Here is a 487,587-nt window from a genome sequence, read left to right as displayed (position 1 = left end):
AAGTTGGTGGATTCTAACACTTTTTTCTCTCACTCAATTTAAAATCCAGTCCTGCTGACTAACTTCCCATTATTTTCTGCACACCAAATGGAAGACCTTGAGAAAATTTGACCCTTCAGGAAATAATCCAACTTCTCCAGAGGAAAGTAACTACTTGATCAGAATATTCTTTAAAAACAAAACAAGGAACCCAGCTTCACCATATAAAGCCATTTAAAGCACAACTAAGTTTTGGATATTCAAATTATAATTTCCACACTGTGGGCATTGCTGATCATAAATTGCTGAAGAGTTGTGTGCTTGTGGTGTAATTTTTTCCTTCTTCAGGATTGGTTTTACTTTTGTTTTGCAAGAATGAAAGGGGAAAGGCCTCCTAACCAACCCAACAGAATGACTGGCAGACTCAAGGGTCTGTGGTTTAAGGTCACTCACTTCAGCCAGGGAGTGCGGAAGTGCTGTTGCCACGACTGTGCAGCTTGGGTTTTCTCTTTTCCTGCTGTGTTCAGCTCAGAAGAACTGCAAACCAAGAACTCCCTCCAGCTCTCCCCAGTCCCAGGTCCATGCAGCTTTCTCAGCCTCTTGAAATAGCAAGTTGTGGACCTGTGAGTGTTTGTGTATGTTTTTGTTTGCCTCACACTTGTTGAAAAGTGTGTAGGTGCATGTTGGGAGGGTGTGGTGAAGAGAGAGGAAGAGGAGGGGAGAGAGACTGATTCTGCAGACTGAGCTTCATCACCAGCTAGTCAGCAGCCTCTGCAGTCAAGTGGTTACTCAGAATGCACGGCTCAGAGATGAAGTGCCCCTGGAAAGCCCTCATAACAGCTCCTCTGCTCATTTTCCTGCTCCTTCACTCCTGGGCCTCTGCAGCCTATAATGACCAACACAGCACCAGTTATTCCAATGGCCACACCTGTGTAGGTATGTAAATATTTTTTAGATTTTTTATATAAACAAAACAATGGGATCTAATAATTTTCTTGCATAATATATTCCTTGTTTAGTGACACAATAGTTATGAGATTTCAAATAAGACACTGATAACCTCACAGACATAGACAAATATTGAGTCTATGGGTAAGCATTCACCCTAGATGCCTCTGTGTGCAAAGAAGTGTGACAATATAGTTGCTGAGTTGAATTAGTCATTAAAGTCTTCTGCCTTGTTTGTGATTGGATTTTTTTTCCTCTTGGATACACAACTATAATAGCCTGACATTCTTACTCTTTTTCATGGGCTTTGACCTCAGACATCTGAGTTGGTTTTCTGCCCATCTCCTCCTCTTCTTGTCTATGGAAGGAATCTTGAGTAAGTTACTTAACCCTTTCCATGCCTCTGTGTCTTTATCTGTGAAACAGGGCTAATAATACCTACCTCATGGGGATTCAGAGATACTGTGAGAATTGAAATATTCATATTGATTTTTGGTATTTTCACACAGTAAGGACTCAACTATCTTAGCTTCCTTCAGTCTCTCAGGGAATCCAGACTTGTTGGTCAAATGAACATCTCAAACAAGATTAACAACTGGCTTCTTGGTTCATTTTACTGAAGTCGGTTTTTTTTTCCAAGTTTTTCAAAAAAATTGTAAATTTAGGATGTTTGATTTATTTTGGAGGAGAGTTGGGGGTGGGGTGAGATCTTTGATGTCCATATTTCACCTGGCGCCTCTGTAACAACGGTGGAAGTTCAGATTAGACAGTTCATGGAGCCACCAAAGACTCAGAACTGAGTAGCAGTTGTTCAATAAGCTAACATTAAAATAGAATCCTGGCTTGAGAATCCAGAAAAAGAAGTCTCGGCATAAGTATGGTGGTCATACTCTTGCTACAGATGGAAAAGGTGGATGCAGATTCTGACACTCACGAATTCCCTCTGGAAACAGAATGGGAAAATAGCTGAATTAGCCCTGCTTTTCCAAAACCCAAGATCTCTGGTCATTATACTTGTTAGGGAAAACACCTCTAGTTCTAAAATCGCCTTTAAATTAAAATCCAAAGATCCAGAGTCCCTGGGAATCTATTTTCAAGAGAGCTGGAAGCTGAAGTCTGGAGACCTTTTGGAACCATGCTTGGGAGATCATCTTCACTCCGTATTTCTTCCTCTGAAGTAATTATTTACTACCATTCCGTTTTCTCAAAACCAAACCTTAAAGCCTATCAAATGGAAATATGCTTGAGAAAGGCTCAAGTAAAATCAGTTCTACTTCTAAACTGGTTGCTAATTAAATCTTTGGATTTAGTTTCATTATCTACCCTGAGATCCTCTCATCTCCACCTTGGTAAAATGAACATGAAATACTTACTCCCTTCCCTGCTTCATTCCCAGTGAGGTCACAGAAATCAGTAGGAGGTATTGAGGGCATTCCGGGATGGGGTGTTCTGCTCTTCTTCTGATGCATAACAAATTAAAATAATAACCATTTTGTTATGTTTTTGTGAGTCAAAAATTCGTTCAGTCTGGGTGGTGATTCTTCTGCACCATGTGGGGATGACCAAGGTGACTAAGTGGTATTTAGATGGCAGATCCATGGATTGGAACTTCCCAAGACAACTTTATATTTTGGCACCTTGGGGATGGGAGATGGCTAGAAGGTTGGTTCATTGTGAAACATACATCATAGTGCCTACCCATGGCAATGCCAGTGTAGCTCAAGGACCCCAGAGAAAGAATTGCAAAGGACAAGAACTAATAGCCACCAGTCTCTCAAGATTTGGATCTAGACACTGGCATGTCTGCCATTCCATTTCCTCTACAACTCACATCTTCAGGCTAATTCTGCTTAGGTGACTTACTTTGGTGACTTTGGGTGGCAAAGGTGGGTTGAGAGGAGCCCATTCATGTGGTTAACATTTACTGAGCACTGACTGTGCACTGAGCCAGGTGTTGGAAATGGTCCCAGCTGGTGTCTCACTGATTGAAGTTAGTTCCATGGGGAACTACACTCAAATTTGTGTTCAGGGGAAATTATCAAGGACTGTTCTTGCATGGGGAAGGAAGGGAGGAGGTCTGTCATACAGCCACAAGAGAAGAGCTCTGGTGCTATAAGGGCTCTTCAGAGTTGTCTTGAGTTAGGTCCAGGCTTTAGGACTACCATCCCCCCAACCCATGAACTGACTCTAGAGAAGGTGCCAGAACTTTGTCTGAGATGTCTCCCTACCATGGAGGCAAGTTCTGGAAAGGAAGCCAGGATCTGACCCTTCAGATTGACACTCAGAAAAATGAGAGAGGGGTCAAGTTTCTCTTAAAGGATGTGCTGTGTTGTACATACTAAAAGACCCAAATGTGGGCGGTGTCTTAAGAAGTAGTGAGGGAAGCTCACTCATAGCTGGTGGTAAGAGGAAGAACATCATGGAGGAGGCCAGAGTAGAGATGGAGCTGTGGGTTGGGATTCTGTTAACTGTACATTTGTTGTTCACACCCTAACAACCTTCTATTAAGAAGTAGGATTTCTGCTTTAAATTCACAGCAGAAAAGTACCTCTTCAAGTACCTCACTGAATGGACCCCATATGCCAGGCCCTGTGCCTTGAGCCAAAAATACAAAGATGAATAATAGCAACTTTTTAAATGCCTGTCTTGGCATTTAAAAGTCACTGTTTAACTTAGAGAAAACCAAGAATCCTTGGTTTACAATCCTTTAAAATGAGGGATAAGCCAGGTGTGCCTATAATCCAAATGACTTGGGAGGCTGAGGCAAGAAAAGTGCAAATTCAAGGCAATTTGTGGGACCCTATCTCATAATAAAATTTAAAAGAGGCTGGGGACATAGCTCAGTGGTAGATCACCCCTGGGTTAAATCCCCAGTACTGAAAAAATGAAAATAAAAATAAATAAATGAAATAAATGACAAACTAGGATCTTACTAAAGTTGATAATAACCCCCTTCTCCAGAACCCTGTAAACTTCAATGCTAATGGTAGAGTTGACAGAGAGTCTTGAAGCACAGGTCAAAGATAGACAGCTTAGAAGAGACAATTGATGGTGGTATGTCAAAGTCACTGATAACAGTATATTTATAAAGTCACCATTATAACCTGAGTCAAAGGGATAGAGATATGTTATATTTTAGAATTTTAGAAATGTTTCTACTCAAATATGTCCAGTAAAAGAAGGAAGCGTCTGTTTTTCTCCAAGATTTTGTTGCAGGCAACTCTTTCCTGAAAGATCCTCAGCAATAAAACCTTGTTGGGCAAACATTGATTAGGGAATTGGATGTCTATCATCACAACTGAGCAAGAAGGGTTCACCTTTGTTAGTTATTCTCGATCTCTTAATCACCATTCTAATACAAAGACTTACATTGATTCTAGAGCTGTGCCCTTGCCTTTATGAATATCATAATGAAATAAAATATTTATAGTCACCTTCTCCACACATGGAAGTAGTTCTTTCCTGTTTTCAAAAAGTTCAATTGACTTATTCAGTTTCATCCATTTTATGAAGATGAGCAATTAGTGATCATACACACACACACACACACACACACACACACACGCACACACATATATATGTACTCATAAAATATGAAGTTTGTTTGGCTACTGATCTGCAGTCATATTTGCAACTGCCCGACACTTCTTTGTGGGGGCATTTGCCCTCCAGGTTTTTGCTGAGTTGAATTTGAGCTAATTGGAATGATGATTGAAAGCAATTATTACATCCAAGTGTCCTTTAGCCATCCAATTATATTCATAAGTTAATAATTATAGTAAGTATTAGCATGTATTGATCACTTGCAGTGTGATGAACAGTCTTCAAAAGGGTTTACATGTATTAACTCATTTAATCATTGCAATGACCTTATGGGATAGATGTTATTATCCCCATTTGTTAGGTGAATAAAACAACTGAGAGAAATAAGTAACTTGTTCAAGGTTATGCAGTTAGTTAAATCTTGGCTTATTTCTCACTGTAATAGTGAATATGTTGTTTTTGAAGCAATTAAGTCAGGTCGATATATTTCTTCCTCATATTTTTTAAAACTGCTTTACTGAGATCTAATTTACATACTATAAAGTTCACCATTTTGAAGTATAAAATAAAGTAGTTTTTAGCATATTCATGTATTGTGCATTGATTATCAAAATCTGATTCCAGAACATTTTATCACTCCCAAAAGAATGCCAATTATTACTTTCTACAGGCATCATACCAATTATTCCATAGTAGACTTTCTAGGACATATGAAAACTCCATGTTTAACATTTCAAGGAGCTGCCAAATTATTCAGAAGCAGCTGTACCATTTTACATTTTCTCCCAGCTGTGTATGAGGGTAGCAATTTCTCCACATTCTAACTAATACTTGTTATTAACCATCTTTCTTCTTATAGCCATGCTAGTGACTAGTGGAAAGGAATCTCATTGTGGTTTTGATTTGTGTTTCCCAGATGACAGTGATGATGAACTTCTTTTCACATACTTACAGGCCACTTGCATATCTTCTTTAAAGAAATGTCCGTTTCAGTCTTTTGCCCATTTTTAATTGGGTCGTTTATATTTTGTTATTGAATTGTGAGTTCTTTATATATTCTAGATACAAGTCCTTTGTCAAATAAACAATTTGCAACTATTTTCTTCCACTCTTTCTCCTCTTTCATGATAGTATCCTCTCAAAAGCAAAATTTTATAATTTTGATGAAGTCTTATTTCGTTTTTCATCTCTTGTGCATTCGTGTCAAATATGAGAAATGAAGTTTAGAGTCAAAGGTGGAAAAATAATTGTTCCTAAAAATCAAGCCAGGAGCCAAAGACATATGACTATGAGGAATCCAGGGAGTCCTTACCTCTGGACTATCAGTTTTGGCTCCTCTCTGTCCCACAGATGAGCTGGTTTTACTACTCTCCACACTTTAGTCCCTACTGATTACCACAGTGCTGAGTTTGCATGAGATAGTGCAGCCCTCAGAGTTGGCCTATCTTCTCTTGCCAATTCCAACTTACCAGCTGAAAGAATCTGGGAGAAGTGTTTATATCACTGAGTAAGAGGCAGGTGGAAATGAGGAGAGCTCAAGGTACATACATGGCTCCCCAAAATGGTGGGGGAGGTGAAGATTGGTGACTGGAGAGATACTCCAAAAGGAGCCACCACAAACATTATCAGGATATTGAGTTAAAATCCCATCACAAATAAACAATCCCAGCTCCAGTCCCAGAGAAGCCTTGCAGCCAGGAACCAACCAGCAGACCTGAGAACATGGTCTTGAATATATTCCAATATCAGAACTGAACTATGGAAATCCCAGTTCCCCAGTTTCCCCTTTTTATAACCACAAGCTAGTCATCCCATTTGGTCACTAAACAAGTGCTGATTCCACTGTGTTTGGGCAGGTTTTGCCTTTCTGACACTTTTCAATAATAAGGCAAGTTTATTTTTGTAAAGCATTATTTTCTTTACATGGATGATTTATGGGAAAGTAATCCTTACGGTTTCTCAGTCATTGACATTTAAATTGATCCATCAAGTTTGGGGGTTTTTAAAGCACTTGGGAAATTTTTTAAAGGGTTAAAAATACATTCTTCCCTTCATTCATTTTATGTTAAATGTATAAAATGCTTTTAGAGTCAGGTTATACCTCTCTCCAGCCACAATACCCCACACAGAGTAGTCAGAGATGATTCCAGGGTTTGAGTGATAAAGACAAAAAGGTGGTCTATAGTTTCAAGTCTATGTGAATGGAAAAAAAAAAAAAAAGTGATGTCTCTGCTAAAAATAGGAAAGATTTAAACAGACCCAGCACAGAAGGGTGCAAATTTATGATCACAATTTAGATAAAATTTTCACTTTCTCTATTTCCTATAACTAAGCACTTGTTCATAAGACATGGTTTCTGTGATAGTAGAAAACATTTCATCTTGCCATTTATATGTTTAAGTTTATTTTCCTTGGGATAACTCAGGTTCTCCTCTTCCTTGCCTCCTCTGAGGGCGGATCTTTGTCCTCAAAGATCCAGACAAAGAGCAGAGTATTACCCTGATAGTCACAGCTCTTGGTCTGTGGAGTGGGCTCTGTCCCCACCCTCTCAACTACCACAGTTGCAGTTGAGGTATCATGGCTGTTGGACTCTTCTCAGTAGAGGGGAGTGACCTGGACAATCTCCTTCAATCGTCCTCATCTCCACCCTCATTAGCCTTACAGATAGATCCCCAAGGTCCAGATGGGCCACTTAATTCCCTGGCTGCCACCTCTGCATTAGCCCTTCACTTAGGCAGTGTCCTTACATACTCTCTTCTCTACAATCTTTTATGTTTACTTTTAAATTATCCTTGAATCTAACCCCAACCTTAACACAAATGGTAGTTTTCTGATCATCTGAATTTATCGCACTCCATCTGCCTTTCTTTCCTGGATTGTCTTGGGGTCAAACCCTGAAAAAGAAAGACCATAAAGAAACTGCAGAGGTGAGAGAGTCTGTGACTAGGCAAAGACGGCACAGTGAGCAAAATCAGAAGCATCCAGGATAACAGCATGTTCTTCTTCAGGAAGAAAGTAAATAATTGTTTTCTTTTTGTAACTGTTCTATACTGTGGAAAATGGAAAAGCATTAAGCAGAGTAAAATCCTCATTAAGTTAATATGCCAACTCTGTATCCATGTAGCTATCTTACTAAATAGAATGAACACCCAAATGTTAGTTGACAGTGATGCTAAGGTTATCTCTGAATGGCAAGGTTACTGGTGATTTTGTATTTCCTTTTCAGTATTTTTATGAATTTTCCATATTTTCTTGTGGAAGCAGTAGTAAGGCATGAAGTTTAAGAGTGATGAAACTTGGGATCTCAGTCAGATGGCCTGGGTTTGAACTCTGGTTCTGACACCCTGTTCCTATTAGGGACATAATTCTATCTGCACCTCCTTTTCCTAATCTGCAAAGTGAGATTGGAGGGTGAGGTGGAGGACTGAACAAGTAAATACATGTGGTAGACTTAGAACTGTGCTGGGTTCATCATAAGCACTCAGAGAGGTGATGACTATCTATGCTTCTGGAAATCAGGAAAGAAATGTACTGAAATTGTGTTCTAGAAGTCCTGAAATTAAACCTATTGCAAAGCAAAGCATTCTGAGTAACTGAATGATTACATGCCAATCTACATCTTGTGTAAAAACAAATTCTCAAATCCTAGATGTCTTAAGGGAAGATTCATTTATAAATAAAGATTTCACCATGACTTAGTTTTGCATTTTTATGTAATAAATCACCACACACTTACCAGCCTCAATCAACACAAATTTATTATCTCACAGTTTCTGCAGATCAGAAGTCTGGTTATAACGTTATGGGGTTTTCTGTTCAGGATTTTACAAGTTTGAAATAAAAATGTCAGCAGGGGCAGCAACTGATTTAAGACTTGGTCCTCTTGAAAGTTCACTGTTGGCTGAATCTACCTCCTCCCAGCTGCAAGACTGAGGTCCCATGAGCAGAGGCTGCCTCTCTGCACAGGAAGTTAGCAACATAGGAAATAGTGTGCTATTTCTTTCTTGTTCAACACCAGCATGATAAAACTACATTTAAAGAACTTTCCCAATTATGTGAGGCCCACACAGGAAAATTCTGATTAGCTTAAAGTAAATTGATTAGAATCCTTAATTATATGAAAAATTCCTTTAGTCATTGTCATATAATGGAACAAAATCATGGAAGTGACAACTAACCATAGCCATAGGTTCTACCCTCACCAAGACATGTATATCAGGAGGCAGAAGTCTCAAAATTCTGCCTACCATGCATAGAAATGCTCAGAAAAGGAAGAAGAGCCATCAAATTAAACACTCTGATAATATTGCAAGAGAATTTCTGTAGCTAAGTCCCAAAGTGATTCACCAGATAAACATTAATAGAAATGAATATATAATGGAGATTAATAGATGAAGAGGAAGTTTCAGACTGAATAAGTTTTCTGTTTGGGTTTGTATTTTGTTGTTGTTCTTCTTCTTGTTTTTACATGTGCAAGTTTTTCATCATGAACTTCATACTCTGCGAATATGTAAAGAAAACAAAATGCTCCAATACTATACCTTTTGTTCATAAATATGTGAGGCAGACCTGAAAGCACCCCACAGAAAGTAAAAGCCAAGGGAGACTTGGAAATTGGTTGCAACTTTGGATGTGTTCTTTAACCCAAACATGAATTGATGGACAGAGGATGGGGTTATGAGCTTGAGGTGCTTCAGCACAGTCAAATGGCTTAGTGTCTCTAAGCTACACAGACACAGGTGTGAACCATACAACTCCAAAAGTAAAAAGTGAGCAGACATCCAAAAGTAAAAAGTGAGCAGACATCAGAGGCTTTCTGCTCTGGGGAAAACAAATCTACAGCTGAAAGCAGGAAAGTTACTAAAAAAGAAGAGCTAAAAGCCCTTAGAAAAATAAAACAGGCTCTAGAGTTACTAAGTAGATTACTTAAGATATCCATTACCCTATGTAAATTTATGATTACACAAATGGTATGCCTTTACGCCATGTACAAACAGAGAAACAACGTGTATCCCATTTGTTTACAATAAAAAAAAGATATCCAGTTTTCTATGAAAAAATTACTAGACATGCAACAAAACAGAAAATAAAGTAAATTGGGGGAAAGTAATCAACAGAAATTGAATCTGACTGAGTCTAGCAAAACTTCAAAGTACTACTATGAATATATCCAAAGAACTAAAGAAAACCAGAGTAAAAGATTTAAAGGAAAATATTATGACAATGTTGAACAAGCATAGAGAATTTCAACAATGATATAAAGTAATAATAAGAGATAATAGACATTTCAAACTTGAGAAACAATAATGAAAATGAACAATTCACTGAAGAGGCTCAACAGAGGATTTGAGTTCACAGAGCAAAGAATCAGTGAACTTGAGAATAGGTCAATAGGAATTATTCAAACCAAGGAAAGAGAAAAATTGAGCTTGAGGGAAAATAAGCAAAGCCTCAGAAACCTGTAGCACAGTGTTTAGTACCTCAACATTTGTGAAATGGATTTTTATAAGGAGATGAAAGAAATAAAGGGGAAGGTAAAGACAAGACCTCAACCAACTCCAAACTGGATAAACACAGGAAGTCTCAATACCTCATATTCAAGCTTCTGGAAACCAAACACAACATGCAAATCTTAAATTAAGCAACAAGAAATATGAGAAAACAATAATGTGACTAGCAGCTAACCTCTCATCAAAACTCAGGGAACCTGAAGGGAGTAGAAAGACATGTTTAATGTGCTAAAAAGGGGTAAAAGTGCTATCAATCAAGATCTATTCAATTAAGTTATCATTTAAAAATGAAGTCGAAATAAGCACATCTCCAGGTAAACAAAATTGAGAAGATTCATTGCTGGCAAATTTGCTATATGAAAAAATACTAATAAAAAAATCCCTTCAGAAGAAAGGAAATACACTACATGGTATCTTAGGTCCATAAGGAAGAAAGAGAAACACTGAAATTGTACCTATATAAGAAAGTATAAAAGAATATATATTTACACACACATACTTATCTTAATTTATTTAAAAATTATTTAAAGTAATAATCATAATACTGTATTATGTTATTTACTACACACGTAGATAAAAACGTAAAGCAAAACACCAAAAGGAGAGGTGAGGAAGTGGAACAGTATTCAAGCAAGGTTGTGATTTTGCTATTATTAAATATGTATTAACCTGAAATAGATTTTGACAGGTTAAAGTTGTACATTGTAATCTCAGCAACAACTGAAAATACAGATAATCAAAGAAAAAAGTCATCAGAGGAAAAAAATAGTATCTTAAAAAAAACTATTTCTCACAAAAGGAAGCAATAAACAGAGACAAAGGGAGAAAACATAAGAAATGCAGAAATAGTTAAAGGTTAAAGGCCAATATAAATTGAACAATCTCAAAATAACATTTTATGTGAATGGAACATGCTCTAATCAAGACAAGCTAATCGACTGCAGTTTCACAAAAGCAATATCCATCTACATTCTACCTACTAGAGATACATGTTAGATTTAAAGACAAAAGGGAGCTGGGGATGTGGCTTAGTAGTTGAGTTCTTGCCTAGCATGCACAAGGCCCTAGGTTTGATCCCCAGCACAAAAAAAAAAAAAAAAAAAAAGCTACAGATGACCAAAATTTAAAAGATGTAAAGATATATGCCATAGAAAGAGGAATAGTAAGACAATGGAGGGGGAAAATATCAGACAAAATATACTTTAAGATATTGAATAATCCTAAAGACAATGTGGTATATTTTATAATAATAAAGTGGTCACTATATCAATAAACAAGTAAGAATTATTACATTATATATTAATATTATAATGATTGTTCATGTTAATCTTGTATACAAACAATAATAGAGCCTCAAAATATATGGGACAAAATAATGACAATTGAAAAGAAAAATAGACAATTCAATAATGTAATTGAAATTTTCAGTACTCCTATCTTTGTAATTGATACAACTAGACAATAAAGGATATAAAAGTTCCAAACAATGCAGACAACTTATTTGACCTAGCTAATATCTATTGAACACTCTATCCAATAATAACAAAATATACACTATTTTGAAGAACTTGTGGAACATTCTCCAGTATAGACCAGGTATTATGCAATAAGGCAAGTATCAATCCATTTTAAAAGATTGAAATCGAACAAATATTTCTGAAATTAGAAATCAATAATAAGGACTGGGGTTGTGGCTCAGTGGTAAAGTGTTTGCCTAGTACATGTGAGGCACTGAGTTCAATCCTCAGCACCACATTAAAAAAAAAAAAGAATAAATAAATTAAATAAAGGTATTGTGTCCATCTACAACTAAAAATATTTTTTAAAAGTCAATAATAGAAAAAGTTGGGAAAGTCAAAATATGTAAAAGTAAATTTAAATGCTTTTTTTTAAAGAATACAAAGGAAGAAAGAGTCAGAGAAATTAGAAAATAGTTGGCCTAAGTGAAAATAAAAGCAGAAACTATGGAATGCAGAAAAAGAAAAAATAATTCAAACCCAAATTAAGTAGAAGAAAGGAAATGACTAAAGATATGTGCAGAAATTAATTTAAAAAATAGAATTGCAATAGAGAAAATTAACAAAACCAAAATATGGTTAAGAAGATCAATAAAATGGATAAACCATTAAATATATTGACCTTTAGAAAAAAGGAAAAGAACAATAATCAAAATCAAGAATAAAGCAAAAGGAAATACCATTGTATCCCAAAAGAAATGATAAGGATTGTAAGAGAATATTATGAACAATTTCATATCAAGAAAGTAGAGAAATTAGATAAAATGGACAACTTCTTAAGAGAGTACAAATGTCCAGAAATGACTCAAGAGTAAGTAGGAAACCTGAATGGACCTATATCAAGTAAGGAAATTGAATTAATATTTAGAAATTGTATTAGCTTCCTAGGGTTGCTATTAAAAATGACCACAAATTAGGTGGCTTAAAAAACACAGGAATATATTCTCTTACAGTTCTGGAGACCAGACATCTTAAATTAGGTATTAAGTTTTTTCTCCTGGCCTATGGAGCTGCCAGCCATCCTTTGTCTTCCATGGCTTATAGTTGTGGAACTCCAATCCTGGTCTTCACTGTCACATGGCCATCTTCCCTCTGTGTGTCTTCCACACTGCCTTCTCCTCTGTGTGTGTTCTTATATGAACACTGGTCATCTTGGATTGTGGGCCCACACCATAGTAGTATGACCTCATATCAACTAATGACATCTGGGAGGACACTATTTCCAAATAATTTCACACTGTGAAATTCTAGGAAGGGCATGCTTTGGAAGACACTATTCAACCAGTAGAGAAAATACTAAGCCTAGATAGCCTCACTAGTAAATTCTATAAAACACTTAAAGTAGAAATAATTCCAATCCAACCAATTTCTTTCATAAAACTGAAAAAGAAGGCATTTATTCCACTATGTGTTATGTTTTACCTTAGAGTCAAATCTAGAGACATTACAAGAAAAGAAATTAACAGAACAATTTTTTTTGATTTTTTTTGGTTGTAGATGATACAATACCTTTATTTTATTTATTCATTTTTATGTGGTGCTGAGGATGGAACCTAGTGCCTCACTCATGCTAGGCAAGTGCTCTACCATGAGCCACAACTGCAGCCCAGAATAATATTTTTTAAAGCAAGATGCAAATCCTTAATAAAATATTAACAAAATTCACCCAGCAACATATAAAATTCATAATGCACTATGACCAAGTGGGGTTTAATGCCAGGAATGCATGGATGCTTAAACATCTGAGAATCAATTAACAGAATACATCAAATTAGTAGAATAGAGGTCACAACTACATTATCATCCCAATAGAATTTGAAAATTATTTGACAGAAGTCTTCAAACCATCATGTTAATCTCAACACATTATTAAAGAAAGGGGAACTTTCTCAACCTGATAAAATACATCTATGAAACCCCATTGCTAACATCCTACCTTAAAATAAAGGACTTAGTAATGCTTTCTTCTTAAGGTCAAGAACTTCTATTCAGCATTGTATTGTAGACATAGTACATCTAGTTGACTAAAGAAAGAAATAACAAAGGCATGCAGATTGGAAAGAAATAAATAAAACTTCATTTTCAGACAATATGATTCTAAATATAGGAAATCCTTAAGTAGTTATAAAAAATAAACTACTAGAACAAATGAGTTTAACAAGTTTTCAGTTTCAAAATTAATATACTCAGTCTGTTTTCTATTGCTGTAACAAAATATCTGAGAAAGGCTAATTTATAAGGAGTTGAGGTTTACTTGGCTCATGGTTCTAGAGGCTAAAAAGTATAAGAGTGTGGCACCAGCTTCTGAAATGGGCTTTCTTACTGCATCATAATACACATTGGACTTCACATGGTGAGAGAGCAAGCATGCTAACCTGAATCTTCTTCCTCTTCTCGTTAAAGTTACTACTGCCCTGATGGAGGCCTGACCTCATGATCTCAGCTAATCTTAATAATTTTCCAAAGGCCCCACCTACAAACACCATTAAAATATGAATTTGAGGGTTACCTTTCCAACACATGAAAATTCAAATCATAGCTTATACAAAAAAAAATTTAACACATATAGTACATTCAAGTAACACGTAAAAAACCAATCATATTTGTTTATACTAGCAACCAGCTTTCAAGAATTAAAATTAAGAAAACAATACAATTTGGAGTATAATGAAGATACTTAGGGATAAATTTGACAACAGAAATATAATTACACTGAAAACAACAAAACATTGCTGAGAGAAATTAAAGAAAGCTTTATAGAAATGGAGAGATGTATTATGCTGAAGTTTTGGAAGATTCCATAGTGTTAAGATGAAGTTCTCCCAGGATGGATCTACAGATGAAATTCAATTCCTACCAAAATCCTAATGTGCTTTCCTTTTTCTTTTTTGGTAGAAATTGGAGAGCTGATCCTAAAATTTATATAGGAATGAAAAGAAGTTACCACAGTCAAAACAACTTGGAAGAACACTGTTAGAAGACTTCCACTACCTGATTTCAAAACCCACTCTGATAGTACAGTAACCAAAACACTGTAATATTGGTATGAGGCAAGTTTTAGATACATGGAACAAAATAAGATGCCCAGAAATAAAACACATTTGTGGATAATTTTCAATCAAGTTTCCAAAGTAATTCAGTGAGGACAGGGTAGTCTTTAAAACAGACATTGAAATAATGGGATCGCTATATGCCAAAGAAGAAGGAGAAGGAGGAGAAGGAAAACCACAGAAAAAATCTTAGAGCCTTATTTTAAGTCACATACAATTGTGAATTCAATATAGATCACAGGTCTAAATGTAAAAGCTACAACTATAAAACTTCTAGAAGTAAATTTTTGCAATTTTGGATTAAGCAGTTTCTTAGCCATGACATAAGAAGCAGTATCCAAAGAGAAAAGCTATACTTTATGAAATTCAAACACTATTGCTCTCCAGAAAACAGCATTAGAAAATGAAAAGAGCCGTCACAGACTGAGAAGCAATCACTTTAAATCGTATGAACTTCAGAATGTCAATGATAATTTAATTAATATGATTGATAATTTTCATTTTCAAACAACGTTTTAATATGTGCAGTATGACACTAAGAATATAAATTTCAAGGTAAAATATATTGGGTATGGATCACCATTCAGCCCTGCTTATCTGAAAGGCTTTAAGTGTATTTATTAGCCTCTCTGGGTCTCATATTTCTCATCTGTAAAATGGGAAGTACTAAACCTTACGAGGGTGTTTTGAGGGTTAACTGACATAGTTTGTATAGCACCTAACAGAGACCCTGAAACACAGAAGATCTTCCTAGAAAATGTCATTTTATGGTTTCCTAAAATTTACCAAGGTAGAAGAAAGTTATTAAAACAGTCAATAAGTGATAAAATACACTTATTCAATAAGTGTATACACTTAGTCAATAAGTGATAAAATACAATTAGCTTTTCCTGACCATAAAAAATACATGGTTCACATAGAAATTTTACATGCAAAATAATATTATTAGGAGTAAAATCAATTGTAGTCCTAAAACCCAGATGATCATAATCATATTTTGGCCTATTTCCTTTTAGATTTGCCTAGATATATGTTTATGGAATTTGGATCTTGTTTTATTTCTAACTTTGGATCATTAAATAGACAATCTAAAAACAAATATTTTTCTTTCAACAAAATATTAATGAGAACTTTAGCAGTAGTAAGCATTGCTAGCAGGGGCAAACATTTTAAGCTAGGAAGGAGGCTTGTGAATAAAGACTGAATAATGGTGGGCAAAAGCCTAAGATTATCTAATTACCTATCTGCCTACTTGCCTGCCTATCCTTCAGCTGTCTATCCTTCCTATCTATCCATTCATCCATCCATCCACTCACCCACCCACCTACTCATCCATTTTTCTATTCACCCAATCTGTCCACCTTCTATAACTATCTCTATGTTAGAATACAAATATTGAAGTAAATTGAAAAACCAAGTCACAGTTTTGAGCACAAAAATATGATTTGCTTAATTTCTCTAAGGATAGGCTCTGGCTTTGCAATTAGATTTATACCAAGGACATTTATCAAAACTTGAATGAACTGAATCTGCATCTCCAACATTTCACATGCACACACACACACACAGAATATATATTAAGATAAAAGCATTTTATGGGTTAGAGGTATAGGTCAGTGGTAGAGAATCTACATAGCATATGGAAGGCTCTGGGTTCAATCACAAACAATGCAATAAATAAATAAATAAATAATAAAAGAATTTTATTTAAAATAATGTTAGGCAAAAATGAATATAAAAGAACAATATTTCAATTCTCTTATTTTTTCTTAGTATATTAGTTTTAACAGAGTACAAGTGAAATAGTAATAGATATAATTAAAAGGTAAGCATTAGTAAATCTGAGGGTATATTTATCAAAATTGAAAAAGTGAAAGAATTCATTCATAACGTTTTTTGTAAGGAGGTTGATTTTTAGTTTTATGCTTTCAACAAAATTAAAGGTAATTCAACAAAAAATCATTTAAAATAATTTTCAATAATAATCACTCTTTTTTTTTGATTCATTGTAAACAAATGGGGTACAACTTTTCATTTCTCTGGTTATACACGACGTAGAGTCACACCATTTGTAAAAATCCACAAGTACATAGTGTAATAATGCTTATCTCATTTAATTATCTTTCCTTCCCCCAACCCCTCCCCACTCCTCATTTCCCTCTACTCAATCCAACGTTCCTCCATTCTTCCCATACCCTTCCTGCCACTGTTACGTATCGTCATCCACTTATCAGAAAAACAACATTTGGCTTTTGGTTTTGGGGGATTGGCTTATTTCACTTAGCATGATATTCTCCAATTCCATCCATTTACCTTCTGATGCCATAATTTTATTCTTCTTTATAACTAATATTCCATTGTGTGTGTATACCACAGTTTCTTTATCCATTCATCTGTTGAATGGCATCTACTTTGGTTCCACAATCTAGTTATTGTGAATTGAGCAGCTATGAACATTGATGTGGCTGTATCTCTGTAGTATGCTGATTTTAAGTCCTTTAGGTATAAGCCAGGGAGTGGGATAGCTGGGTCAAATGGTGGGTCCATTCCAAGTTTTCTAAGGAATCTCCATACTGCTTTCCAAAGTGGCTGCACTAGTTTGCAATTCCACCAGCAACGTATGAGTGTACCTTTTCCTCCACATCCTCGCCAACACCTATATTTGCTTGTATTCTTGATAATAGACATTCTAATTGGAGTGAGATTAAAACTTAGGGTAGTTTTGATTTGCATTTCTTTTATTACTAGAGATGTTGAGCATTTTTTCATTTATCTGTTGATTACTTGTATATCATCTTCTGTGAAGTGTCTGCTCAGTTCTTTAGCCCATTTATTGATTTAGTTGTATTTTTGGTGTGAAATTTTTTTAGTTCTTTATAAATTCTGGAAATTAGTGCTCTATCTGAAGTGTGTGTGGAAAAGATTTTCTTCCACTCTGTAGGCTCTCTCTTCACTTTGTTGATTGTTTTCTTTGCTGAGAAAAAGCTTTTTAGTTGGAATCCATCCCATTTATTGATTCCTGCTTTTATTTCTTGTGCTTTGGGAGTCTTGTTGAGGAAGTCTGGTCCTAAGCCAACATGATGAAGATTTGGGCCTATTTTTCTTCTATTTGGTGCAGGGTATCTGGTCTAACTCCTAGGGCCTCGATATATTCTGAGTTGAGTTTTGTGAAGGGTGAGAGATAGAGGTTTATTTTCATTTTACTGAATATGGATTTCCAATTTTCCCAGCACCATTTGTTGAAGAGGTTATCTTTTCTCCATCATATGCTTTCAGTGCCTTTGTCTAGTATGAGATAACTATATTTATGTGGATTTGTCTCTGTGTCTTCTATTCTGTACCATTGGTCTACCTGTCTATTTTGGTGCTAATATCATGTCATTTTTGTTACTATTGCTCTATTGTGTAGTTCAGGTTCTGGTACCGTGATGCCTCCTGCTTCACTCTTCCTGCTAAGGATTGCTTTGGCTATTCTGGGTCTCTTATTCTTCCAAATGAATTTTATGATTTTTTTCTCTATGAGGTACGTCCATTCAACATCATCCCTGAAACTCTAGCCACAGCAATTAGACAGACCAAAGAAATTAAAGGGATACAAATAGGAAAAGAAGAACTCAAACTATCTTGCTGGTGACATGATTCTATATTTTGGGGACCCAAAAAATTCCACAAGAAAACTTCTAGAACTAAAAAATCAATTCAGCAATTAGCAGGATATAAAATCAACACTCATAAATCTAATGCACTTCTATTCATAAGTGATGAATCCTCTGAAAGAGAAATTAGGAAAACTATCCCATTCACAATAGCTTCAAAAAAAAAAAAAAAAAAAAACTTAGGAATCAATCTAACATAAGAGGTGAAAGACCTTTACAATGAAAACTACAGAACACTAAAAAAAATGAAATGAAAGAAAACCTTAGAAGATGAAAATATCTCTTATGTTCTTGGATAGGCAGAATTAATATTGTCAAAATGGCCGTAGTGCCAAAGGCGCTATACAGATTCAATGCAAAAATTGATCATTCTTAAGATTTTTGGCATTTAACTAGAGTTCAAAGATATTGCTTTACTGAAAGTACTGCCATTTCTCACACACATTTCTCAGCACATATTTATTGATTTATTTCTGCAGTATCGTGGATTGAATCCAGGGCTACATACTGAGCCCTTTTTATATTTTATTTTGAGACAGGCTATCACTAAGGTGCCCAGGCTGTCCTTGAATTTGAAATCCTCCTGCCTCAGCCTCCTAGATCCCTGGGATTACAGATGTGCACCACCACACCCATCTCAGAACTTACATTTTTGAAAATGAAAACAGAAGTGATGTTGAGTGTATATGCATGAATAAACAATCTTAAAAAGATGTAGTACTACTTTAAAAGAACAAAACACTTCATTAAGAAGTATGATTACAATAAAATGTAACCTTCATCTTTCAATAAGGCCATCAAATTGGCAGTATATTGTTATGTACCACAGTTTCTTTATCCATTCATCAATTGAAGGGCATCTAGGTTGGTTCCACAATCTGGCTATTGTGAATTGAGCAGCTGTGAACATTGATGTGGCTGTATATCTGTAGAATGCTGATTTTAAGTCCTTTGGGTATAGGCCAAGGAGTGGGATAGCTGGGTCAAATAGTGGTTCCATTCCAAGTTTTCTAAGGAATCTCCATACTGCTTTCCAGAGTGGCTGCACTAATTTGCAGCCCCACCAGCAATGTATGAGTGTACCTTTCTCCCCACATCCTCGCCAACACCTGTTGTTGCTCGTATTCTTGATAATCGCCATTCTAATTGGGGTGAGATGGAATCTTAGGGTGGTTTTGATTTGCATTTCTCTTATTACTAGAGATGTTGAACATTTTTCCATATGTTTGTTGATTGCTTGTAGATCTTCTTCTGTGAAGTTATTCATTTCCTTAGCTCATTTGTCGATTGGATTATTTGTATTCTTGGTGTAGAGTTTTTTGAGTTCTTTATAGATTCTGGAGATTAGTGCTCTATCTGAAGTATGATTGGCAAAGATTTTCTCCCACTCTGTAGGCTCTTTCTTCGCATTGATGATAGTTTCCTTTGCTGAGAGAAAGCTTTTTAGTTTGAATCTATCCCAGTTATTGATTCTAGCTTTTATTTCTTGTGCTATGGGAGTCCTGTTGAGTCTGGTCCTAAGCCGACGTGTTGAAGATCTGGAACTACTTTTTCTTCTATAATTTGCAGGGTCTCTGGTCTGATTCTGAGGTCCTTAATCCATTTTGAGTTTAGTTTCATGCATGGTGAGAGATATGGGTTTAGTTTCATTCTATTGCATATGGATTTCCAATTCTCCCAGCACCATTTGTTGAAGAGGCTATATTTTCTCCATTGCATATTTATGGCACCTTTGTCTAGTATGAGAAAATTGTATTTATTTGGGTTTGTGTCCATGTCCTCTATTCTGTACCATTGATCTACCTTTCTATTTTGGTACCAATACCATGCTGTTTTTGTTACTATTGCTTTGTAGTAGAGTTGAAGATCTGGTATTGTGATACCCCCTGTTTCACTCTTTCTGCTAAGAATTGCTTTAGCTATTCTGGGTTTCTTATTCTTCCAGATGAATTTCATAATTGCTTGCTCTATTTCTGTAAGGTACGTCATTGAGATTTTAATTGGAATTGCATTGAATTTGTATAGCACTTTAGGTAGTATGGCATTTTGACAATATTAATTCTTCCTATCCAAGAACATGGGAGGTCTTTCCATCTTCTAAGGTGTTCTTTAATTTCTTTCTTTAGTGTACTGTAGTTCTCATTGTAGAGGTCTTTCATCTCTTTTGTGAGATTGATTCCCAAGTATTTTATTTTAGTATATTGTTTATATAACTAAATGATACCCATAAAGAAAACTCTATCCAGAAAAAATTTAAGAGCATTGTATTTATAGGAAATTTACATATTTATTTAGAATTATTTTAGTGTTCTGAGATATATTGTAATCAATAAAATACTTTCAACCATAAAAATATATTACATTGGGATGAAATCATTCAGTGGAAGAATTCAAGGAAGTAGACTTTTCACTAAAACAATTCAAGGTGGGTGAAGAATTATCAAGATAAAATTAAGACTTTCATCATTATTTTAGTCATTTTTTTCACCTCTGTGAGCAAAAGACCTGACAAGAACAATTTTGGAGAAGGAAAAGTTTATTTGGGGCTCATAGTTTCAGAGGCCTCCATTGATAGATGGCCAGCTCCATTGCTCTGGGCCCAAGGTAAGGCAAAACTCATGGTGAAAAAGGAAAGCAGCTCAGGACATTGATAATCAGAAAGCACCAGGGACAAAATATATGCCCCAAAGTCAATGACCTACCTCCTCCAGGCCCACCCTACCTGCCTACAGTTATCACCCAGTTGCTCCATTCAAGTGGATTAATGTCCTTATTAGATTAGGGCTCTCATAATCAATCAAAATTTCACTTCAAAACTCATACACGAGATTTTTGGGGTCACTTCATATCTAAACATAACAATCATATATATTTTTAAGTGAATGACAGTGAGTATAAATCACGATAGCATTACACAGATGATTAATTTAACAATTCTATTGCAATGTCTACAATCTGCCCAAATTTATACCATTTGCAACTTCTTAAATTGATATTCATTAATAATTCTTAGTAGCCATTAAAATGTGAAAAAAACATAGAAGAAAACACAGTTTTTCAAATTTCTTTTAGGGGATATAGAGCAAATTATTTGCCTGAGCTCTATACTAAGTACTTCAAGGATCTTGGGGATCCAGCCCTCCTACCTCTCTCACTCTCCTTTTCCCACAAACCCTGAATTCTACACTTGGTCAACTCTTCTCTTTCTCATTTGCAAGTATTAAAACATGTTATGACTCTGTCCTTGGAAGACCTGTCCCACCTCTCCTAATTAATGAGGTCCTCTCATCCCTTAAGATTCAGCTCCTCCAAGAAGTCTTCTCTAGTCACCCCAAGTAGAGTTAATTTCTTCCGTCATCTCTGCATTAACATATACAGGTTGCTGGGACTGTTGATTTAAGCATCAGACCTCTCTACTAATCTCAGACTTCTGTTATTCACCTTTGCATCCTACAGCTTCTGAGCACAAGTATTTGTTGAATGAATAACAGGATTGCTAGCTCCTGGCATCTTCACTCCAATTTCTTTATGATTAATTTTTGATGCATTTCTACTTAGCTACCCTGTCTTCCTCTGTCTTTCAACATAGCCTACTAACTTCTCACTGCCTTGCTTGGGTTCTGCTGGCCTTCCAATGCCTTCCACCCTCATCTTCACCAGTATTTACCTAATACGGTGTTTTCCTCATTGCCAATGTTCTTGGCAAATTTGGCAATTCATTAAAAATCATATTCCAAGTGGTGTTTACATTAAGCCACAGAGCCTAATTCACCCAAATGAAGAAAAAATACTAGACATTTCAATAAAAGAAAATTCAACCATAGAAAAAGTAAAACAATGTTGATAATGCAACACATTTTTCAAAAATGAGTTTCAGAGTTTATTTATTCAAAAGTGTTTATGAAGAATATATCTCTCCCCTTGTGGTAGCCTCAGTGGGTGGGAGAGGAACCAAACTTTGTTGCATGTCTATGCTGCACCAGGCACCAAGTGCATGTTATGGGCTGGCTGCACCTTGTCACAAGCCACCCCTAGTTAGACACAATCATTTATGAGCTCATGAGTCTATGGACTGGGTAGAGCTGAATAGTTCTTCAGTTGATTTCCCCTGGGCTCACTTCTGCAGTTGCACTCAGCTGGTAGAGGATAGAATGGCAGGGATGAACAATCTGCCACAAATCTGGTAATCGGCAGGCTATTGGCTGGGAACACCTTGATTTCCCTCCATGGGACCTCTCCAACCAGTCTAGCTCAGGCTCATATTGCAGAGTTAAAGAGAGCAAAAGACAGAACTACAAAGCCTCTTGAGGACTGGGTTCTGATCCTACACACTATCACTTCCTGCATGTTCTCCTGGTCAAAACAAGTCAAACAGTCAGATTCTGGGAAATATCACTCTTCGTGAAAGATAGTGCAAAAACTTTGCAGACATTTTAAATATATCATGCAAATACCATATTATTCCATTCTGAGGGTACCAAAAATATAGGTTCAGAGAGATTAACTATTTTGGCAAATACACCAGTTTATAAATAATAGAAACAGAATTTGAGCCTGGGTCTCTCTGACCCCCAAATCCTACTCCCTACTATACCCTCACATCTCGGGTAGATTTCTCTTACCTCCCTTCCATTCTCTTTCCTTCTCTTGCCCTGTCTATGTTTAGAATATGATAAGAGGATATAAATTAAAAGTGCAGAGGTACACTGTGACCTATACTGGGAACATATGCTACCATCACTGCCTAGTAACTAGTTTCTCAGGGAGACAAGACTGGTAGTAGGATAAACTTTAGGGGGTCATTTTCATACCTTTCTTGCTTGCTTCCTTTAGTTTTCACCAAATATTGTGTTCAAGTCCCAGCTCCCTTGCTTATCAACTACATAAACTCAGCAAGGCCCTTCACCATGCTAAGCCTCCATACACTGATCTGTAAAATGAGACTAATAATTCCTACATCCGTGAGCTGCCGTGAAGTTTGAATGAGAGAATAATGTATTCAAAAGCACTTTGAAAACTGTAGCACGTACCCTAGCAATGAGATGAATTATTTATGCCCCTACTCAGGGTCTAAAAGGAAGTGTAGTCACGCTGACTCTGGCTCTGACAACTGCAGCTGTTTTCAAGGCTTTTCAATGAAGCGTGGGCCTCGGACCAATGGGGAATCTGATAGACTGCTCTCTGCAGTTGGCTGCATTTCCAGCCAGCACAGATAGGATTATAATTAGTTTCAAGAGTTCTGTTTCATTTCAAAAGGATTCCATGGCTTGGTCTGCAGTCTACCTGAGGTAGGTGGCCAGAAGCAGATCCCTGTGGCAGGTGGTTCTATTCAGGCCCATTTGCTTCTTTCCCTACACTCTCAGGAGTGTCTGTTTCTATTATACTTATTATTTCCAGATACCAGGTGAGAAGAGATTTTCCATATGTGAGATTTCAGATGGTGACTACTGAGCAAAATGCATAGTTCTCACTCTCTCTTCACTTCTTAAATGAACAGCAGCTTGGACAAACTCACTTTAGCAGATCCCTGCCTTTTATTAGCACCCAGAGAATAATCTGTAATGAGAGAAGTTAACCCATGCATCTCTCCCAGGGAAAATGTTTTCCTGTCAGGGCAGTGAAACTTCTTGTTAGAAACTGTAGAAAAGTCAATTCCTCCATTCTTGCTGCTAAGGGATTCAAGACACATCTCGCTGCAGACCCTGGAGTAAGATTTCAACAGGAAGGGGAGTTGAGCCCACTGGAAAAGGGTGGAGGTAGACTCCAAATCAAAGCTGAGCCCAATCAGGACATTTACAATTTCAAACCCGCTGCCTGCTTTCCCACAGGGGTCCTTATGATCACAATAACTCTTCACCAAGCAAAGTGGTGACCGTGGTAAGAGTCACCTGGTCTTCAGAGACAGCTGGCTTGTTTCTTGGCTTTTTTTTAAATCTGCCTAATGATTTCCCAGTTTTAACCAGCAGTACTAAGGAGCCGCAATAGTCATAGAATCTTTGATGGTATTTCTCTAAGTAAAACTCAAAAGAAAAGCCTGGATATTTAAGTACAAGGAAGCCTATTAGCCTGGAGCAGTCCAGCTCTCTTTGCATTTATCCTTCTAAGGAATGGATTAAAACACATGCAAATGTGTGCTGGAGGAGACTTTTCAGGAAAGGGAACGATGATCCCTGGAAGAGTCACTGGAAGGGACACTGCACCAGGTCAAATTCCAAGAGGGCTACTTTATGTCCCCTGTTCATACATTATTCCTGCTATACCAAACAAAATACAGGCATCCAGTTTTTTGTACCTCATCCTGTCTATTATGCCATTCATTATAAGAGCTATTATTTTAGTTACCAAGGAGAAAGTAAATTTGCCCCTAATTAAAAGCATTTTCCTGGGAACATCTTTTCTCCCACCTGCTCTGCCAGAGTCTCTGCAAAGTCACATCTCGCCAGGCATTTGACTAGTACCTACCATCTGGTTTGTGTGAATTTGGGAAGCGGACTGTGAGGTCCCAAAGGACAGGGATCATATCAAAGCCTAGCACAGTGTCTTGTCAAGAAGAAGTTCCATGTAACTATTGGTTGAATGCATGCTTCCTTTGTTAAAGTCAGCGTTGTAAGACTCCTCTGACATCCAGGCAATCTATACGAGGATTTGCTCCAAGAGGGAAAAAAGAGAGAAACTGTCAGAGTTTCTGTAACTGCACACAGAGCCTTATGTGGTTTCCTTCATGCATGTCTCCATGAAGGGACAGTCCCATTCCCCACGAGCACAGAGCATGTTTTCCGTGAGCCTTTCTTCCACTTATCCACATACTAAATGTGGGCAGAGCTCTTGGACCAAGCATAGAGCTAGACCTGGAGTGGAAGGCAATGCTACTGATTTTGCTCTCCAAGGTGGTGTCATGAGGGAGGAAATCAGAGTCGGATTTAAAACTAGTCCAAGTGATGAGTATAGTCAGCCTCTGTATCTGTGGTTCCACAAGTGTGGACTCAACCAAACTCTGAGCAAAAGTACTTGAAAAAAATTTTTGTCAGTATTAAAAACAAAGACTTTCTTCTTGTTGAATTCCCTAAACAATACAGTATAACACTATTCACATAGCATTCACATTGTGTTAAGTTTAGAAGTAACGTAGGGATGATGTAAAGGGTACAGGAGCGTAGACTGAGGTTATATGCTGATAATACCATGCTGTATTATGTAGAACTTGAGTATCTGTGGATTTTGGTATCTGCATAGGGTATTGGAATCAATTCCCCTTACATACCAAGGGATGACTTTATATAGTACTGGGGCAAGGGAGAAGAGGGTACCCTGAGTTCTGACAGAAGGTGAGGTTTCACAAGGACTATGGTATTTGAGGAGGATTTTTTTTTTTAGTTGTAGATAGACACCAATAACTTTATTTAATTGAATTGAATCAATTTATTTATTTATTTATTTATTTATTTATTTATCTATTTATTCTCTACATGGTCCTCAGGATTTAACCCAGTGCCTCACACATGCTATGCAAGTGCTCTACTACTGAACTACAAACCCAGCCTCCTTTTTAAATTTTTGAGTATATGAAACTTTAGTTTTTATTTAATTAAGACAACAAGATAATGATACTGTCTACCACCAAGTTATTGTTTTTATACATACACCATTTCTGTTCAGGATCAAATATATTCACTTGTTAAGTGTGCAGAGAAATCAATAAAGAACAACATAGTATTACAAAATCTTAGAAGTTTTTACCTTCCAGGAGGAAAATTCAGGGAAATTTTCATTTTTTCTTTTATACTACGTATTATATTTCTGTAGTCTCTAAGATTTTTTAAAATTTATTGGTTCTTTTCAGTTATACATGACAGCAGAATCCATTTTGATATAATTATAGAAGTATGGAATATATCTTATTCTAGTTAGGATCCCGTTCTTATGGATATACATGATGGTAGGACTCACTGTGTTGTCTTCATATATATACATGAGGAAATTATGTCAGATTCATTCCACTGTCTTTCCTTTTCCTTCCTCCTTCCTTCCCTCCATTCCCCATTGTCTAATCTACTGAACTTCAATTCTTCCCCTCACCACCCCCTTATCATGGGTTAGCTTCCACATATCAGAGGAAAAATTCAACCTCCAACTTTTGGGGACTGGCTTATTTCACTTGGATGATAGTCTCCCGATCCATCCATTTGTTGACAAATGTCATGAAGTCATTCTTCTTTACGGCTGAGTAATATGCCATTATACATATATACCACATTTTCTTTATCCATTCATCTGTGGAAGGGCATCTTGAATGAATCACAGATAATCATCAGCAAAGGAGGGGAAGGTAGAAAAGAACACATAGAAACCAGTGCCTTTTGAGGGGGTGATGGATAAAATGAGCTCACTACACAGTGTGGGGTACTTCTCTGAGGAGAGTGACATCTGCTAAATTCTGATCCCTCCAAATATCCAGTGTTTCCAAGACTGATCACTTAGAGAAACGAGGGCAGTGTGACCACCTGTAATTGGTTTTGTGTACTCCTTCATCATCTTGTTATCAACAAGAAAATAGCATCCGGTCTAATTCACCCCAAGATGCTCCCTGACTTTGTTCCTTTGACATATATTTACCCTACCTGCACAATACACGGGACTATCCTAGGCACCTCCTAAATGCTCCTATTCCTTATCAGTCACTTACATCACCTCAGCTGTTCTGTCACTTGCTTCCACCTATAAAGGTGTAGGTTGAAAGTTTTTTGGATAATTGAAAATTGTACCAAACTAGGTCTGGAGTAATAATGGTTTCCCACTGTTTTTAAGGTGTCTATAATCATAATAGTAACAGGCTAAATGTCAGGTGTTTTTCCTAAGAGAATCTTCTCTGCTTGGTGACTGTACCAGGTCTCCTAATATTACTTCCAAATCCCTAAATTTACCATCCTGCAAATCCATCTGTTTCCCAAATGCTGAAGCTCACTGGTGAGATGCTTTGTGAAGCAATTGCAATGCAGGTTCAGTCAGTCTCCATTGTGCTCTTGTTTGATTGTGAGCTGCACATTATGACCCTTTGCTACAGAATCTGCTGTTTGGCTGAAGGGATGGACCTGGTTTTTTCACACAGAATGAGAAATGGGACTGTGTCCACAAGTGGAGATAGTAAGCAACCCTAGTGAGATAACAGAGCCAGGAAGAAACTATAGGCACATCCATTGGCCAGCTCCCAGGGAGACCCCCACAACTGACAATGGAACTGTCACACGGGTGGCTTTTGAGTGAGCTCACCTCAGGCCATTTTCGCCTCTGTTCAGGCACTTGAAGTTAGAGATAGTGAAACTCGGAGAAGTTATGGTCTTCCTCTGAACTCCTAAAAAGGAATTTTCAGAGGAATAGTTAACCTGTTAAAATTTGCATAATTACTCTAGGTGGTTTGGTAAAGTTTTCAATGATCCAGGGTTCAAACCCAAGTTTTTTGGTCTTTGTTTTTTTTCAAAGCTTCTCCCTTTCCTGCTAAGCCACCTTGCATCCTCTTATCACATTGCAATAGCATGACTTATTGTTTTCCAGTTGCAGTTGTTAAAATGTATTTGACTCCACCTAATTTAATAAATGATTATTAGAGATATAATTCAGGGTATAAAAGTAAATATTTATAATAATAAATCTTGAAATATTTATATTTGTTAAATATATTAAAAATAAAGCAAAATTGGTTATATCTGGGTGAGTAATGTGTGTATATATATATATATATATATAGCCATAAAGTGCTAGTAAGTATCAGCTACACCCTCAAGAGTCATGCATTAAGTTAAAAGCAGCCAATCAATCTCCATAGTTGACAGTGATAAATGCAAATAGGTAACCTCAGGACCCAGCAAGACCACAAATAACAAGACCTCATTACCTCTGATTTCATGAGCCCCTCTTTGCCCAGTAGAAGGAACAGAACAATCTAGAAGAAAGTATCATTAGGCATTGCAATATCTAGAAAGGCAGAGATCTCTCATTTCTTTATTGGTAATCTCTCACTTATAAAGTTTTATTTCTTTCTGCCTAAAACAATGCCCACTTCTCTTATCTCAATGGGATCTAATGATTTATTTTCACACATTTATGGATCTTTGACCAACTATGATACTTGTGTATACAAGAGAGTCCCTTCCCTTTGGAAAAATGAGGTTTGGGCTTCCAGCGATTCAGAAGATAGAAACTTCTAGAACTGTCAGCCGAACAGATGTGGGCATTCACACTTATCACCTATCAAAGGAGGTAAAGGAATTAAATTTCTAATTCCTAATTTAAATTTCTAATTTAACCCAAGTTTACGTCTAGATACTTATCACATTAGTACACTTTTTCAAGTACTTTGCTTTGTAGCTTGAGATAAAATATTTTACAATGTGTGTTGTGATTTCCAAGGCCCACTCAGTTGCATTATTATTTCATTTAATCACCACAGCAGCCCTATGGGAAACATTTTATTACCTACTTTGTAAAGAGGAAGCCAGGATTCAGAAATATGGGTTGGTGAGTCCAAGATTACAAGGTCAAACTAATGACAGGTCTTCTAGGCAATTTTTACCACTGTTCCAAAATTAAAAATCTAACCCTGGGTTACAGGCTGAAAATGCATGGGATGGGGATGATCCTGTATAACAAAGCCATCCACGGCAGAAGGGAGGGATAGGGAAAGAGAGGAAGGAAGAACTAATATCTATTAAGCTTCTGGTCTGTATGGGCTATTTCTTGAACTATCTCATTTAAACACCATCTCTTTCTCCAACATGACCAGACAGGAGCAAAAATTAAGCAAAATCAAATTGTTTCCCCAAAGTCACATAGATCACAAGTGGCAAAACTTACAACTAATAACCCTAGACTTTCTGACTCCCAAACCCCATAATCTTCTCACCACACCTCACATTTCACTAGGATTCACAGTGCATTTATGCACACAGCAGATTTTTAAGGGTAAAAAGCAAAGAAAATTTTTTTTCTTTTTTGGAAAGACTGGTCTTCTCAAGGACAGGCACACCTTCCTTTGCCTTCACCCTCCAACCCAGATTTCTGTGTGCACTACTGACAGGCTCTTCTGCTCCCTGCAGGGTGTGTGCTGGTAGTATCTGTGATCAAACAGCTGGCTCAAGTCCACAACTCTACGGTCCAGGCCTCAATGGAGCGACTGTGCAGTTACCTGCCTGGTAAGTATGGAGAGCCACCCACACTGCTGTGTATCCACTTGTCGTCTTTACACCCCACATGTGCTTATGGAGTGGGATCTGATTGTGTTATTTCTGCAGGTCGATATTCTTATGGGGCTAATAAAAATTAAAATAAAAATGGCACTCTAGGCAGTTTCTCCCTGTCATTCATTTTCCATCATGGCAGGATGATATTGCTGTGGACATTTAAGGAATAAAATGTCGAATGGCCAGCGTTGTTCTATGCATCACATTAAGGATTTGCCCACCTGCGGGTCATTGCCTTAAGAACCAAGAAATCAAAATAATGGATAATTTTCAATGATTTTATGTTAACTTGTATACACATACCCAGACACACACATGGCCCCATTAATACCTGGGAAGATGACTGACCTCAAAACCCCAAATGGGAAAATAATCTGGAACATTCATTGATTTCCAATGGATCTCAATAAAGTTCCCTATCTACCCTGCAAAAGAAAGAACTGATCAGTGGTTCAGATGAGTTGAATGTTTTTCAGTCTCAGAAGGAAGAAAATTCTATTTCCTTTATAGAATACTGTTCCTTGAACAACTGTGAATACATTTTTTTGTGAATACTTTTTGAGAGTCAAATTTTTTTCATTTAATGCAATTTCACCAAAGATGAAGATTTTTCTACTACTAATGAGTTCATCTGACACTTCAAATTCAAAACCAAAACTACAGAATGCTTTTTTTTTCTGTATCCTCTCTGTGTCTCCTGCTTTCCAAAGTCCCTCTTTCCACACAAAGTCCTAATTGCCAAAGACCAAGTGATAGAATCAAAATAGCCCATAATTGCTCATTTACCTATCCCTTATTACATCCAAAACTTTCTCAGACTTGACTTCCAATATTAACATCATTAACATATTTCATAATTATTGAAAGCAGTTGAAATTATTTTTATATGACTTTCCCATTTTCCACCCTTCTAAATCATTGAGCTCTGTTTTTTTTTTTTTTTTTTTTTTTTTTTTTGGTACCCGGGATTGAACTCAGGGTTACTCAACCACTGAGCCACACCCCCAGCCCTACTTTGTATTTTATTTAGATACAGGGTCTCACTGAGTTGTTTAGCATCTCTCTTTTGCTGAGGCTGGCTTTGAACTCACCATCCTCCTGCCTCAGCCTCCCTAGCTGATGGGATTATAGGCATGTGTCATCACACCTAAGCTCTATTTTTCTAAGCATATAGAATACCCACTCCCTTTTCACCTCATTTAATCTGAGTTCCATCTGCAACTGTGATTAATGTTAACCCCAGCTCTCGAGGAATGTCTCTCTAGCTGAGCTACTATCTAAAGTTCATTCCTCAGGAAGGGCTCATGGGAACAATATTCCCTGAATTCTGGCATGTTGAGAGCAGTTGTCTATGCTTTTATACTTGAAAGTCAGCATTTCTCTGGATATTAAAATCCTTGGCATAATTTATTTCCCTGAACATCTTAAATATGTTATTAAAAAACCTAATGATAATCTAATTTTCTTTTCCTTTATAAGTCATTTGATTTTCCTCCTAGAAGTTCAAAGAATAGTTTTCTTTTGTTTTCTTTGAAGGTTAGCCATCTAATTAGAAAATGTCTTGGTGTTAATTGTTGAATTTTGATGTTGTTGGGCAGGCACTACTCTCTCAATGTGTCATTTAAATCACATATTTTCTAATTTCAGTAAAAGTTTTATTATTTCTCATATTTCTTCAGTTTCTTGGTTTGTTTTCTTCTTCTGGGATTTCTATACCCATCTGTCGGATCCCTGTTGCCTGTCTCTTGAACATTTTGTGGCAGGGTACCAAGGATTGAACTCAGGGGCACTGGAGCACTGAGCCACACCCCCAGCCCTATTTGTATTTTATTTAGAGGCAGGGTCTTGCTGAGTTGCTTAGCTCCTCACTTTGGCTGAGTTTGGCTTTGAACTCAAGACCCTCCTGCCTCAGCCTCTGCAGCTGCTGGGATTACAGGCGTGCACCACTGCACCAGGCTGCTTTCACTTTCTAGTTCTCTTAAGACATCATCTATTGTTTTCCCTTGTTCTTATGTTCATTCCATTTAAAATTCATTTCTTGATGATTTTTTATTCTTCCCTGAGTTCTTTTATTCCACCTCTGAGTTTTATTCTAATTCTCATTTCTACTGTTCTTTCATGTCTTGTGTCGTGTTATTAATGCCTCTTAGTTCATTTTGAAATAATGTTATATTTTAATCTCTCTCTCTCTCTCTCTCTCTCTCTCTCTCTCTCTCTCTCTCTCTCTCTCTCTCTGCCTGATTTCCTGGCATGTTTTTAACTATCTGTAAGGATGCTATTCTGTTCCTTTTTTTTTCTTACAATAACTTTGTATGGGAGTTGACCTAGATACATTTTCTTGCTCATTTTTATATAATATTAGTTTTTAAGAATTCTCAGAAAGAGGCAGTTGAGGAAAGTTTTTCTAAATACACGGAGCTCTTCTCATTGCATAGTGTTTAAAACATAGGTGAGCTTCTTTTCTGAGATTTTATGACTCTTCTCCCCTGCCCACTTTTATATGGAGCTTCTTTATACTTAATTTCTATTCAGCTCAATTTTGATTCCATATCTAGCATTTTCTCCTCAGTGTGAGCCCTGTCTTGGAAGGCAGCTTTGATGGGTCAGTTTCTAGAGCCTGTAGATGCCAAGACTCTTGACCCTTAGTCCTTCTGACCTCAAGCCCCTGGCACCCACCTGCTATTGCCGTAGGCAAAATCCCTTCCAGTCTCAGCTGCCGTCCTCTAATTGGCCCACCATGCTTGCTGTCCAGGCCATGCCTGGCGGCTCTTTGGGGATTCACCTTTTCCTAGGCTTATCTCACAGAAGCTTCCCTCTACTTCCTCTGGTATAGATATTGATAAGCCACAGGACTTGTGGTTGTGAATGTCCATCCTTATCTAAGAGTCACTGGGGTTCATGAAGATACCTTGCTTTATTGTAACTGCTGCCTGTGGGTTCTGGTTTTTGCTATCCAAGTACTTTTCTTGTATGTGGAGATTCAGTGGGATTTTTGCTCCTTCTGCCATCATCCTTCTATCATTTTCCTTTGTGAAGCCTTTAATTTTACACCAGTGGGCAACAGGATGCTTTGCTCTGAAGCTTCCCTTTCTCACTCAACATTGTTTTTAAGATCTATACACAAGAAGACATATGGACCTAACTCAAGTCTGTTAATTACCCTATAGTTCGTCACCATATAAATGTCTTGTATTTTATTGACTTATCCCCCATTACTGGACATTCACAATATGTTCTAAATCTTACTGCTATCTGTAAGAGGTGGGGCCCAGCACAAGGTCACTGGGTCATGGGAGCATCCTCTGGGAAGGAGTTAATGCTGGTCTAGTGGGAGAGACCAAGTTGTTAGAGAGCAAATCTTCACGATAAATTCCAGTATTGTGTATAATTATAATGTACCAATTTAAATTTTTATTTTTTTACAAAAAGCAAGCTTGCAAGGCAGATAGCACATGTCTATAATCCCAATTACTTGGGAGACTGAGGTAGGAGTATCACTTGAGCCTTGAGTTTAAGACTAGCCTGAACAATAGAGTTAGACCCACCTAAAAGACAAAAAAAAAAAAAAAAAAAAAAAAAAGTCTGGCCCCTGTTTTCCTCTTGCTTCCTGTCTAACCATGTGATTGCTCTCTCCCTTCTGTATGTTTCTCTTTCATGTTGTGATGCAGCCAAGGAAGTGGGGGGGGGCGGTCCTCACCAGAAACCGTACAAATGGGGCCACCCAATCCTGGACACTCAACCTCTCATTCAAACTGTAAGGAAGGAAGCTGCAGCTATTTCTCCCCTGATTCTATCCCCTTCCCACACACCATTTTGTAATCTACATTGTAACGTTCTTGTCAGTCATTGGTCCAATTAGCCTGTGGGTTTTCACTATTTAAGGGTAATTCCCCTGGTATTTGGTCTCTTTTCTCTCTCTCTCACTTTCACTCTCACTCTCTCACTCTCTCTTTTTTTCTGTTTCACCCTTAAGGGAAGACACTCTGTTTGTCTGCTAATAAAATCTCTTGCGTGAGTTCCTGCGTCCAGAGTGGTTTCTGGGTGTTTTCACAAACCGATAACTAAATAAACCTCTTTTCTGTTATGAAGTACCTAACCTCAAGTATTTTCTTATAGCAACAGAAAACAAAAGAATTCACTGACTTTATATTTTTACATCTCTAAGTCACAGAAAAATGGAAAAATGTTATAACAATTTCACAAAAGGAAAAAGTGAGGAAAATCACAATTATCATTAAGTCTTGTTTGGTTGCCATTTCTGTGTAATAGATCTGACAAATTTAATCATTTACACATTGAGTTTGAGTTTTCTCTTTTTTAGACAAAGTTGTGTTGTCCAAAGTGAAAGACTAGATAAAAATCTCATTTTCTAACTATCCCTTCTTTTTCCTATCATAGCAAAATACAAAACATCCCAAAACAAGATTACTGGGTATCTGGTATTCAGGTGCCATGTTGACTCTTCTAACACAGAACAGGAAATTTCTGTCTGCCAAGGTAAAATGAGAGACTGAAAGTCCAGTTCTGACAAAATGGAAGTTGGTACTTTGTTAAGGGAAGCAAGGCAGATAGTTGGATTTTCAATGGTAGGTTTCCTTTTCAACTGGAACAATTTTAATGGACTAAGAAGGCTGTTTGGTTTTATTTTCATTTTATCAGTACCGCTTTACCTGCAGATGGAAACCAAGCACTCAGCACAGGTTGAAAGGTCATTCATTACCCTTGACAAATGGAAAGGGAGGTGAGCATTATGGTTCCCACTTTATGGATGTGGAAAACATTGCCCAGAATGGTTACATGAATTATACAGGATGAAAAAGATAGACTATCTCCTAGCTTAGGTTTCTCCTAGCATAATAGGCCTGGCCCACAATGCCTCATTGACCCTAGTATTGTCTTCTGTCTGATAAGCCGCAAGAATGGGGGCCAGAAGGAGATGAAATTATGTGCATAAACACAAAATTATTTTTAAAACTATGTTTAAATCTTCCTTTTCCCTCTAAAGGTAAACTGAGAATAAAACACATAACCTTAGCAGAGACAGCATGTAAGCTACATTCTTGTGAATAATCACTCAGTAAATCATGTTGCCCTTTCTTGAACCTGGGAAGACAGTTTTTTCAAACTGTGCAAAGTATTTCTGACCTTCCATTTCACGCACTGCTTTTGCCTCCAGCTCTCATTAGTAAACACCTTGGAAGAATCTCAGAATTCTTAATGGAAAAATGATTAATGAAATCATTCTCACTAGGGGTCAACAGAATCATATGCCCTGAGTGTCTCGCCAGAACTTCCTTGGGTCACCTATGCAGAAATCTCATCTCTGTGAAATATGATACTTAAAAACTCATGGAGACTTAAAAGGAGAAAGGTAACGCATGCATCCTAGAATATGGAGCCTCAAAACTAGTTATGTGATCAATTGATCGCACTGTGCTTCAAGTTTCTTTTTAATAGTTAATGTATAACAGTGCCTGCTTGACCTGAGATAGATAAGTCATCAAACAAAATGTCCTAAGTGTGTCAAAATGAACACTATAAATAACATTGGCTCTTGGAATAAAAGACTTTAACCTCAGCTGAACCATTTAATATGTATGTGATTTAAGCTAAGACTCAATGTTCTCACCTATAGAATGAGCTACACCTTCAAAAGAATCTTAGGTGCAATGAAGCAATGGTAAACATGAAGTTGACAAAAGTGGAAATGTCCTGAGTTTTGTTGCACACTTGTGTGTACACCTAATGTATGACGACTACTGAACTGACCCTTTCTGAACTCTCCTTTGCCCTTTGGAATGGACAAATTTTTCTTTCTTCCTATGCTATTGCAAGTCCTCTTGAATCTGTAAAAATCAAATGCTATAGCACCTTCCCGGTCACAAGCAGTGTTTAACAGTATAATTTTTACTTTAGATAGTGTCTTAGCCCATTTGTGCTACTATAACAAAATAGCACAGAGTAATTTATAATGAACAGAAATCTATTTCTGGGAATTCCCAGAGTATGACACTGGCATCTGATGAGAACCTTCATGCTGTGTCATCCCATGGCAGAGGACAGAAAGGCAAGAGAGGATAATTAGTGAGAGGGCAAGAGGGGGCCAGACTTGCTTTTTTAACAAATCCTCCCTCGGGATAGCTAACCCACTCCTGCAATAACAAATGAGTTCATGCATGAGAGCAACCACCTCATATTAGGCTCCACCTCTCAATACTGTCACATGGAGAATTGACTTTCTAATACATGACATTCAGTGCACATTCCCAACCATGGAAGATAAGTTACTATCAATAGCCTAATGCCAATCATTTCTTCACTGGTATCAATAATAGGTTGCTATCTGATCATGACTGACTGGGGATATCTGCTCCTACCAGAGGCTGTATCTTTCTGCTCTCCACCCTTCCATGTGATCTTAGAATTTAGCTCTCAGAAGGCCAACTCAGGTCCTACATCCACCCTTGCTCCAGGGGCCTCTCAAGCTAAAGACCACAGAATCCATTTGAGGAAAATGATTTGTTCAAATGGCCCTGCTCTGAGAGTGAGGAGAACCCTGTAGCCATTCACTTTGACTTGAGAAAAACAGTATTCTAAGAAACACACACAAATATCTCTTATCTTACCAGAAAGAAGATGAATTTTCTCTGCCTCTCAGTTGGTAATGTAAGTTAATCAAAGAACACACTAATGTCGCTTTTTAAATTGCTCTGCTCTGGGCTATGCTAGTTCTACATTAGCAATGCTTTAAACTTGCTTCCAAACTGCCTCGCTCCTTCATTTAATTTTGAATGTCTCATACAAGACTCTCTAAACTTACAAGGTGCTATAATAAAGGAGACCAAATATAATTGCAGCATTTTTCACTTAAGGAAATTGAAGTCCACAGAGGGGAAGTACTTTCCCAAGGTCAGAGGTCAAAGAACCATCACTGAAACTGGGGTCTCAGAATCCTGTGACATCAGAGAGTTCTTTTTATGATCTCCTCAATAGCACCCCTATAAAGGGGTCATTCAAGGGGAGGAAATATGCTTTTAGACAGGTCTATTGAGATAAAATTCATATGCTCTGCAGTTCACCCACAAAAAGTGTAAAATTCAGTGACTTTCTGTATATTCACCATAATCAATTTGTATATTCCATCACCACAATCAATGTTAGAATATTTTCATTGCCCCCCAAAGAAATTCCATAACCATGAGCTGTCATACCCCAAACACACATGCTCTCCATTCCCTGACAAACACCGCTGTGCTTTCTGTCTCCATGAATTTCTCCATTATGGGCATTTCCTGTAAATTTAATCATACAATATTTGGTCTTTTGTGATTGGTTTCTTTCACTTAGAGTAGTAATTTCTCTCACATAGCATAAGGTTTTAAGATTGTTTTTAATTTAAAAATTTGTGAATTTGTTTTTTGATGGAACTTTATTTTATTTATTTATTTATTTGTTTATTTTTTATTTTATTTATTTATTTTTTTGCGGTACTGGGGATCGAACTCAGGGCCTTGTGCTTGCGAGGCAAGCACTCTACCAGCTGAGCTATCTCCCCAGCCCTATTTATTTATTTATTTATTTACATGTGGTGCTAAGAATCGAACTCAGTGCCTCACACATGCTAGACAAGTGCTCTCCCACTAAGCCACAACCACAGCCCTTAAGATGTTTTTAATGTGAATACATGTTGTAGCATGTATCAGAATTCCATTATTTCTTTCAAGGCAGAATAATATTCCATTATATGTATATTAACATTTTGTTTATTAGTCTATTAATTGATGAACACTTGAGTGGCTAGCATAAACAATTGCTGCTATGAATATTTGAGCACAAGTTTTTGTGTGAAGGTATTCTTAGTGTGAAGATCCTCTCAGGTTTTGATGTAGGAGAAGAATTGCTGGATCATATAGCAAATTGTTTAACCATAGGCTAAACAATTTGAGGAATTGCTAGCCTGGTTACCAAAGAGGCCATGCCGTATTATATTCCTACCAGCATGGTATGAAACTTATAATTTTTCCACATGCTCAGTGCTTACGAGCTCTTTTTATTAGAGGATATCATAGAAGGTATTGTAACCAGGACTTAGAGAGGCTACCTTTGCTAAAAGCAGTGACTCTTCCTTTAGACCTGCAGATGCCCAGTGGGTAACTGCTTTCAGACTTCAGTGGCATTAAACCAGAGATCAACAAAAGAAAAAAGAACAGGAAATACCAAACGTAATGGAAATTAAACAACACACTTCTAAATAACACATAGATCAAAGAAGAAGTCTCAAGAGAAATTTTTAAATATTTTGAAAGAAGTAAAAGTGAAATGATAAGGTTGACTTGTCTGCCTTCATTCTGAATCTGTCTCCTTTTATTGCCTTATATTTGGGGTCAAGTTCCTGCTTAGCTCTGCATGTAGGCATGTTAATCATACAAGGAGTGTTTATCTTAAAACTGCTAATATGGGTTTATTAGCACTAAATTTACCTAACCCCTTATCCCCCTTTGAGACTGAGGCCAGATTTGCAAGGAGATTTGCAGCATCCTGTTCCAGACCCCTGCGGTGGCACTAGAGATCCTCTGTTGTTGTCCTACCCCCTTCCAGGAGCAACAGGAGCCATCCTCTCATGAGAAGTGAATTGCTGCCTTCCGGGGATCACAGATCTTGATGAATAAACATCCTGAGCAAGGAGAGTTGCTCCTGCAAGTGATAAGGACTTTTCTGGAGCTACCTTGCAGAACCAGAACTAGGAAAATGATCAATCAGACACAATGTGACAAAGACAGTTAACTATGCTGAACTCCAGCCCCAATTCTTCCTCTGTTTAAACCTGAAGCTCTGTCAGCACCCCAGAGATTAAGATCTCACTTTGCCTTCCCAATGTGGTCATATTGATTAAAGTTTCCTTTCCTACTTTTCACCATAGCCTTCTCTGTTTGTTATTTGGGGATAGTGGTTCCCTGGTTAGTTGGTAACCCCAGAGTCAGGCCTCTGCTCTAGGATGTCGATGGCAGCATGATATTGTATCTCATCTTGGTTTGAATTTGTATTTCCTTGATATCTAATGATATGGAGCACCTTTTCTGGTGCTTATTGGACATTTGTATATTTTTTTCTGGGAAAGATGCCTATTCAGATCTTCTGCAAATTTTAAAAATTAGATTATACCCTTTTATTGTTGAGTTATATTCAAAGTTCATCCACAAACTTTTATCTAATTTATTGTCAACTAATTTGCTACTTCTTAACAATTTTTCTTCAATTGCTCATCAAACAAAGCTAGCCATTAAAGGAGTTCAGGAAATATCACCCTAAAATATGTCACTGTAGTATATTAATAAAACTAGGTAAACAGAGCTAGGCTCCTTGAATTCCCCTTACCTGTAAAAACAAAAATCCTCCAAAGGAATTTGATTGTTATTGATCCCCTGAAAAAATAAGGTTTATCAAGGAATTAGAGTTACAAAGACTGACCACACCCAGAGAGACCTTGTTACAAATCATCTGTTCTTCTAAGGGTCCATTCATATTCTCCCAAAACCAATTACTCTGAATATTTTTTCTTAAACTTCCTAATCACCTTATTTATTTCCAAGAGAGAATGAGTCAAAGAACTCTTACTCTTTTCTTGACTAACCTGCCTAAAAATTGCTCTAAATCAGCATTAACTGGGTTGATCATTGTAATCTGAGTTCAGGCTTCAGTACCTACCAAGACAATGACAAGCACCAAGAGGAAGACTTGTTATGAAAGTGGTCAAAGGCAAAGCTTGATACAACAGACTGAAGTCTTTGCCTTCATCACTGAAAAAACTTCCAATAATCTGATCTTCCCTTTCCTTGATTGTGTGTGTGTGTGTGTGTGTGTGTGTGTATTAGACAGTGTGTGCGTGTGTGTGTGTGTGTGTGTGTGTGTGTGTGTATATATATCTGATATATATCAGAGAGAGAAAGAGAGAGAGTGATGCCCTTACAAATGGAGATTTCCTTTGTAAACTTCTTTTTTTTATAACCAAGGAAGAGTTTGGGGGAGAGAGCCAAGACCAGGATCTTGATCATAAGGCACCTGATTGTATGAGCAGCCAGCAGAAGTTTGAGGGGAAGGGTTTTGTTACCAGAGTCCTAGGCCAGAGGTCTGACTCCAGGGATTCCAACCAACCAGGTCTAGCCTTTTGCCCCAAAACCCAAACAGAAAAGATAATGGTAAAAAGTAGGGAAGAAACTAACGGACGCGGCCATCTTAGGAAGGCAAACTGAGATCCAGCATTTCAGCCCTGTCTTTGGGGGTGATAACTGGAACATTAGGTTTAAAAAGAGGAAGAATGGGAGCAAGCGAGAAAGGTCTGCTTGATTAAGTGGTCTTGGTCAAACTGTGGTCTGGTTCATCATCTCTCAGTTCTGGTTCTGTGAGGTGGGTCCAGAGAAAACCTTCTTGCTTGAGGTGGCAATTTCTACTTGTTATTCAGGATGATTATCTGTCAGACCTATGATCCTGGAAGTGGGTATTTCGGTTCCCATGAGATGATCGCTCCTGCCTGGGTGGGAGTGGGGCAGTATCCTCACAGGGTGATTTCCTGGAAGGTATAGGACAATGACCGAAGACTCCTAGATGCCCCTCCAGGGACGTGAAACAGGATGTTGTAAAAGCTAACAGTCAAAGGTCCTGAAAATCTCATCTCAGTCTTGAAGGGGAATAAGATAGGTAAGTTTAGGGCTAATAAACTGTGTACTACTAGCTTTTGTGTGATCACTCCTTAAATGATTAACACACAAATGTGCAGAGCTGAGCAGGTCACAAGGTTTAAGGTAATAAAGGAGACAGATAAAATGTGACACTTTGTTGAAACAGACTGAATTTGGGGGGCCCCATCTGAAACTGGAAATGGCTTCCTCATGCTCAGAGTGGGGGTGCAGGGAGTGGGGGTTCCAAAGAGGATGGGGGCAGAGACCGCCCCCTCAGGCCTACCTGAGGCAGGCTGACTAGCTCTGCATAGGCACACCTTCTGTTCTGCCTCTTGTCTCACTTCTTTGCCGCAGTCTCTTGTCCTCTGCCTCTTCTTTGAAAGTTGAGCTCAATTTCAGGAATTTTAGAGACAGAACCTTCAAAACAATTAAGTTTCTTCTATCTTCCTTCAAAGGTGGTTTTGAATGAAACCAATTTTCCTATCAGTTTGTGAATATTTCTGGAGCAGCAAGTATTTATGGCCCAGCTTCTTTCCTCCCAGGTGGCATTCAAGCTGCCCAGTAACAGCCTCCTGCTTTCAGTTACCCATTGGGCATCTGCAGGCCCACAAGGAGTCACTGCCTCTCCACTCTGGCCACTGCAACCCCACAATAAGTCTCACTCATTTCTCTAGGAAATGGTCGTTTCTGTACAGAAAATTGACTACAGTTCAGGAGTTCCAGACTCCTTAGATCCAGATGAACCCATAATTCCTTCTCTCAGGGAATAGGGAGTTCTGGACTCTTCAAACTCAGATGAAATCATGATATATATCTAGTCGGGTTTCTTTCCAATCTAGTCAGACATTTAAGGAGTCTCCCTAAGACCCAAACCTATTCCTAACAAACCCAATTTAGTTTCTGTCTGACCCGCTTGATCACCACAGACTCCAAGGGTCACATGGTCTCTCACAGCCCAAGTTAGTTAACCTTGGACTTGAGTTCAATGCACTTTTATTCATGATTCTAGAATCAACTTTCAAAAATTTTGCTCAAAGATACTCTGCTCAAAGCACAAATCCAGGCAGCTTCAGAATCCTCAAGAGAATTTACCCATGATCCCCAGATGCAGCAGGAAAACAGTAAGCATCTTAGACTCAGTAGTTGCCTACCTCTGGCTATCTGGTGCTACTGGGAGGTCCCTGAAGTTCTGCTTTGGATCCTGCTGACTATACAAAATCTGTTAAAAGAAAGAATCCTTAGGCTTTTGCCTTTTAGTAGAGCTTATTTGAGCAATTATATACATAACAAATAGAAAAGAACAACAACAACAACAACAAAAAACTCATAAATCAGACAATCTCCAGAACAAAAGCAGGTCAGGAGGAACCCAGCTAGTAACGTGATCTAACAGCATTATAGAAAATGGAAGGAAGTGTGTCATAGAAACAACTTAGTTGGTTCCAGTTTAATGGCTAATTGGTTATGGAGGCTTCTGCATTTAACCAATGCTCAGCCGCTGCAATTAAACTCGACACTGATTTAATCTCTCGATGATTGGTGCAGGAGCCTAGTCGAAATCAATTGCCTCTCATGAATTTGATATAGATTTTAATAGTCCTTTATATATTCTAGTACCCTGTGCTAGATCATCTATTGTACGATTTATAAAAGTCTTCTCTCATTCTGTGGTTTGTATTTTTTTTTCCTCAATGCTATCCTTTGAGGCATATTAAAAAAATTTTTTTAATGTTCATGAGATCAAATTTGACAATTTTTTCTTTTTCTTGTATTTTTGTATCATATTTAAGAAATTATTGCCTAATCTAAACACACAACAATTTATATCAATATTTTCTTTTAAGATTTTTATAGTTTAAGTTCTTACATTTAGGTCTTTAATCCATTTTGAGTTGTTTTTACAATGGTATGAGGTAAGGGAATGAATTTATTCTTTTGCTCCTGTTGGTCCAGCACCATTTGTTAAATCCCTCCCATTATTGAAATTGGTCACCCTTGTCAAAAATTAATTGACTATACATTTTAGGTTTATTTTGAGGCTTTTGATTCTATTTCATTGGTCTGTATCATCACATCATCTTGGTTATTGTTGTAATTTTGAAATTGCAAAGTATAAATTCTCTAACTTTGTTCTTCTCTTCCAAAAGTGTTTTAGCTATTCTGAATTTTGAATGTCCCCATAAAGGTTAGGATCATCTTATCAGTATCTACAAAGAAGTTAGGATTTTGATAGAGATTGCATTAAATCTGTGAGCCAATTTGGGATCTGTTGCCACCTTAACAACCTTAAGTCTGCCAATCCATAAACAGAGAATGTATTTCCATTTACTTAGGTCTTCTTTAACTTCTTTTCTTCATAGAGTTTCAAAGAATATGTGTCACACTTTTTTGGTTAAATTTATTCCTAAATATTTAATTCTTTTTGATGCTATTATAAATGGAATTGTTTTCTTAATTTCAGTTATTTGCTTATTTCTACTGTACAGAAATATAGTTGAGTTTGCATTAAAACTTTGTATCCTGCCACACAATTTGCTAAACTCATTTAGTAGTTATTATACCTTTTAAATGAATTTCTTAGGATTTTTTTTAGGATGATACAAGATGATATATCATCTTCACAATAGTATTATTTATTTTCCCAATCTGGATGCCTTTTATCTCTTTTTCTTGTCCAATTATTCTGCATAGAACTTCCGATTTAATGTTGAATAGAAGAGGTGAGAGCAGGCATTCCTGTTCTTTCCTTGTCTTGGAAGGAAATGATTCATTCTTTTGCCATTAAATATCATGTCAGCTGTGGGATTTTTGTAGATAACCTTTGTCAGTTTGTAGAAGTTCCCTTTTATTCTGAGTTGTTTGTTTTTGTTTTCTGTTGCTGATTTTTAAACATGAAGGGATGTGACATTTTGTCAAATATCTGCTCATCTATTAAATGATCATATGGTTTTTGTCTTTTGTTGATATGATGTAATATATTTGCTGATTTTTCAGATGTTAAATGAATCATTAATTTGAGGAATAAATTTTGCATGGTTACAGTATAAAACTTTTTTCTATGTTGCTAGTATTCTGTTGAGGATCTTTGTGGCCATATTTATAAGAAAATTTGGTTTATCCCTTTTGTGAGGGATGTGCTTGGTTTTTGTACCAGAGTAATACAGGTAACAGACTAAGTTAAGAAATGGTGCTTCCTCTTCCATTTTTTGGAAAAGTTGTGAAGAGTTGGTATTAATCTTTAAATGTTTGGTAGAATTCACCAGTGAGGCCTTCTGGTCTTTGGCTTTATGAATTTTTTATTACTAATTTAATCTTTCTACTTGTTATATGCCTATGCAAATTGTCTATTTATTCTTCAGTCATTGTTTGCTTTTGGTGTCTTTCTAGAATTTCCCCATTTCATCTAAGTTATCTAATTTATTGCTGCACAGTTAATAATTGTATTCCCTTATAACTCACTATTTCATTAAGTTCAGCAGTAATGTGGGGATACAGTTTTAATTGCCTATTCCAGGGGCATAACATGTTTGAAATATCATGCTTCATTAGTTTTTAAAAGCCATATAATATATCTATTTTATATAAAAATCATATTTAACATTACTTACCAGTAACCAAAATCGAAGAAACAGGGAGAGTTCCCTATATTTATTCTGTTATTTCAGCACCTCACCCTCCAAGCAAGTCCTAGGTCTCCTGGTTTGAGCATGGCAAGCTCAATTCTCCTGTTATCTCTTCCCAGGACAGCTCACCTGGCCCTAACTATGCTGAGACCCTAAGTTGAATTACCAGGGCTCCACAACAGACTCACAAAATGGAGAAACAGGACCAGAATTGACTGGTCACATTGTATAGATGGATCAATCCACAAACATCCCTGAATTCTCCTAAGACATTTCGTTGAGGGGTGTAACTGTCATGTGTGTCTGTGTTCAGGATGCAGGTGGCTGTGCAAGGACACCTATTAACAGTTGTTATCCTTTTATCTCCAGGACACTAACAGCAAAAGCTAACTAGCCAAGGTGTAGTCTTCTCCCCAAAACGAAGACCAGAGAAGAATATCCCTGTCAGATCCATATTCCAGATTATTTACTGTCACACAAGCTGTGTTTCTTTCAATTTCAATAAATGAGATCTAAGCCAACATTCAGATATTCCTTGTTGTCAAAAAAGAAAACGAAAATCCAAAGTGAAACTGTTTTCATAATAACCTGGTGATCTTCACCATGTATGATAAAGTAAAATTCACATAAACCTGAAATGGAAATGATAGTTTAACCAATATATTAACTTTAAAATTATCAAACCCTTAAAATTAAATACATTCATCATTAATTAATTTGTCAACCTTAGTACCTCATTAAGATCATCACTGACTTATGCTTTAAGTTCATCATAATAAAATGCATCCTGTTTGCCCTCTTTATCTTTTCTTAGAGAAACTGTTCTTGAAAACCACCTGCTACATAATGGTTCACAGGTTTGGATCAGACATCATAAAACTGTGAGTATGTCATGGCATTGCATTGAAATCTGGGTCGGTTGCTGGGGCCTTCATGGAAACTGGGAGACAGAGACTTTTATGTGTTTACTAGATAAGGACTTGAACTGTTATTCCAGGTCTTGATAATAGTAGAAAACTGAAACCTGATTCAGCTCCTTTGTCACTTGGCTCCCCTTGAATTGCAGTGTGGCAAGGTGGTCAGTTCCTCCCCTTTCAGAGGGAATTTCATAAATACCAACTAAGATGACCCTATTCTATTGACTGACACAAGCACTTGCCCCTTGCCCTTGAGTTCCCCAGCCTGTGCCAGCCCCGACCCTCCCCTTCCAACCTCTCATCTCCAGGGTCTTCTCTCCTCACACTGACTGGTTTCCTGGACCACTCTGGATCTTTTTCCTTCTTCAACTCAGGGTCGTGCACTAGTTAAACCATATTCCTATTCGTGGCACTTTCTTACCAGTGATCCCTATGTGGCTTTCCTATATATGAGATCTAGTTATTTACTCAGTTACTTTGAATAATGTAATAAGCACCCCAAAATGAAGTCCACAACCTTGGCAATCACTTAGTCTGATAACATGGTCTCTCTCCTTCATTCTAATGCTCTTCCCACCCAAGTGAACATCATCCTAGATTCTCTATCCATCCTTCTCTTACTGTCCTCTTTCTTTAGTTAATAAACAAAAATGTAAATTACATGATATGTATGCCGCGTATCTCCCTTAAAAGCATATATTGTTATTTTAGTTGTTTCCTTACTTTATGGAGAAGGCATCACATTTTATATACCTTTTGGATCTTGTCATTTAGATCCCCTCCATATATGTGTCATGGCTGTTGTTCACTCACTCCAACTGTATATGATATCGCTTTTTTTTTTTTTTGATGGATTAATAATTATTTTTTTTATTGTAAACAAATGGGATACATGTTGCTTCTCTGTTTGTACATGGAGTAAAGGCATACCATTTGTGTAATCATAAATTTACATAGAGTAATGTTGTGTGATTCATTCTGTTATTTTTTCCCTTCCCTCCACCCCTCCCACCCCTCTTTTCCCTCTATACAATGCTTCCTTCCTCCATACTTGCCCCCCTCCCTAACCCTAAACTCTAACCCTAACACTAACCCTTCCCTCCCCCCATTATGTGTCATCATCCACTTATTAGCGATAGCATTCGTCCTTTGGCTTTTTGAGATTGGCTTCTCTCACTTAGCATGATATTCTCCAATTTCATCCATTTGCCTGCAAATGCCATAATTTTATCATTCTTTATGGCTGAGTAATATTCCATTGTATATATATACCACAGTTTCTTTATCCACTCATCAATTGAAGGGCATCTAGGTTGATTCCACAGTCTGGCTATTGTGAATTGAGCAGCTATGAACATTGATGTGGCTGTATCTCTGTAGTATGCTGATTTTAAGTCCTTTGGGTATAGGCCAAAAAGTGGGATAGCTGGGTCAAATGGAGGGTCCATTCCAAGTTTTCTAAGGAATCTCCATACTGCTTTCCAGAGTGGCTGCACTAATTTGCAGCCCCACCAGCAATGTATGAGTGTACCTTTCTCCCCACATCCTCGCCAACACCTGTTGTTGCTCGTATTCTTGATAAACACCATTCTAATTGGGGTGAGATGGAATCTTAGGGTGGTTTTGATTTGCATTTCTCTTATTACTAGAGATGTTGAACATTTTTCCATATGTTTGTTGATTGCTTGTAGATCTTCTTCTGTGAAGTGTCTATTCATTTCTTTGGCCCATTTGTCAACTGGATTATTTGAATTCTTGGAGCAGAGTTTTTTGAGTTCTTTATAGATTCTGGAGATTAGTGCGCTATCTGAAGTATGATTGGCAAAGATATTCTCCCACTCTGTAGGCTCTTTCTTCGCATTGATGATAGTTTCCTTTGCTGAGAGAAAGCTTTTTAGTTTGAATCTATCCCAGTGGTTGATTCTAGCTTTTATTTCTTGTGCTATGGGAGTCCTGTTAAGGAAGTCTGATCCTAGACCAACAAGGTGAAGATCTGGACCTACTTTTTCTTCTATAATCTGCAGGGTCTCTGGTCTGATTCTGAGGTCCTTAATCCATTTTGAGTTTAGTTTCGTGCATGGTGAGAGATATGGGTTTAGTTTCATTCTGTTGCATATGGATTTCCAATTCTCCCAGCACCATTTGTTGAAGAGGCTATCTTTTCTCCATTGCATATTTTTGGCACCTTTGTCTAGTATGAGAAAATTGTATTTATTTGGGTTTGTGTCCATGTCCTCTATTCTGTACCATTGATCTACCTTTCTATTTTGGTACCAATACCATGCCGTTTTTGTAACTATTGCTTTGTAGTAGAGTTGAAGATCTGGTATTGCAATACCCCCTGTTTCACTCTTCCTGCTAAGGATTGCTTTAGCTATTCTGGGTTTCTTATTCTTCCAGATGAATTTCATAATTGCTTGCTCTATTTCTGTAAGGTATGTCATTGGGATTTTAATTGGAATTGCATTGAATTTGTATAGCACTTTAGGTAGTATGGCCATTTTGACAATATTAATTCTTCCTATCCAAGAACATGGAAGATCTTTCCATCTTCTAAGGTGTTCTTTAATTTCTTTCTTTAGTGTTGTATAGTTCTCATTGTAGAGGTCTTTCACCTCTTTTGTGAGATTGATTCCCAAGTATTTTATTTTTTTCGAGGCTATTGTGAATGGGGTAGTTTTCCTAATTTCTCTTTCTGAAGATTCATCACTTAGGTATAAAAATGCATTGGATTTATGAGCATTGATCTTGTAACCTACTACTTTACTAAATTCACTTATGAGTTCTAAGAGTTTTCTGGTGGAATTTCCTGGTTCCTCTAAATATATAATCATGTCATCAGTGAACAGGGATAGTTTGAGTTCTTCTTTTCCAATTCGTATCCCTTTAATTTCTTTGGTTTGTCTAATTGCTCTGGCCAGAGTCTCAAGAACAATGTTAAATAGAAGTGGTGAAAGAGGGCATCCCTGCCTTGTTCCAGTTTTTAGGGGGAATGCTTTCAGTTTTTCACCATTTAGAATGATATTAGCCATGGGCTTAGCATAAATGGCCTTTACAATGTTAAGGGATGTTCCCACTATCCCTATTTTTTCTAGTGTTTTGAGCATGAAGGGGTGCTGTATTTTATCAAATGCTTTTTCTGCATCTATTGAAATAATCATGTGATTCTTGAAAGCTGGAGTATCCATCCTCATTTCAGACAATGTGGACTTCAAGCCAAAGTTAGTCAGAAGGGATAAAGAAGGTCATTTCATACTGCTTAAGGGAAGCATAAATCAGCAAGATATAACAATCATAAACATCTATGCCCCAAACAGTGGCTCATCCATGTATGTCAAACAAATCCTTCTCAATTTCAGAAACCAAATAGACCATAACACAATAATACTAGGTGATTTTAACACGCCTCTCTCACCACTGGACAGATCTTCCACACAAAAATTGAACAAAGAAACCATAGATCTCAATAACACAATCAATAATTTAGACTAAACGGACATTTATAGAATATACCATCCAACCAAGAGCGAATACACTTTCTTCTCAGCAGCACATGGATCCTTCTCTAAAATAGACCATATATTATGCCATAAAGCTAATGTTAGCAAATACAAGAAGATAGAGACACTACCATGTATTCTATCAGGTCATAATGGATTGAAGTTAGAAATAAATGAAAGAGTAAAACACAGAAACTATTCCAACATCTGGAGATTAAACAATATGCTATTATATGATGAATGGATAACAGAAGATATTAGGAAGGAAATTAAAAAATTCTTAGAGGTAAATGAGAACAAAGAAACATCATATCAAAATCTCTGGGACACTATGAAAGCAGTACTTAGAGGGAAATTTATTTCATGGAGCGCATTTAATAAAAGAAGTAAAACTCAACAAATAAATGACCTAACACTACAGCTCAAAGCCCTAGAAAAAGAAGAACAGACCAGCACCAAAATAGTAGAAGACAGGAAATAGTTAAACTCAGAGCTGAAATCAATGAAATTGAAACAAAAGAAACAATACAAAAAATTGACAAAATAAATAGTTGGTTCTTCGAAAAAATAAACAAAATTGATAAACCTTTAGCCACACTAACAAAGAGAAGACGAGAGAAAACCCAAATCACTAAAATTCGGAATGAACAAGAAAATATCACAACAGACAGGATTGAAATACAAAACATAATTAGAAGCTATTTTGAAAATCTATACTCCAACAAAATAGAAAATTTCGAAGACATCAACAGGTTTCTAGAGACATATGAATTGCCTAAACTGAACGAGGAGGACATACACAATTTAAATAGACCAATTTCAAGTACTGAAATAGAAGAAGTCATCAAAAGCCTACCAACAAAGAAAAGTCCGGGACCAGATGGGTTCTCAGCCGAGTTCTACAAAACCTTTAAAGAAGAGCTCATTCCAATACTTCTCAAAGTATTCCATAAAATAGAAGAGGAGGGAACCCTCCCAAACTCATTCTATGAAGCCAATATCACACTGATACTAAACCAGACAGAGACACATCAAGGAAAGCAAATTTCAGACCAATATCCTTAATGAACATCGACGGAAAAATTCTCAACAAAATTTTAGCAAATCGCATACAAAACATATTAAAAAGATAGTGCACCATGATCAAGTGGGTTTCATCCCAGGGATGCAAAGTTGGTTCAACATCAGGAAATCAATAAATGTAATTCACCATATCATTAGACTGATATTGCTTTTTATGTCTCTGTTTACTCACTCTCCCATTGATGGGTGCTTGAGTTGTTTCCTGTGTCCCCTCTGTGAGCAGTACTCACATTCTCACATGGTTCCTCGCCAATGTCCCATTAGCCTTATAGTAAAAAGGCTCAGATGACAGCATCATCCTCCACAACAGGTAGACTAGAGCCACAGAATTTTAAATCAGAAGGAGCTTAAAATCATACAGACAAGGGAGATTAAAAAGTACTCTGCCATACTGTGTCCCTGCTTCTACCAATACTCACCTTGCCCCATTGTCGTGGTTTATCATGGGCCTTGGAGTGTGTTTGGGTGCAGGGACCCAGTCTTTTTAGTTAATACCCTGATTATTGCCACTGCCTTCTAATCAGAACCCGGATGTGCAGGCTTGCCCATTGCCCTGCGATTCCATAACCTACCCTATTTCTATAGTATTGTCTTTTGAATGCAAATCTAATCATGGCTCTCCCTTTGCATAACATTCCTCAAAGTCAGGATTCCTACCCTTGTACACAAAATTCTTCATGAACTGGTCCTGAGGACTTTTCCAGATTCATTCCTTGCTACCCCACAGGACACTCTCCACTTATAGTTCTCCTTACCCACCAGGAGGGTTTTGCCTTAAGATATTTTAGTAACTCCACTTATGGTTTTCCTGACCCATCAGGAGGGTTTTGCCTTAAGACTTTTGTGGGAGGTGTTTCCAATGCTTGGCATAGCCAAAACCTCTACTCCAAGACTTCAGATCCAGGTCACCTCCTCTGGAAACTAAAGTAGGCTAATATGAACACACCTCCACCACACATAGGCAATAGGCACACACGCACACACACACACACACACACACACACACACACCCCCCACACACACACACGCATGCATGTACAATCTCCTAGTACCAATGCAGACCTCTAGTACGGCATTTATTACACCTGTTTGTAATTTAATTATCCCTTTACTTTTCTGAGTTGCTACTAGATTGAAAGCTTTATGAGGATAGGACTACATTCTTTACATATTCATTTTTACATCTCCAAGTACTTAACAAAACATTGACTATACAAAGAAAGAAGGAAGGAAGGAAGGAAGGAAGGAAGGAAGGAAGGAAGGAAGGAAGGAAGGAAGGAAGGAAGGAAAGGGAGAGAGGGAGGGGAGGAGGGGAGGCATAGGAGGAGGGAGTTAAGGAAGGAGGAGAGAACTTTGCATTTCCAGGATCTGATGTAATACTTGAGTATATAAAATCTTCAACTCATATTTGTTAACTAATAAATTATTTAAATAAATAAAATATTGCTTCAAATGAGCTGCGACCAGATTGCTCCAAAGAAAATACATTTGATAGTAGTATTAAAATATAAAAATAGAAATACACCCTTAATCCTAGTCAATGAATCTGTTTACACACCTAGTACAAGCCAGAGTTGTTGGAAGAAACATAGCTTAGGCAGAGAAACCCTGGGGCACCAAGATCAAGGCACCAGACAGATAACTGGAAACAGGCAAGGAAGCCAAAGGAAGTACAAAAGTACATGCCCATGGCCAGAAGGGGTGCCAAAGAGCAGCTGCCATGCAAAACCCTGATATTCTCCTGTAGCAGTCTGTAGAGCAGCAGGTGTGAGAACCAGTTAAGCATAAACAAGGTCAGAAAGATGAAACGCATGGTACTAAGTATTGCAGATGGAAGCATTACAGTTGGTGAACTGTACTACAGACAAGCATACATGGTTGTTAAGAACGAATGAGTCCAAGAAGACATCAAAAGAAGGACCCACTCCTGAGTAGGGTGGGGAAGGGAGAAGTTATTATTTTCCTTTCTAGGATAAATAATTCTCGTGAGCACCAGGTAGGCTATTTTTAAGTAACACAGTTGCAATAAATTATTCCTTTTCGTGGTCTGTCCATTACTTGTTTTGTGTGTCCATATGTTGCAGTACCCATATTAGTTATGTGCTAATAGGAATATCTCTTCATATGGTTTGCTTTTCTTATGTTTTAAGTAATCAGATACAGCTCTGTATCAACGTAGGCCCTGAAAATAACCATCACATGATTTAGTTTTACCTGAATATCAGTCTTAAAATATTAAATGTATTTCTAACCCAGAGGGCATCGTTCCTATTATTTCACACTAGTCAGTTCTCAATAATTCATGGACTAATTATGCAGCAATTACATTCCCTACCCACAGGCAGAACCGCAGGATGCTATAGAGAAGTAGGACACCTGAAAACTCAGGCATTCCCACAAGTACCTGGGTCATACCGTGTCTTAGTGGGCTTAGACTACTATAACAAAATACCTCAGACTGGAGTAATTTATAAACCACAGAGATTTATCACTCCCAGTTCTGGAAGCTGGGAAGTACAAGATCAAGTCATCAGCAGATTGTGTCTGGTGAGGGCTTACTCTTTGCTCATAGAAGGCACCTTCTCCCTGTGTCCTCACATGGCCAAAGGGGCAGATAAGCTCCCTTGGTCCTCTTTTGTAATCCCATCATGAAAGCCCTGCCCTCATGACCTAATTGCCTCTAAAGGCCCCACTTCTTAATACCACTGCATTGAGGATTGGGTTTCAGCAGGAATTTTGGCAGGGAGGGACTAGATAAGAAGCAGTCTACTTCTAGCCAGTGTCCTTGTACCAGGTCCCTCTGTATCTGGTCCTGACCTCCATTGTTATCAGTGTTGCCACAAAAAAACCCGCCAATCTCACCTTGCTTCTTGTTATCTACTGATGTTTTCCTCTAAATCACAAATTCTTGAGCCCCAAGACCAGTAGCTCTCAGAGATTAGGAAACCCTAAATTATTAACATTTTTAGAAGAATAATGCAAAGCAGGACTCATAACAATGATGGTACAATTTAAATACAACTAATGGCTTTTCTAAACACCAAAAATACAAAGCAATGTAACTATGTTATTCACAAGATAATTATAATTATAGAAACTATTAAGTTCATAGTATCCTCTGAGGAATGTGGTGCAGAAATGGGATAAAATATTAAATGATATGAGGAAGATCTTTCAATTCTGTTGACATGCTCTTTGCTTATAATTACTATATAAAGCTTCATTTGGGAGTAATGTTAAAAGTATGAATTTGAGCATTTTCAAGTGAAAAAAAAGTCCTACCTCCTAATCCTTTCTGTAGGTTCTGTTACTTTGCCCATCTGGAAACCCCAACTCTCTTTTTTAGATTTATGATGATAATGATCATCTTCATCAATATAATTCACCACGATCCTAATTGAACCTGTCAATTGTCTCCACCAAATGTGTGGAAGCCTCCCCTCCTGCATACCTCACTCCCGTGCAACTCTGTAAAGGTAGTAAAAGGAACTAAATTAATATGGGATGTGTTTCCATGTGTATGAAGCTTAGAAGTTACTTCTCGGTCCTTATGACAAGTAAAAATTTGAATAAACTGAGAAATCAACAGTACATCTAAGATTCTTAAGAGAAATAAGATATCTGGGCAAACCACTGGCTCCAAAACGTGAGAGAGAGAGGTGAATATAGAGAATCACAACTTCCTGGAACAGAAACTGCCAAAGAAACAAGTGCAGGAGTACAAAAGCCTGAACTGTACTTGACCCCATGCTTGATGTGGTCAAGTATGAGAGTTATGACTCCAGAGGTAACCCTCATGGGGGTGTGTTACCCTTTGGATCTGGAATGTCCCCCAAAGGTTTATGTGTTGAAGTCTTGGTCCCCAGTGCATCAATGTTCAGAGGTGGAGTTTGGGGGAAGTGATTAGATCATGAGGGCTCTGATCTCATTGATGAATTAATTAATCCACTGATGAGTTCATAATTGAATGGACTATTGGGAAGTGATGGGACACTATAGGAGGTGGAACTAGCTGGAAAAAGTAGGTCGCTGAGGGAATACTCTGGAAGGGTATCCATTGTCCCTCAAGCCCCTTCTGCTCCTTCTTTGCTTCTCAGTCACCATGAGCTGAGCAGTTTTGCTTCTCCATGACCTTCCACCATGATATTCTACATCACCACAGGCCCAGAAATGAAGAGGCCAATTGATAATAGACTGAAGCCATGATCCAAAATGAATCTTTCCTCCTTTAAGTATTTTTTCCCAACAACAGTATTTTGTCACAACAGTGAAAAGCTAACACAAGATTTTAAAATGTTAGAGATCAAATGAATAATAATAAAGATGAAGATTGCTTTTGATAGGATTTTTATTAGAAATAATTGAAGTATCTTTGAACTTGAGTGTGTCTCAATAGAAATCTCCCAAACTGAAAAGCAAAGGAAACAAAGAATGAACAAAACAGAATATTCGAGTACTGTGCAAATATGTGTAATAGGGATACCAGAAGGAAGGAGAGAAAGGAACAGAAAAAATATCTGAAAAAATAACTGAGAATTTCCCAAATCAAAGTCAGACACCAAACCACAGATCCAGGAAGCTCATATATAATTTTTCAAATATAGAAAATCAAAGAGTTTTTTAAATCCTACAAGGGGAATATCTTACCTACAGAGTAGCAAAGACAAGAATTACATCTGATCTCTCCTCCAAAACAATGCAAACAAAAAGAGAAAGGAGTCAAATATTTAAAGTTTTAAGAGCAAAATCCACTGACCTGTAATTCCATGCCCTGAAAAAACAAGCCCTCAAAAGTGAAGATTTCTTATACAAAAAATAAATTTAAAAAAATTGAGAGTATGTGTTGCCAATAGACCTGCCTTACCTAAAATGTGAAAGGAAGTTATTTAGAGAGAAGAAAAGTATTATAGGTCATAAACTCAGATTTGCATAGTAAAAGGAACAGTACAAAAGAAGGAAAAATTGAAGGCAAAATAAAAACTTTCTTTTTTTTATTCTTAATTGACCTAACAATGATCAGTTCGTTAAAAATCATAATAGCAGCAATATATTAAATTATGTATACTTGCCTGTATTTGTGTATGAGGTGGGGGGGAATGACAGCAATGCTACAGGTACAGGAAGGAGGAATTAGGATTTTTGGCAGTTAATTATACCATAGTCACAGTACCCTGAAGTAGTATAGTGTTATTTGAAAGTGGGCTTGGATTAGTTGTAAACGTTTATTACAAACTCTAGAGCAACCATTAAGAAAGGGAAAAAAGAAGAAGTACAAACTGACATGCTAAGAGAAGAGATAAAAGGGAATTACATAAAATGCTCAATTAAAATCACAAAAAAGGGCTGGGGAGATAGCTCAGCTGGTAGAGTGCTTGCCTCATAAGCACAAGGCCCTGAGTTCGATCCCCAGTATTGCAAAAAAGAAAACACAAAAAGAACTGGGTGTGGGGCTCACACCTGTAATCTCAGTGGCTCAGGAAGCTGAGGCAAAAGGATCACAAGTTGAAAACCAGCCTTAGAAACTTAGCAAAGCTCTAACCAATTTGGCAAGACCTGTCTCAAAATAAAATATAAAAAGGTCTGGGGGATGTTGCTCAGTGGTTAAGCACCCCTGGGTTCAAACCTGGTACCAAATAAATAAATAAATAATAAAAATAAGTTAAAAAAACCAAAGCAGAAAAAACTGATGGAAAATAAAAGGAAAAACAAAGAACAAGAGCAACAAATAGAAAACAGTAACAAATATCATAGATATTAATCCAACTATATCAATAACACTTTGGACACCAGTGGTCTAAAAGCACCAATTAAAAGAGATTGTCAGAGTGGATCAAAACCAAGACCCAAATACATGTTATCTACGAGTAGATCACTATAAATATAAAAACACGCATAGGTGAAAAGTGAATAGATGGGAATATGGAACAAATGGGTGTGTGTCATGAACACAGGAAAGCTTTAAAGCAAGGATATATGTGACCATGACATGAATGCTCAGTCTCAGAGATGAGAGCCTTAATGAAAAGGAAGACTAAAACCTAAAAAGAAATAAGAAAGATCCCAGTGTACTGCAGGAAAGGGAAGTCCCCCAACACCCTTCCTGCACATTCGTCTAATGTAGAATAATACATTTCCACCTTCTCACATCCTGATTGATACCAACTTTATCCATTTTTCCATTAAAGCCAAACTGCACTAAATGTAATCAACAATGAACTGTATGCCAAGTCTATCCCTTACATAAGCTGGAATTGTGTACTAGCTGGAATTGAGAAATTGGGGCAGAAGTGTTGAGTGGCTATAAGGTCACCAAGGATCCAGTTTGAGCGGTGACCATGCGCACACAAAGGAACCTATGCAGGCCACTGGTTAATACAAAGACTAACTCAACACAAATGTTGCCTCATGGCCACAGTTGACCCAGACCTTAAACAAAGATCTCGAAGATCCCTGGAGTTCTTATCATGTACATTTCTAACCATAGATACAACATAAACTGGTCACCAGATGGTTATAGAGCTCTTGGTTCTGATTCTTGCAAGACAAAGTTCCTCGGCCTTCCTCTAACCCACTTTCTCTGCTGCCAGTTCAGAAAATATGCTGTGAATTATTCTACTCATTCCTTTGTTCTATAATGATTTGAGTATGGTTAAAAATATTCTTTCTGATGATTTTTGAAAAACAAAAAATGAGTAAAGATATACCATGCTAACACTAATCCAAAGAAAGCAAGAGTAGCTATATTAATTTTAGATGGAACATACTTCAAAGCAAAGAAAAACATCCAAAGACTACTTTATCCAACAATAGCAGACTGCACATTATTCTCAGGCTCAAATGAAACATTCATTAGGACAAAACACATTCTGACCCAAAAAGCACACCTTAACAAAATTTAAAGAATAGAAATTAAAATGACTGATCTCAAACCTCAGTGGCATTAAACTAGAAATCAACAAAAGAAAAAAACAAAAAACAGGGAATACCAACATATGGACATTAAACAACATACTTCTAATAACACACAGATCAAAGAAAAAAATTTCAAAAGAAATTTTAAAATATTTTGAAGGAGGTAAAATGAAATTACAAGTTATCAAAATTTGTGAAATAAGTAAAAATGGAGCTCAGGGAAATTGATAGCATTGAGTACAAATATTAGAAAAGAAGAATGATCTAAAATCTAAGCTTCCACCTTAGAGAAAGAGAAGAAGACCAAATTAAATTCAAGCAAGTAGGGAGTATAAATTTAAAAATTAGAGCAAAAAGTGAAACTAAAACTAAATTAAAATAAACAAATCCTTAAAACCAAAATCTAGCTCTTTGAAAATATCAATAAAATTTATAGACCTCTAACCATGCCAACTAAGAAAAAAACAAGAGCGGACACAAATAATTGATAGAAGAAATGAAAGAGAGAACATAATTACAGATCCCATGTTGTTAAAAGGATAAGTAAGAAATACTATGGAGCAGTCAGCAGACTGACCACAGACTGCCAGTGGAGCACCAGCTGCCTGCTATTGCCTAGAAGTTCACTGTCACAGTACCTGCAGGTTTGGTTACACATGGCTACTGCCATTTTGAGACAACAGCCAGGACTTGTAGGACCCCTGGTCAGACTGACTGAGCACCGTCTCCAGGATCCCTCAGCCTGACTGATCACTCCTTGCCTCCAGGGCCCTCACATTGACTGACTGCTCCCCACCACCAGGACCCCCAAACCGACTGACCCCTACCACCAGGACCCCCAGACTGATTGCACCCTGCCTCCAGGATTCCGCAACCAGACCAACAATACCCCACCTCCAGGACCCCTGCCTGACCAACCGCACTCCACCTCTAGGACCTCCAGCTGACCACACCCACACCCCAAACTGCAGCTCCCCATTTGCCAACACATTTGGAAGCCAGAGTGGCCATCTTGGATAATCCTGGAAGCTGTATCTCTCATATTTAGGGGGGGCAAATCCCATCCTGAGATGCCTGCTGGAGACTGGAAGCTCATTGTAAGTAAAGGTTTTGAAAACCTATAGGGTCAATATAAGCCTACAGGGAGGAAACTGCAATACCCCAGATCTGCACTGCTAGAGGGGAAGATACATGAATAACTTGAAAAAACAAGGGAAGAAAATGATCCAAACAAATATAGATTCTATATTAATAGAATCCAGTGACAGTATGGTAGAAGAAATGTCAAAAAAGGACTTCAGATTATACATGATTATAAAAGCTGATTCGTGAAGCAAAGGATGAGATAAGAGAGCAAATGCAGACAATGAATGATCATATCAATAAGCAGTTGAAAGAGCAACTGTAGGAAGCAAAAGATCATTTCAACAAAGAGATATTCTCAAAAAAAAAAAAAAAAAAAAAACCCAAAAACGGAAATCCTTGAAATGAAGGAGACAATAAACCAAATAAAAAATACTTTCAATGGAAAGTATCATCAACAGACTAGACCACATAGAAGACAGAACCTCAGACAATGAAGACAAAATATTTAATCTTGAAAATAAAGTTGCCCAAACAGAGAAGATGGTAAGAAATCATGAACAGAATCTCCAAGAACTATGGGACATCATGAAAAGACAAAATTTAAGAATTATTGGGATTGAGGAAGGCACAGAGATACAAACCAGACATAAACAACCTATTCAATGAAATAATAGCAGAAAATTTCCCAAACCTGAAGAATGAAATGGAAAATCAAATACAAGAGGCTTACAAAACACCAAATGCACAAAATCACAACAGATTCACACCAAGGCACATTATAATGAAAATGCCTAACATACAAAATAAAGATAGAATTTTGAAAACTGCAAGAGAAAAGCATCAGATTATATATACAGGGAAACCAATACGGATATCAGTAGATTTTTCAGTCCGGACCCTAAAAGATAGAAGGGCCTGGAACAACATATTTCAAGCTCTGAAAGAACATGTTGCCAGCCAAGAATCCTATACCCAGCAAAACTAACCTTCAGATTTAAGATGAAATAAAATCCTTCCATGATAAACAAAAGCTAAAAGAATTTACAAATAGAAAGCTGGCACTACAGAACATTCTCAGAAAAATACTCCATGAGGGGAAAATGAAAAACAACAATGTAGATTAGCAAAGAGAGGAAAAAAACAATCAAAGAAGAAACCAACTCAAGTTAAAACCAAAAATAAGCCCAAATGTCTGGGAATACAAATCATATCTCAATAATAACCCTGAATGTTAATGGCCTAAACTCTTCAATCAAAAGACATTGACAGGAAGAATGGATTAAAAAGAAAGACCCAACAATATACTGCCTTTAAGAGACTCATCTCATAGAAAAAGACATCCACAGACTAAAGGTGAAAGGATGGGAAAAAACCTACCACGCACATAGACTCAGTAAAAAAGTGGGGGTTTCCATCCGTATTTCAGATAAAGTGGACTTCAAGCCACAGTTAGTCAGAAGAGATAAAGAAAGACATTTCATACTGCTTAAGGGAAGCATAAATCAGGAAGACATAATGATTGTAAATATTTATGCCTCAAACAACAGTGCATCCATGTACATCAAGCAAATCCTTCTCAATTCCAGGAATCAAATAGACCACAACACAAAAAGTTTGGGTGACTTTAACACACTGCAGTCACCACTGGATAAATCTTCCAAACAAAAACTAAACAAAGAAACCATAGAACTCAATAACACAATCAATAACCTAGGCTTAATAGACATATATAGAATATTCCATCCATCAGTGAGCAAATTCACTTTCTTCTCAGCAGCACATGGAACCTTCTTGAAAATAGACCATATGTTATGCCATAAAGCAGCCCTTAGTAAATGCAAAAAAATAGAAATACTGTCTTGTGTTCTATCAGATCATAATGGGATGAAATTAGAAATCAATGACAAAATAAAAAATAAAAAACAGAAATTACTCCAACACCTGGAGACTAAATAATATGCTATTGAATGAAACATGGATAACAGAAAACATCAGGGAGGAGACAAAAAAATTCTTAGAGGTAAATGAGAACGATGATACAACATATCAAAATCTTTGGGACACTACGAAAGCAGTACTAAGAGGAAAATTCATTGCATGGGGCGCATTCAAGAAAAGAATAAAAAGTCAACAACTAAATGACCTAACATTACAGCTCAAAGCCTTAGAAAAAGAAGAACAAACACCACCAAAAGTAGTAGAAGACAGGAAATAATTAAAATCAGAGCTGAAATCAATGAAATTGAAACAAAAACAATTCAAAAAGTTGACAAAACAAAAAAGAAATACTATGAATACTACTATGCCCCCAAATTTGATAACTAAGATGAAGTAGGCCAATTCCTTGAAAACCCCAAGCCACCAAAACTTACACAAGAAGAAACAGAAAATGTGAATTGGACTTCATCTATGAAAGAAATGGAATCAATATTTAACCTTTGAAATAAAAAGATAGACCAACTGGTGAATTCTAACAAACATTAAAGAAAGAAGTCATAACAATTCTGATAATCTCTTCAGAAGAGAAAACTAAGGAAGTGCTTCTTAATTCATCAGAGGAAACCAGCATCACCCTAAAATCAAAACCAGATCATGATATTATAATAAAAGAAAACTACAGAATAATATTTCCCATTCTCACAAACATAGAGAAAAATATCTTCATGAAACATTAGCAAATAGAACCTATTTGATAATGGGGAAACAATTATATTCCACAACAAAGTAGAAATTATTACAGGCATGCAAAGCTGGTTCACATACAAAAATCAGTTAATGTAACCTATCACATCAATAGCTAAAGAAGAAAACTCACATGATCATATTAACAGATGCAGAAAAATCATTTGAAAAAATCCAACATCCATTCATTATAAAACTCTCAGTAAACTAGAAATTAAAAGGAAACTTCTTTGACTTGGTAAATACTACAAGAAAACTACAACTAACATTATACCATTTTTATTGGTGCATTATAGCTATACATAATGATGGGATTCGTTATTCTATACTCATATATACATACAAAATAACAAGATAATTTGGCCAATATCACTTCCCCCTAACATTATACTATTAGGATCCGGCACAAGGCAAGGAGCCCCCTCTCATTAATACTTTTCAATATCACACTAGATGTCCTAGACAGTATAATAAGATAATAAATGAAAATAAAATGCATACTGATTGGGAAGGAAGAAATAAAATCATTTTTGTTTTCAGACAACATGCTTTTTCTATGTTGAAAATTGTCACGACCTGCAGGACAGTTTATTCAGGGCTAACCAGAGTGGTCCATGAGGGGATGAAGAAAATACAAACAGACACACAAATAGAAAAAAGCTGGGTCCTGGTGGTTCAGCCAACCCCTGATGGGGGAAGACTAACCATGAGCAAGCTCAGCACATTTATTATATAGGTTTAAATATCAAAAGGATTCATTGTGAGAAAGTTTCTTCAATATATATGGAACAAAAGTTGAAGCTATAAACAGCCCAATTAAAACTTATCAGCTAGCACCCATAATTTTCTACCCCAGGGCAGCTGGAGTTTGGACACAAGGTTAAGAACTATAAATTCTGTGGCTGGCACAGAATCTTCCTTTGAACAGGGCATCGCCATAGCAACTAGGCAATCTCAAATCAACACCCTCATGCAGAGAGTTCTCCAGAAGGGGATTGCCTTTGTCACGGGAAAGTTCAAAGCAGTCGCCACTCCCGACAGAAAATTCAAAAGAATCAACAACGACAACAACAAAAATCCAGGACCTAATAGCAATCATAGCAAGATTGCAGAATATAAGGCTAATATAAAAAAGTTAATTACTATCCTATATTCAAGGATTGAACAAGTAGACACAGACTTCACAAAAATGAACTCAAATGGATCACAGACTTAAATGTAAAATGTAAATTTATAAAACTCCCAGAAGACAATGTAGGAGAAAATCTAGATGACCTTGGGTTTGGTGATAAAATTTGAGGATCTAAAAAGGTATGAGCCATAAAAGAATGAACTGATAAACCAGACATCATTAAAATTAAAATTTTTACTCTACAAAGGATAATGCCAAGAAAACAAAAAGATTGGTCACATAAATGAAGAAACTATTTGCAAAAAAAAAAAAAAAAAAAAATCTGATAACTATTATTGAAAATACACAAAGATTTCTTGCTATGGTTTGGATCTTAAATGTTTCTCAAAGACCATGAGTTAAGAGCTTAGTCCCCAGCCTATGGCACTATTTGAAGGTGGTGGAACCTTCAGGATGTGGTGCCTAGTGGAAGGAAGGTAACTGGGGGAACACCCTTGAAGGGGCTATTGGGAACCCAATTCCTTCTTGTTTCTCTCTTGTTTTCTAGCAGCCATGAGGTGAACAGGCCTACTCTGCCCCATACTCCCACCATGATGGTACTGTGCCACCACAGGCCCAAAGCATCAGGGTCAAATGACCAGGGACAGAAAACTCTGAAACCATGAACCCAAATAAACCTTTCCTCCTTTTGAATTAGTTATCTCGGGCATTTTGTTATAGTGACAAAAAATGACAAACATAACTCTTAAAACTCAACAATAAAAAAACCTCTATTTTAAAAATAATACAAAGAACTTAACAAATATTTCATCAAAGAAGCTATACTAATAGCAGATAAGTATGTGTAAAGATGCCAAACATCATATGCTCTTAAGGGAATGCAAATTAAAATAACAGGGAGATACCATTACTCACCATAGAATGACCACATTTTGAAACAACTGAAACAATGAGTTTCCTTAAAAACTATCTATAGCCTTCCATGCAATCCAGCAATTACACTCTTTTTTTCTTCCCTTTTCTTCATTTGTTCTTTTTAGATATACATGATAAGAGTATATTTTGACATATTATACATATATGGAGTATAACTTATTCTAATTTAGGATCCCATTCTTGTACATAATATGGAGTTTTAATGGTGGTGTATTCATATATGAACATAAGAAAGTTATGTCTGATTCATTCTGTCTTTTCTATTCCTAGCCCCTCTCCCTTCCTATAACTCCTTACTCTTGAATATTTACCTAACTGAACTGAAAATTTATGTCCATGTAAATACCTGCACATGAATGTTTATAGTAGCATTATGCATAATCATCAAAACCTAGAAGCAAACCCTAATGTAGGACTTTTTTTAATCCTGCAGTACAAGCATAGCAATGGAATATTTATTATTCATCAATAAAAAGAGATAACCTACCAAGTTATGAAAAGACAAGGAGGAAATGCAAATGCATATTACTAAGGAAAAAAGGCAAAGTGAAGGGTGAATACCTTTCCCAACTCTTTGACATTCCAAATATGCAACATTCTGGAAAAGGCCAAACTATGGAAACAGCAAAAACTTAGTGGATGCCAGAGGTTAGGAAGGAGGGAGAGATAAATAGGCAAGCACAAAGGATTTTTTGGACATGTCATTATACAATTGTCCAAACCCAAAGAATGTACAATACTAAGAGTGAACTTTAGATAATAATGATGGTAATAATGATGCCATCTAAATGTCAATGTAGGCTTATGAATTATAGCAAATGCACTGGCAGTGGATGTTGAAAATGAGGGAACTACGCATGTGTGAGAGCGGGGGCGGGCCAAGGGAAATCTCTAGAACTTTCTCTCAAACTTTCTGTGAGCCAAAAAACTTTTTTTTAAAAAAAGTTCTTTAAAAAAATGCAACCATTTTTGTCTTACATGATTCTCTGGGAAAAAAGGGAAATAGTGTTAGGTGAAAATAGTTCTCATGAGTTTGGATGTTTCCTGAAGATATCATGCATTATGTGTAGTCTATGCATTGTGTCCCAAGATTAGTTTAGAGCAAATGTGCTACCTTGTTACTTTTCATAAGTCTTGCACATTATAATGATTTTAAATTTGTGTGGATTTATGGGGCTCAGTATGTTCTCTTTTTGTCGAGAAGACTACTTCTCATTTTAAGTCTTTGATAATGAAGTCCTGTCTTAGAGGATCTTGAAGGTACACCGATGTTCAGTTCCCCTCTCCCATTGCCCAGCTCAGAGAGGGCCAGCCTCACTCTCTGACTGAGTGGTCTCCATCTCCACTCCCCCATTCAAGTTCATGCTCTTGAAACTTTGCTCTATTGCAGGGAAAAGGAGAATAGATCTTGGGCACCATACGATGAGTAGGCTCTGATGGTCCAGGATTGCCACAGATGGAATATTGGCCTTTGGTTTAAAACAAAGATTAAGCAGAGACCCATCTATCACTCTCCTGAGTCCACTACATACCAGACCCCTGTAAAGACAGCAGTCATCAGTTAAACAAATGAACCATTAAGTTGAGAACAGATGTGTGAAAACAGTCACCCTCTCCTGATTTACTGACCCTCAGTAGACATTAGTTTGGCAATTGACTTTATCTGTAACAAACAGCTTAGCCTGCTGCTTAGAAGACTTGGTTCCTTTTACACTTTGAGTTACATCCCACACATATACACCTCCAATGAAGGGACTCTGGGGCTAAGCAGGTGACTTTCATGATGAACCATGATGAACAGATTTTCCTCCTTAACTCTGTGACTCACAGAAGGTTGATTAAACCATCATGCCAACCATGTTGCCAGTCTCATCCAGCTGGAATGAAATTTGGAGGTTTAAGGTCACAACCTGTCTTCATGTAGTGGGGGACCTATTTTAAGGTTGACCTGTTTCTTTAATGAGCTTTGATAAGACACATTTTCATTAATACAGGGCAGCTCTGTCTGCAGGAGGGTGCATGGCATAAATAATTCTCAAAGTTCACTCCAGCATTTGAAGGGGTGGTAGTCCAAATATAAAATGATTAGAGATTTTTTAAATTATTATGATGTTCAACAACCATTTTTAAAAGTGCTTCTCACTAAGTGAAAACCAGAATGTTTTGTTTGCTTTTATTTTTGCTTTACCTTTTTAAATCTCGATGTTTATTCTGCACATTCCAGTATAAAATTCCTTTGAAGGGTAGACAACCTGAGTCTGTAAAATGAGTATAGGGAAATAAAGCAGCGATGGGTGTGGGGTGGAGAGCAGATTCAATAACTTACATTTGGAATTGCATTGAATTTGTATAGCACTTTAGGTAGTATGGCCATTTTGACAATATTAATTCTTCCTATCCAAGAACATGGAAGATCTTTCCATCTTCTAAGGTGTTCTTTAATTTCTTTCTTTAGTGTTGTATAGTTCTCATTGTAGAGGTCTTTCACCTCTTTTGTGAGATTGATTCGCAAGTATTTTATTTTTTTCGAGGCTATTGTGAATGGGGTAGTTTTCCTAATTTCTCTTTCTGAAGATTCATCACTTATGTATAAAAATGCGTTGGATTTATGGGAATTGAACTTGTAACCTGCTACTTTACTGAATTCACTTATGAGTTCTAAGAGTTTTCTGGTGGAATTTCCAGGTTCCTCTAAATATATAATCATGTCATCAGCAAACAGGGATAGTTTGAGTTCTTCTTTTCCAATTCGTATCCCTTTAATTTCTTTGGTTTGTCTAATTGCTCTGGCCAGAGTCTCAAGAACGATGTTGAATAGAAGTGGTGAAAGAGGGCATCCCTGCCTTGTTCCAGTTTTTAGGGGGACTGCTTTCAGTTTTTCACCATTTAGAATGATATTAGCCATGGGCTTAGCATAAATGGCCTTTACAATGTTAAGGAATGGTCCCACTATCCCTATTTTTTCTAGTGTTTTGAGCATGAAGGGGTGCTGTATTTTATCAAATGCTTTTTCTGCATCTATTGAAATAATCATGTGATTCTTGACTTTAAGTCTATTAATATGGTGAATTACGTTTATTGATTTCCTGATGTTGAACCAACCTTGCATCCCTGGGATGAAACCCACTTGATCATGGTACACTATCTTTTTAATATGTTTTTGTATGCGATTTGCTAAAATTTTGTTGAGAATTTTTGCGTCGATGTTCATTAAGGATATTGGTCTGAAATTTTCTTTCCTTGATGAGTCTCTGTCTGGTTTAGGTATCAGTGTGATATTGGCTTCATAGAATGAGTTTGGGAGGGTTCCCTCCTCTTCTATTTTATGGAATACTTTGAGAAGTATTGGAATAAGCTCTTCTTTAAAGGTTTTGTAGAACTCGGCTGAGAACCCATCTGGTCCCGGACTTTTCTTTGTTGGTAGGCTTTTGATGACTTCTTCTATTTCAGTACTTGAAATTGGTCTATTTAAATCCCAATGAAGTACCTTACAGAAATAGAGCAAGCAATTATGAAATTCATCTGGAAGAATAAGAAACCCAGAATAGCTAAAGCAATCCTTAGCAGGAAGAGTGAAACAGGGGGTATTGCAATACCAGATCTTCAACTCTACTACAAAGCAATAGTAACAAAAACGGCATGGTATTGGTACCAAAATAGAAAGGTAGATCAATGGTACAGAATAGAGGACACGGACACAAACCCAAATAAATACAATTTTCTCATACTAGACAAAGGTGCCAAAAATATGCAATGGAGAAAAGATAGCCTCTTCAACAAATGGTGCTGGGAGAATTGGAAATCCATATGCAACAGAATGAAACTAAACCCATATCTCTCACCATGCACGAAACTAAACTCAAAATGGATTAAGGACCTCAGAATCAGACCAGAGACCCTGCAGATTATAGAAGAAAAAGTAGGTCCAGATCTTCACCTTGTTGGTCTAGGATCAGACTTCCTTAACAGGACTCCCATAGCACAAGAAATAAAAGCTAGAATCAACCACTGGGATAGATTCAAACTAAAAAGCTTTCTGTCAGCAAAGGAAACTATCAGCAATGTGAAGAAAGAGCCTACAGAGTGGGAGAATATCTTTGCCAATCATACTTCAGATAGAGCACTAATCTCCAGAATCTATAAAGAACTCAAAAAACTCTACTCCAAGAATTCAAATAATCCAGTCGACAAATGGGCTAAGGAAATGAATAGACACTTCACAGAAGAAGATCTACAAGCAATCAACAAACATATGGAAAAATGTTCAACATCTCTAGTAATAAGAGAAATGCAAATCAAAACCACCCTAAGATTCCATCTCACCCCAATTAGAATGGCGATTATCAAGAATACGAGCAACAACAGGTGTTGGCGAGGATGTGGGGAGAAAGGTACACTCATACATTGCTGGTGGGACTGCAAATTAGTGCAGCCACTCTGGAAAGCAGTGTGGAGATTCCTTTGAAAACTTGGAATGGACCCTCCATTTGACGCAGCTATCCCACTCCTTGGCCTATACCCAAAGGACTTAAAATCAGCATACTACAGAGATACAGCCACATCAATGTTCATAGCTGCTCAATTCACAATAGCCAGACTGTGGAACCAACCTAGATGCCCTTCAATTGATGAGTGGATAAAGAAACTGTGGTATATATATACAATGGAATATTACTCAGCCATAAAGAATGATAAAATTATGGCATTTGCAGGCAAATGGATGGAATTGGAGAATATCATGCTAAGTGAGATAAGCCAATCTCAAAAAGCCAAAGGACGAATGATATCGCTAATAAGTGGAGGATGACACATAATGGGGGGGAGGGAAGGGTTAGTGTTAGGGTTAGAGTTAGGGTTAGGGAGGGGGGCAAGTATGGAGGAAGGAAGTACTGTATAGAGGGAAAAGAGGGGTGGGAGGGGTGGGGGGAAGGGAAAAAATAACAGAATGAATCAAACAACATTACTCTATGTAAATTTATGATTACACAAATGGTATGCCTTTACGCCATGTACAAACAGAGAAACAACATGTATCCCATTTGTTTACAATAAAAAAGAAAAAAAGAAAAAAAAAATAACTTACATTTGGGCCCTGGCTAAGTGTTCCCATGCTAACCATCGGTTCTCAAGGGCTGGCCCACATGTGACCATGACTGCCTGCAGTTGCAAGAAACAGAAACAGAAACAACTTGACCTTGGGTTCTTTTTTTCCATTTGACCTTTATAGTTATACATAGTGGTTCGGTTCATCCCGACAAACTCATACCTGCATGGAATTTGATTTCAGTACATGGCCCCTCTTTTCCTTCCCTCCTTCCTTCCTGTCCTCTCTCCCCTCCCCTGTTCTCCTTCCTCTGCTCTACTAGACTTCCTTTCACTCATCTATTTATTTGTATTTGGTTCTTTGACCTTGGTTTTGAAGAAGGAAGAAGAGGAGGCTCAGGGAGAGAGAAAAAAAGATGGCAGTTATAGTAATAGTCACAGAGGTCATCTCTGTAATGGTTCGGTAGGGAGAGATGTAAGGAAAGAAACAATCTATTTTATATTTTCTTTGATAAGAAGAAGAAGTACTTTAACTTTAAAGGAAAAGAGATGATTTGAATTATACCTATGAAAATAATTTTAGGTGCTTAAGACTATATCATAAGTGATTTTTTGCTATAAGGCCCAGCAAATTTCAAAATATTGTTCTCATCAAATTACAACCATGACCATTTTTCCTTTCTAATTCTATGTGTTGTTTCATCTAAAAAGAATCTCTATGCTTGTGAGAGAGGCTGACTCCTCCACTCGGGGCTGTGCATGCCCTCCCTGCCCCCAAGACCTTATTCTAGATGGAAGTAGAGAACAATGACTGGAAATTCTTATGATCCAGAAGCTACCCTGCATGGGCTCTCAAAGGCAGGCTGCCCCAAGTGGAGGGTATTAGAAGCCATTCTGGGGACTTACCTTTCTCTGAAATAGCTTCTGTTTCCTAGTCTCTCCTTCCTGAGAGACATTAATAGCCTTTGCTTTTGCCCCATTTCCCTCTAGGCTTGAGGCAGGTATGAATGCTGATGTGGCGTGTCACACTCTTGAATTTTGTAAGCAGAAGACTGGCCAACCACGGTGCCATCTCTATCCACTTCCCAAGGTATGTGGGCTCCATTCTGAACGTTGTTTACAGTAACATGAAGGGACTTTGGAAATGTCATCAAGGTTGTTCAACTTCACTTGCTCCAAGATTTGGGGACAGGAGCGTAAGATGACATTTTCAATTACTCCATGTGAAATAATATTCACTAGTTTCTACCTAGACCCCTCCTTTCATGCTCCAAAGGATGTGTTTGCTGTCTAGCTATTGTGGACAGTAATATTGAGCTGGGCTGGCAGTAGGCAGGAAAGTTAATCAATCCAGGAAAATAAGTTTAAATCTACTTCTCTACCACTTAAAAACCAAGCAAGTCACTCTTTTCTTTGTTGTTGTTCTAATTGGTTATACATGACAGTAGAATGCATTTTGACACATTGTACACAAATGGAGCACAACTTTTCATTCCTCTGGCTCTACTCCACCATGCAGAGTCACACTGATCCTGCAATCATATGTGTACATAAGGTAATGATGTCTGTCTCCTTCCACCATCCTTCCCACCCCTCCTCTACCAACCCGCTCCCTACCTCTCACTCCCCACTGCACAATACAAAGTTCCTCCATTCTTCCCTAGCCTCCAACCCCATTAGGGATCAGCATCTGCATCAGAGAAAGCATTCAGTTTTTGGTTTTATTTCACTTAGTATATATTTCCAGCTCCATCCATTTACTGCGACAAACGCCGTAATTTCATTCTTCTTTAAGGTTAAGTAATATTCCATTGTGTATACAAACCACATTTTCTTTATCCAGTCATCTGTTGAGGGGCACCTAGGTTGGATCCATAGTTTAGCTATTGTGAATTGAGCTGCTATAAACATTAATGTGGCTGCATCACTGTAGTATGCTGATTTTAAGTCCTTTGGGTATAAACTGAGGAAGTCACTCTTAAAGAATGACCAGCTCATCCCAGGTTGCCTAGGACTTTCGTAGTTCCACATCCTGGGAAAACTTGCACAGTTGGTCACCCGAGTCTGAACTTTATTGTCCTTACCCATAAAATGTGTAAAATAAAATACCTCCCTCATAGATTTATCATTGAGAAATAAGTGAGCTAGAACATAAAGTACTTAGCACACTGCCTGCTATATAAAAAGGTGTTAATAAAAATGATAGCTAATAGGATTATTATAAATATCATTATTATTCAGGGACAGCTGTTCAGAACACCCTGCGTGCATTATATCATTTTGAGCAACTTTTAATTGGATTGCAGTCAGAATCAAGGCTGTAAATGTTGACACAATTCCCTCCCCGCACTCCAGATGAAAGTATAATACGAAATCCTATTAGACCACACAATATTGATTTTCACAAACTTCCTATAAGAAAAATTTCTATATTTCTTTTTCCCAGCACTGTGATTTCTGTTTCTATTTTAATTATAATTTTCTTTTTAGTCACGTTGAAATGAAGTCAATTCTAATACTTTGCAGTCTAACCAATGCACATGATTTTACTGACTGACAGTGTTAAATATCATAAGCCTATCTCCCTAAGCAGGAAGAAAGGATTCAAATGCCTGGAGTATGTGTGTATTTCATGCTTCCTTAATCACTGACTACCAATTAAATTTCCCCTAATTCTACCTGAGAAACTGTGGACTCTACTGGTTTCTAAAAGAGTTAGTTAATTTTAATTTTTTTTTAGAATTAAAAAAAAACATTTTATGTGTTCAGTGGCATGTGAATATTGTATTCTAGTAATCACTGTTTGATATCACAAGGAGGAAGTGTTTCTTTGTGTAGGAAGGCCAGTGATCTGGGTTTCGGTGATTTTCATAAATAGTGTCATGTTTTATACACATAATAACCCCAGCCATATACATACAAAATGCTCAACTTTAAACTCTCACAATTAAAATGCTATTCTTTACTTTTACTTTCTCTGGAGTTTATACCCCACATTTCATTTCCTGGACTTTACACTACAACCCCAACTTATGAATATTTCAACCATCCTCTTTGGCTGAGGGGGAGCTGAAGGATTTCACCTGGAAATGTGCAGCTTCTGAGCATCACTGCTGCTGGTGGGCCTGCACCTGCTCCCTCGACAACTCCCCTCACTTCCTCTGGGATTGCCTTGGACTTTCCCCCTCTCCTTAAATCTCCCTAGCCAGCCTCCATTTCTACAGATGATCCAGAAAAGAGGGACAGTCAGAGTGAACCTGGACAACTTCACTCTCCTCTGCCTCCATATTTCCTTCAATGGCAATACCTGGCACGTCCTGAGCACTCTGGGTGCCAGGTGCTGAGCAGAGGTTCACGCTTCATCTTCAGTCCCTCATACAACCCTGGGGTACATAAATCAGTATCACTCTGTTTTGCAAGTTGAGAAAATTGAGAGTTGAAGAGTTTATGCAACTTGATGGAAGTTACTCCCCTAGGAAAGAACTGGAACGGCATCCCTGTTGCTGTGCTTGGAGAATTTGGCTGGGGTCTTACCATTGAGTCAGTGTTTCTGAAACAACTCAGGGGTACCCCTTCAGGACAGTCAACTGAAATCCCCCCATCAGAAATGACCAATGTTCAAATGTTCATTATTCTCCTAATTTTTAAATAGATTACGTTGCATTCATGGTTGTTTTGAGTTTCTATGATAATGTTGCACTTATAATTTTATACCCTGCTTTTCCTCCTTAATCTTACATTTTGAGCATATATGTTTAAGTGGTATATAGTGAAGCTTTTTTGTTCCATTTCCACAGCATACAAATCACTTCTACAAAGCATTTATGAACTACCTACCCAATAAATGAACTACCTACCCAATAAATGTAGGTAAACATACAGTTACAGATGTAAATCATCTCCAACCCACCAGAATTCTTCCCAGTCAATAACCCAAAGTGGCTACTCTTCTGAAATATCACCATAGATTAGCTCATTTATATAAAATTCTATTCTCAAACTTCATGTGAGTAGGATTATACAATACAAATGGTTCCCAACTTAAGGTGGTTTGACTTAGGATTTTTCAACTTTACAATGGTGCAAAAGATATACACACTCAGCAGAAATCACATTTTTAATTTTCCATAACTCTTGATATAACCTTGTACCCTTTTCTGAGATGCTGGGCAGCAACTGGGAGCCACAGTTCCTAGTCAGCTACATGGTCATGAGGGGAAACATACTACAGGAATATATTCTGTAATGAGCTGCATTGCCAGTGTTTGGGGATATTGTGTTTTCACATCCCATCATGTCTACAAACACCCATCTGTGTGTACATGAGATGTTCAACACTTTATAATAAAATAGGCTTTGTGTTTGTTGATTTTGCCCAGCTGTAAGCTAGTGTAAGAGTTCTGAGCATGTTCAGGTAGGCTAGGCTAAGCTATGATGTTTGATAGGTTAGGTGCAGTAAATGCATTTACAAGCTCATCTCAACTGTCACCTTCTCCATAAAACAATTCCTAACTCTCCCAATAAAATGTTAAATCTCCTGTCAACCATTATCATAAAATGACTTTTTCAGTATTTGCAATGTGCAAATACTCTTCTAAATGCTTTCTATTTATTAATCCATTTAACCTCATGAAGTAGATATTGTTGTCTGTATTTTATAGATGAAGACAATGAAGTACAGAAATACAAAGGTTTTATGTAGATTTCCTTCTTTGGATGTAAGCACATGGGAAGAAAGAGGGAGATGAGGGGTGGGAAGAGAAAAAAAATCAGCAGGCCAGCATTACAAAGTCCATCTGGATGGTTTTGTGTTACCTACCTTTGAGGAATTATTTTTAACCACTCTTCCCCTCATTTGCACACAGAACACTGACTGATGCTGATATGTGCTCACTGCATGTGTACATACATATATGCATAAAAGTAGGATTCTAAAAGCATTCACAAATTGAAATTGAGTGCAACTCCTTTATGTATACCCTGTGGCTCTTTAAACCTGTCTTCTTGGGATCCTAGTGTCACAAGGTAAAAGCTCTGGTTGGTTCAGGAACATCCCGGAGTCTCCTTGACTCTATGCAGGAACTTCTTGGGTCTCCTAACCCTGAGATCCCCAGGTAGACCTTGAAACTTTGGACACATTCCCTTCCTAACAATGGATATGCTGGAGAGAATACTGTGTTTACCAGCATCGCAAAGGCACCCTCAAGACTGACTTCTTACACTCTGATCCACATTAAAGGAGATTTATATTTAGAACGTAGGTTCTGCATGGAGATAGGTTCTCCTCATTTCTCTGGGGTTTCCAACTCACTTAAACTGCTGGGAGGGAGAACAGCTGTCTTAGGAAAGCCACCAGACCGTGAAGCAGCTTTTCCCATGGTGAATTCAGTTTCTGCAGAACCCAGCTCTCTGGTGCTGAGTGTGTGGGAGCATATGTATATGCACAGAGACTTTGCATTTCCCTGGAATCCAAACTCCCTAGAAGCTAACATAAATGAGCTTGGGATGAGTGGGTTTGTACTCTTATTATGAGAAAGTGACATGTGACAAATTCATGTTCGACTGGGAAATAAACAAGTTGACCTCAGGAATTTACTTTTATTTTTTAAACGTCAGGTATCAAATAAAATATTTGGCATCTCTTTTAATACAAGGTCTCAGGTAGCAAGGCTTGAAGGGAAAAACATCACAGAGGAGAGGAAATTGAACATTTATAAAATTCTTTAATCACTAAGTTTCATTCTGTACAAGTGAGAGTCCCCTTGTGTTCATCGTGGTGTACTTAACCCTCTGAGCTCATAACATGCTTTCAGATGCTATCATAACATTGTCCCCAAATTCTGGTTTTCTTGATAAACTTTTAAAATTTTTGCAGTAATTTTTACATTTACATAAAAGTCACAAGGATACAGCAGAGTGCACCCTTTACCAAAGTTTAGTTTTTTTCATGTTAACATCTTCACATTACCTGCCAAAAACTTTAAAATCCAACACTTCTAATTTGTATCTATTACTAGCAACTGAACTCCAGACTTGATTAAGATGTCACCAGTTCATCCACCCATGTCCTCTTGCTGTTCTAGGACCTCCACACTGCATTTAGTTGTCATGTCTCCGTGGTGACCTGTGGTGGGTTTCAAGTTCTCAATCTTTCCTTGTTTTTCAAGACCACGGCAGTTTTGAGGAATACTGGATTAAGTATATTTGTGAACTCTTTATCAAGTTGGGACTTGTTTGATGTTTTTATCTTGATTAGATAACGGGTTTTTAGAAAGAACACCCCAGATGGGCAGTGCCCTTCTCATCACAGCCTGTTAAGGGAACACAATGCCATGTGACGTCACTGGTGAGGTCATACTTCATCCCTTGGTTAAGGTGGTGTTTGATGGGTTCCCCACTGTAAAGTCCCTATTTCCCCATTTTCTGCACTCCAGTCCCTAGAAGTAAGTCTCTAAGTCCAGCCCACATCCTGGGAGGCCAGGGAGAACCATGCCCTACCTCCTGGATATTATTTGGAATTCTATAAAGAAGTTGTGTCTCTTCTCTCCCTTTAGTTCTTTAGTGAATCATTTATTTATGTTAGCATGGACTCATACATGTATATTTTATGCTTTGAGTTATAATTAAATTTACATCATTTATTTTGTTGCTCCAACTTTTCCAGTTTTGCTACCACTGGGAGTCTTTTGGATAGGCTCTTGTGTCCCTCTGTCATGCCTCCATCTTTTATTTTTAAGCACTTCCTTCCTTTCTGGTACCAGCAGATGATCCAGGCTCATCTTGTTGTGTCATTGTTTGTTCCCCCAACCCTAGAATCAACCATTTCTCCATAGAACGATGGTTCTTTTTATTGGAGAATAGTTTTTAGAAACCAAGAGGTGGAATGGAGTAGTGCTCATTGCTATTGGGATGTCATTGCTCCCAGGACTTCTTAATGTAGAGCTAAGTAAAGTATGTATGTACACAACTCACATGTACACGTGAATCTTTAGTTGGCTTTGTGTCTCTTCATCTCATGTGTGTGTGTCTGTGTGTGTGTGTTTGTGTGTGTGTATGTGTGTGCACATGAGTTCATACTGATGTCCAATTTTAATTCAGTCCTACAGGGTCAAACTCTATTTTATAGATATTCACCACCAAACACATTTTACAGTTGAGAATTAGGGTCCTGATACAAGCCACATAACTGGTGAGTAGAAACCAAACTCAACCCAGGGCCTTGAACTTCAGACCTCTTCACATCAGCACCACCTGTGCTTAGTTTATAGAGCCTATTTGGAGTAGCCACTTCTCAGAGCTAATAGGAAGTAAAGGCAGCTTTGGTTTTAGAGTTTTGATGAAACTGACTGAAAAGCTTAATTTCCAAGAATCTTGCACAAGTATCCCAACTTTCTCAGAACCAATTAAACCAGGTATCCATTCATTCACTTAATCATGCCTTAAGGCACTTTTTTTTTTTTTTTTTTTTTTTTTGCATGTCTACCAAGTGCTAACCCACACTCAGGTTCCCCAAGTAAATGATCCCATTCCGAGTCTGTAGGAAGGATCGGACTCCCCTGTTGTATAAACAGGACTACTAATCTGTAGAGTACTGAAAAGTCTTCTCTCTCATAAGTCCCATAGTTTCTACAAAATAATTGTTTTTCTTTTTGCAGCCAGCAAATATTTATGTAGAATGAATTATGTAGAACAGTATTCCAGTGACTGTGGCAAGCAAAAGCAATGCAAATAGTGATTCTATGGGGGAGGCAGGCTTGTAAACAAATGATTGCAAAGAGACAAGTGTGCAAAGGGAGGCTCCAGGAGAAACAGGAATCGCAGGGGAAGAAGGCTGAGCTCTCCCAGGGAGAACAGTGGCGGCAGCGGTTACTAAGCCTTCCCATGTATCTTTCAGAGAATAAGAGCTGGCCCAGCACTCCAGCCTTGCCTCCTCAGCACTCTGCCCAGGCCCTTTGCCTAGACCCTTTCCAGCTATTGGTTTGGCCAGTACCTCCCCTTCTTACAGATCTCTATTGAAGGATCTCCACTTTGCCCAGGCCTTCTCTGACCAACTTGTCTGAAGAAGGTCTCCCTCCCTTCTCTCTCACAGCTCCTTGTGTCTTTCATAACATTTGAGGGCAGAGACCACATCTTTCTTGCTCACCTTCATTTCCTGGGTTGGGTACACAGTAGGGGCCTATTTGTTGAAAGAGAGCTCAGATGTGAAAGGCACTGCTGAATATGCTTGCTTTACCTCTGACCCTGGGAGATATATCTGGTCTCAATGGAATATACCAGAGTTCAGAATGTTTAGCTTATTTTATAGTGTGAAGCAGTTTTCAGTAAGTCTGAAAGCTATTGTCAACAAACCTGAAAATATTGTCCCTTCTGTGACTGGCCTTCTCTTTGTCATCTGGTAACCTCCCAGACACCCTAAAAGTCATAGCTCTACTTATTCTCTCATGCCATTCTTTTTTCCAACTATTCCTTGATTTCCACACCTTTCCTGATGGATTCATGAACTTGAATTCTATTACTAGATTTCTAGTCTCTCCTTTGAGGACATCAATTGTCTCCTAAATGTCAAATTCCTGACTATGAGGTTTTAAGGCTGGGACTATACCTGCCCAGCTGACTGTTCCTACTACCTGGTCTAGGGGCTAGCACACTAAAGATGACATATAAGTGTGCATTTAATAAATGGGCTTACATTTGAACCCAGTGTTACCCATAAAATAGGGATAGGAATGCCTTCATAATGCACCTAATCTTTTCATTCTTTCTCAAAACTTGTTTGTGTCTTGTTATGATTTGAATACGAGACGTGACCCCCAAAAGCTCATGGGTGAGACAATGCACAAATGTTCAAAGGTGAAATGATTAGATTATAAAAGCTGTAAATCCATCAATGGATTAATCCACTTGATAGATTAATAATTTGAATGGGCTATGAGTGGTAACTGTAGACAGGGCACAGCTTGAAGAAGTAGGTCATTGGGTGTATAGGGAATTATATCTTGTTGCTGGCTCTATGCTCGCATTCTCTCTCTCTCTCTCTCTCTCTCTCTCTCTCTCTCTCTCTAAATATATATATATATATATCTCTTCCTAACTGCTATAGCCTGGCAAATTTCCTCCACAGCACCCTTCTGCCATGAAGTTCTGCCTCATTTCAGGCACAGAGGAAAGGAGTAAGTCAATGAAGGACTGAACCTCTGAAACTCTGAGCCCAAAACAGACCTCTCCTCCTTTAAGTGGCTCCTGTCAAGTATGCTGTTCACAGCAAGAAAAAGCTGTATAACACCTGTCTGTACTCCTAGCACATCCCCTTCTTTATCTTTTTCACAGACTCAAACTGGGCCTAAAGATGTTTTGGTCCATTTATCTAGACTTAGACCTTCACTGTTTATCTTCTGGAAAACTCATCTCATCATAAGTATCCATTCTGTCCTTTGCAATCCTCCTTTCTGATCAAGGATGTACTTATTCCCCAGAAACAGATCTGCTAATCACCTCACCTGTTGAGGTAGCTCCTGGTGCACTAGATGCCCTGCACTTTAGTGAGAACTTTCTGGAAGCATATTCTCAGAGTCTCCCTAGATCCTGGGATTGAGTAGATGTTCAATAAATGATAATTAAAGAAATGAATCCGTGAATAAAAAGTAATATGGAATTGACAAGAGGATTGGGGTTTAGGATTGAAGTCTAGACTCCAGTCCAAAGGTGTTTCTATTTAAAACCAATGCTCTCTCTATAGTAACCAGCAATTGTTCTCTTTTGTTCTTAATAAAACGTCCCAGTTTCCATTTCTCTCTCTCTCTCTTCTGTGTGTGTGTGTGTGTGTGTGTGTGTGTGTGTGTGTGTGTGTGTGAATTTCTTTAACCCATGTCTGTTTTCTAGGACTCAAATCTCTGAAGTCTGTATTTGTCCTCTCAGCCCTGTAATTATGACTTGCCTTTATTGTGACAGGCACATAGAAAATCAAAATGAATAAGTGCTCTCAGGTTAGCAGAATCTTTATGTCAAAGAAAGGAAATTGCTTCCTCTGTCGTCATCATCTATTACATTGGAGCCTCCATAGTTTCTGCTATGCACAATTTTAGCAAAATAGTAGCTCAGAACCCAAACTAGACAGAAAAACAAAGCCTCTCTGTCCTATCTGATCCTCTGATCAACCTCTCCAGCTTGTGTGTGTCCTACCCCTGTTCTCCACCTTAACTAGGAAGAGTGTGTGAGCAGTGTTTCCTCAGACCTCCAGGCTCTGAAGAATACAAATTTTTAAATAAGAAATAAGCCATTTGTGTATTCCCCAGAGCTTTGGGCTAAGGAAATTTCCTTGTTGAATGATGACTGGTTTCAAGTATGACTTCGTAAGCCATTGGAAAATCAAATGTTGTTTCCAAAGAGACCATATACCCAAGAAAGAATAATCTACAGCTTTGGAACGTTATTTGAAACATTCATATTCTGGAAGAGTTAATGAAGTTTTCCAAATTGCCCCAGTTAATTAAACCCATGGCTGTGCCTGGAAGATGACCACAAACGGCACTAATCAAAAGGTCCTGAGAGAAACTGACAGGCATTTTAGGCAAAAAACAGTCATTCTTTTATTCTTGTAATATACATTTACTAAGCTATTATGGTATGATAGGGACACATAAGGGGTTGGAAAGTAAAAGGCAGTGACAACCATCATGAAATGGAACTAAGTACTTGGCGTACATATATCATCTAAAATCCTCCCCCAAAGTTGCAAGATTATTCCATTATCCTAATTTTACAGATGAGAAAAAAAAATTCAAGCAAATCGTTGGTTATGGAGCTGTTTAATTGACAATGTTTTTGTTAAAGTTCCTCTTTAAACATCTGAGGAAATTATGAACAATTAAACAAATGACAGAGGAATATAGTCATTTAGATATAGAAAATCAGCTTAAAATGGGACAGAATGTGGTGTCAAGAAATAAATCCTAATGCATTTGAGATTATCATTTTGTATTAAAATAGCATTTCAAATCAGTAGTAAAACACTGGATTATTCAAAATACATAGGACTAAAGGCTAAACATTTGGGGGAATTTTTAAGCTAGCTGTTTATTCTTTTTTATTTGTTCTAATTAGTTATATATGACAGAATGCACTTTGAAACATCATATGTAAATGGAGTATAATTTCTCATTCTTCTGGTTGTATATGATGTAGAATCATACTGGTCATGTAATCACATATGTACAAAGGGTAATAATACCTGATTCATTCTATTATCCTTCTGTTATGGTTTGGGTATGAGGTGTCCCCCAAAAGCTCACATGTGAGACAATGCAAGAAAGTTCAGAGGAGAAATGATTGAGTTGTAGGGGTTTCAACCAAAACAGTCGTTTAATCCCCTGATAGGGATTAACTGAGTGGTAACTGAAGTGGTAAGGTGTGGCTAGAGGAGGTGGGAATTGGGGCATGGCTTTGGGGTATATATTTGTATCTGGCCCATGGAGTCTCTCTTTCTGCTTCCTGATTACCATGTGAACTGCTTCTCTCTGCCACACACTGGGTGATGATGTTCAGCCTCACCTCAAGCCTCAAGGAATGGAGCCTACTGTCTGTGGATGGGGACCTCTAAAACTGTGAGCCCTCAAATAAACTTTTCCTTCTCTACAATCGTTCTGGTCAGGTTCTTTTAGTCACAGCAATGAAAAAAGCTGGCTAAAACACCTTCCTACCCTCATACCCTCTGCATAGCAAGATAAATCCCAAAATGAGTTAAAAATTGAATCAGAAAGAACATAAACATAAGAAAAGAAAAACCTAATTTTATAATTTGTGATCCAAAAATCACAAAGGTAGATATTAATACATCTGACTAGTGAAAACCTACCCTGCCCACAAAGCCAAAAGGCAAATGACAAACAGGGAAAATGTTCTTGTAAGATGCCACATGAAGAATTATTTTCTCTGAGTCAAAGAGCTCTCAAAATTGAAAATGGGAAAAAAACCAAGACCACAAACATAATTGGTTTATAGTAAAGGAAGATTAAAGGACCAAATATTTAGGGGTAAATGCTCACTTTTTCTCATAATTAAAAAAGCAAAAATGGAAAGTAGATATCTTCTACCTCTTACGTATTTTGTCTCCACAAGCCCCTTTGATGGCCATCAGACAATAAGTTGTCACAGAAACAGAGAGGCTTTAAATACCAGAGACCACTGTATTAAGTTAGTACCTGAATATTTGAACACTTAAAATGCTAACTGAACTGAAGACAGCATTAGAACACTTTGGATGTAGCATCTACTCTTCAGTCTTTTTCTCAAGCATTTTAAATGATCTTGCCAGAGAACTCAACCTGTATTCGTTGCTGTTGTTAAAGTTCATATTTGGAATCTTGGCAAATTTATCTACTTAGACTTGCAAAAAACTTACTTGGGGACCACTAAACTCATGGAGATGGCAAGACTCTTCAAAGGACAGCAATAATAATGCAAATCTTAAGTTACCCTTAACTTCTTTATTTTTTTCCTTTTTTTTCTTTTTCTTTTTATTAATTTTTAAAATTTGTTCTAACTAGTTGTACATGACAATAGAATGCATTTATACATTTTGATAGGTCATACATAAATGGAGTGTAATTTTTCATTTTTCTGATTATACATATTGTAGGATCACATCAATCAGGCAATCATACATGTACATGAGGTAATAACGTCTGTTTTACTCTACTATCATTCCTTCCCCCATACCCCTTCTCCTCCCTTCACTCCCTTCTACCTAATATAAAGGAACTCTATTCTTCCCTAACCACCCCCCATGGTGAATTAGCATCCCCATATCAGAGAAAACTGATAAGTAGAAGAAAGCAATTATTTCCAAAACAATTATTTCCAATAATTCCCAACAATTATTTCCATGTTTATATTATATTCAAGATACAAAAATGTTTTTTGCCTACCTTTGAGAAGTTCAGAAAAATGACAACTATCTCTCTCTTGAGAATGTGGTTAGTATTTTCCTTAGTTCAAGAAAATCTAATGACCTTAATGAATTTGAACAGTTCTAGAAGATACTTTGAACTTTAAAATTTTAATCACTCATCTTCCCAACATTCACTCTTGACCTTCCTCTTCACCTAATTAATAATCTACCTCAGATCTCAGCTTGGAAGTCATCTCTTCTATGTTTTCTCTGATGCCCCAAGTTATGCCAGGCCCTCCAGGATTCTCTGGTCTTCTCACTCCACTATTCTAGCACTTGTTACAATTATATTAAAAATCACAAAATTTTTATTTATTGTCCAACTCTTCCATTAGGGTGTAAATCCATGAGAGTACAGATAGCCTGGCTGTTTTTTTCTTCAAACTTAGTGCTGTTCTCTGCCTTTCCTCAAAGCCCAGCACAGTTCACTGCATGTATTCACTGCTGAATAACTATACAATGAATGAATAACATGGTAGGAAGAAATAAGAACAGTGCTCTCCCCCACCAACACACATGAAATCCATATCTAATACCCTGAACCTGTTAATATGTTACCTAACATGACAAAAGGACATTTGGGGGTGTGATTTAGTAAAGTATCTTTAGATGAAGAGATTATCTTGGACTATCCATGTGAGTTGGATATAATCACAAGAGTCCTCAAAATAGGCATACATTAGGATCAGAGTGAGAGAAGAAAATGTGACAATAAAGGCAGAGGTCCAGGTGACAAGGCGATCGTCTAGGAAATGTGCACAATCACTAAAATCTGGAAGAGATGAAGGAAAGCTTCTCCCCTGGAACCTTACACAAGACCCCCATCCTGCTGACACCTTAGTTTTAGCCCTATATTTCCAAACTCCAGAACTGCAAAGAATAAGTTTACATTTTCTTTAGCCACAAAGATGGTGGTTATTTGTTATAGCGATGATAGGAAATTAATACAAATAAATTCCTTTGCTATGTAACATTGGGCAAGATATATCTAACAACCCAAAAAATGGTAAAAAATTAAAATATCATGTTACAAAACAATTGACCCTAAAACAACCTCATGACTGAAACATACCCACTATCTGACTAACACAATTATTTGCCAGAAATAATTTGTCTAAAGAACAGGTCAAGATCCTGTACATAGGACTAGACCACGGAGTCCAGTACCGCAGAGATTATTTGTGAGGCCAGATCTTAGGGAAGAGGGAGTCAAGTGGAATAAAGGTAGTAGTTGTGAAGGCTTTGACAGTTTTCTTAAGAGCCCAGGGTCTTGGCTTCTCATCTGTAAAGTGGGGTTAAGAATTGCCACTCCCTTCTTTGATATTTTGACTATAATATTTGCTAATATCCTTTTTGTGATATTGAACTACAGTTTTATAAGATGCTACTATTGAGGTAAACTGGATAAAGGACACATGGGCATCCTCTATGCCATTTCCGCATATGAATTTATACTTATTTTGATAATCAAATACAATGTTTAAAGAAATATATTATGAATACCAAATAAAATATATTTCCTGGCCAAATATGAATTAAAAAAATTGTTACTCCCTTCTCTGTAGAGTTAGGATAAAGTTTAGAGAGATTGTTTGTCATGTTGGTCACCTGAAGCATAGAACTTCCATGGCAAAATGGTATGTGATGGTGGTGGTGGTGATAGTGGTAAAATCAGTGAATAATAATGTCAGAAAAAGGAGCATGGGCTGGGCACAGTAGCATATGACTGTAGTCCCAGCAACTCTGGAGACAGAGGCAGGAAAATTACAAGTTCAAGCCAGTCTTAGCAAGTTAGTGAGGCCCTAAGCAGCTTAGCAAGACCTGACTCAAAATAAGAACTGAAAAGGGTTGGGGCTATGGCTCAGTGGTTGAGTACCCCTGGGTTTGATTCCCAGTAGCAAAAAAAAAAAAAAAAAAAAAAAAAAAAATAAAATAAAATAAAATAAAAAGGAGTAGATTGGTTATAGGGCTATTTAAAATAAGATTTGAGCATGGGGGTAATAAGGATAGTAGATTGAAACAGACATTATTACCTTATGTACATATATGACTGCATGGCCAATGTGATCCTCCAATATGTACAACCAGAAAAATGAGAAATTATACTCCATTTATGTAAGATTTATCAAAATGTATAAATGCATTCTACTGTCATGTACAACAAATTAGAATGCATTGAAAAATTTTCTTAAAAACCCTAAAAAGATAAAATTCAAAGAGAAAAAAATAAATAAATAAAATAAGATTTTTAAAAAGATGTTGCCTGGAAAAAAGAAAATAGCATAACGTGATTAAATGTACTGATGATATTAATAGCTATATAGTGCAGAATTAGCCTAGAAAAGGAAAGAAGAAAATGCAGCTAAGGCTAAAATACATGTGAAGAAGAGAGATTCAGCCATAAAAGGGAACGCATATAAAAGGAGTGACTTTTTTTTTTCTTTTACTACTTTTTTTTTTCATTTTCAAAGATGAAAATGACATGAACTTGACTTCATTTTCTTCCTTTGACTTAAAGTCATAATGGGTCATTGGAGCTGGAAAATGTCAGAACATGAAAACCAAATTGGCTTTTGATACAGCTAAATCCTAGGTATTGAGAAACAGTCACTGTAAGATACAGTGGAACACAGATATAAAAATAGACCCACAAATTCCACCCGAAGGCCAGACAAGCCAATGTTTGATAGAAACTCACAAGCTGCAGAACTTCTTGCCTTTGTCTTTCTACTTAAATAGAAACCGTCTCTTTTGTTTTCTGATGGCATTTTCTGGTCTGCCTGACTGAGTCAGTTTGGACAGCTGTAACAGAGTATCAGAGACTAGGTGCCTTACACATTTGTTTCTCACAGTTCTGGAGGCTGGAAATACAAGTCAAGGTGTCAGCATTGTCAAGGACTGGTGAGGGCTCCCTTCTAGGTTGCAGACTGCCAACTTCTCGCTGTGTTCTCATGTAGAGAAGAGACGGCTGACTGGCTGGCTGGCTGGCTTCTCAGAGGAGCACAAATCCCAGCATGAGAGCTCTACCCTTGTGTCTTAATCACTTCCCAAAGGTTCCACCTCCAAATGCCATTGCACTGAGGTTAGGGCTTCAATATACAAATTTTGGGGGGGGGGGGGGACACAAACATTGAATTCTTTGCACTGTCTTATATCATTAATAATATGTCCAAACATCTCCTCTATGGGACAGTAAAGTGCTTGGAGATAGAATTTTTCAAATCTTGCACCATTTCTAAAATCAGCTTGTATCACCTAATTTGAAGGTAAGGATCAGCCTATCCTCATAAACTTAAAGATCCAGAATAAATGAGCAATCGTCCCCACCCTGATTCATACATGCTCTTTAATGATTAAAAAAGAAAGAAAGAAAAAAAACCCCACCCATCTCAAATCATCATTTCACTTCCCAGGGGCTTTCTCCTTTGTGGAAATCTGTCACTGCTGTCAAAAGCGTGAAGTGAACAGAAGGCAATTTCTGTACTTTTCAAATCTACTGCTGCTATAATTGATAGCAGAGAACTTGATCACTAAAAGTTGTTCACTGTAGAAACCCATGCCTAAAAACACTATTTTTCTTTTCTTCCTTAGCTCTAAATGTACCAGAATTCAATTCTTTAACATCAGAGAACCCAAGGACCAATAAGTGCATGAGTCTTGCCCACTTCACCAATACTCTTAAAATGTCAAGGGACATAATAATGAGTCCCTAAGATGTCCTGTACATGATGTACTGCGTTCATTTCATGCTCCCCCATCAGTCAATAGAGCTTAATGTACTTTGACTGAAACCTTCGGGTTTGGGAGAAATGCTCAATCTAAATAGTATTCATTCCCACAAAGTGGCCAAAAGACTTGACTATATTCATGTGTGTTGTGGCTCTCCCAGAGCAGGTTTAGTTCTCAGAGTTTACAAACATTTTTAACTTTAAAAAAAGAAAAAAGATTTCTTTTTTAGTGCACTTCTTAACATCTCCCAGACCACAGTTAAAAACCTGGATCAAGTGCAAACATGCCTGAATTGAATCTCACTGACTGTGCGACTTTACGCAAGGTTATTTATTCACTCTGAACCTCAGCTTACTTCATCTATAAAAGAGGGGTAATAGTAACTACTACTTAACACTTTCCACACTGTATTCTAATTTGTTTACTGTTGATTTCTCTACCTTGATTATAAAAATCTTTGCTGTCTCATTCACTGCTATGCCTCAACAAAGAGTACATTGAGCAACACTGAAAAGATGCTCAACAAGGACTTGGGAATGAATGTCATGCAAAGAAATGACTATTGGAAAGGACATGTATTTCTAATTTCATTACCAATCCTGTGCTTGCTACCACACCTGTGCCCAGGGCGCCTGACTCTCTGCTCAGGTGCTTGGCCTCTTGACTTCAGGACCACACCTCTCCCTGTCCGACCTTTTGCATGAAACCATTTTTACTCCCTGGCAGGTATACTTTCCATTCTCTAGGGCTCTGGTGAAACATCATAGGTCATATTTTCTTGTTTGGGTCAAAATGTCAAGTCTACTTTATTCTTGCAGTGTAGCAACAGTGGGAAATGTGCTGGGGTCTAATAACCTGAATATCAACTTGGCTCTGCTTGCAAAGAGGCTCTGGTTAAATTTCATAATCTCTCCAAGCTTTGGATTTCTCATCTTTGATGTGTGGAAAATAAAACTTTCTTCTCAGGGCAGTTTTCAAGATCATTGAAAAACAGCATGTATTTGTGTAGGTTGATGTTGTAATTATTGTAATTTTGCCAGTTGTATATTGGTAACATAACAACCATAAATAAAAACACTAATTATCGTGAATATTAATGCCAAGTTTGCTATATGGCAAGACATTATTCTACGAGTGTCCTGTTCAAATCTCACTACCATGCTATTCTCATCCCCATTACACAGATGAGAAAACCGAGGCTCAGAATGCTCAGGTAATTTGCCCCAAGTTCCACAGCTAATAAAAGATAAAGCCAGGACTCAAACTCACAAACAAGTACTCTGATCCAAATTCATTTTAAACGTCAAGTAATGGTGGAGACTGTGACCTAATGATCAATACAGTAGTTTAAGAGTTTCAACTGAAGATGGAAGTTTTGTCCACATTTGAACTTCTAGATTTGATTTTTCTCCTTTCCTTAAGCTGCCATTTTGGCTGATGCTTGGCAGAGAATGAACCCCACAAGGGCACCCTTTGCTCAAGAAAACAATAGCAGTACATGCTTAGCCCTTGCTCTTCCATCATCCAAACTACTCTTGAGTCAGAGTCAAGAACCATGGAGTGAGAGATGTTGAGGTTGTCTGTTGGGGCTACCACTCCATACTGGGGGAAATTTGTTGTCTCCTTGTTCTGAAGGCTATAATCCAAGATCAAAGCATCAACAGAGTGAGCCTCCAGGACTCCCTGAGAGGGCAGGTGCTCTGTGCCTCTCTGCTCTGGTAGTCTGCTGGCAATCTTTGGTGTTCCTTTTAGGTGGCATGTCCCTGTATCTTCACATCATCTTCCTCTGATATATGTCTTTTTCTCTTCATATGTCCTACTTATGAGAACATCAGTCACAGAGAAAATTAGGACCCATTCTACTCCAGTATGAGGACCTCATCTCAACCAATTATCTCTACAATGACTCTATTTCTAAATAAGATGACATTTTAGGATACAGAGGGTTTAGGACTTCAACATTTGAGTTTGGGTAGGACACACTTCAACCTATAATATCAGTCTGTAGTCAGTAAGCGTCTCCTCTTGTCTGAAGATTTTGGTCTGTCTCTTGTTTGGATGGATGCTTGAATCCTTCTAGACAAAAGTGTTTGAGCATGCTTCCATGGCTACATGCTACTGATAAAGGGCAAAGGATCTTCTTTCTCTTTCATAGACTGCTGGGACCTTTGGGCATGTTCCCAGCTCTTGACTTGACTGGAAGACATTCAATCTACATATGGTTCTTTAGACCATAAAGCCCAAGGCTGAGGGCATAAACCTGTGTGATACTTTCTCAGTGATCCACACATAAGGATGTGAAGTAAGTAGACTCTAAAGAGGATTTTAAGATGGAATAAGGAAACATGATAATCAAATGAAGAAAATAATGAGATTATGAAAAGATTTGACATTAACAAATGGCAGGATCACATGGAAGCTTCCAGAACCAAGTACCTCATTATTGGTGGAAAAACTGCTTATGCCTCAGATCATTGCTTTAGCTGGGTCAGAAACATCATTCTACCTTCCAGGCACCAAGCTCACAGTCCATTCTCAAACTTTCTCTCCAACAACTCATTAGAATTACGCTCTCCTCTCTGAAATTTTTATTTTTTATACCATGAAATAATAGTCCTCATACCTTATAAATGAAGACAAACATCAAGTTGCCAATATTAAAAGATTACCAAGGAAAGATAACAATTATTTTTATTTTTTCTTGCAAAGCACTCATCACTAAGACAAGCAAACCAAGTAATTTTTCCAAATGTTTTTGAGTTTTTACATTCATTTCCTTCTGGGGGAAAAAATGAGGAGGATTTTATCTATATTTTCTGTTTTATGTTGGTAATAATGCATTTTGAATTAGTAACTGTGGGAGGAAACAGTACTTTGATCTTTCTTCAATTTTAATTTTCTTAACTTGTATTTGTCACTAAGCCAGGCACACCCTGGCTCAAAAGCTCTTAATAATAGCAAACAGCTACCTTTGAAATAAAGACGACTCTTTTATCATGGCGCCCCAACTGTCCACTCTCTGACCATCATCCACTTGTTCAGGCTTCTCTTTGTGAAGCCAGAATGTCTGGATTATTCATCACACTGTGGCCCAAAGGTTGCATCTCCAGATTCTTATGCTGTCCCCTCTGCCTAGAATGTTCTTCCCCTTTCCATTCACTTCTGCCTCTGGAAGCCCAGCACAAGGATTGCTTTCTCCTGGAGCCTTCTCAGCTCTCCCTTTTTTCTGGTAGAGCCTTCCTTTCCTGTTTCCTTTACTTTCCTCATTGTGATATACTCCGCATGTGCCTGTCTTGTTCCTCCACGGTATCCATGAGAATAGTACTACTCCTTATTTTGGTACTGGTCATGCTGCCCTGGAAGTAGAAAGATTGACAGGATGAGGAAATGTTTGAAAACAAGAGCCTTTTCCTGGTCTCCATTTAGTCATCTTCATTTTAATAATCTGTGAATTCAGGTTTGCAGGTCCTGGTCTCCCTAACCTGGGCATTGTACCACTGAGACCCTAAAATGACAGCACTGAGTACCTGCTCCTAGGAGCTTCAGAGACAGGGAGGATATAAGATATCAGTGTTGCAGCTGGAAAATTATTCAGCGGGGTGCCTCCTGTGGGTGCCTCTGAATCCAGGATCTGCCCTCAGTTTCAAAGTCCAGAAACTCCATTTTTGTTACTGAGATTACAATAGAAGAGGGAGAAAGTGCATAGCCTTTGATGACTGAAAGCTCTGGGCTTCACTCCTGACCAGACTTGCCACTAGCTGAATGATCTTAAGTGAGCTGCCCAGCATCTGAGTGCAGGCTGCTCTAAAACAGGAAGGATGTGCAATTTCTGGGGCTGATGAGAGGTGAGCAAAAGCCCAGCTTAAGCTGCAGGACCTCTAAGAAGCTTTCCCAAGCCCCCAACATGAGGTAAATAGTCATCCCAGCACCTGCCCACTGCTATTCTACACCTGGAATCTGATCACTGATTTCCTCACCCAGCCTCCCCCACTTCAAGGCCATGAGCTTCTTGAGGGTCCTTGTCTAAGCTACTGCCACAGCTTCAAGTCAGCCAGGCAGGAGCCCTTTCTAGCTTTAAGTGATGAGCAGGAGTGGGGCCAAGGGTGGCCCTGGTGCTTCCCTACACTGCCTACTTCATTGCTAGATAAAGTCAACTGCCACTTTCTCAATCTTACATAGAAACCACTGCAAGAGAAGTTTATTACTATTGCCTTCCAGAATACCAGGGACAGCCTCTGCTGAGGGCCAGTGGTAAGTGCCACAGTTGTCTGGCTGCAGCAGACTCTGGGTCTGAGACTTCCTCTACATCTCTGCACCATGGAGACGTGCACCCCACATCCCTCTATGTGCATCTCCAGTCTTAGGAATGCTAACAGGACCCTTCCCCTGAGGTAGGACAGAAAAGAAATAAAGGATGGGTCGGAAGGGGACAAAAGGAAGAAAAAGCATTGATCTGAAAGCATTCTGCTGAAGTTCCTCTTCTTTTCTTCCCAGGCCTGTTTCTCAGATCCTTAAGAAAACTGTAAATCTTAAATTCTGCTGTAAATTTGCTCTGGTAGGAGAGTCACCCCGTACACTGTTAATTAGCCCATGCAATGTGCTAACACATATATTTTTAGAATAGATAAGCAAAGGGAAATATGATAGCTTAAGAAAACTATAACATGGGAGGTTGGATGCCAGCGCTGAGCCCACCCGCCTCCCATACCAAAGTCTGACACTGTCACTGAGGGACACCCCCCACCTCCGACAGACTGGCACTGAGCACTGAGCCCCCAGCCTGCACCCACACCAAGGAAGGAGGCCGGTAGCTAAGCCTGCCTGCTTGCTCCCTTACTGCTGAGGGATGCTGCACCTGCCTGCGTGCTGACTCAGCGCACCCTCACTGGGGCTCCCCAGCTTCTTTGGAGGCTGGTGCAGGCATTTTGAATTATTCCTGAGGGTGTGGCCATCATCATTGGAAGGGTGGCTCCCTTCCTCAGACACCTACAGGAGGCTGGAGGCCCTTTGACAGGTATGTCTATTTACTCACTTACATCCTACACCCTTTCCCATCCTCTTGTTCACAACTAGAAATACTGTAAGTAGTAATCGAACTGATCCTGTTTATTTTAATAATGTTAAAGTCTTTATAGGGGCTATGTGGTTCAGGGCTGCATTTTCTCTGTATTGGGTACGACTGGTATTGATCTCCCCTTCAAAGGAGAGGTAGTGGAAAACTGCAGGTTCATAATAAGCCTGCAGTCGGGGGAACTTCGGTACCTCTGATCTTCACTGCTAGAGGGGAATATATAGAAACAATATGCAAAAACAGGGGAAGAAAGTGACCCTAACAAACCAAGATGCTATTGTGATAGAATCCAATGACAGCACGGCAGTAGAAATGATGGGAAAAGAGTTTATAATCTGCATAATTAAAATGTTCTGTGAAGTAAAAGACAAGATAAGAGAGCAAATGCAGGCAATGCATGACCAGTTAAAAGAGCAAATGCAGGAAGCAAAAGAAAACTTCAATAAAGAGATAGATTCTGAAAAAAAAAAAATGGAAATACTTGAAATGAAAGAAATGATAAACCAAATTAAAAACTCAATAGAAAGCATCACCAACAGAATAGACCTCATGGATGATAGACTGTCAGACATCGAAGACAAAATATTTAATCCTGAAAATAAAGTTGAACAAACTGAGAAGATGTTAAGAAGTCATGAATGGAACCTCCAAGAATTATGGGATATCATGAAAAGACTGAATTTAAGAATTATTGGAGTTGAGAAGGCACAGAGATACAAACCAAAGGCATGAACAACCTGTTCAATGAAATGATATCAGAAAATTTCCCAAACCTGAAAAATGAACTGGAAAATCAAATACAAGAGGCTTACAGAACACCAGGTACACAAAATTACAACAGATCCAAGACACATTATAATGAAATACCTCTCATACAAAATAAAGATAGGACTTTAAAGGCTGCAAGATAAAAGCATCAGATTACATATAAGGGGAAACCAATATGGATATCAGCAGATTTCTCAGCCCAGACTCTAAAAGCAAGAAAGGCCTGGAACGATATATTTCAAGCTCTGAAAAAACACGGATGCCAACCAAGAATCCTACACCCAGCAAAACTAACCTTCAGATTTGACAATGAAATAAAATCTTTCCATGATAAACAAAAGTTAAAAGAATTTACAAATAGAAATCCTGCCCTGTAGAACATTCTCAGCAAAATATTTTGTGAGGAGGAAGTGAAAAACAACAAAACAAGTCAGCAATGGGAGGAACTACCCTAAAGGAAAAGCCAATCAAAGGACAAATAAAAAACCAAAAATAAGCCAAAATGACCAGGAATACAAATCATATCTCAATAATAACCCTGAATGTCAATGGCCTAAACTCAATAATAAAAAGATGAAGACTGACAGATTGAATTAAAAAGAAAGACCCAAAAATATGCTGCCTTCAAGAGACTCATCTCATAGAAAAAGATATCCACAGACTAAAGGTGAAAGGATGGGGAAAAACATACCATGCACATTGACCCAGTAAAAAGCAGGAGTCTCCATCCTCATATCAGATAAAGTGGACTTCAACCCTAAGTCAGAAGGGATAAAGAAGGACATTGCATACTGCTTAAGGGAAGCATAAAACATCAAGATATAACAATTTTAAATATTTATGTCCCAAACAAAGGAGCATCTATGTATATCAAACAAATCCTTCTCAATTTTAAGAATCAAATAGACCAAAACACATTAATAGTGGGGGACTTTAACACACTGCTTTCACCACTGGATAGATTCTCCAAACAAAAACTGAACAAAGAAACTATAGAACTAAATAATACAATCAATGATATAGACTTAATGGATATTTATAGAATATTTCATCCATCATTGAGCGAATATACTTTCTTCTCATCAGCTCACGGATCCTTCTCCAAAATAGACCATATGCTATGCCACAAAGAAGTCATTAGTAAATACCAAAAAAAAAAAAAAAAAATAGAGATACTACCCTGTATCCTATCAGACCATAATGGAATGCAACTAGAAATGAATGATAAAATAACAAACAAAAAATATTGATCCACCTGGAGACTAAATAATATGCTATTGAATGATGCAATGATAACAGAAGACATCAGGGAAGAAATAAATAAATTCTTAGAGGTAAATGAAAACAATGACATATCAAAATCTCTGGGACACTATGAAAGCAGTACTAAGAGGAAAGCTCATTGCATTGAGCTCATACATTAAAAAATAAAAAGTCAACAACTAAATGACCTAACATTACATCTCAAAGCCCTAGAAAAAGAAGACTAGATCAACACCAAAAATAGTAGAACACAGGAAATAATTAAAACCAGAGCTGAAATCAATGAAATTGAAACAAGAGAAACAATTCAAAAAACTGACAAAACAAAAAGTTGGTTCTTCGAAAAAGTCAACAAAATTGATAAACCCCAAGCCAAACTAACAAAGAGAAAGAGAGAGAAAACTCAAATTACTAGAATTTATGATGAAAAAGGAAAGATCACAACAGACACCATTAAAATATGTAACATAATTAGAAGCTACTTTGAAAATGTATACTCCAACAAAATAGAAAATATCGAAGACATTGACAAATTTTTAGAGACATATGATCCTCTCAAACTGAATCAGGAAGACGTACACAATCTAAACAGATCAATTTCAAGCACTGAAATAGAAGAAGCCATCAAAAGCATACCAACCAAGAAAAGCTCAGGACCAGATAGATTCTCAGCCAAATTCTACAAGACCTTTAAAGAAGAACTGATACCAATACTCCTCAAAGTATTCCAGGAAATAGAAAAGGAGGGAACCCTTCCAAATTCATTCTATGAGGCTAGTATCACTCTGATACCAAAACCAAAGATGCATCAAGGAAAGAAAACTTTAGACCAATATCCCTGATGAACATAGATACAAAAATCCTTAACAAAATACTGACAAATCACATACAAAAATACATTAAAAAGATAGTGCACCACGATCAAGTGGGATTTATCCTAGGGATGCAAGATTGGTTCAACATTCAGAAATCAATAAATGTAATTCATCACATCAATAGACTTAAAGTTAAGAATCACATGATTATTTCAATAGATGCTGAGAAAGTGTTTAATAAAACACAGCATGCCTTCATGCTTAAAACACTAGAAAAAATAAGAATAGTAGGAACATACCTCAACATTGTAAAGGCCATCTATGCTAAGTTCACAGCCAACATCATTCTTAATGGAGAAAACTGAAAGCATTCCCTCTAAAAACTGCAGCAAGACAGGGATGCCCTCTTTCACCATTTCTATTCAACATTGTCCTTAAAACACTTGTCAGAGCAATTAGACAGACCAAAGAAAATAAAGGGATACAAATAGGAAAAGAAGAACTAAAGCTGTCACTATTTGCTGATGACATGATCCTATATTTAGAAGATCCAAAAAACTTCTTCTAGAACTATTAAATGAATTCAGCAAAGTAGCAGGATATAAAATCAACACTCATAAATCTAATGCGTTTCTATTCATAAGTGATGAATCCTCTGAAAGAGAAATTAGGAAAACCACTCCATTCATAGTAGCCTCGAAAAAAAATGAAATACATGGAAATTAATCTAACAAAAGAGGTGAAAGACATCTACAATGAAAACTAGAGAATATTAAAGAAAGAAATTGAAGAAAACCTTCGAAGATGGAAAGATCTCCCATGTTCTTGGATAGGCAGAACATTGTCAAAATGGCCATTCTACCAAAGGCGCTATACAGATTCAATGCAATTCCAATTAAAATCCCAATGACATTCCTCATAGAAACAGAGAAATCAATCATGAACTTCAACTGGAAGAACAAGAGACCTCGAATAGCCAAAACAATCCTGAGTAGAAAAAGTGAAGCAGGAGGTATCACCCAATACTAGACTTTAAACTACAGAGCAATAGTTTAAACAAAAAAAAAACAAAACGGCATGATATTGTCACCAAAATAGACAGGCAGACCAATGGTACAGAATAGAAGATACAGAGACAAAACCACGTAAATAGTCACCTCATACTAGACAAAGGAGCCAAAAACATACAATGGAGAAAAGATAGCCTGTTCAACAAAAGGTGCTGGGAAACTGGAAATCCATATGCAGTAAGATGAAATTAAACCTCTATCTCTCACCCTGCACAAACTCAACTCAAAATGGATCAAAGACAGGAATTAGACCAGAGACCCTGCAACTAATAGAAGACAAAGTAGGCCCGAATCTTCATCATGTTGGCTTAGGATCAGACTTCCTCAACAAGACTCCCAAAGCACAAGAAATCAAAGCAAGAATCAATAAATTGGATGGACTCAAACTAAAAAGTTTTTCCTCAGCAAAGGATACATTCAAGAACATGAAGAGAGAGCCTACAGAATGGGAGAAAATCTTTTCCACATGCACTTCAGATAGAGAACTTATCTCCAAAATTTATAAAGAACTTACAAAACTTTACACCAAAAATACAAAGAACCCAATCAATAAACGAACCAAGGAACTGGACAGACACTTTACAGAAGAAGACACAAAGGTGATTAATAAATATATGAAAAAGTGTTCCACATCTCTAGTAATTACAGAAATGCAAATTAAAGCAACTCTAAGATTTCATCTTACTCCAATTAGAATGGCTATCATCAAGAACACAAACAATAATATATGTTGGTGTGGATATGGGGGAAAAGGCACAGTTTTACATTGCTGGTGGAGTTGCAAATTGATGCAGCCACTCTGGAAAGCAGTGTGGAGAATCCTCAGAAAACTTGGAATGGACCCACCTTTTGACCCAGTTATCCCACTCCTCAGTTTATACCCAAAGGACTTAAAATCAGCAAACTATAGTAACACAGCCACATCAATATTTATAGCAACTCAGTTCCCAATAGCTAGATTGTGGAACCAACCTAGATGTCCTTCAACAGATGAATGGATAAAGAAACTCTGGTATACATACACAATGGAATACTATTAGCCATAAAGAAGAATAATATTATGGCATTTGCAAATAAATGGATGGAATTGGAGAATATCATGCTAAGTGAAATAAGCCGAGCCCAAAAATCCAAAGGCCAAATGTTTTCCCTGATAAGTGGAGAATGATATATAATGGGGGTGGAGGGGGTGGGAGGGAGAGAAGAATGGGGGAACTTTAGATTATGTAGAAGGAAATGAAAGGGAGGGGGATATGAAAAATGGTGGAATAAGATGGACGTCATTACCCTATGTACATGTATGATTACACAAATGGTATGAATCTACATCGTGTGCAACTATAGAAACGAAGTGATGTACTCCATTTGTGTGCAATGAATCAAAGTGCAATCTGTAAAAAAAAATTAAAAGATAAATAAATAAATAGAAACCTATAATATGGAGTACATTCCCACCATTGTCTTTTGATTAGATAGTAGAGACCACTATGTCAACCAAAATCACTGAGAGCGGCCAGGCCATTGTCAATCATCTTGTGATCACCAGGCTGATGCCATTCCCGCATACCCTCCCATTCCCACCCCTTACAAAGTTTCCTTTAAAAGAGGAAACTGAGACCCCAAAAGCACTCTTTCTCACTCTGGAGATAGCCCTCATTCTATTCTGAGCATATGAATCTCTGCCTTTCACTTTCTAATAAAGTGAACATGTGGTGTGTCCTTAAATTCTTTCCTGCAAATGTCTAAAGCCTGGAAGATTTCAGTAGCCATCTCCTCTGTCTCTGCAGAGACCTCCTTGGGCCCCCTAATGGTGACACACTTACCCCCCCCCAATGTGTTGAAAACCTAGCCACTCCCTCTTTGCTTCACTTTAGTGTTACCCAAACTACATCTTGCAGAAATGCTTTAAATTTTCTAGTTTGTTAGTTCTGACCTTCTGTAATTTTCAGAGAAATCTAGATTTTCCTTCTGGTCATTGTAATTGGAATATGTAAGTGGGAACTCACTACATGGGTGAGTTGGGATCCCCATCTGGGTCCAGGACGCCGTTCCTGTTCCTGGATGCTTTGACTCCCCCTTCGCAAAGACCTATGTTTCCCTGCAGCTCCAGCCCCTGCTCCCCACACCTCCCCCACATGTACCAATCTGCCCTCAGCCTCCGAGGAATGTTACCAGGGTAATTCAGGGGTTATGTTGCATCTCTTGGTATTTGTGCTCTCTCAGGAGAAATGACATGAAATGTGACAGAAGTATAGTAGAGTTTATTAGAAGAGAAAGGAAAACACCCTCAAGGGAGAGGGTGGGCTGTCTTTAAGAGGCGAGAGCAATCTGGTTCCCCTTTGTTCCCCAGTTTTATTGGGGATTCTATGGGAAGTTTCTAGAGAGTGCTGCCCAGGTAGGACCTCTCCACTCTTGACTGACAGTAAGATTGCCTCAGATTTTTAAGTACCTACTATGCATGGTCTTTCCGATAGGTACCCTAGTGAAACCCATTGGCCAGAGCAGAATTTTACTTATTATAAAGACATGCTAAAGATTAAAAGGAACTCTAGTTTGCTCTGACCCAGGCTCTCTGGTTCTAACTGGAACTTGTTCTTACAGATTTCACATGGGCTTTGTTTTTGGTTATCCTGTCCTCCTGAGCCATGGAGTCTTTGGTCTATATAAAGGTCACAGAAGTCCCCCTTCCGAGTAACCTGTATTCTCCTCATAGGCAGGAAGGAATCTTTGAACCACCATTCCTTGACCCTGAGAATAGCTGCACAGATATCAGGTTGTTTGCCGAGAGATGTAGCATATCCCATTGATTTAAGCCAGAGCAGGGCCAGAGTGGCCTTAGGTAAATTGCTTTTAGGATAAATTACTTTTTTTTTTAAGAGAAAATGTATGGAGGTCTGACTTATATCTCAATTTATAGAATCATCCCCTTAACCTCATGTCCCAATGGCTCTTGTCCGTCTGCTACTTATCAGGAGGACCACCACAGATGGAGCCCATCACACCCTGGCACTAAGGATAGGTGAAGGCCTCCAGGGTGGTTCTTGCCCTGATGTGTTTTTATGATTTGTCTTCATTGCCTAACAAACATTGAGCCCCAGAGAACTGAGCTGGTTAAAATCAAATGTATTCTTTCAAAGGGATCCAGGCAGCCTCTATAAGGAAGATGATACTGAGGTCCTCTCTTGGTGTCATCCCACTTCTATTTTCTGTGCTTGCTCAAGGACAGTCTCCTGGCAGACGAGAAGTTTAGGGAGGACAGTGGTGTCTGTGCCCTTCACCACGGCATCTCCAGGGCCTTCACTGGTACATCTGTGCTGTAGGCATATAATTTTATTTATCAATAAGAAATAAAAGCCACGTGGGTAAAGTCAAAAGTATTTTTTCTCTTCTTTATTTTTAATGCATGATAGTTACACATGATAATGGGGTTCATTTTGACATATTCATAAATGCAAGTAACATAGTTTTCTCCATTTGGGTTCCCAGTATCACCCTCTTCCTTTCCCTCCTTCCTCCTCCTAATCCCCTTCCTCTACTCTAAAGGTCTTCCTTTCACCTCGGAATCAGACCAGAGACCCTGCAGATTATAGAAGAAAAAGTAGGTCCAAATCTTCACCTTGTTGGTCTAGGATCAGACTTCCTTAACAGGACTCCCATAGCACAAGAAATAAAAGCTAGAATCAACCACTGGGATAGATTCAAACTAAAAAGCTTTCTCTCAGCAAAGGAAACTATCAGCAATGCGAAGAAAGAGCCTACAGAGTGGGAGAATATCTTTGCCAATCATACTTCAGATAGAGCACTAATCTCCAGAATCTATAAAGAACTCAAAAAACTCTACTCCAAGAATTCAAATAATCCAATCGACAAATGGGCTAAGGAAATGAATAGACACTTCATAGAAGAAGATCTACAAGCAATCAACAAACATATGGAAAAATGTTCAACATCTCTAGTAATAAGAGAAATGCAAATCAAAACCACCCTAAGATTCCATCTCACCCCAAATAGAATGGCGATTATCAAGAATACGAGCAACAACAGGTGTTGGCGAGGATGTGGGGAGAAAGGTACACTCATACATTGCTGGTGGGGCTGCAAATTAGTGCAGCCACTCTGGAAAGCAGTGTGGAGATTCCTGAGAAAACTTGGAATGGACCCTCCATTTGACCCAGCTATCCCACTCCTTGGCCTATACCCAAAGGACTTAAAATCAGCTTACTACAGAGATACAGCCACATCAATGTTCACAGCTGCTCAATTCACAATAGCCAGACTGTGGAACCAACCTAGATGCCCTTCAATTGATGAGTGGATAAAGAAACTGTGGTATATATATACAATGTAATATTACTCAGCCATAAAGAATGATAAAATTATGGCATTTGCAGGCAAATGGATGAAATTGGAGAATATCATGCTAAGTGAGATAAGCCAATCTCAAAAAGCCAAAGGACGAATGATATCGCTAATAAGTGGAGGATGACACATAATGGGGGGGAGGGAAGGGTTAGTGTTAGGGTTAGAGTTAGGGTTAGGGAGGGGGGCAAGTATGGAGGAAGGAAGTACTGTATAGAGGGTAAAGAGGGGTGGGAGGGGTGGGGGGAAGGGAAAAAATAACAGAATGAATCACACAACATTACTCTATGTAAATTTATGATTACACAAATGGTATGCCTTTACGCCATGTACAAACAGAGAAACAACATGTATCCCATTTGTTTACAATAAAAAAAATAAAATAAAATAAAATACAGGGCAAAAGAAAGGAGAGGGTAGAGGAATTCCCCAGGATTAGAAATTTTTTAGAAGAAATAGCACTTGTATTTTAAAAATAGTGTAAGAACAATTAGGGGAAACAGAAGTGCAACATTATAGAAGTCATAGGTACAAGAGCTTCCAAAGAAGCTCCAAGTGACTAGTGTTTTAAACATCGTGTTTGTTAAAGATATTATAAAGAGAAAATATATAATTTGGTTATTCAAAAAAAAAAAAAAAAAAGGTCTTCCTTTCATATAGACCAAAGTGTTCATTCTTTGAAATGGTGTTCATTCTTGAAAATTTAGAAAACACAGAAAAGAACAAAAAGGAAAAAATTATCACCCAAAATTTGTATGACACATTCCTTTGCAAGTTTGTTGTTGTTGTTCTTCCTAGATGTATAAAATCTGGTGGCCTGTTTTCCTTAATTGAGGTAATAGCATATATGTTTTCTTTCACTTTTTATTTACATATAAATTGAGCACCTACTATATATATATCGGGATCATACTGGACACTAGATGTTTAAGTGGGGCGTTAGAATGCAAGGGAACCTTTTGAGACAGAAAGGCAAGAGCACATAATAAAGATGAATGAACACCACCCTTCAAGATCCCATATGTGGGGAATGAGCTGGAGCCTAACAAAAGTAGCCAAAAAGAGAAATTAACTCTTTATCTGGTCTCTGTTACACAGTCCATGTCAAAGAGGCTTACTTTATACAACAGGAGAATTTCCAGAAAGTCAAAGTAATTGGATAAGATAGGTTTTTGAATGGGGCCAACCCCTAAAACAGACTTTCTGTTAAAGACATCCAAGTTTTAAAAGTGAGGATTGTCATGAATTTTTTTCATACCTGCTGCCAAGAGATCAGAAAGGACGCTGGGTGTTGTGTTGGAACCCAGCCTAGAGCCACCCAGTGTGTGGTATCATCATACTGACCCCTTAGTTGAACCATCACAAAGAGGTTAGGGAGTCCTAGGAAGAAGTTGGGTAGTCAGGGAAATGGTGGGGGACACTCAGGAACTCAGGGACACAGCTGTTCACCAACTGGCACAGCAGTGTTTTAATGTTCTAAAAATATAAACCCTGTCCCAAGGCATCCTGGCAACCAGCTCCCCTGGAGAGAATACCTTCTATTCTCACAGTATTCCTGTACATTTCTGGCTATCAGCCAACCTGCTGCCTTTGACCTGCTCCTTTGAGCTTGAACAAAAGGAATATAATTTGAGATGATTTCAGAGCCTGCTATGGAGGATGAGCTGAGGCTGACTCTGAGGCCCTCTTTCAAGAATCTCCTTCTGGAAGAGTCTCTCCAACTCCATCTCACACTAGGCAGTCACCCCTTTCTTTATTTTAGTCTTCTTTTCATTTCTGTGACCAAAATACCTGACAAGAACTTAGAAGAAGAAAAGTTCATTTTGCCTCCCAATTTCAAAGGTTCAGTCCATGATGGGCTGACTCCATTGCTCTGAGCCCAAGATGAGGCAGAACATCATGGCAGAAGGGCATGGTGGAGCAGTGCAGCTCTATTCACAGCAACCAAGAAGCATGAGAGAAAGGGGAAAGGGCTGCAGGGAATATGAGCCCTTCCATGGCACATCTCCAATGACCTACCTTGTCTAGTCATGCACCACCTACCCACAGTCACATCCAGTTAGTCTATTCAAACTTGAATTTGCTGATTAAGTTATGTCTCTAATCATTTTACCTCCAAACATTTCTGCATTAACACAGGAGCTGTAGGGGAAACACCTCATGTCCAAACCCTAACACTCCTCTGACATTTTCATTCAACATGGATGATGTTATCAGAGCACCATAGCTCCAGAGCAGAGAAAGAAAGCTCAAAGGACGAGAAACAGACAAGAGTTAAAGACCTGAGTCCTAAACACCATTAGCAGCATAGGCCAACATCTCCCAAGAGACCTTCTCTTGATGACCCTCTATCTCAAAAGCCCCATTCCTACATCCAGACACTCTCTAGGTGAACTTGGTTGCCAGGATGCCCTAGTACAGGGTATGCATCTAAGAACATTGAAACACTACTGTGCTGGTTGGAAAATATCCTCTGATGAGAGGACTAATCAAGTTGATGTGTGCAAAGTACAGGGACAACATTCTCAGCTTACCTGAAGTGACAACTAGAGCATTCACCCCAAATCCCAGCTTCCCTACTTATTTGGGGGAGATACAAGTAATGCTTAAAAGTGAAAAGGAAAGACAGTGGAATGAATCTGACATAATTTTCCTATGTACATATATGAAAACATCACAGTGAATTCCACCATCATGTACATCCATAAGACTGGGATCCTAACTAGAATAAAATATACTCGATGCTTGCATAATTATGTCACAATGGATTCTACTAAACTAAAAGGAAGCAATAAATAATTTTTTTAAGACAATTAAAAAGCAGTTTCCCAATGTATCTTTCAATTATTTATCAGGGGGATTACTCTAGGACTAACAGGCAGCAGGCCAACGAGGGACAAGCAGTTCTGGTATGTGTGCACTGAGTAGGGAATAAAAACTCTGAGAAGCAGTGTTGGAGCCAACCCTCCCCAGTCCCAACCCACTCCTGGGTTACTTTTGTCCCAACCCTCTGCAAGTACACAAACACAGTGGTCCTTAGAGTTTTTCATAGCAAACATTATTGGTAATAATGAGCTAACTGTTTATACTTGCAATGTATACATACTTGAAAGATGCTCTGGAAATGGTTGGAAGAGGACTGAGGATATTGAGCCAGGAAACGGGGAGGTGAGTGAGAGATGAGCGTGAGCTGGATAGCCATTCTTCAGTGCTGAGGCACAGGACACTGGAGCAGGCTGGTGGGGCTGTTAGACACAAGAACAGGTTACCCAGAGAGATCAGTGTAGCACAGCTGTAGGCAGCAGAGGTTCAGACTGCCTCCCTGCCAGACTCTAGTTATTCAACCTTGAGCCAGTTTCTTAGCTTTCCTGCATCTCAATTTCCTTATCTATAAAATAGTCCTATCTCTCGAGGCTGCTGCGAAGATTGAGAAAGATAATGTTTGCAAAGAACTTAGCACAGCATCTGGTACAGACTAAAGTCCTTAATAAAGGTGCCTATTGACATGAATTTGCTTTCTTGTGAATTATTTTATCATAAATGTATGGAATAATTTATTATTGCAAACTTATGGGCTTGAAAATTTTTACTTTAGGAAAGAAGTTTTAATATTATCTAACTTTTCTCTTATAGAAGGCATGGAAATTTACACTAGAGAAGGCAAGACAAATTGTCAAGAAATCCTCAACCGTGGTAAGCAACCAGAGGGTAGAATGTCAGTCTTCCCCTTGCCATTCTGACCTCTCACAGCCCTGTTTTCACAACCCAAAGGCTAAAGTGGATACAAGCCCACCACGTGCTACGTTGCCCTGGGGTGGAAGAAGGAACTTGAGCTCCTTCCACTCTCTTCTCCTGCCTTCTTTCTATAGCAGGGGTTTTCAACCTCAGACATTTGGGGTTGGATAATCCTTTGTTGTAAGGGTTGTTATGCTCTTTGTAGTGTCTAGCAGCATCCCTGTCCTCTACCCACTAGATGCCAGCTGCTCCATCCCTCCTTCTCCAGCCATGATGCCTAAAAATGCCTCCTGTCATTGCCAAGTGTCCTCTGGAGGTTTCATTCTCCTGCTCCTCTACTTTCTAACAATGTGATCTCAGGCAAGGTGCTCGACTTCACTAAGCCTCAATTTTCTTGTCTGTCAGATGGGGTGATAGTGTCCTCTCATGGGGGTACTAATCAAGTTGAGGTATGCCAAGCACCTAGTTCCATTCCCAGGACTTACCAAGTACTCAATAAATGTTAAGGCCATCACCATTACTACTCATCCCCCCTAATTTGCCCTCCTTGTAATGACACTTATTCAGCAAATAGAATACTTAAAGAAATGGTTGCAGAGTTAAATATTTGACTTAGGTTCTGATGGCAAATCAGCCCTAGCTGAAAAGGGAAGAGAAAAGGATACCTTTAAAGAAGAGTATCATCCTCAATGCTGGAGACCCTGGCAGTAAGGAAAGATTGGTCAGCAGCCAGAGGTTGTGGTCCTTGTCCCTCCCTCTGCTTGCTAGCCTGCTCATCATCATTCACCAATGAATGCATTGAAGGTATTATTATTGATTTGGTGACATAGAAATAAAGGGGAGGAAAATCCCTTACATTGAGGTTTACCAGGTTTAGCAAATAAAAGTATAGGATGTTCAGTAAAATTTAAATTGCAGATGAAAAATGACTGAATTTTTAGTGTAAGTATGTCGGGTACAATATTTTTATCTGGCAGCCCTGTGCGTGGGGGTCATATGGGTTTTGATGTACAAGACTGATTCTTGTTAAATGGCAACATGCAGGCATTTCTACATAATTGATTAATCCATCACAATGTCTGCTTTGCCAGTCATTATCTAATTCAGTGAATAATTAAGGGCTGACAGTAGCCAGTTCAGCTAATCTGCTCAAATTGTTGGAGAAGAAATTGAAATACCACAAGAAACCCTCAACCACCTTCAGAACTCTGAGCAGAAATGGAGAATAAGAGAATTTGTATTTTGTTCTTCTCAATGTGAATCTAAAAATTTATTTTCAGAGCATTGTTTATTTTACAAACACAAACTGCCTTGGCATTAACTCAAAGGCTAATTAGGATTTTACAATTTTTTATTTCTGTCACCAAAATTGAAAGAATAATTTGTGAGGCAAGATTCCAATAATTACTTCCAAGAAGAAAAAAAATCTACTAAACGATTCAACAATTAAAAATAAAACCTCTCCAGAAGCCTCCCTCAATGTATTTACTCTCCAGATTAAAACTATCAAGAAAAATATCAGAATATGCAAAATGCAAATAATGGTCTCTGAAAAACTGCTTAGAAAATACTGGCTGCAATCAATTCCATGTGATGACTGATATAAGTGCATACTGATCAGGACATATAAAGCAACACATAGTAGGTTGCACATCTTTTCAGCACAGCCTGTCAGACTGTAAGAATCCAGACTGGAGAAAAGTTATGTGTTGTTGAAGGGAATTAAATGCTCCTGAAAAGGTCTGATTTCAGCAAGGCCCTAACAGGCTCTTCAGGGCTTTTTCTGGATTTGGAAGAGTACCAAGTCTCTAAGGGTTCAGAGCACCTGTGTTATGGAGTCATCTTATTTAATTCTCACTTCCACAAAGTAGTTTTGTTATCAATTTCATTTTACAGATGATAGGACTGAGGCTCAGTAATTTGCTCACTTTGCATAGCTAGTAAGTGAGAAAACCATCACTTAAATCCATAGCTAGGTATCAATATCCTTTCTACTGTGCCAATAGCTCCAATCAGGTTTCCTCAGGGCTGAACTTCAGGGAGCATCAGTCAGATCACAGGTGGTGTAGATGCTGAAATCTTTCAGGGAACAACCTGTGCAGCTATTTATGAAGGCCCTGATCACAAATCTCAATAGAATCCTATAGGAAGACTTTAAAAATTGCTGATGTCCAAACCTCAGCCTAGACTGATTAAATCCAGATAACATAATACACACACACACACACACAAGGTTGAAAGCCACTTCACCATGCAGAAATTCAATTTCAGGTTAACTTTCCCCCTTTGACCTTCCATTTATGCCATCCACACTAATTTTCCTTATTCAAACCTTGTTTGTTGTTTTGTACTCATTTACCTTCCTGATGTGTGGGGAAGCTCAGGAGGCAAGTGGAGCTGGGTAAACAGATTGCAAAGTGAAGATGGGGCAGGACACCTGTCCCAGGGACAGCCCAGGTTACAGTTTCATTTTAGATGGGATCAGATGCAGCTAAATGCAATATTTTAAATCCATTCTTGAGTTAATAACAACCCATATTTTGACTGTCCAGCAAAGTTCAAATTGAAAAGAGGGAGCTGGCAAATGTGTAAGCAAGGACTTCTGCAATGTTGCTCTGGATCCATCTTGGTTTGCTTTGCAAGTAAATTGTCTACAGAGAGGAGTATGGCGTGGTGACAATTGCCTTTCCCCTTCTATGTGAAGAAAAGACCAGATAATCCAAACCTCTGTCTAAACAGAAGGAGTTCCAGGGGGTCCCTGAGCAAGCTACATCATCTGTCTTATCTATGTTTCTCCTACATCCTAACCCCAATTTCTGCACTGTGAATATCAAAGACAGCTTCAGGCTGGATTTTGACAGTGAACAACTGTGCAATTATAAAATTTTATTCTATTGTACCCTTGTATAGTAATTATAAGGCCGTTCATAGAGTTTTTTCTGTGTTGGTTATCATCAGTGTTAAAAATCTACATTGTTAATAGGTTAATTAGACCAAGGCTTTCAGAGTAGATATTAAAAGTAGACTGAACATTCAAATGCAACCTGACTTTGGAGTCTGAGACTCAGAATATGTCTGTACTTATGAACTACCACCAATGTTTCCCATTATTTAATGCTGTGTTTGATTTACAGTGTGTACACAGTCCTGATCTCAATCAGACCAAGCGTTTGAATTTAACCTTCTAAACACCCTTTTTTCCTACTGTCTCTACCTGCCACCCCATTTTACTTCAAAGGTTCCAAGCTAGTGGCAACTTTGTCCCTCATACCCACCCCAAGAGGGACATTTGTCAAAGTCTGGAGTCAGATTTGTGCTGAAGGTATCTAGTGGATAGAGGACCTTGAACAGTACCCAGGATAGCCTCACAGCAAAGACTGAACTATCATGGCAATAGTGCTGAGGTTAGGAACCCTGGGATCAGGCCTCAGTCTCTTATCTCTTATGGGCTGCTCTGTCCTGTCTCTTCACCTCTAGGCAGAGATATCCTTTTGAGATACTAATGTAATCGCTCTGCCTGATGCTTTCAAGGCTTTTCCATGGTCCTCAGGGTAACCTGTAGGTGCATCCTAGGCCTGTCATAATGATTCCTTTCTTCCGTGATTTAAATACTCCATCCAGGCGGAAATGTTGTTTATCCCCTAAGAAAGATGCCGGACTTTCTCAAACCTCCACAACATTGAGTGGGGTGTTCCGACTGCCAGGATTCAGACTTCTCCAGCTTAGTGTGCCCTCTTATTGAAAGAGGGGTTGCATTACAGTAGGTCTGAGGGTGGGGAAGGAGACCTGGTAACTCTGCATCTCTAAAAGCTCCTAGTCCACCATCACACCTTCAGCAATTGGGACCTACAGCAGTGGTTCTCAAACCTCAGTGGTAATTGGGAGTGGAGAGTGGACCTCAGAATGACCTGAGAGGCTGTGAGAGGACAGACTGGGGGGAGCCACCCCAGGTTTGCTGGTTCAGTAGATCTGGGGGTGAAGGGGAGCCACTGAGGATTCACCTCTCTAGCAAGGTTGTGGGCTGCACTTGGAGTTGCAAAGCCTCGGGGCATTTGTGTTTTACTCCCCACCTGCCTCCTTCCTTCCTGGTTTCTGGGTTATCTGGGTCAGGTTTCTGGGGAGCTCTGCTAATGCCTCCACCTCTGTGGACCCCATAGGGAGTTCCAAGAGCTGGGACACCCCAGACCCTTTACTTGATGCTGGGACGATGACAAAGTCTCTGAACCTCGCATAGAGACGGGGGCCTAGTCAGGATTGCTTCTGTTCCTGGAAGATGGGCAGGCATCTCTAAGACCTTTACATACTCCATTTGTATTCTGAAAGGTTTGCCAGTTCTCCTTTGCCAGGGGCAGAGTATTCCCAGTGCCCATAATACACCCCAGAGCCTTCTAAAGTTTTCTTTGGGCTGGTGGTAATTGACTCATCTTTCCTTCATTGATAATTGCTCGTTCCCAACATTTTCCCAACATTTTCCGCCCTGTTGCCTTTTCTTTCTTTCATCATCATGGAAACTGCTATATTTCAAAAAGTACTGCTTAGTAAAAAGTCAGGGCTTTTTATTTATCGCATTTCTGGATTCTTATGGAAACTACTATCTAAAATTCCCTGCTTCTCATAACTCACTGCTCCTCTGGGAAAGGGCCTTTCTTCATTGCAAGCCTCCAGGCACATCTCGTCCCTTAGTCTTCATTTACCCCTTTATAGGATGCACTATTTTATTTGAAAGTGTTTCTTTTTTTCAAAACTTTTTCAAAGCACTTGGGCAAACGAATACTGTTCCAGTAGAACCAACTCAGGTGGACTAGATAATTTTGGAAAAATGTGAAGAACAGGTAGCCATGAAGGTGGGCATAGCTGGCTGGAAGCCTAGAAGGGGGACACCTTCAGGCTGACCAAGGCATAGGAGGTGGGATGAAAATGGGGGATGAAGATAGGAAGGAGAGGTAAATCTAGATTAGCGAAATGGAGCAGATTCTAGAAGGAAAGTCCAGAAATCTGGGTTACAGAAGGGCCCTTAGGTGGAGAACAAATTCCTTGAATTAAACAACTCTTTTTATCGTTTGTTTGTTTGTTTGTTTTTCTCTCCCCAGCAATATCCTGGAAGTGGTTCTGATATTTGTTCACTCCCGGTTTTGGCCAAGATCTGTCAGAAAATTAAATTGTATGTATTCTTCTTCTACCTCCCAAGCATATAACATCTTTGCTTATCTCTGTTTTCTAATGATGAACATGATCGTCATATTTAAACGTCATCTTCCCAAAGGTGATAGTGTTTCTTACTCAAAACATGCCTTGCACAGAAACCAGAAAACAAATCAGCACCAAACAAAACCATTTTAGAAATAGATTGGATTGACCAGTACCTTTGAATCTGAAAGCTTGCCTTTTATCCCACGCTAGAATGCAGGGTGCCAATGAAGCTTCCTGTGCAGCTCAAAAACTCATTGTGTGACACCTGGGGACAGCTCCTTCTTGTCAGGAAGATAGAGAGTAGGTCAACCATTGGTCATGGTGGAACTCTTTGAGCATCTTTTGTCGCAAGGCACTCGTGAAATTGGAAGGGAACTGCTTTACACAGAGTTCAACCTGAAAAGTCTGGCTCATGTGTATGAGCAGGATTCCAAATAGAAAGACATTGGCACAATTCTCCAACACCCCCCACCACCACTATCTCAGTTTGAATCCCATATTCTAGCTCCATTTAGCATCTGAAGTTAAGCTAGATATCATAGAATCACTGTTTAATATGTTAAGAGACAAACAGTGACCTGAGAGCAACACTGGACAAAACGTAAAAGGTAACGCCTGTTCTCCCTTCCTAGTGTGGTAGTCAGCTTCCTATTACTGTAACAATACTTGAGATAATCAGGCTAAAAAGAAGAAAGTTTATTTTGGAAATTGCAGTTCAAGACTAAATGGCCCTGTTGGTTTGAGCCTGTAATGACCCAGTCCATCATGGTAGGAGAACAATACGTCAGGGTAGAGGAAACCTGCTGAGTGCATGGCCAAGTGAGAAAGAAAGAGGAGGGCAAGGCCAGAGCCCCACAATCCTCTGCTAGAGCGCAACTGCAGTGACCTAAAACCTTCCACTAGGTCCCACCTGTTAATGATTTTCCACCTTCCAAAAGACTAAGTCTTTAACACAAGAGCCTTTGGGGGACATTCTGGACCCAAACTATAGCCTCAGCTACATTTAACATGCTGCTGCTGCTACCAGATATTAGGGGTGCTGTTCTGGCTCTCCAGTGCTGAACTTTCAATACATCTCCTGATTTGGTTCTCACGATTTCATGCAGTAGGGATTATTATTATTCCCATTTCGTGTAGAAGGAAACTCCTACATGAGCCTCAGTCCTACCTTTGCCTCCATCTTCCATATGGCCATAGTTCCTGGGTGTCTGTCTTTTCCTTTCATAAGGACACCAAACATATTGGATTGTGACCCACCCAATGTGAATGTGAATGACTTCATCTTAACTGGATTGCATCTGTAAGGATCCTATTTCCAAACAGGAAAGACCACATTCACAGGGAGTGGGGATTAGAACGTCAACATCTCTCTTTTGGTGAATGTAATTCAACTCATGCAAATACTTTTTCTATGTTCTGCCAGCCTTCACCTGTTGAGCTTCATGGGAGCTAAATCCACTGAACATCTCGAGTCTGTTGTGAAAATATGAAGAGGATACAGCTGTGATTCTGACCCACATTCAGACCCTCTTAGGGACCAAGGAGTTACACACTTTTCCTGGTTCATCTGCCAGCAAGAGCCTCAGCAGCCAGCTGTGTAAAATGCTGGCTTAGATCCCAGAAAGAGTCCCAATACCCCTTGTTGTGAATGGGGCAGATGCAGAGGCATCAGAATGTGGGATGAAGATAGGAAATCTCAGACATGAACGAAGATGCTGGGGGCTGAGGTTCAGCCAGCTGCCCAGGCACCCCATCATTTCATCATGTCTTGGTCCCTTGAAGTAGGACCGCTGTCCCCTCCTTGATGAATGCATCACTGAATTTCTTGTATTAGACTTAGCAAGTAGGACTTAACAGTGACACAGTGACAACTCTTTAATTGAACCACCTTTGAAAAATTGAATTCAAGAATATTTGTGGCCAGGGATTTTCTTGGCCCAATTTAAAAGGAAAATTATTCTTTTATTTAAATAAAAAAAAAAAGCAAAACCAGCATGCTTTCCTTCTTTTTAAAAATCATTGTGCTTCAAATGTAGTTTGCACTGGATCACAGTTTGTTCAGTGCTTTATGATTTACAAAATACACTTACATACAGCCTCATTTGTTTATCAAAACAACCCATGGCTCAGTAATAATAACGATGACTGAAAATTATCTGGTGTCTATGCACAAAAAACTGTCATAAGGGCAATCTTATAAGGCAGGCATCATTACTATCCCCTTTCAAAAGAGGTAAAGCTATTTGCCCAAGGTCACAGAGCTGGTGATGGGTAAATCTGACTTTGGACCCAGCTCCTGGTTCTCATTGACCCCCTGGATGTTTAGTCCTGTTCTTTAGATGAGTAAGTAAGTTTAAATGCCTGACCCAATGTCTCGAGCTATATTCATTTCCCTTGAGGTTCTCAGAACTGCTGAGATGTCCTTGATTCAAAACACCACTTAGTAAATCCTGGACAGGGCCTCGTTACTAACTCTAAATTTAAGTTCCAAGAAGAAGAAGCACTCTACCCCGCCCCATGACTACATTACTCAGCTACTCTCTAAGTGGTTTTCCTAAATGAGAACCGGGAAGGGTCAGGGAGCAATGGCACAGGGATGTGCCCCCTTGAGGAATGTCCTCAACTTTACCATGAATCAGACTGTCATCCCCAGGTTCCTTGGTTACCCAGACTTAAAACAGAGAATGAAAACTGCCAACTAATGACAATAAATACCCAAGATTCTCAGAATAAGTGGTTGAGAAGAGTGAACACAAAGGAAAGGCCTGTAGAACTGGATGTGTAAAATGTCACAAATTCAACTTGAAATGCTGAGTTCCTTGACTAGAGCCACAGCACGGTCTCCTATTTCCTGGGAATGTCAACATCAATGTCTCCCCCGCTACAACCTCAACTCAGTTATTCACTTTCCATAAGGGTCACATTAAATAACAGAAAGAAGACATTCTCTTGAATGGAGAGCAGAGATTGGCAAATTTTAGTTGGCACTCTGATACACCATGCAGACCCTGAATTTTTTTTTTTTTCTTAAATTAGCCCTCTGTCACATAAACTCAGCACAGACATGTCTGGAAGTGTCTCCATTTGTCTTCACAAACCTCTTTTTTTTTTTTTTTTTCTTAGCTCACTGGATGTTTTGTTTTCTTTTTTCTAGATCTATATCAAATTCTGTGCCATTCAAAGATATGGATTCAGACAAATACAGTGTTTTCCCAGTAAGTATTGTTAAGAATAACCAGATGTTCGTTGAATATTACATCACTTCCTGCAATTTTCTTCCCTTTAATAAAATAAGGCAGAATTTCATTTGAATGCATTATTAATTTAATGAACAATCCATCATTTCATGACTCGTAAGGACATTTTGGCTTTGTGACAATACACAGGACATCAAAGCAAGTCGTAGGACCCGACTTTCTGTTTTCCTTTGTTGCCATTGCCAGCTGGACTTTTCCGTGGGACTATGATTACTCTGAGGAGTGTTGTGAGACACTTTTTGGAAATCCTTGAACCGACTTGAACTTACTCTTTGAAAGTATGTGTAGGTGTGAGTTCAATTGAGAACTCTTAGGATGTCAGGTTGTCTTCTGGGAAAGCAAAGAAGCAAGTGACATGTCACAAACTCCTCAAAGTGGGGGGACTCTCAGCTCTTCCACTTGGGAATGGAGGACATAAGAACATTATTGCCCATAATTGTAACTATTTATTTATTTATTTATTTGGGGAGGGGGGACTGGGGATAGAATCAGCAATGCTTAAACCACTGAGCCACATTTCCAGCCTTTTTTTATTGTTGTTGTTGTTGTTTACTTTGAGACAAGTTCTTGTGATTGCTTCGGATCTTGCTAAGTTGCTGAAACTGGCAAACTTGTAATCGGTCTGCCTTAGCCTCCTGAGTTGTATGCAGGTGTATGCTACCAATGCCAGGTTTATTGTACCTCCTGATTCTTTCAAATTGGTCAAATCAAACATATAAATTAAATAATTAATAGTTGAGCTATGTTATTTGTAAATTGTCCAATAAAGTAATTAGCCACTTGGTTAAATAAATGAATTATTTTAGAACCTGAAAAGATTGGTGATTAACAGAGGAATTTTAGGAAGTTGGTTGGGCTTGTTGTTTCTGGAGGTGTACATTAACACGTGCATGAACAAACACATGCACATGTATGCATATCTGAAACACACATACTACATGTACACATGCCCCATGTACACACATACATGCACACATATGCTCCTCAACATACTTATATACAGGCACACATCCAGTGTCACCCATAAACACATGCATTCATATAAGCTTACGGTACCACCTGTTTTTGATTCTGGTGTTATAACTCACCTCATATAGCATGTCTTCTCATATTAATCTTGATTTTCTTAATGTTCTTTAGTGTTCCATGACTTTATTTGAATTAAAAACTGCAGAAGTCAAAACCCCTGAGATAACTCTGATTAACCTCTGCTATGGGTGCCATCAAAGCAAGCCTGACCCCTCCCATGTGTGCTCTTCAACTGCAGACGCTGCGGGGCTATCACTGGCGAGGGAGAGACTGTAACGACCACGACAAGACAACCTATCCTGGCAGAAGGTAACTCTCCACTAGTCACCGATTTTAAAAATGACCTTCAAAAAGGAGGCAGGAGGCATAATTCCTTCCTGGAGCCTAAGGGATTCCCACCCTCAGGCAGAAGGGACCTCATGCTCAATGGAAGTAAAGCTTGGTGAAAAGAAAAAACATCATTCATATCTTGATTTGTCCAAGAAATCCTTATTGAGCACCTAAGATTTGCAAAGTACTTTGTATCATGTTAGGTGGTAAATGAAATATATATACATATATATATTCATCTGTGTATATATATATCCATCCCTTCTCACCATGCTTTCAGTCCAGGGGGAGCACCAAGTAAATAGATGGATAATGTGGACATTTATGCAGCCTGCCACATGAGTTCTACATGCAAGATGGGCCCAGGAATAGGGGTCTGTCCCCACTGGAGTAAAAAGTGGAAATCACATCATGCTTTAGTCCTGGGCTGATGTTCACAATCACTTCTCTGACTTCAAAAATGGGTCTGCCAACCTTCACTTGTACTGTGATTACAGTGCCAAAGCACTGAATTAACCAGATGTTTGGGCATTTTTGAGGTACTATTTAAATAGCTTCACCTACTTAAATAAAATGGACTGCAGATTTGTTCATTATGCTCACCAGCGCCATTCCAAAAGAATACAGTCCACGAATAGAGTCAATCATGAAAAAGACTGAATTTGTTTCAGGATTCCCAGTAAATACCCCAATCCAAGGTTAATAATGCAAGAGAGCCCATGGAGTCTTCTGTGTCACACAACCAGGGGTAGGGGGTGCTCTTGAACACTGTTGACTTTCAGTGGCATTTTGTGTAGCCTTCATTCATTCATTCAGTCATGAAATCTAACATTCATGGAGGGATAAGCATATACCAAGACCAAAGCTGATGTTTTCTTTTTAGGCCAGACAGCTGGGATGTGCATCGGGATTCAAATTGTAATGGCATTTGGGTAAGCAATAAAATTCAAGTTTAATACTGTCTCTTATTTTCTGCCATCCCCCAAAGCCCACTGCCCATTTGCTTTAGTCACAGGTAAGGAAGGAGAGGACAGCCCACGGTTACTCTTCCGCTTCCTGGGGGAGGGTATAGCATTTGCATCACACATGAAGAGCAGCCGTGATGTGATGAGGGCTGAGGCTCTCACAATCTCAACCCTCCCAGCTTTGCTCACTGGTCACCACGTCTAGTCCCTTCATTCTGTCTAAACATCGTGAAATGAAATGAGTGGTGTTCACAAAGTTTTACAGCAACCCACACAGCTTTTGGAGTAAATCACATCCTGTCACCATTTTTTGGCAGCCATTTTTATCGATTTCATAAGCACAGTCAGACAGAGTGAAAATCACCCTGTATTTACCTCACTACCCACACTTCAAGGCACCTGATGTTGGTGTCTCAGTTCCCTGTGAATAATGGGTTTGCAGCTCCCAGGCAGAGAAAAGGGAAGGAAGGTGGAAAACCATCCAAGTACTTATCCTTGGACAGCAATGGCAGAAGACTCAAGTTTTGCGGTCTTAATTTACACACTTTGAGGGATCTTTGTGAAGGAAAAAAGTCCCAAACATAGATAAAATGAACTGTGAAAGGAAATAATTATTTTGTGCAATAAAGGAAATCCTAAAAGATTACAGAAGTCTTAGAAATTACAGTCCCTTTGAGATAGTCTTTTCCAGTCAACCAGAAGTGCTTACACGAAAATGTGTCCTGATTATAGCATGGCCTCCTCTCTTCACGTAGAACATTCTATAGCTCCCAGTCACTCCCAACATTCACAGATAAGAGTTAAGTAAACAAGGACTCATGAAGTTTAAGATTCCCTGGTCTCAAAGGAAACCTGCTTGCATGAGGAAGAGAACATTCCCATAAACATTTCCCTCTCCCCAGGACATGAATGGTCCAGGCTTGCAATCACCTACTATGTGTATTCCAGTCCTGTGGCTCCTGGGAAGTGGAAGGCATGGCGATTCTATACCACAGCCCATGTCTGCCACCCTGTTCTTGGTCACATAGCTTTTTCATGGAGAAAGAGAAGACATCTCCCTGAGAGTTTTAAGGTGTCAAGAACCCCAGCGTAACTCTTACTCAAATAAAACCAAGTCTCATTCTCATGTTGGGGGACAAGGAGGACTACCGTCCTTGTTCTCACCACATGCCACCCTACATAAGGAACAGGGCCATGCAAAGACCAGGGGAAAACCCAATGTGAACTCCGGAAGGCAAAACTCAGCATTCATCATCAGTAATGGGAGAGATGCCTCACCTTCCTACCTATCCCTTCTGCAGCAAAAATGACTCACAGAATCACAAAATCAGGAACAAGAGGGCGACTTTACAACCCTCAGAGCCAACATTGCCCAAACTGTGTCTCCAGGACCAAGGTGTTGAGTGTGGTGGTAATAGGCATGGAGGGAGGGGCTCCATCATCCTGTTAAGTTTAGGGAGCATGGGATCCAATTAAGTCAAACAGTTCTCTTTCCTTCTGGATTCAGCATCTTTAATGTTTTAATATGCACTGGGAGCCCCAAAGGCCAGGAGAGTGGGTATGCTAATTCCAGCACATCTCTGACTATCAAGCACTTCTCTTTTGGAATATTTACTCTTCATGTCCTTTGCAAGGGGATGTTAGGAAGCTTTAGCTGTGGCAACTCAGTGCCCCCCCCCCCAGACCCAAATTCCCTTCGGGTTTCTTAATCTTGGCACTATTGACATTTGAAATAATTCGTGGTTATTGGGATTGTCTTGTAAACTGTAGGATGTTCAGCAGTCTCACTGGCCTCGACCCTCTAGATCCTAGAGGACTCCCCCCATGTTGTGATAGCCAAAATTGTCTCCAGACATTAGCATTGTCCCTGGGTTGAGTGTGAAGTTGTAATGTATTGGGGAAAATCAGCCCTGGTTGAAAATTGCAGCTCTAGAAGCATCAATTTAGGTGCTGGAGATGCCTGGACACTGAGGTCTCCAGCTCAGGGACTGCAGAACCTACCTGACCTTGTGTCACAGTCACTTGTCAGCCCTCAGTGCTCCAAGGAGGGAGACTCTTGGCCTGTGCATCTCTCCCAGAAAACTGCCCTCAGTCCTCTGAAAGAGGAGACCCAGTTTCTGGATCTCTTCTTATTCCCCCCCCGCCCCGCCCATTCCTCTTAAGCTCAGCTCACTTACACAGTGTTGCTATGTTGTAGGGTCTCAAAAGACTTTAAAGGTGTTGGGTTTTTTTTAGTTCTTTATATATCCTGGAGATTATTGCTCCATCTGAGGTGAAAAGATTTTCTCCCAATCTGTAGACTCTCTTCTTGTTCTTGATCATTTCCTTTGCTGTGAAGAAGCTTTTTAGTTTGATACCATTCCATTTATTGATTCTTGATTTTACTTCTTGTAGGAGTCTTGGAGTGGAATCATTTCCTAGGCTGACATGATGGATAGTTGGACCTACATTTACTTCTAATAGGTGCAGGATCTTTGGTCTAGGTTCTTGATCTGTATAACCACAAGAATGGGATCTAATTAAAATAAGTCATACTACATGCATGTATAATACATCAAAATCCACTCTACTGTTATGTATATCTAAAAAGAACAAAAAATAAATAAATAAGAGACTTTAAAGGGCTTTATCAATTTGCTTTTGTACTTCTAAAAGTCAGCTGGGAAGGATTTAGTGTAGGTTTCTCCTAAATTTAAAAAAACAACATTACTAATCTCATCATTTCTTTTTTAAAGGGTGTAGATCCCAAAGATGGAATTCCATATGAGAAGAAATTCTGTGAAGGTATGAATTGTAAAAGCTGGTGTGCTTATCACAATAGAATGTTCTTTTCTGGTTGAGTGAAGTCAAAGTGCACAGACCATCTCTGTGAGAAAGAGGAGGCTAGAACTTACTTTAAGGTGATCAATTTACATTCGTTTCCATGACACATCAGAAACACACCTGAGAAAGAAATAGAAAAGAATGCAGTCTATAAAATGCAAAACTTAATTTGTTTCATTGACTCTTGGAGACTAGAAATTGTAATGATAATGTTATAAGAGGCTGCAGGATGGATAATAAGAGTCATGGAAATCTGGAATCTTTTCCAAATAAGAAAACAAAAAGAGGCACCAACTGAAATATTTCATCCTTTGCATGTCCTTCTCAATGGACCACAAGTTCAGACACTGTGATTTGTACTGATGGAACAAGTTCTTGTGTCCACTAAGCTAAAGATGCACATCTGAATGACTTGAGGAGGACTGCCAAACTCTAGCCTGCAGGAGCTTCCCAAATAGCTGAGCAAAAGCTCTAAACTCTAAATGCCCAAATGCCACAAATATCTGGGCCACCAGTACTGTTGGGAGAAAACTCACCACCCACATGTTCCTGGAAACAGACCCTGAGGTCACATCACTGTTGAAAAGTGTTTTCTCCCCACTTTCAGAAGCTTCTCACTCCCTCATTCACCCACTCATGCATTCCACAGCATTTCCTGGATGATTATTTCAGTGACACACCAAGGGCTAGACTTGGCTTAGTGTTCCCATGGCAAAAAACACACAGTCCTCACTTTCAATCGCCTTTGTCTTTAGGTTCTCAGAAGGGCAGAAAGGAGGATAGCAAATGTAAAGGCCCATGACATATGTATGCAACTTAGAAATATTTGTTGGATGGATCAAAGAACCAATGAACAAATAAATTAATGAATATGGGGCTGGGGTGTAGCTGAGTGGTAGAGCACTTGTCTAACATGCACGAGGCCCTGGGTTCAAACTCCAACACTGTGAAAAAGAAAATAATAAGAATAATAAGAATAATGCAGATCTAGGTGAAACACTAGACTTTCCAGAGCCACTGAGGGAAGCTCTTGGATTCCCACATCCCACGCCCCTGTTCCCTTCTGGATGTCCTGGTCATTCTCGGTTCCCATCTGTATGACCAAGTTGCAGTTTCCATGGAAGCCCAGGCTAGAGATCCATCACTGTAAGACTGGGCCATCCTCTAGCTTCCCTGGAGGGGTTTGGGGTGGAAAAGGAAGTTTCCCTCTCTGCCACTGGGAGACATCAATTGACTCTCCCAGCCTCTTAAGGGATTCAGAGGAGTATATCCATAGATGAATGATTTGTGTGAATGGGCCTCAGAATCAGATTAAGTGATTCTTACCTCCAGACATGCAGGCTACATGGAGACCTTTCTATCTCCATCGCTCCATTAATCAGCCAGAATCATCCATCCAGTGCTTTTGTGTATATGGATTAAGGGCTTTAAAAGACCACAACATCGTTGAAAAATCAAAATTGCTCCATGAGGTCATGAACTCTTAAAGTGAATTGTAACAGAAATTGGCGTGTTTTCCAAGAAAGCCATCTCCAGGACCAAAATTTAGGACATATTTCTGAGTCCAGATGAAGCTTTGACTCATTTATTCATCCATCATGCATTCAGGATGTTGTGGACCAGTTGGTTTTATGCTGAGCTGGGAAGCACACCTGCATTTGTACAGCTTAGCTCGCAGTTCCAATGGCCTAGAAATTTCATTCAGATCCTAAGTGCTGTGCCCCGCACACCCTCTGACACACAAAAAGTGGCAATGCATCACTGTTACAATGCACTGTGCACGAAATAACACCAGGCTATCTGCTCTCATAACTACCCAAGCTGGAGCCTCCCAACCACTTGAGTGCATAAATAATGTAAATAAATTGTGCTGCCTAGGTTCACAGCCCAGGGGAATCATTTTGCTGGGAGACTCAGCTGGGGCTCATTTTCACATCCCTCCCGAATGGCTCATGCCTTCGCAGATGTCTTTGGTAAGTAATTTTGGCAGTAATCATTCCGGATGTGCTGGCCTTTGTTTCTGTTTTCCCTTGCTCTCTCTAAATGTGATGCCAACTCCAAACAGGTGCAGATTTCCCTGATCAGCAAAATCTGCCATGAAAGGCACATCCCCAACCATTTTAGTTCTAGGCAAATGGAAGCAAAGGGTTTCTCTTACTCTTCAGCTTCAGTGAGGCTGCTGCCAGAACCCTAAAGATGGCAGGTGGGAGTCCAGAAGGAAATGACAAGTGCACAGAGAGGGCACAGGCAGCCAGTGGCTTCTCCTGGAAGTCAAAGAGCAGGTTGGGGCTGCTCCACCTGGGTTTCTGTCTGAGGAAGCAAGATGGGGCTGGGCAGAGCAGACTGCTTGGCTCCTGATGGCCATCAGTGTGCTCTACCAAAGGCAGCGGGGGACAGACCAGCCTCCCATTCCTCCCTGAAGACAGTGGGACTGTGCTGGAAGATTTTTTTTTTTACTTCATTTTATTTATTTTTATTTATGTGGTGCTGAGAATCAAACCCAGAGCCTCACACATGCTAGGCAAGTGCTCTAACACTGAGCTACAGCCCCAGCCCCTGGAAGATGTGTATGTGAAAAAATGAAGGCAGAATCACAAACAGGACAGACTCATGGAAGGCAAGGAAAGGGGAGGGAAACCAACTTTTATTGACTCTTATCAGGCATCCGGCACTATGAGAGGGATTCGAGTGTGTTACTCAGATGATGAACGTATATATAGTCACCCCTCATATCAGCAGGTTCAGCATCTATGAATCCTACTAAATGCAGATAGAAAGCATAGTTAGGCCCATCATGTCTGCATCTGTGCTGAAGACGTGCAGACTTTTTGTGATAATTCCCTAAACAATATAGTGTAACAACTATTTACCTACAATTTGCATTTGTTAGGTACTGTAAGTAATCTAGAGGTGATTTAAAGTACATCGGAAGATGTAGCCAGGTCATATGCAAATCTATGTCATTTTACATAAGGTACTTGAGCATCCATGGACTTGGAGATCCAATGGAGGTCATGGCACCAATCCCCCAAAGATGCTGAGCAGTGACTGTATGGGGTGGAAGTATGAAGGCAACTCTAGGTTATCAGTTCATCATCAGAGAACACACCTAACAGCATCAAGAGGGCCATTGCCTTCCCCTTGGACTTTGCAAGGACCTAGGGAAATGATGTGGCAAAGCATGGGAGAGAATAGGAAAGAACAGTCTGAATGCCACACACCCAAGCAGGGGGTACAGCAGTGGCAGATGGACCATCTGCAGCTTCAGCTACCTGAGGCTACAAGTTGTCACAAGGGACTGCACCAAAACCTGTGCTCAGGGCCAGCTACACAATTGGCAGAACCCAGCTAATATTAAAAATGCAGGTGCCCTTGTTCAAAAAGCAAGGGGAAAGTTCCATTAAAGGTGCTAAAACATAAAGCTTTTTGCTCCCTTCAGCAGTCTCCTCTCACCTTGTCAAGGTGTTTTTCTCTCTGCCATTTGCTGTCATTCTAAAAAAATTAAAAATTTAAATAACCCACATGAAGATTATGTTCATGTTTATATTATACAATGCCAGTCTTACATGCAACTCTCAGGGCACTGAACTCATAAATGGAACCACTGAAATTCTACTACTCTTATTTAGTAGCTTGTCCCTAGAGGTTGCTTTGAGCTACCCAGAAGAGAGAAAGTTGATGCTGGAAGGAGAAATGGAGGTTTCCTTGAAGCATGGAATCACTAGACTAAATATTTCCTCAGACAGGGGCTACTTGGGGCAAGTGCCGACCTTCACAGGAACTGGGGTTCCCACCCTGAGACTGGGTAGCTGCTGAGTTCCTCCTGCCAGTGCTCAGTGGGTCTGCAATCCAACCAGGCACCTCCCTTTCGCAGGGCCCACCCGCCAGCCCACTGCCAAAAGACAACTCCCAAGGGTCTTCCATCATACTTGAATAGGGGCTGGAGCTCACCTTCCCTGCTCACCAAGTGCCAGCACTGCCAGCTGGGGCAGGAGACAGCTGCTAACATCCTTGCCCCAATCTTTCCCTGTCTGTGGTTCCTACAGGGGGCAGAGGGAATACAAGCCTCCCTCACTGATGCCACCTAGCTGACACTGAGTTGGAGGGTACAGCAATCAAGAACCCATCCCTGGGAGGTGGCTGGAGGCAGGATCCAGTATGAGCCAGTCTCCAACTCCCTCCTTCACACAGGTTCTGTTCTCCTGTTGAACCTCACTCACATAACTCAAGTTCAAATTAAAGTTTTGCTTTTGTTTTTTGCAGTGCTGGGGATTGAACTGAGGGCCTCACAGGTTAGGCAAGTCTCCTATCACAGAGCTCATCCCAGCCCCAAATAAAAGGTTATTAAGTTCAAGGTGGTTGTTACAATTCTGGTTAAAATGTCTGAAACTAGGAAAAGTATAGTAGGAAGCAAAAAATAGCAAAAAAAAAAAAAAAAAAAAAAACACAAAAGTCATCTAGAATCAAGAGTGGACACACATCTCTTACACCCTTCTCAACCTCTGCCCTTTATGACTGTTGCTGAAGAGACCACTGTTAGTCAGTTACATCACTATAATGACATATCTGAGATAATTAACATATAAAGAGAAAAAGCATTGTTTTGGCTCAATTTTTGGAGGTTCCAGTCTATGATCTATTGGCCCTGCTGCTTTGGGCCTGTGGTGAGGCAGCACATCATGGAAAAAGCAAAGCAAAGGCACTCACCTCATGGCCAGAAAGTGAAAGAAAGAACAAGATGCCAGGGTACCACAGAGGCACATTCTCAATGACCTAAGGACCTCCTCTTAGTTTCCAACGTCCCAACAGCACCAAGCTTGGGCTTAGGGTTGACCCGGGGCTGTCCCCTGGCATCCTTGGATCTGGAGGAGGCTGCCTGAACTTCATCCCCAACTTCAGATCTTCCCCCACAGAGTCTAACCCAAGCTTTGGAGAGTATGAAATAGTCTATCTCCCCTAAGAAACCTCTGGTGCTTCTGGTCCCTCCGAATGGCACTCCCCAAGCCCCAACCATTATGGTGAGCACATAATTAATTTATTGTCCAAACTGGTCAGTTTGATAGGAGAGGCATCACAACTGACAATAATACCAGGACAACCTGGACTGGCCCAGACAAATCTGAATGTACAGTTACCCCACTGGCAGCCTGAGAGTCATGTGCCAAGCTGATTCCACAATCAGGAGCAGAGCCCAGAGGGGAAGTCCAAGTCCTTAACATACCTGTAAGTATAATCATCTTGAATTCTGAGTCCAACCTGGGTTCAAATTCTGGCTTAGCCACTTACATTTATTTATTTACTCTGAGCCTCTATTTTCTTCTCTATAAAATATAAATAATGATGGATACCTTCTCAGAAATCAAGGATAATTTTTATGACAGATGTTAAGAACTGAAATATTTATTTCTACTTAAGTTTTATCCGAGGCCCCCAAAATAGAGGACCAACTATTCCCACCCTCCCACCATCTGATTTCTTCCAAGTGAAATAATAGAGCACCTACAAAATACTAGGACTTGCAAAAGGAGGGAATGAAACCATGTCTGCAGCCCATTGCTTAGCTCCTTCCTCGAAGGTCCTCCTGGGTTGAGGCTAGGAGCAGCCAGTTTTAGGATGGCATTGGGGAAAAGCTCTCCTGGTCAGGGAGGTGCAGATGCATTCCCCCCACCACTAAAAGGAAGCTACTGAGAGATCTGGATAGCGGTGACCAGAGCCTGCAGCCAAGAGGGCTGATGTGTGACGCCCCATGAGGAATGCAAAGGCAGTGACGGAAGCAGCAGAGCAGAAAGAGTGTGCTGCAGGCAAGGAATAGGACCACATGGAAGGATGGGGACAGTCCAGAGAAGACAGCCTGCAGGGCAAGGTGACCTCACAGGGCTTCACCTTCAACTGACCAGGGAAGAAACAGCAGAGTGAAGTGACTGATGGGGTGTAGGGAAGGCACCAACTCTACCAGGGGAGGCTCTGTTAAGATCCCTAGGACAACTCACACTACAGACAGCCAACCGCAGGCATCTACCCAGCCAGAGGCACACACCCCAAATGTACCTCTTCTCCCTCCACCACCATCCCCACAGGTCAGAAGCCTCAGCCAGTAAGTATAAAGAAAGACTGATGAAATGGACCACATTCCCCTTCCTGGGCACAGCTATCCAGCCTCAAGCCGGAAATGGGCTGGGAACAAGGAATTTTATTTAAAATTATGAAAACTGTACTACCAGAACTGGACATTTTTATTTCCTGAAATGGAATTTCACATAACCAGAGAAATGTGTGTTATCTGAAAATGAGCACATGCATAATCAGGCTGACCTGGAATTCTTCCAGGGGCAGGGGATGAGTTAACACTGCAGTCTGAGTGGGCAGTGGGGAAAGAACAAGTCACCCTCTCACTGAGCCCTTCAGCTACTGCTGGTTGAATGTGCCAGACCCTGAGTACCATACGAATGCTCATTCTTTTCTCTCTGTTGGTTCTACCCATTCTCGGTGGTGCTATGCAGAGTCTCAATCATAAAGGTTTAGCAGCTGCTGCTCTGACTGCCAAGGGCACCCAGGTCAACTGCTGCTGGGATCACAGAGGGAACCAGGAGATGGAGCCAGGAGGGGCAAAGGAGATGGGGCCCTGGAATGGAAGACAGGAAATAGTCCCTTCCCTCCTCCACCTGCTTTCCCATCTCCCTCCTGAACCTTCCACTGGCAGGTGTGTCCCACAGAGGGTCTAGGAAATGTAGTTTGCAGCATCCACTCAGTATTGCTGAGCAAAGCTGCAGGCTTAGAGTTGAGATGATTGCTTATGCACCACCAGCAGCTATAACCCTTTCAGACTGAGCCTGGAGCCTATTGGTGTCACCGCTGGGTGCCGGAAAAGAGGGAGGTAGAGCTGGTTGAAGAGTCACCAGGCACATTAGGTGGCTAAAGACTTGGGAAAGTGGCCTGGGGACAGTTGTCCAGGGCAGCAATTACTCAGCCTGTGGTCCTGTGGGCATCTGAGGCCTGGCTGATTGTCCTCAAGGCCTCAGTTCAATTATAGCCTCCTTCTTCATGACCTTATTACCCTGGGACTTGCCTCACCCCAAAATGGCCACTGTTTACCAAAAACTAGATCACTTCTTCCTCAAATCCTTTAGGAAACCTTTCCAAACAGACCAGAAGAGTACAACCAACCAAAGCCATCTTTTAAAATGAGGCCCTCTGACTTTGTCCTGACCTCTTCCATAGGATAGAGGTTCTGCATATAGATTCTATAATCCAAGCAGAAGGAGCCCTCCCGCCACACTCTGTGTAATCTCTCCACAAGTTCATGTCCACACCAGGAAGCACTATACAGTGACTGACCTCCTATCCCAAGGCAAACACTTAGGCCATGTGATCTTAGCAGAGAGGTCTGACAGTGGGGAAGCACATTATAAATCAAGACCCTTCAGGATAATTAAACAAGTTTGATAGTATTTCTTTGCTACACAAAGAACTTGATCATGCTGCCTGGAAGGAACAAGAAGCACTATGGAAAAACAAGTGTTCATCATAGGCCAACCCGCCCCCCCCCCAGTATGAAACTACCCAACATCTTCACAAAGAATGTGAATCCATTACCCCATCCCAACCACATCCACTGAAAAGGAATCTATCACTGTGGGCATCTTCCCCTCTGCAGCCCCTTCTCTCCTGCTCCTGCCATCTTCTAGTTAAACAGTGTGGCACCCAAGATGCCTGGTGACAGCTAATTAGATTAGGAGTTTCTTCATCTGGAAAGATATTTTTAGTTCAAGAGAGTATGAAGAGTCACTCTCATGGTTCCACGGAAACCAAGGGTTCTGAGCCTCATTCTGCTAGGGACAGAAAGATGTTCCTGTCCCCACCTCCTTCTCTTCTCTCCAAACATCTAAACCTTAGGAGTCAGATTCCAATGGAGCTTGTGGGAGACTTCAACTTAGAAGGGTCTCAAAGAAAAGCCAAGAGTAAATCACACTGTCCCCCCGCACCACTTCAGAGGAGAAACAGTCGCTGCTTGAATTGCTTTGTTGAAAAGAAGGGGAGGTAGAGAGATGGTGAAGGACAGCAGTGGATGCTGCCTCCTGCCTCTTCCCCCATCTGTTCGAGAATGATTTCCAAAATATTAAATGCTGCATTTCACTGAACCAGAATTGCATGATGGGTTGGGGAAGGAGGTAGAGGGAGAGAAGCGATTCTGAAATACAATTTCCCAAATGTTTATTTTTTCTCCTAAAGACTGTTGCCTGTCCTATTATAAAATCTTCGCACGACCCCTGGCAGGCTGTTGTCTGTAGGGTAAGTAGGCACAGATTGAATTTCATGCTGTGTCAAGGACAAAATGAATCCTTAATCTGGCGGCAGAAAATGCATATTCACCCGAGACCAAAGCAGCTCTCTCGTCTTTCAAGCCCCTATTCCTCTTCGAGATGATTCTATCAGGTTCGGCTACTCTTTATTACCCACAAACAGCACGGGCAGGATCAGAGCTATAATCTACTCTCACTAACCCGTCTTGCTTCCCACTCTCTGGATTTATCAGGGCACTTAAATTTTCCACTAAGCATAAAGGCAGATTTTCGTGGAGTGCATAAAATATGGAAATTATATTGAGTTAACTCCAAAAATATTTAAGCATTAGCGTACTTTTTATTATTTTTTTTAAGATGAGGAAAGTCTATTGTTTGGTAAAACTAGACAAAATTATATTTTCTGCTCCTCAGATACCTTGCAGGCTAGCAGGCTAAAGATGCTACTTGGTGAGAAGAGAAATCTCCATCCTAGTTGCTTCTCATTTATTCTGTCAGGAAAAGGGAGTTGTGTTTACACTGGTGAATTCTTTCCTCCTGTTGTTTTCAGGCCACAAGAGACAGAATATTCTTTTCTTCTCTTTCCCTATTCACGAACGCAGGCAAAACAGGCTCTTCCTGAGTTCTTATCAACTTAACTCCCTTCTTGTCCAACTCCAGGTGAACATCTGGGTCTCCCAGGTGCCAGTAAAGCGGGGTGCAGTTCTAAGCTCTCTTTGAAAACATCCATCATTTTAGCCCTCACTGTCTTTGGAAATAATTAAAAACTCAAATACCCATGATTATGAAAAACTACAAGATGAAATTATTTTAAGCCCCATACTTCTGAGAGGCATTTATAATAACCCAGCCCGCACACCTGCCCGCCCAGCAGTTTAGACAGAGAGGTCTGCATCAGCAGGCAGCAAGAGTTCATCCATAACTGTGCTGCCCCACATGCTGGAACACCTGGAGGATAATTTCTTGCCCTCTGGTTAATCATATCTATCACTTTGCTTCACTCTTTCCCATGCTAGTGATAAAATGGGTCACATGGAACTAACTCATCACAGGGTAAGCACTTAGAATCTCAAGTCTGTTGAAATGTGGAAAGAGAAAACATACTGGCATTTTAAAATAAATTTGGATGGTTAGAATTGATTGCTGTATGCCTGTCATTCATTAGTTTTTTGTTTTTGTTTTTTTTTCCAACTAATTCCTCCTGTGCTACTCCTTAGGGAGGTGTGGAAGGTAGAGAAGAGCTCTAGTCCAAATGTCTGGGGGTCAAGATTGGCTTCTGCATGATTTCCTGGAGAGTTCTTAGGTATGCAAGGGGTTGAGGATTAGTCAGAGGGATGGGCTAGACCATAATTCCTAGAGGAAAATCAAAAGGAGCATGTATGAAGCACAAGGTCTAAAGATTCCAGAGGCAGAAATATAGGACGGCATCACCATGTTAAGAACTTAAAGCCTAATAGATAGCTCAAAATAAAATAAATCAGGAAGTAGCAAAGAGGTCATGAGCTCATGTTGGTAACTTGTATGTGAGAGCCAGGAAGAATGAATGGATGAGTCAGGTTTTTCGAGTCAGCCCTTCTCAAAAAGTCTAGAGATAGTCAGGCAGAGTAGAGACTCAGCTACCATAACAAAGAGTCCAAAATACAATTACTAAAGTTGCCCTGGGTCTAAAGTGGCTGCTCCTGTTTCTGCCACTTCCCACCTGAAGTAAGAAAAAGGACCAACTAAAGACACCCATCTCTGGGGAGAACTTGGCACAGAGGTGGCACAATCCTACCTACCTATCTCTCCCTGCACCCCACTTCTCTCTCTCTCTCTCTCTCTCCCCACCTTCCCACCTCATCATCATCATCATCTCTCTCTCTCTTTCCCTCTCTCTCTCTTTCTCTCTCTCCCCATTATCCAGGACCTAGTCACATGACCATACCAGGTGGCACCAGAGACTGAGTACAGTCCCTCACTTGGAAGGCACATGCCCAACTATCACAACTCTATTATTGGACAAAGAATGTAGATAAGAATGGACAATTGGGGCTTTCATGGTGAAAGTTTCTAACCTCAAGTAACTTACAGTCTAGTTGGGGATATAAATAAGCAAAATCACAATTATAATAATGTTACAAAGCAAATATTACCAGGTTTTTACCAAATGTATTTAGCATTATCTCATTTAATGCATGTTATGTCCTGAAAATTGGTGTGCCCTCAAAACTCATATTTGGAAGCTAATAAGCAATGCTGACAATATTAAGGGGTGGGAATCTTTGGGAAGTGATTAATTCATCAGGTTTCCACCCTTATAAAAGGGGTTATCACCCTTATAAAAGAGATTCCAGGGAACTCCTTTGCCTTGTTGCCATGTGAGGACCCAACAATAAAGCATTACCTATGAAGCAAACAGGGAGCCTTCATCAGACACTGAATCTCCTACTGCTGTTGATGTTGAACTTCTGTCTTACAGATGAACAAGCAATAAACTCCTGTTTTTTTTTTATAAATTATCCAATCTAAGGCATTTTGTTATAGTAGCCCAAGCAAGATAATACTAAAAAGTCTCTACTGTGATGTATATCTAATAAAGAAACTGAGACTTGGAAAGATGGGCTAACCTAACCAAGGTAATAGAGTTAAACATGGAGCCCAACTATAAATTGAGTCTTTGGGACCCAGAGCAGTGGTCAGAAACTCTGACCCAACTTTTTTTGGGTCCACCAATTTTTTTTTCAAATAAGTTTTAATTGAATACAATTAAATTATATTTAATTGTATACAATTAAATTATATTTAATTGTATACCTGGTAATATTTGCTTTGTAACATTATTATAATTGTGATTTTGCTTATTTATATCCCCAACTAGAATGTAAGTTACTTGAGGTTAGAAACTTTCACCATGAAAGCCCCAATTGTCCATTCTTATCTACGTTCTTTGTCCAATAATAGAGTTGTGATAGTTGGGTCCACCAATTTTTTTTTCAAATAAGTTTTAATTGAATACAATCTTGTTTGTTTATTTCATATTGTCACTTTCATATTACATCAGAGCTGAGTAGCCACAACGAAGACCAAATGGGCTTGCAAAGCCTAAAAAGATTATGATCTGACCATTTCCAGAAAAAAGCTGTCCAACTCTGTCCTAAAGCTAGCAGATGAGGTGCAATTAGCTAAACATGCACTAAGCAGAGAGAGAACGTGAAAAAGGATGCCTAACAGAGGAGAGCAGCCTGCCAAGGAAGGCCTCCAGAGGGCAAGTTAGGATTTAGTCAGCTCTTGACTCATGAGGACCAGCTGGCGAGTAAAGACTGTGAGTAAAAGGAAGAGCTTGTGACAAGGACTAGAGGTCTGGCGGGGCCATGGTAGGTTCAGGGGACCTGAGTAATGTAGGAGTAGGGATGGAGGAGAGGCTGGAGAAGTGGATTGGAGGGTCATGTGGGACATGACAGTGCATAGCTATAGTAGCCTGTAGATCAGCATTTCCTAAACTTGGCCAGAATCTAGGGCCCCACCACAAACCAACTGAGTCAGTCTGTATATTTTAAAGAAGTTCTCCATGAGATTCCAGGACATGGTGCTGAAAATGATCAGAGGAGAGTGAGGAGGCAGGGCCAGAGGCTGTTGCAAGGACCCAGGGCCTCCATAAGTACACATCTGGCAACAAGGCTTAACAAGACAGCCTCTTGATAGAAGATAAGGAGAAGAAGAAAATGAGATAATTTCTTATGACCCAGACAGTGGAGAGGGAGCATGCAGTGTGGGCTTGGTTATTTGGTAATCCCAGTAAAGGTCTCCTCCCCATTCTCACCTCTGTAACTTGACTGTGAACTTGGGTTTCATCTGGTATCAAGTTCCAGAGATCATCTCCCAGAAAAGAAAAACTACCCACACCCCAGACGAATCACAGTCTGACTGCTTTAGAAATGACCAAACCTTTAAATAATCAAAGTTAATCTGAAGGGTCAACACTTAGGATATTCACCTTTCCTAGTTCATTTGTGGCCCTTGGAGGATTTATTTTTTTCTGTTTGCAAAATTTGTTTCACTGGCCCCATGAAAAAACTGACTTGTGATTATCTTTGTGTAAAAGCAGGACATTTAAAACTCTTTTTTCTTTCTTTCTTTCTTTCCTGAGTTTAGATACAGTTCTCCGACCACTCTAAGAAAAAAGTGACAGAAGAAATGGAAATCAGTAGAAAGAGTCCAACTGCACAACGTGTTCTCATTTTGTGTGAGGCAGTTAGATAAATGCATCCCTTGACTCATTCCTTGAATAAATAAATCATAGGTTTGGAGCTTAAGTAATAAATAATAGAAGAGGGGAAAGGAAGAAACTAAAAGGAGCTGACAAGGTTAAAAAAAATAAAAAAGCTGTATGAAAGCAAGATGATGAAAGATTGAGCTTTGCCGGCCATTCTTTCTGTATTTACTGGCCAGATTTTGCTAGAATTCTTTGTTTGACTACTTCCTCATTGCCTTTTAAGTTTGTGGACTGGCATAGGGTCAAAGATAAGATGCTATACCTTTTCCCTCAAAATTATTTATCTAGCTCAAGCTGAAGTTTAAATGTGCATCAAATGCACATAATAACAGAAGCTGAGCAGTTATTGTATGCTTGTATGTAGCATGTTTTCAGCTGCTAAATTTAGGGTGATTTGTTATGTATCAGTAGATAGCTGATGTGGTATCTACTGTGTTTGTTGGTCTTCTTTAGACATAATAGGATGACTTCATTCTTGGGGTTTTGTATGTGGTGTTACAATGTTTGAACTACTTTCACCCTATTGCTCTTGGACCTGGCTTCTTCTTACTAGCCTTACATGACTCACTGTCTTAGTATGTTCTGGCTGCCGTAACAAAATATCTTAAGACTAGGTAATTTATGAACAACATAAATATATTATTCACAGTTTTGGATACTGGGAAGTTCAAGATCAAAACACAAATGATTTAGTGCCTCGTGAGGTTCTGCTCTTTGATTCAAAGATGACACTTTCTAGCTATGTAGAAGAGGGAAAGGAAGTTTGCCAGAATCTTCTATAAAAGCACTGCTCTCATTCATGAGGATGAAGCCCGAGTGTCTTAATCATGTCACAGAAATACCACACTTCTGAAATTACCAACATTGAGTACTAAGCTTTAACATATGAATTTTGAGGGGGCACAAACCTTCCAACATAGCACTCTCATTAGATAATACTTTTCCCAAGATCTCTTCCACAAATCTCCACATATAACTTAGGTATTCCTTCTATGTACTGCCATAGCACCCTGGGGTTCCCTATTAATACTATAAACAGCCAACTGTTATTGAGCACTTACAATCTAAACTTTATACATGGATTATCTTTTCTAATTCTTTCAACCAACCAATGAGATGAGTTTCATTATTAATTCATTTTTATGGATAATAAAATTGAGGCATAGAGGGGTCAAGGAATGTCTTCAAGGCCATTTGGTTGGGATTGTTCTTTGTCTGTGCCTCTTTATACTGTGAACGCCATGAAAAAGAAGCCCCGGACTGCCTGGTACAATATTTGAGATATTCAACAGAGTGACCAGTGCAGATTAATCCTTTTTTGTCCTTGATGTCTTTGATGTTTTTCTCTCCCTCCTTTTCTCCCTTCCCATGTGTATCTGTGTGTGTGTGTGTGTGTGTGTGTGTGCACTCATGCATGTATAAGTTGTGACTTATAAGTCCATAGGAATCTTCCCTCAATGTGAGACTCATCTCATACACATGGGATTACAAGGTTTACGAATCAAACTTACAGAGTTAAATTGCTCTCTTGAAGTTTTCTATTTCAAAGCATTAGTTTATGAGAACTGTGCTGCCTAATCTAGTTAGGCCTGAGATTGCACTGGCCAACTCCAGATGCCCTATTCTTTCTCTATTCTCCTGAACTTTGTCTGCCAGCCCTGTGGGACGGTGGCAGTGTGCAACTCTCAACTGCTGTCTTTCCCAGTGTATGTAAGGCCAGAAGGGGCCCTGGCATTCTGAGAGGGGACTGTGTATATGAGTATCTATGTAGGGTTACACATCACCTCAGTATTTATCCCCAAAATACTCATTCTGCATTTTTTATACATTAGATAGTGCCTCTGTAGAAAAAAGAAACAGAGAAAGAAAAGACAGGGGCAACTCTCAGGTTATTTGCATATTTCTGAACTTCTTTTTTTTTTTTTTATTGTAAACAAATGGGATACATGTTGTTTCTCTGTTTGTACATGGCGTAAAGGCATACCATTTGTGTAATCATAAATTTACATAGAGTAATGTTGTTTGATTCATTCTGTTATTTTTTCCCTTCCCCCCACCCCTCCCACCCCTCTTTACCCTCTATACAGTACTTCCTTCCTCCATACTTAACCCCCTCCCTAACCCTAACTCTAACCCTAACACTAACCCTTCCCTCCCCCCCATTATATGTCATCCTCCACTTATTAGCGATATCATTCGTCCCTTGGCTTTTTGAGATTGGCTTATCTCACTTAGCATGATATTCTCCAATTTCATCCATTTGCCTGCAAATGCCATAATTTTATCATTCTTTATGGCTGAGTAATATTACATTGTATATATATACCACAGTTTCTTTATCCACTCATCAATTGAAGGGCATCTAGGTTGGTTCCACAGTCTGGCTATTGTGAATTGAGCAGCTATGAACATTGATGTGGCTGTGTCTCTGTAGTATGCTGATTTTAAGTCCTTTGGGTATAGGCCAAGGAGTGGGATAGCTGGGTCAAATGGAAGGTCCATTCCAAGTTTTCTAAGGAATCTCCACACTGCTTTCCAGAGTGGCTGCACTAATTTGCAGCCCCACCAGCAATGTATGAGTGTACCTTTCTCCCCACATCCTCGCCAACACCTGTTGTTGCTCGTATTCTTGATAATCGCCATTCTAATTGGGGTGAGATGGAATCTTAGGGTGGTTTTGATTTGCATTTCTCTTATTACTAGAGATGTTGAACATTTTTCCATATGTTTGTTGATTGCTTGTAGATCTTCTTCTGTGAAGTGTCTATTCATTTCCTTAGCCCATTTGTCAACTGGATTATTTGAATTCTTGGAGTAAAGTTTTTTGAGTTCTTTATAGATTCTGGAGATTAGTGCTCTATCTGAAGTATGATTGGCAAAGATATTCTCCCATTCTGTAGGCTCTTTCTTCGCATTGCTGATAGTTTCCTTTGCTGAGAGAAAGCTTTTTAGTTTGAATCTATCCCAGTGGTTGATTCTAGCTTTTATTTCTTGTGCTATGGGAGTCCTGTTAAGGAAGTCTGATCCTAGACCAACAAGGTGAAGATTTGGACCTACTTTTTCTTCTATAATCTGCAGGGTCTCTGGTCTGATTCCAAGGTCCTTAATCCATTTTGAGTTTAGTTTCGTGCATGGTGAGAGATATGGGTTTACTTTCATTCTGTTGCATATGGATTTCCAATTCTCCCAGCACCATTTGTTGAAGAGGCTATCTTTTCTCCATTGCATATTTTTGGCCCCTTTGTCTAGTATGAGAAAATTGTATTTATTTGGGTTTGTGTCCGTGTCCTCTATTCTGTACCATTGATCTACCTTTCTATTTTGGTACCAATACCATGCCATTTTTGTTACTATTGCTTTGTAGTAGAGTTGAAGATCTGGTATTGCAATACCCCCTGTTTCACTCTTCCTGCTAAGGATTGCTTTAGCTATTCTGGGTTTCTTATTCTTCCAGATGAATTTCATAATTGCTTGCTCTATTTCTGTAAGGTACGTCATTGGGATTTTAATTGGAATTGCATTGAATTTGTATAGCACTTTAGGTAGTATGGCCATTTTGACAATATTAATTCTTCCTATCCAAGAACATGGAAGATCTTTCCATCTTCTAAGGTGTTCTTTAATTTCTTTCTTTAGTGTTGTATAGTTCTCATTGTAGAGGTCTTTCACCTCTTTTGTGAGATTGATTCCCAAGTATTTTATTTTTTTCGAGGCTATTGTGAATGGGGTAGTTTTCCTAATTTCTCTTTCTGAAGATTCATCACTTATGTATAAAAATGCGTTGGATTTATGGGCATTGATCTTGTAACCTGCTACTTTGCTGAATTCACTTATGAGTTCTAAGAGTTTTCTGGTGGAATTTCCAGGTTCCTCTAAATATATAATCATGTCATCAGCGAACAGGGATAGTTTGAGTTCTTCTTTCCCAATTCGTATCCCTTTAATCTCTTTGGTTTGTCTAATTGCTCTGGCCAGAGTCTCAAGAACGATGTTGAATAGAAGTGGTGAAAGAGGGCATCCCTGCCTTGTTCCAGTTTTTAGGGGGAATGCTTTCAGTTTTTCACCATTTAGAATGATATTAGCCGTGGGCTTAGCATAAATGGCCTTTACAATGTTAAGGAATGTTCCCACTATCCCTATTTTTTCTAGTGTTTTGAGCATGAAGGGGTGCTGTATTTTATCAAATGCTTTTTCTGCATCTATTGAAATAATCATGTGATTCTTGACTTTAAGTCTATTGATATGGTGAATTACGTTTATTGATTTCCTGATGTTGAACCAACTTTGCATCCCTGGGATAAAACCCACTTGATCATGGTGCACTATCTTTTTAATATGTTTTTGTATGCGATTTGCTAAAATTTTGTTGAGAATTTTTGCATCGATGTTCATTAAGGATATCGGTCTGAAATTTTCTTTCCTTGATGAGTCTCTATCTGGTTTAGGTATCAGTGTGATATTGGCTTCATAGAATGAGTTTGGGAGGGTTCCCTCCTCTTCTGTTTTATGGAATACTTTGAGAAGTATTGGAATGAGCTCTTCTTTAAAGGTTTTGTAGAACTCAGCTGAGAACCCATCTGGTCCCGGACTTTTCTTTGTTGGTAGGCTTTTGATGACTTCTTCTATTTCAGTACTTGAAATTGGTCTATTTAAATTGTGTATGTCCTCCTCGTTCAGTTTAGGCAATTCATATGTCTCTAGAAACCTGTTGATGTCTTCGAAATTTTCTATTTTGTTGGAGTATAGATTTTCAAAATAGCTTCTAATTATGTTTTCTATTTCAATCGTGTCTGTTGTGATATTTCCTTGTTCATTCCGAATTTTAGTGATTTGGGTTTTCTCTCGTCTTCTCTTTGTTAGTGTGGCTAAAGGTTTATCAATTTTGTTTATTTTTTCGAAGAACCAACTATTTATTTTGTCAATTTTTTGTATTGTTTCTTTTGTTTCAATTTCATTGATTTCAGCTCTGAGTTTAACTATTTCCTGTCTTCTACTACTTTTGGTGCTGTTCTGTTCTTCTTTTTCTAGGGCTTTGAGCTGTAGTGTTAGGTTGTTTATTTGTTGAGTTTTACTTCTTTTATTAAATGCGCTCCATGAAATAAATTTCCCTCTAAGTACTGCTTTCATAGTGTCCCAGAGATTTTGATATGATGTTTCTTTGTTCTCATTTACCTCTAAGAATTTTTTAATTTCCTTCCTAATATCTTCTGTTATCCATTCATCATATAATAGCATATTGTTTAATCTCCAGATGTTGCAATAGTTTCTGTGTTTTACTCTTTCATTTATTTCTAACTTCAATCCATTATGATCTGATAGAATACATGCTAGTGTCTCTATCTTCTTGTATTTACTAACATTAGCTTTGTGGCATAGTATATGGTCTATTTTAGAGAAGGATCCATGTGCTGCTGAGAAGAAAGTGTATTCGCTCTTGGTTGGATGGTATATTCTATAAATGTCCGTTAAGTCTAAAGTATTGATTGTGTTATTGAGATCTATGGTTTCTTTGTTCAATTTTTGTGTCGAAGATCTGTCCAGTGGTGAGAGAGGCGTGTTAAAATCACCTAGTATTATTGTGTTATGGTCTATTTGGTTTCTGAAATTGAGAAGGATTTGTTTGACATACATGGATGAGCCACTGTTTGGGGCATAGATGTTTATGATTGTTATATCTTGCTGATTTATGCTTCCCTTAAGCAGTATGAAATGACCTTCATTATCCCTTCTGACTAACTTTGGCTTGAAGTCCACATTATCTGAAATGAGGATGGATACTCCAGCTTTTTTGCTGAGTCCATGTGCATGGTATGTTTTTCCCCATCCTTTCACCTTTAGTCTATGGGTATCTTTTTCTATGAGGTGAGTCTCTTGCAGGCAACATATTGTTGGATCTTTCTTTTTAATCCAACCTGCCAGTCTATGTCTTTTGAATGATGAATTCAGGCCATTAACATTCAGGGTTATTATTGAGATATGATTTGGTTTCCCAGTCATTTGGTTCATTTTTTAAATTTTATTTATTTATTTGTTTGACACAACTTGTTTCCTCCTTTATTTGACAATTCCTTTAGGATAATTCCTCCCTTTGCTGATTTGCTTCTTTGTTTTTCATCTCTTCCTCATGGAATATTTTGCTGAGAATGTTCTGTAATGCTGGCTTTCTTTTTGTAAATTCTTTTAGCTTTTGTTTATCATGGAAGGATTTTATTTCATCGTCAAATTTGAAGGTAAGTTTTGCTGGGTATAAGATTCTTGGTTGGCATCCATTTTCTTTCAGGGCTTGAAAAATGTTGTTCCAGGCCCTTCTAGCTTTTAGGGTCTGGATTGAAAAGTCTGCTGATATCCGTATTGGTTTCCCCCTGAATGTAATTTGGTTCTTTTCTCTCACAGCCTTTAAAATTCTGTCTTTATTTTGTATGTTCGGTATTTTCATTATAATGTGCCTTGGTGTGGGTCTGTTGTAATTTTGTGTATTTGGAGTCCTATAAGCCTCTTGAACTTGATTTTCCATTTCATTCTTCAGATTTGGGAAATTTTCTGATATTATTTCATTGAATAGGTTGTTCATTCCTTTGGCTTGTTTCTCTAGGCCTTCCTCAATCCCAATAATTCTTAAATTTGGCCTTTTCATGATATCCCATAGTTCTTGTAGATTCTGTTCATGATTTCTTACCATCTTCTCTGTTTGTTCAACTTTGTTTTCAAGGTTAAATATTTTGTCTTCAAAGTCTGAGGTTCTGTCTTCCAGGTGTTCTATCCTATTGGATATGCTTTCTATGGAGTTCTTAATTTGGTTTATTGTTTCCTTCATGTCAAGGATTTCTGTTTGGTTTTTTTTTTCAATATCTCTAACTCTTTATTGAAATGATCTTTTGCTTCCTGTATTTGCTCTTTTAACTGTCGATTGGTGCGATCAATCAATGCTTGCATTTGCTCTTTCATCTCATCATTCAGTGCGTGCATTTGCTCTTTCATCTCATCGTTTGCTTCTCTGATCATTTTAATTATGTACATTCTGAACTCCTTTTCTGTCATTTCTTCTGCCATGCTGTCACTGGGTTTTATTGATGTAACATCTAGATTTGTTTGCAGCATTTTCTTTCCTTGTTTTCTCATATTGTTCAGGTATCAGAGGACCGCTGAGATATAGCAGATTTCCTCTATTGACTTACAATGTCCCTGAAGATTTCTATATATATCCCCCCTTAGCCTTCAGTAGGCTGAAGTCTTGGAGGAAGTTGATAATGCGGTGCTACACAAGGAAGCTGCCTCTCTAGGAGTGGTGGCCTTCAGGTGGGGTATAATCCCTGCTAGTGGGCAGAGGTGCCTCCACTTGTTGACCAATGGTCATCCAAAGGGGACCTAGGCTGTGGGCTGAGGCAAGGCCTGTTTGGGCCTGAGTCTCTGGTTTTACCGTCCTTGTGGGGAAACCTCACCCAGCAGGGAAGACTCACCCGGTGGGGAGGTCTCGCTGGTCAGTTCCCTCCTAGAGGTTCCCCTCAATTTACAGCTACCGCCTGGGCTGGGCTGCCTTCCTCTGCAAAGTTTCCAGAGGCCCGGCCCTACCTCCTGGGCCTGGGAGCCTCACCCTTTGCAGATGACTCTCCTTAGGCTGCCCTTCCTCAGAGAATCTGCCTGCAGGCCTGGAACCTTCGCTCCGCCCTAAGCCTGTCTCTGTGCAGCTCTTCCACCCAGAAGCCTCCTAGATCCTGGGACCCTGCTCTGCACCTAATCGCCTGGCTATGCGGCCCCTCCTCTGAGCAGCCACCTGGGGCCCTGTACAATCGCTCTGAATCCCAGAGACCCGCCACACGCCTCTTCCTCCAGACAGCCGCCCAGTATTCCGGTGGGGTCACTAGGAGTCCAAGAAACTCACTGCGTACCTCCACCTCCACCAACCACCCGTAGCCCTGGGCAATCAATCACTCCGAGTCGAAGTGACCCTCCCCGTTCCTCCTCCTTCTCCAGATAACCCCCCGGGTGTTCAGGAGCGGTCGCTCTGAGTGGCTCTGAGTCCACGTGACCCGCAGCACGGGTCCTCTGGGCACCGCCCGGAGCTCTGGTGCGGCCACTCAAGACCAAGCGTCCCACCATGCTTCTCCTCCAGGCAGCCCCCCTGTGTTCAGGAGCTGTCACTTTAAGTCCAAACAACTCACCACTCGCCTTCTCCTCTGAGCAGCCGCCTGGAGCGCTAATGCAGTCACTGCGAGTCCAAACGACCCGCCACGCTCCTCCTCCTCCTCCTCCTACTCCTCCAGGCAGGCCCCGGGGTTCAGAAGTGGTCTGAGTCCACACAACTCGCCACGCAGACCCTTCTCTGGCAACCGCCTGTAGCTCTGGTGTAGTCACCCCGAATCCAAGCGGCCGCGCTCCTCTTCCTCCTCCTCGTCCTCAGGGCAGGCCCTGGTGTTCAGAAGCGTCGTTCTGAGTCCAAACAGCTCGCCGCGCAGCTTCTCCTCTGGCAACTGCCTGTAGCTCTGGTGCAGTCACTCCAAATCCAAGTGGCCACGCTCCTCCTCCTCCTCCTCAGGGCAGGCCCCGGTGTCCTCAGTCCACACAGCTCTCCTCGCCACTCTTCCCCTGGGCAGCCACCAGAGCCCCAGTGGTTGCTCCGAGTCCCAGCGCTGTGCCGAGCGGCCTCCTTTACGGCGCTCCCAGCTGTCCGAGTTCACTGCTCCAGCGGGGGGAGGGGCGTCTCGCCGGCAGTTCTACTTCACAAAGTTTCCTGCGTTCCGGGACCACCGTCCCATCCGGGATGCCTCCCCAGGGGGTGAGAGTCACCCGGCTGCTTTGAGTTGGTCCCAAGCATCTCAATATCTCCTCTTTTGAATCCTGAGTCCTGGAGCAACATGAAATGCAGCCACCCTCTAGGCCGCCATCTTGAAAACCCATTTCTGAACTTCTTATCCTAGGTAATGTCTGGGAGATCATCCCCTAAACAGGCAATCAGAAGTCTCATTTTCAACAACTAGCAAACCCAGCTAAGCCAGTTTTGTGATTTCGTGGGATTTGTCAGTTGGGGGTAGGGGGACAAGAACCAGATATATACAAATGGGCTGCTAAAGGTTAAGGATGATGAGGATCCTGGCTGTTCCAAGCCTTTCCCTTCCTAGTTCCACCAGAACCTGGGTTCAAATCCCAGCCCCACTATTTACAGCTCTGTGACCTTAACAAGTCAACCAAACTCCCTCTGAGTTCTGTTCAACAGTGCTTTTCTGAGCACTGCACTGCTCTGGTGGAGAGATTCTTCCACCAGTGTAAAGTACAGAAATCCTATTCAAGCCAGATCCAGCAACCAGAGATGCCCATGATAAATGGGGCTCTCCCCATAGCTCTCATTGGATTAAGGCTTTGGTTATTTTATTTACTGCCCCTTGTCTGAAGAGAAGGTGGTTGTTATTTTTGAAGAAGAAATATCCAGCATCTGACAAATGGTGGCTGCTCAAAAAGTGCTTATAGAAGGCAGAGAAGGAAGAAGGGAAAGACGAAGACAAATCCTTGCTTCACAGAGTTGGGTTATGAAGTTATACAATGTGTGCAAGCTTCCTGTCTCAGTGGTTGGCACATAAGGGGAACTCGATATTGATTCCCCTCCCCACTTGTGCTTAAAATGCAAAAGTTACTTAGGAAATAGCATTTTCAAGCATCACCAATGAGTACAAATTTATTTTAGGATTATTTCCCATAGCAAAGCCTAAAGGAATAGACCAGGGCAGGAAAGTTTGTGTGAGGGTCAAGGAAAGCCCTTAAAGTTTCATACTTTGATGTTCATATACTAAAAGGCACTAAGAAAATAAACATTTTAAAAAAGAAAGAAAAGGCACTAAGCTAGTAAAATGTGGACAGGTGGGTGGGAAGAGGACCTGAGCAGGCAAGAGGTCATGATGTGACACTGTAGAACTGAAAGGCATGAAACAGCAGGAAAGTCTCACATGCGCCACCTGCAGGACAGTGAAGGAGTCGCACAGCAGCAGAACGGGGAGATCTACAGTCCCAACACCAGCCTTTGTCTCTGATTCCCCAGCCTTGACACTTGCAGAATTATACAAACACCAACCCAAGACATATTTTCTTCTTTTAGCAAAACAACAGTACCCCTACATTCTTTGAGAGTTTAATTCCTGAGAAATAAATAAAAATGACTTATTTAACTGAGGATGATTCTTTTCATTTCTTTTTCCAACCACAGTTACCAGCAAATTCCTCCAAATGACTTTGTACTGTTTGGAAATAATCAATTCAGATCTAACCCAGTTAAGTGTATTAGAAAAGGGAATACACTGTGCAAATTTTCCATAGCGTTTCTGGACAGGGAGGGCCCAAATGTAAACAGTAAAATAAAACCACCAAGGATCTTCCCTTTTTCATTGGAAGACTGGCACAACCTGGTGACTGTGATTGATGCCATTACTCTTTCTCTCACCTCACAAAGCTTTAAGGGACCCAAACATCAGTTGCTTGCTGAAGTAATGACTTAAAATATTCAAATTCCAAAATGTTTTATTTACTAGATATTCATTAAACCACAAGACTGAGCCAGGGGGTGACACAGCAAGAAGACTGACTAGACATGGGCCCCACAACCTTGGACTTTGCAGCCTTCAAGACTGAAAAATAATTTTTTTTTAAGAGAGAGGGAGGGAATGCCAGTGGATTTTCTCAATGCATGGATATACATACACACATACACAAAGCCATATTAAAGGAAAATATTACACAAAATAGCATACACATGCTAATTATGACATAAAAACACATTTATGGCATTGATAAAAGAGGAAAAAATGGAAGTAATGCAATAGTTGACCTCACCCTCTTTGGGTTGCTTAGGCTCTTTAAGCTTGGAAAATTTTTCTAGGTAAATATTAAATCTTTCCACATGTGTACATTTAAGAGACATTTGAGTTCCAGAGAACATGAATGCTCAAGAGGCATAAGCAGGAGTTGATCAGGGAAATCTTAATTTGCATTTTTCCTGCCTTAAATGCCTGAAATATCTTGGGTATAATGTTGCGTGAATAAGTCTTTTAGTGTTTAATGTAATATTACTTTAACATTCTTTTTTTTTTTTAACTAGGCTCTACAAAACATTTACTATTAGTGTCTGCTACTTTTCATTTTTATCTACTGATTTTACTAAGAAAGAAAAAATATGTCAAGGCTGCCATTGGTCTGCTCAAATCTTTTCTGTTATCTGACCATAAACTTCACTCTTCTTAAACTGGAGACAATCTTTGTGGAAAGGGGCACTAGATGGTCCATCTTAACCTCAATCCTTTGCTTAGTACAGGGCTTCTGACTTGTCAATCCATTGCTGACTATGTCTTTTGATTTTCCCAACAGTCCATTGAAGTAAATAAGGTAACATCCCTGTAGTCCTAAGAGATACTGAGACAGAGATACTGTTAAAGCTCCCTCTTCCCTGAAATACACAGCTAGAAACAGAAAACCTCACCATGACACTGTAAGTGAAATCTAAGACATTCAATCAGGAAAACACAGCTTTGCCTTATTTTGAAGTTAATCAAATCAGCAGGATAAACCTATGCAGCTGGCCCGCTCAGGCCTTCCAGGGCTACAGCTGCGGAATGCATACTCACCCTGGGCCCAGCTGCAATTCAGCACCAGCCGTTGTCCAGTACAGTTTAAATCCTACCCCAGGGATGCTTCCAGCACTGACTGAGAATTCCTGGATAGTGGCAAGGCTTCCAGGAATCTCCCAGCTAGTCAAGACTAGCTTGATTGAACTGGGAGAGATTGAACTGGGAAAACCTTGGAGGCAATTCCCTCCTCCCCTCAACATTTCCTCCACCACCAGAGACAAGAACTTTATCACTCACCTAATTGAGAATGGGAGCTGCATGGAGAATACAGCCCATGTCCAATGGTGCTGTGTCCAAATTATGAAGTTTTACTGTACTTGTAGAGTCTGATGTGAAGGACAGATCTGATTCCTTTCCCTACTTTACTGGCATATTTCAGAACTATCACTAATATTTCAGGCTAGAGAGGAACTTAGACATGCCTCCCTAAGTCAGCAGAGTTCTTGTCTAACCTCTTCCTGTAGAAAGAACAATCCCATCCAGAATCAGAACCCTAGTTCCATGCCCAATTTCCAAGTCTGCAGCCACCATTGCACAGACAACAGGAAGTGGGTAAGGGAGTGGGGTGGGGAAGGAGTGGATTGTTCTCCTAACTTTTAACATGTTTTACCAGTCACTGACTGACTTAACACAGCTCATAAATTCTGCCTACACCTCGCAAGCCTCTTGCTTACTCACTATCTCTGCCTAACACAGCTTATGAGTTTTATCCATTCTATTTGTTTTTCTTGTCTTCTCTAGCAGAATTGAATATTCTTTATTCCTACAGCAAACACACATTGTAAGCAGAAAGATGGGCGGGGGGAGTAAGATAAAGGGTAGAGAAAAGTGGCAGGAAAAATAGGAACCAGAACAGAGAGGAGCTGAGCCACAGCAATTAGGTGGAGTTTTGAGCAGAGAGTGGTGGGTGCCAACTGCAAAGGGGTGAAAGGCACAGTCACTGGGACTCCATGGACCTCTGAAACCACTTTTGAGCCTCCTTTCAAAGAGTTTGTTCCTCTCCTTTGAAGGGGAGAAGTCACAATTCATGCAGGTGTCTCCTAGGAAGCCATCCTTCCTGACCACACCCTTCCCACCTCCAGCCCCCATGGTGCTGGAACGCACACTTCAGACAGTGATAAGGATGGAGATCTCGTCATGCGGAAGGAGGAGTCAATCCAGGAAGGAGAAACAGAGAAAGCTCAGAGACCCACGGAGGTCTTACAGGCACTATAGATAACTGCTACGTTGGAACACATTTATTTGTTATATGACTTATTTTGACAAGTAAATCAACATAATAGAAGGGTACAAATCTAAGTTCCCCGGATAATAAGAATTAGAAGTGAATTGTCCAATTCAGGTGGTCTCCTAGGACTCCCTTAACAAAGTATCATAATCTGGGTGGCTCCAAACACCAGAAACTCACTGTCTCTGCATTCTGGAGGCTACAAATCCAAATAAGGATGCTGGCAGTGTTGGTTCCTCCTGAGGGGTCTGAGTGAGAATCTACTCCATCCCTCTTCAGTTCTTAGTGATGGCTGGCAATCCTTGTTCCTTAGTTTCACAAAACATGACTCTAAATGTCTTCATTTCTGTTTCTTCCTCATCTTCTTATAAGGACAAGTCATATGGGATTAGGGGCCCATCCTATTCCAGATTGACCTTGTCTTAACCAAGTACATCTACACTGGCCCTATTTCCAAAATAAGATCATGTTCCAAGGTATTTGGGCTTATGATTTCGAAGTATCTTTGGGGGAGAGGGGACAAAATTTAACCCATAACAGTTCACAATTAAGAAGTAAAAATTTTTATTTTATTTACTTGGAGTTCTAATTCTCTAATACTCCAGTAGGAAAATTGAGTTTTTCCAGGTGTAAAGACTTATGGTTGATTTTATTTTATACATATGTGACACACACTTCACAGTATCTCACAATAGTTACCTCTTGAGAACAGTAATGAAGGACTTTCATTTCTACATTGTAAATTACTATAATATTTGAGTTTTTATAACAGACATGTACTTCTTTGTAATCAGAAAGAACTATAAAGAGGCATTTTTCAAGGGGCTTTACTTTCCCTCCACAGTCTCTATAGGAGACAGGGTGAGAATCATCATGAGTGAAGGAAAAGAGCAGGAGACAGGAGTCTGTGATTTGTCTTAAAATATCATTAAAGGAGGACTTAGGTTTTCATGTTTATGCCAGAAAAGGACAGGTTTTTTATGTTGAGAGATGCAGGTTTCCTGTTAGTCAAAACAAAAACGAAATAGTGACTTTCAGGGTTTTTAATCAAAGTAGGATTCCCCAATTAAACAGAGAACTTCCAGTTAACTTTGAATTTTAGATAAGAAACAAATAAACTTTTTAGTATATCTGTGTCCCAACTATTGCACGAGAGATACATTTGCTAAATGCTATTCATTGTTTGCCAGAAAGCAAAATTTAACTGAGCATCCTGTACTTTTATTTACTACTTCTAACAAGCCTGTTCCAAGCACACCAGTTTAGATAAGTTTAAAAAAAGTATTAGAATATAGGAGAGATTTGTCCCAGAAGGCACTTATAAAAGGAACAATATAAAGTTGTAACTGACCACATTTTTCTCCTGTGGTTTTGCACCAGTCATAGAAATGTGACTTACATGAATCCTATTGTTGTCAACACTACTAGTCAGGGGTTCTTGACACTATGCAGTAGTTGCAGGGGGTATTCATTAGTCTATTTGTTGTTGCTTATAACACAATCCCACAGTTATAAAGAAAGAAGTTTATTTTGGCTCATAGTTCTGGAGATCCAAGATTAAGGGGTTGTATCTATTGTCATTCTTCTTGCAGATTCCTGAGGGAGTGCAGGTCATCCCCTGGTGAGAGACAGGAAATATGTGATCTCTTCCTCTTCTTATAAAGCCACCAGTATCCCATCACAGAGCTCCACAAAGCTCCACCTTGATGACCTTCCAAAGGCCCCACCTCTAAGCACCATAGCCTGATAACATTTCCATTCTCCCTGGGATTCAACCCCAACGTGAGTTTCAGAGGGGAGAAACCATATTCAAACCACAGCAGGCTTTGTGAACCTCCTGAAATTACAAGCCATACTGAGTCTATAGGTGCATCTTTATGGGGAAATAAGCCATAATTCAACTCTCAAAAGTGTCTGAGGCTGTCAAGAATGGCAGGGGCACCACCTTATTGACCAAGAGCACATTTAAATCCTGGAAAGGCATTTTTGCAGGGGTCTTGGGTATTATTCTTCAGGGTAATTACTTTTCCAGCAATCATCTGATGATCTAAACTGAAAAATGGGGGAAAACTCAGAAAATTTAAGAGTGGGAAGTTTACCTGTCTAGTGAAGCATTCTTCTCAAAGGTACAAGACTCCAGATGTGTTTCCCAGAAAATGACTGAAAGTCAGTTCATGGGTGATACTGATCATTGTGAACTCTCCAGTGAAAATCAAAGTTGAGCCATCTGCTTCAAATGCCAAAGGCTCTTAAGGAGAAGGAGAGATAGAAATATAGCTACACAACAAAACTTAGGTCATGGTTAGTCTTACTACCTGTAGAAAAAAAAAATGGCCATTTTGATAATTGCTACTTTATTATTTTTTCTTTAGAATTCCTTCTTAAATTTGCCAATGGCAATTACCAATGAGCTCGACTGGCCCCAACTCTCTGGTGTTACTGGGTTTCTGGACTCCACAAGCAGGTATGGTGTTTGCATACTACTGAACACTTCAATATATCACTGTATGAAAGAAAACAGGAGATGACTCATTCCCAAGATGTTGAAATGAGGATTATTATGAACTGCTTGTAGAATATGAATGACATATAATGAAATCTACTGCTGGCATCAAGTCCATCACTCATGCAGTAGGATGGAACATACATCATATGTTAGTGCTGGTGAGAAGGGACTATTCCTCCTGTGGGGAGAGGGGGGCTGTGGTTTACTGCTAATGCAAAATACTCCAAGACATCACCGATGTTTTCTTTTTTTTTTTGGATTCCAGCAACAAGGAAGTTTACTTGATTTTTGCTCTCAGAAATTTTATTTACAAAGGTAATGGTTAAAATTAATTGGAAAGTCTCAAGGTCCTGGAATCATCCTGTCTCTAATACTCTGGCTTTGTGAACAGACTGCACTTGAAGAGTCTATTTGTAATGTGTGACTGGACTGGTGTTGACCCAGGGCCTGCACCCAGCAGGCACACCTGTGATGCTGGGGAGACTCTGAAGTGTTCCAACATGGTGGAAAGTCACAGGGTGAGAGGAATACTCCTTTCAACATCCCCTAAATATGTATAAAAACTAATAAGCAAAAAGAATATGGCATATGAATGACTTCCTTGTATAAAACAGAAGAAAGGACAGAGCTCACCTTCTCTGACACAGGTAGCTACACCTGAGAAAGAGGAAGTACCATGAGATGAGCACGGAAATTGTGGCAACTGTGCATGGGGCCTGACACCCAAATCGGTAAAGAGCTGGAACTCCCAAGGGAGAAGCACTTGGAATTCCAACATGCAACTGTCTTGTTTAACAAAAGACATTGCAAATAGTAAATAATCTTGTGGTTATTATCTTTACTCACTTTAAAAGTACTTATTAAATACTTAACACAAAAGCATAGGTATTTTGAAGGTGAACAAGATTTGCCCTGTCTCTGAAGTCAATTCCTGTCAAGTAAGGCAGACCAGATAACATACCCATAATGATAACGTAAGATAGGTGTGCCAAAGGCAGGCCTCACACAGAGCCACAGGCTCTTAGGGAAGGCACTCACTGAAGCCATCAACAGCCCTCTCCTTTTGGGGTATAAGAGAAGGGGTCCAAACCCCAAAGTGTCTAGGAGATTGGAGTGATGAAAGGGGGTAAAGAAGAAACTAGAAAAGATAACGAACCTTCGAGAAAACATACCCATAATTCTATAGAAATCATCTGTGAATAGAGGGAAAGCAGAAGAGATGTGTTTTCAAGTTTGGGTCCCATTTTCAAACTTACCTGAAAAGCCATTCCTTGCCTTTAGTGTAAAAACGCTAATGCTATCAAGAATAGGTAGAGTATGAAGTAAAGTTAAAAATAAGAAATAACTCTATGCCAAGCACTGTACTGAGTGTCATGTAGAGATGATGTCGTTCAGTCTCCTTGTGAGGTAAGTGGTGTTATTTTCTGTGCTTTGCAGTTGAGGAATCTGAAGTTTAAGTCAACAGATTAAGAAACTTGACCAAGTAGTGTGATTAATTAGAAGTGGTAGGATGTGTCCTCATGGAACTTGGATCAAACTGGAGAGTGACACAATGGGCAAGGGCCCTCCTACCAAAAGTTGTTTGCATTCAGTGTGCAGGAATGTGCCTCCCTCTGGCCTTTGCCCCTTTGTTTCAGCACGTAGCTAAGGGATAGGGAAATGACTATCCAGTTATCATTTATAAAAACATCTGGAAGTTTCTCTCAATCACAGCTATTTTGATAATAGCAGAATTTTAAATGAGAGGAATGCAGTTTACTGACCTTTCAATGAAGCTTAAATTTACGTATGAATCCTATAAATCTTGGCCACTTTTGACCTCATGAAGGAAATCCAATCTGACTTTTAACATTCATGACCAAGTAATCTACATCTTTACTGGAATCATTACCAAGGAATGCGAAAGGAATCCACTCACCATGCCCAGAAAAACTGATGAGAATTTATCTCCTCCTCTCCTTCCACATACAGCTCACACACACCAGTAGTTGTCCTACCTCTCCTAAATTTACTTTTCCCCCAAATTCTACCCAAAGTTAGCTCCTGTGCCCAAGGAAACTGTGTTCAGTGGTTTTTAATTTTTACTAAGGGACAAGAGGGAGAACCAGTCTCCCACTTCCTTTCTGCATCTGAGCCTCTGTCTAGGCACTTGGGTTTGCTCCCTGGTCTGAGCAAAAGGTCTTTAGCTCTCCGCTCATTCAGCAGCTTCCACCTCCATCCTAATCAGAGCCCACTGGGCAGCAGGATCTTCTTTAGAAGCAAGAAGGAAAAACTGATTTGCAACTCATAAACATTATGCAGAAAAATTCTGATGCTGTAATAACAGAATTCCACAGATGGAATAATTTATTTTAAAAAGAAGAAATTTGTTTCTTGCAGTTCTGGAGGTGGGAAGTGTGATGTCAAGGTGCTGGCATCTAATGTGGGTCTTCTTGCTGAATCCTCACATGTCGGCTGGCATCACACGCCTAGAGCAAGGGAGCCTATTGGCTCAGGTCTGTCCTCCTCTTCTGAAGCCACTAATGCCATCACAGGCCCCACTCTCATGACCTCATCATTCCTCCATTACCTTCCAAGGTTGGCCTCCAAATACCATCAACATATGAATTTGGGGATCAGGTTTCCAACAGATGAACCATCCAAACCACTGCACCGTCTCACAGAGAAAATGGTCACTGAGGTGTGGCTTATGTGAAAATCCTCCCTGTTCTGAGCTTGTCTGTGTTGACTGAGCACCTTTCCATATTAAGCTATGTATTGCTATTTTCAGAAAGCTCAGTCTGCTTATGCAACTTACTCCAGTCCACTCTAAGGATTGCCTTAGATATCTGCTGTACTTCTAAGGGGTGGAGCATACCACAGCTGGTTGTTCACATTCCTGTGGCTTTCTCTCTATGGGTTTGTGGGGCCCTGAGCTATCTTTTTGCCAGCTCTTTCTGTGTACTATGCCTGTATTCTCTGCCACTCAGCTGGAAGGCAGAAGACTATATTCAACTTCTCTGATAGAAAAGGAAATTCTCTGTTTGGAATATGACTTGCAATGATCCCCCTGTTAAGCAGAGGCATAGGTGGTATGGCACTCCCTACATGTCACCATGCAACATGTCCCTCAGAGCAGTCATACTATTAAGCCATCTCATATACCATCATGTGACTTGTACCTGGAGATAACATATACTAGGACAATCTCTTTATTAAGAGAATGAAACTTATATGGTATATCAATAATAGCAGAGCAAAACTAGTATATGATAGAGGTCCTCTTATGAAATCAGGAAAATGAAAAGAATATAGGCCTTTGAAACAGCACTTATGAGGCATGTACACAGTCTCCACAGGCATTTTGAGCAGATGTTCCTTAGGTTCAGATGCTTCTCGACACAAGACAGAACTGGTGAATATCTCTATTCAACTGGACCTCTAGAATGTACTTCCTGGGATCTGGGATCAGCCTCCTAGCATAAGCATGAGTAATGTTCTTCAGAGAATGCATCTCATGAAAGCACAAAGATGCAGTTTAGGAGAGTTGATGGTTCTTTTCCTTCCCTTGTTTGATTATACTCTTCAGCCTCTCAAAATTAATATCTCTTGCATGAGAAGAGGATAACACTAATTGAAATTATGTGCACTCATCAAAAGATAAACATGACCCCGTGGCTCTACAAACATTTAGTTCCTTCAGTTGAGTCAACACTAACAAAAACTGTTCTTGACTCTTGAGCTTCAGAAAATTCAATAAGTAATATCCCTTAAAACAATGTGTTTTTATATTTTTTCAATATGATTAAGGAAGGCATTGTGTAGGTCAAAGCAGAAAAAAATATGCTCCATTGGGGTTGGGAGCTTGACAATGAAGAAGAGAACTCTAACTGCACATGGAAAGAAAAATGTATGTTTAAAAAGTTAAAAATGGTACTTCATGTTCAGGTCACTTTCAAAAGCAATTCGTGTAACAGGAAAATTGTTCTTAAGTAACCAAGTTCTAGTAACACTGGCAGAAGGTTGAGAAGCCATACCAAACTTCAATGAGAGAGGAGAGACTTCTCACTTGAAAGTAGTATCTAAAATTCCACAGCACGCCCCCCCCCCCCATAGTGGAGTGAGAGGATGTCTGTATTTACAGATATGAGGAAATTCATTCTGTGTGACCTTAGGTGAAACATTTGGCATCCCTTGATCTTATGCATAAGGTAAAGTTGAGGTGGACTAGCTGATCTCTGAAGTTCCCTCCAATGTTCAAGTTTAGTGATGACAAGGTGATGTGACCCTACTTTATGGTGCTACTTGGTTATCTTAATCAGCTTTTCTTCACAGTGACAAATGCCTGGGCCAAACGAACTTGTCTCATGGTTAGTGGGCTCCATTGCTTTGGGCCTGAAGTGAGGCAGAACATCGTAGTGGAAGGACATGGCGAAGGAAAGCTTCCCAGCTCATGGCAGCCAGGAAGCCAAGAGGGAGAGGGAGAGGGGGAAGGAAAAGGGGAAGGGGAGAAAGGACCCCAGGACAAGATACAGTTCCCCAGAGTACGCTCCTCAGTGCCTTACTTCCTCCAGCCATTACCTGACCTGCCTACAGTTTCTATCACCTCTTAGTAGTCCATTAAAATTATACAATTATACATCTATCGTTTGGATTAATCTAATGATAAGATTAGAGCCCTTATGATTCAATCAGTCCCCAAAAGTCCCACCACTGGAAATTGCTGCATTAAGGACCAAGACTTGAATACATGATCTTTGGGGGGACATTCCGATATCCAAACCATAACGTTGATTTAGCAGCACTGGAGAAATTCTCAGGGAGAGAAGCCCCTGCAATTTTCTCCTCACTAAACATGCCTTTCTCCACCCCTTAACCAGCCTGCCTTTTGATACAAGACAGACGAATTTCATGGCTCAGAGTCTGAAGCATTCGGAGAGTCACATGTGGCCAAAGTGCAATTAGTGTGCAGGATGGCCTCATGCACAGGGAACCCCCATTGTATAATGTTGGGTGTCTGACCAGTGAGTGAATAAAAGCATCCTCTCATTGTTATTACTATTTATTATTATTGTTGTCCCTGTGTATAATATTTCATCCCAGAGAGGAAAACAGAGGAGCCTAAATCCTTAATGAAAATAGCCGCCTAAACCAACCCTATCTAAACTGAGCACGTATAGCTGTCTAAATCCCCTTCCTCAGAAGTTAGGACCTGGAGTCAGCCGTCAGGGAAGCTCTGCAGGCCAGGGCTAAATGGCAAACAGGTTCTGTAAAGCATTGTGTTAAACAAAATAAGCTGGACTCAGGGAGGAAAAAAATCAAGAATTATATGTTTTCTCTAACGTGGAAATTAACAGGGGGAAAAAACGGGGAGGGGGAGGAAAGTAGAAGGAAGACCATTAGGGTACAGAAAGGATATCAGGGGAGGGCAGAAAAGAGGGAAAGGGAAGTTATTGGGGAGTGAAATCAGTAAAATAATGTTATATGCATGTACCAATATCCCACAAGGAAACACACCATTCTGCAATATGTATCAATAAAAAAAAGAAAAAAATATGATGGGTTCTTTACAGTTGGAGGGTTGAGGGGATAGGGTGGCAATCAGAGCTTTTTAAAAAATAGTTGAAGTTAGCCATAAAAAGTCATAAAATTCAAAAGAAATAAAAACAGTTACCTAAGTTACTATATCAAGCTGGAAAGGTTGGAATGAGATCAACAGGTCAACACATGTGAATGCAAACCAGATGGATATTTCTAGATTAAATGTTCTTCCCTCTTGCCTTTGGCTTACATTTGTTATATTGGGCCACAGAAACAGCAAACACTTTAGACAAACCCATTGTTATAAGTGGCACAATAAAACTATTCAAGGACATTTAACACATCTTTGATGAGAGGTGTCCTAGAATCTGGGTGTTAAAGGTTATCTATTCTCTCCTACCCAGTAGATGTTATGTGAAAGAACAGTTTTGAAAAGCAATGTATGTATTCCAAACCAAGTCACTTGGGGCATTAAAACAAGAAAATTGGATAGTAGGGATTTGCTGCTAAGATTTTTTAACCTAATTTCATATTTTTAAAAAAAGACGTGTAAGTACTAAACACTAGTGAGTTTAATAACCTTATTAAATCTATTATTTACAAATTACACATGACATAATTGCAAATGATTAGTCCTATCATAATTATACTTTACTAAACAAATAATAAACCAGAGAGATGATCATCTGAAGCTGGGTTCAAGTGATTGGAGTGGGATAGAACCCATCTGCTTTTCCAATGTGATTCATGTACCTCTGGTGGGGGGGTGGTCTCTAGGTCTTTTCAGGGGATCCACAAGGTAAAAATTATTTATACAACAATACTAAAATATCACTTTTCTTTTCACTATATAGCCATATTAGTTAGATTTTATCACTGAGACAAAATACCTGAGAGAGAACAATTTACAGGAGGAAAGATTTATTTTGGCTCATGGTTTCAGAGGTTTTAGTCTATGGTCAGCTGGCTCCATTGCTCTGGGCCTGAGGTGTGGCAGGAGAAAGCTGCTTAGCTCATGGCATCTGAGAAGCAGAGAGGGAGAGAGGAGAAGGACTGGGGATGAGATATAGTCTCCAAGGACACACCCCCCCAGGACCCCTTCCCTTCAGCTAGGTCCCACCTCCTACATTTTCCACTGCCTCCCAACAGTCCATTCAAATAATTAATCCATCAATGAGCTTTTGAATCCACTTTTGAAGTTAAGAGTCCTCGTGTCCAAAAAAAGAGTTCCAACTCAGAACATTGCTCTATCAGAGACTATGCCTTCAACACGTTTTGGAGGACTTTGGGGGACTTTCAAGATTCAATCTGCATAACAGATTTTTTTCTAAATGACAAGTGTATGATAAGATCATGTATGGGTAAAAGATCCACTAAAAGTTCAAGATGGACCAATGCATCTTAATGTAACAAGGTGCAAAGAGTTCATTGATACAGTTTCAAAGTACACATTGCCACTAATCAATTCTTAGGGAACTACTACTGGTTGAATTTGGGTATACAATCAGAGAATACGATCCATAATTATCTCAAAAAGTATGTTAAAATGTTACTCCCTTTTCAACTACATGCATGTGTAAAGCCAGAGTTTCTTTACATACTTCCACCAAAATGACATATAGCCATGACTAAACACAAAAGCAGATAGTAGGGTGAAACAAACATTATTACCTCATGTATATATATGACTTCATGACCAATATGATCCTAAAATATGTGTAATCAGAAAAATGAGAGATACTCCATTTATGTATGATCTGTCAAAATGTATAAATGCATTCTACTGTCATGTACAACTAATTAGAACAAATGTTAAAAATTTTTTAAAGTTAAAAAAGCTAAAAAAAAAGCAGATAAATCCAACTGTCTTCTATTAAGATTTGGAAAAAAAAATATATATATATATAAAGCAATGAGGGTTTTGGAAAATATATGCCTTTTTCAGAAAAAAAACTCAAGCTCATATATAATGGTCATTATTTAAAATGGATTAATAATGAAATGTCCATTCAAATTTCCTCATTTTAATTTCTAATATGATAAATGTAATAGGTCTAGGTCACATAAACAAAAGCTCGAAAGGATTCTCAATAATTTTAAGAATGGTTCTGAATTCAAAATTTCACGACCTTTGTTCTAAGGAGAGAACAAGGACAGAATATGGGGAATTCCAACATTTAAAGATCTGGGAAGAGACCATTGGGAAGGGACAGTCTTGAGAGTATAAGGAAACTAGAGGGCTTGAGTGGTAGCTCAGTGGTAGAACCCTGGACTAGCATGTGTGGGGCACCGGGTTCAATTCTCAGCACAGCATATAAATAAATCAATTAAATAAAGGTCCATTGAAAACTAAAGAAAATTTTTTTTAGTTAAAAAAAATAGAAAACTAGAATGGCTTAGGATGCTAGGGGCAGGTGAAGAAAGTATTTCTAAAGGAGAAGACTGGCCTGATGCTGCCAGAGGCAGAGGAAGGCAACAGCTGAGGAAGACGGATGGGTGTGCAAGAAGGTGACCATGGAGAGACTTAGACCAGCAATGTTTCAGAGTGGTGGGGATGGAAGTTGGTTGGAGAGAAGGTGTCAGCAGGTGATGAAGTGAGTGCAGGTGGGCATGAACAACTCATCCAATGAGTTTTGCTCTCAGAGAAAAGCTGGAGGAGAATAACTGATCAGGAAGACTTTCATTTTTTGACGAGAAATCCTACAGCATGCTATGGTGATGGGATACTCCCAGAGAGAGAAAAAAGGGATTAAGGAGAGGAATGCAACCCTAGAGAAGGCAAGAAAGGATGGAATTCAAGCACACAGAGGCTCCACCCCTGGGCAAGACTTTCTATAGATTCCGTGACTCCTGGAAGACAAGAGTCTCCCTGCCACATACTAACAAATGACTTCCCCTTCCTTCTACTTACTTTTGACTCCCCTTGCTTCTAGTTATTTTACATTTTTTATATTTTTAATTACTCAAATTATGAATATGTTTTAATTTTACGAAAATAGTGATGTATTTGCCAAAGTCCCCCAATTTCACCTTTTAACCTGATTCCACCCAGACCCTTTCTAAGTATTTCCATGCATGTATTAGTACTTAATGAAATAAACACTTTGTTGGGATTCTCCAATAAGTCATACATGATGCATAACATAGTAAAAGTTATGCTTTGACTTAGCAATGACTCTTGGGGCACCTTCGATTCTTGTGCTATACCGCAAAGTATTTCACAGTGTGATTTTTCTCTTTCCCGTCAGTAGACATTCAACTTATTTCTAAAGTCTCATTATTCCCAACAACACTACAATGAACATTCTGTACTATATCTTTTCAAATATGTGTAAGGATTTCTTTGGAAAAATAATTGTTGATCAAAATATATATAATCTTAATTTTTTATAAGTCTTCTAAATGGGCTAGACAAATTTATATTCTCACAATTAGTGTGTGAGAATATTTGTTTCACTCCATCCTGGCCAGCATTAGACATTGTCCACCTTTTTAATTTTTTTTCCACTCTAACAGTATTTTATCATTTTGAGTTAAGCATCTCTTCATACGCATCTATCCTCATCTGTGTTTTATCTAGTTACCCTCTGCTGTGGGTCAATACCCACTGCTCAGGTATCAGGTTTTCTAGACCACCTCTTCCTACTAACCTCCATTGAGCTGAATGATTCTCATCTGATCTCTCACTGTGTCCTTTAGTACCAAAGTCACCCCACTTATCATAGCTGCTTACTCACCATCTTCCATTCCACCTGCTCTGCACCCAGACTCTGAGCATCTCAAGTGTGATCAGATGACTTGTGGCCTGAGTACCCGGCACAACAGCAGGTCTTCAATAAAAGAATTACTGAACTAGTTCATTATATAATTTTACATTTTACAGTGCTTTACAATCTACAAACCTCCTTCATATACATTTTCTCCAATTGCCCAAATCAAATCAGATTTGCAGGAACTAACATTTCACGGGAAATGGTAGGGACGAGGAAAGAGGAATATAAACAGCATGAATTGAATCTCCAGCTGCATGATGTGATACGTGTAAAAGTAAATCAGCACGACAAAATCTTGGATTTTTAAGTGTGTCCTATAGTGATTGTTCTACAAGAAATTAGCAAAATTCACTAAAATGTTAAATCACAAGATCAATATTAAAATATTCATCCTACAATCAACAAATTGGAGAAGATGAATTTAAAAGAAAATTAGTAACTAGTAGCCAAGTACAAAGAATAAAAACAAAGGAAAGATTTGCTAGTAAGTAAATTTGATCAATAATAGATAAATTCAAGCCTCCAGTGAATTTTTTTTGTACAGAATAATGTAATTTTGCAACCTAGGTTGACCAAAGCAAATGAATTCCCTCCAAATGTCTTTAGCAGAATTCTTATAACCAACAGGACATGAGATTTTAGAACATCTTAATTTTCAAATAAAGATCCCAGAGATAATCCATCAATTTTCTTCAAAAACTCTTGTGTGAATTATTAGTTCCACAAACTGTTAAAAGGTATTATACACATATTCTAAGAGATTCATTAAGTCAAATAAGTTTAGTAAATGCTAATTTAAATAAAGGGAAACAAGTTTATTCAGTGTAAGGCTTATCAGAGCTTTTATATGCCAAAAAGCTTTTATATCTCAAAAAAAAAAAAAAAAAAGATGTGCAAGATTGTCTTAGTCCATTTTTTGCCTCTATTATGAAACATTTCCTAAACTTATTTCACTGCAGAACTATGTGGACTCTGTACGTGTGTTTTATGAAAAAGATAGATCTTCAGAAATTGGTACTTCACAGAGCATCCTTTGAGAAATGCTATTAGATTATTAAAATGATCTTCTATGTCACAGCTGATCTTTTTCAAATTTATAAGCATTCATTGCCTTAAATCTCTTAGTTTTATCACATTGTCATGTTCACCTTAATACACCGGCCTAGAATCAAATCTGGAGCTGGTAACAGCCAGGATGGAGAGAGTTAAAACCACTCCACCCTCAAAGAACAGCTGAGGAAGCTGTCTTAGTGAGAGGCAAACCTAACAGGAGGGCAGCCTCGACCAAGTCCAGAACCTCATGAATTATTGAACACAGTGCCCATGAAGTCTATTTCCCCACACTATTTTCCTGCTCCAAATTCAAAATTTATCATGCTGTCCTGCTAATCTTTGCATGTCTGAACTCCCAGGACCTCCTCGATACAGTCATCCTCACCCTATGAAATTAGCACACTGCTGGTCTCTCTGAATACACAAGTCACAATCTGCATGTTTATCACTCTCAGAGGCTGAATCTTGGTTATTCTATGATGCAGTGCGTTCGGAGTTACACAGGGCTCCAGCTACTAACAAAGGACTAGAAGAAAATTTGAAAGGTCTTTAATCCATCTCCCTGGCCCCATGCTGGCCTGAACTCCATCCTCACCAGAAAGAAAAATATTCACCCTTTTCTCAAAGCTTTCTAGAAGGAAAGGTCCCTAGACAGAGCCTGTCTAGTCTGTAAGTTATCCAATTTTATCCTAATCTACTGCCCTGCCCTAAACCTTCACATCAAATGTTACCATTTATCTCTCACCACCCTGCTGCTAACCTTCCAAGCCCCACTCTTTTCTGTGACTTATTTCCTAAAATTTAACTTAATAGGACCTCAGAATTTATGCCCAGACTAGATGTGCCTCTGGAGAGAGTCAGAAATGGTCTAAGAAAGTAAACCAAAACATGATATGTCACTATTGCTTGAAGCATATCACACTCAATTCATCCTGAAGACTTTTGACAGGCTACTAACTCTTTAGGAAAACTCTCCAAGTAGGTTCTCCTTTGAGCCAATACATGAGGCAACCATTTATTTTAGTTGTAAATCAACTCATAATTTGTCTGCATTATTATTCTTGCAGCCCATTTTTTATTTTACTTTGTTTTGATTTGTTTTAATGGAATGGGGGTATTAGAAGGCTCTCAGAGACAGTAGTTTTTGTAGTATATGAACCAGTGTTGGGTAAAGCAATAAGTAGCCATTCTAGTTGAGATATATTTTGAATTATGAATTTTGGCTAGTAATCAAAACTGACCAGTGGGTCCTCACATACAATGCTTTTGCTTCCCAGAGCCCTCCAGTAGATAGAGCTGATAAAACCAGAAATTTAACATGATAAACCTCCAGCCAGCCTGCTTCTGGTGTTGAGGATATCAGTACTTTAGGCATTGGACAAAGGTGTGGAAGAGAACTTTCAAGTACCCTCACTCTGCATACCACAAAGTGCAGGTTGAAGCAGTCACCTCTTCTATAGGCCCATTGGTCTGGATTTTGTTATGCAACAGAAGGAAAAGAGACTAACAAAAGATCACACTGGGACACTTGAATCCAAGTGGAGATAGGAGAACAAAAGGGGAATTTGAGACCAGAACAATCATTACAGTTTGACTTCCTTAGCAGTGTGTCCTGACATCCTCAGATGGTCCTATGCATGTAGCCCAACTGACCCTGCATATAGACCCTCACTTTCTCTTGAGTAATCCTCTGAATGTGTAGGCATCTCAAAATTTCCATTGATCCTCTGTAGGCTCAGGATTCCTGAGCACTCCATGGGATCTCGATTCCTAAAATGTGATTATTTATTGGGGATGAGGATGAAAGAAAACAGTGTGTTTTGGTTATATAAAATACTTCTAGTACTTGGCAGAAGAATTTAATCCCCAAATTCTAGATGTTGTGGGGGAAAAGGAATAGTGGAGATTGAACTCAAGGCTTTGTGCATGCTAAGCAAGCAATCTACCACTGAGCTATATCCCTAGCCCTCTGGTGCTATTTCTAGTCAGAAATATTAATGAATCCATTGTCAATTGGTAAATATGTCGATATTCGTGTAATGAAAAGTGTAACAAGCTGTACCTATAAGATTAATACCCATGCTAGTTACTCTCCAGGAGCAGGTCATGAGCAAAACAATATTTCAGTACATAAATTCCATTTTTAGAATTATCAAAAATACATTTATGACCATGTATTGGTAACAATTACTTTCCCAAAGGAAAATAAACCTTCTTTATTGACCATGAAATTATTTCAGTATTGAACTCAGATCTAATGTCCATTTCCCATCTGCTTTTCCAAAATATAATAAAATAGTCAAGGCAGAGGACGTAAACCATGCAGTGTGTAAAATACTTGTATCAGGTTTCTAGGTAAAATAGCATATTTAACAGAAGCATTTACTTCTCTCCCTCAAGAAAACCCTACTTAAACGATAGTAAATGAATTTGTCCACAAGGACAAAGAGAACAGGAAGAGCCAACAGCCACAGCATGTTGGAAGCCAGAAGCAGAAAGACAAGCTGTAGCTGATGGCAGATTCAGTATAGCCTGCATCCCAGGCTGGTGGGAAGGAATACTCATCAACAGCCCAGTTTACACTGCAGAACCCGCAAAAGACTTGAGGACTGACTGAGTGGACCTAGAAATGGAGGTGAGGCTAAAAACAGAAGTATTGGTTAAAATATTGCAGAAAAAGCAGTTAGTTCTTCTCATCACTTAAGTTTACCACCACACTCTACCTCCCCTGGAAGTAGACTAGAGGTTTATTCTCTAAGAGTGACTTTAGTGTCTCTGGACTAGGAGACACTAGACATAAAATAAGAGAGGAACGTCCTACTAAAGCACAGGCATATGGAACACTGAGGAACACACCCCCAACTCTGCCCAGGCCAAGTTCTGGGCCCTGCAGGTACTCTCCTGGCTGTGGACTAGACAACAATTCCCCACCACCCTTCACCCCCGGAATGCAAACATCCCAAAAGGAGACCCCAAATTCTAACTGCAGGGTTCCCTGAGAAAGGCCCAATCAGTTCACCCTACAGCCAGGACCATACTCAAAATGCACACCTGGCAGCCCAGTTCCAAATCAGCTTGTTAGTGTGCAATTTCAATGTTTAAATATAGGTGCTGAGGTTGGTAGAGTGCTTGCCTAGCATGTGCATGGCACTGGGTTCGATCCTCAGCACCACATAAAATTAAATAAATGTGTCCATCTACCACTAAACAAAAAATTTTTTTTAAATATTTTAAATATAAACCAATAACCCAAGACCATCAGATCATCAGACATCTAAGGGAAACCTTCAACATAAAAACCATATAAAAACAAAAAAAAAAAATGAGAAACTAGGTACTGGTGGGTGTGGGAAGGTGACAGGGGGTGAGGGACCTAAAAAAATATAAAATACTCTAGGGCCATGGTGGCATATCCTGTAATCCCAACAACTTGGGAGGTTAAGACAGGAAGATGACAAGTTCAAGACCAGACTCAGCAACTTTATGAGACTCTGTCTCAAAATAAAAAATAAAAAAGGGCTACGGATACAACTCAATGGAAAAGCACCCTGAGTTAAATCCTCAGTACCAAAGGGGGAAAAAAATAATTAATAGCCTACTTATAAAAATAACTAAAATTATCTTCAAACATATAAAAGATTACATTCATAAAACAAGAACCTATGATAAAATTAAAGGAATATTCAGAAAACAACAAAGAATACTTGGAAATTATGCTAATGATAGTAGATATTTTTTTAATAGACAAAATCATTGAAGATTGTGGGCTCTTCTTGGATGTACTAAAGGAAACATTCCTATTTTAATGAAAATGCGAATAGAATAACATTTTCACAGGTTCACATTTTTGTGAGAGCACATTGATTTCATAAGTTGAATGTGCAGTGATGATGCCATGCCTCTGGTGGCCATTGGGTTGAATATTTCTGCTTCCTGAATAATTGATACAAGATAGCAGATAATTGTAATGGAGAGTTGAAGATAAAGTGGAGCATATCATCCGGAAAAGCAGAGGAAAAAGACAAATGAAAATAGGCCAGAAAATCTAGGAAAACTGGAAGACCAGTTCAGATAACTCAATATCCAACTAATAGTTCTAAAAAAGACACGGGGATGTCATCAATGAAATAATTCAAGAACATCTCTCAGAATTGAATAACGTGAACTTTGGAGGTGAAAGACTCCATCAAATGACCAAAACTGAATGAAAATAGAACCAAACCTAGACTGCCTGCTATCATAACATTTCAGAATGGTTTAGTCAGCTTTTTTGCCACTATGACCAAAAGACCGGGCACGAACAATTTTAGAGGAAAGTTTATTTGGCGTTCACGTTTCCAGAGACTTCAGTCCATAGATGACCAGCTCCATTGCTTTGGGCCCCAGGTAAGGCAGAACATCAGGCAGAAAGAGCATGATGGAAGAAAACAGCTCAGGACAAGGCCACCAGGAAGCCAAGAGAGAGTAAGCTCAGCTCACCAGGGATAAAATACATACCCCAAAGGCACACCCTTCATGACCCACCTCTCCCAGTCACACCCTAACTGCCTACAGTTACCACCCTGTTAATTCATTCTAGTGAATTCATACACTGTTTAGGTTAAGGCTCTCATAGCCCAATTGTTTCACCTCTAAACGTTATTGCATTGTCTAACATGTGAGCTTTTGAGGGACACTTCATATCTAAATCATAACAAGAACATTTGGAACAAAGTGCTACTATAGGCTTTCAAAACACCAAGACACAGAATGGCTTCAGACTTAACACTGGGAGGTTAGAAGCTGACAAATTAATTCCTTCAAACCTACCTGGAAAAAAATTGTCTTAACCAAATTCTACAACCAAACTCTTCTAGTTATCTATTATGTTACAAAGTACTACAAATGGTAGTGGTTCAAATAAAAATAACCATTTTCATTATATCTTATAATTTTGAGGGTCAGGAATTCAAGACCTCAGCTAGCCAATGGTTCCTGTCCAAATAATATTGACCATGGTTACTCCATGGGATTCCGCCTAATAGCCAGAATGAACTGGAGTATCCAAGAGGATTCATTCACATGACTGGTGCCTGGGAAGGAGCAACTAAAAGTTAAGACACTACTTTTTTAGCAGTTTTAGATTTATAGATAAATTGAGCAGAAAGTACAAGGAGTTTCTACATACCTCTTCACCTCCTCCCCAAATTCCCCTATTATTAACATCTTGGATTAGTTTGGTACATTGGTTAAAAATGAAGAGCCAATATTAATTCAGATTAGCATTGCCTTAAAAATCCACTGTGCTTCACTTATTCATCTTTCCTCTCCCACCCAAATCCCTGATAACTACTAATCTTTTTACTATCTCCATAGTTTTGCCTTTTCTAGAATGTCATAAATAAATAGTCCCTGACCTACCATGGTTCACCTTGTGATTTTCCTCAACTTTATAATGGTACAAAAGTAATATGCATGTAACAGAAAGTGTACTTTGAATTTTGATCTTTTCCCAGGTTAGTGATATGTGGTTTGATGCTCTCTTGTGATGCTGAACCACAGTAATGAGCTACAGCTCCCAATGAGCCACGCAATCACAATCGGAAACAACCAATGCCCTATCATGTGCTGTGTGTATAAGCTGTGATGTTTGGTAGGTTAGGTATATTAAATCCATTTTTGACTTCTGATATTTTCAACTTTAAGTGGGTTTGCTGGTACATGTTTTCATCGTAAATCAAGGAACATCTGTAGTTAAGGAACATCTTGGTTTCTTCCAAAGTAGGATCTCCTTATAGAGCTTCCAGCACAATAGTCAGACTTCTCATATGGCAGCTCAGGCCTCGACAAGGCAAAAGCTGCCAGGAATTTTAAAAGCCAGAATTAGCAGAGTGCCACTTTGTCATACTCTATTAGCTGAAGAAGCCAGCCCAGCTCAGATTCAAGGGTAGAATGTTAAGAATAATATAACCATCTTCAAACTGCCACATAAGTCAGATGGTCAAATTCCAAATTCTGATGGTTTGGAAGCTAATTTCCTTCACCTTTTGGGTACCTTGGCAAGAAGTTGGTCCATCATGTTTGAGGGACCCCCATCTTAACAAAGCAATGGCCTACATAAGAAATCTATTATTATCTTGGTGATAGTTGTTATTATCAATATGGTCATCATCTTCATCATCCCCGTGACTTAGAAATACTGCAATCCTTTTTCCTGAATAATATGTATTGTGTCAAAGAGCGGGGTTCTTGTCCCAGAGGTCTAGTTCGTCTGTGTCCTAGGATACCTTTAGATAGGATTAGAATTAGGGACTAGGTAAACTCTGCTACTTCACTTTGTTTTTTCCCACCAAATTCCATTAATCCTACTAACATTCATATTACAGTGTAAGCTATGTTTCCAGACCTACCTTTACACCTCACCAGCGAGTCAAAGAATAAAAGCATTTTCAGATATGCAATTGCTAAAAATATAAAACTACGTCCCATCCACCTCTCAGAGTTACATAAAAGTTTTCTCCACTCAAAATAAGAAAAGTATAGCCTTCCAGGAAATCAGATGTCTAACAACCCAGTAGGATAGAGAAGGGAGCTCTCAGGCTACCCACTGTGCACTAGGGTAATGACAAGTCCAACTGAAGCAAACTGACACGGACTCCAGGAGACATTTTCACAAGATAACAAAATTAATAAATAATCTGACATATGGAGCATACCAAAAAGAGATCAATATGCTCTACAAATAAGTATAGAAGATTGGAGGGTGAATTAATGATAAATATGAAAAATCCAGCAAAGGGAATTTAAAAAGACCAATCAAATTTTTTAAGCATGTTACTTAAAGAGAAAAATGGAATATTTATAAGTTGAATTATTATTCATTAGTTTATACTTGATCTTGTTTCAAAAAGAATATTAGGAAATCTATAAAAATATAGACAACATAACATTAAATTACATTTAAATTAAATTAAAAGCTTGGCAAAAGAAATTAGAAAATCAAAGATGAGGCAAAGGGAAGCCAAGAAAATTGCTTAAAATATGTATAATTATATCCAGATACTCTTGTCAAATTTGTCTCTAGCCCTGTGTTCATTAATATTAGATTCAACTATAAGTAAAACAGAGTTAGCATATGGGTGGCATAAATAAAGTAGTACATGAATTTATTTTTCTTACACAGAAAAGTATAGAGATATGCAGTCTGAAACTGATATAGGGGCTCAACTCTACCCACTCTCCAGGGATCCAGGCTCCTTTCAACTGACCCCTCTGCTTTTCCAACATGGACTTTTCCCCATAATCCAAGAAAAGTATAGCCTTCCAGGAAATCAGAAACAAGTCAAAGAAAGAGCAAGAGTTACTTTCCAATTGTTTTCTTTTTTTTATTATTATTTATTTATTTTAATTAAAACTCATAAATTTACATAGGGCAATACTGTTTGATTCATTCTGTTATTTTTTTCCCTTTCCCCCAACCATCCCACCCCTCTTTTCCCTCTATACAGTCCTTCCTTCCTCCATTCTTACCACCCTCCTTATCCCTAATCCTAAACCTAACCCTAACCCTAACGCTAACCCCTCAAACCCCCCTTATATGTCCTCATCGCTTATCAGTGAGATCATTCCTCTTTTGGATTTTTGAGATTGGCTTATCTCACTTAGCATGATATTCTCCAATTTCATCCATTTGCCTGCAAATGCCATAATTTTATCATTCTTCATGGTGGAGTAATATTCCATTGTATATATATGCCACAGTTTCTTTATCCATTCATCAACTGAAGGGCATCTAGGTTGGTTCCACAATCTGGCTATAGTGAATTGAGCAGCTATGAACATTGATGTGGCTGTATCTCTGTAGTATGCTGATTTTAAGTCCTTTGGGTATAGGCCAAGGAGTGGGATAGCTGGGTCAAATGGTGGTTCCATTCTAAGCTTTCTGAGGAATCTCCATACTGCTTTCCAGAGTGGCTGCACTAATTTGCAACCCCACCAGCAATGTATGTTCAATTGTTTTCTAAGAAATGTTCCAGAAATTGCCATTGGATATTTCTAATTCCCTTGCATCATCCAGAATTTGGTGATATGGCTGCTCCTAGCTGCAAGGGAAGCTGAGGAATGCAGTCATCATTCTGAGCAGACACAGGTCTTGCTTAAACCTCTGTTACAATGAACAAAGGGGAGAACGGAGCAGAACACAAGAGTCCGCCACCGCTTCAGAGCAACCAGAGGGAAAAAGAAAATATGGTCAGGTTCAAAACAAAAGAATTTATAAAGATGAATAATTCCTCAAAAAGAATATTGCAGCTGTTAGTACAAAGATTAGAAAGAGGTGATTCCAAAGGTTCATACAAAAGAAATTTGATATCTTCAGCAATATTCTTACCATATTGATGGCACTCATTTCATTGAATTGCTTCTCATAACTCCCAATAAGACATTCATAGTTTAGAAAAAAACATGTTAGTGATATTTTGATCTTCTGAGTTCCTTTTCACCATATTTTTACAAATCATGTCAAAAATAAGTCTCTTTGCCCCGCGCAGTGGCGTATGACGGTAAATCCCAGCAGCTCAGGAGGCTGAGGCAAGAGGATCACAAATTCAAAGCCAGCCTCAGCAAAAGCAAGGAGCTAAGCAACTCAGGGAGACCCTGTCTCTAAATAAAATACAAAATAGGGCTGGGGATGTGACTCAGTGGTTGAGTGCCCCTGACTTCAATCCTCAGTGCCAAAAAATAATGTTTCTTTGAATTTCACCGTTAAATGTCTGACATTAAATATATAAATACATCTATTTGTTTCAGAATTGAAGAAAAATCTATTTATCTTCGTTTACGGAGAAGAAACCACTGCAACCACAGGGACTACCAGAATATTTCAAGAAATGGTATGTGGCTTTCCACGTGAGCCTTCAACAAAGCACCATAATCATTGGTTTTACTTTGTAGGTGCTACAAAAGCTGAGAATTAGATAAAGATAAAATGAACAGTTTCCATTCCAACACCATCCCCCTTTCTGAGCAAAGTTCCCTGGGCTTACAGCCAGCCATCTACAGCCAAGGAGGACAAGCCCAAGATGCAGTCAAGGGGAAGACTCAGGGGCAGTTCAGTCAATTCAACAGCAATGTTCCAGAAAGGCCAAGGTGCAGGGTATTCAAAGCTCAGCAGACAAGACCTAAATGAGCATTAGCAAAACAAAGGCTGAGGCAAAGTCAAGATCATGGCTAAAGCTCTACTTTCTGGTGCAAAGTTCCCTGTATGTCTGCTGAGATGGAGTTTTAAGTTTTACCCGTGTGGGTTTCACCTCCCACCTTGGACCTAGAGGTGGTCTATTGCTGCAGGGTCTTGAGGAAAAAACCAGAGCCCGGCTAATGCTAATGAATTGCCATGTAATGTTTTGTGACATCAGAACACAGAGACGGCAAACAGTGTGTGCATTGCCACTCCGTCTTGCTGAGCCTGGGGAACACATTACTAATCAACCTTGGCACTCCTGCCTGCTACACCCAGAGTCTGCTGAAGCAGGTCTCATGACGTGGCATGTCTGACAATCATCATCAACAGATTAGACTTGGCACATGAAGTTAAACCTATTTGCCATCCTGTGCCATCTCTAATTAACTTAAGATGTGGAGGAATTTTCCAAGCAGCATGAGTTTTAACTAAATACACTACCTTCAACTAATGTCTTTCCTAAAATAAATATTCTCCTCAGAATAAATGTTCTACCATTCTAAGAATAACAGATTTTTTAAAACTAATAAATAGTAGCTGCCATTTATTGAGTCCCTACCAAGTGCTGAGAACATTCTATGTATATTTCAGTTAATACTTTACATCGCAAACACTGTCAGGCAAGTATTATTATATTTCCTCAGTACTAAGACACCATTGATTGTCAGAGCACTGGGGAGTGTTGAGGGAGGACAAAGGAAGGAAAAAATTGCAATGTACACATTGATCGCAGAACTCAACCCAATTATCGAATGTGTTAAAGCTTATTTCTCAGAAAGGAGGAATCAGAAGGGTATTCACACTGTTGCTGCTGAGGAAATGGAGACATAGATAGGCTGAGAACCTTGTGCCAGGTCACAGAGATAGTAAGTTACAGGGCTGGGTCTTCTATCCCAGTTGTCTAATTCAACTCAGACAAAGATAATCAACCACTAGTCTATGACCTGAGATGCTCCTGAGAAAGAAGTCAACCTTAACCTCTCTAGCCAATTATTAGTGGGCAGTTACCGTTGAACCTGGCTGTGAATCATTATAGGTTCAAACCCCGGCAGTACTTTCTCTTTTCCATTAAGAAACTCAAACAGCTCCCAGTGCTGTCAAACATTGTCTTTCAAGGCAGACTAACAAACACAGAAGCAAAAGCTCAACTGTGTGGAATATTATGCAGCTCTAGAAGCATTGACTAATTGTCTATTTTTTATTTAGAAGGATAAAATTTTGCCAAAATAAACATCAGGATATAAAACTGGTACTATGGGTTCAATTTCTGCCACACTAAAAAAAAAAAAAAAAAAAAAATCCTAGCTGGGCACAGTGGCTCGTACCTGTAATCCGAGTGGCTTGGGAGGTTAAGGCAGGAGGTTCACGAGTTCAAAGCTAACCTCAGCAAAAACAAGGCACTAAGCAACTCAGTGAGACCTTGTCTCTAAATAAAATACAAAATAGGGCTGGGGATGTGGCTCAGTGGTCAAAGGCCCCAGAGTTCAGTCTCAAAAAACCAAAACAACAACAACAACAAAAAAGCTGTATCTAAGAATAAAGATTGATAGAAAATACACCAATATCATTATGTTTAATAAATTATTGGTGATTACTTTCTTTTCCCCTACTTTTCTGTTCCCAAAAGTTTTCATTTATTTGTTGCAATAACCTTTTTAAACTCCTAGAAAGAAGTTGAGTCTGGAAACAGTAATAGACTTTCTCAGGGTTACAAGCTGGTTAGTTAGTGCAGAACACTGAGACAGAAGATTCTGTGAGAAATGCAGACTGAAAGTTGTTTTCCCTCCGCACGGCTTCCATACAAGCATTTCTCCTTCCCAAGACCCAGACATGTCAGCGTCACTTTCCTACCCATAATGAATGCAGCAGTCTTTTGTAAAATCATAAAGACCAGAGCAAGATGCTCCAAAAGGTTCCCTGGACAATTGAGAGTGGAGGGTTCTCCTTGTGTGACCTGCCATCCTGACTACGTTCCTTTAAAATTCTGCTAACTGAGACAGAAAGGGAAAAGGGAGATGGGAGGACGGTCTCATCTTGAAAAATATGTCAAAAATGTGATGGACACCTGTGACTTCTGCCAGACTTCGTCTAATGAATAGATGCCAAGTGAGGAGGGGATATTTCTTTCCTTTTCTTTGAATTTGCAACCTTTAGAAATGTATAAAAATGCACACCTTGTCTAGTATTACTTCTTTGAAGATGCTTCTTGACTTTTTTATTTCCTAAGAATGTAATTCTAAAAGGATTCTTTTTATTTTCTTAGATTCTCATAGTTACTCATTATTTGATGCCCTGGTTTCATTCTCCAGTCCCTCTTCCTATTTTCTGTTGCTTTCCTTGCTCTGGATTTTCTTTTGATATTATGCAGCATGTAACCTGACTACCCACGCCAAGTTATTTCAATTACTCCCCAAGGTTTTTATTAGATATAGGAAAAGTCAGCTTTCCACATTCTGCATATTTATGGCGCTGCACTGATTTTTTAGAACCAGCCAGAGAGAAAGAGGAAAAAGGGAAGAAAGAATTGAATGGAATATTAAAGCGTTTCTTTAAAATTGCATAGTAAGAATTAAAGGAAACAGCTCCTATTTTCATTTGACCTTTATATAAGAGATCTCAAAATTTCTATAGATACCTCTATGTAGAGAACCATTGTCAGAGATTATAGAGCATTTTAAACTGTAAAATATAGAAGTCATCTTTAATTCAGAGAATAATTTCCTGGCATGGGGGTTAAGATTGATCAGGTTCCTGCCAAGTTATCTTTATGATCAGCAAAGGAGATGGTTGGCAGTGGCTCTTACAGTTTCCAACAGGACAAAATAGCCCAGGGCAGGAGGCAGCCAGTGCACTGAAGGGGAAATGAGTCGGAATTCTGTGGAATTGGCTGACTCCCCACAGAGCATCACCTTACCTCCCAGAGATGGAATGTGAAGTCCAGAGAACAGAGAGCAAAGGCTTCCCTCTCCTATTGCCTCATAAAGTCTTCTTTCTTAAAGTATAAAATAGAACTGGCTTTGAATTTAGGCCCTGGAATGGGTGTGTGTCTTGGGTGGGTCATTGACTCTCTCTAGCCTGCTTCTGCATCCATAACATGGGGATCCTGGCTCAGTAAGCACAGTTTCCAAAGACCACCTGGGTTGCCTAGATGACAAGCCAGCTTGAGGGGGTCCTCTTTAACTTGACCTCCCGGGGGAGAGGTTGCACCCAAACTGGGTAGGGGAACAGGAGGAACAATTGCCCTCTCTCTTGCAAACCCAGGCTTACTCTGTTACAGCCAGTTTCCTAAACTATGCCACATGACATTATGAATGCATCCCAAAACCGTAGACCTAGACGGGGCCACCACACACAAGGATAATAACAGTATGTACCTGAACAGCATGGGGCTGCTGTAGGCAGAATGAGAAGACACAGGGCTTCCTAAATGTCCATCACTGGGGTGCCACTGAAACAATTGTTGCAAGCTCCCTCTTACCACCTGAAATTTTATTTATTCAGAATTTTTTAAATCAGTCATTTTTTCTTTATCATTATTTTTTAAAGAAACAAAATAAACTTAAAGAACACATGAATAGTAGGAAGAGTCACAGCTCCCAGTGCTTAAGGGCAGCAGAATGACATCAAGAGTTGGGCATCTAGGCCCTTGGGGACAATGGCAGGCAGGAAGGTAACCGGGATGAGTGGGGGGTACTTGGTGGACTTGGAGTATCTTGCAAGAAGGGTAAAGGCTGGGCTGGGATAGGAGTGAGAAGTGATGGAAGCTGGCAATGGCAGTGCTGAGGCTGACGAGGAAGCTGGGGCTGAGGACAGGGAAGGGAGCCCTGGGTAGTGGGACATAGCTGCAGCCTACTAGGGCATTTAGGATGCCACTGGAGGAACCAAAGAAACCAAAGGGAAGGGCAGATAAAGGAGGGAAGGAGAAAATGCTGAATCTGTGATGGTAAAGGAGCTGAGGGTTGGAATAGACTGGGAGACAGCCTTGGCTGGTTGAACTGGGAGCTCTGGACTGCGCTGGGGACCAACGGTGGAGGAAAAGCAGATGAGGGCCTTCATCTCTTCAGCAAAGATGCTCACCCCCAGAGACCAGACTATGAAAGAGGCAGTGCCAGAGAGCATCCAATCCACCTAGGAGGCTGTCAGGGCCAACTGGAACCCTAAACCATCTCTCACACCCGAGGGACATGTTCTGCCTTTTGGGGCCTGGGCGTTAGTCTTGAGCTTCATATTCGGTAAGGACTCAGTAAATATGAGCTCTTATTCTACCTTCCCTGTCCTAGCCTGATTTAATGCTCCATCATTCCCAAACTCACAGAGCCAAATGCTCCATCCAGACCCTTTGTTCATGCCTGTGTTCTTGAACTTTTCTGAACTTGTGGTTATTTGCTTTAAGACTGGCTTCTCAACTGGGCAGGGAACAGGAGCCACATGGGGCTGACATTTGTAGTTCTAACCCTCAGCTCAACATCTAATGCACATAGTAGGGTCACACATCTTTTGAATCTGAATATTTCTCAGGGGTTATATTTAAGCTCCGTGGAGAAATAAAATGTGAACAATAATTCATCCTTTGCCAACCTAAATACCGCAGTGCTGTGCACAATGAGGATGAGATATCCACTTGCCCCTGTTAAGATGACCATTATCAAAAAGCAAAAGATGAGTGTTGCTGAGGATATGGAGAAATGAACCTCATGCACTGTTGGTGGGAATGTAAAGTATATCTACTTTAGAAAACAATATAGTGATTCCTCAGAAAATTTAAAATTGAACTAGCATATGATCCTAATATTCTTCTAATATCAATCCAAAATAATTGAGAAGAGGATCTTACAGAAATATTTGCACTCTCAGTTCATTGAAACATGATTCATAATAGCCAAGAGGCGGAAACAACCAAACTGTCCATCAACAAATAAGTGAATAGTGAAAATGTGGTATGTAAACAAAATGGAATACTATTCAGCCTTTTCAGAGGAAGGAAATTCTGTCATATGCAACAACATGGATGAACTTTGAGGTCATGATGCTAAGTGAAATAAGCCAGTCAGAGAAGGATTGTATGATTCCACTTTTATAAGGCGTCTAAAGATGTCCAACTTATGTAAGCAAAGAGTAGAAAGGTGGTCACTAGGAGGAGAAATGGGGAGTTGCTATTCGATGGGTATGCGATTTCATTATGCAAGAAGAATAGGTTCTAGACAGCTGCCATGCAAGAACACAACTATAGATAACAATACTGTAGTGTGCACTTAACAAATCTGTTAAGAGGGTAATTCCCTTGTAAATCGTTCTTACCACAATCAATTAAAAGTAAGTAGATAAATATAAGACAAAAAGACAAAATAAAGGGTGAGAAGGAAAACAAATGTCAAAATGGTATGGGATATAAATAAAATAAGTGAAAATAATCCATAAGCATATCCTTTCAAAATAAATAAGACTCATTTACTTTTAAAAGCAAGCAAACCCCATTCCTGAACTTCCATCACCACAACACATGCCTGCAGAGTAAGATGCTGTGGCAGGTTTCTAGGATGCACAGACACCCTAGTTTCCACACGAGACTTCACTGAAATCTATCGCCTTTTCACTGACAGCCTTCCCCATTTTGTTTTTGCAAGCTTAGCAAAATGTTTCGTTAACATTTTTGGGGGGAGGATTTGTTTCAGAAATTCAAAAGCGTGTAAGGGCATGTTTTTCCTAGGACCAATCTTCCCGGCACACAGAGAAAGGCGTCCCCTCTCTGTGCACCCACTTACAAGGAGAGCGGGGGCAGGGGACTGGCTTGAAGTGTCTAGAGGCGAGGAGTGGGGAACTGCAACACTCTGCTGAAGTGCACGTGTTTGCAGCCTCACCCTCTTATCCATGCCACCCCTGAGACCCTTGCCGCAAACCAAGTTTGGTCTTGAACCTCTTAGGTTCTTCATCTTCCCCCAGCCCCGCACTCCACCCTCTGAGAAAACTTCATCTGGCTTGTTCTCTTCTTCAGACTTGGATTAAACCATCTGGAGAATGGGGAGAATTGAACAGATCTAGAGAAACTAGGGGAAAGCCCCAAATTTCAGGACAGTCTAGGAAATACGTAATTGGGTCATGTACAGAAAACAGTCGGGAAGACTAAGTAAGGGGAAAAGGTTGGGAGAGAAACCTGAGCAGGCAAGGGCGAAGGAGCGTTTCTAAGTGGGGTGGAGTAGGAGGCCCTGGAGCAGAATCAGAGCGAAGGAAAGACAGAACAGAGGGGATTCTGCGTGAACGGGGGACTGAGTGAGGACAGCCCCGTACTCCTTTTTGATGGCTGCCTGAACTGTTTTCCCAACACATCACTGCTCTGATCACAAGCCACAGGAGACTACCAGCAGACAAGGTTTCCATCAGGCATAAATTACACTACCTTATCTGTAAACCACAACATAAGACGACTCACTCTTATCTCTCTCCAGTGAAAAATCAGGGGACAGACAGGCCCTAAATTCATTAATTCTTTATAGCATAATTCATGCTGCTAATATTTTTGAACACCAGTAACTGCAATAGGCATAGATGATTGAAAGACTTTTGTCTAATGTCAATACATGCATTGATCTCTGTTCAAGTCCTGATGTTTTGTTGGCTGATTCTATAAACTCTGAGTAATTTCTTCTTCTTTCTCAGTTTCCCTATGTGTAAAATGAAGGATTTAAAGTTGATAAGTCTCAACTTTCATCCAAGTTCTATGAATTTGAATTTCTAAGTCAGAATGTTTTAAACTAGCAAAGCCAAAGGCTCATACAATGCATTTTTGTTTTTTAATCTAATTTGTTGCTGTCATTTAAAAATTAAGAGTGTTACTAAAAATTCAGCTTTCTGTTCATCTTAAAATATCATAAGCTCTGGCAACACTGGGCCACACTCCTCCTTGGCAACCATCGGCGGGAGCTGGGAAGTGGGCTTCCCTTTAGGTACGGTATGTGCTGTGCAGGCCTGTTCTGCTGTCATAAGTACACCTCACTGTCTGGTCTCATGGTCACTTGAATGTTCAACCCTCTCCCAAGTTAAACTGGCTGGAAGCTACTCTAGTGAAAGCAGGACAAGGACTTCTGGACCAGCAAGTCAGAAAAGCTTCCAAGGGTGAAGAAAAGTCTAGAGAGTGGACCAGACCCTGGGAGTTGAGGGTACTGGATATGCCACTCCAAAATGTGCCTCTTTGGCATGAGGATTATTTTGAGTTAATGGCCATTTGAGAATTAGCAGACCAAAAAAAAAGTCTAAAGCAATGCAAAGTTTTCCTTAAGTAAATGTATGGGCTGGGGTTGTGGCTCAGTGACTAAGCGCTTGCCTAGCACGTGCAAGGCACTGGGTTCAATTCTCAGCACTGCATATTAATAAATAAAATAAAGGTCCATTACCAACTACATACACACACACACACACACACACACACACACTCACACAAAGGAAATGTACATTTGTTAAGGAAATTTTCATTAAGAGGACTCTTGACAACCTGTATCAGCTCTTCCTGGTTACCTTCCCATAACTTGCCACCTCCACCACCCAAAACCAATCCCTTTTCCTTTAACCTAAAATGGTACATAAACCCAAGTTCTAACCAGCCTTCTGGGTGCTCCCATGTATACGTGCAGTTCACATGTTAATAAACATCTGCTTATTTTCTCTTGTAAATCTGTCTTTGTCCAGTAGATTGGACAAGGCCCCACTGGAGAACCTGAACTGAGTTCAGGAAGAGATTTTCTCCCTTTCCCACAGTGTCCAGCAGAAAGAGAGAAGCTGCTTCTGGAAGCCTTCTGACTAAAGCAAGGAGCAGTGCACCCTACTGCTAGACTTAAAGAAATTTAACAAAGGATAATGCTTCCATAGTGAGCAAGAGTACTGTCAAAGGAGCTAGCCCAGGGCACAGAAACACCACTATGCAGGCCTACTGCACGCCAGAAAAAACAGGTCGATGTCCTTTCAGGACCTAGACAGTTAATCATATATTTCCAGGAAAATTGCCAGAGACCATGAATTAGAATCCAACTCTCTAGGGTCATCCTTAGCAGGGTGGGTGAATTTAACTGGAGAGATGTATGAGCATTATTATTATTATTATCACATTTACATATTTTATATATATTTTATATATTTTAGCTAATACTAAGTATTTTCTCTAAGACACTATGGTAAGTACTTTACATATTTTGCCTACTTTTAACCTACAAAATAACTCCATTTTGCAAATGAAGAAACTGAGGCTTGAAAGGTTAGGTAACTTGCCTACAATCCTCTAGTCCATCAGTAACAGACCTTAAACTCTATCTGTCTTATGCTAAAGGTTATGGTCCTAACCATGCCATACTGTCCCTCTTTCAGGTTCTGGCCTGAAAAGCCACCATCTTGCTTGCTGCCTTGAGCAATCAACACCTGTCCTGGACTTAGCTGAGTGTCGAAATGAGACACCTTAACCCAGTGTTCTATGCCAGTTTTCTTTATTGAAAGTGGTCTTGTCTCCTTGGAAAGGAATAGAGGCAAGAAAAAGAAATAAAAGAATAGTGAACAGACAAACTGCAAATGAACTGGAAAAAAATATACTAAGCCAGACCTAGCTGAATTCAGTTATTTTAAGACATCCCCCTGATCTGTATCTGGAACAAAGCAAATTCTGTACCTTTTACAAGCTAACTGAGCTTGTGCCATTGTATTCTCACCAGAAATTGCAAAATCTGAGTTTAACCATGAGGACACACAATACAAACTCAGATTGAGAGACATTTTACACAAAGAATTGGACAGTACTACTCAAAAGTGTCAAGGTCACAAAAGATAAAGACTAAGCAATCAATCCAGATTAAAGGAGATTAAAAAGTCATAAACTAAATACAGTATGCAATCCTGGATCAGATCCTGGATTCTGAGAAAGTGCTCATTAATGGACAATTAATGAAAATTAAATGAAGTCTATAGATAAGACAGTAATACCAATGTTAATTTCTTGATTTGGGTCATTGTACCATGATTATTACAGATATCCACATTTAGGGAATCTGGGTGAAGGATATGTGCAAATCCTTTATTCTATTTTTCCAGACTTTTAGCAGTTACATCAAAATGAAAAATTTTAAACAATTTTTTAAGAGCCACGGGGAGCATTGGAGAGGAGCATAGAAGTCACCTTTATCAAGCTGAAGTAGGCCTTTCGAAAGTATGTGGTGAGCCCAACTACAGGGTTGAGTATTTGGTCTCAAACCAAAACCTTGAGAGGTGATGACAGAATTATTTATAACAGAACAACTAGGACATTTCTGTTTGGGGAGCTTTGACACAGTGTGGTCACAGTGACAGAGACAGATTTTAGGAACAATTTTTGAAATGCTTGATCTAAGAAGAAAATGCATATAGACACACTCAATGCCCACAGGTGTCAAAAGCTGCTATTTCTCATCAGGATCAAATTTATCTCCAAGATCCAGTGTATAATTATAATAGAAGCTTTTAAAAAGAGAAATATCCCAATATGACTCACCTCATCTAGAGTGACACAAGCCACCCTTTTATTATTTATATATTATTCCCATCTTTCATTCTTACAAGATTTAGAATTCAAAGGGCTGCTAAATGATGACGATATTCTGATTCAAGTGGGACTATATCTTAGGATCTATTCATGCAGCCCATCCAGATCAGAGTAGGATCCATGACAGTGGTTATAATATGAAGAACATGGACTTGTGATCTCTCTGTTTTGTCAAGGTGTTCATCTGTGCTGCTTCAATCAGCATACCGCAGAAGGAGAATTCAGAAGCTAGTATCTTACATCTTTTAAAATTTTTTTATTTGTTCCAATTTATTGTACATAACAGTAGAATGCATTTACACATTTTGATAGATGCAGTATAATCTCTCATTTTTCTGATTACACATATTGTAGTATCACATTGGTCATGCAGTCATACATGTACATGAGGTAATAATGTCTGTTTCCCTCTAATATCATTCCTACCCCAATACCCCTTCCCCTCCCTTCACTCCCCTCTACCTGATATAAAGTAACTCTATTCTTCCCTATCCTTCTCCCTTATTGTGAATTAGCATCTGCATATTGGAGAAAACATTTGGCCTTTGGTTTTTGGGGTTTGGCTTATTTCACTTAGCATGATATTCTCTAACTCCATCCATTTACCAGCAAATGCCAGAATTTCATTCTTCTTTAAAACTGAGTTAATATTCCATCAAATGTATACAACATTTTCTTTATCTATTCATCTGTTGAAGGGCATCTAGCACCTCAAATAAAGCATTAGTCTCTAGGATATATAAAGAACTCAAAAAACTTAACATCAAAAAAATATAATCCATTCAATAAATAGGCTAAGGAACTGAGCAGACATTTCACAGAAGATATACAATCGATAAACAAATGTATGAAAAAATGTTCAACATCTCTAGCAATTGGAGAAATGCAAATAAAAACTACCCTAAGATTTCATCTCACTCCAATCAGAATGGCAATTATCAAGAACACAAGCAACAATAAATGTTGGCGAGGATGTGGGGAAAAAGGTACACTCATACATTGCTGGTGGAAAAGCAGTATGAAGAGGAATGGAACCACCATTTGACCCAGTTATCTCACTCCTTGGTTTATACCTAAAGGACTTAAAATCAACATACTACAGTGACACAGACACATCAATATTTACTGCAGCTCAGTACACCATAGCTAAAATATGGAACCAACCTAGATGCCCTTCAACAGATGAATACATAAAGTAACATACTTTTTTAAAATTCATTTTTATTGTAAACAAATGGAATACATCTTGTTTCTCTGTACATGAAGTAGAGGCATACCATTTGTATAATCATACATTTACCTAGGGTAATAGTTTTTGATTCGTTTTGTTATTTTTTTTCTTCCCCTCCACCCCTCCCATTCCTCTTATCCCTCTATACAGTCCCTCCTTCCTCCATTCTTGTCCCCCTCCTATCCCCCATTAAGTGTCATCATCCGCTTATCAGTGAGATCATTCCTCTTTTGGATTTTTGAGATTGGCTTATCTCACTTAGCATGATATTCTCCAATTTCATCCATTTGCCTGCAAATGCCATAATTTTTTTTATGGCTGAGTAATATTCCATTGTATATATATACCACAGTTTCTTTATCCATTCATCAATTGAAGGGCATCTAGGTTGGTTCCACAATCTGGCTATTGTAAATTGAGCAGCTATGAACATTGATGTGGCTGTATCTCTGTAGTATGCTAATTTTAAATCCTTTGGGTATAGGCCGAGGAGTGGGATAGCTGGGTCAAATGGTGGGTCCATTCCAAGTTTTCTAAGGAATCTCCACACTGCTTTCCAGAGTGGCTGCACTAATTTGCAGCCCCTCCAGCAATGTATGAGTGTACCTTTTCCCCCACATCCTCTCCAACACCTGTTGTTGCTTGTGTTCTTGATAATCACTATTCTAATTGGGGTGAGAAGAAATCTTAGTGTAGTTTTGATTTGCATTTCTCTTATTACTAGAGATGTTGAACATTTTTTCATATGTCTGTTGATTGCTTGTACATCTTCTTCTGTGAAGTGTCTGTTCATATCCTTAGCCCATTTGTTGATTGGGTTATTTGTATTCTTGGTGTAGAGTGTTTTGAGTTCTTTATATATTCTGGAAATTAGTGTTGTATCTGAAGTATGAGTGGCAAAGATTTTCTCCCACTCTGTAGGCTCTCTCTTCGCATTGCTGATAGTTTCCTTTGCTGAGAGAAAGCTATTGGTTCCTGAATCCTAAGGGGTTTCCTTCAATAATCTCTTTAATTTAGAGCTTCAGATGAAAGATATCATGGGGAAAGTTATCCACTATTTGTATTGATAACTTAAATGCACTTAGTATTTATATCAGCTCCAAAGCATTCTGGGATGTGCCTTTTGCCTCTGGTCTTCTCTTTCTTCCTCTTCAGTATTGCAATAGGTGCTAGAAATAGAAAGTTGAGTAAGACAAGGCCCCTGCCTCCAAGGAGATCATAACCAGAAGGGAAAGAGACACAAATAAGGAAACAGCTATGGTCCTATTAAAGTAGCACTAAGGTAGAAGCAGGTTGAGGTCTCTGGAGGGGAGAGGCACTTAATTCTGCCCAGAGAAGTAGAGGAAGACTTCACAGAGAAGTTAAAACTTGAGCAGAGAACCCTGGAGAAATAAGTAAGCCGAGAACCCTGGAGAAATAAAAAGTTACAGAGAGATGGTAACTCAGGTTACACAGGCTCCAAGGACAAAACCTCAGAGCCTACTTTTTGGGAAAGAGGGATAGCAAAACCTAGCATAGCTGAAGGATACTTGTGGGGCCGTGTCAAGTTTTGAGACTGGGAGGTGTTTAGAGCCCCAATGGGAAGACGTTTACATTCTTTTAAAAATGATGTTTTTGGGAATCATTTATCTAGTTTGTTGTTAAAATTTGGAATCACACTTCTGAATTTAAAAGCATTTTCGGTAGTGGAAACACCATCAGAAACTGTCACAACAAACAATTATTAAATATCTACTATTCGAGCTCAAGGTCAATGTATTAGTCTGTTCATTGCAAGCAAACATTCTTAGAGAAAACAAGGAATTTAAATTTCTCATGATGGATTTTTTTCAACTGAGTTATACAAATCATTCTCCTGAATATGCTTTCTAAATTATGAATTTGCAAACAGAATATACATTATTTTAAATCTAATTCATGTTAAATCCTATGAGGTTTATTTTAGGTCAGCGTATGACACTATATTCTCCATGAATTTTTTGTAGTCCATGATGTACTCATGGCTCTGGTTCCAGGTGCAATGGAGTAAACACACTTGCTGTAGTTTGGCTTTTTAATGTCTCTGCAAGGCCCTTGTGATGAAGGTGTGGTCACCAGTCTGGGTGCTACTGGAACCCTCAGAAGGTGGGTCCAGGTGGAAGGAATTTAGATGGTTTAGATCATTCAAGGATGCCCTTGAAGGGAATATTGGACTCCAGCCTTTCCTCTCTTTTATTGTTTCTTGATCACAAACAGGTGAAAAGTTCTCCTCTGCCACATGCTCACACCATAATGTACTATGCTGCCACAGGCCCAAAACCACAGGGCCAAGCAACCACAGCCTAAAACCTCTGAAACCCTGAACCAAAATAAGTGTTTCCTCCTTATACTTCCATTGCCTCAGGTATTTTGTCACACGATGGATGGAAAGTTAACGCACAAACCACGCGGTCTCTCTCACCGACTGCAACTATAAAACTTCAACAGAATATAGGGAAGATCGTGGGGGACTCTGAAAAGTAAATAGAGTGTACCAACTGCAGAAGAAAACCAGAATTAGGAGCTCCATCAAAGCAGCAGTGAGGTTAGCATGTGTTATCCTCCGGAATCTTCAATCTGGACTCCAGGCAGACTGAGACCCAAAAGTAGGCAGTGGTACAGAAAGGGATCGCTTCAGAAAAAAACCTTCTGCTATCAGTATAGACACAGGAAAGGGGTCTTCTGGCAGTGGCAGAAGCACAGTGGAGACGTGTTTGTGCCTAAAATTCTAAAGGGTTGGGTGGATATTGCCCCTCTAACTGAAGCCACAGGAGAGGGCGGGAGCCCCCACTGCCTTTCTCCCCATCACTCAGTTCTATCATGACTGAATTCGTACAAGGAGCACAACGAGTAGGATAACTGAAGTCCCAACTTTCTAACTATAGGACCACAGAGGGAAGGAACCCCAGGGAACCAGAAAATAACAGGGAAATCATGGAGAGGGAACACCTCTGGAAAGTAACTGCATAAAGTTGTTTATGAGCTCCTGAACCTCACATGCATGATCTGAAGCTAAAAACATACCAAAGACTGTGAGAACTGAACTGAGGCAACATCCCAGGTTAGAGTAGCTTCTCTGGCACGCAAATGAGGCAAACTGAAATAACATTGCAAAGGTTTTGAAAACAGAACTGACATTAAAATCACAACCTCACACAAGACTGGTTAGAACCTGCCACCTGAACCTAACAGGGTTGACGATGAAGGAAATAATATTCACATTACCTATTGTTTTCAAACAAGACTCAGAGTCTTAGAATATTCAAAATGACCAAGATGAAATCCAAATTACTCAGCATATGAAAAACCAGAAAAATCTCCGCTTATATCAGAAAAGAAAATAGATGTCAATTCCAAAGGGATACAGATGTTATAACTACAGTATAATTAAATAATCTAGATTCCCTTCAATAGATGAATGGATAAAGAAACTGCGGTATATATTAACAATGGAATATTACTCAGCCATAAAGAAGAATAAAATTATGGCATTTGCAAGTAAATGGATGGAGTTGGAGAATATTATGCTAAGTGAAATAAGCCAATCCCAAAAAACCAAAGACCAAATGTTTTCTTTGATAAGTGGATGCTGATACATAAAGGGGGTAGGTGGTAAGGAAAGACTGGAGGAATGTTGGATTATGTAGAGGGGAATGAGGGGAGGGGTGGGGAAGGGGAAGAAAAGATGGTGGAATGAGACAAACATCATTACCCTGTACATGTATGATTACACAAATGGTGTGACTCTACATAGTGTACAACCAGAGAAACAAAAAGTTGCACTCCATTCGTGTACAATGAATCAAAATGCATTCTGCTGTCATGTATAACTAAATAGAACAAACAATTAAAAAATGCAAAGACATAGTAAAAAAACACAACAGGTAAGTTAAAATACTAAAAATGAATTTTAAATAAACAAGGCAGAAAGAGAAATAAGAATAAAACTCAAGAAATGAACATAAAACGAATAATGAAATGATAGACCTAAATGCAAATATATCAGTGATTACAATAAATGCAAATTGTCTAAACACATCTATTAAAAACATTCAGAATGGATTAAAAAATAATGACTTGGAATTGGGGGTGGAGCTCACTGGCTTAGCATGTATGGCTCTGCATTCAATACCCATCACCAAAAAAAAAAAAGAAAAATCAAATGATACTGTCTATAAGAAACTCATTTCAAATATCATGCTATACATGAATTAAATGATATGATAGATATACTAAGCCAACACTAATCAAAATAAGCTGCAGTGACTATATTAATATCAGACAAAATAAACTTCCAAGCCAAGACAATTACCAGTAACCAAGAGAGATATTACATGACAATAAAAGGATTAATTCATCAAAAGAATGTAACAATACTGAAAATATATATATATATTCCTAACAACAAGCTTCAAAATACATGAGGCAAAAGAAGACAGACAGTAGAAATAGACACAACTATAATTACAACTGAATACATCAACATTCCTCCATTAGTAATCTATAGAATAAGGAAACAAAGGATCAATAACAATATAGAACTATCAACCACTTGGATCTCATTGACATTTGTAAAACACATTACTCAGCAAAAACTAAGCACATGTGCTTCAAGTGAACATGGAACATTCCCCAAGAATATATTCTGGGTCATATAAAATAAACTTCAGCACATTTTAAAGGACTGAAATCATACATACTCTGTTCTACCACTGTAATGAAATTAACCTAGATCTCAATATAGAAAATCATAGAAACATTTCAATCAGTTAGAAAGAAGCAATGTATTTGTAAATAAACTCAGGTGAAAGAGGAAGTCTTAAAACAATTTAGAAATATTTTCAATTGGATGAAAATGAAAATACAACAAGTCAAAGTTTTTAGGATGCAGCTAAAATTGTGCTTGAAGGGAAATGCATAGTATTAAAATGCTTATATTAAAAAAGAAACAAAGGCCTTAAATCAACAATCTAAATTCTTACCTCAAGAAACTGAAAAAGAAGAGGAAAGTAAGTCCACAGCAAGCAGCAGAAAAAGAGATCATAAAGGTAAGAACGGAATCGAATTTGAAAACAGGAAGATAATAGAGAAAACCCATGAAACCAAAATTTGACCCTTTGAAAAGACAGATAAAACTGATAAACCTCAAGACTAACAACAAAAAGGCAGAAGACAAATTACCAAAATCAGGAATAAATTATGGGGGTGGAGAAAAACTGACTAGGATTGGGGGAAATGGTGTTCAGGATTTTTTTTATTTTTATTTTTACAGACAGCATTTCTATTCATTGTATACAAATGGGGTACAACCTTTCATTTCTATGGTTGTACACAATGTAGATTCACACCATTCGTGCAATCATACATATCCATAGGATAATACTGTCTGTTTCATTCTACTATCTTTCCTTTCTACACCCTTTCCTGCCCCATTTTCCTCTACACCAACCAAAGTTCCTTCATTCTCTTCCCCTCTGCCGCCACCCTGCCCCCATTATGTATTGTCATCCACTTATCAGAAAAAATATTCAGACTTTGGTTTTCTGGGCTTGGCCTATTTCACTTAGCATGATAGTCTCCAACTCCATCCATTTACCAGCAAATGCCATAATTTTATTCTTCTTTATGGCTGACTAATATTCCATTGTTATATACACCACAGTTTCTTCATCCATTCATCAATTGAAGGATATCTCGGTTGGTTCCACAATCTAGCTATTCTGAATTGAGCAGTTATGAACATTGTTGTGGCTTTGTCACTGATTATGCTGATTTTAAATCCTTTGGGTATAAACCAAGGACTGGGCTAGCTGGGTCAAATGGTGGGTCCATACCAAGTTTTCCGAGGAATTTCCACACTGCTTTCCAGAGTGGCTGCACCAATTTGCAACTCCACCAGCAATGTATGAGTGTGCCTTTTTCCCCACATCCAAGCCAACAGTTCTTACTGCTTGTGTTCTTGATAATAGCCATTCTAATTGGAGTTAGATGAAATTTTAGGGTGGTTTTAATTTGCATTTCTCTAATTACTAAAGATGTTGAGCACTTTTTAGTATGTTTGTTGATCACCTGTATATCTTCTTCTGCGAAGTGTCTGCCCAGTTCCTTAGCCCATTTATTAATTGGGTTCTTAGTATTTTGGGTGTAAAGTTTTTTAAGTTCTTTATACATTTTGTAGATTAGTGCTCTGTCTGAAGTATGTGTGGAGAAGATTTTCTCCCAATCTGTAGGCTTTCTTTTCACATTATTGATTGTTTCCTTTGCTGAGAAAAAGCTTTTTAGTTTGAATCTATCCCATTTATTGATTCTTGCTTTTATTTATTGTGCTATGGGGATTTTATTAAGGAAGTCTGGATAAGCCAACGTTACGGACATTCTGGCCTACTTTTTCTTCTATTTGGTGAAGGGTCTCAGGTCTAATTCCTAGATTCTTGATCCATTTCTAGTTGAGTTTTGTGCAGGGTGAGAGATAGGGGTTTAATTTCATTTTACTGCATATGGATTTCCAGTTTTCCCAGCACCATTTGCTGAAGAGGCTAGCTTTTCTCCATTATATGTTTTTGACACCTTTGCCTAGTATGAGGTAACTGTACTTATGTGGTATGTCTTCGTGTCTTCTATTCTGTACCATTGATTTACTTGTCTATTTTGGTGCCAATACCATGCCGTTTTTGTTACTATTGCTCTGTAGTAGAGATTAAGGTCTGGTGTTGTGATACCTCCTGCATCACTCTTCCTGCCCAGGATTGCTTTGATATTCTGGGTCTTTTCTTCCTCCAAATGAATTTCATGATTGCTTTCTCTATTTCTATGAGGTACATCATTTGGATTTTAATTGGAATTGCATTGAATCTATATAGCACTTTTGGTAGTATGGCCATTTTGACAATATGAATTCTGTCTATCCAAGAACATGGGAGATCTTTCCATCTTCTAAGGTTTTCTTTAATTTCTTTCTTTAGTGTTCTGTAGGTCTCATTGTAGAGGTCTTTCACCCCTTTTGTTAGATTGATTACCAAGTTGTTTTTTTTTTTTTAGGCTCTTGTGAATGAAGTTGTTTTCCTCATTTCCCTTTCAGATGATTCATCACTTATAAATAAAAATGCTTTACATGTATGCATGTTGATTTTATATCCTGCTATTTTGTTGAATTCACTTATTAGATCTCAAAGTTTTCTGCTGGAATTTTTTGAATCCTCTAAATATAGAATCATGTCATCAGCAAATAGTGACAGCTTGAGTTCTTCTATTCCTATTTGTATCCCTTTAATTTCTTTGATCTATCTAATTGCTCTGGCTGGTATTTCAAGGACAATGTTGAATAGACGTGGTAAAAGAGGGCATCCTTGTCTTGTTCCAGTTTTTAAAGGGAATGGTTTCAATTTTTCTCCATTAAGAATGATGTTGGCCATGGGCTTAGCATAAATAGCCTTTATAATGTTGAGGTATGTTCCTACTTTCCCTATTTTTTCTAGTGATTTGAGCATAAAGGGGTGTTGTATTTTGTCAGATGCTTTCTCTGCATCTATTGAAATAATCATATGATTCTTAACCTTAAGTCTATTGATGTGATGAATTACATTTATTGATTTCCAGATGTCAAACCAACCTTGCATCCCCAGGATGAACCCCACTTGATCATGGTGCACTATCTTCTTAATGTTTTTGTAAGTGATATGCTAGAATTTTCTTAAGGATTTTTGCATTTATATTCATCAAGGATATTGGTCTACAATTTTCTTTCCTTGATGTGTCTTTGCCTGGTTTGGGTATGAGGGTGATATTAGCTTCATAGAATGAGTTTGGTAGCGTTCCCTCCTTTTCTATTTCCTAGAATACTTTGAGAAGTATTGGATGAGTTCTTCTTTGAAGGTCTTGTAGAACTCAGCTGAGAATTCATCTGGTCCTGGGCTTTTCTTGGATGGTAGGTTTTTGATGGCTTCTTCTATTTCATTGCTTGATATTGGTCTGTTTAAATTGTGTATGTCCTCCTGGTTCAGTTTCGGAGGAGCATATATCTCTAGAAATTTGTCGATGTCTTCAATATTTTCTATTTTGTTGGAATATAGATTTTCAAAGTATCTTTTCATTATGTTATGTATTTCAGTGGTGTCTGTCATGATATTTCCTTTTTCATCACAAATTCTGGTAATTTCCATTTTCTCTCTCCTTCTCTTTGTTAGTGTGGCTAAGGGTTTATCAATTTTGTTTACTTTTTCAAAGAACCAACTTTTCGTTTTGTCAATTTTTGAATTGTTTCTTTTGTTTCAATTTCGTTGATTTCAGCTCTGGTTTTAATTATTTCCTGTCTACTACTACTTTTGTCTTATTTTTCTAGGGAATTGAGCTGTAATGTTAGGTCATTTAGTTGTTGACTTTTTATTCTTTTCTTGAATGTGCTCCATGCAATGAATTTTCCTCTTAGTACTGCTTTCATAGTGTCCCAGAGATTTTGATATGTTGTATCATCGTTCTCATTTACCTCTGAGAATTTTTTATCTCCTCCCTGATGTTTTCTGTTATCCATTTTTCATTCAATAGTATCTTATTTAATCTCCAGGTGTTGGAGTAATTTCTTTTTTTATTGTGATTGATTTCTAATTTCATTCCATTATGATCTGATAGAACACAAGGAAGTATCTCTATTTTTTTTTTTTTTTTTTTTTTTTTTTGCATTTCCTAAGGGCTGCTTTGTGGCATAACATATGTTCTATTTTTGAGAAGGATCCAGTGCTGCTGAGAAGAAAGTGAAGGATGGAATTTTCTATATATGTGTCTGTTAAGTCTAAGTTATAGATTGTTATTGAGTTCTGTGGTTTCTTTGTTTAGTTTTTGTTTGGAAGATCTATCCAGTGGTGACAGTGGTGTGTTAAGTCACCCAGAATCATTGTGTTGTGGTATATTTGATTCCTGGAATTGAGGATTTGTCTGATGTACATAGATGCACCATTGTTTGGGGCATAAATATTTACGATCATTATGTCTTCCTGATTTATGGTTCCCTTCAGCAGTATGAAATGTCTTTCTTTATCCCTTCTGATTAACTTTGGCTTGAAGTCTTCTTTTTCTGATATAAGGATGAAAACCCCCACTTTTTTACTGAGTCCGTGTGCATGGTACGTTTTTTCCCATCCTTTCACCTTCAGTGTGTGGGTATCCTTTTCTGAGATGAGTATCTTGAAGGCAGCATGTTGTTGGGTCTTGCTTTTTAATCTATTCTGCCAGTCTATGTCTTTTGATTGAAGAGTTTAGGCCATTAACATTCAGGGTTATTATTGAGATATGATTTATATTCCCAGTCATTTGGGCTTATTTTTGGTGTTTAACTTGACATGGTATCTCCTTTGATTGGTTTTTCCTTTAAGGTAGGTCCTCGCTTTGCTAATCTACATTGTTGTTTTTCATTTTCTCCTCATGGAATATTTCTCTGAGAATGTTCTGTAGCACCAGCTTTCTATTTGTAAATTCTTTTAGCTTTTGTTTATCATGGAAGGATTTTATTTCATCTTAAATCTGAAGGTTAGTTTTGCTGGGTATAGGATTCTTGGTTGGCAACATGTTCTTTCAGAGCTTGAAATATGTTGTTCCAGGCCCTTCTAGCTTTTAGGGTCTGGGCTGAAAAATCTACTGATATCCATATTGGTTTCCCTTATATGTAATCATATGTAATCTGATGCTTTTCTCTTGCAGATTTCAAAATTCTATCTTTATTTTGTATGTTAGGCATTTTCATTATAATGTGCCTTGGTGTGAATCTGTTGTCATTTTGTGCATTTGGTATTCTGTATGCCTCTTATATTTGATTTTCCATTTCATTCTTCAGGTTTGGGAAATTTTCTGATATTATTTCATTGAATAGGTTGTTCATTCCTTTGGTTAGTATCTCTGTGCCCTACTCAATCCTGATAATTCTTAAATTTAGTCTTTTCATGAAGTGCCATAGTCTTGGAGGTTTCGTTCATGATTTCTCACCATCTTCTCTATTTGGTTAACTTTATTTTCAAGATTAAATATTTTGTCTTCATTGTCTGAGGTTCTGTCTTCCAAGTGATCTAGTCTGTTGATGATGTTTTCCATTGAGTTTTTTATTTGGTTTATTGCTTCCTTCATTTCAAGGATTTCTGTTTGTTGGGGTTATTTTTGTTTTGTTTTGTTTTGTTTTGTTTTTTGAGATTCTCTACCTCTTTGTTAAAATGATCTTTTGCTTCCTGCAGTTGCTCTTTCAACTGCTTTTTGGAGTGATCATACATTGCCTGCATTTGCTCTCTTATCATCCTTTGCTTCACAAATCATAATTATGTATATATATTCTGAACTCCTTTTCTGACATTTCTTCTACCATGCTGTCACTGGATTCTATTAATATAGAATCTAGGTTTGTTTGGAAAATTTTCTTCCCTTTGTAATCATGTTATTCATGTATCTTCCCTTCTAGCAGAGCAGATCTGGGGTATTGCAGTTTCCCACCTATTGGCTTATAGTGACCCTACAGGCCTCTAAACCTCTTCTTTAAGGGGAAGATCAATATTATCAGCATCCAGTACAGTTAATATGCAGTTCTAAGCCAAATAGCCCCTATGAAGACATTGACAATATTGTCATAATAAAGATAATGAATTCATTTATTATCTACAGTATAACAAATAGATTTGCAATAAGGTCTGCAGTGTCTAATGGAGGACAAAGAGGATGGGGAGGGGTGTAGGATGTAACTGTTAGCAGGATAGGAAAAGAGTATATAGAAGTTCTAGATCTTAGAAAGAGTGAAAGTGTAATCAAAAGAAGCTGGTTATTAGCATGAAAAAAGGGAGAAAGAGACTCTAAGGAAACAGGTAAAAAAATAAAGAAGTAAAAATTTTAAAATTTCAAAAAGGAGAAGAAAAATTCTACACTATAACAGTCATATAGTATTCAAACCTTCCAATCTTCAGTAGCCTAATGCATGAGAGGTACCTGACAATGAGCTTCCAGTCTCCAGCAGGTGTCTCAAGATGGGATTTTTTCCCCACCTAAAGATGGGAACTTCCACTTCCATAATAATTCAAGATGGCTACACTGACTTCCAAATGTGTTAGCAATTGGGGAGCTACAGCTCAGGGCATGGGCATGGTCAGGTCATGGGTCCTGGAGGTGGGGTGTGGACAGTCTGGTTGAGGGGTCCTGGAGGTGGGGCTCTGTCAGTCGAACTGGGGGGTCCTACAGGTCCTGACTGTTGTCTCAAAATGGTGGCAACCACGTGTAACCAAACCTGTGGCTATTGTGATAGTGGACTTCCAGGCAATAACAGGCAGCTGGCAATCCATGGGCATCCTGCGGTCAGTCTGCATGCTACCAGTGGACGATCGGCAGGTGGACCTCAGGCGGTGGGTGATGGGTAGGTGAAAGGCAGGCGATGGGAGGGAAGAGGCAGGCAAATGGGCAAATGGCGGATGATAGGCGGCAGTCAGTGAGCAATCTGCCCTCAAAAAGTAGTCCACATGCTGGCAGACTGCAGGTGATGAGATGAACAAATGGGGTAAACAGCAGGGGATCGATAAGCAGCAAAGACTGCCTCATAGAGAAACAGGTTTCCTCTGCTTGAAAACCGAGTTAGGGAGCGACAAGGAATGCAGCCTCCCTCTAGTCTGCCATCTTAGATCTCTCTGGAATTTGGTTTAGACCATGTTCCATTTAAGGATTCTGAGGGACATCTTTGGAGAAGTGTGTTGAAGCATGGGTCTGGGCTCAGATAAGAATATTGGAAAGCAGGGGCATATAGACTCTAGTTGAAATCATGGAATTAAATGGTCTGACCCAGGACTAAGGTTTAGGATGAACAAAAAAAGCCAAAGTTGGAAGCTTGGGTCAGGAAGAACAGGAAGCATGAAGGAGAATTAATGAAAGGTCACTGATGAATGGATCAAAGAATGTCTTTGATCAGAGTTAAGAGGAACCAAAAAAGCATGAAACCATTAGCAGACAGCAGAAGAGAATAGCTCTCAAGAAACAGTCATCAGTGTCTTTTGTCTAGTTTCCTTTCTAAACCAGTGCCAAATAAATTCACTAATGAACACGTACTGTTTTTGTCAGCTTTTTCACTACTGTGACTAAGTGACCTGATCAGAACAATTGTAGAGGAGGAACTGTTTATTTTGTCTCCATCCATAGACAGCAACTTCATTCATCAAGGCTCAAGGTGAGGCAGAACATCATGGTGGGAGAGTGTGGCAGAGGGAAGCAGCTCACGTGGTGATCAGGAAGCAGAGAGAGAGGTCTCCACTTGCCAGATATAAATATATACCCCAAACCACACTCCCAATGCCCCACCTCCCCCAGCCACACCGCACCTGCCTTCAGTTACCACTTAATTAATCCCATCAGGTGATTAATTCACTGATTGGGTTAAGGCTTTCCTAACCCAAGCATTTCCTCTCTGAACCTTCTTGCATTGTCTCTCACATGAACTTTTGGGGACACCTCACATCCAAACAATAACACATATCCTGTGCTTAGTGTTTTAGGAAATCCTTCATTCCAGGACCTCTCATACACACATAAAAATAAGCAAAAAATAAAACCATAAGCAATAAATACACAAGAAAGCACCATATAGACTAGGGTCAGAAGTCAAAGGGCATAGGCCAAATAAGTATTAGGAATCATGAAGAAAAGGAGAAAATTAGTATTTACTTATATAAACTGGAAACATGTTTATGCAGAAGATAAGCCCTGAGGAGATCTAGGGGTGGATAAGTGAGATGCTGAAGGGAAAAAAGAAAGAGGAAAGGTCTTGTCTCATTTTCCTGATTCCTTTTTCTCGTCTCATTTTATACCCTTCATCTGTATACACACACACACACACACACACACACACACACACACACACACACACACCATCTTATCAGAAAGAAGAAAAAGCAAAGAGAGGGAGAGGAGGAATCACAAAATCAATCATTGAATTCTATTGCTTTTTGATTTTGATCTAAACACAAATCATAAAATGCTGCTAATTTTCATCAAATGAAAACTTTTTAATTTTAAAAATTTATTAAAATTTTACATAAACCCTGTTGTGATCCTCAAACAAAAATTTAAGGAAAATTCAAAATTTATTTTTAATGAGTAAATTGCATGTTATACTGTCCATGGGAGGGTATAATTGGGTCAAGGTCACACATGACCCGTAGCTATGTTTTACTCAGCACTCGAAACAGTTTTTATAATTTCAGCATTAGATGCCAACATTTTAAAATGGAGAGATTTCACACAAAGTCCCAGATTTCCACCTTCCACTGTGAAATCAGAAAACCTGACAAGGCTGGCCCTCCATTCTGAATGGCACAAATCTATCGGGACTGAGCAGTGGCTGCTCTTTCTAGACAGGGTTAATCATGTACCTCACCTGCCAGCTCTGCAAGTGTCTGAGCTTGTTATCTTTAATCCAGATCATCACTTCAGGCCACTTCATGTCTTGTTTGAGCATTTGCAGTCAATAAACTAAAATGTATCTCATAGTTCTTTTCGCAGATTCTTCTGTAAGAACTAAAATAATCTATTTCTGCTCATTACTATCTGTTAGTAACAGACATCACAATGATCAAATTGCTCTCTAAAATCAATCACTAGCTGAAACATTGCTCAAGATATACCTATAAGATCACGACAAAGTCTCTTTCCCTCTCAGGCCTCATCTGTAAAATGGGACCAGGGCTAATGTTCCATGAAGCTCCATGACTCTAAAGAGTGCTAGGAGGCAGAGTTTTGAAGTGAATGATGCTAAAGCTTGAAGGTTCCTCAATTACTTGCTGACATAAAATTTTATGAATTTTATGTATTCATAAAATTTCAGACATAAAATACTTTTACCAAAATTGGTTGTGATCCCTTTCTTTCCACTCTGGCTTCTGACTAATGTCAGGACTTGCTTCTGATGTTTGTTTGTTTTGTTTTGATTCTGGGGATTGGACCCAGAGGCATTACACTGAGCTGAATCCACAGCCCTTCTTATTTTTTATTTTGAGACAAAGTATCGCTAAGTCGCTTAGGGACTCTTACTTGCTGAGGCCAGCCTTGAAGTGCAAACGTCCTGCCTCAGCCTCCTGAGTCACTCGGATTATAGGCATAATGCCACCACACCTGGCTAATGTCAGGGTTTGTTTTGTATTTTTTTTTTTTCCTTAAGAGAATCCATCAAATTGCATAAGAACTGAGAAAACCTAGATCTGCCCTGTTCTATACAGAAAATTATAACAACTATGGCATCAAACTAGAAATTTGTTTCTAAGCACTGTGTAAACAACATCAGGTATTTCACTGAGAATTAATTAACAAATTCTTGTCTTAGGACTTTAGGAAACACCTGAATTCCTTTTGGGATTCAGCTTAACACACCCCTTCTTCGGGGCTACTCCAAAACTTTACATTCATTACTGGTTTAATAATTGTAAGCTTCCTAAGAAGAGGACCCAAGTCTTTTCTACATACCTGTGTGTCCAAAGCACCTATTACAATGCCTGGCACATAGTAAGTACCTAACAGATATTACTGAATTAATTTATGAAGACTTATTATACTTATGTTTAATATTCCCCATCTCTTTCCATGAAGAATTTGAGCCTTAGTGCCTATTCTAAGCCCAGCACTGAAAGTTGCAAGCTCATTTAGAAGACCAAGGCAATTGTCCTACCAATTGATTTAAATGCACAAAATATGAGGTGCTTGTTGGCATGGTCAGCACTGACCCAGCAGTGGAAATGGAGGCTGAAATTCATTTACAAACAGAGGGCTAACCAATGCTGAGATCATGGGAGACCCTTCTTCACTTGCAATGTGCTTTGCCCTACTTAAAAGAGACTGAAAGGGCCAGAGGTCAGACTTTAAAGGCTGACATAGGCCATTTTTCCCCCTTAATTGGGGACAGATAAGTTCTCCATTGGACCACCTTGACAAATAAATTGCATGCCCCTATTCTAAGGTCAAACCTTTTCCATTTCTCTGAACTATAATTGTAGAGACCAACATACAAGCTCTGTGAGCTCTTCAAATGTCTGCCTTGTTTTGCCACATCCCAGAGCCTAGAAGCTCTCTTTCTTTCCTGCTCACTTCCTCCAGTTCTGACTACTGCAATATTTTCTCAAATGGCAGCAGCAAAAGCAAAATCAGCAGTTGGGGAGAAGATTATATGCAGAAGATGGACAATAGAAGTTAAGGAGGAGAAAGGAAAACTGTCCATGCGTCTGACAAAAGAATAGTAAAACTACCAGGGGGAAAAAGGGTAATTAATAAAAGAGTAATAAGACAGTAACAAACAAGTTAGATAATCTCATAAAACTAAGACTTCCCAATGGAAAGGGAAGGTGAATGAACTTTGGAGCAAAGAGAACTCTGTGCTCACAGTGAGGATGCCTATCAGAAAAAAATAAATCGCTCTGGTAAATAATGGGCAATTTCTTTCTCCTTGGGTGGCTCTATGTAATTGTTTTTATAATCCACTGCAACCAGTTGCCACCGGTCTCTTGTCCTTGTCTGGAGTAGCAAAGGGACACAGGTGGTGCTGGAGATGGCATGCCATGACAGTCTTCCATTTTGTATTCCTCCAGCTCTGTGGGTGTTCTGCACCTCAAATTCCCAGCAGCACTCTGGATAATGAGGAAAATTATTGGCCCAACCAGGTCCTATAATTTTTTCCCACTCATGGCTTGAGCTCTCATTAGTTTCCTTTTCTCATTAAGAGAAAAATCAAAGAGTGAGAATTAAACACCTCCTGATTTATTATCCTACTGAAAATGGGAAGTGGAGAGTCAAGGAGTGGAACCAAATGAGGACCTGGGGCGAGTGAGCATTACAGGATACCACAGTGGCACGCTGGGACTACCTGCCTCTTACCTCCGGAGGGCAAGAGAGAGCAATTGAACATCCAGAAATACTTTGAGTCTCTACATTTAGGATCAGTGTTGTAATATCAGGTACCTTCTCCCAGCGGAGATCATAGCCTCCCCCAAATTACATTGGGCTTTTTCTCTTTTCAAGCTTTTGAACTAGCTTTTCAGAATCATCCCCAGCACTCTATTATGTGTCTACCCCCATAGATACTACTCCTCAGGTACAGAGGCTGCATCCAACTCCTCTCTTACTCCTATTAAATGACAGGCATGTGGCCAATGCTCACAAAGGAATGGAGTGAGTGAAGGAATGCAGGTATGCTGAGATGCACTGACTACCCTTAATTTATATGACCATGTGCATTTGTAATAATTTACTGCCTCACTCCAAAAATGAAATAAAGAACATAGTAGAGGAAGCCTTCAAAAAAAAAAAGTAAATGAATAAATAAATGAGCACTTCCAATTGGAAATATACCCAAAATATTGAAGGCAGAAATTTGAACTGATATTTACAATAACCAAAAGATGAAAACAACCCAAATGTCTGTCAGTGGAACAAGAAAATATGGTCTATATTGAAATATTGTATAGCCTTAAAAAGGAATTCTTATATGTGCTACAACATGGATGAACCTTGAGGACATTATGCTAAGTGAAATAAACCAGACACAAAAACACAAACATTGCATAACCCACCTACATAAAGTACCTAGAATAGTTAACTTTGGAGACATGGAGAGAAAGTGGTATTGATTAGGAACTATCAGTCATTAAAGGCTGACTATGGAGTTTAAGTTTGGGATGATAGAAAAGTTCTGGAGCTGGATAGCAATGATGGGTATACAACAAGGTGAAGGTACTTAATTCCAGATTCAGTCAAGAGAACATTAACATTGCTTATACAACTTGCAACTAATTCTGTGTGACAATGAGGGCACCACTGAATGGTTACCCAGCTTTAAGGGTGCATTGGCTGGGCACACCCTTCCTGGCTGTGCATGGCCCTTTTCTCCATGTGGATCTATAAGTATTCACACCTGACTCCCAAGTTTCCAAAGGCTGAGGTTATAGGAGAAACTTCCCATGGAAAGGGACAATTGGATGTTGTTTCTCAAACTCTCATCCACCGCATACCCACCTGAAGACTACTCACTTACTTTTGCAGACTAGCCCCCCAGAGACAAAAGGCAATAAACCTATTTGTGTTCACTCTTCCTGGATGAGGAGCAATGCTCCACAGGAAACCAGAATTCTGCATTGCAGATAGAAGGGTCTGGTTTGAATTATATTTCTCCAAATCAGTAGTTGTGTGACTTTGGGCAAGTCACAAGTGACCCTCATTTTCCTCATCTACAAAATACGAATAATGTCAGGTGCGGTAGTGCATGCCCATAATCCCAGCGGCTCTGGAGGCTGAGGCAGGAGGATTGCAAGTTCAAAGCCAGCCTCAACAACTTAGAAAGGCCCTAAGCAACTCAGTGAGAATCTGTCTCTAAATAAAATATTTTTTAAAAAGGCTGTGGATGTGGTTCAGTGATTAAGCACCCCTGGGTTCAATCTCCTATACCAAAAAAGTTAAAAATTTAAAATAGGAATAATTTAGTGCATAACTCACACAATTGTTCTGATGCTCAAATGAACTAAGTGTTTAACAGTATGTAGAATAAAGTAAATATTCATTAAACATGATTCTCATGTAAGAGATACATTGATGGTCACATGTCATTACAGGAACTCTATAATCTGAAGCTTGCGCTCATCACATAGCCTGAAGGAACCTCAGGAGTGAACAGAAATTCTAGGAGGAGTTTAAATGGGGCTTTCCAGGGAGATACATAGTTCTCAAAGAATCCTTTTCACTCTTCCTCTGGTCCTTCAACTCCTTACTTAATTTGGGATAGTTTGTCTCTTTGATGGTAGATATATACCTCTTTCTCAGATCTACTGAAATGTTTATTCAATCATGTTTAGGAAATGTCTTCAGACTCATGAATACACAGGGATTTTGGTTATCTTAATATAATGTAAAATAAATAGAAAACTCCTGAAGGAGAGTTACAGGATAAAACACTACAGAAATTCACCAGAAGCAAGTTACCTCCAACTGTGTGATGATCTGATTGACCTTAGATTGTACAATAATGCTGCTGCTTCCATGAATTCAGCCAATTAGATCTCATACTCAATTCGATAGTGTTAAATTGAACTCACTAACAAGTATTATTTTCTTAATTTTAATCATTCAGGTGCATCTTCTAAAAACTTGGAGCGATTTATAGAAAGGTAAGTGGAAAGTGGATTTAAGAAATTGCTTTTGGTTTCTCATTTTGAAAAAGGAATGAAAACTCTCTGTTACCTGATAATCATTTCCACTGAGCATCAATAGCTCATTAGTCATTATCCAAACACAAGTATATCATTTCTCAGACCAGTGAACATAGGAAGTGATTAATTTATGTAGGTTTCTCAAAGAGGAACATAAAAATGCATACAAATTGGATAAAACTTAGGTCTTACAGAAGAAACTAAAAAGACAAAAAGATTATGTCATACTCTTACTTTATGAGTAAGAAAATATTTTTGTGTCCATTTTAGGCTTAAAATTCAGAAGTGAGGCCCTGAATAGTAGTCTTAGGAAGCCTTGCCCTTTTGACGTTGACTATAAGACCACAACTGTTGGGATTCCTTGAGCCTGGTCATAAGTCACCCAGGTGCTCATGTGCTTATTAATGGCAAAGGGCTGTGAACGATGCTAAGAAGATGGTGGAGTGCCTATTTATCTGGGATTTCAACGCACTCTCTTCAGTTTTATGCATTTCTGTGGTATTTCTCTGATGGAGAAGTGAGCTAAAAATTGTAGAGAAGAAGGGATTTAGGAGCAGTGATCAACCATACTGGAATAAAAGAGATATAGAGGAAAGCTTACCAAGAGAGCAGTCATACAAAGATTTTCCCCCAGCCCCAGCCTGCTGCTGGTTGCAAAGCTGGATTTCCAAGTGTCTGGAATTCAGATTCTATCTGTCTGTGGCTTCTCAGCTTGTCTAGGAACCAACTGTTGGACCATCCAGCCATCGTCATATATGCCATGATTGGAAATGATGTCTGCAATGGGTGAGTTATTGAGAAAGAAGATTTTTCAAAAGTTTTTGGGTCCCCTGGTCCCAACCCCTTTAACACCAACTCCACTCCACTATTTGTGGCTTGCTATTAATGAATTTCTCTATCTTTTTTTTTATTTTATTTTATTTTTTTTGTTGTAGATGGACAAGATACTTTTATTTTATTTATTTATTTTTATGTAGTGCTGCTGAGAATCAAACCTAGTGCTTCACACATGCTAGGCAAGAGTTCCTCCACTGAGCTACAACTCCAGGCCCAAATTTCTTTACCTTAAAAGCAAGTCCTAGATATGTGAAATCAATAGAAACAACTTGTGAAGCTGAAAGCCCCTTTTGAAAGTACTGTAACTGATCCATTTATTCACAATTCTGAGATGACAACAAATTGGTGTGTCAGAATCAATCATGAGTTACATCACAAGAAATACGATTCTCCTAACCAAGAATCCAAGATTGAAAACTGATGACTTTTTAAATATAATGAAGCATAGTTACCCCATAAGAACACCTGTCTCACTCATATTCTGATTACTTTCTTGTGTGGAAGGTAGAGCATAGACTTACAGCATCTGAAAAGAAAGTCGCATATAACTCATAGCCAATCCTATTTATGCCCATAACCTATCGTAAAAAAAAAAAAGGAAATTTTTGTTAAAATGTTAATATCAATAATGATTTCAAAATGTTGAATGACTTACTTCCCCTTCAACATTTGGAGAGGTTTATCAAAATATGCATATTCCCCTAAGAATATGCTGCATGTGTGAATGCCATCTGGCCCGTGATTGTGGCCAAAAAAATAAATAAAAGGTGAGATAGGATCTAGAGCAACTCCCCCGTGGCCACCCACCCACTATTTAGTAAACAGAGAAGTTAGACCAACAGAGGTTCAATGAGGCACTGGGGATCACACAGATTGATTAATGACAGAGCAGGAAGTGGGCCACCCTGCTCACTGCCCACCCTTTGCTTGCCCTAATTCACTCACCAACTTTCCCAAGCCTGTACTAAAAACCATGTTCAATAATATTAAAGTGTGTTTTCCTTCACAGATACCTCTGTAGAACTCTGATGGTGAAGGAGGCATAGACACAGTCAGGGAAATGAGTTCAGGGCAATAGAAACCACTTCATCATCCAGAGATGATGGGCCAACCCTGCCCTCTCCCCATGTTTCTTTGCTCTTTTCCCCAAAACCCCAAGGTCCCTACCTGTGTGATGAGTCACCTGGGGCTTTCCAGTACACAGCAAATGTTACTAAGGCCTGCCAGAGCCAAGAGCTATGCTACTCTGTCATTTCATCCCTACAACTGTCCTAAGAGGCAGGCAGAACTGCCTATATTTCACAGATAAGGAGACTGAGATTCACTGGATTAAGGAACTTGCTTATACTGCTATTGAGTAGCAAGGCTGAATCCATGCCAAACTCTGATGATACTCTGTGCTTTTTTCTATTGTCCACATTGAACTTCTTTGCTTCCTTTTACTCAATTTTTTTAAGTATTTGTTGAGCACCCACCATATGCCAACCAAGCATTGGGACAAGCTCTGAATTCAATGGCAAAATTGTCACAGTCCCTGAACTCGATCAACTCACAGAAAGAGAAGCATGAACTGCAGCCCCTGGACCCCATCACAAAAGAGAACAAACCCATGGTCAGATCCCTGTCCCCCAGCCCCCATCTATAGTTCTCCAGAGAGAAACAAAGAGCAAATGGGTTATACTGACTAAAAAAGCACCTGCATAAAGAGGCTCTGACTCCAAAAGCCAAAATTCCTGAAATTGTACTTTTCCAGAGCAACCTGCTTACCCAGGGGACCCCCAAGCCCTGTCCTGCTTTCTCTTTTCCAAATAGCCAAAGAGCAGGAAGACATCAGCCAGAGTCCTGTGCCAGCCCCTCCCTTGCCTGGGATCTGGGCAGAGAAGCAGCAAGCATTTGGGTGAAAGAACAGAGTTGGCAGCGTGAGATGTCCCTGCAGTGCCCACTTTGTGGTGTCCTATGGAGGGGTTAGAAAAATAAAGACAGATGGCAACATACCTCTCCATCTGCCAGAACGTCAAGGTGGAATAGATATCCCAAAACGAGCAAAGGGATTTCATAAAAAGCCCAAGCCAGCCAGGAGTTGCATAATAATTCTGTCCTAGAACAAGTTCTAGGATACTTGCTAGTCTTTTCTCTTTTATTTTTCTTTTATGATGAGGCCAGTTCTTACTGAAATAATGTAGCTATGTACTTCTAAACTCATTTAGTTAATAAATACTAGCTAAATGAATGAAGGTCATGATTGGAGGATAACTTCTAGTGTCAGAAATTCAAAAAGAAAGATAATACGAGCATATTTAACTTTCTCGTAACAATATTTAATTTTACCTATGCTAACTCGGTTTCCTTCGCTTTATCAACCACTGCCCTCAAAAGCTATTTAATGTAATACAGAAGAAAACTTCCCAGAAACAGCAAATGGGGGTGAGCTACAGCAGTAGAACATTTGGGTAGTGGAGACAATGATGGGAAAATGGAAATGGACTTAGAGCCTCAAATCAAAAAGGCCAATGACAGCTATTACCCAACATCCTAACAGGACATCTCTGGAAAGAGCATTGGAATTGCTGGAAATGAGACAGAACTTTACAAGCATCTGACACTAGTCACACACATTGACATGGCTCCATTTTTTTTCAGTGGGCATAGATATGATAAATGGTACATTTTTTTCTTTTTAAAAAATTTGTTCTAATTAGTTATACATGACAGTAGAATGCATTTTGACACATCATACATAGATGGGGTATAACTTCTCATTCTTCTGGTTGTACATGATGTAGAGTTACACTAGGCATATAATCATATATGCACATAGTATAATAATGTTCGATTCATTATATTCTCCTTCCTACTCCCACACCCTCTCCCCTCCTTTTATTCACCTCTTTCTAATCCAAAGTACCTCTATTCTTCCCTAGCCACCAGTCCCCTTATTGTGAATTAGCATCCATATATTAAAGAAAACATTCAGCCTCTGGTTCTTTGGGGTTGACATTTCACTTAGCATGGTATTCTCCAGTTTTATCCATTTACTGGCAGATGCCATAATTTTATTCTTCTTTAAGGCTGAGTAATATTCCATTGTATATATGTACCACAACTTATCCATTCATCTGTTGAAGGACACCTAAGTTAATTCCATAGTTTAGCTATTGTGAATTGAGCTGTTATAAACATTGATGTGGCTGCATGAGGTATGCCCATTTTAAGTCCTTTGAGTATAGACTGAGGAGTGGGATAGCTGGGTCAAATGGTGGTTCCATTCCAGGTTAAGGAATCTTCATACAGCTTTCCAGAGTGGTTGCACCAATCTGCAGTCCCATCGGCCATGTATGAGTATATAAATGGTACATTTTGCATTCAATGGAGAAAGCCAGGAAACCCACACAGGTTGTCTGTGCTCCCCCATCTCCAATCATTATTTTTCTGACTGCCAATGCATCAGGTTACGCCCACTACATGGGTGACAGGTACTGCATTGAGAGGAAACAACCAAGGAACTGATAGGCCACAGGCCCCAGGGAACCCGGGCTACTGGGTAAACCATGCTGTCCCTTCAAATGGTAGGAAGAACAGCAGGAAAGGGAATGGACAGGACTCCTGCTGCTCAGAGGAGCGCTCTCAGAGTCAGAGGCATGGCTGAGGAAGGGAATGATTAAGGAATTTCCCAACCAGCCAGTCTTCTCCAGGCCACGCCTGCTTTTAAAGAATTTTTTAATTTATCTCCATGCAGCAGGCAGTGTAAGCCAAGCAGACCCCGCCCATTCTCAGTCTATGTCATGATGCCTCCTTGAGGGGGTTGGGGGCCTGGTGACAGGAGCCTGGTGATGTAATTGCAACTGGCTGGTATGAAGGAAATCGCCCAATTGCCATCATCTCAGTTGGATGATGCAAAAGCATACGTGCCAACTGTGTGTTAGGTCTGCCCACTTGATCGTGATGGGCTGTGGGGCAAGGGCTCTGTGCTGAGAGGCTGGATTTCTACAGAAGCTGACTGCCTTCTTCCTCAAGAGGGGGCAACCTCTCTCTGGCATCAGCCAGGTGAAATCTGGCTGGCATACATACAGCATAATGAAATGATTGTGGCCAGCCTTGCACCCAAGTAAACAGGCTTATTTTGCATGACCAGGCACAATTCATTAGGACAAAGACAGGCTTCTGAGCCACCCCGAGGGGTGAGGCTCTTTAGCTGTTCCCAGTCTGGCCATGTGTTCCTGACATGTGCCAGAGTATGTAACAGTGTGCATCAACTTCGGTGTCACTTCGTCCCCGAGTGTAATCATCGCGTTCCTGGACTGGTGTTCACAGGTCTCCTCTCTAGCTATGCACTCCCAATCTCTCACCCGTCTTTGAGTGTCTGGGTTGAGCTCATCAGTGTGTGGGGAGGAGTGCCCACGCACTGGGGTGGGCAGGGAAATCCAGCTGGCCCTGACATGGCACTGCACATACCTGGGTTGAAAAGCGTTAAGCATCTTCAGCTAAGCCTGTTAAACCTTCAGCAGACAAGAGAAACCTATGAGATTTTTCCTAACCACTCGCACTCTTTGGTCCCCAAAATACTAGTAATGACTCTCCTCCACCCAAAATCACCAGGAGAAAAAACGAGTAGGCAGATCAAATGGCACTGAATATTTTTATTTTTTATTTTTTTGGTACCAGGGATTGAACCAAGGGGCACTTAACCACTGAGCCATATCACCAGCCCTTTTTTATATTTTATTTAGAAACAGGGTCTTGGTGAGTTGCTTATGGCCCTGCTAAGTTGCTGAGGCTGGCTTTGAATTAGAGATTCTCTTGCCTCAGCCTCCCACGCTGCTGGGATTACAGGCATGTGCCACCACACCTAGGCAACACTGTGTTTCTTTCAGAGACAGAAACCAGAAATACTTTCATGCATATGGCCTGGGTGACCTTAATTAAGAATTGGTTGATGTTTGCCATGCATGGTAAAGGATTTAACTGACACCCAGTAAATTACACAAGTCTAGAGGACGGAACAAAGATATATGAGAAATGCTCCATTAGCAACACCAGGGTTTCCATTTTGATCTCTCTTAGCAATTAGCCATTTTGATTATGCTTGCTTAATTTGGGGGAGTACCCTTTCATAAGTGGTACAAATAAGCTCAGATTCTTTGTGTATCATCGTTTGTGCCTCGACTCAAAAAAAAATAATCATTAAATAGGGAGATTGGGAGACTTTGCTCCATCTTAATTCATCCTACCTTTATGTGGTTGGTGAGTTCAATATAATGGCTTTGTGCCAAAGTGTTTTTGTGTCAGCAGAACAAAAAGAGAGAGAGAAAGCGGAAAGGCAAAAGTTAACAGGCAGTGTGTGTGACCACACCAATGACACAAGACAGGATAGGTGAGTCTATGCTACAGGAACAAACATCCCCTAAAATCTTAGTAACATAAAACAACATTTACATTTACTTTACTCTTGCACTATATGTCCATCAGGTATCACTGTGTAACTCTGCTTCAGGACTCATATTGGTAAAGCAGATATCTAGAACATTGCCCACAACTATGGTAAAGAAAAGACCATTCTAGAGGCTCTCACACCACCAAACTACTCACAACTCATTGGCCAAAACCAATCACATGATATACACACCCACAAGGGAGTCAGGAAGTACAATTTGAACATGTGCCAAAAAGATGGAAAGCCAGGATTATTTTGAAAAATGGAACCAATAATAATCACATTGTGTGTGGGGGTGTTATCTTGTATTTGTATGCATTGCTTCTTAGGTAATATATTTTCTGTTTCTTCCACCAACAGAAAGACTGACCCAGTTCCAGAAATGACCACTCCTGAGAAGTTGTACTCCAACGTCATGCAGACTCTGAAATATCTAAATTCCCACCTGCCCAATGGCAGCCATGTTATTTTATATGGCTTGCCAGATGGCACATTTCTCTGGGATAATTTGCACAACAGATATCATCCTCTCGGTATTGGTTTGCAAATACTTTTTACTCTTTAACAGTGTATATATGGTTCGATGTGCATATGATTAAAACATTGCAGGATTGTGCCTAAAATGCTAGTGCAGAACATGAGTTAGAACTGATGATGGAGAAGAGCCCTCCTGTGCAGTATCTGGCAGTCATTATCCAAAGGTGGGCAGAGTCAGATTCAAAGCCAGAAAGGGCAGAAGTGGTTCACGAAGAATTAGGAGGAATTGAAAGGTAACAGTTTAAATCAGGAAACTCCTTTGAGAGAGGCAAAAATGTAGGATGAACTGAAGAAGTCCAAACAGGAAACAGAAAGCCCTGAGTCAGAGAGGGAGTTTTCCAAATTTCAGTATAGGTGTCTTCAGGTGACCAGTTTTCTAGAACTCTATAGAATACAGGCCTTTGGGCTGCTAACTCCCTATGTCTATATCTCTCATAGGCTCAGAAAAACTTTAAAGTCCCTAGAAACTTCTAATGGCAGCCTTCCCATTTGAGATACTGTACAAACAATATAAAAGTGGTAATCATTCCCATTAAGAAAGGCCGACATGCTGATCCTTAAAACAAACCCATGAGGTAGATGTTTTCATTAACTAATTCCATTTTATAGATGAAACAGGTATGACTCAGAGAGGTTAGGTAGCTCACCAAATGTTGCATAGTGCAATGTATACTAAGCTGGGTGTAGCAAGACTCTGTTTTCTATATTTCAAGGGAGAATGTCTTTTCAAAAGCTATTTATTAAGTGCCCCTTATGTGTCAGGGCACACGTCTAGGTACTGGGTAACCAGCAATGAACACAATAGTTCTAAATTCTTGCCTACGGAAAGCTTATATTCCAGAAGGGAAAAGACTCCAAAAGCATGTTAAAGAGTGATAAACATCACAGGAGGAAAATTAAAGAGGGAAGAGGGCTGGCAGTGGTGGCCTCAGCGCTCTCTGAAGAGCATCTACAAGGAGAGGCCTGGGTTTCCGGTCCTCAGCCCCACACTGATAGCAACCCAGGTCTAGCAATAGTGAAGAAAGGGCTGCCCTTCCCCCATATTACCATTCCTGCCCCAAGACCAACCCAAGCTAAGCACTTTCTTATGAGTCAGGGGAGCAATTGAAAGGGAAAAACCCACAACACATTCCTTAGTGGCTTCCTGAGGGAGCAAAGTACAGAGCCAGATTTCACACTTGAAGCCATCAAGAGCTTGCCCTGGTGTATATGATTTGGGGTCATTTCCATCTTCCCTGTCCTTCTGCAGCCCCTGTTTAAGCCAACCTCTCCACCTCCTCCCTCAGAAAATTCCACCCTTGCCCACATGAGAAAAGAGCAGGTATCCTTTACCCAGCTCTCAAAGAGCTCTAAACTCTCCACGGGGGAGGAAATGTTAACTCTCTACATTCCAACTCCCCATCACTGAGGATGAAGTCACTCTCCTCTTGACAGCCTCAAGCGGATCACACATGCTATTATCCAAGCAGAATACCCTTCCACTCCAGCTACGGAAAGCATAGTGTTCCTGTTCACACAGTTTTGCCCTCATCCCTTAGCAACAACAGTGTGAACACACCTGGGGGAACTTTGCTCCACTCCAGGCTGCCTTGAAGGCTTAAAGGACAATCACACAGGCTAAAAATGTCTCTGAGCCAACAGCTATGAAAATCAGTCTCTCCAGCAGAGTCCTTTAATGCTAAGAAATGCTTGGAGAGGGGAAGTTAGGGACAGGGGAAGTGTGCTCCCAATTTACCTCATCACACCAGGATGGACTTGACTTTGGGTTTTCTGATTTCAAATTGCATTCTCTTTCCATAAACTTCTCATCAAATTACCTCCATAAACTCTTTTGGATGCACCTTATGATTCACTCAATTTAACAACAGTAGATAATGATGACTCCCTGCAATTTGGAAAGGAGTGGTGGAAGAAAAAAGGATGAATGGGAGACTAATCATTCGCCTTTGTGGATTATGTCAGCTAGAGGTTCTCAACCAGGGACTGTCCGCCCATCCCCACCTGTTGTCACGATGGGGGGTTGAGGAAAGAGTGCTATAGCATCTAAGACATAGACTTCAGGGATGCTACTGAACATCCTGAAATATGCAAGACAGCCCCCACAACCAAGAATTTCAGGAGCACCTAGAGTGAGAAATTTTAGCCTCTCTCTGGCCACTAATCATGCAGTGGCATTTCATAACACAAAAGAAGAATAAGGAAAAGGTGGAACAAGTGTTTTCCATAAAAACCCTAGTTTTGAAAAAAAAATCCAATTAGGGAAAAAGCTAAAACCATCTAAAATTTGTTTAATATGTTTAAGTAATTATTCATATCCCAAATTATCCCTGCTGCCTGGTTGCCATGGGAAATAAGTTATAAATTTCCTGAAGAAGCAACAGGGTCCTTCCTAGAAAGACTGGGGAGGTAGGTGGGATTCTTGCAGCCTGCAGCCTCCCCAGTCCTCCTTCGACAGGGCTCACAACTCACATAAGATGAGAGGCTTGAAGGAAGGACTGTGGTCCAGCTGTCTCCCTACTCCCTCTCCAACTCAACCTCTGCATATCCATTCCCACTGGATACAAGCCAGCCACGAAGCAGGGTTAAAGCTGAACCAGCCTCCAGGTTTGGTCACTTTCCAGGTTAAAGCAGATCTCATCCTACTCAACAGCCAATCACTGAAGTCCAAATCCTGGGACACTGCACCAAGACTTGTGCACAGCAAAAAACAGTGGTTGGGAAAGGAATTCTATTCATTTCTATATCTGAGTCTAGAAGCATGGTGATGGGTCTGTAGACTTGGCCTTAACCACCTCTTAAGGATTAGGGGAGTTCAGACAGCAGAGCAGTAGGGAGAGAAACCCTGGTCAATGATACATTCTCTGCTTCCTCCTTTCCCACTGGATAGGTCAGACAGAACACAGTCTGAGCATTGTGCAAAGGTTAAATGCCACAGCATCAAGTAGCAGGGGATGGAGGCTGGGAACAACAGCCAGGGAGGAAGGAATGATGGATCCCTCCTAGCAACTCTCCTTTTCAACCATGTTCAGGAGTCACTGCCAGTCAATGACTAGCAGCCAAGAGCTGGGACAAACCCACGATCTCCACCAGTAATTGAAATTCCTGGTGAGAGTTCATTGTCTTTGTGAGGAGTTGCCAGCTAGCAGGTCGCATATTAGGATTCTGCTTGCATAGAGCTTTTGAGAAAAGTCAAGCTTGACCGGTCTTAAATCTTCTCAGCCATGGTATAGGAGGAAGGTAATCATTCCAGAAATATGTCTGAAATACATATTTCTAAATGACCAAAAGATGACATAAGATGGAGTCCTTGTCCTCAAATGAGTGAGAAAAGACAACCCCACCAGGGAGAAAGCATATAGATCCTGACAGCAACAAGGACCAGTGCCAAGGACAGCATTGCAAGTCATGAGCATTCTGGGAGTTGTCCAAAAGGTCAGAGTGGCTAAGAAGTCAGGGTGCTGCTTACCAAGAAATCACATGCAAGCCTTCCCCGAAGGGTCACTGCCACAAACCAGGAAGTCCATCTTGCCCCATTACTCTTCAACTTGATACCGATGTCTCTTAAAATACCTTGTAGTTTATATTACATTGCCAGCTTCTTCCCAGTCTGAATGAATGTAGTTTAAATACATTTAGATGGTATTTCATGGAGGTATGACTGATCTTCATTGGTACTAAGCTTTTATAGTACCTAAGATTTCAAATATGTTCCTGGCATTAAACGAATATCAAAGATTCTATCCTCAAGAACTTAAAAATTACTGAGACACGAACTGCTCCTTCTAGCCAGCTGGAGTAGAACACATCTTTTAATCTTCAGAGAGAGCATATGGCAGCCATTGGGCCAGCTCACTGCTCTCTCTCTCATACACACACACACACACACACACACACACACACACACACACACACACACACACACTGTGGTTCTTCAACCCCTGATAATCCCTGGACTCTGTGTGAAGTCCCTCTCCCCTGTTCCTGGGCATTTTTTTTTTTTTAATGGACACAATTTTCTTTATTTTCTTTATTTATTTTTATGTAGTGCTGAGGATCAAACCCAATGCCTCCATGTGCTAGGCAAGTGCTCTACCACTCAGCACAACCCCAGCCCGCTCCTGGGCTTTCTTGATCAGCTTTCTTAACTGGCTTGATTATCTAACCAGGGGATCACAGACAGAACCTCTTTATAGGTACAACATATAGGTAGGATCCATCTTTATACCAAGGCTCCTCAACATGCAAAAATTGCGTTAAAGCAATAGGGTTAAAGGTAGTGCCCCCAAAAGAAAGAGTGAATGACAAACTGGCAATGCCAGTAAAGGGAGAAATCATAAGTGTCATCTTTCCTCTTCCCTTCCTTGAAGTCATTAGCCCATCACAAGCACTCACAACCAACCTTCCATGTGGCCAACCCAGAGTCACCCTCCCAGAGACGTGGGAAAGCGACTCATTGACATTTCCATTAACTTCTATCACTCCTAATACACCAGCAGGCCAAGCTACTCACACTAAGGATTGTCCATTCATCAACCAGGTTCATTTGGAGCCAGTGCCAAAATAATGGGGAGAGAGAAGGGAATGGGAGAGGGACTTCACTAGGTCCTGATGGAGGATCCGTGCCATGGTCTCATCCCAAGGTACCCGGGACCTTGGGATACAGGGGTAGAACAGCAGGACAGGTGAGTAAAGCAGGGTGGAGCCAGGCTGTGATTGGGCTTTACCCCCAAAGAACATTCACTGGTTAGATCTCCAGTGTCCACAGAACAGGACAAACTCCAGTCCCTTTGGATGTCAAAGCAATCCAGGCTTAAAGGAGTGGGTGGGGAGGGTCCAGGAGCATTACTCGTGGACCCTCCTTTCAGTGTGAAGAGACCTCAGCCACTGAGCAGAGTAAAGAGATGTAGGCCATCCCTTAAAGCCAGGGAACACATCAGGACCCAGCAAGGTGTCAGAGCCTCAGCAAAGCTACTGAGGAAACCCAGTCCCAGAATGACGGGGCGGGGGAGTAGAAGCTGCAGGCCTCCCTCACTCTCTGCAGCTGTTCTGCACTGGGCTGAGACAGGCTGGGACACAGAGGAAGGGGCAAATTGCAAAAAGCCCAAAGAGAGGGGGAGAAGGAGAGAGAAAAGAAGCCTCAGTGGGTGGAAGTAAAGACTTGGGGAAAGATGGGAACTCAGGAGCTCCATGTTGAGCCAATGCAATGAAGCCAGTGGCTTGGGATTCATCTAAAATGTGAGGAGGCAGAAGCCTGAGCTGAAGAGAGAGCTAGCGGGTCACTGTGACTTTAATGGCAGTAATAAGTCTATGGCTTTCTGGTTCTAAGATTCACTCACCCACACAGAGACAGAATATATTTTTCCTCTATGACAAGCAAATTGAATTTATCTTTCGGTCTAACTGATCCGAGGTATAAGTGAAAAATAAGGCTGTGTTCCATCACCTTCAATCTTTCTCTTCACTCAGAGATAGGTCCTATTATCTTCTTTGATTTTTTCAAAAGTGTGAGAAGTGTTAATGGATACAGCATCAGTCATTCACCCCAGAGAACTGGGGAGGGGGGAAGTAGATTTTATGTCTCTGCCACAGCATGAAAGTTGATTGCCTGTGGGGGTGGATAAACTGGGAGGAGGGAGAGAGGGGGGTGTTGGAAGAGAAATAATCCCCTCAGATTCTGGGTCTATGGCGGATGTTCAGAAGGGTTCTGAATGGGCCCAAATGACACTTTTCCCTTCATTCTTTTTTTTTTTAATTTTGATTCATTGTACACAAATGGGGTACAACTATGGTTTCTCTGGTTGTACGCAAATTAGAAACCTGCACCCAAAGATAAGCCTAGGGCATATGTACTAATTAGAACTCAAATAAGATACTCAGTGGGAAAACCTCAGCCCAGTGCCATGAAGGGAGACAATATATGCTGGGCTCCCCCATGCCCCCCAAGTGTATCAGGCCTTCGATTCATCCGCAGGACACTCCATGGTCAGAGCTTCAGACACTCAGAATGTTCTGTCAGGTCTTCAGCATGGGACACTTGAGTCAGACCTGAGTAGTTCATAAACTTGGAAAGGAGGATTCAGTCAGCTACCACCTGGAATGCTCCCTGTGCCCCACAGGAACTTAGCCTTTCATACCACTGCGGGAGAAAGCCTCTGCATTGCAGAGTGCTTTGCTGAAGGTATTCTGGGTCATACAGATTCCTTTTCTCTGAAGTCTAGATGAGGCCAGCCCTCCAGCCCTCCGAGCTCTCCATTGGGAGTAAACTCCCTAGAGTCCCTTCCCCAACCTGGAATCCCTAGGTCCCTTCCCCAACCTGGAATCCCTAGGGACTCAGAAAGAAGTATATCACAGGCTTTTTCTTTTGTGTGTGTGTGTGTGGGTGGGTGGGTGTGTACCAGGAATTGAACTCAGAGGCACTTTACCACTGAGTCACATCCCCAGCCCTTTTTTATATTTTTTTTAGAGACAGGGTCTCACTGAGTTGCTTAGGGCCTCACCAAGGTGCTCAGGCTGGCTTTCAACTTTATGGGCAATGATAAATGACAAGTCAGGGAAAGTCCCCTTGGTAGCACCAGCCTCTACACAGGACATTGAGTCACCTATGAATGTCTCTAAGTGTTGCCATGTGTGAGTACACACACAACATATCCAACCTCTCTGTTTTCCAGGCCAGCTTAATAAAGATGTGACTTATGCACAACTGTACTCCTTCCTGAACTGCCTCCAGGTGAGCTCACAGACACTTGCTGCAAGGCCACATCTCTCACACACACACACACACACACACACACACACACACACACACACCTGTTACCCACTGCTGCTCCCTTTTAATCAAAGTGGTATTTTCCTGCTCTCAGGTCAGCCCCTGCAGTGGCTGGATGACTTCCAACAAGACGCTCCGGACTCTCACTTCAGAGGTAAGACTGGCACAGTCTTTTGATACCATCTTGGATCGTTCTTTTCCTGTATATGCTACAGTTTTCACTGGGGATGGAATTCTGGAAGCATGAAGGATCATCAAGCTGATGAATAATGAAATCAAACTGCCAGGGTGCGGGAGGTACCAAGAGAACTTGAGGTGGCCTCTCTCTGCCTCTGTCTGGGTCTGGATCTCTCACTGTGTCTTAAGGTCATTTTCACTCCCATATGCACACGTGCATGTGCACACGCGCACGCACGCACACAGACACACACATAGCCAGCTCTACATACAGTCATAGAAGTGGAAAGCCGAGCAAGGTTAGCCCCATCTATCACTGGAGTTCTCTTGAGGTCAATGAGGACCTCCTGATGTCTGTGAGGGAACCCATTGCTCAAGTAAAATGATTTGAACTACTTTCATGGATAGTGAACTATCTCTTTAAAACAGATTTATTGAATCTTATTTTTAAAAGAAAAATATTTCAATTTGTACACGAATAACATAAAAATACACAAACAACAACCACAAAAATCACCCAAAATTTTGCCATTCAAAGTTACTATGTGTATATGTCTTTCATTATCACTTCCATAAATAAGCTTTGGGGTTTTACCTACATAGTATGAGCATACACGTTCTTTTCTGATTCCAATGTTCATGTATTGTTTCTCCACATCATAATAATATAACCACTTTAAAATATACAGCATATCAATATACCATGATTTATTGTGTCCCTTGGTGTTTGACATATGGGTTGTTTCCAGTTCTTTGCTATGATAAATAGCATTGCAATGAATAATTATACATATAAAGATGTATGTTTTATGGACATCTCTACTTCCTTAAGATAAATTCCTATAAAATTTGTTGGATCAAAGGGCATGTCCATGTTTAAGGATGTGACCCATATATCAAATTGCTTCTAGAAAGGTGAAACTAATCAGCATTCTCATTTACTACCCCAACATTCACGTTCTCAAGGTTTTCATCCCATTGCCAGTCCCATGGGGGAAAAGTTATCATATTGCTTTAATTTGCACTGATTTGATTCCTAATGAATGCTAACATTTTTCATATGCTCATTGGTCATTTGCACATGAATAGAATTTAATGTGCAGAGCTATTCTTTGCTGATGGCTTGGAGAAAGGAAGGTGGAGTGGGGAGGGGAAGATCGATTTCTTTTTTCTGCCTGAATTGTCTCATGAAAGTCAAAGTCTCCATGTCATGGAATTCTCCCTATTTCCCTCCTATTCAGAGAGCGGAACAACTCTCCAATACACTGAAAAAAATTGCAACCAGTGAGAAATTTACGAACTTCAATCTTTTCCACATGGATTTTGCCTTCCAAGAAAGTAAGTTGCTTGGTTTAGGTATTGACAGAGTACAGACATAGCAGCTACAGTGGAGAGCCTGCCGGAGTGCTGAGTTAATAAAGCAGCAAGCAGCAGGTTGGGCAGAGTTACTGCTGCCCATTCTGACACTAATAGCTCTCCACATTGAAAAAAGATAATGTGTGAGACTCTTTCTGGGTAGGCTAGGGCTCACCATCATGCCCTCATCATCTTTTTTTTTCTTTTTTATTCTTCTTTCCACATTTTTTATTGGTGCATTATAGTTGTGCATAATGGTGGGATGTGTTATTACATATACATATATGCACACAATATAACAGTATAATCTGGCCAATAGCGTTCCCCAACCCTTCCCTCACTTGTCCCTTTTCTTTACTGATCCTCCTTTGATTTTTATGAGATTCCCACCCTACACTTTTCTTTTCCTTTTTCCTCCCTAGCTTCCATAAGTAAGAGAAAACAGACAATCCTTGACCTTCTGAGTTTGGTTTATTTCACCTAACATAATGGTCTCAAATTCTATCCATTTTCCTTCAAATGACATAATTTCACTTTTCTTTATGGCAGATTAAAACTCCATTGTGTATATATGCCACATTTTCTTTTTTCCATTAATCCATTGATGGACTCTTAGGCTGGTTCCATAGTTTGGCTATTGTGAATTGTGCTGCTATAAACATGGGTATGCATGTATCACTATAGTATGCTGACTTTAATTCTTTAAGATAAATGCTAAGCAGTGGTATAGCTGGGTCAAATGGTGGTTCCATTCCTAGTCTTTTGAGGAACCTCCATACTGATTTCGGTAGTGGTTGTACTAATTCACAGTCCCACCAACAGTGTAAAAGAATTCCTTTTCCTCCACATCCTCTGCAGTATTGATTTCTGTTTGTATTCTTGATGACTGACATTCTGACTCTTGCCATCACATCAGAATCCTGAAAGCAATAGAAACAGTGACCTTTGGAGAGAGCTTTGAACTGGGAACCTTGGAGCTAATGGAATCATCTAACCTGTTCTTACCAATTCAGCTATGCCCTGCTTACCTGCAGGCTAAAGATGGGTGTAACAGAAATGAGGGGTAAGGCCATACCTCTCACAGTGAGGCAAGTGAGGCACCAGGTTACCTAGGGACTCAGTGGCAGTGTAGATTCCCAGGTCCCAGACAGGATGAACCTCATCCTCAACCTAACAGAATCTATAAGGGAAGAACCAAAGAGTTTGTGTGTGGGGAAATAAACAACCTACATCCCAACTTTATGGAAAGAATATCAACTTCCTTTTCTTGTGTTCTGTCCAAACACTAAAGTCACTAATGAGAGGCTCCACAAAAACAGGCATGATTACTAGAGCTACTGATTTATCCTTTACATCTTGACTCTAAAAAAAGTATTATTTATTGATTATAATCCTTCCAGATTCATTTTCATTGCTAAGCAATTTTTATACAAGAGAAAGCCCCCTGTTGATTGACTGCCAGCTGAGATGATGCTAATGAAAAAGCTTTACCGTGTATGCAAAGGATGGAAGATTTCTTATCCAGAGTTTATCATCTCTATCCCCCACCACCAGCCACCCCTCCCCCGGCCCAAGCATCTGGGATAGAGCAGATGGCCATCATGAATTATCAAATATTACATTAGCTGACACATTGTGCATTGCAGACTCTAGTACTTCAACTCTGAACATCTTTTCAACAAGACTGATCTCCCTTAACTAGATTTCCTGCCTGCATAACACACATTTCTCTCATGGGGAGAGACATTTTGATAAATAACCTCTCATTAAAATGCAGAGTTAAAGACTCGTTAATGAATTCCTGGTGTAAACAAATGCACCACCAAGTGATCTTTGATCATCACCAACCTTGAATATAAATAAAGTTATTAAAAATATAATAATATCTAACATTCACATGGGACTTTTATATTTTCCAGGGTGATCCCTAGCCCTGTCATTTATTATCTCTGGGACCATAGTCAATTCTCTGAACATCTCTAACAAGAGTCCCTTTCTAGACCTGGAAGGGGGATGCCATATCTACCTAACAATCTTTGTGATGGCTATGTAAAATGTTTCATGCTCATAATGCTATGCTTGCTACATAGCCTGTTCCCAGGAGAGAGTACCATGGTCTTATGCCCTTGCCACTCCATGTGTGGTTCGGGATGAGCAAAATGAACACCACCTAGGAGCTAGTTGCAAATGCAAAATCCCAATCTTCAGGTCATCTATATGCAGGTCTCTAACACCCCAAGATTAAGAGCTTTGTCATTCAATCATCGGATTTTTTTTTTACAATGTCCTCTCTGTGCCAAGAGCTTTGTAGATGCTTGGAATATCATTGTCAACCAAACAGAATTATCTCCATGAGAATATAGAGAGAAGAGCTTTATCCTTGACCTAGCATTCCAGTGGTGAACTAGAAAGCTTGGAAGCAAAACCTCAGCAGCTCTTTCCTGTCTTCCTGGCAACAATAAATGCAGAACAAAAATAGAGTATCTCAGATAAACTGAGCTGAATATTCTACATCACCATGATAGCAACTTCCCAGGTATTTCTCCTAGCTTAGCAATTCCCATCAACAGTACAGGGAATTTCTTGTTTTGCAATCTCTTGCCATTTGTTAAAAATAACTGTGAAGATTCCATTTTGGTGCAGGGCCTTCTTCATCTTCTCTATGCGAAGTAAGTGGGCACCCCATTAGGGAAGACTCATGGACAGAGTGAAAAACAGTGGAAACAGTGGTGCTCTGAACCTGCGTATGTGAACATCTGATACAGCAACCCACACTGAGTGGATGGGTGCTACCATGTCGACTTCTGGAAAAGCTAGAATTTTGATCTAGTTTTCAGGAACTGTGACAATGACTTGACTTACGCCCAAGAACATTTGGAGATTGAAATGTTAGCGTTTTCCAGAGTAAGTGGAGGGATCATCCACTCAGATTCATTTCTGTGGGTAACTTACGAGACCTGGACAGCACATCAGCCTGGAAATCCACTTCATGTGGGTGTAGTATGCTATTATAGAAAGAGTCCAAAATTTACATCTGTGTAGAGTCCAAGATTTACATCAGTTCAGACAGAGTAGCTCCATACACTCAAGCAAACTAAACAACTAATAAAATTTTGTTTCTTTTTAAGTTAAGTAAGTTAGCAATAACTAAACCATAGGCTTTATGTAAGGATGAAGTGAGGCAAAGCTTGTAGAGTCATAAGGCTCAATAGCAAAAAAATAAAATAAAATAAGGCTCAATAGCTGTTAACCAGCATCTCCCACTGTCTCCGTCATCAGCTTTTATAAAGCAGCTCCTACATTCTCTCAGGTAATACGTGTTTATTCTCTTTCACTGTCCAGCTGAATGCCTATCACCATTCATGCCTGAGGATTTGTTGAATTACTTTGCGGAAGATAGGTAGAAATGCAGCTTCTCATCAGTGCTTTCTGTATCAGAAATAAAAACCTAACAGTCACTTATTAAATATGCAGTCTTAACAGTCCCATGAAACCCTCTTCTCATTTCAGTACTATATTTGAGCTGACTATTACATCACAAATATCCTCATTTCTCCTGCCTCCAAAATTCACAATCTTACATCTTGGTGACAGAGCAAATTGCCCTTGAGGACCCCTGTCACTTGAGGGTAGGCATAAGACCTATTTGTTCTCCACTCTGACAGCCTCAGTCCAGCACTGAAAGATGACTGCTCATCTCCAAAAACTTTTTTTTATGCTTTGCTGACTCATTTTCCAACTTGTTGTGAACTAAGCAGAGGAAGCAATTTTTTTCCCTTCAGGAAATGCCAACTTGAGCAGGTGATGTCCTTTTTCTTTGTAACACACCTCTCCAGCAAAGGAAAGAAAATGCCAGCTGGCTGATAAGGCCATTTTTACACCAACAGTTTAAATATACCTCCAGCTGCCCTCAGCTTCCAAGACAACTCAATCCCAGTAAATCTTGTCTTTGGTTCCCCACTCCCCTGGATATTTCTGTAAAACCTGCCAGTGACTCCATGATGCTAACCAGTTCTTTAAAATGCCTGCTAGTGTTGCTATTCATCAGAGCCCCCAAGAGTCTTGTGAGCCTTCCTCCACCATCTCTATTACATCTTTGAAAAGCTAGTCATTAGTAGACTTCCTCTGACTTCACAGATAAAGACATATCATGTACCAAATCCCAGCAGATGGTCCATGATCTTTCAAGTTTAATTCATGTCTTTTGAAGAACAATTAGAAATTCATTTACCTATTTTGAATGATGGTTCTGGATAGGAAGGAAACTGACCAACTTACTGTTATCCTTGATTAAATGCACCTCCTACTCTGAAATCAATCAAAAAAGAAATTTAGTCTACTGACTGCTATTGCATTTCTCCTGAGGAAGTAGAATTTCTTCCCAAGATTTTTTTTTTAAAGTATCAGTCTGTCTAGGAATAGTCAAAGTACAACTAAAACCTTATACTCTTGAATTTGAGTGTCTAAGGTTACCTCTAAATTTTACAATCCTGATGTCTACTACTATGTGGTGACCCATACTCCCACATAGACACAGAGAAAATGATATTTTCTACTCTGAATGGACTGATTATAGCCTTGGTAACCTCATGGCATTTTCTTTTAATACCTGTTGTATTATTTTATACGGCAAGTCAGATTTTCTGAAGGCTAGACTCCCTCATAGTGGCTACTGATACAGAGGAGAGAGACTTAGAGACAGAACAAGATTATTGGTAGTGAAGAATGGGCTATAATTGATATCCAAGTTTGGTGATACTAAAAATCAGCCCTCTCCCACTGACCCCACATAGGGTATGCATCTGCTCCCTGGCAAAACTTGTCAAGTAAATATTTTTCCCTTTTCTTTATGCTTTTATTCCTGAGTTTTTCTGTCACAATCTCCACAATTATGGAATTGCTCAAACCTGCAAAGGAAGCAGAAGGGAATGACCATCTCTTCTCATTTTGAAAATCATCGCTGATGGTTGAATTATGCTGTTCCTTAGAGATATCTATCAATACCTCTCCCTTCTCTAAGGACCATAGTTTTTAGTTTGGTAGTTAGTAAAACACATAAAATTCACCTCAAAATGGAAATAGCTTAGAATAAACTAATCACACTGCCAAAACTGAATCACACTGGAGGAAACTCATGTATAAGCAAATCTGACCTTTTTTCATACTAGGCTCCTAGTAAGCCTCTCTCTCATGGAACACAACCTGGGCTTAAGCTGTGTTTCCTTAACAGGCTCAAATCTGCTTTCCACTGTGCAGTTTCTAAGCCTCCTGATCACTGTAATTCTTTTCTGGATTTTGACAGGTTGTGATTGAACTTGTCACTCAACCTTCTCTGTAAACACAGAAAGTCAAAAAGTCTTGTGTGAGATTTCCTATCCCACTGGATCATAGGATGCTAGGGTGAACCTGGTCAGCCCATGACTTGCTGTAGATCTACTTAATACAAGAGACCTCTGCCTAGGGTCTTCTTCATCCAATTCTTTGCAACTTTTTGGCTGGCTCTATCTGAGGTCTTAGTTGGGCTCAGTTCCCACTGGCCTGGTCTTGTTAACACAGCTTGGGAATTTTTAACATCTGTCTTAGTCAGGCCACTATAATAAAGGACCATAAACTAGATAGCTTATACAACAGAGCTCTATTTCTCACACTTCTGGAAGTGGGAATTACAAGATCAAGGTGCCACATGGTTGGGCTCTGGTGACAGCACTCCTGTAGGTTGCAGGCCACCAAATTTTCCTTGTTATCCTCACATGACAGAAAGGGTGCGATAGCTCTCTGGGGTCCCCATCCATGATGGCTCCACCCTCATGGCCTAATTACATCCCAAAGGCCACCTCCTAATCATCATGTGGACAGCGAAGATTTCAACATAGGGATTTGGGAGGGACACAGTTGGGATTTTGTTTATTTTTATTCTTCTGTTAACATCTGTACAGCATAATTTAAAAAACCAAACTAGAAATAAAAAAGGATAAAGGAAGGGGGATTTAAAAAATCTCATTGACAACTTGGTTGAAGTAGAAAGCCATGCAAGCAAATGGAGGCAAGGTTGCCTCTGATGTCTCTGAGGAGTTGGTTGGGAGGCCGACATCTGACCCAGGCAGGGCCTGTTCTCGTCCTTGTTGATTTTCGTGGGACTGCAAGGAGAGAGGAGACAGATACCACGAGAGCAGAAAGGGCATGAAGGGAGCTCCACAGAAGTGACTTTGGCTCCGTATTTGCAAAAATCCTTCTAAATACCTGACTCTCCTTTAAGGGCAACGTGTTGGACATTTGGAGTGCAGGTGGCTGTGATACAGAGCCAACATAAAGTTAGAAAATAGAAAAGCAGGAACCAGACGTGGCGGCACTCTCTTGTAATCCCAGAGACTCAGGAGGCTGAGGCAAGAGGATCAGAAGTTTGAAGCCAGTCTCAGCAACTTAGCAAGGCCCTAAGCAACTCAGTGAGACCCTGTCTCAAAAAAACAAAATGAACTAGGATGTGGCTCAGTGGTAAAGTGTCCCTGGTTTCAATCCACAGTGCCGAATAAAGAAAAAAAAAAAAAAAAAAAAAAGACTTTAGCAAAGGAGGACCCAGTAGAGGAGGAGGAAACTGGTCTAGGCAACGGGGAGAACAAAGAGTTTGAAATGAGCATAAGTTAATGTCAGGGCATATGAGTCAGTCAGAGCCAGTGATGGGCTAGAACACGGTCACAGAGCAGACAGAGCCAGCATTGTGCCAGGGATGACAATCTGGGACTGACACAGGAGTTTTGAAATGCAAGATACAGAGGAAAGGGCAGAGCAGACAGAAATGAACCTGAAGCAGAAAGTCTGATTTCAAGGCGAAGCCCCTAAAACAGCAGAACAGGCCAGGCAAACTGGGGACTGAGGCAAATAAGTTTCCCTGAGACTCTACCTTTTACAGGACACTGTGGCCAGGACAGGAAAGAAACTGTCGAGGGCTGCAAGCTGGCTTAGTGGAACAAGTGTCAACACAGCTCTGAACTTTATATCAGAGGAGCTGATGCATACCATTCCTTGAGAGAGAGGGACCATGAAGCAAATGCTCCCTTGAGGCTCCATGTGGGGGACATGACACAGTGACACAGTGGACAACTCAGTCTGCGTTTTGTTAAGAAATGCAAGGTCCACTTACCGAGAGCTGCTTCTTGTATCAGCCTCCAGGAAAACCCAGAAGCATATCATGCAAGAGCTGTTCAGTGGTGGCCATTTCACCAGGAAATACTACCAGGGACTGATGATCCAGTGTGTAGGACTCCAAACCAGTGGCATGAATGTCTCCCTAAACTCTGAGAAGGGCAACATTATCTGCAGTCTCTCGGGGAACAGAGATTGGATAATAAGTGAGGACGATGAATTGTGATATCTGGAGTAACTGTAGAAGCAGCAGTGTACTGATTCAGCCCTGGGAAAGTCCAGCTTCCCTCGTCCAGTCAAAGCCCCCAATAGAATCTCCATCCTTCCCTGGAGTAATAGAGGGAGAAAAAGAGGGGCAGACCTCTGTCCTGTGTTTTCTGGGGGATGACGAGAAAAGAACCAGAGGAATCTTAGCTGCCTTCATTGGACACCAGGAAACAAGGGCAGTGACATGCAGGAAGCACAAGTCTCTTTGGAGGCTCTCCAGGGATCTGGAATTTCCTTCAGGAGTTCTTACTGGCTTTGTGACGGTACAACACAGAGTTAACTACGCTGTTGTCTTGGAGCCACCGACATTCTTGGTCTCTCACCCTTGTTGAAGGACAGTTTTATTGCTTTTCATCACTTTGGGGCTCATAATATTTTCGCTGTAGCCATACTCTCTCTAAAAGTGATGTTGAGATAATTTTATGTAATTGTATTTCTGACACGCTGTAGGATTGTTCAAGGTGATGGCTTGACGCATGGAGGCAGCATCTGCGAATGGCAGCCTGTGAAAAGAGATGTTCACAAAATGCTAAATTTCCCTCCCTGCACTGCTGTGCTCCTGTCCACTGAAAAATGAGATAGACTTAAATTGCTGAATATTTTAGAGCTCCCTTTTCCCCCTGCACACCAGCTACACAAACCACATTCCTCCAGCAAGCTCACACATTGTCTTTTGGAGTTAGAAAAAGAAAATCACACCATAGGAAGATCCTTTATGCATTTATGTTCAGAAAGCTCCCAGCCCAAGACAATGGCTGAGAGGCTGCCATGGCCTGGAAGGGAAGGGGCATCCTTGATGACATCTCATGTGGTCTCTGCCCTTGGCATTGACCATTGCTTGTGGAAGTGTATCTGTGACCCTCTGGTTATGTGTTCTACAGTCATAGAGGAGTGGCAGAAGAGAGGCGGACAGCCCTGGCAGCTCATTGAACCTGTGGATGGATTTCACCCCAATGAGGTAAGTGTTACCACAAGCCAGGTGCAAACTTCACAGATCAGCAAAGCCTTTATTCAGCGGTGGAGTCACACATTTGGTGGACACACTTTCCTGACGGAAAATAAGCCACTGGCCAAAGGAGGAATCCGTGCTTATATAGGTTCCACTGAGAGGTGACTTAATTATTGACAGAGTGTGTCAGTTTGGGCACTCAGGAAATAGGTTTGTGAGAATTTGGAAATTTGTTTTTATTGGACAATATTTTTACTTGAGGAAGAATGGGTCTGGGGTCAGTGTTCAGTGCTTATCTCTTTCCCTTCAGAGTCCCATTATATCGTCACTGGGAAAGGATTTATTTGGGGAAGAATCAATGCTATGGCTTCCTCCCAGAGCCTGACATTCTAGGCTTGGTGGATGTCTCCTTCCCAGGGATTGTCCTGTCACTGGGAAAGGGTGCATTGGGAAAGGATCAGCGTTGTCAATGTGCTGCCATCTTCCTAGCTCCCTCTTCCCAGGCCACACTCTTTCAGGGTTGTCACTTTCCATACCTTACAGTAAAGCACAGATCTGACATCTATCTGCTTGGTTATTTCTTTTATAAACTTATTCATGCATATGTTCATTGTTCTTTTGTTTTGTTCCGGAAAGGATTTGATGTAATGTACACACATGTATAAGAAAATGCAATCAAAATGAAGTGAAAATTAGGAGCAAAGGAAAATAAGGTAGAAATCATACCCAGGTTCCTGACTTGATTTCTACAGTTCATAGAATCTGTGCAGGACAGGCCTAAGAAACTGCCAGATGAGGCCTACCTACAACATCCACTCAGGGCTGTGAAGCAACCAGGGCAAGAGGCTTCCATAAGATAGTCATGACCTCCATCAGGTAAAACAGAAACCAACCACTTAGAAAAAAATCCACCAGCATAATGATTCTTGAAAGCAAGAGCTGTTTGAAATTTCTTCCATGGATCCTTCTAGAAAGGATACCGTAGGAGATGGGGAAATGTCCTTATCAGTATCCTGCAGTCAGAGCTATTTCTCATTTTGCATTCCGAAGTGCAGCTCTATAAAGCAGCTCCAGTCTGGCCATTTCACAAAGCAAGGGAGCTGGAGGGCAGGACCCTTTCCTCCTGTCCCCACCCAGCTTATTATCCTGGCTTCCATCAGAGGAGCTCCACTTTCATCTGTCAGGTATACTGGACTTGGTCCTGACATTTCTTTATTTTTAAAAAAGAAGAGGAAAACGTGTGGGAGTACTTGGCCACTGGCAAAATTTTGGGAAAGTTGTCCTCCACAGGGGAAATAGGCTGTCCAGGGCAGGCAATCCTTCGTCTTTCTGACCCAAGCTTTGGGAAATTTGGTGTGGCAATAATAAGGCTACAAACCTGAGAGCACTCCTGGAGGTGCCCCCCTGGTGGCCTCAGTTTCCGTGGTCAGCTGGGCCACAGAGAGGGTCAGTCATCCCCTCGAGATCCTGGATGGAACCGCAGCTCATCTTTCTCCAGCTCTACGCTTCACAAGTGCCAGCGGGCACAGATAAGAATTCTCTCAAAAAAGCAGGGTGCTTCCTAATGGAAGAATAAACAGTGAAACTCCACAAAGGAAATGAAGGGTAAATTTTAAAGTGGATATGAATTGCCTACCTCACTGTTTAAAATAATCAAAATTTTTTTTAAAAATCTAAGAACTTCAGAATATCTAACTTCCCTGTGCATCAAATGGATGAGTTGATTGGAGAATGATTAGCTGGAAGTTGGTTACATATTAGGGTCTGACTGCCAAAAACCGTCGTCTTTGGTTTTAGAACAGTGAATGTAAAGCCCTTCTTTCTGCCAATAATGAAGAAAAAGGTAGTGGTTCTTTTGAGACCAGGTCTTGCTTTGTTGTCCAGGCTCTGGAATTCCTGCCTCTGCTGGAATAGCTGGGACCACAGGCACATCACCACTACACCTGGCTGAGATAGCAGTTCTCATCATTCTCTGCACACAATAGAATTTGGATTCTGTAGAGAGTGCGCATAGGAAAAGATAGGTAAGGTGTAAATTAGGAACAAACTCGAAAAAAAAAACTGTCAAAGACAGCTTTGCTTTGTCCCTCAGGACATATCCGTCTACTCTATCAAATAATCAATCTGTCCCTGACTCTTAAAATAATATTGGGTCAAACTGTGGGTCTAGCTTGTGCTCAAACAACTTTGCTATACCTGGCTGCCAAAAAAAGTCAGAGGCTGAAGCTGCTTACGTGTGATTCCTGCAAGATTTGTTCACACGCTGGTAACCAGTGGTAAAGTGGGCAGCGGATGTATAGCCACATTAAAGTGAGCAACCATGGATGGCCAGGCCCAAACTTGAAAGTTTATCATGCCCTATGGCGAACTGAAAAGTCCACATTTGGCAACTTTCCATCCAAAAATACTTATTGTGTGCCTCCCCAGTCGTCAAGCAGCGTGAGAATTCACAAGCAAACAAAAAGCCCCTGCTATTTAAGATTAGAGCATAAAGTAGGTGAACAATGAGGAAACAAATACAATGTCGTAAATGCCTCCAACCATGCGAGCACAGAATGCCCCGGTAGCAGCATGGGAACAGGAAAAGGTGTCAGAAAAGGTTGTCCAGGGCAGGTGACGTCAGAACTAAGATCTTGAACCAGAAGAGTGAAGGGAAGAGGTGGGCACGGACTGCAAAAGTGTTTTGAGCAGAGGAAACTGTGTGGCCACAGACCTGAATATGAAAGAAATCCCAGCACCGCGGAGGGATCCAAAGTGCTTTGGCACTATCTGGATATGGAGCAGGGTTGAGAGCAAAGAAATCAGGAGCCAGACCCTGTAAAGTCTGCATGGGGCTTGGCCTTTCTGCAGGGAATGGGGAGCCACTGCAGGTTTTAAGCAAGAAATAGACTCATAGTCTTAAAAGATACTCATAGTAGCAGAGTGAGGAATACTTTGGTGGGATCAGATAGGGGACTGGGAAAAATGGAAGGAAATTTTGTCTACGCAAAAAACAATATTACAAAGACCCAAGACCCAGATTGCATTGTCCATGAAAGCTATAGGATTCTACCAGTTTAAACATCTACTTTTTCCAGTCTCTGTAAAGTTAAGCATCTGAAGAGTCACTTAAAAGATCTCCAGGCCTAAAATCAGACAACAGGAAACAGAAAGTGTTAAAAGAGTCACAGACCGAAATCAAATACTGTTACCCTGGCTCCTCGGGGACCACCTGTCAACATCCCTGACACCTCCTGCCTTGGAAGCTTCGCCCGAACCACGCTCCCTGCGAAATAACCTCCTCTCCTCTCATGATGCCGACAGCAACTCAAACCGTCCTCTTCAAACTCTTACTGCAAGCAAGGAAGTTTCCATGAATCAATTCCCTCCTCCCAGTTCAGCCCTGAACCCTGTATGCTGCTGGAGACAGACATTGTACATATAATCAATGGATTTGTTTCAAAGAGGTTAATAGCCTCCAGATTTCTGTTTGTTTCAACTTGTAAGCCCCTGGGAAACAAGAGCCATGGGAAGACTTATGGAGCTCCTAAAACAAAAATAGATAAAAACAAAGACGAAGAAGAAAGAGCATTGGCAATGATACAGGACAGAAGGGAGAACAGTCTGACCCAGGAGACCTTCAAATGTGCTTCACAAACAGTCACTGCAGGCTGGTCCTGTCCTCAGAGCAGTGACCATGTCTATTTAATTTCCTTTATGTACCAACTTGGCAACTATCGTTTTGGTAATGACCCACCAAGTCAGCACAAGGGGACAGAGCTGATAGGGAATTGATATTTTTCCTTAAATGTTAATGTTTAAATACTCTTACACTGCTGTCATGTTTGCAGTTTGCAGTTTGCAGATTTAAAATCAATTGAGACCAAACAACCAAGTCCAGTGGACTGTTCTCCTGTGCAGATGAGGAGGGCAGAGGAAGAGCACTCTGCCTTCCTGTGGTTAGGGCTTCCCGCAGGTGTTTAAAAGCAGTCTTCTCAAGATAGCCCTGGAGCATGCTTCCTGTGGGAGAAATACATTCAGAACGGATTTTATACCTTTGGTCTGGTAGAAGCCCAGAGTTAAATTTAGCAAGAGTTCAACTTAAAAGGTATCAAAAGCCATGCTAAGTTTTTGGTGAAATCTGTATAATCTTGTCCTAAATTGCATTTTCTCTTTTAAAAGATTACAGAAAGCTCGTTCTTATTTAGGATTTGTTTTTATGATTCTTCCACTAAGGAGTTCTATTTTAGTAGCAAAAAAAAAAAAAAAAAAAGTAGTTAGCTTATGAGGTGGGAGTGGGGAGGACCCCCAGATCAGATCCAGCCATGAGGGCTGCTGGAATGCTCCCATATCCTGGTGTGTCTCATGAACCCATGGGGTGTTCCTGACATCAGTGTATTTTCTTAGAGGACTGGAAACCCTCCCCAAAAAAGCACTCATCATAAATAAAAACATAGTTGATCCAAGAAATATGCCTTAATTTGAAATTTTTCATTAGAAGACAGGAAAAATTCTGAAAGCATATGGCGGCTATTGACCAGGGCCCAGCCAAGAAACTTTGCTGCATCATGATTGTCCATTCTTCTCCCCATTCTGGGGAGATCAGCCCCATTCTGGGGCTGTGAATAAAAACTGAAAGAGGCATTCCACAAAAATCTTAAATAAGACAACATGGTCTTAAGTTGTCTTGCTTTATAGCTTCTTCTACAAGATTTTTAAAGAGTAGCCAAGAGTTTCCAGTGGACCAGTGACCACCACGTGGTTTTGGCTTCAGATTAGTGGCAGACAGGTGTGGAGGTGATGCCCCACAGAGGTACCACGGCTGTCAGACATAGTTTCCCTGGAGGATGGGGCCACACCAGGTAAAAATGGGAGTGGTGTCAGGATACAAGGAACATTGCCCATGAGGCAGCCACCTGGCCCCTGTGGCAGAGGTTCTGCAAGAGCACAGAGCCAACTGAGTTCATGAAATAGTGTCCTTATTACCCAGGGACTTCGTTCTAACCCCAGCAGAGGTGCCTAAGGAAGCTTGAGCTTCTGCAAAATCTTCCATCATTCCTACTTTTCTCAGTCTTCACAGCCAAAATGGGTCCATCAACTGAGCTAACATACTAAATCAAATAAAAGCCACCAATGTTAGCTTCACAGAACTTAACAGAAATACATTATGAGTCATAAGAAGTAGTGCTCAAACAGTACTGTGCCTGGGGTGGGGGTGAGGTTGAGGAGCTGTAAAAATGTATGTTCCCTGCCTCCCTCTTCAGATCTACCCAATGGGCTGTGGGAGAGTCTGGGGAACATGCTCAGTGATGTAAAGGTTTACCCTTAATATCAAATGTGTGAAGCATTGGAAAATAGTGATATCATGTAGGTGTTGCATTGGGAAATATAATGCTAACACTGCTGTAATCCCAGTAAAAAGAAAAAGCGGCCATTGAAAAATTTGTTCTGTAAGAGGGAAAAAATTCTTGTAAGATCTTTAGGCTCATTTTTTTCTTTTTTAATGTAGCCAAGTGCAGTAGGGCACACCTGTAATCCAGTGACTCAGGAGGCTGAAGCAGGAGGATTGCAAGTTTGAGGACAGCCTCAGCAACTTAATGAAGCACTCAGCAACTTAGCAAGACCGTGTCTCAAAATAAAAATGAAAAGGGTCAGAGATATAACTCAGTGGTAAAGCATTCCTGGGTTCAATCCCCAGTGCAAAAAAAAAAAAAAAAAAAATCTAAAAGACCAAACAAAGAGGACTACAAGGCAAATTCTTTTATCAAAGAGATTTCACTCAAGAAATCCAGCTCAAGTGCATCCTAGAGTCAGTATAGACTCCACCCATCTCCTCTCAAATTCTCAACAGTGGTCACAGACCAATAGAAAGATGGCTCAGCACAATTCCAAATCACCGAGCAATTAAATAAAACGTCAGGCTCTATTATGAGAAGCTGACTTGATGAACTCAGAAGTTGCTTCTGGAAGCTATGGTTATGAACTAGACATGTTTATATGCAAGAAAGCAAAAAAGTGAACCCTGAAGGATTTTCAACTCTCAAGGAAGAAACCCAGAAGGGCCTAACTCCTTTAGCCAGAAGACCTCATATAACCAGAACACCCCACTCCCTGGCATTCTGCTGAACTAGACTGCACTCCATGCATGTGCAGGGGGGTAAGGGAGCAAGCCAGGCAGCCTATGAGCCCCTCCTGCTCCACAATTCTGTGTGCACAGGCAGAAGCAGGTGTCTCTGTCCTCTGGCCTTAGGACAAATGGTATGGAGATACGTGAAAAAAGCTTCCACCTATAAAATAAATGAGTTTGCACCCACCTGATGGAATACCACACATCAAATAAAAACAATGAAGCAGATCTATCTTTATGATGATAATACACCAACAAATACGTTGGTAATAGCAAAGCAAATAAAATTGTAAGGCAGTTATACAACTGTGTGTATCTGTTACCAAAAAGAGTTCACCTTACTGCATCTGTGTTTAGATTTTAAAATGATATTCACAGAGGGATCCACTATGTGTGTGTGTGTGTGTGTGTGTGTGTGTGTGTGTGTGTGTGTGTAAAATCAGTCAAACTCCTACACCCAATGCTAGAAGCTCCCTCTATTTTAATTACAGATAACTTTTTAGTCTGTTTTTTCTCTTTGTGCTGATTTTTCTCCTTCAATTTTCCTAGAAGGGATAGATATTGTTTTACTTTTTTAAAGTGAATAGAGAAGCACAAAAAAATAGCAGTGTTCAAGAAGGACTGATCTGGAAGGAAGGGAGCAGAGGACAGCTGGGCCTCTCCTGTGTGGTGTACCATGGGAGCGTGATAGGGATTGCTCATGTGAGAAGCCCCATGGTGCTCAGCAAACATGAGTCACATGAAGGGATGAAGGAACAATTACAGTGGATCACTTCATCATGAGCCACTCTCATTCGAGACCCGATATTTTAGCAATGCACATTCATAAATATTGTAATCTCTTGGAGTGACAGCCCACTAATTGCTTTCAAACCAAACAGTTGCCACGTGCTCAAATCTGAGCTTTTTCACTTTCCTCTTCTTACCCTCACTCCGTCTCCTCCCTTATGAACACAGAGATGAAATAAATGCCCACAGATGCCTTGGCATGTCATACTTCTTAGAAAGACAGCGTAGGTGTATCAAGTTTAAAGCCAAAAAAAAAGGCAGAGGAACTGGTCACTTTCCACAGACCTGGCAGCACCCTCCTTCATTGAGAAATGGCAGGGAAAACAGACACAAGACCAGGCCTCTGTCTTCGAAGACACTGATTGCTTTGTATGGGAGATGATCTGACCCTTCCTGAAAAACATGACCAGCTTGACAGGCAGCCTTTGACTTGTTCCAGGTTTAAGCACAAAGTGTGTGTGTGTGTGTGTGGTGTATGGTGGGGGGGTGTTGTGTTGTTGGGCGGTGTTGTGGATGTGTATATGATGTGTGTGCTATGTGGTAAGGGGGTGTGTGAATGTGCTTGTGTGGATGTGTGGATGTGTTTGTGTGCGTGGACCGTGTATATTGTGCAGGTGTTGTATGAGTATAGCATGTGGCTGGGCTGGTGTGTAGTATGTATGGTATGTGCTTATGTGTAAAGGGAGTACAGGGTGTTAGATACTGTGTGGATATTATGTGTTTGATTAGAGGGAATTTTAGGTCTACCTCAGAAGGCCCAGGAACACATAAAAATACTGAGGATATTTAATGCCATGACTAAATCAGTTCTAGCTTTTCTAACAACTACTAAAATATTACACAAAATTTAGACCTAGGATGGACTTTAGATCAATGACTCCACCTCATTCACTGTGGAAATAAGAGGGCTAGGGCCCAGAGAGTCCAAGAGAGATGTTCAATGTCACACAACCCTGCCTATCAAAATGGTGAACTGTCAACCCCTCTGTAGGGCAAGTGTCCCTGTGCTTTTGAATAAAGTCAGGGACACCTCCTTACCGCAACACTGCATTCCCGTCTAAGGCCTCCGGCAATCATGTTTCTCTTATTATTCAGCATTAAAAATTCACTGTGGAGATGGACTCATCTGGGACCCAGAGGCCTGGTCAGGTCTCATTTGCCAAATGAGGGTATTATCTGTAGAGAAAGAGCCTCCTCTTCCGAGGGATGCTGATGACACGCCAGGGTGCTGGACAACCAACACAGGATCCTGCTAACATGGATGAAGGGAAATTTGACATGCGGCAACAGAATCAGAGAGTGGGAATTATGCAGGAGAGCCAGAGCTTAGCCCATTAGGCATTAAGCAAGGATTTCCCCCACCCAGGCCTCCAGCTGGACTGCCCACACCCACGGCCCCCTCCAGGACCCCACCCCTGCAGGGGCCCTGCTCAGCCTCATCTCAGGCACTCATAGTCCCCTGGCAAGCCACTCCCTCCCTCCCTCCAGGCCTTGGCAGAGGCTGTGTCCTCCTCCACGCTCACCATTTACCCACAGCAGCCTCTGGCCACCTCCTCCTTGAAAATTCAGCTCAGCCATCACCTTCTTGCAAGAGGCCATGCCCCTTTCCCACTTGGCAGGGTTGATACCCTTCCCCTCTGGTGTGCCCCTCATCATCACAGCCCGCCCTAGGGGTTTGGTGGTGACATTTTGTATGCCTGGACCCTCCCTAGACTCAGAGTTCCTAGAAGGGAGGCTCCATCATAATCATCTCCAAACCCAAGCCTCAGGCCTGCAGCAAATGTTAACTGTCCACGGATAAATGCATAAATGATTTCTGAGAATGTGTCCTTGATATCTATTATCAAATAACAAATTACTTTGGCAACTCAAAACAATACACACTTATTATCTTGCCATCTCTGTATGTCATAGCTTAGCTGGGTCCTCTCCTTAGGATCTCACAAAACTAAAATCAAGGTGTGTGATCCAGGCCATGTTCTCATCTGGAGACTCACCTACAGAAGAACTGTGTTCACACTCACTTGGCTTGTTCTAGGGTCTGCCCACCACAGAAAAAATAAAGTAAATCTTGCAGGTCAGTTATTTCCCTTTTATAATTTCCCTTGTCCTCCTCCTTTGGGTTCTTTCTTGCAGGTGTCTTCATTGCTGCTGGCAGAGAATTTCTGGAAGAAGGTGAAGCTCCAGTGGCCCCAGGTCCTGGGAAAGGAGAATCCATTCAACGCCCAGATTGAGCAGGTGTTTGGAGACCAAGGTGGACACTGAGTGTCTCAAGCACACACACAGCCGAGAAGCACAGGGAGGCAGAAACTTGGATCAGCTCATCAGCAGCCTGTTACAGGTCCCTGTGTCACAGGCCCAAAGGACCCTCAGCAGCAGCATCTTTGCAAAATTCTTTCCCCAAGAGCACAGCTGAATAACAGTGTGGCGCTGTGTTCTTCTAGGACCAATTTCCCTCCAACTTTCCTTGAAGTAACCCTTAATAAAACTTTTTGGGGATCACTTCCAGCAAGAAAATATTCTGAGCCCTTCAAGAGTGAATCATTTTAAAAAGGGGGCTTCTTAAAACATGAAACACCCAGTGATGTTCAGCAATTTGCTCATGATCTTGGTGTGTCAGGGCCTAACCCTGTCTCTGTCGGTGACTTAAAGATGGACCAGCAAGCTGAGGCTTTACCTAGAAAGGCTGCTGGATGGCTGCCAAGGACTTAAACAAGCAGGGACAGTTCAACTGTCATGGGCCCTTTTTAAAACCAGCATGCAAAACCATAAATACAAAATTAGGCATAAACTTGAATACTTATTTAGAAGGAGAAAAGAAATCAGAGCAAATCAAGAACTTTTAAAAGTCAACAAGTACCATAAGACCATAAAAATGATAAAAATCCTTTCTTTGGAAGCTTCTGCTGGAAATCGAACCGAGGGCTTCCTACATGCTAGGCAAGGGCTCTACCACTGAGCTACATTTCCAGTCCAGCTTTCCCTGTCTTCTGAAGCTGCATAATCTGATTGTCTCTTCCTTACAACAATGATTTTGTGATGTCATTGCCTTCAGAAAGAATTATGAACTAAAATTTGTTGCTAATCATTGATAGTTTAAAAGAGTTTCTTTCAAGGGCTGGGGAGATAGCTCAGTCGGTAGATTGCTTGCCTTGCTAGCATGAGGCCCTGGGTTCAATCCCCAGCACCGCAAAAAAAAAAAAAAAAAAAAAGAGTTCTTTCAGCTACATGAATCGTTAGTGGCAAAGTTGTATGAATCTTCAGGATTGTCATCACAGTGGGAAGATGTCTGTCAGGTTTCTTTGGATGCAAGCTGTGAAAGACTCACTCTCCATTTCTAGCATGCTTGACCCTCCATACTGCAGGTTCTGCCCCTGTGAATTCACTCAACTGAGGATCAAAAATATCTGAAAAAAGTTGTAACTGTACTGAACATGTACAGACTGTTTTCCTGTCATTATTCCCTGAATAGTACAGTATCGCAACTATTGCATAGCATTTACATTGCATTAGGTATTATAAGTGCTATATTTTGGATCTTGAATGTCCCCCAAAGGCCATGCATTAAAGGCTTTGACCTCAGCTTGCACTATTGAGAAGCAGTGGAAACTTTAAGAAGCAGGTCCTAATGACAGGTCCTAATGAGAGGTTTTTGGTCACTGGGAGCATGTCCTCAAAGGGAATTGCATAGAACCTACACACATCCTTCGGTATACTTCAATGTCTAGATTACTTATAATACCTAATGCAATGCAAATGTCACATAAATATTGTTAGGCTGTATTATTTAGGGAATAATGACAAGAAAAATGTCTATATATGTTCACTGTGGACACAATCATCACAGACCTAAGTACACAGTACACAATCTGCCAGTGGTCAGACATGTGGTTAGCTGAATCACAAGTGTGGAACCCGTGGATACCAAGTGCTGACTGCAGATGATTTATCATCAAATATATTCTTGACTGTGAAAGGCTGAGCACCAGAGCAAACCATCTCCTGCTCACCATGCACATCAGATAAAGGGAAGCCATTGCCACTGACTGGCTTCTATACATCTCTTGTCTCATTTCTCCTCCATGAGCCACATATATCTACACTGCAATAGGACTGTTGGCCTTTGGTCACCTTTGTTATGACACTCATGGACATTATCTAGCAATAGTTTAACTGTACACAGAAATAACCACAAACCACACAAAGATTATCTTCAACTGCCGCGGTTTAAATCCTGAATGTACCCCAAAGATCCATGTATTAAAGGATTGTTCCCAGCTAAGGGCATTATTGTGACAATGTGCAAGATTTAAGAAGAGGGGCCTAGTGGGAGAAAGTTAGGTAATTGAGGGTGTGACCTTGAAGGGGATATTGGGACTCCAGCTCCTTCCTCCCTCTCTCCTTTTGCTTTTCCTGCTGCCAAGAGAATAGCCCTCCTCTGCCACAAACTCCCACCATGAGGTACTATGCCACCACAGGCCCAAAGCAACAGGGCCAACTAATTATGAGCTGAAACCTCTGAAACTATGAGCTAAAATAACCCTTTCTTCCCTTTAAGTTGATAATCTCAGGTGTTTTGTTATAATCATAAAAAGGAGACTAACACATAAAACCAATCTACATGGATCTCCATTTTGACTTCTGATTGGCTAGGCAAAGACAGAATCCCCAAAATTTCCATGGCCACATACATGAAAATATGACAGAGAAAGCAATTGTGTTTAAAATATCTTTCTTTTGCAACTTTCACAAAGCATAAGACCTTGTGGACACATTTCTGGGGCTTCTTTCTCCCAGCTTTGGAAGACACTCTAAGACTTCATTAGACTTATGGTAGATCCACCTCCACTCACAAGGTTAATTTGCCAGGTGGTATGTCTGCTTCAATTTGGGGGACTGGTGGGCTGGCAGACTTAAAATGTGCATCCATTCATTTCGGTCACATGGGCAGCACTCTTGATTCAGCATAACCAGCACCTGTCCCCCGGAGACAGGTCAACAAAGGGCACTAGCACATTGTCAGGAAGTTTCTATTTTAAGCAGAAAATAAAAACAAGGAGAATGAATTGGAGAGTGAGAGGTGTAGAGGTGCTGGGCTGTGGAAACCCTGCATACCCACCTCCTGAGGGATGTGTCCTCTCCCAGGATCTTAGTAATTGTAACTTACTCTGGTGTTTCAGCATCTCATGTTATTTTTAAGCACCAAAAATACCAATAAGGGTTTTTAATCTGAAATCTTAATCATTCAGTCTCAATAAATTCAGAGAACACAGCACTAAAACTATATTACTTTAGAAAGAATTCTATCCACAGTTTTGGAGGTTCTAGTCCATGATTCATTGTCCCCACTGCTTTGGGCCTGTGATGAGGCCACACATCGTGGCAGGAGGAGATGACAAAACAAAACTACTCATCTTACAGCCAGAAAGCAAAGAGAAAAAGAGGAAGGATGCCAGGTCCCAAACTCCCCTCTGGGGACACATTCTCAGCAATTTAAATGCTTCCTACTTAGACCACGCTTATCAAAGGTTTCACACCTCCAAACAGCACCACCCTGAACGCCACGCCTTTAACACATGGACCCTTGGGAGACATTCAGCATCCAATCTACAGCAAACCATTTCCATCTCTGACCAGGCTCATGGAGGACGCCTGAGTTCTGAACCCTGTCCCTACTCCCAGAGCATAGCACCAAGTAATCAAGGGAAACAAGGGCAAACCACCTCGCTTTTTGAGAAAACACCAGTACAGCATAAAGTAAGTACTAAATTCAAATAAATAATAAATACCAACATTGTCATCAGGAAAACTGGAGGCTAAAGTCAGACCCTTTGCCCTGGTCAGGAGCCATGAGTAGACCCATCTACTTCTGTCTCTATTTTCTATACTCCTGACCAACCCAGACACGTTCCTCCATTGAGATTTGACCATCGCTCACTATGGTTTGGGAGTGTTCTGAATCCATAGATTCACTGAGTACTTCTTATTACTTCTAGGTGCTCAGAATTTATAGGCTAATTGTGGAGGAACAGCTCCTTTCCCACACTTCTAAGCTATAAACCACTGTCCTCCACCTTGAGTTTTTTGAATCAAGTCGGGTGAATGCTGTCCTCTGAGAGGCACCTGAAGGGCTTTTCTGGGTGGCATGCACCCTTCTCCCCGCTATTCCCCATTCCTGGGAGTGAGACTCACCAGAACCTGAACCAAAGCTGCCTGGGAGAGAAACCTGGCCAGTCACATGCACTCCTGTGTCTGTTGCCTCTGCATCAATGCCTGGTCCACCACAAGTTCTCGAGAATAGTATTGAATGAAGGAATGGGGACTGAGTGCTGCTCTCCAGGTCATATTTTATTATACTTTGCTTTATTAAGATAACCGATCTCTTTTTTGACACATTTGAATTATCATGTTCCTTGTGGTAAGAAGAGAAAAAGGTAAAAAGAGAAAAGCAGTCCATTGAGAAATTGCCCTTCTCTCCAGGCACACCTGGTGGACAGGTGTGGGGTTCCTGTGTGGTCTTCATCTAGACACCCCAAAACTCTAAGGTAATTTGTTTCTTTTGCTATCAGAAAGACCCATCTTGCCCTTCACCATTGAAATGGAGTTCATCATTTTCCTTGTGAATAATTTCCAAATACCTCTATTTCCACCCACCCCTAAGCATTTTTCATTAGGATTCAAGTCATATAATAAAAGGTTTCTGCCCTCCCCCAACAAAAGCAGATCTGCTAAAAGTCTTTATATGAGACTCGTACAGATACATATATAGCACGTTCCTGAGTCCCCCAGGAATCCACAGGGGCTTCTCCATCCCATGCTTTCACTGATTTAATCCCATAGTTAAGGTATTCTTAACAGAGGACCACTGAGATCCCCCAGAATCAAGAGTGCCTATAAATTTGAATGGGAAAAAAATTGTCTTCACTCTCTTCAAACTAAAATTTAGCATCTCCTTTCAACACGAATGCAGAAACAAAGCACAGCTGAATTAGTAGTTGTTTTGTCACTCTTATTTTCAGGTCACATTACAGTTGTTGCCAAGACAGCTGATTCTTGATAGTCCTGATAGTCATATTCTGTAAAGTTGTCTCCATCACTGGGTCAGCAAATACTAACCGCTGCTCCTAGGGGCAATGCAAACACTTTTGCTGGCAGGTCAGAGGCCCGCGAGCCTCCAGTCACAACATTTTGTCAACCGATCGATGCATAACCTTGTTGTATGTGTGGTTTGTGTTTAAAGAGGCTTTATTTAAGATTGAGTTGATTCCTTAGCATTGAACTCAGTGCCAGCAGCAAGATAACTCATGCCTCAATGAAGGTTCTCTCACAGGTGTTTTCTCTTTAGGGTACATCACAGCCTTGACTGAGGAACACCCACCAGCACTTCAGCACTACACTTAGGGGCCTTTTAAACAATGAAAGCACATGCAAAAAAATGCACAAAAACACGGAACTACAGATAGCATGAAAAGGACACGTGTTTACAGTACGATGGCTGAAACGAGCAGGTAGACCGTCACCTGAGACCTCAGGTGGGAATGTGCAGGTTAGGCAGGTCAGGCAGGTCAGCACGTTCACTGCTCAGCATGGTCATGAATAACTGCAAACACCATGATTATTAATTGGAAGTTACAGATTAATTGCAGCAAGTTGATGAATTCACAAATAAACAATCCACAAATAACTAGAACCCATTGTATCTTGAAATATTGTTTGTGGTCATCAGTGCTCTAGAACCGCTGTGGTTGTAAAAGCCACCACTGGAGCTGGGCACATGGTACACGCCTGTTATCCCAGTGGCTGGGGAGGCTGAGGCAGGAAGAGCTCACGTTCATGGCCATCCTCAGCAATTTAGCAAGGCCCTAAGCAACTTAGCAAGATCCTGACTCAAAATAAAAAATAAAAAGGCTGGGAACGTGGCTCAGTGCTAAAGGGCCTCTGGGTTCAATCCCTGGTACCAAAAAAATAAATAAATAAGATAAAAAGAGCCACCACTGGATCTTGTTATTTAATACATGCAAAAATTAAGCACACGTATTAAACATATGCCCATTTTAAAATGTTTCAAAGTTTTTTTTAAATACTTTGATATTTGATTTGAATAGCATTGTTTTCCTTTGAAATGCTATTGTTTCATTTTTCATACTTGAAAATGTTATTCTAATGAAACTGATCAAATATGTTGTGTGCATGTATGGGTATGTAACAAGGAGTCCCACTGTTATGTATAATTATAATGCACCGATAAAAAAAAATTAAAAACAAATAAAGTCATTCTGGGAAGGGACTTCCAAGATTTTCCAGCCCACCAAAGGGGTGCATGGTGCTAGAAGGTTGTGGTGCTTTTAGACAAAGAACTTAACAGTCTAGAAAGTTTAGAAGCACTGAATGCTTTAGCTTCCTGGGAGGTCACAGGGTGGACGGCCTGCAGTCAAAAAGCCTGCTCAGCTCATCCTCCGCCAACACTCTGATCCAGAGCTCTTTCCTGGCCTGATGCCTATTAGTGCCCTGTGGCCTCTTGCTTTATTGAAGTGGCCTGGAAGATGCTGCTTAGGGGAATTAGCCTCTGTCTAATGCACTTGCTGGCCTTGTCGAGAGAGGGATTTCCCAGGCCTATTAAGAGCAGAGTGCCCAAATCTCTCCTCATCTTTGGTGTGAAGCAAAATGTGTTCGGAACCTTCCTCCTGGTGACAAGAGCTTTCCTGGTAGAAGTAAAACACAAAGGCAGCCTCTCAGAGACACACAGCACATGTTCACTGTAGTATGGATTTCCTGATGAATGGACACATCAATATGCTATTAACATGTCAGTTTCTCATTAAATCTGAGTACAGAATCCGTGTTTGCCCGGTGGGATGAACTCCCCTAATCTGATTTGGCAGAGGCTTCAGTATAAATATTCATACAAGCAAGGGTTCTTTTAATCTGGTCCTTTGCTTGCAATAAAAGGGGGTGGAGAGAAGGTGCTTTTAAAGCCTGTTTTCTGGGTCACTTCTTAAAACCACCATATCAAAAAATAATGGCCTCATCATCATGACTCTGTCGTTAAGGAGGATTACACTTCTGAAGCTCTTGGATGGATGGAAATGCAGAGGAGAAATAAAGCCCACACAATGAGGCTTGCTAAAGATTTCTGCAGGCATTGTGCTTCTGGCTGGCTGCTTTGTTTTTAATTAATTACATGGAGCATTTGCAGGAACCCTTTCAGCCTCAGAGCCCTGCTAATGTAACTCCCGGGTTCACAAAGCTCCGGTCAATAAACCTCAGCAGATAGGCAGGAGGACACATCAAGGGCTTCCGTGATCAGTCTGGCTCCAAGACCCTTCGGACCCTGGGGACTTGCAGTTTCACCTGAGGACTCTGCCCTCTGAGATGTACACTTTGCACAGACTCAGGAAGGCCCAGAGGTGTTAATATTTTTACAGTGATTTATACATTGTAACTCTGTAAATATCAGCTGAAGCCAGGACATCCGGTGAGGTTGCCAGAGGAGCAGAAGGCTTTTGAGGAATAAGTGAAGGCTCCAGGCTCATCTAAGTTTCATGAAAACAACAAAACTCTGTCCCACAACCTCCTGGAGCTGGAGGACACATAAAATTAACACAATCAGTGGGAATTCAAGAAGCCACAGGTTTCGGAGACCTTAAGCTCCTACATCTTGGTTACATCCTTTGATAAATGGGAGCAATGATATTGGTGTCCCAGCACTTACGGAGGGCTAAGTGGCAAGCACAGGGCATGAATGAACTCACCTAACACAGCCACTGTGTACACCTGGTCTGCCATAATGCTGTACTTTTACAGATAGGGAAATGGAGTCTGGGAGCAATTAAACAAGACTGCTGGTCTCATAAATGATGAATCAGGAATTTGAAACTAAGCCATCTGGCTCCAAAGTTCATGCTCCTAGCCTCCAATCTACCCCACCTTCCTGAAAAGGGAATGTGCTTTTTAGCCATATCTACTGCAAGAAATTGGATCATCAATGTTCCAAAAAATATCAGCATCATATGAACAGGATGCACAGTTGTTGTGCAGGGCCCCAGAGGAACGCTGCAGAGGGACTTCAGCCATGTCAGTGTAGAACTTAGCCCACTTAGAAAGAAAAAGAAGAGGCTCTGGGTTAACAAACGATGGAACAATAGGAAGGAACTGGTTACTGTCCACACTGCGGTCATGTGCAGGACACAACCAAGGGTGTCACGTTGGGCTTCCATTACAAGACGAGGTCTGCGTACATGCACCTCCCATCAATGTTGTTATTCAGATGACTGAGTATCTCGTTGAAATTTGAAATTTCTTGGGTGAAAAATACATCTGCAGAGTTCAATTGAGGCCAGGTTGCTTGTTCAGTATCTCAAGCCCAAAAAGATGAATTAATCTTAAAGGAAATAACATTGAACTTGTTTGCAATTCAGTTACTTTGATTCAGCAAGCCACCACAGCTAAAAAAAAAAAAAAAAAAGAATAAGGGAAAGTTTTGGGATAGTATATGTATCTCTGCAAGTGGAACAATTCATCAGGCTGATGAATAAATCTAAGAGCTCATTTCTCCTCCTCTGCCTTCACCCTCTTGAGCCCTAGTGGAGGTCCTCCTTGAAAGTTACATTCTTATTTCATTGTGCAGAACAAATTATTTCTCCTCTCTTTACTTTGTTCCTCTGAGGTCCATCTTTCTACATGAAAAGATTCATTAGTAGAGTTTGTGAAACTATCTGCTCAGAAAAGAACATATGCTACTCCCTTGCGGGACAGACGTAGCTGTGGACAATGGTGTATAAAATGATGATGATGATGATGGTGATGATGATGATGATGATAATAATAATAATAATTCTTTATCATTTTGCACTTCTAAACTGTTTTAGAATCCATACCTGACCTAGAATCCAGAAACCATATCAATATTTGGATAAATTTTCGTCTAAAAAGTAACAGGTTTTTATAATACAAAAACATACATAAGTAGGGTCAAAAGGCAAATGGAAAATAGAGGGAAATGTCACTCATCTCATAGACAGAGCTAAGCTTCCATGATAGAGAGTTCTTGAAAATCAAGCACAAGACCAACAACTGAAATTTTTAATTGATAGAGGGTACAAATGGGCTGAGTTCACAGAAAATAGAATCAAATATTCCTTATATAAACAAAATGTGAAAATAGACTCAACCTCACTTGTAATTAGATAAATGTAATTTAAAACTACACTGAGAGACTTTTGTTTTCTGATCAAGCATGTACTGATCAAGCATATAAGGAGTTTAAAACTTGACACTCCACACAACATGGAGGGGAGGAGAAGAATAGAAGTTCAATTAGACAAAGGGGAATGAAGGGAAAGGAGGGGAGTGGGACTAGGAAAGGCCGTGCAATGAATCTGACATGACTTTCCTACGTTCACATATGAATTCACCACAGTGAAAATCCACATCATGTACAACCAGAAGAATGGAATTTTAATTGGAATAAGTTATACTCTATGTGTTTATGTCAGAATATACTCTACTGTCATGTGTATCTAAAAAGAACAATTTTTTTAAAAAAATTTGACACTCCATTCTCATAATACATAAAAAACTGAAAATCAACAATTCTTCTTGGATCTTTCAGAGAACTGAGGTCAAAGGGAAACCAATGCCTAAACACTAGAAAGACACAGACACAGATAAACTAAACTTACTGAAGCAGAAGCCCAAGAGCAGAAACATCCAAGGAAAAGAGGACAGGGTATATCTTTTCTAACTTCCAACAGAAGTTTACAAGGCATACCAAAAGGCAAAAAGATAGTTTGAGGAGACAGAGCAAGCATCAACCACAAGTAGATATGACAAGGTTACTGGTATTATCAATCTAGGAATTTAAAACAGTGATGAGGCCAGGTGTGGTGGCTCACACCTGTAATCCCAGCAGCGTGGGAGATTGAGGCAGGAGGATCACAAGTTCAAAGCCAAACTCAGCAAAAGTGAGGCATTAAACAACTCAGAGAGACCCTGTCTCTAAATAAAATACAAAATAGGGATGGGGATGTGGCTCAGTGGTTGAGTGCTCCTGAGTTCAATCCCCAGTACTGCCCTCCACCCACCCCAAAAAAAGAAACAGTGATGATTACTATGATAAAGGCTCTAATGGAAAAAACAGAAGGGTAATATAAGCAGAGATATGGACATTCTAAGAAATAATCAAAAAGAAATGCTAGAAGTAAAAGCACATAATGAAAAGGAAGAATGCCTTTCATGGACCCATTAATAGACCACACAGCCGAGGAAAAGGATTTTTTGAGCTTGTCCACAGGGACTTCCAAAATGGAGGGAAAAAAAAAGAAAAGAAAAGAATGGAACAGCAATCCAAGGGCTGTAGGACAACTACAGAAGGTGCCACATACACATAACAGCGATACAAGAAGAAAGAGAGATGTGAAAAAATGAGGGATGTCAATGTTGAAAAATCTACACCTCAGCATATTATATTCAAACTGAATAAAACCAAACACAAAGGAAGTATCTGAACTTTGGATGATTGTGATGTGTCGGTGGGCATTGATTGATTAATACCCAATGGACCAATCCCATAAGGAAGGTTGACAGCTGGGGCAGCTGTGTATGTTGGGGAGGGGGGAGATGGGAACTCTATATCTTCTACTCAGTTTTGCTCTGAACCTAACACTACTCTGAAAAAATGATGCTTTTTTTTTTTTTTTTTTAAGTTAAGCCAGTTGGAGGCAATTTGGTAAGTGGAGATATGTACTCACTTGCTAAAAAGTCCATATTGGTTCTTTTTAGACAAAAAAAAAAAGGAAGGAAGGAAGGGAGGGATGGAGGGAGGGAAGGAGGCAGGGAGGAAGGCCACCCTGTGCATTTAGGCAATAGGTGATTTTTTTCTAACTCTAATCTTCATGCTAGAATATTATCTTAGGTACTAAGTTTTATACATGACCATCAAAATATTTTGAAATTTCTGTCATTTCTGAAAAAGCAAATTCTCTAATAAAGAGAAGACTACATTCTGTCCAAAAATTCAATTTTACTTCTTATAGAACAATAGCAGACATTCAGGAAGTGAAGATTTTTTTCTAAAAATTTGCTTAAAATTATATCAAAAATACAAAGTCCTTAGAAGCAAACCTATCAAAAGACTTATAAATCTTCTAAATCAAAGATAATCCCTGACTAGAGGAAATTTTAAGAGACCTAAATAAATGGAGATATGTAAACCCTATATTTATAAATTGGAAGCTCAATATTATTAAGCTGTTAATTCCACTAAAATTGATCTATAGTTCAACCCTAAATATAATCTCTGAGGCTTTTTAAATGATTCTAAAACATAGAGAATGATCCAAAGAACCTAGGTTAGCCAAAGTAACTTCAGAGGAAAAGGAAAAAGAAAAACTAGAGGTATTTCACTACCTAACTTAAAACTTTTTGTAAAACTACAATAAACAAGACAGTGTTATTGACATGAGGAGAGACACATACTCAACAGAATAGGACAGAGGGTCTGGAATCAAACCTCCATTTATAGTCATTTAATTTTTTTTTTAAGATGACAAAGGAATTCAAGAGAAAAAGAAAACCTTCTCACTAAGTGATATTGGAACAACTGGATTTTTAAAAATGACCTTCCACCTTTATATTATATCATATATAGAAATTCATTTGAGATGGATCTAAGACCTAAATGTAAAAAGCTCAAACAAAAACATTCCCAGAAGAAAATACTCTCACAATTTGGGGGTAAATCGAGTTTTATAGATAAGGCACAGACATAACCACCAAAAATGAAAACTGATGTTAGACTTTAGACACAATTGACATTATTCTGTTAAATTCGACATGATTTTGAACTTTTGCTCATCTAAAGACACCACAGATGGGGAAAACTATTCTCAAATCATACTTAAAGAATTTCCAAAAATCAATAATAATTTTTTAATGAGGAAAAGATTTGAACATACACATGTCCACAATTTTTTTAAAAAGGTACATGAATGGCCATTAGGAATGACCAATATGAAAACATTCTCAACATCCTAGTCATCAGGCAAATAAATGCAAATAAAATCTCAAAGAGATATTATAGCACACCAGAATGGCTAAAAACAAAAAGATTGACAACAATAAGTGCTGATAAGGATGTAGAGCAACTGAAACTCTCATGTATAGGCACTTGCCAGGGGCAGTGCTGAAGATCAAACCCAGCGTATCACATATGCTGAGCAAGCCCTCTGCCACTGAGTTACAAGCCCAGCCCCCTATAAGCACTTCTGAAAAGTTTATTATAAAACTAATTATAACTCTAGCCTCTGAACAGCAAGTTCACTCCTAAGTATTGACTAGCATATGTCTGCAAAAGACCTACCTAAGAATGTTCATAGCAGCTCCATTCATAAAATCTGAAAGCTGGAAAGCTAGTCACCATCCAGATGTTCATCAACTGAAGAATAGATATACACATTGAAATTCTCCCCAGCAACATAAAACAAACTACAAACACATTCAACAACATAAAACAGTCTCAAAAGTATAGTAAGTAAATATATATTCATACATGTTTCGCATGTATATGAAATTCCAGAACAGGTAAAATTGATCTGTGATGAAAATAATCAGAAAATTGTGGGAACAGGAGAAGGTTGACTGGGAAGGAACATGAGAGAACTTTCTGGAGTGATGGTACTATCTTGATAATAACTTGAATTGCACAGATGCTTGCATTTATCAAAACTCAGGGAATAGATACCTATGATTTGTGCACTTCATTGCATGTAAATTTTATGGACAATGGGAGGTTAAGTGTGTGAATGTATGAATACCTGTGTCTACTGTTCACCTCCATATAAATTTCATTCAGGGGGACATTTTTAGCATGTTAGAAATGACATATTTGTATATGTACGCTATAGTCAAATCATTTTTCTAACAAAACTCGAAAGTCTATAAAAGGTCACTGGGAGAATCCATTAAAATGTTACACTGTTTATTGTGGCCTGCATATTTTTAAAAGCATATAAAAAGAGTTTCAGGTCTATACTTTTACTAAGTTATTGATTTAATTACAAGAAGGAAATAAGCGGGGAAGAAAATTGTACCTTGCTAAACTCGAGACTATAAATAGTGTTATAATTTGGAAGAGGGAAAAGTACAAGGGAAAAGGGGAAAAAAAAGGATCATTAGGTTCATGAATTACCTTGAAAGCACAACCTTAAAATAAAACTACTTTAATTCATTCCCATCCTGAGAAAATGTACAATATAAAGCCAACAGTTCCTCCCTGGCCTACTGATAAATTTATTAAGCTAAGTGACTTCTGCTGTCCCCATTCAAAGAAGAAGAAGTGAATCCCTCAACAATTTGCAAAAGGAGTCAAGAGACATTAATTAGATGTGAAATTATATTGCAGAGAACATCAAGGCTGATCAGCAGACCAAGGACACAATAGGACTCTCTACCACTGGAAAATCTGACACTTGGGGTGCTGATTATTGGCTTTCCATACTACAGCCCTGCCCTCTTCTCCAGCCAGGCCTGGTATAAAGACTAGTACACAATATGGATTAAAAGCCAAATATTGGCAAGGAAGTCAAAATGTTCATAGCATTTTAGAATCTTTAGTATTTTTAATACATGCTAGAAGCAATGTAACATTTTTGCATTACAGTTAGGCAGTGGTTGGAATGTTGACTCTGCTGTGTGACTTTGCGAAAGTTACTCAACCACTCTCACCCTCAGGTTCCCCATATTCTTATATCCTTATATTTAACATAAGACTTCTATGAGGATCAAATGAAATAATACATATAAAGCACCTAATACTGGTCCACAATACCTTATTCTTATTCCCCAAATCCAAAAAGCTCTGAAAACCAAAGATTTGTTTCATAACTAATTTGGACACAAGACTCACTGTCAGGCACCTATCATCTGCCATTTGCCTTCCTCTCACCTGTCCATCGCCTGCCTTACACCTATCCATCATCCACCACCCAAGGTTCACCTCTGGATCATCCGACAACAGTCAGCAAACTGATTGCCAACCTCCAGTGGAGCACCAGCTGCCTACTATTGCCTGGAAGTTCACTGTTACAGTACCTGCAGGTTTGATTACACGTGGCTGCCGCCATTTTGAGACAGCAGCCAGGCCCCATAGACCCCTGGGACCTGACTGAGCCCCATCTCCAGGTCTCCAGGACCCCTCAGCCCAACCGATCACTCTCTGCCTCCAGGGCCCTCACATCGACTAACTGCTCCCTGCCGCCAGGACCCCCAGACCAACTGACTGCGCCCTATCACCGGGACCCCAGACCGACTGATTGCACCCGGCCTCCAGGATTCCGCAACTACACCAAACACACCCCACCTCCAGGACCTCCAGCTAACCACATCCACATCCCGAGCTGCAGCTCCCCATTTGCTAACACATTCGGAAGCCAGAGCAGCTATCTTGGATAATCCTGGAAGCCATAGCTCCGATCTTCAGGTGGGGCAAATCCCATCCTGAGACACCTGCTAGAGACTTGAAGCTCATTTGTCAGGTACCTCTCATGCATCAGGCTACTGAAGACTGGGAGGTTTGAATACTATATGACTGTTATAGTGTAGATTTTCTTTTCTCTCCTTAATGAACAATTTTGAGTTTTTATTTCTTTACTTTTCTTGCTCTCTTTTCCTTTTTTCTCCTTAATTTGGACACAAAACTTGACCTGACCTGACACGAGGCAATTTAATCTTTATTTATCCCTCACTATCCGAAGTTCAGTTAAGGGACTGTGAACTCACCCTTGTTTGATTGCTAATTTTTAAATTCCCTTTACCCACCCAGTTCATGGCTTCCTGTGCATTATTTCAGTTTGCATTAAGAGATTATGGGAATTGATATGGTTACTTTTGAGTGGATTCTGTGATATCAGTGAGTTTGAGGTCATGTTCCATGAGAAAAGTACAGTTTTCAGGCAAAGCATTCTGCTGCCTCCAGACAGTCCTGTGTCTCAAGTTTAAAGAGAAAAAAACTATAACTGCTCTCATTCGCTCTTATTTGGAAGATACCATGAAACAAATGAGCAGTCAGGGAGGAGGAAGTGAGGAAATGGCCACAGGCATGAGCCCTGCTCCATTCCCCCAGGAAAACAGATAGCAGGTGAGTGACTTCCACTTTGCCTCTCACTTAGGTGCCTGCTGCCCACGCAGAGGATGAGCAAATTACTCCATAAAGGGTGCAGCTCCACAGCAAGTTTAAATATTAAATGGCTGCAAATGCAGCAGATGGCAAGCAAATGGGATTTTTGAAGAAACTAACTGTGGAAACTGGTTCTTGAGAATTGTATAAATTAAAAGGTAGGGTTAGTTACCAGAGGTAAATAACTCTCTGTTCATTTGAGACTGCTTAGTTCTTTAGCATCTGAAGGATGTCATACACTTGTGTACACATTTTAACTACATCTAATGCTGAATTCACCATTTTAAAAGACCTTTATTCCATTAAGAGTGTAAGTAACCAATCTTTCCAATCTCTCAAAGACTGCCTGAGAGGACCCAAAGCAACTAGGCAAAAACCACCAGAGATGTTTTGGCACCATCTGGTGGCGAGGTTGGAAACTACAGATGCACTTGTACCACTTTCAGCTAAATTACAAATTCAACTGGAAGAAGTTATTGACTGACAATATTGATTTCCTCAAGTGCTGACTTCCCACCCGAATTTCTAAAACCATCCCTACAAATTCATAGTCGTAAACTGAGATTCACACTATTAGACTGAGATAGTTGTTGTTTGTGTTAAAACATATTTTAAATGTTTTATAAAAATATTTTAAAGGATCAAAATGAACATCTATACATCCAGTACTTCTAATCCTCAAAAGACTTTAAATACCATTTGAAAGTATTAAGTAAATATTAAAGAAAAGAATTTTGAGTAATCATTCTTAGCCTTTGGGTCAGGTATGAGAACTAGGGAGATCTAAAAAGCTGTGGCCATTGTGAAAATAAAGACCACTCAAAATGACAACAGGTGAACACTATTCATTCAGAACTTGCTACATACTGTAGATGGGATCTTGAATATTCCCCAAAGGCCCATGGGTCAAAGGCTTGAGTGCCAATCTGTGACACTATTGGAAGATGGGGCCAGTGAGGGGTCTAATAGAAGGAAGATAGGTCATTGAGGACATTGGGATTCTGGCACCTTTCTGTCCCTCTCTAGAGCTAATTTGTATTTCTCACTATATGCAGGGTCCAGGAAGGAGAGAGTGCAATGAAGACCCATATACCACTTCCCTAAAAATAAAGTATACATGCAAGTTATATATTAAATTAACAAGGTGCTATATAAAGTGTATATGTTCTAGTCAAATGCCATGCCAAACATATCTTCATAATGCCCTGGAGGTCCAAGTTGGAATTTAGAAGTCCTGGACTCCTTGAAATTATGCATCAGAATATAGCCATCCTCACAAGCTCTTTTGCCACTCCTCTGGGTCAAGGAAGCACAGATACAATGGCTGACCCTTGAGAAGTTGACCCAGGGAAGAGGCCTTCACAGCCCCTGGAAGTACCTCAGCCATATGGACAGGGAATTCTGTGTGCATGATATCAGGAGCATGGTCTGGAAAGGGAGATGCAGGTTCTGGGTAGACGCTGCCCCTTGGGCTTGCAGAAGAGGTATATGCTTGGAGGTAGACTGAAGGAAGGGGAGGCAGATATTTAGGCCTGAAGTCCAAGGAAGGGGTTCTGTTGTCTCAGAAACCACTGTCTGGAATCCTCATAAAGAAGCCAATCCCCTATGATGCTCTCTTCTCACTTCCTAACAGCTTCTTATCTGTAGATCTTGGAGAAGGATTCTAAAGACTTTCTTAGATGAAAGATATCTTTCATGTCCAAAAGCCTGCTCAGGGACAGAATAGAAATATAGCTCCCCATTCCGGCAGTGTCCAAGTTCAGATTCTTACAGCTCTTAGCAACAGTCACAAACCCTTCTTGATATAAATCCATAGCAAAAAGTAAAATTCATGTCCCATTTTCAATTAGTCTATCCCACTGGTAAATCAGTTGTCTGAACTTTTGGTGTCAGGACGATGGTCATTGCATGTGTTTGTACTGGCCATCAGAAATGGACTGGGGATCTCATTATTCCTGAAGATAAATGTAGGTTATAGACTAGTTAAAAAGAAGGAGGAAGACTGGAAAGAAGGGAGGGAGAGAAGGAAGGAGGAAATCTTCCATAGAAGTTCTTTATTTTTTGTCTATTATAAATTAATTCCCCCTTGCCAGTAATTCTTTGTCAAGGTCAACAATGACAGTATCTTCAACCCTGTTATGCTATTCATTTGAAAACATGTCAAGAGCTGCCTGGAGATGACTTCTCTATTCTGTTGTCAAACCTATCATTTAACTTTTTGGCTTAGCTTGCTGCCAATCAGTGACAAACAGCAGAATCCAAGAGTTAGCATTATGACAAGGCCTTAAGAGTTTTTTTCTAAACTACTTTGAGCCAGCAAGCTCAAAATATTCCTTTTCTTGAAAACAGAATTTCTTGTATGCAATCATATTGTGACAGAGGGAAAAATGTTAAAATTAAATTTCAGAAGGAGCCCTTTTATCTAACACAATCAATTAACTGAAAAAGTCAATTAAAGTGGGAGAGCATTATAAAAGATTGCACACACCTCTCAAATATTTCTCTTCATTCATCACATGCATTGTAAAGACAGGCCTTTCTTTGAGCAAGTCTGCAGAATGAGTTACACAACCTCATAGCTTCTTTTCTACATAAGCAACCAATATGCACTGTCCTGGTCTCTAGAGATAATGAATATTTAAAGACACTTGTGAAAAAAAATCTCCGAGCTGTGTTCTTCTAGATTTCTACTGTTTTCCTCTTTTAAATACACTTAATATGGCAGCAATTTCTTTTAGAATCCCATAGTTGCCAGAGGGGGGAAAAAATCTTTTTGGACTTTGTTTATGTAATATTTGACTGGATCATTTACAATATATCATTTACAAGAACTTTTACAATTGGTGTGATAAGATCTAGGAACAAACACTATTGGCTCTTCTGACCTTTGTGGAAGCAGAAATACACACACCTATTACTGAGCAGTCGACTGGCCTCCAAAGGTTAATGGTTAATGGATTTTACCAAGGAATGAGTGAATTAATAGAGTGGTAATGTTAAGTGAGAGAATTTCTTTGTGATGCATGCGCATCTGATGCATGTGGGCACATGCACACACACACACACACACACACACACACACACACACACACTCCCCAATTTCTCAGGAGTATGGGTCCTAAGGGAATTCCTTTCGTTTCACTGAGAAGGGGTGGTTCATGGGGATCAAAGAAACCAAGAAAGATACAGGATATGGCTGTGTGCCAAATAAACCCACACAAAACAGCCTGAAACCATGCCCATTTAATTTCTCACGGCATCACTAGACCAAGCATCCAGGCACAGCTTAGCTGGGTCCCCTGTTCATGGTCTCACAAGGCTACAATCAAGGGTCGCCAGGTTATGTTTCTTTCTGGAACTTAGGGTCCCTTCCAAGCTCATGGGGACGTTGACAGAATTCAGTTCCTTATGAGTGTAAGATTGAGTCCCTCAACTCCTGGAGCATCTCTGTGGTTTCCTGCAGTGTGGGCCGTTCCGCGGATGTCGCATGATAGCTGCTTGCTTCTGTGAGGCTAGTAGGAGAGTTCCCATCTCCAAAACGCTAAGACAGAGCCTTAGACATCTCAGGTGGAATCTTAAATGGTCCTGTGGATGAACCCCTGTCCCTCTAACCGAGGGAGTAGCATCCCACCACGTTTGCCGTATTCCACTGGTAAGAAGCATATCACAGATCTCTCCCGCGTTTATCTGGGGAGGTGATTATACAAGAGCGCAATTCACTGGGGAGTGACCGACACAGGAGAGGAGAAGAGCAGAGCCTGAGGACCCATGGGGACGTAGGCAGCTAGCTAAGAGGCCACGACTTTGGGGAGAAAGAAATTCACTGGTCACACTTTGACAGTGTCATATGACAATCTCATGCACTCTGGGAATATTCAGTAAAACCTACACTGTATTTCAAGATTTGGGGATCGAGTTTGGGTTGTTGTTTTTTATTTTGTTTCTGTTTCACTTGTTAAACGCTTAATTCTCAGTTTGATAAAACCTACTTCTACAAATCGAGAACATGAGGCAAAGTTTTACTTAACCATGTAATGAGGGAACCAACAGAACGACAAAAAGAACTAGAAAAAAAAGGGGATTGGAGAAATGGGGAGGTAACTGTGGGAGAAATGCATGCAGAAATGGGAATGTCAAGTTAGGTATAAGGAATAAAAATGATTAGCTTTCTATAGAGTAATGCAACCACAATATGTGAGGTTATCATCTATCAGGCAGGTCAACAAACACACCATATCAACTTTCAATAAGATGAACTGTAACTTTATGGAGCAGTTAAAAATGGGCTGTCACCAAGTATATGAAAAAATGTCCAACATCTATAGTAATTAGAGAAATGCAAATCAAAACTGCTCTAAAATATCATCTCATTCCAATCAGAATGGCAGTGATCAAGAATACAAGCAACAGTAAGTGTTGACGAGGATGTGGGGGAAAAGGTACACTCATACATTGCTGGTGCGACTGCAGATTGGTGCAACCACTATGGAAAGCAATATGGAGATTCCTCAGAAAACCTGGAATGGAACCACCATTTGAACCAGCTATCCCATGCCTCAGTCTATACCCAAGAGACTTAAAATCTGCATACTACAGTGACAGCCACATCAGTGTTTATAGCAGCTTAATTCACAATAGCTAAACTATGGAACCAACCTAGGTGTCCTTCAACAGATGAATGGATAAAGAAGTTGTGAGATATATATATATATGTATATATATATATATATATATATGTATATATATACACAATGGAATATTACTCAGCCTTAAAGAAGAATGAAATTATGGCATTTGTAGGCAAATGGATGAAACTGGAGATATCAGGTTAAGTGAAATAAGCCAATCCCAAAGAGCCAAAGACCAAATGTTTTCTCTGATATGTGGCTGCTGATCCATAATGGGGGTGGGGGAGGGATGAATGGAGGAACTTTAGATTATGCAGAGGGGAGTGAGGGAAGGAAAGGGGGCAGGAGAGTGGGAAAGATGGTGGAATATGATTGACATCATTAACTTAGGTACTTGTTGATTGCACAAATGATATGGACTCTACATCATGTACAATCAGAGAAATGAATAGTTGTGCTCCATTACTGTACAATGAATCAAAATGCATTCTGTTGTCATGTATAACTAAATAGAACAAATAAAAAAGAAAAAAAATGGGCTGTCATCAGCTACAGTAGTTGGTCAAATCAACTTATAAACCAAGAGCATGATATTCAAAAATTTATGCAATCATTTTGCATTATTTGTAAATTTGAGCATTTATTACTGCACAGAATTTAGATTAATGAAGATGCTAAAATCTGTATTAAAATTATTTTAAAAGTAGTCGAGTTGTATTTTGGATATTTTGCTCCATATTGCATAGAGATTCCATCTCTAGTCTGTCTTTTCACTATAACAGAGAAAACTAATTAGTATTACACTATTTGTCTAATATAGGGAAATAGCCACTTTTGTACTTGGAATTTCAATTAATCTGAAATTCAGTGAGGTACTGTCAGAGTATAAAATTTTAGTCTGTTCCATTGCTTTAACAAAATACCTGAGGTTGGGTATTTCATAAAGAAAAGGTATTTATTTAGTTCACCATTTTAGAGCATGATGCCAATATCTTCACAGCTCTGGTAAGGACCCCAAGCCTCTCCCCAGGCATGAAATCATGGCAGATGTCATGGTGGACGCAAACACATGATAACATAGAAAGCTAAAGAGAGTTAGGAAGGGCCAATATTCCTCTTTGATAACAACCCTCTCTAGAGAAATAACCAGGATTCCATAAGAACTACCTTAATCTCTTCTGAGGACAGTGCCCCCAGTCACCCAAGGACTTCCCACTAGGACCCACCTCTTAAAGGGCCCACACTGGGGGACTGCATGAACCTTTAGGGAACACACTCAAACCATATCTTAAACCACAACAGGTAGGAATCAAACAGTGCTTCAAGAGTCATTTCTCTACAAAGTGTGAAGGGTTTACACAGTTTTATCTTTACATAAGAAAGGTAGCCAGGTGTGGTGGCACATGCCTGTAATCCCAGAAATTTGGGATCCTCAGAGATTCTGAACTTGAGAAGTTACACCTAGAACTGGCTTCTTGGCCCTCAGTCAGTTCCATTCACAAGAAGCAGGGTGGACAATCATTCTGAAGGATAGAAACGTGCAACTCTGGACTCTCCATGCTTCTGCCTGGGAGTTTTGGGGGTTTTAGGTCAAACAAGAGAAAGGTAATCTTTGCATCTTCACTCAAGTGACTTTGGCTGAAACCTAATAAAACTGGGACAGAAAATAAATTCAACGGGAATCACCAGAATCTGCTTCCTACATTCTCTGCAGCATGCAATCATACTGTACTTAATTACAGTTTTCATATGTTAAATTTGGTCTAAGTCTGCCTAGGTACATAGTTTTAAGTTTGGCCCAAAGGTTTCTCTGTTCATAGTGAACAGTAACCTAATGTGATACGCTGACTGTAACCTACTCTTTTTATTATAATTATTAGTGTATATTAATTGTACAATATAATGGGTTTCTGCGTGACATCTTTATACCTGCCTGTAATGTACTTTGGTCGCATCCACACTTCCCATTACCCTCTCCTCCCCGCCCCACTCCCCAGGGGCACCTTCCCCTTCCCTAGTAGTCCTGCTTCTGTTTTCATGTTGTCTTTCTTCCCCACCCCGCAGATTTCACATATGAGAAAAAGGCATACAATCCTTTCTGAGTCTGGTTTATTTCACTTAACATAATCATCTCCATTTCCATCCATTTTCCTGCAAATGACATGATTTTATTCTTTATGGATGAATTGGACACACACACACACACACACACACACATCATAATTTCTTTATCCACTCATCCCTCTGTGGGCATCTAGGCTGATTCCATAATTCAGCTACTATGAATAGTGCCACAGTAAACGTGGGCATGCAGGTACCCACTGCATGCTGACTTTGATTCCATTTGCTGTCGACCCAGAAGGAGCAGAGTTGGATCATATGGTAGCTCTATCTTTAGTTTTTTGAGGAACCTCCATACTGACTTCTAAAATGTTACCTACTCTTGTATCTAGTAGTCAAGTCTCAACCAATCCCAAGTGACCAAGTGTTCAAATCATGTTCAAATAAGACAGACAAGAGCTATCACCCATCACATTATCTCTACTTTCCTTCTGTATTCTGCAAGTCCATTATTTTCTGTGATTATAGATATGACCTGCCTATGTAGTGCGGCAGATTATTCTAAACTGTGTTTGGTCTGAACTGCTAACTCATTGTAGAATCACAAACAAAAGCCATTTAAGATCTATAAAACTAGATTTGCTGTCATTTTGTCTTTTAACAGATGTATTTTTCAATCATATTTCATATTTATTAAAATAATCTGCATTTGTTTTTCTTTTTGCCCTCCAAATCAAATTGATACAACTGTAGTGAGCATCTCCTTCCTGTCAGGTGCAGGGCTGGTGTTGGAAACATAGGCAGGAAGATCCCCAAACCTACCCTCAAGGAATTGAGGCCTACTGATCAGACACTGCCTAGCACCTTGGAAAACAAAGATATGGAGGCTATAAAACACTTTTCTACCTCATTAGTAGATCTGTTTCATTAAAAAAGCTCAAAGCTACTGTGTGGTCTAGGAATTTGTCTCATAAATAACTCGTGTGGAAACTCAATCCCAAAGCCAAATGTTAATGGTATTTGGAGGTAGGGCCCTGGGGAAGTAAATAGGATTAGATGATGTCACAAAGTTGGACCTCATGATGATACTAGTGGCTTTATAAGAGGAGGAAGAGAGACCCAAGTTAGTACACATGCTATGTCTCACCATGTATGCTCTGCCACACTAGGACTCTGCAAAGAACCCCCACCAACAAGAAGGCCTGACCAGATGTAGCCACCCCAGTCTTCAGAACCATAAGCACAAAAATCATTATTCTTCACAAATTACTTAGTCTGTGAAATTTAGTAATAGCAACAGCAAATGGACTAAGACAAGTATTGAACTATAAAGCCCAGAATGCAGCATTTATGATATTTTCACTTTCTTCAGGGATGGAGACATTGATGCTGAGCCACAAACACAACCTGCTAGGAGTTTATCACCAGTTTTTTTGTCACAAATGGAATGGTGGGTTTGAAAAGCTGTTGGCTTTTATTTCAAAAGATGTTAAGCAACATAATGGTTTGCCCTCAAAAAACATCGAGTGATTGTCACCATGATTTATTTTACTCACTAAAATTTTTTTTCCATTTTTTTATTAAAGATCATAAATTTAAATAGCGCAATGTTGTTTGATTCACTGTTATTTTTTCCCTTCCCCTCAACCCTCCCACCCCTCTTTTCCCTCTATACAGTCCTTCCTTCCTCCATTCTTACCACCCTCCTTATCCCTAACCCTAAACCTAACCCTAGCCCTAACGCTAACCCCTCCTACCCCCCATTATATGTCCTCATCCGCTTATCAGCGAGATCATTCGTCCTTTAGTTTTTGAGATTGGCTTATCTCACTTAGCATGATATCCTCCGATTTCATCCATTTGCCTGCAAATGCCATAATTTTATCATTCTTCATGGCGGAGTAATATTCCATTGTATATATATGCCACAGTTTCTTTATCCATTCATCAACTGAAGGGCATCTAGTTTGGTTCCACACTCTGGCTACGGTGAATTGAGCAGCTATGAAAATTGATGTGGCTGTATCTCTGTAGTATGCTGATTTTAAGTCCTTTGGGTATAGGCCGAGGAGTGGGATAGCTGGGTCAAATGGTGGTTCCATTCCAAGCTTTCTGAGGAATCTCCATACTGCTTTCCAGAGTGGCTGCACTAATTTGCAACCCCACCAGCAATGTATGAGTGTACCTTTTTCCCCACATCCTCGCCAACACCTATTGTTGCTTATGTTCTTGATAATCGCCATTCTAATTGGGGTGAGATGAAATCTTAGGGTAGTTTTGATTTGCATTTCTCTAATTACGAGAGATGTTGAACATTTTTTCATATCTGTTGATTGCTTGTACATCTTCTTCTGTGAAGTGTCTGTTCATTTCCTTAGCCCATTTGTTGATTGGATTATTTGTATTCTTGGTGTAGAGTTTTTTGAGTTCTTTATAGATTCAGGATATTAGCACTCTATCTGAAGTATGAGTGGCAAAGATATTCTCCCACTCTGTAGGTTCTCTCTTCACATTACTGATAGTTTCCTTTGCTGAGAGAAAGCTTTTTAGTTTGAATCTATCCCAGTTGTTGATTCTTGCTTTTATTTCTTGTGCTATGGGACTCCTGTTAAGGAAGTCTGCTCCTAAGCCAACAAGTTGAAGGTTTGGACCTACTTTTTCTTCTATAAGATGCAGCGTCTCTGGTCTGATTCCGAGGTCCTTGATCCATTTTGAGTTGAGGTTTGTGCAGAGTGAGAGATAGGGGTTTAATTTCATTCTGTTGCATATGGTTTTCCAGTTTTCCCAGCACCATTTGTTGAAGAGGCTATCTTTTCTCCATTGCATATTTTTGGCACTGTTGTCTAGTATGAGAAAATTGTATTTATTTGGGTTTGTGTCCGTGACCTCTATCCTGTACCATTGATCTACCTGTCTATTTTGGTACCAATACCATGCCATTTTTGTTACTACTGCTTTGTAATAGAGTTGAAGATCTGGTATTGCGATACCCCCCGTTTCGCTCTTTCTACTGAGGATTGTTTTAGCTATTCTGGGTTTCTTACTCTTCCAGATGAATTTCATAATTGCTTGCTCTATTTCTGTAAGGTACATCATTGGGATTTTAATTGGAATTGCATTGGATCTATATAGCACTTTTGGTAGTATGGCCATTTTGACAATATTAATTCTTCCTATTCATGAACATGGGAGATCTTTCCATCTTCTAAGGCTTTCTTTAGTTTCTTTCTTTACTGTTCTGTAGTTCTCATTGTAGAGGTCTTTCACCTCTTTTGTGAGATTGATTCCCAAGTATTTTATTTATTTTTTTTTTGATGCTATTGTGAATGGGGTAGTTTTCCTAATTTCTCTTTCTGAAGATTCATCACTTACATATAAAAATGCGTTGGATTTATGAGCATTGATCTTGTAACCTGCTACTTTACTGAATTCACTTATGAGTTCTAAGAGTTTTCTGGTGGAATTTCCAGGTTCCTCCAAATATATAATCATGCCATCAGCGAACAGGGATAGTTTGAGTTCTTCTTTTCCAATTCGTATCCCTTTAATTTCTCTGGTTTGTCTAATTGCTCTGGCTAGAGTCTCAAGAATAATGTTGAATAGAAGTGGTGAAAGAGGGCATCCCTGCCTTGTTCCAGTTTTTAGGGAAAATGATTTCAGTTTTTCACCATTTAGAATGATATTGGCCATGGGCTTAGCGTAGATGGCCTTCACAATGTTAAGGAATGATCCCACTACCCCAATTGTTTCTAGTGTTTTGAGCATGAAGGGATGTTGTATTTTATCAAATGCTTTTTGTGCATCTATTGAAATAATCATGTGACTCTTAACTTTTAGTCTGTTGATATGGTGAATGACATGTATTGATTTCCGGATGTTGAACCAACCTTGCATCCCTGGGATAAAACCCACTTGATCGTGGTGCACTATCTTTTTAATATATTTTTGTATGCGATTTGCTAAAATTTTGTTGAGAATTTTTGCGTCAATGTTCATTAAGGATATTGGTCTGAAATTTTCTTTCCTCGATGTGTCTCTGTCTGGTTTAGGTATCAGGGTGATATTGGCTTCATAGAATGAGTTTGGGAGGGTTCTCTCCTCTTCTATTTTATGCAATACTTGGAGAAGTTTTGGAATGAGCTCTTCTTTAAAGGTTTTGTAGAACTCGGCTGAGAACCCATCTGGTCCCGGACTTTTCTTTGTTGGTAGGCTTTTGATGACCTCTTCTATTTCATTGCTTGAAATTGATTTATTTAAGTTGTGTATGTCCTCCTCGTTCAGTTTAGGTAATTCATATGCCTCTAGAAACTTCTTGATGTCTTCGAGGTTTTCTGTTTTGTTGGAGTATAGATTTTCAAAATAGCTTCTAATTGTGTTTTGTATTTCACTTGTGTCTGTTGTGATATTTCCTTGTTCATTCTGAATTTTAGTAATTTGAGTTTTCTCCCTCTTTCTCTTTGTTAGTGTGGCTAAGGGTTTATCAATTTTGTTTATTTTTTCAAAGAACCAACTATTTATTTTGTTAATTTTTCCGATTGTTTCTTTTGTTTCAATTTCGTTGATTTCGGCTCTGATTTTAACTATTTCCTGTCTTCTACTACTTTTGGTGTTGGTCTGCTCTTCTTTTTCTAGGGCTTTGAGCTGTAGTGTTAAGTCGTTTATTTGTTGATTTCTACTTCTTTTGTTGAATGCACCCCATGAAATAAATCTTTCTCTAAGTACTTTCATAGTGTCCCAGAGATTTTGATATGATGTGTCTTTGTTCTCATTTACTTCTAAGGATTTTTTAATTTCCCTCCTGATGTCTTCTGTTATCCATTCATCGTATAATACTGTATTATTTAATCTCCAAGTATTGGAGAAGTTTCTGTTTTTTATTCTGTCATTTATTTCTAATTTCAGTCCATTATGATCTGATAGAGTACAAGGTAGTATCTCTATCTTCTTGTATTTGCTAACAGTAGCTTTGTGGCATAAAACATGGTCTATTTTAGAGAAGGATCCATGTGCTGCTGAGAAGAAAGTGTATTCGTTCTTTGTTGGATGGTATATTCTATATAAGTCAGTTAAGTCTAAATTGTTGATTGTGTTATTGAGATCTATGGTTTCTTTATTCAATTTTTGTTTGGACGATCTATTCAGCAGTGAGAGAGGTGTGTTTAAATCACCTAGTATTTTTGTGTTGTGGTCTATTTGATTTCTGGAATTGACAAGGATTTGTTTGACGTACATGGATGAGCCAATGTTCGGGGCATAGATATTTATGATTGTTATGTCTTGCTGATTTATGCTTCCCTTAAGCAGTATGTAATGTCCTTCTTTGTCCCTTCTGACTAGTTTTGGCTTGAAGTCCACATTATCTGAAATGAGGATGGATACTCCAGCTTTTTTGCTGTGTCCATGTGCATGGTATGTTTTTTCCCATCCTTTCACCTTTAGTCTATGGGTATCTCTTTCTATGAGATGAGTCTCTTGCAGGCAGCATATTTTTGGATTTTTCTTTTTAATCCAATCTGCCAGTCTATGTCTTTTGATTGATGAGTTCAGGCCATTAACATTCACAGTTATTATTGTGATATTTGTATTCCTAGTCATTGGACTCATTTTTGTTTTTTGACATGATTTGGTTTCTCCTTTATTTGGCTATTCCTTTAGGTTAGTTCCTCCCGTTGCTGATTTACATCATTGTTTTTCATCTCTTCCTCATGGAATATTTTGCTGAGAATGTTCTGTAATGCTGGCTTTCTTTTTGTAAATTCCTTTAGCTTTTGTTTATCATGGAAGGATCTTATCGTCAAATGTGAAAGTAAGTTTTGCTGGGTATAAGATTCTTGGTTGGCATCCATTTTCTTTCAGGGCTTGGTAAATGTTGTTCCAGGCCCTTCTAGCTTTTAGGGTCTGGGTTGAAAAATCTGCTGATATTCTTATTGGTTTCCCCCTGAATGTAATCTGATTCTTTTCTCTCACGGCCTTTAAAATTCTGTCTTTATTTTGTATGTTAGGTATTTTCATAATAATGTGCCTTGGTGTAGGTCTGTTGTAATTTTGTATATTTGGAGTCCTATAAGCCTCTTGTACTTGGTTTTCCATTTCATTCTTCAGATTTGGGAAATTTTCTGATATTATCTCATTGAATAGATTGTTCATTCCTTTGGTTTGTTTCTCTAAGCCTTCCTCAATCCCAATAATTCTTAAATTTGGCCTCTTCATGATATCCCATAATTCTTGTAGATTCTGTTCATGATTTCTTACCATCTTTTCTGTTTGGTCAACCTTGTTTTCAAGATTAAATATTTTGTCTTCAATATCTGAGGTTCTGTCTTGCAGGTGATCTATCCTATTGGTTATACTTTCTATGGAGTTTTTAACTTGGTTTATTGTTTCCTTCATTTCAAGGATTTCCATTTGGTTTTTTTTCAGTATCTCTCTTTATTGAAATGCACTTTTGCTTCCCGTATTTGCTCTTTTAACTGTTGATTGGTGTGTTCATTTAATGCCTGCATTTGTTCTTTCATTTCCTCATTTGCTTCCCTGATTGTTTTAATTATGTACATTCTGAACTCCCTTTCTGACATTTCTTCTGCTGTGCTGTCATTGGGTTTTATTGATATAGTATCTAGGTTTGTTTGGGACATTTTCTTCCCTTGTTTTCTCATATTGGTCAGATGTCAGTGGGACTGTGTGATATTGTAGATTTCCTCTATTGGCTTATAGTGTCCCTGTAGATTTCCAGTGTATCACCTACCAGCCTTCAGTAGCCTGAAGTCTTGGATTAACTTGATAATGTAGTGCTTCTGAAGAACGCTGCTCCTAGCCCGCTACTGGTTCCAGGGAGAGAGACCTGGAGAGGTCTCTTGCTGCCCAGCCCTGGTCCCAGAGGCTGCTTGCAGGTCGGAGGTCTCCACTGGCTTGGGGACTTGTAGCTGGCTCTGTGTAGACAGGCTCTCACTGGGCAGTCTGCCCCGAGAAGCTAGCCTAGAGAGGCGCTTCCCACCGGAGGGGGCTGGGCTGCTTGGGGAAGTCCCTGGTGCCCTGTGCTGGTCTCTGAAGCAACCTGCAGGCGGGCCGGAGCTGGCAGCGGGGCAGGCTGCAGCTGGCTGCGCTGCTTTTGTGCAGAAAGGCTCTCACTGGGGGGCCTGCTCCGCGAGGCTGGAGGATCTGTCCCTGTGGGAGGAGCCCACTGCCAGAGTGCTCAGAGCTGCCTGGGGGAGACTCTATCTGCCCTGTCCCACTCTAATAAGCCGCTCGAATCCGGGTCTGCCACCCAGCTGAGCTTCACTGGGTGGGGGAGACTCACCCCGTGGTTCTATTTTAGCCCGAGTCTCTCAATGCCTCCCCTTCTTGAATCCTGGGTTCTGGAGCGACTGGAGATGCAGTCACCCTCTAGTCCACCATCTTGGATCGCCTAAAATTTTTGTTATGAAAACATTGTTGGAAAGGTGAAGAAAGCTAAATTCCCTTGCAACTAGACAAATTATGTGTAGATATGCAGATTATTCTCTATAGAAAGCCATTCTCTCTGGCCACAGTGGCACACCCCTGTAATCCCAATGGCTTGGGTGTCTGAGGCAGGAGGATCACAAGTCAGAAGTTCAAAGCCAGCCTCAGTAACTTAGTGAGGCCCTAAGCAATTTATCAAGACCCTGTCTCAAAATAAAAAACAAAAGGGCTAGGAATGAGGCTCAGTGGTTAAGCACCCCTAGATTCAATCCCCAGTAACAAAAAAAGGGGAAAAAAAGTCATTCTCATTTCCTCTTCTGACTCTGAAAAGAAATTTCAATTCTATAGTACAGACTTTTGGCAAATAAAGAGGAGTATGTGAGCCCCCTGCAGAGCAAAGGTCACATCATGGTCAACTGAACTTCACTAGCCCTACCGCAGGGCCCACACCTAAAAACTGTTTAATAATTTCCTTAGCAAATAACAAAAAACATGTCAGCTATTTTCCAGGAGCAAGTTTAAGTTAGAATGATTTTAATGAGAGCAATGAATCATCTTGTTTTCCTGGGACTGAGGGTTTTCCAGGATCTTCAATGCTAAAGTGAGGAAAGTTCCAGGTAAATCAAAATGAGTCCACCATCTCATACGGGCTATCTAGAAACATGCCTCAGTCAACATCATGGCTCAGATGGCCTTGAAATGATTTGGTGATATTTAGCTGAATTTAGAGTATTTAAGAAACAACACAAATATGTCTGTACATGAAGTTCAAAAGAGGCAGTTGAGATGGGGAGATAGCTCAGTTGGTAGAGTGCTTGCCTTGCAAGCACAAGGCCCTGGGTTCGATCCGCAGCACCGCAAAAAAAAAAAAAAAAAAAAAAAAAAAAAAAAAAAAAAAGTTATTCCTGCTCCTCCGTTCATAACACTGCTTTATGGCATCTTCCTTACATGACCCATGCTGAGGCCAAAGGGCTCCTCCTACACCACATACTCTTGATCTGAAACTACTTAGAAAATCTGTCTTTGGTACTCTCTTGGACTGTGTAGAATACAACGTGTAAGTAGATATGTTGACACCAAAAAAAAGATGTCTACAACTCACTTTCAAATGGTCAGCCAAAAAAACATTACATTGTCGAAGTCATAGATTTAGTTTTAAATACATTTGTGTATATAGATAAAGCAAACATGTTAGCAACTATTAAGTGTCAATAGTGGAGACAGGAGTAGTCATTGTAACATTGTTTCAATTTCTCTATATCTTTGAGATTTTTTAAATATTGACTAGCCATAGACCAGAGCAAAAGTGGACCCGAACAATAGGATGAAAGTTCTCAGCAAACATCTAAGACCCACTAAAGGTCTTATTTTCCTACATTGACTTTGATAAAGTGGTCTCAGGAACTTGTCTGCAGACTGCACACATATTTTCCAAACAGGAGGAACCCTTCTGTGTTCAGGGTGGAGGGGAGGAGTTGTACTTACATATTCTTGGTAGGTGCAAATGTCTTGAGTACCTGGAATTTTGAGTCTATTGCCACGGATATGATTTAAACTTTAACAAAACAACATGCTTCACTTTTGTTCAGTAGCGCTGGTGAAAGTAACAACCTAAAGATGAGGGATTATTACCATGAATATTCTTCTGTTTTTAGAGGTGGCAAGAACAAGTTAAAAGTATGAGACGAGAAGCTGTTGATCTGTGTGTTTAGCTTAGGTTTGGCAACATATCCCATGGAAAACCAAAGGTGGCAATGGCTTAAATCCACAAAGGTTTATTCTCTCACATAAAAAAAAGTTCAGAGATGTGAATCTAAGAAAGTTTGGTTACATTGTTAAACTATCAGGAACTCAGGTTTATTTTATCTTTTTGCTTTGCTATCCTCAGCACATGCTAGCTATCCTGTTGATCCAATGTGGCTTCTGCAGCTCCAGTCATCATGTACCTATTCCAAAGATCAGGAAGGGAAAATATCTCCTTAGTTGTCTATCTCCTTTTAATGAGTCCTCCTTACATATCAGTGGCCCAGAACTAAGTCATATGAAAGTTTCTAGTCATACTAGAAATGTAGTCTTACATTTAGCTGGGCATGTTGCCCTTCCCACTACCTCAATTATCTAGTGGTTCTGACGCACATAAAACGAGAGACAGGATGAGAGAGAATTGATATTGGAAGGTCTTTAGCAGTATATACCATGGTGGGCTTAGCTGCCCAGGAAATAAACCAGTGGTCCGTCAGATAGACTCTAAAGCACTTTCCTAGCATGCAATGTGTTCCCCGTGGCAGGGCATCTCTGCTGCAGATCCTTTGTTAGCTTCACATGCTACCCAGGCCCATTCACCAGCCAAGACAGGAGTTCAAGTGAAACCAGGAAGGATGCTCACCTGAGGCAGTTTAGGAGTTGTCAGAAGCACTGCCAGCAGAGCCAAAGAGAGGCCAAGATGAAAGCAGGAAAAAAAATCAGCAAAAACAGGATTTTGTAAGTTTGGCTGCAGGGCAGATGACAGAGTCAGGACACTTCCTAGGATTTGGGTCACAGAAGGTGATTCAGCATGTTAAATGGCACATGCACTCTGGAGCTTTCTCCACGGTCCAAGGTATTTCCTGAGCAACAAGTACCACTTAAAGGAGTAATGCAAGGTCAGGATTTGGGGAGACAAATCTACAGTGCAGGGGGCATTTTAGAAACAATGGGAAATATTTGCTGGATCTGGATGCTCTTCTCTAGACTGATAACCAAAAACACTGCCCTAGAATTGCCATCTGTGAGGCTTAAAGATTGGATCCTTACTAAATCTCAAAATTTCCTGAGGAATGCAAGGCTTCAGGCTATAATCTAATGCTTACACCTGAGTGAGAATGAAGTCACAAGAGCTGTTTCATAGAGTGCAGGAGAGAGAGTCGGGACACTGTGCCCCAGGAAGGAAGGGTGGCACATGCAGAGGCAGAGAGCAGGATTAGATCCAGGGGCAAGCCAGGTTGGCAGCTGCCTGGGCCCAGTTTCTACATGTAATTCCTTACTTTGTTGAAAGACTATAATTTATCCTGCTATCATTGATTCCCTCAAAGTAGAAAGAAATCACTGCAAAACCATCTTCCCTATGCCCATTGGCACATTGCCATATTTGACATCTCTAACGTGATGGACTGTGAATAGCAAAGAGACAACCAGAGAAAAACTGTGCACGTGAAGGATGTAAGTTCCCAGATTACAAATGCACAACATGGGGTGTATAAAAACACGCCAAAAAAGCACATCATTTTCCTGAAATTTAAAAACGCTGGCAACAGAGAGAAGACCTGACAAAACCTCCAAGAACCAACAAGTCACAGCAAATGATCACGAAGCAGAACAGCTTTGGACATCAGTGTGAAAGTTCTGGACAAAGAGGCTTATAGAGGAAGCCTTCAAAAGTCTAAGGAAAAGCTATTTCTAGCCCAGAATTCTACAACTGGCAAATTATCCATTAAGCGTGATGGTAGACTAATGACATTTTCAGACACATTATCTCTCTTGAAATGTGTCTCCAGGAATCTGTCACAGATGTACCAAAACAAGGACTTAAACCAAGGGAAGGGACAATACAGGGTGCAGGGAGCATGGGGGCATAGATAGGTAGTAAGTCTGCAGAAATTATCACACCCTTAAAATTTTAAAAATATTTGTATTAAAAAAACACAAAAATAAATAAATGAGGACGTGTCATGAGTAAAAGAAGAATAAACCGGGGAAAACTGAGTACTCATAAATGCATACTGTCTGGTCTTAGTTAATTCTAAGAACTAAACCACAAATTTAGTTCTCTTCTTTCAAGACACTGAGATGATAGAGATACATAATCAGTTACAAGATTTATAGTGTCCATAGGACAAAAACACCACAGTGGTTCCACAGTTACACAGCTTTTCTTAATACCTGAGACAAATTTCTCCTGTGGGTCCTCATAAAAAGGACACTGCATAATGTTGTAGTCAATGCCCTTGAAAATACCCAACGAGGTACACAACAATAAATTTTACATCGCTCTTTCTCACCATGTCCATCAGCAGATGGCAAAAAATAGAAGCACAATTAATACAAATCCCAGAGCCAAAAGTACACGTGCCAAGGGTAACATTTAGAGATGTATGCCCTTCATCAGCCATCAATGAAGATTGCCTCTCCAACCCAGACTTTTCCCCGTTTTCCATAATTACCCAAAGTGGAGAAGCATCTAATACTGTGGCACAGAATAGGAGGCAGATGAGACAGACTCAGGTGGTTTAAGAGTTTGGCCTGGCAGTTCAAGAATATGAAGAAGACAAAATTCTTGGATTAGGCTGGGCACAGTTATGCACACATGGAATTCCAGACCCTCGGGAGGCAGAAGTGAGAGAATCGCCAAGTTCAAATCCAGCCTCAGCAATTTAGCAACACCCTCAGCAACTTAATGAGACCATGTCTCAAAATAAAAAATAAAAAGGGCTAGGGAGCACAAGAAATAAAAGCAAGAATCAATAAATGGGACAGATTCAAACTAAATAGCTTTCTCTCAGCAAAGGAAACTATCAGCAATGTGAAAAGAGAGCCTACAGAGTGGGAGAAAAACTTTGCCACTCATACTTTAGATAGAGCGCTAATTTCCAGGATGTATAAAGAACTCAAAAAACTCTACACCAAGAATACAAATAACCCAATCAACAAATGGGCTAAGGATATGAACAGACACTTCACAGATGATTGATTGATTCACAAGCAATCAATAAACATATGAAAAAATGTTCACCATCTTTAGTAATAAGAGAAATGCAAATCAAAACTACACTAAGATTCCATCTCACCCCAATTAGAATGGTGATTATCAAGAATACAAGCAACAATAGGTGCTGGAGAGGATGTGGGGAAAAAGGTACACTCATACATTGATGGTGGGGATACAAATTGGTGCAGCCACTCTGGAAAGCAGTGTGGAGATTCCTTAGAAAACTTGGAATGGACCCTCCATTTGACCCAGCTATCCCACTCCTTGGCCTATACCCAAAGGACTTAAAATCAGCATACTTCAGAGATACAGCCACATCAATGTTCATAGCTGCTCAATTACAATAGCCAGACTGTGGAACCAACCTAGATATCCTTCAATTGATGAATGGATAAAGAATATTACTCATCTATAAAGAATAGTAGAATTATGGTATTTGCAGGTAAATGGATGAAATTGGAGAACATCATGCTAAGTGAGATAAGCCAATCTCAAAAATCCAAAGGACAAATGATCTCACTGACAAGCGGATGATGACACATAATGGGGGGTGGGAGGGGTGCAAGAATAGAGGAAGGAGAGATTGTACAGTGGGAAAAGAGGGGTGGCAGGGGTGGGAGGGGTGGGGGGGGAGGAAAAAATAACAGAATGATTCAAACATCATTACCCTATGTAAATGTATGATTATGCAAATGGTATGCTGTTACTCCATGTACAAACAGAAACAACATGTATCCCATTTGTTTACAATAAAAATAAATTAAAAAAAAAAAGAACTAGGGAGGTAGCTTAATGGTAAAGCACCCTAGGGTTTAATCCTCAGTCCCCCCCACCCAAAAAAACCATTCCTGAGTTAGACAAAGGACTTATATTATTCATAGCAATGTACGTAGTCAGATTATTAGCATTGTGCTGGTTCCTCAGTCTCAAATTCTGTAGGGAATGCAGAGGACCAGATGATACCTGCATATACTCTGGGCTGCAATACAGGAGAGGAACCCTGGGTTTAAGGAGCCAGAATCTGCTGCCTACTCCAGAGGTAGTTCCTGTGCCTTCCAAGGCTATCCTCTCTCCAGACATCCTTGGAAAGACAGCCTAGAACAAAGGTAGCTGGTGCTATCCTTGTAAGACATGTGCAAGAGAACCATGAAAACCGCTCGCACCCAACAGCGGTGGGTAGAGGGAATGACAAAAAGCAAATTTTAAGGAGAGCTCTCAGGTCAGGACTGGGAGTCCTAGAGAGAAAATATATTCCAAGCCTTGCTCAACAAGGCATGAAGTTCAGATCATCACAGTGTTTAGCAGTGGTATAAAAGGATGGAGCAATAAGTAAAGCACAGGGTCCAGGGTGGCCACGTGAGTGCTCATCACCCAGGGAAGCCCCAGGAAACCTACATGAATCATAAAGTCCCAGGAAACATACATGAATCATAAAGTCCCAGGAAACCTACCTGAATTATAAAGCTTACAGCCCACCACTTACCAGGGGGCTGCTGTAGAGCAGGAGAAACAATACGGCTTGTGCTGCCGTGTTGAGCCCCGTAGAAGCCAGAGATAACTTTTCAGGTCACCTCATGTGCAGCAGTGAGGCTGCATTTTAGTCGAGCAAGAAAGGAGTCACCACAGTGTCCACAGCTGGCTGCCAAACCCAACAGGTCAAACTAACCAAATAGTCCTTGAGCTTTTCAAGGAATCGGCATACATTCTGCCACACCACATGCACAAGTCTTCAGTCCATTTTGTCGTCAGCAACATCATTTACCAGCAGGTCAGTCCTCTACTTCATTTCCACTGTGAGGTCTAGAGGTTCCTACTGAATATTTTTCATGACGTTAGTTGTGTAATCTATTCAAAACATTTGCTTCCACCTGGAACAGCAACTCTCCACAGCAACAGATACATGAAGAACTTTAGATTTGCATTGTTAAAAGACAAAAACTACTCATGACACTTATTAAAGATAAAGAAAGGGCTGGGATATGGCTCAGTGGAAGAGCACTTGCCTAGAATGTGTCAGTTCCTAAAAAAAAAAAAAAAAAAAAAAAAAAGCTGGTAAAGCAGATTGAAGGTCAGGCACGGTGGCACATGCCTGTAATCCCGGTATCTCTAGAGGCTGAGGAAGGAGAATCTCGAGTTCAGAGTCAGCCTTAGCAATTCAGTGAGGTTCTAAGCAACTTAGGGAGACCCTGTATCTAAATAAAATACAAAAAAGAGCTGGGGTGTTGCTCAGTGGTTAAGCACCCCTGAGTTTAATCCCTGCTACAAAAAAAAAAAAATTTTTTTTCAAGAGAATGTTATTGCAATAGGTATAAAGACCACCACAGCGAAGGAGACAGATTAGGCTTGAATCAGACTCCAAAGAAAGCAAATGGGGATTCATAACCAAGGAGTGCAATAGGGGCAGCAAATGGAAAATTATTAGAAGGAAACATTAAGGATAAGGTGGATTCTTGCTAGACAGACTCAACAGAAATCTTGCTAAAGTCAGACCAGGAGAAGGCACTCAAACACCAAGGACAGGAATTTTTGCTAAACTGACTTAGCAGGATTGTTGCTCAAACAGGATTCTACAGTAGGGACACAGAGGGAAGCCCAAAGTCAGGGCCTCCTCAGAAAGGACTCAAAGGAGTCATACTTAAGTTCAGTCAAAGGAGAGAGTCTCTGCCAGCACCACCTCTCCCTCACAACTTTAAGAAAATGAAAGAACACATGGAGGCTGCCATCTCAACTGGACAATGGTACACCACAAAGACTCTGGAGTATATTTGAAGCTGGCAGCAACACGGGCCCTGAGACAGGCAGTAGGCATCCTGAACTTCCTAAGATAGACACATAAGTGATGATTCCTTTCCAAATCAGTTCTAGCCTCTATATATAACCCAAATAAGTGAGCAATAATGTTTTTATTTTCATTCTTTTTAGCAATAATGTTTTTAAAGTATTCCACTTCAAAAATATTCATATATGTAGCTTATATATATGAATATTTGAAAATAAATTGCACACATCCTAATTCTTCCCCTCTAAATACTTTAATGTGGGTTTCCTAAGAATAAGATCCATCTCCTTTGTAACCACAATATCAGTATCATACCTAAGAAAGTTAACAACTCCATAATATCACCAAATATTCTCTCTATAGTCATATTTCCCCAAAGATGGGAAAATTTTACTCCTCACTTGATATTTGACATCTTTTTGCTACAGTCCGAATGTATCCCCCCAAAATTCGTGTGTTGGAAACTTAATCCCCAATGACAGTGTTGGGAGGTGGGGCCTCCCGGGAAATGCTTAGGTCACCAGGAGCCTGCACTCATGAATGGGTCCGTGCCATTATGACAAGGGCTTGCCCGAGTGAGCTCACACCCTTCTGCTGTTTTGCTGTGTCAAGACACAGCATCTGGCCCTTTTTTGCCCTCTGCCTTCCACCACGTAAAGGAAGAAGGACTTCAGCAGATACCAGTGTCTTGATCTGGGACTTACCAGCTTCAGAACTATAAGAAACAAACTTTAGCCTATTATAAATTATCCAGTTTGGGGTATACTATTATAGTAACACCAATGAACTAAGACATCTTCTCTGACTTTAGAATCTTGTAATAAATGTATACATTTCTTCCAAATGAAACATACTTAGTTAAGAAATAAGAGATAACTAAAAATTTCCATCTGGCCTGATCATGAGTACTGACAGTATTAAAAATTCCACAGTAACAGCTGGGTGTGGTGGTGCACGCCTATAAATCCGTTGACTAAGGAGGCTGAGGCACGATGATGGCAAGTTCCAGGCTAGCCTCAGCAACTTAGCAAGAACCTAAGCAACTTAGTGAGGCCCTAAATAAAAGTTAAAAAAAAAAAAAAGTGTTGGGTATGTAGCTCAGTGGTAGAATATTCCTGGGTTCAATATTCTATCCTAAAAAAGAAAAATCATATTGCAACAAAATTAATATTTTGAGAGAAGGTACAGTAGCCTTAAATGACCATCCATCAAGAGTAGAAATATGTTCAATGGTGTGTTAGTAGATCCTGGGAGGGAAGAGGGGACCTGATTTCCTGACTGGTGGTATTTCCCAATTTCCTTGGTTCAAATACTCCTTCCACAGTAGGTTCAATCTAAGAGTTGACATCTTTGAACATGGAGAAGGGTGGGGAATGCATTTAATTTCTAATAGGAGTTGACTGCAGCATCACAAATATGTCCCAAAGATTCCTTCTTTCTAAGCCAGCCCTGGCTGCATTGAGAAGATGTGGAGTTTGACAGTGCTGGATGAGTTCAGAGAAGGAGATGGGGCATGAAAGAAGCTAACTCTAAGAAGCAAATTTCTTATGAATTGGAAGAAAATCTCTTTTCTCTTCCTTTGAACCTTTTTTTTATTGTTGTCACTGTGAAATTTTTGTTCAGATTCTTTCTTTGGTGTGTGTTGATATTCCAAGAATCCTTTAGGGTGAACTCATCAGACTCAGAGTGGTAAGACTGCTCTCGTAAGTTTAGTAGTCAGTTGTAGTTTTCTGCTTATCTAAAGTTTAGATAAATTTGGTTCCAGCATCCAATGCCCTCGTCAAGATTTCCGCATATTTCTAAGAGTTTGAATTTTCTAGGGAACTACCCATGAACCACATTTCCTGCCTTTGATGGACTCTTCATTTTTTCTTTTTTCCCATCTTTTCTTTCTTCCCATATGTCTATACTTTTCTCCTACTTGACCCGGACGCAGGATTTAGTCCCTTTTCCCTGATTCCTACTCAATATCCAGAAGGAAAGAGAGAGGGAAGAAGTTGCTGAGACCATAGGAACAGAGGAGAAGAAGGATGAAGCAATGGAGGGGAAGGAGAGAGATTTGTCAACTTTATGAACAATTTGCAGGGCTGGAGGGAGATGTCCTGCCTTAGAAACCGTCACTGGCTGACCATCTCAGGTCTAAATTTTATATTTGTCTACTTTCTCCCCCAGTCCTGTTTTAATTCCTTCTTATGCTAAGTTAAATAAACATCTCTTTGTTATGGTTCCCCAACAATCCACTCCCTTAGGTCCTCCCTGTTAGGATTAGTTTCTCCTGCCACAGAAAACCGAAAATAGCATTGCCACAAAGTTCAGCCTGGCCACAGAGATCTGAGTATTTGTAGCCCAGGGCTGGAATGGTAAACAACTTTTCCTCACAAAACTATCAGGTACCCAGATCACCACACCTTCTTCCTTTCTTCCTCAAGCTATGAGGTGATGGCAGCTGGAGGGAGAACAGAACAGAGAAGCAAAGGGCATATGCCAAGCATCTCCTAAGGATGGTTCCCCAAAGCTACTACAAACCTTCTGCTTACATCCCACTTGCCAGAACCTAGTCACAGAGTCAGAGAAGCTAGGAGGTATCTTTAATCTGAGCAGCCACGCATTTTGCTGAAAGCTCTATCACTATGGGAAAAGGGGATCACTACAATCTTGGCCATGCCTTCCAAAGCATTTCCAAAATGAGAAATTTGCTATCCCACAGGCATTCTGGAAGACCTGATAAAACACATTCTTTTTAACCTTTGCTACACTAGAATTCTGTGTGAAAGAGCCTTAGAGATCTCTAATGCTACCTACTAGGATTTATCCCAGACCCACTCAAATTTGTGATAGATTTTAATTGGCTTAGTATGCATTCATTTAGTAAATATGTATTAAACACCAACTGTGTGCCATGCACCATGTTCAGAGATTCTCTCCTCATTTGAGCAATACCTAGTTCCTTCCATTAAGGAATGCATATCTGAATGGCCCAGGGTAAGGATTTTTCACATCACAAAAAAGCCTCAGTGTTTTGTTTTCATTTTACAAATCAGGAAGCCAGAGGTTCAGAGTAATAAAGGAGACTGAAAAACAGAATTAAGTTGTAGCAATGAGCTTATATCTAAGTCTTTCTTTTTATTCCTAGCTTGGTATTCTGTACCACAGTGTTTTCTGTGATTATTCTATGCTTTTTTTCAACTGTCTAACGAAAAAGTGGATGAATGATTTGATCAATTTGTTTTTCCACAGTTTTTGTTCTCAGAAGATTTCTCATATAAGATTTCCTGCATTTCAAATTTCTTTTGTTTTATTGGTACATTAAGCTCTTGTACTTCTTTCCCATCTACTTTAATCTTTGCTTTGATTTAGAACACATTGTTTTGGGATTCAGATCTTTTCAAGATTTCATTACAACTTTCAACTACAACCTGTAACCAGAAGATTGGAAGCTGTATCTCCCTATAATATTTATTTCAAAGAACTATAGGAAGTGGAGTTAAGCAAACTGGACCTCATTTATTTGTCCCAAAGGGCACATATCATTTCTAAGAAGTGAACAAAATAATAAGTAATATACAACATCTACAGTGTACACATAATAATAAATTTTCTATGTCCTCTAAGTCTTCATTTTTGCAGTCAAGTCTCACGTTTTATTAAACTTCATACACTATAGGCAAACCTCTGACTCTTGTGAATTACATGTCATTTTTTAAAATCACTTCAATCACATAAAAAATTAACTTTTATAAGAAGCCAGACTAAATCCATTTTAAACACCCTTTTATAGAAATAGAAGTTGTTTTAACTTTTAGAGAAAGTTTTGATATCAAGAAAAAGACATTACTTAGAGTATTACTGCTATTTTCTCTGTGAAATGCCATAAAGTGTTATTTTTTTGCTATGAGAATTTCTAGGCATTTTCAAATTCCAGCAACCTATACTTTAGAGGAAGGGTAGGAAGTTTATTGTGGGGAGACAAATAGCACAGTCAAATGTGTACCTGCATCCGTCCGTATTTTCTTAGGCAGTTAATTCTACAATAAATAAACATTGCCATTTATTAGGAAATTACTCTGTGTTCTATTACTTGTTCAAAGCTTTAACATTCATTGTCCCATTTAATGCTCCCAACAGATCTATGTGGTAGGTACTAAAATATTCAATTTGCAGCTAAAGAATGCACAGGTAATAAAGGAGCTGGGTGCAGATGCAACCCCACACAAGTATACTTTATATCTCTAACAGGCAATCATATATCAAATAATAAGGACAATTGGAAAATGGACAAAGGATATAAACATGGAACTAACAGGACAAATAAGCACATTAGAAGATAATCACCCTCACTAGTAAGCTGCCAAAATTGCCTAGGCAATTAAAAAGAACTCACAGACTTCAGGAAGCATTTTGGTAGAGATGATTAAAGAAAAAATGCATTCTAGAATTGGGAGGGTCATTTAAATGAACATAATTAAACCTCATAAGATGTACTTGAGAATCCTGGCAACTACAGACTTAAAGAACAATCATTGAGACTAAGATGGAGTAGATGAACTCCTCCCAATTCCTCCTGCTAAGTATAGCTAAACAAACTTAAAAGTTGACAAAGTGGAAAGAAACTGAAAGATCATTCAGAGACCTGAGGCCTAAGGAACAACTCAGTGCTGAGATCTCTGGATTTTCTCATAGTGTGCTACATCCTGGTCTGGATGCCAGAGAAGCCAGCAAGCCAGAAATGCCCAAGAAAAACCAGAAGTCAAAGAATAGACTGCACTCATCAGTCAAAGAATTAGAAAGTAAGCAGCCTAACAAGACAAAAGAACTTTTGGATAATAATCGCCTTATCCAGGGCTAACACCACGGAAAAACCTGAATCTACCTCAATCTGCGCCAGTAAAGACCAAGTGAGGTACCTAGGCTGTGCGTGGCCAGCAGTAAAAAGACGCCCGGATGGTGTCGACAGAGGCCACGTGTAGAGATCCTGGACCTCTAGCTCCACCCAGTGGCCAGGAGGCAGAGACCCACTCCTGGCAGAGTCTGCAAGTCACATCGGGAGGTGGGAACTTTCAGTGCTGTCCAGTAGCAGTCAGACATCTTTTCTCCTCCTGGGGAGATTCCTTGGGGAACAGAACAAAGTGCCCCCTTCCAGTCAGAGCGGTGTCACAGAGATCTGTGTGGAAGCCTGGACACAGGCCTCCACCGAGCACTAACGAGGACCCCCAGTGTTAACAGAAGCTGAGAGAGGATCCCGGACTGTCACCCCCACCTCACAGAAATAAATCAGCGTCTATTTCTTCACCAGAATGATGTCAGGGGAGACTTTCTAAAACAGAAAGTTTAACTAAAATCCAGAGTTTTATAGCATACACCCTAAATGCCCATAACACAATTTTACAAATCACTTATACAGAGAAGCAGGAAAATCCCAGCTTGAATGAGAGAATGTTACGGAACCAGACCCATTTAGCTCGCCTCACAGTCTGCCAATCATTGAAAGGACAAGTTTTGCAAGAAAGAGTTTATTCACGATGCGGGGCAAACGTGAGAAGATGGGAAAACCTCTCAAATCCGTCTCCCTGAGAACAGAGTTTTGGGATATTTACCAGATGAAGAAGCAGCACGGAGGTCTCGGGCATGGGGAAACGTGATTGGAGGTTAAGGAAAGGATCTGCGCATGCGCCATTAAACCAGGGTTCTTGGTAGGACTCGTGTTAGAAAACAATGACCCTGAGGGTAGCATTCTTAATCCTCTGACATCAAAACGTCACCCTTCGAATGAAGAGGCAGTGATTTCAACTGGCTGGAGCTACCAAGTTTCTGAAAGACAACTTAGGCGGCTGTTTCCCTCCTGACCAATACCTCAGAGGTGTTACCTATAGCCAAGTTGATGGGAGGCAGTGTACTGCTTAGCTCAAAAATTGTAATTAAAAGCAAATGAAACTGTAGGTTTTGTTAAGACTTTCTGTCCGTTTCAAAAGACAGTTAACAGATGCTATGCAGAAATCTCTCAGATGTTGGAAGTATCTGAGGAGGATTTTAAAGTAGACATCATAAAAATGCCTCAGTGAGCAACTGTGAACATGATGGAAAACAAAAGAAACAAGAGGCAGGAGGATCTCGAGTTTAAAACTAGCCTCAGCAACAGTGAGGCGCTAAGCAACTCACTGAGACCCTGTTTCTAAATAAAATACAAAATAGGGCTGAGATGTGGCTCAGTGGTTGAGTGCCCCTGGGTTCAATCCCCAGTACCCAAAAAATAAAAAATAAATTTAAAAAGTCTGAGCAAATAAATAGAAGATGTAAATAAGAACTAATGGGAACATTTGAACTGAAAAATACAATAATCAAAATTTAAAACTCTTTGGATGCCTAGGCACAGCGGAGCACCCCAGTAATCTCGGATACTAGGGAGGCTAAGGCAGTAGGCTCACAAGTTCCAGGTCAGCCTTGGCAACTTAATGAGACCCGGCCTTAAAAACAAAAAATAAAAGGTGCTCAAGAGTACGGCACTTGCCTAGTATATGTGAGGTGCTGGGTTCAATCACCAGGACTGGGGGGAAAAAATTCTATGAATGGCTGAATAGCAGAATGGAGAAAAGAGAAAGTATTATTAGTGAACTGGAAGAAAGGACAAAAGAAATTGCCCATTCTGAACAACAGAAAGAACAACAGGAAGAAATTGGTAAAAAATGAACAGAGTATCAGGGACCTGTCGTACTCTACCAAAAGAAAACTCATGTCATCAGAGTCCAGGAAGGAGAGAATGAGGTGGGACCTGAAAAGTGCTTGAAGAAATAATGGCTAAACATTTCCCAAAGCAGTGACAAAATATAAATCTAAAACTTCAGGAAACCAAGAAACCTAAAGAATAAACTTAAAGAAATTCATGCTAAGATACATTGAACTTCTAAAAGCTAAAGACAAAAATAGATTTTGATTATTTAGGTCCACCAGTTCAATTATTTCCAACAAATTGAATGAAAGCACAATCACCTTTGTTCTCTAAAGTAAGAACACCCTTTTACCATTCATCTCTCTTTTACTATTTGCTAGCTCTTTGCAATATTTTCTTTCCAAGAGAATGCAGTAAAAATACATTTAAATGGCCTGGGAGTGGGGTTTCTCAGCCTATTGAACTGTAAGCTCTCTTAATAAATATAAAAATTTATACCACATTTAAATATGGCTTTGACTTCAAAATAAATTATTAGGTATGAATAAAATAAAAATAAGCATCTCAATCATCTATTTGGCAGATTGAGGGTAGACAGTATAGGATGAGTGAACTCATGAAAAGCCACATAACTTGCCTCAGTGCAATTTGGCTTCTACTGGTAGAAATGGTGCCTCTGAAATGCAATTTTTCTCAAGGAGTAAGCTAAACAGATAAAAATTACTTAGCCTTCCAGGAAGCTTTAGACAAAATTCTGTATTTTAAATCCCAGTAAAAATGTCCTTTAATGATGGAAGGGAGGGTTTGTCTCTTAGGGTTTACACTCAGAGATTAGAGATCTCTGCCCTACATGCCTCTGCAGTCTCCTTGTGGGCTAAGGCTGGCCTTGTCCTGACTTCATATTCTGAAGCAGTTGCTCAATTATTCCACACTACAGTTGCCCCTGCCTTGATTTGTCTCCTGTTGGCCAGTCACAAGAAGGGCCTACAGATCATTCCACAGCTGCCTCAGGTACCCTGTTTCTTTAGTACTTAAAAAGTTACCATGACAATTGCTGATTGCTGACATGGGGCTCTACATTCCATCTCTCTTCTGGGTCCTATCACCCAGTTTTAAAAGAAACAACCGAACATAACCTGAAAATCCATCAACAGGGAAGAAAATTAATCTTCAAGTCCATTAATAGGAAATTACAGTATACTTTTCCCACGAAATGCCAAGTAGTGATCAAAAAGAATGAAGCAAGCCTGAATATAAAAAACTTGGAAAAAGATCCAGAACAATTTGTGGGGAAAAAGGGATATACAATGCAAAATGAAACTACCCATAACAGAAGCACATAGCTAGAGATAAAAATATGGGAGGAACCACACCAAGTTGCAAATGGGAAGGAGTTGGAAGCAGCATTGGGTGGAGGAATGCTTTGACTTGGGAATGTTTCTAGATTGATTTGTTTACATTGAAAATATTTTCATGTATTGCTCATGCATATGGACTTATGGACTCTTTGAAAATTAAAATCAGGATGAAAAACTGAGTAAGTAGAAGACTCAGTAGAGGCTACAGGATATTGGGTTGTTAAGGGAAACGCCCAACTGGGACAATATATAATGTTTTGTGGGAAAAGTATACCATAATTTCCTCTTAATGGACTGGAAGATTATTTTTTAATTTTCTTCCCTGTTGATGGATTTTCACATTATTTGTTTTTCCTTTAAAAACTATATTGTAACTCATTCCTTATGTTTCTCTCTGCTCACATGCAAGCTTGTCTAAGGAGTTGTAAACATGCTGAAAACTGGACCTATTGGTAAATAGACTAATGATATTTGCTAAGAGGACTTTTATCTAAGGAATGCTTTTAGTGGGTCTTGGATGGTAAAGGATTGCTTATAATAAATAAACTTAGAATTTATGGATGTTTGCAAGATTCCTGAAAGTTACGAAAGCTATGCAACTATAAAGGGTATAAACTGGTGATTCCTCACCTAAAGTTTTCCTGCTCTCTTCTAAGTTAAACTTTTGTACTAACTTGAGAAATAGCACAGTGTAATAATACAGTATATGAATTCTGGAGTAGAGTGTGGGGTTTGCATCCAGGACTGTGTGGCCTCAGAAAAGCTACCTAAGTTTTTGTGACAAGGCCAATTTCATAGTCATGTAAAGATTATATGAGATAATGCAACAATACCGAGAATAACACCTGGCACATGGTAAATGATCAAACAATGATAGAAAATCATAGGAGCTCTTTATATGTCTTGCATATTAATTCTTTAATTATTAAGTATTAGTGTTTTGTGACTATTTTCTCCTCATCTGCTGCCTATATTTTGCCCTTCTTTATACACATTTGTAAGACAGGGGTTTTTGTTCCTTTGTTTGGAGTGCTGGGGATTGAGCCCACAGCCTCAGGCATGTAAGGCAAATGCTCTACTGAATCACACCCCAGCCAAGGACTCTTTTTTATGCAATCACAAATTTTATTATAACCTGATTTTTATCTAAATCATTTTATTTATTAAATTCACTGCTGGAAACGTGAGTTCACATTTTTATTAACCTGTCTTCTGATTTTGTGGTCAGAATCTTAAGGGTGTTCTTTGGCCTCACGAGACTACACTATTATTCTTTTTTCACAGAGGATAATTATTGCTACTCCCTTTTCTGCTAAAGAACATGTTTCTTTAATTATTGTTTTTCTTTCCACATTATACTCCCTGAACAATCTTATCCACTGTAATGATTTCAATAAAGTCCCTTTAGACAGATGACAGTGAAAATGTCAGTCTAGTATTTTCCACTATTTGGTGGAATATGTCTATCTTTATTTTCTATAATCACCTTAACCTAAATTTCTTCCTAAATTGAACTGTATATACTTTATATATACTAAAAATATACTTTATATATACAATCTCTAAAGGATAGGTACTCTTGTTTTTTTTTTTTTTTTCTTTAACTAATAATAAATAGCACATATGGAACTAGAGACTACAACTCTAGGTAACAAGCATATAATCTATCAAGTAATATGTTTAGTGTCCTCTGGGAAGACACACAAAAACAGGTAAAAGTAGTTATGAAACATAAGATTTTTCACTTTAACTTCTTTGTGCCTCTTGCATTGTGTACCACCATATGCAGTGACTGTTCAAAAATAAATACAAGTCTATCAATAAAAATAAGGAAACATCTCATTGGTCTCATCACACCTATGCTCTGTTTTGGCGTTGATGTCCCTCATCTACTCAGTCTCTACTAAACACTTAAGAATCATCCACCAGCTTCTCAAATGCACATCTAATTTCACATTTTGCTGATATGCCTCAGAAAGGAACCCTTCCATCCATCTACATATTTAACAACAACCCTGGGATCACACAATAAGCTAATCTCTGGGCTAGAGACAAAAAGATGAGATACTGTCAGGATAATTCCCTCAAGAAGCCCCAGAGCCTGGAGATACAGAGCAGCACACACAATACTTCTTAAATAACCAATTCCATAAGCCATTTACAAGTATTTATTTAGGTAAGGTCATAAAATATATTTTTATAACATACATAAGAAAGAGCACATTTGAATGAATAAAAAATAAAATGACAAGTGACAGAATTTAGTGTTTAGAAATGAAATCATAAACAACTTCTAACAATTCAAAGAAAAAATTCAGTGTATTTAAAAGTTGAGACTATGTTTTACGTATTTTATAATAAAAAAGTATTAGGTTTTTAAAGGCAATACATGACATAATAATTTTCTGAATAATTTCAAAATAGTTTCAAGACACTGTCACACATAGACATGAAAAAAAAAAAAAAAAAGACAAGAACTTTGGCAAACAAAGTATTAGTCCATAGCAGCTTGGTAAAAGTATTTCTTTTAATATCAAGATTCTTCAATTTTACATTTGTTCTTGTTATAGGAGCAGAAATAATTAATATGGTAATATTGAGAAGTCTATAAGCTACATGGCAAAAGATTATTTCAATAAAGCCTGACTTCTATGAAAAATGTGCACCACACTGCATAGATAGTAACTGGGGAAATATAAACCTTGTGATTATTGACTCATCTATATAAAATATTTAACCCCCAAATCTCACAAAATGCTCCCTATGTCTTTATCTCTTTTTTAAATGCAGCCTCAAGCTTTAAACTAACATACATTTGCTATTTGAAAAAGTTCTCATCTCCATTACTAAAAATGTTTCTGTAAAGTCCCTCAGAAAAACATTTTTTTTCAGTACCCTGGGAACAAGCTTTCAAAAAACTACCAAAGCTAGAGAAAGAATCACCAAACCAGGGGTTTCTATCTCCAACCCCTGGAAGACCTTGCTATTTGGAGACCCACTGCTCCAAGAAGATAACTCAGGACTTCCAACTTTAAAAAAAAAAAAAAAAAAAAAAATTGTCGTGAATATCTGGATAATTAGATTTCTAGAACAATGAGATTTTTCTATTTAGATTGATCAAGGTCAACTATAATGAATTGCCTTCCAATTATTTATGAATGAGAGATGAGAAATCAGTTGAAGTTTTACATATAAAAGATATAAATACTGCATAATATGTAGTGAATATTTGCACAAACCCTCTTATTTAAAGCATTAAATGCAATCAGCAAATCTGATGCTCTTAAATGTGTTTTCTTAAGATACATTTATGACACAGCTCAAAAAAACCTCTACATGGTACAGAAACATTTTTAAGGCTTTCCTATAGGTTTATAGCAAGCATCAGGTTGCCAGAGGCGAATATCAACAAGAACCTGATTGAGTTTTTGCATCCAGAGATCTCGCTCTTCCTTAGTATCTGCAGACAGCCAGTTCCTACAGGAACAAACAAACAGAAGTCAGAATATCTTCCACCCCATTCCATACCTTCAAGTATTCTTGCTAAGAAAAACAAGAAGAAAAAATGCCTAAATAAACCAGTAAGAAGAATTATTCTTAACATCTTCTAGTGAGTGCTAATCAAAAGCCACAAAATGAGGTGTTTCTCTAAGTATAATACAGTAAAATTATCCCCGGTCTGGTTAGCTGATATAACTCACACTAACTACATTTGGTAAATGTTTCAACCAAAGAAGGTGTTTCATACAGGCAGTCTGGGCTGGATAATTCAGCAGTGTGGGACACCCACTGAGTATAGGCAGCTTCCTAATAAGATCACCACAGGCCCAAATCTGAGATACCAATATCCTTGAGACTCAGGCTCCCTAAAAGCTGGACGCTCATGGATCTTAACCTGCCTTTACAGGTGATGCTACTGTGCAGTGTTACCCATTATTTTTGTCCTACTGTGTTGGTAGAACATGGTGGTACTTAAATTATCTAAAGGTTCTAAGACTTTTGTCATATTAGAAATCTCTTCCTTGCATCCATATGCAGCTACAAGTTGAATGAATAACTAGTTGATAGGGTGAGCAAGAGTAAGGAAAGGGAGAGTTCCCTAAGTCCCAGCTGGACCATCCTTCTAGAGAATAGCTAGCTGTTAAAGGGTTTTATGCTGAAGTCACTCTGTGCCTTTACAATTTCTCATTTATACTAGAAATGGTGCAAAAATGAATACCATCTCATAAATGTTAATTAAAAGAATATTACTTGAAATAACAGTGACCATTTGTAGAGCTCATTTCATGGACTCAACACTATGCTAAGTGTATCCATTCATTAATCTCTATTGTTACTCTATGGAGTTTCTTTTTCCCTTTTGACATAGGAGAATTCAGGGAACTAGCAAAGTTAAGTGACCTGCCATGGTTACACTTATTAAGTTACCAAGTCAGGATTTAAACTTAGGTTTGTGGAGCCAGAGGTGTGGCTTACTGGTTTGATCCCCAGTGCCAAAAACAAATAAAAAAAGCCCACTTAGGTCTGTTGACTTCAAAGCTCCACTATAAAATACTGCCTCCACATGTGATAAGGTATTTCTAGTTTAAATGTGTAGTGTAGTTTATTGTTATGATCAAAAAAGTAAAATAACTTTTAAACCCCCAAGCAAAGCTGAAGATGGCCATGACTAGAAACTGAGAATATGCCTGGGCAAAAGCAGCACACAACCAAGTTATGATAATGTGGTAAGAAAAACTGCACATAAACAAACAGAATAATTAGAGCAACATGGAATCTAGTACTTCTACTACAGGGGAAGTCCCAAGGAGAGGTATAGAAGGGTTTATGCAGCAAGTAAATGAAAAGATTATATGAAAAATTATGAGTAAGATTTATAAGAGATAAAGTGGGCTGTTGTGGTCAGAACTATTTAGGTACTGAACTTTGGTTCTCTCAATGACCAGCCATGCGGCAGCTATCAAGCAAAATAATCATAAACCCATTTTGCCTCTCCTGTCCTGTCTGACACTACTGTTGAACATCCCTGAAGGAAAGGAATGGATGAGCTAACATGCATTAATCTGGAAGCAATCTACTCATCAAGAATTTCCAAATGGGTCCCCTGGTTATTTTAAAATAAATTGGCAGGCTCTGGGGAGCATTGTTCTATTTTGGTATAATGTCTCTGGCTGCAACTTTCTAAGATTTTCATATTAGGAACTCAGTGAGTTAAGGCTACCATCTCCCTTGCCCTCAATATCCAGCAGCAGTCTGATAAACAAAGATTTTTGTCAAATTCTAACTTTTGTGCCTAATTATAACTTTGTACATTGAAGTGAGTCTTCAAACTTCTTGGGTCATTCATGCAAAAGAAGCTATGTTAGACCCTTAGCAATAAGATTTTGCATCTTAAGCTAAAGGTTATCAAAAAAGTGATATTCCCAAGAGTTTATTCTCTTAACTTTAACCAGGAATGTGCAGAATAAGATTGTTTTTGTAAATCACTGGGTTAAATGAGGGTATTTCTGTAATGAAAAGGAAGGAATGTATCAAATTTTCTTAAATAAAGCTTGACTTCTCAGCTACACACGAAATCTCTAAACTTAACCCAAAGATTAAAAATGCCTGAAAATGCTTATACTGTGAGCATATTAGAAAACATGATTAGCTGGGATATAACCTGAATGTTAAATACTTCTTCACTATATTAGTTTATAGATTGTTCTCTTACTGCTGTGTGTTTCCTCACTATGGCTGTTCCCTTTCCAAAGTCAAAAGATCATCTGATATTTCTCACAGTGGTAAGAACAACGTGGGTAATCAATTACTTAGTTGACAGAAAAAATAAAAGGCTAATACATACTTTGTGACACAGAGTGTGTCCCTGCATTGGCTGACAAGAGTCTCCCGATCATCTTCTCTCTGTGGTCGGACAGTAATTAATTCAAAAGTATTTCGTCTTGCACAAAATTCTCTGTTGGCTGGTTCTATCTGATGGCTGATACAATTGGCCAGATTTATCCTTCCTATGGGATTCTTTAAAAATAAATTTAAAATATATTAGTAGAACATACAAAACTAAGTCAGTAAGCACTAAGCAGTTTTTAAGTTGTTACAAATTAAAATTAAAAAGCCATTAACTTAAAAGTTAAATTTCCCCAAAATGGGAAATTAAATATATGGGAAAAAAATGCCCTGGTAATTTCTAACCATCATGGAAATGTAAATCAAAACTACGATGAGATATCACATCACACCTGTTAAATTGGCTAGTATCAAAAAGGTGAAAGAGAACAACTGTTTGTAACCACACACACACACACACACACACACACACACACACACACACACACAGTTGGTGATATTGTAAATAAAAATAGCCATTTTGGAAAAGCGTATGGAAGTTCCTGAAAAAACTAAAAATAGAATGACCATATAATCCAGTAATCCCATTACTGGGCATATACCCAAGGAACTGCAATCAGTATGTCAAAGAGATGTCAGCACTCTGATGTTTGCTGCAGGATTATTCACAATATCCACAGTATGGAAACAACCTAAGTGTCCATTAACAAATGAATGAATTTTAAAATGGGATACTACTCAGCCTTAAAAGAAAACAGGAAATTTTGTCATTTGGGATAACATGGAAGAACCTAGAGGTACCTATGTTAAGTGAAATAAGCCAGGCACAGAGAGGCAAATAGCACATAATCTCACTTTTACATGTGGAATCTAAAAAAGTCAAATTCATAGAAGTAGAGAATAGAACAGTGGTTACCAGAGGCTGGGGAAGGGAAGGGAGTAAACATGGAAAGGGGCAAAATTGATCAACAGGAACAAAGTTAAAGTTAGGCAAGAGGAATAAATTCTATTGCATAGCATAATAACTACACATAATAATAATGTATATTTTTAAAATAGTAAAATTGGATTTTATAAGTGTTCTCAGCAGAAATGAATGATAAATATTTGAGGTGATACTCTAATTTAGCTTGATTTGAACATTGCACAGTGTATACATATATTGAAAACATTACATTGTACCCCATTAAATAGACTCAGTCATTACTTGTCACTTAAAATTAAAAACTTCTTTAAAAAGAGTTAAGATTTATTTACACTGGGGATGAAGGAACATATTCAATATTTATTATTGTTTCTTGCTGCTCATAAACATGGAAACCAAAAATACCAACTGTTGGCTGTTACTAACTATTCTATGAACCTAAAATAAACAAAACTACTATTATGGAAATCTTCAAACAGAAAATATAAAGAACAGTATATAATTCCCTACCTCAACCAGCTTCAACAATTAAATACATATATTCAACTCCCTTTTGCCTATACCTCACCCTTTTCACCCCTTTCAATAAAAGGAAGCTTAGACATCTTGCTTTATGAGTAAATATTTTTTAGTATCTCTAAAAGATAAGGCCAAGCAATTGGAAGGTAAGTCATTTCCATGCTATGTGAACTAAATGGAGATAAAAATTCATAAGACCAAATCGTCCCCAAAATGGGAAACCAATAAAACTGTCAAATCTCTTAGTAATTTTAAGAATTAAAATAAAACATAAGATTTCAAAACCACAGATGGGCTAAGTTTGCATAGAACAGTAAAATCCTCTGTTGATTAGTCCCAAAAGTATAAAATGGTCTAAGACTGGCTGGCAATTAGATAACAGCTATCAAAAAGCATTACAAGTAAGCATATTCTGAATTACAATTCTACTTAAAAGAAATTTGTACTAAGCAAATATATAAGAAAACAAAGATGTTTATGCATATGTAGCCACTATTTTTTCACAACAGAAAAAAAAATTCAAAACAAATTAATAGATAGTAATGGAGGCCATACATTGGTAGTAAATTGTGATGCAATGTTTCCAGAAAATATGGAAAACTAAATAGTATGAAAATCCTCCTGTTGTATAATCCCTCAAAAATTCTAGATAACTGAACTTAAAAGAATAAAAGAAATCATCAAAAGCCAAAATCAATGAGGAGGAGAGAGTGCTGAATAGTAAGCTAGCCTGAAACCCTGGTTACCCTTGGGGCACTTGCCAATGTAGGAACCTATAGCCTCACACAGATGAAATGATTTAATATGAAGCCTGGTACTTGCTTTAAAATACCTCAACAAAACAAGAAAAAATAATAAGTATGTTTTGGAGACAAAAATTAAACTTGAAAATTAATACTTACCAAAGCTAAGAGTACATTATATTGTTTTGTATATATGAATATTTTAATTTTAGAAAGCAAAATATATACATTTTCGTGTGTGTGCATGTGCAAGAGAGAGATAGAGAAAAGCAAGCGTTAAAAAGAGTAATACAATGTTGAATAAGAATAAATTAGGAGCCAGGTGCAGTGGCACATGCCTGTAATCCCAGTGACTCAGGAGTCTGAGGCAGGAGGATCACAAATCCAACGTCAGTCTCAGCAAAAGTAAGGGATTAAGCAACTCAGCGAGACCCTGTCTCTAAATAAAATACAAAATAGGGCTGGGGATGTGACTCAGTGGTTGAGTGTCCCTGAGTTCAATCCCCAACACACACACACATACAAAAAGAATAAATTAGGAGACTTGCCTAAACAGGTACTAAGATTTATTTTAAAAACATAGTTATTGTGATTGGGATAGAGAAAAAACAGAGAAAAGGAAATCGAATAGAAAGGCTAAAACATAAACCTACCCATAATTATATCTTAGATATATACATAAATATATTTAATACTTGCCAGAAATAGCACTGTGAATCAGTGGGAAAAGGACTGACCATTCAATAATGCTGGCAAAATTTGTTATCCAGGCCCTCCTCCACAAAAATCAATTCTAGATAAATTAAGTGGGTAGTATAAAACTTTGTAGAAGGCAATATAAGAGAAATTTTTTTGATTATAGGGAAAGAATGATTTTTTTAAGACTCAAAAAACCATAAAGACCTGGGGATATAGCTCAATGGGAGAGTGCTTGCTGACCATGCACAAGGCCCTGGGTTCAACTCCGCTGCCACAAAAACAAACAACACAATAGGTTAACGGATTTTATTTCCTTAACATCAAAAACTTTGGTAAGTAATAAAACCCTGTAATGATAAAAGATATGCCAAGCCAAAGACTAAAGAAATATAATTACAATTTATAAAAAAAAGATGGAAATGGCTAAAATATATAGAAAAATCAAATGAAAGAAGAGAAAATGGCCACACAAATAAGAAAAGATGCTTCCTCTAGTAATCAAGGATATATAAAATAACAGATAATACTTTGCAGCTGTCATACTCACAAAAGTTTAAAAGGCTGACATATCAAGTGTCAGCAAGTATAGGAAAACATATACATCTTGGTGGGAACAGAAAATTGTACAACCACTTTCAAGAATCATTTGATGAAATAGCTGAATATATGAAAAATCCTATAACCCAGAACTCTTATCCATGTATTTAAGAAGCACCAATACTACTTGTAATAGCAATGATGTGAAAATTATCTAAGTATTTCTAAGTAGGAGAATGAATAAAGTATGATGTGGTCTTACAATGGAATACTATACTGCAGATAAAAAGAAACTAGACCTACACATATCTACCTAGACTAACTTTACATAACATATTGACCTCAAAAAGCAAGTTGTAGACTATTTACAGCATATTATTTGTATAATGTTTAAAAATATGCAATTGCAATAACATGTTACATATATATGACAAAGAAATACATAGGAACACAAAGCAATTTTAGCATAGGGTTATCTCTATGGTGGTGAACTACATACAGTGCTTCAACTGGACTGATAACTGAAGTTGACTGAAATAATGGCTTTTATGCCTTTTTTAATATCTTAAACATTTCACAATATATTCTTAAAATACTAATAATTTTAATGACCAAAATGTAATACTATTTAATAATTACTAAACACAACATTATGGATGTGTCTTTGTTGATGTGGAAAGATGTCAACGCATATAATCAAATAAAAAGTGTTGCTTTGGGCTGGAGGTGTGGCTCAGTGTACATGGTTGCCTAGTATACTCAGGCCCTGGGTTCATTCCCCAGTGCAGGAGGAAAAAAAAAAGAAAGAAAAAAAGGGCTGTTTTTTGTTTCAAAAAAATCCATAAATGAAAATATAATTATTATTATGTATTAGATATTTTAAGGTTAGAAGGATATACAACCAAAATAGAAATAATAATTATCTATTATGGATAGTTTTCCTTAATTCAGCTTATTTCTGTTTTCTAGTCAGGGATAATAAATAATATACTTCAGCAATATCATTAAGTTCTCTTAAAATGAGATACAATTTGTCAAACAAAACCTTATTATTAAGTTTTACAAACAATACCAAAATACTGTATTTCTTTTTCTTTCTTTCTTTCTTTTTTTTTTTTTTTTGATTCATTGTAGGGTACAACTTTTCATTTCTCTCATTGTACACGAAGTAGAGTCACACCATTTGTGTAATCATACACGTTCATAGGGTAATGATGTTTGTCTCATTCCATTATCTTTTCTTCCCCCCGCCCCCTTCCCACCCCACATTTCCCTCTACATAATCCATCCTTCCTCCATTCTTCCCTTACCCCCTCCCCCAATCCCCATTATGTATCATCATCCACTTATCAGAGAAAACACTCAGACTTGGTTTTTTTGGGATTGGCTTATCTCACTTAGCATAATATTCTCCAACTCCATCCATTTACCTGCAAATGCCATGATTTTATTATTCTTTATGGCTGAATAATATTCCATTGTTCATATATACCATTGTATTTCTATAGCTGATTTTCTATTACTGGTTTGTCCCAGGCAAAATATAAAAAAGAATTAAACATATTTCCAACTGAAAATGTCAACAAAAGTATTGTGAAACATTCCAAGAGAAAAGAAGGAAAACTTATGATCAAATCATAAGCAATGGACAGGATATAAACTCTTCACACAGAGAGGACTGCAGCAAGAACATTTTATTGGCTTGTAAGTACATGCAAGGGAGCAACTCGGTAGGTGAGGGAACAGAGGGAACACCTGCAAGAAACACCACATGGAAACCAATCAGAGCTTTTCACCACTGATCAGTACTACGTAAATTACCTTTCGCCTCTCATCATCAGGGTAAGTCCAATAAGAGATACAGTTGCCAGAAAGAACACACCATCTTCGATGCCAGGCACCAAAACCACTAACGTCTTCGAATATGGTCTGGAAAAGTCAATTGAAATGCTGACTTGAGAAACTGGAGGAAAATGACCAAACTCTGAAATGCCAGTTCTGTATCTTCAACTTCATGTTGTCACATTTCATGTCAAAATCTATTTGTATTATTTTTATCATATCTTTTTACTTTGTAATGAAAATTGCAGATTGTTCACATCAGAAGATAACAAATATCACTTAAAAGCATTTAATGACACCTAGATGTTAACCTCAAATAAACATTTCTACATAACTTCAGAGTTTTCACAAGCATGATATCCCTCATCAAATGTTCCTTAAACAAAAGAGAAGTGCAAGTGTTGAAAAGTATAATGAAATGAGAAAATGATGTCTTCTACATTAAAAAACTAGTGATAGGATACTAAGTTAAACCTATCTCCATATGGAAGACTGGCATTTTATTCCTATTTACAACAGATTTTCTAAAAGGATTAGAAAAGTTGACTCATGATCACAGGCCTCGATGGGTCACTGTGATAAACATCATGACACTTAAATCCACTGCCTGGCCATGAGGTGCACTTGGAAGTGGCGTCTCCCTGCAGTCAGGCGTTTCGGGAATGCAGGTGGCATCATAAGGATAGGTTGAAGAGTAGTGCTGGTTACAGACCAAACTGCTAAACAGGTAATGAGCAAGTACGTCCACTTAAATAATATAAGTAGAAGTTGGGAGGCTTTTCCTCTGCTATTTTTCAGTTGTAGTTAACAGAGCCCTAATTTATATAAACTTCTCACTTTAAATTTTAAAAATCCTTTAGGAACTTTTACATTAAAAAAAAAAAGGCAAGAAAAAGATGTAACAATGCTGAAGATCATGGGTTGGCAAAATTTTTCCTTGAAGGGTCAGAGAATGAATATTTCAGTTCATCTAGTCTATGTCACAAACATTAAGCTTTCCTGTTGTAGCACAACACTAAGTATAAACAGACTAAGTATAAACAGATTAGCCCATATCCATAAAACTATAAAAATAAGGGGCAGGTCCTACTACGCTGTCCCCCAATGCAGATAATCCAAAGGCATCTTTGTGTTTGATTTCAGAAGGCATCAAGGTTTCTACATCTTTAAGTCACAACTTTACCTTTCTGATTGTTGGGTAGCTGAAAAAACAACAGTATTATTTGATTCTTGCCGTGAGGCACACTATTCCAAGAACATGTTTGTACATTAACTCGACGAATCCTTATACAAACCCTGCAATACTCTCAAATTTACTGATTTATGTGAATTTGGCAAAGGCAGCTTGTATGAGATGTTTCCATGATAGATAGAAACCTCAAATGTATGAGGTCCAGTCATATTCCTCTTGTCCTACCTTTGTTCTGCCCCCTAGCTCATGCTTTTTCCCAACACATGCTTCCTCTGAACAACACCGCTCATAGTTAAGGAAGAAAAAATCTTGTTATTTTATTTCCATCCCAAGCACAAGTTAATACAGGTGACTCACAAGCTCCCTCCTGTGTCTATGTGCACTTTTACATCATGAAGGTAATAGACAAGGGAAGTGCTGGTGAAGAACAGGCCAGTTATTATCATATCCTACTATGATTAGAGACGAATAAGACAGGCTTTTCATCTTTATAGCTGAGGAAATGAGGGTTGGAAAAAATTAAGTGACAACACACAATCACAAGGCAAAACTGGTGGCACCTTCTAGCTGCCTATCCAAAATGCCTTTCTGGTGTCATCAGTCAAGGCTAGGCTGGACCCACACTGATTCAGAGCCAGGTACCAGTGTCTCTAGTTATAGGATTCCTCCCAGTTAACTGTGGCACAGCAGGAAAGGAAACTGAACCAAATAGCTTTCATTTCAGTTACAATCTCTAATTTTTATAAAAGGTAGGAGTGATTAAAATGTACTGTTTAGGCAGGGGACAGAGTTATATGAGGGAGTTCTGAGCTCTTCCTTCATTTCTGTGACTGTGGGTATAATAAGAATGGCTTTAAGATTCAAGACTAGTTAAGAGCATAGCTCAAAAATTAAATAGGTCACACATTATATGCAAATGAACTGGCTACTAGAATAAAACCTATCAGTTGTTAAGGGTGTCTACAATAAAATGTAAAAATATTTACGTTAAAAGGTCAGTAGGTAAACATGGCTTTAAAATCAGAAATTTATTTTAAAATGCTTTTCAAGACTATCTAGTGCCACCTACTGAATTTATTACTGAAGAAGCTAGCAAGGAAGGAAAAACTGCATGATATCTGTAGGAAGTGTTATTTATGAAGTCTGATTTACCTAGGCCATGTGAGCTTTTTTTTTTTAATAGTCTAGCTCTTCTTTCTGAACCTTTCAATAGTAATTGCAAAACGATTTATAACATCCCTCATATCATTCAAGTTCTGTGTCACAGAGAAAACCAATTAGATTTTTACCACAAACACAATTTTCTATGTATTCCACACACATACTATTCTCTGATGACAGAAAAAGTATAATTCTGTACAGACTGATCCCAGGAATTGTGGCTGGAGATCATTTCATCCCCTCTCATGACCTTGCTTCATGAATTATCCTAATTCAGGTTGCCCAAGGCTTCTATCTTTAACTTCTTTGGGTCCTGTTAGAAGTCATTCACTTATATTTAAAGCTGCTCAAGTTTCTCCCATCCTAATAAAATGTGGACCAAATCCCTCTTTCACCCTACAGACCTCTACAAATAGCACTCTCACTCTTCTTTCTTTTCCCACTTGCTACCAAACTTTGTTTCCAAGAGCTGCTCCCGCTCTCCCTCCTCACCTCCCACCAGCTCCAGAACCACTTGTGATCTAGCTTGTCTTGCCAAGGCTGAAATGACCACCTTGAGTCCAGCAGTCATGACGGGTTCTTCTCTAACTTGGCCACTACCTCCTTCAACCCCTCTCTTCCCTCCCCTTGGCAACCAAGACATTAAATTCTCCATTTCCTACCCTGTGGTCTCCAGCCTGTCCTTTAAATGTCAGTGCTCCCCCTGGTCTGCTTCTCTCACTGACCCTGGGTTTCCGTTACTACACTGCAGACATTCAAACCTCTATCTCCACTACAACATATACCCAGAGTTCCAAACCCTGATCTCTGAAAACACATCTCTAATCATCTAAAACTCAAATAGTTTAAAACCCAGCTCATTAAAAACTTACCACTGCAAGCAAGAATTGACTGGGAACAGGCATGAAGGAACTTTCTGGGATAAAAGTCTAAATCTTAATAGAAATTTGGATTACACGGGATCTATGTATTTGTCAAAGCTCAGGGAAAATACAATTAAGTTTTAGGGTAAAGTCCTTAATGTCTACAATATACTTTGAAATTCTTCCAAAAATGACAGAGGATGGCTGGACAGGAGATATGTGATAAAATAAGGATAGTAAAGAATGTTACAGGTTTAAGATAAAATCTAAAGAGTGGGTAGATGGATGTTCATTGTAAAATTCTATCCATATTGCTATTTGTTTGCCATTTCTCAAATAAAATGTTGGGGGAGAATATATCACCTCCCACCCCAAATGTGGGAAGAAGGGACATACTTGGCTCTTCCGGAAGGGTCCTTTACCTCAGCAGTAGCCCTGCCACCCCAGATGTGCAAAGCAGGGAGCACCATTTTTGACTTGTGCTTTCCCACTCCCTAGAGCCAAATCACTCGTGTCTGCCTGCTTCCTTCTTCCCGTCTGCCTGATGGGCCATTCCCTGCATCCTACCTGTGGTTCCCATCATCTCTCACATATAGTACCTATATCCTAACTGGGCTTTCTCAAATCATGTTCCACATGTCCTGTCAAAATGATTTTTCTAAACCCCAAATTTAGTGTTTTCCTCTGTTTAAAATCCTTTACAATGACCCACTTGCTTCAGAATAAAGCCCAAAACCTTTAAAACGACCTTTAACACTTTGTCCATTTCCTCTAACCATACTTTGCTTCCTAGTCACTCTCCTCCCTCCACCACTCCCCTTAACTCAAATGCAGAGTTCTAGCTATCCTGAAATACCTGTAATTGCCCAAGTGTATCATGCTTCTTTTCTGCAGGTGGGGCTAAGAGAGGAAAGGCCCTCCAGGTCACTGTACCTGCTCCCCTTATATGGAAAACTTCTCTCTTTCCCCTAACTTATTCAGTGAGTAGTTTAGAAGTTACTTCTTCCAGTAGCTTCCTTCAACCCTCTCCACCACAGGACAGGTATTTTGCCAGCTCACACACACACACACCCTGTGCTTTCTCCTACTGTAGTAGTATATTATACTTCTCTGTTCACTTGTATTTCCTGCTAGTGAACTAAAAGCTCCTTAGTAGAGTGATTGCTTTTTATGGCCTATTGTATTCTAGCTCAGTGATTGGCATATAGAGGATATGCAACAAATCTTTATTGAACCAATTTATCACTTAATCATTCCTATGGGTAACCAAGTCTGTGTTTTATAAAATGGAAAAAGGAAAATAAAGATTAAGTGATAGTACTTACTAGAAAACCTTTTTCTTCGACACTTGAATTCACTTGACAGTTTATTTTTAAATAAATATGGCCCTCCAAAGGAGACAAAAAGGGTACCTGTGAATAAAAAGGAAAAATTATTTGCAAAGTAGTTTCAAAGATGATTTTTCTTGATAAAAACATGTATAAATAATGAACAAAGAATATTATGTATAGAAAATACATCATTTTCTAAAGGTAAAAGACACAGTTAAAAATCCACTGATTCCTTAGCAACAAATGCTTTTAAAGAACAAATTAATTCACTGTACAGCTTGACAAAAACAAAAACCCTAATTAATGTGAAAAATAAAACATATTTAAGAATAGACTATGTATTTACCCATTCTCCATCAACTGAATATACTCAACAGGAGACCAACTGCTTAAATTCATATAATACCTATCACTCACCAATAAAGAAGAATGAATTGCAGAAATGGGAAAACCAATCCTCAGACCCATATGAAACTGCAAAAGATCCCCCAAACCAAAACAAAGATGAAGAAATTATATTTCCCCATTTAAAAAATTAATTCACCAGGTGCAGTGGTGCATGCACATAACCCCAACAGCTTGGGAGGCTTAGCTTGGGAGGCTAAGGTAGGAGGATCACAAGTTCAAAGCCAGTGTCAGCAATTTACTGAGGCCCTAAACAACGTAGTGAGACCCTGTCTCAAAATGAAAAATAAAAAGGTCTGGGATGTGGCTCAGTGGTTAAGTGTCCTTGGGTTCAATCTCTCATAACAAATAAATAAATGAATAAATACAATTTTAAAAATAAAAAAGTAATTCAAAGCTCTGGTCATCAAAACAGCCTGGCACAAGTGTAGATATATAAACAAAGGGAGAATAATTGAGAGCCCCAAGAAATAAACTCATATATCTATGGCCAACTAATTTTTGACAAGGATGCCAAGACCATTCAAAGACATAAAGCAGTCTTCAACAAATGGGGTTGAAAAGACTAGGAAGTCATATGCAAAGAGGCTGGACTTGTACCTCATACCATATACGAAAATTAACTCAAAGTGGATAATGATTAAATATGACAGCAAACACCATAAACCTGACAGAAGAAAACACGAAGGTAAAATTTCATGATCAAGGATTTGGCAATGTGTTCTCAGATATGATACCAAAAGTATAAACAACATAAGAAAAAAATAAAATAGATTTCATCAAAATTAAAAATCCTTTCAGTATGGAGGTTTCTCAAAAGTTGAAAACAGAACTACCATGACTCTGCAATTCTGCTTCTAGTATTTGTCCAAAATAACTGAAGTCAGGTTCTCAAAGTGATATCTGCATTCCCATCTTCATTGCAGCACAGATCACAATAGCTAAGGGGTAGCAATAACCTAAATGTCCATCAATAGAACAGATTAAGAAAATGTGATATGCAATGGTCTAGTGTTTAGAAACCAAAGAACTCAAAAACAAAACAATAAAAGGACAACCCAAACAAACAATCCAATTAAACATGTGGCAAACAACCCAATTAAACATTTGAATAGGCATTTCTTCAAAGAAGATATATATCTACTGGGTGTGGTGGTACACCTATAATCAAATCAGCTCAGGAGGTTGATGCAAGAGGATCGAGAGTTCAAAGACAGCTTCAGTAACTTAGCAAGGCACTAAGTAACTCAGTGAGACACTGTCTCTAATAAAATCTATTCTAAAAAGGACTGGAGATGTGGCTCAGTGGTTAAGCACCCCTGGGTTCAATGTCCAATAAAAAAAAAAATAGGTATATCTGTATATCAAAGAATATATCCATGTGTATCTTCCAACAAACACATGAAAAGATGCTCAACATCAACAATACTTGGGGAAATACAAATCAAACCCACAATAGGGCAACACGTCATAACCTCAAAGCTGGTTAAAATTTTGAAAAGAGAAAATTACAAGCATTGGCAATGCTATAGAGAATGCGGAACATAGATTACTGGTGGGAATATCAAACAGAGTAGGTGCTGTGAAAAATAGATTGGTGGTTTTTAAAATCAGAACTATTCACATGACTGTACAATCAAGCTCCTTAGGCACAAACCCAAAAGAACTGAAAACAGGCACTCAATTACATGTACACCCATGTTGACAGCAGCACTTTTCACAATAGACAAAAGGTGAGAATAATTCAAATATGCACCAACAGAATCTGGCATATACATGTAAAAGCCTATTGTTCCATCATAAAAAAAAAAAAATGAAGCACTCATAGGTATACTTCACAGATTACCTCTAAAACATTACACTAAAGGGAAGAAACCAGGTACCAAAGGTCACATGTTGTATGATTCTGTCTGTATAAAGTACCCAGACTAAATATATCTATAGAAACAATGTATACTGGGTAGCTGCCAGGGGCTGTGAGTGCGTAATAGGCAGAAACTGCCTAATGAGTAAAAGGTTTTACTCTTAGAGAATGGAAATGTCGTAAACTAAACAGAGGCAGTGTTTGCACAACATTTTGAATATACTAAATGCCACTGAATTGTTCATTTTTAAATTGCTACATGAATTTTATCAAAAAAATTTAAGCAATGAACTATTATTATTTATAGCATAAATAAATCTCAAAAACATGTCCAGCAAGAAGTTAGACTCAACAGTACATGCTGATCCAATTTAAATGAAGTTCAAGAACAAGCAAAATCAATTTATGGTGATAGAAATGAGAACAGTAGCTGTCTATGTGGGGTGGGAATTACTAAAAGGGAGTGGTGGAAAGGTTCTCTATCCCTTGATGTTGCTTATATCCCTTATATGTTGCAATATCCCTTGATGTTGGTGTATGTATTTATCAAAACTCAAAATTCACTGAATTCTACACTTAAGTTCTCTTTATTTAACTGAATGTAATTTTTTAGAACTGTGTTTTAGTACACAATAAACTGAACGGAGCATGACCACAATCATAATGATGTTTCCATCACCCCAAAAAGTTTCCTCCCATAATCCTGCTTCCTCCTGTGACCTTCTCCAAAAATCACTAGTACACTTTCCGTTGCTGCAGATAAGTTTTCAGATACCATTTTTGCCACAATAAAAACAAGGTTTTTGTGGGGTTATTTTATAGTGCTGGGGATCAAATCCAGGAGCTTATATATGATAGGCAAACATTCTACCACTGAGCTATACTCCAGCTCGAGTTGTTGTTGTTGTTTTTTGTTTTTCGTTTTTTTGTTTTTTTAAGGAAAGGAACCTGAACATGTAAGAAAATACTCCTAGCAACTTAACAATGGTTCATCTTACAAGTTTTTGCCTTACGGTTGTATAAAAGCAATACCCATTCAGTAGAAGCCATACTTTGATTTTAAATTCTGATCTTTTCCCAGGCTAGTGATACGTGGCACAACACTCTCAATACTATCTGGATGCTGGGCAACATAACAGCCCTGGATCCCAGTCAGTCACACAATCAGGAGGGGTACCAACTGTTACTCTACCATGCACAATGTCACCAGCACAACTTTTATACAGGTGTACAATAAATTATATAATACTCAGTACTTTATTGTAAAACAGGCTTTGCGCTAGATGATTTTGCCCCAACTACAGGCTAATGTATATGTGTTTTGAGAGTGTTTAAGGTAGGTCAGGCTAAGGAAGATGTCTGGAAGGATGAATATATTAAATGCATTTTTAACTTAATATTATCAGCTTATGATGGATTTATTACAACATAACCTCATTTGGTAAGTCAAGGAGCATCTCTGTGTATGGATAATCCATACACACAAAAATTTATCTCAGCAATAAATATTTTGTAGGTTATGCATTTATTAAAAAAAAGAAAGTTGCTCTATAATATACATAATATAGAATTAATGCCTTTCATGGTGATAACTTCACTCAAGGTTTGTGGACATTTTACTTGCAGGAAGATTTCCAAAATTAATGATTCCAAACCCAGTGCAAGTCTGCATTACAGAGGGTAGGAAGATGCTAACTTAAGCTGGGTGCAGTAACATACAACTATAATACCAGCCGTTTGAGAGGCTGAGGCAGGAAGACTGAGTCTGAGGCTAGCTTCAGCCTCAGCAACATAGTGAGACCCTATCTCAAAATAAAAAACCAAATAGGCTGGGGCTATAGATCAGTGGTAAATCTCCCCTGGGTTCAATCCACAGTAGGACAAAAAGTTTTTTTAAAAATGCTAATTTAGACCTACCAGTGAAGGCCAATGTTGAAATATATCTGAAGAACTGTTTAAGTTCAATATGAAGATGATTTGGATTGGCCTACATTAAGACCTGATCCCATTACTGTCGTCATGTGGTGAATCTCAACATTGGCTGATTGCTAGCAATGGATATGCACAGTTGAAACAACTCCTAAATTCTATACGCTAAATTTATCTCACTGTGCACCATAACAGGGATACACAAAAAAGGAGTTCTAGGTACTCAGAGTTCCACTTCCAATTAGTATGTGAAGTTCATTAAAAAAAAAAAAAAAAAAAAACCACCATTTCTACTCTAACAATACAAACCCATGGACAAACTTTAAAGACCTAATTTTCCTTAAAGATATCAAAGAGCTATGGAAGCAAACAGTCATATTCCAGTAAGAAATGCCCTTCCTAGGTAAGCCAAAACAGGGAATGGTTCAATTTGTAGGAAAAAGGAGAAAATAGGCTGAATGTGGACCATAGGGCAGTTGATATGTCAAGGAGCACAGAGGCTAAGCTGGCCCTCCCTATATTCCAATTCTTTCCCACAGGGCTTTTGTTGAGTAAGTGACAGCTGAAGAAAGGCTTAGAAAGCAAAGAAATCCTATAGATTTGTTAATACTTAGACCTCATAGTTTTGTTCAAAGATGAGGTCTGGTCTCATTCTCAAGGCATTTGAAACAAAAAATTGAACCCAAATTAACCAAAGCCAAAGTTCAGTTTCTGATTACATCAGAAGAATCAGCTCCTAATCCAAACTCTCTGGGAGATAAAAGAACAAGTTATTATCTAGTTCAGTCTCTATTTTTTTTTTTTATTATAGACCAAAGATTAGATTTGGTTTATAATAAAAGTAAATACAAGACATGTGAAAAGCAGGAAAATATGTCCTTTACCAAGAGGAAAAAAAAATTAATAGTAGATCTAGATTCACAGATGATCTAAATTTTAGAATCAGAATACAAGGGCAACTCAGCGAGACCCTATCTTCTGGGGCTGGGGATGTGGCTCAGTGATAAAATGCTCCAGAAAATGTTCAATTTCTGGTAGCAAAAAAAAAAAAAAAAGGTTTGATGGGACTTATAATGAAGAAGTAAAATATAATGGATGGGCAAATAGTATAATGGGATTATAGTATTATAAGGTTCTGTTGTAAGGCACATGATGTGGTATAACATTTCAAGGCAAACTTTAATAGATTAAGGATGCATACTGTAATTTTTAGCAACTATTAAAAAAAAAAAAAAAAAAAAAAAAAAAAGGAAGTATACCTAAAATGCAGAGGAGATAAAAAGGGTCACCAAAATAGTTAATCCTGAAGAAAGCAAGAAAGGAAAAACAAAGAAGCAAAAACAGATGAAACAAATAGAAAACTAACAAGAAGACTATCAGCAAACTTTTTCCGTAAAGGACCAATTACCATTTTAGGCTTTGTAGACCATATGGCCTCTGTCACTAACTTACAACTCTGCCATTAGAGCATGAAGGCAGCCATAGACAATATAAAAACAAATGGGTATAGCTGTTATCTCAAATAGTTTAGTCACTTAAACAGACTGATGAACTTTAATAATAATAGATCAATATTGGTTCATTTATTGTGACAAATGTAATAATGTTTTTTTTTTTTTACACAACAAAAAGTAGGCTACAAGCTAGATTTAGTCTATGAGCTATAATTTGCACCCCCCTTGGTAGTCTAAATCCAACCACACTAGCATGACATTAAATGTAAATGGACTAAACACTCCAGTGAAAAGACAAAACATTTTCAGACTAAATAAAATAAGACCATAAGACATTTACAAAACATAAATCTGAAATATATAGACAAAAAGAGGATAAGACTAAAGGATGAAAAAAAAAAATACACACTAATCATAAAAAAACTGTTTTGACAATATCAACAATGTAGACTTTCAAATAAAGGTCATCAGAGATGGTGTGGGCAATTCATCAGTATGATACAAAAATTCTAAATGTTTATGCATGTAACTCTAAAATATATAAAGCAAAAGTTGACCACAAAGGGCTGGGTGTGTACCTAGCATGCTTGAGGCTCTGAGTCTGATCCCCAGCACAACTCCCTACCACCCAAAACTGACAAAACTAAAATTAAGTGTCTAAATATAGACTATGCCACTCTTACTAGTTAAAAATTTGTGGAACTGATATTTTCTTTTAGCATGAAAATACTCATAAGAAACATTTTTAAATAAACCTTTATCAACAGATTAATATTTAGTAAAGACACCTCATGTTAAAAGTATTTTTAAATTATAGAAAATGTTGGGGCTGGGGAGATAGCTCAGTCGGTAGAGTTCTTGCCTTATAAGCACAAGGCCCTGGGTTCGATCCCCAGCACCAAAAAAATAATAATAATAATAAAAATAAAATAAAATAAAATAAAAAATGTTTAAACATATGTGACAAGATCCAAAATGGCGGACTAGAGGGAAGCTGCATTCCTTGTTGCTCCATAACTCCAGTTTCAAGCAGAGGATATCTGTTTCTTGGTGAGGCAGTTTTTGCTGCTTATCAATCCCCTGTTGTTTACCTCATTTGTCTGCTGTGATCACCTGCAGTCTGCCAGCATATCAATGCCTTTTTTGAGTGCAGATTGCTCACCTTCAGGCTATCATCTGCCATTTGCCTGCCTCTCGCCTGTCCATCACCTGCCTTACACCTATCATCACCCAATGCAAGAGGTTCACCTCCCAATCGTCCAACAACAGTCAGTAAACTGATCGCCAACTGCCAGTAGAGCACCAGCTGCCTACTATTGCCTGGAAGTTCACTGTTACAGTACCTGCAGGTTTGATTATACGTGGCTGCCACCATTTTGAGACAACAGCCAGGCCCCACAGGACCTCTGGCCAGACTGACTGAGCCCCATCTCCAGAATCCCTCAGCCCGACCGATCACTCCCTGCCTCTGGGGCCCTCACATCGACTGACTGCTCCCTGCCGCCAGGACCCCCAGACCAACTGACTGCGCCCTATCACTGGGATCCCAGACCAACTGATTGCACCCGGCCTCCAGGATCCCGCAACCACACCAAACATACCCCACCTCCAGGACCCGACTGACCAAAAGCACCTTGCCTCCAGGACCTCCAGCTGACCACATCCACAACCCTGAGCTGTAGCTCCCCATCTGCCAACACATTTGGAAGCCAGAGCAGCTATCTTGGATAATCCTGGAAGCCGTAGCTCCCATCTTTAGGTGGGGCAAATCCCATCCTGAGATGCCTGCTGGAGGCTTGAAGCTCATTGTCAGGTACTTCTCATGCACCAGGCTACTGAACTCTGGAAGGTTTCATTACTATATGACTGTTATACTGTAGATTTTTTTTTTTCTCCTTATTGAAAAATTTTAAGTTTTTATTTCTTTACTTTTCTTGCTCTCTTTTCCTTTTGTTTACCTGTTCCCTCAGAGTCTCTTTCTCCCTTTTTTGCATGCTAACATCCAATTTCTTTTGATTACACTCTCACCCTTTCTATTATCTAGAACTTCTATATATTCTTTTCTTATCCCATTAACAGCTACATTCTACATCCCTCTGCATCCTCTTTGCCCTCCATTAGAAACTGTAGACCTTAATGCAAATCTGTTTGTTTTACTGAAGATAATATTTGAACTCATTCTGTTTATTATGACAATATTATTATTGTCCTCATAGGGGCTATTTGGTCTAGGAATGCACAGTGTCTGAATTGGGCACTGCTAATATTGATCTCCCCTTAAAGAAAGGATTTTGGAAACCTATAGGGCCACTATAAGCCTACAGGGGGAAATCTGCAATACCCCAGAGATCTGCACTGCTAGAGGGGAAGATACATGAAAAACATGAAAAAACAAGGGAAGAAAATGATCCAAACAAATCTAGATTCTATAGTAATAGAATCCAATGACAGTATGGTAGAAGAAATGTCAGAAAAGGATTTCAGATTATACATGATTAAGATGATTCGCGAAGCAAAGGATGAGATAAGAGAGCAAATGCAGGCAATGAATGATAATACCAATAAGCTGAAAGAGCACCTGCAGGAAGCAAAAGATCATTTCAACAAAGAGATAGAGATTCTCAAAAAAGAAAACAAATGGAAATCCTTGAAATGAAGGAAACAATAAACCAAATAAAAAACTCAATGGAAAGCATCATCAACAGACTAGACCACTTAGAAGACAGAACCTCAGACAATGAAGACAAAATATTTCATCTTGAAAATAAAGTTGCCCAAACAGAGAAGATGGTAAGAAATCATGAACAGAATCTCCAAGAACTATGGGACATCATGAAAAGACAAAATTTAAGAATTATCAGGATTGAGGAAGGCACAGAGATACAAACCAGACATGAACAACCTATTCAATGAAATAATAGTAGAAAATTTCCCAAACCTGAAGAATGAACCTCTAACTTTCTGAATTTAAAAGACATCCATATGCAGAATCAAAACATCATATTTTCAGTATACCCATTTCTTAAAACTTCTCTTTCTCTCTTCCATACTGTCAATTTTAAATTCCTTAGGCTCTTTCCTCTCAATGTAATAAAATTTCACTGGTTAGCCCAGAGAATGCTGGAGGTAAAAAGAATCTCACAAAGATGAGGAAAAAATGCACCTTCCTGCTTTATTGCTATGAAAAAGTAGCTTTATTAGAAGCTTAGCTTGATAAAAAAGCAAACTGAAAATATTCACAAAAGTGTCAGGCTTACTATACCCTGTCAAGTGTGGATACTTCTATGAAAATGTTATAACTCTTGTCTGTTTAAGCAGTCATCCACAGTTCAACTGTGATTGTTGTAAAACATAACTTATGACCAAGTTGATTGGTGTAATTAATTACATACTGGCATACTATAGAGTTAAATAGGCACTATTTTAATCACACAGGCCAACAGACATAAAACTTAACAGCTTTAGACATACAGAATGCCTAATCAACTCTACCTCCAACACCAATATTCTAATTCCAACTCGTGTTTTACTTCATAACTGTTTGCTTGAATAATATTTAAATTAACATCTCTTACTTCCTTCTAAGAAGTTCATTTAAGTCAGAAGGTAACCTTTGAATTTGTTAAGATAGAAGGATGCCTCATTTATTCGGCTCTTTTGTGATACCAGAGAAACTCAACCCCACACATGCCAGGCAAGTACTCTACCACTGAGCTACACTCCATATTTAGCTCTTCTTGAAAGTCATTTGGCAAGGTTTGAAAGTTTAATGTAAATCTTAGATTAGAAAAAAAGGATGAGCTTTGAGATGTCATTCTCCCTTTATGCATAAAAAGTATAATAAAACTATGAATGTTCTGGATCCCCTAGAGAAAAATTTTACAACTCCAGGATGTCAGGCTTTCAATCAGATATCTCTCAAATAAGATGGCAATCCATTATGGTATCTTAAATGTGTAAAGCAGACAGACTAGGTTAACCTCAATAGACATTCCTTTCTGAAGCGTATCTCAGAGATAACCCTTGTGACTCTTGGTCAAGGCACCAGTAAAACAGACAGACACCATCTTGTACTGAAAGTAGGACATGAGAGACCTGTCCTCCGAAAGTCAATTAAAACAGAATATTTATATGAGTATAAAAGGTCTTACATTTTCCCCATTAACTTACTAAGCATATAAACTTCACTATCTATTGAAATACTCTTCTATATCAACCAAAAGCTATTGGAGTAAACATTTGCTTCCCCCCATCACTCACAAAAGCACATTTAGAACAAATTTTACATTGAAATGATACTGTTTTTAACTCAGAGACTTAAGGGTAAAAGACAATCAATTAAATTTAGTGATTTGATTTCACACTCAACCATATGGTTGGCAATTTAAGTGATAATTACAAAGAGGCTATTAAGAGAATCGAAATAAATTTAATATTAATTTTAAGTATGACATTTTGAATTAAAATGGCAGCCAAAATTTTTTCAAAAAAATGGTCTAAATTTAAGATGTCAAGGAATTCTCAATTTAGAGATTAATGAAATTTCCTACATATGAAGAAACGGGCTATATGACTATAACAAATAAGAAATACAGTTCATGGAACCCAATTTTTGAATTTATCTGATTTGCAAATCTTATTTTAAGAATTTAAAACAAACAATAAAAATACTATTCAACGCTTTGTCAATTAGCATTTCTATATTCCCATAAAATATTTGCAACTCATCTTTCACAAGAATACCAAATCTTTAAAGTCTCCTAAAAAGTGCTCATATTCAAGTATAATTTTAGTGTTAAGTACTTTTTAATTTCAAAATTAAATATGCAAAGTACCATTTATAAAGCAATATACCAATTAGCCAACCAAGAACATAAAAGTTTCCTACTTTCATTTAAAACATCAACAATAGCTTTTTTTAGTACATGAGAAGTTAAAAATATTGAATAATTTTAGTTTTAAACATAGTTACTAATTTGGTAGTCTAATTGGTACTCGGAGAAAAAAAACAAAGTGAACACAGAATTTTAAAGAATTTGACAGTAGATGAAAGATATTGGGAGGGGGACCCAAATACCAAACGTGCATTAAAAAAAGAGAGAACTTTCAAAGAAAGCTTTAAAGAATTATGAGAATGGAGAAAAAGATGCCATCTGTAAGATTCCAAAGAAAGTATTATGTGCATAATGTTCTTAGTTATTCAAAATAACCAAAAAGATATCAGAGTGGTTAGTAAAACAAATACCCAAGAACCAAAAATTAAGAACTGATTTTTTAAGAGCATTAGTTTCAAGCAAAGAAAATGTGGCAACCTTTTCCTGGAACAAATAGCCCAGTAGCTCTCGCTCTTTTACATCATAATTTATCTAAAACAAACAACAAAAAAGACAAAGAGAAAAAAAAAAGACCCAGGATCATTCAATTTGTTAAACTACCTGAAATACTAAATAAAAAGTTACATAAATTTTTAGAAATTAACATGTTAAAATACATTTATTCATTAACAGTAGTTAAAATTTCAAATATACTCCAATAAAATAAAAATAAAATAAAATAAATAAAGCATCTTTGTTCATCAACTAAAAGAAATTTTTTCGAGGAATTTTAAAGTTGAGTTTTTATATGTTAACATAATATTCTACTAGGAAAGTAAGACTGCTGAGAAATAAAGTAACTCTGCTTAATGTTTTCTTTTCTTTTGTTCCCCTTGACACTGGAGATTAAAGATTGAACTCAGGGAACTTGACCAATGAGTTACATTCCCAGCCCTTTTCATTTTTTATTTTGAGACAGGATCTTCCTTAGTTACTTAGGCCCTCGTTAAGATTCTAAGATTGAGATGGACATGGTGGCACATGTCTGTAATTCCAGCAGCAGGGGAAGCTGAGGAAGGAGGATCACAAGTTCAAAGCCAGACTCAGCAACTCTGTGAGGCCCTAAACAACTCAGTGGGACCCTGTCTCTAATAAAATGTTAAAAGGGATGGAGATGTGGCTTAGTGGTTAAGTGCCCCTGGATTAAATCCCCAGTACCCCCCACCATAAAAAAAAAGATTCTAATGTTGGCCAGGAACCTGCTATCCTCTTGACTCCCAAGTCATTGGGACTAGAGGCAAGAGTTCCCAAGTCCAGCTCTTGTTCACTGTTAAAGAGTAAATAACTAGCAGGGCAAATACTAGAAAGCAGACCTTCTAATTTTTTATTATTTCTTCACCTCAATATTATTTCAGAAATCTCTTACAATAATATAAATATCAAAGTCAAATATTGCATGTACTTTCTCAAATATGTAAATTTTAAAAAGTCAATGTGAATGTAGAATAGTGATTACTGGAGTTGAAAAGAGAGGAAGGGGAGGGTAGAGCGTACCCAAGCACAATTAGAAGGAAGAAGTTCTAGTGCTCCACAGCACAAAGGGGTGACCGTAATTAATACTTGATAACCTATTATATAGTTTATGAAGAACTATAACACAGGAGCTTGAAAGCTCCAAAGAAATAAGAAAATGGAAATGCTAATTACCCTGATTTGATCAGTACACCCTATATTTATCTGTTAAAATAATCACACTGTACCCCATAAATTACATGCTAAGCAAAAATTTAAGGAATTAAAATTAAAAATATATATTTGTAAAAAAAATTATTATATAGCAGGAGCCAACCCAAACTAGAGCCAACCTCTAGTTTGCTCACTCCTTAAAACGGTCTTGTTAGCTATTCAAAAGTTTAGTTATATTACATTATGGTGAAAAAAAAAAAAAAAAACCTCAATGGTGATGTAATATAGATCTGAATTTTGAAGATTTTAATTTGGGAAGAAAGTACAGGAAAGAAGTTCGTTAGATTTAGAAGAACTTTTTATGAATATGTAACAATGAATCTCACCATTATGTATACTATAATGCACTGAAAACAAATATGAAAAAAGGACTTTCCTAAGAGATTAACCTATCTTTCCCCCATCTTGTCCAAGTTAAATTGGTAAAATATTGTTCATTTGAAATAAAGGTTCAAATAGAAAAGACATTTTTTAAACCGTAAAGTTAATGTCTAAATGTAGGAAGAAACACTTCTGCATTCAGAAAATTTTTAAAAAAGCTAGACTAGATTATTTTGAAGATCTTCCTACAATATATAAAATACAGGACAGAAATACTCCCATCATCAAAAAATGTATGACTTAGTTACACCCAAATCATAGATAAAATGTGCAATTCTTAAGAACATGTATTTTTAATCAAAGACATCAAATACTTTAAAGCATTGCGGCATTTTTATTGACTAAATTTTTCTAAAATTAATAAGAAAAACAACACATATTTACAAATAAAGTTGGATTACCTTTTCCAAAGCAAACTTATTATTTCCTACTGAGGATAATGACAGTGTATGAGATCCAACAAGAGCAAAGTTGCTGGTACGCACAGCATTGAGACCTCCTGGACTGGCCATAACTATAAAGAAGAAAAAAAGTTCCATGCAAAGTGACTTTTGTTAAGTATAAATAACAATTCCTCACCCATCCCAACAAAATGAAATTAAATTGCCACAGCGAAAACTGCCTTATTTTCCTCCATTTTTAAATATGGGGGAAAATAAAACATCAACACATTTCCTAACAAAAGTAAACGATTCAGAATTTCATCTTTAATTTGAGGTACAGGCATTCCTACATTTGGAATGGTTGTTTTTAAAGACTCGGACCTAAAAATGAGTACATACAAAAGAATTTTCCCATAAGAAATACAGAAGAGACTTCATTGCTATTAATCATTCAGGGTGACATAATTTACCAGAAGCTTTCTCTGCACAGGGCTTCTTAGTAACTCCCGTGCCATAAAGAAGAGACTAATGGCCCAAAGTAAGTGAGTAAAACCAGCTTCATTCTAAACCCCTTTAGAAAATGTAGATCCAAAGCCATTCTAGAGAAAGTCTCTCCTGACTTTTTGGTGTCCTAGTTCCCAGTAAACTGGAAAGATGCTTTTCTGACATGATGAATTACCAGTTTAAAAAAGTAGACTCCACTATGTGACTAGCACCAAACAAATTTATCCAACAACAGAAGTAGGAGTGAAGAGTAATGAATGCTACCTGCTGGAATTGCCAGGTGACTATCACATGTGTACTGATACTACAGTATGAATAATGTTAGGATTAGTAGCCTATGTTGGTGCCTGAGAAATGTACAACCAGACTATATGTTATTCCAGCCAATAACTTTATGTTAATAAAATAAATAAAAAACACCATATACAAAATATTATACCAAAGCGGATCAACATAAACTCTTAAAAATCAAGATGGTCCATTCATAAATGGATATACTTATATATATAGAAAGTTGCTCAATTCTTTTCTTTATTCTAAAGTTTCAAATAACACAGGATACACTCACCTGAAGATTGAAGGCTGCTTTTCTAAAAAAAGGTATGAAGAAGAAACATAAGTTATTTCCTTTATTTGATATGAAGATTTAAATAGTAGGTATAAATTCTCAACTGTACAAAAACTACGTTTCCAAAAACATTTTTCCTATATAAATATTAAGAGTTTTTCCCCATTAATATATTTTAAATATTTTCACAGTATTAAGGGTTTATAATTTGTCTAACCAATTTATAATCATAAGTGTAAGAAGAGGATTCTTTAAGACAGTTTAATTTCTTAAAATTCTACTCACTGTGGTTATGGAGGTGAGGAGTCTCTTTGGAGTAATAGCCTGAAGAAAAAATAGCTTAGTTTATTGTTATTGTGATTCAGAGTCTCACATGAACTAACTTTGTACACATTTTCTCCCTCCTCCTCTCTCTTTCTGGCTTCCATGTGATAAACAGGTTTCTTCCCCTTCCAACATGATGTTCTGCCTCACCTCAGAGCCACTGCAATGGAGTTAGTGGACCACAGACTGAGTCTCTGAAACCATGAGACCAAAATAAACTTTTCCTCCAAAAAAAGAAAAAGAAAAAAACGCAAAAACCAAAAAACTAACTTTGCAATATTTCCACAAAAAGTAACTTCAATTCTTTAATATGAGTATATCATTCTTTATTAAGGTTGTTCTATACTTCTATTTCTTTCTTATTAGAGCTAAAAAGAAAAAAAACACATTTTTCATTTTTCTCCTTTTCATTTTTACAACTGAAAGAAAGAATAAAGAAATTTTTTAAAAAATTATGACTTAGGAAAAGAACAAGCATATAGACCGGAAAGGTAGGAACCAAGCTGGAGGTTCTGTTTCTTATTCTGCACAAGTGACCAATCATTAAGTACTGGTTTAGAGGAATGAGTGAGATAAGAGTACGGAGGAAAGCACTGGGGAAAGTTCTATGTAGGTATAAAAGTCAGCTGTCAGGTACATGTAGACAAAAGAGACTTATCGAGACCTACTCTATCAAGAACTTACACTTAGAATCATGATCACTCACTATAAGTTTACTTTCAGTTTACCAAAAATTATAAATCTGTGTCAAGTATTCCTGCTTAAAATATTTTTACTAGGTATCTATAATTCTCACCTTGGACTTAGATGTTTTTTTCTTCTTATCAGCACCTGAGGAATCTTTCTTTTGTACCTACACACAAACCCAATTACAATTAGCATGAAATCTGTTATCAAGAAAAATATGTTATTGTTAGTTTAGAACATTTTAATGGCTTACCAAGCTATAAACTTCAATATTTATTTCAAAGTCATTGGACACATCTTGCCTGAAAAAGAGTTAAATAAAACTGTATAAAAAACCCTTAAGTTATACCTTTGCAAATGCCACAAATACTGTTATTACAAGATTCTGAAAGGAATTCACTGTTTTTTTTTTAACTAGAGACAATAAAAATGGGCAAGACAGTCTGGTTTTTTTTTCCATTAATACACAAGTCAGAACTTTTTCTCAATATTTTATAACTCCAGATTTTACACAGTAAAAGCAGCATTTTTTTGTCTTCTATTCATTACTTTATTTACTTTATTCTATTGTATTTCTTTTTTTCTTTGTTTTAATTAGTTATACATTACAGAAGCATTATTTTCAAACTAAATTTTGACTACATTGATTATATTTTCAAAATAAATCTGTGACACTAAATTTAAATATCTTTCAATGAGACATAAAGCATATATAAAAAGTGGTCCAGATTTAATGTGTATAACACTTAAATATATTAAATATCTATAGTCACATGGAAGAAATGTGCTACTCACTAGAAACATCAGAAACATGTAAAAAAGTTAAAACCAAAAAACTGAAAAGAGGGCAGGGCATGTAGTTCAGTGGCAGAGCACTTGTATAGCATGCATGAGGTCCTAGCTCAATCCCCAGTACCACCCAAAAAAGCCCTGAATACCGAGTTATTTATCCACATTAAAAAAAATGAAAGTAATACATTTTCAAGATTATAAAGGGTTGGAGAGTAACTAGGTAGTAGAGCACGTACACAGGTCTGGGTTTGATCCCCATGGGGCGGCGGGTGGACAGACTATAAATGTCACCTACATCTTAGTCTGTGTTAACTTAATTAAAAGAAAATATGTCTGAACCACCAAAAGGCTTATTTACTTACAGAGTAAATGTAGTAGTGAATGTCAGAGCATCACCATTAAGAGAGTTTGAAGTACTTGCTAATGGTGTGGCTACCATATTTTCAGCTCCTGCTTTTATCACAATTAAGAAATAGTAATTTGCTGCTTCTGCAAGAAGTAATCACATTACATAATTAGAACAAGCAATATCAGATTTAGTTAATTGGCATTCTGGAAGACCAAAGTAATAAAGCATACTGCAACTGATTTACATAAAATTTGTATTTAAAATCAGTAAAAATAAATTTCCAGAAAAAAAGATAAGTAAGATATAGTCTGACAGCTATAATCTTGGAATAAATATCATCAAGGTCTCTTCCAATTATGAAAGTTGAAATAACTTCACTCTACATTCCTCAATTTCTGCTTACTCTAAATTTTACTTAAAGACCCCTAATCCCTTAGCTAATACTATATACCTCCAAAAGATAAATTAACAGTTTATTACTTCAAAACTAGAATTAAAACACCATGAATGTTACTCTGTAACAAATTCTAAAAAAACATGAACTATTATTATTTCACTATTCATCATTAAATGACCACATATTTCAAGGTACTTAATAAATTACCAGTAGTTTTCTGTCCACAATACATCAGAATCAGAAAACTGCAACAATTAGAACTTAAATTAGCTCATTCCTACCATAACACTCAAACTTTTACTCTACCTACAGATATCCCAAATTCACTTCTCACCTATGGCTAGTTTTCTTTTTCCTCAAAGAGAAAATTCTGCACAAATAAAAATTTTTTTAAATCTTTAAAATGAAGTTTATCAAACATTTAATAAAATCTTAAGCTTACTAGAATTATACTACTCTGTTTTCAGATTCTCCTGTCATGTTGCCTTGTACCTACTTGGCTTAAAAATGACTTTTATTAGAATACATAGTTTTTTAAAGTTTATGGTGATTATTCAATCCAGAGGGCAAAGGAAATAAAATTTCAACAGAAGTATCTTCACTGAGATGCTCATGATCCATACAACCAGTAATTCAGAATGTATAGAACAAATTTCTACTATAATGGGATAAATTTAAAATCGAATACAGGTAAACAAAATAAGTTCTTTTAAATGTTCCAGTACATTTCTACAATAAAATTAATTAATGAAAGTCAAACGGTCTGCTCTGTCATCTTCAGAAAATGTTTTATGTCCAAAATTATGTTTATCCTTACATTTAGATAGGTCTATATCCATTATTGTGCAGACTGGTAACCCCAGGTATCAAGATTTTCCCTTAATTTTTATACACTTACTTTTTTTTTAACTTTCCAGAATTTTGTCAATTTTATTCTCTAATTCATAATGTATAATTTTCTAAAAATAAATTTTAAAGGCATATATAATCATTTCATCTCTTTTATTCTTTTTAGATACAAATGACACTAGAATGTATTTTGATATAGTACACATACAAAGTATAACTTATTCTAATTAGGATATAATTCTTGTGGTTGAACATGATGTAGAGTTTCACTAGTTGTGTATTTGTACACGAACATACGAAAGTTATGTCCAATTCATTCTTATACACACGTTAATAAAAGAAACTTTAAGGCCCAAGATACAAGTTTGCTTCTTTCTGCACGTGCTACTTGTACCTTTCTTGTACAAATTCAATCTAGGTGAAGTTCATAATTTAACACGCTATCATTAAGAAAAAAAAAAAAAAAAAAAAAAAAATTCACCATACCTGGCTTCTGAGCCATACTGCATACAAAATCTGCTTTCAGAGGCAAGCGGATCTCTGACAAAGTAACTGATCCTTTGGATGGAACAAATTCACTCTGGGATGTGGAATCGGTCTTATTCTTCCTCTGAGGCCCTTCATTCTTTAGTTTATTCAGTTCATCAATCAAAAGCATTCTCTTCTCAGCTAAGTAAAAATATTTAAGTGACTATTCCAAATATTAAAATTCCAAATGTTTGTAAGTGAGAGCCAATTCACGAAAGCACGCTGCTGTGGCAATTGTGAATAAGACCAGAGATTAAAAGCCAACTCATTTTTGATAAATGTTTGGTAAAATCTCAGTTGTTCATCTGTTTACCCAAGTCTTCATAATTTAATACTTCAACTTTTGATCATCTTTCCAACCCAACACACTAGGTCATTTTCACCAACACAGACAGAAAGGAAGAGAGAGACAGAGACATAATGTGTGTATTTACCACACACACACATACACACACACACATTTAGGATATTCTAATTTCGGTTACTTTTATCTTTCATGCAAATTACATTTTATTTTACATGAAGAGTATTCACAAACTTTATAAGTACAAGAAATAAAAAACAGATCAAATGAAATAGATGATCAGAAGTCTTTTCTTGCTGGGTGCAGTGACATACAACTATAATCCCAGCAACTTGAGAGGCTGAGGCAGGAGGATCTCAAGTTTGAGGCCAGCCTCAGCAACTTAGTAAGGCCCTATGTAACTTAGTGAGTCTCTGCCACAAAATAAAAATATGAAGGGCTGGGGATGCAGCTCAGTGACAAAGTGCCTCTGGGTTCAAACCCCAGTACCAACAAAAAAGAAATAAGTAAAAAGTCTTTTTGTTCAAAATTAGAGATGTCTTAAGTCAAACTCAGAAGGTTTAGCGTCCTCTGTTTTCTCTCTTATGCAGAAGCTAATAAGGAAAAAAAAGGGAAAAAAAAAAAAGATGGGGCAGATCTCATGAAAATGAAAGGGGGATTTGTAGGGGAAAGGGACAAAGGGGTATAAGGAGGGGACAGAAGAGGTTAAGTATTAGGAAGTGATAGTAGCCAGATTATATTGTTATATTGTGTATTGTACAAATATGTAACAAACTCCATCAATATGTACAACTATAATGCACCAATAAAAAATATGGGGAAAAATTAGAGATTTTTGAATATCAGAGGAAGTTTTCCCTGATTGGTAATTTTGTGGGAATTGTTCAGGTATATCACACATACTTGCAATCAGAAGAAGTCTTTCTGCTTCAGCTTCTTCTAGGGACCCTTTCCCATGCTCTTCATCAACACAGCAATTAAGTGCCTGGCTAGCTTGATAGATCACTGTCTGCTGCAAATTTATTTCATTATTGAGTTCCTAGAGAAGCAAATGAGATGGGGAAAAGTTCACATTTTTAATTATCATTTTCAGTTTATTTAACTTAAATTCTAATTAATATAATTGGGTAGGTTCCAAATTTTTCACAGTAAAATCAAAATGTTAAGTTTCACTGCTCAAGTTTCTAAGCTATGTACAAAAAACATTTAACATGGTATAAGAATTATACGATGGCTCAGTGGTAGAGCGCTCACCTAGCACTTGTGAGGCCCTGGGTTTGATTCTTACACCACATAAAAATAAAATAAAGGTACTATGTCCACCTACAACTAAAATTTATATGTATTAAAAGGCCAAATGTTTTCCCTGATAAGTGGAGAATGATATATAATGGGGGTGGGGGTGTGGGGACAAGAGAATGGTACAACTTTAGATTATGCAGAAGGAAATGAGAGGAAGGGGTGGTATGAAAAATGGTGGAATGAGACAGACATCATTACCCTATGTACATGTATGATGACACGAATGGTATGAATAGAAACGAAATGATGTACCCCATTTGTGTACAATGAATCAAAATGCACTCTGTAAAAAATTTAAAAATATATAATTTTAAAAAATTAAACTATAAACATTCTTTCCTATAAAAAGACTCAATTTATAATTGGGGTTCTGTCCACGAAAGTAGAAATTTAGAAAGTATTTCATTCATCTTATTTAAATTTCAAGTATGATGTTTTTAAAAAAATGCTCTCAGCATAAGAAGAATCCTTGAGGTGCAAAATAAATTTCAAACTTCACCATCATCCACTTAACAGTTATAATTTAAAGATATTTGTAACCAAAATGTTTCAAAAGAAAATTTCAGAGTTGGGATGTAGCTCAGTAGGACAGTGCTTTCCTATTTGTGAAGGCCTCGGTTAATCCCAGTACTGCAAAAAATAAAAATTCATAAGTAAATATTTCAGCAATATTTGTTTCAGAAACAAGTTTCTGACTTTTCCCAAAAAAAAAGAGTATCTTTGGGAATTAAATTGAATTCAAGAGTGATTTACTGAGCTCCTGTGCCAGACATCCTTCTACTTACTCAAGGTATAGAAAGGAAGAATGGGCCATTATCCTCAAAGAATTCACAATCCAGTGCCAGAAATTCTAAATCCCCTTTCCACAGAAGTGTATACCTGCATTTTCTGTTTGATATTAACTTGACAAGAAAAGGCATTCTTTTTTTCATCCAATTTTGAAGTAACATCTTCTTTCCGAACAATCACTTGCTTTATTGAAGGACGGTCTGTTTCTTTGAATCTTTGAGATCTATATGCATCAATGCTTCAGGAAAAGTAAGACTGTTAGAAATCCAGCAACACACTGAGCTTTATCCATTTTTGAACATGTCAATAATTTGATAATATTAAACATATCAGCAGAACATTTCACCACCATGGAAATGTATTTTGGTGAACGAGGCTGAAAAAAAGTTATTCCAAATTTTTATACAGGTGAGTTATTTAATAACATTGTAAATATAGATGGTAACACAACTTTTGTTAATTTAAACCATGAACCTAAGTGAATGAATACCTTTCCAAAATGTCCTTACCTGTAAAGAAGATCACGATCTTCAGAACCAATGCTATCACCAGACTCAGCTCGAGGGACACGTGTTCTCTGAAACTTCCCTGGCTTTGGACTCTCTTCACTTATATGAGTATCTCTCAGTTCCAATTTAGGTGAGGAAACTAAACTCTGCAGGAAAGCATGCCAGATATGGGTCCATTTTATGGATACTAAACATTGATTCTAAATGATAATTAATTCCAAAAAAATGAATTCTCCATTATTAGGAAATAAATATTCAATAAGTCAATTGAGTCATCATAAAACCAAACGACTTTACAATGAATTCCTAAAAAGTAAATGCATAATGGTACAAAGACAAGTGAAACCTACACTGGTAAATTTTTTAAAAACTACTTCTAAGTCAATCAATCTCCAGAGCTGCAGTTATTTAATTTAGGGTGATAGCTAGTGATAGTAGTTAGCTCTCAATGAAAGGTAGTTATGTTTGGTGCTAAACACTAATATACTAACATGATTTAATATTCACATCAACCGTATAAGTACTATTGTTAACCTCATTTAACAGATGAGAGAACTATGCACAGAGAGGTTAAAAAACAGTAACTGCCAGAGCCAAGATTTATACCCGATGTCTGGCCTTTAAAACCATTTTACTGTTTGGAGTTTACCTAAGGACAACAGCAAACCACTAAAGAGTTTTAATCTCTTCAGGGAATGTTCATTAGTTTTGCAAAATCTCCCTAATTACGAAAGCCAAATATCCACCAAAGCAGGATAGGAGGTTCCAATATCACCTCTTTTCTTTTTGTCATGTGCCTGTTTACATTTAGTCTTCTCTTACCTGTGGACTTACCACACCAACTGTCTGTACTAATGGAGCAAGTAAAGACATTGAGGAGATATTCAATGCATCTTCCTGCTCTTCATTGCTTTCTGCTTCTGCTTGATCCATTTCCTCTTGGCTCCTTTCCACATCTAGCTCACCTTCCTCAAGGACATCACTGAAGATGTCATTAATTACTTTCGAACTATTGATCTCATCATCATCCACACTCATCTCAATTTCACGTACCACTTCTGAAAAATATGGGTGATTCACATTTAAGACCTTTAAGAAGAGAGAGCAGAGAAGATCTAACATTCATGTGCTTACTAAATAAACAAGGAAAAAAAAATCTTAAGAAAAAGTACTTCCCATTTCAACATAATTCTACGAACAAATAAAACAAATTTTACATAGTTCCAATAACATTTTCTAAGAAATGAGGGTTGAGTCTATCAAAAGCTGATTCAATGCCTTAGATGTAGTACAGAGTATTAAATTTAAGAACTCAAACTATAAAAGATTCAGACTTCCTAAAAATGTTCTTTCAAATTACTTTTTTCCTATTATTGAGAAGTTGCTTTTTCACCCAGGGGTCAGAAATAGGCAAACAGTAAGATCACATAGGGCAGTTCACTAACCTAGGGTCACTAACCCTGCCAACAGCACCTACAGAGTATGGGAAGGAACATTAGTTCCTCTCCCCATGAAAGTGAATGGCAATCCTGACCAGATTTTCACAGGGGTGTGTGACCTAACAGTAACTGCTAAGAGTACCACAGATTTTTGTGGGAGCTAGATATCTCCTAGTTTAAAAAAAAAAAAAAAAAAAAGTATTATAAAATCACTTTTTTAAAATATAGGACACTGTATATTTGAATATATAGTTCTGTCAATATATTATTTATGATGATGTGGCCAGAGTTATAAGAAATAAAGATTGGTATATATACACAATGAAATATCAGTCAACCACAAATAAGAATGAAATTATGGCAAAGGTCGAATGTTCTCTCTGATATATGGATGCTGATTCACAATACACTGCAGAGGTGGGGAAACTAGAGGTTCACCAGATTGACAGGGAGGAATGGGGGAAGAAAGCGGGGATGGGAATAGAAAAGATAGTAGAATGAATCAAACATACTTTTCGTATTTTCATATATGAATACACAACCAGTGTAACTCCACATCATGTACAACCACAGGAATGGTAAGTTATACCCTATGTGTGTATGATACGTCAAAATACATTCTACAGTCATGTATAACTAAAAAGAACAAATATAAAAATGAAATAAAAAATAAAAACAAGAAATGAGAATAAAAACCAACCAGTCTGCTGCTCAACCTTTGGGTCTGATGTTACTTTTAAGGACTTATCCTCTTCTAAAAACAAAGTTATTTTCAAAGGACTAGACTTCGTCATTTCGCATTCAGTAGAACCTAGAACAATTTTTGAGAAAGAACATGTTAAAAGATATAACCTAGAATTTTTTAATTAAGGAAACATATATGTTTTTATTATAAAACTATGCATTTAAGATATTCAAATGCAGACATATAGAGAAAATCTTCTGAAAATACCTGTCCTCACTTGATCTTCCTCTTTCATCCTCCCCATCAAGAAAAAGAAAGGGAACACCAATATTACCAGGTAATTGTTTGTTCATCTTTTTTTCTCCTTTTTGAAAATTTTTAGATTTTTATTTCTCTACTTTTCTTGCTCTCTCTCTCTTCCTTTTGTTTACCTGTTTCCTCAGTCTCTCTCTCCCTTCTCTCATGTGAACCAACTTCTTTTGATTATACTTTCACTCTTTCTACGATCTAGAACCTCTATATACTCTTTTCTGTCCCACTAAGAGTTACATCCTACATCCCTCCCCATCCTCTTTGTCCTCCATTAGGAACTGCAGATCTTATTGCAAATCTATTTGTTATACTGTAGATAAATAATCGAACTCATTCTGTTTATTATGATAATATTATTAACATCTTCATAGGGGCTATTTGTTGAGGGCTGCATATTATCTGTACTAGGTGCTGCTAATACTGATCTCCCCTTAAAGAAGAGATTTTAGGGTCACTATAAACCTATAGGGGGGAAACTGCAATACCCCAGATCTGCACTGCTTCAGGGGAAAATATGTGAACAACATGAAAACACAAGAGAAGAAAATAATCCAAACAAACAGAGATTCTATATTAACAGAATCCAGAGACAGCATGATAGAAGAAATGTCAGAAAAGAAGTTCAGAATATACATAATTAAAATGATTTGTTAAGCAATGGATGAGATAAGAAAGCAAATGCAGGCAATGAATGATCACACCAATAAGCAGTTGAAAGAGCAACTGCAGGAAGCAAAAGTTCATTTCAACAAAGAGATAGAAATGCACAAAAAAAAAAAAAAAAAAAAAAAAAAACAAAAAAAAAAAACCCACAAATCTTTGAAATGAAGAGAACAAAAAACCAAATAAAAAACTCAATGGATAGCATTACCAACAGACTGGATCACTTCAAGACAGAACACCAGACAATGAAGACAAAATATTTAATCTTGAAAATAAAGATGAACAAAAGAGAAGATGGTAAAGAAAAGAGAAGATGGTAAGAAATTATAAGGGGAACCTCCAAGAACTATGGGACATCATCAAAAGACCAAATTTAAGAATTACTGGGACTGAGGAAGGCACAGAGATACAAACCAAAGGAATGAACAACCTACTCAATGAAATAATATCAGAAATTTCCCAAACCTGAAGAATGAAATGGAAAATCAACTACAAGAGGCTTACAAGAACACCAAATGCACAAAATCAAAACAGAGCCACACCAAGGCACATTATAGTGAAAATGCCTAACATACAAACTAAAGATAGGATTTTGAAGGCTGCAGGAGAAAAGAATCAGATTACATACATGGGGAAACCAATTCGGATATCAGCAGATTTCTCAGCTCAGACCCTAAAATCTAGAAGGGCCTGGAACAACATATTTCACGCTCTAAAAGAATATGGCTGCCAACCAAGAATCCTATACCCAGCAAAAGTATCCTTCAGATTTGAAGACAAGACAAAATCCTTTCATAATAAACAAACCTTAAAAGAATTTACAAATAGAAAGCCTGCACTACAGAATATTTTCAGTAAAATATTCTATGAGGAGGAAATGAAAAACAATGTAGGTCAGCAAAGGGAGGAACTACCTTAAAGTAAAAACCAATCAAAGGACAAACCAAGTCAAGTTAAAAACCAAAAATAAGCCCTAAAGACTGGGAATAGAAATCATATCTCAAAAATAACCCTGAATGTTAATGGCCTAAACTCATCAATCAAAAAACAGACTGTCTGATTGGATTAAAAAGCAAGACTCAACAATACGCTGCCTTCAAGAGACTCATAGGAAAGGACATAGGACATCCACAGACTAAAGGTGAAAGGATGGGGAAAAAACCTACCAGGCACATGGACTCAGTAAAAAACCAGGGGTTTCATCCTTATTTCAGATAAAGTAGACTTCAAGCCAAAGTTAGTCAGAAGGGATAAAGAAGGACATTTCATACTGCTTAAGGGAACCAAAAATCAGGAAGACATAATGATCATAAATATTTATGCCCCAAATAACGGTGATCCATGTGCATCAAACAAATCCTTCTCAATTCCAGGAATCAAATAGATCACAACACAATAATTCTGAGTGATTTCAACACACCGCTGTCACCACTGAATAGATCTTCCAAACAAAAAATAAACAAAGAAACCACAGGACTCAATAACACAATCTATAACTTAGACTTAACTGACATATAGAATATTCCATCCATCAAAGAGCGAATACACTTTCTTCTCAGCAGCACATGGAACCTTCTCAAAAATAGACCATATGTTATGCCACAAAGCAGTCCTTAATAAATGCAAAAAAAAAAAAAAAAAACAGAGATACCACCTTGTGGAATTAAATCACAATGGAATTAAATCAGAAATAAAAGACAAAATAAAAAACAGAAAGCACTCTAACACCTGGAGACTAAATAATATGCTATTGAATGAAGCACGGATAACAGAAACATCAGGGAGGAGATAAAAAAATTCTTAGAGGTAAATGAGAATGACAATACAACATATCAAAATCTCTGGGACACTATGAAAGTAGTACTAAGAGGAAAATTCATTGCATGGAGTGATTCAAGAAAAGAATAAAAAGTCAACAACTAAATGACCTAACATTACAGCTCAAAGCCCTAGAAAAAGAAGAACAGAACAACACCAAAAGTAGAAGTCAGGAAATAATTAAAATCAGAGCTGAAATCAATGAAATTGAAACATAAGAAATAATTCAAAAAAATTGACAAAACAAAAAAGTTGGTTCTTTGAAAAAGTAAACAAAATAGACAAACCCTTAGCCACATTAAAAAAGAGAAGGAGAGAGAAAACTCAAATTACTAAAATTCGTGATGAAAAAGGAAATTTCACAACAGACACCACTGAAATACATAACATAATAAGAAGCTACTTAGAAAATCTATACTCCAATGAAATAGAAAGTATTGAACACATCAACAAATTTCTAGAGATATATAATCCACACAAACTGAACCAGGAGGACATACACAATTTAACCAGATTGATTACAAGCAATGAAATAGAAGAAACCATCAAAAGCCTACGAACCAGGAAGAGTCCAGGACCAACAGATTCTCAGCTGAGTTCTACAAGACCTTCAAAGAACTCATTCCAATATTTCTCAAAGTATTCTAGGAAATAGAAAAGGAGGGAACCCTTCCAAACTCATTCTATGAAGCTAGTATCACCCTCACACACAAACCAGATAAAGACATATCAAGGAAAGAAAATTTTAGACCAATATTCTTGATAAATACAGACACAAAAATCCTTAAGAAAATCCTGGCAAATTGCATCCAAAAACATATTAAGAAGATAGTGCACCATAATCAAGTGGGGTTCATCCCAGGAATGCAAGATTGGCTCAACATTCAAAAATCAATAAATATAATTCATCACATCAATAGACTTAAGGTTAAGAATCATATGGTTATTTTTATACGCAAGCGACAAAACAGCTGAAAGGGAAATGAGGAAAACAACTCCATTTGCAATAGCCTCAAAAAAATTAAATACTTGGGAATCAATCTAACCAAAGAGGTAAAAGATCTCTACAATGAAAACTACAAAACACTGAATAAAGAAATTGAGGAAGACCTTAGAAGATGGAAAGATCTTCCATGTTCTTGGATAGGCAGAATTGATATTGTCAAAATGGTCATACTTCCAAAGGTACTATACAGATTTAATGCAATTCCTATTAAAATCCCAATGACTGGAAATGCAAATGCAGTAAAATGAAATTAAACCCCTCTCTCTCACCCTGTACAAAACTCAACTCAAAATGGATTCAGGATCTAGGAATTAGACCTGAGACCCTTCAACAAATAGAAGAAAAAGTAGTCCCGAATCTCCATCACATTGGCTTAGGTTCAGACTTCCTTAACAAGATCCCCATAGTGCAAGAAATAAAAGCAAGAATCAATAAAAGGGATAGATTCAAATTTAAAAGCTTTTTCTTAACAAAGGAAAGAATCAACGATGTGAAAATAAAGCCTACAGAGTTGGAGAAATTCTTTTCCACACACACTTCAGACAGAGCACTAATCTCTAAAGTGTATAAAGAACTTAAAGAAACTTTACACCCAAAATACAAAGAACCTAATCAATAAATGGGATAAGGAAATGGGCAGACCTTTCACAGAAGAAGATATATAGGTGATCAACAAATATATGAAAAGTGCTCATCATCCCTAGTAATTAGAGAAATGCAAATTAAAACCACCCTAAGATTTCATCTAACTCCAATTAGAATAGTTATTATCAAGAACACAAGCAATAATAAATGTTGGCGTGGATGTGCGGAAAAAGGTACACTCATACGTTGCTGGTGGAGTTGCAAATTGGTACAGCCACTCTGGAAAGCAGTATGGAGATTCCTCAGAAAACTTGGAATGGACCCACCACTTGACCCAGCTATCCCACTGCTCGGTTCATACCCAAGGGACTTAAAATCAGCACACTATAGTAATGCAGCTGCATCAATGTTCATAGCTGCTCAATGCACAATAGCTAGATTGTGGAACCAACTTAGATGCTCTTCAATCAATGAATGGACAAAGAAACTGTGGTATATATATGCAATGGAATACTACTCAGCCATAAAGAAGAATAAAATTATGGCATCTGCTGGTAAATGGATTAAGTTGGAAAATATCATGTTGAGTGAAATAAGCCAAATCCAATAAACCAAAGACCAAATGTTTTCTCTGATAAGTGGATGATGATATATAACGAGGGGGGATGGTGGAGGGGGAGAACAGAATGAAGGAACCTTGGACGGATGGTGTAGAAGAAAATGTTGTGGGAGGGGGTGGGGGACGGAAATAGTAGAATGAAACAATATTACCCTATGTATATATATATGATTACATTAATGGTGCAAATCTACATTGTGTACAACCATAGAAATGAAAAGTTGTACTCCATTTGTATACAATGAATCAAAATGCAGTCTTTAAAAACATAAAAAATAAAAAAAGGAGTATCAATAAAATCATTCAAAACTAGGACTAGAATAAATATACTTGTTTCATAATAAATTCCTCAGCCGGGCGGGATAGCACACACGTATAATCCCAGAGTCTCAAGAGGCTGAGGTAGGAGGATTGAGAGTTCAAAGACATCCTCAGCAACTTAGCAAGGCCCTAAGTAACTCAGCGAGACCCTGTCACTAAATAAAATATTTAAAAGGGCTGGGGATGTGGCTCAGTGGTTAAGTGCCTCTGGGTTCAATCCCTAGTACCTAAAAAAAAAGAAAGAAAGAAGGAAATAAAAGAAAAAAGTCCTCAGCTACATTATTATCAATATTCAACAGTCCTCCAAGATCAGTAAAAAGGCAAAGATGCCTGCTCTCACTACTTCTATTCAGTAGAGCATTGAACGTTCTAACCAAGTCATTAAGGTAAAAAAAAGAAATTATAAGCATCCATATTAGAAAGAAAGAAGTAAAATTATCTCTGTTCTCAGATTATATTATCTAATATATTGAAAACTCTTAAGATTCTAGTGCACCAAAACAAAAAGAAAAAACTGTTAGAACTGATAAGTGGAGCAAAGTTACCAGATATAAAATCAATGCATAAAGATCAGTTGGGTATCTATATACTAACAGTGAACAATCTGAGAAGGGAATTTTGAAACCAAATCCATTTATAATTATCCCAAAAAGAATAAAATACTTAGATATAAACCTAACCAAGTTGTTGAAAGTCTTATACTCCGAAACCTATAAAACATTGCTAAAAAAAATTAAGAAAGACACAAATAGAAGGAAAGACACCCATGTTCATGATTCAAATTTAATATTATTACTATGTCAGCATCATCCAAGTAACCTATAGATTCAATGTAATTCCCATTAAACCCTAATTGCATATTTTTCTGATATTAAAAAAAAGATATATCCTAAAATTCATAAAGAATTTAAAGGGAACTTAAATATCCAAAATATTTTTTAAGAAGAACGGAGTTAGAGGATTCATACTTCCTGACTAAAAACTTACTACAAATCTATAGTAACCAATACACTGTGGTACTGGCACAAAGACAAACATATAGATCAATAGAACAGAATAGAGGGTTGGTGTTATAGCTCAGTAGCAGAGCACTTGCCTAGCACATATGAGGCACTGGGTTTGATTCACAGTACCACATAAAAATAAATAAATTAAATAAAGGTATTGTGTCCATCAACAACTAAAAAAATTTTTTTTAAATAGAGCAGAATAGAAAACACAGAAATAAAACTTCACATATATGGTCAAATGATTTTCAAAAAGGGCATCAAGGGGCTGGGGATATAGCTCAGTTGGTACAATGCTTGCCTTGCAAGCACAAGACCCTGGGTTCAATCCCTAGTGCTGCAAAAACAAAACAAAACAAAAAGGGCATTAAGAGGATTCAAAAAGAAAATAAGAGTTTCTTCAACAAATGATTCTAGGAAGACTGGATATACACATACAATACAATGAAGTTAGACTCTTATACCACATATAAAAATTAATTCAAAATAGATTACAGATGCAAAACTATAAAATTCATAAAAAGAGGAAAGTTTCTCAACACTGAATTTTACAATAATTTCTTGGACATAAAACCAAAAGAAAAGACAATAGCCAAAAGAAAGGCAAATGAGACAGACAGAGAAATTTTTGTGTACCAAAGAATACAATCAACAAACTGAAAAGGCAACTATGGATTAGCATGAAATATTTAAAAATTACACATTGAAATAGGGGTTAATATTCAGAATGTATAAATAACTTCTATAACTCAACAACAACAAATCAAAAGATTATAAAATGAGAAAAGGACCTGCATTATATATCTCCAAAAATGATAGTCAACTGGCCAATAAGCACATGGAAAGATGTTAAACGTCACTATTCAAGACAAATAATAACCACAATGAGATATCACCCACTCTCGTTAAGGTAGCTACTATTAAAGAAAAGAAAGATAAAAAATACCTCAAAACAAAAAAGCATTGGTAAGAAGTGGAATAACTGAAGTCCTTGGGTACCGTCAGTGGGAATATAAAATGGAGCCACTGTTATGGAAAACAATACGGTGGTTTAAGGTCAATCTCTGCAACTTAGTGAGGCCCTTAGCAACTTAGCAAAACCCTACCTTCAAATTTAACAAAAAAATGAAAAAGACTGGGGATATAGCTCAGTGGTAAAGCTCCCTGGGTTCAATCTTCAGTACTAAAAAAAAAAAAAAAAAAAAAAAGTTCTATCACAGTCTACAATATGGTAAACCTTAAGGACTTTTGCTAAATGAAATAAGTCAGTCACAAATAAAAACTACAGTATTCCCCATTTACTCACTGTTTTGCTTTCTACCGTTTGTTACCTATAATCATAGTCCAAAAATATTAAATGGAAAATTCTAGAAATAAACAATGTTTTAAATTGTACTTTGTTTCTGAGTGGTATGACAGAGTCACACACTTTCCAATTCCAGTCAGCTCTGAGCCATTACATCCTGCCAAGCAAGTGAATCATTCCTTTATTCAGTGTATCACACTACTAACACTACCTACCCTCCAGTCACTCAGTCATCTCAGTCATTATTTTACTTAATAACGGCCCCAAAGCACAAGGTAGTGATAAAAAGGAATCAACAGGGCATAAAACATGGAAGGACAGATTAACTGATACCATGTGGCAATACTATTAGGCATTAAAAAAAAAAAAAAGTATATATGGAGTTGAGTATTATCTAAGATTCCAAGTATCCACTAGGGGTTTTGGAATATATCCCTGCAGAAAAGAGGGATTCCACTTCAAGAGGTCCCTAAATTAGTCAAATTCATAGAAATAGAATTCACTTTCCAAAAAACTTCTTAATTTGGTACAGGAGATTGAACTAAAAGGCACTTTACGAATGAGCTACATTTCCAGTCCTCTTTACATTTTTTTATTTTGGGAGAGGATCTCTCTAAGTTGCTGAAGCTGGCCTTGACTTGTGATCCGCCAGAGTTGCTGGGATGACAGGCATGCATAACCACACCCAGCTCCTATACACTTCCAAACACTAAAATGGTGGTTACTAGGGCTTGGAGGAGGAAGAAGAAATAGAAATATGTTATTATAGAGTTTCAGTCTTACGAGATGAAAAAGTTCTGAAAAAGATCTATTTCATAACAATATGAACATACTTAACACTACTGAAATATGCACTTAAACATAGTTAAATGAGTACATTTTTACATAGTGTGTTCTTAATCACAAATTTTTTAAAATTTTTGGATATTTTAAATAAAATAAAATAAAAATTTTAAAAGCATCTATGATATATTAAGTATCATCATAAAGCTACCTCAGTCTCAGGCAGCTATATATTTGATTACATGGCTATACAGAATTCATCTGAACAGCCTTCTGCAGATAGGCATTTAGGTCATTTCAATCTTACCATCATTTAGTGCTACAATGAATCTCTTTGTACATATAGCTCTGACTACTAATAGTTCAGGAATTCATCTCACAGAATCACTTGCAGAAAAGTTGAATTAAAGTGCAATTCAATATATATTACTGAATGTTTCTCAAAAAAAAGAGTTGTAGAAATTACACTCTCATCAATAGTATATGAGTTCTCACTCCAGGAAGAGAACTAAAGAGGAAGTTCTCTACATGGATAGAAATGGAAAAGTAAATGAAAAAGAAGAAATGGATATCTTTGAAATAGCAATACTTTTGTTCTGCAATCCAATTGCCAGATCTATGGTAGACTGGAAGCTACATTTTAAGCAGAAAAGGAAAAACTGACCTGTAGGTTCTGTATTAGAGGATTTTGCTGGTGTCTGATTTTCTGGAAATGACTGTGTATTTGAGATTACTTGATGTTTCTTGAGGGGAGTGTTCTGACAGTGGATTTCCTGCAAAAAGCAAATGAAGAGGCAAATTTTATTTCCCAAAACTATAATTTTATCTTTTATATATTATTAAATGAAATAAGACTATTACTAAATATTATTCAATATGCTTCCTCATATAGAATAGAAGGGACAATGTATATAAAAGGATCCAGTCTAGCTAAGAACACAAGTTCTCAGTGCTAGTTCATATTCTTGGTAATTGTCAGTATTCAGAATCTTTTTTAGGGACTAGGAGGCAAGAGAGAATTAAAATTTGCATCAGAGTTCAGTTTTACAGAGTAATTAAGGTACAACATGCAAAAGGAAAAACAATTCCTACTATGTCACTTATCACCATCCACGCCTATAAAATCAGTTGCAGTTCCTACATCATGATTCTACTTAACAGTTACTCGAGAAGGCAAAAACAGAAAGGACAAAAACAGATCAGAAATTCAAAGAAGTAAAGAAAAAAATGCCTTCATCTGAATCTTTTTATTCATTAACAAAGTTATAGAAGAGGACCATCCATTTTTTGTGTTTGTTTAAAGATGTTCCAATTAAAGCAGTAGCAAAACAACCAAATAAAAGACTAACCACAATACATACTGCTTAAAATGTGCCAAGCACCTTTCTAAACACTTGATATCTATTGCCTTACCTAATTCTCCCAATAACCCTCACACTTATGTCCTACTGTCTCCATTTCATAGATAAAAAAACTTACGCACATGAGTTAAGTAACTTCCACACACAGTGACTGGCAGTGCCAGTACACAAACTCAAGTATCCTTGTTCCAAAGCTACTTTCAGAGTATATTGTCTTGTGTATTAGAAATTTTTGATGTACAAAAACAAAGTAAATTCTCAAATGCTGTGCTGCATACTGTTTTAACCACAGACAAGGAGTCTGACAAGGGGAAAACAGATATGGCAAGAGCATTTCAGAAGTGAGACAAATGGGCTGAGACTACCTTTAGAGTAAAAATCTTTATGTGCTGTTATACAGTAAACACTCAAATACTTGTGGAGCAAATGTACAAACCAACCACTATGGTAGTAAAGGAAAGCAACCAAGCTAATTCTCAAAGGCTTAAGTCAAAGCTTTGAAAACATAAAGCCAAACAAAAATCACTATACTAAGGTTCACTGCCTTAGAATAAACTCAGCACTTAAAGTGCAAAGTTCTGGGGTCAGGTCTTGTTAGAATCCCCGGTGTCAGTACTTACCAGTTGAATCATGCTTGAACAAATGATTTACTTTCCTAAATTTCAGTCCCTCACCCAGAAAAAGGAAAATAACTTTATTACCTAATTTACAGTGCTATTGTGAGGATTCAATGATACAATGTAATAAAGGTATCCAAACACCAGGCATTCAATTGAATTGTAGGCATTCAATTCAATATTAACTATTGCAATAATCTTTTCACTTTTACCTTCTCTTCTTTATTAGTCTCACCTGCATACCGCTCTGGACTTAGTTCTCAAGTCAAACTCTGCTGCATTACCCTCTTCAAAAACTCGTGAAGTATATCCAACAAACCTCTTTCATAGCAAACAAACACCCCTAAATCTTTACCTCTTCATTAAATATTCCCTCCACTTTCATTCTACAAAAACTTGCTCTCTGGTAAAAACAGGACTTACCCCACAAACTTCTGAAATAAAGGGAGTTCTCTCACCTAAACCCTGACAACATGAGATTAGCCTCCTCATCAGTTCCTAATGATGTTTTCATGCTATTATTTATTAATTCTTTTTAAAAAAATTTTTGGGGGGTGGGGGCTGGGGATCCAACCCAGGAGTACTTTAAAACTGAGCTACATCCCCCAATTGCTTTTATTATTTTTATTTTGAGACAAGATCTTGCTAAGCTGCTGAGACTGGCCTTGAACTTGCAATCTTCCTGCCTCAGTTTCCTAAGTCATTGAGATCACAGGTGTGCACCACTGTGTCCAGCTTTAATTCTTTTAAAGCTCCTGTTCTTTGAGACCAGTCATCTGGTTATAGTGCACTCTCCCCCCTCAACCCCAACTCATTGGTGTCAGTTAATAACCCAGGAGTCTCTCCTCCACATTCTCCAACACAACTCTAGTTCAGAATATGTCATCATCCAAACAATAAAAACCTTGGCCTCTTGATTGCATGAACACTTCAACTCCAGATACTTTTACTACTGCTCCAATTCAGCTATCAACTGAAATCTGTCTGTGCTTCTCTGAAACTCCAAACCCAAATATCTCAACCTAATCACATCTCTAACCTCTCTAGCCCTCTTGCTCAGGAATTACAAGATCCCATTCTTTGGTATCATGGATATCTCTGGTTATTTGATGCTTTTCTTCCTTTCATCTCTTACCTATTTCTTACATCTTCATCCAGGATAGACCTAATGACCCTTCATTGCAACTATTATCCTACTAATATATTCAATTCCCACACCTTAACCATAGTTCCATTCCTCTTGTCTGGCAATACCCCAATCCTGGACCAACCCAACTTCTCCAAATCTATATCCAGATTCTTTTGATATGCCTAGAGAAAATTCATCTATGGAGTTTGGCTCCACGATAAATTTATGGTCTCAAGCTGGGCATACTGTTGCATGCCTGTAATCCCAAGAATTTGGGAGGCTGAGGCAGGAGGATCACAAGTTCAAAGCCAGCCTGAGTAACTTAGTGAGGTCCTAAGCAACTTTGCAAGACTGTTTCAAAATAATAAACAAAAAGGGCTGGGGATGTGGCTCAGTGGTTAAGCACCCCGGTACAAAATAAAATAAAATAAAATAAAAAATAAATAAATAAGCGTATGGTTTCACATCACATCTGAGTCTCAGCACTATTCCCTATTTTTTGTTTCTAAGTTAGTTCTTTGTTCTACCATCCTGGAAGTACTGCCCATTACCTTTCCTTTTTTACACTTGATCTTAGCAAAAGGCTGGAAGTTATCACCTTCTTTTTCTTAACAAGGAACAAAACAGGCACTATCATATGGAAAGTCCATCAATTTTCTGCCATCGTAGTCCTAAGACCACCAGTACCTGAAGTTTCACTTCTTCCTTATGTATGTATGTGTGTGTATGTGTTTTTTTGTGTGTGTATGTATCTATGAGTATGTATGTATTTTTGTAGTCCTTCGGCCTCACACATGCTAGGCAAGTGCTCTGCCACTGAGCTATACTCCTCACCCCCCGCTTTTCCTTTTTATCACACCAGATTATTCAAATTGGTTCTGTTCCCATCACTGTGCTCCAAGTTCATCCACTATCACCTCATCCCATCAATTATCACTCTCCCTTCTATCTTCTCTAACTTCTTGCTTGCTACTAGGTCTTTTCTGACTTAAGTCTCAAAAAGAACAAAACAAACACAAACTGTACCTTGCTTCTTCCTCCCCTCTAGCACCAACTGCCTTCTCCCTCCCCTTTAGAACCAAACTGCTAAGAACTGCCTACTCACTGGTTCTACTCTTTGCCTCCTCTGCCCTCCTCAGCCCATTACTACTGCATTCTACCCTCGCCACTTCACCAAAACTGCTTCGGCCACATCACAACAAACTTCCTTCAAACCCCAGTGAATTTGGTTCAACCCACACTTGGCGACACTTGACAATACTGACTACTCCTTCCCTCCCAAAGGTTTCCCTCTTCATTTGACTTTAATAATGCTGTATTCAATTACATTTTCCTCCTTTTCCTCTTGTGGAAAGGAGACTCCTGAACTCCCTATCACTTTGTTCAGAATTTTTTTCACATACATGTGCCACTGTCTGGAGAGGAACTTCACAGGTCAAATGGGAATTATATACTACAAAATAGTTTAAGAGCCATTGCCCTATACTCTCCAGAGTCATAGGAGAAAAACCATGCAACTATATATACTGGCAGGACTTCAAAAGAAAAGATAATCAACAACGTCAAATGCTGTTAATATGTCAAGCTAAAAAAAGTGGAAACAAAGTGATCACTGAAGATCACAGATGGGGAGAGGACAGTGGCAGGAGCCTGAGTGGAGAAAGTTTAAGACAGGAGAGAGGAAAAAAACTGGAGGCAGCAAGTACAGACACCTCTGTGGAAGAGTCTGCATCCAAAGGAGGCAAAGAAAGGGAGGGGCATAGGGAACCAATAGAGGTGTTGTATAAGTATTGAATACTGGTGGCAAGGATCAGCACATTCCTTCCTTCCTTCCGATACAAATTTATTGCGCTCCTATCCTCTGCATTCTCCAACTCCAGGCAGAAAGAACAGGAAGGCAACAGTAGACAGAGATATGAACACTTGGGTACATTTGAAAAAACTGCAAATACTCTGCATGGCAGGACTAAAGCATACCTTTAGAAGAGCAGGAGGAAGAGTTCAGCAAGAAATGACCATTTCAAACCAAGCAGTTCATGTGTTTTTCTCATGATGTCTATAGGGAACTCTCCAAGATTTTAAGCAAGGGAATAAGTGAATATTTGCCTTTAAAAAATATTTCTCTAGCAGTCATGAGGAAGAATTGGAGAGTAGCCAAATTAGAAACAGGGTGTCCAATACAAAACTATGGTAGTGACTATGGTAATGACAGAGAAAAACATGGACAGATTTAGAAAACTTGTAACTGGATGTATATGTTTATGTGCATGTGAAATAAGGGCAAGTGATAGGAAGGCACAGTAAATAAGGGAAAGAAGCCAAACAACTTCCAGATGAAAAAGTATACAATAAAGCCTTAAGAAGACAAAGACTACAAGGGAAAGGTTTTGCAAAGGACTTCACTAGACAATCAAGTCTAGAGTTCAGGAGTGAGATAAGCATACAATAAAGCTGAAGTCATCAGTATTTCTGCCCTTGGCTGAATTTAGATGAGATAGGGATGTTCCAGGGCAAATAAGGGGGTTGGGGGGAGGTTAAGGTCAAAATTCTGGGAAGTGTCACTTGTTAATCAAGAGAACTGATAAAAAAAACAAAATCAAGCAGATAGACCTTTCTCAAAGAATGCTGATTACATTTATTGTTCTTTTACTTTCTGTTGGTCCCCACTATATTTCTATTAGCTCAAAATAACATTCTAACACAATAGTTTGTACACAGTAAGCATGAAAATAAAATAGAACACAGTCTATATTTTAAGTGGAATTTTGTTGAAGACTGAAATTTGATAAGAATAAAGAAAAATTTAGGAGGTATGTGTTAACAGAAAGAATTTACAGATCACCTAGATATGGTATTTTGAGAGCGATAAATAGTTATCAATGAAAAAAGTAGATTCTAAAAAGCACTTTGAAACCAGCATCTCAGTAGAATATAACAATCTAAAATTTAATGATGAAAATAATTTTTTATTTGATTTTAAGGACATCAGTGAATATGGTTGAGTTCCACTGAAAGGGAAAACATCATAAGAAAAGCAGTTATTATGTACATTTAAGCAGTTTATGGAAGGAAAGTGTCACACTTAATTGAACAGGAAAGTGTGTAAAATTTTTTTTTCTACAATACAGAACTACAAATTAGGTCCCAACAGTACTTTGGTACCCAGTTCACTTTTATATCTTTTGTTTACAATACCTGCTTTGTTTCTAGTTGTTTGCTTCTTGAGCTTTCGCCTTTTTCTGCACTCCATAAATTGCCCTTGTCAAATCGGCCACGAAGACATGCTAGTTCCTTTTCACGTTCCTAAACCCATCAAAAGTAGTATTTTACACAAGAATCAGTTTTAAAATTTAAAAGTTCACACTGCAAATAGAATATAGGACAATATTTCCAATTTGCAACGAGTGACACAGAAAATCAAGATATTATTTATCTCAGAAAGACTGGTATTAGAATTCACATCTTGATTTCTAGGTTCCATGCTGAGACCATGTAATAAAAAAATGTTAAATGCAGCAAGCCATACCTGCTTGAGTTGTTGTGCTAAATGGGTAGTAGATGAACATGCGTTTTGCTTAAATAATCTTTCTTGGATGGCCTTTGTATTTGGAGTGATAATGTGAGTCCTCTGGGGTGTGCTATGAGCTGGACTTTCTTTGCTGTATTCTTGACAACGCTCTCCAAAGCGTTCCAGAAAAGGTTTAATTCCTCTTCCTCCTATAAACAAAATATGCATTTTTGGAGGCTATTCAAACTAAGCAATAATTATAATTTCTATGGGAAAAGTTCTAAATCCATTATAGTTACAATATGCTTTGATTCTACTAGGAATATTCATTCACAAAGAAAATAGTTCAAAAAATTACTATAGAATTTTATTTAATTACATGTCCTTAAATTAGGATTCAGTTCTTTAAAGAAGAAAAAACAAACAAACAATAATTTGGGATCTGGAATGTAACTCAGTAGTACCACACTAGCCTAGCATGAGCAAGGCCCAAGAAGGTTCCATTCCCAGCACCACAAGAGAAAACAAAAATTAAGAAGGTAGAGGGTTAGGGTTGTGACTCAGTGGTAGAGTGCTTGCCTAGCATGTATGAGGCACTGGGTTCGGTTCTCAGCACCGCATATAAGTAAATAAAATAAAAGGTCCATCAACAACAAAAAAATATTTTAAAAAAAGAAGGTAAGGTGAAAGGGCAGTGTGAATTAGAAAATTCTCAAATGAAACTTTAAGTGATCAGAAACAGACTATATGCAAATTAATTAATCTCTCCCTTAACAAATATGTGTCCTGACCATAATACCATAATAACCTCTAACTACTTACATTTCTACAGTTCAATTTATTTTATACTGCTTTTAGAAGTCTACTACATGAAAATCTGCAATTCCCTCCCACCACTGCAAAAAAAAATTATGAATTACCCATCTCAACAAAGGAATTTCTTAATTTTACAAAGTCTTAAAATTATACTTACTTGAAACAGTATGTTATATTTACAGTAGGGCAAATGATGTATATATGACCTCCTCCATCATATAAAAATAAGCTTAACTATGTCAAAGGTTAATAAATAATTTTCTATAAATGATCAGAGAGTAAATATTTTAGGTTTTATATATGCCATGTGGCCTCTATTGCAACTATGTCATTCTTCATTATAGCATGAAAGCAACCACAGGACACTATGTTAACAAATGGCTGTGGTTGTGTTCCAATAAAACTTTCTTTGTAAAAAAACAAAGGGCAAAATTTGTCTGTCACCATACTTTGAAGACTCCACCTATCACTTATTATCACTCTGTGCCATATCTCAAACTGCAGTCCATTACAAATGCAAAGAAACACCTAAATTAAATATCTGAGAACATGGTAATATGATTCTGATTACACACAGTAACCAAGAATAATAAAAAGAATGCTTCTTATCTAAGCCTTAAATTTTTAGAAAACTGAGAATAACTAGTCCTATTCCAAGTGGAGATATTGCTTCCAATTCCTCTTTTTGGGGGATGTGGGGCTGCTGGGGATTGAACCCAGGGTCCTGTAAATGCTAGGCAAGCATTCCACTTCTGAGCAACTCCCCAACCCCTTATTTCTAATTTTCATTGCAGTTTATCTGGAAACTGACTACTGATTTCTACCTCTCCCATTCATCTCTCTGTCTACTTTCCCTTTAGAATGAGTAGTTTCTGGAAAGATTTATTTTTAAGAATTAAAATAGTCTTTCCCATGAAAAAGAATAGAGTTCAAAGTTAACAATAGCACCATATATTTGCACCATTTTTTTCAGTTGTGCATTTCTCAATCAATAATATGTGGATTATGCCAGGAGATAAAAGTTCCTCATAATATGAGCATTCATGGAGCATCAGTTTACTATGGTAAGAAATATGAACTTCGACTTGCATGGATTCACACACAGTATATACATGTAAAGATAACTGGGAGTGGAGTCATTTGTATGCACATTCACTTCTCTCTGCTTCTGGGGTGACTTCATAATGAAGGTTAAGAAAGACTGCTCTGCACACTTGGTTACAAGAATGTTTTTTCATTTATGCCCCTAAAATGTGGTTCCCAGTTTAATGCTTTTCTGCATTAAAATTAGTTTTAAAAGTATCTAGCACGGTTATCCCAGGAAAAGCATGTTTAAATTGTTAAAATGAAACAGGGCAAAAACTATGTCCAATTAATGAGCTAGTCTATGCTAATGAACATTCATTCAATCAAATAAAGCTCAATAAGAAGTCAGAATGTTTGGGCACTTGCCTTGGCAAACCAACATTCTTATCACTCACAATTAGAAATATTCAAATGCTGAGAACATATCTTAAATATAGTCAGCAGCAGCTTTATATTTAAAAAAAAAATACATAACCTGGTGTTGTAGATTTGTCTTTAGATTGAGACTGCAGACAAATTTCTGTATTTACTTCTTCTTTGGAGAGAACTGTCTGGGATAAAGCTGGCTTCACAACTGGTTTCAAATCCTCTGTTCTCAAAGGATTAACAGGAGTTTTTTTAAGTAGCTCAGGATTTTGTACCTCACAATTTTTAGCATTGGTGATGGATGTAGAGGATTTCACTGGGGAACAAGTAGCTTTCTGAAACATGATAACACTTAAGGTAAACAATAACATTCATAATATTTATAGGTAGTCCTATAACGAAACAATTTAAATCCTATTTACTTGGTAACTCCTATACAAGACTTATGCAAAGAATTCATGGCCTCTAATAGTTCAAACTGGTTTGAAAAAAATCAACTTACAAAATGGTAGCATTTAAATTATAATATGTAGTTTAGTCCACATAATATACTGATTCCCTATTTTAGTATTTTTATTGTATTCTTAACTATAGTAGAACAAGTTACAGATTTAATATGTATTTTGATTAAGTTAATATTGATTCAACGAAATACAGGTTGAGTATCCCTCATCCAAAATGCTTGGAACTTAGAAGTGTTTCAAATTTTGGACTTTTTCAATTTCAGAATATTTGTAACAAAGTATCTTGGAGGGTGTGACACAAGTCTAAACATATATAGCTTAATGGCAAGAGTGCTTGCCTAGCACACAAGAAGCCATGGGTTCAATTCCCAGCACACACACACCCAAAAAAAAAAAAAGAAAAAAGGAAACCAATAAAAACAAAATTTACTTGTTTCATATACACCTAAGTACATACCCTGTAGTTAATTTTATTTAATATTTTTAATAATTTTATGCATAAAACGAGGTTTCTTGGTGTGGAATTTTCTACTTGTAGTATCATGTCAGCACTCAAAGTTTCAGAATTTGAAGCATTTAGGATTTCAGATTCTCAGATTAGGAATGCTCAACCTATAGTACTATGTGCTTGATGGCTAACTATAAATAAATTATTCAAAATTTATGATGAAGAGAGGCACTATGCTAAGTGCTTTATGCATATTAACTTTTTCAGCCCTGCCAATAACCTTTTTCCCCCATTTTACATAAAGAAAAATAAGATTTTGCAAAATTAAGTAATTTTTACAAAGACATACTTCTAATTATGTGAGAAAACTGTAACTGAATACTGGTCGAATTTCAAAGATTCTACACTAAAAGACAGTGGTCAAGATCATGATACTTTTTTCACATTGTTTTAAAAAACTATCAAGGTGATACACATATAGTGAAAAAGTTTCAAATATTTGAAAGAATATACAATGAAAGTATCATCCCAATAGTCCTGTTAGGCAATTTGCCTTCCTGAAGGCAACTAATTTATTTATTACATCTTTCCAGAAATATTCAATATCTTATAATTATTTGTATCTATAAAGTATTCTAATGGAGGAATTAATTTTTAGAACTTCCCTTCCCCTTGATGACCAAGAGGCTCTGCCATTGCATTATATGCTTTGGATCCTTATATGCTTTTACATTTATCATTTCATTATATGCTTTTTCATTAACTAGTGTAATTTCAGTTGCAAAATGCTAATTTATCTTGGGATAGGTTACCAAACTTATGATTTTCACTTTCTAAAAAACTAATATTCTAAAAATATGAATATTCCATGCATATACTATAAAATAAATACCTACATACATATGTAATCATTACTACTCACAACAAAAAAGAAAAGATTTCCAAAGACCCAAATGGTATTGACTCACCAAAGAGCTGGAAACTGAGGCATTAACCGAAGACTCATTAGCAGCACTAGAGGATGGGGCTTTATTCAAAGAGGCATCGCCATCGCTTTGGGAACAGCATGTAGCTTCCTGCTTAACACTGCTGCTATTGATCCTAGCAGATGCTCCACTTGCAGAGGAAAATTTGGATAAACAAGCAGTACCAGGCTGTTCTTGTACACTGTTTTGCTTTGCAGATGAGTAACTTACATCATCTTCCCAGGAGCAAATCGTTGCAGCAAGGTTGGCTAGACGGCCCCTTCTCCCAAGTGGGGTTGCTGAAGCATCCAAAAGGGGTGGTCTGGGAGGGGAGGCTGCCTTTTCCTCAGATGGCAATGGTAAGAGTGAGCTTTCGGGTATATCATCTGAAAATATTTTCAATAAAAGTTAAAAACCATGTTCAAGAGTTATACTTATGTATAATAACAGGATTTCATATAAAATGTTTATAAATCAGATTTAATAAGTTTAAGAATCAGTGAAAGCTTTCATATGTATGAAATACCAAGCTACTTAAATTTAACAGTATTTCTTCAAATCAAATGATACCTAATCTAAATTTAAAAAGAAAATACTATTGGGCTAGAGTGTGGCTCAGTGGTAGAGCGCTTGCCTGGCATGCGTGAGGCCCTGAGTTCAATACTCAGCACCACATATAAATAAATAAAATAAAGATCCATTGACAACTAAAAATATATTAAAAAAAAAAACACTGTTAACACCCACTGTTTTCAATTTATTAATCTATTATAGATAGATACCACATGTTTAAGGCTATACTTTTGAAGTTAATTAATGATATTACAGCACTGCACAACTTAAGATTAAATATCCCACGAGCACTTTTTATTTTAAAAATCAGACCAGTGCCATACAACAGAATTTTCTGATGATTAAGTTACGTATCTATGCTGTTCAATATCAGAACCATTAGTCACTCATAGTTAATGAGCACTTGAACTCAGAAACTAAATTTTATTTTACTTTAATTAATTTAAATATAAATATTACATATACCTAAAGGATACTATTTGGATAGCACAGAATTAAACCAAATCAAAAGTTTTTCTGCAATTACTTCATTTGGAGATAAATTCCAAATAGTGATGATTTAACTGATGTAGGATCTAGACCGGTATGCACAGGGAAGTATGTATACAGGGAAGTCAAAGTTCATGGCACTTCCTATTCCACAAATTCAAAGAAAGAGGTACCCCTCCTTCTGTTTAAGGCTTCTACCCCTACCCGCATTTTCAATTCTATCCCCTCCAAAACCTTCTATGGGATCTTGCTCCAAACAACCCTCTTCCTCTCTACAAACTCTCTCTACTCTGCACATTAAGGATCTTTCATCTTAAAAATAAAAATAAGCATCTTTCATCAACATTCATACTGTTAATCCCACTATTATGTATAATTACATTGTACCTATAAAAATTTTTAAATAAAAATTTGAAAACCATTCATGTTCTTCAAATATGCAATATTGTCTCTTTCCCTGTGCAATATTCAGTCACCATTCATATCACCTGCCTACTCCACTGCTCTGAAGTTGGTTTTGCTATTGTCACTATATGCCAGTATATAATATACACTGTTATTTCTTGACATTCCTAAAATATATCATTTCTTTCCCATTTAAGACATCATCTTTACGAGCTTTCTATCTCCATAGCCTATTGTCTTCCAACTGCCAGCTACCTCCACTTGGGTCTCCCACAGATGTCTCAAATAACATATCTGAAGTAGAAATCACCCCCAATACCATACTCTTCCTCTCAGCAAATAACCTCACCAACTGCTCAGTCATTGAGACTAGGAATCTCAATGACTACCCTTCATCTAGTCATTAAGTCCTATGGATTTTGCCTCCTAAATCTCTCAAATCCACTTTCTCCTCTTCACTTCCACAAGACTTCATCATTGTGCACCTAGATTATGGTATTAGCTTTCTAACTGGGATTCCTGCTTTAAATCTCTGCCCTGTCCAATTTCCTCTCAATTTGGATGCCAGAGTGATCTTTCTAAAACACTTGTGTACTTTAAACTGTACTGGTACTTACCCCATCACCTCTGGTTAAACCCAACCAGGCCTTTTTCATATTTTTGCTTTCCTACCACAGGTGCTATACAACAAATGCCAGCTCTTCATACACAGTATGTTCATGTTATTTACCTCTTTTTTTTTCCCTAATTTATCTTATCTAAAACAAGCTGCTTCAAAATCTAGTTTATCAGCTTTTCTACCCCCAGAAAAGTTCCCTAACTACACTTTCCTTATGATACACTTTCACAAACTTCTATCATTTTCCTTAGAGTAAGCCCTGCCTCTAAGAGGATGACAGTTTTATTGTATTGTTTTTGGAATGGGCTTAATATATCTCTGGCTCTTTCTCTATCAGAAAGAAAGGCTTCAGATAAATTAAATTTTAGTATAAGTCCTCAAACATTAACTGATTTATACCCATAGTTCTGTTTAGAATTCACTAAACCATTTATTACAAACATTTGAATCACAATTTTCATTTCTTAAAATCTAGAGCATATTGTGCCTTAATGAGATTTATTGTCAAGACTGAGGCATTTGCTAATATTTGCTTTTAAAATATTCAAAAATCACTGCAATGATGCATTATGCCCTAGAATTTTTAGGACCCTGGTTGTTTTTTGACCATGTGTAACACAGCTACAACCTTTTTTGTTCTTGTCTGGTTTTTAATTAAGAAAAATATACACTTTGCTACCCATGAATATTTCCAATAAGACAGAAATGGAATGTTTACCTGTCAGACACATTTACTCATTACTCTCCTCAGGCTTTACAAAGAACATGCTTAACCTCATCCACTGTTAAAATTAATAGGTAGATGACACCATAAACTATGTGAACTCCATTATGTGCCCAAAAAGCATCAGGGAGGTCAAAGTTGGAAATAGGTCAGAGCTGGAAATAGAGGTTTAGGGTCAAACCATTGGACCAGGGTTCCTGGCCTCTATGAACCTGGTTTCCTCTTCTATAAAATAAAGGTAATAGTGTTATATATCTTATAAGATTATTTTACAAATTACATACTATTAGAATAAAAAATATTTATACTACATTAAAACAAGAAAAAAATTACAATGCCTACCATATTAATGCCATAGTTGCTCTTGAGATTAAGATCATCACTGCCAGAACACATAATTGTAAAGTACTGTCCAATAATTATCAAAATTTTAGTTAAAAGAATTCATAGTAATGGAAGAATGCCTAAAATATATGTAATTCATCCATTTCTTCAGATCACTGGATCTCAATTCTGGCTATGCATCAGAAGTAAAGAACTTTTTAAAAATAAAAAAGCATACCTAGGGCTCCACTGTACTTTTAAGATTTTAATCCAACAGTCTAAGTGATTTTGAATACATGGGCCAGCTTAAGAGCCACAACTTGAAGAATGCTTCCTTAGATAAAAAAGCAGAGTTGTATACCTGGACAATACTGTCTACCAGCACTGTGCTATTACCTGTACTATGCTGTCAACTTATAATGAACTATCTGCCTGCACACAACTTCTCCTAAAATGAACTGTTCCCGCACTGAGCTAACAACCTGCCCAGAGCTGTGTACCAGTACTTAAGCTACCTCACTACATCGTGCTGTCTATCTGTACTCAGCTGTCTACCTGCACTACCGGCTCACAACTAAACTGTTTGGAGCCAGGTCATCTTCCTACCTTGAGAAACCTTACAGGTTTATTTTAGGTATATCTTTACAAAGAAGACACAATATCCTCTTTGAGGACATGTGGGAAAAAGTTCTCTCAAGTGTTATTGTCAATGAAGGTTCTGCTTTTAGCTTATAAACATTACACTGATAGTTGTTTTACCTCTTTGCATTGGCTGCTAGCAAGAGGAGGAGGACCTTAGGGCCTGTATGTAATAAACTAACTTTACCTTTCACTTCTGTGTTTTTCCTTTTCATATTTTCTCTTCACCCTGATTTCCTTATTTTTCTTATTTAACAATACAGGTAGTTTTGAAAGTCAACTCAATTTTTTTGTTTTGTTTTGTTTTGGTTTTTTTTGGAACAAGTCAGAAGACAAAATTGATCACAGCATGAATAATCTTGCTGCATAATTGTTGATTTACTTCTCAGTCATCTCATCTGATTAGAGGTGCATGAAAGGCAAAAATTCCACCACTTCAGGTCTGGGGCTGTAGCGTTGGGGCTATAGCTCAGCGGCAGAACACTTGCCTGGCATGTGTGAGGCACTGGGTTCCATCTTCAGCACCCCATAAAAATAAACAAAAATAAAATCTACAACCACAAAAAGTTAAAAAATAAGAATCCCATCGCTTCATCTCTTTACTGTAGCATAAGAATATGCTCTGCAGATGCTCCATGTTGTTTTTGACATTTTTCTCTCTCCTACTAAAAAGCATTGTATATATCTTATTACTGAAGTATATTTAATTAGTGAATCCATGAAATAGGACTCCTTAAATACAGAGCTAAGAGTCAGCAATACTAATAATACCAAGTCTAGTTTTTTCTCTACCAGTTTCATTGCAAACAGAAGGTAATTCAGTTATAAGGTCAGTTTCTGTGAACTAGTCCAAGAACCTCTTCTGATCTACTTCAATAAGGACATAACCAACTTAAAAATAAACTATAGGTATACAAGCCACTTGCAAGCAAATGATACTCTTACATATAGATTAAACAAAGCATTTATCTATCACATGTTAACTAATAAAAATTTCAAAATGATAAACTGAATATTACTGAAAGAGATTTATAGACCAAGCCATCTATAGAACTTTTACCTGTCTTATCATTATCCCAATGTCGCCGTTGTTCTGCAAGTTTTTGCATTCGTGTTTTAACTGAAGAGCCTGTGGTTGCATCCAATCTTGAGTTCAGCCCTCTCCCCACACCTAGCAGTGATGCTGGAACAGTCACAGAATCACTGACATTAGCTGATGCTTGTGGCTGCACCTGAGGAGACACAGGACTTGGAGAACAAGATTTTGTAGTAGTTGACTCAACTGGTTGTTTATTTTCCACATCAGAAACTTCAGTGCTGTCAGAACAACGTTTTTTTGATGGTGATGGCTTTGTAGAAGATTTCTCTAGATGAAAAAGAATAAATAAAAAAGAACATTCAAAAATCTGTAATTTCTCAGGGGACTGTAGGAGGGTAAGGGAAGAATAAAGGAACTTTGGATTGCAGAGATGGAAATGGGGTGAGATGGGGTGGGAAAGGAAAGATAGTAGACTGAAACAGACATTATTACCCTATGTACATGAATGGTGTAAATCCACTTTGTGTACAACCACAGAAATGAAAAGTCATACCCCATTTGTGTATAATGAATCAAAATGCAGTCTGTAAAACTAAAAAAAAATTAAAAAAAAATAAAATCACTGCCTAAGCAATGTAATATCTTTAAGTAGCAACCTTAGAATGTCCTCTCATATAAATAATTATTATTTGTGCTCTTCTACACCAAGGAGTAAACAATGTCAAATGAGAAAAAAAGTAAAAAATAAAAAAAAAAATTAAAATTAAAAAAAAAATCTGTAATTTCTTACAGCATGAAAACTTGAAGTAGGTAAAAACAAATTAATAAATCATGTTTCTTTAATACTTTCATTGTTTTTAATTACAAGAAAAATATAAAAACTCTAGTCTCTCAGTAACTTAGAAATCTGATATGAAAAATTTATTTTAAGTGAACATGTAATTTATGGTTTAATAATTCTACTGAAAAGAAATTTAATATTCTTAAGATACATGCATAATACTTGACATAGTTAAGACAATAGGAAATGAAAAGTGCATACTTGCAGAATAAGCAAGTGTCCTAAGAAATATTAAAGATCATATAATCAAATCATTTCATTTTTTTTTTAGAGAAGATAAATCAAGCAGGAGAAATTAAATTATCCAACTAAAGTCATACAGCTGAAGTAAGGGTAGAAAACAGATTTTCTGGTTTTTGAAATAATCTTCATGGGCATGTGAAGGGTAGAAGGGCATGTGACTTAAGGTTTAGGAGAGGAATGGACTAGAACAAGCAACTGAATTACATGGCCAATATCACACAAATTCATCAGTACAGATATTAAACATTTTACATTTTAAGCTTCTATAAACACCCACAAAATAAGTGAAAAGGCCCTAAAACAAAAAGGAGGTATCCAAATATAAAACGTATTACTTCTACCCAGGAATGACTTTCAATATATCTCAGAAAAATTAATATTTTAAAAACTAAGAATGTGAATTTCATATAAGGTCATTTTCATTGGCTTTCGAACTAAGTGTTCTGTTGTGGCAGTAACCAAAGTACTATAAACAGGAAGTCATGACTGCCCTCAGCAACACCAATGTAATCAAATACAGTCATAATACTTTCTGATCTTTGGTAACTCATTTATGGAATTACCTTGTAGAAATTCATCTAACCACTTCTTAAAAAATGTTTCTATGTTAACATGCAACATTGCCTGCAAGTTTACAGAATTCGGCAAGTTTACAGTAAATATTTCCACTTAAGTATCAAAATGAAGTTCCATACACTAGTTTTCAAGTATATAATACTCATTAGAACAAATTTGTGTCACAGAAAAAAGGATCCTAGATGGGGCCAGATCCCTGTTTCTGGCTGAATACCAAAAATATGTAACGTATTTCCCTCTCTCCTTTCAGAATGTAAAAATACGCAAAAATAATTCTCCTTCCAAGGTTAGCTTCCAAAATAACTAAGCCAGCACAGTGGCCTCTTCTCTTTTTTAGTAACATTGTTTTTCCCTTTGTAATAATTTTTTGTATATGTATTTTAAAGTTGTACTAAGGAAAATTATCTCTAGGCTTTTCCATACTCCAGAAAAAGTCTAAAACAGCTCGCTGATACTACTTGAGGATGCCAGAATTTAGGGAAGAATTGGATAAGATTCCAGGTGAATTTGGAATGGGGTGCTTGTGTATTCTACCATGTCTAGAGATTAACAACCTAAATTTCAAGCCCAGTCCTATAAAGTTGGTTCAGCAAACACAGGATGAAAAAGGCTCATTAAACCTCAAGCATTTGCAAGCAGTCTGCCTCTTGCTGTCTTATTCATATGAGATACCATCTGACATGAGTGATCAGCTACTCTGGGACTGTTGGGATGAAAAACTTCATAGCACTGCAAGTATAAAATGTTACTATGCGCCTTTATTTTTCTTCCATTGGGGCTTTTACGAATAACTAGAATTGAAGAAAATAAACTTCAACTAATTTATTTTAAATATTTCTTAAATTCTGCTAGTCTAAAAGGTTCTAGGTCCTTAGAGGCATATTTATTTCCAAAAGACTTGGTTCTTCTGCATGCATAATGAACTTTTCACATATATCTTTTTAAAAAAAATTCAAATTTTACTTTTCCCCCACAAAGTCTTTTACCTTCACCACCAGATAGGGACTGCTGGTTACTTGCTTCTGAAAGTGGCTCTCTGGCTCGCTTAGCATGAGTGACAGACCTTGCTGCCGCTGTGGGCCTCTCCGCCATCTTTTTCTGAAGATTCTCTCTCCTAGCACGGGTTCGTTCAAGCAGTTTCTAAATTTATATCAGAGAATGTTAAAATACAAGGTTAGTCAAAGATTCACAAAACTCCAGGTGTCTTTCAAAATCACCAAATGCTATGTATGATAATAGTTAAAATACATTCCAAAGGTTAAATTCTAAGTTACTAAGTCTAAATGAGCGCCCCAATATCAGAACTGTTACAGATTAAATGTGAATATTAAGGATTAAAAAAATTTATAAAAATAGCCATATAAGATTTTAAATGATTACAAGTTTCCTTCTGCTGACATCAAAAGTTAAAATCTATTTTCTCACCCTTGTGATTTGCTTTGACCAATAAACTATGGCAGCAGTGATGTTCTACATGACTTCCAATCCTAGACCTCATGAAGCCACACAATTTCTGTTCTCCCTCCCTTAGGATATTGCCCCATGTGAAAAAGCCCAGGTTAAGTGAGTTGGAAAAAACATGGTTTCACTGACAGTCAGTATCAACCACCAGATCCATAAGTAAGGTCATTTTAGACTATCTAGTCCCAGATAATTTGCCAAAACACTAAGAAATCCTACATGACCCTAGGGAAGAACAGCAGAAGAACAGACCAGCTGAGCCCAACACAAACTGCTGACCCACTGAATAATGAGAAATAAAGCAGCTATGGTTTTAAATCGATATGTTAGGCAGAAAAATGGTTCCCCAAAGATGTTTATATACTAATCCTTACCTGTGAAGGTTATCTTAGAACAAAAGGAACTTTGGGGATGTGATTAAGAATCTTCAGAGGGAGAGATTATCCTGGATTATATGGATGGGCCCATATAATCACAATAGCCCTTAGAAAAGGAGGGAGGAATATCAGAATCAGGAAAAATTTGATAGAAAAATAGGTCTGAATGGTGATTAGTAGCTTTGAAGATGGAGAAAGGAGCCACAAACCAAGGAAGGCAAGAATCTCTAGAAATCAGAAAAAGGCAAGGAAATGGAATTTCCCCAACAGCCTCCAGAAGAAATGAAATCTTAGCCCCCAAACACTTGATTTTAACTCAGTCAAATCCATTTCAGACTGTGATCTACAGAACTGAAACATAATAAATGTGTTATTTTAAACCACTAAATATATGGTAATGTGTTATGGCAGCAAAATTAATATAGGCACTAAGATAGGAGATCGTGGCAAGCAGCAAGAGATAGCTGGCATATTAGTCCTTTCATAAGATACCTCCTAAGAGAGAAAAGAAGAAAATACAATCTTATGTTTTATTTAATTAAGCATCCACACATAATGAAATAGTTTTAAGTTCAAATTTTAGCCATCCTGTAAACTGATAAATACTCTTTTCCTGCTTTGAATTACCTAATGTTCCTATTTGAATCAGTGTGATGTAAAACAATTTATTCTCTTTCAAATGACACAAGTAGAAAATGCACATTCTTGCCACCCTGTGCATACAGACACAGCAGCAGTTAGTGCAGGCTGAAGAATTAAACTACATTTGACCTTTTCAATTCCTTAATTAAAAGAGAAAAACAATTTTTAAGAAATCCTCTGAGCATGCAAAAGGAGCATGAGCTGTTTTGGGAAGAAGGCACAACTCTCTACTCTTCTTGAGAATTATTTCTCTTTTAAAATCAACTGAAAGAAGTGACACTAATCAAAATGTGTCACTGAAAGTCATTTATTAGCCAAATGCCTTCCAAAACACAAGACCTTCCCCCTCTAAATAAAAGTCTCTTTGTCAAACTTAAAAGTGATCATAGTGTTACACAAATTAATAAATGTATGATCATTTGCAAGATAAAATGTGCCACTCTGCCGATACAAAACAAGCCTAATTCATTCCAAGATGTGCCCACGTTCCATTCTCATCAGTTAGAATTCTTGTGAGTCAGTACAGCTTCAGTTACCATGAAGAATGGGTCACAACAAAAGAATGTGGTTTTGCATTCAAACATACACAAGAGTTACATTGTTTGCATTAGATTCAAAATCCCAGATTTAAAAAAATTATAGCAGACAAGGAAAAAAAATCCCAAAGCTCTAAAATAAACCTAGTAAGCACCAAAGATTATTAATTTAAAAGAAAAATATATCTAAAGTACATCAACTTAACTGCTTAATAAAGTATAGATAGCCCTTCCTTATAATTTTGAATCAAGAATTTAGATTCTTTAAACATAAGATATTTTTCTCAAAAAGCAGAGGAATTTTTAAAAATACACTGCAATAATTAACATAATTTGGAAATAAGATATTTCACATGAATGAATCTCAGATAACTGAAACTTATATCCCCAAACAATTTCTGCCACTTTTAACTGAAATTTTTCTAGAAGATATTACTGATTTCCCTCCCTTCTTAAAAAGAGTAGATTCAATATAAATTAACTTCTTGTTATTTTCAAAATGCTCTAGCAGATTTTCTCCTAGGCTAACACAGAGACTTTCATAATTCTGGAAAATAGAAAATCTCCTTTCAAAATGGTAGCAGCATTTTGTTTTTTCATTTATACTCAGTCATGGATGCATAGGATTTAAGATATCTCACAATAAAAGATAAACTTTACAAAGTATTTTTTTTTTTTTATTTCTAAGAGATGGGGGCTCCCTATATTGCCCACATGGGCCCCTAACTCCTGGGCTCCAGTTTTCCTGCCTCAGCCTCTTGAGCAGCTGGTACTATAGGCACACAGTACCAGTACCATGCCTGGCCAAATATTATCTGATCATAATTAGATGTGTGCCATAATTGCTTGTTAGTCCAGGAATCAAGAGGAAATGAATTATTTTCTTTATTTATGGTTGGTTCATAAAGAAAAAACATTAGAAGATATCACCCTGTGGATCCTGTCTAGATCTTGATTTAAAGAAATAAAGTACAAAAACATATGAGCACTTGAAATCTGAATATTTGATATACAAAAGAATTGCTTCCAATTTTTCAGGTGTGATAATGGCATTGCTATATTTTTTAAGAGTCCTTATCAGTATTTAGTGATAAATATTGAAGTATTTGAATATGATAACTAGGATTTGCTTCAAAATAATTTGTGAGGTAGGTGAGAGGGGGCTACAGTGAAACAAAATAGCAACATGTGGATAAGTGCAAAGGTTGGATAATAGGTGCAGGAAGAATTATTACACTATTCTACTCTTGTATATTTTGAATTTTTCTTCAATAAAGAAGAACATTGCCAAAATGTTCTCACAGGTTTATAAAATAATTTTCATTTGGTGCCTACTATGTTAATTCAGTGCAATGGTATTATATGTCTTTGATGTTTGAGAAAATGCTTCAGAATAGGAAATAGATTTTACCTTCACAAAGCTCACATTCTGGCAGGAAACTTGTTCAACAGGTAAAGGCATTGAACAGGCAAATGCAAGGGAGATGAATACTGTGAAAGGTTATTCACCTCTGAAGAAGGAATATCAAAACTGAGGGTTGAAGGTCAAATCAGAATTTTCAAGGCAGAAGAGGCAGGGAGAGTGAGTGTGTTGATCCCAGTGGCAGCAGGGAGAACTAATACAGAACAGTCTTGCTCAAGGAAAAGAGTTTGGAATGATTGTAGCCTTTCTCAATAAGAGTTACCAAGAGAATTAGGTCCTAATGCCCTGGTATTAATATAACCAGATAATTCCTCTCCCATATTTGTAGGATGGCATTGGTTATGAATCACCTTTGGGAGAACTAAGAAAGTAGTCTCTCAAATAGTTTTTTGTGTTCCGAGATTTTAAGAAGGAAACTCGTTGGGAAAGTCACTTTATACTTTCAGTCCTTTTCAGACAAGGAACTGTATGTAGTTCGTGTCATTGTGCAAAAATGTTATGAATGCCATCATTAAGCACCTAACAGTTGGAAGCAATTCAAACAGTTCACTCATTACCAATTAAGGAAAAGATGTCCAAACTGTTATTCCAACTGCAACAGATCTAACTTTTCATAATACAAACTATACATATTAAACCAAACATATTTCTAAGCACATTCAAAGATTATCTAAACAAGAAGTTTCTTTTAACTGAGATTTGTACAAGCATTAAGTAAAATAAAGTAGAAATTTTCAGAAAACTTTCAAAATGCTAAAATGAGTTACTAAGAACACACTGCTATTTTAAGGAATTCTAGTCTGCATTATAACAAAAACTAACATCCCTTTTTTGCTTCAATTGAAGTGACAGATAATATTTTAAACTAATTTTTAAAAATTCCTAGATTTTTCTATTAGAATCTTTAAGTAAACAAACTGATGTTTTTTCCCCAAGATGACTGAGAAAGTGAAACAGAAAAAGACTGCTTTGTGAATACAAGTAAATTCTAATTGTTGAAACCTTTGATTAGTATCTTTGAGTTATGGAATTGTAACTTCATCTGCCCAAAAGAATGTATTACTACTATCCACAGAATTTTTCAATTTAGTGTACACTTTTAGGCTCACTTTGTAGCAACCCAAAACATGACAGTTTGAAACTTGCACAACAGCCTAGTGAAAGAAAAAGAAAAGAGGAACTGTGCTGGAATAAAAAGGGGGTGGACAAATCAGCAACATGAAACTTCTTGAATGTGTCAACGTACCCTCGACAAGAAGCTAAAAACTAGAATCACGGGTATAGAACTATGCAAGTTAGCGGAGCAACGGAGTCTGAGAGAACCCTGTTGATTCTGGGAAAGGGTAAAAAGGTTCGAGCACCCGCTTATTTGATACGTTTTGCTGTCGTTTCGGCGCCCGTAAATGCCCAGCTCCTCAGCCTGCAGCGTGAACCCCGCATACGACATCCCATTTGATTTACCAGCAGTGGTTGCACTCACAGCACTGAGTCACTGGGGACCAGACTCCACCCTAAAAATTATTCCAGCTTTTTCCAGCAGGACTTGTTCCGTCAGGTCCCAAGCCTCATTCTTAGGGGAAAAGTGGGGGATGGACAGGGAGGGTTCCAGAGGGGTATTGCTGTACCAGGAAATGCCAGTTTTCGTACTACCGCCTTTAAGACAGAGTCAAAGCTTTCCTACCGGAGTTTCATCTACACGAAACAAACAAACAAACAAACAAACAAACCGCTGACAAACGCGAGACGCAGAGAAGCACGCACCTGCGACCCCCGGGGGGCTTGCCCTGCCCACCCACCGGGCGCCGAACACCGTACACTCCCTCGCACTGCGCACGCGCGCACGCGCGCGAGCGCGTCCCACCGGTGGGCTCAGAGGTTGACAGAGGGGAGGGGAGGGGACGACAGGGGTCATGACTGGCTGCGTCCGCAAATTTTCTCACCTCCGTAAAGGGGTCCATCGCCCCAGGCTTCGCGTGTGGACTACGAGACGATGGAAACGGTGGTTCAAATTCAAGAAAAGAAAAGTGAGTCTGGGCCCAGTGTGTCTCCTGGAGAAAACAAGAAGTCCAGGCACAGGAATTCCACAACCAACTCTCCTCTTCCCTCAGCTTCCAGTGTCAGACTCTACCTCCTTCTGCCGTTCAAATTTGAATTTCAGCGCCCGGAGCGGTGCGCGTGCGCGCTGGTCCGGACAGGGCGCGGCGCACCTCTGCCCGCCCCGGCGCTCGGTCACGTGGCAACGCAGGGGCGCAAGGGTTCCCCGGAAGCCCCGCCTCCTGCTCTGAGCCAGAGCCCTGCCGGCTGCTGAGGCGTTTCAGCTCCTCGCGGTCTGGGTCCCAACCCCCCGAGGCTTACACACCCCACCCTGTTAAACCGATCCGGTCCCACCCAGTGTCCGGCCGTTCCCGCCTTCCTTCATTCCTAAATAAAAGATTAAGGGCCCTAGTCTTGGAAGTCCCCTTGGCCCTTTGGCCTTCCATACTTTCTCTCCACTCGGCACCTCTGCCCCTCCTTCACCAGAAGCGGGGCTGCAGGCGCGGCCCTCTGGAGAGGCAGGTCTGGTAGGTTCCCGCTCACTTGGGACCAGCGACCAACCCTTTCCCCTAGGGAAAACGAAGCTAAGATTAACGGGCTGTGCGTAAGAGTTGGTATACAAAAATCGTCCTTCTATTTTAAATCCCACCCAACTGTACAGAATTTTGGCGTTGGGAGAATTCTGAGCAGCTCAATCCTTTCGATTATCTGAGAGTAAGGGACCCAGAGACATTAATGGGTCCAGGAAAAATGAAAATCCCATTCTCAGCTCATGATCCGCTTTCCTCTCTACATCAACCTGTCTCAGACGTGTTGCTTATACAGTACTCGGAATTGTAAGTTATGTTACATCGTTGCTGCATTATATTCATTTCTTGTGTGGCAAGTCTGTGCTAGGGCTTGTGAAGTCAGTCTCGATTTGTTCATCTGAAAAGTAACATCCACATGGATTAGATGACTGCCCAACAACTGAACAAAACAAAAATATTCATCCCAAGAAAGATCCGTCAGCATATTTAATAATGCTTCCATCTTAATGCTTGGTCAGCATGACTAAATTTAAAAAATGTCACCAATAATATCTTTAATGTGCCTCTTAGTGTTGTAGATTGAAATGAACCGAATTCTCCCTGAGAAACTACTTGGGGGTTGGGCTCCAACAGAACTGTGTCTTTAGGCTTTGAGAAAACCACATAACTAATGTGTCTGTTTACTTTTCGAAGGCATGATGGATTTATTGGAAATGAAATTAAAGCTGAACCTCTATCTAGAAAAACACCCATTCCATCATACACTATTTTTGCATAAAATTTCATGAAGCACAGGTACACTGGGTTAGAAACCTCTGATTAAGCCACTTTCTAGTTTACTCACATATGTAACAGGAATAAACTACCACCCTGCCTTCCTCAGAGGTGTTAGAAGCAGATGAAAATGGACAGACCCAGAATATTCTGTAAAAATACTATTCTAGTATTATAGAATACTATTCTAGTATTACAGAATACTACTATATGGTATAAGATAGTAGTATTCTGCAATATTCCTTCAATTACACATTGAAATGTGTGGTGTGTGGAATTAGTATTTAACGCAAAGTATACAGCTTATGAATGAAAGAGGAAAGATGTTTGAATTTTTTTCAAGTTAACTAGATGGGAAAGGGGTGTGTGCATTTGGGATGGGCTGTGTGTATGACAACATTGGTAATGAGTCATTAGGAATTTATGTAGCCGTTGAACCTTCTGGCTATAACCTCTGTGAGCCTTAGTTTCTTTGTAAATTACCTCAAACTAGGTTCTGCTTAAGACTAAAAGATAAAGCACCTAGCACAAGTTAGCTATTCTAAACATTAAGGTTATCTTTCTTCACAATCCCAGTTGTGTTGATCTTTACCTTGGTGATGTTGATCCTGCTAATAGCAACCACCACAATAGCTCATACTAGTGAAAAGCCTGCCATGTGCCACAAAGTCCAGTCCCCTAGAGTAATGGAATTGCCTACTAACAAGCTTCTTTTTGTTCTTGACGTCTCGTATTCTTTAGTTTATAAACAAGAATGATTTTTCTCTTTTTAAAAAGTGTGTGATGACCAGGCATGGTGGCACACGTCAGTCATCCCAGCCACTTGGGCTGAGGCAAGAGGATGGTGCATTTAAAGCTAGCTGGGGGACATAGTGAAACCCGCCCCCACTCAAAAAAAGAATTGTTATGAAATATTTCTAGTTTACAAAATAGAAAAGGGTGAATAACAAATATAACCTGTACCCCCTGTATCCCACATAGAAGTCTCCAGCATGCTCCTCCCTAATACTATTTACTTTCCCATTCCCTAGTGCTAAAACTGTCCAGATTCTGATGTTTATCCCTATGAAAATATGTATACTTTTATTATTATATCTATATATATAAATATCACAGAAATATAGAGTTTTATATAAATTTTATCTTCATTTTTCATATCTTTTTGCTATTTTTTGGCTGAACATTATCTTTGTAAGATTCGTTGTCACTAATAGCCAGAGCTGCATTTCATTCATTTTTACTACTGTATTATATCAAAATACTTGTAATTTATACAATATCCATTATCTTATCAATAGATGTTTAGCTTGTTTCTAATTTTTCATCCTAAAGCTCCCATGATACCAGTGCATACACATGCAAAACCTTCTTTAGAATAATATACCTAGGATTCAGTAGATCTTTTCAACAAATATTTTTCAATATGATTACCAGATATGGAAAATAGATTGTTCTTCAAAATGGTTGCAATAATTTATACCACAATCAGTAGTGTGTGAACATACCTCTTATTCCAGTTTCTCCCGATAATTGCCTATTTTTGATTTTGTCATTCCTGTCTATGTGCATTTGTCTTATTACTAGTGGAGGCAAATTTATGTGTTCATGGCCTTTCAGTTTTCCTTGTTTGTGATTTTCAAATTTATATCCTTTGCCCATTTTTCTGTGGTTATTTTTTTTTTCTAATTGATTGGTAGGCTTTTTGTTAATTTGTTTACAATTTTCTGGAAAAATAAACACTTTGTTGGTTTTTTGCCTTGCAAATATCTGTTCTTCATTTGTGGCTTATGTTTTCACATTATATTTTAACTCTACAGAAATGTTTAATGTTAATTTATCACATATTTTTTCTTTAGGTTTTGTAATTTTATACCTCAAGAATTCTTTTCCTGAGCTGGGCACCATGGTGTACATCTATATCCCAGAAGCTCAGAATGCTGAGACAGGAGAATCACACATCCAAAGTCAGCCTCAGCAATTTATCCAGGCCCTAAATAACTCAGCAAGACCCTATTTCTTTTTTTTTTTGTTTGTTTGTTTGTTTGTTTGTTTGTTTTATTTAATAATATTTTTTTATTGTAAACAAATGGGATACATGTTGTTTCTCTGTACATGACGTAAAGGCATACCATTTGTGTAATCATAAATTTACATACAGTAATGTTGTTTGATTCATTCTGTTATTTTTTCCCTTCCCCCCACCCCTCCCACCCCTCTTTTCCCTCTATACAGTCCTTCCTTCCTCCATACTTGCCCCCCTCCCTAACCCTAACTCTAACCCTAAGACTAACGCTACCCTCCCCCCATTATATGTCATCATCCACTTATTAGCGATATCATTCTTCCTTTGGCTTTTTGAGATTGGCTTTTCTCACTTAGCATGATATTCTCCAATTTCATCCATTTGCCTGCAAATGCCATAATTTTATCATTCTTTATGGCTGAGTAATATTCCATTGTATATATATATACCACAGTTTCTTTATCCATTCATCAATTGAAGGACATCTAGGTTGGTTCCACAGTCTGGCTATTGTGAATTGAGCAGCTATGAACATTGATGTGGCTGTTTCTCTGTAGTATGCTGATTTTAAGTCCTTTGGGTATAGGCCAAGGAGTGGGATAGCTGGGTCAAATGGTGGTTCCATTCCAAGTTTTCGAAGGAATCTGCACACTGCTTTCCAGAGTGGCTGCACTAATTTGCAGCCCCACCAGCAATGTATGAGTGTACCTTTCTCCCCACATCCTCGCCAACACCTGTTGTTGCTCGTATTCTTGATAATCGCCATTCTAATTGGGGTGAGATGGAATCTTAGGGTGGTTTTGATTTGCATTTCTCTTATTACTAGAGATGGTGAACATTTTTCCCTATTTCTAAATGAAATATAACTGTGGCTGTGGCTCAGTGAGTAAGCACCCCTGGATTCAGTCCCTTTTGTACCCTAAATTCATAAAACACTCTCCTATATTTTCTTTCTTTCTTTCTTTTTTTGGTTCTGAGAATTGAAAGTAGGGTCACTTTGCCACATTCCCAGTCCTTTTTATATATTGTTTTGAGACAGGGTCTTCTTAAGTTGCTTAGGACCCCACTAAGTTGCTGAGTCTGGCCTCCAATTTGTAGTCCTCTTGTCTCAGCCTCCCAAGCTGGGATTACAGGCATGACATTGCCCATCTTCTTCTAAATATTTTAAAGTATAGGTTTTCATGTTTTTTTCTTAAACTATATGATTTATTTTGTTTTTTATATGGATAACTAGTTGTCTTAGTAGCAGTTTCTAAATTATCCCGTTCTTTTCCTCTGACCTGTTACTTTTATAACATGTTAAACTTCTAGGGAGCTGAGGATACTGCTATGTGCTTAGCATTTACAAGTCCCTGGATTCAATCCCCAGCACCAAAAAAAAAAAGTTCAAGCATATGTAAATTTGTGATATTGGAGCTCTTTATTCTGTTCTACCAATGGATTTATCTATTCCTGCCCTAACGTCATGCTGTCTTTATTGTAAATATTGATATCTAGTAGGGCAAATTCAAAACTGACTTAAATTTATTGTGTCGCTTGTTTTCCATATGAATTATAGGATCAGATTCTCAAACTCCCAAAAGAAAAAAAATTTAAAAACTCTCTTAAAATTTTAAATTAGAATTGCACTGAACTTATCACATAATTAGCAAAGAATTGACATCTTTTTAATATTAAATCTTCCTATTCATAAGCATTGTATATCTTTATAAATTTAGTCCTACTTTAATGTCTTAGGAAAATGTTTATAACATACTTCCATAAAGGTCTTTAGACTCTTGTTATATTTATTCCTATATATCTTTGTCATTATTATTGTTTTTATAATCTGTATTTTTCAAATTATAGTTTTAGGGCTGGAGATGTAGTTCAATCACAGGCTGTAGGTTCAATCTCCAGTGCTACAAAAAAAAAAAAAAAAAACTAAAATTATAATTTTAAACTACTAGTGATGTATAGGACCATAATTAATTATAGTAAGTCTACTAAATGATATTCATTTTCACAATTTACTTATAAAGAGGGATTTTTTTTAAATATAAATTATGCCATGTCATTTCCTTGTGTGGAGCTTGCTACGTCTTCCATTGCCATTAATATTCTACCATAATACGCTTATCATACCTACATTGCCCTGCGTGATCTGGACCCTGCCTACTTTTCCTAATAACTTAATATCCTCCCAACATCACAATGCACACACCCTCATCCCCCCTCCACCCCCTCCACTCCCCCCCCCCACCCCTGCTCAAGCTTTAGGCCTATTTTCTGGTTATTTAAAAGAAGTACCAAATGCCTTCCTCCTGAAGGACTTTCCACTGCTCTTCTGGGTCTACCATGTCTGCTCCTTATTCTTTGAATCTAAGCTTGCATGTGCTACCTCCTTAAAGAGGACTGCTCTGATGGGTGGCCATCCCCCTCCCCTGTACCCCCAAATCGCTTTCCATTCTATTACTTGGATTTATTTCTTCATTACCTTTCCTATCATCTGGTGTTTTTAATTATGTACGTTTATTATCTTTCTGTTCCTACTAAAGTGTAAGCTCTGGAAGGACAAGGATTTGTCTTATTCATAGCTATAACCCCGAACCTTCCGGGCACATGAATGCAGGACATATTTATTAAATGAATGAATGTAAGCATAATCATTGATCATTCCAGTTTGGGAGCTGAGGAAATTGAGATACAAAGAGGTTTAGGGATTGATGTAAGTCATCAAACTAGTTTTTTAAATAAAAAAAATATAAATTCCCAAATAATAATAATAATATTTTATTATCATCATCATCATCATTATGTGCTAGGAATTGAACCCAGGGTCTCATGCATGAGAGGCAAAACTCTACCTCCAGGCTACATCCTCAGCTGCCAAATTATTTTTTTAAACACCATGTTTATTAATTTAAGAACAAAACTAAGGGTCTGAAGCAGAGATAATTAGAAATTAAATGTAATTCTGGAAAATGTGGATTTGTTCCTTCTAAGACGTTTCCCTTTAAACATAGGAAATCATCCTTATTGTGTTTTGCTGATAAAAATTGGTAAGGGCTTGAAAAACACCTAAGTTTGATGGTATCACTTCAGGAAGAAAATTCTAAATGCTATATACTTAATTTTGTTTAAATACCTTCACACACCCATTCTCATTTAATTGAAAAAATAAGATAACATAAATATTTGTATTTTTACAGGGAGAGAAAAGGCCAAGACCTAACAATACAGCAGTGGCAAGAAGAACTGAACACAAGTGCCCCACCTCAGGTTATCTGGCTGAAGGGCCACTTCTTTTACAAATTTATTATAATGAAGAAATAAGAACCATCAAAAGTTGTTATCTACATGTTATTGAAAAGAACTGTTTTATTTGTTACAATCTATTCAATTAATGACATTTAGTGTTCCATAGATTTTTTCCTAATTGAATCAATGAAAATATTTCAGATTCTGGAGTAAAGAAAACATTATACTTTCTGAATATATTGGATTGCTTCAAAAAAAAAAAAAAACAGTGCAATTATAGGCATAGCTCCTGTATTTAGTAGAATATTCAAAAAATGTTTACAGCTTTAATCTCCTTTTTACATTTCCCTTCGGTTAATGGAGAATGTAAAAAGGAGATTTTTCACGAAGGGAATTCATATTTAAAAGACCACAGTAAATCCTTTCATAAATCAGAATTCTTTAAAGCTCTTTTCACACTATAATTTTTATATTGATAACTTAATTTTTCCTTCCCTACTTTTCTTAAAAACTTCACAAAACTTAATTTTTTAGCTCAGCGCAGTAGCTCTTAAATATTGCAAACCAGCAGCAGCCATGTTTCTTAAACATCCAAGTCCTTTTATTGAATATTAATGATAAAATCTTCTTCAGTTTGATACAATAGAATGTACCAAGTTCATTCATTGTATCCCATCTGTCATGAATGCTGTTATCTTCTAACACTTCAAAAATTTCTCCTCACATAGACTGCTTCCATGGTTCAATGGTTCATCTCTCATTAACCCTTCCAAATGTTGGAATTCATAAAATCCACTTTCACTCTTCTCTTTCCTGGCACCATCCCAAGGTGCCTGAGTTCATTTTCTGCTAGAACAGAATAACTGAGAATGGGTAATTATAAAGAACAAAGATTATTTTTTTTTTACAGTTCTAAAGGCTGGGAAGTCCAAGGTCAAAGTGCTATATGTAGTGAGGTCCTTGTTTCTGTGTCACCCCTTGGCAGAAGACAGAGGGATAAGAGAGCATATGTGTGAGAATGCAAGAGTTCAAATTTGCAGCCTTAGCCCTTTAAATCTGGCACTAATCCTTTCCTGAAGGTGGAGTCCTCATACCCAACACCTCCCAGTCAGCCCCACCTCTAGCAATCCTACATTGGGGATTAAACACATGCTTTTGGGGGGAACACATTTAAACCATTGCACTGTCTTCCTCAGTCCTGTCTACACCCACACTTAGTAGGCTCTTAAGTACTATTTGTTAATGAATTCTCAGGAATCATAGTCTCCTACACACCCTGACCTCACTTTTCTCCTACTCATCTATCTGCATGTGTGACCATACTTGGACTCCGATCAATAATTGGAAATGCCCCATCTTCAAGATTTCATACCCCAAACCTGGCCACCTCGTTTTAATCTTAATTCCATGTCTTTCCTTCACTGCTGCTCAGCAAACCTACAAATCCCACCCTCCAATCTGAACTTTTAGTCCCAACCCCCTTTCCCAACTTTTAGTTGAATTAAAAATGTTCCAGCTGTGACTTGGTTGCCCTACCCAGGTATTAATCCTGACCTCTCAACCTACCATTTTTGCAAAGTAGCTCAATCACCTGTAATGTGAAAATTAGTAGGAGGAAAATGAAGTTTAAAAATATAAGAACTGACAGGGAATTTACAAATTACCTAATCCAATCCCTTAGAATAGTAGGTAAGGAAACAAGACTATGATCAGACTTAAGATTTCCAGGTCTTGCCATTGGCCCTTCCCAGGTGTGTTAGCTTTCTGGTACCATAACAAATACCTCAGATAATACTGGGTGTGGTGGTGCACACCTGTAATTGCAAGTTCAAGGCTACCCACAGCAAATTAGCAACGCCTAAACAATTTAGTGAGAGCCTGTCTCAAAGTAACAAAATTAAAAGCACTGGGATGTATCTCAGTCATTAGTGCCCCTGGGTTCAGTCCCTGGTACCAAAAAATAAAATATATAAATAAATTTATGATATCACATCTGAATCTTAGCACTACCCCTTGAGGCTCCTGATCACACTTAGAATAAAGTTCAGAGTCCTTTCCTGACCCATGCCTATCTCTCAGATCTTTTTCCTAACACTTTTCCCCAGCTTAGTGAACTTCAACCATACCAACTGTATTAGTTTGTTTTCTGTTACTATAATGAGATATCTGAAAAAGAAAAGAGGTTTCTATAGCTCATACTTCTGGAGATTCAAGCTGGCATCAGCTTGGCTCTCCTGAGGTTCTCATGGTTGGCAGCACCACAATGGCAGGAGCATGTGTAGATAGGAATATCACATCAAGAGAAACAAGCCAGAGAGTCTGGGGAGCCACCGGATTTGTTGTTCTTTTATAGCAATACTCTCTCAATGAACTAGGGGGTCCCGTGAGAACTACCTTAATCCCTTGCAAGGCACTAAGGGCCTCCCACCAGGTACCACCTCTTAAAGGTTTCATACCATCTCCTAGCACTGCCACACTAACGACCAAGCCTACAACATATGCACCTACCACATCCACTTTGTAGCACCTACCATCATTTGACACCAGGATCATGCCAAGATCATTCCTTTTGTCTTTGCAGTCCTCTCTGCCTAGAATGCTCATTCCCTGGAATTCCCTGTGATTGAGTCTTTCTTTTCTCTTTAACTAGAAACAACAGGAATTTATTTCTTATAGTTCTAGAAGTTGAGAAGTACAAGATCAATGCACCAGCAGATTTGGTGTCTGATGAGTGTCCTCTTCTTTTTTCTTTTTCTTTTTTTTTTTTTTTTTTTTTTTTTGGTGCATTATAGTTGTACATAATAAAACAATGTAATTTGGCCAATATCATTCTCCAGCACTTCCCTCACTCCCTTCCCCTCCTTCCATCTCCTGTACCCTTCCTCTACTGATCTCCCTTTCTCCCTTTGATTTTCATTAGATCCATGCCCCCCTCACATTTATTTTCCTTTTTCCTCTCTAGCTTTCACATAGGAGAGAAAACATGACCCTTGATCCTTCTGAGTTTGATTTATTTCTCCTAACTTAATGGTATCAACTTCCACCCATTTTCCTGCAAATGACATGATTTCATTCTTCTTTATAGCTGAATAAAACTCTGTTGTGTGTATATATACCACCTTTTCTTTATCTATTCATTCACTGATGGACACCTAGGCTGGTTCCTCTTAGTCCAGAAGTCACTTCCTCAAAGAGGCCTTTCCTGGGAACTGTCACTCCAAGTTACTATCTGGCATACTTTCCTGACTTTCTGATACCTGTTGGTACCTGAAATTACATGGTTTGTTAACCTGATCACTGTTTATTCCACTGCAACATAAGTTCCAAGAGAAATGGGACTCTGATTTACTCATCATAGCATCCCTGTTGTATGTGCTCAAAGGCTGATTGTTGTATCTACGTCATTTTTACATATGTATGTACACACTTCCAGCAAGTTCTCCGTAAGTAGGTATAATGTCTTTTTCATCACCTTTTTGTCTTGTAGATGATAACTTAATATTTTAGCAACAGTGTAATATCTTTGGATGGAGTACATTAATGCACATCTTAGTTTCTTTAAAATATAATTAAGAACTTCTTTGATTAAAACAATATCCTTCCTTCCTCTAATCATTTACAACAAAGTATCCTATTTTTAAAAAATCACTGTTTGCCAGGATTTTGGTGCTGTTCTAACTATTTTCATTGAGGTAAAAAGGCAGAGGTGGTTTCACAAAGCATTCTTTTATTTAGCTTCCACTTGATTCTTTTCATTTTCCTGAATATAGACATACTGAAAACATTCTATTCTCTTGATACAGATATCCTGAAAGCAAACTTCACTGAAAACAAGAAACAAAAAACAAAGCAAACTTCACTGAAAGCAAACTTCACTGAAAAAAATAAGGAAAAATCAATTCTATCAACTATTCCCTGAATTCCTTTCCCTTTCCTTTTTTTTTTTTTTTTTTTTTGTAATGAGTCAAGGAATATTATTTACAGCTTTCCCTAAGGCTTCTGTCAATCCTTGTTAGAGTCTAGAATATTGCAACTAGAATTGCCTGTCCTTTTGTAATGGCAGACTACAGATTAATTTCCTCAATTCATATATTTTCAACAAGAAAAGTTCTAAGTTGCTTTCAATACAGTAAGAAGGAAAAGTCAAGTGTTTTCTCGAAGCTTCTCCCTACCTTTTAAACTAATCTGAAACTTACAAATATTATTTCAATGTTCTAATTTCTTTTTAGTTACTAAGATAATGTTCTCTCCTTAAGAAATTATAAACATTCTAAGTTGCAAGTATAATATGTACTTGTTCTCTCAACAAAGTGAATTTCTGCAGTAGAAAGTGCAATATTTGTCCTCTTTATCTCTCCAGTAGCAATACTTTTTAGCAGCTGTCTAGTCTTCATCTCTCTCTCTCCTTTCTTGATCTTTACTAGTCCCCTTTCCCAACTATGGTAAATTATCAAACCTCTTCTGAGACTTTAAATTGTATCATCTTTATCTTTTTTTCTAAAAAAGAAAACAATCCTCTCTTATTACAGATTAGTTTAATCAGCTTTTTTATACTAAAACTCCATCAACAAACTTATGAATAAAATATAAATTAAGTGGCTGGGCACAGTGGTACATGCCTGTAATCACAGTGACTAGGGAGACTGAGGCAGGAGGATGACAAGTTTGAGCTGATCCTGGGCAACTTATTGAGACTCTGTCTCAAAATAAAAAATAAAAAAGGCAGTGGATATAGCTCAGTGGTAGACTGCCATTGTTCAACTCCCAGAACCATAAATAAATAAATAAAGTGTTTGTCAAAACACATCCCTGTCCTGCTCCATGGCATGTGAAAGAAATACATAGATTAATATAAGTAGTTAATTAAACAAAAATTACAGAATAAGAAAAATAAACTCCTTACCCATAACAAAATCCCACCACACACACAAGAATAATATTTTTATCTAAGCACCAATTTTCCTATGCTTTTTAAATCTAAAATTGACTGGAAATTATTATTACAGATATTCAGAGATCAAAATGATCCATAGTACAATGTTGCCATTGTACATAAAAATGATCATAAAAGGAAAGTAAGTATATTTCAGTAGGATAACTACAAAGACATTCTTGGTTATTGCTTGAAATTTTAAGTTTAGTAAAACTTTTAAAAGGATAAAGGGCATCCTTGAGGGTCAACATAAATTATTAGAGGCAGTTTATAATCAATGCTTTGAAAATGGAGGAGTCACTGATAATCAAACCAGTCATTTTGCCTCAATATTAATGTTTCATGTTGAAACATATCAAAGGAAGTTTCTCAGAAAGATGGAATTGTTCATTGTTCTGGTGGTATGCAAAAACAATGCTGACTCAAAAGCAGCCAGCTGGACAGCTGCAGATGCTGAACCCAATGGAAATACTAAGCATGCCCAGCATGAATCAATAATTAACAAAGCAGATGCACAAGCTTGATGAGGATGAATAATTGTATAGCTGGGAACAGTAAATGGTACTGATAACAGTGCTAGTTTTATAAGAAATTTGATAAACTCCTTGTACTCATGAATTTGTTAGCAAAAGTGCTTGAATAATATATGCAGAATACATTTTTAATCTTTTAAAAATTTTTTTATTAAAATCTTTTTTATTTTTAAAGACTGCATTTTGATTCATTGTACACAAATGGGGTACAACTTTTCATTTCTATGGTTGTACACAATGTAGATTCACACCATTCATGTAATTATAAATATACATAGGGTAATACTATCTATTTCATTCTACTATCTTTCCATCCCCCACCCCCTCCCACCCCATTTTCCTCTATACCATCCAAAGTTCCTTCATTCTTTTCTTCCCTCGCCATCTCCCCTTGTTGTATATCATCATGCACTTATCAGAGAAAACATTTGGAATATATTTTTAAATGTTTTAATTACACTGATACACACCTTTCTAAGGTACATATCACTAGAAATGTTTAAAAGTCAAATGATCCAGAAGAAAATATTGGTAGAGTAAGCATAAAATAATTATAAAGTATGAAATAATATTCTAAGTGGGCTAACTACAGCAACATCAAATTTATTTATTTTTGGAATTTTAAAAAATATTTTGTTTTAATTGTAAGTGGACACAATACCTTTATTTTATTTTTATGTGGTGCTGAGGATTGAACCCAGGGCCTCACACATGCTAGGCAAGCACTCTACCACTAAGCTATAACTGTAGCCCTGGAATTCTTAAGTGTAATAAAAATTGAGGGTGTAGGTATACATCATTGTCTAACTTTATGTGGGTATATATACATAAACATAAAATCATCTGTACTAGTCAATACATTTTTGAAGATAGGCATCATGTCTTTCAATGTATGATACAAACATTGAGCTCAGTACCTTGTATATAAATACCCAAGGAATGAAGAAAATACACATCTCAGTTACTTTAAAAGATAATGGAAACAGGGCTGGGGACATACTTCAGTTATAGAGCACTTGCCTGGTATGTGCAAGGGCCTGGGTAGATCTCCAGCACTGATAAAAAAAGGCTAGTAAAATATGAAAACGAACAATATGATTATGCATGCTTTGCCGAATAAACTCTTTGCACAGACTTGATAACATCTTTCTTTTTTTGATAACATCTTTTAAGAGGCTCTTTTTGATAAATAGTTCTTAAACTTCAGTGATTTTAAGAGCTAGAAATTCAAAGGATAATAGATACATTCATAACAAGTTTGGAAAAACAAGTTTGAGCATTTTAAGTGAACAAGGAAGCTACCAGCACTGTTCATTCACAACCCTTAGGACATATTTTGCAAGAATAAGGGCATGTAAACATGTAAATACTAAGGATTCATTGCCTGTTACTAAAGCAAGTGTTTTACCTCAAAGCAGATTTTTTTTCATCTAGCGGTCTATTTGATATCACTCTCATTTTCTTTGAGTTATCATTGAAAGTGCATACACTTTTGATTGTTCATTTATTCATTGATTCACAAATATTTATCTCCTATGTGCTAGGCAGGGAATACAGCACTGAACAAACAGAATCACTGCACTTCTGCATGAGGTCCTGAATTCAGTTCCCAGCAGCCAAAAATCAATCAATCGTCACACTTGTAATAATTTTATGCTAGGAATAGATAAAGATGATAATCAAGATACAATACAATAAATTAGATCATGTTAAGTAAGTGCTAAAGAAAAAAAAGCAGAGAAAGGTAATACAAAATATGAGAAAGGACTGGAATTGTAGTTAGTGTGTCCAGAAAAGTCCTCACGGAATGACAATATTTGGATTAAGTCCTGAAGGAAGTGAGGGAGCTAGTCCTGTGGATATCTGCGGGAAGAGCATTCCAGGCAGGAAGAATCCCACATTGCAAATCCTTGGAGGTGAAACAGTGCCTGTTATAGTTGAAGAGTATGAAGGAGAGTACTGGAAAAGGAGACAAAGAGATGACTGGATGCTAGGTCACAAAGGAAGGACTTCAAAGACTTTGAAGGGTTTTGAGCAAAGAAATGACAGGATCTGACTTTTGACCAAACTCCGTCTGGTCACTGGTGTTTGAGAATAGAGTTAAAAAGGTAAGGTGGGATAAGAGATAATCTGGAAAGTTCTAGCTAGAATCCAGGCAAGAGATGCTCGTGGTTTGAAGCAGAGCGGTAGCAAGTAGAAGGATTCTGGATGTATTCTGAAGATATATTTTGTAATATTCAGGTTTTTTTCCTGATAGAATAGAATGTGAGGTTATTCCATGTTTGTGATACAGTTAAATTTTCACTATTGTTTCCTAATGAAAAAGAAACAATCTCTCACAAATTTTGTCATTCTCAGAGTATCACGCTCCTGATATTGAACTTCCTTTTGTTCCTGAGTTTGAAATACCTAAAATATTTTCAAAATCTACCTCGATCTTGAGGAGATGAACAGTACCAGCACTGTCTTTTCAGTTCCTCAAGACTGTAAATTTGGCTAGACTTTTCATTTACTTTGAGGTTCCTCAAAACCTGACTCAGAACCCTGTACACAATAGTCTCTCAAAAAATGTTTATTGAATGGTATAGTCTCCATATTTTGTACAACTATGATAAAAAGACTTTCTACCAGGCATGGTGGCGCATGCCTGCAATCCTAGCAACTCAGGAGTTAGGCAAGAGGATCTCAAAGTTCCAGATCAGCCTGGTTAACTGAGTGAGACCCTGTCTCAAAATAAAATTTTTAAAAGGCTGAAGATGTAGCTCAGTGGTAGAACACACCTAGGTTCCAATCCCTGGAAAAGAAAGATGATTAAATTTTCACACTCTTAAAGTTAAAATGAATGGCGTAGTCCCCTTATCCACTGTTTTACTTTTCACAGTTTGAATTTCCTACGGTCTACTGCAATCTGAAAATATTAAATAGAAAATTTCAGAAATTAACAATTTGTAAGTTTTAAATCAACATTCCTTTGTCCAGCATATCCACAAATACACTACCCACCCATTGGTAACTGCTTAGGGTACCAGATCACCTTCTTGATATTGCAGTGTTTGTGTTTAGGTAACCTTTATTTAACTTAATAATTGCCCCAAAGGGCAACAATAGTGATGTTTGCAACAATGTTACAGTATATTGTCCTAATTGTTCTATTGTATTATTAGTTCCTGTTTTTAATCTCTTACGTGCTCAATTTATAAATTAAACTTTATCCCATATGTATGTATGTTTGTATGTATGTGTGTATGTACGGGAAAAGAATAGCGTAAATAGGGTTTGGTGTTATCCACGGTTTCAGGTATCCACTGGGTCTTAGAAAGTATCCCTTGTGGGTGAGAAGGGCCGCTGTAATAAACTGAAGAGTAACATTCGGTCCCATCAGGTGCACAATCACAAGTTAAAATTTATGTTTTAGTATTGAGGACAAGTATGCTGGAGCGCTGTGAACTGGTGAATGTTTTTGAACCTCATGCATCTTCAGTCTTACCAGCTCAACCTAAAGTTGTCTCAGCTTTTTCGCGACATGTAAGTTAACTGAAGGGCAGGGGAGACTGGATTTGCAATTCACAGGGTTGAGTATCACACTATCCTTATCTAATCTTATCTAATGCAGTCAGCACGGAGTTAAGCCTCTTTGAACAACCTACAAACGTCTTTGGGGCTAATCCGTCAAAATGCGTGCGTCCCACTGGCCAGAGACTCAAGTCGGTCGCAGACATTTCCCGCCAGCTCCGCGACGCGGGCCTGCGCCGTGCGCGCCGGGAGTTGTAGTTCCCTTTTCCCTCGCTCCCTGAGCGCCCTTGCCTCTGTCTTACCAGCGCCCCCGGCGGCGCGCAGGCTCAGTGAAACGCAGTACGAGCAGACGGCGGGGAGCGTTTCCTAGCAACTGAGGGAGCTGCGACGTCATGGTGGCGGGTTCTAAACGGTGTTGCCACTGTAGAGCCGCCGTGTGTCCCTTCCAGCCCTTGCGGGTGGAGGTAGCGCTGCTCGCAGCCCTGCGTCCGCACCCCTTCGTCTTCCCATACAGTCTTATCCCGCCCCTGCTCGCCGAGAACAACCTCCTGCGCTTCCCCACCCCTGAGGCCCGGACCGGTGGCGTTCCACCGCCTCGGTGGGACGATGCTGGAGTCCATTCGCGTGACGGGTGAGTGCGGGGCAGGGCCAGCCCCGGGTGCTGGCGGGCTCTGCCAGTGTCCGCCCGGACACCGGAGATGGTGCGTGGCTTGTCGGGGTCCGGGCCGCTGGAGGCCGAGGTAACCGTAGGATGCCGGGTCGGCGCGCGGTGCGGCGACTGGAGCCCGCGCCCACAACCGCGCGGGGCGTGCAGGAGGAGCTCGCGGAAAACGTGTGGAGGAATACCAGAAAACGGGCCCGTTTCCTTTTGTCACTTATCATCAGTAAGCACAAGCTGCGGAATCTAATGCATTGTAATAGACCGGTTACTTGTCCTACAGATGTACAACCTCAATATTGTTTGATCTTATTCCAAAGCATATTAGATGTGTAATTAGGCTTTATAATTTTCTAGAATGTTCGGAAAAATCAGAGCTAAGCAAAAGAATACATTGTATATTTTAGTATACTGGGTTTATTTTTGTGTATGCTTTTATTTTTAAATGCTGAGAACGTTTTGAGTCGATATTATTAAAGCATGGATGTTTAGGTTCCAGGTCTAAAAGTTTACTTGCCATTGATTATTTTTAAATAGCTATTCAGATTAGCCACATAAACAATCTTTCATAACATAAAAATAATTTCTTAGATCATTTCACTAGCATTTGATTCTGCATGAAAACATTTCTGCAAGCAAGACAGGTCTCATGATGAATTAGAGTCAAGAGAAATACTTAATCCCTAAACTAGTATCAAAATAAGGTCAGAATTTTTAACTTTAAGCCACTGCAGTACCTAACCATTTTCCTATGAGTTTTTAAATTGAAAAACTATATTTCTTTCCAGTGAGACTATTTATGATCCTAATTTTATGCTACTTCATTTGATATTCAGTGTTATAAAATATGGAGCTGATTTTGTTGCAGTCATGATATTGCTGCGATTTATCTCATTGTTATGTTGACAGAAAGCATAGACAGTTACAGGAGCTAAGATATGAGACAACTTAAATTGGCATTAGATTTTTTAAAAAGTGTGACTTGCTCTGTTATCTTAAAACACAATGTAGAAAGTTACTTAAAAACACCTTTCCTTTATGTCATGGAGCAAAGTTTTCAACCTCAGCACTATTAACATTGGACAAGATAATTCTTTGTTTTGGGGTGTTGTTTTCTCTCTCCTCCACAGGCATTCAGAGTTGTAACAACCAAAATGTGTCCAGATATTACCAGATGTTCCCTGAGGGGTAAAATTGAGAACCACTGCCTTGGAGGAAAATATAGATTCTATCACAAAGAAAGTTATTGGGTTTGGAAACTACCTTGATTTAAATCATTTCCCAAGCATAATAATCATTGTAGAGAGAATATGATTAAAATAATATTAGTAATATTAGAGACAGCGGCACACTTCTATAATCCCAGAGGCAGAGAGATTGGAAGTTCAAAGTCAGCCTAGGCATCTTAGCAAGACTGTGTCTCAAAAAAAAAAACGGATTATAAAGGGCTTGGGATGTTGCTCAGTGTTAAAAAGCCCCTGGGTTCAATCTCCGGTATCATTTAAAAAAGAAAAACTAAAAGCCTAAGAATAAACTGCTAATAGAAAAATAATATTAGTATTATTAGAAAGTTGGTATTCTAATCAACTGGTCTGCAATACAAAATGGATCTCCTGGTACTTCAGAAAGTGAAGTTGGAAATTTGAGGAGATCCTTTATATTATAGTAGGCCCACCCCTATTATCTTAATTCCCTGCACAATTTAATAACACTTGTCAAAACAACTCTTGTGTGTTTCATACCCTGATGTAGATAATTTGGCAGGTAATTTCTATAGTATAATAAAACTTAAAACAGCCATTTGAGATCATGCAAGCCTCAAATTTAAAGTTCCTTTAAAAATAGCACACCATGTCATTTTTCAAACTAGTTTCTGCATTTCTTCTGTATTGTACTTGAATAATTAAAATGATTCTAGAGCCCTGCCCTCAGCATAGGAAACCTAATTTGGTCAGCCAGAAACTTTATGTAGATATTGTAGCTGAAAAAATGCCCTCCTCTTCCCTATTCCTCGCTATTCATTGATATCTCATATCCCCATGTTCTTCTATTTAGCAGAACTTGATAGATTGTGATTATGAATACTGGTGGAAATGTGTTCTTTTTTTCAGCTTTAAAATAGCAATAACTATAGAACAAACGTTTTATATTTCAGATCTGAAGCAATTGTTTTGGAAATTACTTTTTATTTAATGTCTTATTCACTTCTGACACAGTCATGTTTTAACGTAATCAAAACATAATATCTTAGTGGAACTGCTGACTAGAGGAATAAGATAAATAAGATGTATATGCTATGTATGCTCTTTGAAGATGGAATAAAATCTGAGAAGGTCTCTTTGCCCTCTCACATCCTTCTAAAGAACAGAATGTATTCTACTAAAACCACTAAAATGTTGATTCAAACGTAAAATTAATTACTTTATATTAATATTAAATTTACTTTGGAAATACAAATTTAATGAGTCTAAATATTTCCCCATTTACATTTACATTATTTCATGGGGTATTTCAATAGGAGCTGAAGATAATACTGAATATAATAATCATAATAATAGTGAATAAAGGCTGTTTACTATGAACCAGCACTGTTCTCAGAACTTAACATGTATTTTTTAAAGTTCTCACACCACTATGAAGTATGTATTACTAGCACAAATAAATTAAGTATCTCTGTCGGGGTCACAGTTCCTAATAGGCAGAGCCAAGATTTTAATCAGATAAGCTCCATTCCAAAGACTATATTCTGAACCACTAGGAAAATCAGCACAGTGTTATAAATGGCTACACTGATTTTAACTACAGAATCCAGCATCGGAATCTCATTTTATCATCAATGTTACATTATTTGTTAATTTACTCAAGGTGTTGCGCTCTATCACCGGCAAATATGTAAATTACAATTTTTGTCCGGAAAACTATACTTACTTAAGTATAAATTCGTTGTTTTCAAAATAGAAAAGAAGGACTGGAAGTGAAGCTAGTGGTAGAGTAAATGCTTGAGGCCCTGGGTTTGATCCTAGCACATTTGATGGTGAACAAAAATACAAAAACAAATCAAAGTAGGAAAGAAGATATCTAGTACATTTAATGAGTAACAAAATGCTGTCAAAAAACATATGTACAAGATTATACTAATATATAATATTCTACTGACAATATTTTATGTAATATGACAGGTGATGACAGGTGATGAGTCATTCGGAAATGAAACCCCTTTGTGAAAAAGGTGATTGTTTAAAAATACTGGAGATAAAGTTTTCTATATTTTTTTTGGTGCTAGGGATTGAACCCAAGGACACTCTGCTACTGAGCTACATCCCCAGTCCTTTTTATTTTAATTTTGAGACAAGGTCTTACTAATTTGCTTAGGGTCTCACTAAATTGTTGAAGCTGGCTTTGAACTTGCAATCCTCCTGCCTTAGCTTCCTGAGTCTCTGGGATCACAGGTGTATGCCACTGTACCTTGTGGTAGAAGTCTTCTTAAAGCCAGTGTTTGGCCGTACAAGGTGATGTACTCCTAGACATGTATCTTCTTTTTGTCCTACAGAAATAGACTCCTGCCATTAAAACTTGTCTTTACCCTCACCATTGTTTCCCTTTATACCTTTCTGGAATGATTTTTTTTTTTTTTTTTTATTCTTCCATCTTCAGACAACCAAATTTTCAACCTTTTCTTTCCTCTCAAATGTTCTCTTCCCTAGGCTATCTCTCTGACCACCTTATCATTAAGTAGGGTAACGAGTGAGCAAAAACAAACAAAACGTGTGCCATAGTAAGAGTTTATAATTTCATTGTTGGGGGAGGCCATCAAATAACAAATGCAACCATGTCAAATACTTCAAGGGAGAGATATAAGATGTTATGAGAGTCTGAAATGAAGAAGTCAAAGACTTCCTGACCAAGTGCAATTTAAATCAAAGGGTAAGTAGATATTAATTTAACAGCCTGTGAAGAGCTACTGTATCTGGAGAGAAGATGGTGAGGTGGGAGACTGACAATGTGAGAGGGGGTTGGAATGCTGAGATTACAGAGGAATGACATCTGAGATGAGACTGCACAGGTGGAGAGATCTGACTATGAGTGGCCTCATAGACCATGATTAGGAGTTTTGTCTTCATCCCAGGTAGAAAGTCATGGGAAAGTTTGCTTCTAGCAGTCATTTCAGAGGACATGCAATGCTTGCTCTTAACTCAGACCTCATCATCAAGGATATCTAGAATACCCTGTGTATTTCTAACTGTAAATACATAACACACTACAATTTCTGACCCCAAAACAACAGTGTCACATTAAAAGAATGTTTACTAATAGAGTAACACTGAAGTGCTCCTGTAGAATTTTTAAGAATCTGAAATACAGTAAAGTTTCTGAGTTCCTGAATGATATTAGCAGTGTCTTTTTATCTCTTTTCCTTAGTATCTGGTATACTGGGTGCTATTTAATTATAGAGGTGTTATAGTCAATAGATTATCTGTTATAAATTTAGACAAATTGGGCAATAAATGTTTTTAAAGATGCTGACTTTTAATATATGTTTTAAAAACATATAGGGTTGGGGTTGTAGCTCAGTAGAGAACTTGCGTAGCATACACAAGACCCTGGGTTTGATCCCAAGCACCAAAAAAAAAGGTGTAATTTATATATACTAAAGTTCACAAGTTTTAAATGTGCCATCTAATGAATTTGTACATATGTAACCATTGCCCTGAACAAGATATAGAACATTTTTAGCACCCAGCAGGCTCCTTTGTACCATCTTCCAGTTTTTGACCCCCTCAAAAGGTAACCATGATTCTGACTTCTAATATTATAAATTAGTTCTGCTGTTTCTAAACTACATATAAATGAAATTATACAGTATAGATAGGCATGGCTTTCTTTACCCAACATTGTCTGAAATTCATCCACTTTGCTGCTTGCAACTTCACTTATATTTCATTGCTATGTAACATTCTGCTGTACACATGTATCACAAGTTATTCTTTCTACTGTTCTTTTTTTTTTTTTTTTTTTTTTTTTTTTTTAATGCTGGGGATTGACCCCAGGGACAGTTAACCATTGAGCCACATCCCACACATCCCAGCCCTTTTTATTTTTTGAGACAGGATCTTGCTTAGGGTCTCACTAAATTGCTGAGACTGGCTTTGAAGTTGTGATCCTCCTGCTTTAACTTCCTGAGTTGCTGGGGTTACAGGTGTGCGCCACCTTGACTGGCATCTACTATTAATAGTTAATAGATTATTTAAATGATGAAATACTTGATAATATTAGTGTTTATCTTATTCAGGGATTAGTTAGTTTTGTTTTGCCCTTCTGTTTGTGATCAAATGAACTATTTTGTGCTGTAAATTTATTCCAGGTTCTCAGGTTTTATTAAGTATTAGCAAACCATATGAAATTGCCATTTTAGGCTCAAGGTGTAGCTCAGTGGTGAAGTGCCTGCTTAGCATGTGTAAGGCCCTGGTTGAAAGAAATTGTTATTTTTAACAGGCCAAAATTTGTTGCCTAGTGTTTTTCCAGCAGGCTTCGTGATCTTCCTTTTAGACAAGGAGGTTCATAATTACTGTGAAACCTCAGCTATTCAGAGTTGTAAAACACAAAGTTTAATGAGCAGTGTTCTCCTTCTCCCTCATTCTTCTAGATGAAGAACAGGAGGCACTGATGGGTGTAATGATTAGGTAATATTACAAACAGGTCTTTGAAATAGCTGGGAATGGAAGCCAGGAATTCTGGTATCCTTTTCTCCTGTTCTAAATACAAATTAAGCTTTCATTGTGTTAGTAATTTCAGTATTCACTTACTTCTGAATATAAAATACTGAGCATTAATTTAATGTAATATTATTTGCCCTTTTTTCCTCAGTGTGGGAAACCAAGTTGGGGTAAATGATTTATTTTCTCTGGTCAACAAATGATTCACTCCAAGATTTTTATGAAACAGATTGATGATGGCTCTATGTGTTAAAGTATATAATGTCTACCTTTAGTGTGACATATTATGATTTTTTAACTATCCTTATTACTTTTGGGGGTAAAAATGAGTTATACTTCCTCCAAAAAATTCTGCATATGCTTTAAAAAGTCTTCTCAGGAAAAAGGAGTCAGGGAATAAGATTTATTTAATAAATTGTATAGACAACCAGAAATATTAATAAGCCTTTTATTATCTTATGCATGTTTAAAAGTAATTTTTTCACAAAATAGACAATAGTATTTAAAATTATAAAAACAGTATTTTAGGTAATAATATAACTAAAATACAATTAGCGTGACTCTGAAAAATTAATTTATATTTGTCTTCTATGAGTTACATGAAGGACCATGTGCCCACTTTTATGAACTTCATGGAATATCCAGCATTTGGCAGGATTGGCATTTGTTAAATAAATTCGTACTGGCACTCAGACTACTCAGGAGCAGGTGGAGCTTGGAAAGGATGGGTGATAAGCCTCTCCGTAGATCATTACCAAGTGAACTGAAATGCCACAACTCCTAGGGAGAATGGTTCTGTCAGGCCCCCCTATGCCACCCTCTTCTCCTCCCTCCAAAGTCTTGGCAGGTAGTTTAGTATTTTTCTTTTAAAATGAAGGTTACTTGAAGTGGGACAGTATTATGAGTTTGGAGGTCATTGATGCCTTATGACAAAACAGAAGAACTCAGTGACATCAGCTCTTTGGTCATAAAGCTACCAAGCCTTCAGAATCAAAGAAAAAATCTTTACAGTGAATAATTTTTAAAAATCAGCACAATAGAGTCTGGGGTTGTGGCTCAGTAGTGTGCTCACCTAGCATGAGTGAGTCCCTGGGTTTAATCCTCAGCAGCACATAAAAGTAAAATAAAGTTATTGTGTCCATCTGCAACTAAAAAAATATATATAAAATTTTTTTAAAAATCTGCACAATATACGTGTAATGAACTATCAAAATAGAACTTCCTCAGAGTAATTTTATTCATTGGTTTTAATTTGGTGTAACTCCCTTTTCAGTATAGAGATGATGAGAAAAGAATCTGATTATCTCCCTTTCATTTTCTAGCTGCTCCTCCTCCTTACCCTACTTCTCTAGACTTCTGATAACCTTTATTCTTATCTTAGTTCTCTTGGATCTTTCCCTTTTGGTTTCTATTTCAGTATCCCTTTCGTTATTATCTCTTGTTTCCTAAACTTGTGGTGTCCTTTTAGGGAAAGTGACGTTGTTCTTGGGCATTTGGGCTACAGACTGTGTCCTGGTGTTCCTTGGCTTATTTGCCTTGCCAGTTTTGACTATCAGTTGGCAACACTTAGGTTTCCTAATAAACTGGGATCTACCATCTTGTGGTGAAATTTTTAATTGTCCTGTTTTTTTTTTTTTGACTTATTTAATCTTTAACATTTTTTCATTGACTTCTGTGCACAATCCACCGTTAACATGACCCTGTGCAATCTAACTGCTACCTCTGAACTTATATATGTTTAGTATGTACATGTGTAGAGGACACTTAGCCCCTTCATACCTTTGTTATTTTTTAGATACCACAATTCAAATTCCATGTGCTGACCTAGAAAACGTAGTATAATGACTTTTCATATTTCAGTTGATACTCTCTACTTGTAACCTGATACTATTTCTTCACCTAAAACTCTATGACTTCTGGGCTTTAAAAACTAACATTTAGAACAGACTTTCTTTACCTTGGCACAATTAACATTTGGGGATGAATATTAATTTGTGTAGGAATCTCTCCCGTGAAGGATATTTATTATCATCCCTAGCCTCTATCCATAAGATGCCAAGTAGCCCCTGCCCAGTGCGACAACCATCATGTCTCTAGGCATTGCCACTTGTCCCCTAACAGGCCAACTGACCTGAGTTGAGAACCAGTGGGCTAGGGTCTTTCCTGCTACATTACCACTTTTGCAATGTTCCTCTCATAGAAATATAGAATGATTCCAGAACAATAAATACTTGTATATCCAGAATAGTTGGAGAGTGAGTGACATGTTTCGGGTCACATTCATTTACTTAGTGAACATTTATTAACAGGGAGTCTTATTCAGATGAGATGGATTTAAGAGTTTAGAAGTGAGTCTGAAAGTTCTTCACATTTGTTATGGTTTAGATGTGAGGTACCCCAAAAATGCTCATGTGTGAGACAATGTAGGAATGTTCAGATTTGAAATGATTGGGTTATGAGAACATTAACCCAATCAGTGAATTAATTCCCTGATAGGGATTAACTGAGTGCTAACTGAATGCGGGTAGGTTGTGGCTGGAGGAGGTGGACACTGGGGCATGCCTGTGGGATATATATTTCGTATCTGGCAAGTGGAGTCTTTCTCTGCTTCCTGATCACCATATGAGCTGCTTCTCTTTGCCACACTCTTTTTTTTTTTTTTTGCAGAATAAAAATACTATTTATTAAAAGTTATTATTTTTAGAGTCCAAGACAGTCTTTTTTTATTGTCACACACAGTCTTCATCCCTTTGCTATTAGGTCTATGGCCACCCAATCATGCTTAATTTAACATTATTTTGAGGAATATAGTCAGGTCAAATCAATCACAGAGAACACCTCTTGTTCTGCCACACTCTTGTACCATGATGTTCAGCCTCTGCTGGAGGAATGGAGCTGGCTGTCTGTGGACTGAGACCTCTGAAACCATGACCCCCCAAATAAACTTTTCTCCTTAAAATTGCTGTTGTCAGGTCTTTTACTCATAGCAGTGAAAAAGCTGACTAAAATAAAGTCCTACCTGGAACCTAATCTAATCCGTTTTACATTATACATACAATAAAGGGAAGAGAAGTGTCTTTTTTTTTTTTTGTGAAACTTTCATAACCAAAGTTTGTAATGTATCCTTTTATTATTTAAAATACATTTTCTAAAGATTCTTGCAAAACAAAGTTTATAGAACTTTCAGAAGACTTTTTTGTATAGTAAGCAATTTGCTTCACCTAGTATCTTTGTTATTTCTTTTTTGGTTTTGTTTATTAACACAGAAAAACTTCACTGGCCTGAGCAAGAACTTGCTAAGAAGTCTATTCTAAATGCAGAAGATCCATTGATCATTGACAGCAAAAGAAGCCTTTCACATTTACCTTCTGGAATTCTAAAGGACATTTTCACAACTGGAACAAGTAGTTACAATGTCCTACTGCAAAGCAAGGAGGAGAGAAAGCATCATTCACAGAAACAGTCTTCTTCCACCTACTCCAAAAGATGTAGAAAACCCAGCAAATCTAGCTCCCCTCATAGTAAAGATCCTTGCAGGACGAAAACCCCGGTGCCTGTGGCAAGCAGTGGTACTTGGTACTGCCTGGACAAGCAGCCTGCTGTTTTTGTCACTAGGTCAGTGTCAAGTCCTGTAAGGTTTACACATGATATCTCTGTTACAGGGAACAGCATAGTACTGCCACCTAAACCAAAAAGCAAGGTCAAGCGACGCCATTTTTCCACTCTTCCAAAGCCAAAGCAGCAGCCTCAGTTCTCCAGAAGCTTTGAAAAAGCAGATGACTTTTCTGGAAAGAAATTTTGCATATTGACTGCTATAAAGCCTACCAACTTAGAGAAAGAGAAACTGAGATTCTTCAAGTCTGACTATACCTACAATCCTCAGTTTGAGTATGCTAATCCTGCTCTGCCAAGTGTGTTAGCCAAGCACAGCAACGCATCTAATCGATTTCTTAAGCAGGTAAAATGCCACTTCAGTAGTAGTGTTTCATTTTTATGTAGCTAAGACACTTATGCACCATTTTATAAGTAAAACAAGCTATTTAAAAATATTACAATTATTCATATATATAAAATTAACTTCCACCCATGACATTCAGATATGTGACAAGAAATCTCCAGGTAAGTGGTATTGCCAATATGTGAGCAAATTTGTACTAATTTTAATGTATAAAGAATCTATTATATAGACTCTCTGTAACAGGAATCAACTGTTTTGGAAAAAAGCTTCAGATTCTGTTCCACGCTTTCCTTTAGGAGTTTCAAATTTGTGACCCATTATCCAGGCCACAGACAAGTTTTGGGTAGCCCACACCTTGTTTTTGTTTTCTAGTTGATTTTTTAATGTCTTAATGTCTTTTTTAATGTCATGCAATCTCTGTTCTGCTAAGCTGGTTCATTCACTGAGTGAACTATAGGTATCTTGGAGACCCTAACTTGATTCTTTCCCATGAACCTATTAATGCTTCACTAAAATTATTAATCATCACCTAATATTTAAGTATTCATTTAAAGAAGAAAATAATAGGATTTTAAAAATTAACTCCAAAATTGGTAGATCATAACATGAATAAGAATAATACTTTCTAAATTGCTTAATTTTACTTTGAACAGGTTTTTATAATACATTAGCTTCAACTTGGCTTTGTCAGTAATTGAAGGATCTGTTTCTGGAATAGGTAAAACTGCACCATTCCATTTCCATGTGGTGCCTGCCCTATTTCTTAGTATTTTTGTTGACAACAGTGTAGTCTTTTGTATTCTGGTCTGTAGTTATTTTTTCCTTTTTATTGTAAACAATATGAAATCTGGCCAGTCTTTTGAAGCCATTATCTTTTGGGTTTTGCTTTTTTAGAGGGTTCTGGGGATCGAACCCAGAGCCAGGCAAGCACTCCACTACTGAATCCCGAGTCCTTGAAGCCATTATCTAAACCTTATTTTAGTATTAAAGTAATTTTAAGCAGGCTATTTCTTTTCCTTCGTTAGAAGAAATTTTTTCTGCTTATGTACTTTTCCATTGGCATTTATTATTTTTTTTTCATATGTACTGTTTTGGTATGGGAGAGGGCAGTATTAATAGAGCAAAAATTATACATTTAGGTTCTACTACTTCTCTAATGAATGAGATGAAATAAAGACAATGTGTAAAGAAGTCATTATGATGGTTAAATGAGATAAGACTTAGGCATAAATAGCATTTAGCATAGTGCTTGTCACATCGTAAATACTAATAAAAACTTTGCTAGTTTTATTCCTATTTTGGCAGTCATTTATTTTTTATGTGTATGTAAATTGTAATTGATTGAACAAGGCTTTAATGAATTTAAAATTTTTAATTACAAAAATGCTATTTACTTTCTTCCCCTTGAGTGCTGAAGAAATGGGCTGAGATTTATTTACCAATTGTCTTTGATTTGGAATCTGGTAGACCCCAGCCCTGCCAATTGGGAAAGAGATTTACCACCATTAGATCAAAGTGAATTCTTTTTCATATCCCTTCTAGACAATTTGGAAACATCAGCAGCCTCACAAATTAAGAATTGACACTGCTTGACCTGTGACTTTATAATCTATTTTAACCTGATTTCAGTTGCAGGAGATTAAACCTGTCCCTGAATTGCTTCAAAGTAGCACCAGTAGTTCTACCTGGCTTGTACCTCAAATGCCCCTTTTGAGGAAATGCTCTTAACAAATGCCAGATCTATTGTTGAAACCACTTCAATAAAATAAATTTATAGAACGAGGCCCCTGGAAAAGCATGCTTAAATTGCTATTCAGGATCTGATTTAATTTTGACACATATCATACATCCTTCCCCTCCCCAGCTGTGAAGCTAAAGCAGCAGCTTCAGGGTTAGTCTCCAAGATGTAGAAATGTCCTTGCCAGCCCCCAACAGATAGAATGACTGTTATCTTCTTCAGTGCACAGACAGTCAGAACAGTAAGCCTACCAGAGTGGAACCAAGGGTAGTGCTCAGTTTTTGGCTATCCCCTATTGGTCTTCTCAGCATTGTCAAGGAGTTCCAGGACTCAGCTTTTCCTGGTCTGGACAGTAGGCCCCACAGAAGGCACTCAGGCCTACCCTAACATAAAGACTGTTCTGAGAATAGTCTCTTTCTTTTAGAGTTTCTAGTATAAATGGAATAAGTAGTTCATTGTTGTATTAAAACACACATAATAAATATATACATAAAATCACATATCATATCATGCTCTAAAGCAAGACAAGTGTTTTTTGTTTTTTGTTTTGGTATCTGGGATTGAACCAGGGGTACTTTACCACTGAGCCACAAACCCAATCCTTTTTCTTTTGATACAGGGTTTTCTAAGTTGCTTAGGGCCTCTCTAAATTGCTGAGAGTGATTTTGAATTTGTGATGCTCCTGTGTCGGTCTTCCAAGTCACTGAGATTACAGATATGTGCCACCACACACAGCCATTTTCCTTTTTTGATAGAAAAATTTTTATTTGGAAATAAAATGTCTGTGATTTAACGCAGAGGAGCTTTACCACTGAGCTACATCCCCAGTCCTTTTTATCTTTTATTTTGAGACAGGGTCTCATTGATTTGCTTAGGGCCTAGCTAAATGGCCGAGGCTGGCCTTGAACTTGTGATTCTCCTGCCTTAGCCTCCCCAAGTTGCTTAGATAATAGTCCTGCTACTATGCCTGGTTGACCTAATATTTCTTTAAAGCTAAGTTAGCATTATACCAGAATTAAAATAATATTTTAAGCATGTGCTGTACCACTGAGTTACACACCCAGCCCTGTTTGAAATAGTATTTACCTTCATAGACTTCAAATTGTCAAAACAGTGAAGGGGAAGAAAAAGCAAGGATTCTTTACTTTGTACCTCTCCCTAGATGACATGATTTTCTGTTAGCAAATCTTTCACAGATACTCTGAAATTGTAAAACTTTTTTTTAAAGGTTATTTTGGGTTTAGTTTGTTCTGTAGTCACTTTTTTAGATTGGAAAAGTGGGATCATTTCTTAACCTAGTAGCAAGAAAGATCAGAGATGGAAACACCCCAATCAGATTGTATGTCCCTAGAAGAAAGTAGGACCTTATTGAAAGGCTTTGGTGATTTGCCTTTAGAAACTCAGCTAACATGTACATTCTTAGGCTCTTAACAGTTTTTCCTACAAAACAGCTTGAATATGTGCTTTTTATTGTAAGTGATAAAAAATAATCTGCAATACTAAGCCATTTATAAATAATCTCAGAAGCAGTTACACTCTCATTTTCCCCCTCACCTTTGTATACATCTAGACTACCTAGTACCCTGACAATACAGAATGCGGAACGGGAGACCCAAGATTCCAAGGGAAGGAAGGAGTAAGCTGCAAGTGACATTTTCTTTCTTTGCCTGGCTTTCTCATTTATTGAAGGAAGGATCAATGTCTATTATCTGTTTACTTCCTGGGTTCTACATATGTAGAGTATAATTTGTTGAAATACTTTGATTTGTTTCTTTTTGTCGTACTCATCATCTGCAGTTCATGCTATACAAAATGGATTATTGGCAAAGTATGTTGGTGCCTTCAGTCTCTCCCTGCTTTTGACACTGCTCTCAGTGTCTTTCTAAAGTACAAATTTTGATTGTATAACTTCTTTTCCTGAAAAACTTCAGGGCTCCTCATAATTTAGGTTAAAGTTCAAAAATCTTTTGCACCGGCTTCAAGACCTTATACCAAAGTCAACTTCATAATGATCCTATAGATCATATAAATAATCTGTCATTGTGTCCATCCCCACTTACCATTTTTAAGTTTGTTGTCTTCACCAGTAAATTGACCTCCTTGGTAGCAGTATATTTTACTTATTTCTGCTATTCCAGAATTGAAAGCAGATTCTGGCACTGAGTTTCCTAAGGTATTTCACTTTCTTTGGTTTCTATATACTCTGGCAGTATTATATTTCTTTTGCCTGAAATGCTTTCTGTTTCCTCTAATCTCTTACTTCTATTTACTCTTTTTCTACCATCTCCCAATTCAACTCCATCAGAATAAAACTATTATATGTCATCTCTGCTAGTCTAATGATAGGACAGGAACTCATGATCTAAAATATATATATCAGTGATTGGCATATAGAAGTTGACCATAAAGATGAATGAAGGAGTGACTGAATAAATGGATGGCCTTTTTTGCTGTTATGCTGGAAATTTAGTGAAGTACTTTATAAATAATCAATCTGTGACTGATGGTCAGCTTTCCAAATTTGTGACCCAAGGGTCAAATTCAACCTACACATATTTTTTCTTGGCCAGCATGGAGGTTTTAAAACTTTGGAATGTAAAGGTGTTGTTTTGTTGCCTTTCCAAAAATCTTATAACCCAATAGCATTGCATGATGGTTAACTGCTTACAAATAAATATGTTTGAGAGTGTAACCTTTTGTGCAGTGTACTATTGGTTTGTGACTGCAGTACAAACGGAGGAGTAATGATCTGATTGAGTAATCACCTTATATACCTAATTTGCTATCAAGAAACAATAGCACCATTGAAAACTCATTTAGTATTTTGAATTTTGCCTTTCATTCTGAGAATATCAGTACCAGAATGTGTGTGTGTGTCTGTGTGTCCCATGTGCATCTGAAGTGACTATTTTCAAACTGTTCTGAGGAACACTAATAAGGGGGCCATATAAGTTGGACAACATAAGACGCTGTATTCATCTCTCAGATTCAATACACATAGTATCATAATAAAAATGTCTTGGGAGAGACATTTGTTTAACTCTATTTAAACAGTATTTTCCATGCTCATTTGAGTAGGGAACCTTTAAAACATGATCATGTAGCCCACTTTCCCTCAAGAAACAGTTTGCAAAAACCGGCCTAAAGAAAAGGACTATCCGAGCTGGGGTTGTGGCTCAGTGGTAGAGCACTTGCCTAGCATGTGTGAGGCACTGGGTTGAATCCTCAGCACCACATAAAATTAAATAAATGTGTCCATCTACAACTAAAACAAAAAAATTTAAAAGAAACAAAAAGAAAAGGACTACCTGATCTAGAGGTTAGTCAGTATTTGATGGAGGGTTGGGGGTGTTCTAGATTTTAGAATTTTCTGAAAAGGAGAGGAATGAAGGGGGTATTAAGATTTTTAAAAATGTTTTGGTAGTTGTAGATGGCAGAATGCCTTTATTTTTTTTATTTACTTTTTTTGTGGTGCTGGGATTGAACCCAGTGCCTCTCACATGCTAGGCAAGCACTCTGCCACTACACTACAGCCCCAGCCTGAAATTTTATATATTAATTGACACGGAAGGAAAAAAAATCTTGAATAAAAAGTTAGAAAGCAAACCAGTTACGTTAAATTCTAAAATTACTACCCAGCAGTCTTCTGCCAAAACTTAAGTACTGTACAATCATATGAGAAATAGATTAGCGAACACATCCAGCCCCTCACACAACCCCTGGGAGTTAAGAAGAGCTAGGATTTTCATCTCCATTTTGCTAGCCCTGAGAAAGAGAAAACAGCATTCCTGCAATCACACAGTCTGTAAACAGTGGGGCCGTAATGTAAAACCAGATCTGATGTCTAGTCTTTCCACAGTGTCACCCTACCTCATATTATCAGTGTTCCCATTGTTCATAGTTTTTCACTAAGTGAAAACCACAGTTGAAAAGTGAGAAGTTTTTTAGCACATGACTATTGAAGTGGCTCATGACTGATGGTCAGAATTCCAAATTGCTAAATAGTAAATAAAATAAGCAAGTAAACTAAAAGTTCATTTAGCAGAATATTGAGATTTTTCAGAAAGTTTTTTATGTCATCCAAGACAATGCTGAAAGTTTTATATAAATTTTTCATTTTATGAATTAAGAATTTAAATGTTTTATTATATTATTACTCTTACTTTTTAATGATAGCTTTATTAAAATATTCACATAATATACAGTTCATCCATTAAAAGTATACAGTTTAGGGCTGGGGAGATAGCTCAGTTGGTAGAGTACTTGTCTTGTAAGCACACGGCCCTGGGTTCAATCCCCAGCACCGCCAAAAAAAAAAAAAGTATACAGTTTAGTGGTTTTTAGTATATCTACTTATGCTACATCACCACTGTCTAATTTCAGTATTTCATTACCCAAAAATGGTCTGTACCCAGGAACTACCACTCTGCATTCCTTACCAACCTCCTAGCCCTCAGCAAAGTACAATCTGCTTTCTGTCTTCATGGATTTGCCTATTCTGGACATTTTACATAAACAGAATCATTTAATGTGTATTTTTGGGGGTCCTTTATGATTGGCTTCTTTCATTTGTCCTGTTTTCAAAGATTCATCCATGTTGTATGTGTATTTTTTACTGAATAATATTTCATATATGGGTTTAATACATTCTGTGCATTCATCACTTGATAGATGTTTGGATTGTTTCCACTTTTTGGTTATCATGAATAATGCTGCTGTAAGCATTTGGGTATAAATTTTTTTGTGGACATGTGTTTTTAGTTATCTTGGATGCATACCTACTACTAGTGGATTTGCTGATACTTATGGTAACTTCATGTTTTAACCTTTTAAGTAACTAGTGGACTGTTTTCCAGGGTAACTGCACCATTTTACTTTCCCACCAATAGTGTATAAAGGTTCTGGTTTCTCCAAATCCTCATTAACTCTTGTTTTGTTTTGTTTTTTCCTATAGCTATCTGTGAAGTGGTGTCTCATTGGATTTTGATTTGTATTTCCCTGGTAGCTAATGATGTTGAACATTTTTTCACATGCTTTTTGGCCATTTATATATCATCTTTGGAGAACTGTCTTTGGAAACTTCACATATTTTTTATTTTTTATTAATGAGTTGCAGAAATTCTTTTTTATTTGTTTATTTATTTTTTTTATATTGGGGATTGAACCCAGGGGCACTTAACCACTGAGCCACATCCCCAGCCTTTTTATTTTTTATTTTGAGACAGGGTCTCACTAAGTTGCTGAGACTTTGAACTTTCAGTCCTCCTTCCTTAGCCTCCTGAGTCACTAGGATTGCAGGTGTGCACCACCACAACTGGCTGAGAATTCTTAATATATTCTTGATCTAATTCCCTTGTCAGATATGAAATTTGCAAACATTTTCTCCCATTTCGTAAGCTGTCCTTCTATTTGTTGATGCTGTCTTTTGAAGTACAAAAGGTTTTGATTCTAATAAAGTAAAACTTGTGTGCTTTTGGTATTATATCTAAGAGCCCATTGCCTAATCCAGGGAAATGAGAATTACGCAAGTGCCTTCTCTAAAGATTTTATAGCTTTGGCTTCCATTTAGATCTTTGATCCATCTGACTTGATTTTTGTGTTTGAGGTAAGAGCCCAAGGTTTTTTGTTTTTTTCCTTTTTGAGGTACTGGAGATTGATGTACAAGACCTTACACATGCTAGGCAAGCACTCCACCACTGAGCTACATCCCTGGCCCTTTTTATTTTATTTTGAGATAGTTTCCCCAGTTTGCCCAGGCTGCTTTGAACATGGCAGCCCTTCTGCCTCAGCCTCCTGAGTAGCTGACATTAGGGTGTGTGCCACCATGTCTGGCTCCAAGATACAGTTTTACTAGAACTGATAAAAGTACTTCAAAACTATGACATGACATGACTTTAACATTATGAATAATGTTGATGATTTGTTTTGTGTGGCGTTGTAAATAACATCCAGATGAGGAGAGAAAACATTTCCTTCACAAGGAACATTGCTCATTTTATATTTATTTCCTCTTTGGTCTAGGTTTCAGCTGTCTGAAAATCGATTTATTTTGATGCCTATAAGATATTCAAAGCTTTATTTAAAATGTTATCCTCTTATTTTGAAAGAGAGAAGGATTCAGAAAGGATTTTTTCTGAGATTATTAATAATTTAGCAAAAATTATGGGGAGTATTTTGCTCATTATTATTTTTTTTTCACATGAGAGAGTTTATTAAGCAAACAGAGCGTCTCCCTGCAGGGTAAGAGAGAAAATGAGAGGAAAAGAGAAAGGGCGCATGCTAGAGAGAGAGTGAAAAGCAAGGAGGAGAGAGAAAGAAAGTGAGTAGGAGAGAGAAAGCATCTGCTCATTATTTTTAAAAAGGCAAAAAGTATGTTTGGTGGCCTGTTACAACTCAGTTTTTAGCAAGAGATATCTTACCTGATGATATGTCTTTTAATTTTCAAGAGTAGCTACTCTTACACACTTTTCTAACATGGTAATGGAGGAGTTGTCCTATTGCTCTGATGAACACAAAGGGAAGCTCCAAAGTTAGATTCATGCAACTAGGGGACTGGACCTGGACAATGGGGATAGGTGTGTGTATACTAAGATGTTCTAGTTCCAGGAGTTTTAAAACTGATTTTTGAAAAGAATGGAAAAAACAAAACAAAATGAAAAACAAAAAGCAAAATGTTTTGTTGCATTGTTTTACTTTAATATTTGTTATTTGTAGAATTGGAAGGAAACAATATATTTGATATCTGTGGATAAATCTTGGGTGAATTTTGACATGGATGAGGAAAATGGCTGCTTCCTCCATGAGTTGACCTCAAGAATGTGAGGCACGTAAGCCCTTTTTCTACCACCAATCTGCCCTGCCTAAAATTCTTCTTATAGAAAACATTCATTTGGGTTTTTAAACTTAATTTTTTTCATGTGCTCCCTTTTTAAATGCAAATATCCCAGAGAAGGGATATCAATGACTACTAGACAAGTGGGACAAGGTAATCAGATGGTGAGTGGCAAGGCCCAACGATTCCAAAGTAGGAAGGATTTAAATATAAAAATAATGTATATTCAGCATAAAAACTTAGAAAAATTGAACTGAGGTTTGCAGCTCAGTGGTAGAGTGCTTGCCGAGCACATGTAAGTCCCTGACTTCAGTACCCAGCATGGCAAAAATAAACAGACAAACTTAGAAAATATGGGAAAAAGAATTAAAATTCCATAATTCTGCCATTCACAGATAACCACTACTAACGTTTTAGTGAATTTTTTCTTCTCCCAGGCCTCCTATTCATAATTAAGGTTAGTGTGCTTCTGCTTACTTATTTTTTAAATGTTTTAGTTGTAGATGGACACAATACCTTTATTTTATTTACTCATTTCATGTGGTGCTGAGGATTGAACCCAAAGTTCCACACATGGAAGGCAAGTGCTCTACAACTGAGCCACGATCCCAACCCTTCTGCTTACTTATGATAAGCATTTTCTCATATCCTTAAACATTGTCAACATTTCTTTTATGTCAACCTCATTTTTAAAGGACTATATATTTCTTAAAGGTTGTACAGTTCCAGGCACAGTGGTGCATGCCTATAATCCCAGCTATTTTAGAGACTAAGGCCAAGAGGATCACAAGTGCCAAGGCAACCAGAGTAACTTGGTGAGACCCTGTCTCAAGATTAAAAATAAAAAGGGGTCTGGAATGTAGCTCAGTGGTAAAGTGCTCCTGGATCAATCCCCAGTGCCACTTAAAAGAAAAAGAAAAATAAAGGGTTTATAGCTATTGACTTAACTTGAATCTTTAGGTTGTTCCCCACTGGTTTTTTTTTTTTTTTTTTTTATTAAGATCAGAGAAATATTTTTTGTGTTAGTCGATCACTCTGGGGGTCTTCCTGCTTGGAGCCTGTTAGAAGGAGGCCCTACTTAGCGAGCTGTGCGGTAGAGATTATATCTTTTTCACAACAGCTTATGGACATCCTGATGTGTCCCAGAGTTTTATTTTCATTAACTTAGAAGATAATGGAAACTTTTTTTGAGAAAATAACTTTTATTTATGTACAGATAGTGAAATTCACTCATTGTAGGTGTACCTTGCAGTCCCTTCCCTTCCCTGATCTCTGTCTCTAGTGGCCATTTGATCAGTTTATTCGAGTCTTCATAAATAAGAAAAGTTTTCTTTAACTTCGAATATTGTTCCATTTATTTTAGGTTTTTCTTCACTTATAATTAATGTATTTAATATTAGTTATCTGTGTTTAATATATCTCAACTTCCCTCTTTTTTTCAACACCCACCCCTGCTGAGGATTCTTGAAGGTTATCATTGTTTTGTTAATTTGTTAAATGAAGCTTGTAATTTCTGAAATTTTATTGTTTTCTACAGAATACATTAGGTTGAACCATACAAAATTGCTCATATTTGATCATCATATGATAGTAATGAGTCCCAGGGTTCAATCCCCAATACCAAAGATAAAACAAAACAAAACTACCTTTGACCATAAGTCTTCAAGTAAGGGAGCCATACCTTTCAGAGTGCAATGCATCACTCCTTTTCCCTCTTCATCTATCCTTTTTCTCCAATTCATTTTCTCTGGAGCTATATCCTATATTAGGAAATGTAGTATTCTATTTTACATAGGTGATAATGAAATTAGAGGTTTGACATGAAATTCATCACTCCTAAACATGTTATTCACATTGAGGTGTGGAAAACCTGATTCTCCCGAGTGGTTGATTCTACAAACTTCCTTCCCTCCTTTTGTTAAAGAATAGTTTTTTTCTCCTGATCATAGCACTGACATATGCATGTTCAAAATTTAAAGAATTTTAAAACATCTGAAAAATACAAATAATAAGCATCCATGCAGCTGTTTCCCAATTATGAACATCAGCCTTTGAGTAGATCCTTCTGGGCTTCCATGAACTTTTATTTGGTTTTTGTTTTTGTTTTTCTTTTTCATAGTACTGGGGTTCAAACTCAGGACACTGAAACACCGAGCTATATCCCCAGCCCTTTTTATTTTTTGAGACAGGGTCTGAATAAGTTGCTCAGAGTGGCCTTAAAATTGTGATCCTCCTGTCTCAGTCTCCTGAATAAATGTGATTACAGATGTGTACCACCACATTGACCCTTCCATATGCCTTTTTAAATTACTCTTTTCTCTTTTTAAAAATTGGGATCATACTCAATATTTTTATGGTCTTCAGTCAAGAAGCTGCATGAGATCAGAGGTGTAGAGGTAAATAAAAGATTGCATGTTTAACATGCACGAGGCCTTAGGTTCAGTTCCTACCACCAAAAACAAAACGAAAGAAAGAAGTTGTAAGAGGAAGACGTCATAACACAAAATTATCCACTAATGAAGTGACTGATTCATTACCACTCAACATGCTTTTTCTCTTAAAATTTGGCTTAGTCCAGTCATTGTCTCTGTCTCCATGTTGTGGGGTATCAATGCAGATAAACTGGGAAGTTATTTCTTGAGATCAGTAAAGGATCCTGCAGATCTCTGTGATCAGACAGATCACTGGTTGGACCAGTTGAAAAACAAAGGAAGAGAAGAATCAATGGATGGTAATAGGGTATGCACTTCAAAGAAGAAAAATGAATGTAAAATGATACTTCATATTTAATGATGAATATTAAAATGTGCTTTTAGGCACATTGATGTAGTTCTCATGTAGTGTTGCAACCATAGTAGTGCCATGGAAGTAAATCCAAATGAAACAAAGGAGGTGATGTGCTACTGTATGTTAATCACTTTGATAAAAAAGTTACATTCTCTCATTGCAAAAAAATCCCACCATTTTATTTATTCTTTGATCTGTGATAACAAGGAACACCTGTATATTTCTTACTTCTCTAGACTATTTTATCTTGCTACTATAAACAGTAACTAGATAGCCACATTTTCCTTCTGAATAAGCATATGCCTAGAAAAGCCAATTTTCTCTGAAATTAAATTCATGCTTAAAAAACCTTGAAGCAGAAATTGTAGTGAAAAAAATTAACTTTTTTTAAGTCTTATCAGTCCAATGTAGAAGGTATCACTCTACTTTCTTTTGCAGTTCTTAAAACCAAATATTCCACAATTTTTCACTGTTTGATAAGTATATGACTGGTGACCATTAGACTAGAATACACACTGTATCTTTGCTAATGGGTTTTTAAGTATTGCTAATTTGTGCTTTTAATTATCCTAGATGTTATATAAATAAATCAGTCTCCAGAGCACTTCTGCTGTATTTGCCATTCTCTAAGACTTTCTCACATTTTACTATATTTGAATTACCTGAGGATCTTATTAGGATGCAGATTTTGATTTATTGGGTACGAGGGTGGTAGGAGTCAAAATTCTACCTTTAGGACCAGCTCTCAACCATGCCAGTGCTACTGGCCTTTGGACCACACTTTGTTTGAATAACAAGGCTTTCATTAATAGTTTTGGAAACAGAAGCCAGGCAAAACCTCTTGAAGCCATTTCTTCTTCTGATAATTTTCTGATACAATGGGGATATGTGTGTTGAATTATGACTTGCAGTATATGAAATTTTCTCTATTTTTTCTGTCAGGCATGTTATTTATAGTGGTGGTATTTGTAAAGAATGGTAACATACTAATGATGATAGAATGGTTAATATGTATTGGCTGGTTTTTCTGGCCCAGATGCTGCTTAACAGAAGTTGACTAAATTTTCTCAATAAAGCTGTGAAGTAGACGTTATTATTGTTATCCTCCTTTACAAAGGAGGAGACTGAAACACAGGTTCAGTGGTTTGCTCATGTAACAGCTAGAAGGTATACACGCCAGGATGTCAGCTCAGCTCGTCCAGTTCAAGAGTTCATACCTTTAATCTTGTTACTAGTCTGATATAGTCCAGAAATTTATATGAACATATACATGAATTTTCTAGTTCTTTCACAATTCATATGAGATGTTTGAATTTTCCAATTTCTTTCCTAAAAGGCTTCTGAAGTACAATTTTCTTCTTTATGTTTTGCTTTCTTATGACTTTCTCACAGATACTGAAGACTTATAATTTGTTACTAGATATTTTTTAGCTTCCATTTTGCATATGTGTATTTGGGAAAAATATTTTAACTTTCCTATTGCTTTATTGTGAAAAATTATAAAGAATAAACAGTAGTAGTACCATACCCTGAATGAAAGCTAAAAGATCTTACTAAGGTTTAGACTATGTTTTCTGCCAGAGTAGCCCAGGAAAATAACATCTTACAGATTGTCACAGAAAACTAGTTGTTTCTGTGTGTGTGTGTGTGTGTGTGTGTGTGTGTGTGTGTGTGTGTGTGTGTATGAGAGAGAGAGACAGAGAGAGACAGAGACTAGGGGTGCTCCACTACTGAGCTACATTCCCAGCCCTTTTTATTTAGAGACAGTGTCTCACTAAGTTGCCCAGTTTGGCTTTGAAGTTGGGAATCCTCCTTTCTCAGCCTCCTGAGTACTGGGATTACAGGCGTGTTCCACTGTGCCCGCCAGTTCTGTAGTACATTCTTAAAATTTTGAAGTTATTTTTTTTACTCCAAATGGTAATTGTATGTAGTGACTACCCGTAGAGTCATACCTTCTACTCTAAGCTCTTCTGCCAAACGATTTTAGAGAAGCCAAGAACTTCTCTGCCCAATTTTTCAGCCTAGCAGATGTCAGCACTATATATAGCACTTGAACTGATTTGTTAAGGAGAAAAGAATACAGGGAAAGAGAGTATTTCTAAGTGTACAGGCAAGTTAGTGGAAATTGAGTAGAAATTAGTTTAGCTTAGAAAAATGTGTTATTTCATTTGCAGGTTAATTTCATAGTCAATAAGCCAGAATAGGTCATGATAAAAAAGATCATAACTATCTTATTATTCATCTCAGAGTAGTATCAGGCTATATACTTTCATTATCTTTTTCTTTTACAGTCCATCAATATTATGGAACTAACTTTACAGAAATATGGAAGTTATGAAAAATTTGAACAAGCCACTGGTGGTAGTTTATTATCTAAACCTCGAATCTGGAATCATGTTAGGAAGTACATGATGAAGGAAGGCTGCCTGGGAGAGGTATGGATCATGAGTGAACACAGGAGTTGGCTGTGGCATTCTAAGACTCAGACAATGCCACATAATTATTTTCTGCAGGTTTTGTTTGCCAACACTATTTTACTCATCCTATTAGTCACCGAGATTTCTCACTAATAAATATTTTAAGTTCCTCTTGTCTCGAATTGTCTTGATGTATTCCATTTCTTCCTGTTTTTCTTCTTTTATTACTGACATTTCTATATAGCTTGTCGGATTATATGAAAAACTTGTTAAATGAGGAGTTTTTCCCGAGAGCCTCTCTTGTTAGTAGTCTGATCTTAGTGGCCAATCTCAGAGCCTTGGCACTGGCAACAAGCAGAAATCTGTTGGTCCTTCTTTTGCGTCATTTTAGCCAGGGGCTATTTGAGAGACCCCACAGGTAAAATTTTAAGTTCTCTGTTGTTTTCTGTAAAAATTTTTTTTCCCCTTGCCCCTTTATATTTTGTTTATGTGTGTGTGTCTCTGTGTGTGTGTATATTTGTGTGTGTATGTATATTTATATATATATTGTCCCCCACCCCTTGCTCCTTAGATTGTAGTTCATCTCACTGAGGACCTACTTTCCCGTGCTTCAATGACAGTAGTAAATGGATGTCCAACGCTGACCATCAACGTTTCTACTGCACGTGAGCATTGGCTGGAGGGAATGCTGAGGCATGAAATAGGTAGGAGCAACCCTTTTCCTTCTTTTTTTTTTTTCTATTTGTAATATCAGAAATTAGCCCCAAAGAAATGTTCTTAGTATTATTTAGCAAAAAGTCATGAGATTTTTAAGTTTCAGTTATACTAAAGGTAATTTATTTATATCTCTTTTCAAATTAGATTTTTTTAACTGTAGTAAACTTGAAGTCATTTCACTCCTCTGGATTTCAGTTCACTCACCTTAAACTGAGGGGGTTAAGTGTTTCCAAGATTTTTTTAAAAATATCAGCCTATTCTTCTCTTTAATAATATAGTCATAAAGGTTATACCCCTTCTAATGAGACATGTGGACCTTGTAAAGACAGCAGCCTGCTTCAGACCTCAAAGTCTTAGGCTCAGGTCATTTTCTACTTTGTTTTAATCTGTAGGCACACATCAGTTTAGTTTTAGAACTGTTGATGGAATATTTTCTGTTAGTTTTCTGTTACTATAACTTAGACAATCAACTTAGCATAGTTTTATTTTGGTTGACAGTTTTGGAGGATTCAGTTCAGGATCAGTTGGTCCCATTGCTTTTGGGACTGTGGTGAGGCAGCACCTGATGGTAGGAATGTGTGGTAGAGCAAAACTGCTCAACTCATGACCAGAAAGCCAAAGATAAAGTAAGAATAAGGGACTGAAGCGACCACTGTCCTCTTTGAGGGCATGCCTCTGCTGGGCCTCTGAGCTGTGGACCAGGCCTTTAGGGAACACACTAGCTCCAAATTTTAGCATTTTCTGTGAAGAAGAATTTTAAAAAGAATCACATTTTTTATCATTCATGTACCTTTTCTTTTTCATAGGCACACATTATTTTCGAGGTATTAATAACCTGCAGCAACCATGGAACAATTGGACTGGCCGTAAAAAACATGAGCTAAAGCCAAACAATCCTACAGAGGAAGGACTGGCAAGTATTCACAGTGTCCTGTTCAGAAAAGACCCCTTTTTATGGAGGGCTGCCCTCCTCTACTATACTGTTTATCAAGCCAGCCAAATGTCTTTTTGTCAACTCTTCAAAGATATTGGCAAATTTGTCAAGGACCCTAATACAAGATGGGATTATTGTGTACGAGCCAAGAGAGGATGGACTGATACTTCCCAACCAGGTGGGTGTCTCTTGACTGTGGGTTCTTGACTCAATGATTAGCTATCTGAGTGATTCTAGTCGTATCCTTTTCTTTTAATCTAAGAATTCACTAACCTATGAAAATAATTAAACCTTTAATATTGAGGTCAGCACTGATTTTCCCAAAACACACTTTCTCAGCTTTACTTTGGCCTAGCTCATTTAAAAAAAATTTTAGATCAGCAATATGGAAAGAATAGTATAGATGAAATATATGCTTTATCTAGATTCACCAGTTATTAACTTTTTGCCATTTTTACTTTTTCTCCTTTTAAAAACTGGGTATTGACAGGAGAGGTATGCACACCTGTAATCCCAGCTACTTGAAAGGCTGAAGCAGTAGGATCTCAAGTTTGAGGCCAGCCTGAGCCACCTAGTGAGAGCCTGTCTCAACATAAAAATGAAATCCTATCTATGGCAGAGTACTTGCCTCGCATGCATCAGGTTCTTGATCCCCAGTGCTGGGAGAAAGAGAGAGAGAGAGAGGAAAAAAAAAAAAAAAAAAAAAAAAAAAAAGGCTTTCTTGAGATATAATTTACATGCTATACAATTCACATTTTAAATGAAAAGTTCAGTGGATTTTGGAGTATTACAGAGTTGTGCAGCCATCACTACTAATTTCAGAGTATTCTCATCACCCTCACCCCCCACAAAACACCCATGTCAATTTGCAGTCATTCCCCTTTTTTTTTTTACTTCTCCAGCTCTAAGCAACCACTTTTAGTAGTTTTTACTTTTAGTTCTGTACATTTACCTAATTTGGACATTTCATATGAATGCACTAATATATTATGTGATCTTTTGCAGCAAGTTTCTTCCAATTAGCATGTTGTTTTCAAGATTTGTTCATTGCAACATGTGTCACTATTTTAGTCATTTTTATTGCTGAATTAATTTTACATGACATGGATATATCATGTTTTATTTATCCTTTTGTATTGATGGACATTTGATCTCTTTCCACTTTTTGGCTGTTATGAATAATGCTTCTGTGAACATTTCTGTACAAGTTTGTGTGTGGATGTGTTTTCATTTTTGTAGGGTATTTTATAGGGAATCGTTGAGTAATGTGCTAACTCTGCTTTAACCTTTTGGGGAGCTGCCAGACAATTTTCCAAAGTAACTGCACCTTTTTACACCCCTATCAGTGTAATGAGTACTCCTCTTCCCCCTCCCTCCTCCTTTTGTTTCTGGGGATTGAACCCAGAGGCACTTTACCACTGAGCCACATCCCCAGCCCATTTCATGTTTTATTTTGAGACAGGGCCTCACTAAATTGAACTTGGGATCCTCCTGCCTCAGCCTCCTGACCCACTGAATTACAGGCATGCACCACCATGCCTAGCTTTTTCCGTATCGCTGCCAACACTTGATATATTCATTTTGTAAGCTGGCATTATTATTTGAACTTCCTAGTGGGTACGAAGAGGTGTCTTATTGTAGTTTTGATTTGCATTTACCCAATGACTAATGACATTAAGCTTCTTTTAATTTGCTTATTGGCCATTTGCGTAGCTGTTTTTGAGTACTGTCTGCTTTGATCTTTTCCCCATTTTTAAATTGTCTTATTTGGTTTTTTATTACTAAATCACATATATAAACCATAAAAAACATATATGTGCATATATATATATCTTATATCTTATATATCATATATATATATTAAGGTTTATGATTTACAAATACTTTCTGCCATTCTGTGTTTGTTTGTTCACTTTTTTTTGTGGGGGATTGGTGGCAATACCAAGGATTGAACCCAGGGTTGCTTAACCACTGAGCCTTATCCCCAATCCTTTTTTTAAAAAAAAATTATTTATTTAAAAAATATTTTTTGTAGTATAACTTTTCATTTCTCTTGTATACAATGTAGAGTCACACCATTTGTGTAATCATACACGTACATAGGGTAATGATGCCTGTCTCATTCCATCGTCTTTCCTTCCCCCTGGCCCCTCCCCTCCCTTTTCTTCCCGCTACACAATCCAGTGTTCCTCCCATTTTTCCTTACCTCCAGCCTCTCCCTGTTAGGTATTAGCATCCACTTATCAGAGAAAACATCCGACCTTTGGTTTTTTTTGATTGGTTTATTTCACTTAGCATCATATTCCCTAACTCCATCCATTTACCTGCAAATGCCATAATTTTATTCTTCTTTATAGTTGTGTATATATACCATAGTTTCTTTTTTTTTTTTTATTGTAAACAAATGGGATATATGTTGTTTCTCTGTTTGTACATGGCATAAAGGCATACCATTTGTGTAATCATAAATTTGCATAGAGCAATGTTGTTTGATTCATTCTGTTATTTTTTCCCTTCCCCCCACCCCATACCATAGTTTCTTTATCCATTCATCTGTTGAAGGGAATCTAGGTTGGTTCCACAATCTAGCTATTGTGAATTGAACTGCTATAAACATTGATGTGGCCGCCCTTTTTAAATATATATTATTTAGAGACAGTATCTCACTGAATTGCTTAGGGTCTTGCTAAATTGCTGAGGCTGGCTTTGAACTTGCCACCTTCCTACCTCAGCCTCCCAAGTTGCTGGGATTACAGGTGTGCACCCCCACGCCTGGCTTCATTTTCTTTAGTGTTTTTTGACTTTTAAAACTACATTTTCTTTTTTTTAATTGATACATTATAATTATACATAATAGTGGGATTGGTTGTTGCATATTCATACATGCATATAGTTTGGTCAATTTCATTCCTTACGATCTCCCCTTTCCCTTTCCTCCTCCCTTTCCCTAGTCCTTTTCCTCCATTCTGGTTTTCATTCTATTTTCATGAGATCCTACCCCTTTATTTTCTTTTATAACTTCCACATATGAGAGAAAACAAGACTTTTGACTGAGTATGGCTTACTTCACTTGACATAATGCTTTCAAGTTCCATTTTGCAAATGACATAACTTTGTTCTTTTTATGGCCAAATAAAAATTCCATTGTGTATATATACCACATTTTCTGTATCCATCTGTTGACAGACACCTAGGCTGGTTCTATAATTTGGTGATTGTGAATTATGCTGCTATAAACTGGGTTCACATATATCACTACGGTATGCTGAATTTGATTCTGTTGGATAAATACTGAAGAGAATCATAGCTGTTTCATTCCTAGTTTGTTTGGTACTGGGGATTGAACTTGGGTTCATTTATCACAGAACTATATCCCTACCCCCTTTATATTTTTAATTTTGATTCTCTTGCTCAGCTGTAGGAGTTGCTGGGATTATAGGTGTGCACCACTATACCCAGCCCATTCCTAGTCTTTTGAAGAACCTCCATACTGATTTCCATAGTGGTTATACTAATTGACAATCCCACCAGCAGTGTATAAGTGTTCCTTTTTCCCCACATCCTCACTAATATTTGGTATTTGTATTCTTGATGCTTGCCATTTTAACTTGAGTGAGATAAAATCTGTGTAGTTTTGATTTGCATTTCCCTGATTATTAAAGATGTTGAGCACTTTTTCATATAGTTGTTGGTCATTTGTACTATTTTTGAGAAGTGTCTTTAGTTCATTTGCCCATTTATTGATTGGGTTATGTGGTTTGGTGGCTAAGTTTCTTGAGTTTTTAATGTATTCTGGATATTAATCTTCTGTTGTAACTGGAAAAGATTTTCTCCCATTCTGTACGCTCTCTCTTCATGTTCTTATTTCCTTTGCTCTGTGGAAGCCTTTTCATTTTATGCCATCCCATTTATTAATCTTGGTATTATTTCCTGAGCTTTAGAAGTCCTATTGAGGAAGCCTTGCCTGTGCTTGTGTGTTGGAGTGTTGACCCTATGTTTTCTTCTAGCAGTTACAGTTTCTGGTCTAACCCCTAGTTCTTTGAAACATTTTGAGTTGACTTTTGTGTAGAGAGATAGGGATCTCAGTTTAAACTTCTTTTTTCTGCCCATGGATATCCAGTTTTCCCAGCACCACCTGTTTAAAAGACTGTCCTTTCTCTAATGTATTTTTTTTTTTTTGGTGCCTTTGACAAAAATGATTGTATCTTTGTGGGTTTGTCTCTGTGTTTTCTACTTCATTGGTCTATGTGTCTGTTTTTAATGCCAGTACTATATTGTTTTTGTTACTATAGCTCTGTAATATAATTTTAAATCAGGTATTGTGATTCCTCCTGCATTGCTTTTTTTTCCCCCCCTGGAATTGCTTTGGCTATTCTGGGTCTTTTATTCTTCCCTGTGTATATTAGGACTGCTTTTTCTAGTTCTGGGATGAATATAATTGGTATTTTGATGGGGATTGCTTTGGATCTATAGCTCGCTTTTGGTACTAGGGTCATTTTAATAATATTAATTCTGTCTATCCGCGAACATAGGAGGCCTTTCCATCTTCTTCCTTTCTTGAACACTCTGTAATTGTCATTGTAGAGGTCTTTCACCTTCTTGGTTAGATTTATTCTTGGATTTTTTTTTTTTTTTTTGAGACTGTCGTAAATGGAATTGTTTTCCTGATATCTTAGTGAATTCATTATTGGTGCAGAGGAAAACTATTGACTTTTGTATTCTGTAAAAGTAACTTATAGGCTTAATATTTCATCCCTAAAAATGTGTGTCTTTTAAGAATAAGGACATTTTTCTACCTGACATATCATTATCATACCTAAGAAAGTGAACATTAATTCAGCAATATAATTGAATACATGCATCATATGTAAATATCCCCAACTGTTCCAAAATATCCTTTTTTCTTAAAAAAATGTAGATCCAGTAAGGGTTTACACATTACTTTTGAGGGTGGCTGTTTCTTTTTAGCCTCTTAATGTGGAGCACCCTTCTCCAGATTTTTTTGCTTTTCATGATTCATGTAGACTTTTATGATACTTTAATGACTATTGTTTGAAGTCTGGGTCACTATTCTTTGAGAATACTGGATATGTTTGATTGTTTGTTCATGGTTAGACTTGGGGTAAACATTTTTGGCAAGAATTCTAAGTGATTTTGGTTACACAAGAGCCAGCTAATGACAGATTGTCTCACCGCTTAGCATCTCTAAAAATGCTAAGGTTGATCTTCATTGAAGGTGATGATTTATGAGCTCTTCCTTTGTAAATGAACATGCTTTTATTCCTTATAAGTGATCTATGAGGTATCAGACTCCATAAGAGAGTTTCATCTAATGGTTTTCCTTTCATCAATGATTCTTGTCTTAATCAGTTGTTTCATTGAGGATGCCTAGCACTATTATTTTTATTATTTGTCTAAATAAAATAGAGGCAGAGTTCAATCACTGTGCCTGTTGTTTATAAATAAATCTAGTTTTAAGTATGGATGATACTTTATTTTTTATTTATTTTTGATTCATTGTACACAAATGAGGTACAACTTTTCATTTCTCTGGTTGTATACAGGATGATACTTTTAATAGAAGCTAAAAATTTTTGCCTTAAGGTAGCCTTAAGATTTCAGATTGCCTTCAAAAATTTTTTTGTTTGTGTTTTTGTTTTTAATAAGATACACTAAGAAAAGTTTATGGCAACACAAACGTCTTTAAAAAAAAGGTTGTGATTTAGGAAATGTTCATGGTTTTAATAGTTTTGACTTTCAGATTAGTTCAGTATATCAACAAATTTTTATCTAAAAGTGTTTTTAGACTGTTTGGAACTTGGAAATACTCAGGTCATTGATGGTAATGTCACCAACCTAGTCCACATTAACATTTTATACCAGTGATCAAGTTGTATGAAAGTCTGAGAACTAGGACCAGGTAAGACAAGAAGCAGGAGAGAAAAGAACATCTGTCCCAGTCTTCACATGTGCACAGCCATCTCCAAGCTGGGTTCCAGAAAAACAGTGCATCTGTCATTTCCCATCTCCTTTTTAGATCTCTGCTTGTATTTTAGTGGTCTGTACCCATACGCACAAGGCTTTCCTTTTATCCTTGATACCTCATGGGGACATATCATTTGTAGACTAGTCCTTTTTTTCTTTTCTTCAAACATATTTAAAGCTTTTCATTTTGGAAAATTTCAATGTATATTAAACAAGTACCATTAAGGTGCTGAATCCTCAATATATTACCTGATCATAGTCATAACTGACATGTCCTAACTTATTCATCTATCCTTCCATGTTCTTGTTTTCAAATAGTATTATAAATTCAGTTCCAGCATCATGTCCATGAATAGTTGACTATGTATCTCTAACTGATTAGGACAGTATTTTTCATAATCCCCATGCTATTAGCATACCTAGCAAATAATAATTCCTTAATATATGATTCTATGGTAGAATTTTTGTCCATTTAGTAAATGTAGACCAAAGTTTATTTTAGGTGTGCACAAGTTATATCAGGATGAGAAAAAGGTTTTCTTTGAAATAAATCATCTTTTTCTAACTAGGCTCAGATCTCATGAGCTGTTTTTGTTTTTGTCTTTTGGCAGTACTAAGGATCGAACCCAGGCCCTTGCACATGCTGTACAAGTGCTCTATTACTGAGCTATATCCCCAGCTCTCTTTTATTTTGAGACAGAGTCTGGTTAAGTTGCCCAAGTTGGTCTCATACTTTCAAATCTCCTGCCTCAGCCTCCAAAGTAGCATTCGTAGTCTATTTTTTTCTATTTTTAATGCTATACATTCCTCAAAACCTAATTCTAATTCTTGTTTTCACACAAAGGCACAGTATTTTGTGTATTTCACCTGGGGTGTTTTTAAACCATAGTCTTTTTTTTTTCTTTTCCTTTCTTCCTTCCTTCCTTCCTTTCTTTCTGGTGGGGGAAACAAATATTATTTAATGTAAAAAAAAAAAAAAAAAAAGAAACAGAGCTTTCTAAAATCCCATTCTCCACATAGCCCTTTTGAAATCTAACTGCTTTAAAACCTACCCCTATCCCTCCTCATCCAGATGCCTTCATTGCACCTTGGGAGTTGTGGTATGATTGACAGGGGTGGGATAATCATTTATTAAAAGTCATGTATTTTAAATTGTCAACCCTTAAAATGACAGGAAAATGTTATTTCAATTAGGGAGAAAAGGGTCTGGGGGAGGGACTTCATAGAGGGAAGCTACCAGTCTGCTTATTGTCCTGGCGCTTTTCAAGACCTCACATTTTATGTTATGATGGTAATTAAATATATATAAACATTGGAAAATTAAAATTTTATTTTTAAGGTGCTATTTTTGAACATGCCAGGCAAGTGCTCTGATACTGATATATAACCCCAAACAAACATAAACACAAATTAGAATTTTTGAAATACAGGACTGTTTCCACTGTAAAGGGAACAAGAATCTAATTTCTTAGTAGTGTTTTTGAACATCAGAATGTAAACATTATTCTGGTTCCTTCAGGGTGTTTCAGTAAAGACCAGGTATACTTAGATGGAATTCTTCAAATCCTCCGATACAGAGACTCCATAGACTTTCATCTACTTACTGCCCTGGGGAAGGTAAGTAAAAACCACATATCACCAAACATACCAGGTCAGCATTTCTTCTAGTTTGATCTTATGATTTGATGAGACTCAACTTCAAACTGTTTTTACTTTATTGTTGGAGTAAATTTTCTTTATGTGTGATAACCGAAGGGAAGTAAGAAATAAAGGAATAAAAAAATCGGGGAATATGTATAGTTTTATTTTTATATCAGTCTTTTTCTAAAAAGAATTTTCTTACAAGCATCTTTTTCTAAAAGTATTTTAAAGTAAGCTACAGCTGTAACACTTTCTGTTTAATAACTCTTAAGAACAAGGATATTCTGTGGCATGACCGTACAATTTTTCAAAGAAATTCATCATCGATTTAGTATAGCATTTGTAAAATATAGTCTACATCAAATTTCCTTAATTGTCTCTAATATATCCTTTGTAGCACCCCCCCCCCCTTTTTTTGGTGTTCCAGGATTGGATCATGAATTATGCATTGCTTTTGGATATAACCCTTCATCTTTTTAAATGTAGAACAGTCCACCCACTCCATTCTTTTTCTTTTTCACGACATTTTGAAGAATTCAGGACAGCATTCTTTCTTGAGAATTCCTATAATCTGGTTTATCAGATTGTTTCTTCCTAATGAGGTAACAGGTAAAGCTTTTTGCCAAGGATACGGCATAAGTGAGCCAGTGTATTTTACATTGCATCACACAGAAAGCACATGTCATTTTGCACATTTACTGGTGATTCAGTGTTAGTGACCACCAGGTCTTTCCTTTGTAAAGATACCTTTCTCCCATGGTATAAATAAGTCACCTTTAGGGCAGTATCTATGAACAGGCTTTTCTCTAACAACCTTTTAAGAAATGGTGATAATATCCATAGATGATCTTTGCCCAGTTATTGTTCTGATAACAAAATAGAGATCTACTTTTATTATAATTCTGCTTTTATTCCCCCCTTTTTTAGTAGTAGTGGACTTAAATTTTTATTCAACTTTTATGACTGCTCCTTTTTTTAATGTGTCTGTGTTTTCTGGCAAAGTAAAATATTCTGGGTTTATTTTATACATTTCATACCCAAATCTGAGATTAGCCATTTCAAGGAAACATTGATTACTTTTAGTAGGTAATGGTATTTAGAAAACAAGATCTGAGCATTGGTTATGGTCTTGCTAATGGGTTGCTGTTACTTCTAGACATTTTCAATGAGCAAATCATGTGTCTGTTTTAAATCATAAGGGCATTCCAATTCAAATCAGACCCCACAGAATTTTTTCACATTTCCCCTCCATTCCATGTTGCTATCTCCCTTTTCTTAAATTGAGAATTTTATTCCCCAATGTAAGTACGGGCATCTCAGATATTGCACATTTGGTTCCAGATTATCGCAACAAAGTGAGTATCACAGTAAAGTGAGTCATACAAACTTTTTTGGTTTCACAAAGAATATAAAAGTTATGTTTGTACTATACTGTAGTCATTACACTTACAGTAGTTTTATGCCTAAAAAATGTGTATACCTTATTTTAAAATATTCTATTGCTAAAAAAAAATGCTATTATTGCTATTATCTGAGCCTGCTGTGAGTCATATCTTTTTGCTGATGGAGGGTCTTGCCTTGATGTTTATGACTGATGATTGATCAGGGTGATGGTTGTTGAAAGTTAGGATAGCTGTGGAAATTTATTAAATTAAAGATAGCAGTGAGGTTTGCCACATTTGACTCTTTTTTTAATGCCATTTGATAGTGTTTTGCCTGTAGTAGAACTTCTTTCAAAATTGGTCTCCCTTCTCAACACCGTTTTTGTTTTTGTTTTTCAAAAAGATTATATAATATTCTGAATCCTTTGTTGTCACTTTAATGGTGTTTACCACATCATCACTAGGAGTAGATTTCATCTGAAGAAACCACTTGCTTTGTTCATCCATAATAAGCAACTGTCCATTAACGTTTTATCATGAGGTTGCAGCAATCCAGTCACATCCTAGGCTTCACTTCTAATTCTAGCTCTCTTGCTTTTTCCACCACATCTGCACTAGAGGCTTGAGCTCTCAGTCATCTAGGAGGGTTGGAATCACCTTCTTCCAAACTTTTGTTAGTATTACTATTTTATCTCCCATGAATCACATGTGTTCTTAATGACATGTAGAATGGTGAATCCTTTCCAGAAGATTTCCAGTTTACTTTACCCAGATCCATCAGAGGAATCCTATGTATGGCAGCTAGAGCCTTACAAAATGTACTTCTTAAATAATGAGACTTGTAAATTGACATAACTCCTTGATCATGGGGTGTAGAATGGATGCTGTGTTAGCAGGCATGAAACAGCATTAAACTTGTATATCTCCACCCAAGCTCTTGGGTGACTAGGTCATTGTCAATAAGTAATAATATTTGAAAGGGCTGGTGTCATAGCTCAGTGGTAGAGCACTTGCCTAGCATGTGTGAGACACTGGGTTCGATTCTCAGCACCACATATAAATAAATTACTTAATGATCCATTGACAACTAAAAAATTTTAAAAATAATATTTGAAAGGAATTTTTTATGAGCAGTAGGTTGCAACAGTGGGCTTCAAATATTTAGTAAACCATTTTGTAAACAGAGGTACTATCATTTAGGCTTGGTTGTTCCATTTATTGTACACAGGTAGAATAGATTCAGCATAATTCTTAAGGGTCCTAGTATTTTTGGAATGGTAAATGAACATTGACTTTACTTAAAGTCACCAACTGCATTAGCTCTGAACAAAAGAGTTAGTCTATCCTTTGAAACCAGGCGTTGACTTCTCTCTAGCTATGAAAGTGCTCGGTGGCATTATCCAACATGAGACTGTTTTGTCTATGTTGAAAAACCTGTTGTTTAACATTAATTACTACCTTCACCAGTTATCCTAGAGAGATCTTCTGAATAACTTGGTTCATCTTGAATCCTTTTTTTAAATTAATTTGTATCTTGAATTCTTAAGTGTCTGGTGATGACTTCTTTCCATTACCTCATGAACCAACTTCTGCTAGCTTCAAACTTTGCTTCTGCAACTTCCTAACCTCTTTCAGTCCTGAAGGAAATGAAGAGAGTTAGGACCTTGCTCTGGATTAGGCTTTGACTTAAGGGAATGTTGTGGCATCCCCTACTAGACCACTAAAATGTTTTCCATATCAGCAATTAGGTTGTATTGCTTTCCTATCATCCATGTGTTCACTGGAATAGAATTTTTAATTTCCTTCAATAACTTTTCCTTTGCATTCACAACTTGGCTAGCTGTTTGGCATAAGAGGTCTAGCTTTAGGACTGTCTTGGCTTTTTAAAAATTTTTATTTTATTCTGATTAGTTGTACATGACAGTAGAATGCATTTATACATTTTGACAGATCATATATAAATAGAGTGTGATCTCTCATTTCTCTGGTTATATATATTTGACATGCCTTTCACACTGTGCTTAATCATGTCTAGCTTTTGGTTTAAAGTAGGATGCCTTTAGACTCATCTTTCTCTTAGAGGCCACTTTCACTTAGAGGCCATTATAGTGTTATTAATTGGCCTAATTTGAATATTGCTTGTCTCAGGGAATAGGGAGGCTTGAGGACAGGGAAAGATTGGGGAGTGATGATCTGGTTGGAGGAGTAGTCTGAACACAGGTGTTTACTGATTAAGTTCACCATCTTATGTGAGCACAGTTGGTACAGAAACAGAATAACATCAAAGATCATTGATCACAGATCACCATAGTAGATAGAATAATAGTGAACATGTTTGAAATGCTGTGAGATATTACCAAAATGTGACACATGGACACAGAGTGAGTGCATGCTGTTAGAGAAATTTTGCCAATAAATTTGCTCAGTGCAGGATTGCTATAAACTTTGTGAAAAACGCATTTATCTATGAAATGCAGTAAAACAAGGTATGCCTATAAATTTATTCATTCTCTCCTATTGTAAATTTAGAATGGTTTAAGAATTACCATACCATTATCAGCAAACCTACTTTCATTATACTTAGGAATATAATACTAAATAATTTTAATAATATTTTTAATAATAATTAAAACCTTAAAAACTAACAAAGTACAGATAGAATATGAACATGATTTCTTTTTTAAGAAGTCTTTCTACTGAACCTGGAAAAACATTGCTCATAAGAGAGTATTTTGCTAGGGATAGTGGCATATACCTATTCATTGAGTTGTGAGGCTGAGGCAGGAGGATTACAAATTCAAAAATAGCCTCAGTAACTTAGCAAGATCCTGTCTCAAAATAAATATTTAAAAGGCTGGGGGTGTAGCTCAGTGGGTTCATCCCCAGTATTGTAAAACACCATAGTATTTTAAATTAACCATGTTTTCAAATAGAAAGATAAAAAGATAATTCATAGAACTTAAAAGTTTCACCACTAACCTTGACATAAATATCCATAAAAATATTTGCTTTTTATATAGGAGAATGAGAGATGCAACTTTTTTGAGGGGGCAGGGTACTGGGAATTGAACTCAAGGCACTCGACCACTGAGCCACATCCCCAGCCCTATTTTGTATTTTAGAGAAAGGGTCTCACTGAATTGCTTAGTGCCTCACTTTTGCTGAAGCTGACTTTGAACTCACGATCCTTCTGTCTCAGCCTCCTGAGCCACTAGGATTACAGGCATGGGCCCCCGCAATCTACTAGAGAGATAGAATTTTTTAAAAAAATGTAAATTCAAAATAAAAGCAAGAGAATATAACACAAATCACAATGTTTCCCAAATTAAATATAAAGAAATAGGAATCTAATATATAATTGTGTTGATTCTCTTAATTTAATAACTCTTCTGTTATCTTGATTCTTTTATTTAAATTTAGTCAGGAGATTTGTTTGGATTTAAAGTCTCTCAAAAAAAACCTCTCACTCATACACATACAAGGTTTCATTGTCTAATTTTTGGACAAACTATTTAGGGCCAAGATGGAATGTTAAATATTGACTGACAGTCCTCTTTTAATATGGTTGTGATATGAGGGGGCAGACACGTATATATTTAACATAGTAAAGAAAAGTAAGCCACTGATTTTTGGTATTTTGAAGCTATTAAAATAATATAACAAATGATCATATATTTCCATTTAAGACCTCAGGAAGAAATTCATCTTCAAAATGTAACTTACGGTTGTGTTTTAAAATTGACCCTTTTTTCAGGTTTCTTATGAAGATGTGGATCGTTTAAAAGGATTGGCAGTTACTGAAAACATGAGGGTCCCTCACTTCATGCAGGACCATGACCGGTATAAGGAACACTTAGAGAAGATCATGGAAGTGAATGAACTGACTGACAGAGAACTGAAAGACCTCATATAGTAATTAGCATTCTTGCAAACATAGTTCAGCTATACCTCCATGTATATTACCAATTAGGTGCAGTTAGCACCAACAGATTTATAAAAGAAGTATGAGTGTTTACTTGAGTTTTCTGAAGAATGGTCTTCAGAATTTGGCTGAATTTTTAGGTTAAGTATGAACCTTAAAGTATTTCCCTGAAATGTTTCTGTGGGTTGCAGAGGGAAGTTAACTCCTGTTTTCATCTGAATCTCAACAAAGTCAAATGAAAATACTACAGCTCAGTGTTTTGGGAGACTGTTGGTTGAATCAAGTAATAAACTTCACCTGAGCACTGAGGCTAGCTCCAACTGGAGATAGGTGAATTCTAGGCAGTGTCATGCTAACTCCACGGTCATATTACTCTCCTTTGAAAATTAATTTTGTGACACTATAGAAAGCTGAGATTTCTTATTTCTCCTATATGTTAAGCAATGTTAATGGAGGGAAAAAGACAATTTGAAAAGTTTTCTTTAAGTTCTTTATTTATTTCATGCATTATTATTTCATTTTCTCAGCTTATAAGAACTAAATTGAGTCTTTTTTGGTGGTGGTGATTAGAGTGGGACCAAGGACCTCACACATGCTCAACACACATAAGCTTTGCCACGGAGCTACACCTCCATGTTTCCCCACACTAAGAATTGCCTCTTTTTATCTAGCTATATCTTATAACTGGACTCTTCATTTGCTGAAACATTGTGCCCCTTTAAATTTTTAGCACAGTTTTAAGGTCTTTCCCACTGCATAATTTTATATAAAAAATCGATAAAAATTCTAGAGATGTTTGTCTATACAAATCAAAATAGTTGGAGAAGGGGAAAGCCACTCACCTTTTTTGGAATATGTAACAAGGAAGAGACAGACTGAACTATTTGTAAACTTGACCATGCTGTGAAAAATGAAATTTCTAGGTATTCCCATCTGGTGAAACAGACTTGTGATGTTGGCTCAATATAAAAATCTTATCAGAATCAATATCAAATGTCAAATCAATATCAGTCAATATTAAAATCTTTTATTTCATCAACCAATGACATAATTTGAATTTAAAAATGGGAGTTTTGCTATATTTCTTCTGCTATTGGCTTATATACCTAGCTTTGTAATTGATCAGATTTAGTATATATTTGCATATATATATACTTGAAATCACATGGTTCTTTATCAACTTATTGTAATGAACAGAAATAATGCTGCCATAAGTCAAGATTGCTACTGTGATTTCTACCAAAAGCTATCTGAGAGATTATTTTTACCTCAGTGAAGGCTAAAATATGGTGCTAATAGTAGTAGATATATATTACAAAGCCTGGTCCACCTTCATGCTGGAAAATGATCTTAGGAAATGTTTTGCAGGCTAGATTTTGTGATTTTTCTCTTCTACATATCTACAAGGGCTTGTCTGAAGAAGAATGTTATGCAAACAGAATATACTCTAGCTGGTTCCTGGGGCTTCTTGCAAAGCCATACATTTCACCTTTGGCAGTAGAGGGCCAGGCCCTTTAGAGCATTGAAAACCCACCCCTGCCTCCAGCCTCATGCCGTGCTGGCTGCCATGTATTTTGCACATCCGCTTACCAGACTGGCAGTACTGGCAGCAAAGTGGGCCAACTCCCACTTTCCAGACACTGGAAATTTACTCTTAACACCTCAAACGTGTGTTTCCTTGTTAACAGTCATGTACTTTCAGCTTTGTGTAGTGTTTTCTGACTTCATCAGAAAATGTATTGAAGGTGTTTGTGAAAACATTATAAGTATAGACAGAAATGGCAATATTTATGTCCTACGATTTAAGGCCAAATGCTTGTAAATTCAACATTGCAGGCACTGCTAATCTTATGGTTTAAATATAAAGAAAACCATAGCAGCCTTAATTTCCCATTGGCAGATAATGTGCAGTGGTTCTAGTCCCTGGATTTTAAAGAGGGTGGTATTCTCTCTTTGATTTAGAAAGGAACTGCTATCTTGCCTTACTGCTTTGAAATGAAATAAAGATGAAAACATGAACATTCTGCAGACAAAAAATGACCTTAAATCACAGTTATTAAAAAAGTTTTAAGTTGGCAGTAAACCAAAAGTAGTTTCAGATTAGAGAGATCCTTGAAGAACATTAAGCTTTAAAAGTTGAGATTGAAGATTAAATAAATGCTTATTAATTCACTTTCTTGAAGTAGAGGTAAGGTCAGTTCTGTTCCCTAAAATAAAAATTTTACTCAACAGAAAATTATAGCAACAGTACTTGGTTGAAGATTGTATTTTAATTGTTACAGTTATTTCTATAGGCTATTGATAATTAAGATTTCATCAGTTTTGTCTACTATAATTCTAACATATAGTTGTCTCAAATACAAATTTTGATAAACTGTTACATTTTTAACACCAATTAGATTCAAAGTAAAATTAATGTTTGCAAACAAATCCATAGTCCTCATTTCTTTATATTTTCACTTCTATAAAAGTGCTTAAAATTTGTATTGTTTGTTTTGTATATCTTTGGGCATTTTGTGTCTATAATTAAAAGAGGTAGCACTGAAGTCCTCAAATGAAGTATATGGATATGTATGCATGTAAAGTGTTCCTTGAAAGCCTAATTATATTTTTTATTGTGGCAATTCTTTTTTTTTTTATTGTGTGATAATTATTGAAAAGACATCAGTAAATCTTGTTTTCTAGAAGGTGCCCTTCCTTACAGAGAAAGTTTGTTTGCCACAGCCGACCTTTCCCCTAATTAGTTCAGCTTATACATGGGTTGTGTAGAGAAGAAAAAAGAGAGAGAGGGACAGTTTTTTCAAGTTACTACCTTTTCATTTAGTAAAGTTTTATGCAGAACCTGTTGAGGAGTAGGATCTGTGCTGAGTTCTGGAGATCTTCTGATGAGGAAGATAAGCCAGCCCAGTGAGGAAAAGGACAGAAGCAGGTTACAGCATAACCAGGCCTTTAAAAGACAAGAAGTGCTACCAAAAGAATGTATGCTGTAAGCAGTAGGCCTACTCCTGAGTTTGAAGCAGAAAGAAAGATACTTGAAAAGTGGTGATTCCTCACAGAATTTTTGCAAGGCTTGTATTTGAAGCTTGATTAGCTTTAGCCTAGATAAGTGGAGTAGACCATGAAAGCACCTGCTGTGTTATCAAAAGCCTGATGAGGCCTGGGTGTAGCTCAGTGGCAGAGTGTTGCCTAGCATGTGCAAGGCCCTAGGTTCCATCCGCAGTACTGCAACAAACAAACAAGCACACAAAGAAACCATGGCTGCCCAGAGGAGGCAGCACTGTGGAGGAGAGTGCAGGTGCCCTCACCCCTCAACTAGTCTTTGCATTCAAAAAGCCTTGTCAGCTATAGGCTTTAGAGGAATTAATGCCTCGGCACTGATGCCAGGATGTTGAGATACCAGTGCTTTTTAGCTATCTGTGGAAGTGCCTTAAGAATAGGTAGGATTTTAGTGGACAATAGTTTCAAGAGATTGTGGGGCTCTGGAGAATTTTTTCCTCCAACTTGGGGATGAGGTAAACCTTAAAAATTTCTGCCATCATATGTATACCAAAACTCACATATGTAAGTTGAAACATCTCAAATTTGGGTGAATCAGGTATGTGGCTCTCTTGACATTTTAAAATAACTATCAGGGATGGGGATGTAGCTTAGTGGTAAAGCGCTTGCCTAGCATGTGCAAGGCCCTGGATTTGATCCCCAGCATCATAAAAAAGCAGCACCTCTATCATATTTAGAGTACTTTCCTAATTCATTATTGTTTTATCTCCAAGAAAATTAAATAGCTTGGGTCCTATAAGTCTGAAAGACTGTGAATCTTTGAGCACCAGCAGTTCTTGAGTGCATTTCTGAGCACCACTCCACAGCTCTCCACTAGAGGGACCACTAGTTCGTTTCTTTTTCCTCTCCTTCTGGGATTTAATCTTTGCCTGGAGGCCCCTCTACATATTTAAATCTTGCTAGTTGACCCTCGCAGCTAAATCTCAACCTATACTATGACTTCAAGCAAGAATAACTGTTAATGGAAGATTCATATATCACTTTAAAAAACACAGAAAGGGTCTGAAGTTTCCCATAGGCCTATTCCAAAATCTGATTTCTCCTCTATCCATCTAAAATTCACACTGATGAGTTTGTCATAAAGTTCCTTAAGATGTTTTGGGCCAAAAAGCAGTAGACATACTCTATAATTACTGTTTAGTCTTAAGAAATACCTTCAATAACACTTAAGTGTGTATGTTTGAAATTCATATTCTATTTATCTTACCACCACAATTACCTTAAACATATCTTAGTAAAACTAGTTCTTCCCTTTCAGAGAAATGACAGAGAGGGGAAGTCACCAGATCCTCTGACTAAAGGTAGACATCTGCTCAACAACTAAGAATGTCTCACAAACTAAGGTCCCTGTTCCTGGATCACAGTCAAGGCCAGAAAATTCACAATTTCTAATCTGAAACCCCACCTCACTTAGATAAACAACAGCTTGTTGACTTTTGCCAGACCAAATATAGTAACAGTGCAGCCCACAGATCCTTTAAACCTCTGGGATGTTTTCAAATAAAATATTGGAAACCGCATACACCTGAGGTATTCTAGGGGTTAGACACATCGTTGAATCTTACTATAGACAGAGTGAAAATGAAGGCCATGGCCTCTGCCACCTCTCAGATCCATCTAGAAACTACTGGTGGCCAAGTGCAGGGCTGAGGCTGGCTCCTCACAGTTCTGGTCCTCTTACACATTCACTGCTTCTTATTGGCAGTGCACATGTTCCACCCGAGAGCCTCAGCCTTAGGACACTGACTGCTCCTTGCCAGCTGACCCATGAGACCCCTTCCAGGAAATAGGCGTGGAAAGGTCTGGCAATTAAATTCTCTGGTGACTTGACATCGGATAAGTAAATGATGAGTGTGTTCAGGAAGAGAAGAAAAAGCCCAAAATATTCCTAGGGTTGCCGTTGCTTACCATTTCAGTAAACAATAAGGCTTTATTCAACACCAGTCTTGCCTGGCAATTATAGTAATGAAAAAAATTCACGCCATCAGCTTTATTAGGACAGTGAAGTCAAAAACCTAAGATTTATAATAAAATAGTTGCAGTAATAATGAATCTTTACTGTTAGCTGTCAGCTTCAGTCCTCCACCTTTTTGGCTGCCTTGTTGAGCTGATTTTTTGGGGAGCAGGTGGTACTGGGGGTTGAGCCAGGGGTGCTCTACCACTGAGGTATATCACCAGCCCTTTTTATTTTATTTTCCTAGCACTGGGGATTAAATCTAGGAGCACTTTGCTACAGAGTTTCATATCTAGCCCTTTTCTTTTTTTCTTTTTAAACAGGGTCTAAATTGCCTAGGCTGGCCTTATACTTGCAATCCTCCTGCATTCGCCTCCTGAGGAGCCGTGATTAGAGGCCTGCACCACCACCACGCTCGCTTGCCTTGCTGATTTCTGACAGGATTTGGTAACTATTATCCTCACTGCTGAAAGAATCCCCTACACAGCTATTGAAAGAAAGCTACTCTCAATTCTAAGTAAATCACCATGTTTCTTCTTGACACTTTAGTTCCCTGGTTTCTATTCTCTAGTATTATTTATGGTAGGTTCAGCCAAATTTTTAGGCACCCTGTTTAAACCAGCAACCCCTTCCCTCCATCATTACTTCTCAAAGTGTGAACCTCAGGGTAATATCACTGAGTGACAGCCACCATGGGGCCACAGGCCAGGCCTGGTGTTCATCCCATCATTAGGCTCTGGGGTAGGACTTAAGAACATGCCAGAAAGCTCCTCAGGCAATACTGCTATGTACCAAGCGGAAGAACCTCTGCCCCAAGATCAGTGACCTGGAAAATGCCATTCATAAATTGCCCACCTTCTGCCAGAAAGTCTGCATATAGGTCCTCGTTCTTGGATTCCCAGTTCCCTGTCCTTGGCTAGAGTCAGTGAGTTGTGGGGATTTATAGCCCTTGAAATTCAATAGATCCCTCAATGCATAGAACAGGGATGGTGCCTCTTTGCCAAGAGGTAAAGGCATTTTTGAAATTTCTATTTTAAAATTTCACCTCAGAGTGTCTCAGAACTCAAAGCAAAGAACTAGTGCACCATATACAGCAGCAGGCCTGAGGCTGGCAGCCTACCACCCTTCCCTGGCTACAGACTTGGGCTTTCCAGAATAGCTGGTTCTAGAGTGATTGCATAACCCTGCCATCTGTGCTCCTTATCACAGTGACTCTTGAATCCTTAATGTTCCCCACCCAACAATGATCATTTAATTAAATAATTCAACAAAGCGAAGTCAGCAGAGTGCTTAGGCCACTGTGCCTTCTATCACTGATGATCGATTGAAACTTGACCTGCTAAGCAAACACCATTAGAGCCCCCAGGACCAAAAGCACCAAGTAAAGCATGCCCTATGTGGTTTGACCCACAAACTCAAAAACCAGAAACAGGTGGAAAATCCCTTTGGGGCCTTTTCTCTCTCTGTCTCTCTCTCCCTTCTTCCTCTTGCCCAGATTAGCTGGAAAGCAGAAGTCAGTCATCTTCATGAGAAAGCAGAACTCTCTGGGGACAGGGAAATGCCCTTTTTGCCTGCCACACTCTGTAGCAGACCTTCGAACTTCCCTGCTCTGGCAGAACTCAATTTCCACATTTGCAAGTCCAGCCTGGCCACCCAGGTATATAAATCAGAGAAAAAGAAAATGGCCCCTGGGGATGGAGTGCGAACTTGGAGATGCCCCTGGGAAGCAAGAGCCAGAGCCCCGAGGTGCCTCAGACTGCACTTACTTGTCCTTGCTGACCTAGGCTGTACCTGTGCCCCAGCCATGCCTGGCTCCCTGCCATCTGGTCTCTGCAGTCTGTGTTTATGGGGTTACAACCAAACTCCCAGATCAACCTCGGCTACCCACTCCATCTCCAGGAAGCAGGAAGCCACAGGATATTCTCCTTGGCCTGTGTGGGTTGCCTTTACTCTGCCCACCTTTGTCAAGGCTATTTATATTTCAAAGCCCTTTTTATCTGACTAACCATTCTGATCCATGGCACTCACTCCTTATCACAGTAAAACTTGAGTCCTTAATGTGCCCCCCCCATAATAACCACTTAATAATTCATCACAATAGAAGTCAGCGGGGTACTTAGGCAATCACATCTTCCATCACTCACTATTGGAACTTGGCTACGCAGACATCAAAACCAAAGTCCACCTGTGGTTTGATCCCCCTGTTGACCTCTCTCATTCCCAGCAGTCTCCTCCCAATGGGGTTCTCCCACCTGGCTTTCAGTGAGGGTTTTAACTTCCTCCACCTCCGCGCCTTGGATTGAGCTCTGGCATCTAAGCTCATGTTTATCTTCATGGTGGTGTTTCACACAAAGGGGCCACCTCTTGCTGGGCTGGGGGCTGTCCCTGAATCTTTGCTACCACTGGTCATTGGTCAGCTCTACGTAAAGCCAGGATCATCCAGACTAGGAAATCACATTCCCTGACACATACTGTCATTTCTCGAGGCCATCCTGCCTAGCCACTCATGCCACAGAAATATATCCTTGGAACTCTCCAAACCCTTCCATCCACCCTGTCCTCCATCTTTCAGTGGCTTGGCCACTACTGAGGATAACATGATCATGGTGGTGGTGGCGGTGATTTTGTGCCAAATATATTTAATGTATGATAATATTGCAAGGTAGGTGGAAATATACTCATTTTTCAGAGAAGGAAAACTGAGTTTCATGGAAGGTAAAGTAACTTGTTTGAATTATACAAATAGAAAGTTTCAGAATGGATTTGAACAACTAGGTGCTGTGGCACATACTTATAATTCTAGCCACTTGGGAGGCTGAGGCAAGGAGGATCACAAGTTCAAAGCCAGTCTCGGCCATGGCAAGGCACTAAGCAGCTCAGTGAGACCCTGTCTCTAAATAAAATGCAAAATAGGGCAGGGATGTGGCTCAGTGGTCGAGTGCCCCTGAGTTCAATAGTCAGTACCAAAAACAAAACAAAAGAATGGATTCAAACAGGAGTTTAGGCTAACATCATAATAGCCAAGCTCTTAGTGCCACCTAGGGCTTCCTTTGCTCTTTTCCTGCAAGTACCCCTAAACCTGCCGGGACCTCTGGCTCTGCCTATACCATTCAAGGACGGACTCCCAGAGAAAGAGATCTGCTGCTCAAATGCAGACGTACTACAGAGAGTGCCTGGTGATGGCAGTGGAGGTGAGAAACCAGCTCCCCAGGCAACCCCAGGGGTTTTTTCTGTGCGCATCCCGCATCCCTTTCCTTCCCCACATCAGCATCCGTCTTGGGGGACAAGACCAGCAGAGGGGACCAGGTGGGAACCTGCGCTGCCCTGTCTCTCCCCTCAGCCTATCTTTTGCTGCTGTGGACTGGGGAGGTGAGCATAGCCACGTTCCACTAGACTTTGGGGAGCTGAGTAGATCTCCTTTGCTGCAGAATTCTCCTTGTTGCTTACACCCCCATCATCCCTCCCTAAGCTTTTACTTGGTTAGCTCATTTCCTCCTCAGAGGTGCCAGGTTCTGGGGGTAGAGACATAGTCATATTTTCTGGGGTTGCCATAACCAAGTACCACAAACTGAGCAACTTGCAACAATAAAAATTTGCTCTCTCACAGTTCTCCAGGCAACTGCCTGTGTGTCTCTGGGTCTCTTCTTATAAGGACTCCAGTCATACTGGACAATGGGCCCACTGTACTCCAGTATGACCTCGTCTTAACCAATTACCTCTGCCAAGACCTTATTTGTAGATACAGTCACATTCTGAGATATCAGGGGTTAGGCTTTGTTTTAGTCAGCTTTTTCATTGCTGTAAATAAAAGACCTGACCAGAACAACTGTAGAGGAGGAAAAGTTCACTTAAGGGCTTATGCTTTCAGAGTTCTCAGTCCATATACCGCAAGCTCCATTCCCCAGGGGTCCCAGCTGAGGCTGAACACCATGGAGGAAGAGTGTGCCAGAAGGAAGCAGCTCATGTGGTGATCAGGAAACAGAGAGAAACACCACTCTCCAGATACAAAATATGTACCCCATAGTCACGCCCCCAATGAATTGCTTCCTCCAGCCACACCCCACATGCCTCCAGTTACCTCTCAGTCAGTCCCCTCGGAGATTAATTCACTGATAAAGTTAAGGCTATAACCCAATCATTTCTCCTCCAAACCACCTTGCATTGTCTCTCAACTGAGCTTTTGGGGGACACCACATCTGAACCATAACAGGCTTTCAACATATGCTTTTGGGGGATCTGATGTGGCCCTCAATAAATCATCATCATCATCCTAATTAACATGATTACTATCTTTAGGAGAGGGTGAGCCTTCTCCCAGCTTCTGTAGATGTGTGCAGTCTAGCTGGGAGGCAAGCCTGACAACCAAAGTACTCAGGGTGTTATATGTGTTCTCCAGGAGGGGTTTCCCAGCCTTGATGGGTCAGCACTGCAGACCAGTTATGGAAGACTGGAAGGACAGGTTTCTCTACCTGCTCCCAATGCCTGGGCACCTATCAGGAACCCAAGCTCAACTTGTCCAAAATGGAGCTCAGCATGTTCTCTCCAAATCTGACCCCTTTCCTCATTTTTTTTTTTTTTTTTAACCTAAGATCAAGTTCCTAGAAACCTGAAGCTGATCATGGCAGAGTCAGGACTTAAATCCATGTTTGCGTGCCACTAGCTTTGACCCCCTAGCTCATGTGCACGTGCTCTCTAGCTTCTCATCCTTTTCTCTATGACCAGTGTGACTAACCCACTCCTAGCCCCAGCCTTCCACTCTACTAAGACCTTAGCAGAGGGAGGCTGTAACAGAAACCAGTTAATCATTAACCATCCCCCATCCGTGCCTCCTTCCTCATCTCAGGCACCACCACGGCTGCAGGTCTCTTCCTGTAACTGCTTTGTGTCCCTCCTAGAGCCTGCTGTAGCTCCTTGGAGTCTACAGAGCAACCTCCGAGATCCTTAGCTGCTTTTTAATATCTGACCTTCATTCCCATTTAACCTTAACTCATCCCAAACTCTTGCCAGAGTGAGCTGCACTCACCACTTTCCCTGCACATCTTTGCCCTCATGATCTCTCTGGTGAAGTTGTCATTTCCTGCTTACCCTCTACATCCCCAGCCCAAAGTCTCTGCTCAAGGAACTCCTTTCCACAAAGGCTCCTCGGATTTTCCTCCAGCTCAACCAGACTCCTTCCTCTGATTCACATAGCCCTTTATATCTCTTCTGAGAAATCTTTTAGTTGTGAATTTCTCCCCTAACCTCTCCCCTTACAACAAAGCGTCTGGCATCAGACAGGGATACTGGGATACTGGTTTTGCCATTTACTGTGAGGCCCAGTATCTTACTTCACTCTCTGAATTTTGGTTTCATTTTCTGTACAATGAGGTAGATGTAAGTTTAGCTTATTTTTGAGCTGTCCTGCCAAGTGAGTTTTTTGATGAGACAAGCAGTAAATACCTGTTTCTTTCCGGTTCCTTCCAGTTCCTTCTGGTTCCCTCTCACCCTCCACTAAATCAACCTGTTTTCCATTTTGCTGCACATAATTTAAGCTCTGGAATATGGGTGTAGATCCAGCCCTGATACCATAGATAAGGCTGGGATTTTCCCCTGGGGACTATCAGCTGAAAAAGAGACAGATAGTAGAACTCGGATAATCACTTTAGACAGGCAGAAGGGCCCTCCTTGCTGTCCACCTCTGGTCCTTATTCTGGACTTCTTTAGGGTTCTCTAAAGAAGTAAGAGCTGCTGGCCTCACCCAGATGGGACCAGGCAAGGAGGTTCCCATCTGACCCTCTGCCAGCTGAGGATGAGTAAACTCTATTTTGTAGGTCATGTAACTCAGCGTTTTTTTTTGTTTTGGTTTTTTTTTTTTTTTTTTTTTTTTTTTTTTTTTGGTATTGGAGATTGAACCCTGGGGTGCTTTGCCATTGAGCTATATCCCCAGACCTTTTTCTATTTTTTTATTTTGAGAAAGGGTCTCACTAAGTTGCTAAGGGGGGGGTTCACTAAATTGTTGAGGCTGGCCCTGCACTTGCAATCCTGTCTCAGTCTCCCTAGTCACTGGGTTTATAGGCATACACCATCAGGCCAGCCATAACTCTGTGAGCCTTTGGTAATGCTGATTTTCCTGCTGCAGCCTAGGCCCAGCTGTACTATGAGCAGGAACATTGAAGAATAAGTACCCTGGAAACAGCCTTGTGGTCACAGCAGGGAAGAAGACTGTGGACAGAGGGCTGGAGTGGTAGGCTCTGGGAGCTCCACAGTTTGAGCTCATTAGGAGGTCCTTGGTTTTCTTACGCATGATGGAAAATGTAGGAAAGAATTGCTTTGCCTGCTGCTAGGTGAGGCTTTTCTGAACTGGAAGAAAGACACAGAAGTTGCCAGATGGTGCTCAGACCTCATCTATCTACACCTTCAGAGAAGAATTACCAGAAGGATAAAATAAATACAGGAGGATCCCACCCCAGGCTGGTTAACAGGATCCACATCCGGGCCCTGGCAGCTGCAGGAGCACCGTGTTGGAGTCTTGCACAACTCAGGACCACTAAGGAGTGGCCCTGGAAGGCAGGGATCTTCCTATGCCACTAGCACCCAACTCCCAGGGCTTAGGCTGGTAGGTGCACAGAGCATGAATGAAAAATGAAAAGCAACGCAAGGGGCACCAGGGGTATAGATCAGTGGTAGAGTACTTGACAAGATCCTGGATTCAATTCCCAGCACTGCAAAAAAGAAAATTGTTTTTTCATGCTGTGACCAAAAGACCTGACAATAACAATTTTAGAGGAGGGAAAGTTTATTTAGAGGTTCGTGATTTCAGAGGTCTCAGTTCATAGACAGCAGACTCTATTCCTCAGGGCTCAAGGTGAGGCAGAATATCATGGTGTCAGACTGGCAGAGGGAAGCTGCTCACATGGTGATCAGAAAGCAGAGAGAGAGAGATTCCACTGACCAGATATAAAATATATACCCCAGAGTCAAGCCCCCAATGACCCACCTTCTCCAGCCACATTCTACCCACCTTTAACTACCACTCAGTTAATTCCTATTAGGGGATTAATTCACTGATTGGGTTAAGGCTCTCATAACCCAATCATTTCACCTCTAAGCCTTCTTACATTGTCTCGCACATGAGCTTTTGGGGGACACCTCACATCTAAACCATAACAAAAACTAAGGCTTTAAAATAGTCCTATCTTCTCTTTCCTTTTGGACTTTCCCAGCAAAATACTACTCCAGGGCGTGACATAAAGGGAAAATGTTACGGAGGCTAATTCACACATCCTGTCTACAGGGAGAAGTATTTATTTTCTTAAGGAGTATAAATGTTCTATTGTCCTTTCTGTGACTTGGGCCTTTTATTATGTATGTGTTCAATTTGTTGTGATCATGGAACATTTCAAACACCCACACAAGTAGACAGAAGGATAAATGAGCCGCCACATTGCCTTGGCCCAGCTTCAGCAACTACCTCACCTGTGAATGTGAGTGATCCTTTGGATTTCAGGTTCTCTTCATTGCACTCGGATTTATCATGCAAGGGAAGAGAAAGAGACAGGCCATGCTTTATTAATCTCAGAGCTTCTAGAAAACTTGTACTTTTAGTTCTGTAAGTTTTGTGAAACTCCTGCCTTCTTGGCTAAAGGAAGAGCAGAACAAGGCTGGAAAAGCCAGGCCCACAGCTGGGAAGAGCCCAGAGGCCCTGGGAGCTCAGCCTTTCCCACGCCATGATGTCCTGTTGGGACCTGAGACTTTTAAGGGCTAAGTGTACCCACCATTAGCAGTGATGCCTAACTCAGCTCTTACTCCCTTGTGGAAGGCTGGAGTCCTTCCACTATCTCCTGTCTACTCAGCCAGCAGAGCACTTAGTGCTGCCCAACTGGTCTCTGGTTCCCACAGGGCCTGCTCCTGCCCTGGGGATGGAGGCCACCAAGAATGAACCTGAGGCTTGAAGAATTTCTTCACCCACCAGGCCATAGGATGCTAAGTCACCATCTTCCAACTTACCTGCTGCCTAGGAGGATTTGTACCATCTCTCTGATTCCACTTGGGAAATAGCCCAGATACCCAAGATTGGGTGACCCAGAAATATGGGAAAAGTCCCTTTTATTGCTCTAGGGAAGATATAGCCTGGGCAGAGCAAGTGGCTGTACTAATAACAAGTAAAAGTGTCCAGTCCTCTTGGAAGGAGTCAAAGGTCCAAGTCTCTCTCTCAAGATGATCCAGAGAGGAGAGATGAGGTAGGAAGGGCTGGAACATCACCATCCCTTCGGGAAGGATGGTCCCAGAAAGCTATAGGCAAAGGGGAAATTACTGTAGTGATTCAGTTTAGTGCTCATTAGTTTAATGCTCTGTGTGTGCTCATTATAAAGTATTATTGCCTCTCTGATGACCAACACTGGCTTTGGATTTGCCAGTATGGATTCAGGTTTCACTTCCCCCATCTGGCTTCTGGCTCCCAGTCAACTGTTCATCTCTGACACATAGCACCCCTGTTATTAAGATGGATCTTTATAGCTGGGTGTGGTGGCATACACCTGTAATTCCAGTGACAGGAGGCTGAAGCAGGAGGATAGCAAATTCAAGGCTGACCTCAGCAACTTAGCAAGGTCTTATGCAACTTAGGGAGACCCTGTCTCAAAATTTAAAAAATAGAATTGAGGATGTTGCTTAGTGGCTAAGCATCCTTGGGTGCAATCTCTGGTGCCAGAAAAAAAGAGAGATCTCACTGGATTGTTTAAAAATCTACATAAGAAATATGCCTAAAATTTCTAGTACAATTCTTGGCACCCAATAAACAAATCTTCAATAACTGAATTATAATCTTTGGTTATAAAAACATTTTTGGAGGTTGACAAATTCCTTATTTGAAAAATTTTAATTTGCTTCCACTGTTCACTTGAGGTTTGAGTCATATCTGCATTCATCCACAGTACTGGGCGGCCAGTTAGCAATGGTCCTTTCCAGGAAGGCCACATGCGTTTGCCCACCCTGACCTTGAACAGGATGGTCCTGCATGTGGGGCTGCTATCTTTTGTTGGGCCCTTACTCTCATTCGGCCTCATCCCTTTCATATGGTGTTGGGGGTGGTGTCTGTGTCTGTCTCCCTGGCTATCTTGAAGTTCCCTGAGAATGGGCCTTTCCTATCCATCTTCCTAAGCAAGGCTAGCAGGGGCAACATTGGCATGGCTGTACCTACTGATAAATTATCCAAATCCTTTAGTGCTGGTTGCTAACAGCTGCTGCTCTGAGCCCCTTGGGGGTCCTCTCTGCTGGGCTCACCACTGGAACTTCCTCAGGACACTCATGCAATGAAGATTTAAGGCCTGGCCTGGCAGGTGTCCCCTAAGACCCTGGCCCAGCTCCTACTGCAGTGTCTGATCTGAATGGTTAGTGTCTGTGCCCTGTGACTGTCAAATAGAGAATCCACTACCCACAATAAGGAACTATGTTTTAATATGGACGGATGGAACACAAACAATGATTTACCAACCAGGTCTAGCTTCTATGTAGCAAAAATGACCCTGCCTTCTGTATGACCAAATAACTAGGTTGATTAGGGACAGAAATAAAGCTGCTTGGAGGTGACCAGATAGAGAAAATGGTTCACTTTTTTCTATCAGAGGATCACAGGGTGCACTTCTGGAAAGATATGGAAGCCCTGCAATACTCAAGAAGAAGATGTACTTAGGGCCTCACCACCTCCACCTGGCAACTCATTGTTGATACCTATGTTAGCTTTTTGTTACTGGGACCATAATACCTGACAATAACAACTTTAGAGGAGGAAATTTTATTTGGAGTCATGGTTTCAGAGGATCAGTCTGTGGTCAGCTGGGTTCCATTGCTCTGGTCCTAACAGAAGGCAGACCATCATGGTGGAAAGGTGCAGTAGAAGAAAGTTACTCAGCTGATGGCAGCTGGGAAGCAGAGAGGAGATGGGGCTTCAGAAGCAAAAAAAGCCAATTCCCAGTGACTTACCTTCTCTAGCCATGCCCCACCTGCCTACCAGTAGGTTTTTTTTTTTTTTTTTTTTTTTTTTTTTTTTTACCATCCAGTATTTTGGCAGGGGAGGGGGGGTTATTGGGGATTGAACCCAGGGGGACTTTACCACTGAGCTACATCCCCACCCTCTTTTTATCTTTTATTTTGAGACGGGGTCTCACTAAGTTGCTGAGACTGGCCTGCAATCCTGTCTCAGCCTCTTGAGTCACTGGGATTATAGATGCGCATCACCATGCCCAGCAACCACTCAGTGTTTTCATTTAAATTATTGATCCATTGAATGGATTAATCCAGTGATTAGGTCACAACTCCAATAATATAATCTTCACACCTGCTGCATTAACACACAAGCTTTGCACCAAACCATAACAGTACCCATCAATTTATGCAACTTATACTTGCTTCTGTTTTCAATCAGGGTTTGGAGGAAGAATGAGGGGTCATCATGGTAAAAGAAATGTGTTCTGGAATAAACCCTGGGGTGGGTAAAGCCACACTTGCCTCTCACAGATGGAGGTCTTTGCTTCGCTCTGTTGTTTCTGCCGGGGTCAAGTGGGGCTGGGATGCCGGCACTCAACCTCAGCAATACGGACACTCGGGCTGGATCACTGGGAGGGGGAGTCTGTCCTGTGCAGTGTAGGATGTTTTGCAGCACCCTGGCCTTTCCCCCCCTGTTGCTAATAACAATACCACCTCCATGTGTCACAATCAAAAATGTCTCCAGACATTGGCAAATGTCCCTCTTCGGCTACTGAAAACCCTAGGGATACCCCCACGAGATGTTACAGTGGCAACTCAAAACAGCAAGCAAATAAGTGCCAAAGAAATCCTCTGAACAGCTGGGACGACCAGAATCCAGAGGCAGCATGGGAATTTGGTGAGGGTGGAGAAGACCCAGGGTCCGGTAGGTCTTGGGCAGAGCTTCAGGGACTTGTGGACTCCGGTGGATAGGTTTGAGGCGAGAGGAAATGCACAAGCGAAGGCTCAGTGTTAACAATGACAGGATCCTGGCAAGACAATAAAGTCTGAGTTAACTGCAGACAAAAGAACATGTTTTAGTTTCAAAATGGCAGCACCCATGTTTGTTTTTTTAATTTTGGTATTAGACATTGAACCCAAGGGTGTTTTATCACTGAGCTACCTCCCCCCACCCTTTTTATTTTATAGAACAAGTTTTCACTAAATACTGAGGCTGGCCTTGAGCTTGTGATCCTGCTGCCTCAACCTCCTGGGTAACTAGGATGACAGACATGTCAACATGACAGCCAACATCCATGCTTTAAATATTGCAGGATTTAATTAGAAAGTTGAAGCTTCTTACCCTTATGGTCTTGGTACTTTGTTTTGAGACTTTGCAGGTATAATCAAAGGGGCCATGTTTTTCCAGAAGTGTCTTGGTACTTTGGGCATCTTCCCAAGCATGGAGGAGCATCATAACTGGGATAGAAACTGGGTCTCATGCCTCATTTCACCCTTAAGAACCAAACTCTGGATTCAGTGATATGCTAACAACTGGCTCTCAGAGGAAAGTATCCTGATCTATAGTTGTTATCAGTTCCTGTGGTGTAAACACTTCCACTAAAGGCATATTCAAACTACCAGTAATTTGACAACTGACTGGAAAAATTCCCAAGAGTTTAACAATCAGCTCCCATGAGCAACGATCCGCCAACTCCAGCCCACCTCTGCCGGATGGTTCTCTGTAAGCCCTGTAAAGAACATTTTTCTCCTCTCCAAAATGCTTACTCCACAGTTCTGGAGGCTGGGAAGTTCAAGTTCAAGAGGGCCATCTAGTGAGAACCTGCTTGAGTAACAAGGCAGAGAGCATCACATGGCTTGGAAGTGTGCAAGACAGAAAAATCAGCCAAATGCATCCTTTCATCAGGCGCTCACTCTCACAATAGCAGCCTTAATCCATGGGAAAACAGTGCCCTTGTGACCCAAGCAACTCTTCAAGGGCCCACCTCTTAATGCTGATACAGTGGCAAGTAAATTTCAACATGAGTTTTTTTGGGGGACATTCAAACTATAGTGATTGCCATGTAGCTTTTTCAAATGGTGTTTTAATAACTTCTTATGTTTTAATAACTGCTATTATTCATAGCAACTGTTATTGCTATGAATAACTACTTCTGTCTCCCTTGCTAAACTATCAGTTTTACAACAAAAGGGATGACCTTGTAATGTGTCTGTCACACGCTGGGCCTTCAATAAATACTTGTCGACTGGGTAGCTGGAAAGATGGATGCTCTGGCTTCAGATCTCTCTCCCTCCTCCCCCACACCCTCTCACTATCTCCCTGCTCCCTGCCTTCGTTTCCCTTATTTACTTGATTCTAATAAGTAGGCTGCATCTCAGCAGCAGGACAAGAATGGAGACAGTGCTGCTCATGACTTCCCAGGAAGGAAGGGTCCAGCCTCAGCCTGGTCCCCAGAGTTCTAAATGAAGTTTCTCTGCAGCTTTTATCTAGAAAGCAATTCCTACACCCACCTGTGACTCCTCAGACCCAGGGGATGGCTTTACCCACACCACTTTGAGCTGGATTGGTCTGTATTTTCAACATTTCAAATGAAAACGTCCAAGTACTCCTTTCTTCACTGAAGAGGAGTAAGTCAAGCTCAAGGCAGCCTGCCAGGCAGTCAGCCCTCATCAGAGGCAGTCCTGAAACAGGGATTGGGCTGCTCAATTTGGAAAAAAGAAAAAAAAAAAAAAGGACCACACACTAATGTATGATGTGCATGCAGGAGTATGTGTCTGTGTTTATGTCCTCACGACTCTGCTTGGCTAACACTCTCACCCATTCACCCGACCCCCATCCTTCACCAGCAAAGCATCCCCTGGCAAAGTCTGTCACATTCTGGGTGTTTTTCATTTGGAGATAGAGTGATGGGTGGTGCCAAGGTATGTGTGTGTCATTTCAAATCCTTTCCTGGCTGATTTCCCTAGGTCCACACTGACCTGTCCCCTGATGATGCATGGTCCACCCTTCCTCAGGACCTTCCCAACTCCTATCACAGAATGTGTGCTCATACAAGGTGCTGTACAGATGCTCTGGGACACCTAGGCATGCCAAACCAGTGACATCTGAGGGAATGTTGACTGTGCCTCCCTCAACTGTGGTCATTCACCCTGTGGTTGCTCTCCACTATGTTAAATGAAGGTGCATGTATATGCTGTCCCTGGAAAATGATTTGAGTTTCCTGCTGAGCTTCTCTGCCAACAACCTGGGAGCCTGTGATCAACTGTCTTTGACCCTCAGAGAGCCTTCAGGTCTTCAGTGAAATGTGAAAGTATCACTAGGCTAGGAATCCTTACTACTAAATGGTTGACTTGACCCGTGGAAAGTTCAGGACACACGATGTTGGGGAACCACAGAGCACATTCACGTTGGAAGGAACAGAGAGACTCTTGGAGATGAAATGTAAACACTAAAAAATAAGAAATTAAAATAATTTCTAACACTGTTACCTCTTAGCAAGCCCCTGTAATGTGTTATTTGAAATGGATGACTTCCTCTGCAGTTGTGAGATGGCTCTGTGCTCAGATCTTGGGCTAAGAGCTATATAGATGCTTATTTTTCACAACCCTCTGAGGCCGGTTTGGTTCTCATTTAATAGACAAGTAAACAGACTTGGCCAGATGATTTGGACATGCAAGGTCGGCAGCTAGGATGGAGCAGGGTTGACAGAAGCCAGATCCAGCTGACTTCAAGATCAGTGGGGCCAAGCATGACCCCAGTCCTGGGGTCCTCAGAGGAAAAGTGCCAACCACAGGGGGTGTAAGACTCTATGTCCAACTAAGGCTAAGCAGAAGCATTCAGCCTCAAAGGCATAGAGCATGGTACTGGTAAAAATGCAACTTTGGTTGGCAGAACACCAGCTGCCAATCAGCTCTGCCATTTCTAGTTGTGTGGCCCTAGCCTGGTAAACTTCTCCATGCCTCATCTATAAAAATGAATAGAAGAAAGATAATAGTACCAGCTTTATTGGTCTCTTCTGAGGATTAAAGTGCTTTATGTTAAATTAGGTTGTTTGGCTAAAGCTACTAATGTAAACTGGGTGTGGGAGTGCATAGCTGTAATCTGGGGTACTCATTGGGAGTCTGAGACGGGGTTCACAAGTTTGAGTCCAGCCTGGGCAACTTAGACCCTTTCTCAAAACAAAAATAAAGTAAAAATTTAGAAGGGTTGGGATATAACTCAGTGGAATAGCCTTTGTTCAATCCCAGTAACATAAAAATAATAATAATAATAAAAAAACCTGTCCCTGTACATAGTTTGTTTGACCTAAATTTTCTGTACCTAGTAAATTGCAATCTAACTTGATGTGCAAACAGACTGTAATCTCCTATTGTAGCAAGTAGCTGAGTCTCAGGCAATCGTAAGCAGCCAACTGCTGAAACCATGTTCATTTAAGACAGACTTGAGCTAACTGGGCTGTATTGACCTCACTTTCATTTTCTGTATGTCACTTCCTCTTTCCTGGCTCTAAATGCAGCCAACTCTCAGTGTGGTGGGGTAGGGAGTTCTGAACCATCAGGGGTCTGAACTGCTGCAAATCCCAAATAAAGGCAATTAAGACCTGCAAATTTGTTGGGTCAAATATGGATGACTTAGAATGATAAGGCATGCATAAGCATAGGCAAAGACTATTTAAAAACGGACACTTGGCTTAAGTGCACTGTGGCAGTCTCAGGTGGGATGTGCTCACCTCCACTGCTTTTCACAGGTGGGAGGGACTTAATGCACATTGTGCAGCCACAGAGACCCTGGAACTGAAAATGCTGGTGCTGGGGTTCTTGCCTACTCCTGGTGGGATGTCCTCTGCCCCAGAGGAGAGACTCAACCATCAGAACCAAAGAAACACAAAACAGAAGATGACATACCCTGGCTTCAGAAAAGTGTGGCACTCTATGGAGGCCACACTTGTCTCTGCTTCCCTGGTCATCCCTGGAGTGGCCGTAAGGGAACCACTTCATGGGCCAGTTACTTGGGACTCAGGCGGGCTTCAGGCTGCCCTCAAGTCACTCCTGCACAAACCATTGGCAGAGAAAGTCCCAGCTGGTGCCAGCAAGCACTGATAGCAATGGCTGTCGGCTGCTGCCAATTGCTGACTGCCTCCTGCACGCAGAGTGGGGAGCTGATGCTATCTCAGATCTTTCTTGGACTGTGGGCAGGAAGGGAGAGGCTCAGGCTGCTTGCAGTGCACTGTGATGGAAAGACCAGAAAACACAGGAGGCTCTGACCTGGGGCTGATGGGGCCTTAAAAGCGTCCCCAGCACCTAACCGCTTCGTTTCCCCAAACCCAGCTCAGCACCAGAGACTCCCCTTGGTTTCTCCCATGAAGTCCTTCAGTTAGGTCCCTTCTGAGAAAACTGAAGAAGGCAGAAAAGGATGCAGAGGGAGATGAAACAGAAATGCCACCAAATGTAGACTGGGAAGGGGTGAGGACACCGGAGAAGAGCAGGGGTTTAGAAGCCATACAAAGAAAAGCAGATCAATTCCATATAGCAGAATATAATTCAGTGAGAAAAAGGAGCTATAGGGCCACACAAAAGACACAGGGAGACCCCACGCATGTTGCTGTTGCCGCCCACAGCAACAATCCCGTGGGAAGGAATCAGAGGCGGACTGGGAATGAACTACTTCTATTATCTTTTTCTGGGCTGCTTTCTTGCTTGTTCGCTAGTTTATAGAGGAAGAGAGGCTTTGCTTAGAGGAAGAGAGGCTTGCTTAATTTTAGAGGTGTTACACTTTCAGAGAGGCTACGCTTTCAGAGGTCTACTGCTTCTTAGAGGTGGGTCACTTCTTGGAGGTGCATCCTATGTGCTATCAGAGGTGCTGCTTATCAGAGGTGCTTCCTATAGGTGCTTTCTTAGTCCTCTGTTCTGCGATCTCCTCCCAGGTGAAGAGAATGTCTTATATACACTAAGGCAGCCAATCAGCTTAGGATTAAGTAGCACGATTGGAGCATGCGCCACGGTATTAATCAAAGAATGAAGAACATCTATTGACCACTAGCGCAGAGGAGACATTAACCAATTAGGCAAAAGGTCATAAGAGATCACGCCATGTTAACACTAATTATGCACCACCTCTTGGCCCAACACCAGGGCCATCTTAGGGCTACTTAAACATGTCTCTACATGTTGCCAAGCAAATATGTCACTTGAAAAGGACACTTCGTGTTAGGATCCCAACTACATGACCCTCCAGGAAAGGTAAAACTAAATTCAACAAAGTAGCAGGATATAAAATCAATATGCATAAATCGAAAGCATTTCTATTGATAAGCGATGAGTCCTCTGAAAAAGAAATTAGGAAAACCACTCCATTCACAATAGCCTCAAAAAAAAAAAAAAAAAAAAAACAAAAAAAACAAAAAAAAAAAAACACACACACAAAACTTGGGAATCAATCTAACAAAAGAGGCTAAAGACCTCTATAATGAAAACTACAGAACACTAAAGAAAGAAATCGAAGAAAACCTTAGAAGATGGAAAGATCTCTCATATTCTTGGATAGGCAGAATTAACATTGTCAAAATGGCCATTCTACTAAAGGCACAATAGAGATTCAATGCAATTCCAATTAAAATCCCAATGACATTCCTCATAGAAATAGAGAAAGCAATCACGAACTATATCTGGAAGAACAAGAGACCTTGAATAGCCAAAACAGTCTTGAGCAGAAAAAAATGAAGCAGGAGGTATCACAATACCAGACCTTAAACTATACTACAGAGCAATAGTAACAAAAATGGCATGGTGTAGACACCAAAATAGATAGGCAGACCAGTGGTACAGAATAGAAGTCACAGAGACAAATCCACATAAATTCAGTCACCTCATACTAGACAAAGGAGCCAAAAACATACAATGGAGAAAAGACAGCTTGTTTAACAAATGGTGCTGGGAAAACTGGAAATCCGTATGCAGTAAAGTGAAATTAAACCTCTATCTCTCACCCTGCACAAAACTCAACTCAGAATGTATCAAGGACTCAGGAATTAGATCAGAGACCTTATACCAAATAGAAGACAAAGTAGGCCTGAATCATGTTGGCTTAGGATCAGACTTCCTTAACAAGACTCCCAAAGCTCAAGAAATCAAAGCAAGAAACAATTAATGGGATAGATTCAATTAAAAAGTTTTTCTCAGCAAAGGATACAATCAATAATGTGAAAAGAGAGCCTACAGAGTGGGAGACAATCTTTTCCACATGCACTTCAGATAGAGCACTAATGTCCAAAATTTATAAAGAACTTACCAAACTTTACACCAAAAAAGACAAAGAACCCAGGCCAAGGAACTGGACACTTTACAGAAGAAGATATACAGGCAATTAATAAATATATGAAAATGTATTCACCATCTCTAGTAGTTAGAGAAATGCAAATTAAAACAACTCTAAGATTTCATCTTACTCCAATTAGAATGGCTATTATAAAGAACACAAACAATAATAGATGTTGGCATGGATGTGGGGGAAAAGGCACACTTTTACATTGCTGGTGGAGTTGCAAATTGGTGCAGCCACTCTGGAAAGCAGTGTGCAGATTCCTCAGAAAACTTGGAATGGATCATCCTTTTGACCCAGTTATCCCACTCCTCGGTTTATACCCAAATGACTTAAAATTAGCATGCTACAGTGACACAGCCACATCAATGTTTATAGCAGCTCAATTCACGATAGCTAAACTATGGAACCAACCTAGATGCCCTTCAACAGATGAATGGATAAAGAAACTGGTATATATACAATGGAATATTGTATATATACAATGGTACATATACAATACACAATGGATATTATTCAGCCATAAAGAAGAAGAATATCATGGCATTTGCAGATAAATGGATGAAATTGGAGAATTTCATGCCAAGTGAAATAAGCCAATTCCCCAAACTAAAGGCTGATAGTGGATGATGATATATAATGGGGGTGGCGGGTGGGGGGTGAGAGAAGAATGGAGGAACTTTAGATTATGTAGGGGGAAATGAGAGGGAGGAGGCAGGGTATGAAAAATGGTGGAATGAGACAGACATCATTACCCTGTGTACATGTATGATTAAACGAATGGTATGAATTTAAACATGTACAACCACAGGAATGAAAAGATGTACCCCATGTGTGTACACTGAATCAAAATTCAGTCTGTAAAAATAAAAAAAATAACTAAAAAATACAATAAAATGAAATAAAAAACATGAAAATATGAAAAAAAGAAGGGAAGAGGGGACGGGAAGTATGAACTGGCAGAGCATAGAGGATTTTTAGAGCAAACTATTCTGTATAATACTGTCATTTGACATGCCATTATACAGAGTCCCACATTAGGTTTGATTGAAATTATTCTACTTTATTCTACACGCAATCAGTAGAAACTGCACTTTGAGTTTTGTTCTTTTCCTGGATGAATGATATGACATCAATCACCTCTGGAGGTGCTCGGTGGCTCTGTCAGCCCTACAGATCATAAGGGGAAACAACCTACCCTCTACAGTGTACAATTTTGCCAGCAGTTTTTGGTTACAGGTATTCAGTAAATTGCCTGAGAGATGCAATCTTTTATTATAAAATAGGCTTTGTGTTGGAAGATTCTGCCCAACTGTTGGCTAATGCAATTGTTCTGAGCACATTGAAGGGGGACAGTGGGCAAGGACAAGCTATGACGTTTGGTGGGTCAGGCATATTAAATGCATTTTTGATGTAATATTTTTAAACTTACCATGGTTTACTGGGGTATAACCCTGGTGTAATTGAGAAGCAGGTGCACGTTTGTCAGAACCCATGAGATTCACAACACCATGAGTGAACCTTAATGTAAATTGTAGAGTAAGTCAACATGGCAATGTTGTTACAGTAACAGGAACAAATGTACCAGAGTGAGATGATGTTAGCAAAGAGGTGGGAAAGCATCCTTAGTGCCCAATTCTCCCGAAAACCTGAAACTGCTCTTAAAAATACAGTTTATTAAAAACAAATACTGTCTATTAATTAACAACAACAAAGTAAAAACTAAAACCATAACCAAAAAATCAAAAACCAAACGGGCCAGACCTGAATATGAACAGCTGCACTGCAGGCACACCTCCTGGTGACCTGCCCATGTTAGAAGCAAACGGCCAGCGAGGCGTGGCTGTTGTTCAGCTCAAAGTGAATGAATCCTCCCAAAGATCACTTGATTGGACCCACACACACGCACTTAATAAGAAGACTTTTCTTTCCACAGCTTTGTGCAAACAGCCATCTGGCTAAAAGGATTTGGGGCACCTGATGATGAAGGAGGTTTGACTTTCAGATAAGACGCCCTGTCTGGGCAGCATCCTTTTGGCCCTCAGGGCTTTGAATGCTAAATTGTTTTCCATTAAGGCTTGACTGGACAGACAGAAGCTGCTCCCCTCCCCCTGGAAAGCTACACCCCCACCCCAAATGGGCACAGCTGTTGCTGGATCACTCTCTGAGCCTCCAGAAAGGGCTTCCTTTCTGTGCTAGAGATGAGTGACACTTCTGGGGATCAGGTGGGGATAGGCCCTTGTCACAGCCCATCAGCTTGGTGACAGGTGGATTCAGTCCTCATCCGCATGGAGAGTTTAGTGTGCAAAGAGGAATAAACCTTCAGCTTCCATGGGAAATGGAGTGACCTAGGTAATTCCAACTCATGACCTAGCTTTTCACTTTATTTTTATACTTTTACATTAATGTTAAGCATAAAGTTGATATGTGACCATGGGTTTTGAACTAAAAAAAAAAATCTGAGTTTAGATACTATCTATTTACTACTAGCACGACTGTTTCAGTCAGCTTTATTGCTGCTATAGCTAAAAGATTTGACCAGCACAATTTTACGGAAGAAAAGTTTGAGGGCTCACAGATTCAGAGGTCTTAGTCTATGGAAGGCCAGTTCCATTCCTTGGGGCTCAAGGTGAGGCATAACATCATGGTGGAAGAGTGTGGCAGAGGGAACCAGCTCAGATGATGATCAGGATGGAGAGAGAGACAGAGAGAAAGAGAGAGATTGAGAAATGGGTTCTTGATAGTAATAATGGATAACAGTATTCTGAAATACCAGTCACCTGAATGTGTATAACCATTAGAAGCAAGGAGGATACATTTATTAAAAAAACAGTTCAGTGATTATCCTGAGGTCTTGACCTGCAGAGAGCAATGGGAGAATTCAGTGCTCTTGGAAGTAGGGGATAGGCAGCCAACACAGTTGAGTCAAATTCTCAGAAGTAATTAAGGCTGATTGAGAAGTACTGAAGGCAACGGCTTCAATACAATCTCAACCCCAATTTGTAGACCTGAGGCAGTTTTCTCACGCAGAATGCAAAAAATGGCCCCCAAGAGAGTTCCCAGCACATCAAGGCACTGTTAAAATCAGGGTCAGCCAACAATGGTTACTGCCTGCGTTTAGGCAGAGACATGTTCACTCCTTTAAGATTTTCAGGGGTCCTATCATGCTACAAGGGCAGAATGAGCTGTTTCCAACTGATACCATAGGACTGCAAAACACTGTTTCCTATCTGAACTTTTATGCAAATGATACATTGTAAGTCTCCCCCACCTCTGCTCCATGGGAATAGTAAATGACAAACTGCATCTTGGGATGAGGAGTAGCATAGGCTAGTGCCATCTTTAAATAAAAGCTTTGTGCTTGAGATTAAATCTCTAAGGGCTTCTCAGTATCCATGTATATCCCCTGCACCGGGGTCTGACCTGGATTCTGCTGGAAACAAGTATAATTCTAGATGGAGTTTATCTCCAGAACAGGTGATTTTGGCCTCTTGTCCCAGGGCCACCAGCCCTAGGGGGGACTGAGTCAAGTCACAGTGTCTGCAAGAGAAGAAAGGGGAATGGGCCTGAGGATGAAGGACCCATAACCAGGGTTCCCCCATGAAGCTGTGTCTAGGCTGAGATCAACGGTTGGGCAGGCTTCACTCAGAGGCCTGTGTGGACTGAGTCAGGGGACAGGGTTAGCTGATCGCCTGTGCAGAGAGAAGGGCAAGCAGGGCAGGAGTCCAGGCCATGATGCAGATGCCCCAGAGCTCTGTCTCCTGTGACAAGCCGCAAGGCTGGGATTCCCCAGGCCTCTCTTAGTCACTTTCAGGTCCTTTAGGGGCTGTGAGTGTTTGGTGATTATGCAAATTTACTCTTCCCCTGGAGGCCCTATTGAGGGATAATGGGGAACATTCTTACCAACAGCTGGGTCAGAATAGAAGACTGAGGGGGTGTGCTGCCTTAACTTCCTCTAGCTGCTCCTCTGGGCCAAAATGAGGCTTGGCCTTCAATGTCTCTGCTCACAGTCACCCTCCAGGAATTGAGCCATGAACACTGTTCCATCCCTCCTAAGTTGTTGTATGTCCAGGACCCAGATCAGCAAGCCTGTTTACATTCTAGGAACCTTTCCATGGGTTGAGCTGGGCCTTTCTGAGAGACCAATGACACATGGCTCAGCAGAAAGTGGACAACAGATCCACTGAGTCACATCCATAGCCCTATTTATTTATTTACTTGCTTTGAGATAGGGTCTTTCTCGGTAGGTTGCTGAGGCTGACTTTGAACTTGCAATCATCCTGCCTCAGCTCCTGAGCTGTTGGGATTACAGGCAAGCCCCACCCCGTTGGCTCCAAGATACGTCTTAATGAAAATGTCTTAGACCCAGAATGAGTTTACATTTTTTAAAGTTAGAAGAGAAAAAAAATGCACGTTACATTTAGAGGTAAGTAAATTTGGATTCATCTCATTTCTCAACCCACACCCTTAAAGCCAGGAAGGCCTGGGATAATATACACCAAACTTGGAAAGAAAAGAGGTGCCAACCAAGATTACCACATCCACCAAAACTATTTCTCAGAATTAACATGAGACAGAACCTTTCATGAGAAGCAGAAACCAAAAGACTTATACCACTAAGCCTATCCTACAGTGAAATGCTTCAATGCAGAAGAAATGAAAAATAAAAGGGACTCATAGGGATGAATCTCAATAAAAGAACAGTAAATTAAAGGAGAGTCAAATCTGAATTAAACATTAGAAATAAATCAAAATGACATGAAATGAAACCATCATCTCTATAGTAAAAGTGAATGTAAATCTAGTCTGTTCAATTAAAAGACATAGATTGGCAGATTAGATTAAGAAACAATATGCACAATCAGAAAAATGAGAAATTACACTCCATTTATGTATGATTATCAAGATTTATAAATGAATTCTACTGTAATGTACCACTAATTAGAACAAATTTAAAAAAATAAGGCCCACAAAATGTGAGACTCAACTTACAAAGACATCCACAGACTGGTAAAAGGGTAGAAAAACATATACCATGCAAATGAAAACTGAAAGCAAGCAGGGGTAACTACTCTAATATCAGACAAAGTAGACTGCAAGTCAAAATTAATCAGAAAAGACAAAGATGGTTACTTAATACTGGTCATGGGAATCATTCAACAAGATATGACAATAGTAAAGATTTATGCCCTTCAAAATGGTGTACCAATGTACATAAAACAAATCCTTCTCTATATAAAGAATCAAATAGACCACAATAGAGTAACACTGGGTAATTATAACATGACTCTTTCACCACTAGATAGGTCATCCAGACATAAACTAAGTAACACTTTGGAACTAAAAAATACTTTAAATCAAATGGACCTTACTGACATCTATAGAATATTTTATCCATTAACAACCGAAATCACTTCTCAGTGCCATAGGAAACTTTGTCTAAAATGGATCATACTTAAGAGCACAAAGCAAATCTTAGCAAATACAAAAATTAGAGATAATCCCTTGCATCCCATCAGATCATAATGGATTGAAATTAGAAATCAACCACAAGATTAAAAACACAAAACATTTTAACATCAGGAGGACAAATAATTCAATTTTGAATGAGGAATGTATCCACAGAACTCTGGGGAGAAATTCTTGGAAAAAATACTGGGCAACAAATAGATATGCAACAACTCAAAATCTCTGGAACAGTATGAAAGTGATTCTAAGAGGAAAGTTTATAGCATTAAATTCCTACAATCAAAAAATAAAGTTATCCCAAATCAATATAGTGCTCCTATTCCACAAGGTCCTAGAGGGAAAAAAACCAAACAGATTCCCAAATCTGTAAAGGACAGGAAATAATTACGATCAAAGGCAAAATTAATGAAATTGAGAATAAAAAATACAAAGGATCAATGAAATTGTTGGTCCTTTGGAAAGATAAACAAGATTGATAAACCCTTGGATATACTAACCAAAAGAAAGAGAAAGAACACCAAGTCAACAAAATTAGAGATTAAAAAGGAGATATCACCAAGACACTTCTGAAATACAAAGGATCATTAGAAACTATTTTGAAAATTTATACTTAAATAAACTAGAAAATGTGGAAAATATTGACAAATTTTGAGACACATATGACCTACCCTAACTGAATCATATAGAAAACTTAAACAGACCAAGATCAAGCAATGTAAAAGCACCAATTAAAGCATTCCAACAAAGAAAACCCAGGACCAGATGGATTCTCAGTTGAGTTCTATTAGACTGTTAAAAAAGAACTAATGCCAATCCTCTTCAAAGTATTCTATGAAATAGAAAAGGAAGGAACACTCTTAAATTCATTCTGTCAAGTTCATTCGATAAAGCCAGTATTAGGGGCTGGGCTTGTAACTCAGTGGCAGAGTGCTTGCCTAGCATGTGTGAGGCACTAGGTTCCATCCTCAGCAGCACTACATAAAAATAAATAAATAAAATAAAAGTATTCTGTCCATCTACAACAGCAACAAAAATTTTTGAAATCCAGTGTTACCCTGATACCCAAACCAGAGAAATACACATCAGACCAATACACCTGATGAACATAGATGCAAAAACCAGTTATAACATATTGACACACCACATTCAAAAATTCATTCAGATACACGCCTTGATCAAGTTGGTACCATCCCAGGAATGCAAGGTTGGTTCAACACACACAAATAAATGTAATTCGTCACATGAATAGATTTACAGGACAGGAATCACATATTATCTCAACAGATGCAAGAACAGTATCTAACAAAATCAAGCACCCATTCATGTTGAAAACACTGGAGAAACAGTAGTGTTTAAAACACCAGCTGTAGAGGGAAATTACCTGAAGACGGTAAAGGCTATGTATGACAAAACCAAGGCCAGCATAATACTGAATGGAGATAAACTGAAAACATGTCCTCTAAAATCAGAAACAAGTTAAGGATGTGCACTTTCATCACTCCTGTTCAACAGACTCCTTAAAACTCTAACCAGAACGATCAGGTCAAAGAAGGAAATTAAAGGATACAAATGAGAAAAGAAGTCAAATTATCTTTGCTTCCTGATGAAATGATCCTATATTTAGAAGAGCAAAAAAACTCCACCAGGAGACTTCTAGAGCTTGCCGCGCAGGTCGCATCTCCTGGCTGGAGCCTGGCGGTAGGGACCTCGCGAACTCTGGGGGACTCTGCCCCTGGAGCCCGGCACCACCGCCATGGGCCCAGGGTTCGTGGATGCGGCTGAGCCTGGTGCAGCTGAACAGCTTAGGCAGGGCGCGGGGAGTGGGGTGGGCGGTGCTGTTAGGGCGGCGGCTGTTAGGGCCGCGGCTCCGCGGGCAAGCCAAGCCCTCTGGGAAGAGTGAGGCAGTGATTTGCAGCATCAGGTTCACCTTCAGTCTGGTCTTTGACTCTTTTTAAAAAAGACTTCTAGAGCTGATCATCGTATTCTACAAAATAGTAGGATACAAGATTTACATACATAAATTGATTTACTCTTCTCCAATAATAAATCCACTGAAAAAAAGTATTCACAATAACCTCAAAAAATACTTGGGGATAAATCTTATCCCACCTGGCCAACCAATAGGGTTCCTCAGACCTTAATGAAACTGGAATGATCCTGATTGCAAAACCTGAACAATATAGCAAATGTAAAAATACTATCAACGTCATTTATGAATGTCACCACCAAAATTCTAAATAAATATCAGCAAATTTGAAAAAAAAAAAGATGATGTGGTCTCCCCCTTTTTTTTAACCCCTTTACACACGTACACACAGTCCACTTTTCTTGTTGCCCTCTGTACAGTGACTCTACACTTACCTGCTCACTCCTTTCAGCTCATCAGGCTGGGAATTTCCTTAAGTCAGGTAAAGTTGATGGGTCTCTGTGAAGCCCCTTACATTATAAATTCTAGCATATACTATAGTAAATGTCATTTAATAGTAAATGTCACAAATTTCTATTTCTTTTTTTTTTTTTTTTTTTTTTTCAAAATATACTCTGTTTATTATGGTTCTCTGGGCCCATTTGTTGGTAACCAGGAAGCACTGGTTATAATGCTGTAAAGCAGTTTCCCATTCCATTTAAAGGAATGCTGGAAAAAAAAAAAATCCATGTTTGATTAAACAAGGATATAATGGGCAAATAGTTAAATGGAGCTCTTTGCTGCCAAGTCTGCTGAGCTCCTTTAATATTTTACACTGCATTGTGGGAAGGGATACATCTTACAGAATTTTACTACCTTACTGGATAAACAGAAATTCTCTCTATATGATGTAATCTATCATATACAGAGAAAAAAGATGGCTCATATTGTATAAATATTAGTTTGGAGACAGAGGACTATAAATAAGCTATGTCCAGAAGTATTAAAAAAACACTTAAAAAAAAGGGGACACAGTATGAACAGAATTCTTAACTAATTAGGCCATCCTTGGGAGGATCATAAAAAATGGACTAGAGTTAAAAGTAGCTTTGTGTTTCATATTGGGTAGTCGTTACTAATGAAAATATGCTTTTTTGACTGGATAGTCTACCACCATGGAGACAGTTTGTTTCTCATCCTCAGGGATGTTGCCATGGAATTCTGATCTAGGTGTACCAATCACATGATGATACAAAAAATATCCTTAAGGGGTCACCAGATCAAGCTGGAAACTTCTGGAGTTCCCTCTCCCCAGCCATTATAACACTGCAGGTAAGTTTGTGCCAAGGATAATACTGGACTAGGAGTCAGAAGGCTTGGTCTCTATCACTTTGTAGCTGTGTCACCTTGGATAACTGCTTAACCTCTTAAATTTTGGTTCCCTTGTTTCAAAAAGGGATACATTATTGCGTTATTTTGATAACTGAGATAAATGTATGTAAAAGTGCTTTGAAACTGTAAAGTGCTATATAAACAGAGGGGATTACCATATAGGTGCTATCTTGATGTATCAAGAGGCCTTTTCTCAAGTCTGTAGTCTTGTGAGATGCCATTAGGTAAAGGGATTCCTTGGTAGAATTTCTTATGTTTTGTGAAGAGTTCTGGTTCCTGAGTAATCCCAAAGAAGATGCTATAAGGAAATCACTGTGCCTTCTTTTGATCCCAACTGGTCAAGAGTATCTGCTTTCTTATTCAGTAGGCTACTATAGATTTGAAGTAGAAAAAGAACAGGGTCCGGAGACCTTGATGGGATCCCAAGACAGTTCATGAACTTCAGTCATTTGAGATTGTAAGGACATGGTCTAATGCTGTTCTCAAAGAGGTGTTTTCTTTCTTTAGACAGAGTCGACAATTATAAATCCCCTGGTCCAAGTTTATTGTGTGTCTCTGAAGGCTTTAGCTGAAGAAATGAAATGTACACTCATGGAAAAAAGTGGGCCTTTGTGATAAAATAGCCTCAGCCATTTGGCTTGAGGACTCTGACTATACTATAAAGGGTTGTGCTGAATCTGGGTACAACAGGAAAGGAGTGGAGGTAAAGGCCACATCATGATGGCTGGATGCCTCTTGGGTCACAGTGTCCACTGGAATGATGCCTTCTTCAGTAGTAAGGTGGTAGGAATCACCATGAGCAAAAATCCAGTACCAGGTCTGTAGGCAGATGGACTAGCAGAAGGAAGGTGGTCAGAAGGTCCAGGTGAACACTCAGCAATCAGGAGGCACAGGACGTAATTCACTTTGGATGGAGTGTTGTCAGTTTGCACTGAAGGTCTGAAGAGAAACTCAGGTCTTCTAATTCCCAGTAACAGTGCTGGTGGCAGTGCTTGCTTAGTAGTTGCCTCTTTTCTCACAGCAAGGTCAACAGTCCCAAAATTAAAAACAAAACAAAACAAAACAAAACAAAAAAACTACCTCCAGAGTTCCTGCCACATTCTGACAAGCTCTTCTGGGTTGCAGGTCCAGTTCTTGAAAATGTGGAGTCCATGGCTGCAGCTACTAAAAGTTATCTGCTTCAATGATTGCAGGACACTGTAGCAAAACTTTTTCAACCTCCAATCCTGGACAGTTCTTGTTTTGTCACAGAATTTCAAGCTTTGAGTTCCAGTTGTTATTTTTCTCCTTTCTCTGGAGGAAAACCTCTTACCACCACAGTCTTAAGATTCTTTTGAGGTACATCCAGATTTAATTATAAAAGAGCTAAAGACCAACACAGTTTTCTCCAAAAAAAGTCATTTTTTTTTCTGGAAGCGAATCATTTGTCTCTGCCCTTTAGGTAAAGGGAACAGTCAACTGATTTTTTTTTTTTTTTTTCAGACAGTTGAATGAAACAGCATAATTGGCTAAAATCTAATCAGACAAACTACACTTAAGTGTTCATGTTCTCTTGCTTCGAGCTGTACCACTTGGTAAGCACCACTCCACAAAATTAAAATGTTTGATATTCAACTATTCAAACATTTTTAGTGTTTGCTGGATAATGGTCTGGAATTTGATAAAAAGCAGCTGACAATTAACAAAGAAACAAAAAATGGCATTTTGGCTATCTCATTATCACACTTATAAGCAAGTAGAATACACGGCAGGCCAGGAAAGTTTCAAATAGCTGATTTTTGAGTTTTAGCAGGAGTTTTAACAAAACTTTTCAGAGCACATTAGCCTTCAAATAAAGAAAAAACCCAAAACATCTTCGGGAATTCCATGCCTGTTCCAATGAATCTGCCTGCTAAAAATCCATGTGCACCATTAATTAGCTGGGCATGGCAGCACCATTTAAAAATAAGCCTGTTCACTACCAACCACACAAACTAGGGACACAAAATAGGAGCAAGTGACACACGTGGTCGTGGAAAATGGTCAAAGATAGATAGGTAGTCAGGCACCAGTATAAACAGCAGAAAACAAAGAACCGCTGGGCCAAAGATTAAATATGCTTCTTGATACTACAAAACACATCCACTCTCAATTGTAGCTGCTTTACATTGGGTGCCATTGTACCATATGCATCAGCCATCCTTCAGGCACCCCATGGTGAAAGGAAAGGATTCAGAATAGAAGCCAGCAGGGCTTGTTGTTACCCCAAATATCTATTATGCATAGTAACAGCTCACATATCCCAGGGACTCAAACAGGGGCTTCAAATTGGTAGTGAAGGATCCCAAACGACATCTAGGCCTCGGTTTCCTCCCCGTGGCATAAAGGAAGTGGCACATAGGAATTGTTCTTAACTCTTCTGGGTCACAAGGCCCCTTTGAAAACTTGCTAGCGGTGGATTATCATTCCTTATAATGCACGTTCCCACAAATTTTCTGCATACAATATCTGGGAGTTTTGGCGATCTCCAACTCCAATCCAAGTTTCCCAGGCTCAAAATTCCACAGATGAGTAACTGTTTTCTTACAACTCAAAAAAAATTACAATAATCATCCTTTACGTATACCAACGCTGTATAGTTTACAAAGCGCTTTTCAACCCCACATACAACGACAGGCAGAGGAGGAAACTGAGGCGCAGACAAATTACAGAGTGACTTGCCTAAGGTCACTCGGCCAGCTGATGGCTAGGCCCGGAAGCAAACCCAGCTCTTCTACTCCGGAGCTCGTATCCCCACCCCGGAGCTGCTGCCAGAGATCCCGCATCTCACTAAGGCGGCATGAGGAGGAAAAGGCAAAGTAGAAAGCCCACCACCAACCATCCTCCAGCTCCCTCCTGCCCGCCCAGCTGGGTTCTTGCAGGCCCGGTAGGGTGGCGCCAGGCCTCCAGGCCGGCGGCCACCCCCGCCTCCCCGGCCGCGCCAAATACCGCCGCTGCCGCCGCCTCCCCGGGAGCGGGGCGGAGCAGTTGCCCGCCGCCACCGACCACCCGGACGACTCCTCGTCGAATCCACAAATTTCTATTTCTTGTTTCTATTTCTGCTTACACAGGAAAATCATATAGTCAACCCCTGGGATTCTCTGGCCACTCAGATTTGAAGTTACAATCTGTAGTTAACCATTTCTTCCTCTGACCTCCATCCTGATCTCCATGACTACAGTGGAGATAGTGTAGCTGGTCTGTGGGTCTTCTCTGCTGTGGTATGGAGATGGCCACTGCCATGTGTTCATGTTGCCCTTGGCAGTTGTTACCTTTGTGTGAGCCCCTCAGGCTTTGCGGGCCAGGGACATTTGTAGGTAAGTGGTCCAACCTGTGGCACTCTGCTGGGCCTTCTGCTGCTTCCAACTGTGGGTTGTTCACAGGACTGTCATGCTGTGAAGCTGACAAGTTTCTAACCCTTTGCAGAACTGGCTGCATACTTTGCCTAAAGGCTGCTATGGTTTGAATTGCTCCCAGCCTTCATGTATTCTCTGGTATTCTGCACAAAACACACTAAAACATTACCCAAGGCAAAGAGAAAATAGAGAAATACTTACACAAAATCCAAGAGGAAATATGGTTATAGATTCTGAATTATGATCCTTTACCCCTTAAAATGGTTTATTATTTATATAACCTAATACGCATAACGAAGGTAGAGTAGAAGAAACAGAAATTGACAAATTACAAATATATTTGTCATCAGTCTTCATACTATAAAGATAACTCAATATTAGCTCGATAAATTATAAGAGATTTTTTACTTTAAGTAAATACGTTACTTATGCCATCAAACTCTGTACTTTAAGCAATTAATTTTATTATTGACAAATCTGAAACAGTAGCAATCATTTCTTGCAATTTCAAGATAACAAATGAGCTCAATAATTTAGGATTTGGAAGAGGATCTTTCTGTAGCTTCAACTGTTAAGTTGGACTTCTAAGGCATTTTCCTGGTTTGTCACATCACTGGATGAATTTGTGATCAATTATTTCAAAATATAAATTTTATTATACTTACAAATAAGATTATTTTTAAAAATTTTTTAACTGATTCTTTTTAGTTATACATAACATTAGGATTCAGTTTGACATAATAAAAGTGTGGAATATAATTCACTCTAATTTAATCCTCACTATTTTCCCTTTCCCTCCTCCACTCCCTCCACTGTCTACTTCTGTCTACAGTACTGGCACTTTACTCTTGATTTTTAGTTCTTTTTTTTAGTTAGTGTCTTGGGAATATACAATTCTTGTGAAATAGTTTTTCTAAAATGATTTAATTATAAAGGAAAACAAGTCTAGATTTTTTGTAACATTTTTATCTTTATTCAGGTAAAATTTGCAAACAAAATTGCATATTTTAAGAAGTACTATGTGGTGTTTGGAAATATATATACATTGTGAAATGATTGCTGCAATTGAGCTAATGAACACATACCATCTCATGTATTTGCCTTCTCTCTCTCTCTCTCTCTCTCTCTCTCTCTCTCTCTGTATGTGTGTTTTGAGAACATTTAAGATCTACTCTCTTAACAAATGTCCAGGATACAATATTACTAACTGTAGTAAGCTTGCTGGAGGTGAGCTTTCTGGAGATTACTCACCCTGCATGTGTGAAAATTGGCAACCTTCAACCAATAGCTTCTCTAATTCCAAACCCCTGTCTACTACCATTCTATTGCTGCTTCTATGTGTTTAACTGATTTAGATTTCACATCAACGGGAGATCCTTCTCGACTTATTTCACTTAGCATAATATCTTCTAGGTTCATAAATGAAATTATAAGTGACAGAATTTCCATCTTTTTGTAAGATTGAATACCATTCAAGTAATAATATGAATGCCTTATTTATGTATGCAAACATACATATTAAAAATGTGCCAAGAAATTTGAAAATAATTTTCTCTACAAGTTTATATTTAACAGAGTGCCCTTTCAGTATAACCAGGATAATCTTTCAAGGAAAATCCTTTTCTTCTGAGCAGTAACCCCAGGTCCCTGCCTCTTTCTGCAGGGCCACTTCTCTCCCATCACCTCACTGCTTCCCTCACCCTTTGTCCCCTGCCCCGAACTTCCCTGTGCACAGTCAAGCCCCTCCCTTTCCTCTAAGGCAGGTCCTGAAGTGGAGGCCAGACCCAGAGACTTGGCCAGAAACTTCTGTTCCTGTTCATCTACAGATCCTTCACTTAAAGAACCAGGCTAGTCTCTGTCATTTGTTCTTAGGAACTTCTGATGGACCAGGAATCCTAGCTTGGAAATTGACTCACAGTCACAAGGCTGTTGGTATTGTGACCTTTAAACTGTCAAGGCCCCACCTGGTTCCATCTCCCTGTCCACCTCTAGTGTCCTGCCTTGGAATCCTGGTTCCAATTGCTTCAGGCCCATTCACTCACACTAGCTCTATGTCTAACCTCTGTGGTCCAAAGCTTCCTGCTCTGCCCACTGGCAGCTGCATCACCTGCCTCCAGGTCACCAAGTGTCTGTGAGCCTCTCAGGAGTCACAGAGCTTGGCCCACACAGGGGAAGTTCAAGTAGCGAAGAATCATTCTATGTCTGTCAGGGACAGAGCACTCCTGGTCATTGCTGTGTGATAGTCCTTGAATGCTCCTCACACCAGGTAGGAGCTAGGGTGACAGAAAGAGAAAGGTTCAAATTGTCACCTAGATGTGAGTCCTCAGAGCCCATATCAGGAATAGGTGACTTCACAGTCAGTTTATGTTTTGCAGAAACTTTCCCAAGTTGGGGTTCCCTTGACACAAGGGAAGATGGTTGGCCAGGCAGGCCTGGTATTGAGTCCTGGTCCACTGACTCATTTGACCAAGAAATATTTGTGGAGCATTTAATATGTGCTAGGTACCACACCAGTTGACTCTAGATACAGTGTTGAGTAGTTCCGTTGGTCCCTACCCTGTTACAGGTATAATATTCTCAAGCTTGAATTTAGGGTCTCTGCAATTGTGTGTCAGATATGTAGTATTCACATGCATTTTTCTAGAGAGCAGTTCTAGCATCTTCCACAAATTTTCAAAGACTCCAGAACCCCAAGAATTCAACACCCATGGATCTAGAGATCCCACCTTACCAGATGAGGCTTGGACAACCTCTTCGCCTTTCCTAGACTTAGCTTCTTCACTTGCTTCTCTCTCATGGAGTCTAGGAAGGTGCAAGACACAGTCACAAATAAAAGTTGTTCTTGTTATTAATTTTACAACCCTGCACTAGACCTGTGGCTTTAAGCAGTTAGAGAAGGGACTCCCTGCAAGGAGTGAAGATTAGAGGCTACAGGGCGTCCCCAAATACTATCACTCTTCTTCCCCCTATCTTGATCATGATATACTCTGCACCCTCCTGCATTTTCCAAAGCTGATGTGTTAGTCAGTGTTTCATTGTTATGACAAATTCCTGAGATGATGTGGTTATGATAAAAGGTTTATTTTAGCTCATAGTTTGGGAGGTTTCATTTCAGGATCAGTTGGCTCACTGCTTTAGAGCCCATGGCAAGGCAATATATCATGGTGGGAGCCAGTGGTGGAAGAAGCTGCTCACTTCATGGTGGCCAGAGGAACAGGCGTCTCAATAGCTCCTTATAAAACAGGACCCCCATAGTTTTCAAGATGGCGGCCTAGAGGGTGGCTGCATTTCGTGTTGCTCCAGGACTCAGGATTCAAGAGAGGAGATATTGGGACGCTTGGGACCAACTCAAAGTAGCCGGGTGACTCTCACCCCCTGGGGGGGCATCCCGGATGGGACGGGGGTCCCGGAACGCAGGAAACTTTGTGAAGTAGAACTGCCGGCGAGACGCCCCTCCCCCCGCTGGAGCAGTGAACTCTGATAGCTGGGAGCGCCGTAAAGGAGGCCGCTCGGCACAGCGCTGGGACTCGGAGCAGCCACTGGGGCTCCGGCGGCTGCCCGGGGGAGGAGTGGCGGGGAGAACTGTGTGGACTCAGGACACCGGGGCCTGCCCTGAGGAGGTGGAGGAGGAGCATGGCCACTTGGATTCGGAGAGACTGCACCAGAGCTGCAGGCGGTTGCCAGAGGAGAAGCTGCGCGGCGAGCTGTTTGGAATCAGAACGATGCTTCTGAACACCGGGGCCTGCCCTGAGGACGAGGAGGAAGAGGAGCGGCCACTTGGATTCGGGTGACTACACGGGAGCTACAGGCGGTTGCCAGAGAAGGGGCTGCGTGGCGAGCTGTTTGGACTCTGACCACTTCTGAACCCCGGGGCCTGCCCGGAGGAGTAGGAGAAGGAGGAGAAGGAGCGCGGCAGGTCCTTTGGACTCGCAGTGACTGCATTAGCGCTCCAGGCGGCTGCTCAGAGGAGAAGGCGAGTGGTGAGTTGTTTGGTCTTAAAGTGACAGCTCCTGAACACAGGGGGGCTGCCTGGAGGAGAAGCGTGGTGGGACGCTTGGTCTTGAGTGGCCGCACCAGAGCTCCGGGCGGTGCCCAGAGGACCCGTGCAGCGGGTCACGTGGATTCAGAGCCACTCAGAGGGACTGCTCCTGAACACCCGGGGGGTTATCTGGAGAAGGAGGAGGAACGGGGAGGGTCACTTCGACTCGGAGTGATTGATTGCCCCGGGCTATGGGTGGTTGGTGGGAGGAGGAGGCACGAAGTGAGTTTCTTGGACTCCTAGTGACCGCACCGGCATACTGGGCGGCTGTCTGGAGGAAGAGGCCTGTGGCGGGTCTCTGGGACTCAGAGCGATTGTTCGGGGCCACAGGTGGCTGCTCAGAGGAGGGGCCACGCAGCCAGGCGATTAGGTGCAGAGCAGGGTCCCAGGATCTAGGAGGCTTCTGGGTGGAAGAGCCGCACAGAGACAGGCTTAGGGCCTATGGGCAAATTCTCTGAGGAGGGGCAGCCTAAGGAGATTCATCTGCGAAGGGTGAGGCTCCCAGGCCCAGGAGGTAGGGCCGGGCCCCTGGAAACTTTGCAGAGGAAGGCAGCCCAGCTCAGGCAGTAGCTGTAAATTGAGGGGAACCTCTAGGAGGAAACTGACCAGCGAGACCTCCCCACTGGGTGAGTCTTCCCTGCCTGGTGAGGTTTCCCCACAAGGACGGTAAAACCAGAGACACAGGCCCAAACAGGCCTTGCCTCAGCCCACAGCCTAGGTCCCCTTTGGATGACCATTGGTCAACAAGTGGAGGCACCTCTGCCCACTAGCAGGGATTATACCCCACCTGAAGGCCACCACTCCTAGAGAGGCAGCTTCCTTGTGGAGCACCGCATTATCAACTTCCTCCAAGACTTCAGCCTACTGAAGGCTAAGAGGGGATATATATAGAAATCTTCAGGGACATTGTAAATCAACAGAGGAAATCTGCAATATCTCAGCGGTCCACTGATATCTGAACAATATGAGAAAACAAGGAAAGAAAATGCTGCAAACAAATCTAGATGTTACATCAATAAAACCCAATGACAGCATGGCAGAAGAAATGACAGAAAAGGAGTTCAGAATGTACATAATTAAAATGATCAGAGAAGCAAACGATGAGATGAAAGAGCAAATGTAAGCATTGAATGATGAGATGAAAGAGCAAATGCAAGCATTGATTGATCGCACCAATCGACAGTTAAAAGAGCAAATACAGGAAGCAAAAGATCATTTCAATAAAGAGTTAGAGATATTGAAAAAAAACCAAACAGAAATCCTTGACATGAAGGAAACAATAAACCAAATTAAGAACTCCATAGAAAGCATATCCAATAGGATAGAACACCTGGAAGACAGAACCTCAGACATTGAAGACAAAATATTTAACCTTGAAAACAAAGTTGAACAAACAGAGAAGATGGTAAGAAATCATGAACAGAATCTACAAGAATTATGGGATATCATGAAAAGGCCAAATTTAAGAATTATTGGGATTGAGGAAGGCCTAGAGAAACAAGCCAAAGGAATGAACAACCTATTCAATGAAATAATATCAGAAAATTTCCCAAATCTGAAGAATGAAATGGAAAATCAAGTTCAAGAGGCTTACAGGACTCCAAATACACAAAATTACAACAGACCCACACCAAGGCACATTATAATGAAAATACCTAACATACAAAATAAAGACAGAATTTTAAAGGCTGTGAGAGAAAAGAACCAAATTACATTCAGGGGGAAACCAATACGCATATCAGCAGATTTTTCAATCCAGACCCTAAAAGCTAGAAGGTCCTGGAACAACATTTTTCAAGCCCTGAAAGAAAATGGATGCCAACCAAGAATCTTATACCCAGCAAAACTTACCTTCAAATTTGACGATGAAATAAAATCCTTCCATGATAAACAAAAGCTAAAAGAATTTACAAAAAGAAAGCCAGCATTACAGAACATTCTCAACAAAATATTCCATGAGAAAGAGATGAAAAACAAAGAAGCAATCAGCAAAGGGAGGAATTATCCTAAAGGAATTGTCAAATAAAGGAGGAAACAAGTTGTGTCAAACAAATAAATAAACAAAATTTTAAAAATGAACCAAATGACCGGGAAACCAAATCATTTCTCTATAATAACCCTGAATGTTAATGGCCTGAATTCATCAATCAAAAGACATAGACTGGCAGACTGGATTAAAAAGAAAGATCCAACAATATGTTGCCTGCAAGAGACTCACCTCATAGATAAAGATACCCATAGATTAAAGGTGAAAGGATGGGGAAAAACATACCATGCACATGGACTCAGCAAAAAAGCTGGAGTATCCATCCTCATTTCAGATAATGTGGACTTCAAGCCAAAGTTAGTCAGAAGGGATAAAGAAGGTCATTTCATACTGCTTAAGGGAAGCATAAATCAGCAAGATATAACAATCATAAACATCTATGCCCCAAACAGTGGCTCATCTGTGTATGTCAAACAAATCCTTCTCAATTTCAGAAACCAAATAGACCACAACACAATAATACTAGGTGATTTTAACACGCCGCTCTCACCACTGGACAGATCTTCCAGACAAAAATTGAACAAAGAAACCATAGATCTCAACAACACAATCAATAATTTAGACTTAATGGACATTTATAGAATATTCCATCCAACCAAGAGTGAATACACTTTCTTCTCAGCAGCACATGGATCCTTCTCTAAAATAGACCATATATTATGCCACAAAGCTAATGTTAGCAAATACAAGAAGATAGAGACACTAGCATGTATTCCATCAGATCATAATGGATTGAAGTTAGAAATAAATGAAAGAGTAAAACACAGAAACTATTCCAACATCTGGACATTAAACAATATGCTATTATATGATGAATGGATAACAGAAGATATTAGGAAGGAAATTAAAAAATTCTTAGAGGTAAATGAGAACAAAGAAACATCATATCAAAATCTCTGGGACACTATGAAAGCAGTACTTAGAGGGAAATTTATTTCATGGAGCGCATTTAATAAAAGAAGTAAAACTCAACAAATAAACAACCTAACACTACAGCTCAAAGCCTTAGAAAAAGAAGAACAGAACAGCACCAAAAGTAGTAGAAGACAGGAAATAGTTAAACTCAGAGCTGAAATCAATGAAATTGAAACAAAAGAAACAATACAAAAAATTGACAAAATAAATAGTTGGTTCTTCGAAAAAATAAACAAAATTGATAAACCTTTAGGCACACTAACAAAGAGAAGACGAGAGAAAACCCAAATCACTAAAATTCGGAATGAACAAGGAAATATCACAACAGACAGGATGGAAATACAAAACATAATTAGAAGCTATTTTGAAAATCTATACTCCAACAAAATAGAAAATTTCGAAGACATCAACAGGTTTCTAGAGACATATGAATTGCCTAAACTGAATGAGGAGGACATAAACAATTTAAATAGACCAATTTCAAGTACTGAAATAGAAGAAGTCATCAAAAGCCTACCAACAAAGAAAAGTCCGGGACCAGATGGGTTCTCAGCCGAGTTCTACAAAACCTTTAAGGAAGAGCTCATTCCAATACTTCTCAAAGTATTCCATAAAATAGAAGAGGAGGGAACCCTCCCAAACTCATTCTATGAAGCCAATATCACACTGATACCTAAACCAGACAGAGACTCATCAAGGAAAGAAAATTTCAGACCAATATCCTTAATGAACATCGACGCAAAAATTCTCAACAAAATTTTAGCAAATCACATACAAAAACATATTAAAAAGATAGTGCACCATGATCAAGTGGGTTTCATCCCAGGGATGCAAGGTTGGTTCAACATCAGGAAATCAATAAACGTAATTCACCATATTAATAGACTTAAAGTCAAGAATCACATGATTATTTCAATAGATGCAGAAAAAGCATTTGATAAAATACAGCACCCCTTCATGCTCAAAACACTAGAAAAAATAGGGATAGTGGGAACATTCCTTAATATTGTAAAGGCCATTTATGCTAAGCCCATGGCTAATATCATTCTAAATGGTGAAAAACTGAAAGCATTCCCCCTAAAAACTGGAACAAGGCAGGGATGCCCTCTTTCACCACTTCTATTCAACATCGTTCTTGAGACTCTGGCCAGAGCAATTAGACAAACCAAAGAAATTAAAGGGATACGAATTGGAAAAGAAGAACTCAAACTATCCCTGTTCGCTGATGACATGATTATATATTTAGAGGAACCTGGAAATTCCACCAGAAAACTCTTAGAACTCATAAGTGATTTCAGTAAAGTAGCAGGTTACAAGATCAATGCCCATAAATCCAACGCATTTTTATACATAAGTGATGAATCTTCAGAAAGAGAAATTAGGAAAACTACCCCATTCACAATAGCCTCGAAAAAAATAAAATACTTGGGAATCAATCTCACAAAAGAGGTGAAAGACCTCTACAATGAGAACTATACAACACTAAAGAAAGAAATTAAAGAACACCTTAGAAGATGGAAAGATCTTCCATGTTCTTGGATAGGAAGAATTAATATTGTCAAAATGGCCATACTACCTAAAGTGTTATACAAATTCAATGCAATTCCAATTAAAATCCCAATTGTGTACCTTACAGAAATAGAGCAAGCAATTATGAAATTCATCTGGAAGAATAAGAAACCCAGAATAGCTAAAGCAATCCTTAGCAGGAAGAGTGAAACAGGGGGTATTGCAATACCAGATCTTCAACTCTACTACAAAGCAATAGTAACAAAAACGGCATGGTATTGGTACCAAAATAGAAAGGTAGATCAATGGTACAGAATAGAGGACACGGACACAAACCCAAATAAATACAATTTTCTCATACTAGACAAAGGGGCCAAAAATATGCAATGGAGAAAAGATAGCCTCTTCAACAAATGGTGCTGGGAGAATTGGAAATCCATATGCAACAGAATGAAACTAAACCCATATCTCTCACCATGCATGAAACTAAACTCAAAATGGATTAAGGACCTTGGAATCAGACCAGAGACCCTGCAGATTATAGAAGAAAAAGTAGGTCCAAATCTTCACCTTGTTGGTCTAGGACCAGACTTCCTTAACAGGACTCCCATAGCACAAGAAATAAAAGCTAGAATCAACCACTGGGATAGATTCAAACTAAAAAGCTTTCTCTCAGCAAAGGAAACTATCAGCAATGCGAAGAAAGAGCCTACAGAGTGGGAGAATATCTTTGCCAATCATACTTCAGATAGAGCACTAATCTCCAGAATCTATAAAGAACTCAAAAAACTCTACTCCAAGAATTCAAATAGTCCAGTCAACAAATGGGCTAAGGAAATGAATAGACACTTCACAGAAGAAGATCTACAAGCAATCAACAAACATATGGAAAAATGTTCAACATCTCTAGTAATAAGAGAAATGCAAATCAAAACCACCCTAAGATTCCATCTCACCCCAATTAGAATGGCGATTATCAAGAATACGAGCAACAACAGGTGTTGGCGAGGAGGTGGGGAGAAAGGTACACTCATACACTGCTGGTGGGCTGCAAATTAGTGCAGCCACTCTGGAAAGCAGTGTGGAGATTCCTTAGAAAACTTGGAATGGAACCACCATTTGACCCAGCTATCCCACTCCTTGGCCTATACCCAAAGGACTTAAAATCTGCATACTACAGAAATACAGCCACATCAATGTTCATAGCTGCTCAATTCACAATAGCCAGACTGTGGAACCAACCTAGATGCCCTTCAATTGATGAGTGGATAAAGAAACTGTGGTATATATATACTATGGAATATTACTCAGCCATAAAGAATGATAAAATTATGACATTTGCAGGCAAATGGATGAAATTGGAGAATATCATGCTAAGTGAGATAAGCCAATCTCAAAAAGCCAAAGGACGAATGATATCGCTAATAAGTGGAGGATGACACATAATGGGGGGGAGGGAAGGGTTAGAGTTAGGGTTAGGGAGGGAGGCAAGTATGGAGGAAGGAACTACTGTATAGAGGGTAAAGAGGGGTGGGAGGGGTGGGGGGAAGGGAAAAAATAACAGAATGAATCAAACAACATTGCTCTATGTAAATTTATGATTACACAAATGGTATGCCTTTACGCCATGTACAAACAGAGAAACAACATGTATCCCATTTGTTTACAATAAAAAATAAATAAATAAAATAAAATAAAATAAAACAGGACCCCAATGGCCTAACTTCCTTTCACTAGGCCTCACCGCCTACAAGTTCTGCCATGTTCAAAGAGCACTGTGACTGTACAGCAGACTTTCAACATATGATGGACCTTTGAGGCAGAAATGTGCCCATGACAGCTGACTTCTAGAAATTATCATCAGAAATTTGTAAACTGGGGATTGGGACAAATGGTGGATTATGGAAGTTCGCTTTCCTGGTCACTCCATATCATGAAACTATGATCTCATTTACATAGCTCCTTGAAAAAAGGTGAGAGAGGGGATCTTTTCTGGGAAATAACTCTGAACATTGAAAACAGATTGGGGAATCACACGGTCAGATAGAACAAATTAACAGAGATTCCCAAGGCTGCTGCTCCTGGCAACTCTCCTGTGCTAAAATTGTGAAGCAGTACTTCAGTTAAAGAACCCCAGTTTTAGGGGATCCGAGGGGTGTGTAGATATGGAGTGAGATCAGTGTTCAGTGTCACTGCACAATGAAGCTGCAGCATATCTTGTGCAACAATATTGTGCAGAGGGGAAAGGGAGGAAAACACATCTCCTGTCTCTCCTGGCTATGAGGGAAATTGGAGGAAGGAATCCCCTTACAGCTCCAGCACAGAGGAGAGGCAGCTGGAGACCTGAGTTTCCAACAGCTGTCCCTGGCCAGAAGAGCAGGTTTAGCAAACCCACAATACATGGCACAGTGTGTGTCTAAGAGACCAGAAGAAAATCCAAAAAGCGCAGTGAGGTTTTTGTAGGGGGAACGTGGTCAGAAAAACACATTTGACTACCCTCACCACAGAACAACCTCTTATAAAATTGGCTGCCTGGAAGTACAGCTGTAAAGAGGAGCCTGGCGGAGAACACGAAGGGAGGGGACGAATGCCTAGTTTGGAGTCTGAATCCGAGTGATGTAAAACCACACAGTTCTTGCGTGTCTGAGGGGAACAAGAATTGACCCCTCCCCTGCATGAGTGAAACCCGGGGCATTTTCCTGGGGGACAGTCTTCCAGCAAGGCCCAGCATCTGCTCAGCCAGGGAGCTGCACCAGTTAAAAACCTTCAGACCAATCCAAGGAAGAGCTTGTAAACTTAACCTGAACGCTGCCCCCAAGGGTCCTGCCGATGGGACCTCCTGTCACTTCAGCAACCACGACTATCACACAACTGAAGAATATTTGGACCCCCAGTGGGAATAATTCCCTAAATATAAGACAAGATCCTCTATTATTTTTATTTTTTAAATTTTTACTTATTAGTTTTTTTCTATTCAGTGTTGTTTTGTAACCTGCTTGGCTCCTGGACATTTATACTTATTTAGACCTGATTTTGGTTCTTGTTTTCATTTTTGGTTGTTTTTTTTTCTTTCTCTCTTATTCCTAACACTTTTGTAAAGCTGTTATTCCTCATAGATCAATATTTTGAGAACTAAGATGTTTAGGGTTAGGGAGAGTGTTCAATACTGGAAAATTGGAGACAAGGGGCAGGACCACCTGCCAATGAAGAGTACTGAGACTGAACCCTGCTCTGGCTCCTTCCCAGATGCAAATATCCACCATGCAGTGTTCACTGCTGAGCTGTCTAACCTCATGACTGGTAAATCACACAGTTCTGGCCTCATGTTCAAGTGATGACTGATGTTATTTTGTAGCTACAAGTACCTGGGTTTGTACCATGAGCTGTTTTTCCAAAGGTGTGTAATTCTGTACAGCAGGTGACACTACTGTTCCCAAACTCCCATGGTCTACACTGGGATTTGCTAGGGGGTCTTGACCTAAACACTAGCTTTTGACTCCTATCACCAGTTCTTCTATTAGCATACCACTGTGGCATATGGTCATACTCTCTCACCTTGGAATACATAGCCATTTGTCAATTTCCAGTGTCATACATATATGCTGGCCACCATGGAGAAGAACATTGGCTCCAGAGAGGCTACTGTCCAGGGTTCACCCTCGCCCATTCCTTCTCTCTGGCACTGGCCCCAAGGTGGTGGGCTCAGTGAGCTGCAGAGCCTGGAATTTGATCAATGTGATCGGGGGAAATGGTAATACCAGATTACCTGATGAGGGAGATAATGAATGACAAAAAGATCTTGAGCAACCTGTCCAAATTCTGCAGGATCTCCACCCACCTCCAGAGGCTGCTGGAAGAAGAAATTAGCACAGGGAAGATCTTTGGACCCAGAGGACTTATAGCTAAACAGCTTGAAGCAGAAACTGGATATATAATAATGGTGCCAGCCAGGGGCTCAATGACACATAAAAAGGAGGAGGAGCAGAATACAGCAAACCCAATTGGGAGCATCTAAATGAAGATTTCTATGTGCGAATCACTGTGGAAGAAGCTCAGAGCAGAGCAGAAATAAAACTGAGGAGAGCAGTTGAAGAAGTGAAGAAACTACTGGTACCTGCAACCAGAGGAGAAAACAGCCTGAAGAAGATGCAGCTGATGGAGATGGGGACTCCAAATGACACCTAGAGAGATGCCAACATTAAATCACCAGCCCTTCACTTTTCTCTTGCAGCAACAGCCCAGGCTGCTTCTAGGATCATAACTAGGCCTAGGCTGTCTTCCCCACAGCTAGCCCTACCATTATGCCTTTGATCAGATAAATACAGACGACTGATATGCTAAATGGAACTCCTCACCCAACTGCTGCAATAGTCCCTCCAGGGCCTGAGCCTGGGTTGATCTACACACCCTACCAATACTCCTACATGTTGGCACCAGCTACCTTAATCCTCGACTACCCTGTTCAACCCAGGGGTGTATTAGCTGCAGTGGCTACTGAAGTTCAGAGGCAAGACATGTGTGTCCATCATTACCAAAGGATTGTGACCAAAGGCTGAGCTGCCACTTGCAACTAACTTGTGAACTTCTGATCTCTGAACTCTTCACCCAGTGATATCCTGACCACGCTTGTCTGCTGAACAGTGGCCTTTGCTTGCCTGTGGTCAGTGCAACAAGCTGAGGCATTTGTCTATTTGCCTTACCATCTAACCAAACAAAAGACAAAGAAAATGTTTTCCTGTAATTCAGCTCCCCACCCCCTCCCCAACCCCAACCTGGGTGGATGAAAGTGTTTCTAGAACCTGCCCTGAATAGTAGGAAAGTATTAAGGCCCAAATCATCCCATAGCACTGATCGTCTTTCAATGTCTCACCCAAAGTGAATGGTAAGAAGGGAGACAGATGACCCTTAACTACTCAGTGACAGGAGGCAGTTACTGTAAGAGACTGCTAGGAAACTTCTCTTCTCATAGGGAAATCACTCTCTCTGAGTGAACTGTGTGATGACGCATCATGCATGAACCTTCTTCAGTCAGGTAAATCCCTGGTGAAGTGATTCAAAGAGGATTCAAAGTTTGATATGATGTTCAGTCACTACAGTGTCCCCAAAGGGCAGAAGATGCAACTTTTGAAATATTGCCTGCCACGTTTGAAGTATTAGAAGATTGTGCCATGAGAGAAAAACTTAAGGGGTTTTGAAAAGTAATGCAAAGAACAAAACTACAACAGTATTTTTAAAAAGATGAATATCTAAGCTAATATTGCAGAACCTTTATTTTATACCTCCTTGATACAATTTGAGAACAATGTCCATTCATTGTGTGTCACGTTATTGGGCAAACTGTTCAAGTATTTTACAACTCCCTTTGTAGAAGAAAATTGTTAAGGATATAAAATCCATACCTGCCTATTTTCTGTATACCTGTAATGGAAATGAAGATAAAAGTGCAGTTCATTGAAACAAATGAACTAAAATACCTTTACTATACAAGGGCGCTGGTGCAGAATGTGTGTGTGTGTGTGTGTGTGTGTGGTATGTATATATATATATATATATATATATATATATATATATATAGAGAGAGAGAGAGAGAGAGAGAGAGAGAGAGAGAGAGAGAGAGAGAGAGGTGTGTGTGTGTGTGTGTGTGTGTGTGTGTGTAATGTAGCATTTCATTACATGATTTTTTTTTTGGTGGTTGTCAAAAACAAAGGACCAAAAGCACATTTTTGTCTTTCTTTTTTATTTTTGACAGATTGAAAGAAGTCTAAAGAAAAGAAAGTGCCTTATTTTCCTTTATGTTCATTTAGTGAAGTATCTGGTAAGATCAGCTCCTCCCTCAGAATAAAAGTTAATGCATGTGACTCACTCACCCAGTGTGTGAAAGAAGATATGAGGGGGACACATGGGTTGAGGCTTTGAATTACATGATTTGTGCCATTACCTTGATGTAAATTTGTCAAGTTTGATACTGTAAAAAACATTGATAGCTGTTTTAATATCTGACTAGTTATTTTTAAAACACATGTCACAATTGACTACTTTTGGTTTTAACAATCTTCAATGTCAACCCAAAGAAATCTGAGATAACAATTCTGTGTGATCACACCACCAGCTGACAGATAGAACCAGAGCTTTAGTCTAATCAGAGAAGGGATGTGTTGGTTTTTTTTGTTTTGTTTTGTTTTTTGTTTTATTATTATTTTTATTTGTACTGGAGATAATAGTATACCTAGGCAAAGTTTTTCAAAAATACAATTTTTTTTCTTTTTTAATTTCCACTTTGTAAAACAGTGGTCAGTGGAAACTCAGTTGGCACCTTCACGGGGACCTCTCCCTGGTCTTGTCTCACTTGGAACCATTTTCAGTTTATTTACTAAGCAATAGACAGTTGTTGCTTGTATCCGCTATTCTTGCTTTAATGTGCCACTGCTCTTTGGGTTACAAGTGCCATTGTTTTGCTTTATTTCAATACATGCTGTGTCATTATGATTTCTACTTTGGTTGGTTGAATAAATTTGTGACACTCAAATACTTGAGGTGACAGTTAAAAATGATGCCAGCATTTGATCCAGCTTCATCTCAAAAGACCTGAACTTTTTTGATGTTGATCAAACATCTTTTATGGGGAAAGTAAATGTGTGAAATAACAGATGTGTGACATCTGTGAGTAATGTTGGCTCTGAACAAATTCTGAAAACAGTTGACAAAATATTGGATCAACTGAAAGGAAGCATGAATTTTGAAAACTGAATGCCTTGGTATTATAATTCTTTATTGAATTTATTTCTTATTAATTGTATTTAAGATATTATTTTTAGATAGTATTATTTAATTTTTGTCATGGATAGACGGGAGTGTGCCTGGTATGTTACCATGGAGCTGACATGCATTCTTTTTTGTCTAGTTCTTATTATTTTAATAGTTTTCATGCTGTATATGTACCATAACCAACCTATTGCGTATGAGAAACACGTAAAATAATGTATGTACAGCCACTGTTACAAGTTTATGGTATAAGTTTCTATCTCGTTTTATATGTATGTTATATAACATTGAAAAATAATTCTTTTCATGATTGAGAAAAGGATAGAAAATGCAAAACCACAATTTTTTTTGGGGGGGTGCTGGGGATTGAACCCAGGGCCTTATGCTTACAAGGTAAGCACTCTACCGACTGAGCTATCTCCCCAGCCCCCCAAACCACAATTTTGATAAGAGAAACTTGCCAGTTGCTTTGCAGTACATTATTATGTTGGATGTCTTGTCTTGGGATTTTGTTAGCTATTGAATGAATGAATGAATAAAACACTTGGGTTTTACTTGGGATTTCATATCACTTGCAGTTTAATTATTTCTTTGAGTTTCTATTAACCCATAGCATTATTTTAATGAATGGTTATAATACCAACCTGAAAAAAGAACAAAATATAGGAAAATGAGGGTTCTGGGAGAAGAGGAGCCATGTGATGGGGAGTCTCTAGGGTAACTGCTGTGTAATTCATTCACGTCTACCTCAGGACATCTACCTCTATTTACTGTGTTTTCCTGTAATGTGTTTTATTTTATAAAATGAGTTTTAAAGCAACTGTTATCAAGTAAATAGAATTTAATATAAATTAAAAACCAACATCAAACATTAAATACCAACATTAAACTCATTTAACAAAGTAAACATAAATCTGTAGGGTTCTACACAAAGTAGACCATTATCCCAGTGGGAGGGAGAAGCCACAAAAGATCTGCTGCTTCATCTTCTGCCAGCTGGTTGCAGCTTCTCTGCACTGCAAGCTTCACCTCAGAAGCTGGAACTCCGGGACCAGAAATCACTGTCTGCCCAGGTGTCCCTGTAGCAATCTGCAACACAGAACCAGGTGCAGGGTCACATGGGAGGAGTTTCTGGCCACAGAAACAGTGGCAAGGACCACAATTTTCCTCAGGTTGTTCAAGGTGACTTTGGGCCCTGATCTCCCCTGGGATCTGGTCAAGGAAAACTGAGGCTGGTCTGCTGCCCTCAGCAAAGGGTGTTGGCTATGGGCAGAGAATGTCTATGAATGTCCCCAGGAGCAACTTCCCATGGACATTCACCTTCAGAACTTTCTGAGGCTGCTCCCTAGAAAGTGAACATGAGGCAGAGGAAAGGGTTCTCTAGGGAACTTGGGTGTGAAGGTTGAGTAGCACATATCTGGGCCCCCTGAGGGGCAGCAGGTGTGCTGACACAGGCTGGAGTAAGGACTCTGCTCCTCCAGCCCTACCCCCTCCGCAGCTTCATCCTTAGACAGCTTCCTGCACTGATTTTAACACTATTTGTACCTCCCCTTGCATGGTCATGGTCATATGCAATAGTGGTCACTTCAGTGCTCTCCTTGCTTCTGGTGGATTACATAAAGTGCAAGAAAATAAAAGAAGCAGTGGAGAATATGTGCACTTATTTGACACCTGCTCTCCCTCCCATTCTATCCACACTCACATTTCCGACTCCTGTCCTTTGTCTCCTTTTGCTGCCTTGAGCTCACATTTTAAATCAGGACAGGATCCCTGGAACAAGATTCCTTTTGGGAGAATTGCTTTCTAACTGGGTAGTCTTGACATGAAAGGAAAGGTACATTCATGCACGCTCAGGGTTGCTTAGCATGAATCAGTGGTGCTGCCTGAGGTCTGAAACCAGGGCAAGACTAAGAAATTTGGTGCAGAGAGATTTCACGGTCATTGAAGGTCTAAGGACTTCTAAGATGTATATGAAAAAAGTCCCTTCCAAAAAGTCATACAAAGTGGGAAAGAGGAAACATGGGACAGCGACAAAGAGTTTATAAATAAGAAAGGATAAAAAAGAGACACAAATAGGAAATAAATTACTCTCATATTTCTTGTCCCATTGTCCTTGTCCTCATCTTCTGTGTCCAAAAAGTTGCCTTCAGCATGGACCAGAGCAGTGGTGGTGATGATGTGGCCTTGGAAAAAGGAAAGGTAGAGTTAAGTCAAGGTGAGAACTTGAGGTGCTGCTGCTCCTGGTGTTCTGTAGCCCAAAGTCAAAGCTCTTCATTCTTCTCTTGTTGGCCCTCCTGTCTCCTGGCCTCCATCACCTCACCTCTGCAATGAGGAATAGGTCTAGGATCCCAAGCACTGGGTTCCAGTTCAGACTCTCCCACTGTCCTCAGGTAGGGATGTCTGTGTTCTCCTGTTCCTCAACCCTCTCCCTGACTTTCTGGACATAGGCCTCGTGAATGCAAGCAAATTCAGATTTTCCTCCTAGACCCAGGGTTTGGAAATTAGATGAGGACTAGAGGTGAGAATGTTCAAGGATGAACTTCTCCCCATTCTTTTACAGAGGAGAACTAGAGGCCTGTCTGAGGAAGTTTTCTTTCAGTTCCCCATATTAGAGAGTGTCTTTTAAACCAGAGTAGACAATAAACAGAAGAGAAAGTACTCCTATAAGCCAGAACATGGAGAGGGGAATTTGACTCCTTTCACACTGCTTAGCACAGGTGAGAAGAACTTTGACTAGAGGTTCACAAAATGCCTTTGGGAAAGATTCCTTCCATTCTGGGTCAAACCCAAAGCCCAGATCTAAATTCTTTCTTTCATGAGTCCTAAGAACTGCCCACCAATGAGAGTCAAGCTGTTGGATACTTAGTAGAGGAAAATTCAGGACAGAGTGGGTCTTACAGGGAAGATTGTGCGTCAGTTGATTTCTATTTCAGACCCATTCTTCATTTCTCACCTAAGTAGGTGGACCCAACTCCTACCAGGAAGCCTTTCCTTTTGGGTCACACCAAAAGGACTATTCCCTACCTGTAGGCTCTTCGTCGTCACTGCTCGAGTCCCATGCTTGACTGTACATCCCACCTTTAGAGACACAAACATCAGCAACAGACTTAACTAAGAGTGTCTCATGCTTTCTTCTTCACCAATTCAGATCATGAGGTGTGCTAGGGTTGGATGTTGTTTGTCCCCTACAGGATTATGTGATTGAGGCTTGGTCCTCAATGTGGCCATAATGAGAGTTGTGAAACTTGTTGGAAGGGAGGCCTGGGTGAAGGTAACAAGGTCATTTGAGGGCCTCAGTCTCACAGGCAAGAATATATTTTTCTCACACCATTGTTAGATCCTGGATTATATAGGAGGACCAAATGAGACATCTGATCCCTGCTGGCTTCCTGTCTCCCCATGTGATGTCTCCCTCCTGCACCTGCATCCATGATGACACCACCAATCATGCAATGCAGCTAAGAGGGCATTCACTGAATCCAAGCAGATGCCAGTGCCATGCTCTTGAATCTCCAGGGTTGTAAGCTAAACACACTTGTATAAATTATTCAGTCTCAAGTGTGTTCTTTATAGCAATAAAAATATAGTAATGTTAGTATTAATATTCTGGATCACCCTGATCTGTGTTCTGGCTTCTCAGACCCTCTCTGAGTTCTGTGTGGTCAGGGGCCTTCAACAAAATGCTGCAAATTGCAAACCTTTAAGTGAGACAGGAGTCAATCAACTTTTTATTTCCACTGGCATGTTATCATTCTGTCCTTGACAGAGCTCAAGCTGACACCCAAACTATGATGCAAACAGTTTGAGCATTATTAATTCCTGGAACAACACTGTGCCAGAATCAGAGCAGCTGCCCACAGGGGAATGAGAATGCTCTCTGCATTATGCACACAGGTCTACTTGGCATTTGAACAGTGGAACTGGGATGAGTCTCTGAATGTTTCAGTTTAAAATATAAATAAAATGAAATGTAGACAGCACATCCATGTAGTAACTGCCATTTTGTGATGGCCAAGACCTGAAGTTCAAAAATGAGGGAGACAGGACCTTCCTTCCCCTGGGTTGCACTGCGGAGGAGTTTACTATTCTGATCTCACCACTCACTTATAATTTGACTGTGGACTCATGCAAAGGGACCAGGAACTCTCTGAGGGCCTGAGGATACTACATCAGTGAAATCAACATTTAGATGCAGATGACTTCCAGCAGGGTCTAGCACATCCTGCCTAGAACTAAGAGAAATGTGGGAGCTGAGGTCAGACACAGTGCTATCTTCTTAACTTCACTACTGATTCTGGCTGATCCAGGCCAATGGACTGGACAATGAGATCTTAGCACAGAGTGGTATTCATCTAATGCTAATGGGAACCAAGATGAAAACGCTCTGCCCAGGGATGAGTTCAAGATGAGGAGCAATGAACAGAACAGTGGTTGCACACTCACAGTGACTAGTGTCAGTCCATGTACGGAGGAGTGGAAGGACATAGATAGCATTGGAGACTGACTATGTGAAGACCTTTCAGAGACACTGTCAAAGTGATATCCTTCAGGCCAGAGAGGAGATCAGTGAGGATCTAAATTATGGGATCAGACACCACTGCTGTGCTAAGCTTTCCTTCACTGGAGCCCATATTTCTGCAATAGATGTGCTTGCCAAGCCCCATGAAAGTCCCTTTAATTTAAACATGCTTCTCAGAAAGCAGTGTCTACAAAAGGACCCATGGGGAAGGCAGCTTCCATAATAAGTTGAAACATGCCAACAGAGTCCACCTTCAGCTTCAGGGAACTCAGGCCTGGGCAGCTCCTCTGTCTCAGTCTCCCACCATAAGTCAGTTCAGCATGTTGGTAGATCTGAGGCTTGCTGCTAATGATGGTGCTGCCCAGAACTCGGTGCTTAGAGTGGGGTTTGGAAGACGAATTCTGACACCTCTCACAGAAAATGTATGTGAATCAGAAAAGCTGTCTTGAGGCAAGTGTTATGAACAATCAAATGCCATGAGAAAATGCAGAGGCCTACTGACAGGTGAGGTTTGTTGTTAAATGAAGTTGCTACTGGTTCATTGACAGGAGTGACACAGGGCTTTGTCCTTATTGAGGCCTGTGAAAATTTTCCAGGGTTTTGATGGGACATATTTTCCATGCTAATTGAGGTATTTTTGGTTTCAAAAGAACTTCACACGTGTAAGGTTTACAGTTTGATTCATTTACACATACACATAATCATGATTCATTGGAGATGGCATTTTTGGTTAAAAACATTGACACTGGCATCTTGGTCTGTATATATCTAGCAAAACAAACAAATGTACAAAAACTAACACACAGGCATACTCAGAATCCCGTCACATGAGTGCACGCATAGACACACCTAAACCACACCACTCAAATCACACAATTGCTTCCAGGGACTGCAGAGAATGGCTAGTTTTCTGTGTGTTTTGCGGGTTTTTTTGGTTTGTTTGTTTGTTTTTGAAAATTTCTACCACAAAACCCTCACTTCTCATCCTCCAACAGGAAGGGGAATCACTGTGATTCTGCACAAAAGGATGTAAACCCTTCTACATTATCCATCAGCAAGAGAGCGAGGCCAGGATACATACCAGCTACGGTTCCTCTGGAAACCTCCTGTAATTACAGAAAAGGAATCACTATGAAGGTCAAGTCATGCTCTCTCCTGTGTGCACAAGTCTTTTCTTTACTGGGCGACATTAAAAAATCAGATGAGAAAGTGTCCGAGTCAAGGGAACTCAAAGGCAAGGACAATGCAAACCTACTCCCACCAAACAACATAAGCTTTTCAAGGGTGATTTGTGTCTCAGGTCGATTTTAGTTGACAATTATGGAATTCTTTGTCCAGGCGGGAAAATCTCTGCTGAGCACAAATCTTGCTAAGGTACAGAGTGTAACTGATGCTGATAGTTGTTAATGTTGCCCTCAATGAGGTGTCAGTTGGCAACAGATACACCCCCCTGTGACTCTCTCCCCATTGAGAAAATTGTGTATGTCATCTCTAATATGTCTCTAATATCCAGGTGATCCTACCATAATACAATAGAAAAAGACACTGACGAGCAGTACTTGCATTTTAGAGAAAGATAAGCAAACTTACCATGGCATATGATGGGTCCTCCTGACCCATGGTTTCTGCAGGATGTGACTCCACCATGCCCTTCAGGGGATCTAGGAGGATACAGAATGACTATTAGTATACTATGTTTATGAATTACTCAGGGCATTTCTTGATATGGACAGTAGTAAAATCATGTGGCAAGGAGAGGATGAAGACAGAAATGAGAATCAGAGCCTTTGCTTTTCCAGCTAGACTGGAACCATGTGGGTTATGTATGTTTTACATTTTGTACCCCCTAGAGGGATATCTGCCTCCAAAGATGACCACTGAGGCCACATTACAAGTATGTAAAATATTTCACACCTCTGTAGAAGACATGTGCACACAAATATATTGGAATGACCTGGAGTGGGGACATATGGCTGAGTGATGAATACAGTTCCCTATCCCAAAGCTTCAACATCAGGGCCCATTCCCGAACCCTATTAGCCTCTTCTCCTGACACAGTCCAGACCTGGTTCATCTGTCTCAACATCATCTCTGTCTACAGAGTGGGGCACAGTAAACTGAACTCCAGATCTGGGTGTTGAAGGAATTGTTTCATGCAAATCATGCTTTAGTGTGGGGTTTTATTTTAGAAAATTGATGCTTGTATTGGGCAAGTTAGAACCCAATTTCTGAGGAAGTTCCCACATCCTCACAAACACTTACGAAATTATTATTACATGAACATGCTCAGGGTTAACTCCCACCCTCATGCGCACAAATGCACACCACCAAAATGACAGGTGCTTCAGGATGGTGTCAGATGGTCATAATTCTTCACTGGATTATCACCCTGTCACCACATCCCAACCCTCATTTCCAAAAGAAATCTGAAATCAGGATAACTTTCTATAGAAAAATAGGCAGGAAACCCCGACCTATTACAGTACAGAGGGTTTTCTTCAGCATATGAGGGAGTTAAGAATACTTACATTTTTCATTTTCTGCAAAGTCCACCTGCAGTTACAGAAAGGAAGACAGTGTGAGAATGATATGCCAAGTCTCGTTTGTGCAAGTCTACTTTTGGCTATGGTGACATTAGACAACTCAATGGGATAAAGCAATTGAGGAAAGAACCACAAAGTAAGGCAGAGAGGGCACTTGTGAGAAAAACATGAGCATTGTATGAGAGATTTCTCAGGTACAGTTTGATGACATGCACACAATTCCTTTTCTACCAAGGAAAAGTGCTACCAAGGAAAATGCTCACTGCAATCATTTGACAATGGTTCCTGTGGTACATTAATGTCATTTTGAATCAGGCACCAGTGGTAGTAGACTTGTAGTTGTAATTCCACACAAAAGAAACTGTGTAAGTCATCTATAATGTACACGGTCAGATTTTCATGCCTGAATATGAACTAAAAGAAAGAAAACTACATTTGTATCTTTGAAAAAAATAAGATATACCTTACCTCAGCAATAGATGGTGTTTTTTCTTCTTCCCATTCAAAATATGCCACCTCCATGATCACCCGGTTGGCATCTAGGGGAATACAGTGTAACTGTCAGCATTTTGGTTTGCAGAAGGATCACTCAGTGGGTCTAAGGTACATGGAGATGGTTGTTTAACACACACAGGCTCAGGTGCTGTGGGACCATGATATTTTTTGAATGGCAGAGAAGGAGGAGTCCAGGAAGGAGATGAAACACAGAGAAACAATGGAAGGAAGCACAGTGAGAAATGAAACAGTCCAGTGTTACAGTAGAAGATTTCAGCATTCCTTTAAAGCACTGGACAGACCCATGAGGAAAAAAAGAAAAAGTGTAGTGTTGAATAGACCAGCTGTGTTATAGGTCAAAATATTTCTATCCAAATACATGTTCAAGTCCCAACACCAGTACCTCAATATTTTACCAGTTTTGGAAAGAGAGCCATTGAAATCTCATCCATTAAATATATCGTGGAGGAGCAGGGTGGATGTATTCTGCAAATACGATGACGTTTCTCATAAGGAAATGGGACACATTCATGAGGGACAAATGCCAGATGAGGACGGAAGCAGAGAGTTTGACCAACAAACCAGTACAAATTAGGAATGGCCACGAAAATGTTCTTTCCTACAGTCTTCAGAAGGAGCATGGACCTGCTTACAGTTCAATGTGGGATTTCTAGCTTATAGAGCTCTGAGATGGTACACTTGCATTACTTCAAACCAAAAAAAGCTGCGACTTGGACATGATAACCCTAGGAAACTAGCAAAACCACTATCAATCACATAGTTCTACTTGGTCTTCATACAAATACTTCATTCAACAATGAGAAAACAAATTTTTTCAAGGTCACATGAGGTGTTCATCAAGATAGAGTATATTTTTGCCCTGAAACATACATTGACAACTTGAAAAGAATAGAAATCATACTAAATTTGTCATCAGTGGAAGAGAAGTTGGCAGATTGGAAGAAGGATGCACCCTGGGCAGTTACTCATTGCCAGACTTCCAAGGCAAGAAAACCACTTCTCATTGAGTTGGGTAACTAAAGGAACTCACCAAAACTTCATAGTGAACTGCAAAAAAATTCATAGAGACATAGAAAGTCAGAACCTCAAGTATAAGAAATAATACATTAGAAGAGGGAAGCAAAATGGCAGGTAGAGAGAGTCTTTATTTCTCGTAGCTCCATGACCTGGAATTCAAAGAGCAGGAATACTACTTGCTCTGAGGTGGGTGAAAGAGGGATTTCACTAAACCCAATCCTGGACAGTGAGGGAGTCTTAGAGAAGCAGAATGTTAGGCACACGAAACAAAGAAGAAAAAGAGTACATTAGAGCCAAGCTGGTAGAGGCAGCTCCAGCCATAGCAGTAGTGGCATTGCTAGATCACCGAGGGAGGTAAAATGCACAAAAACAAAAGCAACAGATTTAGTGTGGAAAATCCTGAGATCAGAGAGGCAGCCTTCACTTGTCTGATCCAGAGTCTTCATCGCACTGTACACTGGTGCAAGAAGGGTGCTCAGTTCTTCCCATAAGAGCAAGGCAGGAGCCACCTTGACACAGCCAAGCTGAGGAGCCACGACCTGGGAGATCTGAGCAGGGATGCATGCATGGTCCCGACAGCACCTGCCAAAGGACCTAGGCTTTGCCTAGAAGGGCTAGAGCTGAAGGCATGGAGAGTATTCTAGCCAGGGGAACTCAAGTCAGAGATGGGGAGGGGAGCCCTGCTCCCTTCCCGCTTTGAGGCTGGTGGCACACAGGAGCAGCTGAAGTGGATGGAGAATTTCAACAAGCTGCTTTAAAGAATGGGGTGGTGTGATACATGCCCAGAGAATAAGCCCAGGAACCATGGAAAAGGCTGTTCTACAGACAGCAGAGGGGGTGACGTATTGGCACCCCAACCCCACAAGAGGAATCCTGGGGAGACCATGATATACATTGACCCATGTAATTCTATTTAACACCCAGATACAATACATGATTATTTCTTGTCTTGACTGATGACATTGCTGACCCTACCATTTCAACTGATCAACTAAATGAAAACTTGATAGTTGGAAGAAATAAACAAAACTGAGAGAGCATTAGCCAAGCTAAGCCAAATAAAGAGGAAATAAACTCAACATATTAAAATCTGTGGTAAAAAGGAGGTATCATCACAGACAACACTGAAATGCAGAGGATCATCAGAAAGTACTTTGAAAATTTATACCCCAATAAGGTAGAAAATCTTGAAGACTTGACAAATTCTTAGAAGCACATCACCTACTCAAATTGAAGCAGGAGGATAGAGAAAAGTAACAGATCACTTTCAAACAATTAAACGGATGGCACTATCCAAATCCTACCAACAAAGAAAAGCCCAGGAGCAGGTGGATTCTCAGCCAAGTTCTCCCAAAACTTTAAGGAAGAGCTAATACAAATTCTACTCAAATTATTTCATGAAATAGAAAAAGAGCGAACTTCTTCCAAAGTCATTCTATGAAGCCAGTGTCATCCTGACACCAACCAAACAAATACAATCAAGGACAGAAAACTTCAGACCAACATTCTTGATGAACATCCATGAAACAATACTTTAATAAATGGCTGGCACATCACATACAAAGATACGTCAAAAAAGATAGTGCACAGTGATCAAGTGGTTTTCCTCCCAGGAATGCACGTGTAGTTCCACATATGGAAATCAATGAATGAAATTCACCATGTAAATTGACTTAGAACAATAACCACATTTTTCTCAATAGATGGAGAAAAAGCACTGGAGGAAATGCTGCATCCAATCATGTTTAGATCCCTGGAAAAGCTAGGGATAAGGAACATACCTTAACATTTAAAAGATACATATGACAAACCCAAAGCCAACATCATTCTAAATGAGATAAACTGAAAGATGTCCCCCTAAAAACAGGAACAAGACAGTGATGATCACTTTCACGTTGTTTTCAAAATGCTTCTCAAACCTTTAGTCAGAGTAATCAGGTAAGACAAAAAATTTAGATGAATAGGAAAAGAAGTTCTGGAAGTATTTCTGCTGATAACATGATCCTAAAGAACGCCACCAGAAATCTTCTAGAACTTCAGCAAAGTAGCAGGATACAAAATGAACACCCATAAGTCAATTACATTCCAATAGTCCAATGATGAGTCAGCTGAATGTGGAATTAGGAAAACTATCCCATTCACAAGAGCCTCAAGAAAGAATGCTTGGGAATCAAACTAACAAAAAGGTAAAGGACTTCTTTTTTTTTTTTTTTTTAACTATTTATTTATTTTTTAATTCATTCATTTATTTTTAGTTTTAATTTATTTTTATTGTAAACAAATGGGATACATGTTGTTTCTGTTCGTACATGGAGTAACAGCATACCATTTGCATAATCATATATTTACATAGAGTAATGATGTTTGATTCATTCTGTTATATTTTCCTCCCCCCCACCCCTTCCACCTCTCTTTCCCTCTATACAGTCCCTCCCTCCTCCATTCTTGCCCCCTTCCCACCCCCCATTATGTGTCATCATCCACTTATCAGTGAGATCATTCGTCCTTTGGTTTTTTGAGATTGGCTTATCTCATTTAGCATGATATTCTCCAATTTCATCCATTTGCCTGCAAAAGGAGGTAAAGGACTTCTACAATGAAAACCATAGAACACTAAAGATAGCAACTGAAGAAGACCTTAGGATACAGAAACGCTTGCCATATTCTTCAATAGGGAGAATTAGTACTGTCAAAATGGGCATACCACCAAGGCAGTGTACCTTTTCAATGCAAGTTCCATCAATAATCCAATGAGGTTCTTCTTAAGAATAGAAAAAGCAGCCATAAAATTCATTTGGAAAAAGAAGAGGCCCTGAATGACCCAAAGCCATTCTTAATGAGCAAAGCAAAGCAGGAGGCATCACAATACCACACCTTCAATTATACTACAGAGCTACGGTAACAAAACAACATTGTATTGGCATGGAAACCAGCAAGACTTCAATGGAACAGAATAGAACCTACAGAGACAAAACCCCCCAAAAACAGTTAACTCCTGATAGACAAACATGCCAAAATATTCGTCTTAGAATGTATTACTTTTTTTAAAAATGGGAAAAATGGAAATCCATATGTAGAAAATGAAATTTAACCCCTACCTCTCAGCCTGCACAAACTCAACTCAAATTGGATCAAATACCTAGGTATTAGACAAGAACCCCTAGAAAAAGGTAGGCCCTCGTAGAAAAAGGGTAGGCCCAATACTTCAACATATAAAGTCAGGTATAGAATTCATTAACAATGCTCCCAAATCACAAGAATTAAAATAAAAATCATTACATAGGATGGCATCAAATTAAACAGTTTTTTCCCAAGGAAATAAGAACACTAGGAGATAGCCTTGGAATGGGAGGAATTCTTTTGCCCCTGCACCTCAGATAGGGTATTAATAGGTGAGATATACAAAGAGCTCATAAAATTAACACCCCAAGCACCCGATAACGCAAAACAAAAATGGATCGTGGAACTAACCAGACACTTTTGAAAAAGAAATATGAATGGTCACCAAATATATGAAAAAGTCATCAACATCTCTACCAAATAGCTGCAAATTAAAAGAACTCTGAAATTTCATGTTATTCCAGAGAGAATGGCAATTATTAAGACCACAAGTAACAATGTTGGTGAAGATTTATAAAGAGGGCACACTCATACATTGTTGGTGGCATTGTACATTGGTGTAACCACTCTGGAAAGCATTATGGAGATTCCTCAAAACACTAGGAATGGAATTATAATTTGACCCAGTTATCCCACACCTCGACATCTATCCAAAGGATTTCAAATCAGCAGACTAAAGGCTCTCACAACCCATTTCCCTCTGAACCATCTCACATTGTCTCACATGTGAATTTATGGGAACATGTCACATTCAAGCCATAATAACTATGGAACAAAACTAGGTACCTTTCAGCAAATGAATGAATAACAAAATGTGGTATATATACCCAATGGAGTATTACTCAACCATCAAGAATAAATTTATGACGTTTGCTTGTAAGTGAAAGGTATTGGAGAAAATCATGCTAAGTGAAATGTCAATTCACCAAAACCAAAGTTCAAAAGTATTCTCTGATAAGTGGAGGCTAATGGGCAACAAGTCATTAGGGTGGAGATTAGTTCAGGAGAGTAGACAAAGGGGGTTAAAGATAAGTGAGAGAGAATGGGAAAAGGAAAGACAGTACAATGAATCTGACTTCACTTTCCCATGTGCTGATATGAATCTCAACATCCTGTACATCCATAGAAAAAGGATAGAACTTAATGTAAAAAATTAACTATGGGCATGTGGCAGAAACTTCAGTATAGGGAACAGAGGAGCTGGTGGAAAGAGGAAGGGGAAGGAGAGTACCACCTTCTGAATTCTGATCCATTCCATGCTTGTTTTAGTATGTTTAAATGGATTCTACTGTCACGTTGTGACTCAAGGAAGCCATAAAATCAAATACATTTCTGATGTGCCAGCTTGGACAACAGCAATGACAGTGATAAGGAGGAGAAGGACAAAGGACACAGTGTGGCCAATGCATGAAGAAATAAAATTTAAAGAAAGATGAATTTTGGGGAAACCTGTGGATTAGAGAAGGAGGCTGATTTTAATGGACAGAGTCAGCTGGGAAAGTGGCTCAGTGAAAGAAAATCCAAAGACCACTTGTCCCCAAGAGTAGGAAGCATTCTGTACATGCAAAACACCCTTCCGTGGGAAATGTGGCTGCCACGTACTAAGTAGCTGCAAGTAGAGATGGGTAATTAGGAATTCACAAGGGGATGTACCAGCAGGTCACTTGACAAATTTCCCAGAGGTTGCCTGAACCAGAGGGATTTCCATAAGGGCAAAGGAAATTTTACTTGGACAATTCAGGCTCTGGATCACAAGAGAGCAAGTGCCCATCGATGCTGGTGCCCCATGATAGCTATCGGGAAGGTGCCTAGAGCAGCCACAAGGAGCATCTGAACTCCAGGGCACATGCTCAGTATTTCATATGCCAGAGCAGAGAAGGTGAAATCTGTGGATGCTTTGTCTGTGCAGCCTAAAGTGAATTTCATCAGAGGCCCTAGGGATTCAGACGTTTCTCTGCAGCAAGAGGGGATGTGGATTCAATACTCAAAACCAAATCTACAGAATGGTAAACTTGGTGAGGACTAAACCCCAATTGGAACCTCCAATGTAGATCTCTTGTTACGCCTGCTCCAGAAACACAAAATTTCTCAGCACCCGAATGGTGCTATCCCACCCTGTACTGGGAAACTGAAAACTGAGTTTGCCTACAACCAGCTTTGCCTCCCAGTCACAGAGGCTGGAGCTAAGTGAGAAACAAAGGCATTGGGCTCACCCCAAGGGCTACACGTTTATATAAAGAATGAAAGTCCACCACTGCCAACCAGTTTTAACTACATAAGTGCAAATAAGCCATCTATTTCTTAGTAATATTTCTCTCTCTCCCTTTTTTATATTTGCCTTATTTCTTTTCTCCATACACCATTTTCATTTTAAATTCTTTTAAAAATTTTATCTTAGTACTTTTTTTTTAACATTACCTCATTGTATTTATTAATTGTTACCATTGTATAATGTATGTATTCTGAGTGTTTGTTGGTGATGAGTGTTGGTTGGGGGGCATCTAACTTTGTGCATAGTTTCAAATAAATATATGTATATTCATATAATTTAAATTTCACATTACATGCTTTCATTTGCAGTTATTTATTATTAAAACTGGATTTGACATAGATGGGGTTCAATTATATGTGGGTACAAATTTTTATTCTTATAGTTGATGGTTAGTTCATACCTTGGTTCATGTCCCTTGTATCTCCCTTGATTCATGCACTATCCCCGCAAACAGCCAAATTTTCTTGTTTCAAATTTTCTTTTTTTATTTCAGTTAACTTTTTATTACTTCTCTCTATAGCCAGCATCTGCTATCTACTTCCTTCCTCTTTTCTGATAATTTCTTACAACATTTCAAATTCTCTCTCATCTTCTCCACCCATTTTCTCTTCACATAAGGAACTATAATTTAAATAAATAGTAGAAATTATATAATTTGTGTAATTCATACCCCATTCATGTGTTCTGATTATTAATACAGTGAATGACATAGTAAACACATGATACAGAATGCCAGTATTAGTGAATTTTAGATTAAAAATACACAGGAATCAGTGCAAAAAAGAGTTGGTTATTGTAAAAGATAAATAAACTTGATAAACCCTTAGCCAAGGTAACCAAAGAATGAGAGGGAAGACATACATCAACACAATTGGTGATGAAAAATGAGATATCATACAGACACTTCAGAAATCCAGAGGATCAGTAGAATCTATTTGGATAATTTATACACTGTTCAACTGAACCATCTAGAGACAATGACAAATTTTGAGACACATGACTGTACATATTGAACAGGAAAATATAGAAAACCATAACAGACCAATTTCTATTAAGAATGAAATTAAAAGTCAATTAAAAGCTTTCTGTCAAAAAAAGCCTGGGACCAGAGGATTTCCAGCTGATTTCTCTCAACCATTACAGAGAACTGACATCAGTCTTTCTCAAATATTCTATGAAATTGAATGTGAGAGAACCCTCCCACTGTTAAGCCAGTATACCTTGATTTCAAAACTATAAAGATGCATCCAGGAATAAAACACCACAGACCATACACCTGTTGAACATAGATGCAAAAATCTTCAATAAAACATTAGTAATCTGCATTCTAAATCATGTTAAGAAGACCATACACCACAATCAAGTGGTCTCCAAGCCTGGAATGCAATTTGGTTTCAACATGTGCAAATTAATAAAAGTAATCACCACTTGTCATGGTTAGCATGTGAGAATTCCTCAAAAGCTCATGTGTGAGACAATGCAAGAAGGTATTGGTCTGAAATGATTGGGTTATGAGAACCTTAACCCAGTCAGTGAATTAATCCCCTGAAAGGGATTAAGGGAGTGGTATCACAAGGCAGATAGGGTGTGGCTTAAGGAGTGGGTCATTGGGGGTGTGATTATGGTTATATATTTTGTACCTGGAGAGTGGAGTCTCTCCCTCTGCCTTCTAAACACGTCTGAGCCACTTTCATCCACCTCACTATTCCACCATTATGCTCTGCTTCACCTCAAGTCCTAAGGACTGAGGCATGCAAAGGACTGACACCTTCGAATCCATTAGTACCTTAATAAATTTTTCCTCCTCTAAGTTCCCTGCCAAGGCTTTTACTTCAAGTTGTGAAAAAAAAAAAAAAAAGCCGACTAACACATTACATAAGTGGAATTAAAAATAAGAATCATAAGGTCATCTCAATAGGTGCAGAGAAGGTATTTCATGAAATACAGCAATATCCATTTAAAAAATACTGAAGAGGGTGATCCAAGATGGCGGACTAGAGGGTGACTGCATCTCCAGTCGCTCCAGAACCCAGAATTCAAGAAGGGGAGGCATTGAGAGACTCAGACTAAAATAGAGCCATGGGAGCCAGCCACAAGTCCCCAAGCCAGCGGTGACCTACAGCCCGCAAGCAGCCTCTGGGACCAGGGCAAGGCAGCCAGAGACCTCTCCAGGTGGACCTGCCCCCCGGTCCCCCTGGCCGCAGGTTTTTTCCACAGGGCGATCCAAGATGGCGGACTAGAGGGTGACTGCATCTCCAGTCACTCCAGAACCCAGGATTCAAGAAGGGGAGGCATTGAGAGACTTGGACTAAAATAGAGCCACGGGGTGAGTATCCCCCACCCGGTGAAGTGCTGCCCGGGTGGCAGGCCCGGATTCGGGTGGCTTATTAGAGTAGGATAGGGCAGCTAGAGTCTTCCCCAGGTGGCCCTGAGCACTCTGGTGGTGGGCTCCTCCCACAGGGCCACATTCTCCAGCATCTTGGAGCAGGCCCCGCAGTGAGAGCCTTTCTGCACAGAACCAAGCTTCAAGTCCCTGAACCAGAGCGGCGAGTTCCTGCCCACAGGTTGCTTCAGGGACCAGGACAGGGCAGCCAGGGACTTCCCCAAGCAGCCCGCAGCCCGGCCCCCTCCGGTGGGGAGCGCCTTTCCAGGCTACCTTCTCGGAGCAGACCCCCCAGTGAGAGCCTTTCCACACAGAGCCAGCTCCAAGCCCTGGAACCAGTAGCGGGCTAGGGGCAGCTTTCCTTGGAAGCACTGCATCGTCAAGTTACTCCAAGACTTCAGGCTACTGAAGGCAGGAAGGTGATACACTGGAAATCTACAGGGACAATATAAGCCAATAGAAGAATTCTGCAATATCACAAAGTCCCACTGACATCTGACCAATATGAGAAAACAAGGAAAGAAAATGTCCCAAACAAACCTAGATACTATATCAATAAAACCCATGACAGCACAGCAGAAGAAATGTCAGAAAGGGAGTTCAGAATGTACATAATTAAAACAATCAGGGAAGCAAACGCGGAGATGAAAGAGCAAATGCAGGAATTGAAGGAGGAAATGAAAGAGCAAATGCAGGCATTAAATGATCACACCAATCAACAGTTAAAGGAGCAAATATGGGAAGCAAGAGATCATTTCAATAAAGAGTTAGAGATATTGAAAAAAAAAACAAACAGAAATCCTTGAAATGAAGGAAACAATAAACCCAGTTAAAAAACTCCATAGAAAGCATAACCAATAGGATAGAACACCTGGAAGACAGAACCTCAGATATTGAAGACAAAATATTTAATCTTGAAAACAAAGTTGACCAAACAGAAAAGATGGTAAGAAATCATGAACAGAATCTACAAGAATTATGGGATATCATGAAAAGGCCAAATTTAAGAATTATTGGGATTGAGGAAGGCTTAGAGAAACAAACCAAAGGAATGAACAATCTAGTCAATGAAATAATATCAGAAAAGTTCCCAAATCTGAAGAATGAAATGGAAAACCAAGTGCAAGAGGCCTATAGGACTCCAAATATACAAAATTACAACAGACCCACACCAAGGCACATTATTATGAAAATACCTAACATAAAAAAATAAAGACAGAATTTTAAAGGCAGCGAGAGAAAAGAATCAAATTACATTCAGGGGGAAACCAATAAGAATATCAGCAGATTTTTCAATCCAGACCCTAAAAGCTAGAAGGGCCTGGAACAACATTTACCAAGCCCTGAAAGAAAATGGATGCCAACCAAGAATCTTATACCCAGCAAAACTTACTTTCAGATTTGATGATGAATTAAGATCCTTCCATGATAAACAAAAGCTAAAGGAATTTACAAAAAGAAAGCCAGCATTGCAGAACATTCTCAGCAAAATATTCCATGAGGAAGAGATGAAAAACAATGATGCAAATCAGCAAAGGGAGAAACTAGCCTAAAGGAATGGCCAAATAAAGGGGAAACCAAATCATGTCAAAAAACAAAAGTGAGTCAAATGACTAGGAATACAAAACATATCACAATAATAACTGTGAATGTTAATGGCCTGAACTCACCAATCAAAAGACATAGACTGGCAGAATGGATTAAAAAGAAAAATCCAACAATTTGCTGCCTGCAAGAGACTCATCTCATAGAAAGAGATACCCATAGACTAAAAGTGAAAGGATGGGAAAAAACATACCATGCACATGGACACAGCAAAAAAGCTGGAGTATCTATCCTCAATTCAGATAATGTGGACTTCAAGTCAAAACTAGTCAGAAGGGATAAAGAAGGACATTACATACTGCTTAAGGGAATCATAAATCAACAAGACATAACAATCATAAATATCTATGCCCCAAACATTGGCTCAACCATGTACGTCAAACAAATCCTTCTCAATTCCAGAAATCAAATAGACCACAACACAATAATACTAGGCGATTTTAACAAACCTCTCTCACCGCTGGATAGATCGTCCAAACAAAAATTGAATAAAGAAACCATAGATCTCAATAACACAATCAACAATTTAGACTTAACCAACTTATATAGAAATACCATCCAACAAAGAACGAATACACTTTCTTCTCGCAGCACATGGATCCTTCTCTAAAATAGACCATGTCTTATGCCACAAAGCTACTGTTAGCAAATATAAGAAGATAGAGATACTACCTTGTACTCTATCAGACCATAATGGATTGAAATTAGAAATAAATGACAGAATGAAAAACAGAAACTTCTGCAATACCTGGAGATTAAATAATACACTATTATACGATGAATGGATAACAGAAGACATCAGCAGGGAAATAAAAAAATTTTTAGAAGTAAATGAGAACAAAGACACAACATATCAAAATCTCTGGGACACTATGAAAGCAGTACTTAGAGGAAGATTTATTTCATGGGGTGCATTCAACAAAAGAAGTAGAAATCAACAAATAAATGACTTAACACTACAGCTCAAAGCCCTAGAAAAAGAAGAGCAGACCAACACCAAAAGTAGTAAAGGCAGGAAATAGTTAAAATCAGAGCCGAAATCAATGAAATTGAAACAAAAGAAACAATTGGAAATATAAACAAAATAAATAGTTGGTTCTTTGAAAAAATAAACAAAATTGATAAACCCTTAGCCACACTAACAAAGAGAAAGAGGGAGAAAACTCAAATTACTAAAATTCGGAATGAACAAGGAAATATCACAACAGACACAAGTGAAATACAAAACATAATTAGAAGCTATTTTGAAAATCTATACTCCAACAAAACAGAAAACCTCGAAGACATCAACAAGTTTCTAGAGACATATGAATTACCTAAACTGAATGAGGAGGACATACACAACTTAAATAAATCAATTTCAAGCAATGAAATAGAAGAGGTCATCAAAAGCCTACCAACAAAGAAAAGTCCAGGACCAGATGGGTTCTCAGCTGAGTTCTACAAAACCTTTAAAGAAGAGCTCATTCCAATACTTCTCAAAGTATTCCATGAAATAGAAGACGAGGGAACCCTCCCAAACTTATTCTATGAAGCCAATATCACCCTGATACCTAAACCAGACAGAGACACATCAAGGAAAGAAAATTTCAGACCAATATCCTTAATGAATATCGATGCGGGAGGTATCAAGATGGCGGCCTAGAGGGTGGCTGCATTTCATGTTGCTCCAGGACTCAGGATTCAAAGAGGAGATATTGAGACGCTTGGGACCAACTCAACAGCCGGGTGACTCTCACCCCCTGGGGAGGCATCCCGGATGGGACAGTGGTCCCGGAACGCAGGAAACTTTGTGAAGTAGAAATGCCGGCGAGACGCCCCTCCCCCCGCTGGAGCAGTGAACTCGGACAGCTGGGAGCGCCGTAAAGGAGGCCGCTCGGCACAGCGCTGGGACTCGGAGCAACCACTGGGGCTCCGGCGGCTGCCCAGGGGAGGAGTGGCGAGGAGAGCTGTGTGGACTCAGGACACCGGGGCCTGCCCTGAGGAGGAGGAGGAGCGTGGCCACTTGGATTCGGAGTGACTGCACCAGAGCTACAGGCGGTTGCCAGAGGAGAAGCCGCGGCAAGCTGTTTGGACTCAGAACGACGCTTCTGAACCCCGGGGCCTGCCCGGAGGAGTAGGAGGAGGAGGAAGAGCGCGGCGGGTCCTTGGACTCGCAGTGACTGCATTAGCGCTCCAGGCGGCTGCTCAGAGGAGAAGGCGAGTGGTGAGTTGTTTGGTCTTAAAGTGACAGCTCCTGAACACAGTGGGGCTGCCTGGAGGAGAAGCATGGTGGGACGCTTGTCTTGAGTGCCGCACCAGAGCTCCGGGCAGTTGCCCAGAGGACCCATGAAGCGGGTCACGTGGATTCAGAGCCACTCAGAGGGACTGCTTCTGAACACCCGGGGGATATCTGGAGAAGGAGGAGGAACGGGGAGGGTCACTTCGACTCGGAGTGATTGATTGCCCCGGGCTACGGGTGGTTGGTGGGAGGAGGAGGCACGAAGTGAGTTTCTTGGACTCCTAGTGACCGCACCGGAATACTGGCGGCTGTCTGAGGAAGAGGCCTGTGGCGGGTCTCTGGGACTCAGAGCGATTGTTCGGGGCCACAGGTGGCTGCTCAGAGGAGGGACCACACAGCCAGGCGATTAGGTGCAGAGCAGGGGTCCCCAGGATCTAGGAGGCTTCTGGGTGGAAGAACCGCACAGAGACAGGCTTAGGGCGGAGCGAAGGTTCCAGGCCTGTGGGCAAATTCTCTGAGGAGGGGCAGCCTAAGGAGATTCATACTGCGAAGGGTGAGGCTCCCAGGCCCAGGATGTAGGGCCGGGCCCCTGGAAACTTTGCAGAGGAAGGCAGCCCAGCCCAGCAGGTAGCTTGTAAATTGACGGGGAACCTCTAGGGAGGAACGGACCAGCGAGACCTCCCCACCTGGTTGAGTCTTCCCTGCTGGGTGAGGTTTCCCACAAGGACGGTAAACCAGAGACTCAGGCCCAAACAGGCCTTGCCTCAGGCCCGCAGCCTAGGTCCCCTTTGGATGACCATTGGTCAACAAGTGGAGGCACCTGCTGCCCACTAGCAGGGAATTATACCCCACCTGAAGGCCGACCACTTCCTAGAGAGGCAGCTTCCTTGTGGAGCACCGCATTATCAACCTCCTCCAAGACTTCAGCCTACTGAAGGCTAAGAGGGGGATATATATAGAAATCTTCAGGGACATTGTAAAGTCAATAGAGGAAATCTGCAATATCTCAGCGGTCCACTGATACCTGAACAATATGAGAAAACAAGGAAAGAAAATGCTGCAAAACAAATCTAGATGTTACATCAATAAAACCCAATGACAGCATGGCAGAAGAAATGACAGAAAAGGAGTTTCAGAATGTACATAATTAAAATGATCAGAGAAGCAAACAATGAGATGAAAGAGCAAATGCACGCACTGAATGATGAGATGAAACAGCAAATGCAGGCATTGAATGATCGCACCAATCGACAATTAAAAGAGCAAATACAGGAAGCAAAAGATCATTTCAATAAAGAGTTAGAGATATTGAAAAAAAACCAAACAGAAATCCTTGACATGAAGGAAACAATAAACCAAATATAAGAACTCCATAGAAAGCATATCCAATAGGATAGAACACCTGGAAGACAGAACCTCAGACATTGAAGACAAAATATTTAACCTTGAAACAAAGTTGAACAAACAGAGAAGATGGTAAGAAATCATGAACAGAATCTACAAGAACTATGGGATATCATGAAAAGGCCAAATTTAAGAATTATTGGGATTGAGGAAGGCCTAGAGAAACAAGCCAAAGGAATGAACAATTTATTCAATGAAATAATATCAGAAAATTTCCAAATCTGAAGAAATGAAATGGAAAATCAAGTTCAAGAGGCTTATAGGACTCCAAATATACAAAATTACAACAGACCCAACCAACGGCACAATTATAATGAAAATACCTAACATACAAAATAAAGAAAGATTTTAAAGGCTGTGAGAGAAGAACCAAATTACATTCAGGGAACCAATACGGGTATCAGCAGATTTTTCAATCCAGACCCTAAAAGCTAGAAGGTCCGGAACAACATTTTTTCAAGCCCTGAAAGAAAAGGATGCCAACCAAACTTATAACCCGCAGCAAAAACTTACCTTCAAATTTGACGATGAAATAAATCCTTCCATGATAAACAAAAGCTAAAAGAATTTACAAAAAGAAAGCCAGCATTACAGAACATTCTCAGCAAAATATTCCATGAGGAAGAGATGAAAAACAAAGAAGCAAATCAGCAAAGGGAGGATTATCCTAAAGGAATTGTCAAATAAAGGAGGAAACAAGTTGTGTCAAACAATAAATAAACAAAATTTTAAAAATGACACCAAATTACCGGGAAACCAAATCATTTCTCTATAATAACCCTGAATGTTAATGGCCTGAATTCATCAATCCAAAGACATAGACTGGCAGACTGGATTAAAAAGAAAGATCCAACAATATGTTGCCTGCAAGAGACTCACCTCATAGAAAAAGATACCCATAGACTAAGGTGAAAGGATGGGGAAAAATATACCATGCACATGGACTCAGCAAAAAGCTGGAGTATCCATCCTCATTTCCGATAATGTGGACTTCAAGCCAAAGTTAGTCAGAAGGATAAAGAAGGTCATTTCATACTGCTTAAGGGAAGCATAAATCAGCAAGATATAACAATCATAAACATCTATGCCCCAAACAGTGGCTCATCTATGTATGTCAAACAAATCCTTCTCAATTTCAGAAACCAAATAGACCATAACACAATAATACTAGGTGATTTTAACACGCCTCTCTCACCACTGGACAGATCTTCCAGACAAAATTGAACAAAGAAACCATAGATCTCAATAACACAATCAATAATTTAGACTTAACGGACATTTATAGAATATACCATCCAACCAAGAGTGAATACACTTTCTTCTCAGCAGCACATGGATCCTTCTCTAAAATACCATATATTATGCCACAAAGCTAATGTTAGCAAATACAAGAAGATAGAGACACTAGCATGTATTCTATCAGATCATAATGGATTGAAGTTAGAAATAAATGAAAGAGTAAAACACAGAAACTATTCCAACATCTGGACATTAAACAATATGCTATTATATGATGAATGGACAACAGAAGATATTAGGAAGGAAATTAAAAAATTCTTAGAGGTAAATGAGAACAAAGAAACATCATATCAAAATCTCTGGGACACTATGAAAGCAGTACTTAGAGGGAATTTATTTCATGGAGCGCATTTAATAAAAGAAGTAAAACTCAACAAATAAACGACCTAACACTACAGCTCAAAGCCCTAGAAAAAGAAGAACAGAACAGCACCAAAAGTAGTAGAAGACAGGAAATAGTTAAACTCAGAGCTGAAATCAATGAAATTGAAACAAAAGAAACAATACAAAAAATTGACAAAATAAATAGTTGGTTCTTCGAAAAAATAAGCAAAATTGATAAACCTTTAGCCACACTAACAAAGAGAAGACGAGAGAAACCCAAATCACTAAAATTCGGAATGAACAAGGAATATCACAACAGACACGAATGAAATACAAAACATAATTAGAAGCTATTTTGAAAATCTATACTCCAACAAAATAGAAAATTTCGAAGACATCAACAGGTTTCTAGAGACATATGAATTGCCTAAACTGAACGAGGAGGACATAAACAATTTAAATAGACCAATTCAAGTACTGAAATAGAAGAAGTCATCAAAAGCCTACCAACAAAGAAAAGTCCGGGACCAGATGGGTTCTCAGCCGAGTTCTACAAAACCTTTAAAGAAGAGCTCATTCCAATACTTCTCAAAGTATTCCATAAATAGAAGAGGAGGGAACCCTCCCAAACTCATTCTATGAAGCCAATATCACACTGATACCTAAACCAGACAGAGACTCATCAAGGAAAGAAAATTTCAGACCAATATCCTTAATGAACATCGACGCAAAAATTCTCAACAAAATTTTAGCAAATCGCATACAAAACATATTAAAAAGATAGTGCACCATGATCAAGTGGGCTTCATCCCAGGTATGCAAGGTTGGTTCAACATCAGGAAATCAATAAACGTAATTCACCATATTAATAGACTTAAAGTCAAGAATCACATGATTATTTCAATAGATGCAGAAAAAGCATTTGATAAAATACAGCACCCCTTCATGCTCAAAACACTAGAAAAAATAGGGAATGGGAACATTCCTTAACATTGTAAAGGCCATTTATGCTAAGCCCATGGCTAATATCATTCTAAATGGTGAAAAACTGAAAGCATTCCCCCTAAAAACTGGAACAAGGCAGGGATGCCCTCTTTCACCACTTCTATTCAACATCGTTCTTGAGACTCTGGCCAGAGCAATTAGACAAACCAAAGAAATTAAAGGGATACGAATTGGAAAAGAAGAACTCAAACTATCCCTGTTTGCTGATGACATGATTATATATTTAGAGGAACCTGGAAATTCCACCAGAAAACTCTTAGAACTCATAAGTGATTTCAGTAAAGTAGCAGGTTACAAGATCAATGCCCATAAATCCAACGCATTTTTATACATAAGTGATGAATCTTCAGAAAGAGAAATTAGGAAAACTACCCCATTCACAATAGCCTCGAAAAATAAAATACTTGGGAATCAATCTCACAAAAGAGGTGAAAGACCTCTACAATGAGAACTATACAACACTAAAGAAAGAAATTAAAGAACACCTTAGAAGATGGAAAGATCTTCCATGTTCTTGGATAGGACGAATTAATATTGTCAAAATGGCCATACTACCTAAAGTGCTATACAAATTCAATGCAATTCCAATTAAAATCCCAATGACGTACCTTACAGAAATAGAGCAAGCAATTATGAAATTCATCTGGAAGAATAAGAAACCCAGAATAGCTAAAGGAATCCTTAGCAGGAAGAGTGAAACAGGGGGTATTGCAATACCAGATCTTCAACTCTACTACAAAGCAATAGTAACAAAAACGGCATGGTATTGGTACCAAAATAGAAAGGTAGATCAATGGTACAGAATAGAGGACACGGACACAACCCAAATAAATACAATTTTCTCATACTAGACAAAGGGGCCAAAAATATGCAATGGAGAAAAGATAGCCTCTTCAACAAATGGTGCTGGGAGAATTGGAAATCCATATGCAACAGAATGAAACTAAACCCATATCTCTCACCATGCACGAAACTAAACTCAAAATGGATTAAGGACCTTGGAATCAGACCAGAGACCCTGCAGATTATAGAAGAAAAGTAGGTCCAAATCTTCACCTTGTTGGTCTAGGACCAGACTTCCTTAACAGGACTCCCATAGCACAAGAATAAAAGCTAGAATCAACCACTGGGATAGATTCAAACTAAAAAGCTTTCTCTCGCAAAGGAAACTATCAGCATGCGAAGAAAGAGCCTACAGAGTGGAGAATATCTTTGCCAATCATACTTCAGATAGAGCACTAATCTCCAGGAATCGTATAAGAACTCAAAACTCTACTCCAAGAATCAAATAATCCAGTCAACAAATGACTAAGGAAATGAATAGACACGTCACAGAAGAGATCTACAAGCATCAACAAACATATGGAAAAATGTTCAACATCTCTAGTATAAGAGAAATGGCAAATCAAAACCACCCTAAGATTCCAATCTCACCCCAATTAGATGGCGATTATCAAGAATACGAGCAACAACAGGTGTTGGCGAGGATGTGGGAGAAAGGTACCTCCATACACTGCTGGTGGGGCTGCAAAATTAGTGCAGCCACTCTAGGAAAGCAGTGTGGAGATTTCCTTAGAAACTTGGAATGGACTCATCCATTTGACCCAGCTATCCCACTCCTTGGCTATACCCAAAGGACTTAAAATCTGCATTACTACAGAGATACAGCCACATCAATGTTCATCAGCTGCTCAATTCACAATAGCCAGACTGTGGAACCAACCTAGATGCCCTTCAATTATGAGTGGATAAGAAACTGTGGTATATATATACAATGGAATATTACTCAGCCATAAAGAATGATAAAATGATGGCATTTGCAGGCAATGGATGAAATTGGAGAATATCATGCTAAGTGAGATAAGCCAATCTCAAAAAAGCCTAAGGACGAATGATATCGCTAATAAGTGGAGGATGACACATAATGGGGGGAGGGAAGGGTTAGTGTTAGGGTTACAGTTAGGGTTAGGGAGGGAGGCAAGTATGGAGGAAGGAACTACTGTATAGAGGGTAAAGAGGGGTGGGAGGGGTGGGGGGAAGGAAAAAAATAACAGAATGAATCAAACAACATTACTCTACGTAAATTTATGATTACACAAATGGTATGCCTTTACGCCATGTACAAACAGAGAAACAACATGTATCCCATTTGTTTACAATAAAAAAAAATCGATGCAAAAATTCTCAACAAAGTTTAGCAAGTCGCATACAAAATATATTAAAATAGTGCACCACGATCAAGTGGGTTTTATCCCAGGGATGCAAGGTTGGTTCAACATCCGGAAATCAATACATGTCATTCACCATATCAACAGACTAAAAGTTAAGAATCACATGATTATTTCAATAGATGCAGAAAAAGCATTCGATAAAATACAGCATCCCTTCATGCTCAAAACACTAGAAAATTGGGGTAGTGGGAACATTCCTTAACATTGTAAAGGCCATCTACACTAAGCCCATGGCCATATCATTCCTAAATGGTGAAAAACTGACAGACAGTCCCTAAAAACTGGAACAAGACAGGGATGCCCTCTTTCACCACTTCTATTCAATATCGTTCTTGAGACTCTAGCCAGAGCAATTAGACAAACCAAAGAAATTAAAGGGATACGAATTGGAAAAGAGGAACTCAAACTATCCCTGTTTGCTGATGACATGATTATAAATTTAGAGGAACCTGGAAATTCCACCAGAAAACTCTTAGAACTCATAAGTGAATTCAGTAAAGTAGCAGGTTACAAGATCAATGCTCATAAATCCCAATGCATTTTTATACGTAAGTGATGAATCTTCAGAAAGAGAAGTTAGGAAAACTACCCCATTCACAATAGCATCAAAAAAAAATAAAATACTTGGGAATCAATCTCACAAAAGAGGTGAAAGACCTCTACAATGAGAACTACAGAACACTAAAGAAAACCTTAGAAGATGGAAAGATCTCCCATGTTCTTGGATAGGCAGAATTAATATTGTCAAAATGGCCATACTACCAAAAGTGCTATACAGATTCAGTGCAATTCCAATTAAAATCCCAATGGTGTACCTTACAGAAATAGAGCAAGCAATTATGAAATTCATCTGGAAGAATAAGAAACCCAGAATAGCTAAGCAATTCTCAGTAGAAAGAGCAGAGGGTATCGCAATACCAGATCTTCAACTCTATTACAAAGCAATAGTAACAAAAACAGCATGGTTATTGGTACCAAAATAGACAGGTAGATCAATGGTACAGAATAGAGGACATGGACACAAACCCAAATAAATAAAATTTTCTCATACTAGACAAAGGGGCCAAAAATATGCAATGGAGAAAAGATAGCCTCTTCAACAAATGGTGCTGGGAAAATTGGCAAACCATATGCAACAGAATGAAACTAAATCCCTCTCACCCTGCACAAAACTCAACTCAAAATGGATCAAGGACCTCGGAATCAGACCAGAGACCCTGCATCTTATAGAAGAAAAGTAGGTCCAAACCTTCAACTTGTTGGCTTAGGATCAGACTTCCTTAACAGGACTCCCATTGCACAGGAAATAAAAGCTAGAATCAACCACTGGGATAGATTCAAACTAAAAAGCTTTCTCTCAGCAAAGGAAACTATCAGCAATGTGAAGAGAGAGCCTACAGAGTCGGAGAATATCTTTGCCTCTCATACTTCAGATAGAGCACTAATTTCCAGAATCTATAAAGAACTCAAAAAACTCTACACCAAGAATACAAGTAATCCAATCAAAAAAATGGGCTAAGGAAATGAACAGACACTTCACAGAAGAAGATGTACAAGCAATCAACAGATATATGAAAAAATGTTCAACATCTCTAGTAATAAGAGAAATGCAAATCAAAACTACCCTAAGATTTCATCTCACCCCAATTAGAATGGCGATTATCAAGAACACAAGCAAACAATAGGTGTTGGAGAGGATGTGGGGAAAAAGGTACACTCATACATTGCTGGTGGGGTTGCAAACTAGTGCAGCCACTCTGGGAAGCAGTATGGAGATTCCTCAGACAGCTTGGAATGGAACCACCATTTGACCCAGCTATCCCACTCCTTGGTCTATACCCAAAGGACTTAAAATCAGCATACTACAGAGATACAGGCCACATCAATGTTCATAGCGGCTCAATTCACTATAGCCAGATTGTGGAACCAACCTAGATGCCCTTCAGTTGATGAATGGATAAAGAAACTGTGGCATATATATATACAATGGAATATTACTCCGCCACAACAATGCTAAAATTATGGCATTTGCAGGCAAATGGATGAAATTGGAGGATATCATGCTAAGTGAGATAAGCCAATCTCAAAAAACTAAAGGACGAATGATCTTGCTGATAAGCGGATGAGGACATATAAGGGGGGGGTAGGAGGGGTTAGCGTTAGGGTTAGGGGTTAGGTTTAGGGTTAGGGATAAGGAGGGTGGTAAGAATGGAGGAAGGAAGGACTGTATAGAGGGAAAAGAGGGGTGGGAGGGGTGGGGGGGAAGGGAAAAAATAACAGAATGAATCACATTGCCCTATGTAAAATTATGATTTTTAATTAAAATAAATTAAAAAAAAATACTGGAAGAAACTCGGCATAGAAGGCAGTCAATCTCAACATTATAAAAGCTATATATGAGAAATGCAAAGCCTACATCTCACTGAACAGAGAGATAAAAATGAAAGGTTTTCCTTAACTATCAGGAACAAGAAAAGAATGTCCACTTTTATCACTTCTATTCAATATAGTTCTCAAAAGTCAAGTCAGAGCAATGAGCCAAGAAAATTAAAAGGGATATGAGAAGAAAAGAAAAAGTCAGATTATCTCTGTTTGCTGTTGACAAACATCCAATATTTAGAAGACCCCAAGAAATTTCACCAGTAGAATTCTACACCAGATTAGTTTTATCAGTGTAGCAGGATAAAAGATCAACCCTCCTAAATCATTGGCATCTCTATACTCCAACAGTGATTCAGCTGAAAAAGACTTCAGGAAAACCATCCCTTTCACAATAATCTAAAAAGACACCTGGGAATTAATCTCATCAAAGTGGTGAACAATTTGACAATGAAAACTATGGAACACTGAAAAGGAAATCAAAGAACCCCCCTGAAGATGCAGAGACTGTTCATGTTCTTGGACAGGCAGAATTAATATCGTCAAAATGGCAATACTACCAAAGGCTATATCCAGATTCAATGTAATCCCCTTGAAAGTACCAATGACAATTCCTTACAGTATTGAAACCCAGTCTTGAAATTCATTTGAAATAATGAGACTGAGAATTGCTTTGACAATTGAATTCTGAATAAGAAAAGAAATGTAGGACATGTCACAATACCCAATCTCTAAGTAGACTACGGAGATGAGTAAGCAAAAACACCCTGGTGTCAGCCTCAAAATAGATATGAAGGTCAATGTAATAGAATATACGAAACAGAGACAACCCACATACTTATAGCCACCGGATACTTGACGAGGGTGCTAACACTATATGGTAGACAGGAGATATTGGTTAAAACAAAAGTTACTGGGAAAACTGGATACCCGTAGAAATCACTTGCAAGGATGTGACAAATGAGGTACAGTGACACACTGTTGGTGGGACTGCAAATTATTACGATGGCTCTGGACAGCAGTGTGGAGCTTCCTGAAAGAACTACACGTGTACCCACTCCTCTCTGCTTATTCAAAAGAACTACTATTAGCATACTATCATAATACAGTGACTTTTTAGTGCAGCCACTCTGGAAAGCAGTGTGGAGATTCCTTAGAAACTTGGAATGGACCTACCATTTGACCCAGCTATCCCACTCCTCGGCCTATACCCAAAGGACTTAAAATCAGCACACTACAGAGATACAGCCACATCAATGTTCATAGCGGCTCAATTCATAATAGCCAGACTATGGAACCAACCTAGATGCCCTTCAATTGATGAATGGATAAAGAAACTGTGGTATATATATACAAAGGAATATTACTCAGCTATAAAGAATGCTGAAATTATGGCATTTGCAGGCAAATGGATGAAATTGGAGAATATCATGTTAAGTGAGATAAGCCAATCTCAAAAATCCAAAAGAGGAATGATCTCACTGATAAGCGGATGATGACACTTAATGGGGGGTCGGAGTGGGACAAGAATGGAGGAAGGAGGGACTGTATAGAGGGAAAAGAGAGGTGGGAGGGGTGGGGGGAAAGGAAAAAATAATGGAATGAATCAAACATCATTACTCTATATAAATTTATGAATATGCAAATGGTATGCTGTTACTCCATGTACAAACAGAAACAACATGTATCCCATTTGTTTACAATAAAAATAAATTTTAAAAAAATACAGTGACTTTGATGTTTGCAGCAGGCCAATTCACAGTAGGTTAATTATGGAATCCACACACGTGCCCATCAATAGTTGAATGGATCAAGTGCACAAAACTCAGTGGGGAATAGATCTTCACTTCTGGAGCTATAGCACCGCTGACTGACTCAATGGCCAAAAATCTGCACACACCAAACAAAAGAAGAACGGGAACGCTGAAATAGACTAGAATCATTACTGAAGGATGGACACACTGACTCAACTCCCAGTACCTTTGTCCGCCTGTTTGTCAGGGCACACACTATTTGGTGGCCAGAGGCGGACTCCTCTGGTCAAAGGCCTACGGAAGTCTTCAGGATGTGTTGTTGACTTCTCTTCCTTATATGAGAGGCAACAGCCTGGAAAATGTGATAAAATTATCAGCTGGTGAAAACTTGCTAGCAAATGAACATAGGGTCAACAGTAGTAATTCAAATAACAGTTCAAACAGTTTTAACTGACATAATTGTAAATATCTGGGAACGCAATTTGAGCTTTGAATTCAAGTATACAATAACAGCGTACCCAGCAATTAAATATTTGTATTTTTTTTCCAGTGAGAAGATTTCTGTCATTTTCAGCACAAGGATGATTCTGGAGGACATTATGTTAAATGAAATGGTCAGGCACAGAAGGACAAATACTGCATAGTCTCCCTCTTTGGTGGAAGCTGAAAAGTTGACCTCATAGAAGCTGAGAGCAGAATATTAGTTGCCAGAGGGTGGGAGACAATGTTACAATTAAATATTAGGAAAAAATACTCGTGTTTATCATGCATTCTTTGACAAGACGTTAAAATAACACAATCTATGTTTCAAGAAAGAGGAGAGGGATTTGAATGTTCTTTGAATTCACACTTTTGAACACATTTGTCACCATTGGGGCAGCAAAGCACCTGAGTCAGATTGGTTTTAAGGATCATATTGCAATGTGGAGAGGTCTAAAACCCAACTGACTAATGAGTGCACAAACACCCTTACTAAAGTGAAATAGAGAGGCAGAGAGAACAGTGACCAAGAGCAGAGGCTGTGGCCATGTTACTTATGTTCAAATCCTACCTCAAAGCTGTACGTACCTATGAGAGTGAAATAAACCCCTCTGTGCCTCAATTGCTTGTGTGGAGATGCAGAAGTGTTCACCTGGCCCATGTAATGTTACCAGGCTGTCAATGATTACATACAGGCAGCCTTAAGAAGATTGGTGCTTCCTATGTGTGCTAAAGTGTCCTATCATAAAATGTGTGGAAGAGTAAGCTTAAGCTTGATCTTTGGCAATGTTTGAACAGTGAGATGTCAAACCGATGGTGGGTTTGATGGTGGGTTTGATGTCAGGGTGGTGGGTGAAGAAAGTCTATTCTTCATTCTTTATAGTTGGATATCTGAAAAGCTCATGGAGAATACATGTTCTTTCCTGTGACCACAAATCAACCTAGAGCAAATGAGTGGAGCAGACTCCATAACCCACAATGTTGAGTTTAGGCATTTTAAATTTGGAGATTTTTATGGGACTTGTCTAGAACTACAACATTGCTGAGTGGTGGATGTGGGACAGGAATGTAGGTGTTTATCTGGGATCAGAGATCCCTGAACACTTGAGTCCTGTAGTTGATACCTTAGAACCAGGAACCCTTAACTCTTCTCAATCTTTCACAATTCCTCCTCCCTGAAGGCCTCTTTGGGAAGACTGATGTCCCAGACGGGTTGACTGACCCAAGTCTCTTGCCCCTTCCTTGAAATTATTGACCAGAAATATGATAATTTCATCCAAACAAAGTCTCTCTGACAGTCCAGGGTATAGGCCAAACGTGTGGCCATCCTCCTCAGGGTCTTCTCACTGCCAATTGCCTCGGAAGAAGCCTTCCTGGTGAGCAGTTGACCCCCCAAATATCAGAGCTGTGTGTGTCTGAGAAACTGTTTCAGAACTCAGGCCATTCTAAACCAACTGCTACTTGATTTCTGTGCCAAGAGTTATGTTTCCATCTGCTGTTCACCCCTGTATGAGCTGTTAGTGTGAGTTAATGGGGGAAAACACATACCCTGGGCTGGTACTTTGGTGGATCCATGCAGGAAGCTGATTCGCCCCCATTTCTGTGAACTGATTTTTTTTTTCTTTTTTCTTATTATTTTGGTTCATTGTACACAAATGGGGTACATCTTTTCATTTCTATGCTTGTGCACAATGTAGATTCATACCATTCATGTAATCATACAGGTACACAGGGTAATGATATCTGTCTCATTCCACCATTTTTCAAACCCTGCCCCCTCCTCCCTCTCATTTCCCTCTATGTAATCTAAAGTTCCTCCATTCTTCTCTCACCCCCAACCCCCACCACCATTACATATCATCATCCACTTATCAGGAAAACATTCAGTCTTTGGTTTTGGGGGATTGGCTTATTTTCCTTAGCATGATATTCTCTAATTCCATCCATTTATCTGCAAATACCATAATATTATTATTCTTTATGGCTGAATAATATTCCATTGTGTATATACACAGTTTCTTTATCTACTCATCTGTTGAAGGTCATCTAGGTTGGTTCCACAATCTAGCTATTGTAAATTGAGTTGCTGTGAATATTGATGTGGCTGCATTAGTGTAGTATGATACTTTTAAGTAATCAACCAAGGAGTGGGATAACTGGGTCAAAAGATGGCTTCATTCCAAGTTTTCTGAGGAATCTCCACACTGCTTTCCAGAGTGGCTGCACCAATCTGCAACTCCACCAGCAATGTAAGAGTGTGCCTTTTCCTCTACATCCATGCCAACATCTATTATTGTTTGTGTTCTTGATAATAGCCATTCTATTTGGAGTAAGATGAAATCTTTAGAGTTGTTTCAATTTGCATTTCTCTAATTACTAGAGATGTTGAACACTTTTTCACATATTTATTAATCATCTGTATATTTTCTTCTGTAAAGTGTCTGTCCAGTTCCTTGGTCCATTTATTGATTGGGTTCTTTGTATTTTTGGTGTAAAGTTTTGTAAGTTCTTTATAAATTTTGGACATTAGTGCTCTATCTGAAGTGCATGTGGAAAAGATTTTCTCCTACTCTGTAGGTTCTGTTTTCACATTATTGATTGTGTCCTTTGCTAAGAAAAAGCTTTTTAGTTTGAATCCATTTATTGATTCTTGCTTTGATTTCTTGTGCTTTGAGAGTCTTGTTAAGGAAGTCTAATCCTAAGCCAACATGATGATGATTTGGGCCTACTTTGTCTTCTATTTGGTGCTAGGTCTCTGGTCTAATTCCTAAGTCCTTGATGCATTTTGAGTTGAGTTTTGTGCAGGGTGAGACAGGGGTTTAATTTCACTTCACTGTATATGGATTTCCTGCTTTCCAGCACCATTTGTTGAACAGGCTATCTTTTCTCCATTGTATGTTTTTAGCTTCTTTGTCTAATATGAGGAAACTGTATTTTTGTGGGTTTGTCTCTGTGTCTTCTATTCTGTACCATTGGTCTGCCATGGTATTTGGTGCCAATACCATGCCATTTTTGTTACTACTGCTCTGTAGTCTAGTTTAAGGTCTGGTATTGTGATACCTCCTGATTCACTTTTTCTGCTCAGGATTGTTTTGGCTATTCGAGGGCTATTATTCTTCCAGATGAAGTTTATGATTGCTTTCTCTATTTCTATGAGGAACGTCATTTGGATTTTTTTAAAATTATTTATTTATTTAAAAATTTTTTTTACAGACTGCATTTTGATTCATTGTACACACATGGGGTGCATCATTTAGTTTCTATGGTTGTACACAATGCAGATTCATACCATTCATGTAATCATGCATGTACATAGGGTAATGATGTCTGTCTCATTCCACCATTTTCATACCCCCCTCCCTGTAATTTCCTTCTACATAATCTAAGTTTCCCCATTCTTCTCTCACTCCCCACACCCCTATCCCATTATATATCATTTTCCACTTATCAGGGAAAAACATTCAGCCTTTGTTTTTTTGGGATTGGCTTATTTCACTTAGCATGATATTCTCCATTTGCATCCATTTATTTGATGGTGGAGTTGCAAATTGGTGCAGCCACTTTGGAAATCAGTGTGGAGAATCCTCAGAAAACTTGGAATGGACCCACCTTTTGACCCACTTATCCCACTCCTCGGTTTATACCCAAAGGATTTAAAAGCAGCATACCACAGTAAGACAGTCACATCAATGTTTATAGCAGCTCAGATCACAATAGCTAGATGTGGAACCAACCTAGGTGCCCTTCAGCAGATGAATGGATAAAGAAAGTGTGGTATATATACACAATGAAATATTATTCTGTCATTGGTATTTTAATTGGAATTGCATTGATTCTGTATAGTGCCTTTGGTAGACTAGCCATTCTGACAATCTTAATTCTGCCTATCCAAGAACATGGTAGATTTTCCATCTTTTAAGGTTTTCTTCAATTTCTTTCTTTTTGTGAATTAATATTTTCTGCACTATCATCTGAGCAGAAAGACAAAGTCTGGCTGAAAACCTGCTGCAGATGCACCAGCTCTGATCAGACCTGTTTCCCCTGACCTTCCTCATCCCTGCTTAGATCCTGAGACCCAGGGACCAGAGACTTATCTGCATACCAGGGCCTACCCATAACTATAGGCTGTGAAACCGAAGGTCTAACTGTACCCTCCCTTAAGTCCCTCATTTCCTTCATTATCCCACGTCCACTCCACTTACTTCATGTCATTGTCCTTTGCTGTCTCCTTCCCAATAGCTCCCAAACACCAGGGATCTTGTGGTCATCACCACTTGGAAACAGGCCTCTAAATCTCAGATCTTTTACCTTTCTGCAAAAGCCTTGATTTAGACTTCTCTAACATTAATTTTAGAGGTTCTCATATCCACTCAGAAAAGTTTGGCCTGTAATGACCTTTCATGGGATTTCTATTGCCTTACTTAGCATCTGTATTCTCTCTTTTTTTCATTTCATGAAATCAAAGTGACTGTCCTCCCCCTGCTTATCTATCCACTCAAAGAGTGCACACGATATTGGCATTAGGAAATATCCATTTTCTAAATTTAGGAAAATATTTAAGGCAACTAGGTGGATAGAATAATCAAATACAATAGTTGAGTGATAAAACAAACTTACAAAATACGTTATAACTCAGCAGAGTAGATTGAGTGTGGAAGATTAAAAAATCAAGAGGAAAATATGTTCAGTACAAATTAACTGATCCCTTTGAAGAAACAGCCTTCAAAATATCAATGTGAACATACCTTCACCGCAGCAATTGAAGTTTCCCATTGGGACTGCCACTGAAAACCACACACTGCTTTTCAATTTGAACCTCAGCTCACTGAATGACAGCTGGAATGGAAGGTAAAATGTTCATCCTGTAACCATTGTGACACTCAGTATAGAATTTTCAAGCCGGCACGTGCCACATTAAGGGGTGCTGCTCTGGTCTAACTGTGTATTTTACTCGCCCAAGAGTGTTGTTTAATAGTGTATTTTTTCCTTCAGTAACCGAATCCTAGACCTAGACATTAATAATCTCTGTTTAGAAAACAAATTAGCAAAAAATGATCTAGCCCTCCCCCAATCCTCATTGATCCTAAAAGCCTGGTGTGAAAGGGAGACAAAGTTTCCATTTTGAGAATCAGAAGAGATTTCATTCTTGGTTTGAAGTACCAACCCTACCCATTTCCCACTATTTCTGAATCCCCAGACATTTCTAGAGAGAAAAAATTTAAAATTTGTTTTTATTTTATTTAGAACATTATATTTCATAAAAAAACAATGGTAAAAAAAATTACAAACATTCCATGAGAAGCAAAAAACAGAGTATGAGAATTTAATAGCTTTTATGTCAGTGCATTTATGTAGAAGCCTTTCATACCTTAATAAATAAAATAATTATAAGTACATTTTTGCCTTTCTGATAGCATGGCCATTTTTGTTCTCTTCGTTGACATACTTGCAAATCCAAGGTGGTAAATCTAGAGTACTCCATTTGAAATGTATGGAAAAGAATATAACTGGGACAAGCAAAGGCCATGTTAAGTGACATAAAATCTGCTTTCACGTGTAGGGAGCCTCCAAAAGGAGAATATTGCAATGGATATTTTCCCATTTTGCTTTTATGTGAATATCAATATTTTGGTTGGGAAAGAAGTACACTTCTTTAATACACAAATTTTGTACTTATATAATATTGTGAATACATTTTTCTTAGTGAACATCTTGTTCACAAAATACAAACAAAAATTTAAATTTAGTCTTTAAAAAATACTTGCTATACCCTAGTTTTGGCAAAGATTTAAATAACTACCTTCACTGTAAATTAATATAATATCATCACTGTGTACACTTTCCCTTTTTTCTTCTACTGACCTGGCCATTAATTATGATTCCTTCTCTAGTAAAGGCACTGCATAAATTTACCACAAGTACTATGGAAATTAATAGTATTCGTGTCAGTGCATTTATGTTGAAACCTTTCCTATCTGAATATCTCTATGTCCACATATATAGGAAATATAACATAAGTTATCAGATGATGTCTTCATAATTTCAGAAAGGACTCAATTTGCTTTATTTGTCTAGAAGTGACACAATACTTTCAAATAGATATACCTAGCATGGCACCTGATACTGAGTAGTCAATCAATACGTATTCATTAATAAGTCCACCAAACATACCGCAGAGAAGAGCGTTTGCATTTGCAATCTGTTTGTTAATGTGTAGGAAATAAATTCATCTTCATACAATGAAGACAAATGGGCAAAGCTCTCTTGTTCTTATGGAAAACATATAAAGGTCAATGTTTGTTGCAAATAATAATTTTACATCTGTACTTAATATTTACGTCCCATTCCTGAACAACTACCAATGTCACAAGAAAATAAGGCAGGGAGTAGTGGTAGTGAGTTGTAGAAACTGTAAGGTGTACATCAAAATGAAAAGATGTGGACAGTCAGGTTAAAATGAGAAAAATGTTCCTACTATTGATAATGATATCAATTTTGCCCACCACTAAGATACCTGAGTATGGACTGGGTTATTTATGCTCCTATACACTGACTTTCTTGCTAGTGGTCAACAAACTTTTGTCATCATTACCATTCTGCTTTCATATCATCATATTAAAAACTATGTTGTCTTGTGGGAAGTGAAATGAGCAGATATACAAATTAAGTACAAATATTTATTTTAAGAAGGTTTGACTTTCACTATTTTAGTATCACAAAAGTTAAAATATAAATACCTTGAAAATATTTCTATGAAATAAATATGGGAAAATTCTGTTAGGTATATCAGACTAGGCTATCAGTTATCTCAAAATATAAGAATTTTGACTGTTTCATGGTTTGTTTCATGAGCATTTGTATTAGTAAAACTGCCACAGAAAAATGACACTTGAAAATCAACCTGACATAAATGATCATATTTCTGTTTTAGATGAATAACCTACAAGGCAAATATGATCCAAACATTTTTCACATATAGAATTCTATCATTCTTCATTGTCATTGAAGATTCACTTTATTAGGTATACGAACTTTTGTTTTAAATTTGTGAAAATAACCAGACCTGGTGGAACATGCCTATAATCGAACGAAGACAAGAGAATCCCAAGTTTGTGGTCAGCCTCAGCAATTTCAAGAGACCCTTAGCATCTTAATGAGATATTGTCTCAAAAAATAAATAAATAAATAAAAAGGACTGGGGATGTAGTTCAGTGGTAAAGAATGCTTGGTTCAAGCCCAGTACCCCTACCAAAGTTTTTTTATGAAACTACGGTAAGATATTTTAAAAATATACATAATGGATAAGTTTCAAAGTAAAATATTTGTGGTATTTGCTATGGAAAACTTTGCCCAGTTTTAAGATAATACATTTGGTATCAGGGAGTTGGACCCTGTCTTCCAAAGTGTCATATTGTAGTATCAGTACATTTAACTAACTGATAATGCATGTTAAGATAACTCTATTAAATTAGACTTTTAACAAGAAAATTTTAGTAATTACCCAATTTATTCAAACTAAAAAAATAGTTTGAATGAAATTAGCTTACATTAAAAGAGTCCTTTCCAAAAATAAAATTCTACAAGTCTGAGAATTAAAATTTGTTTTGTCTACTAAGCATTTATCTTCATAAAATAGAATTTTAATATCTTATCCAATAGTGTACTTCATTTGTATAAATACTACTGGGTTTTCTATAACTCCTTCTTTAAAAATAAAACAATTTTTTAAAAAATGAAGATACTGATTTTATTGGCTCTTCTGAACTAGAAGTAATAAAACTCCTATTCACTATGCGTGTTAAAAAGTACAGTGTATAAACAACCTTGGAAACCTTTCTTGAGGCACAGAATCCCTGACACACCAGGGTATATGAAAGTCATTCATTGTAAAGAGGTCCTTTATAGCATGTCAGATTACAACTTTTAAAATTTTCTCGGTAATACTCATGCACTATACATAAAAAATATGGTTGTGATTTAGCAAAATCTGATGAAATTGCAAGTAAGGAAAAAAAAAAACCAGGTAATTGTGGCAGAAAGAAAAGCTGATTAAGTCCCTTCTTCTTTCCCTTTAAAGCCCTATAAAAGCTACAACTTCTTCCATATTAGAGGCTGGAGATCAAAAGCTGAAAACTAGTGTATCAGGTTGCTGTATTAATTTACTGTCAATTATTGACAATTCCTTCATTTCGCACAAGGGTTAAACTTCGTTTAGTGAACTAAAATTACAGTGTTTGTTTTCCCATGCAAATAGAAATGTCCATAAAAATCCAATGAAAGCATAACCAATTACATGCAAAACTGTAACATGTTATTTCTCAACAATTTGAACACATTAATTTACATCACATATATACAAAGCATGTTTAAATGGAAATAAAAACTCTCTTGAATTAAATTATAGATTTCAGTATTAAAAACTTTCTCTTTTGGGGGAACTCTCTCAACTTCCAATCTTCAGCAAGGGCTTTGTTGTTTGCAGTGCTGGTCATGGGGTGTGTCTGGAAGCAGAGAGGAGAGGCTTAAAGATGAATGTGTCTAACCCCAACGGTGTCAACATTGAGGACTGCTGTCTCTTCTCAGAGATGAGGGCACTGAGACATCCAATCACTGACCTCCACTAACACTAACAATATTGCGCAGGAGAACACATCTCCTGTATCTCCTGGCTTCAGGAAATCTGGCTTCAGGAAATCTTCCTGGGAAATCTGAAGAAGAAATCATCTTGCAGCTCCAGCACAGGGGAGGGGCAACTGGGGGACCCGAGTTCCCAACAGCTGTTCCTGGTCAGAAGAACAGGTTTAGCAAACTCACAACATACGGTACAGTGTGTATCTTAAGAGGCCAGAAGAAAATCAAAAGTGGAGCTAGGTTTTTGTAGGGGGAAAGTGGTCCGAAAAACACACCTGGCTTCCCTCCCCCAACTCCCTGCAGAATAACCTCTTATAAAACTGGCTGCCTGAAAGTACAGCCGTAAAGGGGAGCCTGGTGGATAAAACGAAAGGGTGGGGAGGAATTCGTAGTTTGGAGTCTGAACTCCAGTGATGTAAAACCACACAGTTCTTGTGTGTCTGAGGGGAACAAGAATCCACCCTTCCTCTGCATGAGTGAAACCTAGGGCATTTTCCTGGGGGACAGTCTTCCAGCAAGGCCCAGCATCTGCTCAGCCAGGGAGCTGCACCAGTTAAAAACCCTCAGACCAATCCAAGGAAGAGCTTGGAAGCTAAACCTAAACCCTGCCCCCAAGGGTCCTGCCTGTGGGGCCTCCTGTCACTCTAGCAACCACAACTATCACACCTGAGAAGAATATTTGGACCACCAAGGGAAACAATTCCCTAAAATTTCAGCAAGTTTCTCTTTATATTATTTTTATTTATTTAATTTTTACATTTTTACTTATTATTTTTTTTTCTATTCAGCGTTCTGTGAACTGCATGGTTCATGAACATTTATAAATATTCAGACCTGTCTTTAGTTCTTGTTTTCATTTTTGGTTTGGTTTGGTTTTTCTTTGTTTCTCATTCCTAACATTTTTCTAAGGCAGTTATCACACATAGATTAATAGTTTCAGAACTACGATGTTTAGAGTATAGCAGTTTTGTTCTTGTACTTGTTTACTTTTATGTTTATTTCCTATTTTAATTTTTTACCTGTATACTTTTTTCTCTCACTTATCTTTTTCTTGAATCTCTTCCACTCTTTTCCTCTGCTAACAGCCAACCTTTACTGATCCATCACTCATCCTCTATATTCTACTTCTATTATCTTTCTCCTTCTCTCACACACATTGGATCCTACATTACTTCTTTTCTATCCCTGTTCACAACTTAAAATTGCAAAACCGTATGTAAACTTACTGTATTGACTTGGCAATAACTGAACATGTCATCTCTGTTTATGTGACAATTAATATAGTAGATACCAAAGTAAGAAATCTTTGGTTTGATGCTGTAAATTAATTGTTTTGGTTGTTATTAGTATCTGTCACTTAGCATGATATTCTCCAATTTCATCCATGTGCCTGCAAATGCCATAATTTTATTATTCTTTATAGCTGAGTAATATTCCATTGTATATACATATACCACAGTTTCTTTATCCATTCATCAATTGAAGGGCATCTAGGTTGGTTCCACAATCTGGCTATTGTGAATTGAGCAGCTATGAACCTTGATGTGGCTGTATCTCTGTAGTATGCTGGTTTTAAGTCCTTTGGGTATAGGCCAAGGAGTGGGATAGCTGGGTCAAATGTGGGTCCATTCCAAGTTTCTAAGGAATCTCCATACTGCTTTCCAGAGTGGCTGCACTAATTTGCATCCCCACCAGGAATGTATGAGTGTACCTTTTCCCCCACATCCTCTCCAACACCTATTGTTGTAGTAGAAACATTCAGAGTCCCCAATACCTTCACAGGGTAGAAACTCTATTGCCTCAAAACCATATTGTCAAATGGGTAGATACACAAACAACATGGAAAAGCTTTATCTCCTGAGTGATTTTAAACCCTACAAAATCTACTCAGGCTGATACCTCGTGCCAGTTTCCTCTAGTGCCTTTCTTAGATGACTCCTGTATGGTGTCCTGGGCATCTTTAAATGTCCTGGAGAGGCACAGAGAGTCTGACCCTCAAACCATGGTTACAGTAGCCCAGGGCATGAGATGGACTGTCCTGACTTCTAGTTCGATGCCTGACCCTTGTTCACCTGTCCTGAACCTCCACCCAGGACTCCCTCTTGGTCTCTCCTGAGCACTCCAGTCTGTCTTGTCAGCACTTCTGCTGTCAGCTGATGATGAAGGAAACCAAGAACGGGTTCTTTCCTCTAGGTGACACCAAAAGCCTCTGTCACCTGCAATAGTGTGGACAGAAGTGCCTTCTCCCTCTGTGAGAGCTGCATGTGTGAAGCACAGCACAGAGAGGCAGCATTTGTGCTATGCAGGGAGGGAGGCTGGTAACTGAGTCTCAGTATGAAAAGCTGCCTCTGGGACTTTTTTTTTTTTTTTTTTAACAGGAAAATGGAGCTTAGAGAATAACTCTAGTGCTTCTGTAAGGCGTCCAGATCCAGAGAAATTTTTGTGTCACCCTTTGGGAACATTTAGTGCCTACGCATTATACATAGGAATCAAGACTGACACTTTCTCCCGTTCCAATATCAGTATTAGCAATGTAATTGGAACACTTCATGCTCTGGCATGAAAGCCCAACCCTGTTTACATCACCAACACCATCTTCCTCCTCGTCATCATCATCATCACCTCCATTATAACTGTTTTACTCCAAAAACCATATTTGCAGTGCATCAACCTAGACTTCCCCATCAACCTAGTGTGCCTTTTCTTTCAAACTGGGAACTTCCTTCTATTCTCTGCATGGGAAGCCTTCTCCCACCACACAGAAAACCAACTCTTTGCTGATCCATTTCCACATTTTCCCAGAAGAAGGACGGGCCTACAAGGATGGTCTCACTCAGGGAAAACCATGATGAATCACTTTTCCATTAATGAGACCCTTTCTGTTATTATATCATTTAATTTGAAAAAAAATAAAGATCCACACAAGTCTTCCCATTTCATGGTAGATGTAGTTGAGGCCCAGGGAGAATAAATTGCCAGGACAACCGAGGACAGTGTTGTCAAATTGAGGGAATGACCCAGGTATTCTAAATTTAGGTCTCAGTCTCTTTGTAGCAATTTTTCCCCTAACCTGGGGAGAGGGTAGGGCATGAAGGCCAGGTTGGTAGGCACAGCTTGTGTCCCACACAGCTTGATCCCAATCCTCCATGACCTGGCCATTACCAGGAGCCCAACCCAGCCCATAGGTGATGGAGTCCACGGGGCTGTGCACAGATTAGAACTGGCAAACATGGAGAGTGAACAGGCTGCTGGGCTGTGCAGGGCTGACCTGGCTCCTGCTGCTTCTGTCTGTACTCTTGTCTGCTCCCGCCTTCCTGAATAGGTGGCTGACATGGTTCTCATGGTCACCTCTACAAGGGAAATCTGATTCTCAGAGGAACCCAAGACACATGATTTCAAGAGACTAAAGTCTCACTCTTAAAGGTCCATCCCCACAAGTTCTCCTGCTCTGAGGTCAGAGTCAGTGCAGGGTCAGGGTCCTGTGGGAATGAGTCTGGGGATGGGGCCTTGGATGGTCACCAGTGTGGAGGGAGCAGCAGAGCATTCCAGGCAATGCCAGAGATGCCTTAGAGCCTTGGACCCTGAGCCCACAGCTGGGCAGGGCTCTTGCTCTCAGAACAGAAAGTTGAAACTCAGGGGTCAGCGAATGGTACTGCAGTTGGAGCAGTTCTAGATGGGTCCAGAGTAATTTAGAGAGGCCCAGCCTAGTGGGAAAGGGGTTGGAGTGAATGGCTCTTTCAAGCCCCATTTCTGGCAGCCCTGAGTCCCCTCACTAGGAGGAAGCGGCCTCTGCCCTACTCACTGCAGTCAGAGCTTTTCCATAAGGAGCCCGTGACTCCAGCACCACACCAGGGAGGCACTGAGCTATGCATTGGACTATAGAGCTACACTGGCACTGCAGAGGCCCTACCTATGAGGAAGTGACAGTAAGAAGAGAAAGAATGTTTATATGAGGAATACTGAGCAAAGGAACATCAAATATCAGATTCTTCATTTGAAACACTCCCTGCATTTTAAATTAATGTGTCTATTCTTGTGAAATTTAGACTCTTTTTATACATGCATACACAGATTAAATGAAGGAATAAAATCATTTTTTTGATGTAGAAATGGGTGTTGTATCTTTTCTTCGACACACTTCAAGTTCACATGAGTAATTAGGAGAATTCGGGGCTCAATACCCACGGGATGATGAAGGACCTTTAGTCTTGTAGGAGGTTTGGGTGGAGAGAGATGTGGCCAGAAGGAGGCATCCAAGATGGCCTCATATTCCACCAGAAGCTGGAATGGATTTGGGACTTCCTGGAGGTTTGGTTGAGCCATTTCGGGTGCCAGTGATTGGGTTCAGGGGACTCAGTTCAGTCGCCTGGCATCTACTTAGTTCTGGAGGAGGCTGACTCCCCAGGGGTGTTTGCTCTGGTGCCCCAACGTCTTCGCTAAAGCTGACGGGGACGGAAGCCTCTGGCGATACCTCTGAGTCTGGCCTCTGCAGGGCCTGACATGGAGTGGACCTTGCGCTTGTAGAGGGAAAGACTTAGGGCTGAGGAAAGAGGGAGGGGAGATCATGGATGAAAGGGAAGTACGACGAGAAGGGGGTGCTAGAGAGGGATGAAGGAGGCTGAAGACATCGTTGGAAAGGAGCTGGAGCAAAGATGGGCAGGATTCACTCCCTGCTAGAAGTCGGAGTAGACCCAGCAGTCAGGACCATTCCCTCCAGCGGGAACCCTCCCAAGGACACCACTGGGGGCCTCTCACATTGTCATCTCTATCCCAGTGGAGAGTTCTATATAACTGGGATGGTTGACCCCGTACCTCCCTTCCCTCTATGTGCAGACATGAGTGTCTGTTTTCCTATGGAAATGTCACATGCTCCCCTCTCTAGTGGCCACTGTCATCCTGCAGAGAGTGTTTGTTGGGGCTGAGGACTGAGGTCACCAGTGTCAGTTTCACTGTTGAACCCAGGACACTTGTGATAAGGAGGATGAGGGAGTAAACTATAATTCTTTGCTTTGGAACATTCCTGAAAACTGATTTCCCTGGTAAACAACTGGGTTCACTGAAGAAATGGTTCTGACCTGGGCAAACAGGGAACTTATCAAATTGAAGTTTACAAATGAATACCGACAACAAAATTCTCC

General features: G+C 38.8%; 3 protein-coding genes and 1 pseudogene across 12 annotated transcripts; 3 read left to right on the top strand and 1 right to left on the bottom strand.

The window, feature by feature from the left end:
* The first annotated feature begins 424 nt into the window (after positions 1-424).
* AOAH (acyloxyacyl hydrolase) lies at positions 425-225,783 on the top strand. Of its 2 annotated transcripts, none has more exons than XM_079151171.1 (22): positions 425-915; positions 29,294-29,389; positions 44,551-44,617; positions 68,018-68,117; positions 100,682-100,741; positions 105,874-105,944; positions 109,128-109,188; positions 110,498-110,568; positions 111,473-111,521; positions 114,290-114,338; positions 116,256-116,350; positions 142,136-142,227; positions 161,403-161,485; positions 190,744-190,780; positions 191,534-191,608; positions 197,451-197,623; positions 204,296-204,354; positions 204,488-204,547; positions 205,812-205,908; positions 209,269-209,326; positions 214,215-214,291; positions 223,314-223,449. In XM_079151171.1, exons 1-21 carry the CDS (start codon positions 774-776, stop codon positions 214,261-214,263), a joined length of 1,644 nt encoding a protein of 547 aa, XP_079007297.1. In that variant the 5' UTR covers positions 425-773; the 3' UTR covers positions 214,264-214,291; positions 223,314-223,449. The 2 variants fall into 2 exon arrangements, with proteins under 2 accessions (XP_079007297.1, XP_079007296.1); XM_079151170.1 differs by lacking the exon at positions 209,269-209,326 and adding an exon at positions 224,391-225,783 and having other exon boundaries at positions 427-915; positions 223,314-224,281.
* A 44,422-nt stretch (positions 225,784-270,205) lies between these two features.
* ANLN (anillin, actin binding protein) lies at positions 270,206-338,869 on the bottom strand. Of its 3 annotated transcripts, none has more exons than XM_079151162.1 (25): positions 338,717-338,869; positions 333,324-333,477; positions 330,699-331,004; positions 325,869-326,251; positions 324,098-324,323; positions 321,739-321,929; positions 321,408-321,515; positions 315,770-315,878; positions 306,701-306,811; positions 305,396-305,619; positions 304,562-304,707; positions 304,143-304,290; positions 302,865-303,000; positions 301,616-301,798; positions 299,897-300,023; positions 298,996-299,044; positions 298,852-298,908; positions 298,017-298,055; positions 297,732-297,753; positions 296,678-296,790; positions 294,648-294,701; positions 283,678-283,764; positions 279,116-279,223; positions 273,870-274,042; positions 270,206-271,501 (listed from the first exon to the last, which is right to left on the bottom strand). In XM_079151162.1, the coding sequence occupies exons 1-25, from the start codon at positions 338,732-338,734 to the stop codon at positions 271,378-271,380; spliced, it is 3,396 nt and encodes a 1,131-aa protein (XP_079007288.1). In that variant the 5' UTR covers positions 338,735-338,869; the 3' UTR covers positions 270,206-271,377. The 3 variants fall into 3 exon arrangements, with proteins under 3 accessions (XP_079007288.1, XP_079007287.1, XP_079007289.1); XM_079151161.1 differs by having other exon boundaries at positions 270,207-271,501; positions 305,384-305,619; XM_079151163.1 differs by lacking the exon at positions 294,648-294,701 and having other exon boundaries at positions 270,208-271,501; positions 305,384-305,619.
* On the top strand, positions 338,672-403,779 carry MATCAP2 (microtubule associated tyrosine carboxypeptidase 2). 6 transcript variants are annotated; one of them, XM_079151180.1, is made up of 8 exons: positions 338,672-338,800; positions 345,329-345,398; positions 363,995-364,686; positions 378,335-378,478; positions 379,032-379,164; positions 379,984-380,289; positions 387,616-387,713; positions 392,874-395,665. In XM_079151180.1, the coding sequence occupies exons 1-8, from the start codon at positions 338,687-338,689 to the stop codon at positions 393,030-393,032; spliced, it is 1,716 nt and encodes a 571-aa protein (XP_079007306.1). In that variant the 5' UTR covers positions 338,672-338,686; the 3' UTR covers positions 393,033-395,665. The 6 variants fall into 6 exon arrangements, with proteins under 6 accessions (XP_079007306.1, XP_079007303.1, XP_079007302.1 ...); XM_079151177.1 differs by lacking the exons at positions 338,672-338,800; positions 345,329-345,398 and adding exons at positions 354,708-354,987; positions 398,376-403,779 and having other exon boundaries at positions 392,874-392,959; XM_079151176.1 differs by lacking the exons at positions 338,672-338,800; positions 345,329-345,398 and adding exons at positions 354,708-354,987; positions 398,376-403,779 and having other exon boundaries at positions 392,874-393,031.
* A 35,953-nt stretch (positions 403,780-439,732) lies between these two features.
* Positions 439,733-440,597, top strand: LOC306667915 (KH domain-containing RNA-binding protein QKI-like; annotated as a pseudogene). Its single transcript has one exon. The product of its transcript is annotated as a KH domain-containing RNA-binding protein QKI-like (transcript).
* The last annotated feature ends 46,990 nt before the right edge of the window (positions 440,598-487,587 follow it).

This window comes from Sciurus vulgaris (genome assembly GCF_902686455.1).
Source record: "Sciurus vulgaris genome assembly, chromosome: 8".
Classification (NCBI taxonomy): domain Eukaryota; kingdom Metazoa; phylum Chordata; class Mammalia; order Rodentia; family Sciuridae; genus Sciurus; species Sciurus vulgaris.
Note: the sequence above shows the minus strand (reverse complement) of the source record. Positions and strands in the feature narration are given on the sequence as shown.

Excerpts from the sequence above, each read along its gene's own strand:
- AOAH (XM_079151170.1), top strand. The coding sequence starts at position 774 with ATGCACGGCTCAGAGATGAAGTGCCCCTGGAAAGCCCTCATAACAGCT. Across the intron at positions 197,624-204,295 it reads CAACAGATATCATCCTCTCG|GCCAGCTTAATAAAGATGTG; the intron begins GTATTGGTTTGC and ends TCTGTTTTCCAG. Across the intron at positions 205,909-214,214 it reads GGATTTTGCCTTCCAAGAAA|TCATAGAGGAGTGGCAGAAG; the intron begins GTAAGTTGCTTG and ends TGTGTTCTACAG.
- MATCAP2 (XM_079151180.1), top strand. The coding sequence starts at position 338,687 with ATGACTGGCTGCGTCCGCAAATTTTCTCACCTCCGTAAAGGGGTCCAT. Across the intron at positions 338,801-345,328 it reads TCAAATTCAAGAAAAGAAAA|GGAGAGAAAAGGCCAAGACC; the intron begins GTGAGTCTGGGC and ends GTATTTTTACAG. Across the intron at positions 345,399-363,994 it reads ACACAAGTGCCCCACCTCAG|AAAAACTTCACTGGCCTGAG; the intron begins GTTATCTGGCTG and ends TTATTAACACAG.
- ANLN (XM_079151161.1), bottom strand. Across the intron at positions 324,324-325,868 it reads CCTCAGTTTCCAGCTCTTTG|AAAGCTACTTGTTCCCCAGT; the intron begins GTGAGTCAATAC and ends ATCATGTTTCAG. Across the intron at positions 297,754-298,016 it reads TCCTCACCTCCATAACCACA|AAAAGCAGCCTTCAATCTTC; the intron begins GTGAGTAGAATT and ends ACCTTTTTTTAG.